Consider the following 576,716-nt stretch of genomic DNA (forward strand, 5'->3'; position numbering starts at 1 on the left):
TCCTCAAGAAGGGTTCATCCTGCTCCCTTCCTTCTGGGATCACCCCTACCGCATACCAACAATGTTGATCCTCCTTTTGAGGAACATGACCCTGATTCCAGCCATCAGCTCTTGTTGAGGCAAGTGTTCCTTCTCTACTGGCAGATGGCTGAACAAAATGTAATGATGGAACCCAAACTCTTCAAAGGGCCCCTTCTCTGCTTCTCGGTACCTTGAGGCTAGTGGGTCCGATAGCTTTTCTACTGGCCATGGTCTGGTTCATCTCCTTGTCCCTTCGAACCATCCTAGGCTCTGCAATCCTCTCACCAGTTTCTGGATCCTCGCTTTCACATCCGCAGTCCGCAAGAATCCCAGCAGTGAAGGCTGTGGCCTGGGGTCGGGAAAATATCTGGATCCGGACCACAGGCTCCTGCCATGTCTGCTGTCATGCCAGCTTCCTCTGTCTCCAATAGTCCTCTGGTCACTCCCTTGGGAGTCTCGCGTAGTTCTGCTATCTTTATCGCCCACTGTTGAAAACGTTTACTATACTTTTACAGACTGTTAGATACAAACAAAATGTACCACAGACCGCATAATACTATATGGGTAAGTATTGTAATTGAATCCAGAAAATTTTTTAAATGCTTTTTGGAAGTTTTTTATGACACCAAGATGTATCACAGAGCATGTAAAACTATGTGGGTGAGTAATTGAATCCAGAAAAATATGTAAAAGTTTTTTTTGTACATGTTTTATGACACCAAAATGTACCACAGAGCACATAATCTATATGGGTGAGTAATTGAATACAGAAAGTTTTTTAAAAGCATTTTGTAAGTGTTTTGTAATACCAAAATCTACCACAGATCATGTGAGACCATATGGGTGAGTAATTGAATCCAGAAAAAAATGCAAAGCTTTTTGGAAATGTTTTATAACACCAAAATGTACCACGGAGCATGTGATACTACATGGGTAAGTAAGTGAATTCAGAAAAAAATTTCAAAGCTTTTTCTAAGTAGTTTATAGCACCGAAATGTACAACAGAGCAAGTGATCCTATATAGGTGAGTAATTCAATCCAGAAAATGTTTTAAAAGCTTTTTGGAAGTGTTTTTTAACACCAAAATCTACCACAGAGCACGTAATACTATATGGGTGTGTAACTGAATCCAGAAAAATGTTTCTATGCTTTTTGATACAGGAAAGAAATATATCTTGGTACCGTGTTAGCCAGTAGATAGAAAAATATTTAGAATTGAGAGTCCTCAGTGGTTGATACCTTTTAATGGCTAACTAAAGACTAAAGACTAAAACAAATTCTGAAGAATCACATATTTATGCACAACATAATATTTTTTTTTCTATACGATGTTGTGCATAAATATGTGATTCTTCAGAATTTGTTTTAGTCTCTGCCTGATGAAGAGACGTATGTAGTCTCGAAAGCTTGCAATTTGTTACCATCTTTTCAGTTAGCCATTAAAAGGTATCAACCACTGAGGACTCTCAATTCTAAATATTTTTCTATGCTTTTTGGGAGTCTTATATATCACAGAAATGTAGCACAAAGCACGTAATACTCTATTGATGACAATATAGTACATTTTTACACTCTCCAAAAAAATCTGGTCACGTGCAGCACCTATATATTTAGTAACGGACTGTGAAGCACTCAGCCCTGCCTTGAGCCTTTATTCTACCACTCTCCCTGCTCCTGCAACTGTCCTTTGGCTAAATGCACAATGTATCTGATATAGACAGCAAAACACAAGATGGTTCAGCATCAGCTCCAGTATTAACGATAGAGGACTTAGATTAGTTAAAATGTGCACACATAAACCTAGATAATTGCTCTTTCCTTTCAATACGAACTGTTCATGATGTGTGCAATGGCATCAGTGAGCCGAGTGTGATCTGATCTTTTATACCCCTGATTATGTAATACGGCCAGCCAATCACAGTAATGCCACTACCAAGATGGCTATGGCATTACAGTAACTGGCAGGCAATTCCGCATGCTTAGTGGCTGTGTAACAGGTGCCAAACATGCAGGGCGGGGATTTGAGTTTTAAATTGAGCACTGCCCAATGCTTACCGAGTGCTGAGCACATACGAACACCGAAATACTCGAGTGATATCCGAGTATCACCGAGCATGTTCGCTCATCACTACTGCTTGCGTATATTTATTTATCATGGTCAGCAAGGCTAAACAGATCCTCAGTTTGCATACAACTATGATTAATTATTTTCACTAGAATTATGTACATAGGTTTGTCTAATTGAAATGGTGAATGAATTAAGTAGCTATTGGTCAAGTGATGACATTTTTAATAATATATAAGTACAGCATTACACAAATCCTGGGACTGTGCTTACTACAGCTCTTTAGTTGTTAATTATTTTAGAGCAATGGCTGGAAGATCATCTGGAAATATCTGGATTGATACATTTGAACGACTGCAAAAAGAAGACTTACAAGAAAGATATGAAAAAAAATGGATTCTGCAGTTCAACTACAGTTTGGAAAACAGCTTGAATGAAGAGCAGAAACAGAAAAAGTGGAAAATCTCACAAACCACGAAGTTTGGGAGGTAAAAATTATACTGAGCAATTACCCTCTCTAGTGGATATAACAAATATTCACTCCCCTTCACTTTCTCATGTTGACTTTCGTAGTCCAAGCTGACATAATTTGGCTGTATTGCACCAAATTGAAGAGCTTGAGACTATATATGCATAGAGAGAGAGAGAGAGAGAGAGAGCGAAAACACAAAAATTGAGCTTGGTTTGAGTTGGTATACATGTAGCACATAGCTGCATGTTCACATTGACCTTAAAACATGCAAAACATACAATAAACAAAATGAGCAAAAACCGTGCTGTAACTAAACAAGTAAAAAGCATAAGTCGACTTAAATGACACAGAGTTCTTAGTAATACTGTTTTTGATCAAAAATAGCATAAACGCCATCCCACCGTTGACAAGGTGGTAGAGCAACTCAATTAGCTTGACACAAAGGTAGGATCGGAACACTGTCTCTTTAAGAACATGCTTGGTTTATGAAAAACAGCATAAGCCAAGCTGGGAAAATAAACACAGCCCTCTGGGCACAACAGCAAAACAACAAAGAAAACAAAAATGCTGTACACAGTCCATATGTTTGCAGGAAGCTGCACACTCTGCAGCACCACAGGTTCAGTCTTTCCTCCTCAGGACACAAACCACTGGAAAATCCTCTCTCTAGCCTGTCTGAACAAAGACTGCCTTTAGAGCCTAGCTGTTTAGTGGAGATAAGGTGGACACTCTTCCACCCATTCTATGGATGTCCACATAAAAACCAGCCCATTATGCAACTTAGCCTAAACCTCACAGCAGGTAGTGTGCTGGAGGAAAATTTTCTGGGTTTTACATCACTGACGCAATTAAGTGTAGTGACACATATCTCCCCTCCAGTACTTTACCAGTGACTTTGTCACAATATGCACTATATATAGTATATATAGTATATATATATATATATATATATATATATATATATATATATATATATATATATATATATATATATATATATATATATGTATATATATATATATATATATATATATACTATACAGCTCTGGCAAAAATTAAGAGACAACGGCAAAATGTTCAGTTTGCCTGATTTTTCTCGCCATAAATATATTTTTGAGTAAAATGTAAATTGTACTTCTATTCTATAAACTTCTGACAACGTCTCCGAATTTCCAAGCAATACATTTTATTTTCTGAAAAGGAGAAATGGTCAAAATAATTAAAAAAAATAACCAGTGATTTCAGACCTCAAATAATGCAAAGAAAACAAGTTCATAATCATTTAGAAACAACAATACTAATGTTTTAACTTGGGAAGAGTTCAGAAATCATTATTTTGTGGAATAACCATGATTTAATCACAGCTTTCATGCGTCTTGGCATGCTTTCCACCAGTCTTTCACACTGCTCCTGGCGTAAAAATGTAAGCAGTTCTTCTTTGTTGATGGGTTGTGACTATCCATCATCCTCTTGATTACATTCCAGAGGTTTTCAATGGGGTTCAGGTCTAGAGATTGGGCTGCCCATGACAGGGTTTTCATGTGGTGGTCTCTTAATTTTTGCCAGAGCTGTATATTCTAATTGACTTTACTTCATATGATTCTATTAGATATGAACTGTATATACACCCCTTCCACCCGTGATTCGTTCCTCTTCCCCTCCACAATCTCATTTTCGTTGCATTGGTGACCACAAGAATATAAAATTTTGCAGAAGATATAAAGCACTTGTAATATCGTAAAAATTTTATTAGACTTCGCTCAAACACTATTCCCTGCAAACACAACTACGCATGTCACTTTTAATAGAGATATGGTGAGTGCCCTCTCTATCTCGTACACAAGATTTTCACGTATGCTGATTTTTCTGAGATTCTTGCAGGGCCTTTTCCATATAGGTCCCCAGTTTATGAGAATCATCTGAAACAAGAGTATCCTTTGGATGCGGTAATGTTGGTTTACACTTTTTCTACTTTAATTTAAAATCGCAAGTATTCATCTTCACCCAAACTCTTTGACATACGGAACCAATTGTTAAAGAAAAATTAACTTGTTGGTTCTGTTTACCGTATTCACAGAATCACATTTGAAACCATAATTCATCTGAACTCCCTCACAATCATTGTTAATGAAAATTTTAATCAAAGTGAGCACTGATTAACTTTCTATATCTTTGATTGTTGATTTTTACAGCAGGAAATCTGCCTGTATAAAGGGACCACTACATTACCCCTAATTATGTTTGAAGGCACATACACCCTATCAGGTGATCAGGGGAGTACGCAGAAATCATAGCAAAAGTTTTGATTGCCCACCCCTCCATCTCCACTCAGCACGATAACCACCACTCACTATGAGGTCCCCAACAACAAACCCCTTCTGTATGAGAGCCTCCATAGTACCTCACTCAGTATGAGGGCCCTTTCAGTACCTCACTCCATAGGAGGGCTCCCATAGTCCATCACTCAGTATGAGACCCCCATAGCCCACACTAAGTATGATGGCTCCCACAGCCCCTTACTCAGTATGATGGTCTCCATTCAGTATGATACCCTCCACTCAGAGTGAGGGATCCCATACCACCTCAGTATGAGGACCCCCATAGTCCCTCACTCAGTATGAGGGCCCCCACAGTATCTCACCCAATTTGAGGACTTCACAGAACCTCAATCAGTATCAGGGCCCCCATAGTACATCTCTTAGTATGAGAGCCCTAAAGCAGCTTATTTAGTATGAGGGTTCCCACAACTACTGAAATTTTAAAAAATACAAACATTACTCAAAAAATGAGGAGAAAAGATGCAGCGCTCACTCATGAGCTGTTTCAACAAAGTCCTTTATTAAACCACTATGGATCTGTGGACAAAGTTCATGGGACAGGCAGGTGCAGGAGGAATGCGGGGAAGGATGATGGCCGTTTCGCGTCAAAGACGCTTCTACGGGTCCATGTTTCCTCCTGCACCTGCCTGTCCCATGAACTTTGTCCACCGATCACTATAGTTTAATAAAGGACTTCGTTGAAGCAGCTCATGGGTGAGTGCTGCATCTTTTCTGCCCAGGCACATTTTTAAGTCGGATGTTTTTTCCTTCATGCTGTGCACCTATGCCCAGAGATTATATACCGCTGTTCTTAAAGTGGCGGCTATCCAGACTGACAGGTATTAAATTTGCATGACCTTGGTGCCATTCATTTTTTTCTTTTTTGTACAAACATTACTCACCTTGCCCAGTTTCCCCGCCACGCTGCTCGGGTCTATGCAGTTTGAAGACTGAGGTTCTGTACAGCAGATGTAATCTAGTGACATCTTCATGTTTGCAGTGCATTCAGAGATAATCTTTAACAATATTATCAGAATGATTTGTGATGGGGATTTTGCAGCTGAAATTAAAGACCTGAAGAGTTAATGCAGCTAAGTAGATCGTGTGATTACAATACCAACAAGGAATTCATACCTGTCAGTGCAGTATTATAGTAGCTTATGTAACAAATACAGTAAATTCCACTTACAGTAGCTTCTTAGTGTGATTACTTAAAATGTGACAACCAGTTGTTTGAAAATGTAGTCAAATTAGATTTTTCATCAGACTGAGATAAGAGGAAAGACTTAGGCTGTGTGCCCACGTTGCATTTTTATGTGTTTCTGCCGCATTTTTTGCCACAGCGGAAACACTAAAAAACACTTAAAAAAGCATTCCCATGCAATCCGATGGGATTCCGCAGCTGCTGTGTCCATGCTGTGGATTTTCCCGCTGAGGAATCGCATAGCGATAAAATCCGCAGCATGTTCATTATTTCTGTGGAATGCAGCGATTCCGCAGCCATAGGATTGCATTGAAATGCTCACTTTACGCATGTGACTATGCCCACCATGCGTAAAGTGAGTGCTTCAAGTGTGGATGGTACCCGGATCTGGAGGAGAAGAGACTCTACTCCTGGCTGGCATAGGCAGCATCAATAGTAAAAAATTGGTCACACTTGTCAAGCACTATGCACTATGCTTGACAAGTGTGACCAACCTGTCAATCACTTTTCTAAGTGATGCTTCAAATCGCTTGGAAAACGCAAGCATTATGCAAGCTAAAAACATTTGCAAAACGCTTGTGTTTTGCAGGAAAACGCATGCAAATTCCGCATGTGTTTTACCCGCGGAAGGGAGTTGCGGAAATGCTGTGGACATTTCCACAGCATTTCTGCAATGTGGGCATATAGCCTTACCAGGGTAGATTAGCTTTCAGGGATGAATGAAATAAATGTATGATTGTAAAAAGAAATAGTCTGTAGTGTCAAGTGATTCTCTGTTGATCCTTACCAACCCTGATATGGTACAGTAAAGCTTTATTACGATGATTACTGTTATAATTATTTTGCTTTTTTTGCAGTTTCACCTGCTTGAAGTGCTCTCATTTTTGGAACTCCAGTCGAGTCACACTTATCTTTCATTACTGTCTCGGAAAAAATAAGACAGGCACTGTTCTCCTACGTCCTTTTAGCCAGAAGTGTCGGGAATGTGACAATAACAACTTCATCAATCCCACATTTAATGTGAAAAGTGTAAAAGAAATTCTGGAAAATCTTATTTTAAAAATAAAAAAAAATTGTTATCATGAGAAGACTGACACTGACAACCAAGACAACAGGCACCACAAAATAATAAGAACCAAACCTCATGAGAGGGATCTGTGTGAAGCTTGTATGGCTGGTATATGCAATAAAGACCAAGATAAGTTTTAAGTTTAAATATATCATTATATCAAGTGATACAACCTTCAAGTCACGGACAACATTTCAACTCTCATTTTACTAACCTAATCAAATTCGAAGGATATCTAGAAAATTGCTATATATAGTAATCCAATGGTCCATCACAGAGAAAACAAGCTCTGACATTGCATGCAAATTAGCATACAAATGTATTCTCCGAGTGCTTGGACGCCCCAAATGCATTTCCAGGCTAATTTGCAAATGCTTGATTTCTCAGTGATAGTAGATCAATTATTACAAAATATATGTTTTTATTTATTTTCTGTGCCATACCACTGGTTTGATTAATAATATAATCCTAACTGGTTTTCTTTAAAGAAGCTTCCTAATGCAAAAGTTTAGAGCTAGCAAATCCCAAATAGTGTTTTGTTTTTTAAGCAAAGAATGGAGATATATTTATTACAATTTTCTCAATTCTACACTTGTAAATAACATGTAATGGAAAGATAACGGTACAAATACAATCATCAGATCCCATACTCTAACACCATTTTAAGGGTCATAAATGACTACATGTCCAGGAAAAACTCAAAGTGTGAAGCCTACGTCGTTCCTGCTGCTATGAAGCTGCAAATCCCTGAGTGCCTTGACAGTCGCAGGCAGATGAATTTAACCGTATGAAACTGATGGTGGTTAGCCCAAACTTTGCCATGTTTACCCTATGCCCACCCATTTATTTGGAACATGCCCTCAACCAATAATTGGCATAATAACAAATAGAGTGCCTGACCCCATAGAGTGCCTGACCCCATTAATCACACCCCAAAATTTTTACAACCGACTTAACTTGCTTCCATCAGAAATTCCCTTTTATCACCTATGCCCAGGATAGATGATAACTTATTTACCATGGGAGTCAAATTGTTGGGAATTTTTAACCCCAATATAGGACTTTTAACCCGATTAGAATGAGGCCGCAGTTCGCATGTAAGAAAACCACTCCATTCATATGATTCTGGTCGAAAAACCTGAGCGCAACACTTGCCAACACAATAGAGACTGAATAGAGCAGTGGAAGAGCATACACCCTGCTTCTCCATTCTAGTGGGGTTAAAACCACAGATCATAGTGGCTGGACCCCATTGTTTTCACTTGACAATTCCATGAACTAATATAGACAATGAGCCATACCCCCTAAGCAAATACAGTGGGGCAAAAAAGTATTTAGTCAGTCAGCAATAGTGCAAGTTCCACCACTTAAAAAGATGAGAGGCGTCTGTAATTTACATCATAGGTAGACCTCAACTATGGGAGACAAACTGGGGGAAAAAAAACCCAAAAAATCACATTGTCTGTTTTTTAACATTTTATTTGCATATTATGGTGGAAAATAAGTATTTGGTCAGAAACAAAATTTCATCTCAATACTTTGTAATATATCCTTTGTTGGCAATGACAGAGGTCAAACATTTTCTGTAAGTCTTCACAAGGTTGCCACACACTGTTGTTGGTATGTTGGCCCATTCCTCCATGCAGATCTCCTCTAGAGCAGTGATGTTTTTGGCTTTTCGCTTGGCAACACGGACTTTCAACTCCCTCCAAAGGTTTTCTATTGGGTTGAGATCTGGAGACTGGCTAGGCCACTCCAGGACCTTGAAATGCTTCTTACGAAGCCACTCCTTCGTTGCCCTGGCGGTGTGCTTTGGATCATTGTCATGTTGAAAGACCCAGCCACGTTTCATCTTCAATGCCCTTGCTGATGGAAGGAGGTTTGCACTCAAAATCTCACGATACATGGCCCCATTCATTCTTTCATGAACCCGGATCATTCATCCTGGCCCCTTTGCAGAGAAACAGCCCCAAAGCATGATGTTTCCACCACCATGCTTTACAGTAGGTATGGTGTTTGATGGATGCAACTCAGTATTCTTTTTCCTCCAAACACGACAAGTTGTGTTTCTACCAAACAGTTCCAGTTTGGTTTCATCAGACCATAGGACATTCTCCCAAAACTCCTCTGGATCATCCAAATGCTCTCTAGCAAACTTCAGATGGGCCCGGACATGTGCTGGCTTAAGCAGTGGGACACGTCTGGCACTGCAGGATCTGAGTCCATGGCGGCGTAGTGTGTTACTTATGGTAGGCCTTGTTACGTTGGTCCCAGCTCTCTGCAGTTCATTCACTAGGTCCCCCCGCGTGGTTCTGGGATTTTTGCTCACCGTTCTTGTGATCATTCTGACCCCACGGGGTGGGATTTTGCGTGGAGCCCCAGATCGAGGGAGATTATCAGTGGTCTTGTATGTCTTCCATTTTCTAATTATTGCTCCCACTGTTGATTTCTTCACTCCAAGCTGGTTGGCTATTGCAGATTCAGTCTTCCCAGCCTGGTGCAGGGCTACAATTTTGTTTCTGGTGTCCTTTGACAGCTCTTTGGTCTTCACCATAGTGGAGTTTGGAGTCAGACTGTTTGAGGGTGTGCACAGGTGTCTTTTTATACTGATAACAAGTTTAAACAGGTGCTATTACTACAGGTAATGAGTGGAGGAAAGAGGAGACTCTTAAAGAAGAAGTTACAGGTCTGTGAGAGCCAGAAATCTTGTTTCTTTGTTTCTGACCAAATACTTATTTTCCACCATAATATGCAAATAAAATGTTAAAAAAACAGACAATGTGATTTTCTGGATTTTTTTTTCTCAGTTTGTCTCCCATAGTTGAGGTCTACCTATGATGTAAATTACAGACGCCTCTCATCTTTTTAAGTGGTGGAACTTGCACTATTGCTGACTGACTAAATACTTTTTTGCCCCACTGTACATATACTCTAGTATAATGCTGAACACCGACCAGACCATCTAAACTAATAATGGGGCACATGGATATCGGTTGTCGGCAAAATACAGCCCCTTTAATTGTAGTAGAAATTATAGTTTTAACTTCTTACAATTTTTTTTTATTTTGTGTTGCTACGTGAGATCTTGATTTTAGTTGTATGAATGTTACCCATCATTTTCAGGTTTAGACAAGTTAGTGTTTAATTTATTTTTTTTTCGTAATCATTTTAGAATGCTTTAAAGAGAATCTATCACTAGGTTCTTGATGGCTCATATGAGAGCATCATAACGTAGAGGCAGAAACTGTGAGTCAGTGGGTCACTTACTAGGATTCTTGTAGTAGATTTGATAAAACAGTGCTTTATCTGCCTCACTTCTTCTACTCCTCTCAGTGATAAGCTACCATTATGTAGTCGTTGATATTCACGAGCTCTGATTGGCAACTTTCCCCCATTCCCGCTATCAATGTAGATGGGATTAGACAAAGATCCTCATTGAAAGGAATACAGAGCTCAGTGCTACAGCAGAAATAAGAGAACTATTATCAAACCTACAGCAAGCCATTCATCCCTGGAATCAGGGTTTCTGCCTCCACCTTATACTGCACTCCGATGACGACAGATCCCTTTTAAAAAGCCATTGTGCTATTTTTTTATACTGTTTACTATATGCAAATTAACAACTTTTTTTTAAAATAGGCTAATAGGTTGTTAGTTACAGGGATACCGAATATATATATATATATATATATATATATATATATATATATATATATATACATACTGTATATTGTTTTTGGTAATTGGTGTATTCTACTTTTACACCTGTGAGATGTTATCTGGAATCTGATTCTTTTGTGTAAAATGGTTGATATTCATGTTTGTAAATATCTCTAAATAAAAAGTAGTTTTATGGAGCATCATCTTCTGTCATCTGGATCTTGACTGCCAGTAGCACATTTCTCAGGTTTCATTTTGATGTCTGTGGCTGATAAACATTCTATTAAACCACTTCTTGTTTGGTTAAAAATCAATACTTTATTGAAGAACATTTAAAAGACATCCAACAATTCCATTATTTTCACTTGATGCTATGAACAATAAATAAAACAATAGGTGATACTCAACTCTATTCATATTTATCAATTGCAAGACATGCATTAGTCTAAGGGCTTGTGCACATGACTGTATTATCAGTCCGAGTGTGATCCTACAAAACATTGGATTGCACTTTGATCAATGTTAGTGTATGGGGCAGTACACATATACGATAATTTCCTGCTGCATGACAGAATTTGTGCCAATATTTGGGAAGCACTCGACCATGCAAGTCTATATCATAGAATGTGATTTGCATAATCGGCCCCATTCTCTCAGATGAGAGAATACACAATTGTCTGCACCAGCTCTAAAAGTGCAAAACAACATAATCAATACTATGTTTAACGGTGTGTCAAGGATTTTGTGTTCACCCTGCTAAAAAAAAATATTCAGACCTTCCTAGCACAGAAGTTGGCACCTTAAAGTTAACCCTTTCACCCCCAACTCTATTTTCACTTTCATGGCAGGTCCAAATTTTACAATTCTGACCAGTGTCAATTTATGTGGTAAAAACTGTGGGACACTTCAACAGATCCCACTAATTCTGATAATGTTTTTTTTCATGACATATTGTACGTCATGGTAGTGGTAAAATTTGTTTGATATGTCTTGCATTTATTTGTAAAAAAAAAAATCAGAAATTTGTTGAAACGTTTGATGTGAATACTTTTCTGCCCAATGATGTCAAAAGTATTCTCAGAGTGTTACATTTATTGGCTAACCAGAAAATAATATGTTTGCAAGCTGTCAGAGCACAGTGGCTCCTTCTTCAGGCAAGATTACAAATAGATTAATAAGAAAAAAGCACAACATTTAAGGGATAGTACAGTAGGACATTTGTTCATGAGGTGGGAGGTGTGATGCCAACTAAAGATAAGCCAAGGAAATCCAATCAGGCATCTTGTTACAAATGGAGAGGTGTACTTAATTATCTGGAGTGCACTCCACCTCCACCGACACCTCTCCATTTGTAACAAAATGCCTAATTTGATTTCCTTGGCTTTGGAGGCATTACACCTCCCACCTCATGAACAAATGTCCTACTGTACTATCCCTATTTATATATAAATGTTGTGCTTTTTTCTCATTAATCTATTTTCACATCAATTTTTCTGGCTAACACGATACCACAACATAATTTGTTATTGTACATCTTGAAAAGTTTGAAATTTTTTTAAATGTTCAACTTTTAATTTTTATGCCCTTAACCCCTTTCTGCCATTAGACGTACTATTGCGTCCATGTGGGGTGGGCTTTACTTCCCAAGGACGCAATAGTACGTCATATGCGATCGGCAGCGCTCACGGGGGGAGCGCCGCCGATCGCGGCCGGGTGTCAGCTGTTTATCGCAGCTGACATCCGGCACTATGTGCCAGGAGCGGTCACGGACCGCCCCCGGCACATTAACCCCCGGCACACCGCGATCAAAGATGATCGCGATGTGCCGGCGGTACAGGGAAGCACCGCGCAGGGAGGGGGCTCCCTGCGGGCTTCCCTGAGCCCCCCGCAGCAACGCGATGTGATCGCGTTGCTGCGAGGGTCTCACCTCCCTCCCTGCTCCCTCCAGCCCCGGATCCAAGATGGCCGCGGATCCGGGTCCTGCAGGGAGGGAGGTGGCTTCACAGAGCCTGCTCAGAGCAGGCACTGTGAAGCAGCCTGCACTCCTATCAGATCAGTGATCTGACAGAGTGCTGTGCAAACTGTCAGATCACTGATCTGTGATGTCCCCCCCTGGGACAAAGTAAAAAAGTAAAAAAAAAAATTTCAAATGTGTAAAAAAAAATAAAAAAAAATATTCCAAAATAATGAAAAAAAAAATAAAAATATTATTCCCATAAATACATTTCTTTATCTAAATAAAAAAAACAAAACAATAAAAGTACACATATTTAGTATCGCCGCGTCCGTAACGGCCCGACCTATAAAACTGGCCCACTAGTTAACCCCTTCAGTAAACACCGTAAGAAAAAAAAAAAAAAAACGAGGCAAAAAACAACGCTTGATAATCATACCGCCGAACAAAAAGTGGAATAACACGCGATCAAAAAGACAGATATAACTAACCATGGTACCGCTGAAAACGTCATCTTGTCCCGCAAAAAACGAGCCGCCATACAGCATCATCAGCAAAAAAATAAAAAAGTTATAGTCCTGAGAATAAAGCGATGCAAAAATAATTATTTTTTCTATAAAATAGTTTTTATCGTATAAAAGCGCCAAAACATAAAAAAATGATATAAATGAGGTGTCGCTGTAATCGTACTGACCCGAAGAATAAAACTGCTTCATCAATTTTACCAAACGCGGAACGGTATAAACGCCTCCCCCAAAAGAAATTCATGAATAGCTGGTTTTTGGTCATTCTGCCTCACAAAAATCGGAATAAAAAGCGATCAAAAAATGTCACGTGCCCGAAAATGTTACCAATAAAAACATCAACTCGTCCCGCAAAAACCAAGACCTCACATGACTCTGTGGACCAGAATATAGAAAAATTATAGCTCTCAAAATGTGGTAACGCAAAAAATATTTTTTGCAATAAAAAGCGTCTTTCAGTGTGTGACGGCTGCCAATCATAAAAATCCGCTAAAAAACCCGCTATAAAAGTAAATCAAACCCCCCTTCATCACCCCCTTAGTTAGGGAAAAATTAAAAAAATGTATTTATTTCCATTTTCCCATTAGGGCTAGGGTTAGAGTTAGGGCTAGGGTTAGGGCTAGGGTTAGGGCTAGGGTTAGGGCTAGGGTTAGGGCTAGGGTTAGGGCTAGGGCTAGGGCTAGGGTTAGGGCTAGGGTTAGGGCTAGGGTTAGGGCTAGGGTTAGGGTTAGGGCTAGGGTTAGGGCTAGGGTTAGGGCTAAGGTTAGGGCTAGGGTTAGGGCTAGGGTTAGGGTTAGGGCTAGGGTTAGGGCTAGGGTTAGGGTTAGGGCTAGGGTTAGGGCTAGGGCTAGGGTTAGGGTTAGGGCTAGGGTTAGGGCTAGGGTTAGGGCTAGGGCTACAGTTTGGGTTGGGGCTAAAGTTACAGTTAGGGTTTAGATTACATTTACGGTTGGGAATAGGGTTGGGATTAGGGTTAGGGGTGTGTCAGGGTTAGAGGTGTGGTTAGGGTTACTGTTGGGATTAAGGTTAGGGATGTGTTTGGATTAGGGTTTCAGTTATAATTGGGGGGTTTCCACTGTTTAGGCACATCAGGGGCTCTCCAAACGCGACATGGCGTCCGATCTCAATTCCAGCCAATTCTGCGTTGAAAAAGTAAAACAGTGCTTCTTCCCTTCCGAGCTCTCCCGTGTGCCCAAGCAGGGGTTTACCCCAACATATGGGGTATCAGCGTACTCAGGACAAATAGGATAACAACTTTTGGGGTCCAATTTCTCCTGCTACCCTTGGGAAAATACAAAACTCGGGGCTAAAACATATTTTTTGTGGGAAAAAAAAAGATTTTTTATTTTCACGGCTCTGCGTTATAAACTGTAGTGAAACACTTGGGGGTTCAAAGTTCTCACAACACATCTAGATTAGTTCCCTGGGGGGTCTAGTTTCCAATATGGGGTCACTTGTGGGGGGTTTCTACTGTTTAGGTACATTAGGGGTTCTGCAAACGCAATGTGACGTCTGCAGACCATTCCATCTAAGTCTGCATTCCAAATGGCGCTCCTTCCCTTCCGAGCTCTGCCATGCGCTCAAACGTTGGTTTCCCCCAACATACGGGGTATCAGCGTACTCAGGACAAATTGGACAACAACTTTTGGGGTCGAATTTCTCCTCTTACCCTCGGGAAAATACAAAACTGGGGGCTAAAAAATAATTTTGGGGGGAAAGATTTTTTTTTTTAATTTTCACGGCTCTGCGTTACAAACTGTAGTGAAACACTTGGGGGTTCAAAGCTATCACAACACATCTAGATGAGTTCCTTAGGGGGTCTAGTTTCCAAAATGGTGTCACTTGTGGGAGGTTTCTACTGTTTAGGTACATTAGGGGCTCTGCAAATGCAATGTGACACCTGCAGACCATTCCATCTAAGTCCTCATTCCAAATGGAGCTCCTTCCCTTCCGAGCCCTCCCATGCGCCCAAACAGTGGTTCCCCCCCACATATGGGGTATCAGCGCACTCAGGACAAATTGGACAACAAATTGTGGGGTCGAATTTCTCCTTTTACCCTCGGAAAAATACAAAACTGGGGGCTAAAAAATAATTTTTGTGGGAAAAAATTTTTGTTTTATTTTTACGGCTCTCCATTATAAACTTCTGTGAAGCCCTTGGTGGGTCAAAGCGCTCAGCACACATCTAGATAAGTTCCTAAGGGGGTCTACTTTCCAAAATGGTGTCACTTGTGGGGGGTTTCTACTGTTTAGGTACATTAGGGGCTCTGCAAACGCAATGTGACACCTGCAGACCATTCCATCTAAGTCTGCATTCAAATGGCACTCCTTCCCTTCTGAGCCCTCCCATGTGCCCAAACAGTGGTTCCCCCCACATATGGTGTATCATCGCACTCAGGACAAATTGGGCAACAAATTTTGGGGTCCAATTTCTCCTGTTACCCTCAGGAAAATACAAAACTGGGGGCTAAAAAAATAATTTTTGTGGGAAAAAAATTTTGTTTTATTTTTACGGCTCTGCATTATAAACTTCTGTGAAGCACTTGGTGGGTCAAAGTGCTCACCACACCTCTAGATAAGTTCCTTAGGGGGTCTACTTTCCAAAATGGTGTCATTTGTGGGGGGTTTCAATGTTTAGGCACATCAGTGGCTCTTCAAACGCAACATGGCGTCCCATCTCAATTCCTGTCAATTTTGCTTTGAAAAGTCAAACGGCGCTCCTTCCCTTCCGAGCTCTCCCATCCACCCAAACAGTGGTTTACCCCCACATATGGGGTATCCGCGTACTCAGGACAAATTGTACAACAACTTTTGGGGTCCAATTTCTTCTCTTACCCTTGGGAAAATAAAAAATTGGGGGCAAAAAGATAATTTTTGTGAAAAAATATGATTTTTTATTTTTACGGTTCTACATTATAAACTTCTGTGAAGCACTTGGTGGGTCAAAGTGCTCACCACACCTCTAGATAAGTTCCTTAGGGGGTCTACTTTCCAAAATGGTGTCACTTGTGGGGGGTTTCAATGTTTAGGCACATCAGTGGCTCTTCAAACGCAACATGACGTCCCATCTCAATTCCTGTCAATTTTGCATTGAAAAGTCAAACGGCGCTCCTTCCCTTCCGAGCTCTCCCATCCGCCCAAACAGTGGTTTACCCCCACATATGGGCTATCAGCGTACTCAGGACAAATTGTACAACAACTTTTGGGGTCCAATTTCTTCTCTTACCCTTGGGAAAATAAAAAATTGGGGGCGAAAAGATAATTTTTGTGAAAAAATATGTTTTTTTATTTTTACGGTTCTACATTATAAACTTCTGTGAAGCACTTGTTGGGTCAAAGTGCTCACCACACCTCTAGATAAGTTCCTTAGGGGGTCTACTTTCCAAAATGGTGTCACTTGTGGGGGGTTTCAATGTTTAGCCACATCAGGGGCTCTCCAAACGAAACATGGCGTCCCATCTCAATTCCATTCAATTTTGCATTGAAAAGTCAAATGGCACTCCTTCGCTTCCGAGCTCTGCCATGCGCCCAAACAGTGGTTTACCCCCACATGTGGGGTATTGGCATACTCAGGACAAATTGTACAACAATGTTTGGGGTCCATTTTCTCCTGTTACCCTTGGTAAAATAAAACAAATTGGAGCTGAACTACATTTTTTGTGAAAAAAAGTTAAATGTTCATTTTTATTTAAACATTCAAAAAATTCCTGTGAAGCACCAGAAGGGTTAATAAACTTCTTGAATATGGTTTTGAGCACCTTGAGGGGTGTAGTTTTTAGAATGGTGTCACACTTGGGTATTTTCTATCATATAGACCCCTCAAAATGACTTCAAATGAGATGTGGTCCCTAAAATAAAATGGTGTTGTAGAAATGAGAAATTGCTGGTCAACTTTTAACCCTTATAACTCCCTAACAAAAAAAAATTTTGGTTCCAAAATTGTGCTGATGTAAAGTAGACATGTGGGAAATGTTACTTATTAAGTATTTTGTGTGACATATCTCTGTGATTTAATTGCATAAAAATTCAAAGTTGGAAAATTGCGAAATTTTCATAATTTTCGCCAAATTTCCGTTTTTTTCACAAATAAACGCAGGTACTATCAAATAATTTTTACCATTGTCATGAAGTACAATATGTCACGAGAAAACAATGTCAGAATCACCAGGATCCATTGAAGCGTTCCAGAGTTATAACCTCATAAAGGGACAGTGGTCAGAATTGTAAAAATTGGCCCGGTCATTAACGTGCAAACCACCCTTGGGGGTAAAGGGGTTAAACCAGAGTGTTATGTCATGCCAATAGTTATTAAATAAGATTTTTTTTTAAAACAGTAAGAAGGGTTAAAAGTTGACAAGTGATTTCTCATTTTTCCAACAAAATTTAAGAAACCATTTTTTTGGGACCACGTGCTTCACAGGAACTGATGAAATGTGGAAGTAAAAAAATGAAGATTTAACTTTTTCTCCACAAAAATTTTACTTTAGACCCACATTTTATTATTTTCACAAGGATAACAGGAGAAAATGGACCCAAAAATATGTGGTGCAATTTATCCTGAGCATGCTCATACCCCATATGTGGTGAAAAAGTACTGTTTTGGTGCATGGCATGGCTCGCTTGACTTATTGAACACAAAATTGGATAGAATTGAGAGCAGACACCATTCCCCTGATGTGTTCAAACAATGCAAACTCCCCACTAGTAACACCACTTTGAAAACTTGACCCATAAAGGAACTTATCTGGATGTGCGGTGAGCACTTTGTACCTGCAGGTGTATTACAGAAGTTTATGACTTAGAGCCATGAAAATAAAAAAAAAAATCTAATTTTTCCCTACAAGAATGTCCTTTCAGCCCCAATTTTTTATTTTCACAAAGGTAACAGGAGAAAATAAACTGCAAAAATTGTTGTGCAGTTTCTCCTGAGTATGCCGATACCCCATATGTGGGGGAAAAAACTGTTTGGGTGCATGGCAGGGCTTGTAAGGGAAGGAGCACCATTTGACTTTTTGAACACAAAATTGTCTGGAATCATTAGCGAATGCTATGTCGCGTTTGGAGAGCCCCTGATGTGACTAAACAGTGGAACCCCCCCACAAGTGACCTTATTTTGGAAACTAGACCACTTAAGGAATGTATCTAGATGTGTGGTAAGCACCTTGAACCCCCAGGTGCTTCACAGATGTTTATAACGTTGAGCTGTAAAGATAAAAAAAACACATTTCCCCACAAAAATATTCTTTTAGCCCTAATTTTTTTTATTTTCACAAAGGTAACAGGAGAAATTGCACCAAGCAATTTGTTTTGCAACTTCTCTTGAGTAGACTGATACCCCATACATGGACAAAAACTACTTTCGAGGCAAAATGCAAAGCTCAGAAGGAAAGAAGCACCATGGTTTGAGGGTGCCATGTCACATTGGCAGAGCTCCTGAGGTACCATAAGAGCAGAAATATCCCCATAAGTGACATCATTTTACAAACTAAACCTCTCAATAATTTCATCTAGGGGCACAGTGAGCATGTTGACACCACACGTGCCCCATGGAAATTTATACTATTGGGCAGTGAAGAAGAATAATTACATTTTTACCTCAAATATGTTGTTTTAGCCCCATATTTTACATGTCCACAAGGGGAAATGCATAAAAATGGCACCAAAATTTTTCACAATTTCTGCTGAACATGGAAATACCCCATATGTGGCTTAGCCCCACGGCAAAATTAGGTAGGGACGGAACACTATTTGCCTCTTGGATTGCAGATTTTCCTATAATATTTTGTAGACTCCATCTACAGAGCCCCTAAGTGCAAGAAAAGCAGAATAACCCTCTCAATCACCCTATTTTGGAAAATGTACCCCTCTGGGGTTTCATCTGAATCACGTCATATGGAGACTTAAATGGAAACCTCAATGTAAGTGCTCAGTGTAGAGCGCCGGGTAAAAATGATCCCAAACATTATGTAAAATGTTTACAATATAAGCTTCAACTCAGTCCACAAAAAAAGCATCTGTATCTTGTTCACCCCTAATGCCATAGGGGTTGTACTGGATATACTCATCTCAGAGCAGCTAAACATGCATATTTACCTAACTGGTATTCGCACTGAGGTGTATTTATATGTTGTGTGTCTGGTTTTTAACTAATAGGTTGTCTTAAATTGTTATTAAAAGTTATGTTTTAAATCCCATACTTGCTATACTTATTCATTCAAAACGCCATCAAATATTCCTCATCACAGGAACATAGCTTCATAGGCAGGAGATAGTGGTGCCGCCACTCTACGTCAGCTTTCTGTTAACTGTCCCTATCTGATGTCCATTGGCATGTAAATCTGTCACTCATACCAATGTGAGCACAAGTATAATATATTGACAATCAATATAATAAGTATCACAAATATGCGATAAGCTGATTACTATAAAAGTAAAATAGACTGTTTTATACTTAGCTTTCTAACATGTTTTTCCCCTTTCTATAAAACTGTAAGGGGTTCATAAGGGTACCTGAAGGTCCAAAGTGCTGGTAGCATCTGTTACGGCTGGCGGAACGTACCGAGTAAATATATGAGTTATTATAGGTGCGTTTGCAGCCCAGGGTCCACCATGCAGGAGAGAAGCCTGCAGCTAGAAAAATGGCGGCCCTATATGGTGGTACAATGACAGATTAGACACAAGTTCCATCACTCGGTCAGTATCAGCATCAACTCTGTTGCTTCACAGAGTTGTGAAATAATTAGTGGGACTAAAACCCTAACTAGGGTTGTGCTTGCTCTGGAACTCTTCTGTGCTAACCGCACACATGAAAGAACCAGATGCTAAGGGACTAATTGCCCCCACTGACGCTAGCTGCCTGCCTATGTAATTTCCTATGGCTAACGGACACTCTCCACGTGTAGCCTGAGAGGCAGAGTATTACTGGCGACAAGCACAAAACACAACTGATACTAGCGCATGGGAGTGCGGCCATGCGAACCTTTTATAGCTGCAGTAACTTCAGGACCTTCCTAGAGGACCAATGGGAGCTGCTACAGGACCTGAGCGTGTGAACCCTGATGTCACACCATTAACGGCGATAAAGGGGCAGGACGGCGTACTGGGACCCGCACCTGTCCCTGCCACTATAATGGGGCCCTGGCTTTCCCTTATCTCACGGGTACCTATGATGGTTAGGAGACCTGAGCCGCCAGCTTATCCCTGTTTCCTGTGCAGACCCTATCAGTGGCCCCCTCTCCCCCCAAGGGAGGTGGACTGCACCAGTGTAACAATACAACAAATAACAGGGTATACAGACAAGGTAACTAAAAGTCTCAAACTCACCAAATGCTCACACAACCACAGAGGAAACACAGACAAGTGAAAAGAAGGAATAAACTGGGAAGGAAAACAGGTTTAACATGCAACCAAAACAGCAGACACCAATCTCTGTAAATAAACCTCCAACTCCAACACTAAGCTCCTTCAACCTCCAAGCCAGGCAGTAGAACTGATCACTGACAATAGCTGAAGACAGGACTGGGTCTATATAGAGGATCAGATTACAAAATCCACTTCAGCTGAAAGACCCAGCTCTCAGCAACTCAGCAATAAGGTTAACTCCTGCACTGCTGGCACAAAGCAGCCAGGTCAGAATACAGGTGAAGAGCTTCTGTTCACTGTGTGTGAACGAGGCCCAGAGCGCTGCGGTTCTCTGGAACCTCTCTGTCACGGTAGCCCCGTGACACCTGACCTCCAATGAGAGGTCCTTGGGCATGCTCAGAAGGGAAAAAGCAGGACTTAGTCCCAGAGACATCTGCTCGCCACTGACCAGTACTGGCTACAATGGCAGAGCCTGGAAGAGCAGCAGTAACCACGCACAGAGCATCTGCCCTAGCCAGACACTGGGACCGACGTCTCCGCTGAGCACATGAAGAGAAGGACAGCACCACAGCAATTGTGAAAAAACAGCTCCCGTATTTATTCCGCCATCTGCAACGTTTCGGTCCGTGGACCTTTTTCAAGCATAGTGAAAAGACAATACAGCCACCATTATATACCCTTAGGCCAAACCCATTAATTAACTAGCACCCAATGGTGTGGCTCTATACACCTAGAAAAAATACATTGTGGTAAAACATACATATACAAGTATAAAAACAGTCCCAAATTGCCAGCCCCCTGTATATACTAACCACTAACAGAGTCCAACTACCTCTGATCGCTCGCAGCTATTAAATCACACTCATAAATCCCCAATAAGTCCCCAAAGTCCACGATGTAAACAAATATCTCTCACACCAATCCGAGTATTGCATCCACGATTGTCATGGCATTGTGAGTGTATTCAGAGCAGGAAACGTCCCATCAGTTCCTAAATCTCAAATCATGTGATCGCCATATGCCCAGCATGCAGCGCATGTCACCGCGCTAGATCATAGGCTGCTAGTCCACACGTCAGTCGTAAACAAACACCGCCCACTTCTGTCCCATGGTACACTTATATTGTGCATGTCCGTGACATCATCCTCGTCCATAGCTCATATGCGCATGTCGCAGTTCCGGAATCCAGCACAGTCAGCACACTGAGTCCATTTAATCGGCAACTGCGCATGACAGAGGAATTCTCCATAGATTTCTTCATGACAGATGGCTCCAGTGAGCGGTCACATAGCGCTTCAATCAGCACACATAAATACATCCAAGCCCAAAGCTAAGTATAGTGTCTCTTCACTCCAGGTCCATAATATACAACGGTATAAAGTACAACATTTCTCCAATGGGAACCTTATATATTTATCCTCAATATCAGCTATTCCAACCAGACAATCTCCATATTATGTGGTCCGTCATTTTTAAATATTTACATCTTTTCATATGGACCTGCAATGAGAGACAATACATACAGGGGAAAACAACCATCATGATATCCTAAACTCAGCACGTCTGGAACTCCTTGCAAAGACATACATATATCACAAACACCTTTGATAATCCATAAATATATGTTTTTATATCATGGAAAAAATACATCAAAACAGAAAAAAGGGAGACAAAAATCACAATATTAAATCGCAGTTTGCCAACAAAAAACAAATTGGGATAAATATCAGGCGAACAGCAACATGATATTCAAATCAAACTAATCAAGAGGCCTCATATGTATATACAGGACAAAGCTAAAGGGCAATGGAAAATGTTTAAGAACATCCTAAATAGGCACTGTAAGCGGTTTATACCTTGTGGGAATAAAAGGACTAGAAATAGGAAAAACCCAATGTGGCTAAACAAAGAAGTAAGACAGGCAATTAACAGTAAAAAGAAAGCATTTGCACTACTAAAGCAGGATGGCACCATTGAAGCTCTAAAAAACTATAGGGAGAAAAATACTTTATCTAAAAAACTAATTAAAGCTGCCAAAAAGGAAACAGAGAAGCACATTGCTAAGGAGAGTAAAACTAATCCCAAACTGTTCTTCAACTATATCAATAGTAAAAGAATAAAAACTGAAAACGTAGGCCCCTTAAAAAATAGTGAGGAAAGAATGGTTGTAGATGACGAGGAAAAAGCTAACATATTAAACACCTTCTTCTCCACGGTATTCACGGTGGAAAATGAAATGCTAGGTGAAATCCCAAGAAACAATGAAAACCCTATATTAAGGGTCACCAATCTAACCCAAGAAGATGTGCGAAACCAGCTAAATAAGATTAAAATAGATAAATCTCTGGGTCCGGATGGCATACACCCACGAGTACTAAGAGAACTAAGTAATGTAATAGATAAACCATTATTTCTTATTTTTAGGGACTCTATAGCGACGGGGTCTGTTCCGCAGGACTGGCGCATAGCAAATGTGGTGCCAATATTCAAAAAGGGCTCTAAAAGTGAACCTGGAAATTATAGGCCAGTAAGTCTAACCTCTATTGTTGGTAAAATATTTGAAGGGTTTCTGAGGGATGTTATTCTGGATTATCTCAATGAGAATAACTGTTTAACTCCATATCAGCATGGGTTTATGAGAAATCGCTCCTGTCAAACCAATCTAATCAGTTTTTATGAAGAGGTAAGCTATAGGCTGGACCACGGTGAGTCATTGGACGTGGTATATCTCGATTTTTCCAAAGCGTTTGATACTGTGCCGCACAAGAGGTTGGTACACAAAATGAGAATGCTTGGTCTGGGGGAAAATGTGTGTAAATGGGTTAGTAACTGGCTTAGTGATAGAAAGCAGAGGGTGGTTATAAATGGTATAGTCTCTAATTGGGTCACTGTGAACAGTGGGGTACCGCAGGGGTCGGTATTGGGACCTGTTCTCTTCAACATATTCATTAATGATCTGGTAGAAGGTTTACACAGTAAAATATCGATATTTGCAGATGATACAAAACTATGTAAAGCAGTTAATACAAGAGAAGATAGTATTCTGCTACAGATGGATCTGGATAAGTTGGAAACTTGGGCTGAATGGTGGCAGATGAGGTTTAACAATGATAAATGTAAGGTTATACACATGGGAAGAAGTAATCAATATCACCATTACACACTGAACGGGAAACCACTGGGTAAATCTGACAGGGAGAAGGACTTGGGGATCCTAGTTAATGATAAACTTACCTGGAGCAGTCAGTGCCAGGCAGCAGCTGCCAAGGCAAACAGGATCATGGGGTGCATTAAAAGAGGTCTGGATACACATGATGAGAGAATTATACTGCCTCTGTACAAATCCCTAGTTAGACCGCACATGGAGTACTGTGTCCAGTTTTGGGCACCGGTGCTCAGGAAGGATATAATGGAACTAGAGAGAGTACAAAGGAGGGCAACAAAATTAATAAAGGGGATGGGAGAACTACAATACCCAGATAGATTAGCGAAATTAGGATTATTTAGTCTAGAAAAAAGACGACTGAGGGGCGATCTAATAACCATGTATAAGTATATAAGGGGACAATACAAATATCTCGCTGAGGATCTGTTTATACCAAGGAAGGTGACGGGCACAAGGGGGCATTCTTTGCGTCTGGAGGAGAGAAGGTTTTTCCACCAACATAGAAGAGGATTCTTTACTGTTAGGGCAGTGAGAATCTGGAATTGCTTGCCTGAGGAGGTGGTGATGGCAAACTCAGTCGAGGGGTTCAAGAGAGGCCTGGATGTCTTCCTGGAGCAGAACAATATTGTATCATACAATTATTAGGTTCTGTAGAAGGACATAGATCTGGGGATTTATTATGATGGAATATAGGCTGAACTGGATGGACAAATGTCTTTTTTCGGCCTTACTAACTATGTTACTATGTTACTATGTTACTATGGCAACTATTGATATAACCACCCCAAATGAAAAAACAATATAAACAGTATATAATAGAATTAAAAACAATAATACACCGATGAGGTACCACAAAGGCCCAAAAAAGACATTACAGGAGACAACTTTGTTGATAATCAATATTTAAGCCTTTTGGAAAAAGAGTATCAAGCTCATAGTTCCATTTCAATTCTTTTCTTTTAAGAAGAGAAACGCGATCGCCACCCCGTCGTGGCATGGGTACATCATCTATGACTCGATATCTTAGCTGATTAACCGAATGCCCTAATTCATGGAAGTGCCTAGGTACTGGAAGGTCAATCAAATTTGTTCTAATAGTGCTTTTATGCATAGAAATTCTCGCTTTGACCTCCATTGTGGTCTCCCCTACATAGTAGTGACCACACGGGCAGCTGAGGATGTAGACCACAAAACTACTTCTGCATGTATACCGTTTCCGTATCATGTACTTCTTTCCAGTATGGGGATGATAAAAACATGCCCCTTTAACTAAGTTATTGCAGCTTGCACATCCGAGACAGGGAAAATTACCTAGGCTCGGACGGCTCAAAGTAGTCTGTGGATCCCTCCTTGAGCTGCCCACATCAGATACCACCAGCTCGTCCTTCAGATTTCTATTTCTCCTACAAGAGAATAGTGGGGGCAATTGGAACTCACTCACATTGTCATGTCCCCTACCTAAAAGTGAACACTGCCTTCGAATCACATCTGATCTCTGGCCACTCAAACCATTAAATGCTGTCACAAATGGTATCCTCTTATTTGATTCCATGGCAACCTTGGGAGTAAGGAGCTCCTCTCTTCCTTTAGACAATGCTTTTATTTTGAATGTATCCAGATCATCCCTAGGATATCCTCTCGCCAGAAATTTTTGACACATCTCATTAAGCCTCATATCTATAAGAGAGTCACTCGAGACAATCCTCCTGACTCTTAGCAGTTGGCTCCATGGGAAGGACTCCACTATTCTCCGTGGATGTTCACTGGAAAAATGTAAGATATTATTCCTATCTGTCTTTTTGACAAACAGGTCAGTATGTAAAAACCCTTCACTCTTATAGACGCATGTGTCCAGAAATTGCATCCTGGTCTGAGAGCACTTCATATTGAAACCCAACCCAGGGTAGATATTATTAAAAAAAAGGTGGAATTGCACAAGCTCATTATAATCACCATCCCAAACCAGGAAGATGTCGTCAATGTAGCACCACCAGCCCCTAACAAGGCCCCAAAACCGCGACTTGTACACGTGTTCGCCCTCCAGGACAGCCATATAGATATTAGCATACGTAGGGGCCACATTAGACCCCATGGCTGTCCCACGGCGCTGCAGGAAAAAATCATCCCCAAAGAGAAAAAAATTCCTCTCAAGGATGAACTCCAGCAGCGCCAGGGCGAACTGTGCACAGTCCGGGGCCATGTTGGAGCCGGCCAGCACCACAACGACAGCAGACAACCCCCTGGCATGCTCGATGGAAGTGTACAAAGATGTGACATCAAACGACACCAGCCATGTGGAATCCCCGACCTGCACACCCTCCAAGGACCTAATAAAATCACTAGTATCCTTCACATAGGAAGGTGCAGTAACTGCGAATTTCCTCAGTAAATGATCTAAAAAGATCGCCACTTTATTACAAAGAGACCCCCTGCCCGACACAATCGGGTGGCCAGGGGCCTCTGAAGATCTTTAAGAATTTTTGGGAGGGTGTACAGGACGGGAACCACCGGGTGTTCGACTTTAAGATATTTGGCCAACTTAGCATCAATTAGCCCATTATTCAGTGCCTCCTCAATCATTATATTCAATTCTGATTTAAACCTCTGGGTTGGGTTCACCTGCAGTCTCTCATAGACCTCCGTATCTGAAAGCTGTGACCTTATCTGTTATGACCTGGTGGTCAGGACAATAATGGACCTGGAGGTTAAGAGCACACGGAATGACCTGATAGTTACTGATAATATAGGACGAGCTCTGGGACGTGGGAACTCTGCTGACCGCAATCCCTAATCCTATCAACCACACTAGAAATAGCCGTGGATTGCTCCTAACGCTCCCTATGCAACTCGGCACAGCCTAAGTTACTAGCTAGCCCTAAAGATAGAAAAATAAAGCCTACCTTGCCTCAGAGAAATTCCCCAAAGGAAAAGGCAGCCCCCCACATATAATGACTGTGAGTAAAGATGAAAATAAAAACACAGAGATGAAATAGATAAAGCAAAGTGAGGCCCGACTCACTGAACAGACTGAGTATAGGAAAGGTAGCCTTGCGGTCAGCACAAAAACCTACAAAAAGACCACGCAGAGGGCGCAAAAAGACCCTCCACACCGACTCACGGTGCGGAGGCGCTCCCTCTGCGTCCCAGAGCTTCCAGCAAGCAAGACAACAATAAAAATAGCAAGCTGGACAGAAAAATAGCAAACCAAAGAAAATACAAGCTGGAACTTAGCTTCTGCTGGGAAGACAGGTCACAAGAACGATCCAGGAGTGAACTAGACCAATACTGGAACATTGACAGGTGGCATGGAGCAAAGATCTAAGTGGAGTTAAATAGAGGAGCCAGCTAACGAATTAACTTCGTCACCTGTGGAAGGAAACTCAGAAACACCCACAGCCACCAGAGAAAGTCCATGGACAGAACCAGCCGAAGTACCATTCATGACCACAGGAGGGAGCCCGACAACAGAATTCACAACACTTATCTCCCCCATATATTGAGCAGTATCCATCACCACCAAGGCTCCGCCCTTGTCGGCTGCCTTGATGGTGATGGATTTATTGCTTTTTAAGATCCCAATCTCTTTACGCTGTGCATATGTTAAATTTGAGCGACTCGATCTCTTCCCCTTCTGTTTCAATTTGGCCAAATCAGCCTTTACTAATTTACAAAAGGTCTCCACAACAGGATCCTGTGTCAGAGGCACAAAATCACTTTTATTGTGGAGACCAAACATATCAAGGGAGAGATGTGTCTGGGGATCCAAGGTCACAGTCCTTTATCTGCAAAATATACAGCCAACTTTAAACGTCTAAAGAACATGTACAGATCATTATCAATATTAAACCAATCAGTGTCCGCTGAGCAGACTCCACTGCGGCTGGAGAAGAATGGGGGGCCTCAGCAGAGGTGGTTCGAGATTCCCCCTGTGCAGCGGTGGGAACTCGACACCTAACAGCATCTACTGACGACAAGCCATAATACACAACTGCATGATAACATTAGGTGCAATGGCATATGTTCCACCCCACATGTGCATGTCATAAGGACAGGTGGAGATTATATTTTCTTTTAGCTGTCAAAGGTTATTATATTGTGTATTGAAGTGACATATTGTAATACTAATTGAACATTTTTTGATAATCATGAGCTCTAGTCTAGTCATGTAACTTTGGTAAGATGTGTGAGTGTCACGGTTCCACCCCTCAGTGTGTCTGGGATGCAGTTACTGACAGTGCGGCCATCCCATCTGGTACAGGGGAGTGCTAAGCTGTCAGTGTGTTGATTGAGAGCTTGACTATCCATTCTGAGACTGGTAGGCATCGGCTGTCTCCAAGTGTTCATTATTCCAGGTAATTGCCATGCTACTTAACTGTGCTGTTTCTCCCAGACCTTTGCCAGATGTAAATTTATCTAGTAGGTTGGTGCTCCTTGTGTCTTCTTGAGTTCTACATGCTTGACTTTTTGAAGCTTGACCTTGGACTTCGCTCTGACCATCTGTATGTTTAACCCCTTCTGCTCTGATCCGTAATCCTCCTGGTATTCTGACCTCGGATTGTTACCTGACCACCTTTTTGTCTCTTCCTGCTGTTTATGATGCACTCTCCTGGCTTCTGACCTTGAACTCCTCGACTATTCTGACTCACGGCTTGACCATGAGAAGTGACTCACATTAAGTGACTAGCATTATAGTGAAGTTACGTGACATTGATGATGTTGCAACTCGCAACTGCTTTTCCAGGATTGCGTTTGTCTGGAGCATGGTCGACTCTTTGTAATCATAACTTTTGTAAAGAGTGTCTCATATCAGTAAGTTGTTCCGAACACAGATGTCTATTACCCTGTATATCTGCTCAAAATGGTAAATTCATTACTGCTCATGCAGCATTTATAGAACTCAAGTAGTGGGAGGTCCGCTGTATACATTACATAAAATGCACTGAGATTGCTATATACATCAGATAGGAGATGCCAAGACTGCCTGATTTATATATATCTCATTGAATACACTGAGAATGCTGCAAATACATCACATGGGATAAACCCAAGATTGTTGTATATAAATCACGTTGGATACACTGAGACTGCTGTATATACATCGCATCTGAGACATCAAGATAGCAGTATATACAGCTCTGGCAAAAATTAAGAGACCACCACATCAAAACCCTGTCATGGGTAGCCCAATCTCCAGACCTGAACCCCATTGAAAACCTCTGGAATGTAATCAAAAGGATGATGGATAGTTACAAGCCATCAAACAAAGAAGAACTGCTTAAATTTTTGCGCCAGAAGCAGTGTGAAAGACTGGTGGAAAGCATGCCAAGACGCATGAAAGCTGGGATTAAAAATCATGGTTATTTCACAAAATATTGATTTCTGAACTCTTCCTGAGTTAAAACATTAGTATTGTTGTTTCTAAATGATTATGAACTTGTTTTCTTTGCATTATTTTAGGTCTGAATGCAGTGTTTTTTTTTTAATTTTGACCATTTTTCTTTGCCAGAAAAAAAATACAAAATTTATTGCTTGGAAATTCGGAGACACATTGTCAGACGTTTATAGACTAAAAGAACAATTTACATTTTACTCAAAAATATACTTATAGAGAGAAAAATCAGACAAACTGAACATTTAGCAGTGGTCTCTTAATTTTTGCAAGAGCTGTACATCACATAGGATAGACTTGGACTGTTGTGTATATATAGCATATAGGAAGTAAGGAAATACTGAAGACTGCTGTATATACATCACATAGGATGCAATGAGAGTGGTGTATATATAGCACATAGGTGACATTGGAACTGGTGTATATACATCACAAAGGATACACAGACTTCTGTATGCATTACATAGGACACTCTGCAACTGCTGCCTTCGTCATCGGGACAGAGGCACACAGCGCTCTAGGTTTCGCTGCAGAGAACGTTCTGACCCTAGTGTTGGACAAGGTTAGGAAATAATTCTTAGTTGCATGCTCCACAGCATTCTGCAATAAATGCTACACGCACATGATCACTGTTTAGGGAGGAATTAAAGGGCCTACAGACAGCAAAACAGCGCTGGTGGCCCAAACACTGCAGTCCCCTGGAATCTGCTCATGGTGGAGGAAATATATAATTGGCCCACAGGCCATAGATCCCCACCCAAGACCCAAGTGGTAATCTGGGCCCAGTTAAGATATTAATATTGAATGTTGTCCCAGGAGGTTTTTGATTAAAGTGACATTTGACACATATCAATAAATATCTTACATCTCAAGTATAAGTAACACATGTCTCAGATTTAAGGCTTCACACAAAATAGAAATATAAAAAATATTGTTCTTTTTTATCTAATCAAATCTGCATCTCCTAATAGAGAGACATTTTCATAATGCCAACATATACTATTGCAATAGTTTAAAATAAAGAGGTGGAGGGAAACACTGTTCAGTCCCCAACCATAGGGATTGAAAAATGCTCATTTGACAGGTTAAGTATAGCTGAGCAGCTACACACACAAAAGAGTAGTGGTAACTGGCAAGTACCAATGGAACCCTGTATAGACATCAGGAGTATGGGGTCTCATCATCCCATGGGCACTCCAGAAGGTTGTATGTGGATTAGACAGGTGACCTTGTTGCTTACTCCACTGTAGATACTAGGAGTTCACTTCTGAATCATTAGACAGTAAGCAAAAAGCCCACAATCTATCATATGGAGCCATGTACATTAATTACCTCTTCCTTTTTAGAGCCTATTCACACAGTTCTTTACAAGTATTTAGAAGTGGATTTTACTGCAAAGCCACATAAGTAATAGCTACAAACATTAGTTCAAAATGTTCGAAATAAATAAAAAAAAAAATAAAGTTTGCACTAAAACAGCTTTTTCCATTAAAATCAGTCGTAAATTATTCAAAGAGTAATTGATGTGGATTTAGGCGCAGAGTCGATTTCTAAATCCTCATTAAAACATTCAGTGGAAACAAACCATTGGCGTGTGGATTTTTGGAAGTAAGAATCCTGGAAGTAGAATTTGTACCTATCAGGCATTTATGATATTTACTTTCGATATGGCACGAATGTCACAGAAGGAAGTACACCGTTAACATTTAGTGCGGCCTTTGGGTTGGTTCATTATGATTATGTAGTCATTGGACCGAAAAAGGTTGTGCACCACCAAGTTAAGACACGCATAATTCAGCTGTTCATTAAGGTCAACTAAATTTACTGACTTGAGTCGAAAGATCCATTTGGTCGCTTTCTGTAAGATCTTTTTACTCAAATCACTCCTCCTCCTAAAATAGGGCAGAATGTCTTTCACTACAAATGAGACTGGTTTAGTGTCTTCCCTGGGCGACTCTTGAATATTTCTAGAGATTGGACTATCCTTGTAGGTTTTTCTTATATCTCCAGATGATCACCAATGTGGACCCATTGCACTCTTTTCGTTTTCACTGCTTAATGTAACGGACAGATACTAATGCATATGTAAGTCTTGCAAAGTCTTGCATGTGGAAAGCCCTGCCAATGATTGACATCTTTTATTTTTGCATTTTCTAGCACAGTGTGCTAAGTGGATTTATTACCAGACAAGAGGTCAACATTACTACTGTATTACTGTTTCAGTCCGCTTTTATTTTTAATCCAGTCAACATTCTGGTAAACGTTTGAATAGACGCCATACTTATCACTTTCCCCACAACCCACTCCCCATGAAACAACTCCTGCCAGGTACCAGTTGTTTGTCTGTTGGTTGAATGTGACCATTGGACCACCGGAGTCCCCAGAGCAGGCATCTTTTCCTCCTAAAATGCAAATTAAGTGTAAATAGTTTTAGCATAACACATAAGTACATATTACACATTTATGCCTTGTACCAGAAAGCTAGAACAATGACCAACGAACATGAAAATTGCAATTTTATGTTACAACATTATATCTAATATTTTACCAATGGGGTATGGTAACCCACGGCACAATGTGCATGTAGCTAAAATTCCAACACTGGAATTTTTGTTCAGAAGTCATGTGAATTTGCCCTTAAATGTTAAATACAAGTTGCATGCGACATGCCACTCACATGCAAAGAGTAGCCGTGATTGTTTAGTAGTTTAGTATCACTATACTGGTACTGACCTAAAGAACAATATCATCACTTCATTTTTTCTGCATGATGAATGCTGTAAAAACTGAATCCCAAAAACAAAGGCGTAATTTCTTATTTTTCTTTTTAACTCATTTTACTACATTTGGCTACATTTGGATTTTTTTGTCCTGTTTTCAGTACATCGCATGCCCGTATGGACTGGGGATGAAATTCAGCCCTGGCATTTGAAATCACACAGGCCCATGTGGTCTCCATCCCCAAGCACCAGATGTGGATATATTACTAATATTACCCCAGATGGAGGAAAGCAAGATTTACTACAAGACCAATATTTATAATGATACCTGTGACCTGCTGGGGTAAGTGATGGAGTCAGGGACTTTGTGCTCTGTCACAACTCTTAACTGTATAGGTGTCCTTAGGACACCAATTCTGCTAACAACATGGCAGACAAGGCAGCCCATGACCAGACAGGCCCTTTTGGCATTTGACAGAATTGCCAGATGGCCAGTCCAGCCCTGAACATAGTAAAGTGAGTGGCGTCATTCAAAACTGCAACTTGTTCTGTAAAACTCACATGGCTATGTTCATGGACATCTAAAACAGTTACAGTTATTGGTAGATGGAATGTAAAAAAACAAAAGCACCGAAATGCAAAAATTCACAGAAAGGAAGAGGTGAAAAGCCAAAACCAGGTGTAGTTCAAAGGTACAGAAGTTCAAGGGTTTCCATTACACTTCCTCTCTATTCAACTTCTAGTATTGGCTTACAAATATTGATGTGAAATATTGATCAAAACTCTGACTTCACACATGCAGTTTTAATGCAATTCTTTAAAGGTACAGTATGTAAATAAAATGCATTAAAATAGGGATTAAAACACCTCTCTTTTATATCCATCACATCTTGTATTTGTTAAAAAAAGCTGCACCCACATAAACATATGCATGTTTGAACCCAGGGGCTGATTCATGTGATCATTTTTTCACTCCATTTGCACAGTGGACTGCACATGGAGCTAATAATAATCAATAGCATAATTTACATTGATCCATTTTTGCAGCATTGACCAATGGCATATGTCCCTTGAACAAGAAATGGGCCAATAGAAACATTCTAAATTATCATATATGCAAAATGTGGAGTTGGCCGGGAAGATGATGGGACAACTGCAGTGTTATCCTGTCATCTTCTTTTGGATGTGACTGATCACATACTCATAGTGGTTGTGTGAATAACCCCGTACTGAAAACATAATATTGTAGCCAAGTTCCATTTTTGCTTAAGAAGACTGCCATAAATATAGAATGGTATCTAAACATCCTCTAAGGCTAGGTTCACACTAGCGTTGCGCCGCCCTGCGTCGGCGACGCAACGCGCGACGCACGTAAAAACGCGCGCAAACGCGCGCAAAAACGCGCGCGTTTTGCGACGCGTGCGTCGTTTTTGACGAAAATCGGACGCACAGAAAATGCTACAATGTAGCGTTTTCTTGCGTCCGACGCTAGCGTCGGAAACGACGCACGTGGCAAAAACGCCACCAAAACAACGCACGCGTCCCCTATGTTAAACATAGGGGCGCGTCGCCGCTGCGTCGCCGCTGCATCGCCGGCGCAACAGCGACGCACATTGGCGGAACGCCAATGTGAACGTAGCCTTAGAGCAGCTTCACCACATGATTCAGGAACAGTTTGATGATTCAGGATGGTGTAGCACAATAGCATGAGGTAAAAGTGATAACTAAGTCGCTTATTGAACGTAACATTGAAAGTTTGGATCCATCATCACCAGTAAACTTCCCAGACCTCAGTCCCATTGAGAACCTTTGGTAAATCCTCAAAAAGTGGGTTGAGAAGCAAGAATGCAGAAATTGTGATAAACTACAAGCATTGTTTAGACAAGAGTCGTTTGCCATAAGGTGGTCTCGGCCAAGAAGCTGATATCCAGTGTAACAAGGGAAATTGAAAAAGTCTTGAAAACTAAGGGTCAATCCTACAAATATTGAGTCTTTGTTTTAACTTTATGCATTTGCGAATAAAAATGTAACAACTTATGAAATGCTTATAATTGTATTTCAAAGGATTGTCCACTAATCAGACAAGTTCTTCTCAATCTTTGTGTTTCCTCTTGTAAAATAATACTACCTATACTAGCCTCTGTTGCCAGAACTGTTCCAGGGGTGTTGACACTGGCTCTCATGAGGATTGCATGACATAACAGTTTCCCTTATTTTCCCTTCTGCCAATCAGTGGCTGCTTCAGGAGAGCAGCAGCTCTCACTTCCTCTGGGAGGCAGGGAGAAGAAAGCAAGCGCTGATTGGCCACAGGGATCGGATGACATAACAATTTCCCTTATTTTCCTTTCTGCCAATCGGTGGCCGCTTCAGGAGAGCAGCAGCTCTCACTTCCTCTGGGAGGCAGGGAGAAGAAAGCAAGTGCTGATTGGTCACAAGGATCGCATGACATAACAATGTCAAGCAAGCCTCGGGAGAGCCAGTGCAGACACAGCTGGAATGGTTAGTGGACAACTACTTTCAGTAACCATAGAAAGATCAGACTAAAAGATCTAAAAACACTGAAGCAGAAAATGTTGTGAAAACCAAAATTTGTACCAATCTTAAAACTTTTGGCTATGACAGTAACTATGATTAAAAATCAGGCAACATCTTAACCCCTTCATGACCTTGGGATTTTCCATTTTTCCGTGTTCGTTTTTCGCTCCACTCCTTCCCAGAGCCATAACTTTTTTATTTTTCTGTCAATATGGCCATGTGAGGGCTTATTTTTTGCGGGACGAGTTGTACTTTTGAAAGAAATCATTGGTTTTACCACGTTGTGTACTAGAAAACAGGAAAAAATTCCAAGTGCGGTGAAATTGCAAAAAAAGTGCAATCCCACACATGTTTTTTGTTTGGCTTTTTTGCTAGGTTCACTAAATGCTAAAACTGACCAGACATTATGATTCTCCAGGTCATTATGAGTTCATAGACACCTAACATGACTAGGTTATTTTTTACCTAAGTGGTGAAAAAAATTCCAAACTTTGCAAAAAAAAAAAAAATTGTGCCATTTTCCGATACTCGTAGCGTATCCATTTTTCGTGATCTGGGGTCGGTTGAGGGCTTATTTTTTGCGTGCCGAGCTGGCGTTTTTAATGATAGCATTTTGGTGCAGATACGTTCTTTTGATCGCCCATTATTGTATTTTAATTCAATGTTGCGGCGACCCAAAAAACGTAATTCTGGAGTTTTGAATTTTTTTTCTCGCTACGCTGTTTAGCGATCAGGTCAATGCTTTTTTTATTGATAGATCGGGCGATTCTGAACGCGGCGATACCAGATATGTGTAGGTTCGATTTTTTTTTATTGATTTATTTTGAATGGGGCGAAAGGGGGGTGATTTAAACTTTTATATTTTTTTTAATTTTTTCACATTTTTTTAAACTTTTTTTTTTTACTTTTGCCATGCTTCAATAGCCTCCATGGGAGGCTAGAAGCAGGCACAGCACGATCGCCTCTGCTACATGGCAGCAATCTAATGTTTGCTGCTATGTATCAGAAATGCAGGTGTGCTGTGAGCGCCGACCACAGGGTGGCGCTCACAGCTACTGGCGATCAGTAACCATAGAGGTCTCAAGGACCTCTATGGTTACTAGTCAGAAGGATCGCCGACCTCCGATCATGTGACGGGGGTCGGCGATGCGATCATTTCCGGCCGCTCGGCCGGAAGTGGTAGTTAAATGTCTGCGTTTGACAGCGGCATTTAACTAGTTAATAGGTGCGGGCAGATCACGATTCACGATTGATGCGGGCTCACCGCCGGAGCCCGCAGCAAAGCGGGGCTTCTGACATCGGACGTACTATCCCGTCCGAGTTCAGAAAGCGGTTAAAATATGTTCATTGACTGAACTGCTTTATAATGGTAAGTTTACACATTGCAGAATTGGGGAGATTTCATGGATTTTTCTATTAATCTTAAATCCATGCACATGATACAGAAGCAAATAGATATGTTGAATACATTTGTTTCCAACAATTTTGTAGATTCCGCTGCATGTACCTATATTTCTAGAAGATAAGAATTTAATACCTAGCAATAGTGTGATATTTTAGAAACCATATATTTATATATATATATATATATATATATATATATATATCGTATATATACCGTATATACTCGAGTATAAGCCGACCCGAGTATAAGCCGACCCCCATAATTTTGGCGCAAAAAACTGGGAAAACTTATTGACTCGAGTTTAAGCCTAGGGTGGAAAATGCAGCAGCTACCGGTGAATTTCAAAAATAAAAATAGATGCTCCATACCGTTCACTATGGCCCCATAGCTGTGCCATATAGTGCTCTGCACCGTTCATTATTGCCCCATAGATCTACCATAGAAAGCTGTGCCATATAGTGCTCTGCACCGTTCATTATCGCCCCATAGCTGTGCCATATAGTGCTCTGCACCGTTCATTATTGCCCCATAGATGTACCATAGAAAGCTGTGCCATATAGTGCTCTGCACCGTTCATTATTGCCCCATAGCTGTTCCATATAGTGCTTTGCACCGTTCATTATTGCCCCATAGCTGTGCCATATAGTGATCTGCACCGTTCATTATTGCCCCATAGCTGTGCCATATAGTTCTCTGCACCGTTCATTATTGCCCCATAGCTGTGCCATATAGTGCTCTGCACCATTCATTATTGCCCCATAGCTGTGCCATATAGTGCTCTGCACCCTTCATTATTGCCCCGTAACTGTGCCATATAGTGCTCTGCACCGTTCATTATTGCCCCATAGCTGTGCCATATAGTGCTCTGCACCGTTCATTATTGCCCCATAGCTGTGCCATATAGTGCTCTGCACCATTCATTATTGCCCCATAGCTGTGCCATATAGTGCTCTGCACCCTTCATTATTGCCCCGTAACTGTGCCATATAGTGTTCTGCACCGTTCATTATTGCCCCATAGCTGTGCCATATAGTGCTCTGCACCGTTCATTATTGCCCCATAGCTGTGCCATATAGTGCTCTGCACCGTTCATTATTGCCCCATAGCTGTGCCATATAGTGCTCTGCACCATTCATTATTGCCCCATAGCTGTGCCATATAGTGCTCTGCACCATTCATTATTACCCCATAGCTGTGCCATATAGTGCTCTGCACCATTCATTATTGCCCCATAGCTGTGCCATATAGTGCTCTGCACCGTTCAATATATATATATGTCACGACACAGACAGTGCCGCTGCTTTCTACAATGCCACTCTCGCATTAGCTATTGACACAGTTGCCCCTCTCGTCCATGGCAGAGTGCGATGTATCAATAGACAACCTTGGCACAACAACACCAATAAAAAGCTCCGGCAACTGTCCAGGGTTGCAGAGCAGCGTTGGAAGAAAACACACTCGGAAGATGACTTCACTGTATTTAAATCTGCTCTCACCTCTGCTAAACAGGCCTACTTCACAACCCTCGTATATTCCCTATCCTACAACCCCAAACAGTTATTCAAAACATTTAACTCCCTCCTCCGCTTCCCCACTGCACCCTCCAACCTCCCTCATCTCTGCTGAAGACTTTGCCACACACTTTAAAAATAAGATCAACCAGGCAAGGCAAGTCTTCATTGTTCAACCACCACAACCCCTTTGTATACCAGACCAATGCCCAAACCCCATAACCTCCCTATCCAACATCACTGAAGGGGGGCTTAATTGTCTCCTCTCCAAATTGCACCTCACCAGCTGTGCGCTCGACCCCATCCCATCCCACCTCTTCCCCAACCTCACCACCACACTTATCCCATCCCTAACCCACCTCTTCAACCTATCACTAACTTCTGCCACCTTCCCTTCCGCTTTCAAACATGCCACAATCACGCCTATCCTTAAAAAGCCAACCCTCGATCCAACTGCTATGTCCAGCTATCACCCAATATTGCTGCTCCCATTCGCTTCCAAACTCCTGGAGCAGCACGACTCATAAAGTCCCATGGATTCCAGTACCACCTCTATGCTGATGACACTCAGATCTACCTCTCTGGCCCAGACATCACCGCTCTGCTGTCCAGAATCCCAGAGTGTCTATCAGCCATACCCTCCTTCTCCTCTCGCTTCCTCATACTCAATGTGAAGAAATCTGAACTCATCATCTTTCCTCCATCCCATAGATCTTCCTTACCTGACCTATCTAACGCAATCAATGACATAATGCTTTCCCCCGTACCAGAAGTCCGCTGCCTCGGAGTAACCTTTGAGTCTGCCCTGTCCTTCAAACCGCACATCCAAGCTATGTCCACCTCCTGTCGCCTCCAGCTCCAAAATATCTCCAGAATCCGTCCTTTCCTCAACCGTCAATCTACTAAAATGATTTTGCATGCCCTCATCATCTCCCGCCTTGACTCATGCAACATCATTTTCTACAGCCTCCCTCCCTTGCACCTCTCCAGTCCATCCTTAACTCTGCTACCCGACTAATTCATCTCTCTCCTTGCTACTCCTTTGCTTCCCCCCTCTGCAAATCTCTTCACTAGCTCCCATTCCCTCAGCGTATCCAGTTCAAATTACTAATACTGACCTACAAAGCCATCCATAACCTGTCTCCTCCATATATCTCTGATTTAATCTCCAGATATCTTCCCTCACGTAATCTCCGGTCCTCCCAAGACCCCCTTCTCTCCTCCACACTTATTCGCTCCTCATCCAATCGCCTCCAAGACTTCTCCCGAATATCCCCCATCCTCTGGAATTCTCTGCCCCAACACGTCCGATTATCAACCACATTCAGATCCTTCAAACGAACCTGAAAACCCATCTCTTCAGGAAAGCCTACAGCCTGCACTGACCCCGATGCCTCCTGATCACTACCGAAGCTACCGCCTCACCAACACCTGAGCTCCTGCAACCCTCAACCTACTGTCTCCATCCCCACCATCCTGTAGAATGTAAGCCCGCAAGGGCAGGGTCCTTGCCCCTCTGTATCAGTCTGTCATTGTTAGTTTGCTTACTGTAAGTGATATCTGTAACTTGTATGTAACCCATTCTCATGTACAGCACCATGGAATCAATGGTGCTATATAAATAAATAAATAATAATAATAATAATAATAATAATAATAATTACCTTCTTTAAAACCTGCACATATCATATCTTCAGTTAGTACTTTGCCAATTCTTTTGTAGCCAGCTTTGCATACATCAAATTCCACCACTGGAATTTCAATCTGTAAGCAGGGGAAAATATTTTTAATGAATTAAACTTCCAGGACTCATTCTCTGAGCATTTGATATATAAATTTATTAGCACAGAGTCATAGACATTTTGCTATTCTATTAAATATATAATATATGTATGTATTAAAGTGTTTTTCCAACAAACAAGATACATTTCAATCAATAGATTTTGGAATAATAATAATTTCCACAACTGGATGTGATTAAATAAAATGTTCCTGTGCAGAGATAATCTTATAAATGTGCTCCTGCTGTGTAATGTGTAATGGCTGTGTCTGACCCTACAAGGACATGATCTGATCATACCACATCTCCTGGGTGCAAGGGAAGAAGCAAAAGAGCATAGACATAGATCAAATTAGGGGAAAAGACATAACAAAATCTGCAAAAATGCAATAATCACAACCCCCTCCTTTTAGGGTAGGACAAGATGTCAGAGGGGGCAGTGATTATTGCATTTTTGCTGCATTTTTTATTCCTTTTTCCACTTATTTGATGTGTTTTTCATACAGATGTAAAGCAGTGTTTCTAAAGTGTTTATTACATTACAGAAAAGCTTTGCACTTAAAAATACAACACTTTATTACATGGTTTTTAAACAACACATAAAAATATCTAGAGGAAAAATAGCACCAAAACTGCACTGTTCAGCAGTGTCTTTATGCCAGTTTTCATGAAATTACATCCACTTTTCTTGTACAGTTAAACTGAAAACCTGTGCAAAATTATCAGCAGAAAAAAACATGCAGCATTTATATTACATGTAAACATGACCTAAATGTCCAAGTAACATGGATATGGTTTCATGAACTCTGCTGTTGCATTTTTCATTGCTGAAAGTGTATTAAAATGACATTATTGTAATTGTTTTTCATTATTTTTCAGTCATTTTATAGGAAAGAAAGATCTGACTTTTTATTTACCTTTAGAATTTAGGGACATAGAGATACACTGCTATGTCCAGATGTACCTTTGTGTACCAGTATGATCTGCTTGTGGGTTCACAGCCTGCAATGCAGCTTTAAGTATACATAATTATCGTATGCTGATCAGTGCAGCCTGTGGCTGATAGCTTTAGCTATACACAACATCTGATGTCTGTGCACATATTACAGTGGGTATTCAGACCCCCTTAAATTTTTCACTCTTTGTTTCTGTGATGGCTCAGGACGGGATTTCCTTCCCCGTCCTGAGCTTGTTGGGGTTAACTCTGTATGGCCGCTCTTGTGGTGCGGTCCTTGTCAGAGATACTTCCGTTCTCGGCTGAGCAGCTGGCCTAGTGATACTTGTGTATACCACTTGTTCCTCTGTGTTCTTGTACTGTGTATGATTCAGCTTGTCCCTCGTTTTGTGTCTGCCTTGTGATTCTGTACCTTTAATATTTCTCCGGTTCTGCCCTTGGTTAGTTCTCTGATTCCCTCCTTGTCTGCACCCCTGGTTTCTGCCTTCCTGTCTGGCTTCTGACTTAGGCTTGCTTTTGTACCATTCCTCTATCTCATCCCTAGGACACTGCGTTACCCTCCGGTTATTAAACTCGGCTAGTCAGACCTCTCTCCCGGCACGGCCGGCTCACGCTTTCATTCTCTCCCACTGACGTTTCTGGATTGTAAGTCATGGTGAAATCAAGAGAATTGTCAACGGATCTATGGGAAGAAGTAGTTGAAATGTAAAAAACAGGAAAGGTATCCGAAAAACTATTTAAGGAATTGATAATGCCAGTCAGCAGCGTTCAAACTGTGATAAACAAATGGAAAATAGGGGGCTCTGTAAAAACAAAACCATGGTCAGGTAGACCAACAAAAATGTTGTCCACAACTGCCAGGAAAATTGTTCAGGATGCAAAGAAAAACCCACAAATAACATCAGCTGAGAAATCAAAGACTCTCTGAAAACTAGCAGAGTGGCTGTTTCAAGATGCATACTAAGGAGGCACATGAAGAAAAATGGGCTGCATGGTCAAGTCACATAGTAACATAGTTTTTAAGGTTGAAGGAAGACTTTAAGTCCATCTAGTTCAACCTATATCCTAACCTAACATGCCCTAGTCACCAGAAGAAAGCCATTACTGCGCAATTGCCACAAAGTATCTCGCCTGCAATATGCAAAACAGCACAGAGACAAGCCTCAAAACATCTGGAACAAGGTAATTTGGAGTGATGAGACCAAAATTTAACTTTTTGGCCACAACCATAAACATTACATTTGGAGAGAGGTCAACAAGGCCTATGATGAAAAGAACACCATTCCTACTGTAAAGCATGGAGGTGGATCACTGATGTTTTGGGGATGTGTAAGCTACAAAGGCACAGGAAACTTGGTCAAAGTTAAAGGAAAGATGAATGCAGCACGGTATCAGCAAATACTGGAGGCAAATTTGCACTCATCAGTCTGGAAGCTGAGCATGTCACGTACTTGGACATTCCAACATGACAAATATCCAAAACACAAGGCCAAGTCAACCTGTCGTTGGCTACAGCAAAACAAAGTGAAGGTTCTGGAGTGGCCATCTCAGTCTCCTGACCTCAATATCATTGAGCCACTCTGGGGAGATCTCAAGTGCGCAATTCATGCTAGACAACCCTGGAAATTACAGGAACTGGAGGCTTTTTGCCAAGAAGAGTGGGCAGCATTACCATCTGAGAAAGTAAAGAACCTCATCCACAACTACCACAAAAGACTTCAAGCTGTCAATGATGTTAGAGGGGACAATACACAGTATTAAGAAATGGGGTATGTAAACTTTTGTTCAGGGTCATTTGAATGTTTTGGGTTGTCATTATGATTTAGAAAGAAAACACAGTAGTTTGAAAATTAATGGCTTCAGCCAACTACTAACCATGAGTGGAGAAAAAGTTTTGGTGTTATCATTTACCATATTTTTCGGATTATAAGACACTCCAGATTATAAAACGCACCCCAAATTTTCATGAGAAAAATAGGTAAAAATCTTTTTTTAATAAAATTGTGCTTCTTATAATCCATGTGTCTTATTGTTTACCGGGGTGGTGGCTGCAGTGAAGAGAGGTCTCAGGGTCGCTGCTGGAGGAGGCAAGAGTGGAGCGTTGCCGCAGTCTGGGATGAGGGGGTGTTCCAATGTGCGGCTCTCCACTGCGGGTGTCCCGGCATACTACATAAGAATGGGGGTCCTGGCTAGGTGTGTGTGGTTGAGTTAGCTTGGCGATACGCCTCTGCAGACTGCAAGATGTCGGAGTATCAGGCAGGCCAGGACCACATGTTACAAGGATGATTGAGAGAGACCAAAGTTCAACAATAAACTTTTTTTTTATAAAACATGAACTTGATAAGACACTTCATTTTCCTTGCACACATATGGAGCGCCCCCAGACACAGGGCCACGAGTTCTCGGTACCGGGCCTCTCTGGTTTAGTTCTGAGACTGTCACGGTGGCTAGACCCGGTCCGTGACCCTGCTAAGGGGCGTCCAATAAAGGTGGTACAGTCTGTCAGGGATTCGTGACGCCACCTGTGGTGTTCGGTCAGGGTGACCAACGCTGCTGTGGGGTCTGCTGGGGTGATGGAATGGCAGCTGGATGGTATACCTTCCCACAGGTGAAGTATGTCCCCAGGGCTTCCCAGTAAGGTGGATGGTGATGGTGTGAGGTGCAGTCAATAACGAGGACACAAGGTTGCAGTCTCTTTACCTCTTTACTGAAGACTTCAGGTTCCGCAATCCAGAGCACGTTTAACAGGGCTATCTGAGACCGGCCGGTCCGATGGGCACTTCCAGAGTTCCCTTTGCAGGTAGAAATCAGTGCCTACCACTAGCGCCTGTGTGTTGTAGTGCTACCCTGCTGAGCATTCGGAATAGTCCTCACAACTGCTGTTCTCGTTCGTTCGTTCGTTCTTTCTAATTCTCTCTCGCTTGTTCCAGATGTTGCTAGTTTCTCGTCCCCCAGTATGTTATGGCTAGGACGCACCCGTATGACGGGAAGGCTCGGAGCTCTTCCGGGACCCTAAAGACGCCCCTCTCCATGCGTTGCCCCCTATTTCTTCGTAGGAAATTTAAGGTAGACAGCCAACCTATAATTAACTGTTCTGCGGAGTTCGAAGTAAGGCCTAGAGTCAGTTACTCCCGCGGTGTTCCAGCCACCGGCTATGCGCCTCAGTAGGATGTTGCCTCGGTCTCACGGCACGACTCCTACTGGTTCTCCTTTGTGCTTGATCTCGTTTCTCACTGTTCCACAATATCCTTCCCTTCGTGTCTCTCTCTTAGGATACCGCCGCGGGGTGTGCAGGTGCGGTTCTGTTACGTTCTGCTCTGTTCGCTAGGCACCTGCCAGGTTCCCACGCCTGACAGGGACCCCCCTGTGTCTTTTCCCTGCAACACCCCCTGCCACAGGATGTTGCCTGAATCCAACCCAGTCAGCTTCTGACTAACTTCCTATCCAACCCCTAGTTTTACCAGTGTGAGGAGTGGCCCAATAAATATAGCCTTTTTCTCCCCCTACTGGCCGGAGTGTGAAGTGTAATGTGTGCTGGTGATACCTGGTCAGTAGAATTCCTTCAGTGCCATCAGACGTACCATCACTCCCCTTAGTGGCAGAGTGTCATACTGCAACAACCAGATCTCTGGGGCGCTGCACATACTATTGCATCTCATGACAAACCAGCAAACATTTATGGAAGACTTCATCTTTCCTTGTGAAGGCTATACGGGTTGAAGCATAATGCTCCAGCCTCTCACACTACTCTCAGTTACCAACTGACTAATAAGGACCTCACTGCTTGCGGTATGTTGGTATGACTCCTCACTAGAACTTTGAAAGTCCTACTGCTCTCCATAGTAGAATTTAAGTACTAATATTTCGACCATAGCTTCCTTTCAATACAGACAACTGAACTTCCTCTCACTGATTATTATCTGATGTGTAGTGGTTATCCCTTTTTGCACACAGCAAGCTGTAGCATGTCAGTCTGCTGTGTTAGAACTTAGTTCTTATAATACCCATTGCCAGGGCCTATTTGACTCACTACCAGGAAGCTGTCTTATGTATACCCACGTAGCCCCTCACATTAGTGGTTGGCCCACCTGTTATCTCTTTATTTTCCTAAAAAAATGTCAAACAACTAAAATCATTTTAATCAGTGTAATGCATTATATAACAACATCAAAACTTAAAGGGGTGTGTGGGCAGCACCTCCACTTTCTTACATTAGTATGATATCGTAAGTAGCATTATATAATGTAAAAAGCTCCATCATGGAAAAATTCAGTAGAATTAATTGTGTCTCACCCCACGTGAAGAAGCCCGTGCAAAACATGAGTTAAAGGTATCCTATTTGTACTGAACTGGCAAACAATGGCAAAATTATCCTCTCTTATGTATCAGATTGTGGTTCAAACTAAGTTCAAACAACCTTTCACAGTGAAACGGTTCTCTATGATTTATCATTTCTGACTTTATAAACCATTTTTGTAACTACTATTAGGTGGAATGCGTTATTTACAAAATTATTCCACATAGATTGCAGTGTACCATCATTTAAATTCCATATATTTTAGCACTTGCACTTTTTTAAAGGAACTGCACTGTATCTTTTTTGGTAGACTATTCCATTTTTCACGGGCCTACAATTAATTCTACTACATTTTTCCATTGTAAATCTATTTATATTATTTAATGCTCCTTATAATATCATACTACCTCTGACTTTTTTTTTTTTAAATAATTACAGTTCCCTTTCAAAGTAACCCAGCAATATCCATATGCTTTTATATTCATTATAATATTAAATGGTCTATGGATGATTATTACTTTGATATGTCACATATATCAAATATTTTTTTAGTTGCTTCATTCACTTGATATCTGATTATACACATTTTCTTCCATTTTCTTCCTTTTAGGTGTTCTTATAGATGGTGTAATTTTGTGCCTGCCCATTTTTGTGTAGAGACACTTTATTTAGCATTTTTAAATCATTAACTAAAAGTTCACTGGGAAAGTACTGGAGGAGAGATATGTATCACTGAGGATGTTGGGGAAAATGCTCCAGCAAACTAATTGCGGGAAGGGGATTATCGGCCATGTTAAGGGCTTGTTTTTTTTTGTGAATAGCTGAAGATTGGGTGGAAGGCTGTACACCATATATCTACTCTATGATGGGGTTTAGAAGATAATGTCTTCTGAATCATTCGGCATTCAGTGTCTCTGTTGTGATGAAGTGAGCTGAACCTTGTTGTTTTCCTTGAGCGGGCGAATCCCCGCAGCCACAAAGACTATACTACATGTTATTTTTATTTATTTTCCCGTTATGCCAGAAAGGCTGTGTTTATTTTGCTGAACTTTGCACTGGTTTATGCTGTAATTTTGTAATAAACCAGTAGAAGAATCAAACAAGAAATGTTTCTGTGTCTACCTCTGTGAGGAGCCGTGTGAGCCAATCTACCACACTATATATAATTGTATAAATAGAACCATTTTTTCCTTTCTGCATACATGTTCTTTGTAATTTTAATTTTTTTCATCTTATTGAATTAATAAAAATTAATTTCTAAACATACACAATTTTCTTATAGGATTTTGCTCTAAAAATAGCTATTTCTAGGAGTTTTAGGGCACCAGGTGTTAGGGCTAGCAAAACACATCAAGTAAATAGATGAAGTTATTGGTGCGTTCACAACTTGGGGTCCACTGTGCAGGAGGAACCTGCTGCTAGCAAATGGCACTATATGGCAGTATAAGTGAACTCTGTTACTTCACAGAGTCGCCGACAAAGAAAGCACTGTGACCTGTTAGACTCACAGGAGTACACAGCTAACTGCTGAGCGGATAGCAGTCAGTGGAATTGCACACACACAAACTCCTCACCGGAGGTGCCGGTATACTAGGGGCTTATTTCAGCCGGGACCCTGAATACATACACACAAAACTCCTCACCGGAGGTGTTGGTATTCTAGGGGCTTATTTCAGCCGGGGCCCTAAATACATACACACAAGACCACACAGGCGCAAAGCACATAACATAGATTGATACTAGCGCATGTTCGTGCGATCATGCGAACCTTTTATAGCTGCAGCAACTTCAGGATCTTCCCAGAGGGACCAATGGGAGGAGGCTGCCACAGAACTTGAGAAACTTCAGGACCTTCCTAGAGGACCAATGGGAGTTGCTGCAGTATCTGAGCATGTGACCCTTGATCTCCAATGAGAGATCTTACCCTGGGCATGCTCAGAAGGGAAAAAGTAGTACGTAGTCCCAAAGACGTCTGCTCGCTGCTGACTAGTACTGGCTACAATGGCAGATGCTGGAAAGGCAGCAGTAACCCTTTGCACAGTATCAGACTGAGCGAGACGCTGGGACCGACGCCTCCACCGAGCAGGCTCCACTGCGGCAGGAGAAGAATGGGAGATCGCAGCGGAGATGGCTTGAGATTCCCCCTGTGCAGAGGCAGGAACTTGACCCCTAACACCTGGCTTTTGGTCTAGGGCCCAGATCTATGTGCCAAGCGACACCCCTGCATCTCAAATGCAAATGATTCCCTATGGATCTTACCCTTTGGGAAGAGAGAATGTGGATAGAATAGATTTGTGGGACAAAAGTTGCCTGAAAATAAGTGATGTGATCGACAATTAGCAAGAAAGCAAACTTTTTACCACATAGCAGGTCAGGAAAAGTGAAGAAATTCAGAAGTCTCTGATTTTAGAGCTGTGGTATCGCTTGTAGTATGGTGCTAATCACGCTTTGCCTTATAGAAGTAAGGAGCAATGAAGTGTTGTGAAAATTTGAGTCATGTTTCAGGCATGTGAAGTATTTGTGGCCCAGACCGTAAGTGATGTCATGTTCCAGTGTGTTGGCAGCGAGGTTGACTTGAATGAGACCGTAAGTGTCTTTGTTCAGTGGTGCTTAGTGGGCATAGAAATAATCCAGTCTAGACTGGATATGATGTACCACTGTATAAACACTTCTGTTGTTGCTGAGATATAGTACATACATGGTCAAAATTTTTGGTATCGCTCGTTTAATGACAGAAAAACCCACAATGGTCACAGAAATAACGTGAATCTGACAAAAGTAATAATAAATAAAAGATCTATGAAAATTAACAAATGAAAGTCAGGCTTGCTTTTCAACGATGCTTCCATAGAATTAAAAAAAATAAAACTCATGAAATAAGCCTAGACAGAAATGATGGTACCCCTGAAAATAATGTGATAAAAGGGACATGTTAAGTCAAGGTTTGTCCACTATCTAGCATCACAGGTATCTACAATCTTGGAATCAGTGAGTTGGCATGTATATAAGGCTACAGATATTCACTGTGGTGTTTGGTGACATGGTGTGTATTACACTTAACATGGACCAGAGGAAGCGAAGGAAAGAGTTGTCTCAGGAGATTAGAAAGAAAATTAAAGATAAACATGTTGAAGGTAAAAGTTATAAGACCATCTTCAAGCAGCTTGATGTTCCTGGGTCTACAGTTGCACATATTATTCAGAAATTTAAGAGCCAACCTCCCTGGACGTGGCCGCAGGAGGAAAATTGATGACAGATTCAAAGAGATGGATAATATGAATGGTAACAAAAGAGCCCAGAAAAACTTGTAAACAAATTAGCGAAAGTGGACTTCATGGGAGATGACCAAGGAGGATACCATTGTTGAAACAAAATCATATAATAAAAGCCTGACTGGAATTTGCCAAACTACATGTTGACAAGCCACAAAGCTTCTGTGAGAATGTCCTATGGACAGATGAGACAAAAATGGAACTTTTTGGCAAGGTATATCAGCTCTATGTTCACAGACGGATAAATGAAGCATATCAAGACAAGAACACTGTCCCTTCTGTGAAACATGGGGGAGGCTCTGTTATGTTCTAGGTCTGCTTTGCTGCATCTGGCACAGGGTGTCTAGAATCTGTGCAGTGTACAATGAAATCTCAAGACTAACAAGGGATTCTAGAGAGAAATGTGCTGATTAGTGTCAGAAAGATTGGTCTCAGTCGCAGGTCATAGGTCTTGCAACAGGATAATGACACATAACACACAGCTAAAAATATCCAAGAATGGCTAAGAGGAAAACATTGGACTATTCTGAAGTGACCTTCTATGAGCCCTGACCTAAATCCTATTAACCCCTTAAGCCCCGAGGGTGGATTGCACGTTAATGACCGGGCCAATTTTTACAGTTCTGACCACTGTCCCTTTATGAGGTTATAACTCTGGAACGCTTCAACGGATCTTGGCGATTCTGACATTGTTTTCTCGAGATATATTGTACTTCATGATAGTGGTAACATTTATTCGATATAATGTGCGCTTATTTGTGAAAAAATGGAAATTTGGCGAAAATTTAGAAAATTTTGCAATTTTCCAACTTTGAATTTTTATGCCCTTAAATCACAGAGATATGTCACACAAAATAATTAATAAGTAACAATTCCCACATGTCTACTTTACATCAGCACAATTTTGGAACCAAAATTTTTTTTGTTAGGGAGTTATAAGGGTTAAAAGTTGACCAGCAATTTCTCATTTTTACAACACCAATATTTTTAAGGGACCACATCACATTTGAAGTCATTTTGAGGGGTCTATATGATAGAAAATAACCAAGTGTGACACCATTCTAAAAACTGCACCCCTCAAGGTGCTCAAAACCACATTCAAGAAGTTTATTAACCCTTCAGGTGTTTCACGGGAATTTTTGGAATGTTTAAACAAAAATGAACATTTAACTTTTTTTTCACAAAAAATGTATTTCAGCTCCAATTTGTTTTATTTTACCAAGGGTAACAGGAGAAAATGGACCCCAATAGTTGTTGTACAATTTGTCCTGAGTACGCTGATACCCCAATGTGGGTGTAAACCACTGTTTGGACGCATGGCAGAGCTAGGAAGGAAAGGAGCGCCATTTGACTTTTCAATGCAAAATTGACTGGAATTGAGATGGGACACCATGTTGCGTTAGGAGAGCCCCTGATGTGCCTAAACATTGAAACCCCTCCAAGTGACACCATTTTGGAAAGTAGACCCCTTAAGGAACTTATCTAGATGTGTGGTGAGCACTTTCACCCAACCAATGCTTCACAGAACTTTATAATGCAGAGCCGTAAAAATTAAAAAATCATATTTTTTCACAAAAATGATCTTTCGCCCCCAATTTTTTATTTTCTCAAGGGTAAGAGAAGAAATTAGACCACAAAAGTTGTTGTGCAATTTGTCCTGAGTACGCCGATACCCCATATGTGGGGGGGAACCACTGTTTGGGTGCATGGCAGAGCTCGGAAGGGAAGGAGCGCCATTTGGAATGCAGACTTAGATGGATTAGTCTGCAGGCGTCACGTTGCATTTGCAGAGCCCCTGATGTACCCAAACAGTAGAAACCCCCCACACTTGACCCCATATTGGAAACTAGACCTCCCAAGGAACTTATCTAGATGTGTTGTGAGAACTGTTTGAATCTCCAAGTGTTTCACTACAATTTACAACGCAAAGCCGTGAAAATAAAAAAATCTTTTTTTCCCCACAAAAATGATTTTTAGCCCCCCAAATTTTTATTTTCCCAACGGTAACAAGAGAACTTGGACCCCTAAAGTTGGTGTCCAATTTGTCCTGAGTACACTGATACCCCATATGTTGGGGTAAACCCCTGTTTGGGCGCACGGGAGAGCTCGGAAGGGAAGTAGCACTGTTTTACTTTTTCAACGCAGAATTGGCTGGAATTGAGATCGGACGCAATGTCAGGTTTGGAGAGCCCCTGATGTGCCTAAACAATGGAAACCCCCAATTCTAACTGAAATCCTAATCCAAACACACCCCTAACCCTAATCCCAACAGTAACTCTAACCACACCCCTAACCCTGACACACCTCTAACTCTAATCCAAACCCTAATCCCAACCGTAAATGTAATCCAAACCCTAACTTTAGCCCCAACCCTAACTCTAACTTTAGCCCCAACCCTAACCCTAACTTTAGCCTCAACCCTAACCCTAACTTTTGCTCCAACCCTAACCCTAACTTTAGCCCCAAACCTAACCCTAACTTTAGCCCCAACCCTAACTTTAGCCCCAACCCTACCCCTAACTTTAGCCCCAACCCTAACTTTAGCTCCAACCCTAACCCTAACTTTAGCCCCAACCCTAACCCTAACTTTAGCCCCAACCCTAACCCTAACTTTAGACCCAACTCTAACCCTGACTTTAGCTCCAACCCTAGCTCCAACCCTAACCCTAAACCTAGCCCTAACCCTAGCCCTAACCCTAACCCTAACCCTAACCCTAGCCCTAAGCCTAGCCCTAACCCTAGCCCTAACACTAACCCTAGCCCTAACCCTAACTCTAGCCCTAACCCTAGCCCTAACCCTAGCCCTATCCCTAACCCTAACCCTAGCCCTAACGGGAAAATGGAAATAAATACATTTTTTTTATTTTATTAATTTTCCCTAAGGGGGTGATGAAGGGGGGTTTGATTTACTTTTATAGCATTTTTTTATAGCGGATTTTTATGATTGGCAGCTGTCACACACTTAGGCTATGTGCACACGTTCAGGTTTTTTTGCGTTTTGTCCGCGTTTTTAACGCAATAAAATCGCGATAAAAACGTGAAAAAAACGCTAACATATGGTTCCCAATCTTTTGTATTGAATCCGCAAAAATTGTGCTAATGTAGCGTTTTTTTCCGCAAAAAAAACGATTTGCGGAAAAAGAAGCAACATGTTCATTATTTTTGCGGAATCGCTGATTTCCCGCATCCATAGACTTGCATCGAAACGCTAGAAATCCGCAATCATATAAAAATTTGCAGATTTCTAGCGTTTATTTCCTGAAAAACTACAGGAAGTGACATCCCATCTATCCCATCATGCCATTCATGCGCATCCCATAATCCAGGAAGAGGAAACTCCCACACCATTCCCGTCTTCCTGTATTATGGCTGCCGACATGGAGGGGTATGATCGGATGAGGCTGGATGTGGTGCAGATGATAAGTGTGGTAAGTGTGTGTGTATATGTGTATATATGTGTGTGTCTGTGTATATATGTGTGTGCGCGTGTGTTCGGACAGCGGCCGATGAGACTAGTCTCATCAGCCGATGTCTGTTCCCTCCAAGTCGTTGCAGCAGGCTCAGCTCGATGGGAGCAGTATTTCCCATCGAACTGTCCTTGCTGCAATGTACTATTTCCCCCATCAAATGTCCCCTATGGTCATTGGTGAACAGTGGTTACGGGCCCATTCCCCTAATAAACTTAATTATTTACCCCTATTCACCCCTAAACTTAATTGTCATTGGTGGCCAGTGTATTATCATTGGTGGCCAGTGTATAATAATTATCATTGGTGGCCAGTGTATTATCATTGGTGGCCAGTGTATAATTATTATCATTGGTGGCCAGTGTATTATCATTGGTGGCCAGTATATAATTATTATCATTGGTGGCCAGTGTATTAACATTGGTGGCCAGTGTATAATTATTGTCATTGGTGGCCAGTGTATTATCATTGGTGGCCAGTGTATAATAATTATCATTGGTGGCCAGTGGAACTGATATATAAATTATTATTTATTTTCATTGGTGGACAGTGGAAAAAATAATAATAAAAAGTACAACTTCATTGGTGGCCAGTGGTTACCTTATAATTACCTGTCCCCGGCGATCGCCACCTAAAATAAAAAATCAAAAATCAAACCCATACTCACCTAAACGCCCAATTCCACGATTCCCTCGTCAGAAAAAATTAAAATAACAAACCACAACGTATACCTACCCTCCGCAGCATCCAATTAAACGATTGTCCCACGATGATCTGGAGTTTAGAGCAGCCACATAACATGCGGCTGCTCTAAACCGCGTCCGCCGATACAATGAACGGGATCGTAAAGCGATCTCGTTCACTGTATACCGAGTTCTCCCGAACGCAGCTCGCGCTGTTCGGGGGAACTCGTTCGGCAGTCACTGCAGCTGCGCGGACTCCCCGGCTGACCGGAGGTGAACGCTGGAGCGTGGGAAAATTTTACATAGTAACATAGTAACATAGTTAGTAAGGCCGAAAAAAGACATTTGTCCATCCAGTTCAGCCTATATTCCATCATAATAAATCCCCAGATCTACGTCCTTCTACAGAACCTAATAATTGTATGATACAATATTGTTCTGCTCCAGGAAGACATCCAGGCCTCTCTTGAACCCCTCGACTGAGTTCGCCATCACCACCTCCTCAGGCAAGCAATTCCAGATTCTCACTGCCCTAACAGTAAAGAATCCTCTTCTATGTTGGTGGAAAAACCTTCTCTCCTCCAGACGCAAAGAATGCCCCCTTGTGCCCGTCACCTTCCTTGGTATAAACAGATCCTCAGCGAGATATTTGTATTGTCCCCTTATATACTTATACATGGTTATTAGATCGCCCCTCAGTCGTCTTTTTTCTAGACTAAATAATCCTAATTTCGCTAATCTATCTGGGTATTGTAGTTCTCCCATCCCCTTTATTAATTTTGTTGCCCTCCTTTGTACTCTCTCTAGTTCCATTATATCCTTCCTGAGCACCGGTGCCCAAAACTGGACACAGTACTCCATGTGCGGTCTAACTAGGGATTTGTACAGAGGCAGTATAATGCTCTCATCATGTGTATCCAGACCTCTTTTAATGCACCCCATGATCCTGTTTGCCTTGGCAGCTGCTGCCTGGCACTGGCTGCTCCAGGTAAGTTTATCATTAACTAGGATCCCCAAGTCCTTCTCCCTGTCAGATTTACCCAGTGGTTTCCCGTTCAGTGTGTAATGGTGATATTGATTCCCTCTTCCCATGTGTATAACCTTACATTTATCATTGTTAAACCTCATCTGCCACCTTTCAGCCCAAGTTTCCAACTTATCCAGATCCATCTGTAGCAGAATACTATCTTCTCTTGTATTAACTGCTTTACATAGTTTTGTATCATCTGCAAATATCGATATTTTACTGTGTAAACCTTCTACCAGATCATTAATGAATATGTTGAAGAGAACAGGTCCCAATACTGACCCCTGCGGTACCCCACTGGTCACAGCGACCCAGTTAGAGACTATACCATTTATAACCACCCTCTGCTTTCTATCACTAAGCCAGTTACTAACCCATTTACACACATTTTCCCCCAGACCAAGCATTCTCATTTTGTGTACCAACCTCTTGTGCGGCACGGTATCAAACGCTTTGGAAAAATCGAGATATACCACGTCCAATGACTCACCGTGGTCCAGTCTATAGCTTACCTCTTCATAAAAACTGATTAGATTGGTTTGACAGGAGCGATTTCTCATAAACCCATGCTGATATGGAGTTAAACAGTTATTCTCATTGAGATAATCCAGAATAACATCCCTCAGAAACCCTTCAAATATTTTACCAACAATAGAGGTTAGACTTACTGGCCTATAATTTCCAGGTTCACTTTTAGAGCCCTTTTTGAATATTGGCACCACATTTGCTATGCGCCAGTCCTGCGGAACAGACCCTGTCGCTATAGAGTCACTAAAAATAAGAAATAATGGTTTATCTATTACATTACTTAGTTCTCTTAGTACTCGTGGGTGTATGCCATCCGGACCCGGAGATTTATCTATTTTAATCTTATTTAGCCGGTTTCGCACCTCTTCTTGGGTTAGATTGGTGACTCTTAATATAGGGTTTTCATTGTTTCTTGGGATTTCACCTAGCATTTCATTTTCCACCGTGAATACCGTGGAGAAGAAGGTGTTTAATATGTTAGCTTTTTCCTCGTCATCTACAACCATTCTTTCCTCACTATTTTTTAAGGGGCCTACATTTTCAGTTTTTACTCTTTTACTATTGATATAGTTGAAGAACAGTTTGGGATTAGTTTTACTCTCCTTAGCAATGTGCTTCTCTGTTTCCTTTTTGGCAGCTTTAATTAGTTTTTTAGATAAAGTATTTTTCTCCCTATAGTTTTTTAGAGCTTCAATGGTGCCATCCTGCTTTAGTAGTGCAAATGCTTTCTTTTTACTGTTAATTGCCTGTCTTACTTCTTTGTTTAGCCACATTGGGTTTTTCCTATTTCTAGTCCTTTTATTCCCACAAGGTATAAACCGCTTACACTGCCTATTTAGGATGTTCTTAAACATTTCCCATTTATTATCTGTATTCTCATTTCTGAGGATATTGTCCCAGTCTACCAGATTAAGGGCATCTCTAAGCTGTTCAAACTTTGCCTTCCTAAAGTTCAGTGTTTTTGTGACTCCCTGACAAGTCCCCCTAGTGAAAGACAGGTGAAACTGTACAATATTGTGGTCGCTATTTCCTAAATGCCCAACCACCTGCAGATTTGTTATTCTGTCAGGTCTATTAGATAGTATTAGGTCTAAAAGTGCTGCTCCTCTGGTTGGATTCTGCACCAATTGTGAAAGATAATTTTTCTTGGTTATTAGCAGAAACCTGTTGCCTTTATGGGTTTCACAGGTTTCTGTTTCCCAGTTAATATCCGGGTAGTTAAAGTCCCCCATAACCAGGACCTCATTATGGGTTGCAGCTTCATCTATCTGCTTTAGAAGTAGACTTTCCATGCTTTCTGTTATATTTGGGGGTTTGTAACAGACCCCAATGAGAATTTTGTTACCATTTTTCCCTCCATGAATTTCAACCCATATGGACTCGACATCCTCATTCCCTTCGCTAATATCCTCCCTTAAAGTGGACTTTAGACAAGACTTTACATAGAGACAAACCCCTCCTCCTCTCCGATTTTTACGATCCTTTCTAAACAGACTGTAACCCTGTAAGTTAACTGCCCAGTCATAGCTTTCATCTAACCATGTCTCGGTTATTCCCACTATGTCAAAGTTACCTGTAGATATTTCTGCTTCTAGTTCTTCCATCTTGTTTGTCAGGCTTCTGGCGTTTGCGACCATGCAGTTTAGAGGATTTTGTTTTGTTCCAATCTCCTCACTGTGGATTGTTTTAGAAATGTTCTTACCTCCCTTCTGAGTATGTTTTCCTGGGTCGTCTTTGTTCGAGTCTAATGTTTTTCTTCCCGTCCCCTCTTCTTCTAGTTTAACGCCCTCCTGATGAGTGTAGCGAGTCTTCTGGCGAATGTGTGTTTCCCAGGTTTGTTGAGGTGTAGTCCGTCTCTGGCGAGGAGTCCATCATACCAGTAATTCACACCGTGGTCCAGGAATCCAAATCCTTGTTGTCTGCACCATCGTCTTAGCCAGTTGTTTGCATCAAGGATCCTGTTCCATCTCCTGGTGCCATGCCCATCTACTGGAAGGATAGAAGAAAAAACTACCTGTGCATCCAGTTCCTTTACTTTCTTCCCCAACTCTTCAAAGTCCTTGCAGATTGTCGGTAGGTCCTTCCTTGCCGTGTCATTGGTGCCAACATGTATCAGAAGAAATGGGTGGACGTCCTTGGAGCTGAAGAGCTTTGGTATCCTATCGGTCACATCCTTGATCATCGCACCTGGAAGGCAGCATACTTCTCTTGCAGTTATGTCCGGTCTGCAGATGGCTGCTTCTGTGCCTCTCAGTAGTGAGTCTCCCACCACCACCACTCTTCGTTGCTTCTTGGCTGTACTTTTTGCTGTCACTTGTTGCTGTGTGCCCTTTTCTTTTTTGCTTGCTGGTATTGCTTCATTCTTAGGTGTGCCATCTTCATCCTCTACAAAGATTTGATATCGGTTCTTCAGTTGTGTGGTTGGTGATTTCTCCATGGTCTTCTTGCTTCTTTTGGTCACATGCTTCCACTCATCTGCTTTTGGAGGTTCTCTGACACTTTTTGCACCTTCTGTGACCAGTAGAGATGCTTCTGTTCTGTCTAGAAAGTCTTCATTCTCTTTGATGAGTTTCAAAGTTGCTATTCTTTCTTCCAGACCCCGCACCTTTTCTTCTAAAAGGGCCACTAGTCTACACTTCTGACAGGTGAAATTGGATTCTTCTTCTGGTCGATCTGTGAACATGTAGCACATGCTGCAGCTCACCATGTAGGTTGTCACATCTGCCATGTTGCTCCTAGATCCTGCTGACTTGCTGTGTGTTTTCCTTCTTGTGTAATCTACTCAGCCAAGCTCTCTTGCAATAATGTCCTTACGGCGCGCGGTTTGGTGATGCTTTCGAAGCAGCTGGTCCCGGCTGTACCCAACGATCTTCTAGCTTAGGGAGACTTCGCTTCTCCCAGAAGGCACCTGGAATATGCAAATTAGCCTCCTGAAGCTTGAATCCCTGGTTTGGTGATGCTTTCGAAGCAGCTGGTCCCGGCTGTACCCAACGATCTTCTAGCTTAGGGAGACTTCGCTTCTCCCAGAAGGCACCTGGAATATGCAAATTAGCCTCCTGAAGCTTGAATCCCTGGTTTGGTGATGCTTTCGAAGCAGCTGGTCCCGGCTGTACCCAACGATCTTCTAGCTTAGGGAGACTTCGCTTCTCCCAGAAGGCACCTGGAATATGCAAATTAGCCTCCTGAAGCTTGAATCCCTGGTTTGGTGATGCTTTCGAAGCAGCTGGTCCCGGCTGTACCCAACGATCTTCTAGCTTAGGGAGACTTCGCTTCTCCCAGAAGGCACCTGGAATATGCAAATTAGCCTCCTGAAGCTTGAATCCCTGGTTTGGTGATGCTTTCGAAGCAGCTGGTCCCGGCTGTACCCAACGATCTTCTAGCTTAGGGAGACTTCGCTTCTCCCAGAAGGCACCTGGAATATGCAAATTAGCCTCCTGAAGCTTGAATCCCTGGTTTGGTGATGCTTTCGAAGCAGCTGGTCCCGGCTGTACCCAACGATCTTCTAGCTTAGGGAGACTTCGCTTCTCCCAGAAGGCACCTGGAATATGCAAATTAGCCTCCTGAAGCTTGAATCCCTGGTTTGGTGATGCTTTCGAAGCAGCTGGTCCCGGCTGTACCCAACGATCTTCTAGCTTAGGGAGACTTCGCTTCTCCCAGAAGGCACCTGGAATATGCAAATTAGCCTCCTGAAGCTTGAATCCATGGTATCAGTTCATCTCCGTTCAGCCGGTGAGGCTGCGCAGAGATGATATTTGTCATCATTAGTAATGTTTACAACGGGACAGGTGCAATTGCACCTGTTCCATTGTAAACCAATTTTTTTTTTAACCCTTGCATTACCCCAATAATAAAATATGGTCTAAAACTCGGTGTCTTTATTTCATTAATATACTACGTGGCTGGGCAATATACTAAATGGATGGACAATATACTACGTGGATGGGTAATATACTACGTGGCCGGGCAATATACTACGTGGCTGGGCAATATACAAAATGGATGGGCAATATACTACGTGGCTGGGCAATATACAAAATGGATGGGCAATATACTACGTGGCTGGGCAATATACAAAATGGATGGGCAATATACTACGTGGAATATACTACGTGGATGGGCAATATACTACGTGGCCGTGCAATATACTACGTGGCCGTGCAATATACTACGTGGCTGGGCAATATACAAATTGGATGGGCAATATACTAAATATAGTATATTGCCCATCCATTTTGTATATTGCCCAGCCACGTAGTATATTGCCCAGCCACGTAGTATATTGGCCATCCACATAGTATATTGCCCAGCCACGTAGTATATTGCCCAGCCACGTAGTATATTGCCCATCCACGTAGTATATTACCCATTCACGTAGTATATTGCCCATCCATTTTGTATATTGCCCAGCCATGTAGTATATTGCCCATCCATTTTGTATATTGCCCAGCCACGTAGTATATTGCCCAGCCACGTAGTATATTGCCCATCCACGTAGTATATTACCCATTCACGTAGTATATTTCCCATCCATTTTGTATATTGCCCAGCCATGTAGTATATTGCCCAGCCATTTTGTATATTGCCCAGCCACGTAGTATATTACCCATTCACGTAGCAATATACTACGTGGCTGGGCAATATACAAAATGGATGGGCAATATACTACGTGGAATATACTACGTGGATGGGTAATATATAGTACGTGGCTGGGCAATAAACTACGTGGCCGGGCAATATACTACGTGGCTGGGCACTATGTTACGTGGCTGGGCACTATGTTACGTGGCTGGGATATATGCTACTATATCTACAATATGCAAATGTACATAACCATGTATTTATTGTAGCCCACAATTAATTTTAATTTTTTTCATTGTTACCTTTTTTTTGTAGATTGAACAACACTCTGAGGTCTGGGATCGGTCAAGCGAAAAGTACAAGGGGGCAAATCGTGATGCCTGGCCCAAAATAGTAACCGCTCTCTTTCCAGAGTGGCCGAATCTACCAACACAGCAGCAAACACAGATTTGTAAGTATCAATTTCTGTCCTTTTTTAAAAAAAAATGTAAGAAGAATTGATTTGGAATGTTTTATTTAAAAAATTTTAATTTTCAGTGGGCGATGTGAAGACGAGATGGCGGTCTGTCACAGACAGATATCTGAAATCACTCAAGACTCCGAGTGGCAGCTCGCCGCCAAGGAAGAGGGTGCCCTATGGAGACCAGCTGCAGTTCATATTGGGAAGCCGGAGTTTGAGGAGGTAGATAATATAAAGAAATAGTGTTGCTTGACGTCATGATTTGTATTTTTGTAACCTTTGTTTTATTTTTTGGTCTGCAGAACAGAAAGCAACGATGGTGACACCACGGTGGACAGTATTGGAGAGGAAGTAGAAGACAGCATAATAAACAGCCAAGAATCTCCGGGGAACATGTCTTTGTCCGGAAGGTCACCCGAAATAACTGATTCCCTTGGAGAACATGACGTTGCAGCAAATACCACTACATCTACTTCCTCTGACGCTGGTGCAAACTCTGGTAGCGGTGTGTCGAGGCACATGGGGAGGGGGGCTGTTTCTGTCCGTCCCGTGGCATTGAAAAGGACGGTCCAAAAGAAGACCAAACAAGGTCAAATTATTGAACAATTAACGACTAAAACGCTCAATCTTCTTGATAATTCTTCAAAGCAAGATGAGCATGACAAATTTGGGTCACTTTTGGCAGACCGCGTTAGAACACTGCCACGGGACAAGCAGCAAATGTTCGTTACAGCTGTCAATTGTCTGTTTATGGCAATTGATGACACACCAACCCTACCCCCTGCTCCACAAGTAATGACGGGTATTTTCAACGTTTTCAGCAACCCCATTATGCCTCCACCACCACCACCACCAGCTGCTGCATCGCAGCGTTATGGACAGGCGGCAACATACAGGGCCAACCATGTAGATGCGTACAGTGGCCATACACCTGTACCTAGTGCAACTGGCCATCGTTCCAGTATGCCCAATAGCAGTGTCTACTCCCAACCTGACTTATTTAATGATATGGGCTACCAACCGGAATATCATCAATTTTGAGTTTTGATATCTCATCCTATTTGAGTAGAGACGGGAGTGTAGAGAATGTTAAACCGTTGAGTTCATGACCAAATCTTAAAAAGTTCTTTAAAGGGAACTTGTCACCCCGAAAATCACGGGTGAGGTAAGCCCACCGGCATCAGGGGCTTATGTACAGCATTCTGTAATGCTGTAGATAAGCCCCCGATGTTACCTGAAAGAGGAGAAAAAGACGTTAGATTATACTCACCCAGGGGCGGTCCCGCTGCTGGTAAGGTCAGATGGGTGTCTCTGGTCCGGTCCGGCGCCTCCTATCTTCATTCCATGACATCCTCTTCTGATCTTCAGCCACGGCTCCGGCACAGGCGTACTTTGTGTGCCCTGTTGAGGGCAGAACAAAGTATTGCAGTGCGCAGGCGCCGGAAAGGTCTGAGAGGCCAGGCGCTTGCGCACTGCAGTACTTTGCTCTGCCCTCAACAGGGCTGACAAAGTACGCCTGCGCCGGAGCCGTGGCTGAAGATCAGAAGAGGACATCTTGTAATGAAGATAGGAGGCGCCGCAGCGGACCGGAGACGCCCATCCAACCAGACCAGCAGCGGGACCGCCCCTGGGTGACTATAATATAATGTCTTTTTCTCCTTTTTCAGGTAACATCAGGGGCTTATCTACAGCATTACAGAATGCATTACAGAATGCTGCAGATAAGCCCCTGATGCCGGTGTGCTTACCTCACCCGTGATTTCCGGGGTGACAGGTTCCCTTTAAGTTTTGTTATAAAATGTCAGTTCATATATATAAAAAAAGTTTCTTTAATGTAATTAATTTTTATTTTACTTTATTAAAAAAAAAATATTTTAACTACTCAGATTTCTTATTATCATAAAAATAAGAAGATAGGAAATGGGATCTGACTTAAGCAACGGTAAACAATAACAACATGGAAACGATTATTGTTTAAATAATATTTTGAATTTATTAACAATGTTTACAATTTGATTAATTAAAAAGGGGCCTTGGTAGATAGGGATTTGGCGACGGTTGATAGGGATTACGCCTCACATTTTCACAGGTGTTAGCATCCGTGCCGTACAGACTGGTTCATTAGTGGATAGGGTTCAGCTGTCATATGTTCTCTGCTGTTATATCTCACGTCCAGTCTTGGGCCTTGATTCTGTTTAGGCATCAGATCTTCTCTGCAGTTCAGGCAGCTCAACACCGGCACAAGAGTATTGCCAGTGCACGGCACCTTCAGGACTCATGAAGTAGTCTGCAAAGGTTTCTCTCACACGCACACCCGTGTTACATTGCCTTCCTTGACCAAAGTTGTCCACTGCATCTAATTCTGACACCTGTGGCTCCTCAACTACCTCAGTGCTGTATTCCCGAGCATAGTTGTGGAGCACACAGCATGCCTTTATCACAGTGTCCACGGTCTCCGGATCTAACTGGATGGCAGTGTGAAAGATCCTCCACCGACTACACATGATCCCGAAGGTACATTCCACATATCTTCGTGCACGGCTCAGCCTATAATTAAAAATCCTCCGCCGGTCATCCAGTGCTCTTCGTGGGTATGGGCGCAGCAGGTGGGGCTTCAAGGGAAATGCCTCATCCGATACCATCACAAAGGGTACTGGATGTGTGGAACCCGGCAAAGGTCTTGGGGCTGGGAGCGTGCCGCCATCTCGAAGAATTTGAAGTCCAATCTGTGATGATTGCAACACCCGAGAATCCCCAGTACTACCATAGGCACCAACGTCGATGGCAACAAACTTGTAATGTGCATCAGCCACCGCCATCAAGACCACTGAAAAATACTTCTTATAATTAAAGAAGCGTGATCCTGATCTTGGTGGCTTTAGCACTCTCACATGTTTGCCATCAACAGCACCTACGCAGTTGGGGAAATTGGCCACAGTTTGAAAGCCTGCTGCAACCTGCAGCCAAGTCTCCTCGGTTGGGCAAGGCATCACGATGGGCCGCAACTTCTGCCAGATGACGGTACATGTGCACCGTACAATTTGCGAGATGGTGGATTTGCCAACCCTAAATTGGAGGTGCAGGGATGTGTAGCTCTCTCCTGTGGCTAAAAACCTGAAGAAAGAAAAAAAATAATTTAGAAAACCTACCAACACAAATTGTGTTGCAAGATAAAACATCCACATCATGGCCACTAGCGTTATGGGGACACAGGCAGCATTGCGGCAGCATTATGAGGGGAAACAGGGTGCACTCGCAGCATTGGGGCAGCATTATGAGGGAAACGGTGCACTCGCAGCATTGCGGTAGCATTATGAGGGAAACTGGCAGCATTATGGGGGCACTCGCAGCATAGCGGCAGCATTATGAGGGAAACGGTGCACTCGCAGCATTGCGGTAGCATTATGAGGGAAACTGGCAGCATTATGGGGGCACTCGCAGCATAGCGGCAGCATTATGAGGGAAACGGTGCACTCGCAGCATTGCGGTAGCATTATGAGGGAAACTGGCAGTATTATGGGGCACTCGCAGCATAGCGGCAGCATTATGAGGGAAACGGTGCACTCGCAGCATTGCGGTAGCATTATGAGGGAAACTGGCAGCATTATGGGGGCACTCGCAGCATAGCGGCAGCATTATGGATTAAACAGGTAGCATTTGTGGCAGCATTTAGGGGGGCACTAGCAGCAAGGCCTTACCGCAAGGTGATGAGCAGCCTTTCTTCTGCAGAGATCGCTCTTCGCATGACCGTATCTTCGTAAGTGAGGTGTGGACCAAGAAGAATTAGAAGACGATCAAATGCCTCAATGGAAAGACGGCAAAACTGAGAAAATTTATCTGGAAAGCTGAAAATAAAAAGGAACATAAAACTTTAATTTTAAACACACCCATAATGTATGTTGTATATATCAAAAAAAGGTACAAAGAAACACAGCTGTCAATATACCATTTCTCACTATATCTTACCTCCTTAAATCACGATAAAGAACATGGAAGTGTCCCTTTTCCTCCCGTTCATGAATGATGGGATGAACCCACATCCTTTTTTGGTGTCTGCTATCCCTTCTTCTCCGAGATTGCTACTATGGGAGAATAAAGTATGTGTTATTACATGGAACTGTACAACACATGTTATACAGCTGGCAAGGCTGGGTTCACATTGCGTTCCCCCAGTCCGTTTTGACGGACTTTGTAACACCGCTGCATAATGCGGTGAAACATAGTCCGCTAGCGCCGCCATTGACTCCTATGTCTGACATCACTAGCCATGTGCCGTCATTTGAGTGACAGTCGGACCTCTAGACTCTGACTGCAGCGTTTCCGGGTCTGTCACTGCTAGATGCTCCATCTGCGCTAGCGATGTTCCAAAGTCAGCACTTGCGTTGCAGCAGACCGTGAACGTATGTGTTGAACGGGCTGCTGTACACATTGTGAACCCAGCCTAATACGCAAAGTGTTCACATCTAATGACATTTTCTTACCAGCTCGCTGTAGTGGTGCAGCAAAAGTAGTGCCGTATGCAACAGTAGGCAGTTCTGTTCTGGAGTTAGACGATGGTGCGGCATCTTGAATTCAACAAGGAAGCAAAATGGTGAAGAGGGGTTGGACCAGGAAATGACCTCATGGTTTTTTTTTTTTTATCAACCAACTTTATCTGCTGTAAAAAACGCATAAAAAACGCACAAAAAACGCATGTAAAAAAACGCACAAAAAACGCATAAAAAACGCACAAAAAACACACAAAAAACGCAAAAAAAACGCATGCGGATTTCCTGGGAGTTGTGCCAATTTCTCCTCAGGAAAATCTCAGGAAAATTCTGCACAAAAACCTGACGTGTGCACATACCCTAAAAGACGCTTTTTATAGCAAAAAAGTTTTTGCGTTTCCACATTTTGAGACCTATAATTTTTCCACATTTTGGTCCACAGAGTCATGTGAGGTCTTGTTTTTTGCGGGACGAGTTGATGTTTTTATTGGTAATATTTTCTGACACGTGACAGTTTTTGATCGCTTTTTATTCCGATTTTTGTGAGGCAGAATGACCAAAAACCAGCGATTCATGAATTTCTTTTGGGGGAGGCGTTTATACCGTTCCGCATTTGGTAAAATGGATAAAGCAGTTTTACTTTTATTGTTTTTTTTATTATTTAGATAAAGAAATGTATTTATGGGAATAATTTTTTTTTTCTTTATTTAGGAATTTTTTTTCTATTTTTTTTTACACATGTTGAAAATAGTTTTTTTTTTAACTTTTTTACTTTGTCCCAGGGGGGGACATCACAGATCGCTGATCTGACAGTTTGCACAGCACTCTGTCAGATCAGCGATCTGACTTACAGCAGTGCAGACTTACCAAGCGCCTGCTCTGAGCAGGCACTTGGTAAGCCACCTCCCTCCCTGCAGGACCCGGATGCCGTGGCCATTTTGGATCCGGACCTTGCTGCAGGGAGGAAGGTAGGAGACCCTCGCAGCAACGCAATCACATCGCGTTGCTGTGGGGGTCTCAGGGAAGCCCGCAGGGAGCCCCCTCCCTGCACGATGCTTCCCTGCACCGCCGGCACACCGCGATCATGTTTGATCGCGGTGTGCCGGGGGTTAATGTGCCGGGAGCGGTCCGTGACCGCTCCTGGCACATAGTGCCGGATGTCAGCTGCGATAGGCAGCTGACACCCAGCCGCGATCGGCCGCCCTGCCCCCGTGAGCGCGGCCGATCGCATATGACGTACTATCCCGTCACTGGGAATTAAGTCCCAGGGCACCTTGACGGGATAGTACGTCATATGGGATTAAGGGGTTAAGCATCTTTGGAAAGAGCTGAAACATGCCGTCTGGAAAAGGCAACCTTCAAACAGGAGACAACTGGAACAGTTTGCTCTTGCGGAGTGAGCCAAAATACCTGTCGAGAGGAGCATAAGTCTCATTGACAGTTACAGGCAGGGGTGGATTAAGGGTAGCCAGGGCCCCGGGCTGTTCAGACACTGTGGGCCCCCCCCGGTCATGTGACGGGGGTCATGTGACGGGGGTCATGTGACGGGGGTCATGTGACGGGGGTCATGTGACGGGGGTCATGTGACGGGGGTCATGTGACGGGGGTCATGTGACGGGGGTCATGTGACGGGGGTCATGATATACCCGAACCAGATTATTCCAGAAAAATGGCCGGGCCCTACTCTACTGTAACCTATTAAATATTTGTTAGAATCTGCAATACAATTTAGGTATATTTTGACCAATAATATCACATACAAGGAACAAATACCACCGCACCGTGACCAGACCACAAATTACAACCACAGTGATCGAATAATATCACATACAAGGATCAAATACCACCGCGCCATGACCAGACCACAAATTACAACCACAGTGATCGAATAATATCACATACAAGGATCAAATACCACCGCGCCATGACCAGACCACAAATTACAACCACAGTGATCGAATAATATTACATACAAGGATCAAATACCACCGCGCCATGACCAGACCACAAATTACAACCACAGTGATCGAATAATATCACATACAAGGGACAAATACCACAACACCATTTCCAGACCACATATTACCACCACATAGTGACTGAATACTACAATACTGATCAGTAAAAAACAACAACACAATACTATCACCATAAGTGCCAGTATTCACAGGAGATCTGTACTTAGTATGCAGTGTCTGTGTAGAGGTAATACAGAGATTACTGGTGACATTATACACAGGAGCTCAATATAGTATACATTGTATAGTGTCAGTGTATAGGTAACACTGACTCACCAGTGAAGTCTCTAGGTGAAGTCCTTCATCTTTCAGCCAGCACAGACCGTCATCATTTCTTCCAGCCAGGACTCGTTTCTGCAGGAAATAACACAGTTATCTCGAGCTCCGCTTGCAGAACACATTACTTAATTTTCACAACTTCTACATTACACCACATGAAGAAAAAAAGGTGATATAGTGTCACTCTGCACAGTAACAGGACCGCCCCCCATTTAAAACAGTATACTCAAAAAATAAAATAAATACATCACTGCAGTAATAATATCCCTAAATTAGCCCCTATGGTAATAATATTCCACATCCTGGCCCCGTGTGTCTCATTCCTGGCTCCAGCCATATGTTCTCGCATCCTGCCCTCATGAGTATCCATTCTACCCCATATGATCTCCACATCCTGCCCCATATGTCTCCATCGTATCCATCCTGCCACATGATCCAATCCTGCCCCATGTCTTTAATTCTGCCCCGTGTCTCCAATCATGCCCCGTGTCTACATTCTGCCCATGCCTCCAGTCCTGCCCCCATTGTGTCCAGCAATCTGCCCCAGCATGTCCAGCATATTGCCCCAGTGTCCAGCAATCTGCCCCAGTGTCTCCAGCATATTGCCCCCAGTGTGTCCAGCATTGCCCCCAGACAGTGTGTCCAGCAATCTGCCCCAGTGCGTCCAGCATTGCCCCCAGACAGTGTGTCCAGAATATTACCACCAGTGTGTCCAGAAATCTGCCCCAGTAAGTCCAGCATTTCCCCCAGTGTCTCCAGCATTGCCCCAGTGTCCTCCAGCTCCAGCAATCTGCCCCAATGTCCTCCAGCATTGCCCCAGTGTCCTCCAGCATTGCCCCAGTGTCCTCCAGCAATCTGCCCCAGTGTCCTCCAGCAATCTGTCCCAGTGTCCTCCAGCAATCTGTCCCAGTGTCCTCCAGCAATCTGCCCCAGTGTCATCCAGCCATCTGCCCGTGTCCTCCAGCATTGCCCCAGTGTCTTCCAGCATTGCCCCAGTGTCCTCCAACAATCTGCCCCAGTGTCTTCCAGCCATCTGCCCCAGTGTCCTCCAGCTCCAGCAATCTGCCCCAGTGTCCTCCAGCATTGCCCCAGTGTCCTCCAGCATTGCCCCAGTGTCCTCCAGCATTGCCCCAGTGTCCTCCAGCAATCTGTCCCAGTGTCATCCAGCAATCTGCCCCAGTGTCATCCAGCATTGCCCCAGTGTCTTCCAGCATTGCCCCAGTGTCCTCCAACAATCTGCCCCAGTGTCTTCCAGCCATCTGCCCCAGTGTCCTCCAGCTCCAGCAATCTGCCCCAGTGTCCTCCAGCATTGCCCCAGTGTCCTCCAGCATTGCCCCAGTGTCCTCCAGCATTGCCCCAGTGTCCTCCAGCAATCTGCCCCAGTGTCCTCCAGCAATCTGTCCCAGTGTCCTCCAGCAATCTGCCCCAGTGTCATCCAGCCATCTGCCCGTGTCCTCCAGCATTGCCCCAGTGTCTTCCAGCATTGCCCCAGTGTCCTCCAACAATCTGCCCCAGTGTCTTCCAGCCATCTGCCCCAGTGTCCTCCAGCCATCTGCCCCAGTGTCCTCCAGCCATCTGCCCCAGTGTCCTCCAGCATTGCCCCAGTGTCCTCCAGCATTGCCCCAGTGTCCTCCAGCCATCTGCTCCAGTGTCCTCCAGCATTGCTCCAGTGTCCTCCTGCCATCTGCCCCAGTGTCCTCCTGCCATCTGCCCCAGTGTCCTCCAGCCATCTGCCCCAGTGTCCTCCAGCCATCTGCCCCAGTGTCCTCCAGCATTGCCCCAGTGTCCTCCAGCCATCTGCCCCAGTGTCCTCCAGCATTGCCCCAGTGTCCTCCAGCATTGCCCCAGTGTCCTCCAGCCATCTGCCCCAGTGTCCTCCAGCATTGCCCCAGTGTCCTCCAGCATTGCCCCAGTGTCCTCCAGCCATCTGCCCCAGTGTCCTCCAGCATTGCCCCAGTGTCCTCCTGCCATCTGCCCCAGTGTCCTCCAGCATTGCCCCAGTGTCCTCCTGCCATCTGCCCCAGTGTCCTCCAGCCATCTGCCCCAGTGTCCTCCAGCCATCTGCCCCAGTGTCCTCCAGCATTGCCCCAGTGTCCTCCTGCCATCTGCCCCAGTGTCCTCCAGCCATCTGCCCCAGTGTCCTCCAGCATTGCCCCAGTGTCCTCCTGCCATCTGCCCCAGTGTCCTCCAGCCATCTGCCCCAGTGTCCTCCAGACATCTGCCCCAGTGTCCTCCAGCATTGCCCTCAGTGTGTCCAGTCCACCGTTGTAAAAAAAAAAAACAAAGTCTCCTCACCTGTCCTCGCTCCAGCGCCGCGGTGAGCTCCCTCCAACAGAGCACACTCGCCGGCGACTGACAATGACGTCAGACGCCGGCGACGTGTGCACCTGCGGCCGACATCAGCCGCCAGCCTCCAATTGGCTGGCGGCTGGTGTTAACTATTGACGTGCGGGCGCGTGCCCGCACGTCAATAGGAAACCGCCGCAGGCAGCGCCGGAAGGGGCCCGGTGAGCAGATGAGAAGGGGCCCGATGCAGGCCCCCTCTCTCTGCCCACCGGCTACAACAGGGGGCGGGCACATAAATGCCGGCGGCGGCCGCCGGCAGCGGCATTCGAATAACAGATGATCAGAGGGTCAACAGTGCGGTAGCCCAGGGCCCCCCCAGACCACTGGGCCCTGGGCTACCGCCCATATTGACCCTCTGATAATCCGCCCCTGGTTACAGGAATCATTTGATTGCAGTGATTGCCTGAAAATGTTGTGCAACAAAATATTAAGTTAAGGGTACCATCATTTCTGTCCAGGCCTATTTCATAAGTTTTATTTTTTAATTCTGTGGAAGCATGGTTGAAAAACAATGTCTGATTTTCATTTGTTCATTTTCATAGATTTTTTATTTATTATTACTTTTGTCAGATTCAAGTTATTTCTGTGACTATTGTGGGTTTTTCTGTCATTAAATCAGGGGTACCAACAATTTTGACCACATGTGTATATACTATTGTTTGTATGGCAAACATCCTGCTGCATAAGAACAAAATGCAGGCTCTATTCATCCTGTCTATCATATGCTTTTGAAAAGACAACTTTGGAGTTCACACATGATGCTCTTGCATTTTCTGCAACCATTGTATTCCTGTGCAAATCAGACATCATGTGATTTATGTTTTGTATACATTCATATTATCATGTATTTTAAAAGTTTTTGATTGCAATTTTTGTTTTTCCTTTATATGCCCTAAATGTGATGATGGTGATCTATGATTTTCAAAATGGGTTGATATTTCTAAATAAATCAATTTATATCCACTTAATTAGTGCCAAGGTCCTTGTACTTAACTTAAAGAGCACCAGTTTTATTATTTCATTCCCACTGCTCCCCTGAGTCATTAGTTTTTGTTGTTGTTTTAAATCCTCCATATGGTTTAGGAGATATGGTCCTTTTCATTTAGTGCTAATTTTTAAGGTCTTTACAAGGGGGCGTTTGCACATAGAATTCTCTGGACGGTCTCTCTAAGGACTTTTCCCCCCTGGCAAAGACCATAAACATTATCACTAGGGTTGAGCGAAACGGGTCGAACATTTTCAAAAGTCGCCGACTTTTGGCTAAGTCGGGGTTTCATGAAACCCGATCCGACCCCTGTGCGGGGTCGGCCATGCGGTACGCGACTTTCGCGCCAAAGTCGCGTTTCAATGACGCGAAAAGCGCCATTTCTCAGCCAATGAAGGTAAACGCAGAGTGTGGGCAGCGTGATGACATAGGTCCTGGTCCCCACCATCTTAGAGAAGGGCATTGCAGTGATTGGCTTGCTGTCTGCAACGTCACAGGGGCTATAAAGAGGCGTTCCCGCCGACCGCCATCTTACTGCTGCTGATCTGAGCTTAGGGAGAGGTTGCTGCCGCTTTGTCAGAAGAAGGGATAGCGTTAGGCAGGGTCCATTAACCACAAAACCGCTTGTGCTGCAGCGATTTGCACTGTCCAACACCACCCTCGGTGTGCAGGGACAGTGGAAGTTTTTTTTTTTTTTTTTTCCCCTCAGCGCTGTAGCTCATTGGGCTGCCCTAGAAGGCTCCCTGATAGCTGCATTGCTGTGTGTACGCCGCTGTGCAAACCAACTGCTTTTTTCAAAGCACAAATCCTCTTGTTCCTTCCTTTCTGCACAGCTATCTTTTTTGTTTGTCCACACTTTTTATTTCATTTGTGCATCAGTCCACTCCTTATTGCTGCCTGCCATACCTGGCTGAGATTACTGCAGGCAGGGAGATAGTAGCTGCCTGCCATACCTGGCTGAGATTACTGCAGGCAGGGAGATAGTAATTGTAGGACATTCCCTGTTTTTTTTTTTTTTTTTTTTTTGGTGGGAGATTAAGATTGGCAATTTGGCATTTCTGCTAGAGTGCCATCCCTGTGTGTGCCATCTCTCTCACATAGTGGGCCATAGAAAGCCTTTTCATTTTTCTGTATTTTTTTTTGTGGGGTGTATAAATTCTCCCTGATAAAAATACAGTGGGAGATTAATATTGGCCTTTGGGCTTGTGTGCCAGTCCTGAGTGTGCCATCTCTCTCACAAATAGTGGGCCATAGAAAGCCTATTTTATTTTTTTTTGGTTTTATAAATTCTCCCAGAAAAAAAGGGAGATTAATATTGGCCTCTGGGCTTCTGTGCCAGTCCTGAGTGTGCCATCTGTGCCAGTCCTGAGCGTCCCATCTCTCTCACAAATAGTGGGCCATAGAAAGCCTATTTTTTTTTGGGGGGGGGTTTTAGAAATTCTCCCTGGAAAAAAAAAGGGAGATTAATATTGCCCTTTGGGCTTGTGTGCCAGTACTAAGCGTTCCATCTCTCTCTCTCTCTCTTAGTCAGTGGGCCATAGAACGCCTATTTTTGGTTTTATTTGTTTTCTAAATTCTCCCTGAAAAAATCATTTTATTTTATTTGGTTTCTAAATTCTTCCTGATAAAATCATATTTTTTTTATTATTTTTTTTTCTAAAGTCTCCCTGAAAAAAAAAAAAAAAAAACAGTGGGAGATTAATATTGGCCTTTCTGCTTGTGTGCCAGTCTTGACTCCTGGGTGTGCCATCTCTCTCTCTCTCTCTCTCTCTCTCTCTCTCTCTCCAATTGTGGTCCATAGAAAGCCTATATTTTTTTTCCTTGATTTGGGTTCCAAAATCTACCAGAGAAAATAACTCCATCAATCATTGGTAGAAAAATATTGGCCTCTGGGCTTGTGTGCCACTCCTGATTCCTGTGTGCGTCATCTCTCAGTCAGTGGGCCATAGAACGCCTATTTTTGGTTTTATTTGTTTTCTAAATTCTCCCTGAAAAAATAATTTTATTTTATTTGGTTTCTAAATTCTTCCTGATAAAATCATATTTTTTTTATTTTTTTTTTTTCTAAAGTCTCCCTGAAAAAAAAAAAAAAAAAAAAAAAAACAGTGGGAGATTAATATTGGCCTTTCTGCTTGTGTGCCAGTCTTGACTCCTGGGTGTGCCATCTCTCTCTCTCTCTCTCTCTCTCTCTCTCTCTCTCTCCAATTGTGGTCCATAGAAAGCCTATATTTTTTTTCCTTGATTTGGGTTCCAAAATCTACCAGAGAAAATAACTCCATCAATCATTGGTAGAAAAATATTGGCCTCTGGGCTTGTGTGCCACTCCTGATTCCTGTGTGCGTCATCTCTCACTCAGTGGCCCATAGAAAGCATATAGTTTGTTACATTTGTTTTCTAAATTCTCCCTGCAAAAATCAATTTTTTTTTTTTGGGGGGGTTTCTAAAGTGTTCCTGAAAAAAATAAAAATAAAAAACAAATAATAGTGTGACATTAATATTAACATTTGTGCTTCAGTGACAGTCCTGCGTGTGGGGCATCTCTCTAATTTGCAGCCACCAAAAAAAGAGTGTGTAACATTGTGCCTGATTTTCGCGGTGGTCTCACCAACCTGTAAAGGGGTAGCTAAATCATACTGAAGTTATAGCTCACCGTGTAAGTTGTGTGACTGCAACAAATAACGTTAGTTTGGTTACGTTTTTAAAACAATGAGGAAGTCTAGTGGAAGAGGTCGTGGCCGGGGGCGTTCATTGTCAGCTGGTAATGAGGGTAGTGGTAGTGGTGGAGCATCAGGTGGTCGTGGGGAAAAAAATATTGCACCTAAGTCTGGAGCTGTGGAGCCAGGTTCGTCGTCCGGCTACACAAGGCCTCGAACGCTCCCTTTTCTGGGATTAGGAAAACCGCTTTTAAAGCCGGAGCAGCAAGAGCAAGTTTTGGCTTATCTTGCTGACTCAGCCTCTAGCTCTTTTGCCTCCTCTCGTGAAACTGGTAAAAGTAAAAGCAGCGCGTCGTTAGTGGATGTTCACGGTCAGGGACAAGTCACTTCCTTGTCCTCTTCAGCAAAAACAACAACAGAGAAGAATGCAGCAGGCGACACAACGGGTTACTCCATGGAGCTCTTTACACATACCGTCCCTGGCTTAGAAAGTGAAGCAGTTAACAGTCCATGCCCATTACAAATTGAATCTGACATGGAGTGCACTGACGCACAGCCACAGCCAGACTACTATGCTGGTCCTTTGACTCAGACCACAACATTGCCCTCGCAGGGTGCTGATCAAGAATCAGACCCTGATGAGACTATGTTGCCCCATCACGAACGCTATACCACCGAACGACACGGTGACACAGACGAAGTTGCGCAGGAGGTACAAGAAGAGTTATTAGATGACCCAGTTCTTGACCCCGATTGGCAGCCATTGGGGGAACAGGGTGCAGGCGGCAGCAGTTCTGAAGCAGAGGAGGAGGAGGGGCCGCAGCAGGCATCAACATCGCCACAGGTTCCATCTGCCGGGCCCGTATCTTGCCCAAAACACGTGGCAAAGCCAAAACCTGGTGGAGGACAGCGTGGCCATCCAGTTAAAGCTCAGTCTGCAATGCCTGAAAAGGTATCCGATGCTAGAAAGAGTGCAGTCTGGCATTTTTTTAAACAACATCCAATTGATCAGCGCAAAGTCATCTGTCAAAAATGTTCTACTTCCTTAAGCAGAGGTCAGAATCTGAAAAGTCTCAATACTAGTTGCATGCATAGACATTTAACCACCATGCATTTGAAAGCTTGGACTAACTACCAAACGTCCCTTAAGGTTGTTGCACCCTCGGCCAATGAAGCTAGTCATCAACGCAACATCCCTTCCGGCAGTGTAGGACCACCATTTAGCGCATCACCTGCTGTATCTGTGCAGGTATCTTTGCCAGGCCAAAGCAGTCAGGGTCAGGGAATCACCAGTTTCGTAGTAGGAAACACTGCATCTAGGGCACCGGCGGCAACAATACCATCTCCCACCGTCTCTCAGTCTGCCATGTCCACCGGCACCCCCGCTAGTTCCACGATCTCCATCTCTCCAGTCCAGCTCACCCTACATGAGACTATGGTTAGAAAAAGGAAGTACTTAGCCTCGCATCCGCGTACACAGGGTTTGAACGCCCACATAGCTAGACTAATCTCGTTAGAGATGATGCCCTACCGGTTAGTTGAAAGCGAAGCTTTCAAAGACCTGATGGACTACGCTGTACCACGCTACGAGCTACCCAGTCGACACTTTTTTTCCAGAAAAGCCATCCCAGCCCTCCACCAGCATGTTAAAGAGCGCATCGTCCATGCACTCAGGCAATCTGTGAGCACAAAGGTGCACCTGACAACAGATGCATGGACCAGTAGGCATGGCCAGGGACGTTACGTGTCCATCACGGCACACTGGGTAAATGTGGTGGATTCAGGGTCCACAGGGGACAGCAAGTTTGGGACAGTTCTGCCTAGCCCACGGTCTAGTAAACAGTTGTCTGTAGCCGTTCGCACCCCCTCCTCCTCCTCCTCCTCCTCGTCCTCCTGCAGAAGCAAGAGCTCGTCCACAGACCGCAGTCGCACAAACACTCCATCCGCACCTGCCACTGTTGCACACCAGGTCTCCCATTATGGGGCAGCTACTGGCATACGTCAGCAGGCTGTATTGGCTATGAAGTGTTTGGGCGACAATAGACACACCGCGGAAGTTCTGTCCGAGTTCTTGCAGCAAGAAACGCAGTCGTGGCTGGGCACTGTAGATCTTGAGGCAGGCAAGGTAGTGAGTGATAACGGAAGGAATTTCATGGCTGCCATCTCCCTTTCCCAACTGAAACACATTCCTTGCCTGGCTCACACCTTAAACCTGGTGGTGCAGTGCTTCCTGAAAAGTTATCCGGGGTTATCCGACCTGCTCCTCAAAGTGCGTGGACTTTGCGCACATATCCGCCGTTCGCCTGTACACTCCAGCCGTATGCAGACCTATCAGCGTTCTTTGAACCTTCCCCAGCATCGCCTAATCATAGACGTTGCAACAAGGTGGAACTCAACACTGCACATGCTTCAGAGACTGTGCGAACAGAGGCGGGCTGTTATGTTTTTGTGGGAGGATACACATACACGGGCAGGCAGTAGGATGGCAGACATGGAGTTGTCAGGTGTGCAGTGGTCGAAGATTCAAGACATGTGTCAAGTCCTTCAGTGTTTTGAGGAATGCACACGGCTGGTTAGTGCAGACAACGCCATAATAAGCATGAGCATCCCCCTAATGCGTCTGCTGATGCAAAGTTTGACGCACATAAAGGATCAGGCGTCTGCACCAGAGGAAGAGGAAAGCCTTGATGACAGTCAGCGATTGTCTGGTCAGGGCAGTGTACATGACGAGGTACCGGGCGAAGAGGAGGTGGAGGATGAGGAGGATGATGGGGATGAGTATATTTTTAATGAGGAAGCTTTCCCGGGGGCACGGGAAATTGGTGGCGTGGCAAGGCCGGGTTCTGGTTTTTTGAGGGACACAAGTGACGTAGATTTGCCTGCAACTGCCCCTCAACCAAGCACAACCGCAGATTTGACAATGGGAACTTTGGCCCACATGGCGGATTATGCCTTGCGTATCCTCAAAAGGGACACACGCATTACAAAAATGATGAACGATGACGATTACTGGTTGGCCTGCCTCCTTGATCCTCGCTATAAAGGCAAATTGCAAAATATTATGCCACATGAGAACTTGGAACTAATATTAGCAACAAAACAATCAACTCTTGTTGACCGTTTGCTTCTGGCATTCCCTGCACACAGCGCCCGTGATCGTTCTCACACGAGCTCCAGGGGCCAGCAGACCAGAGGTGTTAGAGGGGCAGAAATCAGAAGTGGCGTTGGCCAGAGGGGTTTTCTGACCAGGTTGTGGAGTGATTTTTCTATGACCGCAGACAGGACAGGTACTGCAGCATCAATTCAAAGTGACAGGAGACAACATTTGTCCAGTATGGTTACAAACTATTTTTCATCCCTTATCGACGTTCTCCCTCAACCGTCATTCCCATTTGATTACTGGGCATCCAAATTAGACACCTGGCCAGAATTGGCAGAATATGCATTGCAGGAGCTTGCTTGCCCGGCAGCTAGTGTCCTATCAGAAAGAGTATTCAGTGCTGCAGGTTCAATACTAACAGAAAAAAGGACTCGTCTGGCTACCCAAAATGTAGATGATCTAACCTTCATTAAAATGAACCACAACTGGATTTCAAAATCTTTTGCCCCACCCTGCCCGGCTGACACCTAGCTTTCCTATGAAAAGGTCTTGCCTGTGGACTATTCTGAATGACTTTTCCAATCTCGTAATTTTCTTCACCTGATTGTCCAGCATACGACATGTTTCCACCTCACGAAATGGCCAAACTCCCCACACGGGGTCGTGCTATCGCCACTTTGCGCTTGGACCCTTGAGAGTGCTGTTTGTCTGAAGAGGTGGGTGTGGCCGCTTTTGGTCGACGGCACTGCCACTGGGTCCCTCATAGTACAATAAAGTGTCTCTGGCGGTGGTGGTGCGCACCCAACGTCAGACTCACCGTTGTAATATGAGGGGCCCTGTGCCTGTACCGCCGGCCACAAGCCAGTTCCCCCCCCCCAGCTCAAACAGTGCTCTACCACTAGCAAAATTATCTCTCACAGCTTCACCAATGTGTAGTCTAGGCGCTGACATCCTTCAATGCCTGGCACTGACAATACCATTGTTTTGACATTTTTGTTATGTTAGGCCTTCGAAGCCTGTCTGCGGTCACTCCTTCCACTAGACTTCCACTGACCAGACCACTGCTGCCCGTGTACCCCTGGAACCAATTTAAAATTGCCTACAGCCATGTGTTAATATTTTAGGCCTTCGATGCCTGTCTGTGGTCACTCCTTCCACTAGGCCTCCACTGACCACACCACTGCTGCCCGTGTACCCCTGGAACCAATTTAAAATTGCCTACAGCCATGTGTGATTATTTTAGGCCTTCGATGCCTGTCTGCGGTCACTCCTTCCACTAGGCCTCCACTGACCACACCACTGCTGCCCGTATAACCCTGGAACCAATTTAAAATTGCCTACAGCCAGCCCAATTTTTTTATTTTAGGCCTTCGATGCCTGTCTGCGGTCCATTCTTTCAACTACTACTACACTGACCAGGGCACTGCTGCCCAAGTACCCCTGGAACCAATTTAAAATTGCCTACAGCCATGTGTTAATATTTTAGGCCTTCGATGCCTGTCTGTGGTCACTCCTTCCACTAGGCCTCCACTGACCACACCACTGCTGCCCGTGTACCCCTGGAACCAATTTAAAATTGCCTACAGCCATGTGTGATTATTTTAGGCCTTCGATGCCTGTCTGCGGTCACTCCTTCCACTAGGCCTCCACTGACCACACCACTGCTGCCCGTGTACCCCTGGAACCAATTTAAAATTGCCTACAGCCAGCCCAATTTTTTTATTTTAGGCCTTCGATGCCTGTCTGCGGTCCATTCTTTCAACTACTACTACACTGACCAGGGCACTGCTGCCCAAGTACCCCTGGAACCAATTTAAAATTGCCTACAGCCATGTGTTAATATTTTAGGCCTTCGATGCCTGTCTGTGGTCACTCCTTCCACTAGGCCTCCACTGACCACACCACTGCTGCCCGTGTACCCCTGGAACCAATTTAAAATTGCCTACAGCCATGTGTGATTATTTTAGGCCTTCGATGCCTGTCTGCGGTCACTCCTTCCACTAGGCCTCCACTGACCACACCACTGCTGCCCGTGTACCCCTGGAACCAATTTAAAATTGCCTACAGCCAGCCCAATTTTTTTATTTTAGGCCTTCGATGCCTGTCTGCGGTCCATTCTTTCAACTACTACTACACTGACCAGGGCACTGCTGCCCAAGTACCCCTGGAACCAATTTAAAATTGCCTACAGCCATGTGTTAATATTTTAGGCCTTCGATGCCTGTCTGTGGTCACTCCTTCCACTAGGCCTCCACTGACCACACCACTGCTGCCCGTGTACCCCTGGAACCAATTTAAAATTGCCTACAGCCATGTGTGATTATTTTAGGCCTTCGATGCCTGTCTGCGGTCACTCCTTCCACTAGGCCTCCACTGACCACACCACTGCTGCCCGTGTAACCCTGGAACCAATTTAAAATTGCCTACAGCCATGTGTTATTATTTTAGGCCTTCGATGCCTGTCTGCGGTCACTCCTTCCACTAGGCCTCCACTGACCACACCACTGCTGCCCGTGTACCCCTGGAACCAATTTAAAATTGCCTACAGCCAGCCCAATTTTTTTATTTTAGGCCTTCGATGCCTGTCTGCGGTCCATTCTTTCAACTACTACTACACTGACCAGGGCACTGCTGCCCAAGTACCCCTGGAACCAATTTAAAATTGCCTACAGCCATGTGTTAATATTTTAGGCCTTCGATGCCTGTCTGTGGTCACTCCTTCCACTAGGCCTCCACTGACCACACCACTGCTGCCCGTGTACCCCTGGAACCAATTTAAAATTGCCTACAGCCATGTGTGATTATTTTAGGCCTTCGATGCCTGTCTGCGGTCACTCCTTCCACTAGGCCTCCACTGACCACACCACTGCTGCCCGTGTACCCCTGGAACCAATTTAAAATTGCCTACAGCCAGCCCAATTTTTTTATTTTAGGCCTTCGATGCCTGTCTGCGGTCCATTCTTTCAACTACTACTACACTGACCAGGGCACTGCTGCCCAAGTACCCCTGGAACCAATTTAAAATTGCCTACAGCCATGTGTTAATATTTTAGGCCTTCGATGCCTGTCTGTGGTCACTCCTTCCACTAGGCCTCCACTGACCACACCACTGCTGCCCGTGTACCCCTGGAACCAATTTAAAATTGCCTACAGCCATGTGTGATTATTTTAGGCCTTCGATGCCTGTCTGCGGTCACTCCTTCCACTAGGCCTCCACTGACCACACCACTGCTGCCCGTGTACCCCTGGAACCAATTTAAAATTGCCTACAGCCAGCCCAATTTTTTTATTTTAGGCCTTCGATGCCTGTCTGCGGTCCATTCTTTCAACTACTACTACACTGACCAGGGCACTGCTGCCCAAGTACCCCTGGAACCAATTTAAAATTGCCTACAGCCATGTGTTAATATTTTAGGCCTTCGATGCCTGTCTGTGGTCACTCCTTCCACTAGGCCTCCACTGACCACACCACTGCTGCCCGTGTACCCCTGGAACCAATTTAAAATTGCCTACAGCCATGTGTGATTATTTTAGGCCTTCGATGCCTGTCTGCGGTCACTCCTTCCACTAGGCCTCCACTGACCACACCACTGCTGCCCGTGTAACCCTGGAACCAATTTAAAATTGCCTACAGCCATGTGTTATTATTTTAGGCCTTCGATGCCTGTCTGCGGTCACTCCTTCCACTAGGCCTCCACTGACCACACCACTGCTGCCCGTGTACCCCTGGAACCAATTTAAAATTGCCTACAGCCAGCCCAATTTTTTTATTTTAGGCCTTCGATGCCTGTCTGCGGTCCATTCTTTCAACTACTACTACACTGACCAGGGCACTGCTGCCCAAGTACCCCTGGAACCAATTTAAAATTGCCTACAGCCATGTGTTAATATTTTAGGCCTTCGATGCCTGTCTGTGGTCACTCCTTCCACTAGGCCTCCACTGACCACACCACTGCTGCCCGTGTACCCCTGGAACCAATTTAAAATTGCCTACAGCCATGTGTGATTATTTTAGGCCTTCGATGCCTGTCTGCGGTCACTCCTTCCACTAGGCCTCCACTGACCTGTCTACTGCGGCCCGTGTACCCCTTGAACCAACCTAATAAAATATTTAAAAAATTAATTTGATTATAAAAAATAAGATCGTGTTGAGATCTCAAATGCAGACATTTTAACAATCAAAACAAACACACAACAAATATCTGGAACTGTACTACAAAGGTCCAACAGCTACAATTTCTTTCTCCTGCAAGAAGTTAACTGAAAGTTTTTTGGAGTTGTTAACACAGATATGGCATCCACCGAGTGTTGTCCTGTCGCGTCTCCTTTAAATTATTTCCAATAAGATGTTAAACTATTAATTTAATAAAATCAATAATTAAAAAAATAATTGAGTAAGTCAAAAGCACATTGCAAATAAACATTAATTACAAATCAAGAAGCATGGCGCGTCCGAGGGTGAGTAGATACCGAATAAGAATATAATCACCCTCGGGCGCGCAATGCTTATTTACAACAGCCTTCCTTCCTAAGAATCAGCCCTTCCGTGGTGTAGAGAGAGGTTGTTGTTACACTCCAAGGTGTTCCCCAGGTTGCCTTTCCTGAGCTTCGATCTTCCGGCTCTCGTTTAGTAGCTGTTGGAAACTACGCTGCATTAGGCCTACTAATTGTGTATGGGTGAAACAGTGGCGCATCTGCGGTCCCTCCTTCCACTAGGCCTCCACTGACCTGTCTACTGCGGCCCGTGTACCCCTTGAACCAACCTAATAAAATATTTAAAAAATTAATTTGATTATAAAAAATAAGATCGTGTTGAGATCTCAAATGCAGACATTTTAACAATCAAAACAAACACACAACAAATATCTGGAACTGTACTACAAAGGTCCAACAGCTACAATTTCTTTCTCCTGCAAGAAGTTAACTGAAAGTTTTTTGGAGTTGTTAACACAGATATGGCATCCACCGAGTGTTGTCCTGTCGCGTCTCCTTTAAATTATTTCCAATAAGATGTTAAACTATTAATTTAATAAAATCAATAATTAAAAAAATAATTGAGTAAGTCAAAAGCACATTGCAAATAAACATTAATTACAAATCAAGAAGCATGGCGCGTCCGAGGGTGAGTAGATACCGAATAAGAATATAATCACCCTCGGACGCGCAATGCTTATTTACAACAGCCTTCCTTCCTAAGAATCAGCCCTTCCGTGGTGTAGAGAGAGGTTGTTGTTACACTCCAAGGTGTTCCCCAGGTTGCCTTTCCTGAGCTTCGATCTTCATGCTCTCGTTTAGTAGGTGTCGGAAAGTAGGCTGCATTAGGCCTAAAAAATGGGGAATGGGGTGGAGAGAGATGGTGTGTTACACTCCAAGGTGTTCTCCAGGTTTCCTCGCCATTGCTTCGATCTTCCGACTCTCGTTTAGTAGTTGTAGAAAACTACACTGCATTAGGCCTACAAAATGGGTATCGGGTGGAGAGAGATGGTGTGTTACACTCCAAGGTGTTCCCCAGGTTTCCTTGCCATTGCTTCGGTCTTCCGACTCTCGTTTAGTAGTTGTAGAAAAGTACACAGCATTAGGCCTACAAAATGGGTATGGGGTGGAGAGAGATGGTGTGTTACACTCCAAGGTGTTCCCCAGGTTGCCTTTCCTGAGCTTCTATCTTCAGGCTCTCATTAAATTGTGGTTAAATGGAACAACTGCATTTGGCGTACTAGTTGGTTTGGGGCCTACTATCGGTGTCTGCCACTCCTTGCTGTTCTCCTGGTTTCCTGTCCTGAAATTCCATTTTCAGCCTCTCGTTAAGTAGTTGTTAATGTTAGACTGCATTTGGCCTACTAGTTGGGTTGGGGCCTACTATCGGTGTCTGCCACTCCTTGCTGTTCTCCTCCACTGAACAAAGCTGTGCCGCCTGTTTACTACGGTTGCCAATTTTGAACTGCATTTCGACTACTTACTGATTTGGCCCTACTCTCTGTGTCAGCCTCTCATTCCAGTTGTCCTCCACTGCAATGCCCCCTGGTTATTCCTGTGTTACCAATTTTGAACTGCATTTAGCCCACTTTATTCTTTGGGCCTATATCTGTGTTTCCACTTCATCGTGCCCATTGCCCAGCCAGTGATAGATGAGTCTGCTGGTACATTGACCCATAACGCAACATTCCCCGTGCACGCTACACAACAACATTGTGACCCTGCTGAAAGTCAGGTTGCTCTTCCCGCATACCATACCACCTTACACGGGGACAAAGAGGAAGGTGCAGATGAAAGTGCAGGTTCCTTCATCAGGTGGGGGGAGGAATACTAGTTGGCGACGTCACTGGCACAGGGCCTCTCATAGTACGCAAAAGTGTTGCTGCCGGTGGGAGGCGCCCCCGCCGTGCAAACACACCGCTGTACTTTGAGGGGCCCTGTGCCAGTGCCAATGCCAACGAGTGGGCCCCCCCTGCTTGCTCAGGATCACAGCACTTGCAAAGTTGAAATACTTACCTCTCCCTGCTCCACTGCCGTGACGTGGTCCAGATTTACTGGGCCCACTAATTACTTGAACCAGCCCTACCCCCCACAACTTTAGCCAAATGACCCCCAATTTCAAATGCCTTCCAATTATTTTAAGGTAAATTACGCTTGACAAGCTTCATTAAGAAGAATGGATGGTTTTGACATTAAAATGGGCACTCTAGGTGTTTTCCTGGCCCCCACTCACTGCCGACTATGCTGCCCCATTGACTTGCATTGGGTTTCGTGTTTCGGTCGATCCCGACTTTACGTCATAATCGGCCGATTTCACTCGACCCGACTTTGGACATAGTCGGGTTTCGCAAAACCCGGCTCGACTCTAAAAAGGTCAAGGTCGCTCAACTCTAATTATCACCACTACATAAAAAGGCCCATATCTCTTGAACCATATGGTGGATTTAAAAATAAATAAATGTTATACTCAGTGGAGCAGGGGGAATAAATTTAGAGCAAAAACTGACCCGATGATGGGTCTTTTTTAAATCTTATCCTTCTAACCACCATGTGAATGCCCTTTAAATACTTTGTGGTTCATTGGTTCATGCCACCTAACTAGAATGTCTTTACTATGTCATTGTCTTGTGCAAAAGACCTGAAAGGGAGCAAGATTCATGTGCCTTAGGGCTCATGCAGTGGATCATATAAACCGAATGTGTACTGTACAATTTTTCATTGAATAACTCACAGATATCATACTGAGACTGACACTGAGTTCAATATTGATGTTCTGATGAACAATTCTTTTCTTGGTCATACTGACTGTGTTGCAAAAACGGCAGCATGCCCCACTTTCCTCCTATTCTCAGATGAGACTCACCCATTGAAGTCTATGGATGTGTAAAAACAAAACAGATCCCACACGGAACACGCAAGATACATTTCTATTACATGAAGAGGACATATGGATTAAAATTCTGGATGAAACTTGGACAATTTCTCGTAAGCTTGTCTGCAGCCAGCCTAAAAGTGGTGCATTGTGAGAAATTCTGGCCAGATTTGATGGGATTTAAAAATATCTACAAATTAAGAAATAAAGGTTGAGGTATGCTTAATTCTAATAGGTGTCATGCCACATGTGCAACCTGTGTAGTTTAGCCTGCTCTTCAAAGTGCAGGTGCAAAGTGTTAAAGGGAACATGCCAATGTTTCGGTTCCTTTTCTCTTTCACACCTTTACTACTCTATTTTTACCTACCTCCTGTAATCCCCCCACCTAGTAAGGAATTATTAATTTCACCCTTCATCCTCCTCAGCCATCTCACCTCCTCCTCCTCACAGCTGTTCCTCCACATACAATCGTCTTTCTCCAGTCACACACGGCTGCATCATGTCTATCCAGCTCCTACCTTCTAATGCTCTGTCTGCTACTCCTCATCGCTGGTGACATATCCCCAAATCCTGGCCCTCCTCAACACATCCCCACACTCATTTCTAATCCCCTGCCACGATCCTCTACACGTTTTCTCAACCATGATAACCTCATAGCCATTAATCCAACCCCCACTCCCCCAGTCCCACTACCTGGAGCACTACGGAACGCACGCTCCGTCTGCAACAAACTGCCATTTATACATGACCTATTCATCACTAACAAACTCTCCTTCCTCGGCATCACTGAAACCTGGCTCACCCCTCTGCCTCTCCAGCTACACTTTCCTATGGCGGATTCCACCTCTCTCACACCCCTCGCCCCAGCAACAAACGTGGTGGAGGAGTTGGCTTGCTCCTGTCCACCACCTACTCCTTTACTCCAATCCCACTACCACCCTCCACTACTCTTCCCTCAAGTGAGGTGCACTCTGTCCGCATCTATTCCTCCTCCAACCTCCAGCTGGCTGTCATCTACCGCCCCCAACAACTAGCCATCGCCACCTTTCTCGACCATTTCACCACCTGGCTACTTAATTTCCTCTTCGCTGACATCCTCACTATCATCATGGGTGACTTCAATATCCCCATTGACACTTCCACCTCAGCTGCCTCTAAACCTATCGCTTACTGGCTCCTTCAGCCTCACTCAATGGTCTTCCAGGTCCAATCACAAAGATGGTCACACATTAGACCTTATTTTTACCTGATTCTGTTCCCTTAGTAATCTCACTAACTTACCCCTCCCCCAGACTGACCACAACCTACTGCATTCTCTTACCTCTCCTCTCCTAGTGCACAACCCCCACTCCACAAACTCACTCACCCTGGCAGAAATCTCAAATACCTCAATTTACAATCACTGTCTGAGTCCCTTCTCTCTCTTACAGACATAGCTTCCCTTCATGACACAGATGCTGCTGCCATTTTTTTATAACACAACAATAACAGCTACACTCGATTTGGACACCCCCTAATGCATAGCAAAACTTGTACAATGAACGGACAGCCCTGTCTGACCAGCCTGACCAAAGAACTGAGACGGGCTTCCAGGGTCGCTGAGCAGAGATGGAAGAGATCTCACTCTGCCGAGCACTTCATCGCATACAAGCAGGCCCTCGCCAGCTTTAAGTCCACGCTCACTGCCACAAAACAAACTTATTTCTCATCTCTCATATCCTCCCTGTCTCACAACACTAAACAGCTTTTCAACACTTTCAATTCTCTACTCCATCCCCCAGCACCTCCTCCCTCCCCCCTCATTTCTGCTGAAGACTTTGGCTCTTTCTTTAAACAGAAGATTGATATGATCAGAGAAAGCTTTGGCCCACAGCGCCCAATGCCCCTCTTAGCTGCTCAACCCTGTTCCTCCAAAACCAGCTTCTCCACCATGACAGAAGATCAGCTCTCCACTCTCCTGTCTAGATCACATCTCACCACTTGCACGCTTGATCCACTCCTGTCCCACCTCATTCCTAACCTCACCGCAGTCTTCATCCCAACTCTAACACACCTCTTCAACCTCTTACTCACAACTTGTGTCTTCCCCTCATCCTTCAAACATGCCAAGATCACACCCATCTTCCAAAAGCCCTCCTTTGACTCATCCTCTGTGTCTAACTATTGCCCGATATCTCTTCTCCCTTATGTCTCAAAACTACTGGAACAGCATGTCCATCTTGAACTGTCCTCCCACCTCCCCTCCTGCTCCCTCTTTGACCGGTTACAATCTGGCTTCCGACCCCATCACTCAACTGAAACTGCCCTAACTAAAGTCACCAATGATGACTAACTGCCAAGAGCAAGCGACACTACTCTGTCCTCCTCCTGGACCTGTCTTCTGCCTTTGACACTGTGGACCATTCCCTCCTACTACAGATTCTATCATCTCTTGGCATCAGAGACTTGGCCCTATCCTGGATCTCATCATATCTAACAGACTGAACTTTCAGTGTCTCCCTCTCCCACACCACCGCCTCACCTTGCCCCTTGTCGGTCGGTGTCTCTCAAGGCTCAGTTCTGGGACCCCTACTCTTCTCCATCTACGCCTTTGGCCTGGGACAGCTCATAGAAACCCACGGTTTACAATATCATCTCTACGCCGATGACACGCAGATCTACCAGTCCGGACCTGACCTCACTTCCTTACTCACCAAAATCCCACACTGTCTGTTTGCTAACTCAGCCTTCTTTTCTGTTCACTTTCTTAAACTGAACATGGACAAAATAGAATTCATCATCTTTTCCCATCTCAATCTACCCCTCCACCAGACCTGTCCATCAATGTCAATGGCTGCTGACTTCCCGAGTCCCGCATGCTCGGTGCCTCGGGGTGATCCTTGACTCTGCCCTCTCTTTCAAGCCATATATCCAAGCCCTTGCCTCCGGCCATCTCAAACTCAAAAATATTTCCCGGATCCGCGCATTCCTCTACAATGAAGCCACAAAAACACTAGTGCACGCCCTTATCATCTCCCACTTTGACTACTGCACCCTCCTACTCTCTGGCCTCCCCTTTAGCACTCTGGCACCACTCCAATCCATCCTACAATCTGCTGCCTGACTAATCTACCTGTCTCCCTGCTATTGCCTAACCTCTCCCCTATGCCAAACCCTTCACTGGCTTCCTATCGTCTAGAGGCTACAGTTCAAAACCCTTACCATGACATACAAAGCCATCCACAACCAGTCTCCTCCATATATCTGCAACATGGTCTCCCGGTACTTACCTACACACAATCTTTGACCCTCACAAGTAGGGTTGAGCGAAACGGATCGGCCAATTTCAAAAGTCGCCGACTTTTGGCAAAGTCGAGTTTCGTGAAACCCAACCCGTCCCACTGTGGGATCGGGTCGGCGGTCGGCGATCTTCGCTCCAAAGTCGGGTTTTGTTTTTTATATATATATATATATATATACAGTGGGGCAAAAAAGTATTTAGTCAGTCAGCAATAGTGCAAGTTCCACCACTTAAAAAGATGAGAGGCGTCTGTAATTTACATCATAGGTAGACCTCAACTATGGGAGACAAACTGAGAAAAAAAAATCCAGAAAATCACATTGTCTGTTTTTTTAACATTTTATTTGCATATTATGGTGGAAAATAAGTATTTGGTCAGAAACAAACAATCAAGATTTCTGGCTCTCACAGACCTGTAACTTCTTCTTTAAGAGTCTCCTCTTTCCTCCACTCATTACCTGTAGTAATGGCACCTGTTTAAACTTGTTATCAGTATAAAAAGACACCTGTGCACACCCTCAAACAGTCTGACTCCAAACTCCACTATGGTGAAGACCAAAGAGCTGTCAAAGGACACCAGAAACAAAATTGTAGCCCTGCACCAGGCTGGGAAGACTGAATCTGCAATAGCCAACCAGCTTGGAGTGAAGAAATCAACAGTGGGAGCAATAATTAGAAAATGGAAGACATACAAGACCACTGATAATCTCCCTCGATCTGGGGCTCCACGCAAAATCCCACCCCGTGGGGTCAGAATGATCACAAGAACGGTGAGCAAAAATCCCAGAACCATGAGGGGGGACCTAGTGAATGAAATGCAGAGAGCTGGGACCAATGTAACAAGGCCTACCATAAGTAACACACTACGCCACCATGGACTCAGATCCTGCAGTGCTAGACGTGTCCCATTGCTTAAGCCAGTACATGTCCGGGCCCATCTGAAGTTTGCTAGAGAGCATTTGGATGATCCAGAGGAGTTTTGGGAGAATGTCCTATGGTCTGATGAAACCAAACTGGAACTGTTTGGTAGAAACACAACTTGTTGTGTTTGGAGGAAAAAGAATACTGAGTTGCATCCATCAAACACCATACCTACTGTAAAGCATGGTGGTGGAAACATCATGCTTTGGGGCTGTTTCTCTGCAAAGGGGCCAGGACGACTGATCCGGGTACATGAAAGAAAGAATGGGGCCATGTATCGTGAGATTTTGAGTGCAAACCTCCTTCCATCAGCAAGGGCATTGAAGATGAAACGTGGCTGGGTCTTTCAACATGACAATGATCCAAAGCACACCGCCAGGGCAACGAAGGAGTGGCTTCGTAAGAAGCATTTCAAGGTCCTGGAGTGGCCTAGCCAGTCTCCAGATCTCAACCCTATAGAAAACCTTTGGAGGGAGTTGAAAGTCCGTGTTGCCAAGCGAAAAGCCAAAAACATCACTGCTCTAGAGGAGATCTGCATGGAGGAATGGGCCAACATACCAACAACAGTGTGTGGCAACCTTGTGAAGACTTACAGAAAACGTTTGACCGCTGTCATTGCCAACAAAGGATATATTACAAAGTATTGAGATGAAATTTTGTTTCTGACCAAATACTTATTTTCCACCATAATATGCAAATAAAATGTTAAAAAAACAGACAATGTGATTTTCTGGATTTTTTTTTCTCAGTTTGTCTCCCATAGTTGAGGTCTACCTATGATGTAAATTACAGACGCCTCTCATCTTTTTAAGTGGTGGAACTTGCACTATTGCTGACTGACTAAATACTTTTTTGCCCCACTGTATATATATATATATATATATATATATATATATATATATATATATGTCATTGAGACACATATATACATATATATATATATATATATATTTATTTACTTCAGCGCGATATAGCTGAAAAGCCTGTAATTCAATTGCCGGCTTTTCATTTCTCCTTCACAAACCCGACATGATATGAGACATGGTTTGCATAAAGTAAACCATGTCATATCCCCCTTTTTTTGCATATTCCACACTACTAATGTTAGTAGTGTGTATGTGCAAAATTTCGGCGCTGTAGCTATTAAATTTAAGGGTTAAATCACAGAAAAAATTGGCGTGGGCTCCCGCGCAATTTTCTCCGCCAGAGTCGTAAAGCCAGTGACTGAGGGCAGATATTAATAGCCTGGAGAGGGTCCACAGTTATTGCCCCCCCCCGGCTAAAAACATCTGCCCCCAGCCGCCCCAGAAAAGGCACATCTGGAAGATGCGCCTATTCTGGCACTTGGCCACTCTCTTCCCACTCCTGTGTAGTGGTGGGATATGGGGTAATAAAGGGTTAATGTCACCTTGCTATTGTAAGATGACATTAAGTCAGATTAATAATGGAGAGGCATCAATTATTACACCTATCCATTATGAATCCAATTGTGTGAAATAGTTAAAAAAACACACACACAATATTGCAAAGTATTTTAATGAACTAAACACACAGGTTGTTGTAATATTTTATTGCACTCTCAATCCACCTGAAGACCCTCGACCTGTAACAAATTAAAAATAATAAACCAACAGTATCTCATACCTTCCGTAGATCTGTAACGTCCCACGATGTAAATCCATCTGAAGGGGTTAAAATATTTTACAGGGTTTCGTGTTTCGGCCGATCCCCCGACCCGGACTTTTCAAGATAATCGGCCGATTTTACTCTACTCGACTTTTGAGAAAGTCAGGTTTCGCGAAACCCAACTCGATCTCAAAAAAGGAAAAGTCGCTCAACCCTACTCACAAGATCTCCTTCTCTACTCCCCTCTTATCTCTTCTTCCCTCGCGGGCAGGGTCCTCCCTCCTTCTGTATCTGTTAGTGCATTGTTTTTTGCTCATGTTTATTGTATTTGTCTATATTTGCCCCTTTTCACATGTAAAGCACCATTGAAAAAATGACACTATAAAAAATGTATAATAATAATAATAATAATAAATGTCAGCAGGATTGTGCACAGTAACCTCCAGACAGTGTCAGGTTGGCACTGTTGTACTGATTAAAATGATATTGTCACAGCAACAGAGAGGAGCTAGAAGACCGCAGCATCTGATCCTGCGCTGAAAAGAAGCTCTTCATCTTCTTTTTAAGTGGTGTTACTTTCTTTTCGCAGCACAGGGGTTAATCATCCATGTTGGGAGCTCTGGGATTCAGAACTCTCAGATGAGCTCGGTTAGGCTGGGTTCCCATTTGTGTCTGTGTGCGCAGCGTCTTAGTCCTGGTGCTGTTCTTCAGTCTGTCATGGTGCTGTGCTGGGGTTCCTATTGTGTGGTTTCCATTTTTTTTGTGCTACATTGTTGGCTTTTACCAAGTTACATTTGTCTATTTTTTCTCTCTAGTGTTTCACTTGACTGCTGCCTGCTCTTACAACATGTCCTCCACTGAAGGTTCCGAAAGTGGCCATGACACAGATTATGTAATCACATTTGATTTACTGATTGGTATGTATTGACTGTCAATAATAGACATGTATTAAATCATGTATTTTCTTTACAGGTACCTGAAACTGCAGAAGAGCAGGAGCAGTCTAGTGGAAATTATTCTTCCCAGGGTCGTCGGCCTCAAGTTGCTGAGGAGGAAAGACGGGTTGTAAGTAGCCTTTATCAGAGTTGTAATTGAATTTGTTTTCAGTTTTACTTACAAATTATTTTTCTGTATTTCATCTGTAGGTTCCACAATGTAAGGAAGGACAACGTGATATCGATAATGATGTCCTTGTTCAACTTGAGTAAGAACGAGCAGCGCTGTGGGACCCCCCGTGATTGGAATCATTCCGACTCAGTCTTGATCCGACGACTCTGGGATGAAGTAGCCAGATAGCTGCTCGATGATTGGGACCATGCAACGCCAAAAGTCAGAAAGGATTTTGGTAAGTATTGCAATTTTGCCATGTCGGTTTTTCTGTAAATTTTGCTGTCTTTTAACAATTTTTTTCCTTCCCCCCTCACAGAGAAAAAAGTAAACGTTCCTTGGCATTCAATGAAGGATCACTTCAATAAGGACATGAGAGAGGAGATTTGAGTTTGAAGTGGTGCAGCTCGAAAAATCAGAAAATACAAGTATCATAACCAGCTTTCTTTTCTGAAGCCAGCGGTTGCTCAGTGAACGTAAGTATCTTTTGTGTTGTCTTTCACTATTATTAAATTTTTTTCTTTTTTGTAATAATCTTTTTTCATTTTATTTCCACACAGAACCTGGAGCAGCACTTTAAAACCTGGATCATCCTCTGTTGGATTGGCCCCTCATCGACCAGCCAACGAAACGGCACCATTCCAATCATCCTCCAGCGATGCAGTAGCCAGGCAGGCTTCACAGGCTGGGGAACAGGAAGCCGGTCCTTCTTGTTTTCCCCTCTCCCAGCCCTCTGCCACTACATTACTTGGGTCTGCTTGCCAGCGGCAGAGGACCAGGGAGAGGTCAGTCATGCCCGAGTTTATTCACTTAAGCTCGGTCTTCCAGGCTGGAATGAAGGCGGTTGTGGATAGAATGGAGAGTGAGTGCACTCATGTGAACACATTGTCCCAGGAAGTCCATAAACGCATTGACCGCCTGGAGGGTGACCTTAATTGACCGGTGCAACATTATTTTTCCACTATAGAATGGGGCGTGAAGGAAAACCTTAGTCCTAATCTCCAGCTGTTTGTGATGAAGGCCTGTCAGGATGCATATACCAAGGACATGTAGCGGTCCCGATATCAGCAGCAGGCACAAAGTTCTTTCCCTAAAGGGCAACAAGCTCCAGGACAGCAGCTGTGGCAGAATCCGCCAGCAGTGACTCGCCAAGGGACTTATCTACCACCACCACCACCGCTTGACATTACATTGCCAAGAATACCCATCTTCACTATGCAGCTGAGTGCAGCAGCCCAGCCATCCACATCCACCACCACGCAGCCTACTCCAGCAGCCCAGATGTCCTGTTCCACCATCAAGCTGAGTGCATCAGCCCACATTTCTACTACACCAATGCAGCACCAGGAAAAAGAAGCAGCAAAAACATCCCAGAGGAGACAAATCGGGAAAAAAATTAAACATACCCCCTCAACCCTCACCTCCGGATGTGTCTGTGTTTTCTAGTCTGTCCACACCTCCGCATAGTTCTTTCCCTTCCAATGTGTCAATCCCTTCCAACTTATTTTCCACTTCTAATGTGTCCTCTTCCCCACTGTGTCTGACCCAATCCTCAATTTTCTTCCACTTCCTCTGTAACAACTTCCCCAACCACTCTTAACCTACCATCACACCCATCAAGGTGTTAATATTGGAGTCAGAAAGCATTACAGGTACATAACATTGCAGGTACATAACATTACAGGTATATAACATTACAGGCACATTTTATTTACAGGTTAAACCATTTCATCTTGCCATGACACATGTCCAATATCAGAAACAAAATAGGCTGCAAATGTATCCCTCATTTGGGCAACTTCAACTGTAGTCCTCAGAGCGTGATGTTGGTAATCCTGCAATGTGGTATTAATTGTTTCCTCAAAGTGGGGTCGCTCTTTTGACAGGATGTAGTTATGCAGAACAACACATGCTTTCACAACCTCATCAATTGTCTCTATTTTTAGATTGATGGCTGTTCTCAAAATGCACCATTTAGATGCCAGCAAACCAAATGAACACTCCACAGTTCTTCGTGCCCTTGTCAATCCTTTTTGTGTGACTCAAGTCCCAACTTGAGTACGGTTTGATTAGGTTGGCACACATTTAAAAAACCTCATCCCCAACAATAACAAATGGCATTGGCTGTTGTGAATTCTGCTCTTGGGCTCCCTCCGGTGGTTGTAAGTGGCACTTTTGTGAGTTCTGCTCTTGGGCTCCCTCTTGTAGTTTCTAGTGGTATGGCTGCTCCTTGGATTTAGCTGTCTTCAGCTGCTTCCACTGATCGTCTTTTCTGCTCGGCTATTTATGCCTGGCTCTTTCCTTAAGCCAGTGCCATTTGTAAATGGTTCCTGGTTGGATTCACATCTCTTTGGATTTCCCTGTTATCCTGACCAGTTCAGCAAAGCTAAGTTTTTGCTTGCTCTTTTCTGTCCATAGATTGTGGACTTATCCGTTCTGTGCTTTCTATGTTTGTCCATCTTATCAGTATGAATTAATTCTGTCTTGCTGGAAGCTCTGGGAAGCAGATTTACCCTCCACACCTTTATTCAGGTGTGGAGATATTTTGTAAACTCTGCGTGGATTTTTTGTAGTGTTTTATACTGACCGCACAGTATTCCATCCTGTCCTATCTATTTAGCTAGACTGGCCTCCTGTGCTCATCCTGGTTTCATTCTGTGCATGTCTTTTCCCTCTCCACTCACAGTCATTATTTGTGGGGGGCTAATCTATCATTTGGGGATTTTCTCTGAGGCAAGATAGTTTTCCTGCTTCTATCTTTAGGGGTAGTTAGCTCTTAGGCTGTGACGAGGTGCCTAGGGAGAGTTAGGAGCATCCCACGGCTACTTCTAGTGTTGTGTTGAGCTTAGGGACTGCGGTCAGTACAGTTACCACTTCCTTCCGAGCTCGTTCCATGTTGCTCCTAGACCACCGTATCATAACAGTACAAGTGGCCAAAAATGAATTAAATGCATCTCAAAAGAAGGAAAAGAAAGTTCTGAACCATTTTTTTTCTGTGCTCTGGTTTGTCTCTTTTTTCCTCTTGATATCTGGGTGGTTCAGGATATATGCTTTGGCATGGATGTTCAGGGTTTGTTTTCTCGTGTGGATCAACTTTCTGCAAGAGTACAGAGTGTCCAGGACTATGTTGTCCAGACTCCGGCTTTAGAGCCTAGAATTCCTACTCCTGATTTGTTTTTTGGGGACAGATCCAAGTTTTTGAACTTTAAAAATAACTGCAAATTGTTTTTTGCTTTCAAACCCCGTTCTTCTGGTGATCCCATTCAGCAAGAAAAAATCATCATATCCTTGCTGCGTGGTGACCCTCAAGACTGGGCTTTTTCTCTTGAAACAGGGGATCCGGCATTATTGAATGTAGACGCATTTTTTCAAGCGCTCGGATTATTGTATGACGAACCTAATTCTGTGGATCATGCAGAAAAAACCCTGTTGGCCTTGTGTCAAGGTCAGGAAGCGGCAGAATTATACTGCCAGAAATTTAGAAAATGGTCTGTGCTCACTAAATGGAATGAGGAGGCTCTGGCTGCTATTTTCAGAAAAGGTCTTTCTGAAGCCCTTAAAGATGTTATGGTGGGCTTTCCTACGCCTGCCGGTTTGAGCAAATCTATGTCTCTAGCCATTCAGATTGATCGGCGTCTGCGCGAGCGCAAAGCTGTGCACCATATGGCAGTGTCCTCTGAGCAGAGTCCTGAACCTATGCAATGTGATAGGATTTTGACTAGAACAGAACGGCAGGAATTCAGACGTCAGAATAGGCTGTGTTTTTACTGTGGTGATTCTGCTCATGTTATCTCTGATTGCCCTAAGCGTACTAAGAGAGTCGCTAGGTCTGTTACCATTAGTACTATACAGCCTAAAGTTCTCTTATCTGTAACCCTGATTTGCGCATTGTCGTCCTTTTCTGTCATGGCATTTGTGGATTCAGGCGCTGCCCTGAACTTAATGGACTTAGAATTCGCCAGGCGCTGTGGTTTTTCCTTGCAGCCTTTGCAGAGCCCTATTCCTTTGAGGGATATTGATGCTACACCCTTGGCCAAAGATAAACCTCAGTACTGGACGCAGATGACTATGTACATGGCTCCAGCACATCAGGAAGATTGCCGTTTTCTGGTGTTGCATAACCTGCATGATGTTGTTGTACTGGATTTTCCATGGTTACAGAAACATAATCCGGTGCTGGATTGGAAAACTATGTCGGTGACTAGTTGGGGTTGTCAAGGGGTACATAGTGACGTTCCTTTGATGTCAATTTCCTCTTCCCCCTCTTCTGAGGTCCCTGAGTTTTTGTCGGATTTCCAGGATGTATTTGATGAGCCCAAGTCCAGTTCCCTTCCACCGCACAGGGACTGTGATTGGGCTATTAACTTGATTCCTGGTTGCAAGTTCCCTAAGGGCCGACTTTTCAATCCGCCTGTGCCAGAGCATGCCGCCATGCGGAGTTATGTTAAGGAGTCTTTGGAGAAGGGGCATATTCGTCCCTCTTCGTCACCATTGGGAGCGGGTTTCTTTTTTGTTGCTAAGAAGGATGGCTCCTTGAGACCCTGTGTTGATTATCGTCTTCTTAATAAGATCACGGTCAAATTCCAATACCCCTTGCCTTTGCTTACTGATTTGTTTGCTCAGATTAACCCCTTCAAGACCCAGCCTATTTTGACCTTAAAGACCTTGCCGTTTTTTGCAATTCTGACCAGTGTCCCTTTATGAGGTAATAACTCAGGAACGCTTCAACGGATCCTAGCGGTTCTGAGATTGTTTTTTCGTGACATATTGGGCTTCATGTTAGTGGTAAATTTAGGTCAATAAATTCTGCATTTATTTGTGATAAACACGGAAATTTGGCGAAAATTTTGAAAATTTCGCAATTTTCACATTTTGAATTTTTATTCTGTTAAACCAGAGAGATATGTGACACAAAATAGTTAATAAATAACATTTCCCACATGTTTACTTTACATCAGCACAATTTTGGAAACAAAATTTTTTTTTGTTAGGAAGTTATAAGGGTTAAAATTCGACCAGCGATTTGTCATTTTTACAACGAAATTTACAAAACCATTTTTTTTAGGGACCACCTCACATTTGAAGTCAGTTTGAGGGGTCTATATGGCTGAAAATACCCAAAAGTGACACCATTCTAAAAACTGCACCCCTCAAGGTACTCAAAACCACATTCAAGAAGTTTATTAACCCTTCAGGTGCTTCACAGCAGCAGAAGCAACATGGAAGGAAAAAATGAACATTTAACTTTTTAGTCACAAAAATTATCTTTTAGCAACAATTTTTTTATTTTCCCAATGGTAAAAGGAGAAACTGAACCACGAAAGTTGTTGTCCAATTTGTCCTGAGTACGCTGATACCTCATATGTGGGGGTAAACCACTGTTTGGGCGCACGGCAGGGCTTGGAAGGGAAGGAGCGCCATTTGACTTTTTGAATCAAAAATTGGCTCCACTCTTTAGCGGACACCATGTCACGTTTGGAGAGCCCCCGTGTGCCTAAAAATTGGAGCTCCCCCACAAGTGACCCCATTTTGGAAACTAGACGCCCCAAGGAACTTATCTAGATGCATAGTGAGCACTTTGAACCCCCAGGTGCTTCACAAATTGATCCGTAAAAATGAAAAAGTACTTTTTTTTCACAAAAAAATTCTTTTAGCCTCAATTTTTTCATTTTCACATGGGCAACAGGATAAAATGGATCCTAAAATGTGTTGGGCAATTTCTCCTGAGTACACCAATACCTCACATGTGGAGGTAAACCACTGTTTGGGCACATGGTAAGGCTCGGAAGGGAAGGAGCGCCATTTGACTTTTTGAATGAAAAATTATTTCCATCGTTAGCGGACACCATGTCGCGTTTGGATAGCTCCTGTGTGCCTAAACATTGGCGCTCCCCCACAAGTGACCCCATTTTGGAAACTAGACCCCCCAAGGAACTAATTTAGATGCCTAGTGAGCACTTTAAACCCTCAGGTGCTTCACAAATTGATCTGTAAAAATGAAAAAGTACTTTTTTTTCACAAAAAAATTCTTTTCGCCTCAATTTTTTCATTTTCACATGGGCAGTAGGATAAAATGGATCATAAAATTTGTTGGGCAATTTCTCCCGAGTACGCCGATACCTCATATGTGGGGGTAAACCACTGTTTGGGCACTCGGCAGGGCTCGGAAGAGAAGGCGCGCCATTTGACTTTTTGAATGGAAAATTAGCTCCAATTGTTAGCGGACACCATGTCGCGTTTGGAGAGCCCCTGTGTGCCTAAACATTGGAGCTCCCGCACAAGTGACCCCATTTTGGAAACTAGACCCCCCAAGGAACTTATCTAGATGCATATTGAGCACTTTAAACCCCCAGGTGCTTCACAGAAGTTTATAACGCAGAGCCATGAAAATAAAAAATAATTTTTCTTTCCTCAAAAATGATTTTTTAGCCTGGAATTTCCTATTTTGCCAAGGATAATAGGAGAAATTGGACCCCAAATATTGTTGTCCAGTTTGTCCTGAGTACGCTGATACCCCATATGTGGGGGTAAACCACTGTTTGGGCGCACGGCAGGGCTCGGAAGGGATGGCACGCCATTTGGCTTTTTAAATGGAAAATTAGCTCCAATCATTAGCGGACACCATGTCACGTTTGGAGAGCCCCTGTGTGCCTAAACATTGGAGATCCCCCAGAAATGACACCATTTTAGAAACTAGACCCCCAAAGGAACTAATCTAGATGTGTGGTGAGGACTTTGAACCCCCAAGTGCTTCACAGAAGTTTATAACGCAGAGCCATGAAAAAAAAAAAAAAATTATTTTCTCAAAAATGATCTTTTAGCCTGCAATTTTTTATTTTCCCAAGGGTAACAGGAGAAATTTGACCCCAAAAGTTGTTGTCCAGTTTCTCCTGAGTACGCTGATACCCCATATGTGGGGGTAAATCACTGTTTGGGCACATGCCGGGGCTCGGAAGTGAAGTAGTGACGTTTTGAAATGCAGACTTTGATGGAATGCTCTGTGGGCGTCACGTTGCGTTTGCAGAGCCCCTGATGTGGCTTAACAGTAGAAACCCCCCACAAGTGACCCCATTTTGGAAACTAGACCCCCAAAGGAACTTATCTAGATGTGTGGTGAGCACTTTGAACCCCCAAGTGCTTCATAGAAGTTTATAATGCAGAGCCGTGAAAATAATAAATACGTTTTCTTTCCTCAAAAATAATTATTTAGCCCAGAGTTTTTTATTTTTCCCAAGGGTAACAGGAGAAATTTGACCCCAATATTTGTTGTCCAGTTTCTCCTGAGTACGGTGATACCCCATATGTGGGGGTAAACTACTGTTTGGGCACATGCCGGGGCTTGGAATTGAAGTAGTGACGTTTTGAAATGCAGACTTTGATGGAATGCTCTGCGGGCGTCACGTTGCGTTTGCAGAGCCCCTGATGTGCCTAAACAGTAGAAACCCCCCACAAGTGACCCCATTTTGGAAACTAGACCCTGAAAGGAACTTATCTAGATGTGTGGTGAGCACTTTGAACCCCCAAGTGCTTCATAGAAGTTTATAATGCAGAGCCGTGAAAATAATAAATACGTTTTCTTTCCTCAAAAATAATTTTTTAGCCCAGAATTTTTTATTTTCCCAAGGGTTACAGGAGAAATTGGACCCCAAAAGTTGTTGTCCAGTTTCTCCTGAGTACGCTGATACCCCATATGTGGGGGTAAACCACTGTTTGGGCACACGTCGGGGCTCAGAAGGGAAGTAGTGACTTTTGAAATGCAGACTTTGATGGAATGGTCTGCGGGTGTCACGTTGCGTTTGCAGAGCCCCTGGTGTGCCTAAACAGTAGAAACCCCCCACAAGTGACCCCATTTTAGAAACTAGACCCCCCAAGGAACTTATCTAGATATGTGGTGAGCACTTTGAACCCCCAAGTGCTTCACAGACGTTTACAACACAGATCCGTGAAAATAAAAAATCATTTTTCTTTCCTCAAAAATTATGTTTTAGCAAGCATTTTTTTAGATTCACAAGGGTAACAGGAGAAATTGGACCCCAGTAATTGTTGCGCAGTTTGTCCTGAGTATGCTGGTACCCCATATGTGGGGGTAAACCACTGTTTGGGCACACGTCAGGGCTCGGAAGTGAGGGAGCACCATTTGACTTTTTGAATACGAGATTGGCTGGAATCAATGGTGGCGCCATGTTGCGTTTGGAGACCCCTGATGTGCCTAAACAGTGGTAACCCCTCAATTCTAACTCCAACACTAACCCCAACACACCCCTAACCCTAATCCCAACTGTAGCCATAATCCTAATCACAACCCTAACCCCAACACACCCCTAACCACAACACTAATTCCAACCCTAACCCTAAGGCTATGTGCCCACGTTGCGGATTCGTGTGAGATATTTCCGCACCATTTTTGAAAAATCTGCGGGTAAAAGGCACTGTGTTTTACCTGCGGATTTTCCGCGGATTTCCAGTGTTTTTTGTGCGGATTTCACCTGCGGATTCCTATTGAGGAACAGGTGTAAAACGCTGCGGAATCCGCACAAAGAATTCACATGCTGCGGAAAATACAACGCAGCGTTCCCGCGCGGTATTTTCCGCATCACGGGCACAGCGGATTTGGTTTTTCATATGTTTACATGGTACTGTAAACCTGATGGAACACTGCTGCGAATCCGCAGCCAAATCCGCACCGTGTGCACATAGCCTAATTCTAAAGGTATGTGCACACGCTGCGGAAAACGCTGCGGATCCGCAGCAGTTTCCCATGAGTGTACAGTTCAATGTAAACCTATGGGAAACAAAAATCGCTGTACACATGCTGCGGAAAAACTGCACGGAAACGCAGCGGTTTACATTCCGCAGCATGTCACTTCTTTGTGCGGATTCCGCAGCGGTTTTACAACTGCTCCAATAGAAAATCGCAATTGTAAAACCGCAGTGAAATGCGCAGAAAAAAACGCGGTAAATCCGCCATAAATCCGCAGCGGTTTAGCACTGCGGATTTATCAAATCCGCAGCGGAAAAATCCGCAGAGGACCAGAATACGTGTGCACATTCCTAACCCTAACCCTACCCCTAACCCTACCCCTAACCCTAGCCCTAACCCTAACCCTACCCCTAACCCTACCCCTACCCCTAACCCTACCCCTACCCCTAACCCTAACCCTACCCCTAACCCTACCCCTAACCCTAACCCTACCCCTAACCCTAACCCTATTCTAACATTAGTGGAAAAAAAAAAATTTCTTTATTTTTTTATTGTCCCTACCTATGGGGGTGACAAAGGGGGGGGGGTCATTTATTATTTTTTTTATTTTGATCACTGAGATAGATTATATCTCAGTGATCAAAATGCACTTTGGAACGAATCTGCCGGCCGGCAGATTCGGCGGGCGCACTGCACATGCGCTCGCCATTTTGGAAGATGGCGGCGCCCGGGAGAAGACGGACGGGACCACGGCTGGATCGGTAAGTATGATAGGGTGGGGGGGGACCACGGGGGGGGGATCGGAGCACGGGGGGGGGATCGGAGCACGGGGGGGGGAATCGGAGCGCGGGAGGGGTGGAACGGAGCGCGGGGGGCGTGGAACGGAGCACGGGGGGGCTGGAATGGAGCACGGGGGGGTGGAACGGAGCACGGGGGGGGGTGGATCGGAGTGCAGGGGGGGTGATTGGAGCACGGGGGGGTGATTGGAGCACGGGGGGAGCGGACACGAGCACGGGGGGGAGCGGAGCACAGGGCGGAGGGGAGCCGGAGCAGTGTACCGGCCAGATCGGGGGGGTGGGGGGGCGATCGGAGGGGTGGGGTGGGGGCACACTAGTATTTCCAGCCATGGCCGATGATATTTCAGCATCGGCCATGGCTGGATTGTAATATTTCACCCGTTATAATGGGTGAAATATTACAAATCGCTCTGATTGGCAGTTTCACTTTCAACAGCCAATCAGAGCGATCGTAGCCACGAGGGGGTGAAGCCACCCCCCCTGGGCTAAACTACCACTCCCCCTGTCCCTGCAGATCGGGTGAAATGGGAGTTAACCCTTTCACCCGATCTGCAGGGACGCGATCTTTCCATGACGCCGCATAGGCGTCATGGGTCGGATTGGCACCGACTTTCATGACGCCTACGTGGCGTCAAAGGTCGGGAAGGGGTTAAGGGGGCTAGTTGGTTTACTAAGATTGACCTCCGAGGGGCATATAATCTTGTTCGTATTAAACAGGGTGACGAATGAAAACCTGCATTTAATACGCCCGAAGGCCATTTTGAATACCTTGTGATGCCATTTGGGCTCTCTAATGCTCCATCTGTGTTCCAGTCTTTCATGCATGATATTTTCCGCAATTATCTTGATAAATTCATGGTCGTATATTTGGATGATATTTTGATTTTTTCCGATGATTGGGAGTCTCATGTGAAGCAGGTCAGGATGGTGTTCCAGATCCTTCGTGATAATGCTTTGTTTGTGAAGGGGTCTAAGTGCCTATTCGGTGTTCAGAAGGTCTCTGTTTTGGGTTTTATTTTTTCTCCCTCGTCTATAGAAATGGATCCTGTTAAGGTCCAAGCTATTCATGACTGGATCCAACCCACATCTGTGAAGGGCCTTCAAAAATTTTTGGGCTTTGCTAATTTCTATCGCCGTTTCATTGCCAACTTTTCCAGTGTGGTTAAGCCCCTTACTGATTTGACGAAGAAAGGCGCTGATGTGATGAGTTGGTCCTCTGAGGCTGTTGAGGCCTTTCAGGAGCCTAAACGCCGATTTACTTCTGCCCCTGTGTTGCGTCAGCCGGATGTTTCTCTTCCTTTTCAGGTTGAGGTCGACGCTTCTGAAATTGGGGCAGGGGCCGTTTTGTCTCAGAGGGAGTCTGATGGTTCTTTGATGAAACCGTGTGCTTTTTTTTCCAGAAAGTTTTAGCCTGCAGAACGCAATTATGATGTCGGCAATCGGGAGTTGTTGGCTATGAAGTGGGCGTTTGAGGAGTGGCGACATTGGCTTGAGGGAGCTAAGCACCGCGTGGTGGTCCTGACCGATCATAAGAATCTGATTTACCTCGAGTCGGCCAAGCGGCTGAATGCTAGACAGGCTCGATGGTCCCTGTTTTTCTCCCGTTTTGATTTTGTGGTCTTGTATCTTCCGGGATCTAAGAATGTTAAGGCTGATGCCCTCTCTAGGAGTTTTTCGCCTGATTCTCCTGGAGTCCTTGAGACGGTTGGCATTCTTAAGGAAGGGGTGATTCTTTCTGCCATCTGCCCTGATTTGCGGCGGGTGCTTCAGGAATTTCAGGCTGATAGGCCTGACTGCTGTCCTGTGGGGAAGCTGATAGATGGACATGTAAGGTAATTTCTGAGGTTCATTGTTCAGTGTTGGCTGGTCATCCTGGGATTTTTGGTACCAGAGATTTGGTTGCTAGGTCCTTTTGGTGGCCTTCCTTGTCGCGCGATGTGCGTGCTTTTGTGCAGTCTTGTGGGACTTGCGCCCGGGCCAAGCCTTGGTGTTCCCGCGCTAGTGGGTTGCTTTTGCCTTTGCCGGTCCCTGAGAGGCCCTGGACGCATATTTCCATGGATTTTATTTCGGATCTTCCTGTTTCCGAGAAGATGTCTGTTATCTGGTTTTTTTTTGACCGGTTCTCTAAAATGGTCCATCTGGTACCTTTGACTAAGTTGCCTTCCTCCTCAGATCTGGTTCCATTGTTTTTTCAGCATGTGGTTCGTTTGCATGGCATTCCGGAGAATATTGTGTCTGACAGAGGTCTACAGTTTGTCTCTAGATTTTGGCGGGCCTTTTGTGCTAGGATGGGCATCGATTTGTCTTTTTCTTCGGCGTTTCATCCTCAGACTAATGCCCAAACTGAGCGAACTAATGAGACCTTGGAGACCTATTTGAGATGCTTTGTGTCTGCTGATCAGGATGATTGGGTGTCTTTCTTGCCGTTGGCCGAGTTTGCCCTTAATAATCGGGCTAGTTCGGCTACTTTGGTTTCACCTTTCTTTTGTAATTTTAGTTTTCATCCTCGTTTTTCTTCTGGGCAGGTTGAGCCTTCTGATTGTCCTGGTGTTGATTCTGTGGTGGACAGGCTGCAGCAGATTTGAACTCATGTGGTGGACAATTTGACGTTGTCTCAGGAAAGGGCTCAACGTTTTGCTAACCGCCATCGGTGTGTTGGTCCCCGGCTTCGTGTGGGGGATTTGGTTTGGTTGTCTTCTCGTCATGTTCCTATGAAGGTTTCTTCCCCTAAGTTTAAGCCTCGGTTTATTGGTCCTTATAAAATTTCTGAAATTATTAATCCGGTGTCTTTTCGTTTGGCTCTTCCAGCCTCTTTTGCCATTCATAATGTTTTCCATAAATCTTTGTTGCGGAGATATGTGGTGCCCGTTGTTCCCTCGGTTGACCCTCCTGCCCCGGTGTTGGTTGAGGGAGAGTTGGAATATGAGGTTGAGAAGATTTTGGATTCTCGTTTTTCGAGGCGGAGGCTTCAGTATCTTGTCAAGTGGAAGGGTTATGGCCAGGAGGATAATTCTTGGGTTGTTGCCTCCGATGTCCATGCCACCGATTTGGTTCGTGCTTTTCACTTGGCCTGTCCTTATCGGCCTGGTGGCTCTGGTGAGGGTTCGGTGACCCCTCCTCAAGGGGGGGTACTGTTGTGAATTACGCTTTTGGGCTCCCTCCGGTGGTTGTAAGTGGCACTTTTGTGAGTTCTGCTCTTGGGCTCCCTCTTGTGGTTTCTAGTGGTATGGCTGCTCCTTGGATTTAGCTGTCTTCAGCTGCTTCCACTGATCGTCTTTTCTGCTCGGCTATTTATGCCTGGCTCTTTCCTTCAACCAGTGCCACTTGTAAATGGTTCCTGGTTGGATTCACATCTCTTTGGATTTCCCTGTTATCCTGACCAGTTCAGCAAAGCTAAGTTTTTGCTTGCTCTTTTCTGTCCATAGATTGTGGACTAATCCATTCTGTGCTTTTATGTTTGTCCATCTTATCAGTATGAATTAATTCTGTCTTGCTGGAAGCTCTGGGAAGCAGATTTACCCTCCACACCTTTAATCAGGTGTGGAGATTTTTTGTAAACTCTGCGTGGATTTTTTGTAGTGTTTTATACTGACTGCACAGTATTCCATCCTGTCCTATCTATTTAGCTAGACTGGCCTCCTGTGCTCATCCTGGTTTCATTCTGTGCATGTCTTTTCCCTCTCCACTCACAGTCATTATTTGTGGGGGGCTAATCTATCCTTTGGGGATTTTCTCTGAGGCAAGATAGTTTTCCTGCTTCTATCTTTAGGGGTAGTTAGCTCTTAGGCTGTGACGAGGTGCCTAGGGAGAGATAGGAGCATCCCACGGCTACTTCTAGTGTTGTGTTGAGCTTAGGGACTGCGGTCAGTACAGTTACCACTTCCTTCCGAGCTCGTTCCATGTTTCTCCTAGACCACCGTATCATAACAATTGGAAGCCCTTCAGTGTTAGGAAAAGGTTGTGGCGGTGGGAAATTAAAATCATTCCCATACAATAGTTGTCCCATGTCAGAGTTTTTGAAAGTCTGTGAGTCATTTCCTCATGCAAATGAGCCAATGTCAATGGCGAAAAATTGACAATCTGCATCAACAATCGCCATGAGAACAATTGAAAAGTATTTTTTATAATTGATGTTTTCGGATCCACTTCCTGCAGGATTCAGAAACCGAATTTGTTTGCCGTCCACAGCCCCCACACAGTTAGGAAAATTACATACTTCATTGAATTTTGCTGCAATTTGCAGCCACAGTTCAGCTGTGGGTTTAGAGAGGAATTATGCACACAGAACGTCACACAATGCACGGCAGGTGTCTCCAACAGTCCCAGAGAGGGTGAATAGTCCAATCCTAAACTGAAAATGTAGAGATCTTAAGGTCTCTCCGGTAGCTAGGAATCAGTGGAACAGACAAAGGAACAAATAAATCAGTACATGGCTTTTCTAACAATAATAGTAACGACAGGTGTTTGTTGTTCAAAATTACATACCTTAAGGTCACCAACAGACGTTCCTCAGCAGGAATTGCTCTACGTAGTTGGGTTTCCTGCCTGCTGTTGGATCCTCGGACATGTTGCAGCAAGTCATCAAAGCTCTGTTCCGGCATCCTGGTGTAGTCAAAAAACTTTGCCGGGCTTTCACGAAGCTCTGTGTACAATGAGTGGTAGGCTCCACGGCTCTGTCGGAGTTCAATAATGGGGTGTTGCCAAAAGCGACGATGACGTCTTCTCCATCTTTCTCATCTCCTTTCTTCCTAACAAGCCACAGCGAAAGCAAAAGCCAATTTCAAAGATGAATCCAAATTCGGTTTGAATCCATCTTGCAGCAGCATACAGCAGCCAAAGATGCGGATTTCAGCTGTGCAGTATCTCTATATATTGTAATACAGCGGTAGGACCATATGCAGTGAAATGCCAGTGATCCAAGCAAGTTCAAACAAAACATTCCTTTATTGTGTTACTTCACACAGTCTATACAATTCACAGCTTTTTCATACAGTCCTTTAGAAATACATGGCTTTAGTTTGCAGTCAATAAACAGGCCGGGCTTCCCTCTGTCCAGTTTCCCTGGGCGACCGCACGCTGGTACCAAGTCTCTGTACTCAGGTAGTGCACTGCACTCTTTATCCTCTGGATTGCAGCTGGTTAAACATAAGACACCCGAAGGCACCGGGTGTCAGTCCTTTTGGTTCCTTTTTCCCCTGTCTTGCTCCACACAGAAAGAGTTCTGCAGACAACTGCTCTGTCTGCTTCCAATCTCAACACTGACACACCTCCCCCTCTATTACAGGGCTCTTAATCAGTCGCTGCTTCACCATTCTAATCACAGTCACACCTGTGACTGCCATACGCCCTCATGGCCTTACTATGCCTTCGTGCGCATCCTGGTGAGTACAAGCAGCGCCCCCTAGCTGTAATAGGGGTCCCTACCTCACAATATAGAAAACTCATAAGCCATGCCCATTGGGAAATACCATACGCATGCGCATAAACAACGCAAATGCATGCAAAAACGCATACAAATGCATGCAATCGCAGTGTTTTTGACAGCATGCATAAGAGCATGCGGATAAAATTGCTGCATACACATGCGTTTACATGTGTGTTTGCATCCGTTGGCGCATGCAGACAATACGCTGCGGACACATACGCAAATGTGAACTTAGCCTTAGCCACTCCTAGCCCCTTTAAGGTGAGAGTGTTTGCTGCAATCAGAGCTAGCTCTGTTTGCAACAGTTTAACCTTGCAGATGCTGCTGTGAATCATGACAGAGGTATTTAAGGTTAGAAATGGGGGTGGAGGGTCTGGTCACATCGTTTTTATACTCAGACATAACTGTGATTTGCTGCATTGACTATGTCAGGAGACTGGGTTGAGAGAGGATGAGTGCCACAGATCTGGGAGGTAAGTGTAGATGACTTTTTATTTTATTTTGCAACTCGGAGCTGTTAATAAGGACACACATTAATCTCCACATTGATACACTGAAATAAACTGACTTTTCTTTTTTCGAAATAAAGCACTGCATTAGGTTGTTAACTAATGTTTCATTTTAGAATCTGTATAAAATTGGAATGACCCTATTTTGATATGTTGTAGTCATTGTTTAGTAATTCTGATTGATAGGGGTATAGGCCTTGAGATTCCTCAAAACATGGGGCAGAAACACTCAGCAGCAGAGCAGTGTATGGAACTACAGAGGTTCTAATGAGCCATTATGTCAGTTTACAAATATATAGAAGATTACTGTAGTTACCCTTTAAGCAGTGTTCCCCATGTCCGGTCCTCAAGAGCCACCAACAGGTCATGTTTTCAGTATTTCCTTAGTATTGCACAGGTGATAATTGCATCACCTTCACAGACAATAATTCCGTCACCTGCGCAATACTATGGAAATCCTGAAAACATGACCTGTTGGTGGCTCTTGAGGACCGGAGTTGGGGAACACTGCCTTTAAGGTAAAGTAGTTACATTAATAGAGGGTAGAATTAAGAGGGAACTCTAAAAATACTATTCTTTTAAGGTTTTTACATACAAAAAAAAGCTTAACCCTGCTGTTCTGTTCGGTCTGGGGAGACCTATTTTGAACTTTGGTATTTTTTGGGGTGTTCAAGATGCGGTTCTGAAACTTGTGGTTGATTGACTTAAATGAGGATGGGTCGGTCGGCCACGGGTTTCAGAGCCGCATCTTGAATATTTTAAAGAATATTGAAGTTCAAAGTCGGTCATTTTTGACCAACAGAACAGCAGGGTTAAATGGGTTGTTTTGGTATGATCAGTGCTGGACTGATAATAAAGGATTTTCAAAGTAACACCAACTTCACCAAATCTATGATGGATCTATTTTAATAATGTTCAATACTGAGCCAAAGTTTTAGGCACGTGAGGAAAAAAATGTTTCAAAGTAAGAATGATTTCTAAAAGAAAAGTGTTAATTGTTTATTGTAATCAGTTAACAAAATGCAAATGAACAAATAGAAATCTAAGTCAAATCAATTTTTGGTGCGACCACACTTTGTCTTCCAAACAGCATCAGAGCATCAATTCTTCTTGGTACTCTTGCTCTCAGTTTTTGAAGGAACTTGGCAGCAAGGTTGTTCCAAACATCTTGGAGAACTAACTACCGACTTTCTGTAGCTGTAGGCTTGTGCAAATCCTCCTCTCTCTTGATGTAATCCCAGATAGCATCAATAAAGTTGAGATCAGAGCTTTTTAGGGGCCATATCACTACTTCCAGGAATCCTTGCTCTTCCTTGCACTGAAGCTAGTTCTTACTGATACTGACTGAATATTTGGGGTCACTGTCCTGCTTCATAATAAATTTGGAGCCAGTCTGACATTCCCCTGATGGTATTGCATGATGGATAATTTCTGCCTGTATTTCTCAGTATTGAATATGCCATTAGTCCTCCTGACCAAGTCCTAAACTCCATTTGATGAAATGCAGTCTCTAACTTCCAAGGAACCTCCACATTCACTGTTGTCTGCAGACACTCATTATTGTACGGCTCTCCAGGCCTTTGGTGAAAAAACTGCCTTCTGTTACAGCTAAATGTTTCACATTTTGAATCATCAGTCCAGAACAGCTGCTGTAATTTTTCTGTACATCTGTACCCCATAGTTGAATTGCTTGGCCTTCCTATGTCAAAGGTATGGGTTTTTGGCCACAATTCTTACATTAAGACCACTTCTCTCCAGACATCTCGGAACAGTAGATGGGTGCAGCTATGTCCAATTGGCTTCTGCCAGTTCTGAGCTGATATCACTGCTGGATATAATTCAACTTTAAAAAAAAGGTAAGACAAATGTGTCTTACAACGGCTGTACTAAGCTTCCTTGGCTACTATTGTGACCATGGTCCTCAAGATTTCCTAAGTCTTGGTGCTTCTCCAACACAACTTGAACAGCACATTTTAAAGGGAACCTGTCACCACTTTTCTGTCCTATCAGCTAAAAATATCATTTTATTCAGTGCCAGCTATGCGTTCCCTAATTACTTATGTAACCCCCTGACTCCCCATGTATCACCCATAAAAACCTTTTATATTTCTCCCGCGATGTATGCTAATAGGGTCCTTCCGGTCCGATGGACGTGGCTTTGGTTCACTCACTCCACCGCTCTCCTCAGCTGCTGCACGCTGTCCTTGACATGGATTACACAGATCGCTGTGCGATATCGCACCCGCGCAGTCAAATGGTTTCTCGTGCGTGCGCAGTATGCTTTGCCCAACTGTGTGCAAAGCCGAAAAGCAGAAGTGCGCACCTGCGAGAAACCATTTGACTGCGCAGGCACAATATCTCACAGGGATTTGCGTCATCCACGTGAAGGACTGCATGCAGCAGCCGAGGAGAGGGGTGGAGTGAGTGAACCGAAACCATGCCCATCGGACCGAACAGACTCTATTAGTATACATCGTGAGAGAAATATAAAAGGTTTTTATAGGTGATACATGGGGAGTCAGGGGGTTACATAAATATTTAGGGAATGCATAGCTGACACTGAATAAAATATTTTTAGCTGGTAGGACAGAAAATTGGTGACAGGTTCCCTGTAAAGAAGAACTCCCATCAAAATGTTTATCCTCTTGATATATTGCAATCATTATATTATATAGCACTATATGCTTACAATTGCTCATTTTGCCCTTCTACCCACTGAGATCTTCTGCCTTCCATTAGGTCTATGGCATCACGTGAGTAAAAACTGAGTAGCTGAATCCTTCTAATCTCTATGTAGAAACAGGAGGTACATTTTGCCTGCATGACTCATCAGTTACTGCAGAAGTCAATGGCAAGGAGGAGGGGTGGGTCAGCAGGTAGGACAAGAGTTGAAGAGAGGAATGATTTCTACAGGGACAAGAGATTTCCTGTTTCTACATAGAGCAGGGAAAGGAGCAGAATTAGCTGGGTAGAAAGACAAAATGAGCAATTGTAAGTACACAGAGCTATATAATATGATTTCAATATATTAAGAGGATACAAACATTGATGCCAGTGTTTCTTTAAAATCCAAATCTGCTTTGAAATCTGTGCCTGGGAGGGACCTTGCTGATGCATTGTAACATCCTTGTATCTTATTGCTGTTAGGGTTGAGCAACTTTTACTTTTATAGGATCGGGTCGGGTTTCACGAAACCCGACTTTTTCAAAAGTCGGGTCGAGTGAAATCGGCCGATCCTATAAAAAAGTCGGGGTCGGGGTCGGCCGAAACTCGAAACCCAATGCAGTGCATTGGGTTTCTAATGGTTCCCAGGGTCTGAAGGAGAGGAAACTCTCCTTCAGGCCCTGGGATCCATATTTAAGTGTAAAAGATTTAAAATAAAAAATATTGCTATACTCACCCTCTGACGCGCCCTGGTACTAAGCGGCAGCTTTCCTCCCTTAGAATCAGCGCGTGAAGGGTCTTAGATGACGTCGCGGCTTGTGATTGGTCGTGCGACCGCCCATGTGACAACTCGCGCGACCAATCACAAGCCGCGACGTCACCGAAGTTCCTTCAAGCGCTGATTCTTAGGAAGGAAGGCTGCCGGAAAGAAGCAGGGCGCGTCCGAGGGTGAGTATATACCTAATAGGAACTGGTACTAAGCGGCAGCCTTCCTTCCGAAGAATCAGCGCTTGAAGGACCTTCGGTGACGTCGCGGCTTCTGATTGGTCGCGCAAGCGGTCACATGGGCGGTCGCGCGACCAATCACAAGCCGCGACGTCATCTAAGGCCCTTCACGCGCTGATTCTCAGGGAAGAAGGCTGCCGCTTAGTACCAGGGTGCGCCAGAGGGTGAGTATAGCAATATTTTTTATTTTAATTCTTTATTTTACACTTAAATATGGATTCCGATACCGATTTCCAATATTGCAAACATATCGGAACTCGGTATCGGAATTTCAATACCAGATTCAGAAGATCGTCGACCTCATGGCCGACCCCACACAGGGGTCGGGTCGGGTTTCATGAAACCCGACTTTGCCAAAAGTCGGCGACTTCTGAAAATGGCCGACCCGTTTCGCTCAACCCTAGTTGCTGTTGCTCAGATGTGGTTACATTTAACTGCCTTCAGTAACTCCTTTTGTAATAGAGTTTCGCTGTTTCTCACCCAGTTCTAAGCCTTTTATAAAGCTGTTTCTGTTTCAGTCAATGACGGTGTTTCAACCTACATACTGTATGAAAATGCTGATCATTATCACTCGTTTGGTATATTTCGCTACTCATACGCTACAATTCTAAACAAATTGCTGACTTTTTGAAAGTGTACCTAAAAGAACTTTGAAGCTGTTTTGAAGACAAAGGGCGAACACATCAAGTATTGATTTGCTTTACGTTTCTCTTTTGCACATTCACTTTGGATTTTGTTGCCATTTCCTTATTTCCAATGTATTATCATATATAGATATGCTTGGTATTTTCGCTGAATCCTCTAAATACAACACATTACAGATCTAAATCCCTTTCTGACATGTGACGTACTATCCCGTCGAGGTGGGGTGGGCCCGTATGCCCACCGACGGGATAGTACGTCATAGCGATCGGCCGCGCTCACGTGCGGAGCGTGGCCGATTGCGGCCGGGTGTTAGCTGACTATCGCAGCTGACATCCGGCACTATGTGCCAGGAGTGGTCACGGACCGCTCCTGGAACATTAACCCCAGAAACACTGCGATCAAACATGATCACAGTGTTCCGGGGGCATAGGGAAGCATTGCGCAGGGTCTTCCCTGAGACCCTTGGTACAACGCGAGCACATCTCCTCCCTGCAGGCCCCAGATCCAAAATGGCTGTGGGGCTGCATCCGGGTCCTGCAGGGAAGTGGCTTACCAGCGCCTGCACAGAGCAGGCACCGGGAAGCCTCTCTGCAGTGCCTGTCAGGTGGCTGATCTAACACAGGGTACAGCTAAGTGTTAGATCAGCGATCTTACACTATAACATGATGCCCCCCGTGCAATGTTATAGTGTAAAAAAAAATATTCAGATGTGTAAAAAATTATTTTTTAAAATCCTAAAAAAAAAATATTGTTCCCATAAATACATTTCTTTATCTAAATAAAAAAACAATAAAAGTACACATATTTAGTATTGCCGCGTCCTTAACAACCCGACCTATAAAACTGTCCCACTAGTTAACCCCTTCAGTGAACACCGTAAAAAAAAAACGAGGCAAAAAACAACACTTTATTATCATACCGCCGAACAAAAAGTGGAATAACATGCGATCAAAAAGATGGATATAAATAACCATTGTACCGCTGAAAACGTCATCTTATCCCGCAAAAAACGAGCCACCATACAGCATCATCAGCAAAAAATAAAAAAGTTATAGTCCTCAGAATAAAGTGATGCAAAAATAATTATTTTTTCTATAAAATAGTTTTTATCGTATGAAAGCGCCAAAACATAAAAAAATGATATAAATGAGGTATCGATGTAATCGTACTGACCCGAAGAATAAAAGTGGTTTATCCATTTTATCAAACGCGGAACGGTATAAACGCCCCTCCCCCAAAAGAAAGTCATGAATAGCTGGTTTTTGGTCATTCTGCCTCACAAAAATCGGAATAGCGATCAAAAAATGTCACGTGCCCGAAAATGTTACCAATAAAAATGTCAACTCGTCCCGCAAAAAACAAGACCTCATATGACTCTGGGGACCAAAATATAGAAAAATTATAGCTCTCAAAATGTGGTAACTAGAGTTGAGCGACCTTGACCTTTTTAGAGTCGAGCCGGGTTTTGCGAAACCCGACTATGTCCAAAGTCGGGTCGAGTGAAATCGGCCGATTATGACGTAAAGTCGGGATCGACCGAAACACGAAACCCAATGCAAGTCAATGGGGCAGCATAGTCGGCAGTGAGTGGGGGCCAGGAAAACACCTAGAGTGGCCATTTTAATGTCAAAACCATCCATTCTTCTTAATGAAGCTTGTCAAGCGTAATTTACCTTATAATAATTGGAAGGCATTTGAAATTGGGGGTCATTTGGCTAAAGTTGTGGGGGGTAGGGCTGGTTCAAGTAATTAGTGGGCCCAGGAAATCTGGACCACGTCACGGCAGTGGAGCAGGGAGAGGTAAGTATTTCAACTTTGCAAGTGCTGTGAACCTGAGCAAGCAGGGGGGGCCCACTCGTTGGCATTGGCACTGGCACAGGGCCCCTCAAAGTACAGCGGTGTGTTTGCACGGCGGGGGCGCCTCCCACCGGCAGCAACACTTTTGCGTACTATGAGAGGCCCTGTGCCAGTGACGTCGCCAACTAGTATTCCTCCCCCCACCTGATGAAGGAACCTGCACTTTCATCTGCACCTTCCTCTTTGTCCCCGTGTAAGGTGGTATGGTATGCGGGAAGAGCAACCTGACTTTCAGCAGGGTCACAATGTTGTTGTGTAGCGTGCACGGGGAATGTTGCGTTATGGGTCAATGTACCAGCAGACTCATCTATCACTGGCTGGGCAATGGGCACGATGAAGTGGAAACACAGATATAGGCCCAAAGAAGAAAGTGGGCTAAATGCAGTTCAAAATTGGTAACACAGGAATAACCAGGGGGCATTGCAGTGGAGGACAACTGGAATGAGAGGCTGACACAGAGAGTAGGGCCAAATCAGTAAGTAGTCGAAATGCAGTTCAAAATTGGCAACCGTAGTAAACAGGCGGCACAGCTTTGTTCAGTGGAGGAGAACAGCAAGGAGTGGCAGACACCGATAGTAGGCCCCAAACCAACTAGTACGCCAAATGCAGTTGTTCCATTTAACCACAATTTAATGAGAGCCTGAAGATAGAAGCTCAGGAAAGGCAACCTGGGGAACACCTTGGAGTGTAACACACCATCTCTCTCCACCCCATACCCATTTTGTATGGCCTAATGCAGTGTACTTTTCTACAACTACTAAACGAGAGTCGGAAGACCGAAGCAATGGCAAGGAAACCTGGGGAACACCTTAGAGTGTAACACACCCTCTCTCTACACCCCATACCCAATTTGAAGGCCTAATGCAGTGTAGTTTCCAAGAACTACTAAACGAGAGCCGGAAGATCGAAGCTCAGGAAAGGCAACCTGGGGAACACCTTGGAGTGTAACACACCCTCTCGCTACACCCCATACCCAATTTGAAGGCCTAATGCAGCGTAGTTTCCAACAACTACTAAACGAGAGCCGGAAGATCGAAGCTCAGGAAAGGCAACCTGGGGAACACCTTGGAGTGGAACACACCATCTCTCTACACCCCATACCCAATTTGAAGGCCTAATGCAGAGTAGTTTCCAAGAACTACTAAACGAGAGCCGGAAGATCGAAGCTCAGGAAAGGCAACCTGGGGAACACCTTGGAGTGTAACACAACGTCTCTCTACACGACGGAAGGGCTGATTCTTAGGAAGGAAGGCTGTTGGAAATAAGCATTGCGCGTCCGAGGGTGATTATATTCTTATTAGGTATATACTCACCCTCGGACGCGCCCTGCTTCTTTATTTGGAATGAATGTTTATTTGCAATGTGGTGTTGACTTTCTCTATTATTTTGGTAATTAATGATTTTATTATTTTCATTATTTTGCATCTTCTCGGCAATAATATAAAGAAGACGCGACAGGACAACACTCGGTGGATGCCATATGTGTGTTTTCAATTTAAAAAAACTTTCAGTTAACTACTTGCAGGAGAAAGTAATTGTAGCTGGTGGCCATTTTTAGTACTGTACCAGATTAGAGTTGTGTGTTTGTTTTTAATGTTAAAATGTCTGCATTTGATATCTCACCAGTATTTTCTTTTTTATAAGCAAAATACTTATTTTTATATTTTCTGATGTTGGTTCCAGGGGTACACGGCCAGCAGTGCCCTGGTCAGTGTAGTAGTAGTTGAAAGAATGGACCGCAGACAGGCATCGAAGGCCTAAAATAATAACACATGGCTGTAGGCAATTTTAAATTGGTTCCAGGGGTACACGGACAGCAGTGGTGTGGTCAGTGGAGGCCTAGTGGAAGGAGTGACCGCAGACAGGCATCGAAGGCCTAACATAACAAACTTGGGCTGGCTGTAGGCACTTTTAAATTGGTTCCAGGGGTACACGGGCAGCAGTGGTCTGGTCAGTGGAAGTCTAGTGGAAGGAGTGACCGCAGACAGGCATCGAAGGCCTAAAATAATAACACATGGCTGTAGGCAATTTTAAATTGGTTCCAGGGGTACACGGACAGCAGTGGTGTGGTCAGTGGAGGCCTAGTGGAAGGAGTGACCGCAGACAGGCATCGAAGGCCTAAAATAATAACACATGGCTGTAGGCAATTTTAAATTGGTTCCAGGGGTACACGGACAGCAGTGGTGTGGTCAGTGGAGGCCTAGTGGAAGGAGTGACCGCAGACAGGCATCGAAGGCCTAAAATAATAACACATGGCTGTAGGCAATTTTAAATTGGTTCCAGGGGTACACGGGCAGCAGTGACCTGGTCAGTGTAGTAGTAGTTGAAAGAATGGACCGCAGACAGGCATCGAAGGCCTAAAATAAAAAAATTGGGCTGGCTGTAGGCAATTTTAAATTGGTTCCAGGGGTACACGGCCAGCAGTGCCCTGGTCAGTGTAGTAGTAGTTGAAAGAATGGACCGCAGACAGGCATCGAAGGCCTAAAATAATAACACATGGCTGTAGGCAATTTTAAATTGGTTCCAGGGGTACACGGACAGCAGTGGTGTGGTCAGTGGAGGCCTAGTGGAAGGAGTGACCGCAGACAGGCATCGAAGGCCTAAAATAATAACACATGGCTGTAGGCAATTTTAAATTGGTTCCAGGGGTACACGGACAGCAGTGGTGTGGTCAGTGGAGGCCTAGTGGAAGGAGTGACCGCAGACAGGCATCGAAGGCCTAAAATAATAACACATGGCTGTAGGCAATTTTAAATTGGTTCCAGGGGTACACGGGCAGCAGTGACCTGGTCAGTGTAGTAGTAGTTGAAAGAATGGACCGCAGACAGGCATCGAAGGCCTAAAATAAAAAAATTGGGCTGGCTGTAGGCAATTTTAAATTGGTTCCAGGGGTACACGGCCAGCAGTGCCCTGGTCAGTGTAGTAGTAGTTGAAAGAATGGACCGCAGACAGGCATCGAAGGCCTAAAATAATAACACATGGCTGTAGGCAATTTTAAATTGGTTCCAGGGGTACACGGACAGCAGTGGTGTGGTCAGTGGAGGCCTAGTGGAAGGAGTGACCGCAGACAGGCATCGAAGGCCTAAAATAATAACACATGGCTGTAGGCAATTTTAAATTGGTTCCAGGGGTACACGGACAGCAGTGGTGTGGTCAGTGGAGGCCTAGTGGAAGGAGTGACCGCAGACAGGCATCGAAGGCCTAACATAACAAACTTGGGCTGGCTGTAGGCACTTTTAAATTGGTTCCAGGGGTACACGGGCAGCAGTGGTCTGGTCAGTGGAAGTCTAGTGGAAGGAGTGACCGCAGACAGGCATCGAAGGCCTAAAATAATAACACATGGCTGTAGGCAATTTTAAATTGGTTCCAGGGGTACACGGACAGCAGTGGTGTGGTCAGTGGAGGCCTAGTGGAAGGAGTGACCGCAGACAGGCATCGAAGGCCTAAAATAATAACACATGGCTGTAGGCAATTTTAAATTGGTTCCAGGGGTACACGGACAGCAGTGGTGTGGTCAGTGGAGGCCTAGTGGAAGGAGTGACCGCAGACAGGCATCGAAGGCCTAAAATAATAACACATGGCTGTAGGCAATTTTAAATTGGTTCCAGGGGTACACGGGCAGCAGTGACCTGGTCAGTGTAGTAGTAGTTGAAAGAATGGACCGCAGACAGGCATCGAAGGCCTAAAATAAAAAAATTGGGCTGGCTGTAGGCAATTTTAAATTGGTTCCAGGGGTACACGGGCAGCAGTGACCTGGTCAGTGTAGTAGTAGTTGAAAGAATGGACCGCAGACAGGCATCGAAGGCCTAAAATAAAAAAATTGGGCTGGCTGTAGGCAATTTTAAATTGGTTCCAGGGGTACACGGGCAGCAGTGACCTGGTCAGTGTAGTAGTAGTTGAAAGAATGGACCGCAGACAGGCATCGAAGGCCTAAAATAAAAAAATTGGGCTGGCTGTAGGCAATTTTAAATTGGTTCCAGGGGTACACGGGCAGCAGTGGTGTGGTCAGTGGAGGCCTAGTGGAAGGAGTGACCGCAGACAGGCATCGAAGGCCTAAAATAATAACACATGGCTGTAGGCACTTTTAAATTGGTTCCAGGGGTACACGGGCAGCAGTGGTCTGGTCAGTGGAAGTCTAGTGGAAGGAGTGACCGCAGACAGGCTTCGAAGGCCTAACATAACAAAATTGGGCTGGCTGTAGGCACTTTAAATTGGTTCCAGGGGTACATGGGCAGCAGTGTATGGTCAGTGGAAGTCTAGTGGAAGGAGTGACGGCAGACAGTCTTCGAAGGCCTAACATAACAAAATTGGGCTGACTGTAGGCACTTTTAAATTGGTTCCAGGGTAACACGGCCAGCAGTGGCCTGGTCAGTGTAGTAGTTGTAGAAAGAAGGGACCGCAGACAGGCTTCGAAGGCCTAACATAACAAAAATGTCAAAACAATGGTATTGTCAGTGCCAGGCATTGAAGGATGTCAGCGGCTAGACTACACATTGGTGAAGCTGTGAGAGATAATTTTGCTAGTGGTAGAGCACTGTTTGAGCTGGGGGGGGGAACTGTCTTGTGGCCGGCGGTACAGGCACAGGGCCCCTCATATTACAACGGTGTGTCTGACGTTGGGTGCGCACCACCACCGCCAGAGACACTTTATTGTACTATGAGGGACCCAGTGGCAGTGCCGTCGACCAAAAGCGGCCACACCCACCTCTTCAGACAAACAGCACTCTCAAGGGTCCAAGCGCAAAGTGGCGATAGCACGGCCCCGTGTGGGGAGTTTGGCCATTTCGTGAGGTGGAAACATGTCGTATGCTGGACAATCAGGTGAAGAAAATTACGAGATTGGAAAAGTCATTCAGAATAGTCCACAGGCAAGACCTTTTCATAGGAAAGCTAGGTGTCAGCCGGGCAGGGTGGGGCAAAAGATTTTGAAATCCAGTTGTGGTTCATTTTAATGAAGGTTAGATCATCTACATTTTGGGTAGCCAGACGAGTCCTTTTTTCTGTTAGTATTGAACCTGCAGCACTGAATACTCTTTCTGATAGGACACTAGCTGCCGGGCAAGCAAGCTCCTGCAATGCATATTCTGCCAATTCTGGCCAGGTGTCTAATTTGGATGCCCAGTAATCAAATGGGAATGACGGTTGAGGGAGAACGTCGATAAGGGATGAAAAATAGTTTGTAACCATACTGGACAAATGTTGTCTCCTGTCACTTTGAATTGATGCTGCAGTACCTGTCCTGTCTGCGGTCATAGAAAAATCACTCCACAACCTGGTCAGAAAACCCCTCTGTCCAACGCCACTTCTGATTTCTGCCCCTCTAACACCTCTGGTCTGCTGGCCCCTGGAGCTCGTGTGAGAACGATCACGGGCGCTGTGTGCAGGGAATGCCAGAAGCAAACGGTCAACAAGAGTTGATTGTTTTGTTGCTAATATTAGTTCCAAGTTCTCATGTGGCATAATATTTTGCAATTTGCCTTTATAGCGAGGATCAAGGAGGCAGGCCAACCAGTAATCGTCATCGTTCATCATTTTTGTAATGCGTGTGTCCCTTTTGAGGATACGCAAGGCATAATCCGCCATGTGGGCCAAAGTTCCCGTTGTCAAATCTGCGGTTGTGCTTGGTTGAGGGGCAGTTGCAGGCAAATCTACGTCACTTGTGTCCCTCAAAAAACCAGAACCCGGCCTTGCCACGCCACCAATTTCCCGTGCCCCCGGGAAAGCTTCCTCATTAAAAATATACTCATCCCCATCATCCTCCTCATCCTCCACCTCCTCTTCGCCCGGTACCTCGTCATGTACACTGCCCTGACCAGACAATCGCTGACTGTCATCAAGGCTTTCCTCTTCCTCTGGTGCAGACGCCTGATCCTTTATGTGCGTCAAACTTTGCATCAGCAGACGCATTAGGGGGATGCTCATGCTTATTATGGCGTTGTCTGCACTAACCAGCCGTGTGCATTCCTCAAAACACTGAAGGACTTGACACATGTCTTGAATCTTCGACCACTGCACACCTGACAACTCCATGTCTGCCATCCTACTGCCTGCCCGTGTATGTGTATCCTCCCACAAAAACATAACAGCCCGCCTCTGTTCGCACAGTCTCTGAAGCATGTGCAGTGTTGAGTTCCACCTTGTTGCAACGTCTATGATTAGGCGATGCTGGGGAAGGTTCAAAGAACGCTGATAGGTCTGCATACGGCTGGAGTGTACAGGCGAACGGCGGATATGTGCGCAAAGTCCACGCACTTTGAGGAGCAGGTCGGATAACCCCGGATAACTTTTCAGGAAGCACTGCACCACCAGGTTTAAGGTGTGAGCCAGGCAAGGAATGTGTTTCAGTTGGGAAAGGGAGATGGCAGCCATGAAATTCCTTCCGTTATCACTCACTACCTTGCCTGCCTCAAGATCTACAGTGCCCAGCCACGACTGCGTTTCTTGCTGCAAGAACTCGGACAGAACTTCCGCGGTGTGTCTATTGTCGCCCAAACACTTCATAGCCAATACAGCCTGCTGACGTATGCCAGTAGCTGCCCCATAATGGGAGACCTGGTGTGCAACAGTGGCAGGTGCGGATGGAGTGTTTGTGCGACTGCGGTCTGTGGACGAGCTCTTGCTTCTGCAGGAGGACGAGGAGGAGGAGGAGGAGGGGGTGCGAACGGCTACAGACAACTGTTTACTAGACCGTGGGCTAGGCAGAACTGTCCCAAACTTGCTGTCCCCTGTGGACCCTGAATCCACCACATTTACCCAGTGTGCCGTGATGGACACGTAACGTCCCTGGCCATGCCTACTGGTCCATGCATCTGTTGTCAGGTGCACCTTTGTGCTCACAGATTGCCTGAGTGCATGGACGATGCGCTCTTTAACATGCTGGTGGAGGGCTGGGATGGCTTTTCTGGAAAAAAAGTGTCGACTGGGTAGCTCGTAGCGTGGTACAGCGTAGTCCATCAGGTCTTTGAAAGCTTCGCTTTCAACTAACCGGTAGGGCATCATCTCTAACGAGATTAGTCTAGCTATGTGGGCGTTCAAACCCTGTGTACGCGGATGCGAGGCTAAGTATTTCCTTTTTCTAACCATAGTCTCATGTAGGGTGAGCTGGACTGGAGAGCTGGAGATCGTGGAACTAGCGGGGGTGCCGGTGGACATGGCAGACTGAGAGACGGTGGGAGATGGTATTGTTGCCGCCGGTGCCCTAGATGCAGTGTTTCCTACTACGAAACTGGTGATTCCCTGACCCTGACTGCTTTGGCCTGGCAAAGATACCTGCACAGATACAGCAGGTGGTGCGCTAAATGGTGGTCCTACACTGCCGGAAGGGATGTTGCGTTGATGACTAGCTTCATTGGCCGAGGGTGCAACAACCTTAAGGGACGTTTGGTAGTTAGTCCAAGCTTTCAAATGCATGGTGGTTAAATGTCTATGCATGCAACTAGTATTGAGACTTTTCAGATTCTGACCTCTGCTTAAGGAAGTAGAACATTTTTGACAGATGACTTTGCGCTGATCAATTGGATGTTGTTTAAAAAAATGCCAGACTGCACTCTTTCTAGCATCGGATACCTTTTCAGGCATTGCAGACTGAGCTTTAACCGGATGGCCACGCTGTCCTCCACCAGGTTTTGGCTTTGCCACGCGTTTTGGGCAAGATACGGGCCCGGCAGATGGAACCTGTGGCGATGTTGATGCCTGCTGCGGCCCCTCCTCCTCCTCTGCTTCAGAACTGCTGCCGCCTGCACCCTGTTCCCCCAATGGCTGCCAATCGGGGTCAAGAACTGGGTCATCTAATAACTCTTCTTGTACCTCCTGCGCAACTTCGTCTGTGTCACCGTGTCGTTCGGTGGTATAGCGTTCGTGATGGGGCAACATAGTCTCATCAGGGTCTGATTCTTGATCAGCACCCTGCGAGGGCAATGTTGTGGTCTGAGTCAAAGGACCAGCATAGTAGTCTGGCTGTGGCTGTGCGTCAGTGCACTCCATGTCAGATTCAATTTGTAATGGGCATGGACTGTTAACTGCTTCACTTTCTAAGCCAGGGACGGTATGTGTAAAGAGCTCCATGGAGTAACCCGTTGTGTCGCCTGCTGCATTCTTCTCTGTTGTTGTTTTTGCTGAAGAGGACAAGGAAGTGACTTGTCCCTGACCGTGAACATCCACTAACGACGCGCTGCTTTTACTTTTACCAGTTTCACGAGATGAGGCAAAAGAGCTAGAGGCTGAGTCAGCAAGATAAGCCAAAACTTGCTCTTGCTGCTCCGGCTTTAAAAGCGGTTTTCCTAATCCCAGAAAAGGGAGCGTTCGAGGCCTTGTGTAGCCGGACGACGAACCTGGCTCCACAGCTCCAGACTTAGGTGCAATATTTTTTCCCCCACGACCACCTGATGCTCCACCACTACCACTACCCTCATTACCAGCTGACAATGAACGCCCCCGGCCACGACCTCTTCCACTAGACTTCCTCATTGTTTTAAAAACGTAACCAAACTAACGTTATTTGTTGCAGTCACACAACTTACACGGTGAGCTATAACTTCAGTATGATTTAGCTACCCCTTTACAGGTTGGTGAGACCACAGCGAAAATCAGGCCCAATGTTACACACTCTTTTTTTGGTGGCTGCAAATTAGAGAGATGCCCCACACGCAGGACTGTCACTGAAGCACAAATGTTAATATTAATGTCACACTATTATTTTTTTTTTATTTTTATTTTTTTCAGGAACACTTTAGAAACCCCCCAAAAAAAAAAAAATAGATTTTTGCAGGGAGAATTTAGAAAACAAATGTAACAAACTATATGCTTTCTATGGGCCACTGAGTGAGAGATGACGCACACAGGAATCAGGAGTGGCACACAAGCCCAGAGGCCAATATTTTTCTACCAATGATTGATGGAGTTATTTTCTCTGGTAGATTTTGGAACCCAAATCAAGGAAAAAAAATGTAGGCTTTCTATGGACCACAATTGGAGAGAGAGAGAGAGAGAGATGGCACACCCAGGAGTCAAGACTGGCACACAAGCAGAAAGGCCAATATTAATCTCCCACTGTTTTTTTTGGTTGTTTTTTTTTTTTTTTTTTTCAGGGAGACTTTAGAAAAAAAAATAATAAAAAAAATATGATTTTATCAGGAAGAATTTAGAAACCAAATAAAATAAAATGATTTTTTCAGGGAGAATTTAGAAAACAAATAAAACCAAAAATAGGCGTTCTATGGCCCACTGACTGAGAGATGACGCACCCAGGAGTCAAGACTGGCACACAAGCAGAAAGGCCAATATTAATCTCCCACTGTTTTTTTTGGTTGTTTTTTTTTTTTTTTTTTTCAGGGAGACTTTAGAAAAAAAAATAATAAAAAAAATATGATTTTATCAGGAAGAATTTAGAAACCAAATAAAATAAAATGATTTTTTCAGGGAGAATTTAGAAAACAAATAAAACCAAAAATAGGCGTTCTATGGCCCACTGACTGAGAGATGACGCACCCAGGAGTCAAGACTGGCACACAAGCAGAAAGGCCAATATTAATCTCCCACTGTTTTTTTTGGTTGTTTTTTTTTTTTTTTTTTTCAGGGAGACTTTAGAAAAAAAAATAATAAAAAAAATATGATTTTATCAGGAAGAATTTAGAAACCAAATAAAATAAAATGATTTTTTCAGGGAGAATTTAGAAAACAAATAAAACCAAAAATAGGCGTTCTATGGCCCACTGACTGAGAGATGACGCACCCAGGAGTCAAGACTGGCACACAAGCAGAAAGGCCAATATTAATCTCCCACTGTTTTTTTTGGTTGTTTTTTTTTTTTTTTTTTTCAGGGAGACTTTAGAAAAAAAAATAATAAAAAAAATATGATTTTATCAGGAAGAATTTAGAAACCAAATAAAATAAAATGATTTTTTCAGGGAGAATTTAGAAAACAAATAAAACCAAAAATAGGCGTTCTATGGCCCACTGACTGAGAGATGACGCACCCAGGAGTCAAGACTGGCACACAAGCAGAAAGGCCAATATTAATCTCCCACTGTTTTTTTTGGTTGTTTTTTTTTTTTTTTTTTTCAGGGAGACTTTAGAAAAAAAAATAATAAAAAAAATATGATTTTATCAGGAAGAATTTAGAAACCAAATAAAATAAAATGATTTTTTCAGGGAGAATTTAGAAAACAAATAAAACCAAAAATAGGCGTTCTATGGCCCACTGACTGAGAGAGAGAGAGAGATGGAACGCTTAGTACTGGCACACAAGCCCAAAGGGCAATATTAATCTCCCTTTTTTTTTCCAGGGAGAATTTCTGAAACCCAAAAAAAAAATAAAATAGGCTTTCTATGGCCCACTATTTGTGAGAGAGATGGGACGCTCAGGACTGGCACAGATGGCACGCTCAGGACTGGCACAGAAGCCCAGAGGCCAATATTAATCTCCCTTTTTTTCTGGGAGAATTTATAAAACCAAAAAAATATTTAAATAGGCTTTCTATGGCCCACTATTTGTGAGAGAGATGGCACGCTCAGGACTGGCACAGATGGCACGCTCACAACTGGCACAGAAGCCCAGAGGCCAATATTAATCTCCCTTTTTTTCTGGGAGAATTTATAAAACCAAAAAAATATTTAAATAGGCTTTCTATGGCCCACTATTTGTGAGAGAGATGGCACGCTCAGGACTGGCACAGATGGCACGCTCACAACTGGCACACAAGCCCAGAGGCCAATATTAATCTCCCTTTTTTCAGGGAAAATTTATAAAACCAAAAAAAAAATTAAATAGGCTTTCTATGGCCCACTATTTGTGAGAGAGATGGCACGCTCAGGACTGGCACAGATGGCACGCTCACAACTGGCACACAAGCCCAGAGGCCAATATTAATCTCCCTTTTTTCAGGGAAAATTTATAAAACCAAAAAAAAAATTAAATAGGCTTTCTATGGCCCACTATTTGTGAGAGAGATGGCACGCTCAGGACTGGCACAGATGGCACGCTCACAACTGGCACACAAGCCCAGAGGCCAATATTAATCTCCCTTTTTTCAGGGAAAATTTATAAAACCAAAAAAAAAATTAAATAGGCTTTCTATGGCCCACTATTTGTGAGAGAGATGGCACGCTCAGGACTGGCACAGATGGCACGCTCACAACTGGCACACAAGCCCAGAGGCCAATATTAATCTCCCTTTTTTCAGGGAAAATTTATAAAACCAAAAAAAAAATTAAATAGGCTTTCTATGGCCCACTATTTGTGAGAGAGATGGGACGCTCAGGACTGGCACAGATGGCACGCTCAGGACTGGCACAGAAGCCCAGAGGCCAATATTAATCTCCCTTTTTTTCAGGGAGAATTTATAAAACCCAAAAAAAAATAAAATAGGCTTTCTATGGCCCACTATTTGTGAGAGAGATGGCACACTCAGGACTGGCACACAAGCCCAAAGGCCAATATTAATCTCCCACTGTATTTTTATCAGGGAGAATTTATACACCCCACAAAAAAAAATACAGAAAAATGAAAAGGCTTTCTATGGCCCACTATGTGAGAGAGATGGCACACACAGGGATGGCACTCTAGCAGAAATGCCAAATTGCCAATCTTAATCTCCCACCAAAAAAAAAAAAAAAAAAAAAACAGGGAATGTCCTACAATTACTATCTCCCTGCCTGCAGTAATCTCAGCCAGGTATGGCAGGCAGCTACTATCTCCCTGCCTGCAGTAATCTCAGCCAGGTATGGCAGGCAGCAATAAGGAGTGGACTGATGCACAAATGAAATAAAAAGTGTGGACAAACAAAAAAGATAGCTGTGCAGAAAGGAAGGAACAAGAGGATTTGTGCTTTGAAAAAAGCAGTTGGTTTGCACAGCGGCGTACACACAGCAATGCAGCTATCAGGGAGCCTTCTAGGGCAGCCCAATGAGCTACAGCGCTGAGGGGAAAAAAAAAAAAAAAAAAAATTCCACTGTCCCTGCACACCGAGGGTGGTGTTGGACAGTGCAAATCGCTGCAGCACAAGCGGTTTTGTGGTTAATGGACCCTGCCTAACGCTATCCCTGCTTCTGACAAAGCGGCAGCAACCTCTCCCTAAGCTCAGATCAGCAGCAGTAAGATGGCGGTCGGCGGGAACGCCTCTTTATAGCCCCTGTGACGTCGCAGACAGCAAGCCAATCACTGCAATGCCCTTCTCTAAGATGGTGGGGACCAGGACCTATGTCATCACGCTGCCCACACTCTGCGTTTACCTTCATTGGCTGAGAAATGGCGCTTTTCGCGTCATTGAAACGCGACTTTGGCGCGAAAGTCGCGTACCGCATGGCCGACCCCGCACAGGGGTCGGATCGGGTTTCATGAAACCCCGACTTAGCCAAAAGTCGGCGACTTTTGAAAATGTTCGACCCGTTTCGCTCAACCCTAGTGGTAACGCAAAAAATATTTTTTGCAATAAAAAGCATCTTTTAGTGTGTGCTGCCAATCATAAAAATCCGCTAGAAAACCCGCTATAAATAGTAAATCAAACCCCCCTTCATCACCCTCTTAGGTAAAAATTAAAAAATTAAAAAAATGTATTTATTTCCATTTTCCCATTAGGGTTAGGGCTAGGGTTAGGGCTAGGGTTAGGGCTAGGGTTAGGGCTTGGGTTAGGGTTAGAGTTAGGGTTAGGGCTAGGGCTAGGGCTAGGGCTAGGGCTAGGGTTAGGGCTAGGGTTAGGGCTAGGGTTAGGGCTAGGGTTTGGATTATATTTATTGTTGGGATTAGGGTTAAGGGTGTATCAGAGTTAGGGGCGTGGTTATGGTTATGGTTGGGATTAGGGTTATGGGTGTGGTTAGGGTTGGGATTGGGTTAGGGGTGTGTTGGGGTTAGGGGTGTGGTTGGAGTTAGGGGTGTGGTTGGGATTAGGGTTAGGAGTGTGTTTGGGTTAGGGTTTCAGTTAGAATTAGGGGTTTCCACTGTTTAGGCACATCAGGGACTCTCCAAACGCAACATGGCGTCCCATCTCAATTCCAGTCAATTTTGCATTGATAAAGTCAAATGGCACTCCTTCCCTAACGAACTCTGCCATGTGCCCAAACAGTGGCTTACCCCCACATATGGGGTATCAGCGTACTCAGGACAAATTGTACGACAACTTTTGGGGTCCAATTTCTCCTGTTACCCTTGGAAAAATAAAACAAATTGGACCTGAAGTAAATTTTTTGTGAAAAAAGTTAAATGTTCATTTTTTTTAAACATTCCAAAAATTCCTGTGAAACACCTGAAGGGTTAATAAACTTCTTGAATGTGGTTTTGAGCACCTTGAGGGGTGCAGTATTTAGAATCGTGTCACACTTGGTATTTTTCTATCATATAGACCCCTCAAAATGACTTCAAATGTGATGTGGTCCCTAAAAAAAATGGTGTTGTTAAAAATGATAAATTGTTGGTCAACTTTTAACCCTTATAACTCTAGACATGTGGGAAATGTTACTTATTAAGTATTTTGTGTGACAAACAGTACAGACCAAAAGTTTGGACACACCTTCTTATTTAAAGATTTCTCTGTATTTTCATGACTATGAAAATTGTACATTCACACCAAAGGCATCAAAACTATGAATTAACACATGTGGAATCATACTTAACAAAAAAGTGTGAAACAACTGAAAATATGTCTTATATTCTAGCTTCTTCAAAGTAGCCACCTTTTGCTTTGATGACTGCTTTGCAACCTCTTGGCCTTCTCTTGATGAGCTTCAAGAGGTAGTCGCCGGGAATGGTCTTCCAACAATCTTGAAGGAGTTTCCAGAGATGCTTAGCACTTGTTGGCCCTTTTGCCTTCACTTTGCGGTACAGCTCACCCCAAACCATCTCAATTGGGTTGAGGTCTGGTGACTGTGGAGGCCAGGTCATCTGGCGTAGGTCCCCATCACTCTCCTTCTTGGTCATATAGTCCCTACACAGCCTGAAGGTGTGTTTAAGGTCATTGTCCTGTTGAAAAATAAACAATGGCCCAACTAAACGCAAACCGGATGGAATAGCATGCCGCTGCAAGATACTGTGGTAGCCATGATGGTTCAGCATGCCTTTAATTTTGAATAAATCCCCAACAGTGTCACCAGCAAAGTACCCCCACACCATCACACCTCCTCCTCCATGCTTCACGGTGGGAACCAGTCATGTAGAGTTCAATGAATGTACAATTTTCATAGTCATGAAAATACAGAAAAATCTTTAAATGAGAAGGTGTGTCCAAACTTTTGGTCTGTACTGTATCTCTGTGATTTAAGGCATAAAAATTCAAATTTGGAAAATTGAGAAATTTTCACCAAATTTCCATTTTTTTCACAAATAAACGCAGGTAATATCAAAGAAATTTTACCACTATCATGAAGTACAATATGTCACGAGAAAACAGTGTTAGAATCACTGGGATCTGTTGAAGCGTTCCAGAGTTATAACCTCATAAAGGGACAGTGGTCAGAAATGTAAAAATTGGCCCGGTCATTAACGTGCAAACCACCCTTGGGGGTAAAGGGGTTAAATAGGTTGCCCATTTGTGTGCAATGTATAGATAGTTAGGATTTGGCTTACAGTTACGTCCATATATACTTGGACAGAAACTAAATTTTTCTAATTTTGGTTATAGACATTACCACATTGAATTTTAAACAAAACAATTAAGATGCAGTTGAAGTTCAAACTTTCAGCTTTCATTTGAGGGTATCCACATTAAAATTGGTCACCAACAGTGTCACCAGCAAAGTACCCCCACACCATCACACCTCCTCCTCCATGCTTCACGGTGGGAACCAGTCATGTAGAGTTCATCCGTTCACCTTTTCTGCATCGCACAAAGACACGGTTGTTGGAACCAAAGATCTCAAATTTGGACTAATCAGACCAAAGCACAGATTTCCACTGGTCTAATGTCCATTCCTTGTGTTCTTTAGCCCAAACAAGTCTCTACTGCTTGTTGCCTGTCCTTAGCAGTGGTTTCCTAGCAGCTATTTTACCATGAAGGCCTGCTGCACAAAGTGTCCTCTTATCAGTTGTTGTAGAGATGTGTCTGCTGCTAGAACTCTGTGTGGCATTGACCTGGTCTCTAAACTGAGCTGCTGTTAACCTGCGATTTCTGAGGCTGGTGACTTGGATAAACTTATCCTCAGAAGCAGAGGTGACTCTTGGTCTTCCTTTCCTGGGGCGGTCCTCATGTGAGGCAGTTTCTTTGTAGCGCTTGATGGTTTTTGCCACTGCACTTGGGGACACTTTCAAAGTTTTACCAATTTTTCAGACTAACTGACCTTAGTTTCTTAAAGTAATGATGGCCACTCGTTTTTCTTTACTTAGCTGCTTTTTTCTTGCCATAATACAAATTCTAACAGTCTATCCAGTAGGACTAGATAAAAAGAACCCGGCACTCAACTTGAGTCAAACCGCGTCCTGACCCGTCCTCCTTCAGCATACAGCCGAGCCTTCATCGGAGTTCTCCTTCCTAGGGCATATTTTTTCCTAAGGGACTACCCAGGAATTAATCACGATTACAGAGCAAATCCTCAAACACTTCTCAGTACGTAACTGACGAAGGCCAGACCAGGCCGAAACGTTTTTCGTACTACAAAATAAAATACCACGAGTTTGTCTCAAGTTGAGTGCCGGGTTCTTTTTATCTATGTTTATGGCTTGGGAACCTACCCGTGCACCTAAGTAGCTGTGCTCACGTTTTTTTGACTCACTATCCAGTAGGACTATCAGCTGTGTATCCACCAGACTTCTGCACAACACAACTGATGGTCCCAACCCCATTTATAAGGCAAGAAATCCCACTTATTAAACCTGACAAGGAACACCTGTGAAGTGAAAACCATTCCCGGTGACTACCTCTTGAAGCTCATCAAGAGAATGCCAAGAATGTGCAAAGTAGTCATCAAAGCAAAAGGTGGCTACTTTGAAGAAGCTAGAATATAAGACATATTTTCAGTTGTTTCACACTTTTTTGTTAAGTATGATTCCACATGTGTTAATTCATAGTTTTGATGCCTTTGGTGTGAATGTACAATTTTCATAGTCATGAAAATACAGAAAAATCTTTAAATGAGAAGGTGTGTCCAAACTTTTGGTCTGTACTGTATCTCTGTGATTTAAGGCATAAAAATTCAAATTTGGAAAATTGAGAAATTTTCACCAAATTTCCGTTTTTTTCACAAATAAACGCAGGTAATATCAAAGAAATTTTACCACTATCATGAAGTACAATATGTCACGAGAAAACAGTGTCAGAATCACTGGGATCTGTTGAAGCGTTCCAGAGTTATAACCTCATAAAGGGACAGTGGTCAGAAATGTAAAAATTGGCCCGGTCATTAACGTGCAAGCCACCCTTGGGGGTAAAGGGGTTAAATAGGTTGCCCATTTGTGTGCAATGTATAGATAGTTAGGATTTGGCTTACAGTTACGTCCATATATGCTTGGACAGAAACTAAATTTTTCTAATTTTGGTTATAGACATTACCACATTGAATTTTAAACAAAACAATTAAGATGCAGTTGAAGTTCAAACTTTCAGCTTTCATTTGAGGGTATCCACATTAAAATTGGATGAAGGGTTTAGGAGTTTCAGCTCCTTAACATGTGCCACCCTGTTTTTAAAGGGACCAAAAGTAATTGAAAAGATTAAATAATTTTAAATAAAATGCTCATTTTTAGTACTTGGTTGAAAACCCTTTGTTGGCAATGACTGCCTGAAGTCTTGAACTCATGGACATCACGAGATGCTGTGTTTCCTCCTTTTTGATGCTCTGCCAGGCCTTCACTGCGATGGTTTTCAGTTGCTGTTTGTTTGTGGGCCTTTCTGTCTGTGTCTGAAGTTTAGTCTTAAACAAGTGAAATGCATGCTCAATTGGGTTGAGATCAGATGACTGACTTGGCCATTCAAGAATATTCCACTTCTTTGCTTTAATAAACTCCTGGGTTTCTTTGGCTTTATGTTTTGGGTCATTGTCCATCTGTAGTATGAAACGACGACCAACCAGTTTGGCTGCATTTGGCTGGATCTGAGCACACAGTATGTCTCTGAATACCTCAGAATTAATTCGGCTGCTTCTGTCCTGTGTCACATCATCAATAAACACTAGTGACCCAGTGCCACTGGCAGCCATGCATGCCCAAGCCATCACACTGGCCTCCACCGTGTTTTACAGATGATGTGGTATGCTTTGGATCATGAGCAGTACGATGCCTTTGCCATACTGTTCTCTTTCCATCATTCTGGTAGAGGTTGATCTTGGTTTCATCTGTCCAAAGAATGTTCTTCCAGAACTGTGCTGGCTTTTTTAGATGTTTTTTAGCAAAGTCCAGTATAGCCTTTTTATTCTTGATGCTTATGAGTGGCTTGCACCGTGCAGTTTTGCCACTCCTAATATTGTAGCAATTTCTCGGATGGATTTTTTCTGTTTTCGCAGCTTAAGGATGGCTTGTTTCACCTGCATGGAGAGCTCCTTTGACCGCATGTTTACTTCACAGCAAAACCTGCCAAATGCAAGCACCACACCTCAAATCAACTCCAGGCCTTTTATCGGCTTAATTGAGAATGACATAATGAAGGGATTGCCCACACCTGTTCATGAAATAGCCTTGAAGTCAATTGTCCAATTACTTTTGGTCCCTTTAAAAACAGGGTGGCACATGTTAAGGAGCTGAAACTCTTAAACCCTTCATCCAATTTTAATGTGGACACCCTCAAATGAAAGCTGAAAGTCTGAACTTCAACTGCATCTGAATTGTTTTGTTTAAAATTCATTGTGGTAATGTCTATAACCAAAATTAGAAAAATGTTGTCTCTGTCCAAATATATATGGACGTAACTGTAACTTGCCAGTTCTACCAGTCACCACGTGACTAGAGATGGGCAAACATGTTTTGCTCCCTCCTTAGTTGGCAAGCTATAGCGCTTACCAAAGAAGCTGCAGCGTAAGCCCGGATACCTGGAGCTCTCTGGTCAGGTGTCAGCTGCATGTGTCGCAGCTGTGTGACAGTCACAACACATACATAGAGAGCTTGTGTGTCGTGACTGTAACACAACCGTGATACATGCAGCTGCGGTGCCAGGCACCTTATCGGAGCGCTCCAGGTATCCGGGTTTCGTTGCTGTTTCTTCGGTAAGTGCTATAGCTTGCTGATTAAGGAGGGAGCTGAAGACATTCGCTCATCTCTACATGTGACCACAAATACGCGATTTGCATTGCTGCGGTCACATGCCGACTAGAGTTTCAGCTGCTTCTCAAAAAATTCTATTGACAAATTGCATATGTGCGATCAATTAATGACTGCTGTAACCAGCAAACAGAATTCTAGTGTACAATACACATTGTTAGGATTTATCAAGCTGCAAGACTTGCTGAAAATATCCTCAATAGTGGACAACCCTTTTAAATAAGAAAGAAAGATAAAAATACCTCCAGAAGAGCCTCAGGCTGCTATTTCAAGAACTGCTTGCCCCATCCACTCACTATTACAAAGTTATCTGAAAGTCCAAAAATGTAATTTGTTTCACTGATTATTATCATTTACATTTTTTTGTATCCAGTAATTAAAAATGTATCATATAGCTGCAAATGATTATCCAATCCTTACATTCTGTTAGTAGAACCTGCAGTACCTGGCTCAACTTCAACTTCTGGTAAACAAACAGGCAACACATAATCATGGAGATAGGCTTTACTCGATAGTTCCACCAAGGCAACATCATTCTGAAATGTACTGCTATTGTATTTGGGATGCAGAACAAAGTTCTTGACCTGGAGCATTTGTTCGGTATCATCAGTTTTGAAAGTCCTGTGTTTTCCTGGCAAAAGGAAAATTAAATAAATATGGATCTTTGTATTAAAATTTCCTATATGTGAAAGGATGTCTGTTGCGGCACATCTGCACCATATTGTGCATATCTTTATGCCATTTTCTCTTCTTCTTCCAATAGGCTTGGATGCACCAAAACTGGCATTGAAACATTGCTAGGAGAGGAAAAATCAACAGCATACAGTATCAACATTTCTATTTCTTAACGTTATATGTTACTAGCTATTGAACCCGTTCTACGGCCGGGTGGCGAGCATTTGTATTGGTATATGGTCTCCATCCTGGTATGTGCTGCTCCATCCTGTGTCCCCACCCTGTCATATGCTGCTCCATCCTGCATCCCCATCCTGTCATGTGCTGCTCCATCCTGCGCCCCCATTCTGTCATGTGCTGCTCCATCCTGCATCCCCATCCTGTTATGTGCTGCTCCCATCCTGTGCCCCCATTCTGTCATGTGCTGCTCCCATCCTGCGCCCCCATTCTGTCATGTGAGGCTCCCATCCAGCGCCTCCATTCTGTCATTTGCTGCTCCCATCCTGTCATGTGCTGCTCCCATCCTGCGCCCACGTTCTGTCATGTGCTGCTCCCATCCTGCGCCCCCGTTCTGTCATGTGCTGCTCCCATCCTGCGCCCCCGTTCTGTCATGTGCTGCTCCCATCCTGCGCCCCCGTTCTGTCATGTGCTGCTCCCATCCTGCGCCTCCATTCTGTCATTTGCTGCTCCCATCCTGTCATGTGCTGCTCCCATCCTGCGCCCCCTGTTCTGTCATGTGCTGCTCCCATCCTGCGCCCCCGTTCTGTCATGTGCTGCTCCCATCCTGCACCCCCGTTCTGTCATGTGCTGCTCCCATCCTGCGCCCCCATTCTGTCATTTGCTGCTCCCATCCTGTCATGTGCTGCTCCCATCCTGCGCCCCCGTTCTGTCATGTGCTGCTGCCATCCTGCACCCCCGTTCTGTCATGTGCTGCTCCCATCCTGCGCCCCCGTTCTGTCATGTGCTGCTCCCATCCTGCGCCCCCGTTCTGTCATGTGCTGCTCCGATCCTGCCCCCCAATTCTGTCATGTGCTGCTCCCATCCTGCGCCTCCATTCTGTCATTTGCTGCTCCCATCCTGTCATGTGCTGCTCCCATCCTGCGCCCCCGTTCTGTCATGTGCTGCTCCCATCCTGCGCCCCCGTTCTGTCATGTGCTGCTCCCATCCTGTGCCCCCGTTCTGTCATGTGCTGCTCCCATCCTGCGCCCCCGTTCTGTCATTTGCTGCTCCCATCCTGTCATGTGCTGCTCCCATCCTGCGCCCCGTTCTGTCATGTGCTGCTGCCATCCTGCACCCCCGTTCTGTCATGTGCTGCTCCCATCCTGCGCCCCCATTCTGTCATGTGCTGCTCCCATCCTGCGGCACCGTTTTTTAATTTGCTGCTCCCATCCATATGCCCCATACGCTGCTCCATAAGATGCTCCATAGTATATGCCCCGGAAAGCGCGGACTGCGCAGGCGCCGATTCCGGCAGCAGGACCAAGAAAATGGCGGCGGAAAGGAATCAGGTGGCGTAAATAACAAATTGCTGTGGCATGAAGTGTCACAGCTTCATGCCACAGCAATTTGTTACTTACGCCACCTGATACGGGGCATATACTATGGAGCATCTTATGGAGCAGCGTATGGGGCATATGGATAGGAGCCCAATTTCTTCGTCCTCCTGCTGCCAGAATCGGCGCCTGCGCAGTCCGCGCTTTCCGGCGCCATTTTCTGGAAGACACACCTGCAGTGGAGCCGGAGTGTGTCTTCAAGAAAATGGCGCTGGAAAGCGCGGACTGCGCAGGCGCCGATTCTGGCAGCAGGAATCGGCGCCTGCGCAGTCCGCGCTTTCCGGCGCCATTTCCTTGAAGACAGACCTGCAGTGGAGCCGGAGTGTGTCTTCAAGAAAATGGCGCCGGAAAGTGCGGACTGCGCAGGCGCCGATTCCTGCTGCCGAAATCGGCGCCTGCGCAGTCCGCGCTTTCCGGCGCCATTTTCTTGAAAACACACTCCGGCTCCTCTGCCTGTGACTGGTAAGTCAGAGGGCGGCGCCGGCGCGCATTAAGCGCGTCATCGTGCCCTCTGAACTGTCACAGCAGAGGAGCCGGGAGACGGAGCCGCACGCAGCGCTGGAATGGGGAAAGGTGAATATACTTACCCTCCTGGCGGTCCCTGACTCTCCGGTGGAGATCGCGATATGCGTTCAGTGCTTACGCATACCGCGATCTCCTGCGAGCGTCACTCTGTGGGGGCCAGACTGCGCCGGCGCTTGCGCCTGCGCAGTCTATAAAGGCTTCGGACAGAGTGACGCTCCCAGCGTTATATTATAGATTTTTTGGATTTGCAGATTTTTGCTGTGGACTTGCAAGTAATCAACAGTGCAATCCAGATAAAATGGTGTTTTTTGCAAATTTTAACTCTCCCAATAAACTCAACACAAAGACGTGCAAGCAAGTAAAAACATCCACAAGTATGTATAATCACATTTCCTGTCTGTCCCTCATAATCTTAGGAATATAGATTTGTGAATTAAAAAAATTGTCTTGTGAATGTTCAAAAATTGAAATGCATGATCTGAATAATATATTTTTTTTATGAAAGAGGCTTTCCTTCTCATCCTGGCAATGAAGGAAAATGTCACTGTTTGTCATGTCCATGACTCACACAGGTGGGAAGTGATGCCCCACCCACTACGTTCACTGCTCTGCTCTCCCCAGTCTTGAGCTGTCTCGATGAGCTGACTTTTATAGCATTTCCAATAGTGCTGCAGCTTCCTGCCGCTGGTAAGTCTCCACCTGGCTACAAGGAGGCGCAACCACTTTCTGCAAGTGTTTAACCCCATCGTGTCCTGCAGAGGTGAGATCCTCTGGCCTATCCCCAAGCAGCAGGGAGTATATTAGGCAGCTCCTCCACCACTCGTCGTCTGATCTAAGGTTCTAGTTCAGTTTCTGTCTAGATTCCTGTAAGGTGCTTTCTTGTATTGTTTCACCTGTGTTTCGATCTGGCTTGCCTACCCGTTTATCCTGATCTCTCCCCTCTTGACCATGGCTATGTCTATTGAACTCTTGCTAATTTAAAAAAACTGACTGTCACATCAAAACATAGACTAAGTGTGAATAGGTGCTGAACCTAGAGTCACCAACTCGTATACAGTCAAATAAGGCAGCACACTGGGGCGCTAAAACATGCAAACATGAAAATTGAACTGCATTACTGCACTAAAAATATGAACAAAAATGAGAGCGTTTACTGCATCAATTGGCCAATTCATGTGTACCTGGTAGCCACATTAGGGCATCTCTCGTATACCAGGTCCTACACTTTCCTTTCCTCGCTGAGAATAAACATCTTCATCTGAATGGGTACCTGTAAAACCTCTTCTGAGACTAAATTTCTCTCTCTCTGTGGAGGGGTAATGGACCTGTTGCGATTAAAACACATGTGGCTAAGAGGCGGAGTGCTCAGTCAGAAGCCTAGTGAATACAAATTTCAAAAAACTGACCGTCACATCCAAACATAGACTAAGTGTGAACAGGTTCTGAACCTAGAGTCACCAACTCGTATACAGTCAAATAAGGCAGGACATTGGGGCGCTAAAACATGCAAACATGAAAATTAAACTGCATTACTGCACTAGAAATATGAAAAAATGAGAGCGTTTACCGCCTCAAATGGCCAATTCATGTGTACCTGGTAGCCACATTAGGGCATCTCTCGTATTCCAGGTCCTACACTTTCCTTTCCTCGCTGAGAATAAACGTCTTCATCTGAATGGGTACCTATCAAACCTCTTCTGAGACTAAATTTCTCTCTCTCCGTGGAGGGGTAATGGACCTGCTGCGATTAAAACACATGTGGCTAAGAGGCGGAGTGCTCAGTCAGAAGGCTAGTGAATAGAAATTTCAAAAAACTGACCGTCACATCCAAACATAGACTAAGTGTGAACAGGTGCTGAACCTAGAGTCACCAACTCGTATACAGTCAAATAAGGCAGCACACTGGGGCGCTAAAACATGCAAACATGAAAATTGAACTGCATTAATGCACTAGAAATATGAAAAAATGAGAGGTAAAAGGTAGACAGACAAGAGGAATGAACTTAGCTTGGGCAAACTCAGAGAGGTAACACCAAACTTCCTCAAACAGCTTCAGAGAGCAACTTAGCTGACTGCTATAGCTCCAAGTCTTCACAAGGGAAAAATGTGAATATCACCGTTGACTCTCTGCAGCAGATTAGGGATATATAAACACCCAGGTCCTTGTTTGTCTACTAGAGCCAGAGGGAGGTTGCTGCTGGAAATGCAGGATCAGTGACGTCACCTTTAGTCACTGAGGCTGCTCTTGCAGCAGTTCATTCACCAGTGGTTCTCAGCCTGGATGGCACCGTATCTTGCACCGTCCAGGTTGAAAACTATTTCTCCCCCAGACTTGGATTATGGCGTGGGACAGAAGGACGGAGAGGTATGGTATATTGTTGTTTTTTATTTCTGCTTTATTACAGGAGAACAAGGGCTAATTATTCATCTGTGAGCTGATATTATTAGCCTGGGTAGCTTCATGGGTATTACCCCCTTCCCAGGCATAAACATCTGCCCCCAGCCATCAGCTTTCCCTCTGCTGGTTACGAAAATAGGGCGGGAGCAAACGCCATTTTTCCGAAAAATAATCTTATATTAATTAAATGCATGTTCAGTAATTTGCACACACACTGTACTAAATATATTTGTCACTGACATATATATATATATATATATATATATATATATATATATATACAGTTAGGTCCATATATATTTGGACAGAGACAACATTTTTCTAATTTTGGTCATAGACATTACCACAATGAATTTTAAACAAAACAATTCAGATACAGTTGAAGTTCAGACTTTTAGCTTTCATTTGTGGGTATCCACATTAAAATTGGATGAAGGGTTTAGGAGTTTCAGCTCCTTAACATGTGCCACCCTGTTTTTAAAGGGACCAAAAGTAATTGGACAATTGACTCCAAGGCTATTTCACGGACAGGTGTGGGCAATACCTTCGTTATGTCATTCTCAATTAAGCAGATAAAAGGCCTGGAGTTGATTTGAGGTGTGGTGCTTGCATTCGGAAGGTTTTGCTGTGAAGTAAACATGTGGTCAAAGGAGCTCTCCATGCAGGTGAAACAAGCCATCCTAAAGCTGCGAAAACAGAAAAAACCCATCCGAGAAATTGCTACAATATTAGGAGTGGCAAAATCTACAGTTTGGTACATCCTGAGAAAGAAAGAAAGCACTGGTGAACTCATCAATGCAAAAAGACCTGGGCGCCCACGGAAGACAACAGTGGTAGATGATCGCAGAATAATCTCCATGGTGAAGAGAAATCCCTTCACAACAGCCAACCAAGTGAACAACACTCTCCAGGAGGTAGGTGAATCAATATCCAAATCTACCATAAAGAGAAGACTGCATGAAAGTAAATACAGAGGGTTCACTGCATGGTGCAAGCCACTCATAAGCATCAAGAATAAAAAGGCTAGACTAAACTTTGCTAAAAAACATTTAAAAAAGCCAGCACAGTTCTGGAAGAACATTCTTTGGACAGATGAAACCAAGATCAACCTCTACCAGAATGATGGAAAGTGAAAATTATGGCAAAGGTGTGGTACAGCTCATGATCCAAAGCATACCACATCATCTGTAAAACATGGCGGAGGCAGTGTGATGGCTTGGGCATGCATGGCTGCCAGTGGCACTGGGTCACTAGTGTTTATTGATGATGTGACACAGGACAGAAGCAGCCGAATGAATTCTGAGGTATTCAGAGACATACTGAGGGCTCAGATCCAGCCAAATGTAGCCAAATTGATTGGTCGTCGTTTCATACTACAGATGGACCATGACCCAAAACATAAAGCCAAAGCAACCCAGGAGTTTATTAAAGCAAAGAAGTGGAATATTCTTGAATGGCCAAGTCAGTCACCTGATCTCAACCCAATTGAGCAGCATTTCACTTGTTAAAGACTAAACTTCAGGCAGAAAGGCCCACAAACAAACAGCAACTGAAAACCACCGCAGTGAAGGCCTGGCAGAGCATCAAAAAGGAGGAAACACAGCTTTTGGTGATGTCCATGAGTTCAAGACTTCAGGCAGTCATTGCCCACAAAGGGTTTTCAACCAAGTACTAAAAATGAACATTTTATTTAAAATTATTGAATCTGTCCAATTACTTTTGGTCCCTTTAAAAACAGGGTGGCACATGTTAAGGAGCTGAAACTCCTAAACCCTTCATCCAATTTTAATGTGGATACCCACAAATGAAAGCTGAAAGTCTGAACTTCAACTGCATCTGAATTGTTTTGTTTAAAATTCATTGTGGTAATGTCTATAACAAAAATTAGAAAAATGTTGTCTCTGTCCAAATATATATGGACCTAACTGTATATATATATATATATATACCTATTCCATTTGTATTACTATATGTAATCCATCTCTTCTATCCTGTCGGCTCCTGCAGTGATTTTACAGAATACGGCAGATGAATTACCGGCTTTTATCTATCTATCTATCTATCTATCTATCTATCTATCTATCTATCTATCTATCTATCTATCTATCTACTATACTGTATATACATATGTGTGTGTCACTGACATTTCTATATACTGTATATATGTATTCTATGTGTATATACCTATTCTATCTATCCTATTCTAATCTGTCACTGTGATTTTACTGTATTCACATATGAATTGCCGGCTTTTCAAAGGACACCGGTGCGTAAAAATCGGACAGCACTCACATGGTCTGAGTGCTGTGCGATTTTTTTTTCTCGCACCCATAGGCTTGCATTGGCGAGTCTCGGCCGAGTCTTGGTGACAATCGCAGTATGCTGCGATTTTACATGCACGTAGAATACGCCGGAGAAAAAATATGGTGATGTGAGCTGCCCCATAGATTAACATTGGTCCAATTGGTATGCAATTTCTCGCATAGCATGCTTTCCTATTCTATGTTAGTGTGACCCTGGCCTTACAATAGAAATCTATCTGTAAAAATCGGATGCCACTCTGATGTTTGGTGTTGCATATGATTTTTCTTCTTGCAACCATACACTTGAATGTGTAAGGGTGGTTTCACACTTGCGTTTTTGTCTGCAGCGTTTTTTTTTCAAAAAAAGCATGCGTTTTTTTCCCTATATTTAACATTGAAAACGCATGCGTTTTTGTTTGTATGCATTTGGTCGCGTTTTGCAACGCATGCGTTTTTTTTACTGCATGCGTTCATTTTCAGAAATGCAACTTGTAGTATTTTTGAGAGGCGTTTTTTGGACCAAAAAGAACGCATGTGTTTTCATGCGTTTTTTTGGGGTCAAAAAATACATTGGAGTCAATGGGGATGCATGCGTTTTTTTTTGCATGTGTTTTTTTGCGTTAAAAACGCATGCGTTTTTATATTAAAAAACCAGAAAACACACTGATATGCCACCCCCCAACATAAAGGTGATAAAGGGATCCTAACCCTAACCCTAACCCTACCCCTAACCCTATCCCTATCCCTAACCCTAACCCTAAGGGATCCTAACCCTAACCCTAACCCTAACCCTACCCCTAACCCTAACCCTAAGGGATCCTAACCATAACCCTACTCCTAACCCTACCCCTAACCCTACCCCTAACCCTAATCCTAAGGGATCCTAACCCTAACCCTACCCCTAACCCTAACCCTATCCCTAACCCTAACCCTACCCCTAACCCTACCCCTAACCCTAACCCTACCCCTAACCCTAAGGAATCCTAACCATAACCCTACCCCTAACCCTACCCCTAACCCTACCCCTAACCCTAATCCTAAGGGATCCTAACCCTAACCCTACCCCTAACCCTAACCCTAACCCTACCCCTAACCCTACCCCTACCCCTAACCCTAACCCTAATCCCTTTAGGGGTAGGGGTAGGGTTAGGGTTAGGATCCCTCAGGGTTAGAGGTAGGGTTAGGGTTGGGGTTAGGGGTAGGGTTAGGGTTAGGATCCCTTTAGGGTTAGGGTTAGCGGTAGAGTTAGGGCTGGAATCCCTTTAGGGTTAGGATTAGGGTTATGATCCCTACCCCTTACCCTACCCCTAACCCTAACCCTAACCCTAACTATTTCTATTTATAGTGGGTTTTTTACTTTATTTTGATGATTGGCAGCTGTCACACATTTCTCAGCATGCGTTTAGAAAACGCAAACGCATGAAAAAACGCATGTAAACGCGTCAAAACGCCGCGTTTTTTTCACCACAAACAAAAACGCATGCGTCAAAAAAACGCAGCGTTTGCACGCGTTTACATGCGGTTTTTTGCGTTTTTTACCGCAAAAACGCACCCAAAAAAACGCAAATGTGAAACCAGCCTAAGTCTCATTTGAGATTCGGATGAAAGTAATACATGATTAAAAATATTACAGCACATGTTCAATTTATACTCTTATCTGCATGAGTCCTAAAGATGACAGTAAAGTGTTGCCATTGCTTCTAATGCCCGCTTACCTAAAATAATGTTGAAAGAAGATGGAGTTAAAAGGTCTTCTTGCGTAAGAACTGCATTTTCTTCCTCCAATTCGTGATGTAAGCAGTGAGCAGCTGTTACAATCCATTTATCACCTAGATTATACAGCAGAATTCATTGTTCCATTTACCATAGTAAGTCTTCCAGGTTCTGAAGCAGCAAAACAGCCCCAGACCATCGTACTACCACCACATTTTACTGTTGCTATGATGTTCCTTTTCTAAAATGCCGTGTTACTTCTACGCCATATGTAATGGGACATACACTTTCCAAAAACTTCAACTTTTGTCTCGTCAGTCCACAGAGTATTCTCCCAAAAGGGATCATTAAGATGTTTTCTGGCAAAACTAAGATGAGCCTTTATGTTTTTATTGCTCAGTAGTTGTTTTTGTCTTGGAACTCTGCAATGCAGGCCATTTTTGCCCAGTCTATTTCCTGTGGTGGAGTCATGAACACTGACCTTAACTAAGGCAAGTGAAGCCTGCAGTTCTTTGGATGTTGTTGTGGGACCTTTTGTGACCTCTTGGATGCGTTCTCGCTGCGCTCTAGGGGTAATTTTAGTTGGCCGGCCACTCCTGGGCAGTTTGACTACTATTCCATGTTTTCACCATTGTGGATAATGACTCTCACTGTGGTTTGCAGGAGTCCGAAAGCTTTAGAAATGGCTTTATAAGCTTTTCCGATGGCTACATCTCAATTACTTTGTTTCTCATTTGTGCCAGAATTTCTTTGGATCGCGGCGTGATATCTAGGTTGTGAGGATTTTTTGGTCTACTTCTTTTTGTCAGGCAGGTCCTATTCAAGTGATTTCTTTATTGAGAACCGGTGTGTCAGTAATCAGGCCTGGGTGTGGCTAGAGAGTTTGAACTCAGCTTCCCAAACATGTGAAAAGCCTCAGTTAATTTATGTTTTAAGGATGGGGGAAATCACTTTTTCACACAGAGCCCTGTAGGTTTGGATTCTTTTTTTTTCCTTTTAATAACAAAGACCTTCATTTAAAAACTGCATTTTGTGTTTACTTATGTTATCTTTATCTAATATTTAAATATGTTTGGTGATCTGAAACATTTAAGTGTGACCAACGTGCAAAAGAATAGGAAATCAGGAAAGGGACAAACACTTTTTCACACAACTGTATATAGTGCTTACATATCCTTAGCATGGATCATCAATATTAGCTTAGTGGGAGGTCTAACACCTGGTAGCCTACCAATTAGCTGTACTGCTTCAGCAATGAACAGATATACAAAGCATACATAGCAAGAACATGACACCTCCATACAGTGTATTGTGGATGTTCACAAGTATTGCAGCTCAGCTCCCATTCACTCCAATGGAAGCTGAGTTTCAGCATCTAGGAGTGGTCACTACGGAGTGTATCAGGTCATGGTATTTCAGTTATGTTGACAGTATACATCATCTTTGGTAGAAGCTGTAAACAGCTGATGGGTGAGGATGCCAGATGTTTTAACACGCCCCAAGGAATCTGATATTGATGACCTATGCTAAAAATATGCTAGCAATGTATAAGTCCTGGAAAATCCCTTTGCAAGCCGCAATATGTCCATTCGCAATGGATTTTGTGCAGCCATCTATGAAGGATCGAACTGGCCTGGCAGGATACAGATCAGATGCCTAATGGGCTGCCGCACGGGAGAGAGAGAGAAGAAGGAAAATAACAAAAGTTTTTAGGGGCATGGGCCCATTAAAAGTTCAGGAGGCAGTGGTATTCACACAATCTGACCTGACCCACTGCGATGAACAGGCACGGAATCACCACCCAGTTCATCCAAGCAAGTGTTGGAGCCCTGAGCGAAGGGGGGACACTTGCCATCGGGGACACTGGCTTGCTATGGGGCCTGTGAGTTGGGGGTGCCAGGTGCTAGCACTGGGTCCCCCCTTAAATGCTCAACTTTCTTGTTCCCCGCAGCGTCAGTGACTTCAGAGTCTTCTGACTCTGTGATATCTCAGGGCAGAGGGCGCGATGACGTCACTACAGTGCGTCCTCTGTGCTGAGCAGTGCAGTGAGTCAGGAGACACTGAGAAGAATGGACCTGCAGGAAACGGGAAAGATGAGTATTTGATTTTTTTATGTACACAGCATTATATGGGCCCATTATAATGTATGGAGTATTATACGGGGGAGCCATTATACTGTATGTAGAAATATATGGGGCCATTATACTATATGGTCCACTATATAGGGCCCATTATATTCTGTATGAAGCAATATATGGGGGTCATTATATACTGTATGGAGCATTACATTGGGGCCCATTATACTGTTTCATCCATTTTATGCTGCCCATTATACACTGTATGGAGCAATATATAGGGACCATTATATACTGTATAGAGCAATATATGGGGGCCATTATATACTGTATGAAGCAATATATTGGGCCCATTGCATACTGTATAGAGCAATATATGGGGACCATCATATACTGTATGGAGCAAAATATGGACCATTATGCTGTATGGAGCAATATATTGGGGCCATTATATACTATATGGAGCATTATATGGGGCCCATTATACTGTATGGAGCAATACATGGGGACATTATACTGTATAGTGCATTATATGGGGCCCATTATATGCTGTATGAAGCAATATATGGGGGCCATTATACTGTATGGAGCAATATATCAGGCCATGATACTGTATGGAGCAATATATGGGGCCAATATTCTATATGGTGCATTATATGGTGCCCATTATATAGTGTATGGAGCAATATATGGGGGCCATTATACTTTATGGAGCATTACATGGGGGCAATGATATACTATATGGGGCATTATATGGGGACCATTATACTGTATGGAGCAATATATGGTACCATTATATACTATATGGGACATTATATGGGGCCAGTTATACTGTTTGGAGCAATATATGAGGCCCCTTCTTTACTATATGGAGAAATATATGGAGACTATTATATACTGCATGGAGTAATATATGAGGCTCATTATATTGTATGGTGCAATATAAGGGGCCCATTAAACTTTATGGAGCAATAAATGGGGCTGATTATACTGTATGTAAGAACATGTGGGGTTCATTATACTGTATTGAGCAATATATGGGGCCCTTAATTCTATATGGAGGACTATGTGGTGCCTATAATACTGTTTAGAGGACTATGGGGTGCCAATAATAGTGTACGGAGGACTATGTGGTGTCCATAATACTGTATAAAGGACTATGTGGTGCCAATAATACTGTATGAAGGACTTTGTGGTGCCCACAATACTGTATGGACGTCTATACTGTTTGGTCTAAAAAGATAAGTTTGCAGTCACTCTGTGGGTTGTGAGCTGTGAGGATTTGCTGGCTTCTGAGCTATTGTACAATTTACAATAGATATAGCTCACGAAAACATTGGCATTGTACTATACCTACTGTATATGTCTTATTTGTGCATCATGGATCTTGGTATGTGTTAAAGGGGCCCACTGAGACTCTTTCGCTTGGAGCCCACAAAAACCTGGAGACGCCCCTGTGACGACGCACACATCAAGATGAATGCTGGCTGTAGCTGTGACAGGCCGCTCTGCTCTGTGACTGGTGGCTTGCCGTCACATAGTATTGATGTCACATCGCCTCTGGCCTATAAGAGGCCACAGACTGACGCCTGCAGCCTTTGATAGGCTGGCAGCCATTCAATGTTACTGCTATGTGACGTCAGAGTGTGGCCTGTAACAGAGCAGAGTGCCCAATTGCAATCGGCGGCCTTTTTAACGACCACACCTAATATGAAACCGCAAGAGGATACCAGGGGAGTGCAGGAAGGTGACATGAATATTTTTTTCTCCCTGTAATTAGGCAGGGTAGTGGACATAGGAGCTGACATAAGTGCTCAGAATGGGGACATTATTAACTTCTTAACCTCCGGGCCATTTACATTTTTGCGTTTTCGGTTTTTGCTCCCCTTTTTCCCGGAGCCTTAATTTTTTTTATTTTTTGGTCAAAATGGCCAAGTGAGGGCTTGTTTTTTTTGGGACAAGTTGTGCTTTTGAACACCATTGGTTTTAATATATTGTGTACTGGAAATGGGAAAAAATTCCAATTGTGGTGAAATTGCAAAAAAAGTGAAGTGCATTCCCACGGTTGTTTATTTATTTATTTATTTTTAACCATGTTCACTAAATGCTAAAAATGACCTGCCATTTTGATTCTCCAAGTCATTACAAGTTCACAGACACCAAACATGTCTAGGTTCTTTTTTATGTCAGTGGTGAAACAAAATTCCAAAGTTTGTTAAAAAAAAAAAATAATAATAGCGTCATTTTCCGAGATCCGTAGAGTCTCCATTTTTTGTGATCTTGGGTTGGGTGAGGGCTTATTTTCTTCTTATAGTGGACATAGGGGTGCAGGATGGGGACAACATAGGGGCCTAGGATGAGGACATTAAATAAAGGGTTCCAGGACCTTATTAAATAAAGAGGTGACATATTTACTGTATTGGGGTCAGAATGAGGAACATACATTGTTGGTTTATGGTGGCAAGGGGGGACAAAATTGCTGTAGAGGCCAATCAGGGGATATTAATACTGCTTTAATTTAATTTGCATTTGACGATACTGCCTTCCATGGGGGAACAAACGGTGGGTCCTGTTACTGTGCAGAGTGGCACTGTGTCGCTTGTTTTGTTCATCTGACGTCGTGTAGAAGTAAGTGAAAAAGTGGGGAATATGCACTGCAGGTGAGTAGCTATAGGTAACTGTGTCTTATTTACTGCAGAGGCGAGTCCTGGCTGGAAAACGCGATGGAAGTCTGCACTGGATGAAAAAGAAAAGTGAAGATTAAGGGGGTGACGCTGCTGAGGTTGGACGCGATGGCCCCCTATCTAAATAGGTTCCCCGACAGGGAGAGGGCGGAGTTGCTCCGGGGCCGGTTTTAGTGTTGGTTTTTGCATTCCTGCTCCGGCTTTTGTGGTACCACCGAGTTTGAAGAACCTTAGATCGGCCGAGTTGCATGCATCGTTCGTGTCGGAAAAGTTAAGCATAGAGGTTGCTTTAGGTAGGATGTCTGGACCTTTTCCCACTCCTCCTTTGGATGACTTGGTTGTGTCGCCTTAGGGCGTGGTCCCCAAGAAGGAGCCTAATAATTTTCAGCTCATTCCGCATCTGTCTTGACTGAACGGGAGGTCCATGAATGATGGGATTGATCCAGAGCTTTGTTCGGTAGTTTATACGTCGCTTGATGAGGCAGCCAGGTGGGTGCGCAGTTGTGGTAAGGGGGCATTGTTGGCTAAGACCGATATTGAGTCGGCCTTTCATTTATTGCCGGTTCACCCCGATAGCGTGAGGTTGTTAGGCTGTTATTGGGACGGTGGGTTTTATGTTGACCGATGTTTGCCGATGGGCTGTTCGCTGTCGTGCGCTTATTTTGAGGCCTTTAGTTCCTTTTTGGAATGGGCGGTTTGGGATGTGTCCGGTTTGGATTCGGTGATTCATTATCTGGATGACTTCTTGTGCATAGGTCCTGATCAGTCTCAATGTTGCAAAGTCCTGTTGAGGACGGTTGTTTGGGCCGCTGAGCGTTTTGGGGTCCCGCTGGCACCAGGCAAGACTTAGGGTCCGTGCACAAACCTGTCCTTCTTGGACATTGTCATCGATTCAGCGAAGTGGGAATTTAGGTTGCCGGTTGACAAGGTGTTGGGCTTGAGAAATGAGGTGGCCCGCACTAGACGTTTGAAGAAATTGCCGCTGCGCGAAGTGCAGTCGCTCCTGGGAAAATTATCCCAACGGGGAGGGTTTTTTCATGCAGATTGGCTAGCGCTACAGCCAGGATTACCGCCCACATCATTTTGTTCGTTTGTCGGCTGAGCACAAGGCTGACTTGAAGGTTTGGGACCGTTTTTTGTCCTGTTACAACGGGCGTTCATTGTTGATGGAGGAAGCAGTGGGTAACGCTGACTTGGATTTATTTACCGACGCGTCAGGCGGTATTTGCTTTGGGGCCTTTTTTGGGGGCCGTTGGTGTGCTGCTAGATGGCCGGAAGACTGGTTTGAAACAGGGTTGGTACGGAACATTACTTTGTTGGAGGTTTTTCCGATTTTGGTGGCAGTGCATCTATGGGGCGACGATTTTCGAAATAAAAGGGTTCGTTTTAATTGTGATAATATGGCGGTTGTGTGTGCCATTAACAGTTTCACGACAGCTTCGCCCCCTGTGATCAGAGTTCTTTGGCAGATGGTTTTGTCTTGTTTATCCTTGAATGCTTATTTTACGGCATCACATTTGCCCAGTGTTAATAATTGCATTGCCGACTCTTTGTCTCGTTTCCAGTGGGAGAGCGTTTTCGGTCGCTGGCTCCGGATGCCGAGGAGTCGGGGCTGGAATGCCCGGCTGAGCTTTGGAGCGTGGTGTCCGGGCTGCAGAACCTTTAATTCAAGCGTCCTTGGCTCCTAGTACATGGGCGGTTTATCGGTTGGTATGGAGCACTTGGGAGAGTTGGTTGGCGTCATGTGAAGTTGCGGATACAGGTCGGGATCAAGTGAGGGCGTTGTTGTTATGGTTGAGACATGGGACAGATCAGGGATGGTCGGCTGTGAAGGTCGACAGGACAATAGCGGCTTTGGCTTTTGGTTTCAGGCTCCAGGGTCTACAGGATTTGACGAAGTCATTTTTGGTAAAGCAAGCTGCGAAGGGGTTGAGAAGAGCAGGTAGCCGAGGCGATCGCAGGCGCCCAGTGTCTTTTGAGATGTTGGAGCAGTTGGGGGTACGGCTGGGCGATATATGTGTTTCCAGTTTCGAGGCCACGCTATTTCGCCTAGCCTTTTCATTGGCATTTTTTGGAGCTTTGAGGATTGGGGAGCTGGTGTCTCCTACTACTGTTCGTCAAGGGGGGCTTTGGGCTGGGGACGTTTTTGTTACCGGGGGGTCGCTGCAATTTTGGATTCGGAAGTCTAAGACGGATCAGGTGGGATGGGGTAAAAAGATGGTTTTGGACGCCGTTACGGGTTCCGTTATGTGTCTGGTCCGTTGTTGGCAGAATTTTGATAGGCTTCAACCGCGTTGCGTCACGAGGATGGGTCTTTTCTTTCTAAATACCAGTTTGTAGCGGTTTTTTGGTAGTCTTTGGAGGCCATCGGTGTGGATTTTTCCAGGTTTGCCTCTCATTCTTTTCGGATTGGGGCTGCTATGGAGGCAGCGCTGAATGGTTTGGCTCCTGCAGTGGTACAGAGGATAGGTCGTGGGAGTCCGGCCGTTATCTGAGTTATGTGAGACCTTGAGAGGCGTGGGCTGATCGGTTAATTTATTTGTTGTTTGCACTTGTCTAAGTTGTTTATATTTTCCAGGTTCATCCTCGCTGTTGGTTTGGATTGTCGGCCACTCCTACGTGTACTGGGGCGCAAAGCGGGCAGACGTCCGAGACGATGGAAGACTGCTCGGCTTTTCCAGGGACGTGGTCGTCATCAGGTGGCTGGGGTTTCGGGGCTTAGGTTGGAACAGAGTCATGCAGGAAGTACCTAATGGCATTCGCTTGGACAGGCCCACCGATATTTTGGTTTTGCACGTTGGGGAAACAACTTGGGTGTTCGCCCTTGTCGTGAGATGATTCGGGACATTAAACAGGACTTACTCAGGTTATGGGTTTCCTTTCGGGAAATGTGTGTTGTGTGGTTGGAGATTGTTCCCCGAAAATACTGGAGGCATGCTAGGTCGGTGGAGAAGATTAATTAAGCCCGCATCAAGGTGAATTGGGCTGTGTCTCGTTTTGTTGTGCGGAATGGGGGCTTGGCCATGCGCCATTTTGAGTTGGAACGTGGGGGCGACGAATTTCTTTTGGGTGATGGCGTTCATCTGAACACGGTGGGCATTGATTTGTGGGCCCTGGGACTGCGGGCTGGAATTGAATGAGCCATAGCGGTTAAGGTTGGTGGGGTCTCGGATACTTGAGGGGGTCAAGTATCCTCATTGTGGCGGGGGAGGGGTCCTTGGAGTTGGTGCTAAATTGGCCTGGGGTATCCGTAGGGATACGGATTCTCCAGTTGGTATAAGTTTTGGTTGCGGGTCTGGTGATTTGGGGGAATCTTGGTAACGGTGGGCCAGATTCCTAAGTTGGAAGTGGACAATGGTAACCATTCGGGGTATTTTGGTGCTCTCGAGCCTGTGGGATAACGGCTGAGAGTAATCTACGGTTGGTTTTCCTGTCCACTTGTTTATACTATGGTTAACACCAGACTTTTAGCTGCAAGGACCCCTTCCCAGCTCATGTTACGGTTATATGTTTTGTTTGTTTATAATAAAGGCCGCTGTGGCCAATTATATCCAACTTGAGACTCATGTCGTTATTCGGGGTTGGGAAGAAGGGGGGTCGGAGACCCCATGGGGAGGCACTTATTCACGGTGGTCGACAATACCAATGTCAAGACCAGGCTGGAGCGAGCTGCCCCACCCCCTCCCCCGGGTGGCGTACGTGGAAGCCGCCATGACAGGGGGTTTGGAGCAGGAATAAGGGGGTGTTGGGTTCGCTCCAAGGGGAGGGCTGTTTTTGGCCGGAGAGGGTAATGGGGTGAGTGGGGGACCCGCTCTGAGGACTTGTGAGCAGTCCCGCCCACCCACCATATATGTTGTGGTGATTGGTAATACTTGGTTGGTACAATGTTTTTGGGTCACAGTGGCTGTAGGTGGGGGGAGGGGTCCTTGGAGTTGGTGCTAAATTGGCCTGGGGGATCTGTCGGGATACGGATTCTCCAGTTGGTATAAGTTTTGGCTGCGGGTCTGGTGATTTGGGGGAATCTTAGTAACGGTGGGCCAGATTCCTAAGTTGGAAGTGGACAATGATAACCCTTCGGGTATTTTGGTGCTCTCGAGCCTGTGCGGTAACGGCTGAGAGTAATCTATGGTTGGATTTCCTGTCCACTTTTTTATACTATGGTTAACACAAGACTTTTAGCTTTAAGGACCCCTTCCCAGCTCATGTTACGGTTATATGTTTTGTTTGTTTATAATAAAGGCCGCTGTGGCCAATTATATCCAACTTGAGACTCATGTCATTATTCGGGGTTGGGAAGAAGGGGGGTCGGAGACCCCATGAGGAGGCACTTATTCACGGTGGTTGACAATACCAATGTCATGTAATTTCACTGTTGATCACTGTTACCAGTACACTGACACTATATACAGTGCTCCTGTGTATAATGTCACTGGTAATCACTGCATTACATGTACACTGACACCATATTCTATATACAAAGACAAAGCTCCTGTGTATAAAGTCACTGGTGAGTGACTGTATTACCTGTACACTATATACTGTACACTATTTACAGAGTTCCTGTATATAATGTGATGATTGCATTACCTGTACACTGAACCTATATACAGAGCTTCTGTGTACAATGTCACCAGTGGTAATATTAGTGTTATTAGTGTTGTGCTTTTTGTTATTAATGATCAGTATTGTAGTATTCGGTCACTATGTGGTGGTATTGTGTGATCTTGTCATGGTGCTGTGGTATTTATCCGCTGTATGTGGTATTATTCAGTCACTATGTGGCGGTAATATGTGGTCTGGTCATGGTGTGATTGTATTTATCAGTTGTATGTGGTATTATTTGGTCACTATGTGATGGTAATATGTGTACTAGTTATGGTGTGACGGTATTTATCACCAGTATGTGGTATTATTTGGTCACTGTGTGGTGGTAGTATGTTGTCTGGTCATGGTGTGGTAGTATTTGCTCTTTGTATGTGTTTATTCTTGGTATTGGTATAGTGGATTGTGTTGTGCATGGAGGAGACATGCTACGGAACTTTCTGCAACTAAAAATTAGTTCTGTGCATTTGCATGTTTCCTCAGCACGCTCTATCTGTGTAAATGAAATATGCATGTGTGAATATAACTTATAGGTAATTTTCACTTTTTATAATACTTGAAGAAGACTGTGGCATTCTACATTTCTGCTTGTGCAGTTGTTCTTACCAATCAGAGATCCTCCACAGAATGGTCTGTTACCGGAGGCACGGGAAAGCATGGCAATCCAGGGAGAGATTCCTTTCATTGCTGTACTTCCACGTGAAATCCTTGCAAGGGTTGTTCTCGAAAACCGTGGTAGCCCACACACTAAAAGGAGGATTAACAACATGCTTGAATATTACTTGGATGGCTACTAGTTCAGTCATTTCTCACTGCACAGTTTACAACCATAGTGACACTAATGTCTGTGCTGATAATCGATCCGATCAACAGTTTATGCTCTTATTTTTGTAATTTTGTTAATTTTTTTTTAAAAACCACAATACAGTTCCTGAGATATGGATATATGGATCATTTATCTTTACTCTGGGGGGTTTGTCTTAAGGCTGCTTCACATTATTATCCTGTGAGCAGTAGCCCCCTTGGTAACAATAGAGCTAAGTAAAACAGAACATATTTGTGGAACCGTATGGCAGATTTAAAAGAGACAAAAAAACAACTGAAGATTCAGGGAAGCCACAGAAATAAAATAAGACCCCAGTAGTGATAGTCGGAAGTAATGAATGAATGTGCTCGGATAAGGCATTATCTGAGCATGCTCAGGTGCTAACCGAGTGTCTTTAGTATCTCCATGCTACTTTTCTCTAGTCATAGCCGACTGCTAGTGATGAGCGAACGTGCCATCCATATATGGTAACCGAGTGTCTTCGGCATGCTCGAATAACATGTTAGAGTCCCCATGGCTGCATGTCTCATGGCTGTTCAACAGCCGCAACAAATGCAGGGATTGCCTAACAAACAAGCAATCCATGCGTGTGTTGCTGCTGTCTAACAGCTGCGAGACTCACACATATAATTTGAGCACGCCGAAGACACTCGGTTAGCACCAGAGCATGTATGGATAACAAATTCGCTCATCACTAGTAGTTGGCCATCATTAGAGAGAAGTAAGTAGCATGTTATACATAGTTTATCTATGTATACAATTACAAAGCAACTTTTAAAGATTTTATACCGCAAAATGCAATCTTTACCTTCACAAGCAAAATTGCTGGACCCTGGTAAAGCTTTTTACTTCAAGTTGAGTGTCTACTAAGCAATAAAGCACATCTCTAGCATGAGGAACATAAAAGCACTTTTTATAAAGGGACATTACCATTTGATACCTTTATGGCATATCCACAAGATTTCGAAGCTTGGAGAAAAAAGCTGCACAGAATAACGGTGCACACCCAAAAAGGTTATGTAGTAATACAAAATGGCTTTAGGAAACATACAAGTGCTGAGACAATTTTAAAAACCGTTTCAAAACACATTGAAGCAAAAGACAAGAGGTGACATAATAGCACCAGAAGATATAAATATATAATATACAAAAATTATAGACATATACGTATGTTCACACCCCTTTATACACTGAAGATACTATGAAAAAACCTGTAAGGTATAGGGAGGGAAATCCAATTGTAATACAAGAGATAACATAGAAGCCACAGCAGGGAATGGGCACACAGCCGTGGGGTCAGAGCGCTGAGTATGTTGGGGTCCTTGCCGGGAAGAGGGAGGGAGAGACGCAGTGACGCCATCATTGGTGTTACAATTCCCCAACTGATCATATTTTTGCCAACGGTATTGTAAGTATTAAAGACACATATGAGTGTGCATCTTTTCTAGTCAAAGTGAGTGACAGTGGCGTAGAGCTAGAAGAACATGAAAACCTGATAGTCATGACCAGTGTGGCAAGGCATAATATATTTGTCATCTTTGTTAACAGAGATCAATACTCTGGAAAGAAAGGAAAACAGTGGCTACATTGACAATGCTTTTACTACATGGCATTCTGCAAGGCAGTTTATTTTTTTAATTTCAAAAGATGCACAGATTTACTGAACATGGCTGAAGACTAAAATACTTATTGAGCTATTGATCAGAACATTTGCAAAGTCACAACTTAAGTATATTATTTTTTCCACGGATAATCTGATGACCCTATTAGTCTCACCATTCCCATACCTGCGCCACGTGGCAATATATTTTAACGTAAGAGCAGTAAGAGAAAGTCGATGTTATCATCCTTAAAAGGTGTATTTCTCTGATTACAATAGTGAAATTCCAGTTTGTGCCTAAAGGGAGTTCCCTCTTCTCACAGCTGTGATATGTAGACATTTATCACTCTGCAAATAGTATTAATGACATTGATTTTTCCATTTGTTTCTTGCATTTTATAGCCCTCGATTAAAGGGAACCTGTCAGCAGATTTTGCCGCTATACAATACGGCCACCGCCTTTCAGGGCTTATCTACAGCATTCTATAATGCTGTAGATAAGCCCATGGTCCGACCTGCAAGTGAAGAAAAAGAAGTTATGTCATACTCACCCAGGGCGGTCCGGTCCGATGGGTGACTCAGATCCGGGTCTGGAGCCTCCCATCTTCTTATGATCGCTGCCCTCCTGCTTGTTCATCGCTCCCTGGCTTTACGCTCCTGTGCAGGCATACTTGTCTGCCATGTTGAGTGCAGAGTAAATTAATGCAGTGCGCAGGTGCTGGGAAAGGTCAGAGAGGTCCGGCGCCTGCGCACTGCAGTACTTTGCTCTGCCCTCAACATGGCAGCAAAGTATGCCTGTGCTGAAGCGTGATACAAGGGAGCGATGAAGAAGCAGGAGGGCATTGTCGCAAGAAGATGGGAGGCGCCGACCCGGACCTGCGACTCCCATTGGACCGGACTGCCCCCCGGGTGAGTATAACTTATTTTTCTTCACTTGCAGGTCGGACCAGGGGGCTTATCTACAGCATTATAGAATGTTGTAGATAAGCCCCGAAAGGCAATCATCGCATCTTATAGCGGTAAAATCTGCTGACAGGTTCCCTTTAATGTCATACTTACTTTGCTTGTTGTTTTAAAATACTAAACAGATTAGAAGTGGTGTAATGACCGCTATCAGAGGTCACAGGAATGAGTGCATGGAGTGGGGGAATAAGACCACGCATTGCGCAAGGACCTGAGACTAAGCAGTGAGCACAGGACCTGGAACAAAGTAGTCACGTGATAACAGGGGGCGGAGTCACCACGTGTGCAGCCAGGGAAGGCAGCTGGGAGCGCGAATTACAAAGCACAGAACATAAATGTAGTCAAAGGAGAGCCGAGTGTGAAAAACCAGACGAGAGCGTGGTACCTAGGGTTAAGACAGAGAGTAAACCGAGACAAGCCAAGGGGTCAGATAACCAGGAAGGACAGGACAGTACAAAGCAGGATACAGAGGCAAAAGTCAGGGGACAAACCGGGTCATACACAGCAAAAGCACACATGCACAACGATTACAGATGAGTAACCTGGGTGAGCAACCACAAACCGAGTATACGGAAGTATCACCAACACCAAACCCAGGAACTTCAAACATTAAATAGCCGCCCCAGAACCAAAGAAGGCGGACTAGAATTAACCCTGACCTGACCAGGATAGTGGCAGCACCATCCAGTCAGAGTAATGACAAGTGGCGCCTGTGTAACAATAATACGTTTCTGATGGATTGTATTCCAAAATACTTCCAACAGATTGTTACTGCTCGTATTATAAATTCAAAATGTACATGTGGCTAACCATTCATTGTGTATTGGGATTAGGGTCAGAACTGAGATGAATGGTGCCCTGTTCAAAAATGTCCTTTAGCACCATCACCTCAATTTTTATTTTACTCTGATCCCCAGGATACATGCATGGGTAAAAGGCTATCTTATATATCAAAGGAAGATAGATTTAAGCTTCTTTTACACATTTCTTTTAATGCCGGAATATGACCCCATCCAAATGTATCATACTAGGCAGCAAATTTATTTTGGGGAATCTGCTCTTCAAATCCACATTAAATCCACCATATCTTAGATCACCCTTAAAGAGACATTACCATCTTGCATTTTTATGGCTGGGGTGGGGAACCTCAGACCCGCAGCCCCAAAATATCTCCTGTGATGTCTATACTGCAGTCTCATGTCTCCCGTGATGCCTATGCCCCAGCCTCGTCTCCTGTGATGTCTATACCGCAGTTCCATCTCTCCTTTGATGTCTATGACCCAGCCCCATGTCTACTGTGATGTATATACTGCAGCTCCATGTCTCCTGTGATGTGTATACCACAGTTCCATGTCTCCTGTGATATGTATGCCGCAGTTCCATATTTCCTGTGATGCCTATGCCCCAGCCCTATGTCTCCTTTGATTTATATACCGCAGTTCCATGTTTCCTGTGATTTCTATACCGCAGTCCCATGTCTCCTGTGATGTCTATGCTCCAACCCCATGTCTACAGTGATGTATATACTGCAGCTCCATGTCTCCTGTCTTGTGTATACCACAGTTCCATGTTTCCTGTGATGTCTATACCACAGTCCCATGTCTCCTATGATGTCTAAAGCACAGTCCCATGTCTCCCGTGATGCCTATGACCCACCCCCATGTCTCCTGTGATGTCTATACCACAGTCCCATGTCTCCTGTGATGTAAATTCTGCAGTCCTATGTCTTCTGTAATGTATATACAGCAGTCTCGGTGTATCCTATGTGATGTATAAACTGCAGTCTCGGTATCTTCTATGTGATGTATACAGCGGTTTCTGTGTGATGTATATACAGCAGTCTCAGTGTTTTCTATGGTATTTATCCTGCAGATCTTCCACTTTTTGAGTACTATGAATTTAACATGAGCAGTGATGGATTTCCCACTCTGAGTAGACCTGCAGCGTAATATACATCTGTGTTTGGTACAAATTACTGATGTGAGTTCTTTACAAAACTTCTCATCACAAAGAGTCACCTGCACTCCAAACCAGAGTAAAAACATCATCCATACCAACTAATATCATAGCCGCATCAAAGAGAAGCAGTTTCAGCCATCACATTATAGGTGGGTGAATTAACTGTTTGATCAAATATAGCAGGGTAATTTAAAAGCTGATAATTTTATACGGCCCCCGAGTGATGGTATAGATATCCAAATGGCCCTTGGCAAAAAAAATGGTTCCCTACCCCCTTTTTATGGCATATCTTTGGGATAATTGTTTTCACCATTGCTATCTACCTCAGTGTTTTTCAGAGAAGTGTTATTGGCAACACATGTCACTGTGTAGCATTACCTTTAGAGTGGGTTTCCACGGTTTCCGCATTGATTTTGATTAGTTAATAGAGGTTAATTCATCAACTTGTAGCTTTTATTTTTATTCTATTATGTTCAGAATGAATGAAGGCTGTTATACCTACGGCCTGTGGGCATATTCCAAGAGGGGCTGGCTATGTGGACATAAGGAGATGGCTATGGGGACATTACAAGAGGGGCTGGCTATGTGGACATAAGGAGATGGCTATGGGGACATTACAAGAGGGGCTGGCTATGTGGAAATATGTAGATGGCTATGGGGACATTACAAGAGGGTCTGGCTATGTGGACATAAGGAGATGGCTATGGGGTCATTACAAGAGGGGCTGGCTATGTGGACATAAGGAGATGGCTATGGGGACATTACAAGAGGGGCTGGCTATGTGGAAATATGTAGATGGCTATGGGGACATTACAAGAGGGGCTGGCTATGTGGACATAAGGAGATGGCTATGGGGTCATTACAAGAGGGGCTGGCTATGTGGACATAAGGAGATGGCTATGGGGACATTACAAGAGGGGCTGGCTATGTGGAAATATGTAGATGGCTATGGGGACATTACAAGAGGGTCTGGCTATGTGGACATAAGGAGATGGCTATGGGGACATTACAAGAGGGGCTGGCTATGTGGACATAAGGAGATGGCTATGGGGACATTACAAGAGGGGCTGGCTATGTGGACATAAGGAGATGGCTATGGGGTCATTACAAGAGGGGCTGAATATGTGGACATATGGAGATGGCTATGGGGACATTACAAGAGGGTCTGGCTATGGGGACATTACAAGAAGAATTGGCTGTGGGGACATTACAAGAGGGACTGGCTGTCTATGTGAACATTAGGAGCTGCACCCCTAATTATATTCCTTGAGGGCTGTAGTTTCCAAAATGGGGTCACTGTCACGGGATTTGCACTGTTTAGGCACATCAGGGGCTCTGCAAACGCGACATGGTGTCCACTATATTTTCCAGCCAATTTTGTACTCCAATAGTCAAGTGTTGCTCCTTCCTCTCCGAGCCCTGCTGTATACAATACAAAACAGTACGTTTCCATCACATATAGGGCATCAGTGCACTTGAAGAACAAGTGCGTTAAGAAAAATCAGCCTCAGAATCACTGGAAAATGTTTAATTGTTTCATTGTTATTACCTCATATAGTGACACTGGGAAGAATTGTAAAATATGGCCTGGTCAGGAAGATGAAGACAGGCTTGGGGATGAATTGGTTAAAGGGATTTCCCGGGAATATCATATTAATGATTGATCCTTAGAATAGGTAGTAAATATTAGATTAAGAATGGGTCATACATTATATGCTTGGACAACCCCGTTAATACCAATTAATCCTAATAAAGCACTTTTACTTATAATGGTTAAAATGTTCAATATGTTAGATGCTATTCTACACATTTCCCACCAGATGTCAGTAAAGTAAAGCAAAAAGTGATTTTAGAGCTTTACAAGGCGGTAATACTCTGTCCGTGCACAGTAGATTTATCTATTTTTGTGCTTAATTGGTTCAGGGCTCATCCATGCTAGCGGGTTGCTTTTTGCAGCATTTATTTTTTATTGCTGCAAGCAAATAGCAACCAACAGACTGATGTGTCATACTCATAATGAGATTTTTTCCAATCAAATATGTGTTGTATTCAAAGTTTAAATAAAAAAATGAAACACAAACTTTAGAATCTGTACCAAAATACAGTATGATAACGTGCAAAGAACCAAAATCAGCAGAGGTACAAGTTACATATAGTGACAAAACAAAATCAGGGATAATGAAAGGTGATTTCTCTGAACAGGGATTATAAAAAAACAGTTGTGACACAATCAGTGGTATACCGATAATAGTGGCAAACCACTCAGTCAAAATGGGACCGTGATCCCTGTCACCGCTGTCTTAAGTTTAACAACGTCTGCAAGTTCAGCCTGCACATACATTTGAATGCAAGAATGGAGCAGAGAGCTGAAAACTGCAAGCTCCCTGCTCCACCATTCAACCTGCGCGTCTAAGTCTCAGTGTAGTAGGCACAATGATGTCAGAGATCTGTGCAGGGCCCCAATCTGCACGGCGCATGGCAGTGCACCGTGACAACAAGGCTAGGTAAGTCGTTTTATATTTTTTATTGTGGTAGTGGGGTGAAACTGTTGTGTGGGCGATGATGCTGTATGTGTAGGGTTCTGGAGGCCATGATGCTGTGTATAGGGAGCTGTGAGGGCATCATACTATGTGAGTGTGTGGAGGAGGGTGGGCATTGAGTCCATGATACGGTGTGTGTGGGCCATAATACTGTGTATGGGGGTCTCTAGGGACCATGATGCTGTATGTGTACAGGTCATTATACTGTGTGGGAGTAAGGGATTATGGGGTTCATGATATCTTTGTAAGGACCATGATATTGTATGTAGGGCTGTAAGGACAACATGTGATGGATTATTGTAATGTCACGACCTGCCGAGCCACGTTTGGCCCAATGGACCAAGATGTATGAGGAGGTGTGTCCTCCATTGTAACGTCTATATGGGGCCTAAATGCCCTGTCCAAAAGCACCTGTAGAGCACCCTGGGTGCATTTGGGGAAACTTTTAAAAAGTGATGCTGGGGACTAACCATAAGCTCTCCCCGATGTTCTCTAGTAAGTAGATGAGCTTAATCTGCCGCATATTACTGGCTGGGTTAGATCACTCTTGGTATATGCCTATATTAATGGCTATGTAATACACTGGAAAATGTGTCCATGTTGAAATATAGTACATACAGTGGGGAAAATAGCATTTTGTCTAATAAAATAAGTATTTGATACAATGGGAAAACAGAACTTAGTATTTGGTACAGAAACCTTTGTGTGCAATTAAATTGGTCAGATATTTCCTGTAGTTGTTGACCAAGTTTGCACACACTGCAGCAGGGATTTTGGCCCACTCCTCCATACAGATCTTCTCCAGATCTTTCAGGTTTCAGGGCAGTCACTGGACAACATTGAGTTTCAGCTCCCTAAAAAGATTATTTTCTGTCCTGCCATTCGCTCACATGGTCCTTGCTCTGCACACTCGTCCTTGAAGAGAGGAACTCTTCCACCTCCTGTTGCGAATGCTATTGTTAGTGTATTTGCTTTGCTTCCAGAACATAGTAATGTCCATAAAGTAAAATCTTGTTTACAATGTCACCAAAAAAGTATTTTTTTTGTGGTAAAAACAACATCTGTGCTTACATCCCACCTAGCCATTAAATGTAAAAGCCGTGCCTCTGCTTTCTTAAATAGATATCAGATAAACTGGCAGCTTTGTTTTGCCCCAGGATGTCTTAGATCAAGTATTAATCTGAACTATCCATCTCCTAGACATGTGCTTGTTCTACAGTTTGTATATCTAAGCAACAAAAAATCATTACAGCGACATTGCTCCCTGGGCCATAAATGTAGCGTTGCTGCTCGTTCAGGCAGGTGCCCAGGCCTCATTGTGAAGTACTTGGACAGCATTATTCTCCTGAGAATTCATTTATAATTTCCAGTCCTGGAAAAATTCAACTGAAGAATGCAAATCCCAGCGTTTGTCATTTCATTGTGGTTATGTTCTGTATTTTTAACGTGCTTTGTGAATGTCTACCAAGCTTTTTCCTATTTTTTCCTGCCTCACTGTCTGGAAATAACCTGCCACACATCCCTGGTTTTGCATGCATATTAAGTCTAGCCAAATAATATATCTATGCCAGGTATCTGATTTCCATCATTAAAAAACACAATATGTCAACGCGGTGTTAGGAAACTGATTTAATATTACTTTTGCAGATGCCAAAATGTGGTGCAAATTTATTCCATAAAATTTGGCAATTCTGTTCATGTATAATGTAAAAGGGTGACTGGGATAGTCATGTGCTTCTCCCTTGATTAGAAAAATGGTTATATTGCATAGAACCTTACAGGCACCAAGGTGCAGGGTTCTGACAAATGTATTAGATATAGGGAAAGCATAAGATTAGTACATAGGACACAGGTTAAAATTTAGCTGTAAGATAGGATTGGTGTTATGGCTGGCAATCAGGCAACACAGCGTGCAGTAATCAGCGCACATACAGAGATCTGGCAATAACCAAAAACAATAGGACGAGCTCTGAGACGTGGAATCTCTGTAGACTGCAGTACCTGATCTATCCTCACACAACTATAAGCAGCAGTGGATTGCGCCTATCACTACCTATGCAACTCGGCACTGCCTGAGGAGCTGACTAGCCTGAAGATAGAAATACAAGCCTGACTTACCTCAGAGAAATACCCCAAAGGAATAGGCAGCCCCCCACATATAATGACTGTTAGCAAGATGAAAAGACAAACGTAGGAATGAAATAGATTCAGCAAAGTGAGGCCCGATATTCTAGACAGAGCGAGGATAGCAAAGAGAACTATGCAGTCTACAAAAAACCCTAAAACGAAAACCACGCAAAGGGGCAAAAAGACCCACCGTGCCGAACTAACAGCACGGCGGTGCACCCCTTTGCTTCTCAGAGCTTCCAGCAAAAGTTAATAGCAAGCTGGACAGAAAAAACAGAAAACAAACTAGAAGCACTTATCTAGCAGAGCAGCAGGCCCAAGGAAAGATGCAGTAGCTCAGATCCAACACTGGAACATTGACAAGGAGCAAGGAAGACAGACTCAGGTGGAGCTAAATAGCAAGGCAGCCAACGAGCTCACCAAAACACCTGAGGGAGGAAGCCCAGAGACTGCAATACCACTTGTGACCACAGAAGTGAACTCAGCCACAGAATTCACAACAGTACCCCCCCCTTGAGGAGGGGTCACCGAACCCTCACCAGAACCCCCAGGCCGACCAGGATGAGCCACATGAAAGGCACGAACAAGATCTGGGGCATGGACATCAGAGGCAAAAACCCAGGAATTATCTTCCTGAGCATAACCCTTCCATTTGACCAGATACTGGAGTTTCCGTCTAGAGACACGAGAATCCAAAATCTTCTCCACAATATACTCCAATTCCCCCTCCACCAAAACAGGGGCAGGAGGCTCCACAGATGGAACCATAGGTGCCACGTATCTCCTCAACAACGACCTATGGAATACATTATGTATGGAAAAGAAGTCTGGGAGGGTCAGACGAAAAGACACCGGATTGAGAATCTCAGAAATCCTATACGGACCAATAAAACGAGGTTTAAATTTAGGAGAGGAAACCTTCATAGGAATATGACGAGAAGATAACCAAACCAGATCCCCAACACGAAGTCGGGGTCCCACACGGCGTCTGTGATTAGCGAAAAGCTGAGCCTTCTCCTGGGACAAGGTCAAATTGTCCACTACCTGAGTCCAGATCTGCTGCAACCTGTCCACCACAGAATCCACACCAGGACAGTCCGAAGACTCAACCTGTCCTGAAGAGAAACGAGGATGGAACCCAGAATTGCAGAAAAATGGAGAGACCAAGGTAGCCGAGCTGGCCCGATTATTAAGGGCGAACTCAGCCAACGGCAAAAATGACACCCAATCATCCTGGTCAGCGGAAACAAAACATCTCAGATATGTTTCCAAGGTCTGATTGGTTCGTTCGGTCTGGCCATTAGTCTGAGGATGGAAGGCCGAGGAGAAAGATAGGTCAATGCCCATCCTACCACAAAAGGCTCGCCAGAACCTCGAGACAAACTGGGAACCTCTGTCAGAAACAATATTCTCAGGAATGCCATGTAAACGAACCACATGCTGGAAGAACAAAGGCACCAAATCAGAGGAGGAAGGCAATTTAACCAAGGGCACCAGATGGACCATTTTAGAAAAGCGATCACAGACCACCCAAATGACCGACATTTTTTGAGAAACGGGAAGGTCAGAAATGAAATCCATCGAAATATGTGTCCAAGGCCTCTTCGGGACCGGCAAGGGCAAAAGCAACCCACTGGCACGTGAACAGCAGGGCTTAGCCCTAGCACAAATTCCACAGGACTGCACAAAAGCACGCACATCCCGTGACAGAGATGGCCACCAGAAGGATCTAGCAACCAACTCCCTGGTACCAAAGATTCCTGGATGACCGGCCAGCACCGAACAATGAAGTTCAGAGATAACTTTACTAGTCCACCTATCAGGGACGAACAGTTTCTCGGCCGGACAACGATCAGGTTTATTAGCCTGAAATTTCTGCAACACTCTCCGCAAATCAGGGGAGATGGCAGACACAATGACTCCTTCCTTGAGGATACTCGCCGGCTCAGATAACCCCGGAGAGTCGGGCACAAAACTCCTAGACACAGCATCCGCCTTCACATTTTTAGAGCCCGGAAGGTATGAAATCACAAAATCAAAACGAGCAAAAAATAACGACCAACGGGCCTGTCTAGGATTCAAGCGCTTGGCAGACTCAAGATAAGTAAGGTTCTTATGATCAGTCAAAACCACCACGCGATGCTTAGCACCCTCAAGCCAATGACACCACTCCTCGAATGCCCACTTCATGGCCAGCAACTCTCGGTTGCCCACATCATAATTACGCTCAGCAGCAGAAAATTTCCTGGAAAAGAAAGCACATGGTTTGAACACTGAGCAACCAGAACCTCTCTGTGACAAAACCGCCCCTGCACCAATCTCAGAAGCATCAACCTCGACCTGGAACGGAAGAGAAACATCAGGTTGACACAACACAGGGGCACAGCAAAAACGACGCTTCAACTCCTGAAAAGCTTCCACGGCAGCAGAAGACCAATTAACCAAATCAGCACCCTTCTTGGTCAAATCGGTCAATGGTCTGGCAATGCTAGAAAAATTACAGATGAAGCGACGATAAAAATTAGCAAAGCCCAGGAATTTCTGCAGACTTTTTAGAGATGTCGGCTGAGTCCAATCCTGGATGGCCTGAACCTTAACCGGATCCATCTCGATAGTAGAAGGGGAAAAGATGAACCCCAAAAATGAAACTTTCTGCACACCGAAGAGACACTTTGATCCCTTCACGAACAAGGAATTAGCACGCAGTACCTGGAAAACCATTCTGACTTGCTTCACATGAGACTCCCAATCATCTGAGAAGATCAAAATGTCATCCAAGTAAACAATCAAGAATTTATCCAGATACTCACGGAAAATGTCATGCATAAAAGACTGAAAAACAGATGGAGCATTGGCAAGTCCGAACGGCATCACCAGATACTCAAAATGACCCTCGGGCGTATTAAATGCCGTTTTCCATTCATCTCCCTGCCTGATTCTCACCAGATTATACGCACCACGAAGATCAATCTTAGTAAACCAACTAGCCCCCTTAATCCGAGCAAACAAGTCAGAAATCAATGGCAAGGGATACTGAAACTTAACAGTGATCTTATTAAGAAGGCGGTAATCAATACACGGTCTTAGCGAACCATCCTTCTTGGCTACAAAAAAGAACCCTGCTCCCAATGGTGACGACGATGGGCGAATATGTCCCTTCTCCAGGGACTCCTTCACATAACTGCGCATAGCGGTGTGTTCAGGTACGGACAAATTAAATAAACGACCCTTAGGGAATTTACTACCAGGAATCAAATCGATAGCACAATCACAATTCCTATGCGGAGGTAGGGCATCAGACTTGGACTCTTCAAATACATCCTGAAAGTCCGACAAGAACTCTGGGATGTCAGAAGGAATGGATGACGAAATAGACAAAAATGGAACATCACCATGTACTCCCTGACAACCCCAGCTGGTTACCGACATAGAGTTCCAATCCAATACTGGATTATGGGTTTGTAGCCATGGCAACCCCAACACGACCACATCATGCAAATTATGCAGTACCAGAAAGCGAATAACTTCCTGATGTGCAGGAGCCATGCACATGGTCAGCTGGGCCCAGTACTGAGGCTTATTCTTGGCCAAAGGTGTAGCATCAATTCCTCTCAACGGAATAGGACACCGCAAAGGCTCCAAGAAAAATCCACAACGTTTAGCATAATCCAAATCCATCAGATTCAGGGCAGCGCCTGAATCCACAAATGCCATGACAGAATACGATGACAAAGAGCACATTAAGGTAATGGACAAAAGGAATTTGGACTGTACAGTACCAATAACGGCAGAGCTATCGAACCGCCTAGTGCGTTTAGGACAATTAGAAATAGCATGAGTAGAATCACCACAATAGAAACACAGTCTGTTCAGACGTCTGTGTTCTTGCCGTTCTACTTTAGTCATAGTCCTGTCGCACTGCATAGGCTCAGGTTTACTCTCAGACAATACCGCCAGATGGTGCACAGATTTACGCTCGCGCAAGCAACGACCGATCTGAATGGCCAAGGACATAGACTCATTCAAACCAGCAGGCATAGGAAATCCCACCATTACATCCTTAAGAGCTTCAGAGAGACCCTTTCTGAACAAAGCCGCTAGTGCAGATTCATTCCACAGAGTGAGTACTGACCACTTCCTAAATTTCTGACAATATACTTCTACATCATCCTGACCCTGGCATAAAGCCAGCAGATTTTTCTCAGCCTGATCCACTGAATTAGGCTCATCGTAAAGCAATCCCAGCGCCTGGAAAAATGCATCAACATTACTCAATGCAGAATCTCCTGGTGCAAGAGAAAACGCCCAGTCCTGTGGGTCGCCGCGCAAAAAAGAAATAATAATCAAAACCTGTTGAATAGGATTACCAGAAGAATGAGGTTTCAAGGCCAAAAATAGCTTACAATTATTTCTGAAGCTCAGGAACTTAGTTCTGTCACCAAAAAACAAATCAGGAATCGGAATTCTTGGTTCTAGCATCGATTTCTGATCAATAGTATCTTGAATCTTTTGTACATTTACAACGAGATTATCCATTGAGGAGCACAGAGCCTGAATATCCATGTCCACAGCTGTGTCCTGAAGCACTCTAATGTCTAGGGGAAAAAAAAGACTGAAGACAGAGCTAAGAAAAAAAAATGATGTCAGGATTTCTTTTTTCCCTCTATTGGGAATCATTGGTGTGGCTCCTTGTACTTCTTATGGCTGGCAATCAGGCAACACAGCGTGCAGTAATCAGCGCACATACAGAGATCTGGCAATAACCAAAAACAATAGGACGAGCTCTGAGACGTGGAATCTCTGTAGACTGCAGTACCTGATCTATCCTCACACAACTATAAGCAGCAGTGGATTGCGCCTATCACTACCTATGCAACTCGGCACTGCCTGAGGAGCTGACTAGCCTGAAGATAGAAATACAAGCCTGACTTACCTCAGAGAAATACCCCAAAGGAATAGGCAGCCCCCCACATATAATGACTGTTAGCAAGATGAAAAGACAAACGTAGGAATGAAATAGATTCAGCAAAGTGAGGCCCGATATTCTAGACAGAGCGAGGATAGCAAAGAGAACTATGCAGTCTACAAAAAACCCTAAAACGAAAACCACGCAAAGGGGCAAAAAGACCCACCGTGCCGAACTAACAGCACGGCGGTGCACCCCTTTGCTTCTCAGAGCTTCCAGCAAAAGTTAATAGCAAGCTGGACAGAAAAAACAGAAAACAAACTAGAAGCACTTATCTAGCAGAGCAGCAGGCCCAAGGAAAGATGCAGTAGCTCAGATCCAACACTGGAACATTGACAAGGAGCAAGGAAGACAGACTCAGGTGGAGCTAAATAGCAAGGCAGCCAACGAGCTCACCAAAACACCTGAGGGAGGAAGCCCAGAGACTGCAATACCACTTGTGACCACAGAAGTGAACTCAGCCACAGAATTCACAACAGATTGGGTATAGTGCATGGTTGGCACAATAAGTTCAGGAAGTAGACAGGTTTAGGATAGAAACAGCCAATGTATTCAGCAACAGCTCCAGTGTTGGAGGGGCAGGGCCAGTTAACAAGATGAACACGTCTTGATTAGTGCAGGGAGAGTAAGAGATTAGATGGAGAGAGAGAGCACTGATTGGAGGTCTGAGAGCATGAGGAGCACAGGTTGTTCAGCAGCAAGAGAACATCAGCCATAAACTCAGAGCGGACATTCCTTGAACTTCCGAAGCCTACAGTCCAACTGAGGTACTGAGAAGTGACAGAGGGCACAGGCTGATGGGAGTAGTACTCTCTCATCAGCAGATGCCTGTGACCATCAGTAAACTTTTTACCGCCGGTGACAGCTGTTGTTTCACATCATCAGAAGGCGGGGAACCGCAGCTCTCTAACTGGCGTCAATAATCCGAGCCTGTGTTTGTTTCCCTGTCATGCAGATGACAGCATGGCAAAAAACAGCTGTTTGGGCCTTACATTCATCTGAATGGGGTCCAGGTTCAGGTTGGGGTATTTTTTGGGTACCCGAACCAAACTTTTTTTTAGATGTTCAGCCGAACCCGCCGGATCTGAACATCCAAGTGTTCGCCCTTCACTAGTTACAGGTTGCCGGAAAATTATGAAGCGTTAAAGGAATTAATGGAAAGCAGGTAGCATGTTGTGGACTGTCGAAAAGATGCATGTGAAAAGAGCGAACACTCATTTCCAGCAGATGATACCGATCTGAAACAAGAATAAGCACCACAAGATGGCAAAAAACAAGAACTTTACATCCATGTCCTTGTCCCTTATTTGATGCTCTCCTCCTTTTTTAAGTGTTTTTAGGCAAAGTATGCTCACAAACACGGTAGCAGATAAGAAAAATGTGTTTTTACGCACAGTGCTATCACAGAAACAAGCGCAAAAGAGTGTAAACATTTATTTTCACACAGATGACTCCCACAGACCGTTTCAGAATAGAAAAACTTTTGTGTACATACAATACTACCACAACACGGGTACAGAGTACATATTGAAAGTCTTTGGGAAACTGCACAGACACAAAACCTAACACTGTCCCTCACTAAAGCTGTGTCCTATCCCTATGATAAGCAGTGAAGAAATAAAAAAAATATTAATCTTGAACCAGGAGGAAGAGGTCAAAGTGGAGAATGAGGTGGAGTAGCTGGTAGGTTTTTTAAAGTTTTTTTTGTGTTCTTTCTTTTTTTCATGGAACTGACTTAAAACAATCTATAATTAGCAAAAGTAAAAATTGCAACTACACTAGTGACCAAAATTTTGGATGCACTTCAATTTTTTGTCATTTTTTAAAGTTTTTAGCATGCAATCATACAAAGTGTTTATAACAATAATGCCACAAGTAGTCTAAGGTACATTAGAACACATCGACATAGAAAAAAGGTTACTATCATAATACAAAATACCGTATATACTCGAGTATAAGCCAAGATTTTCAGCCCATTTTTTTGGTCTGAAAGTCCCCCTCTCGGCTTATACTCGAGTCATACCCGGGGGTCGGCAGGGGAGGGGAGCGGGGGCTGTCTAGTTATACTTACCTGCTCCGGCGCGGTCTCTGCAGTCCCTGCTTCTTCCAGCGCTGCATCTTCTTCCTGTATTGAGCGGTCACATGGTACCGCTCATTACAGAAATGAATATGCGGCTCCACCTCCCATAGAGGTGGAGCCGCATATTCATGACTGAAAATGAGCGGTAACTGTGACTGCTCAATACAGCAAGAAGATGCAGCGCCGGGAGAAGATGAGACTGCAGGGACCGCACTGGGAGCAGGTAACTATACGGGGAAGGGAGCGCTGCGCAATATTTACCTGCTCCTCGCTCCGGGCTGCTCCGTCTCTAGCGTCCTCTGGCAGTGACGCTCAGGTTAGAGGGCGCGGTGACGTTGTCAGTGCGCGCCCTCTGCTGAGCGTCAGTGCTGGAGACGGAGCCGCACGAGGAGCAGGTAAATATTGAAACTGCCGGCGTCCTGAGCAAGAGAGGTGAGTATGTGATTTTTTTTTTATTGCAGCAGCAGCATTCTATATGGCACAGCTTGATAAGGAGCATCTATGAGGCCATAATCAATGGTGCAGAGCATTCTATATGGGGCACAGCTTTATAAGGGGCATCTATGGGGCCATAATCAATGGTGCAGAGCATTCTATATGGGGCACAGCTTTATATGGGGCCATAATGAACGGTGCAGAGCATTATATGTGGGGCACAGCTTTATATGTAACATCTATGGGGCCATAATGAATGGTGCAGAGCATTATATGTGGCACAGCTTTATATGGAGCATCTATGGGGCCATAATGAACGGTGCAGAGCATTCTATATGGCACAGCTTTATATGGAGCATCTATGGGGCCATGAACGGTGCAGAGCATTATATGCGGGGCACAGCTTTATATGGAGCATCTATGGGGCCATAATGAACGGTGCAGAGCATTATATGTGGTGTTATGGCCTGGTGGTTAGGACAATAATGGACCTGGTGGTTAAGAGCACACGGAATGACCTGATAGTTACTAATAATACAGGACAAGCTCTGAGACGTGGGAACTCTGCTGACCGCAATCTCTAATCCTATCACACACACTAGAAATAGCCGTGGATTGCTCCTAACGCTCCCTATGCAACTCGTCACAGCCTAAGGAACCAGCTAGCCCTAAAGATAGAAAAATAAAGCCTACCTTGCCTCAGAGAAATTCCCCAAAGGAAAAGGCAGCCCCCCACATATAATGACTGTGAGTTAAGATGAAAATTACAAACACAGAGATGAAATAGATTTAGCAAAGTGAGGCCCGACTTACTGAACAGACAGAGGATAGGAAAGGTAACTTTGCGGTCAGCACAAAAACTACAAAAAGACCATGCAGAGGGCGTAAAAAGACCCTCCGCACCGACTCACGGTGCGGAGGCACTCCCTCTGCGTCCCAGAGCTTCCAGCAAGCAAGACAAAAATCAAAATAGCAAGCTGGACAGAAAAATAGCAAACAAAGAAAAACAAGCAGGAACTTAGCTTCTGTTGGGAAGACAGGTCACAAGAACGATCCAGGAGCGAACTAGACCAATACTGGAACATTGACAGGTGGCATGGAGCAATGATCTAGGTGGAGTTAAATAGAGCAGCCAGTTAACGAATTAACCTCGTCACCTGTGGAAGGAAACTCAGAAGCCGCAACCCCACTCACAACCACCAGAGGAAGTCCATGGACAGAACCAGCCGAAGTACCATTCATGACCACAGGAGGGAGCTTGACAACAGAATTCACAACAGTACCCCCCCTTGAGGAGGGGTCACCGAACCCTCACCAGAGCCCCCAGGCCCACCAGGACGAGCCAAATGAAAGGCACGAACCAGATCGGCAGCATGAACATCAGAGGCAAAGACCCAGGAATTATCTTCCTGACCATAACCCTTCCACTTGACCAGGTACTGGAGTTTCCGTCTCGAAATACGAGAATCCAAAATCTTCTCCACCACATACTCCAACTCCCCCTCAACCAACACCGGGGCAGGAGGATCAACGGATGGAACCACAGGCGCCACGTATCTCCGCAACAACGACCTATGGAATACATTATGAATGGCAAAAGAAGGTGGAAGGGTCAAACGAAATGACACAGGATTGAGAACCTCAGAAATCTTATACGGACCAATGAAACGAGGCTTAGGAGAGGAAACCTTCATAGGAACATAACGAGACGACAACCAAACCAAATCCCCAACACGAAGTCGGGGACCCACACAGCGCCGGCGGTTAGCGAAACGTTGAGCCCTCTCCTGGGACAATGTCAAACTGTCCACCACATGAGTCCAAATCTGCTGCAACCTATCCACCACAGTATCTACACCAGGACAGTCCGAAGACTCAACCTGCCCTGAAGAGAAACGAGGATGGAAACCAGAATTGCAGAAAAATGGCGAAACCAAAGTAGCCGAGCTGGCCCGATTATTAAGGGCGAACTCAGCCAAAGGCAAAAAGGACACCCAATCATCCTGATCAGCAGAAACAAAGCATCTCAGATATGTTTCCAAAGTCTGATTAGTTCATTCGGTTTGGCCATTTGTCTGAGGATGGAAAGCCGAGGAAAAAGACAAATCAATGCCCATCCTAGCACAAAAGGATCGCCAAAACCTCGAAACAAACTGGGAACCTCTGTCCGAAACGATGTTCTCTGGAATGCCATGTAAACGAACCACATGCTGGAAAAACAATGGCACCAAATCAGAGGAGGAAGGCAATCTAGACAAGGGTACCAAATGGACCATCTTAGAGAAGCGATCACAAACCACCCAAATGACCGACATCTTTTGAGAGACAGGGAGATCCGAAATAAAATCCATAGAAATATGCGTCCAGGGCCTCTTCGGGACCGGCAAGGGCAAAAGCAACCCACTGGCACGAGAACAGCAGGGCTTAGCCCGAGCACAAGTCCCACAGGACTGCACAAAAGAACGCACATCCCGCGACAAAGACGGCCACCAAAAGGATCTAGCCACCAAATCTCTGGTACCAAAGATTCCAGGATGACCAGCCAACACCGAACAATGAACCTCAGAGATAACTCTACTAGTCCATTTATCAGGGACAAACAGTTTCTCCGCTGGGCAACGGTCAGGTCTATCAGCCTGAAATTTTTGCAGCACCCGCCGCAAATCAGGGGAGATGGCAGACAAAATTACCCCCTCTCTGAGAATACCCACCGGCTCAGGAACACCCGGAGAGTCGGGCACAAAACTCCTTGACAGGGCATCAGCCTTCACATTCTTAGAGCCCGGAAGGCACGAAACCACAAAATCAAAACGGGAGAAAAATAGCGACCAACGAGCCTGTCTAGGATTCAACCGTTTGGCAGACTCGAGATAAGTCAAATTCTTGTGATCCGTCAAGACCACCACGCGATGCTTGGCTCCTTCAAGCCAATGACGCCACTCCTCGAATGCCCACTTCATGGCCAACAACTCTCGATTGCCAACATCATAATTGTGCTCAGCAGGCAAAAACTTTCTAGAAAAGGAGACACATGGTTTCATCACCGAGCCATCAGAACCTCTTTGCGACAAAACAGCCCCTGCTCCAATCTCAGAAGCATCAACCTCGACCTGAAACGGGAGCGAAACATCTGGCTGGCACAACACAGGGGCAGAAGAAAAACGACGCTTCAACTCCTGAAAAGCTTCCACAGCCGCAGAAGACCAATTGACCACATCAGCACCCTTCTTGGTCAAATCAGTCAAAGGTTTAGCAACACTAGAAAAATTACTGATGAAGCGACGATAAAAATTATCATAAATCATAAATGGCCTGGACTTTAACAGGGTCCATCTCGATAGTAGAAGGGGAAAAAATGAAACCCAAAAATGAAACCTTCTGAACTCCAAAGAGACACTTTGACCCCTTCACAAACAAAGAATTTGCACGAAGGACCTGGAACACCATTCTGACCTGCTTCACGTGAGACTCCCAATCATCCGAGAAGACCAAAATATCATCCAAATATACAATCAGGAATTTATCCAGGTACTCTCGGAAGATGTCATGCATAAAGGACTGAAATACTGATGGAGCATTGGAAAGCCCGAATGGCATAACCAGGTACTCAAAATGGCCCTCGAGCGTATTAAATGCTGTTTTCCATTCATCGCCCTGTTTAATACGCACAAGATTATACGCACCACGAAGATCTATCTTGGTGAACCAACTAGACCCCTTAATCCGAGCAAATAAATCAGACAGCAGCGGCAAAGGGTATTGAAATTTAACTGTGATCTTATTAAGAAGGCGGTAATCAATACAAGGTCTCAAAGAAATATCCTTCTTGGCCACAAAAAAGAACCCTGCTCCCAATGGTGACGACGACGGGCGAATATGACCCTTCTCCAAGGATTCCTTTATATAACTCCGCATAGCGGCGTGTTCTGGCACAGATAAATTGAACAGTCGGCCCTTAGGAAACTTACTACCAGGAATCAAATTGATAGCACAATCGCAATCCCTATGAGGAGGTAGGGCACTGGATCTGGGCTCATCAAATACATCCCGGTAATCCGACAAAAACTCCGGGACTTCAGAAGGGGTGGATGACGAAATAGACAAAAATGGAACATCACCATGTACCCCCTGACAACCCCAGCTGGACACAGACATAGATTTCCAATCCAATACTGGATTATGAACCTGTAGCCATGGCAACCCCAAAACGACCACATCATGCAGATTATGCAACACCAAAAAGCGAATATCCTCCTGATGTGCAGGAGCCATGCACATGGTCAGCTGGGTCCAGTACTGAGGCTTATTCTTGGCCAAAGGTGTAGCATCAATTCCTCTCAATGGAATAGGATACTGCAAGGGCTCCAAGAAAAAACCACAGCGCCTAGCAAACTCCAAGTCCATCAAATTAAGGGCAGCGCCTTAATCCACAAATGCCATAACAGAATAGGACGACAGAGAGCAAATCAGAGTAACGGACAAAAGAAATTTAGACTGTACCGTACCAATGGTGGCAGACCTAGCGAAACGCTTAGTGCGCTTAGGACAATCGGAGATAGCATGAGTGGAATCACCACAGTAAAAACACAGCCTATTCCGATGTCTGTGTTCTTGCCGTTCAGCTCTGGTCAAAGTCCTATCACATTGCATAGGCTCAGGTCTATGCTCAGATAATACCGCCAAATGGTGCACAGCTTTACACTCACGCAAGCGTCGATCAATCTGAATGGCCAAAGACATAGACTCATTCAGACCAGCAGGCATGGGAAATCCCATCATGACATCCTTAAGGGCTTCAGAGAGACCCTTTCTGAAAATTGCTGCCAGGGCACATTCATTCCACTGAGTGAGTACAGACCACTTCCTAAACTTTTGACAATATATCTCTACCTCATCCTGACCCTGACACAGAGCCAGCAAGATTTTCTCTGCCTGATCCACTGAATTTGGTTCATTATAAAGCAATCCAAGCGCCAGAAAAAACGCATCAACATCACGCAATGCCGGATCTCCTGGCGCAAGGGAAAATGCCCAGTCTTGAGGGTCGCCACGTAAAAAAGAAATAATGATTTTCACTTGTTGAACAGGGTCACCTGAGGAGCGAGGTTTCAAAGCAAGAAACAATTTACAATTATTTTTGAAATTAGATCTATCCCCAAAAAACAAATCAGGAATTGGAATCCTAGGCTCTAACATCGGATTCTGAACCACAAAATCTTGAATGTTTTGTACCCTTGCAGTGAGATTATCCATACAAGAGGACAGACCTTGAATGTCCATGTTTACACCTGTGTCCTGAACCACCCAGAGGTAAAGGGGAAAAGAGAGACAAAACACACTGCAAAGAAAAAAAAATGGTCTCAGAACTTCTCTTATCCCTCTATTGAGATGCATTAGTACTTTGGGCCACCTGTACTGTTATGACCTGGTGGTTAGAACAATAATGGACCTGGTGGTTAAGAGCACACGGAATGACCTGATAGTTACTAATAATACAGGACAAGCTCTGAGACGTGGGAACTCTGCTGACCGCAATCCCTAATCCTATCACACACACTAGAAATAGCCGTGGATTGCTCCTAACGCTCCCTATGCAACTCGTCACAGCCTAAGGAACCAGCTAGCCCTAAAGATAGAAAAATGAAGCCTACCTTGCCTCAGAGAAATTCCCCAAAGAAAAAGGCAGCCCCCCACATATAATGACTGTGAGTTAAGATGAAAATTACAAACACAGAGATGAAATAGATTTAGCAAAGTGAGGCCCGACTTACTGAACAGACAGAGGATAGGAAAGGTAACTTTGCGGTCAGCACAAAAACTGCAAAAAGACCATGCAGAGGGCGCAAAAAGACCCTCCGCACCGACTCACGGTGCGGAGGCACTCCCTCTGCGTCCCAGAGCTTCCAGCAAGCAAGACAAAAATCAAAATAGCAAGCTGGACAGAAAAATAGCAAACAAAGAAAAACAAGCAGGAACTTAGCTTCTGTTGGGAAGACAGGTCACAAGAACGATCCAGGAGCGAACTAGACCAATACTGGAACATTGACAGGTGGCATGGAGCAATGATCTAGGTGGAGTTAAATAGAGCAGCCAGCTAACGAATTAACCTCGTCACCTGTGGAAGGAAACTCAGAAGCCGCAGCCCCACTCACAACCACCAGAGGAAGTCCATGGACAGAACCAGCCGAAGTACCATTCATGACCACAGGAGGGAGCTTGACAACAGAATTCACAACAATTTGGCACAGGTTTATATGGAGCATCTATTAGGCCATAATGAACGGTGCAGAGCATTATATGTGGGGCACAGCTTTATATGGAGCATCTATGGGGCCATAATGAACGGTGCAGAGCATTATATGTGGCAAAGCTTTATATGGAGCATCTATGGGGCCATAATGAATGGTGCAGAGCATTATATGGGGCACAGCTTTATATGGAGCATCTATGGGGCAATAATGAACGGTATGGAGCATCTATTTTTATTTTTGAAATTCACCGGTAGCTGCTGCATTTCCTACCCTAGGCTTATACTCGAGTCAATAAGTTTTCCCAGTTTTTTGTGGCAAAATTAGGTGGGTCGGCTTATACTCGGGTCGGCTTATACTCGAGTATATACGGTAACTCATTACTTCTATAAGAACAGCGGAATGGCCGAATCAAAATATCACATCCTAATATGTTAATTTCATGCTATCCCTATGTGTTCTTTCTTTAGTAGCATGTAGAGCATTCTTTATCAATGATAACGACTTTGCATCTCCTTGGCATTGATTCAACAAGACTTCTCAGGTTCTCTTTGGTTATAACATGGTACCAGGAACTAATAACCGCTGCAACCAATGCCTGTTTGCTGCTCTGTCGCTTACTAGAACCAATCACTTTAATCCTGACCACAGATTTTTGATAAGATTCAGATCAGGACTGTTTCCTGGCCATGAAAGCTCAAAAATGTGTTTGCTTTCAAACCATTTTAGACATTGCTTTGCAGTGTGACATGGTGCTCCATCCTGTTGAAAAATAATTTTGGTCTGTTCCTTCCCAAGGTCACGAATTGATGGGATGAGCTTTGGTTCAAGGACATCATGAATATATTTTGAAGCATTTACAGTTCCCTCAAAACCTGTATTCTCCGAATTCCATGTCAGGACATACAGTCCCATATCATAACACTCTCAGGATGTGTAATTGTAGCTGTCACACACTCTGGAAGACAGTCTTCCTTTGGCCTTCTCCAAATATGACGCACTCTGTCACTTCCAAAAATTGATATTCTCGTTTCATCGCTCCAGATTACATTCCTCCAATCTTCAGTTGTCCAGCTAAGATGTTCTTTGGCCCAGGAAATTCTCTTACTTCTCTGTTTAAGATTTAGGAATGGCTGTTTCCTTGGTGTTCATACTTTCAGACCGGCATCAAGTAATCGGCGAAGTACTGTTCTATCCAACAACGAAACTCCTCCATCGTGCAATAACTGGTTGAGTTCCTTGGCTGATGCTCTTCTGCTTTGCAAGGCTAACCTAACAATTCTTCTTTATTCTCATGGTCCTATATTTGTTAAAGGCTAAAGTCACTTCCACATAAAGTATTAAACCATTTCCACATGGTGGGTACCAAGCGAGAAAAATGAAGTGAGGGAGATATTATTAAAACAAAAAGAATTTATTTAGAACATAGTCTAAAATCATGTAACATATAGGATAAAATTAGACATAAAGTGGGGGGAACGGAAACCTCCAGATACCAGGGAGGCGCACCACAACGCTATCGTATAAACAGGAATACCAAGAGCAAGCTGCTGAAGCAATTAGTCACAAGTGTGTCCACAGATAGGTTATTGTTTAGTCACATAAATGTGGTAGTGGAAAGGTGGCTAAGGGAATTCCTGGTAATAGTGTATTAGGACCAAACACAGAATCATATGCCAGGTACCTGGGTATGGGCATTTGGGACAGGCAAAGAAATAATGCAGTATAGAAGGCAGGAAATAGCCCTAGAATGTGTAGCAGAAAAAGAAGACTGCTATACAGTAATTCAAGGGGAGTGATGAGTATCACTAAATGCCCTCAGGCAATGTAAATATAGCGCCCAAACTGGTAATCATAAAGCCAGGGTAATTACCTGAGACAGATGTCCGAGACTGTGTGGCCCAGATGGAAATAGCAGGTAGGGTAGTGTGGAGGCCCCCCGCGCCCAACTAGCGCCGTTTCGCAGAGTCGCTAGTTGGGCGCATCCACGCCCCATTTGAAGAAGCGACTCTGCGAAACGGCGCTAGTTGGGCGCGGGGGGCCTCCACACTACCCTACCTGCTATTTCCATCTGGGCCACACAGTCTCGGACATCTGTCTCAGGTAATTACCCTGGCTTTATGATTACCAGTTTGGGCGCTATATTTACATTGCCTGAGGGCATTTAGTGATACTCATCACTCCCCTTGAATTACTGTATAGCAGTCTTCTTTTTCTGCTACACATTCTAGGGCTATTTCCTGCCTTCTATACTGCATTATTTCTTTGCCTGTCCCAAATGCCCATACCCAGGTACCTGGCATATGATTCTGTGTTTGGTCCTAATACACTATTACCAGGAATTCCCTTAGCCACCTTTCCACTACCACATTTATGTGACTAAACAATAACCTATCTGTGGACACACTTGTGACTAATTGCTTCAGCAGCTTGCTCTTGGTATTCCTGTTTATACGATAGCGTTGTGCTGCGCCTCCCTGGTATCTGGAGGTTTCCGTTCCCCCCACTTTATGTCTAATTTTATCCTATATGTTACATGATTTTAGACTATGTTCTAAATAAATTCTTTTTGTTTTAATAATATCTCCCTCACTTCATTTTTCTCGCTTGGTACCCACCATGTGGAAATGGTTTAATACTAACAATTCTTCTGTCTGTTTTTGGAGTTATTGCCTTTTTCCTTCCAATTCCACTCTTAGCTTTGATGCTGCAACTATTAGCAAAGCATGAACACAGCTTTTACACTCCAGAAGCACTGACTCCACCAGCCAGCTTCCTACCATTTTCTCTGAAACTGTATCCCTCCTTCCTCAAAAGAATAGCCATAGCTCTCTTTTTTGGAGACCAATCAGACCACTTTATGGATGGCATGATTAAAATAAAAAAAAGAAACATTCAGGAGATTGTGAACTCAAAATAGACATTTGTAATTATTCAGTTAAAAAAACTATATTTAGATATTAATAAAATACAAGAAATAATAATTCTCCCAGAACCCTTCCTCCCAACTACCCAGCCCTCCACCTCCAAAACCAACTTCTCCACCATTACAGAAGATGGACTCTCCACTCTACTCTCAAGATCGCATCTCACCACCTGTGCACTTGACCCACTCCCATCCCACTTCATCCCAACCCTAACCCATCTCTTTAACCTATCACTAACAACTGGCATTTTTCCCTCAAGCTTTAAACATGCCTCAATCACACATATCCTCAAAAAGCCCTCTCTTGACCCATCCTCTGCATCTAGCTATCGCCCTATATCACTTCTCCCCTTTGCCTCAAAACTACTGGAACAACATGTCCATCTTGAACTGTCCTCCCATCTATCTTCCTGCTCCTTCTTCGACCGCTTTCAATCAGGCTTCCGGTCACACCACTCCACTGAAACTGCCCTAACTAAGGTCACCAATGACCTATTAACCGCCAAGAGCAAGCGACACTACTCTGTCCTCCTCCTCCTGGACCTGTCCTCTGCCTTTGACACAGTGGACCATTCCCTACTGCTGCAGACCCTCTCATCCCTTGGAATCACAGAATTGGCCCTATCCTGGATCTCATCATACCTAACTGACCGTACATTCAGCGTCTCCCACTCACACACCACCTCCTCACCTCGCCCCCTATCTGTCGGAGTCCCGCAAGGTTCAGTTCTAGGACCCCTGCTCTTCTCCATCTACACCTTTGGCCTGGGACAGCTCATAGAATCTCACGGCTTTCAGTATCATCTCTATGCTGACGACACATAGATCTACATCTCTGGACCAGATATCACCTCCCTACTAACCAGAATCCCTCAATGTCTGTCTGCTATTTCATCCTTCTTCTCCACTAGATTTCTAAAACTTAACATGGACAAAACAGAATTCATCATCTTTCCCCCATCTCACGCGACCTCCCCAACGAACCTATCCATTACAGTAAACGGCTGCCCACTCTCCCCAGTCCCACAAGCCCGCTGTCTTGGGGTAATCCTTGACACTGATCTCTCCTTTAAACCACATATCCAAACCCTTTCCACTTCCTGCCGCCTCCAACTCAAAAATATTTCACGGATCCGCACATTCCTAAACCAAGAATCTGCAAAGACCCTAGTCCATGCCCTCATCATCTCCCGCCTTGACTACTGTAACCTCCTGCTCTGTGGCCTCCCCTCTAACACTCTTGCACCCCTCCAATCTATTCTAAACTCTGCTGCCCGACTAATCCACCTGTCCCCCCGCTATTCCCCGGCCTCTCCCCTCTGTCAATCCCTGCACTGGCTCCCCATCACCCAGAGACTCCAGTACAAAAACCTAACCATGACATACAAAGCCATCCACAACCTGTCTCCTCCATACATCTGCGACCTCGTCTCCCGGTACTTTCCTGCACGCAACCTCCGATCCTCACAAGATCTCCTTCTCTACTCCCCTATTATCTCCTCTTCCCACAATCGCATACAAGATTTCTCTCGTGCATCCCCCCTACTCTGGAATGCTCTACCACAACATATCAGACTCTCGCCTACCATCGAAACCTTCAAAAAGAACCTGAAGACCCACCTCTTCCGACAAGCCTACAACCTGCAGTAACCACCGATTGACCAAACCGCTGCACAGCCAGCTCTACCCTCACCTACTGTATCCTCACCCATCCCTTGTAGATTGTGAGCCCTCGCGGGCAGGGTCCTCTCTCCTCCTGTACCAGTTGTGACTTGTATTGTTAAAGATTATTGTACTTGTTTTATTATGCATACCCCTCCTCACATGTAAAGCGCCATGGAATAAATGGCGCTATAATAATAAATAATAATAATAATAATAATAATTCTCAGTAGTTTGTAAAGAAATTAAAGCTTATAGGACCTATACTGAAAGGATCAAGTGACGACTGTAGCTTTATGCAAATTGTCTCTTCAGAGAGGAAGAGAATTTGAACTCTAGTGCCACCTATTGGAAGTAGCAATCCTAACAGTCAATGTCAACCCTTTAACGAGCCTTGTCACATGACTTAGGATAAAAGCCAAACCAGAATCTCAATTTGCAGACACTGTGTTTCGGGGTACTGCCCCTCGTCAGTGCAAAGTGGAGATCTGGACAGTAGCTTTAAAACATTATTTTTAATTTAATGCAGACATAAAGAAAAGTTAACATATAACTAAAAATGTAAAAACACAGGCCAATATTTTTGTCAAAATTATAAAAACTATCAACAAAATAAATGCCTTGACATGGCAATTGGGCTCACATACAGTATATTGGCCAATCTATGCGCGAAGTACCTTCCCTTTTTCATAGAGATTTTTGCAGGTAAATATTTAATGTGTACATTATATAGCACTTTTTTCCATTTTTTCCTCTTTCCTATGGCAGCAATGCAGTTTCAATATTCTATAGTAATCCTATCTTGTATATTATGGTGCAACCTTACTATTTGTTGTTTATATGCTAATTTTGGTTGGCGCCTGTTCACACTAGTCTGGATGTGCTGGTCCTTTTTCTTTATTGAATCATAGCCTTTTGGACACAGACACTCCCACTCCCATTAGCCACAGGTGATTTTAAGCAGATTAGCTGGTCCTTTCCTGCCCCATAAATTGTAGGCTTTTTTGCCCAGGAGAGGTGACATATCAGGACAGGCACCCAATTTACAAAGGACGCCTTGAGGTGGCAATTGGGCTCACATATATTGGCCAATCTATGCGTGAAGTGCCTTCCTTTATTCATAGCAATTTTTGCAGATAAATATTTCATGTGTACATTATATAGCACTTTTTTTTCCATTTTTTCCCTATTTTCTATGGCAGCAATGCAGTTTCAATGTTCTATAGTAATCCTGTTTAGTCCCAGATAGCTGTCAGCTGTAGCTTCAGATAAGTGTGATTGGTTTACTCTTTGTCTTTTTTGCTTATTCATCTATCGCTGTCTGACTTTGGACCTTGTTCTGACCATCCATCTGTTTAACATCTTTGTTCTGATCTGCTATCCTCCTGGTATTTTGACCTCAGATCGTTAACAGACAACGTTCCTCTGTTTGTAGCATACACTCCTGACTATTGACCTCGGACTTTTCGATTATCCTGACCAATAGCTTCTCTGTGAGAAGTGACTCAGTGTCACACTTCAATGTACTATGCGCTACAATGGCAGTTTGCAATTTTCACTCAGTAACATCTACTGTTGCTTGCTTCTGGAAAACACCTATGGAGTAGTGTTGAGCATTCCGATACCGCAAGTATCGGGTATCGGCCGACATTTGCGGTATCGGAATTCCGATACCGAGTTCCGATAGTTTTGCGATATTGGGAATCGGTATCGGGAAGAAGAATCATGTGTAAAATAAAGAATAAAAAAAAAAATATTGATATACTCACCCTCAGACGCGCCCTGGTTGTAACCGCTGCAACCGCCATGCTTCCCTTCCTAAGAATGAGCGCGTGAAGGACCTGCGATGACGTCGCAGCTTGTGATTGGTCGCATGAGCGGTCACATGAGTGGTCACGCGACCAATCACAAGCCGCGACGTCATCAAAGGTCCTTCACGCGCTCATTCTTAGGAAGGGAAGCATGGCGGTTGCAGCAGTTAATACCAGGGCGCGTCCGAGGGTGAGTATATCAATATTTTTTATTTTTATTCTTTATTTTACACATGAATATGGATCCCAGGGCCTGAAGGAGAGTTTCCTCTCCTTCAGACCCTGGGAACCATTGCAGGATACATTCCGATATTTGTGTCCCATTGACTTGTATTGGTATCGGATATCGGTATCGGCGATATCCGATATTTTTTGGATATCGGCCGATACAATCCGATACCAATACTTTCAAATATCGGAAGGTATCGCTCAACACTACTATGGAGACAAAATTGCCACTACACCATTAAATAAATGCCAAGAGGGGTATAATTTCCAAAATGGGGTCATGTATTCTTATGTGGTCACTTATGGGCTTCTGCTGTTCTGGCACTTCAGGGCATCTTCCAGTGGGTTATTGCATGAACAAACCAAAACAGCAAATTCTGCACTACAATATGGCTCTTTCCCATCTGAACTTTCCACTGTGCCTCAAAAATAGTTCCGATTACATGTAAGGTACTGGCACACCCAGAGAAATTGCACAAAGAACTAATAGGTCAATTTTTTCCTATTAGCCCTTACAAAAATTAAAAATTTGGGGCTAAAAAACATTTTAGTGACAAAAATTTAATTATTCTTTCTTCACCACCCAATAGTATAATATTCTGTGAGGCACATGTGGTTTCACCATGCCCTCTCCACCCCTAGATGAATTAATTGAGAGATGTACTTTGTAAAATGGGGTCACTTATAGAAGGTTTCTGCTGTTCTGACAGCTTAGAGATTCTGCCTATGTGACACGGCACTCTCAAACCATTACAGCAAAATCTGAACTTCAATATTGTGCTCCTTCCCTTCTGAGCTTTACACTGTGCCTAAAAAGTAACATTTGACCACATATGGGGGTATTAGTGTACTTAGGAGAAATTGAATACCAAATTGAACAGTCCATTTTCTCACATTATCCCTTTTTGAAAATGTTAAACTTGGGGCCAAAGCAAAATTTTTGTGGAAAAAAAATATAATTTTCCATTGACTCAGCCTACTGTTATACAATTCTGTGAATCACCTGAGGGCTAAAAGTGCTCTCTACACCTCTTGATGAATTCCTCAAGAGGTGTAGTTTCTATAATGGGCTCACTTGTTGGAATATCTGCCGTTTGGGCATGTCAGAGACTCTTCGAATGTGACAATGCATCAGCAATTTATTCCAGCCCAAATTGCTCTCCAGAATTCAATTGACACTCCTTCACTTCCTAGTCCTGCCGCGTGCCCTAACAGTAGTTATCCACCACATATGGGGTATTGATGTACTCAAAAGAAATTGCACAACAATTGTATAGTCATTTCTTTCCTTTTACCCTTGTGAAAAAGAAAAATTTGGGGCTGAAGCAACACTTTATGGGAAAAATGTATTTTTCATTTTCACAGCTCAACATTATAAAATTCTGTGAAGCACCTGTGGGTTCAAGGTGCTCACCACACCTCTAGATAAGTTCCGTGAGGGGTGTAGTTTCCAAAATTGGGTCACTTTTGGAAGCCTTCCACTGTTTAGGAACATCAGGGACTATTTGAGGTATTTTTTTTGTCACATAGGCCTTCCCAAGTCATTTCAAATGGTATGTGGCCCCTAAAAAATTGGCTTTCTAAATTTAGTTGGAAAAATTAGAAATTGCTCATAAACTTTTAACCCTTGCTACCAAACAAGTATGTTTCAAAAGTGATGCTTATGTAAAGTAGACACGTGGTAAATGTTATTTATTGACTATTTTGTGCGGTATAATTATCTGATTTAAGGGCTTAAAAATTCAAAGATTGAAAATTGCTACATTTTCAAATATTTTGTCAAATTTTCGATTTTTTTCGAAGCGCAAATCTTATCTACCAAAATTTACCACTAATGTGAAGTACAACATGTCACAGAGAACAGTCTCAGAATCAGTGGGATATATTGAAGTGTTTCAGAGTTACAGTATAACCTTAAAAAGTGACATTGGCTGAGGAGTAAAGGAGTTTTCTAGTGGTTAGTTGACATCATTTGACACCATATGTACATGTAAAGTGGCATTAAACACAGGTAATAACAGTGTCAAGTGCTTAGCTTTTCATTGCAATGCATAAAGTTCAAAAAATACATACATTAAATTAATTGTGTTTTACCTCCTTTATTTACATTTGTTTGGCACCAAAACAGTTTTTTGCTCATGTGTTATAGAAAACAAATAATACAAATTAATAAATAGAAATAAAGAACATATATAGGTATGAAAACGTACAAAAATGTAATATTGGTACATTGCCATAAAACAGAATGCAAATGCTAGTACGATTTGGTAAAATGTAAAAATGTATCTGTGCTATTTCTCGTCCCATATTAAAGGAAACTTGGGAGATTAGGACTTCTCAGGGATTTCGGGGAATAGCAATGCAACACCTATACATATTCTTTTCCCCATAATGCTATACTGTATATCAAAAATCTCATAGTCTCCTACTCAATAACACACTACATGCAGATTGGATGGCAATTTCAATGTGACAAGTTCCTTTTTAATTTGAAAGCAAAAACAAGTAGCAATGTGTCTAACATTTAATGTGCTGGTCGACAAATCAGTCAATAAAAATACGTACATGTAAATTATCAAACTTGATCCACACTTAACTTTTCTGAGTATAAGATACATAGAATAATAAACATAATAATATTGATGTAATAATAATATAATTACATTTTGGTACCCTGAGATGTGCACAATAGATTAAACCACGATACTTGCTGTGCTATTGTGCACATCTCAGGGTACCAAAATGTAATTATATTATTATTACATCAATATTGACAAGGCTGTGGTTATCCCAGTTGCTTGTGCACCTTTTTTACCACACTTTTTCCTTCTACTCAACTTTCCATTAATATGCTTGGTTACAGCACTTTGTGAACAGCTAGCTTCTTTACCAATTATCTTTTGTGGTTTACTCTCCTTGTGGAGTGTGTCAATGACTGCCTTCGGGACATCTGTCAAGTCAGCAGTCTTCCCCATGATTGTGCAGCCTACTGAAACAGACTAAAGGACCTTTTTAAACACTTAGGAAGCCTTTGCAGGTGTTTTTTGTTAATTATTCTAATTTACTGAGATAATGACTTTTGGGTTTTCATTGGCTGTAAGCCATAATCATCACCATTAGCAGAAATAAACACTTGAAATAGATCACTCTGTTTGTAATGACTCTATATAATATATGAGTTTCACTTTTTGTATTGAAGAACTGAAATAAATTAACTTTTTGATGATGTTTTAATTTTGTGAGAAGCACTTGTATATTGCAATCATCATAGACACAGCACTGTGTACTTATAATTGCTAATTTTACCTCACTACCCAGGAAATTATTCTCTTTTCTCCGCTCTGTAGAAACAGGAAATCTCTTGTACCTGCATTTATCATCTCTCCCTTTAACGCCTGACCCAGCTGTTCCACTCTTCTCTTTGCCAGGGAGTTTGCAGTGACTAATGACTCATACAGGGAAATTGACCTCTTGCTTCTACATAGAGTTTAGAAAGATACTACTAGGCAGTTTTTAATCACAATATATCATAGACCTAAAGGAAAATAGAAGCATTAGCTGAGTACAAGGGCAAAATAAGCAATTGTAAGTACACAGTGCTATATAATATGATTGCCATATATTAAGGAGATAAAAACTTAAATGGGAGTTTATTTTTAGTGACAAACATTTGATAATGACAGATGTATTTTTTATCTTTTTGCGAATAAAAATTACAAATCTGGAGAAACATTTCATGATAGTCAGATCTCATTTACAGGAGTCAGCACCACATTCCAGATTATATTTCCTGGCAATTACATTTCCATTTCTTATTTCTATTCAAAATATTTTTGGCACAAATGAAAATAGAAAGAAGTTATTAACATTGGTTTATGGCAGAATCCAATAAGGGCTGGATACTGTTAAAAATAGCTAACTTACATTTGTAAATATGAAATATAGTAGAATCAGAAATTGCTGTTCAGTCAACATATTGTACAGTGAAATTAAATTATATGTATAGAATCATTTTTCTTTCTACGTTTATACTATTTATTTAGATATTATTTTTTAAGTCTTTGGCCAGGTTCAGGCAAGGGTGTATTATGGTCTGGATATGGGCTGTAATACCTGAATATGTCTCCCTACCTGAATTTAAAGCCTTGTAGACACATATAAATCTTTAAGTTTGGGTCGGGGCTCAATTACCAGACCGGGCATTGCAGTCTATATAAGGATCATGAAATACTCTTGTTTAATTTAATCCAGGCTAATTTATATAACCATTAGGTAGAGGAATAAAAAAATCATTATTCTGTTGATTTTTATAATTTTATTTATGTTAAAGTTTATTCCTATTTTACTATTTGGGGAGGATGCCAAAGAAATTTGTCATGAGAAGAAAAGGACAAAATGTTTTAGAAATTTTAGCTTTTATTCTTTTGTCTTACTTTCTCTTCTTTGAGTTTCTGGTTTTCCCCTAAGTTGTGTTCACACAAAGGTTTTTTAAGTGGATTTTGAAGTGGGGTTGCTCCAAAATTCACATGACAAAAGGCTGCATATACTCTGAAAAATTCATTTTAATGGAAAAACGTGCATATAGTGTACATGGAACTTGTTTTTTTACATGTGTTTGTCCATGTAGAAAAAATAATCAATATGTCAATTCTTAGGGCATTTATACTTGAAAAAATTCCAAATTTGACTATTGAATCATTTGAAGAAAAAAAAACATACAAAACAACAGCTTAAAAACACCGCAAAAATTGTGCCCAAAACATATTTTGTTTAAAGGGTTTCTTTGCTGTCTATTTTTCAGCCAGAGAAATGCACATAAAAAGTTCTGTTTGAACAAACCCTAAATAGGCATAAAAGCATTTGCATTTGTGAACCTAAGCCAGGAGTGTGTCCAAAAACAAACATGAAACTGGCACACATCTCTTCATTATACATTTCTTTACAGTTCATCTTTTTCTCCTGCTTTAGGCTAACATAAACTCATGCAAAATAAGTGATCAAAATATGTGTGCAAAATGGCCATAGGGCTCACACAGTGCTTTGGTTCCTTGCATAAACACAACACTTTAATGCATTTTCATGCCACTTTTAATGTTATAATTGCTATTCTGAAATAGCATTTATCCTTCTTGGCAATTTTAAATTTCTTTAAAGCCCGTGGAGCAAAATTCTATTTAACCTCAAAATTGTAATAGGAAAAGCACAAACAAAAACAATCTATACTGTACCTACATATTTTAATCTTTCCCTGCAAACTCTTAACCAGACAACCACAGAATTTAGCCCAAATAAATGCAATGAAAACGGCAAAGAAAAAAGGGTTTCTGTAAAACCAGCCTAAGCGTATGTGCACGCAATGTCGCTTAGACGTCGAAGTACTCTGAGTTTTTGAAGCAGAACACACTTCAGGAAAACACCAATGACCTTTTCCCTGAAGTATTTTGGGTGTCTTTTCTGTAGTCTCTGCGAGGGGCGCCGCTGGTGTCTTATATTTTCAACTTTAAAAATAAACTAGTGAACTGCTTCCTTGGAAACCGCTAGAAGAACGGTCTGATCACTTCTTTTAGCGGCGCCGATAACAGATGAAGATAGCGGCTGATGAGTATTTTACTAGAGGGAACTTAGATTAGTGGTGCATTTTTTACATACTTTCTCAGGTGGAATCTGCCTGAGAAAGATATTATATGCACATACCCTCTAGTTTCCATTTGATACATTTTTTTGCAAGATTTCTTTCTGGCATGCAAATGCTTTTCATGCCCTTTTGATAAGCTGGGTTTTTATAAGTTATTTTTATACACATCTATTTTACCTATAGCCTATTTTTCTCTAATAGAAAGCCTATGAGAAAACATCTGAAAAACTTCCAAACATATGGAATTCTGCGCTTGGAAAAAAATACAGAGAACAGAAAGCAGGCACATAAGCTAGGAGAACAACTCATATATATAAATCTAAAATATAACTTTTATTAGACTATGTTAAAATATCTAATGGATAATGATGTCGCTTGTGAACAGTGCCAAAAAAAAGTGCTCATATAACCAGTGCTCTATTAAAAAAATGGTTTTGTCTCACCAAATAGTCCTTATTCCGGGAGTATCCACTGCAATACCTCGGGGGGAGGGGGAGAAAAATGTCTCTATACTACCCCAGTCGTGCCCCTGCGTGGCTCCCGCCCTGACAAGGGCAGTTCCCAAGTCAGTCTAATGTATTGTACCCACCACGATAAGGTAACCTTCCCTACGCATTTCCTCTCCCATAGGGGAGAATCCTCAGGGGAACTAGCTGAAATATATATATGTGGGGAATTTTCTTTTCAAGATGAAGGGAGTCCCTGCGTCGGCAGGTAACACCCGTGTCCAGTGCTCCCAGTTATGGGCACAGACTTCTGGTAAGGTGAGACACGGGACTGAGTACTCCCACTTAAATAATTTATCAGGTAACCCCAGCGTCCTACCTCATTTCCGCTCTTGCACGTGCTCCTGCAGGGTAGCTGTTAGTCTCGGCAGTAATGGCCATATGATCCCCCAATCACCTGCATAGGAGTCCACTCCGCTCTGCATGCGTGTCCTACCATTATGCATACCTATTATCGGCAGCCGCGAGTGGCCCGCTCACTCTGGGCCACTGCGCATGCGGGACCTAAACTCCGCCCACATATCTCCTGCCGTTGTTTACGGCGGCAATGTAGGTGTACACCGTATATGTTTCCCCCCGCGACCGGCATGGGAGTGCGCACCCATGCATGCATGTGAACTACCAGACTGCGTCCTACCGTGCCGTCCGATTCTTGATATGTAACTCTCACACAGCGTCCCAAATTCGCCGTTCACATGCATGCATGGGTGCGCACTCCCATGCCGGCCGCGGGGGGAAACATATACGGTGTACACCTACATTGCCACCGTAAACAACGGCAGGAGATATGTGGGCGGAGTTTAGGTCCCGCATGCGCAGTGGCCCAGAGTGAGCGGGCCACTCGCGGCCGCCGATAATAGGTATGCATAATGGTAGGACACGCATGCAGAGCGGAGTGGACTCCTATGCAGGTGATTGGGGGATCATATGGCCATTACTGCCGAGACTAACAGCTACCCTGCAGGAGCACGTGCAAGAGCGGAAATGAGGTAGGACGCTGGGGTTACCTGATAAATTATTTAAGTGGGAGTATTCAGTCCCGTGTCTCACCTTACCAGAAGTCTGTGCCCATAACTGGGAACACTGGACACGGGTGTTACCTGCCGACGCAGGGACTCCCTTCATCTTGAAAAGAAAATTCCCCACATATATATATTTCAGCTAGTTCCCCTGAGGATTCTCCCCTATGGGAGAGGAAACGCGTAGGGAAGGTTACCTTATCGTGGTGGGTGCAATACATTAGACTGACTTGGGAACTGCCCTTATCAGGGCGGGAGCCACGCAGGGGCACGGCTGGGGTAGTATAGAGACATTTTTCTCCCCCTCCCCCCGAGGTATTGCAGTGGATACTCCCGGAATAAGGACTATTTGGTGAGACAAAACCATTGTTTTAATAGAGCACTGGTTATATGAGCACTTTTTTTTGGCACTGTTCACAAGCGACGTCATTATCCATTAGATATTTTAACATGGTCTAATAAAAGTTATATTTTAGATTTATATATATGAGTTGTTCTCCTAGCTTATGTGCCTATTGTTGTTTGAGGACCTCTAGGGGTATTATATTTGTATACACCCTATACGTGGCTTATATTGAGAACAGAAAGCACACTAAGGCCGGTGTCACACTTACAATTGCAATGCGAGAAACTCACGTGAGTCTCTTGCCTTTATACCCGGCACTGACTCCGGCACTCGGGACTGGAGTGTGCGGCTGCATGTATTTCTTTGCAGCTGATCACTCCGATCCAAACCTGCAGCAGTGGCGGGTATTTAGGCGAGAGACTCGCGTGAATTTCTCGCATCACAGGTGCAAGTGTGACACCGGCTTAAAAGGCAATGTGCACATGGCATTATTAGATGCTAAGGTAGTGGCGCTGTCTCCCAGGTGAAGCTGCTTCAGGAAAGCACTAGCAGTTTTGCTATGCATTAGGTTTATTTTATGGGTCATCTTTTTAAGCTGATTCCAGGCGGAATCAGCCTGAAAAAGATGCTAAGTGCACATAGCTAAACTGTGGAAAAATGCCGCAAAAACGCACTGTACTGTGTTTTATATATTCCTATTGACTCACAGCCAATATCTGTACATAACAAATGTGCAAAAAATAAAAAGCAGAGCATTTATACAATAATCGCTGTATATAAAACCACCCTTAAGGTTGTTTTAAGGTTAGCCACTATACACGGAATAGTCACAATGTTTTTATTTCTGTAAACCAATAATTATAAAAGATGTAATACTGGTCACAAATTTGGGCACGCCTGTTCATGCAATGGTTTTCATAGTTCTTAATCGAATTTGCACTTTGTAGATTCAGACTGAAGGCAGAGAAACCATAAAGAAGCATTGCACCCACTGAATTTTTCAATCAGAAGATGCTTCAGGATTATACTGTCAGTATCTTTCTTGAAGCTTCTTTTTCGAAGTCCTTTTGTTTTTTGTTGGTGAGTGGTGACTTTTCTATCTGTGTTTTTTTCCTTCTCTTTTATGTAAAAAATAGTGAGCAACTTCCTTGAAAACAGCCTTAAAAATGGTCAGGTCACTTCTTTTGCCCTCTCTGTGTCTTAGGAAACCTGAAGCAGAAAACAAAGCTGAAGCACTGAATATATGCAAGTCATTTTTACATTGCAGTGCATAAGTTCATATCAGCATATCTTTAGACATCATGTGCACACACCCTTAAATACCTTTGGCATTCTCTCAAGAAGCTTCATCAGGAGTTGATGGTGTTCTCAGAGATGCTGAACACTTGTTAAATACCTCATCTTCATACTGTGGTCCAACTGATAGTAAAACAATCTTAATTGGGTTAAGGTAGTTGTGGTGGCTTTTCCAACTGATGCAGAACCTCATCCCTCACTTTTTAGCCCGGCGTTACATAGCATGAAGGTGCGTTTTGATTCATTTTCTTGTTACATCCGACCACAGCACAGATTTCCACTAATATCTAGTCCTTGTCTTGCTTGATCCAAACAAGTCACTTCTTGTTTGTGGTCCTCAGTAGTGGCTTCTTTGCAGCAATTCAACTTCTTGCTGTATCCTCTGAATAGTTGATGTTGAGATGCGTCTGCTGCTTGATGTCTATGCATCTTTTTTGAGGAGTGTTCTCTAAGGTGCATTCAGTTTAAATGTTCTGAGGCTGGTAAGTGTGATAAACTTAACCTATGCAGCAAAGATAATTCTTGGTCTTCCTTTTCTGAGTCGGTTCTTATGAAAGCCAGTTTCATGAAAGTGATTGATGGTTTTAATGACTTCACGAGGATTCCTTCAAGCTTTAAGGCATTTTTCTGAAATGACTGATCTTAGGGACGATGCACTGTCATTTCTCTGAACACAGTTGAGCGCTTTTTGTCATATTTTGCTTAGAACACTTCGGTAATACATTTCACCACTGTTGTATGGATCTGTGTATCAACACTACCTTCAAAATATGATGGTCTAAACCACTTTCTCAAGGTCAATGATTCCACAAATGAACACTTAACAAGGCATACCTGTTCATTGGAAGCAATTCCAGGTGACTACCTGGTGAAGCTGCCTGAAAGTATGCCAAAACTGTCATCAGGTCCTGGGTTCAAATCCCACCAAAGACAACATCTGCAAGAAGTTAGCATGTTCCCCCATGCTTGCGTGGGTGTTCTTTGGTTTTGGAAATGTTCACATGTTCAGTATTTGTGAGCCAAAACAAGGAATGGGTGAAAAATGCAGAGGTGGGGACGTGTTTCTATTATAGTTTTCCTTTGATTGTTCCATTCCTGGTTTGGCTTACAAATACTGATGAAAAATAGTGACCAAATACTGAACATGTGAAGGTGGCGAAAGGATAAGTGATAAGTTATTAATTGGCCTTCCTGTCACTTTCCAAAGATATACTGATAGGACATCTAGATTGTGATCCCCAATAGGGACAGTGATGCTGATATTTGTAAAGCACTGTATAACTATAAAAGAGAGTAAAATAAAAAAAAAAAAGACGGAATAAAAAGGTGAGGATACTTTGAGGAACCTAAGGTTTAACACGCATTCAATTTTTTACATGTATTTCTCTGCTTCATGTTTCCATATATGTGCCTTGTCGGTTTGCTGCCTTTAGTTTGAATCTACAATGTGCACATTCCAAAAAGAGCAAGGAAAACCATTGCATGTACAGGTGTGTCCATAATTTTGACTGCTACTGTATAAACACTTGCAATTTTTTTTATTTTGATATCTTGAGTAGCTTAAAAAATTGCCCTTGCCTTACCCTAAACACTGTTTAATGCATGTTTGAAATGTGTTAGTTTCAATTTTTCCTAGCTGAAATATCAAAATACCGTATATATAGTTGAAACCAGAAGTTTACATACGCTATATAAAAAGACACATACTGTATGCATGTTTTTCTCAATATCTGACATGAAATCAGAAAAATCCTTTCCCGTTTTAGTGCATTTTGGATTGCCATAATTATTATTATTTGCCGAATGCCAGAATGAGAGAGAGAGAGAGAATATTGTAAGGTATTTTGACTACTTACTGCAAAGTCCAAAGTTTACATACAGTACATTTCATTAGTATTTAATACCACTGCCCTTAAACTGAATGACTTGGGTAAAATGTTTGGGATAACCTTCCTCAAGCTTCTCACAATAGTTGGTCGGAATTTGGGCCCATTCCTCCTGACAAAACTGGTGTAATTGATATACAGTAGGTTTGTACAGTAAGTCGTCCTGCTCACACCTGCCTTTTCAGCTTTGCCTATACATTTTGAATAGGATTGAGATCAGGGCTTTGTGATAGCCACTACAAAACATTGACTTTGTTATCATTAAGCTCTTTTGTTACTATTTTGGCGGTATGCTTCGAGCCATTGTCCATTTGGAAGACCCATTTCTACCCAAGCTTTAACTTCCGGGCTGATGTGTTGAGATATTTCTTCAGTATTGCCACATAATCTTGTTTTTCTCATGATGCCATCTATTTTGTGAAGTGCACCAGTTCCTCCTGCAACTAAACAACCCCAGAACGTGATGCTGCCACCAATGCGTTTCTTAGGGTATGTTTCCACGTGCCAGATTACATCCGGATTAGCTGCGGATTGAACGCTGCATCCAGCCGCAGCGTCTGTTTGAGAGAGGGGGAGAGGGAAAAGTTGGAGCTTGACACGCTGAGACATATATAATAACCCGTTGCAATTGAATATAGCTGGTGGGTGCCGTACCTTGGATTTGAACATTTTAAAAAGCAACTTTTAAAAAAGCCAGCCAAAGCATTCAATCCGCAGCATCCAGATGTTACAGCATAGTGGAGGGGATTTTATGAAGTCCCGTCTCCACTATGCGTGCGAACACGCATCCGGCGGCCCTGCATTTACGGACATGAGGCGCGTCTTTTTAGAAAGCAGCATGTCTGTTTACCTTGCGGCGACGTTCCGTCACCGCAAGGTAAATCACTATGTATGGGGTGCGGAGATTCCGGATGTGTGCAATGACCGCATTCGGAATCACTGCGCGTACAGAAGGGGCGGTGCTTTGGGCGTTGCAAGTTTTCCACTCCGTCTAAAGTGCCGTCATTACGGACACGCACCCTTAGACTTCCAATATTCTCCCTTTTTCCTCCAAATGTAATGATGGTCATTATGCCCAAAAAGCTTAATTTTAGTTTTATCACACCACAGGACATGTCTCCAAAATTCAGGTCTTTGTTTATGTGTGCATTTGCAAATATAAGGCTACGTTCACATTTGCGGCTTTGGACGCAGCGTCGTGGACGCAACGCACGACGCACGAAAGACGCAAGTAGAACACATGCATTTTTGACGCATGCGTTCAACCCTTTTTTACTATATAGGGTCTTTTCATTTTTTTTTTTTAAGTTAAGAACGCATGTGTCCTACAATGCACAACAACGCAAGTACTTGCGTCTTCTGCGCTGCCAATACACTTCAATTTGCTTCGACGACGCAAATACAACGCAAGTGCGACGCAAGCGTTTTTTAAAAGTTTTGGACGCAGAAAAAATGCAACATGTTGCGTTTGCAACACACTGCCAGGTGCGTCGAAAGGACGCATGCGTCGCAAAACGCACTGAAACGCATGAAAACGAACGCACATGCAATGTTAAAGATAGTGAAGCATGACGTGTGCGTTGTTTTGCGGCGACACCGCTGCGTCCAAAGCCGCAAATGTGAACGTAGCCTTAATCTGTCCTTTTTATGTTTCTCTTAGAGTAATGGCTTCTTTCACGCAGAGTGGCCTTTCATCCCATTTTGAAACATTACTCATTTCACTGTGGATATTGACACATTCTTACCAGCTTACACCATCATCTTCACAAAGTCTTTTGCTTTTGTCCTTGGGTTGATATGCCCATGTTGGACCAAAGCACGTTCATCTCTGGGACACAGAATCCATCTGCTTCATGAGTGGTATGATGGCTGAACATTCCCATCTTGTTTGTACTTGCGTATAATTGTTTGCACAGAAGAATGAGGCACCTTCAGGTATCTTGAAATTGTACCCAAGGATGAGCAAGAATTGTGCAAGTCCACAATTCTCTTCCTGATATCTTGGCAGCTGATTTCTTTAGACTCTCCCATGATGCTACACAAAGAAGCAGTGTATTTCAGGTGTGCATTAAAATATATCCACAGGTGTGTTTGTAACTAACTCAGATATTGCCAAGAAACCTTTCAGAAGCTTTCAAACACATCACATCATGATATGGGCAATCTAGAATTGTTTAAATGCCTAGTAATATTTGTGTATGTAAACTTTTGACTTTGCAAGTAATTTTTTGTAATTTTTAGTAATAAAAATGCCTTAAAACATTCTCTGTCTCTCATTATTCTGGCATTAGGCAAATATTAATTATTATGGCAATTTTCATTGACCTAAAACAGGAAAGGTTTATTCTAATTTCATGTCAGATATTGAGAAAAACATGCATATGTGTCTTTATATATATAATGTATGTAAACTTCTGGTTTCAACTGCACTTGAGTATAAGCCGAGTTTTTCTGCACTTTTTTTGTGCTGAAAAAGCCCCCCTCGGCTTACACTTGAGTGAGGGTCCCAGAAGGCAGAGGAAAAGCGGCAGCAGCGGGCCACAAGAGGCAAGAGCTGGCTGCTGTGGCTAAATCCTGTGCCCACTGCTACAGAGAAATAAATATTCATTGCGTTAGCAGTGAATATTCATTTCTCTTTAATAGTGGGCACAGTATTCACAGTTGCTGGCTTCCTGCAGAGTCTGGGCGATCACCTGTGTCTGCTACTTAAGGGAATGAATATTCACTGCCCTCCATGCCCTCCACTGTCCTCCTTGCAGTGGTGGGGCAATCAAGTGTGCCCGCTACTTAAGGGGCAATCAAGTGTCCCTTAAGTAGCGGGCACACTTGATTGCCCCACCACTGCAGATGCTGGCAATGGAACAAGATGCGGCAATGGAGCTCAGGGATGGTAAGTAGGATTTTTTTAATATATATATATATATATTTTTTCTGATGGAGGCCATGCATACAAGGATAAGGATGAGAAGCCATGCAGACTATCATAGGGATGAGGGGGCCATGCATACAAGGATAGGGATGAGGAGCCATGCATATCAGGATTGGGATGAGAAGGCCATGCATAATAGGATAGGGATGAGGGGGCCATGCAGACCAGGATGGGGCTGAGGGAACAATGCAGACCAGGATAGGAATGAGGAGCCTTGCAGACCAGGCTGGGGCTGAGGGGACGATTCATACCAGGCTTATACTCGAGTCAATATGTTTTCCCAGTTTTTTGTGATATAATTAGGTGCCTCGGCTTATACACGAATCTGCTTATACTCGAGTATATGCAGTAATTTTGCTGCTAATGTAAACAATTTTTGGCTATAAAATATATGTTTTTTTTATTTTCTCATCTTCTGTATCAGAATTGTCATGGTCAGCTGGTACTGATGTCAAAAAGAAAAGCAGAAGGTGTTAAAAATATGAAAGGTAATTTTATAATTTCCCAAAGCAGCATAAATAAAATACTGTTTGGAGTGTTTTCCAGGCCTTTGAGGCCCTGCATTCTGCACCATTTGTTCCAATAAAATGCCTAGCCAATTTATGGAAATAAGATGGAAATCAACCTAGTCACTACAATTTTCTATGCCAGGCATGTCAGGAATAAAATTATTACATTAATTTTGTCATTCTGATCCAATAAAAGTGCAAAACAATGGAAGCAACTTATGTAAGAACAGTGCTGAAAGGGAACCTGTCAGCTGGATTGTGCTGAGTAACCTACAGACAGGGTCAGGTTGGGGTTGTTGTACTGATTAAAATTATACCTTGGTTGATTAAATCTGTCTTGTGGTTGTTGTTTAATCTTCATTTTCAGTTTGAGTTAATTATATGCTCGTGCTCTGGGTGGCCTGTGGGGGTCTTGATGTGGTGCTCACCAAATACATATTCAGATAAGAATGTGGGAGCCATTAGCAGTAGTACAACCACCACTGTCACCAGCTATCCGGGAAGTAGTATTACTAAAACCTGGATACATTTGATCTCCTTTGCCTCCGACAGGCATATTAATGGAAAGGAGCGGAGGGTATTATGAAATACATGGCGCTTCTCAGTTACAGCAGGATGATGTTTCTTCTAACAGTGACGCCATCAGTTTGAGTCAGTTTTCTCCACTCAACAGTCTACCTGATTACAAATTACTGAAAGGGAACTTTTTTGAACCATTTTTTTTTACAAGTTTAAAAACAAGAAATGGACTGTTGGTTATTACTGGGTTATAGTTCCCTTCTGCAATGAGGTTACTTTAATTTTACTAAGGCTGTATTTGCAGTAAAAGGGTTGAAAAAGGTTGAATACAGGCCAAGGAGACCTTATAGTGTTATATGCATATTTTCAGGGCAAATTCAATTCTGGCAAGCTTGAATTTCAAAAGGTTTAATCATCTCTAATAATAATGTATTGTCTTAGCATATAACATTAGCAACCAATCACTAGTCACTGTAGTGAAATCAATAACGTGAATAGTGGTTGGCCATCTTGAGCTTATGTTCACTTTACATGTAATTGCTACCACTGGTGCAGGACTGGGATTGTCACTGTGAAACGGTGGAGTTTTGACAAGTGAGTAAATACCTTTTTTTTTTTAAATTCTAGAAAACACTTTTAATTGTTAATGTTTAAAACACCAACTGAAAAGTACTTGTAGAACTGTTCACAAAGGCTAAATAATAGGTTCCCAGTTAGCACTTTACTGTAAATACCCCAACATAAAGTAGGTAGAAGGTTGACTAAAGGTGATATATGTAGCATGGAAATATGAACATATAACACTAAACATTACGTTCTTTATAGCATGTTATTTATGCATTGAGCTCATTATCTAACCAATTCACATAATTAGACACTTTGGTATACACACCATACACTTGTTTGCTTCCACATTCTTCAGGCCCTCCCCATGATACTAGCCCTTGTGCCACCCACCTTTTTGACTCAGGGTCTTGAATTATAAAGGCACCTCCACTATCTCCCAGGCAGGTGTCCTTCCCACCTTCATAATAACCTGCACAAAACATGTTTTCTGTTACACTATAATTCCCAGAGCGAGACTCATAGCTTTTCTTACACTCAGCATGAAGTACTACTGGAAGTTTTACATACTGGAGCACATCAGAAGATGTTCTCATGCCTGAGCTAATGACTTCATCTATAGTATTATTAGGGTTGGAGATACCCCATCCAGCTACAAGACCAAGTGTATTGGGCTGAGGACCTTCCAACTCGTGATCCAGCTCTGGCAGACATATTGGCATTATGGATTGGCTCATTACAACCTTTTCTTTCAGTTTCACCAATGCAATGTCATGGTTGTAAATCTGTGGGTCAAAGGATTCATGTAGTATAATCTTCTCGATAGTTCTAGTAATAGCATCATCTTTATTTTTCACATCATGCAACCCCAAATAGATAGTGACATGTTCCTTTGAAACAGGAATTACAGTGTTATCGCGTCGCTGAGATTTTAACACATGAGCTGCAGTTAACACCCAATTATCAGACAATAATGCTCCACTGCCAAACCACTTGTTTTCAGGAACACGGGACATATCTTCAACCACAATTAGAACCTGCCAAGGAAAAAATCCAGGTTCTGCATTACGCCCACCAATGATGCGTTTCACTATTCCCGGGAGTGGTTGTTTAGGCCTTCCACAAACTGCCAAAACAAAAATGTAAAGAGGAAGCACAGTCAACACAGTAGGCAAAAAAATTACAGTCAAGAATAATAAAATGTTAAGTGGATTATGCCAGGTGCAACTACTTTGCTATTTTTTTAAAATCTATCTATCTATCTATCTATCTATCTATCTATCTATCTATCTATCTATCTATCTATCTATCTATCTATCTATCTATCGTATCTATGTACTATACTGTATATACATATGTGTGTGTCACTGACATTTATATATACTGTATATAGGTATTCTATGTGTATATACCTATTCTATCTATTCGAGGCTTGAGAAAGGATACCATTTCCGAAACGTTGCCACGCCGTTCAGGCATTAAAGCCCATTTTTTTCCAATTTTTGTGCTGTTTTCCTTTCTTATTCTTATCTATCTATCTATCTATCTATCTATCTATCTATCTATCTATCTATCTATATCTTTGTTCTAGAAAGAAAATTAACACTCTGTTGCCAATTGATGACTGCCTTCCAACTTGTAACCAGATCTTGTAACACCTTGAAAGGAACCTATCCTAACCTAGGTAGCATAATGCTATTAACCTGCCGATATGAGGCTACTCTGCAGGTTAGTCAAGTTAAGAAAGTGCTTGGCTACCCTACTGAAAGTGCAGCATCAGGGAGAAAATCAACATTATTTCTCTCTGGAGCTGTTGGCTTTCAGACATGCAGGTATGGCAGCTCATCTCACTATACTGTGAGCAACAGCTGTAAGCAGTGTATCAGTGGAGAGCCTTCTGTCAGTCAAAATGCCAGGCCATGCTTACAGCCACTGCTTTCATTGCTATGTGTGGTGACTGAAGCCACGTGATATTCCTGTATCATTGAAAGCTGGCGGCTCGAAGGAGAAATAAAGTTAATTTTCTCCAGGGTGCCGTGCTTTCAGTACAGTGGCTGTACAGGAGCTTTGCTCCTATTTTAGCAACATGTGATTTAAACTTTACGATAAATACAGTAAAATCCCTGTGACTGTAATAACCAAAAAAAACTGCTATGAAGCGCGCTGCTCAGCAGACAGAAGTAGTGAGCTGCACATGGACAAGGTATTGATCCAACAGGAAGCCTATGGGGCCATAGACAACGCTTTGCATGTGCTCTTGCACCATCTGCCTGCCAAGCAGCAAGTTTCAGAAGATTTGTGAGTGATCTGGGGGATCTGAGGACCTCCAATGATCTGCTAGACAAGAAAAATAGAACATATTAAAAAAAGGAAATTATAGTTCTACATTATTAATATATTTCCATATGAAGGGTATATACTAACATCTGGTATTACAGTATTTTATTTATCCAGGCATAATCCACCATCAATGATGTATCCATACTTTTATACATCATTGTACATTCGAAACCTTGAATACCTGACAGTGGTGATGTTAGTCCATTCCAGCATGGCTCTGATTTTTAGTGACATGGATCACATTACCAGGAAAATGGCAACAAAACGTTTACAAAAGATGTTCTTCAGTATTCATGCGTGAACCGAAACTCGAAATGTAGTGAAACAAATCTTCATTCATGCATGCATCGTGCATATTAGGTTCCTTGTTTGCAAGAGTGGTTAAAATGTAGAAAATTGTGATAAGAAAATGAAAGATGAAATATTCCAGAGCTGGTTTGAGCGTGAAAATAAAATAAAGAACAAGCTATAACCAAGCAATAAATGCTAGAGCCTACATCACAACCACAGCTATTTTCCAAAATTCTTGGCCTTAAGATCACCTATAAACAGAAATCTCTGTGGTAACGGGAATTACTGGAAATTCTGCTTTCTTAGTTGTCTAGGACAGAAGCATGTTTGGAGGTCTCCAGGAACCATATACTGAAATGTCAGGAGATGATATATTTTTGTCCATTACCTATGGTTTTATAATAAACACCAGGAATATTGGCATCGATATTAATGAATGGAATCTAAAAGAAAATGTTAGTCTGATGTATTTGGAAAAGTATATATTTTATACTGAATTATTAAATTTTTCCGTGTCCAACACAACTTAATACTGTAATTGTTTTACTCTTCAAATGTGTGCACTTTAGACAGTTACTTTCTCATTTTCACTATGGAAATAGTTCACAAAGAAATTGATCTATATTGCGTGTTTTTAATTCTGGAGCATTTCTATTAGCAATTGATTGCAGATTCGATGCAAATTTTCCCCATTGTTTTCACCGTGGATGTAAAAATCCACAACAAATCCTAACTGTTGCTAATTTTGCCGCAGATTACCTGTAGAACAGCCGCACAATCCATTAGTTCATGTTATATACTCACCTTTCTTGGTTCTTCAATGGCAACTCTTTTTGTGCTCTGCCAGCCTTTATACACCCATTTATCAGTGATTATATGCCAGTAATACAATGTTCACATGTCCTTTTGGATATTTTGTTTGTTTGTTCCATCTTAGGAACAGACATACAGAATAAGTGATCCTTTCACCGGTCTGGAGAAGAGAGATCTCTTTGATTATCATTGGGTTTTTTGGGTTCTGTATTTTAGAATGGAAGAAAAGCATGCAGGACTTGTTTTTTCTTGTTTAATGTTAGTCACCAAGAGGACCCCATATTACCGGAGCGCCTTTGCTTCAGTTTGCATAGCTGATGCGATAAATCACATGGAGCTTTCTTTGAATTAGCAGCAGGGTTTTTCCGCAGCTTGTTATTGTGCACAGCCGTAACATATGGTAATCATGGTTTTTGCCACTAATTTAATTGCTAGCATTTTCTGCTGTCACAGCAGAAACAAATTTGCAAAATCGACACATAAGAGAATTTTTGAAAAGATTTCCAATGAAACATTTTTATGATCTAACTAACAGTAAATAATATGTAATTGTAAGATGAAAAAGAAATATGTATTGGATGTTAGCTACATTATATAAACAGTTTGTGTGAGGAAAAAGCCTTGTGAATGCCCTTCACTTTTTACTTGCTGTAAACTCAGCTGTATCAAATTTTTAGACTTCAAAATCACTCTTCACCAAGAAAAACATGTAAGGGGGTGAAAGTCACTGTCTGCATCACAAATCTGCACGAGCCCAAGACTAAAGCTTCCAAAAACCATATATAACTGCCCAGTAACAAAGAACAATGACGTGGGTTACATTACACGTTACATGGAAATGGTGGCAAAGGAAAGAATATTGTGCAGCAAGAAGAAAAGTCAGAGATAGTAAGATGTTCAATATATATAGACACTTAATAATTACTTGATGTATTGGATCTGTAACACGAATCATGAAGAAATGTTATTGCCATGCTAAAATTTGGATAGTGGTGCAGTTCATCAACGGAGATGAAAGGAGAGCATGCAGGAACATTACTACCTAAATATTTCTTCTCTTACATCACAAGCAGCAATTTTATACTTTAATGGAAACATAAAGCAACTAGATAGACAATTAGATTAGCATTAATAATGAATTCCGCATTCGCCACTTACCTGGCTGGCACACTGGAAGCTTCTCTCCTATCTCAGAATTTATCCACACTCCATTTTCATTACAGATGTATTCTGCTACATGATAACACAAGAGAAAAAAAACATCAGATCTTTACTTATTTTTGACTGCATGATGGGTTAACTTAACATTGTATTCGCATAGTGGAAAACAAATTACGGCACTCAAAATTTAAAATATTCTTTTATTTCAAGCACATATGAAGAGAAGGGAGTGCAAACAAATAGCACGTGGCCTACGGACATTTCACATCACTGCTGACACTTCCAAAGTCCATCTGCTGGTTTTTTTATACTACTGTCCATATGTATCCAGTCAAAATAAAGGAATAATATTTTTTGGGTCAGTGCCCCACTTTGCTTTTCACATGAAGTATGCTGACATAAACTCTTGTTATATAGCTGAGCATTACTGAAGATGAGCATTTGATCACCACCACTTATGGTAACCCTGCATTGTGCAAAATATGGATCAGCAGTGACAACTTTAATTCCTGTTGATTGACCTTCGGGCAGCATGTTGGCTCAGTGGTTAGCACTGATGCTTTGCAGTGCTGGGGTCCTGGGTTTAAATCCCACCAAGGACACTATCTGCAAGGAGTTTGTATGTTCTCCCCGTGTTTGTGTGGGTTTCCTCCTGGCTCTCTGTTTTCTTCCCACATTCCAAAGACATACTGGTAAGGATTTTAGATTGTGAGCCCAATGGGGATACTGATGTCTGTAAAGCGCTACGGAATATGATGGTGCTATATAAGACACTCAATAATTAAGTAAATCTTACAATTAGATTGAGTGTAATAAAAGATCACGTCTTGTGTAAATAAATTGTGACCCATTATAAAAGCTGCATATGCCTCCCTAGTGCAGACCTTTGATGATAGTGAAAATAATAATCTTACAAGTTACTTTAAAATCTGCCATCATTTATAGTTAAACATAAACTGTCCAATATGAATTCTCCTATAATTAATGGTTTGATTAAAACAGAACTTCACATTTATACACATTTTGCCTAAATAATTTTATATGTTGAAAGGGATGTTTCCTGCTATTCAATGTTAGGCTGGGTTCACACAAGCATAATAAAAATCATCATACAGAAAACTTTTTTTTTCTCTCTTGTCATCTGTGTATAATCCATATGCACTCCATTTTTTTTACAGTAGCAGGTAATAATGATTTACAAGACCACTTACAATTTTCTGTGTTGAAGAATTGCAATGTGTCCATAAGAATAGACTCTACACTGTATCTCTGTATGGAAAACATTTTTTTTACACATTCATGGACTTCAATAAGCGAGTCTCATCCGACTTATGGAAGAAACTAGTACACTCTGTGATTTTTGTTTTACTCAGATTTGGTCAGTGAAAAAAAATCACATGTGCATTGCCCCATTGAATAACATTGGTCCTAATGCACTCTTTGTGCTGTCTGCTTTTCACAGACTGCACCTGGACCGAAAATATAATTGTGTGAGCGAACCCTTAAAATCATACAAAATCAAGTCTAAGCTCTGGATATGTAAGCACCATCTTCTTTTAGACATTTCATGTTCTTTGCGTTTTTATGAATTCGATGTGTGCGCCTCCGTGCCACTATCTAACATTATACTTTGTTCAATAAAGGCTACTTTTGTACTTATTTTTTGACCTTTCACTTTAATTTACACCCTAAAATCGCTTCTCGGTTTCTCCTCTTTGTTGTATATCAAGTCTAAGGTTAGAAAGCCTCAAAAATCTCTCAGGCTCAATGTTTTAGACCCCAGTTTAGGTGTCAATATACCTGCAAAACTGCCTGATGTCATGCATGATATCAGATGATGTCGATATAGGTTTATGCTCTTTTAAGTTCCACAGCTAGGCAGTAATTTTATCAGTGTCTATTAGTTTACTCAGGCAAAAAAAGATATCACTCCATACATACCAGTAATATTTGGTATCATTGAGTAGTAAGGTTCACGGCACGAATATGTGACAGCTGACTGATAGGTGGTACTGTTTTCTGGTGTAGAGAAAGTCATGTATCCATTCTCAAGCTCTTTTGGCAAATTGCAGTCAACAACTAGAAAGAGAACAGAAGTTTAAAGTTATTTTTCTGTGGCTTTTAGTATTATAGCTACTAAACTTAAAAGAATTCTAGTCAATAATTGCCCTGAGGACTTTTATGGAGGCATTAAATCCATTGGGCAAAAACAGAGACAGAGGTTCCAATGAGAAATTAATTGGTGCGCTCCAGTGAATACAGTGTTATGGAAGTATTTTTTTTGTATTGTGATACTGTACTTATTATATTGTGACTTGCATGTATGCATTGAATATGCAGTATACCTATGTGTCATCACTACTGACAGCTTACCCTGGCTCCTTTAAAGGTTTCTGTTGCACTGCATTCTGCATTACATTATTGTAAGACATCTGTTTTAAAGTCTGCTCTTCCAGAATGCAAATCACATACAGTGTAAAAGTTTGGTCATCCCTTGTCAAAAATATTGTTATTGTGAGCAGTTAAGCAAGTTGAAGATGAAAGGATCTCTTAAAGGCCTAAAGGTAAAGATACCAGAAAAAATCTCGGTCACAGGAGTGCTGAAGGAGACTCAAACACCAGGTGAAGTTTAACTGCAACGCGTTTCGACGGAAACACCGTCTTCCTCAGGTGGGAGCTTACTGATAGAAAACAGGAAGGCAGTATTTCAATGATAAACAGCCAATCACAGCGCTGTTAAAGTTGCACCTTCGCAACATGTTCAACGCATAAATCAGCTGCTGCAGAGCACGGGTCCAAAGACTGAGCAGAATAGTTGATCCTGGTATAATGTGTCTGTTCTTGTGCTGCTGCTGAAGACTAACAGATTTTATTTTTTTATTCCTTAAAAATGTTTCTTTAAATAGGTTTTCAAAGTCAAAACATTTCAAAGTCACACAGGAACTTTTCCTCAGGACAAAACATCATTGTTCATCTACCACCCTGACAGCGCCGTTTGGCAAAAAATGGGCTTCTTCCAATGGGGACATGTGCGTTGAACATGTTGCGATGGTGGCAACTTCAACAGCGCTGTGATTGGCTGTTTATCATTTAAATACTGCCTTCCTGTTTTCTATCAATAAACTCCCACCTGAGGAAGACGGTGTTTCAGCGCTCCGGTGACCGAGTTTTTTTCTCTGGTATCTGCTTCTGTCCACCCCTGGAGGTGTTCAGCTGGAGCTGCGGTGGTGCATGACACCCCCCTTTTCTTCCCTCTTGGCTGCTTCCTCAGCGCTCCCTTGAGACCGCCTTAATTGACCCTAAAGTTAAAGATGACACAATTCCTCTGTATTTTAAGCAAATATATATATATATATATATCTATAGTCATTTTTTACATTTCTAAAATTACAAAAAGGAAAATGGACCTATGCAAACATTTGGACACCCTTGGAGATTTGTGTGCTCAGATAACTTTGATCAAGGTTTCAGACCTTAATTAGCCTGTTAGGGTTATGACTTGTTCACTATCATCGTTAGGAAAGACAGGTGATGCAAATTTGCCAGCTTTATAAAAACCCAGCCTCTTCTAACCTTGTGCTAAAAAACTGAAGCCGTGAGTTCTTCTAAACAGTTGCCTAGCACTCTGAAAAAAATGGCGGAGGTCAACAAAGCAGGAGAAGGCTATTCGAAGATAGCAAAGCATTTTCAAGGTGCCCTTTCCTCAGTTTGAAATGTAATTAAGAAATGTCAGTTGACAGGAACAGTGGAGGTACATAAAACCAAGCAAAATTTAACTTTGAGCTTCTTGTAGGTTTGCTAGAGAGACAAATCAGAACCCACAGCTTGACTGCAAAGGCCCTTCAGAAAGATTTATCAGACACTGGAGTTATGGCAAATTGTTCTATTATTCAGAGACACCTGCACAAATATGGCCTTCATTGAAGATCCATCAGAAGAAAACCTCTACTGCGTCCTCACCACAAACATTCAGCGTCAGATGTATACAAAAGAACATCTAAACAAGTCCTGTTAACCCCTTTCTGACATTAGACGTACTACCCCAACGAGGTGGTCTGGGCCCCTATGACCCCCGACAGGATAGTATGTCATCACCGATCAGCCGCGCTCACGGGGGGAGTGCCGCCGTATGTCAGCTATTTATCACAGCTGACATCCGGCACTATGTGCCAGGAGCGGTCACGGACCGCTTCGGGCACATTAACTCCAGAACACTGCGATCAAACATGATCGCAGTGTTCCAGCGGCATAGGGAAGCATCGCACAGAGAGGGGGCTACCTGCGTGCTTCCCTGAGATCCTCGGAACAACGCGATTTGATCGCATTGCTCTGTGCGTCTCCTCCATCCTCCTCCCTGCAGGCCCTGTATCCAAGACGGCCGCGGGGGCCTTCTAGGTCTTGCAAGTGCCTGCTGAGAGCAGACACCGGCAAGCCTGCAGCACAGCCTGTCAGATCGCTGATATGACACAATGCTGTGCAAAGTGTCAGATCAGCGATCTGACACTATAGCATGATGTCCCACCCTAGGACAAAGTAAAAAAGTTAAAAAAAAAATATTTCCATGTGTAAAAAAAAAATCCTTTTATTATTGTTATTGTTCCAATAAATACATTTCTTTATGTAATAAAAACAACAATAAAAGTACACATATTTAGTATCGCCGCATCCGTAACGGCGCGACCTATAAAAATGTCCCACTAGTTAACCCCCTTCAGTGAACACCGTAAATAAAAAAAAGTAAAAAACAAGGCAAAAAACTGATTTATCATCATACCGCCGAACAAAAAGTGGAATAACACGCGATCAAAAAGACGGATATAAATAAACATGGTACCGCCGAAAACGTCATCTTGTCCCGCAAAAAATGAGCCGCCAAACAGCATCATCAGCAAAAAATAAAAAAGTTATAGCCCTCAGAATAAAGCGATGCAAAAATAATTATTTTTTCTATAAAATAGTTTTTATTGTATAAAAGCACCAAACATAAAAAAATTATATAAATTAGGTATCGCTGTAATCGTACTGACCTGAAGAATAAAACTGCTTCATCAATTTTACCAAACACGGAATAGTATAAACGCCCCCCCCAAAAAAAAAAAATCACGAATTGCTGGTTTTTGTTCATTCTGCCTAACAAAAATCGGAATAAAAAGCGATCAAAAAATGTCGTGTGCCCGAAAATGGTACCAATAAAAACGTCAACTCATCCCGCAAAAAACAAGACCTCACATGACTCTGGGGGTATCAGCGTACTCAGGACAAATTGGAAAACAACTTTTGGGGTCCAATTTCTCATGTTACTCTGCATTAGAAACTTTAGTGAAACACTTGGGGGGTTCAAAATTCTCACAACACATCTAGATAAGTTCCTTGGGGGGTCTAGTTTCCAATATGGGGTCACTTGTGGGGGGTTTCTACTGGTTATGTACATTAGGGGCTCTGCTAACGCAACGTGAAGCCCGCAGACCATTCCATCAAAGTCTGCATTCCAAAACACCGTTTCTTCCCTTCTGAGCTCTGCCATGCACCCAACAGTAGTTTTCTCTGACATATGGGGTATCAGCTTACTCAGGACAAATTGGACAACAACTTTTGGGGTCCATTTTCTTCTGTTACCCTTGGGAAAATACAAAAGTGGGGGCTAAAAAAACATTTTTGTGGAAAAAAAAAAGGATTTTTTCAATTTTCACTGCTCTACATTATAAACTTCTGTGAAGCACTTGGGGGTTCAAAGTGCTCACCACACATCTAGATAAGTTCCTTACGGGGTCTACTTTCCAAAATGGTGTCACTTTTGGGGGGTTTCCACTGTTTACGCACATCAGGGGCTCTCCAAACGAGACATGGCGTTCTATCCCAATTCCAGCCAATTTTGCATTGAAAAGTCAAATGGCGCTCCTTCCCTTCTGAGGTCTGCCATGTGCCCAAACAGTGGTTTACCTCCACATATGGAGTATCAGGGTACTCAGGACAAATTGCACAAGAACGTTTGTGGTCCAATTTCTCCTGTTACCCTTGGGAAAATAAAAAATAGGGGGTGAAAAATCATTTTTGTGAAAAAAATAAGCTTTTTATTTTTACGGCTCTACATTATAAACTTCTGTGAAGCACTTGGGGGTTCAAAGTGCTCACCACACATCTAGATAAGTTCCTTAGGGGGTCTGCTTTCTAAAATGTTGTCACTTTTGGGGGGCTTCCACTGATTAGGCACATCAGGGGCTCTCCAAACGAGACATGTCGTCCTATCTCAATTCCAGCCAATTTTGCATTGAAAAGTCAAATGGCGCTCCTTTCCTTCCGAGCTCTGCCATGCGCCTAAACAGTGGTTTACCTCCACATATGGGGAGTGTACTCAGGACAAATTGTACAACAACTTTTGGGGTCCAATTTCTCCTGTTATCCTTGGTAAAATAAAACAAATTGGATCTGAAGTAATTTTTTGTGAAAAAAGTTAAATGTTCATTTTTTTTAAACATTCCAAAAATTCCTGTGAAATACCTGAAGGGTTAATAAACTTCTTGAATGTGGTTTTGAGCACATTGAGGGGTGCAGATTTTACAATGGTGTCACACTTGGGCATTTTCTATCATATAGAACCCTCAAAGTGAATTCAAATGTGATGTGGTCCCTAAAAAAATGGTGTTGTAAAAATGAGAAATTGCTGGTCAAATTTTAACCCCTATAACTTACAAAAAATATTTTGGTTCCAAAATTGTGCTGATGTAAAGAAGACATGTGGGAAATGGTACTTAGTAAGTATTTTGTGTGACATACAGTATCTCTGTGATTTAAGGGCATGAAAATTCAAAGTTGGAAAATTGTGAAAGTTTCAAAATTTTCTCTAAATTTTCCCTTTTTTCATAAATAAATTCAAGTAATGTCAAGGAAATTTACCACTAACATGAAGTACAATATGTCTCGAGAACACTGTGTCAGAATCACCGGGATCCATGCAAGCGTTCCAGAGTTATTACCTCATAAAAGGTCAGAATTGTAAAAATTGGCCTGGTCATTAACGTGCAAACCACCCTTGAGATAAAGGGGTTAAAATACAACTCTTCGACCACAACAATCAAAAGTATGGGTATAGAAGTAAGGGCACAAAATGTAAGGAAAAGAGCATCTTGCCAGCAATTAAGCATGGATAAATCATAGTTTGAGGTTGTGTTGCAGCCAATGGCACGGGGAACATTTCACAGGTAGAGGGAAGAATGGATTCAATGGAATTTCAACAAATTTGTGATGCAAACATAACACCATCTGTAAAAATAGCTGAAGTTAAAAAGAGGATGACTTCTACAGATGATAATGATTCTAAACACATTGCAAAATCCACAATAGATAACCCCACAAGGGCGCAAGGTGAAGATTTTAAAATGGCTCTCACAGTCCCCTGATCTGAAAATCATTGAAAATCTGTGGCTAGACCTCAAAATAGCAGTGTATGAAAGATAACTTTGTAAGAAGGAACATAAACCAACTCACCCGTGATGCAAGTCAAACCTCGGGAGCACGGACCTCGGGAGCACGGACCCGCTGTGTCCAGGCGTACAAGGTCCAAAAAAAGAAAGGAATGTCCAGCTTCACCGAGTCCGTAAAAAAGAGTTTTCTTTATTCACAAACTTTAAACTTGGAGGATACAGACTTCAGCACAACCATATGGGTAAGAATCTCAACGCGTTTCTGGAGACTAGGCTCCCTTAACCATGACTGATCATGATTAAGGGAGCCTAGTCTCCAGAAACGCATTGAGATTCTTACCCATATGGTTGTGCTGAAGTCTGTATCCTCCAAGTTTAAAGTTTGTGAATAAAGAAAACTCTTTTTTACGGACTCGGTGAAGCTGGACATTCCTATCTTTTTTATGAAAGATAACCCAGGAATCTCACAGGACTGGAAGAATTTCCAAAGGAAGAATGGATGAAAATCCCTGAAACAAGAATTGAAAGAAACTTGCCTGGCTACAAAAAGCGTTTACTGTGATACTTTTAAAATGGGGTGCTCCTAAATACTAACCATGCAGGGTGCCCAAACTTTTGAATCTTACCATTTTCCGTTTAGCAATTTTTTAAATGTTAAAGATGAAAAAAATAAAAATAAAAAAATAAAAATATATATATATATGTATATATATATATATATATATATATATATATATATATATATATATATATATATTATTTGTATAAAATAGAAAAGAAATGTGCCATATTTAACTTTAGGGCTTTTAGAAATCCATTCATCTTCAATTTGCTTAACTGTTCCCAATGACAGTAATTTTGATCAATGGTGCTCAATCTTTTACATACCAATGTACGGTATACCAACTTGTTGGGTTTCAAGTTAATTTTTCTTCTGGTTTATAACTTATTCCCAGTTGGGACATACAGATATAACATGGAGAAAGTCACATGAGGGTTTGATATTTTTGTAGGATGATTCGTAGTTTTGAATGATAAAAAAACAAAAAATGATATATTTAAAAGGAGCCTATCACTTGATTTGTGCTGCTCAAACCACAGGCAGCATGGATCCTGAATCAGTGCCTGACTGAATAATTGCATCCAGTTATGTTTTTCTTGAAAAGCACTGGAGTTTCAAAGAAAACATAGTTTAAAAAGCTAGCCTAGGAAAATAGGTAGAAAAAAGGGTAGTCTGGCACAGCCCTGTGCCGTCTACTTCCTGCTACGCACCCGTTGATTGACAGGTCTCTCCCATGGGTGTACATCTTCTTCTTTTGTACATGAGTTCAAGAGTGCTGTTTTTTTACACTGCAATGCCCATTCTTAGGGTTTGCTCACACTGGTGTATATTCTCTAAAGCGAGAAAATCAGGCCAATTATGCTAATGACACGCTGCTCAAACTCTGTCAGAGTTTGTGCCAAGTGTTATCTGAGTGTGATCTGATTCTCTCACTTGAGAGAATTGCAGCACTGGTGCAGAAAGATGGAGAACTTAATTTCTCCATTGTCTCTGTGAGCGTACAGTAGGTACAGAAAGTATTCAGACCCCTTTAAAATTTTCACTCTTTGTTTCATTGCACCTGTGGCGCCCCAGGGTCCTGGTCATCAGAGTAGCATTGCTTTCCTCATGGGGAGAGCGATGTTACATTTGGAGGCAAGAAGGGATAACTGTCACCAGGTAAACACAATCATGCAACACATTCACACTCCAGGCCACCAGGGGGAGCTTTTGATCCTATTAACTAGGTGACTCCCCATATATATGGTGGTTTTGTAGGGAAAGTTAGTGAGTTCTTGCCAGGAAACAGACTGGAGCAGTGTGAGGCAAAAGAGGGTGTACGGAGCTGTGTAGCCACAGTGCTGCAGTTCCTGAGATTATTCAAAAGCCAAATATATTGCAGTGAGCATGTAGGAGAGAAGAGCACAGGAGAGGAACACCAGTGGGAGACCAGCCACGAACAGGCAGCCTCCTTCTGAGGCACAGAGACTGGTAGCCGGAACACCGAGGTTGTAAGGGCCTCTACGACTTATGTCAGAGACCAGCAGGACAGCTGAACTCCAAGTTACCTGTCCGCATTAATACCCAGGAGGCACGGTGACACCCATAGAGCCCGGGGCATGCTAGAGTCCCTATAAACAGGCTCAAGTCACCAGTCATATGGGTTATGTCAAATCCTATATGGGGGACAAAGGGAGAACATCTGTGAGAACCTTATCTGAAGCCATAGGCAGTAAGGGACTACCACACCACGGCGCTAGAAGAAGGCTTTAATTTCCACCTGGATAAGGGGACTCCTATCTTGCCTCCAAGCCGGCCGGACCGTGCCTGTCCTGTGATCTGGTACCCTGGACTGTGGCTGCCTGAAATATTCAGTAAACCAGGTAAAGAGACTGCAAACCTGTGTCCTCGATCTTTACTGCTCTATTTACCATCTTCCATCTACACATCGGAAGCCCTGGGCATATACTTCACCTGTGGGAAGTTATACCATCTAACTGCCATAACATCACCCCAGAGGACCCCTTAAAGCAGCGTCAGTCCCCACTGACCTAATACCACAGGTAGCATCACGAACATAAAATGTATTCCCTTTAAAGACCTTTTCCTTTTACATGGGCGCCCAGGGCCACGGACCGGGTCGCCACCGTGATATCCCCCTGTGAAACACTGGACCCGGTACCGAGTATCCCACGGCCCTGGCGGGGCAACTCACACCCATATGGTAAATTGAAAAAAGTTCATTTTTTTAAATTAATGTACACTGTGCACCCCATCTTGAATAAAAAAACAGAAATGTAGAAATTTTTGCAAATTTATTAAAAAAGAAAAACTGAAATATCAGAAATATCATATGGTCATAAGTATTCAGACCATTTGCTCAGACACTCATATTTAAGTCACATGCTGTCAATGTCCTTGTGATCCTCCTTGAGATGGTTCTACTCCTTCATTGGAGTCTAGCTGTGCTTAATTAAACTGATAGGACTTGATTTGGAAAGGCACACACCTGTCTATATAAGACCTCACAGATCACAGTGCATGTCAGACCAAATGAGAATTATGAGGTCAAAGGAACTGGCTAAGGAGCTCATAAACAGAATAGTGGCAAGGCACAAATCTGGCCAAGGTTACAACAGAATTTCTGCAGTACTCAAGGCTCCTAAGAGCACAGTTGCCTCCATAATCCTTAAATGGAAGAAGTTTGGGACCACCAGAAGTCTTCCTAGACCTGGCCGTCCAGCCAAAATGAGCAATTGTGGGAGAAGAGCCTTGGTGAGAGAGGTAAAGAAGAACCCCAAAATCACTGTGACTGAGCTCCAGAGATGCAGTAGGGAGATGGGAGAAAGTTCCAGAAAATCAACTATCACTGCCGCCCTCCACCAGTCAGGCATTTATGACAGAGTAGCCCTACGGAAGCCTCTCCTCAGGGCCAGACATATGAAAGCCTGCATTGAGTTTGCTAAAAAAACACATGAAGGACTATGAGAAATAAGATTCTCTGGTCTGATGAGACGAAGAGAGACCTTTTTAGTGATAATTCTAAGCGGTATGTGTGGAGAAAACCAGGCACTGCTCATCACCTGCCCAATACAATCCCAACAGTGAAGCATGTGGTGGCAGCATCATGCTATGGGGTGTTTTTCAGCTGCAGGGACAGGGCGACTGGTTGTCATTGAAGGAAACATGAATACGGCCAAGTACAGAGATATCCTGGATGAAAACCTCTTCCACAATGCTCTGGACCTCAGACTTGGCTGAAGGTTCACCTTCCAACAAGCCAATGACCCTAAGCACAGAGCTAAAATAACAAAGGAGTGGCTTCAGAACAACTCTGTGACCATTCTTGACTGACCCAGCCAGAGCCCTGACCTAAACCCAATTGAGCTTCTCTGGAGAGACCTGAAAATGGCTGTCCACCAAGTTCAGCATCCAACCTGATGGAACTGGAGAGGTCTGCAAGGAAGAATGGCAGAAAATTCCCAAATCCAGGTGTGAAAACCTTGTTGCTTCATTCCCAAGAAGACTCATGTCTTTACTTGCTCAAAAGCGTGCTTCTACTCAATACTGAGCAAAGGGTCTGAATACTTATGACCATGTGATATTTCAGTTTTTCTTTTTAAATAAATTAGCAAAAATTGCTACATTTCTGTTTTTTCAGTCAAGATGGGGTGCAGAGTGTACATTAATGTAAAAAAATGAATTGTTTTGAATTTACCAAATGGCTGCAATGAAACTTTGCGTACCCACTGTACATCAAAATACACTCAGATGAGTTATGAGTGCAGTCCAATGTGTTATACAAACCCATATAGTCCTATGGGTGCGCGCGGTCTGAATTTTGAATGCACTTGCCAAATCAGCATGAGAATATAGTTGCAGATCTCCGCAGTGCCATAGCATAACGTTGGTCCAAGTGCTATCTGATAAAACATTTCAGAACACTTGGCCATTTTATATCCCAGTGTGAGAGAACCCGTAGACATTTTATGCTTGTAGATCTATGGAATATTTCCTACTTTTTCTCTTGCCATGTTTGAACCGTTTGCTTGCAATAGTTTCAATACTTTATTGACTTTTCAATCTAAAATATATCAAATATATCACATAGGAGAGTAGAATCCTGTTTATTGCTGTTCATATACTATTTAAAAAGCCTAAACTATGTTTTACAAATTCACAGTGCACCGAGACTGGATGCCAGTACACACAGGCTTTACAGCTGGTAAGTAGAGGCCTGGCAGGGCTGTCCATGCTCTGTTGGTCTCAGCATGCCATGTCCTAAAGCAACATTTCTAACCATGGCAAGTGTGATGGAACGTACCATATGTCATTTTAGTCCTATTCATGTTTCTTTTGGTTGCATACTTTTTCTTCTCATATTTATCATGTAAATAAATAAATGGGCTAAAAATTTTTTTACTAAAAACCATCCTGCTTTAATTCTTAGGATAAATTCACATATTGTCAATTTAGTTGCAGAAACTTCTGTGGTTGAAAATCAATTCTGTTCATCTGTAAGGGTTGGTACAGATAAATGTGGCAGTCAAAAAAAATTCTGCTGCAGAATGTGAATTCACCCTTAGAGAGGTTGTCTTCTTTCAGAATATCTTGGTTTTTAGATCCAGTTTGTTGTTAAAAATTAAATAAATTGCAATTTTCCCACCATCCTCGAATCCAGCCCTGAGTGTTTGCCACTGCTCCATGTATCTGGTATTAGCTGTGGTGCCGACCTAATATCAGCAAAGCAGCAGCCAAACAGTGTGCTCAGGGGATCTGTCCAGGAAAGCAGAACATCACACTGAGCCCACTGATTGGCTGCAGCAGTAAGCCCACATGATGGCAGCGTCACCAGTACCAGATACCCGAGGCAGCGACAGAGACTCAATGCTGAACTCTGGAATAAGGAATAAAACACAGTTTGTGTGTTTTTTTTATATAAAAAAAACCACAACCGGGAGTTTCTGAAAAGTCATGCTAGCTAAATAAATCTGTTGGCAGGTTTCTGCTATTTAATCTGAAAACAGCATGATGTAGGGGTTAACACACAGATTTCAATGATGTGTCACATGTCAAGCTGGCTGCAGTTGTTTACTTGTAAGGGAGGTTTTATCACCTGATGATTATCATTGCCTGGACTGCAGCAGCATGTGCATGCTAGTCTGACTCCGCCCCCTCCTGTAATAAGCAGCTCACTGACTATAGACTGCACATACAGAGTCTGGTGTGGGTGGGGTTAGCTTTCTCATCTCTGTTGCATTGATAAATCTAAAAACCTTGTGTCAGAACTGCCGCACTGAGTAAACTAAGTGACACATCATTGAAGTCAGGGTCTCTTTGCCACCATCATACTGCTCTCAGACGAGGTAGCAGAGGCCTGGTGATATATTCCTTTTAAAGTCTTGGATTTCTGAATAATAAATATGACTAAAGAAATCTAGAAATATATGCATTTATTCATTGAAGAAGACAGCATTTCAGGGCACTACTTACTAACTAATTGTAAACTTAGTTGTCGTCACATAATAATGCACAAATAAACGTATAGTAGAAGAGCTGCATACCATGTAGATGATAAATAACATATAATAATATCAATAATTATCATAGCATTACATAACATTCGTAGATAGTACCAAAAATACATGTCTTATATTCAGGAGTGATATTTCTGTCAACATGTCCGGATAAAAGCTCTTTAGCGGAAGAAGGAATGCTCTTTGAATATTGGAGCCACAACTACACATATGCAAATGACATTTTAGTCGAGCGAGGAAGTCAGCAGACAGGCTTTTCAGTCTATGTAATAATCATTGTTTCCTCTGGCAAATGTGCTGTGAGTGCTTAATGAGAGCAACAGGCTGAAGTGGATGAGGGGGCTGCCTGCTTATTGTATGCATTGACTGCAGTTGGAGACCTCCGGTAGAAAGCTGAGCTTTTCACACACTCATCTGTCTTGTGCGATTAATACACGAGGTACACAAAGCGTTCTTTAACATTGGGACACATGACAACAGGCCAATGACAGCTTGTTCTCAATCCAGTCTTCAGCTCATCCTCACATCCTTTTCTGCAGCTTTGTGAAAAGATGGAAAGCAAGAAAAGAGTATAGAGATTGTAGATTGGAGACAAAAAAAAAAGAGAAAAAAAGAGGAAAGGAAGATTAGTATTCAGGCAACCAAGCAACATGCAGAAAACTGATCACCAAAGTACAGATACTATGATGAACCCTCCCAAGAAAGAAATGTATTGATTCCTTCATATCCAGTAGTAGGGAAAGGGGAAAGGAGCATTGCCAGATTGTAGAAGGTCAATTTGCAGAACAGAAGTAGTAAATAGGATGATTAAGAAAAGCGGTTCCACTCCAATTACCGGAGAATTCTTTCACATAGTTGTTTAAAGGAAAAAGAAACATGTGCCACATCACTAGTGCACTAAGTATGTGAATAATTCTATTGGACTCCCTTTTTACAAAAGAATATTAATTCTTCACCTGCCCTTACAAGCTAAACGTATTGTTCTTTGTTATAAGATATATAAAACAGTAATAATAATACACTGGAAAACTTAGTCCTATCATTTCCAATGAAGCAAATACTGAGCTATAGAAATCAGCAGGCAGCTCTTGGCTTCAAAAGTTGTACTTTGCTGAAGGATTTGGCAATAGTGCAGAACAGCCCTCACAATAAGAGATAATGATGTGTTCTGAACATTTTTTCAGGTTCTTTATATTTGACAGTAACATGTTTCTTACTTTGACATCTCGGAACCTCATTACTCCATGTTCCATCCTTTCTGCACTCAATTTGGAAACTTTCCATTTCCACGCTGTCCTAGTAAAAGTGAAAAAAACTTTAATTTTAGCTTTTAATTCTGTTCATAGCAGACCTTTTACGGTATGTACCCTCGAGCCGGAATAGCAGTGTTTTGAACGCAGCTCACCTGCGCTGAGCACAGTGGATGGGATTTATAGAAATCCGCTACACATACAGCTGCGGCGCCAAACAGCTGATATCGGGAGCGCTCCAGGTATCCAAGTTAACGAAGCAGCTATTCAGTAAGCGTTATAGCTATTCGGATAAGGAGTTAGCCAAAGCTATTCGCTCATCCCTAGTGATGACATCATTGAAGAAAGATTTCTTCACACATCTCCAATGATTGTACCAATGACAAGTTTCCAGGAACCTCCCCACCTCTACGACGTGTTTTTCTGGACACCGAGCAGCAGATGGACCCTGTGAGGGTGCCTTCAGTTCTCAAGTGGCCAGTTGATGAATACATAAAGTCAGAAGCCTTCATGTCCTCTGCTGGCTGTGCATGTTATGTGGCTGCATACTTAGGGCGCCACGCAGGAACTTCCTGATTCTTAAAGAGACAGTGCATGCGCTTATAATGTGCCCCTGCATATTGCTGAGGGACACTTGGTGCTTAAGGCACCTCCACCTGTTGGAAGGTGCCTGAGCAACATTCTCTGGAACTTTTCCTAAACTTGCTGTACCTGAACCAGTACCCATCGCTAACCCGCAGTTTCTGAACCAGTACCTAGCGCTAAACCTGCTGTGTCTGTACCTGTACCTATCCTTAACCTGCAGTGTATGAACCAGTACGTATCTCTTACCTGCAGTGTCTGAACCAGTACCTATTGCTAAACCTGCTGTGTCTAAACCAGTACCTATCTCTAAACTTGCAGTGTCTTAACATGATGTATCTGAACCTGTACCTATCCCTTTTCTGTTGTCACTGTGCAAAATTAGAGATCTGTGTGTACACTTGCTACTTCATTGTTTGTACCCTGTGTGAATCTGGCCATGTCTGTCCTGCATGTACCTGTCCTTGTACAGGTCTTTTGTGAACTTGATGTCTGCCCTGTGTGTACTTGCCCTGGTAATTGTCCTATGCTTACTTAATCCTGTTTGTTCTATTTGTAACCTTGTCCTGTCTTGCCAGTCCCGAATCAGCGGTTCACTTCCTGTCCGTGTCTACGGATTCCTGCTTGACCGCGTCTGTGGTTTCCAGTTTGACCACATCTGCGGTTTCCTGCTTGACCACGCCAGCGGTTCCTTGTCTGTCCGGTCGGCACTAGATCCTACCCATTCCTGTATTCCAGATGTACCTGTCAGTGACCCAGTCATTCCTGAAACTGTTCCCATCTCCCATCCACCCTGTCTGAACTGGGTTCTTCCCGTTCCTGTATTCCAGTCATACGTGCCAGTGACCCAGTCCTTCCTGAAACTGTTCCTATCACTCCAATCTGAACTGGCTTCTATCTCTGCTTGTATATCAGCCAAGCCCAGCTGCCTGTCAATGTATCAGCTGTGTTTACCTGTACCCACCTGCCTGTACCTCACCCTTATTCGCCAGCACCCATCTGCATACCAGGTATGGCTGCCAGTACCTGCCTGTCTATAAATCAGCTAAGCCAGACAGTATACCTACTGTACCTGCCTGCACCTGTAGTTTCAGTGTCCTGTCCCCTTAGAGGCCAGCTGCTACTGCCGGATGCCACCCTGGAATGGCACCTGGCAGCTATCTACCACACAAGCCTCACTAGAGGCTCCAGCAAACACCAACATAGCTGCTTAGTCACGCTCCTCTGGGTAAGTATGGTCTGTGGCAGAGTGGGGCCACTATCCAAGCTCGCACTGAACAGTCTGGGTGTGATTATAACAGTATTGAATGAGGCCACATCCGTTTAGTCAGCACTTGACAGTATTTTTGCAAATTGCATACTTGCAGTCATGCATCCATCTGCTTCTTGCACTGGAGAATTCTGACAGCATCCACAATAACAGCTGTGAGGGTTCACAAATCTTCACATAGAGTTACTGCAGACTTGAAGCACAAGCCCGGAGAAACTTTTCATAGGAAATCTGTCACCACATGTGACCTATCTAACCTATTAATATGGGCATACAGGTTATAGACTGCTGAGAAAAGTCATACCTGTATGCTTCATATTGGATGCGTGGTTGTTAAGAAATCATCTTTTATCACTTTAAGTAAATGAGTCCTTCCAAGCTATGGGGAGGATGCTGCCAAGAAGACAACTCTGCCTCCGCATCACCTTCCACAACGTCACTCGGTCGCTGTGACGTCGGGTGCTCATTCGGAAATCTCGCCCCTACCCATTTAATCTCCTGGCAGTGTTCTGCCCTTCTATGATCATAGGCTTTGTGTTCCTACTGCACAGGCGTCGGCGACTCAAGAACAAGAGACAGACTCTCGGTTTCAGTTTAAGTGACTGTATTATTGACTGTGATAAGTATGACTCACCTTTATAATATGATATCCAGGGTTACACGTGATTACTGCTTGGTCTTTGAAGGTGTATTCAGATTGAGAAGGATCAATTTTCCCATTTATAGGCGGCTGTAGGTCAGGACAGGAAACACCTAAAAGGATATTATATTAAGAAAACTGATATTCTATTACTTTTTGCTTAAACGAGTAGGTTAAAAAGGAATCATTGAATAGTTTGTGGGATTTAGTGACCTTTAAGTACCGGTTATGTTAAATGAATTTTACAGTGGAATGACTCAGACATGTAATGTTAAAAATTATGACAAGAAGTTTAATTTCAGAACTTTGTTTACCTTAAATTTTACCCATAATCTGAACAAATCCATTGAGAAACAAACCAAAATAATTTTGAAAGGGAAAATAAAAATACCAACTAAAATAATGTGGCTGCATAAGTGTGAACACCCTCTTATAATTGGGGATGTGATTGTGTTCAGAATCAGCCAATTACATTTAAACTCATGTTAAATAGTACTCAGTACAAAGCTGCAATTATTTGAAGTGATTCTGATTAACGCCATATAAAGTTTCGGAGTTTAGGAGTGTGGGGGGCTGTTTAAAAAGACACCTAACATGGAGAAATTCATGAATACGGAATTTCTCCATGTTAGCTGTTTTTTAAACACTAAACATATCTCCAAATTAGCAAAAGAATGGCTTCATCAGAAGAAGATGGAAATTTAGTTTGGCTCAGCCAGAGCCCAGACCTGAATCTTATTGATAATCTGGACCTGAAGAAGACTCTGTGTACAGGCAATGCCCTCACAATCTGACAGATTTGGAAGGCTGTTGCATGGAAGAGTGCGCAAAGATTCTAGATGTGTCATGCTGAAAGACTACTGCCCCAAAAGACTGAATGTTGTCATATATTCAAAGGGTGATTCAACAAAGTATTAGTTTAAAGATTTCAGATTTTTCTTCAATTAAATTGCACAAATTATATGTGACATTAAGTTGCAGGGTAGACATTCTATATGCACTCTATATATCTACTATAGTAAATGTCAATGAACATAATCATGTTCCATCCAGCTGTAAATTAACAACTGAAAACTAATGTTTTGGCTGACAGAGAGCCTTTCTAAAGCATACAAACCGTCTATAAATACTAAGATTAAGTTCACACAGGGCATTTCTGATGCTTTTTTCTGCAGCAAAACCTGATTCTTGCCAGGAAAGAAGCTGCATCAAAAACATACCTAAACCTGCGTGCGCATGCTAATAAAGTTGAGTGCCCCCAGAGAAAAAAAAATAACTGCTTCCTGTAGAACCACCCATATTTCACTGTGAGTAGAAAATGGAGGCTGAACAGCCATTGCGATTGATTTTATATAGTATTTATATATCACAAATAAAAAAAATTACCTCCATGATTAGTTGGGAGACACTCCCTCACAATAGATCACTATCAGGACACCTCAATAACTGACACTACCTCACAATGGCTCTTCACTAGGGTTGAGCGACCTTTACTTTTATAGGATCGGATCGGGTTTCACGAAACCCGACTTTTTCAAAAGTCGGGTCGAGTGAAATCGGCCGATCCTATAAAAAAGTCGGGGTCGGCCGAAACTCGAAACCCAATGCAGTGCATTGGGTTTCCAATGGTTCCCAGGGTCTGAAGGAGCGGAAACTCTCCTTCAGGCCTTGGGATCCATATTTAAGTGTAAAATAAAGAATAGTGTTGAGCATTCCGATACCGCAAGTATCGGGTATCGGCCGATACTTGCGGTATCGGAATTCAGATACCGAGATCCGATACTTTTGTGGTATAGGGTATCGGTATCGGATCCATAGGGATGTGTAAAATAAAGAATTAAAATAAAAAATATTGATATATTCACCTCTCCGGCGGCCCCTGGACATCACCGCGGGTAACCGGCAGGCTTCTTTGTTTAAAATGAGCGCCTTTAGGACCTGAGAATGACGTCGCGGCTTCTGATTGGTCGCGTGCCGCCCATGTGACCGCCACGCGACCAATCAGAAGCTGCGACGTCATTCTCATTCACTAAACTCCTAATTCTAGGAATTAAGGACCTGCGAATGACGTCGCGGCTTCTGATTGGTCGCGTGGCGGTCACATGAGCGGCACGCGACCAATCAGAAGCCGCGACGTCATTCGCAGGTCCTAAAGGCGCTCATTTTAAACAAAGAAGCTGGCCGGTTACCAGCGTGATGTCCAGGGGCCGCCGGAGAGGTGAATATATCAATATTTTTTATTTTAATTCTTTATTTTACACCTCACTATGGATCCCAGGGCCTGAAGGAGAGTTTCCTCTCCTTCAGACCCTGGGAACCATCAGGATACATTCCGATACTTGATGTCCCATTGACTTGTATTGGTATCGGTATTGGCGATATCCGATATTTTTCGGGTATCGGCCGATACTATCCGATACCGATACTTTCAAGTATCGGACGGTATCGCTCAACACTAATAAAGAATTAAAATAAAAAATATCGCTATACTTACCCTCTGACGCGCCCTGGTACTAACCGGGAACCTTCCTTCCTTAGAATCAGCCTTCCAGGACCTTGCGGTGACGTCGCGGTGACGTCGCGGCTTGTGATTGGTCGCGCGGCCGCCCATGTGACCGCTCGCGTGACCAATCACAAGCCGCGACGTCACCGCGACGTCACCGAAGGTCCTGGAAGGGCTGATTCTTAGGAAGGAAGGCTGCCGGAAAGAAGCAGGGCGCGTCCGAGGGTGAGTATATTCCTACTAGGTATATACTCACCCTCGGACGCGCCCTGCATCTTTCCGGCAGCCTTCCTTCCTAAGAATCAGCCCTTCCAGGACCTTCGGTGACGTCGCGGTGACGTCGCGGCTTGTGATTGGTCGCGCGAGCGGTCACATGGGCGGCCGCGCGACCAATCACAAGCCGCGACGTCACCGCAAGGTCCTGGAAGGCTGATTCTATGGAAGGAAGGTTCCCGGTTAGTACCAGGGCGCGTCAGAGGGTAAGTATGGCGATATTTTTTTTTTTAATTCTTTATTTTACACTTAAATCTGAATTCCGATACCAATTCCCGATATCTTAAACATATCGGGAATCGGTATCGGAATTCCGATTACAGATTCAGAAGATCGCCGACTTCATGGCCGACCCCACACAGGGGTCGGGTCGGGTTTCATGAAACCCGACTTTGCCAAAAGTCGGCGACTTCTGAAAATTGCCGACCCGTTTCGCTCAACCCTACTCTTCACACCTCACTACTACCAGACAATCCCTCACAATAGATCACTATCAGGACACCTCAATACCTGACACTATCTCACAATGGCTCTTCACACCTCACTACTACCAGACACTCCCTCACAATAGATCACTATCAGGACACCTCACTACCTGACACTATCTCACAATGGCTCTTCACACCTCACTACTACCACAGACACTTCCTCACAATAGATCACTATCAGGACACCTCACTACCTGACACTACCTCACAATGGCTCTTCACGCCTCACTACTACCACAGACACTCCCTCACAATAGATCACTATCAGGACACCTCACTACTTGACACTACCTCACAATGGCTCTTCACACCTCACTACTACCACAGACACTCCCTCACAATAGACCACTATCAGGACCCCTCACTACCTGACCCTACCTCACAATGGCTCTTCACACCTCACTACTAACACAGACTCTCCCTCACAATAGATCACTATCAGGACACCTCAATACCTGACACTAGCTCACAATAGCTCTTCACAACTCACTACTACCAGACACTCCCTCACAATAGATCACTATCAGGACACCTCAATACCTGACACTACCTCACAATAGCTCACTGTCACTATGGACACCTCACTATCCACACCCAAAAGCTCTTGGCTATGAGGTCACTTCCTGCTGGCCATGACTTTTCTGCGCAAAAAAAGCAGCAAGTAATGATACCTGCATGTTTGCAGCATTTGTGCAGCAATTTTCAAACACCCATTCAAGCCAATGGGTGAAAAACGCAGCAAAAACGCTGAAAGAAGTGACATGCTCTGTGTCCAAAAAATGCAGCAAGGCTCAAAATCCTGAGGACACAAAAAACCAATGTGTGTGCATGAGATTTCTGAAATCTCATAGGCTTTGCTGGTAATGGAAAAAGCAGCTGAAAATTAGCAAAAAAAAAAAATGCTGAAAAAATGCAGCAAAAATGCCCTGTGTGAACTTACCCTTAACCCCTTAAGCCCCGAGGGTGGTTTGCACGTTAATGACCAGGCCAATTTTTACAATTCTGACCACTGTCCCTTTATGAGGTTATAACTCTGGAACGCTTCAACAGATCCCAGTGATTCTGACACTGTTTTCTCGGGACATATTGTACTTCATGATAGTGGTAAAAATTATTTGATAGTACCTGCGTTTGTTTGTGAAAAAAATGGAAATTTGGCGAAAATTATGAAAATTTCACAATTTTCCAACTTTGAATTTTATGCAATAAAATCACAGAGATATGTCACACAAAATACTTAATAAGTAACATTTCCCACATGTTTACTTTACATCAGCACAATTTTGGAACCAAAATTTTTTTTTGTTAGGGAGTTATAAGGGTTAAAAATTGACCAGCAATTTCTCATTTTTACAACACCATTTTTTTTTAGGGACCACATCTCATTTGAAGTCATTGTGAGGGGTCTATATGATTGAAAATACCCAAGTGTGACACCAATCTAAAAACTGCACCCCTCAAGGTGCTCAAAACCATATTAAAGAAGTTTATTTACCTTTCTGGTGCTTCACAGGAATTTTTGGAATGTTTAAATAAAAATGAACATTTAACTTTTTTTCACAAAAAAATTACTTCAGCTCCAATTTGTTTTATTTTACCAAGGGCAACAGGAGAAATGGACCCCAAAAGTTGTTGTAAAATTTGTCCTGAGTACACCGATACCCCATATGTGGGGGCAAACCACTGTTTGGGCGCATGACAGAGCTCGGAAGCGAAGGAGCGCCATTTGACTTTTCACTGCAAAATTGACTGGGATCGAGATGGGACACCATGTTGCGTTTGGAGAGCCCCTGATGTGCCTAAACATTGAAACTCCCCACAAGTGACACCATTTTGGAAATTAGACCCCCTAAGGAACTTATCTAGAGGTGTGGTGAGCACTTTGACCCCCCAAGTGCTTCACAGAAGTTTATAATGCAGAACCGTAAAAATAAAAAATCATATTTTTTCACAAAAATTATCTTTTCGCCCCCAATTTTTTATTTTCCCAAGGGTAAGAGAAGAACTTGGACCCCACAAGTTGTTGTACAATTTGTCCTGAGTACGCTGATACCCCATATGTGGGTGTAAACCACTGTTTGGGCGAATGGGAGAGCTCGGAAGGGAAGGAGCGCCGTTTGACTTTTCAATGCAAAATTGACAGGAATTGAGATGGGACACCATGTTGCGTTTGGAGAGCCACTGATGTGCCTAAACATTGAAACCCCCCACAAGTGACACCATTTTGGAAAGTAGACCCCTAAGGAATTTATCTAGATGTGTTTTGAGCGCTTTGACCCACCAAGGGCTTCACAGAAGTTTATAATGCAGAGCCGTAAAAATAAAACAAAAATTTTTTCTCACAAAAATTATTTTTTAGCCCCCAGTTTTGTATTTTCCCGAGGGTAAGAAGAGAAATTCGACCCCAAAAGTTGTTATCCAATTTGTCCTGAGTGCGCTGATACCCCATATGTGGGGGGGAACCACCGTTTGGCCGCATGGGAGGGCTCGGAAGGGAAGGAGCGCCATTTGGAATGCAGACTTAGATGGAATGGTCTGCAAGTGTCACATTGCGTTTGCAGAGCCCCTAATGTACCTAAACAGTAGAAACCCCCCACAAGTGACACCATTTTGGAAAGTAGACCCCCTAAGGAACTCATCTAGATGTGTTGTGAGAGCTTTGAACCCCCAAGTGTTTTACTACAGTTTGTAACGCAGAGCCGTGAAAATAAAAAAACAAAATTTCCCCCCCAAAATTATTTTTAGCCCCCAGTTTTGTATTTTCCCGAGGGTAAGAGGAGAAATTCGACCCCAAAAGTTGTTGTCCAATTTGTCCTGAGTGCGCTGATACCCCATCTGTAGGGGGGAACCACTGTTTGGCCGCATGGGAGGGCTCGGAAGGGAAGGAGCGCCATTTGGAATGCAGACTTAGATGGAATGGTCTGCAGGTGTCACATTGCGTTTGCAGAGCCCCTAATGTACCTAAACAGTAGAAACCCCCCACAAGTGACCCCATATTGGAAACTAGACCCCCCAGGGAACTCATCTAGATGTGTTGTGAGAACTTTGAACCCCCAAGTGTTTCACTACAGTTTATAACGCAGAGCCTTGAAAATAAAAAAAAAAAATTTTCCCCACAAAAAATATTTTTTAGCCCCCAGTTTTGTATTTTCCCAAGGGTAACAGGAGAAATTGGACACCAAAAGTTGTTGTGCTATTTGTCCTGAGTATGCTGATACCCCATATGTTGGGGTAAACCCCTGTTTGGGCACACGGGAGAGCTCGGAATGGAAGGAGCACTGTTTTACTTTTTCAACGCAGAATTGGCTGGAATTGAGATCGGACGCCATGTCGCGTTTGGAGAGCCCCTGATGTGCCTAAACAGTGGAAACCCCTCAATTATAACTGAAACCCTTATCCAAACACACCCCTAACCCTAATCCCAACAGTAACCCTAACCACACCTCTAACCCTGACACACCCCTAACCCTAATCCCAACCCTATTCCCAACTGTAAATGTAATCTAAACCCTAACCATAACTTTAGCCCTAACCCTAACCCTAACTTTAGCCCCAACCCTAACTGTGGCCCTAACCCTAGCCCTAACCCCAACCCTAACCCTAGCCCTAGCCCTAACCCTAACCCTAGCCCTAACCCTAGCCCTAACCCTAACCCTAGCCCTAACACTAGCCTTAACCCTAACCCTAGCCCTAACCCTAGCCCTAACCCTAACCCTAGCCCTAACCCTAACCCAGCCCTAACCCTAACCCTAGCCCTAACCCTAGCTCTAACCCTAGCCCTAACCCTAGCCCTAACCCTAATGGGAAAATGGAAATAAATACATTTTTTTAATTTTTCCCTAACTAGGGGGGTGATGAAGGGGGGTTTGATTTACTTTTATAGCGGGTTTTTTAGCGGATTTTTTTGATTGGCAGCCGTCACACACTGAAAGACGCTTTTTATTGCAAAAAATTTTTTTTGCGTTACCACATTTTGAGAGCTATAATTTTTCCATATTTTGGTCCACAGAGTCATGTGAGGTCTTGTTTTTTGCAGGACGAGTTGACGTTTTTATTGGTAACATTTTCGGGCACGTGCCATTTTTAGATCACTTTTTATTACGATTTTTGTAAGGCAGAATGACCAAAAAACAGCTATTCATGAATTTTTTTGGGGGGAGGCGTTTATACCGTTCCGCGTTTGGTAAAATTGATAAAGCAGTTTTATTCTTCGGGTCAGTACGATTACAGCGATACCTCCTTTAAATCATTTTTTTATGTTTTGGCGCTTTTATACGATAAAAACTATTTTATAGAAAAAATAATTATTTTTGCATCGCTTTATTCTCAGGACTATAACTTTTTTATTTTTTTGCTGATGATGCTGTATGGCAGCTCGTTTTTTGTGGGACAAGATTACGCTTTCAGGGGTACCATAGTTATTTATATCTGTCTTTTTGATCGCGTGTTATTCCACTTTTTGTTCGGCAGTATGATAATAAAGCGTTGTTTTTTGCCTCGTTTTTTTTTTTTCCTTACGGTGTTTACTCAAGGGGTTAACTAGTGGGCCAGTTTTATAGGTCGGGTCGTTACGGACGCGGCAATACTAAATATGTGTACTTTTATTGTTTTTTTATTATTTAGATAAAGAAATGTATTTATGGGGATAATATTTTTTTTTTTTTCATTATTTAGGAATATTTTTTTAAATTTTTTTTACACATTTGGAAATTTTTTTTTTAACTTTTTTACTTTGTCCCAGGGGGGCACAGTACAGATCGGTGATCTGCCAGTTTGCACAGCACTCTGACAGATCACCGATCTGTCTGAGAGCAGTGCAGCGTTACCAAGTGCCTGCTCTGAGCAGGCACTTGGTAAGCCACCTCCCTCCCTGCAGGACCCGGATGCCGCAGCCATCTTGGATCCGGGTCCAGCAAGGAGGAAGGAGGTAGGAGACCCTCGCAGCAACGCGATCACATCGCGTTGCTGCGGGGGGCTCAGGGAAGCCCGCAGGGAGCCCCCTCCCTGCGCGATGCTTCCCTATACCGCCGGCACATCGCGATCATGTTTGATCGCGGTGTGCCGGGGGTTAATGTGCCGGGGGCGGTCCGTGACCGCTCTTGGCACATAGTGCCGGATGTCAGCTGCGATAGGCAGCTGACACCCGGCCGCGATCGGCCGCGCTCCCCCCGTGAGCGCGGCCGATCGCCTATGACGTACTATCCCGTCGGTGGGAATTAAAGCCCACCCCACCTCGACGGGATAGTACGTCATATGGGATTAAGGGGTTAATGTGACAAAAACTAATGTAAAATATTTACTAATCACTAACCACATCCCTCACAAACCTAAAATACCCCTATGTACAATCCAATTAGTAAAAAAGATATGTCTACATTACATCTGAATCATTCTTCAAACATCGTTTTATTTTGTTAGGATGTTAGAAGGGTTAAAATTTAGCAGCAATTTCTCATTTTTTTCAAGAAATTTAGAAAAACTGTTTCTTTAAGACCTATTGATAGCAATAATAGCAATAGAACGAGAAAATTGACTGCATGATTTTTTACTCAGTTTCTTCTGAGCTCGCTGATACACCACTTGTGGTCAGAAACCTTTATTTGGACAAACGGCAAGGTTCGGAAGGTAAGGACCACCATTTGAATTCTGGAGCACAAATTTGGCTGAACTAGATTGTGGGCTCCAGGTTGCAATTGCAGGGGCTCCTAAGGTGCCTAAAAAGCAGAAACCCCCAACAAGTGATGCCATTTAGGAAAGTAAACCCCTCAAGTATTTTATCCAGGGGTATAGCGAGCATTTTGAATTTGCAGGGGTTACACAGAACTTGATGGCATTAGGCCATCATATTAAAAATCTTCATTTTTTTCACAAAAATATTTCTTTAGCGCTACTATTTTTACTTTTGTAAGAGGTAACACATGAAAGTGAACCCCACAGTTTGTTACCTACTTTCTTCTGTTACACGGTGATACCCCACATGTAGTAGAAAAGTTTTGTTTGGACACGCGACAGGGCTCGGAAGGGAAGAAGTGACATTTGGAATGTAAATTTGGCTGGAATATAATGCAGACACATTGTCTTATTTGCAGGTGCCCTGAGGAACCAAAACAGCAGAAACCTATGGGTGTCTTGAGTTTGTTGAAACTGTAAGGTGCTTCACAGAAGTTTCTAAAATGTGAATGTGAAAATGAAAATTAGTTTTTTTCCACTAAAATGTTGTTTTAGTCCCAAATTAGTAATTTTCACAATATTCAGGAGCATCAAAGCATTTCGTTCACACTCACACTTGCATATTTTGGATTCGAGAAGGTGGTAAACTCCATTCATGGTGGTAATAGGCAGAGATAGCTCACCATTCGTGCAGGCTTCTGGATCTTAAAATTAGACACTAAATATCCAAAAGGGATTCATTTTCGTATTGATTTGTTTTATATACTGTATACTAACTATTGTTTACCGTTTTATTTAAATACTTCTTGTGCACACTTCTTGTGCATGTTTAATGAAGTCAAACACATTTATTTTGATTGATTGACTGTTCCTATATATGTTTGTATGTATTGCCATCGTGGTATCCTACGATTAAGGGCACAGTACCACGCCAGAAATGCATCAGGGATTTTATGCTGTGTTTTTGACTATGGCTTGACATGCCTCAATAAAGATTTTTTATTTTATTTAAGGGATGGAGTGCCGGATGAAATCTCTTTCTTGTTCAACTACCTCTGACTTTATAATCAATGCCATCCTTTTGACTGTGTCTCACACTTGCAAGAGTTAAAAGGTAACACACCAGTCTATTGCAAGGACCTAGAGCCTTAGGAAAAGGGGTTGAAAAAACCCAAGACACAGAGCACAACACAGCAACATTCCCCAATAGTAACTGACACTTAACATAATCCGGGAATAATTCCTATCCACACAAAAAAGGCCCAAAGACATAGACCATTATGTTGAAAAACAGCACTATCCACAGTGTCAGATCCATCACATAAAGTATAAGGTTTCCATTACCTGTCAGGAGCGCTGTGATAATGTGCCAACGTCTATGAGCATACCCCAAACTGCCGCGGAGACCCTCCTCACCCTTTTTCTTAAGGCTCTATGTCCTTGCTAGTTAAATTTAGGCACCTATTTCTTTCCTGAGAATGTCTCAAATATATACATTGTAGCAAAGGGAGTATTATGGAATAGGATTTTTGGAGCCATATATTTACCATCTATTATTTAAGGTTTGGTATACTGTCCGGAGCCCCTCCTATTGAATATCTTTGATTATGTTTTTTGTCTGTCATTTTATATATCTAATATGTTTTCAATAAATTTGGTTATTTTTATTATTTGGTTCGCTTCACTTTTGACTACTTTATTGTAGGTCTTTTTTGTGTTTATATATATTGTGTATATGTAGCTTTCTGAAGTGCCATTGCAACACCCTAGACCCTAGGTAACCGGTTGTTGCAGTGATGTTGTCTTCCTTTCAGGGAGGGTGATGTCACACTTGAAGGCAAGGGAGATTCTTTCTATCAGGTAAGGCACTCACATTCAACACATCTTAATCTAGGCCAGAAGGGGGAGCTGTTATGACCTGGTGGTGAGGACAATAATGGACCTGGTGGTTAAGAGCACACAGAATGACCTGATAGTTACTAATAATACAGGACAAGCTCTGTTATGACCTGGTGGTCAGGACAATAATGGACCTGGTGGTTAAGAGCACACGGAATGACCTGATAGTTACTGATAATAAAGGACGAGCTCTGGGACGTGGGAACTCTGCTGACCGCAATCCCTAATCCTATCAAACACACTAGAAATAGCCGTGGATTGCTCCTAACGCTCCCTATGCAACTCGGCACAGCCTAAGGAACTAGCTAGCCCTGAAGATAGAAAAATAAAGCCTGCCTTGCCTCAGAGAAATTCCCCAAAGGAAAAGGCAGCCCCCCACATATAATGACTGTGAGTAAGATGAAAATACAAACACAGAGATTAAATAGATTTAGCAAAGTGAGGCCCGACTTACAGAACAGACTGAGGATAGGAAAGGTTGCTTTGCGGTCAGCACAAAAACCTACAAAAAGACCACGCAGAGGGCGCAAAAAGACCCTCCACACCGACTCACGGTGCGGAGGCGCTCCCTCTGCGTCCCAGAGCTTCCAGCAAGCAAGACAACAATAAAAATAGCAAGCTGGACAGAAAAATAGCAAACCAAAGAAAATACAAGCTGGAACTTAGCTTCTGCTGGGAAGACAGGTCACAAGAACGATCCAGGAGTGAACTAGACCAATACTGGAACATTGACAGGTGGCATGGAGCAAGGATCTAAGTGGAGTTAAATAGAGCAGCCAGCTAACGAATTAACCTCGTCACCTGTGGAAGGAAACTCAGAAACACCCACCAGAGGAAGTCCATGGACAGAACCAGCCGAAGTACCATTCATGACGACAGGAGGGAGCCCGACAACAGAATTCACAACAAAGCTCTGAGACGTGGGAACTCTGCTGACCGCAATCCCTAAACCTATCACACACTAGAAATAGCCGTGGAGCGCTCCTGACGCTCCCTAGGCGCCTCGTCACAGCCTAAGGAACTAGCTAGCCCTAAAGATAGAAAAATAAAGCCTACCTTGCCTCAGAGAAATTCCCCAAAGGAACAGGCAGCCCCCCACATATAATGACTGTGAGTTAAGATGAAAATTACAAACACAGAGATGAAATAGATTTAGCAAAGTGAGGCCCGACTTACTGAACAGACAGAGGATAGGAAAGGTAACTTTGCGGTCAGCACAAAAAACTTCAAAAAGACCACGCAGAGGGCGCAAAAAGACCCTCCACACCGACTCACGGTGCGGAGGCGCTCCCTCTGCGTCCCATAGCTTCCAGCAAGCAAGACAAAAATCAAAATAGCAAGCTGGACAGAAAAAATAGCAAACAGAGAAAAACAAGCAGGAACTTAGCTTCTGCTGGGAAGGCAGGTCACAAGAACGAACCAGGAGCGAACTAGACCAATACTGGAACATTGACAGGTGGCATGGAGCAATGATCTAGGTGGAGTTAAATAGAGCAGCCAGCTAACGAATTAATCTCGTCACCTGTGGAAGGAACCTCAGAAGCCGCAGCTCCACTCACAACCACCAGAGGAAGCCCATGGACAGAACCAGCCGAGGTACCATTCATAACCACAGGAGGGAGCTTAACAACAGAATTCACAACAGGGAGCTCAATACCTGAATTCAGGGGAGCTTCCTTACACTTTATGTATCCTGGTCTGGAGGAGGAGCCAGTCTTAGTCAGTTTGAGAGAAGAGAGGAGAGGAGAAGGACGTCTGGAGCAGACGTAGGTGCCGAGCAGCCACAAGGGAGCTGCTTCCCCTGGAAAGAGGGAGAATCCAAAGGAGAGTTGAATAGTGGAGGAGCTTAGAGGGAAGAAGCACAGAGGAGGAAGAGGCTCAGCAGGGGAACAGCGGAAGGATACCCTGGGAGCTAGAGCGCAGAAACCGGGTACCGGGAGCCCAAGGTCGTGTTGTTCTCTAGGATGCGCGGCAGAACCGGAGGGCATAGGACTGTATGTCAATTGCCTTCATCAAGTCTGAGGTGAACCAGTAACCTTAGTGCCCGGGTCATGATAGAGACCCTATAAACAGGCTCGAACTGCCTATCGTACAGACATCTGTCTTAGGACAGGAGAGAGGGGACTTGCAATAAGCTTCAAGTGGCAGGGACGTAATCAACTAAAGAGCGCAAGTAGGGACCTCACCTGGGATCTCCTATTGCCTCCAAGCCGGCCGGACCACAGCTACCCTGCACTTGGTACCCTTGACTGAGGACTGCTTTCATCAGTAAACCAGGTAATGACTGCAAACCTGTGTCCTTGTTCTTTACTATATCATCCACCACATCATCGGTGTCATACACTTGGGAAGCCCTGGGATGCACGCTTCAACTGTGGGAAGCGTCACCATCTAGCTGCCCTACCATCACCCCAGAGGACCCCTTCAAGCGGAGTTGGTCCCTACTGACCGAGAACCACAGGTGGCGTCACAAACAATTCACAATATCCCTTAAAGACCTTTTAACTTTAATTGGGCGCCTAGGGCCACTGACTGGGTCGCAGCCACTGTGACATCCCCTTTAAGTGCTGGACCCGGTACCGAGTACCCCTCGGCCCTGGCGAGCGACTCACCATCATCACTCTGGTTGTTGTCATTAAATTTCAGTGTACAGTGCCTACATTATATTGTGCCTATGGTGTAGTGCTCCCATATATTGTGCCCAGTTTGTGCTTCTTGTGTTTTTTGCTCACTTTTTAATCAGATTTTTGCAGGCGCAGAATGAACAAAAAATGAACAAAAAACAGCAGTTACATTTTTATTTTTTGCATGGTAAAAGTGATAAGACTAATTTGATTGTCAGGTCACTAGAATGATGTGATACCAGATTTATCTAGTTATGTAGTATGCTTTGCTACTTTTAAAGACTCAAAACAATAATTTATAACAATTAGTTTGTTTTTGCAGCGCCATATTCTGAGAGCTGTAACTTTTCATTTTTTTTCCAGATGAGCCATATTAAGGCCTATTTTTTGCAAGATGGCTTAGCATTTTCATTTGCACCCATATATATATATATATATATATATATATATATATATATGGGTGCAAATGAAAATGCCAAGTATATATAGCTTTTTGACTGCTTGTAATTAAATTTTTTTTGCGTGTCTGTATGATGAAAATGCAACCTTTTTGTTGTGTTTCTTTTCTTTATAGTGTTTGCAGCAAGGAATAAATAATGTTCCAGTTTTATAGATGGGGTGTTCCAATACCAATTACCATATATACTCAAGTATAAGCCGACCCGAGTATAAGCCGAGACCCCTAATTTTGCCACAAAAAACTGGGAAAACTTATTGACTCGAGTATTAGCCTAGGGTGGGAAATGAAGCAGCTACTCTTTAATTTCAAAAATAAAAATAGATACTGATAAAAGTAAAATTAATTTAGACATCAGAAGATTAAGTGTTTTTGAATATCCATACTGAATCAGGAGCCCCATATAATGCTCCATACAGTTCATGATGGGCCCCATAAGATACTCCATACAAAATACGCCCCATATGATGCTTCATAAAGTTCATGATGGGCCCCATAAGATGCTCCATATTAAAATATGCCCCATACAATGCTGCACAAAGGTTAATAATGGCCCCATAAGATGCTCCATAGAATAATTTGCCCCATATAATGCTGCATAAAAGGTTAATGATGGCCCCATAAGATTTTCCATAGAATAATATACCCCATATAATGCTCCATAAAGGTTGACGGCCCCATAAGATGCTCCATAGAATAATATGCCCCATATGCTGCTCCATAAAAGTTGATGGCCCCATAAGATGCTCCATAGAATAATATAACCCCATATGCTGCTCCATAAAAGTTGATGGCCCCATAAGATGTTCCATAGAATACTATAACCCCATATGCTGCTCCATGAAAGTTGCGGGCCCCATAAGATGCTACATAGAATAATATAACCCCATATGCTGCTCCAAAAAGGTTGACGGCCCCATAAGATGCTTCATAGTATAATATGCCCCATATGCTACTCCATAAAGGTTGATGGCCCCATAAGATGCTCCATAGAATAATATAACCCCATATGCTGCTCCATAAAGGTTGATGGCCCCATAAGACGCTCCATAGAAGAATATAACCCCATATGCTGCTCTATAAAGGTTGATGGCCCCATAAGATGCTCCAAAATAAAAAATTACATACTCACCTCTTGTCACTGGGGGAGAGGTGCCAGGGTCCTGAGCAGGCGGGGACACTGGCACGCTATGGGGGCCAGGTGCAGGAGTTGCCGCTGACTGAGGACACTAGCACTTGCGATATTCACCAGTCCCCATTTCACTGCTGTGCGCCGCTGTGTCTTCCATGTCTCTGCAGTGACTGTCCAGGCAGAGGGCGCGCACTAACCATGTCATCGCGCCCTCTGACCTGAACGTCACAGCCAGAGGACACGGAAGATAGAGCCCGGCAGTGGAACGGGGATAGGTGACTATCGCATGGCTCACCCTCCCCCATCATACTCAACCTCCTGGCGCGGTCTCTGCAAGTCCCTGCTTCTCCTATGGTCTCCGGCGCGCAGTGGCAGCTTTTTCCGCTCATTAAAGTAATGAATATGCACGCCACGCCTATGGGAGTGGAGCAGGTCTATATTCATTACTTTAATAACCAGTTCCACATGACCGCTAAACACAGGAAGAAGTTACATAGTTACATAGTTACATAGTTATTAAGGTTGAAGGAAGACTATAAGTCCATCTAGTTCAACCCATAGCCTAACCTAACATGCCCTAACATGTTGATCCAGAGGAAGGCAAAAAACCCATGTGGCAAAGAGTAAGCTCCACATTGGGGAAAAAAATTCCTTCCCGACTCCACATACGGCAATCAGACTAGTTCCCTGGATCAACGCCCTATCAAGGAATCTAGTGTATATACCCTGTAACATTATACTTTTCCAGAAAGTTATCCAGTCCCCTCTTAAATTTAAGTAATGAATCACTCATTACAACATCATACGACAGAGAGTTCCATAGTCTCACTGCTCTTACAGTAAAGAATCCGTGTCTGTTATTATGCTTAAACCTTTTTTCCTCCAAACGCAGAGGATGCCCCCTTGTCCCTGTTTCAGGTCTACGATTAAAAAGATCATCAGAAAGGTCTTTGTACTGTCCCCTCATATATTTATACATTAAAATAAGATCACCCCTTAGTCTTCGTGTTTCCAAACTAAATAGCCTTAAGTGTAATAACCTATCTTGGTATTGCAGACCCCCCAGTCCTCTAATAACCTTGGTCGCTCTTCTCTGCACCCGCTCTAGTTCAGCTATGTCTTTCTTATACACCGGAGACCAGAACTGTGCACAGTATTCTAAGTGTGGTCGAACTAGTGACTTGTATAGAGGTAAAATTATGTTCTCCTCATGAGCATCATGCCTCTTTTAATGCATCCCATTATTTTATTTGCCTTTGTAGCAGCTGCCTAACACTGGCCACTGAATATGAGTTTGTCATCCACCCATACACCCAGGTCTTTTTCATTGACGGTTTTGCCCAGAGTTTTAGAATTAAGCACATAATTATACATCTTATTACTTCTACCCAAGTGCATGACCTTACATTTATCCCCATTAAAGCTCATTTGCCATTTATCAGCCCAAGCTTCTAGTTTACATAAATCATCCTGTAATATAAAATTGTCCTCCTCTGTATTGATTACCCTGCAGAGTTTAGTGTCATCTGCAAATATTGAAATTCTACTCTGAATGCCCCCTACAAGGTCATTAATAAATATGTTAAAAAGAAGAGGGCCCAATACTGACCCCTGTGGTACCCCACTGCTAACCGCGACCCAGTCCGAGTGTGCTCCATTAATAACCACCCTTTGTTTCCTATCCCTGAGCCAGCTCTCAACCCACTTACACATATTTTCCCCTATCCCCATTATTCTCATTTTATGTATTAACCTTTTGTGTGGCACCGTATCAAAAGCTTTTGAAAAGTCCATATACACTACATCCACTGGGTTCCCTTGGTCCAATCCGGAACTTACCTCTTCATAGAAACTGATCAAATTAGTCTGACATGAATGGTCCCTAGTAAACCCGTGCTGATACTGGGTCATGAGGTTATTCCTCTTCAGATACTCCAGTATAGCATCCCTTAGAATGCCCTCCAGGATTTTACCCACAGTAGAGGTTAAGCTTACTGGCCTATAATTTCCGAGTTCAGTTTTTGTCCCCTTTTTGAATATTGGCACCACATTTGCTATACGCCAGTCCTGTGGTACAGACCCTGTTATTATGGAGTCTTTAAAGATTAAAAATAATGGTCTATCAATGACTGTACTTAATTCCTGCAGTACTCGAGGGTGTATCCCATCCGGGACCGGAGATTTGTCAATTTTAGTGATTTTTAGATGCCGCCGCAAGTTGCTGGTGTTTAGAAGCAGGGATGTGCAGTGTCCGTGCCGGGAGGGTGAGTATGATGTGACAGCCACTACTTCCCCTCCTCCGCCGACCCCCTGGGACAATGACGAGAGTATAAGCCGAGAGGGACACTTTGAGCCTAAAAAAATGGGCTGAAAATCTCGGCTTATACTCAAGTATATACGGAATGTGTATGTTTTATTATTTTTATTTTAACGCAGATTTCTGTGCCCTTTTTTGTGGTTTGAACATTTTTTACTTTAATCACTGGGCTCATGCATTTCATTGCAGTACTCATGTACTGCAGTGCCTTAGATATGTCAGTGACTCCCTGACTTTGCCTGTGAGACTCAACTTATAGCAGGATCTTACAGGGCACTGTACCCTGGAGTCATCAGATGACCACAGGACACCATGGCAATGATCACCACTTGCAATTACGCTTGAATTATGTAGATACCGCTGTCATGATTGATAGCGGTATTTAAAGAGTTGGTCAGTTCCAATTTGTTCCAGTGAAGGCTGATGCTGCAGATTGTCAGCTGTCATGTTCAGCTGTCACCTTCATGAATTGCCCCCACTGTGCATAGCTATTCATTTATTCCTCAGTGCTGTTCAAAAGTGGTGCTGAGGAATAAAGCTCATTAATGACCACCATTAAAAGGTGTATCAGCGGTCGTTAAGGGGTTACGATCACCAATCATGAATTAAAAATCCAAATTGTTTAATACCAGCCTGACCAAAGAACTGAGACGGGCTTCCAGGGTTGCTGAGCAGAGATGGAAAAGATCCCACTCCAACGAGGACTTCTTCGCATTCAAACAGTCCTTCACTACTTTCAAGGCCACAAGCGCTGCAGCAAAATAAACCTGCTTCTCATCTCTCATATCCTCCCTGTCTCACAACCCTAAACAGTTATTCAACACTTTCAATTCTCTCCTCTGTCCTCCAGCATCTCCTCCATCTCCACTCATTTCAGCTGAAGACTTTGCCTCATTTTTCAAGCAGAAGATTGATAACAGTTTTGGTCGACAACCCCCAGAGCCCTTCCTCCTAGCTGTTCAGCCCTACTTCTACAAGACCAACTTCTCCACCATTACAGAAGATCGACTCTCCACTCTACTCTCAAGATCGCATCTCACCACCTGTGCACCCATTTCCATCCCACTTCATCCCAAACCTCACCACAATCTTCATCCCAACCCTAACCCATCTCTTCAACCTATCACTAACAACTGGTGTTTTCCCCTCAATCTTTAAACATGCCTCAATCACACCAATCCTCAAAAAGCCCTCTCTTGACCCATCCTCTGTATCTAGCTATCGTCCTATATCACTTCTCCCCTATGCCTCAAAACTACTGGAAAAACACGTCCATCTTGAACTATCCGTCCACCTCTCTTCTTGCTCCCTCTTCGACTGCTAAGAATCTGGCTTCCGGCCGCACCACTCCACTGAAACTGCCTTAACTAAGATCACCAATGACCTATTAACCGCCAAGGCCAAGCGTCACTACTCTGTCCTCCTCCTCCTGGACCTGTCCCTTGTCTTTGACACAGTGGACCAGTCCCTATTACTACAGATCCTCTCATCCCTTGGCATCACAGACTTGGCCCTATCTTGGATCTCATCATACCTAACAGACCAGACATTCAGTGTCTCCCACTCGCACACCACCTTCTCACCTTGCCCCCTATCTGTCGGAGTCCCGCAAAGCTCAATCCTAGGGACCCTGCTTTTGTCCATTTACACCTTTGGCCTTTGGCAGCTCATAGAATCTCACAGCTTTCAGTATCACCTCTATGCTGATAACATACAGATCTACATCTCTGGACCAGATATCACCTTCCTACTAACCAGAATCACACAATGTCTGCCTGCTATTTCATCCTTCTTCTTCGCTAGATTTTTAAAACTTAATATGGACAAAACAGAATTCATCATCTTTCCCCCATCTCACTCGACCCCCTCCCAACAGATCTAACCTTTAAAGTAAATGGCTGCCCACTCTCCCCATTCCCATAGGCTCGCTACCGCGGGGTAATCCTTGACACTGATCTCTCCTTCAAACCACATATCCAAGCCCTTTCCACTTCCTGCCAACTTCAACTCAAAAATATTTCACGGATCTGTACATTCCTCAACCAAGAATCTACAAAAACCATAGTCCATGCCCTCATCATCTTCCCCCTTGACTACTGCAACCTACTGCCATGTGGCCTCCTCTCTAACGCTCTCGCACCCCTCCAATCTATTCTAATCTTTGCTGCCTGAGTAATCCACCTGTCCCCCACTATTCCTCCACCTCTCCCCTCTGTCAATCCCTGCACTGGCTCCCCATTACCCAAAGACTCCAGATCAAAACCCTAACCATGACACACAAAACCATGTACAAGCTGTCTCCTCCATACATCTGTAATCTCATCATCCGGTACACAACCTCCGATTCTCACAACATCTCCTTCTCTTCAGCCCTCTTATCTCCTCTTCCAACAATCGCAAACAAGATTTCTCCCGCGCCTCAACCCTACTCTGGAACTCTCTACCACAACATATCAGACTCTCGCCTACCATGTAAACCTTCAAAAAGAACCTGAAGACCTACCTCTTCCGACAAGCCTACAACCTGCAGTAGCCACAGGTCGACTAAGCCACTGCATGACCAGCTCTACCCTCGCCTACTGCATCCTCACCCATCCCTTGTAGATTGTGAGCCCTCATGGGCAAGGTCCTCTCTCCTGTACCATTGTGATTTGTATTGTTTAAGATTACTGTACTTGTTTTTATCATGTATACCCCTCCTGGTGGTATAATAATAAAAAACAATAATAATACTAATAATATCAGATCGTGAGGGTTGTGGGGCATTCCAGCTTCAAAACTGCATTGTATTCTCATATTTCTATCACTAAATACATCACTTTTGCTTTCTGCTAGCAAGTTCATCATTCATGGCAATGCTTTTTAAGTAACACCATAGGAACATATGCATTCTCAGACTTAGGTTATAGCCGCACTGTCATTATTTGCTCAGTATTTTTCAACATTTGTAAGCCAAAACCAGGTGAGGAATAATCAGAGAAAAGTTATAATAGAAACAGGTGCACCACTGCATTTTTCACCCACTTCTGGTTTTGGCTTACAAATACTGATTGTGAAGAAACGGGATTATATCTTAATTACCCAGATGACTATTTTTAGCAAAACACGAAGAATATGCTCTTATCTACAGTACAGACCAAAAGTTTGGACACACCTTCTCATTTAAAGATTTTTCTGTATTTTTATGACTATGAAACTTGTACAGAGTTAGAAGAAAAAAGGCGTGCACTCTGTGGAATGGAGCTGGTGCTGGCTGAACCTGGACTGGATCCAGTTCAATCATAAATTCGGGCAAACAACCGCACTCGGACACTACCGCCTCCTTCCTCCCTGCTGGACCCACAGTGCTTTTAGGGACACTGCGCCCTGTCCGTGCCGTACCGGACCTTCGTACTTCTGTTCTCTGGACCATTTGTGGAGCCTCTGTCTCCATTTATCGGACAAGTATCATCCTCCTCCTCTTTCCTCCATCACTATTCATTAAGTGAGGTTTGAGAAAGACCTTTCGGGTCGAAACGTTACCTCAGAACTCTATTGACCACTGTGGTTTTACTCAATAAATACTTCACATCTCTGATGCAAAAAAATTGTCTGAGTGCGGTTGTTTGCCCGAATTTATGAAACTTGTACATTCACACTGAAGGCATCCGAACTATGAATTAACACATGTGGAATTATATACTTAACAAAAAAGTATGAAGCAACTGAAAATATGTCTTATATTCTAGGTTCTTCAAAGTAGCCACCTTTTGCTTTGATGACTGCTTTGCACAATCTTGGCTGTTGTGAATTCTGTGGCTGAGTTCACTTCTGTGGTCACAAGTGGTATTGCAGTCTCTGGGCTTCCTCCCTCAGGTGTTTTGGTGAGCTCGTTGGCTGCCTTGCTATTTAGCTCCACCTGAGTCTGTCTTCCTTGCTCCTTGTCAATGTTCCAGTGTTGGATCTGAGCTACTGCATCTTTCCTTGGGCCTGCTGCTCTGCTAGATAAGTGCTTCTAGTTTGTTTTCTGTTTTTTCTGTCCAGCTTGCTATTAACTTTTGCTGGAAGCTCTGAGAAGCAAAGGGGTGCACCGCCGTGCTGTTAGTTCGGCACGGTGGGTCTTTTTGCCCCTTTGCGTGGTTTTCGTTTTAGGGTTTTTGGTAGACTGCATAGTTCTCTTTGCTATCCTCGCTCTGTCTAGAATATCGGGCCTCACTTTGCTGAATCTATTTCATTCCTACGTTTGTCTTTTCATCTTGCTAACAGTCATTATATGTGGGGGGCTGCCTATTCCTTTGGGGTATTTCTCTGAGGTAAGTCAGGCTTGTATTTCTATCTTCAGGCTAGTCAGCTCCTCAGGCAGTGCCGAGTTGCATAGGTAGTGATAGGCGCAATCCACTGCTGCTTATAGTTGTGTGAGGATAGATCAGGTACTGCAGTCTACAGAGATTCCACGTCTCAGAGCTCGTCCTATTGTTTTTGGTTATTGCCAGATCTCTGTATGTGCGCTGATTACTGCACGCTGTGTTGCCTGATTGCCAGCCATAACAGTACAAGGAGCCAACCAATGATTCCCAATAGAGGGAAAAAAGAAATCCTGACATCATTTTTTTTTCTTAGCTCTGTCTTCAGTCTTTTTTTTCCCCTAGACATTAGAGTGCTTCAGGACACAGCTGTGGACATGGATATTCAGGCTCTGTGCTCCTCAATGGATAATCTCGTTGTAAATGTACAAAAGATTCAAGATACTATTGATCAGAAATCGATGCTAGAACCAAGAATTCCGATTCCTGATTTGTTTTTTGGTGACAGAACTAAGTTCCTGAGCTTCAGAAATAATTGTAAGCTATTTTTGGCCTTGAAACCTCATTCTTCTGGTAATCCTATTCAAGATTATTATTTCTTTTTTGCGCGGCGACCCACAGGACTGGGCGTTTTCTCTTGCACCAGGAGATTCTGCATTGAGTAATGTTGATGCATTTTTCCAGGCGCTGGGATTGCTTTACGATGAGCCTAATTCAGTGGATCAGGCTGAGAAAAATCTGCTGGCTTTATGCCAGGGTCAGGATGATGTAGAAGTATATTGTCAGAAATTTAGGAAGTGGTCAGTACTCACTCTGTGGAATGAATCTGCACTAGCGGCTTTGTTCAGAAAGGGTCTCTCTGAAGCTCTTAAGGATGTAATGGTGGGATTTCCTATGCCTGCTGGTTTGAATGAGTCTATGTCCTTGGCCATTCAGATCGGTCGTCGCTTGCGCGAGCGTAAATCTGTGCACCATCTGGCGGTATTGTCTGAGAGTAAACCTGAGCCTATGCAGTGCGACAGGACTATGACTAAAGTAGAACGGCAAGAACACAGACGTCTGAACAGACTGTGTTTCTATTGTGGTGATTCTACTCATGCAATTTCTAATTGTCCTAAACGCACTAGGCGGTTCGATAGCTCTGCCGTTATTGGTACTGTACAGTCCAAATTCCTTTTGTCCATTACCTTAATGTGCTCTTTGTCATCGTATTCTGTCATGGCGTTTGTGGATTCAGGCGCTGCCCTGAATCTGATGGATTTGGATTATGCTAAACGTTGTGGATTTTTCTTGGAGCCTTTGCGGTGTCCTATTCCGTTGAGAGGAATTGATGCTACACCCTTGGCCAAGAATAAGCCTCAGTACTGGGCCCAGCTGACCATGTGCATGGCTCCTGCACATCAGGAAGTTATTCGCTTTCTGGTACTGCATAATTTGCATGATGTGGTCGTGTTGGGGTTGCCATGGCTACAAACCCATAATCCAGTATTGGATTGGAACTCTATGTCGGTAACCAGCTGGGGTTGTCAGGGAGTACATGGTGATGTTCCATTTTTGTCTATTTCGTCATCCATTCCTTCTGACATCCCAGAGTTCTTGTCGGACTTTCAGGATGTATTTGAAGAGTCCAAGTCTGATGCCCTACCTCCGCATAGGAATTGTGATTGTGCTATCGATTTGATTCCTGGTAGTAAATTCCCTAAGGGTCGTTTATTTAATTTGTCCGTACCTGAACACACCGCTATGCGCAGTTATGTGAAGGAGTCCCTGGAGAAGGGACATATTCGCCCATCGTTGTCACCTTTGGGAGCAGGGTTCTTTTTTGTAGCCAAGAAGGATGGTTCGCTAAGACCGTGTATTGATTACCGCCTTCTTAATAAGATCACTGTTAAGTTTCAGTATCCCTTGCCATTGATTTCTGACTTGTTTGCTCGGATTAAGGGGGCTAGTTGGTTTACTAAGATTGATCTTCGTGGTGCGTATAATCTGGTGAGAATCAGGCAGGGAGATGAATGGAAAACGGCATTTAATACGCCCGAGGGTCATTTTGAGTATCTGGTGATGCCGTTCGGACTTGCCAATGCTCCATCTGTTTTTCAGTCTTTTATGCATGACATTTTCCGTGAGTATCTGGATAAATTCTTGATTGTTTACTTGGATGACATTTTGATCTTCTCAGATGATTGGGAGTCTCATGTGAAGCAAGTCAGAATGGTTTTCCAGGTACTGCGTGCTAATTCCTTGTTCGTGAAGGGATCAAAGTGTCTCTTCGGTGTGCAGAAAGTTTCATTTTTGGGGTTCATCTTTTCCCCTTCTACTATCGAGATGGATCCGGTTAAGGTTCAGGCCATCCAGGATTGGACTCAGCCGACATCTCTAAAAAGTCTGCAGAAATTCCTGGGCTTTGCTAATTTTTATCGTCGCTTCATCTGTAATTTTTCTAGCATTGCCAGACCATTGACCGATTTGACCAAGAAGGGTGCTGATTTGGTTAATTGGTCTTCTGCTGCCGTGGAAGCTTTTCAGGAGTTGAAGCGTCGTTTTTGCTGTGCCCCTGTGTTGTGTCAACCTGATGTTTCTCTTCCGTTCCAGGTCGAGGTTGATGCTTCTGAGATTGGTGCAGGGGCGGTTTTGTCACAGAGAGGTTCTGGTTGCTCAGTGTTCAAACCATGTGCTTTCTTTTCCAGGAAATTTTCTGCTGCTGAGCGTAATTATGATGTGGGCAACCGAGAGTTGCTGGCCATGAAGTGGGCATTCGAGGAGTGGCGTCATTGGCTTGAGGGTGCTAAGCATCGCGTGGTGGTTTTGACTGATCATAAGAACCTTACTTATCTTGAGTCTGCCAAGCGCTTGAATCCTAGACAGGCCCGTTGGTCGTTATTTTTTGCTCGTCTTGATTTTGTGATTTCATACCTTCCGGGCTCTAAAAATGTGAAGGCGGATGCTCTGTCTAGGAGTTTTGTGCCCGACTCTCCGGGGTTATCTGAGCCGGCGAGTATCCTCAAGGAAGGAGTCATTGTGTCTGCCATCTCCCCTGATTTGAGGAGAGTGTTGCAGAAATTTCAGGCTAATAAACCTGATCGTTGTCCGGCCGAGAAACTGTTCGTCCCTGATAGGTGGACTAGTAAAGTTATCTCTGAACTTCATTGTTCGGTGCTGGCCGGTCATCCAGGAATCTTTGGTACCAGGGAGTTGGTTGCTAGATCCTTCTGGTGGCCATCTCTGTCACGGGATGTGCGTGCTTTTGTGCAGTCCTGTGGAATTTGTGCTAGGGCTAAGCCCTGCTGTTCACGTGCCAGTGGGTTGCTTTTGCCCTTGCCGGTCCCGAAGAGGCCTTGGACACATATTTCGATGGATTTCATTTCTGACCTTCCCGTTTCTCAAAAAATGTCGGTCATTTGGGTGGTCTGTAATCGCTTTTCTAAAATGGTCCATCTGGTGCCCTTGGTTAAATTGCCTTCCTCCTCTGATTTGGTGCCTTTGTTCTTCCAGCATGTGGTTCGTTTACATGGCATTCCTGAAAATATTGTTTCTGACAGAGGTTCCCAGTTTGTCTCGAGGTTCTGGCGAGCCTTTTGTGGTAGGATGGGCATTGACCTATCTTTCTCCTCGGCCTTCCATCCTCAGACTAATGGCCAGACCGAACGAACCAATCAGACCTTGGAAACATATCTGAGATGTTTTGTTTCCGCTGACCAGGATGATTGGGTGTCATTTTTGCCGTTGGCTGAGTTCGCCCTTAATAATCGGGCCAGCTCGGCTACCTTGGTCTCTCCATTTTTCTGCAATTCTGGGTTCCATCCTCGTTTCTCTTCAGGACAGGTTGAGTCTTCGGACTGTCCTGGTGTGGATTCTGTGGTGGACAGGTTGCAGCAGATCTGGACTCAGGTAGTGGACAATTTGACCTTGTCCCAGGAGAAGGCTCAGCTTTTCGCTAATCGCAGACGCCGTGTGGGACCCCGACTTCGTGTTGGGGATCTGGTTTGGTTATCTTCTCGTCATATTCCTATGAAGGTTTCCTCTCCTAAATTTAAACCTCGTTTTATTGGTCCGTATAGGATTTCTGAGATTCTCAATCCGGTGTCTTCGTCTGACCCTCCCAGACTCCTTTTCCATACATAATGTATTCCATAGGTCGTTGTTGAGGAGATACGTGGCACCTATGGTTCCATCTGTGGAGCCTCCTGCCCCTGTTTTGGTGGAGGGGGAATTGGAGTATATTGTGGAGAAGATTTTGGATTCTCGTGTCTCTAGACGGAAACTCCAGTATCTGGTCAAACGGAAGGGTTATGCTCAGGAAGATAATTCCTGGGTTTTTGCCTATGATGTCCATGCCCCAGATCTTGTTCGTGCCTTTCATGTGGCTCATCCTGGTCGGCCTGGGGGTTCTGGTGAGGGTTCGGTGACCCCTCCTCAAGGGGGGGGTACTGTTGTGAATTCTGTGGCTGAGTTCACTTCTGTGGTCACAAGTGGTATTGCAGTCTCTGGGCTTCCTCCCTCAGGTGTTTTGGTGAGCTCGTTGGCTGCCTTGCTATTTAGCTCCACCTGAGTCTGTCTTCCTTGCTCCTTGTCAATGTTCCAGTGTTGGATCTGAGCTACTGCATCTTTCCTTGGGCCTGCTGCTCTGCTAGATAAGTGCTTCTAGTTTGTTTTCTGTTTTTTCTGTCCAGCTTGCTATTAACTTTTGCTGGAAGCTCTGAGAAGCAAAGGGGTGCACCGCCGTGCTGTTAGTTCGGCACGGTGGGTCTTTTTGCCCCTTTGCGTGGTTTTCGTTTTAGGGTTTTTGGTAGACTGCATAGTTCTCTTTGCTATCCTCGCTCTGTCTAGAATATCGGGCCTCACTTTGCTGAATCTATTTCATTCCTACGTTTGTCTTTTCATCTTGCTAACAGTCATTATATGTGGGGGGCTGCCTATTCCTTTGGGGTATTTCTCTGAGGTAAGTCAGGCTTGTATTTCTATCTTCAGGCTAGTCAGCTCCTCAGGCAGTGCCGAGTTGCATAGGTAGTGATAGGCGCAATCCACTGCTGCTTATAGTTGTGTGAGGATAGATCAGGTACTGCAGTCTACAGAGATTCCACGTCTCAGAGCTCGTCCTATTGTTTTTGGTTATTGCCAGATCTCTGTATGTGCGCTGATTACTGCACGCTGTGTTGCCTGATTGCCAGCCATAACACTTGGCATTCTCTTGATGAGCTTCAAGAGGTAGTCACTGGGAATGGTTTTCACTTCACAGGTGTGCCCTGTCAGGTTTAATAAGTGGGATTTCTTGCCTTATAAATGGTGTTGGGACCATCAGTTGTGTTGTGCAGAAGTCTGGTGGATACACAGCTGATAGTCCTACTGAATAGAATGTTAGAATTTGTATTATGGCAAGAAAAAAGCAGCTAAGCAAAGAAAAACTAGTGGCCATCATTATTTTAAGAAATGAAGTTCAGTTAGTCTGAAAAATTGGGAAAACTTTGAAAGTGTCCCCAAGTGCAGTGGCAAAAAGCATCAAGCGCTAAAAAGAAAGTGATTCACATGAGGACCGCCCCAGGAAAGGAAGACCAAGAGTCACCTTTGCTTCTGAGGATAAGTTTATCTGAGTCACCAGCCTCAGAAATCGCAGGTTAACAGCAGCTCAGATTAGAGACCAGGTCAATGCCACACAGAGTTCTAGCAGCAGACACATCTCTACAACAACTGTTAAGAGGAGACTTTGTGCAGCAGGCCTTCATGGTAAAATAGCTGCCAGGAAACCACTGCTAAGGACAGGCAACAAGCAGAAGAGACTTGTTTGGGCTAAAGAACACAAGGAATGGACATTAGACAAGTGGAAATCTGTGCTTTGGTCTGATGAGTCTAACTTTGAGATCTTTTTTTCCAACCACCGTGTCTTTGTGCGATGCAGAAAAGGTGAACGGATGGACTCTACATGAATGGTTCCCACCGTGAAGCATGGAGGAGGAGGCGTGATGGTGTGGGGGTGCTTTGCTGGTGACACTGTAGGGGATTTATTCAAAATTGAAGGCATACTGAACCAGCATGGGTACCACAGCATCTTGCAGTGGCATGCTATTCCATCCGGTTTGCGTTTAGTTGGACCATCATTTATTTTTCAACAGGACAATGACCTCAAACACACCTCCAGGCTGTGTAAGGGCTATTTGACCAAGAAGGAGAGTGATGGGGTGCTATGCCACATGACCTGGACTCCACAGTCACCAGACCTGAACCCAATCGAGATGGTTTGGGGTGAGCTGGACTACAGAGTGAAGGCAAAAGGGCAAACAAGTGCTAAGCATCTCTGGGTACTCCTTCAAGATTGTTGGAAGACCATTTCCAGTGACTACCTCTTGAAGCTCATCAAGAGAATGCCAAGAGTGTGCAAAGCAGTCATCAAAGCAAAAGGTGGCTACTTTAAAGAACCTAGAATATAAGACATAATTTCAGTTGTTTCACACTTTTTTGTTAAGTATATAATTCCACGTGTGTTAATTCATAGTTTTGATGCCTTCAGTGTGAATGTACAATTTTCATAGTCATGAAAATACAGAAAAATCTTTAAATGAGAAGGTGTGTCCAAACTTTTGGTCTGTACTGTACACTTTTGCTTGTGTAAGCCTGTAATAGTGACTTTTAAGCTGATATTTTATATAACATAGTGTGCGCTTATCTTTGATGACTAGTTATGTTTGCAGATATGCTAATTATGCATTGTATTATGGAGCCAGTTCGTTGACTTCAAAAGCAGAGGGAAAAACTATGCAAATAGATTAAATAATCAAGTAATGCTACTTGATCTCATCACCATTATTCCCTTTATCTTGATGCTAGACTGAAGGATAATGGGTAAATCTAAAAATAAATTACATGCCTCTGTATAAAGAGACTCAGAGACAGGGAGACTGGGGAGAGAGACAGCCAGAGATTCTGCCAAGACATATACATCCAAAGGACCAAAGACAGGACAACAGCCAATATCATGACACCATCACGTGAGACACGGATCTCTCATTCTATAGGAAACAACTTAGGGGTTTTTGGTTGGAAGAATACAGATCTGCTCCATTGACCATCGCTGGACCATGTATACGTTTGGAGAAAGCCAGGATTGGGACCCACTGGTCGCCTGGCTCCATGAAGATGTTTAGATAAGCCAGGTTGTGACGTTCATGTCAACTGGCCTTATGCCTTGTAAGGACTCAATGGACTATCATCTTCCTATGCTTGTCATTACCTCCTCTCTGTGTGTGTACCACAGGTGGGGTAGCCGATCCTGGGAGTTGCGACATAGCATCTGCCAATATCCTGGCAGGTCAGCGGAATGGTGAGACTGTAATGAGCACCATCTTGGGAAATTTTTCTGGGACTGTTCTATGTGTTATCTGCCTGTTTTGTGGTTCAATAAAGCATTTGCCACACTGTTTTTCCCTTACCGTGTGTTGTCTGAGTAGCGTTATGCCCACGTGAATGGGAGAGCGGGTGTTAAGCGGGATGATCTCTGGTCCATGCGGTTCTGGCTAGCGGACATGGGTGCCCACCGACGCCCCCATTTTTAGAGATCATAATCAGGAGACCATCATAAAGTGCAGTTAAATAATATAACATTCAACTATTCTTAAATATAACACACAAAAAACACAAAAAATAAATCCTGCACTCTCATGCTCACCTTTATCAATACCCAACATGCTAAAATGTTCATGGGTTGGTAATAAAGAATTTGCTACTAGATGGAATATGCTGACATCCATTAACACATACTAATGTGGATTCGGTGTGGACAACCAGGTGGATGATCAATTGCATTGCCAAAAGTTAGAGGTCATCAAGTTTTGCTCATTCCTACTGTTTTGAAAAGTTGATAGACAAATGTATGCTTAATCAGGCATCAGTTAACCATTGCATGTTTACGGCGACAGTTCAGTTAATGTTTTTTTTCATTCCACTTTGCATGAATTCTTGTGCAACACCTAAAGAGTTAAACATTTTCCTGACAACAGTTTTGAAGTATTTGTGGGGAGTTTCCAATATATAGGCCCCTCAAAGTCCATTAAAGCTTAATAGGTCCATAAAATAACAAGGTTTTGTAAATTTGTTGACAAAAATTGAAAATGCTGCAAAATTGCTGCAATTTTTTAAATAAAAATCCTAACAATTTTTTTTATTTAAATAATGATTACGATATAAAGTAGACATATAGGAAATGTTATTTATTCATTATTTTGTGTGGTATAACTATCTGATTTAAGAGCATAAATATTTATAAAGTTTGAAAATTGCATAATGTTCAATTTTTCGGTCAATTTTTTTATATTTTCATACATATATGCAAATCATATTGACCAAAATTTTCCAACAACATGACGTTCAACATGTCATGATAAAGCATTCTCAGAATTACTGAGATATGTTGAAGCATTCCAGAGTTATTACCACATAAAGTGACACTGGTGAGATTTCTAAAATTTGACTTGGTCATTAAGGTGAACATTGGCTCCATCGCTAAGGGGTTAACGAGAAGGAAAAAAATAAACTATCGAATGGGTAAAAACATTTATTAGGTTACCTGTGACGGTATAAGACAGTCTCCATCCTCCATTCTCCCCAGAGTTATCACTATGGAACAGAATCTGAACACTGTTACTTCCAGTTTCAATTCTTCCAGGTGATTTCTCTCCACATATTGGACCAAATTCTTTTCTTCCAGCTTTGATCTACCCAATTAAGACACTGATTAAAACTTTATTTTTTTTTGTTATATCTTTTCTTAACATTTTTTGAGGTTCTTTTAAATCATCCATGTCATCAATATAAAAAAAGTAATCTTGTCACTCTGGCCACAAAGCTTAAAACTAGGTTGATACTTCCTGCTCTGTAGAGATCACGTTTCAGTAGTCATCTATAGAGTTGAGCGACTTTAACTTTTTTAGGGTCGAGTCGGGTTTCGCGAAACCCGACTATCTCAAAAGTCGAGTCGAGTGAAATCGGCCGATTATCGCGAAAAGTCGGGGATCGACCGAAACACGACACCCAATGCAAAGTCAATGGGGAAAATATCTCTCTCTCTCTCTCTCCCCTCCGTCCCTGAACAGAAAAGCTGGTGTTACACATTGCAAATCGCTACAGCGCACAAGCGAGAAGATGGCGATAGGCGTGCACGCCCCTAAGACCTATGTCATCACTCTGCCCATGCTCCTTCATTGGCTGAAAAAATGGCGCCAAATGCGTCATACGAAACGCGACTTTGGCATGAAAATTGCCGACTGCATGGCCGATCCCACACTAGGATCAGGTCGGGTTTCATGAAACCCGACTTTGCCAAAAGTCAGCGACTTTTGAATTTGTTCGATCCGTTTCACTCAAGCCTAGTCATCTAATTGTCATCACAGACAGGACTAAAATGAAAGGTATCACCTACATATAGATCACACAGGATCACACCATTTATATTAAGTGATGGCCATATTTCACATCTTCACCCTTCCAGCACAATGACCTTCACACAAGTCACAGGGCATACCCAGGATTGCCAATTTGAAATTCTATTTTTCCTGTACAGCTTATAAAAAAATTATAGACATACATTTTTTATGGACACATTGGAGAACTATAATAATTCATTATGATAAGTGATCCATGTCTACAACCCATAATCTGATATGAAGACATCAGCTGCATTCAATGTAAATTGATAATATTTACTGTCAAAATAATCTGTATAGGTTCTTCAACCACAAAAAAATCACGGTTGCCTTAAAAAAAATTTAATGGACAGGGGAAACAACTTGGCATTGTTTTATGGGGACTGGCCTACAATTTCTGGATGATTGGCAACTCAAGGCATTCCTAGAAAATTCTCCACTATCCATATGCTCCGATTCATGATGGTGTTTATACCAGAATTCTGGTGTTAAACAACTTCAAATGCAGCAACATTTTTGAACAGCATGAAGTTGTTCAAAACATTTACAACTTTGGTGTTTTCATGACAGTTTCTGACAGTTGCAGCAAACTGGGCAGAGTTTGGAGGAGCCAGAACGGATGGGTATCACACCAAACAACTGACAAATTCACTAAAAGTGGCGGTATTCCTTACACGAGAAATGTAAATCTATTTTCCAACTATAACTGGAGTAACATTTCTGGCAAGGTGTACATAAGAGCACGCCATTTTCAAAATGTACCTAATTCATTAGGCACATTATATTTCTGCATTCTTATCAGTAAAGTTCCCATGATGAGCTTTTAGTGCATTTTTGATGCTGCGGTGTCTTAAGGTTCCAACAAATTGAATTAGATTCATAGAAATCTCATGATCACTGTGCTTTATTTTTATGCTGCTTAAATTGACCGTCCGTGCGTTTATGAAATCAGCAACATGACGATTTATTTTGCTGGTAAGTAGGCAAAACCACACATGCATTTCTAAAGCATTCCGCTTTGGAAAAACACATGTAATTCACAAGTGACTGTATCAATACATTTTTGTCAAATCAAAATACAAGGAAGTATCAAAAACAAACCAGCTTAATTTAAAACATGACATACCAACAAGAAACAAAAACCCCAGCATAAAAAATGTGATTAAACAGCATATATTAAAAACACACTAAAATGCATGTTATCTAATTTAGCTAATAGGTGCAGAAATGCTTCAGAAAATCTGTAACATAAAAAACTAGCTAAATATTCGTTGTTGAAAGTAGTCTAAGATTGGAGTACGAAACGCAGTCTTAATGAACCTGCCCTTGGCTTTAAATATGCTCAGGCTATTGTTGTATATAGATCTCGCATGCTGAAAGCACACGTCTAATACTATTAGGCTGTGTGTACACATTACGGATTTTTCACTTTTTTTTGCATTTTTTTCGCTACAAAAAAGGAATTAAAACCGTGAAAAAAAACGCTCACATTAAGCATCCTATTAATAGAATGCAATCCGCAGTTTGTATGCACATGCTGCGTTTTTTTCCTGAGTGGAAATGCATTCCTGAAAAAAACGCAGCATGTTCATTAATTTGCGGAATCGCGGGGATTCCGCACACATAGGAATGCATTGATCCGCTTACTTCCCGCATGGGGCTATGCCCACCATGCAGGAAGTAAGTGGATCAGATGGTACCCAGGGTGGCGGAGAGGAGACTCTCCTCCACGGACTGGGCACCATATAATTGTTAAAAAAAGAGTCCTCCCGCCTCTCAGCGGTGCACGCGGTGGCTGGGATGCTGTGTACGAAGGACCTGCGATGACGTCACGGTCATGTGACCGTGACGTTATCCCAGGTCCTTCGCGTACAGCATCCCAGCTGCCGAGTGCACCGCTGAGGAGATCAGGTGACGTCGAAAGGTGAGAATAACTATTTTTTTTATTTGTTTATTATTTTTAACATTAGATCTTTTACTATTGATGCTGCATAGGCAGCATAAATAGTAAAAAGTTGGTGACACTTGTCAAACACTATGTTTGACAAGTGTGACTAACCTGTCAATCAGTTTTCCAAGCTATGCTACAGATCGCTTGGAAAACGCTAGCATTCTGCAAGCTAATTACACTTGAAAAACGCTAGTGTTTAGCGGGAATACGCATGCCAATTCCACATGCGATATACCAGCAGCAGGAGTTGCGGCAATTCCGCAACGTGTGCAGAAATTTCCTGAGCAAAACCGAACATTTTCTGCAAGAAATCCGCATGTGTTTTTTTTGCATTTTTCTCGCGTTTTTTGCGCCTTTTTTTCCGGATTTTTTTGCATTTTTTTCCCTGAGATTTCCCAATGCAATAATATAGTGGGAAATCCGCAAAAAATCCGCAAAATTAATGAACATGCTGCGTTTTTTAACGCAACATGTGCACAAAAATTGCAGAATGCATTCTAAATGATGCATTTTTATCGCGTTTTTATAGCGAAAAAAAAACCAAAAATCCACAACGTGTGCACACAGCCTCAACCTTTCTGGTCAGTTAGGATTAACATAATTATTAATATTTGCCGAATGCCAGAATATTGAGCGAGAGAGAATGTTTTAAGGCCTTTTTAATTACTGACTGCAAAGTCAAAAGTTTACGTACACTAAAATTACAATGCCTTTAAACAATTCTGGACTGCCCATATGATGCTATAATTTATTTTGAAGCTTCTGATTTTTGGCAACATCTGAGTTAATTAGAGACACACCTATAGGTGCATTTTAATGCACACCTGAAACACACTGTTTCTTTGTGTAGCATCATGGGAAAGGCTAAGATATTAGGAAGAGAATTGTGACTTGCACAAGTCTGGCTCATCTTTGGGTAAAATTTCAAGATACCTGAAGGTGCCTCATTCATCTGTACAAATAATTATACGCAAGTACAAACAATATGGGAATGTCCAGCCACCATACTGTTCAGGAAGGAGACAGGTTCTGTGTCCCAGAGATAAATGTGCTTTAAGGTACCGTCACATTTAGCGACGCTGCAGCGATACCGACAACGATCCGGATCGCTGCAGCGTCGCTGTTTGGTCGATGGAGAGCTGTCACACAGACAGCTCTCCAGTGACCAACGATCCTGAGGTCCCCGGTAACCAGGGTAAACATCGGGTTACTAAGTGCAGGGCCGCGCTTAGTAACCCGATGATTACCCTGGATACCAGCGTAAAAGTAAAAAAAAAAGAAAAAAACACTACATACTTACCTTCCGCTGTCTGTACCTCGGCGCTCTGCTTCTCTGCCCTGTGTAAGCACAGCGGCCGGAAAGCACAGTGGTGACGTCACCGCTCTGCTTTCCGGCCGCTGTGCTTACACAGGGCAGAGAAGCAGAGCGCCGAGGGACAGACAGCGGAAGGTAAGTATGTAGTGTTTGTTTGTTTTTGACTTTTACGCTGGTAACCAGGGTAAACATCGGGTTACTAAGCGTGGCCCTGCGCCGATTCAGCGATGTCAGCAGGGAGTCCAGCGATGAAATAAAGTGCTGGACTTTCTGCAGCGACCACCGACATCACAGCAGGATTCTGATCGCTGCTGTGTGTCAAACTGAACGATATCGCTAGCCAGGACGCTGCAACGTCACAGATCGCTAGCGATATCGTTCAGTGTGACGGTACCTTTAGTCCAACATGTGCTTATCAACTCAAGGACAAAAGCAAAAAACCTTGTGAAGATGATGGCAGAAGCTGGTAAGAATGTGTCAATATCCACAGTAAAAAGAGTACTGTAGCAACATGGGCTGAAAACATCACTCTGCCAGGAAGAAGCCATAACTCCAAAAGAAATATAACAAAGCCAGATTAATGTTTGCAAATGCTCACAGGAACAAAGACCTTAATTTTGGGAGACATGTCCTGTGGTCTGATGAAACTAAAATTGAACTTTTTGGGCATAATGACCATCATTACGTTTGGAGGAAAAAAGGGAGAAGATTAGAAGCCTAAGAACACCATCCCAACTGTGAAGCATGGGGGTGGAAGTATCATGTTGTGGGGTTGTTTTGCTGCAGAAGGGACTGATGCACTTCACAAAATATATGGCATCATGAGAAAAGAAGATTATGTGGCAATACTGAAGCAACATCTCCAGGAAGACATCAGCCAGAAAGTTAAACTTAGGGCGGAAATGGGTTTCCCAAATGGACAATGATATGTGGCATACGGAAAAAATGGTAACAAAGTGGCTTAAGGATAACAAAGTCAAAGTTTTTGAGTGGCCATCACAAAGCACTGATCTCAATCCTATTAAAACTGTATGGGCAAAGCTAAAAAGGCAAGGCGACCTACAAACCTGGCCAGTTACACCAGCTTTGTCAGGAGGAATGAGCCCACATTCTGAACATCTATTGTGAGAAGCTTGTGGAAGGATATCCCAAATGTTTCACCCAAGGCATTCAGTTTAAGGGCAATGGTACCAAATAATAATGAAATGTACAGTGGATATGGAAATTATTCAGACCCCTTTACATTTTTCACTCTGTTTCATTGCAGCCATTTGGTAAATTCAAAAAAGTTCCTTTTTTCACATTAATGTACACACTTGACTGAAAAAAACAGAAATTTAGAAATGTTTGCAAATTTAATAAAAAAGAAAAACTGAAATATCACATGGTCAAAAGTATTCAGACCCTTTGCTCAGACACTCATATTTAAGTCACACGTGGTCCATTTCCTTATGATCCACCTTGAGATGGTTCTACCCCTTCATTGGAGTCCAGCTGTGTTTAATTAAACTGATAGGACTTGATTTGGAAAAACACATATGTCTATATAAGACTTCACAGCTCACAGTGCATGTCAGACAAAATGAGAATCATGAGGTCAAAGGAACTGGCCAAGGAGCTCAACAACAGAATTGTGGCACAGATCTGGCCAAGGTTACAACAGAATTTCTGCAGTACTCAAGTTTCACAATACCAATAGTGAAACATGGTGGTGGCAGCATCATGCTATGAGAGTGTTTTCAGCTGCAGAGACAGGACGTCTGGTTGTCATTGAAGGAAACATGCTTGTGGGCAAGTACAGAGATATCCTGGATGAAAACCTTTTCCAGAATGCTTTGGGCCTCAGACTTGGCTGAAGGTTTACCTTCCAACAAGACAATGACCCTTAGCACAAAGCTAAAATAAGAAAGTAGTGGCTTCAGAACAACTCTGTGACTATTCTTGACTGGCCCAGCCCTAGCCTTGACCTAAACCCAATTAAGCATCTCTGGAGAGACCTGAAACTGGCTGTCCACCAAGGTTCACCATCCAACCTGACGGAACTGGAGAAGATCTGCAAGGAAGAATGGCGGAGTATACCCAAATCCAGGTATGAAAAACTTGTTACATCATTCCCAAGAAGACTCATGGCTGTACTAGCTCAAAAGGGTGCTTCTAAATGCTGAACAAAGGGTCTGAATACTTATGACCATGTAATATTTCAGTTTTTCTTTTTTAATAAATTTGCAAAAATTACTACATTTCTGTTTTTTTCAGTCAAGATGGGTGCAGAGTGTACATTTATGAGAAAAAAAATTAACTTTTTTTTAAATTACCAAATGGCTGCAATGAACCAAAGAGTGAAAAATTTAAAAGGGTATGAATACTTTTCCATAGCCACCGTATGCAAACTTTTGACTTTGCAGTAAGTAATAAAAATGCCTGAAAACATTCTCACTCTCTCATTATTCTGGCGTTTGGCAAATATTAATAATTAGGGTAATCCTAATTGAACTAAAACGGAAAGGTTTATTCTGATTTTAGGTCAGATATTGAGAAAAACATGCATAGGTGTCTTTTTACATAGTGTATGTAAAATTCTGGTTTCAACTGTATAGATATAATCATTTGAACTGATAGAAGCCAAATTAGCTTTTTAAATTGTACCTAGTATTACTTTAGAACCATCTACTAAAGGGGTTTTCAATGAGAAACATATTTCTTTTTAATATTAATGGTGTTTTTAAAACTTTTGTATTCTTTAGCCACTAGAATTCTGCTTTGGCATGGTCATTAAATGCATGTGTACATTATAGTCATAATCTGTCCCTGTACATGACAGGAGGCTTTATATAGGGTCCTCCATACAGTGGCTACATAGATGACAAGGTGATATGGCCAAGGACTGGAAAGCTGTATACAGAGTGCTCTGTATATGCATGAGAGGAGGACATCTACTATGTAATTTCAGTATCTTTAATACTAAGCAAGAGCATGGCCGCATAAATCTTGACTAGAAAATGTAGTTCTAAATTAACTAAAACGGATATCTATATTTGAACAAACTGTTTATTGATTTAAAGATGTAAAAATGTAAAGTATATACTGGTATGTATTTAGAATAAACTGGCATTGTACCTTTATGTAATCGTATGGACATGATACTTCTGGGTGGTCTTCAATATCAAAGTTGTCATCAAATTGAAGATTAACAACAAATCCTTCCTCCAACTCAATTCTGTACAGACAATCAGAACTCTTCGGATATGGGCTTGGATAATCAGCACTGGAAATGATTCCACTCCTCTGTGTGTACAAGTTATCACTGCACTCCACTGTGAACAATCATGAGAGTTAGGAGGAAAGAGTAGTAATTATAGGTGAAATCTACTATAATTGTATAATTAAAAGAAAGGTGTACAAAAGTATACTAGCCAAACCTACAGTCAAAAAGACACCCTCTTGTTACAGGTCAATAGAACACTAAAAGTCCAGCAGACATACACTCCCTGACAGAAGTTATGTCGCTTATCCATGTTATGTAAAAGCTTATAACCTGACGTTAAATTCATCCATTGGATGTACAAATTATTCTTTTGAAAGCTGAAACCCTCTGAAATGTGGTTTAAGAAAATAAATTGGCATCAATGCAGAAATATTGATCAGTTAATGGACACAGAATGGTCAGATTTGGGCAAGACAAAAGTTTTGTCTCCCACAGAAAGTAATGTGAAATTCAAACAAATAATAATCTTAAAATACAAATATATGTTGCATAACATTGGTGAATGAAGTTGTGGTGCTATTAGAGTCATATTTAATATTTTGTGTGACTTCCATGAGCTTCAAAGACTGCATCCATGCAGTTCAACAATGATTCATAAAATTTATTAATGAAGTCATCAGGAATAGCAAAGAATGCAGTCTTACATACCTCCCAGAGTTCATGTAGATCCTTTGGTTTTGTCTTCCAAGCTTCCTCTTTCATCCTACCACAAACATGGTCAATGATGTTCATGTCTGGTGACTGGGCTGGCCAGTCCCTGAGCACCTTAATCTTTTTTGCCTGGAAGAACTTTGTTGTAGAGATGGATGTATGAGATGGAGCACCATCCTGCTGCAGAATTTGACCCCTTTTATGATTTGAAATATAAGAGGTGGCTAATTCTTCTTGATATTTTAGGCTATTGATATTGCCTTCCACCTTGCAAATGTTTCACACACTCCCATACTGAATGTAACCCCAGACCATGATCTTTCCACCACCAAATGTAACTGTTTTCTGGGTGTATTTTGGATCCATACGTGCTCCAGTAGGTCTCCTGCAGTATTTGCGGCAGCTGTGGTGAAAATTCTTCTGAAGATTCATCAGAAAAATCCACTTTCTGCCACTTTTCCAGCGTCCATCTGTTTAGCAGGCTGTGAGACTTTGGAAATGCCACACAGTTTTCTATTTGCCTTTTGCTTAGTGCTGGCTTAGTGCTGGCTTCTGGGCACTGATTCGACCATGGAGGCCATTTTGAGACAGAATCCTACAAACTGTTCTAGTTGACACCAGGACTTGAGGTGACCAAGCCTGTTGGAGCTCTTCCACAGTGGAAGAGGGGCTTGCTTTGGATTTTCTAACCAACAAACATTCCTCCTAAGCAGTTGTATTGCAGGGTCTGCCAGACCTGGGCTTGTCAAACACATCTCCAGTCTCTTCAGATCTTTTTTAAATTCTTTATACGTGACGCTGAGACACATTAAAGGTGCCAGCCACCTCTGCAGTGGATCTGGTCTGCAGCCTCTTGATAATCCAGGCTTTGGTCACAGGGTGGATTTTTGGCATGTTGCCAGAGCTCAAGTTGCAGTTCAACTGAAGGTCTGGGGTGTTGGGTTTCTTTTTATACACACACAGTAATTAACCAATCATCTACTGAGCACAAGTGAGGATGTAAACTAGGCTTGGGTGCATTATATGACCAGGCGACAAAACTTTGTCTTGCCCAAATCTGACCATTCTGTGTCCATTAACTGATCAATATTTCTGCATTGATGCCAATTTATTTTCTTAACCTAAACCACATTTCGGAGTGTTTCAGCCTTCAAAGGAATAATTTATACAACCAATGGATGAATTTAACGTCAGGTTATAAGCTTTTATTTACATAACATGGATTAGGGACATAACTTCTGTCAGGGAGTGCATACATTGGCAACATTTCATAACATAAATGCCAAAAGTATTGTTCCCTCCTGTAAAATAATAACACTTATACTTACCTCTCATGCCAGTACCATTCCAGCAGTGTCATCACTGGCTCTCCTGGGGATCCCGTAACATTATATCACGTGATCTTTGCGGACAATCAGTGCTGGCTTCACTCTCCCTGCCTATACACATACATCCAGAGAATATAAGAGAGTAGCAGCTCTCACTTTCTTTGTATGGGATTTGCCCAAAGGTGGGAAGAGTGATGTCAGCGCTGATTAGCTGCAGCGATTGAGTGAAAAAAGAATGTTTAGCGATTCCAGGAAGGATTAGTGCCAACACAACTAGAATGGTGCTGGCACCAGAGTTGAGTATAAATGTTATTATTTTATAATGGGGAAGTGCGAGGATTGGGAAGGAGTTGTCTGAGTAGTGGACAACCCCTTTAACCCCTTTCTACCAGCTGACGGGATAGTACGTCAGCTGGCAGACTCCCCCGCTTCGAGGTCGGCTCCGGCGGTGAGCCCACCTCAAAGCTGCGACATGTCAGCTGTTATCAACAGCTGACATATGGTCACAATGGGCGCGAGCGGAATCGCGATCTGCCCGCGCCCATTAACTAGTTAAATGCCGCTGTCAAGCTCTGACAGCAACATTTAACAAGCGCCGCCGGCCGCACGGCCAGAAGCGCTCGCACCGCTGACCCTCGTCACATGATCGGGGGTCATCGGTGCATTGCCATAACAACCTGAGGTCTCATTGAGACCTCTATGGTTATTGATGGCAGATTGCTTTGAGCTCCACCCTGTGGTCGGCGCTGAAAGCAATGCTGCATTTCTGCTACATAGAGGTGATTTGTGCTTCACCTCTATGTAGCAGAGGCGATCGTGTAGTGGCAGCTTCTAGCCTCCTATGGAGGCTATTGAAGCATGCCAAAAAAAAATGTGTTTAAAAATATAAAAAAATTAAAAATAAATAAAAGTACAAATCACCCCCCTTTCGCCCCAATCCAAATAAAACAATAAAAAATATCAAACCTACACATATTTGGTATTGCCGCGTTCAGAATCGCCCGATCTATCAATAAAAAAAAAGGATTAACCTGATCACTAAATGGCGTAGCAAGAAAAAAATCAAAACACCAAAATTACATTTTTTTGTTTGTCGCAACATTGCATTAAAATGCAATAACGGGCGATCAAAAAAATGAATCTGCACAAAGGTGGCATCATTAAAAATGTCAGCTCTGCATGCAAAAATTAAGCCCTCACCCAACCCCAGATTACGAAAAATGGAGACGCTACGGGTATTGGAAATGGCGCAATTTTTTTTGTTTTTTAGCAATTTTTGGATTTTTTTTTCACCACTAAGATAAAAATAACCTAGACATGTTTGGTGTCTATGAACTCTTAATGACCTGGAAAATCATAATGGCAGGTCAGTTTTAGCATTTAGTGAACCTAGCAAACAAGCCAAACAAAAAACTAGTGCGGGATTGCACTTTTTTTGCAATTTCATTGCATTTGGAATTTTGTTTCCCATTTCTGTTACACAACATGGTAAAACCAATGGTATCTTTCAAAATTAAAACTCGTCTCGCAAAAATAAGCCATATTGTCAGAAAGATAAAAAAGTTATGGCTCTGGAAAGAAGGGGAGTGAAAAAAGAAAACGAAAAACGCTAAAAGCTCCGGGGGTTAAGGGGTTAAGTCATATTAGTGCTATTTATCAAAACTAGTCCAAGAAAGGACAAACAATAAATAATATCATGATGACCACTAAAGGATTATAGGTGTGGAAGCAAAGGCAATCCCAACTGGACTAATCCTACAGAAGTGCTAGTGTAGCACTTTTTTTTTTTAAATTTGATACTACAGTAGCTAGTAAGATAGCTATTCTTTAGAACGCAAAGTGCATTACATCTACTGCATAAAGCACCTACAATAGACAGGTAGCTATGCAACAAAACTAGTCAGGGGAGCAATTGAATAAGGTGGTCCAGTCTACTGAACTTTCTTTTTATGCGAATAGTTGCATGCAAGTACCCAACTCACATACGAAACATATGGGAGTCATTAGAAAAAGAAGGCAAGCCAGCAGAGGGAGTGCTCTGGGCAATGTTCTGCTGGGAATCCTTGGGTCTTGGCATTCAAATAAATCTTACTTTAAAGGAAAATTGTTATTAGATTCGTGTTACCCGAACCATGTGCAAAGTGAATCAGAGCCTGGCTGTGTGATTAGAGCCATGTACAACATATGTTTTACTCTGAAACACTGCAGCCTTGCAGAGAAAAGATAGTTTGAAAAGACGGCTAGGGACTGTAGGGAGAGACTGGGCTAGTCCCGGTGTGGCTCCCAACTTGCTTACCTCCGCCTCGCTCTAGTTAAATGACAGGTCTCTTCATTGTGTGTACATAGGGAAAGACCAGTCAATCAACTAAAGTAGATTGTGGAAAATTATGTTTTCTCTGAAATGCTGCAGCATCTGAGTTATGAGATAAATAAAAAAGTCCTATCCATGGAGGCATCTTTCGTTAGTTAAAGAGGTTGACCCATGAACAAAGCACATTTTACTGTAATTAATATATCTTGGAATAAAAATAAGTTTCACAATTGGATGTTAAAAATATATTCCAGTCCTGATATAATCTTATAAATGTGCCCCTGCTGTGTACTGTGTAATGGCCGTGCCTCACGTACAGGAACATGGTTGGATCATACAACATCTTTTGGGCAGGGGAGGAAGCAAAAGAGCGGATACAGACAGCACAGCAGGGGATCACAGCTGATTCTTTCAGTAAAGTACACACAACCACTCCACAGGGCAGGTCAGATGTTTGTTGGAGGAATGAAAGTAATGTACATATTTCCTTTATGTTGCCTATGATGTGCACATTAACAATGGAATGAATAACTGAAACTTTTAGTCTGTACAAAACATCTTGATTTAAACATGTGTATAACATTAACCTGTAAATGTGACTGATTCATGGCTGAGGGTTATTTGTATGTAGAGGAATATTTTTAGTATGCGTGTATTTTCACATTGTAACATCACAGCCAGAATAAGGAATGTTAAAATATAAATGATTGTATGCAAGACCTTTGCATGTCCTGTTATCTGAGTGAAGAAGGTAGCCAAATCTGCACGAGCAGTAGAATCCACCAATATAGTTATGACAATGATGGTCACAGACTATGTCTTCATCGGTTCGCTCTGCACACTCATCGACATCTGGAAACAGACATCATACAACAGTATTAGCAGGCAGCTGTGCAAACATAGTCACAATAATAGCAGTTCAAGCTCACTGACAGTCTATTGCTTTTGCTTTACTTCTAAAGTTGATCAAGTCTTTTGAGTTGCTTTAAAGTAGCAATTTTACAACCTTAGAGTAAATTGACAGGGGTTTTGTGAGAAGCATATGCATCGGTAGAAATAATATTTCCCATGATAATTAAAAAACAAAATATTCAAGGACTTTTAAACCGAGAAACAAGACTGGAATTTATGAGCAGTAAAATAATGTTACCGGTAAATTATAAAATCACTTAGTTTAAAAAAAAAAAACTGAAAAAACGTAAAACACCAGTTACTAACCAGTTACTATAAAAATAAAAAAATTAAAAACTATTTATGACCAAAATCATATTTGAACCTGAAAACGAATTAACCATGTAAAAGAATTATAGGACATTTTGGAGAAGTACATTTTATTATGTTATCAGTTTCATAAAATTGAAGTATAAGTTGACATTTCAATAAATCAAGAAATTGTCAATCAGGAAGGTAACCAAGGTTTTACAGATAATTGATATTAGGAATTAAGAAGGTCCAGTGCAGTCCCACATGGTTAAACAGAACCAACTTACCAACTGCACTATAATGAGCGTCAAAGCCCGTGTAGCGTTCTTCATTGGAAAAGTCTGATCTGAATGTAAGGCTCAGGAAGTTCCCAGGTGACACGATCGCCTGCTGCCCTGGAGCCTGCTCAGTGTCAGTACTTTCTTTCCCACAGAAAATAGACAATATTTGTTCATCAGTTTCCACCTGAAATAAAAAAAAATATATATTTTCATTATGTTTCTGGCAATCCAGATCTTTTGGTAATTTTGATGGTTCTATCCATGGATCAATCATAGAATAATGTTCATATTATATTATTGATCTTTCTGCATTTTTTTACTCCTGAATTTAATAAAAAAATTTTTTTATTAACTGTGTGGTCTGTATGTATGTGTACTAAATCACAATGTTAGCTTAACCTATGATCAAGTTTCAAAGATGTTTTAAATAAAGATCATGTCGTTTCAAAGTGAATTAACCTTTTTACCCCCGAAGGTGGTTTCCATGTTAATGACTAAGCCAATTTTTACAATTTTGACCACTGACTGTTTATGAGGTAATAGCTCTGGAACACTTCATTGGATCCCGGTGATTCTGACGTGTTTTTGTGACATATTTTACTTCATGTTAGTGGTAACATTTCTTTGATATGACTTTCAATTATTTATGAAAGAAATGGAAATTTGGTGAAAAATTTGAAAATTTCGCAATTTTCAAACTTTGAATTTTCATGCCCTTAAATCACAGAGATATGTCACACAAAATACTTAATAAGTAATATTTCCCACATGTCTACTTTACATCAGAGCAATTTTGGAATTTTTTTTTGTTAGGAAGTTATAAGGGTTAATAGTTAAACAGCGATTTCTCATTTTTACAAAACCATTTCTTTTAGGGACCACATCACATTTGAAGTCACTTTGAGGGGTCTATATGATACAAAATACCCAATACTGAAACATTCTAAAAACTACTCCTCTCAAGGTGTTCAAAACCACATTCAAGATGTTTATTAACCCTTCAGGTGCTTCCTAGGAATTTTTGGAATGTTTAAAAAAAAATGAACATTTAACTTTTTTTAAAAAAAATCTAATTTTACCAAGGGTAACAGGAGATATTGCACTGGAAAAGTTTTTGTTCAATTTGTCCTGAGTACGCTGATACCCCATATGTGGGGGTAAACCACTGTTTGGGTGCATGGCAGAGCTTGGAAGGGAAGGAGCACCGTTTGACTTTTCAATGCAAAATTGGATGAAATTGAGATCGGACGCCATGTCGCGTTTGGAGAGCCCCTGATGTGCCTAAACTGTGGAAACCGTCAACAAGTGACACCATTTTGAAAACTAGACCCTCCAAGGAACTTATCTAGATGTGTGGTGAGCACTTTGAACTCCCCAATGCTTCACAGAAGTTAATAACGTAGAGCCGTAAAAATAAAAAATCATAGTTTTTCCACAAAAGTGATCTTTTTGCCCCCAATTTTTTATTTTCCCATGGGTAACAGGAGAAATTGGACATCAAAAGTTGTGCAATTTGTCATGAGTATGCTGATACCCCATATGTGGGGGTACACCACTGTTTGGGTGCATGGCAGAGCTCAGTAGGGAAGGAGTGCAGTTTTAATTTTTCTAAGCAAAATTGGCTGGAATTAAGATCGGATGCTATGTCGCATTTGGAGAGCCCCTGATGTGCCTAAACAGTGGAAACCCCCACAAATGACACCATTTTGGAAACTAGACCCCCTGAGGAACTTATCTATATGTGTAATGAGTAATAGTCCCATCAGCCGCCACCTGCTGTCTCTTTTAAGACTTAAATATAACTCTCATTATTCTCCTCTGCTTGCTTCGATCGCCAGCAGAGCAGGAGAGAATGAGGAAAGCCATGTTCAGCACCCATCACCGGGGAACAGCGCTCACTGTAACACTTATTCTCTGGCACCCATCCTTGTGGTACTGATGCGGCACACGCATGTCACACATGTGCCTCTAATATTACGCACAGGGACACTGACTTCTCTGGTACCGGAAATAGGAGGACGTGTGACAGAGACCTTATAGTGGGCTTTTATGTTTGGCTGCTGTCACACACTAAAAGACTGTTTTTATTGCCAAAAATTGTTTTTGTATCACCATATTTTGAGAGCTATAGTTTTTTCATATTTCGGCCCAGTCATGTGGGGTCTCTTTTTTTGCAGGACGAGTTGATGTTTTTATTGGAACCATGTTCGAGCACATGACATTTTTTGATTGCTTTCTATTCCAATTATCGGGAGGCAGACTGAACAAAAACCAGCAATTCATGAATTTGTTTTGGTTGGGCGTTTATACCGTTCCATGTGTAGTAAAATTGATAAGGCAATTTTATTCTTCGGGTTAGTATGATTACAGCAATACCTCATTTATATTGTTTTACGGTTTGGCACTTTTATACAACAAAAACTATTTTACACAAAAAAATATTATTTTTGCATCCCTTTATTCTAAGAGCTATAACTTTTTTACTTTTTTGCTAACGGAACTGTGTGGGGGCTTGTTTTTAGCGGGACAAGATGACGTTTTCAGAGGTACCATGATTATTTGTATCTGTGTTTTTGATTGTGTGTTATTTCACTTTTTGTTTGGCGGTATGATGATAAAGTATTGTTTTTTGCCTATGATGATAAAGTATTGTTGGACTACACAACCTATAATTTTTCTTCCAAATTAAGTTGTAGCTTCCTATACAAAATTAAGCAATTAAACCTATAACGCTCCAGTCCAATATTATGGACAAATAATAGTCACACATCAATTTATTTAGGACTGTATAGCATGACAGAAGCAGCAAGAATTGAAAAGATAACAAACTTTCTTTAATATAATATTTAAACAACAGTGTCATATAATATATCCAATAAATAGGTGAGATTCACAAAAGATAGCCAGAGACAAACAACCAAAGCAGCATAGCTGCACTGTGATAGCCACACCACATTAGGTCCTATAAAGTAACATATCTAAATGGCCTCAATGTGAGGTTCCATGGGTATGACCAGACACAGCCGTAGCTACAAGTAATTTACAGCTTGGTATAGGGTTTTTTGCAGGCCAGATATAGATGAACCGGGAATATACAACATATATTTATCTGTGAAAGGAATAAATGTCCTAGCTCTATCGCTAGCCCAAAAAGGATAACATATTCTAAATTTCATATATAATCACACTATAGCTGTAGCCATGGTTGGTCTATGGAGGGTGGCTATCTCCTTCTGCCGTGCTGCCAGGCACCTCGATGTGCATTTTGCTTTTGTTTTTTGCCTTTTTTTATGGCGTTAACTAAAGTGGTTAACTAGTGAGACAGTTTAATACGTCGGGTCATTGTGGATGCAGCGATACCAAATACAGTCAAGGCCAAAGTATTGACACCCCTGTAATTCTGTCAGATAATACTCATTTTCTTCCTGAAAATGATTGCAAAGACAAATGATTGGTATTATTATCTTCATTTAATTTGTATTAAATGAAAAAACACAAAAGAGAATGAAGAAAAAAGCAAAACATTGATCATTTCACACAAAACTCCAAAAATGGGCCAGACAAAAGTATTGGCACCCTCAGCTTAATACTTGGTTGCACAACCTTTAGCCAAAATAACTGCGACCAACCGCTTCCGGTAACCATCAATGAGTTTCTTACAATGCTCTGCTGGAGTTTTAGACCATTCTTCTATGGCAAACTGCTCCAGGTCCCTGATATTTGAAGGGTGCCTTCTCCAAACTGCCATTTTTAGATCCCTCCACAGGTGATCTATGGGATTCAGGTCTGGACTCATTGCTGGCCACCTTAGAAGTCTCCAGTGCTTTCTCTCAAACCATTTTCTAGTGCTTTTTGAAGTGTGTTTTGGGTCATTGTCCTGCTGGAAGACCCATGACCTCTGAGGGAGACCCAGCTTTCTCACACTGGGCCCTACATTATGCTGCAAATTTTGTTGGTAGTCTTCAGACTTCATAATGCCATGCACACGGTCAAGCAGTCCAGTGCCAGAGGCAGCAAAGCAACCCCAAAACATCAGGGAACCTCTGCCATGTTTGACTGTAGGGACCGTGTTCTTTTCTTTGAATGCCTCTTTTTTTCTCCTGTAAACTGTATGTTGATGCCTTTGCCCAAAAAGCTCTACTTTTGCCTCATCTGACCAGAGAACATTCTTCCAAAACGTATTAGCCTTTTTCAGGTAAGTTTTGGCAAACTCCAGCCCTCCTTTTTTATGTCTCGGGGTAAAAAGTGGGGTGTTCCTGGGTCTCCTACCATACAGTCCCTTTTCATTCAGATGCTGACGGATAGTACGGGTTGACACTTTTGCACCCTCAGACTGCAGGGCAGCTTGAACTTGTTTGGATGTTAGTCGAGGTTCTTTATCCAACATCCGCACAATCTTGCGTTGAAATCTCTTGTCAATTTTTCTTTTCCGTCCACATCTAGGGAGGTTAGCCACAGTGCCATGGGCTTTAAACTTCTTGATGACACTGGGCACGGTAGACACAGGAACATTCAGGTCTTTGGAGATGGACTTGTAGCCTTGAGATTGCTCATGCTTCTTCACAATTTGGTTTCTCAAGTCCTCAGACAGTTCTTTGATCTTCTTTCATTTCTCCATGCTCAATGTGGTACACACAAGGACATAGGACAAAGGTTGAGTCAACTTTAATTCATGTCAACTGGCTGCAAGTGTGATTTAGTTATTGCCAACACCTGTTAGGTGCCACAGGTAAGTTACAGGTGCTGTTAATTACACAAATTAGAGAAGCATCACATGATTTTTCGAACAGTGCCAATACTTTTGTCCACCCCTTTTTTATGTTTGGTGTGGAATTATATCCAATTTGACTTTAGGATAATTCTTTTTGTGTTTTTTCATTTAAGACAAATTAAATGAAGATAATAATATGAAATAATTTGTGTTTGCAATCATTTTCAGGAAGAAAATGAGTATTATCTGACAGAATTGCAGGGGTGTCAATACTTTTGGCCATGACTGTATGTGTACTTTAAGGCTGCGTGAACACGTAGCAGATTTTTCGTGTCTTTTTCGCGGTTTTTCGCTATAAAAAAGCTATAAAACTGCAAAAATAATGCTCACATTAAACATCCTATTTAATAGAATGCAATCCGCATTTTTTGTTCATTAAATTTGCGGATCACGGGTGTTCCGCGCACAAAGGAATGCATTGATCTGCTTACTTCCCACATGGGGCTATGCCCACCATGCGGGAAGTAAGCAGTTCATGTGCGGTTGGTACCCAGGGTGGAGGAGAGGAGACTCTCCTCCACGGACTGGGCACCATATAATTGTTGAAAAAAAGAATTAAAATAAAAAATAGTGATATACTCACCTTCTGTTGGCCCCCTGAGTCTCCCGCCTCTCAGCGGTGCACACGGCCGCTTCCGTTCCCATGGATGCTTTGTTTGAAGGACCAGCGATGATGTTGCGGTCACGTGACCATGACGTCATCGCAGGTCCTGCACACAAAGCATCTATAGGAACGGAAGCCGCCGCGTGCACCACTGAGGAGATCGGCTGCCTTTGGAAGGTGAGAATAACCATTTTTTAAAATTTTTTATTATTTTTAACATTATATTGTTTTACTATTGATGCTGCATAGGCAGCATCAATAGTAAAAAGTTGGTTACACTTGTCAAACACTATGTTTGACAAGTGTGACCAACCTGCCAATCAGTTTAACAAGGAATGCTACAGATCGTTTGGAAAACGCTAGCATTCTGCAAGCTAATTATGCTTGCAAAACGCTAGTTTTTAGCAGGAATGTGTATGCCAATTCCACATGCCATATACCTGCGGCAGGAGTTGCAGAATTGCCATGGAAATTTCCGCGGCAATTCTGAGACATGTGCACTTAGCCTTATTGTTTAGATTTTTTCATTCAAATATTTATTTATTGATATAATAAATATTGTTTTATTTATAATTTTTTAAAAATATTTTTACAATTATTTAAAAAAAAGTTTTTTTTTCATTTATTCTCATTTTAACACTTTGTCCCACTAAAGGACAATCATTTTTTACTGGCTGATCGCTTCTATAGTATGCAGATGAGGTAGCATCTGCATGCTATAGAAGCTGTCAACACTGCACTCAGTGAACTGACACTGAGAGACTTCCTGATCGTGCACTGCGCATGACCAGGAAGCTTCTTAGCTCTGGTAACCCAGATGTCGTCATGGCAACATCGAGCTACCATAGCAGCGATCGGGACCCCGCGTCACGCCGCGGGGTCTCTGATGCAAAGGCAGAAAGGCTGTCAGCCCCTGCACCGGCTTCCGAAATGTTGCGATTGTGTTTGATCTCAGTGTTTCATGGGTTAAAGTGCCGTGAGCAGTCTGTGACTGTTTCTGACATCTAGTGCCAGGTGCCAGCTGTCAAAATCAGCTGACACCTGGCGGTGATAGGCTGTGACCCCCCCCGTGATCGCGGCCGATCGCTGAGATGTACTATTCCGTCCATGGTCAAATTGGCCAGGGTTACATGGACAGAATAGTACATCTAATGTCAGAAAGGGGTGAAACTAGTGCTTAAAACTAAACATACATAGCTTTATCATAGAAACCAATAAAGTAAAAAAATGAAGATTTATATTATACAACCATTTTGTTAGACTTTTTGCATTCTATGTATATATATTCAGCACCAACTCAAACTATATACCTTTGGGTGGGCAAATGAGGTTGTATGTTCTTCCTACAAGATGCATAAATGCTAAATGATACAGATATTTTCTAGTCTTATGTGTATGTGATAACCTTTCCTTTAGGCCTCTTCCCATCACCAAAAGCAAAAGCAAGAAGAGTGTTCAAATTGATATGCTTTGGAGATTGCAGTCATACAGCTGAAGAGTTGTGGACAGCTGATTTTGATCAATGGCTGTCTCCGCTGAACCTGCTTCCAATGAAGGCTGTGTCCGATAACTGTACGAATATGGTGGCGGCCCTATGGCGAGGCAAATTCACACACATGCCTTGCATGGCTGACGTCCTCAACCTGGTGGTATAGTGATTTCTCCATCACTATCCTGGCCTCAGTGAGCTGCTCTAGAAAGATCATAAGCAGTGGGCTCATTTCCGACCTTTGGACCCTTCAGATCATCTACTTGCATCGATACAGAGGTCTTTGTCCATGCCAGCTAACAGGTTGATATGCGATGTGCCGACACGGTGAAATTCTACTCTGCACATGTTGCAGCAACTGTGGCAGCAGCAACAAGCCCTGACGCAGTATGTCATGTCATAAAGCATGGGCAAACGCAGCACGGATGTGGCTCATATCATGTTTACAGAGTGGGCACAGATTAAGGCCCTCTGCACCCTTAAACACTGGTGATAATAGACAAACTGTTATCGAAGGTGCAAGTTCCGAGGAACAAATGGAGGAGGAAGAAATGATGGGCGAGCAACTGTCAGATGAAAAGGATAATCCTCCCCTCTCTGTCGTTCGTGGTTGATGGGAGAGGATGAAGGAAACAAGCATCATTTTTACCCCGCCACCAAAACAGCATGTGCTTGGACCACACGGTAGATCCAGAAATGTTAGTGCCTTCTTGCTGCACTGTCTGCAACATGATCCATAGTAACATAGTAACATAGTTAGTAAGGCCGAAAAAAGACATTTGTCCATCCAGTTCAGCCTATATTCCATCATAATAAATCCCGAGATCTACATCCTTTTACAGAACCTAATAATTGTATGATACAATATTGTTCTGCTCCAGGAAGACATCCAGGCCTCTCTTGAACCCCTCGACTGAGTTCGCCTTCACCACCTCCTCAGGCAAGCAATTCCAGATTCTCACTGCCCTAACAGTAAAGAATCCTCTTCTATGTTGGTATAAAAACTTTCTCTCCTCCAGACGCAAAGAATGCCCCCTTGTGCCCGTCACCTTCCTTCCTTCCCTGTATATTTATGATTAGGAATACTCCTGACAACTGGGTTACCACTCTGTTAGATCCACATTATAAAACCAAATTTTGCCAGATGCTTCCCGCCCTGGAAAGCTGGAGTATGGAAACAGGCTTTTACACAACCTTAGGAGAGCTTTTTGCCAAGACAGCAGTGAAGCACACAGTTTGCATCGCAGCTCTAGACTTCCAACTTTGGGCACATCAATTCGTCAATGCCAAAACATTAGCAGCAGCAGCAGTGGTGTAAGTGGAAGAAGCAATTTCTGTGAGTCCTTTAGGCCAGCTCGTGCACAACTCAACAGAGTCATACATGTGATGAACTAATAGAGTTGATGGTGCAGCAGTATCTAAAACTGAATATGAATACCATCAGGGAGGCTTTGGACCCTTTCAAATTTTGGTGTCCTGAGATCGCCTCACACGCCTTGGAGGTTTTATTGTGCCCGGCAGACAGCAATCTTTCAGAACGTGTCTTCATCGCTGCTGGTGGTGATCCTGACAGATAAGGGCAGCTTCCTGTCCCCAGAAAGTATAGACCATCAAACTTTTATCAAGACGAAGACGTTATGGATCTCCAAGGCTTTTGCACCCCAATCGCAGACTGTACAGACTAGGTGATATTGCATTTTTTAATGTGTGAAGCATTAATGTCACGTAATTGCACTCTGTGATATTTTTAGTGTTGCTTCTGTGGCTGCTGCTGCTGGTGTTAACACAAATTTGTGGAAATGTGAACAGTCATGGTTGGTCTACGTTTTCTGGGTTACCTGTACTGTAAGACGTGTCGGTCCCAATTATACTATTTCTATTCTCGTGACATTTATTCCACTTTGGTGGTGTCAGGCCCTCATTTTTTAAAATGTGAAAACTCCAGATTGGGTGTTCATCTGCTGGACTGGGTGTAGTGGAAGACCTGTCAGTGCCTATTATACTATTTATACTCTCATGAAATTTATGCCATTTTGTAGGTGTCTGCCAATAATTTTTGGAAATGTGAACACTCCTTGTTAGGTGTTCATCTGCTGGATTGTGTGTAGTGGAAGACTTGTCGGTCCCTATTATACTATCTGTAATATGATGAAATTGATGCCACTTTGGTGGTGTCTACCAATTATTTTTTGAAATGCAAATACTCCTGGTTGGGTGTCCATCTGCTGGATTGGGTGTAGTGGAAGACTTGTCGGTCCCTATTATACTATTTATACTGTGGTGAAATTGATGCCACTTTGGTGGTGTCTGCCAAAATTTTTTGGAAATATGAACACTAATGGTTGGGTCTCCTTCATGCATGTTGCATGTAGCAGTAGGCCTCCGAGATTGTCAGGCCTCCACATCCTTGGACTCAGCTACCTGTGTCACTACCCTTACATTTTTTCAGAAAATAGTAGTCTACGAAACTGATATTTGTGCCACCTGAGTGTCGCTCAGTTTGAAAGCAGGTAGAAGTGCTGCATGTGGTATCAAGGCTGCCAGCAAAGGAGGCCTACACTGATCCCTCACACACCTTGTCTTACTGTGACATTAAATTGAAAGCTGTAAATGCTGTCCCAGACCCAGATACCTCGTGCCTAGCTTATTGCTGCAGCACCATACTACAATTTGTACTGTGTTAGGACTGGCGGAACGCACCAAGAAAGGTGATATACAGGTCCTTCTCAAAAAATTAGCATATAGTGTTAAATTTCATTATTTACCATAATGTAATGATTACAATTAAACTTTCATATATTATAGATTCATTATCCACCAACTGAAATTTGTCAGGTCTTTTATTGTTTTAATACTGATGATTTTGGCATACAACTCCTGATAACCCAAAAAACCTGTCTCAATAAATTAGCATATCAAGAAAAGGTTCTCTAAACGACCTATTACCCTAATCTTCTGAATCAACTAATTAACTCTAAACACATGCAAAAGATACCTCAGGCTTTTATAAACTCCCTGCCTGGTTCATTACTCAAAACCCCCATCATGGGTAAGACTAGCGACCTGACAGATGTCAAGAAGGCCATCATTGACACCCTCAAGCAAGAGGGTAAGACCCAGAAAGAAATTTCTCAACAAATAGGCTGTTCCCAGAGTGCTGTATCAAGGCACCTCAATGGTAAGTCTGTTGGAAGGAAACAATGTGGCAGAAAACGCTGTACAACGAGAAGAGGAGACCGGACCCTGAGGAAGATTGTGGAGAAGGACCGATTCCAGACCTTGGGGAACCTGAGGAAGCAGTGGACTGAGTCTGGTGTGGAAACATCCAGAGCCACCGTGCACAGGTGTGTGCAGGAAATGGGCTACAGGTGCCGCATTCCCCAGGTAAAGCCACTTTTGAACCATAAACAGCGGCAGAGGCGCCTGACCTGGGCTACAGAGAAGCAGCACTGGACTGTTGCTAAGTGGTCCCAAGTACTTTTTTCTGATGAAAGCAAATTTTGCATGTCATTCGGAAATCAAGGTGCCAGAGTCTGGAGGAAGACTGGGGAGAAGGAAATGCCAAAATGCCTGAAGTCCAGTGTCAAGTACCCACAGTCAGTGATGGTGTGGGGTGCCATGTCAGCTGCTGGTGTTGGTCCACTGTGTTTCATCAAGGGCAGGGTCAATGCAGCTAGCTATCAGGAGATTTTGGAGCACTTCATGCTTCCATCGGCTGAAATGCTTTATGGAGATGAAGATTTCATTTTTCAGCACGACCTGGCACCTGCTCACAGTGCCAAAACCACTGGTAAATGGTTTACTGACCATGGTATTACTGTGCTCAATTGGCCTGCCAACTCTCCTGACCTGAACCCCATAGAGAATCTGTGGGATATTGTGAAGAGAAAGTTGAGAGACGCAAGACCCAACACTCTGGATGAGCTTAAGGCCGCTATTGAAGCATCCTGGGCCTCCATAACATCTCAGCAGTGTCACAGGCTGATTGCCTCCATGCCACGCCGCATTGAAGCAGTCATTTCTGCCAAAGGATTCCCGACCAAGTATTGAGTGCATAACTGAACATTATTATTTGTTGGTTTTTTTGTTTGTTATTAAAAAACACTTTTATTTGATTGGATGGGTGAAATATGCTAATTTATTGAGACAGGTTTTTTGGGTAATCAGGAGTTGTATGCCAAAATCATCAGTATTAAAACAATAAAAGACCTGACAAATTTCAGTTGGTGGATAATGAATCTATAATATATGAAAGTTTAATTGTAATCATTACATTATGGTAAATAATGAAATTTAACACTATATGCTAATTTTTTGAGAAGGACCTGTAGATGCGTTCGCAGTCCGGGGTCCACCGTGCAGGTGAAAACCTGCTGCTAGTAAATACAGACTATATGGCGGTACACTAAAGTATATACACGTGGGTTCAACCTCAACCTCACCCAGCGTGAAGGGAGCAATCCTGCTGCGTCACAGGATCGCGGCACCGCACCTAAAGCGCGAGCGAGTAGTCAGCGTACTTAACCCCAACTGGGATTGAAGTCCGATTAGACCCTCGCTGGCACTACACCACAACTGGGTGTGTAAGGAAACTAAGTATAAATATATAAATGCACAGGAGTGCGAGCAATGCCGCACTGACGGACGCCACCAACCACACTGGCTTGGGTATGGAAAGCGCAAGGCAAGCGCACGGCGCCGTACAGGCGGACACAGCAAGAGGACGCTGTAATGTGTGTTTCGTGCTGTTGGATAAGTCGGGCGCTAGATAGCAAACATACACCTTCCGCGAACAGACATTCAATAGGGAGGGTTATTTAAAGAGCGACTTTCACTCACAACACACACACATATTTAAAAGACAATACTAGCGCATGGCCGTGCGGTCATGCGCAGTTTATATAGTTGCAGCACAGGAAGTGGCTACAGCACTTTTGCCCTTCCAAGACCTGCCAAGAGGACCAATGGAATGTGCTGCAGAGCCTGAGCACATGACCCTCGATCTCCAATGGGAGATCTTACCCTGGGCATGCTCAGTACATGCAGACAAGGACTTAGTCCCAGAGAAGTCCGCTCGCTGCTGACCAGCACTGACTTTAATGGCAGAGACTGGAGAAGCAGCAGCAACTCTTCGCACAGAGTCAGACTGAGCGAGACGCTGGGATCGACGTCCCTGCTGAGCAGACTCCACCGCGGCTGGAGGAGAATGGGAGACCGCAGCAGAGACGGATCGAGATTCCCCCTGTGCAGCAGAGGAAACTCGACTCCTAACATGGCCCCCCCCTCCTTGGGCCTCGCTACGTTCGAAGGCAGCAATGAGCTGCGGAGCCCGAATGTGCTCAACAGGCTCCCAGGACCTGTCCTCGGGGCCATAACCCTTCCAGTCTACCAAATAAAATTTTTTACCACGCACCACCTTGCACCCCAAAATAGCGTTCACCTCATAATCGTCCGTAGACGAACCCGATGTCCCAGCAGATGACTCGGAAAACCGGGACATATACACGGGTTTCAAGAGGGACACATGAAAGGTGTCGGTGATACCCAGGCGTGGCGGAAGGGCCAAACGATAGACCACAGGATTAACCTGCTCGAGGACCTTGAATGGGCCCAAGTAGCGAGGAGCAAATTTAGTGGACTCAACTCGCAGCCTGATGTTACGGGCGGAGAGCCACACCAAGTCGCCAGGAGCAAAGGTCGGAGCGGGGCGCCGATGAGCATCGGCGGAGGATCTCATTCTCTCCTTAGAGGCCCGAATGGCATCCTGAGTGCGGTCCCAAATATCCCATGTCTCCACAGCCCAGTCTGCCACCCTGGAGTCGGCGGAAGACACGGGCATAGGCACAGGTACCCGTGGATGCTGACCATAGTTGAGGAGGAATGGGGTTTGTCCAGTGGAGTCGGCTACGGCATTGTTCAGTGCAAACTCTGCCCATGATAGCAAGGATGCCCAGTCATCCTGCCTGGCTGAAACAAAATGTCGCAGGTATGTGACCAAGGTCTGGTTGGCCCTCTCTACCAACCCATTCGTCTCGGGATGATAAGCGGAAGAGAGATTCAACTCAATACTGAGAAGACGACAGAGCTCTCTCCAGAACCGAGACGCAAACTGGGGACCCCGGTCACTGACAATTTTGTCTGGCATACCATGCAGGCGGAAGATATGTCTAATGAACAACGCTGCCAAGGCCCGTGCAGAAGGTAACCGCGGCAGCGGCACCAAATGCACCATTTTTGAGAAATGATCGGTGATGACCCAAATGATGGTACAGCCGCGAGACTTGGGCAAACCCACAACAAAGTCCATCCCGACCATCTCCCAGGGCCTATCTGCCACCGGCAAGGGATAGAGCAAACCAGCTGGCCTTTGACGCAGAGATTTATTTTTGGCGCAGGAGACACACGCCAGAACATAATCCCTGACATCCCAGACCATATGCGGCCACCAGTACGTCCTCGCCAGTAGCTCAGATGTCCTCTTTGTCCCAAAGTGTCCACCCACCCTGGACGAATGAGCCCAAGAGAGAACCTCCGGTCGCAAATTAATGGGCACAAAAGTCTTGCCCGGAGGCACAGACTCTAGCGAAACCGGCGCCACGGTTCTCAGGCTCTCGGAAGGGACAATAAGCCGAGGCTCCTCTTCCTCCTCCTCAGTTGACATAAGGGAGCGAGAGAGAGCGTCAGCACGGATATTCTTCTCCCCGGCGAGATAATGAAGGGAAAAGTGGAACCGGGAGAAGAACAGGGACCATCTGGCCTGGCGAGAATTTAGCCGCTGGGCTGTCTGCAAATAGACCAAATTTTTGTGGTCCGTGTAAACTTGGAAGGGAAACCGCGCACCTTCCAGAAGGTGTCTCCACTCCGAAAAGGCCAACTTCATTGCTAGCAACTCCCTGTCCCCGATGGAGTAGTTCCTCTCCGCTGGTGTGAAGGTCTTGGAGAAGAAGAAGCATGGATGCTTCCGACCTTGAGCATCCTTTTGGTAGAGGACTGCTCCAGCACCAACGGACGAGGCATCCACCTCCAGTAGGAATGGCTTATCCACATCGGGACGATGTAAGATGGGAGCGCTAGCAAAGTTGGACTTAATAGAAGTGAAGGCCTTGGAGACCTCTTCCGACCACAATTTGGGATTCGCTCCCTTCTTCGTGAGGGCTACCAAGGGAGCTACCAGAGTTGAGAAGTGGGGAATGAACTGGCGGTAATAGTTTATGAACCCCATAAAGCGCTGCACCGCTTTAAGAGAATGGGGCTCTTGCCAGTCCATCACAGCCTGTAGTTTGGCAGGATCCATAGCCAATCCCTGGGCGGAGATGATATAGCCCAGGAAAGGTAACGACTCCTGCTCAAACACACACTTCTCCAACTTTGCATAAAGAGAGTTTGCCCGTAGGAGGTCGAAGACTCTGCCAACATCTCTCCGGTGGGAGTCAATATCTGGAGAAAAGATGAGAATATCATCCAGATAGACTACAACCGAGGTGGAAAGCATATCCCGGAAGATGTCGTTGACAAAGTCTTGGAAAACGGCAGGTGCATTACAGAGCCCGAAGGGCATCACCAGATACTCATAGTGCCCATCTCTGGTGTTAAATGCCGTTTTCCACTCGTCCCCCTCACGGATGCGAATCAGGTTATAAGCACCCCGCAGATCTAGTTTAGTAAACACTCTAGCTCCCCGAAGCCTATCGAAAAGCTCAGATATCAACGGCAAAGGGTACTTGTTCTTAACTGTGATAGCATTAAGACCCCTGTAGTCTATGCATGGACGTAGTTCTCCATTCTTCTTCTGCACGAAAAAGAACCCTGCCCCAGCAGGTGACACTGACTTCCTGATGAACCCTCTTGCCAGATTCTCTTGTATGTACTGAGACATTGCCTCCGTTTCCGGGAGAGATAATAGATAGACTCGACCCCGGGGAGGCTCAGCACCAGGCAAGAGATCAATAGGACAGTCATAGGGACGATGGGGCGGAAGAGTCTCCGCTGCCTTTTTGGAGAATACGTCTGCATAAGACCAATATTGCTTGGGGAGAGAGGAGAGATCTGTGGGTACCTCTGTAGTAGTAACCTGAACGCACTCTCGATGACACCTGTTCCCACAAGATTCACCCCATCCCAGAATTCTGCCTGAGGACCACTCGATGTGAGGAGAGTGGTACCGTAACCAAGGTATCCCCAAGAGAACCTCATCAATTCCCTCAGGAATGACGAGTAGAGATATAATCTCCTGATGGGATGGTGACATGGACAGAGTAAAAGGGATAGTTTGATGTGTAATCTGTGTGGGCAGTGTCGACCCATTCACCACTCGTACCGTTACTGGTTGAGATAGCATGACCAGAGGAATTGCGTGACGTTGGGCGAAGGCTGAAGACATAAAATTGCCCTCCGCCCCAGAATCCACGCAGAGTTCCACTGAGTGAGAGGATGAGCCCAATGTTATTGTCCCCTTAAAGGACAATTTGGAGGCAAACGTCGCCTTGTCTAGTGCACCTCCACCAACTACCACTAGACGCTGACGTTTCCTCGACCGCTGGAGACATCTGGAGGCAAGATGTCCAGACTGTTGGCAAAGATGACACATCTGGAGTGCACGAGCGGTCCGGGACTTAGATCCTGCTCGAGACTCTACCACAGGCTCATGGGGCTCAGGAGCCTGGTCTGGAGATTCCAAAGGTTTGGCGAAGGTGGGAGCCAGCCGAAACCTCTGCCTACACTGGGCTCGCTCTAACCTCCGCTCGTGAAAACGGAGATCAATACGAGTGGATAGAGTAATTAATTCCTCCAGTGTGGCGGAAATCTCCCTAGTGGCCAGGGCGTCCTTAACGTGGTCAGCCAGCCCCCTCCAAAATATAGGAATGAGGGCTTTATCTGACCACTCCAGCTCAGATGCTAAGGTGCGGAAGTGGACGGCAAAATGACTGACCAAGGACGAGCCCTGAGTCAATGCCAACAATTGGAGCGCCGTATCATGGGTGACACGAGGTCCTAAAAAGGCCTGTTTCAGAGTGCTCAGAAACAACAGAGCACTCTGCACCACATGATCGCTACGCTCCCATAGTGGCGTAGCCCACTGCAACGCTCTGTCCGACAGAAGAGACACTATAAATCCCACCTTAGCCCACTCTGTAGGGAAACGAGAGGCCAGAAGCTCGAGATGGATAGAGCACTGACTCACGAAACCCCTACAAGACTTACTGTCACCAGAGAATTTCTCTGGAAGCGGGAGGCGAGTTAGAGTCGGGACAGGAGCGGCAGTGGACAAGGTGGCTGCAGCAACACTAGCAGCCTGAACAGCGACAGCAGTGACATCCACAGCTGAAGTTGAACGCTCAAGAGCCGCCAACCTTCCCTCCAGCTGCTGGATGTACCGCTGTGAACGATGATCGTCCATCATTTACTAGCCAGACCCTGGCGCTAGTATTCTGTTAGGACTGGCGGAACGCACCAAGAAAGGTGATATAGATGCGTTTGCAGTCCGGGGTCCACCGTGCAGGTGAAAACCTGCTGCTAGTAAATACAGACTATATGGCGGTACACTAAAGTATATACACGTGGGTTCAACCTCACCCAGCGTGAAGGGAGCAATCCTGCTGCGTCACAGGATCGCGGCACCGCACCTAAAGCGCGAGCGAGTAGTCAGCGTACTTAACCCCAACTGGGATTGAAGTCCGATTAGACCCTCGCTGGCACTACACCACAACTGGGTGTGTAAGGAAACTAAGTATAAATATATAAATGCACAGGAGTGCGAGCAATGCCGCACTGATGGACGCCACCAACCACACTGGCTTGGGTATGGAAAGCGCAAGGCAAGCGCACGGCGCCGTACAGGCGGACACAGCAAGAGGACGCTGTAATGTGTGTTTCGTGCTGTTGGATAAGTCGGGCGCTAGATAGCAAACATACACCTTCCGCGAACAGACATTCAATAGGGAGGGTTATTTAAAGAGCGACTTTCACTCACAACACACACACATATTTACAAGACAATACTAGCGCATGGCCGTGCGGTCATGCGCAGTTTATATAGTTGCAGCACAGGAAGTGGCTACAGCACTTTTGCCCTTCCAAGACCTGCCAAGAGGACCAATGGAATGTGCTGCAGAGCCTGAGCACATGACCCTCGATCTCCAACGGGAGATCTTACCCTGGGCATGCTCAGTACGTGCAGACAAGGACTTAGTCCCAGAGAAGTCCGCTCGCTGCTGACCAGCACTGACTTTAATGGCAGAGACTGGAGAAGCAGCAGCAACTCTTCGCACAGAGTCAGACTGAGCGAGACGCTGGGATCGACGTCCCTGCTGAGCAGACTCCACTGCGGCTGGAGGAGAATGGGAGACCGCAGCAGAGACGGATCGAGATTCCCCCTGTGCAGCAGAGGAAACTCGACTCCTAACATACTGTGGGTGAATTGAGGCCACTTTCCTGGTGTCTGTCCCTCATTTGATGTGTTTTGGCAGCATTTGGAGCTGTTATAAGATGTTATGCATTCGTATGGTTTTGCCTCCCATTGACATGAGTGGGCTTCGGTTTAGGGTTGAGCAAAATTTATCGGACAAATTCAAAAATCGCCGACTTTCGGAAAAGTCGGGTTTCATGAAACCCGATCCGAACCTAGTGTGGGATCGGCCATGAGGTCGGTGATCTTCGCGACCAAGTCGCGTTTCGTTTGACGCTTTCAGCGCCATTTTTCAGCTAATGAAGGAGGACGCAGAGTGTGGGCAGCGTGATGACGTAAGTATTGGTCCCCACTGTTGTGAATTCTGCTCTTGGGTTCCCTCCAGTGGTTGTTGGTGGGAATGCAGTTGTCTCTGACTGGCAGTCCTGGCCAGGTGTATCGGATAATTACAATTCTGACTGGGATATTTAGGTGTGCAGGATCCTTTAGCCCCTGCCAGTTGTCAATGTTTCTCTGGAAGCGTTGGATCTCTGCCTGGCCTTTCCTGCTTATCTGCCAGTTCAGCAAAGATAAGTGTCTGTTTCTTTTCCTGTGGCACACATGCAGTGTGCTTATTTTCAGTACTGTTCGTTTGTTTTTCTTTTGTCCAGATTAGACTGTGTCTGTGTTTGCTCAGTCTGGTTGGTTTCACTGGAGTTGCAGATTTACGCTCCTACATCTTTTAGTAGATGTAGGAAGTTTTTTGTATATTCTGCTGTGTATTTTTTGAAGGGTTTTAATACTGACCGCACAGAACTCTGTCCTATCCTCTCCTATCTAGCTAGAGTGGCCTCCTGTGCTAAATCCTGTTTTTTCTGCCTGTGTATGTTTTTTCCTCTCCGACTCACCGCCAATATTTGTGGGGGGCTGTCTATCCTTTGGGGATTTTCTCTGAGGCAAGACAGTATTCCGATTTCCATCTTTAGGGGTATTTAGTCCTCCGGCTGTGACGAGGTGTCTAGGTGTGTTAGGTACACTCCACGGCTACTTCTAGTTGCTGTGTTAAGTTCAGTTTTGCGGTCAGTATAGTGGCCACTTTCTCCAGTGAAAGTTCTCATGCAGCTCCAAGGTCACCGGATCATAACACCCCACCATCTTAGAGAAGGGCATGACAGTGATTGGCTTGCTTTCTGTGGTGTCACAGGGGCTATAAAGGGGCGTGCATGCCGACCGCCATCTTACTTCTGCCGATCGTTGCATAGGGAGAGGTTGCCGAAGCTTCATCAGAAGAAGGGATATAGTTAGGGACGGAAGAATAAGCCCCAAAACAGCTTGTGCTGTAGCGATTTCCACTGTCCAACACCACCATTTGTTTGCAGGGACAGTGGAGGCTATACTTTTGTGTATCAGTTCTGTAGCTTATTAGGCTGCCTTATAATGCTCCCTGATAGCTGCATTGCTGTTTGCACGCCGCTGTGCAAATCAATTGCTTTTTTAAAAGCAAAAATCCTGTTGCTCCTTTCTGCACAGTTACCTTGTTTATTTGTCCACACTTTTGTGTGCAGCAGTCCTTTTTATTGCTGCCATACTTGTCCTGAGATCATTGTAGGGAGATTGAAATTGTACTACAGTCCTTGTATTTTTTCAAATATCTTCCAGCCACTTTCTGCCACTTACATTGTATTGTTTTATGCACAGGGCCTGAGGTTTGGTTTAGTCTCCCCCCAAAAAAAGTGAGATTCAAATTATCACAAAGTGGATATACTGCAGTCCTGTTAGTTTGTCATATATCAGTCAGCCACTTTCTGCCACTTACATTGTGTTGTTTTATGCACAGGGCCTGAGGTTTGGTTTTGTCTCCCCCCCAAAAAAGTGAGATTAAAATTATCACAAAGTGGATATATTTCAGTCCTGTTAGTTTGTAGTATATCAGCCAGCCACTTTCTGCCACTTACATTATGTTGTTTTATGCACAGGGCCTGAGGTTTGGTTTAGTCTCCCCCCAAAAAAGTGAGATTCAAATTATCACAGAGTGGATATATTCCAGTCCTGTTAGTTTGTGGTATATCAGCCAGCCACTTTCTGCCACTTACATTGTGTTGTTTTATGCACAGGGCCTGAGGTTTGGTTTAGTCTCCCCAAAAAATAAGTGAGATTCAAATTATCACAAAGTGGATATATTTCATTCCTGTTAGTTTGTGGTATATCAGCCAGCCACTTTCTCCCACTTACACTGTGTCGTTTTATGCACAGGGCCTGAGGTTTGGTTTAGTCTCCCCCCCAAAAAAGTGAGATTCAAATTATCACAAAGTGGATATATTTCATTCCTGCTAGTTTGTGGTATATCAGACCGCCACTTTCTGCCACTTACATTGTGTTATTTTATGCACAGGGCCTGAGGTTTGGTTTAGTCTTCCCCCCAAAGAAGTGAGATTCAAATTATCACAAAGTGGATATATTTCAGTCCTGTTAGTTTGTGGTATATCAGCCAGCTACTTTCTCCCACTTACATTGTGTTGTTTTATGCACAGGGCCTGAGGTTTGGTTTAGTCTTCCCCCCAAAAAAGTGAGATTCAAATTATCACAAAGTGGATATATTTCAGTCCTGTTAGTTTGTGGTATATCAGCCAGCCACTTTCTGCCACTTAGATTGCGTTGTTATATACACTGGGCCTAAGTTGTGGTTCAGTCTCCCCAAAAAAATAGAGGGAGATATAAATTCTTACAAAGTGGATATACTTCTGTCCTGTTAGTTTGTCGTATATCAGCGAGCCACTTTCTGCCACTTAGATTGCGTTGTTATATACACTGGGCCTAAGATGTGATTCAGTCTCCCCCCAAAAAAGGGGAGATTCATATTCTCACAAAGTGGATATACTTCTGTCTTGTTAGTTTGTCGTATATCAGCCAGCCACTTTCTGGCACTTAGATTGCTTTGTTATATACACTGGGCCTAAGTTGTGTTTCAGTCTCCCCAAAAAAAAGGGGAGATTCAAATTCTCACAAAGTGGATATACTTCTGTCCTGTTATTTTGTCGTATATCAGCCAGCCACTGTCTGCCACTTACATTGCATTGTTATATACACTGGGCCTAAGTTGTGGTTCAGTCTCCCCCAAAAAAAGGCGAGATTCAAATTCTCACAAAGTGGATATACTTCTGTCCTGTTAGTTTGTCGTATATCAGCCAGCCACTTTCTGCCACTTACATTGCGTTGTTATATACACTGGGCCTAAGTTGTGGTTCAGTGTCCCCAAAAAAAGGGGAGATTCAAATTCTCACAAAGTGGATATACTTCTGTCCTGTTTGTCGTATATCAGCCAGCCACTTTCTGCCACTTACATTGTGTTGTTTTTTGCACGGGGCCTGATATTTGGTTCAGTCTCCCCAAAAAAAGGGAGATTTAAAATCTCAACATGTTTACATACAACTTTTACCTTTTTTTACAGTACCATATAACGGTTGTTATTTTTGTTAGATTTTCCAAAAAATGAGGAAGTCAGGTGGAATAGGCCGTGGGCGGTGGTTGCGAGCTGGTCATGATGGTGGTAGTGGTGCATGTGATGGTAGTGGCAAAAGCACAATATCACCTAAGGCTGGAGGTGTTGGGCCAGCGTCATCATCTGGCTAAACAAGGCCTCGAAGGCTCCCTTATCTGGGAGTAGGAAAACGGCTTTTAAAGCCAGAGCAGCAGGAAAAAGTTTTGGCTTTCCTTGCTGACTCAGCCTCTAGCTCTTTCTCCTCCTCTTCAGAAAGTTCCAAATATAAAAGCAGCGAGTCATCAGTGGATGCTCCCGGTAAGGAACAAGACGTTTCCTTGTGTCCTTCACCCAAACCAAAAGTGAAGGATGCATCAGGCGACACTACAGGTTACTCCATGGAGCTCTTTACACATACCGTGCCTGGGTTAGAACGGGAAATTGTTAACTGCCCATTACAAGATGAATCGGACATGGAGTGCACTGATTGACTCAGATCACTACATCGCCCCCGCAGTGTACTGAGCCAGAATCTGACTCTGATGAGACTATAATGCCCCGTCCCGAACGCTATATCACCTTACATGGTGACACAGAGAAAGGTGCACATGACATTGAAGAGGAGGTGATAGATGACCCAGTTGTTGACCCAGATTGGCAGCCATTGAGGGAAGAGGGTGCCACTGCCAGTAGCTCAGAAGTGGAGGAGGATGATCCGCAGCAGCCATTCTACATCGCAACAGCTGTCATCTGGCAGGCCTGTATCAGGCCAAAAATGTTTGTCAAAAACAAAAACAGTTTTAGGACAGTGTGGCCATCCGGTGAAAGTAGCACAGCGTGCAATGCCTGAAAAGGTATTCCATAGTAGGAAGAGTGCAGTGTGGCAATTTTTTAACCAAGATCCGAATGATCTGTCAAAATTATCTGTAAGAAATGCTCAAAGACCTTTAGCAGAGGGAAGAATGTCCAAAATGTAAATACAACGTGCATGCTTAGACATTTAACCAGCATGCACTTGCAAGCCTGGACTAACTACCAAACGTCCCGTACCGTTGGTGCACCTGCTCAGAATGAAGGTAGTCAGAAATGCTACATTGCTTCCCTTACTGTAAGCCCACCTTTTAGGACACCACAGCAGCAAATGTGGAGGTATCATCACAAGGCCAAAGCAGTCAGGGAATCACAAGGTGATTGGTAGGAAACACTGTATGTAGGCCAACATCGAGAATACCATCACCAACCCTCTTTCAATCCGCCATGTCCACCACCACAACCAACGCTAGTTCCACCATATGCACCTCTCCAGTCCAGCTCACCCTACAAGAGACCCTCGTTAGGAAAAGAAAGTACTCATCCTCTCATCCGCGTTCACAGGGTTTGGATGCCCACATTGCTAGACTAATCTCGTTAGAGATGATGCCCTACAGGTTGGTTGAAAGCAAAGCTTTCAAAGCCCTGATGGCCTACGAAGTACCACGCTATGACCTACCCAGTAGAAACTTCTTTGCGAGAAAAGCTATCCCAGCCCTCCACCAGCATGTCAAAGAACGCATTGTCCATGCACTGAGGCAATCAGTCAGTAGAAAGGTGCACCTCACAACAGATACATGAACCAGTAGGCATGGCCAGGGACGTTACGTGTCCATCACGGCACACTGGGTTAATGTGGTGGATGCAGGGTCCACAGGGGATAGCCATAGTGGGACAGTTCTGCCTAGCCCACGGTCTAGAAAACAGTTGGCTCTAGGCGTTCGCCACCCCTCCTCCTCCTCCTCCTCCAGAAGCGAAAGCTCGTCCACAGAGCGCAGTCGCACAACCACTCCATCTGCAGCTGCCAGTGTTGCACATGAAGTGTCCCATTATTGAACAACTAGTGGTAAGCATCAGCAGGCTGTGTTAGAAATGATGTTTTTGGGCGACAACAGACACACCGCGGAAGTACTGGCAAAGTGCTTGCAGCAAGAAACTCAGTCATGGCTGGGCAGTGTACATCTTGAGGCAGGCAAGGTAGTCAGTGATATAGGAAGGAATTTTATGGCTGCCATTACCCTTTCAGAACTTAAACACATACCTTGCCTGGCTCACACCTTGAACCTGATGGTGCAGTGCTTCCTCAAAAATTATCCGGAGTTACCAGCCCTGCTCCTGAAGGTGCAAAGACTATGCTCGCACATCCACCGGTCGCCCGTACACTCCAGTCATATGCTGAACCATCAGCCATTGCTGAATCTTCCCCAGCTCCGCCAAATAATCAACGTTGCAACAAGGTGGAACTCCACACTGCACATGGTTCAGAGGCTGTGCGAACAGAGGCATGTTGTAATTAATTTGTGGAAGGATACACATACACGGGCAAGCAGTTGGATGGCAGACATGGACTTGTCTGGTGTGCAGTGGTCGAAGCTCCAAGACCTCTGTCAAGTCATTCAGTGTTTTGAGGAATGCACATGGCTGGTGAGTGCAGACGATGCCATCATAAGCATGAGCATCCTACTAATGTGTCTGATGATGCAAAGTTTGATGCACATTAAGGAGCTGGCATCTGCAGCCGAGGAGGAGGGAAGCCTTGATGACAGTCAGCCATTGTCTGCTCAGGGAACTATCTTGGACGAGGTGGCAAATGAAGAGGAGGAGGACGAGGATGATGGGGATGAGTATTTATGGGAGGAGCATGCTTCACAGGGGGCAATAGAAACTGGTGGCGTTGCAAGGTCAGGTACAGGATTTTTGCGGGACACAAGTGATGTTGATTTGCAAGAAAATGCTCCTCAACCCATCACAAGCAGTGAATTGTCACCTGGAACATTGGCCCACATTGCTGATTATGCCTTGCGTATCCTAAAAAGGGACCCCCGCATTATCAAAATGATGACCGATGACGATTACTGGTTGGCCTGCCTCCTTGATCCACGATATAAAGGAAAATTACAAAATATCATGCCACATGAGAACCTTGAGCAAATATTGGCTACCAAACAAGCAACTCTTGTAGACCGTTTGGTTCAGGCATTCCCAGCACACAGCAGCGGTGATGTTTCTCACACGAGCCATAAGGGGCAACATGGCAGAGGTGTTAGAGGTGCACAAATCCAAAGTGGCGTTGGACAAAGGGGTTTTATGAGCAGGTTGTGGAGTGATTTTGCAATGACCGCTGACACGACAGGTAGTGCTGCATCGATTCAAAGTGACAGGAGACAGCATTTGTCCAGTATGGTTACAAACTACTTTTCCTCCCTTATCGATGTTCTCCCTCACTGGTCATTCCCCTTTGATTATCGGGCATCTAGATTAGACACCTGGCCTGAATTGGCAGAATATGCATTACAGGAGCTCGCTTGCCCTGCTTCTAGTGTGCTATCAGAAAGAGTGTTCAGTGCTGCTGGCTCAATACTGACCAAAAAAGGACATGTCTGGATACCCAGAATGTTGATGATCTAACCTTCATTAAAATGAACCAATCATGGATTTCAAACTATTTTGCCCCACCTTCTCCTGCTGACACGTAGCTTGCCTGAAAAATGTCTTCCTTTAGGCCTCCTCTTACTGACTTCTCCAATTCCTCCATTTGCAGCTGCTGAATGTCCACCATAGGCCATTTTTATACCTCCCTAAATAGGCTGACTCCCCCCACAGGGCTGTGGTCACCACCTGGCGCAATCACCCATGCGAGTGACGTTTGCCTGGACAGGTGGGTGCGCCCACTCTTGGGCGACGGCACTGGCACAGGGTCCCTCATAGTACAATGAAGTGTCTCTGATGGTGGTGGTGCACAACCAACATCAGACATACCATCGTAATATGAGGGGCCCTGTGCCAGTACCGCCTCCCACGAGAAAGTGGTCCCCCCAGCTCGAACAGTGCTCTACCACTTGCAATACTTACCTCTCCCTGCTCCACCACTGTGTAGTCTGTGCTGTTAAATCCTTCAATAGCACTGCCAATACAAATTTGTTGAAATGATAGATGATAGTTAAAATATACAGGGGCCCTGGCCTCCATTTAGACCAGTTAATACTTTGCGCCTACTACCACTGTCTGCTACTCAGCAGAGGAGCCTACCCCAGTACCTAGCTATGCTGCCTGTTTAGTCCTGATACCAATTTTGAACTGCTTTTAGCCTACTTTTCTATTTGCGCCTACTAACCGTGTCTGCGCCACTCATTACAGTTGTCCTCCACTGAACAAAGCTAGGCCGCCTGATTAGTCCTGTTACCAATTTTGAACTGCATTTAGCCTACTTTTTTAATGTGGGCCTACAAACTGTGTCTGCGCCACTCATTACAGTTGTCCTCCACTGAACAAAGCAATGCCACCTGCTTAGTCCTGTTACCAATTTTGAACTGCATTTAGCCTACTTTTTAATTGTGGGCCCACAAACTGTGTCTGCACCACTCATTACAGTTGTCCTCCACTGAACAAAGCAATGCCGCCTGTTTTAGTCCTGTTACCAATTTTGAACTGCATATAGCCTACTTTTTTATTGTGGGCCTACAATCTGTGTCTGCACCACTCATTACAGTTGTCCTCCACTGAACAAAGCTATGCCACCTGTTTAGTAGCTATAGCGGTTGGATACTAATAAAACTTAGCCTTTAATAAATCTAGAATAAAAATAGACTAGTATTACATAACAACAACAAAAAAGGGGGGAAAAAAGGGGACCGGTGATTAATTGTGCCCTTAGCCCAACACAGAAGGGGGAAGACTGATAAACATAAACACACAATGTTTAAAAATTGACTGTACTATTAGTCTCAGGGTCATATGGCCAACAGACACTGAAGAATGTAGCAAATGATAAAGAACACAGGGAAATGCCACTGTCTATGCATACACCTCGCTAATTTGTTACTGCAACAGTGCGGTATCCCATATATACCATTAGGGACAATACATCCACATAATGAATAGTAGAAAAAGAGGGGGTGTAGACTATTGGCCCCTGTTATTGTATAGATATTGCTACAAAACACATAAACACCACCAACAGTTACTTTTTTTATATGCCAGAGTATACCGGGTTATAGTGCAAGTCAATAAGTATTAGCAACATGTCACTAAGGCTTCAATATGTGAAGACAATACTAGCGCATAATACACTAAACCGCATACGCGAGGGAACCATACATCCTCATTTAAGTACTCATGAGCGTTCCAAATGTGGTCAATGTATTGATTATTCCTCCCTTTGTAGCTGAAGCATCCACTGTAGGTGCTCCCTTACACATTGATGCATGGAGAATGCGCCATAAACACAGCCCACTACTGTGGGTAAATCACACCACAAATACGCCCACTGTTGTGGGTAGATCTCACCAGCGTCTGGAGATATACTCTGCCATGGTAGAAACCCTTTGTGTGGTGGGATAATGATGAAGCCGTGACACTGGACAGTGTCTCCCCTGTGTCTGCGTCACTCATTACAGTTGTCCTCCACTGAACAAAGCAATGCCGCCTGCTTAGTCCTGTTACCAATTTTGAACTGCATTTAGCCTACTTTTTAATTGTGAGCCTACAAACTGTGTCTGTGCCACTCATTACAGTTGTCCTCCACTGAACAAAGCAATGCCGCCTGTTTAGTCCCGTTACCAATTTTGAACTGCATTTAGCCTACTTTTGTATTTGGGCCTACTAACTGTGTCTGCACCACCCATTACAGTTGTCCTCCACTGAACAAAGCTAGGCTGCCTGTTTAGTCCTGTTACCAATTTTGAACTGCATTTAGCCTACTTTTTTATTTTGAGCCTACTAACTGTGTCTGCGCCACTCATTACAGTTGTCCTCCACTGAACAAAGCAGTGCCGCCTGTTTACTCCTGTTACCAATTTTGAACTGCTTTTAGCCTACTTTTTTATTTTGGGCCTACTAACTGTGTCTGCGCCACTCATTACGGTTGTCCTCCACTAAACTAAGTTATGCCGCCTGTTTAGTCCTGTAACCAATTTTGAACTGCATTTAGCCTACTTTATTATTTGGGCCTATATCTGTGTTTCCTCCTCATCCTGCCCACTGCCCAGCCACTGCTAGATGAGTCTGCTGGTACATTGACCCAGACCACTACATTCCCCTTGCAATCTACACAGCCAGAATCTGACCCTGCTGAAAGTCAGGTTCCCCTTCCCGCATACTATACCACCTTACACGGGGGCAAAGAGGAAGGTGCAGATGAAAATGCAGGTTCCTTTATCAGGTGGGGGGGAATACTCGTTGGCGACGTCACTGGCACAGGGCCCCTCATAATATGCAAAAGTGTCTCTGGCAGTGGGAGGCACCGCCTGCCGTCGAACAGACCGCCATACTATGAGGGGCCCTGTGCCGGTGCCAAGTGCCAACGAGTGGGCCCCCCCTGCTTGCTCAGGATCACAGGACTTTCAAAGTTGAAATACTTACCTCTCCCTGCTCCACCGCCGTGACGTATTCCGCGTTTCCTGGGCCCACGAAAATCTTGAGCCAGCCCTACCCCCTACAACTTTAGCCAAATGACCCCCTGTTTTCAATGCCTAACTATTATTATTAAGTAAATTAAGATTGACAAGCTTAAGAAATAAGAATTGATGTTTTTGGCATTAAAATTACCATTACACACTGAACGGGAAACCACTGGGTAAATCTGACAGGGAGAAGGACTTGGGGATCCTAGTTAATGATAAACTTACCTGGAGCAGCCAGTGCCAGGCAGCAGCTGCCAAGGCAAACAGGATCATGGGGTGCATTAAAAGAGGTCTGGATACACATGATGAGAGCATTATACTGCCTCTGTACAAATCCCTAGTTAGACCGCACATGGAGTACTGTGTCCAGTTTTGGGCACCGGTGCTCAGGAAGGATATAATGGAACTAGAGAGAGTACAAAGGAGGGCAACAAAATTAATAAAGGGGATGGGAGAACTACAATACCCAGATAGATTAGCGAAATTAGGATTATTTAGTCTAGAAAAAAGACGACTGAGGGGCGATCTAATAACCATGTATAAGTATATAAGGGGACAATACAAATATCTCGCTGAGGATCTGTTTATACCAAGGAAGGTGACGGGCACAAGGGGGCATTCTTTGCGTCTGGAGGAGAGAAGGTTTTTCCACCAACATAGAAGAGGATTCTTTACTGTTAGGGCAGTGAGAATCTGGAATTGCTTGCCTGAGGAGGTGGTGATGGCGAACTCAGTCGAGGGGTTCAAGAGAGGCCTGGATGTCTTCCTGGAGCAGAACAATATTGTATCATACAATTATTAGGTTCTGTAGAAGGACGTAGATCTGGGTATTTATTATGATGGAATATAGGCTGAACTGGATGGACAAATGTCTTTTTTCGGCCTTACTAACTATGTTACTATGTTACTATGTAAAATGGACACTGTAGGTGTTTTCCTGTCTTCCACTCACTGCCGACTTTGATTCCTCATTGACTTGCATTGGGTTTCGTGTTTCGGTCGGCCCCCGACTTTTCACAATAATCGGCCGATTTCACCCGACCTGACAAAGTCGGGTTTCGCGAAACCTGACTCGATCCTAAAAAAGTAAAAGTCGCTCAACTCTAGTTCGGTTATGTTTGGTGAATATTCAACAAATTAATATTGCAAATTTGGCGATCGCAATCCAAACCGAACATTGAAATATTCGCTCAGCTCTACTCTCTATGTGACGACCACCTGACAGACCACAACAAGGCACTGGATCACATACTAATAGAACCCACTAGCTCCTTTGGTTCCAAAACCTTTCCCCTCAACTAGAAGGTGGATCCACAGAAATGGATTTTTTCCCATTACTAAAGAGTTGGTCTCCTACACTGGTAAATCATTTGCACTAAGTGCAAGGCATGCCAAAAATTAGAAGGAGGCACGCCAATACCACTTTGAAGAGACGTAGTGGAGGTCCTCAGAAAACATTGTTTCCCATTATTAGGAGTGGGTATCCCAGACTGGTCAGGCACATGCTCCAAGTGCATGGGCTGGAAAACATTTACCCCTGGGGGGTGTATATTTATAATCTTTATTTTTTATATACAGTACAGAGCAAAAGTTTGGACACACCTTCTCACTTAAAGATTTTTCTGAATTTTCATGACTATGAAAATTGTAAATTCACACTGAAGGCATCAATACTATGAATTAACACGTGGAATTATATACTTAACAAAAAAGTGTGAAACAACTGAAAATATGTGTTATATTCTAGGTTCTTCAAAGTAGCCACTTTTTGCTTTGATGACTGCTTTGCACACTCTTGGCATTCTCTTGATGAGCTTCAAGAAGTAGGTACCGGAAATGGTTTACACTCCACAGGTGTGCCCTGTCAGGTTTAATAAGTGGGATTTCTTGCCTTATAAATGAGGTTGGGACCATCAGTTGTGTTGTGCAGAAGTCTGGTGGATACACAGCTGATAGTCCTACTGAATAGACTGTTAGAATTTGTATTATGGCAAGAAAAAAGCAGCTAAGTAAAGAAAAATGAGTGGCCATCATTACTTTAAGAAATGAAGGTCAGTCAGTTCGAAAAATTGGGAAAACTTTGAAAGTGTCCACAAGTGCAGTTGCAAAAACCATTAAGCGCTACAAAGAAACTTGCTCACGAGGACCGCCCCAGGAAAGGAAGATCAAGAGTCACCTCTGCTTCTGAGGATAAGTTTATCCGAGTCACCAGCCTCAGAAATCGCAGGTTAACAGCAACTCAGATTAGAGACCAGGTCAATGCCACACAGAACTCTAGTAGCAGACACATCTCTACAACAACTGTTAAGAGGAGACTTTGTGCAGCAGGCCTTCATGGGAAAATAGCTGCTAGGAAACCACTGCTAAGGACAGGCAACAAGCAGAAGAAACTTGTTTGGGCTAAAGAACACAAGGAATGTACATTAGACCATTGGAAATCTGTGCTTTGGTCTGATGAGTAGCGTTGAGCATTCCGATACCGCAAGTATCGGGTATCGGCCGATACTTGCGGTATCGGAATTCCGATACCGAGATCCGATACTTTTGTGGTATCGGGTATCAGTATCGGATCCATAGGGATGTGTAAAATAAAGAATTAAAATAAAAAATATTGATATATTCACCTCTCCGGCGGCCCCTGGACATCACGCTGGTAACCGGCAGGCTTCTTTGTTTAAAATGAGCGCGTTTAGGACCTGCGAATGACGTTGCGGCTTCTGATTGGTCGCGTGCCGCTCTTGTGACCGCCACGCGACCAATCAGAGGCCGTGACGTCATTCGCAGGTCCTAAATTCCTAGAATTAGGAGTTTAGTGAATGAGAATGACGTCGTGGCACGCGACCAATCAGAAGCCGCGACGTCATTCGCAGGTCCTAAACGCGCTCATTTTAAGCAAAGAAGCCTGCCGGTTACCAGCGTGATGTCCAGGGGCCGCCGGAGAGGTGAATATATCAATATTTTTTATTTTAATTCTTTATTTTACACATTAATATGGATCCCAGGGCCTGAAGGAGAGTTTCCTCTCCTTCAGACCCTGGGAACCATCAGGATACCTTCCGATACTTGGTGTCCCATTGACTTGTATTGGTATCGGATATCGGTATCGGCGATTTCCGATATTTTTCGGGTATCAGCCGATACTATCCGATACCGATACTTTCAAGTATCGGACGGTATCGCTCAACACTACTGATGAGTCCAAATTTGAGATCTTTAACACCGTTAAAAAATTGATAGCGCAGGTAGCGTGATTACCCTGTTGATATGGTGGTGGAAGAGAGGGACGAAACAAAAAAGAGGAAATCCTGAAGTATATACCCATATTTGGGTGGGAAGTGGTGCATGTGAATAGACCAGAAAAAAAACAAAACACTGGATTTGAGTTTATCTTTTGCTGCTGTCATCCGGTGGTGTACAAAAGTCTGGCCCAATCCAGCCTTTGTTCATTTTGATAAGAGTCAGCCCTTCAGCATTTTTAGTTATAATACCTCCTCTTGGCATTCTCTTGATGAGCTTCAAGAGGTAGTCACCGGAAATGGTTTTCACTTCACAGGTGTGCCCTGTCACGTTTAATAAGTGGGATTTCTTGCCTTATAAATGGGGTTGGGACCATCAGTTGTGTTGTGCAAAAGTCTGGTGGATACACAGCTGATAGTCCTACTGAATAGACTGTTAGAATTTGGCCCAATCCAGCCCTTGTTCATTTTGATAAGAATCAGCCTTTCAGCATTTTTAGTTATAATACCCCCTGCAGCATTAAAAACCTGTTCTGACAAAACACTAAAGTGAAGGCAGGTCAAGACCTCCTAGGCATAGAGATACAGTTCCTGCCCCGTATCTAGCTTGGAAGCCCAATAGTTGTACCGAACAGACGTATGACAGAGGACGATGGTACGACGACAAAGGTAATTCTTCAGCATCTTCCAAAACTTTTCTCTCCTTGTCAGAGTACCTCATTGATTAGGGCCTGGTCACTGGGAGGATCTCAAAAAACTGTCCCAGACCTTTGAGAGAGTTCCTCTGCCTCTGAAGCATCTGTTTTGTGTCTCCCTAGTCTCCACTCCTTGGTTGTTCAAGGAGCTGTGACCTCTGCCACCAGCAGTGTCAGATAGGAATTTTTTAAATAATTCTTCAACTAGGGCATTCTGGTACTGCAACATTTTATTAGACCTCTGCGCGACGAGAAGGAAAGATGTGAAGTTCTCTTTGTAGCATGAGTCTAGAAGGGTGATGAACCAGTAATTAGTGTTGGCCAAAATGCATTTCATGTGAGGGTCACAGGAAAGGCAGTGGAACTTAAACTCAGCCATGTGTGTGCCAGATTGCCAACACTTCCCTGTCCCTACCAAGATGGCAACTGTCCATGTTGTCTTCCTCATCTGAAAGTTGTATGGGTACTACCGTCTGAAATATAGGCAACCAGCTACTGTTCCTCCTCCTCCAACTCCTCATTATTATCACCCAATCCACGTTGACAAGATGAAATGAGGCTGGGCTGGGAAGCATAACCCAGTAAAGTCTCTTGTTCCATTTAAACTTTCTCCACCTGCAAAGCTTTCTCTTTAATTGTGAGCAGCAAGCATTTTCAGTATACAGAGAATCGGGATGATAACATCTTCACTGAGTCCACAAAGGTTTGGAGAACCTCATAGATGTCAGACATCCATGTCCACTCATCAGCTTTTATGTGCGGAGGCTGACCAGAATACCAATGTGCATGGTTCAGCTGGTATTCAACTACTACCCTCTGCTGCTCACAAAGCCTTGCCAACATATGTAACATTAACCCCTTTCTGACATTAGACATACTATCCCATTGAGGTGGGGTGGGCCCGTTTGACCACCGACGGGATAGTACATCATATGCGATCGGCCGTGCTCACGGGGGGAGCGCGGCCGATCGTGGAAGGGTGTCAGCTGACTATCGCAGCTGACATCCGGCACTATGTGCCTGGAGCGGTCACGGAACGCCCCTGGCACATTAACCACTGACACACTGCAATCAAACATGATCGCAGTGTTCCGGCAGTATAAGGAAGCATCGCACAAGGAGGGGGCTCCCTGCGTGCTTCCCTGAGACCCCCAGAGCAACGTGATGTGATCACGTTGCTGCGAGGGTCTATTACCTCCTCCTCCCTGCAGCAGGCTCGGATCCAAACTGGCCGCGGGGCTGCGTTCGGGTCCTGAAGGGAGTTGGCTTCACAGTGCCTGCTCAGAGCAAGCGCTGGCAAGCCTGCAGAAGTGCATGTCAGATTGCTGATATGACACAGTGCACAGCAAAGTGTCAGATCAGTGATCTTACACTATAACATGATGTCCCCCCGGAGCAATGTTATAGTGTAAAAAAAAATTCACATGTGTAAAAAATTTTTTGAAAAAATTCATATATATACAGTGGGGCAAAAAAGTATTTAGTCAGTCAGCAATAGTGCAAGTTCCACCACTTAAAAAGATGAGAGGCGTCTGTAATTTACATCATAGGTAGACCTCAACTATGGGAGACAAACTGAGAAAAAAAAATCCAGAAAATCACATTGTCTGTTTTTTTTATCATTTTATTTGCATATTATGGTGGAAAATAAGTATTTGGTCAGAAACAAACAATCAAGATTTCTGGCTCTCACAGACCTGCAACTTCTTCTTTAAGGGTCTCCTCTTTCCTCCACTCATTACCTGTAGTAATGACACCTGTTTAAACTTGTTATCAGTATAAAAAAAACACCAGTGCACACCCTCAAACAGTCTGACTCCAAACTCCACTATGGTGAAGACCAAAGAGCTGTCAAAGGACACCAGAAACAAAATTGTAGCCCTGCACCAGGCTGGGAAGACTGAATCTGCAATAGCCAACCAGCTTGGAGTGAAGAAATCAACAGTGTGAGCAATAATTAGAAAATGGAAGACATACAAGACCACTGATAATCTCCCTCGATCTGGGGCTCCACGCAAAATCCCACCCCATGAGGTCAGAATGATCACAAGAACGGTGAGCAAAAATCCCAGAACCACGCGGGGGGACCTAGTGAATGAACTGCAGAGAGCTGGGACCAATGTAACAAGGCCTACCATAAGTAACACACTATGCCACCATGGACTCAGATCCTGCAGTGCCAGACGTGTCCCACTGCTTAAGCCAGTACATGTCCGGGCCCGTCTGAAGTTTGCTAGAGAGCATTTGGATGATCCAGAGGAGTTTTGGGAGAATGTCCTATGGTCTGATGAAACCAAACTAGAACTGTTTGGTAGAAACACAACTTGTCGTGTTTGGAGGAAAAAGAATACTGAGTTGCATCCATCAAACACCATACCTACTGTAAAGAATGGTGGTGGAAACATCATGCTTTGGTGCTGTTTCTCTGCAAAGGGGCCAGGACGACTGATCCGGGTACATGAAAGAATGAATGGGGCCATGTATCGTGAGATTTTGAGTGCAAACCTCCTTCCATCAGCAAGGGCATTGAAGATGAAATGTGGCTGGGTCTTTCAACATGACAATCATCCAAAGCACACTGGCAGGGCAACGAAGGAGTGGCTTCGTAAGAAGCATTTCAAGGTCCTGGAGTGGCCTAGCCAGTCTCCAGATCTCAACCCTATAGAAAACCTTTGGAGGGAGTTGAAAGTCCGTGTTGCCAAGCGAAAAGCCAAAAACATCACTGCTCTAGAGGAGATCTGCATGGAGGAATGGGCCAACATACCAACAACAGTGTGTGGCAACCTTGTGAAGACTTACAGAAAACGTTTGACCTCTGTCATTGCCAACAAAGGATATATTACAAAGTATTGAGATGAAATTTTGTTTCTGACCAAATACTTATTTTCCACCATAATATGCAAATAAAATGATAAAAAAACAGACAATGTGATTTTCTGGATTTTTTTTCTCAGTTTGTCTCCCATAGTTGAGGTCTACCTATGATGTAAATTACAGACGCCTCTCATCTTTTTAAGTGGTGGAACTTGCACTATTGCTGACTGACTAAATACTTTTTTGCCCCACTGTATATATATATATATATATACATATATATATATTGTTCCTATAAATACATTTCTTTATCTAAATGAAAAAAAAACAATAAAAGTACACATATTTAGTGTCACCCCACCCGTAACGACCCGACCTATAAGACTGTCAAAAAACGAGCCGCCATACAGCATCATCAGCGAAAAAATAAAAAAGTTATAGTCCTCAGAATAAAGCGATGCAAAAATAATTATTTTTTCTATAAAATAGTTTTTATCATATAAAAGCGCCAAAACATAAAAAATTACATAAATGAGGTATCGCTGTAATCGTACTGACCCGAAGAATAAAACTGCTTTATCCATTTTACCAAACACAGAACGGAATAAACGCCTCCCCCAAAAGAAATTCATGAATAGTTGGTTTTTGGTCATTCTGCCTCACAAAAATCAGAATAAAAAGCGATCAAAAAATGTCACATGCCTGAAAATGGTACCATGGTACCAATAAAAACGTGAACTCGTCCCGCAAAAAACAAGACCTCACATGCCTCTGTGGACCCAAATATGGAAAAATTATAGCTCTCAAAATGTGGTAACGCAAACTTTTAGTGTGTGACAGCTGCCAATCATAAAAATCCGCTAAAAAACACACTATAAAAGTAAATCAAACCCCCCTTCATCACCCCCTTAGTTAGGGAAAAATAAAAAAATAAAAAAAATGTATTTATTTCCATTTTCCCATTAGGGTTAGGGTTAGGGCTAGGGTTAGGGTTAGGGCTAGGGTTAGGGCTAGGGTTAGGGTTAGGGTTAGAGCTAGGGTTAGGGCTAGGGTTGGGGCTAGGGTTAAGGCTACAGTTAGGGTTGGGGCTAAAGTTAGGGTTTGGGTAAAGTTTGGGTTAGGGTTTGGATTACATTTACGGTTGGGAATAGGGTTGGGATTAGGGCTAGGGGTGTGTCAAGGTTAGGGGTGTGGTTAGGGTTACCATTGGGATTAGGTTTAGGGGTGTGTTTGGATTAGGGTTTCAGTTACAACCCCTTCATGACCCAGCCTATTTTGACCTTAATGACCTGGCCGCTTTTTGCAATTCTGACCAGTGTCGCTTTATGAGGTAATAACTCAGGAACGCTTCAACGGATCCTAGCGGTTCTGAGATTGTTTTTTCGTGACATATTGGGCTTCATGTTAGTGGTAAATTTAGGTCAATAAATTCTGCGTTTATTTGTGATAAAAACGGAAATTTGGCGAAAATGTTGAAAATTTCACAATTTTCACATATTGAATTTTTATTCTGTTAAACCAGAGAAGTATGTGACACAAAATAGTTAATAAATAACATTACCCACATGTCTACTTTACATCAGCACAATTTTGGAAACAAAATTTTTTTTTTCCTAGGAAGTTATAAGGGTTAAAATATGACCAGCGATTTCTCATTTTTACAACGAAATTTACAAAACCATTTTTTTTAGGGACCACCTCACATTTGAAGTCAGTTTGAGGGGTCTATATGGCTGAAAATACCCAAAAGTCACACCATTCTAAAAACTGCACCCCTCAAGGTACACAAAACCACATTCAAGAAGTTTATTAACCCTTCAGGTGCTTCACAGCAGCAGAAGCAACATGGAAGGAAAAAAATGAACATTTAACTTTTTAGTCACAAAAATGATCTTTTAGCAACAATTTTTTTATTTTCCCAATCGTAGAAGGAGAAACTAAACCCCGAAAGTTGTTGTCCAATTTGTCCTGAGTACGCTGATACCTCATATGTGGGGGTAAACCACTGAAAAATTGGCTCCACTCTTTAGCGGACACCATGTCGCTTTTGGAGAGCCCCCGAGTGCCTAAAAAGTGGAGCTCCCCCACAAATGACCCCATTTTGGAAACTAGACTCCCCAAGGAACTTATCTAGATGCATAGTGAGCACTTTAAACCCTCAGGTGCTTCACAAATTGATCCGTAAAAATGAAAAAGTACTTTTTTTCACAAAAAAATTCTTTTAGCCTCAATTTTTTCATTTTGACATGGGCAACAGGATAAAATGGATCCTAAAATTTGTTGGGCAATTTCTCCTGAGTACAATGATACCTCATATGTGGGGGTAAACCACTATTTGGGCACATGGTAAGGTTCGGAAGGGAAGGAGCGCCATTTGACTTTTTGAATGAAAAATTATCTCCATCGTTAGCGGACACCATGTCACGTTTGGAGAGCCCCTGTGTGCCTAAACATTGGAGCTCCCCCACAAGTGACCCCATTTTGGAAACTGGACCCCCAAGGAACTTATCTAGATGTCTAGTGAGCACTTTAAACCATCAGGTGCTTCACAAATTGATCCGTAAAAATGAAAAACTACTTTTTTTTCAGAAATTTTTTTTTTCGCCTCAATTTTTTCATTTTCACATAGGCAATAGGATAAAATGGATCATAAAGTTTGTTGGGCAATTTCTCCCGAGTACGCCGATGCCTCACATGTGGGGGTAAACCACTGTTTGGGAACACGGCAGGGCTCGGAAGGGAAGGCGCGCCATTTGACTTTTTGAATGGAAAATTAGCTCCAATTGTTTGCGGACACCATGTCGCGTTTGGAGAGCCCCTGTGTGCCTAAACATTGGAGCTCCCCCACAAGTGACACCATTTTGGAAACTAGACCCCCCAAGGAACTTATCTAGATGCATATTGAGCACTTTAAACCCCCAGGTGCTTCACAGAAGTTTATAACGCAGAGCCATGAAAATAAAAAATAATTTTTCTTTCCTCAAAAATTATTTTTAAGCCTGGAATTTCCTATTTTTGCCAAGGGTATTAGGAGAAATTGGACCCCAAATGTTGTTGTCCAGTTTGTCCTGAGTACGCTGATACCCCATATGTGGGGGTAAACCACTGTTTGGGCGCACGGCAGGGCTCGGAAGGGAAGGCACGCCACTTGGCTTTTTAAATGGAAAATTAGCTCCAATCATTAGCGGACACCATGTCGCGTTTGGAGAGCCCCTGTGTGCCTAAACATTGCAGATCCCCCACAAATGACCCCATTTTGGAAACTAGACCCCAAAAGGAACTAATCTAGATGTGTGGTGAGCACTTTGAACCCCCAAGTTCTTCACAGAAGTTTATAACGCAGAACCATGAAAATAAAAAAAATAAAAATTCTTTTCTCAAAAATGATTTTTTAGCCTGCAATTTTTTTATTTTCCCAAGGGTAACAGGAGAAATTTGACCCCAAAAGTTGTTGTCCAGTTTCTCCTGAGTACGCTGATACCCCATATGTGGGGGTACACCACTGTTTGGGCACATGTCGGGGTTTGGAAGGGAAGTAGTGATGTTTTGAAATGCAGACTTTGATGGAATGCTCTGCGGGCGTCACGTTGCGTTTGCAGTGCCCCTGATGTGCCTAAACAGTAGAAACTCCCCACAAGTGACCCCATTTTGGAAACTAGACCCCGAAAGGAACTTATCTAGATGTGTGGTGAGCACTTTGAACCCCCAAGTGCTTCACAGAAGTTTATAACGCAGAGCAGTGAAAATAATAAATACATTTTCTTTCCTCAAAAATAATTTTTTAGCCCAGAATTTTTTAATTTTCCCAAGGGTACCAGGAGGAATTTGACCCCAATAGTTGTTGTCCAGTTTCTTCTGAGTACGGTGATACCCCATATGTGGGGGTAAACCACTGTTTGGGCACATGCCGGGGCTCGGAAGTGAAGTAGTGACGATTTGAAATGCAGACTTTGATGGAATGCTCTGTGGGCATCATGTTGCGCTTGCAGAGACCCTGATATGGCTAAACAGTAGAAACCCCCCACAAGTGACCCCATTTTAGAAACTAGACCCCGAAAGGAACTTATCTAGATGTGTGGTGAGCACTTTGAACCCCCAAGTGCTTCACAGAAGTTTATAACGCAGAGCCGTGAAAATAATAAATACGTTTTCTTTCCTCAAAAATAATTTTTTAGCCCAGAATTTTTTATTTTCCCAAGGGTTACAGGAGAAATTGGACCCCAAAAGTTGTTTTCCAGTTTCTCCTGAGTACGCTGATACCCCATGTGTGGGGGTAAACCACTGTTTGGGCACACGTCGGGGCTCAGAAGGGAAGTAGTGACTTTTGAAATGCAGACTTTGATGGAATGGTCTGCGGGTGTCACATTGCGTTTGCACAGCCCCTGGTGTGCCTAAACAGTAGAAACCCCCCACAAGTGACCCCATTTTGGAAACTAGACCCCCCAAGGAACTTATCTAGATATGTGGTGAGCACTTTGAACCCCCAAGTGCTTCACAGACGTTTACAACGTAGAGCCGTGAAAATAAAAAATCATTTTTCTTTCCTCAAAAATGATGTTTTAGCAAGCAATTTTTTATTTTCACAAGGGTAACATGAGAAATTGGACCCCAATAATTGTTGCACAGTTTTATCCTGAGTATGCTGGTACCCCATATGTGGGGGTAAACCACTGTTTGGGCACATGTCGGGGCTCGGAAGTGAGGGAGCACCATTTGACTTTTTGAATACAAGATTGGCTGGAATCAATGGTGGCGCCATGTTGCGTTTGGAGACCCCTGATGTGCCTAAACAGTGGAAACCCCTCAATTCTACCTCCAACACTAACCCCAACACACCCCTAACCCTTATCCTAACTGTAGCCATAACCCTAATCACAACCCTAACCACAACCCTAATTCCAACCCTAACCGTAAGGCTATGTGCCCACGTTGCGGATTCGTGTGAGATTTTTCCGCACCATTTTTGAAAAATCCGTGGGTAAAAGGCACTGCGTTTAACCTGTGGATTTACCGTGGATTTCCAGTGTTTTTTGTGCGGATTTCACCTGCGGATACCTATTGAGGAAGAGGTGTAAAACGCTGCGGAATCCGCACAAAGAATTGACATGCTGCGGAAAATACAACACAGCGTTTCCGTGCTGTATTTTCCGCACCATGGGCACAGCGGATTTGGTTTTCCATAGGTTTACTTGGTACTGTAAACCTGATGGAACTCTGCTGCGAATCCGCAGCGGCCAATCCGCTGCGGATCCGCAGCCAAATCCGCACCGTGTGCACATAGCCTAATTCTAAAGGTATGTGCACACGCTGCGGAAAACGCTGCGGATCCGCAGCCGTTTCCCATGAGTTTACAGTTCAATGCAAACCTATGGGAAACAAAAATCGCTGTACACATGCTGCGGAAAAACTGCACGGAAACGCAGGGGTTTACATTCCGCAGCATGTCACTTCTTTCTGCGGATTCCGCTGCGGTTTTACAACTGCTCCAATAGTAAACCGCAGTTGTAAAACCGCAGTGAAATGCGCAGAAAAACCTCGGTAAATCCGCAGCGGTTTATCACTGCGGATTTATCAAATCCGCTGCGGAAAAATCCGCAGAGGACCAGAATACGTGTGCACATACCGAAACCCTAACCCTAACCCTAGTTCTCATCTCAACCTTAGTGGAAGAAAAAAAAAATATTTATTTTATTATTGTCCCTACCTATGGGGGTGACAAAGGAAGGGGGGGTCATTTAGTATTTTTTGTATTTTGATCACTGTGAGGTTTTATCACAGTGATCAAAATGCACTTGAAACGAATCTGCCGGCCGGCAGATTCGGCGGGCGCACTGCGCATGCGCCCGCCATTTTTGAAGATGGCGGCGCCCAGGAAGGAAGAAGGACGGACCCCGGGAGGCTCGGTAAGTATGATGGGGTGGGGGGGGGGGAGCACAGGGGGTGGATCGGAGCATGGGGAGGTGGATCGGAACACGGGGGGGTGGATTGGAGCACGGGGGGGGGGTGGATTGGAGCACGGGGGGGTGGATCGCAGTGCGGGGGGGTGGATCGGAGTGCGGGGGGGGTGGATCGGAGTGCAGGGGGTGGATCGGAGTGTGGGGGGGTTGGATTGGAGTACAGGGGGTGGGATTGGAGCACGGGGGGAGCAGACAGGAGGATGGGGGAGCGGAGAACAGGACAGAGGGGAGCGGACCACAGATCGGAGGGCTGGGGGGGCGATCGGTGGGGTGGGGTGGGGGCACATCAGTGTTTCCAGCCAATATCCGATGATATTGCAGCATCGGCCATGGCTGGATTGTAATATTTCACCAGTTTTTTAGGTGAAATATTACAAATCACTCTGATTGGCAGTTTCCCTTTCAACAGCCAATCAGAGCGATCGTAGCCACGGGGGGGTGAAGCCCCTCCTCCTGGGCTAAACTACCACTCCCCCTGTCCCTGCAGATCAGGTGAAATGGGAGTTAACCCTTTCACCCGATCTGCAGGGACGCGATCTTTCTGTGACACAGCATATGCGTCACAGGTCGGATTGGCACCGACTTTCATGACGCATACGCTGTGTCACAGGTCGGGAAGGGGATAATTTGGGGGGTTTCCACTGTTTAGGCACATCAGGAGCTCTCCAAGCGCGACATGGCATCCGATCTCAATTCCAGCCAATTCTGCGTTGAAAAAGTAAAACAGTGCTCCTTCCCTTCTGAGCTCTTCCGTGGGCCCAAACAGGGGTTTACCCCAACATATGGGGTATCAGCGTACTCAGGACACATTGGACAACAACTTTTAGGGTCCAATTTCTTCTGTTACCCTTGGGAAAATACAAAACTGGCTCTGCGTTATAAACTGTAGTGAAACACTTGTGGGTTCAAAGTTCTCACAACACATCTAGATAAGTTCCTTGGGGGGTCTTGTTTCCAATATAGGGTCACTTGTGAGGGGTTTCTACTGTTTAGGTACATTAGGGGCTCTGCAAATGCAATGTGACACCTGTAGACCAATCCATCTAAGTCTGCATTCCAAATGACGCTCCTTCCCTTCCGAGCTCTGCCATGCGCTCAAACGGTGGTTCCCCCCCACATATGGGGTATCCGCGTATTCAGGACAAATTGTACAACAACTTTTGGGGTATAATTTCAACTGTTACCATTGGAAAAATACCAAACTGGGGGCTAAAAAATAATTTTTGTGAAAAAAAAAGATTTTTTATTTTCACGGCTCTGCGTGTTAGGAGTCGAGTTTCCTCTGCTGCACAGGGGGAATCTTGATCCGTCTCCGCTGCGGTCTCCCATTCTCCTCCAGCCGCAGTGGAGTCTGCTCAGCAGGGACGTCGCTCCCAGTGTCTTGCTCGCTCTCACTCTGTACAGAGAGTTACTGCTGCTTCTTCAGCTCCTGCCATTAAAGTCAGTGCTGGTCAGCGGCGAGCGGACTTCCCTGGGACTAAGTCCTTGTTTGCGCACACTGAGCATGCCCAGAGCAAGATCTCCCGTTGGAGATCGAGGGTCATGTGCTCTGGCTCTGCAGCGCATTTCATTGGTCCTCTTGGCAGGCCCTGGAAGGGCAAAGTTTCTGTGGCCACTTCCTGTCCTGCAATTATATAAACTGCGCATGACCGCACGGCCATGCGCTAGTGTACAATTGAATACGTGTGTTTGTTGTGAGTGCAAGTCGTTCATTAAATACCCCTACCCTATTGTATGACTGTTCGCGTATGGAGTATGGCTGCTATCTAGCGCCCGACAAATCACTCAACGTGTCACACACGTATCAGCGTCTATTGCTGTGACCGCCAGTGCGGCGCCACGCGCCAGTAGTGCGCTTCCTGACCCACGTCTGGGTGCTTAGTGGTGCCTGCCAGCACGGCACAGTTCGCACTTCGGTGCTCTAATTATTAGAGTTGCCTAACACACCCTGTTGCGGTGTTGTGTCAGCAAGTGGTCTAATCGGACTTCAATCCTAGTTGGGGTTAAGTTCGCTGACTGCTTGCTCGCCTTCTATGTGCGGTACCGCGATCCTGTGACGCAACAGGATCGCTTCCTTCACGTTGGGTGAAGTTTAACCCACGCGAGTATACTTATGAGTACCGCCATATAGTCCGTCATTACTCAGCAGCAGGTTCCATCTCTGCACGGTGGACCCCGGGCTACGAACGCACCGTACACTATCAGTCTTATTATTTGGTGCGTTCCGCTAGCCCTAACATTACACTAGCGCCAGGGTCTGGCTAGTGATGACGGACAAACAGCAATCCCTGCAGTATATACAGCAGCTGGAGGGTAGGTTGGCGGCTCTCGAGAGCGCAACCTCAGCTGTGGATGTTACCGCAGTTGCTGTACAGGCTGCCAGCGTGGCTGCAGTAACTTTGTCCATTGCCACCCCTGTTCCGACATTTTCTCGCCTCCCGCTGCCAGAAAAATTTTCTGGTAATAGCAAATTTTGTAGGGGATTCGTGAGTCAGTGCTCTATTCATCTCGAGCTTCTGGCTGCACGTTTCCCCACAGAGCGGGCTAAGGTGGGATTTATTGTGTCTCTATTGTCGGACAGGGCGTTGGAATGGGCTACGCCGCTGTGGGAGCGTGGCGATCATGTGGTGCAGAGTGCTCCTCTGTTTTTGAGCACTTTAAAACAGGTCTTTTTAGGACCTCAAGTCACCCATGACACTGCGCTCCAACTGCTGGCATTAACTCAGGGTGAGTCCTTGGTCAGTCATTTTGCCGTCCAATTCCGCACTTTAGCATCTGAACTGGAATGGTCGGATAAAGCTCTTATCCCCATATTTTGGAGGGGCTTGGCTGACCATGTAAAGGACGCTCTGGCCACTAGGGAGATTCCTGCCACACTGGAGGAGTTAATAACAGTCTCCACTCGAATTGACCTCCGTTTTAACGAGCGGAGGTTAGAGCGAGCCCAGTGTAGGCAGAGGTTTCGGCTGGCTCCTACTTTCGCCAAACCTCTGGAATCTCCGGTCCTGGTTCCTGAGTCACATGAGGCCAGGGAAGTGTCACAAGCGGGACCTAAGTCCCGGACCGCTTGTGCACTCAGGGTCTGTCATGTTTGCCAGCAGTCTGGACATTTAGCCACCAGATGTCCTCAGCGGTCGAGGAAACGTCAGCGTCTAGTGGTCGTAGGTGGAGGTACACTAGACACGGCGACGTTTGCCTCTAAATTGTCCTTTAAGGGGACAATTACTATAGGCTCATTCTCCCACTCGGTAGAGCTCTGCGTGGATTCTGGGGCGGAGGGCAATTTTATGTCTTCTGCCTTCGCCCAACGCCACGCAATACCTCTGGTTATGCTAGCTCAACCTGTAACGGTACGAGTGGTGAATGGGTCGACTCTGCCCTCACAGATAACTCACCAGATCATCCCTTTTACTCTGTCCATGTCGCCATCTCATCAGGAGATTATTTCTCTGCTCGTCATTCCAGAGGGAATTAATGAAGTCCTGTTGGGAATACCTTGGCTACGGTACCACTCTCCTCATATCGAGTGGTCCTCAGACAGAATTCTGGGATGGGGTGAATCTTGTGGGGGTAGGTGTCAGAGGGAATGCGTTCAGGTAGCTACAACTGAGGTACCCGCAGATCTTTCCTCTCTCCCCAAGCAGTATTGGTCGTATGCAGACGTATTCTCCAAAAAGGCGGCGGAGACCCTTCCGCCCCATCGCCCCTATGACTGTCCTATTGACCTCTTGCCTGGTGCTGAGCCTCCCCGGGGTCGAGTCTATCCGCTATCTCTTCCGGAGACGGAGGCAATGTCACAGTACATCCAGGAAAATCTGGCAAGAGGGTTCATCAGGAAGTCAGTGTCACCTGCTGGGGCAGGGTTCTTCTTCGTGCAGAAGAAGAGTGGGGAATTGCGTCCATGCATAGACTACAGGGGTCTTAACGCCATCACCGTTAAGAATAAATACCCTTTGCCTTTGATATCTGAACTGTTCGATAGGCTTCGGGGAGCAAGGGTATTTACTAAATTAGATCTGCGGGGTGCTTACAACCTGATTCGCATCCGTGAGGGGGACGAATGGAAGACGGCTTTTAACACCAGGGATGGGCACTATGAATATCTGGTGATGCCCTTTGGGCTCTGTAATGCCCCAGCCGTTTTCCAAGACTTTGTGAACGATATCTTCCGGGATATGCTTTCCACCTCGGTCGTAGTCTATCTGGATGATATTCTCATCTACTCTCCAGATATTGACTCCCACCGGAGAGATGTTTGCAAAGTCTTCGACCTCCTACGGGCAAACTCCCTCTATGTCAAGTTGGAGAAGTGTATGTTTGAGCAGGAGTCCTTACCTTTCCTAGGCTACATCATCTCAGCCCAGGGATTGGCTATGGATCCTGCCAAACTACAGGCTGTGATGGACTGGCAGGAACCCCATTCTCTTAAAGCGGTGCAGTGCTTTATGGGGTTCATCAATTATTATCGCCAGTTCATCCCGCATTTCTCAACTTTGGTAGCTCCCTTGGTTGTCCTCACCAAGAAGGGGGCGAATCCCAAATTGTGGTCTGAGGAGGTCTCCAAGGCTTTTATCTCTATAAAGTCACACTTCGCTAGCGCTCCCATTCTTCATCGCCCCGATGTTGATAAGCCATTTATCATGGAGGTGGATGCCTCTTCTGTTGGTGCTGGAGCAGTCCTCTTCCAAAAGGATGCTCAAGGTCGGAAGCATCCTTGCTTCTTTTTCTCCAAGACCTTCGCACCAGCAGAGAGGAATTATTCCATCGGGGACAGGGAGTTGCTAGCCATGAAGTTGGCTTTCTCGGAGTGGAGACATCTCTTGGAGGGAGCACGTTTTCCCTTCCAAGTCTTCACAGATCACAAAAATTTGGTGTATCTGCAGACAGCTCAGCGGTTGAATTCTCGCCAGGCCAGATGGTCCTTGTTCTTCTCCCGGTTTCATTTCACCCTCCATTTCCTTTCTGGGGAGAAGAACATTCGGGCCGACGCTCTCTCTCGCTCCGTTGTGTCATCTGCGGAGGAGGAGCCTCGGCTTATTGTCCGCACCGAGAGTTTGAGAACCGTGGCCCCGGTTTCGCTGGAGTCTGTGCCCCCGGGCAAGACTTTTGTTCCATCTAGTTTGTGACCGGAGGTTCTCTCTTGGGCGCACTCGTCCAGGGTGGGTGGACATTTTGGTACTAAAAGGACATCAGAGTTACTGGCGAGGACATACTGGTGGCCGCATATGGCTCGTGATGTCGCGGAGTACGTTCGGGCGTGTGTCTCTTGCGCCAGGAACAAGACTCCTCGGCAACGGCCAGCTGGGTTGCTTTATCCTCTGCCCATGGCTGACAGGCCCTGGGAGATGGTCGGGATGGACTTTGTGGTTGGCTTACCCAAGTCTCGTAATTGCACCATTATCTGGGTGATCACCGATCATTTTTCCAAAATGGTGCATTTGGTGCCTCTTCCACGGCTACCATCTGCACGGGCGTTGGCTGTCTTGTTTATCAAGCATATCTTTCGCTTACACGGTATGCCAGACAAAATTGTTAGTGACCGGGGTCCCCAGTTTGCGTCTCGATTCTGGAGGGAGCTATGTCGTCTACTCAGTATTGAGTTAAATCTCTCTTCGGCATATCATCCCGAGACGAATGGGTTGGTAGAAAGGGCCAACCAGACCTTGGTCACATATCTGCGACATTTTGTTTCTGCCAGACAGGATGACTGGGCATCCTTGCTACCGTGGGCAGAGTTTGCACTTAACAATGCCGTAGCCGACTCTACCGGTCAGACTCCATTCCTCTTAAATTACGGCCAGCATCCGCGTGTTCCTGTGCCCATGCCTGTGTCTTCCGCTGATCCCAGGGTGGCAGACTGGGCTGTGGAGGCACGGGACATTTGGGATAGCACGCAGGATGCCATTCGGGCCTCCAAGGAGAGAATGAGGTCCTCCGCCGATGTTCATCGGCGCCCCGCTCCGACTTTTGCTCCTGGCGACTTGGTGTGGCTCTCCGCCCGTAACATCAGGCTGCGAGTTGAGTCCACTAAGTTTGCTCCTCGCTACTTGGGTCCCTTCAAGGTTCTCGAACAGGTTAATCCTGTGGTCTACCGCCTGGCTCTTCCTCCACGCTTGGGTATCACCGACACCTTTCATGTGTCCCTCTTGAAACCCGTATACATGTCCCGGTTTTCCGAGTCATCTGCCGGGACATCGGGTTCGTCTACGGACGATTACGAGGTGAACGCTATTTTGGGGTGCAAGGTGGTACGCGGCAAAAAGTTTTATTTGATGGATTGGAAGGGTTATGGTCCAGAGGACAGGTCTTGGGAGCCTGCTGAAAACATTCGGGCCCCACAGCTCATTGCTGCCTTCGAGCGTAGCGAGGCCCAAGGAGGGGGGGGGGGCCCTAGGAGGGGGGTTAATGTTAGGAGTCGAGTTTCCTCTGCTGCACAGGGGGAATCTCGATCCGTCTCCGCTGCGGTCTCCCATTCTCCTCCAGCCGCAGTGGAGTCTGCTCAGCAGGGACGTCGCTCCCAGTGTCTTGCTCGCTCTCACTCTGTACAGAGAGTTACTACTGCTTCTTCAGCTCCTGCCATTAAAGTCAGTGCTGGTCAGCGGCGAGCGGACTTCCCTGGGACTAAGTCCTTGTTTGCGCACTCTGAGCATGCCCAGAGCAAGATCTCCCGTTGGAGATCGAGGGTCATGTGCTCTGGCTCTGCAGCGCATTCCATTGGTCCTCTTGGCAGGCCCTGGAAGGGCAAAGTTTCTGTGGCCACTTCCTGTCCTGCAATTATATAAACTGCGCATGACCGCACGGCCATGCGCTAGTGTACAATTGAATACGTGTGTTTGTTGTGAGTGCAAGTCGTTCATTAAATACCCCTACCCTATTGTATGACTGTTCGCGTATGGAGTATGGCTGCTATCTAGCGCCCGACAAATCACTCAACGTGTCACACACGTATCAGCGTCTATTGCTGTGACCGCCAGTGCGGCGCCACGCGCCAGTAGTGCGCTTCCTGACCCACGTCTGGGTGCTTAGTGGTGCCTGCCAGCACGGCACAGTTCGCACTTCGGTGCTCTAATTATTAGAGTTGCCTAACACACCCTGTTGCGGTGTTGTGTCAGCAAGTGGTCTAATCGGACTTCAATCCTAGTTGGGGTTAAGTTCGCTGACTGCTTGCTCGCCTTCTATGTGCGGTACCGCGATCCTGTGACGCAACAGGATCACTTCCTTCACGTTGGGTGAAGTTTAACCCACGCGAGTATACTTATGAGTACCGCCATATAGTCCGTCATTACTCAGCAGCAGGTTCCATCTCTGCACGGTGGACCCCGGGCTACGAACGCACCGTACACTATCAGTCTTATTATTTGGTGCGTTCCGCTAGCCCTAACACTGCGTTATAAACTGTAGTGAAACACTTGGGGGTTCAAAGCTCTCACAACACATCTATATGATTTCCTTAGGGGGTCTACTTTCCAAAATGGTGTCACTTTTGGGGGGTTTCAATGTTTAGGCACATCAGTGGCTCTCTAAACGCAACATGGCGTCCCATCTCAATTCCAGTCCATTGTGCTTTGAAAAGTCAAATGGCGCTCCATGCCTTCCGAGCTATGCCATGCGCCCAAACAGCGGTTTACCCCCACATATGGGGTATCAGTGTACTCAGGACAAATTGTACAACAACTTTTGGGGTCCAATTTCTTCTCTTACCCTTGGGAAAATAAAAAATTTGGGGCGACAAGATCATTTTTGTGAAAAAATATGATTTTTTATTTTTACGGCTCTGCATTGTAAACTTCTGTGAATCACTTAATGGGTCAAATTGCTCACCACACATCTAGATAAGTTCCTTAGGGGGTCTACTTTCCAAAATGGTGTCACTTGTGGGGGTTTTCAATGTTTACGCACATCAGGGGCTCCCCAAACACAACATGGCGTCCCATCTCAGTTCCAGTCAATTTTGCATTGAAAAGTCAAATGGTTTACCCCCACATATGGGGTATCGGCGTACTCAGGACAAATTGTACAAGAACTTAGGGGTCCATTTTCTCCTGTTACCCTTGGTAAAATAAAACAAATTGGAGCTGAAGTAATTTTTTTGTGAATAAAAATTAATGTTCATTTTTTTTAAACATTCCAAAAATTACTGTTAAACTCCTGAAGGGTTAGTAAACTTCTTGAATGTGGTTTTGAGTACTTTGAGGGGTGCAGTTTTTAGAATGGTGTCACACTTGGTTATTTTCTATCATATCGACCCCTCAAAATGACTTCAAATGAGATGTGGTCCCTAAAAAAAAATGGTGTTGTGAAAATGAGAAATTGCTGGTCAAATTTTAACCCTTATAACTCCCTAACAAAAAATAATTTTGGTTCCAAAATTGTGCTGATGTAAAGTAGACATGTGGGAAATGTTACATACTAAGTATTTTTTGTGACATATCTCTGATTTAATTGCATAAAAATTAAGTTGGAAAATTGCAAAATTTTCAAATTTTCGCCAAATTTCCATTTTTTCACAAATAAATGCTTGTAAAATCAAAGAAATGTTACCACTATAATGAAGTACAATATGCCACTTAAATCCTTTGAAGCGTTCCAGAGTTATAACCTCATAAAGGGACAGTGGTCAGAATTGTAAAAATTGGCCTGGTCATTAACGTGCAAACAACCCTTGGGGGTTCCAACACATGGTGACATCGCACACCAGTCGATGAGCTGGAAGTTGCAAATGCTGCTGCAGCACTGCCGGGGCAGCAGCAGCAGTAGCTGACTTGTGGAAATGGGAACACAAAGAACGTACTTTCCCAAGTAGAACAGGCAGAACTGGGTAGGTTTTGAGAAACCGCTGAACCACTAAGTTGATCTCCTAGGCCATGAATGGTACATATGCAGAGTTACCAAGCTTAAGAACTGCCACAAGCTTACAGCCATTGTCATACATGACCATGCCTGGTTGTAGTTTCAGGGGCGATTGTTTAGCATTGTAGCCTGTGGGTGGCTGTGTATTTATGATTGCATTCCAAGGACTGAGGTAGAGACACTGAATGCTGTGCTGGGACAATGACGTGGACGTGGTTGCTGCGGGAGATTACAAGTGTGCAATGACAGGTGTATCGTGGAAGGCATCTTCAGGTACATCATGGACAGGGGATTGGTGTACAAATAGAACAGGGGAAGAAGCAGTGGTGTCACCTCCAGACACTGCTTCTGGACCTTGGTGTTTGGCCCAAGTAGTCTGGTGCTTTGCTTGCATGTGCCTTAGCATGCTGGAGGTGGTCAGGCTAGTACTTGCATTGCCCCTGCGGATGCTGGCATGACAGATGTTGCAAATGGGCTTTTTTGGGTTAACTGGACTGTGTTTAAAAAAGTGCCAGACTCAGGAACACATAAACCTTGGCTTAGCAACTTCACCTGTGCTGATGCTCTGGGGATCATCATCGCGGGCAATTATGTCTCATCATCATCATCCAGCTGTTATTACAGTAATTGCTTTTTCCCACCATCGCTACATGCTATCTTCTCATGTCCCGTTGGAATGGGTAGGGCGAGAGGACAGAGTTTAGAAATGGAAATGCTAACAGCTCTTCGGAGTGTCCAAGTGTGAGATCACTTGTCTCCTTGCACTCGGCATGGTGGGAGAAAGTTGGATCAGGGTGAGGATTATGTGGTTTGGATACACAGCTGCTGAGACTGGATCGTGTGGTAGACAGGGTGGTGCTGGCAAAGTGACTTGAAGCATTATCTGCTATTCATCCAATAACCTTTTCAGACTGGTCTGGTTTCATGAATGTTGTTCCGTGCCCCACTGCAATGTGGAACAGGAAGCTAGATCGACATGATGTGTGTGTTTATTGTGCTCCCGTGGCAGGCACTTTTTCAAACCTTACTCCAACACTAACTCTAACACAACCTCAACCCTAACCCTAACACAACCCTAACCACAGCCCTAATCTCAACACTAACCCCAACCCTAACTACAAAGAATGGAAAAAATTACATCTTTTTTATTTTACATTTTTTTTCTAACTAAGGGGCTGACAAAGGAGGATTTGATTTTTTTTTTAAATATTTTTTTATTTTTATCACTGTGATAGGGTCTATCACACTGATCAAAAGAAACCAATAGAAAATATTCTCTATTGTTGCTGGGTGCTGGCTGGCAGATCTCGGCGGGCACACTACGCATGTGCCCACCATATTTTTTCCAGGAAGATGATGCAGAGGGCCGAGGGAAAGCTCAGGAGGGCCCAAGAAGATAGAAGATGAACTGGGGCTGCTCGGGGTTCCCCATTTCTCTCTTCTCTGATATATGGTAGATTGTATCAGAGGAGAGAGAAATTAATTTAAATCAGACTTTTTTGTTTGTGATCACCGGAGAATAATGGCTATCATGTGACAGGGGACCGTAAAATCCAGCTCTGATCATGTTCTCCAAGGTCTAAGCTACCCCCGGAAGCTGAGACTCCAGAAATTTTCCAATGCTTGGGGTTGGGGAAGTGATATACTCTTATTTCCCAGAGCTGTGAAAAAGCGGCTCTGAGGAGTAAGTACCCTTAACTGCTGCCGTTAAAAGACGTTGTCACGCACGCGTCCAGACTGGTTGGCGTGGGCATACGGGGGTGTGGCCTCACTGGACCACAGACCAAACTTCTCTGGAAGGGGCGTAACTAAGTAGCTTCCTAGGTGTTCGCTGGAGCCTCTGATGGTGAGGTCAGACTTGTGCAATACGAAGCTACCAGGTGCCACTCCAGGGTGATGTCAGGCTGTGGCTGCTGATCCCACTAAGGAACGGAACATAGGCAAGCGGGCACGGCTGGCAGTCTGGCTGATGGGTACAACAGAGACACTGGCGGGCAGGCGGACACGGCTGGCTCTCTGGTAGGCAGGCAGGTACGGCTGGAACATAGGAAGAACCGGTAGGGACTGGTCTGCAGGCAGGTATGTGAAACAGGTAGGAACCTGTTCAGACAGGAGGACTAAGTAACAAGTAGAGAAAGACCGCAAGAGCGGATGCAGAGCGAAAGCACAAGAGCTAGAACCAAGAACAGAAACGCAGGAGGCTGAGTACGAGTAGAGGGTGGAACTAAGAGAAGAGAAGGAGAAGGCAGAGCCAAGGACGGAGTCGCAAGAGGCGGAGCCAAGAGCGGAGACGCTGGAGGCGGAGCCAAGAGTAGAGACGCTGGAGGCGGAGCCAAGAGCGGAGACGCTGGAGGCGAATGTTGTGAATTCTGCTCTTGGGCTCCCTCCAGTGGTTTTAAGTGGAATGGCTGCTCCTTGGATTTAGCAATCTGCAGCTGCTTCCACTAATTGTCTTTCTGCTCGGCTATTTATGCCTGGCTCTTCCTTTCAGCCAGTGCCACTTGTCAATGGTTCCTGGTTGGATTCACATCTCTCTTGGATTTCCCTGATATCCTGACCAGTTCTGCAAAGATAAGTCCTTGCTTTGCTCTTTTCTGTCCACATGTTGTGGACTTATTCGTTCTGTGCATTCTATGTTTTGTCCAGCTTGTCAGTATGGATTAATTCAGTTAAGCTGGAAGCTCTGGGAAGCAGATTTACCCTCCACACCTTTAGTCAGGTGTGGAGACTTTTGCAAACTCTGTGTGGATTTTTGTAGTTTTTAATACTGACCGCACAGTATTCTATCCTGTCCTGTCTATCTAGCTAGACTGGCCTCCTGTGCTACATCCTGGTTTCATTCTGTGTATGTCTTTTCCCTCTCCACTCACAGTCATTACTTGTGGGGGGCTATCTATCCTTTGGGGATTTTCTCTGAGGCAAGATAGTTTTCCTGTTTCTATCTTTAGGGGTAGTTAGTTCTCAGGCTGTGACAAGGTGCCTAGGGAGTGACAGGAGCATCCCACGGCTACTTCTAGTGTGGTGTTGAGCTTAGGGACTGCGGTCAGTACAGGTATCACCTCCTTCATAGCTCGTCCATTGTTGCTCCTAAACCACCAGTTCATAACAGTACAAGTGGCCAAAAATGAATTAAATGCATCTCAAAAGAAGGAAAAAAAAATTCTGAGCCATTTTTTTTCTGTGCTCTGTTTTGTCTTTTTTTTCCTCTTGATCTCTGGGTGGTTCAGGATTTATGCTCTGGCATGGATGTTCAGGGTTTGTTTTCTCATGTGGATCAACTTGCTGCAAGAGTACAGAGTATCCAAGATTATGTTGTCCAGACTCCGGCTTTGGAGCCTAAAATTCCTACTCCTGATTTGTTTTTTGGGGACAGATCCAAGTTTTTGAACTTTAAAAATAACTGCAAATTGTTTTTTGCTTTGAAACCCCGTTCTTCTGGTGATCCCATTCAGCAAGTCAAAATCATCATATCCTTGCTGCGTGGTGACCCTCAGGACTGGGCATTCTCCCTTGAGTCAGGGGATCCGGCATTGCTGAATGTAGAAGCATTTTTTCAATCGCTTGGATTATTGTATGACGAACCTAATTCTGTGGATCATGCAGAAAAAACCCTGTTGGCCCTGTATCAAGGTCAGAAAGCGGCAGAATTATACTGCCAGAAATTTAGGAAATGGTCTGTGCTCACTAAATGGAATGAGGATGTTCTGGCTGCTATTTTCAGAAAAGGTCTTTCTGAAGCCCTTAAAGATGTTATGGTGGGCTTCCCTACGCCTGCTGGTTTGAGCTAATCTATGTCTCTAGCCATTCAGATTGATCGGCGTCTGCGCGAGCACAAAGCTGTGCACCATATGGCAGTGTCCTCTGAGCAGAGTCCTGAACCTATGCAATGTGATAGGATTTTGACTAGAACAGAACGGCAGGAATTCAGACGTTAGAATAGGCTGTGTTTTTACTGTGGTGATTCTGCTCATGTTATTTTTGCTTGCCCTAAGCGTACTAAGAAGGTTGCTAGGTCTGTTACCATCAGTACTGTACAGCCTAAATTTCTTTTATCTGTGACCCTGATTTGCTCATTGTCGTCCTTTTCTGTCATGGCATTTGTGGAATCAGGTGCTGCCCTGAACTTAATGGACTTAGAATTCACCAGGCGCTGTGGTTTTTCCTTGCAGCCTTTGCAGAGCCCTATTCCTTTGAGAGGCATTGATGCTACACCATTGGCCAAGGATAAACCTCAGTACTGGACGCAGATGACCATGTACATGGCTCCAGCACATGAGGAAGATTGACGTTTTCTGGTGTTGCATAACCTACATGATGTTGTTGTACTGGGTTTTCCATGGTTACAGGAACATAATCCGGTGCTGGATTGGAAAACTATGTCTGTGACTAGTTGGGGTTGTCAAGGGGTACATAGTGACGTTCCTTTGATGTCAATTTCCTCTTCCCCCTCTTCTGAGGTCCCTGAGTTTTTGTCGGATTTCCAGGATGTATTTGATGAGCCCAAGTCCAGTTCCCTTCCTCCACAATGGGACTGTGATTGTGCTATTAACTTGATTCCAGGTTGTAAGTTCCCTAAGGGCCGACTTTTCAATCTGTCTGTGCCAGAGCATGCCGCCATGCGGAGTTATGTTAAGGAATCTTTGGAGAAGGGGCATATTCGGCCGTCTTCGTCACCATTGGGAGCGGGTTTCTTTTTTGTTGCTAAGAAGGATGGCTCCTTGAGACCCTGTATAGATTATCGTCTTCTTAATAAGATCACGGTCAAAATCCAATACCCCTTGCCTTTGCTTTCTGATTTGTTTGCTCAGATTAAGGGGGCTAGTTGGTTTACTAAGATTGACCTTCGAGGGGCATATAATCTTGTTCGTATTAAACAGGGTGACGAATGGAAAACTGCATTTAATACGCCTGAAGGCCATTTTGAATACCTCGTGATGCCATTCGGGCTCTCTAATGCTCCCTCTGTGTTCCAATCTTTCATGCATGATATTTTCCGCAATTATCTTGATAAATTCATGGTTGTATATTTGGATGATATTTTGATTTTTTCCGATGATTGGGAGTCTCATGTGAAGCAGGTCAGGATGGTATTCCAGATCCTTCGTGATAATGCTTTATTTGTGAAGGGGTCTAAGTGCCTATTCGGAGTTCAGAAGGTCTCTTTTTTGGGTTTTATTTTTTCTCCCTCGTCTATGGAAATGGATCCTGTTAAGGTCCAAGCTATTCATGACTGGATTCAACCCACATCTGTGAAGGGCCTTCAAAAATTTTTGGGCTTTGCTAATTTCTATCGCCGTTTCATTGCCAACTTCTCCAGTGTGGATAAGCCCCTTACTGATTTGACGAAGAAGGGCGCTGATGTGATGAATTGGTCCTCTGCAGCTGTTGAGGCCTTTCGGGAGCTTAAACGCCGATTTACTTCTGCCCCTGTGTTGCGTCAGCCGGATGTTTCTCTTCCTTTTCAGGTTGAGGTTGATGCTTCTGAGATTGGGGCAGGGGCCGTTTTGTCTCAGAGGGATTCTGATGGTTCTTTGATGAAACCGTGTGCTTTTTTTTCCAGAAAGTTTTCGCCTGCGGAACGCAATTATGATGTCGGCAATCGGGAGTTGTTGGCTATGAAGTGGGCGTTTGAGGAGTGGCGACATTGGCTTGAGGGAGCTAAGCACCGCGTTGTGTTCTTGACTGATCATAAGAATCTGATTTACCTCGAGTCGGCCAAGCGGCTGAATCCTAGAAAGGCTCGATGGTCCCTGTTTTTCTCCCGTTTTGATTTTGTGGTCTCGTATCTTCCGGGATCTAAGAATGTTAAGGCTAATGCCCTCTCTAGGAGTTTTTTGCCTGATTCTCCTGGAATCCTTGAGCTGGTTGGCATTCTTAAGGAAGGGGTGATTCTTTCTGCCATCTCCCCTGATTTGCGGCGGGTGCTTCGGGAATTTCAGGCTGATAAGCCTGATCGCTGTCCAGTGGGGAAGCTGCTTGTTTCTGATAGATGGATAAGTAAGGTAATTTCTGAGGTTCATTGTTCTGTGTTGGCTGGTCATCCTGGGATTTTTGGTACCAGAGATTTGGTTGGTAGGTCCTTTTGGTGGCCTTCCTTGTCGCGCGATGTGCGTGCTTTTGTGCAGTCCTGTGGGACTTCCGCCCGGGCCAAGCCTTGCTGTTCCCGCGCTAGTGGGTTGCTTTTGCCTTTGCCGGTCCCTGAGAGGCCCTGGACGCATATTTCCATGGATTTTATTTCGGATCTTCCTGTTTCCCAGAAGATGTCTGTTATCTGGGTTGTTTGTGACCGTTTCTCTAAAATGGTCCATCTGGTACCTTTGCCTAAGTTGCCTTCCTCCTCAGATTTGGTTCCATTGTTTTTTCAGCATGCGGTTCGTTTGCATGGTATTCCGGAGAATATTGTGTCTGACAGAGGTTCTCAGTTTGTCTCTAGGTTTTGGCGGGCCTTTTGTGCTAGGATGGGCATTGATTTGTCTTTTTCTTCGGCGTTTCATCCTCAGACTAATGGCCAAACTGAGCAAACTAATCAGACCTTGGAAACCTATTTGAGATGCTTTGTGTCTGCTGATCAGGATGATTGGGTGGCTTTCTTGCCGTTGGCCGAGTTTGCCCTTAATAATAGGGCTAGTTCGGCTACTTTGGTTTCACCTTTCTTTTGTAATTTTGGTTTTCATCCTCGTTTTTCTTCGGGACAGGTTGAGCCTTCTGATTGTCCTGGTGTGGATTCTGTGGTGGACAGGCTGCAGCAGATTTGGACTCATGTGGTGGACAATTTGACGTTGTCTCAGGAAAAGGCTCAATGTTTTGCTAAACGCCGTCGGTATGTTGGTCCCCGGCTTCGTGTGGAGGATTTGGTTTGGTTGTCTTCTCGTCATGTTCCTATGAAGGTTTCTTCCCTTAAGTTTAAGCCTCGGTTTATTGGTCCTTATAAGATTTCTGAAATTATCAATCCGGTGTCTTTTCGTTTGGCTCTTCCAGCCTCTTTTGCCATTCATAATGTTTTCCATAGAACTTTGTTGCGGAGATATGTGGTGCCCGTTGTTCCCTCGGTTGATCCTCCTGCCCCAGTGTTGGTTGAGGGAGAGTTGGAATATGAGGTTGAGAAAATTTTGGATTCTCATTTTTCGAGGCGGAGGCTTCAGTGTCTTGTCAAGTGGAAGGGTTATGGCCAGGAGGATAATTCTTGGGTTGTTGCCTCCGATGTCCATGCCGCCGATTTGGTTCGTGCTTTTCACTTGGCTCGTCCTGATCGGCCTGGGGGCTCTGGTGAGGGTTCGGTGACCCCTCCTCAAGGGAGGGTACTGTTGTGAATTCTGCTCTTGGGCTCCCTCTTGTGGTTTTAAGTGGAATGGCTGCTCCTTGGATTTAGCAGTCTGCAGCTGCTTCCACTGATTGTCTTTCTGCTCGGCTATTTATGCCTGGCTCTTCCTTTCAGCCAGTGCCACTTGTCAATGGTTCCTGGTTGGATTCACATCTCTCTTGGATTTCCCTGATATCCTGACCAGTTCTGCAAAGATAAGTCCTTGCTTTGCTCTTTTCTGTCCACATGTTGTGGACTTATTCATTCTGTGCATTCTATGTTTTGTCCAGCTTGTCAGTATGGATTAATTCAGTTAAGCTGGAAGCTCTGGGAAGCAGATTTACCCTCCACACCTTTAGTCAGGTGTGGAGACTTTTGTAAACTCTTTGTGGATTTTTGTAGTTTTTAATACTGACCGCACAGTATTCTATCCTGTCCTGTCTATCTAGCTAGACTTGCCTCCTGTGCTACATCCTAGTTTCATTCTGTGTATGTCTTTTCCCTCTCCACTCACAGTCATTACTTGTGGGGGGCTATCTATCCTTTGGGGATTTTCTCTGAGGCAAGATAGTTTTCCTGTTTCTATCTTTAGGGGTAGTTAGTTCTCAGGCTGTGACGAGGTGCCTAGGGAGTGACAGGAGCATCCCACGGCTACTTCTAGTGTGGTGTTGAGCTTAGGGACTGCGGTCAGTACAGGTACCACCTCCTTCATAGCTCGTCCCATGTTGCTCCTAAACCACCAGTTCATAACAGGCGAAGCCAAGAGCGGAGACGCTGGAGGCGGAGCCAAGAGCGGAGACGCTGGAGGCGGAGCCAAGAGCAGAGAGTTGGAGGCAGAGCCAAGAGCGCAGACGCTGGAGACGGAGCCAGGTAGAACCGCAAAGAGCAGAGCCAGGTAGAACCGCAAAGAGCGGAGCCAGGCAGAACCACAAAGAGCGGAGCCAGGTAGAACCGCAAAGAGCGGAGCCGCAGAGCGAAGCCACAGAGTGCAGAGCAAAGCCACAGAGTGCAGAGCAAAGTTACTGAGAGCAGAGCTAGAGCTAAGCCACAGAGTGCAGAGCTGAGTGCAGAGCAAGACAGAGTGCAGAGCTGAGAGCAAAGCCACAGAGTGCAGAGCAAGGAGCAAAGCAAGGTCGCAGAGAGCGCAGCCAAAAGCGGAGCAAAGCAAGACACAGAGAATGTACAGCAGAAAAGGCAAACCAAGACAGAGATATAAACAGTCACCGGAATAGGACTAGACTAAGACAGAGTCAGGAACGAGACAAGACAAAGAGACATAGACACAAGCCAGAGTACAATGCCCCTCTGGGTGGCAGACATAGGCCAGGGTACGAAGCCCCGCTGGGTGGCTACACAAAAACTTAGGCCAGAGTACTAAGCCCCACTGGGTGGCTACACAGGACACAGACCAGGGTACAACGCCCCCCTGGGTGGCAGACAAGAGAGAGTAACCGAGACAGGACCTGGAACCTCAGCAGCTAAGAACTGACTGAGGGAGTAAGTTGCACAGGCCCAGACCACAGGGTGGAGCTGCACTATATACAGGAGGCCTCTTGGTAATTGGTCAGGAACTGATTAGACAGATGCACCTGATTCCTATAAGAACCAGAGAGTTCAGGCGCCGGCCCCCTATACACATAGCCATGAAGCATGCACAGAGCAGAGACACAGAACATGGAGCTGGCATGAAACAGAAACCACATCATGGCCTGGAGCAGTGGGTAAGATTGTGTGAGAGATGTGAGGCCATGCCGTGAAGCCAGCAGAGTTGTTACAGACGTATTGGCAGTCGTTAATGAGTTAAATAGCTCCAGTGGTGCACTGATTAGGTTATTTTTATAATTTTAAAGTGATTATCATTTTTTATGCAGAGCTCCAAATCCCCTCTATAAGGTTGTAAACAAACAAAAATTATTGTTTTCTAACTTTCTGCTTGGTAGGGAAATTGATTGTGATCCTATTAGAGATATGTTAAGAAATGATTCAGCACGGAATTTTGAACCTGTAAATTGCATGAAAATATGTGAACAAGTCCAATAAGAAAATATTATAACTTATCCCACACCTCTGGATTCATCGCTATTCTTTTTGTTAAACTATATGTGCATTTTACAATCCTTATGTTTACTCCTCTATCCTGTGTTGTAATAATTTAATATATTGCATTAGACGCTTAAGCAACTGTGTGTTTTTGTGAACTTGTTCAACTTTTCAGGAAGGTTTCGACTTGTTTTATATAACTATTTGTAAAATTATTTCAATTTTAAATACTGTACTTACAAAATAGCCGATTAACAAATGTTCTCCCTTCCGAGAGTTTGCTCGTGTCTTATTATTTTTAGTGAAGAGATCAAATTAAAAAAAAAAAGAAAATATATTTACGCAGTCATTGATTCATTGTGTTCTATTCTTGATAGGACATTAACCCTGAGGTCATTATACTTGCTGTAAACACTCACTGATAAACCTTTCAACTGTTGATGAAATTCCAGCACAGATCTGTATGCCAGCTCAAGACACTGACTAATACTTTCATTAATAACCAAATATACAAGTCCAGTATACAAATACTGGATGCTATGTATTGAAGATGTGGAATTATATAATTTCCTGTTTATATAGATACAGTAAATTCCACAGTACTGTGCAGAGTTTGTCATTATGATGGTTCATGTCCCCAGTGGGATTTATAATCTAATGTTGCTAGTTCTTATACACATATACAAGGGCCAATTTCATAGGAAGCCAATTAGCCAGTAGGAGGGAACCAAGGTTCCCATGGACTGTAACCATCACCATTGGTGGTGCTTCTGGGTGGAATAAACAGGGGTCATTTTTTATTTGGATGGTAGCAACAACTGTTGCCTTTGAGATCTGAGAAGTTTTACTTTCATCTCATGTGGTTTTATTGTAGATTGCTTAGAAACATTTGAGTTGGCTGGTTGTACCCTCACTTTGACTTGTTGCAATTATGTACTCAAGATATGCTTGATCAACTTCAGCATCATTAGGAAGCCTAGTCATATTCAGGTGTTTCGACTGCGATATTCCTGTCTGTAGTTGCCACATGCACTGTGCCCAAATGCCCAACATTTGCGTTGATATGACCGTTGAAATCCCAGACAGCTTTGCATATTTTTAGGCTGCTTCTATATGTATAAGGAATTTTTTCTAATAATAAAACTGCAAAATTCCTACTTAAAACATTAACAAAACAATTGCAAGGTTCAATAACACTATATATAATTTAATACAAAAACCCAAACAATTTTTTTTTTCCAAAAAAAACTTATGAACTATTCTTTCCATGAGCTATTAAATGATTATGCCAGACTAGTTGCCATCCACAAACTGCTGCACTAGTTGCTATTCACAATAAATGTCAATAACTGCACCTTATATTTCACAACGTATCTAATAAAACAGTAAGTCTGATCACAAATATTCTTAAAACTGAAAATAACACTGGCGCTCCAAGTAGTTCCTGATAGAGGAACAGGTGCTCAATGTAGAGTGCTGCTGGTGATTACAGCAGGTTTTGTGTGGACCTGTTAAATATATAGTATAGTTACTGAAAATAAAAGTGTTCACCTGCGCCGTCTACAATGAATGAGCAATACGGGGTGAAATCTAAATATTAGAGTAAATATGAACAAGAGGACACTTACTTATTTGATAACGTTGGTGATAACGAGAAAAATGTTGTGGATACTTTTAGGTACCAGTAGAACCTTTAAAGAGAGAGACGTACGCTGTTTATGTAAAGAAGCTGCGGAGACACCATCACGTGTTTCTCGACGCAAGCAGTGAATAGCCAGGCCTTTCCCCGGGAAGGAACAACCACGGGAAGGGCAGCATCCTATGAAGGAAAGCCACCTATGCCAAGCATGGTATCCATCCACAGACAGCTGTTTCGGGGTTTTTGCCCCTCATCAGTGTGGAGTAGGAATCTGGCTATTAGGAGCAGTGCCTACTAAAAAGGCTATAAAGGCACAGATGATTGGCCTCGGGGAGACCAAAACATCCAACACCGCGGAGACACCATCACGTGTTTCTCAACGCAGTGATTCCAGAACACTGCCCCCATCCCTTATGGGAAATATGCAGATGCATGTAAAGACGCTGCGGAGACACCATCACGTGTTTCTCGACGCAAGCAGTGAATAGCCAGGCCTTTCCCCGGGAAGGAACAACCACGGGAAGGGCAGCATCCTATGAAGGAAAGCCACCTATGCCAAGCATGGTATCCATCCACAGACAGCTGTTTCGGGGTTTTTGCCCCTCATCAGTGTGGAGTAGGAATCTGGCTATTAGGAGCAGTGCCTAGTAAAAAGGCTATAAAGGCACAGATGATTGGCCTCGGGGAGACCAAAACTTACAACACCGCGGAGACACCATCACGTGTTTCTCAACGCAGTGATTCCAGAACACTGCCCCCATCCCTTATGGGAAATATGCAGATGCATGTAAAGAAGCTGCGGAGACACCATCACGTGTTTCTCGACGCAAGCAGTGAATTGCCAGGCCTTTCCCCGGGAAGGAACAACCACGGGAAGGGCAGCATCCTATGAAGGAAAGCCACCTATGCCAAGCATGGTATCCATCCACAGACAGCTGTTTCGGGGTTTTTGCCCCTCATCAGTGTGGAGTAGGAATCTAGCTATTAGGAGCAGTGCCTAGTAAAAAGGCTATAAAGGCACAGATGATTGGCCTCGGGGAGACCAAAACATCCAACACCGTGGAGACACCATCACGTGTTTCTCAACGCAGTGATTCCAGAACACTGCCCCCATCCCTTATGGGAAATATGCAGATGCATGTAAAGAAGCTGCGGAGACACCATCACGTGTTTCTCGACGCAAGCAGTGAATTGCCAGGCCTTTCCCCGGGAAGGAACAACCACAGGAAGGGCAGCATCCTATGAAGGAAAGCCACCTATGCCAAGCATGGTATCCATCCACAGACAGCTGTTTCGGGGTTTTTGCCCCTCATCAGTGTGGAGTAGGAATCTAGCTATTAGGAGCAGTGCCTAGTAAAAAGGCTATAAAGGCACAGATGATTGGCCTCGGGGAGACCAAAACATGATGAGGGGCAAAAACCCCGAAACAGCTGTCTGTGGATGGATACCATGCTTGGCATAGGTGGCTTTCCTTCATAGGATGCTGCCCTTCCCGTGGTTGTTCCTTCCCGGGGAAAGGCCTGGCTATTCACTGCTTGCGTCGAGAAACACGTGATGGTGTCTCCGCAGCTTCTTTACATGCATCTGCATATTTCCCATAAGGGATGGGGGCAGTGTTCTGGAATCACTGCGCTGAGAAACACGTGATGGTGTCTCCGCGGTGTTGGATGTTTTGGTCTCCCCGAGGCCAATCATCTGTGCCTTTGTACGCTCTTTATAACACTTATGTTTGGGAATAGAGCGAGATGATGAGGTATATAATTTTACTCACTTGGGTTATAGATGGAGATAAAAATGGAAATTTAAATTCTCAATTCCTGTAGATTCGCAATTACTATTGGTGTTGTGGTGACTGGGAAAGGTTGTTCCCCTCGAGTTCCATGGTCCCCCCTATTTAAATAAATTTGCAACCTTTTACAGGTGTGGTTTATATATCCATATAGTTTAGATCTATAAATCATTAGTGTACTTACTACCAGTACCAGATACCAGTAGTAAGTACACTAATGATTTATAGATCTAAACTATATGGATATATAAAAGTGCCCATGCATACCAATATACAATAATATATCTATATTAATTAAACAATTTTTTATATAATTTAAGACCATGTGACACCATATGGAGTTCCGATGTCGAGGGTCAAGGCTGGATCTTAAATTACTTGAATGAAGATACAATCTTTAAGAAAGTTGGTGTCCTTTTCCTATATCAGTTCAAATCTAGTCTAATGAATCGAAATAGCATCCAATGCATGATCATTGAGTCAAATGTAGCATGGGCTACCCATCCACAGATTAAAGAACCTATGACATAATAACATGAAAATGAGAATCATAAAATAAAACATACAGCCCCAGGGAAATTAGCGAATGAATAATGTCCATAAAAACACCCACCCTATCCTAGTTAAAAGATACAAATTCTTTATAAAAAAAAAAGAACTGAACCCAAAATTTTCGTTAAGCCCTGATGGTGTCACTGTTCGTAAGCGGTAGATCTAGCGACTTTCAATTTGTGCCAATTTTTTAAAAAGATCTCCACCCCATTGACCCATTGATACCTGATCAATCGCTCTCACTCTCAATAGGCTCGAATCCGAGTCGTGGAAGTCCTTGAAATGCCTGGGTAAAGTCTTCAATGGTTCATCCCAAGTACTGTCTTTAGATTTAGCAATATCCGGCACATGCTCCCTTACTCGAATCTTAAGTTCGCGGGTAGTCATCCCTGAGATGTCTGGATCTCCTTGCTGTAACCAATGGTTCAGGGGGAATTAGATTTTTCAAAATGGGATCAGTTTTTAAAATGCTCCAATGTTTACGGAGAATCTCCCTAAAGCCATCCCATTAATTATTAAAAGAAGTAATGAATCTAAGTTGATCCATTTTCTTGTTGTCACTTAGAGGAGGTGGTTTATACAGTACATTCCTAGATGACTCATTTGCTCTATGGTATCCTCTGTGTATGGTTCTATGGCTATAGCGTCTATCACGAAACCTCGAATAGAGGTCTTTCGCCTGTTTTTGAAAATTCTCCTCAGTGGAGCATATTCTCTTAATCCGTAAATGCTGGCCTACTGGAATGCCGCATATTGTTTTGTGTGGATGGAATGACTTAGCGTGTAAAATAGTTTTAGTAGCCGTGGGCTTTCTGTATATATCTGTGGTCAGCATTCCATTTTCATTAGCTTGAATCTTGACATCGAGGAAATTAACCTCATGGACATACATATATGTCATCTTTATATTTAAATCATTGTCATTTAAAACATCCATCATATTTTTAAGTTCATCCTTAGATCCCTCCCAGACAAACCACACGTCATCTATATAGCGGATCCCATTGTGTATCTTGTCCACTTTCTCAATTGAATTGCTCTGAAAAATCTCACGCTCCCATTCCCCAAGGAAAGGTTTTGCATATGAGGGGGCACAAGTTGCCCCCATCGCTGTTCCCTGGATCTGGAGGTAGATTTGATTATTATATTTGAAACAATTATGCGTCAATGTAAAATTCAAAAGTTCGATGATAAAGTCTGCGAGGGATCTATCCAGATAACTGGATTGGAGGAACCAGGAAATCGCTCTGATACCATCAGTGTGCTTTACTGATGTATAAAGACTCTCAATGTCTGCTGTCGCCATGATCATGTTATCACGGTGGATTAAACCATCAAAATGCCTTAGTGCTGAGGTGGTATCCTTAATATATGAAGGTAAAGAAGATACCTAGGGTTTAAGATAAAAATCAATCATTTGGCATACCACTTCACACAGCCCCCCAAGCCCAGATACAATTGGACGCCCAGGAGGGTCCTTCGGGTTTTTGTGTATTTTTGGGACCAAGTCAAAGGTAGACTAGGTTTAATCGAAACAATTGTTTCCATCATTTTCTTTGGAATAACATTATTTTCGAATGCTCTAGTGACAATGGCAGTCAATTCCCCATGAAATTTGTCTAATGGATAGTGTTGAGCATTCCGATACCACAACTATCGGGTATCGGCCGATATTTGTGGTATCGGAATTCCGATACCGAGTTCCGATACTTTCAGTAAGAGTAAATAAGAGCCCGAATTCAGCCAATGAGGAATGATTAGAAGTGTGGGCACATCCTGTTCTGCATGGTAGTCATGTAACTACTGGCATGGCTGCTGAAATGATGGCATGATGCACTATAAAAGTTGCCGCCACCATTTTGGGCTCACTCTGCTGTGAACTCAGTTAGGGACAGGACGCTGTGTTCTGACTGAGGGCCAGTTTAGAGATAGCGATTTGCTTCATTGTGCTTTACCCAGGCTAATTTAGCAACCGCTGTGTGAGAACCTTGCTTTTGCCTTGCAGCGCTGTTCACAAGGTCTCTGTGTGTGAGTGCAGCTCACTCTGTAGTCTGTCCGTCAGCTCAGGGTGCGTCACTGCCTCATACTGTTCAATCCATTGTCCTTTTTTGCAATTAGAGCAGCCTGCTGCACATTTTTTCAAATTTATCCTATTAGTGGCTTTCCATCCGTATCCTGCTAGATTGTGGAAAAACACTATATAGGATTACATAGAGGAGCTTGTTTTGGCCTTGCAGCGCCGCTCACGGCTGTCTGCACGGTCTGTGTGTGAGTGCAACTCACTCTATAGTCTGTTCTGCCAAAAAAAAAAAAAAATAATAAAGTTCAACAAATACACCACTTTACAGTTGTGTAGGCCACATTAGCTCATATAAAAGTCTAGTCCACACTTTAGAAAATTAGTGTTTCTTACACCTGTTAGGAGCTGTTCAGGAATAAGCACACTAAGCCTTTAGTACTTTTCTGCCTATCTTTATCAGTCTACCAAGATGAAGAAGGCAGGGAGTAAGGCACGTGGGCGTGGGCATGGAGCAGGGAGAGGACGTGGGGATTCTGTGCCTCTACTTCTGTTCTCTGAATCTCTTGGCTTGGAAAGAGGGGGCCAGCCATGCAGCATTGGAGAAATGGAAGAAGAGGCAGTATGCAGTGATGCCCAACAGCTTTGTCTCTCTTATTCTGAAGAAGCGGGTGGGCCAGTGCGTCCGGTCATCACACCTCAGTACGCATCTGATGATGAGACTCAGGTGCCACTTTCTGGTGCCTACTGTGCTGCTGAGACTACCCAGGAGAAGCAGTTGGTGGAAGAGGGTAGAGTAGATGATGAGGTCCTTGACCCATTGTGGCATGAGGTACAGGAAGGTGGTGGGAGCAGCTCTGAGGAAGAGATTCCCCGAATGGCCCAAAGAGGGAGAGGTAGGGGGAAGACTGTGGTGCCTGTAGCCTCCACATCGGCACCCATTCAGAGCATGGCTGTTCCAAAAGCCAAAAGGGGCGCTCCCAAGACTTGCAGTGCCTTGTCCTTTTTTGACACAGTTGCAGATGACATTTGCTTAGTCAAATGCAAGGTGTGTCATCAGAAAGTAAAAAGAGGGAAAAGTGTCAGCAACCTCAATACCACAAATATGTGGAAACATGTGCGGACCAAGCACACGGTGGAGTTACAAAAACACACTGAAGACCTAGGCCAACCTACAGCGGCACCTACCACCTCTTCAGCTCGTGTTGTTGCCTCTTCCTCCAGCTCACACACAGCTGGTTCGGCTTCCTCACAGGATCGCCATGGAAGAACTTCTGGCACTGTTGTCCAGAGACCCAGTGTAATTCCACCCACAGCACCACGTTCCCAGTCATCCTCACACTCCCAGCCCACTCTACAGCCACCGGTAGCACAGGCATGGGAGAAAAGGCAGCCATTCTCAGCAAACCACCCCTGAGCACAGGCTCTGAATGCTGGCATTGCAAAACTACTGTCCCTTGAAAGGCTGTCATACAGGCTGGTGGAGACTGACACCTTCCGCAACTTGATGGCATTGGCAGTCCCACAATACAATGTGCCCAGCCGCTTTTATTTCAGCAGGCAAGCCGTCCCTGCCCTGCAAAAGCATGTGGAGGGACACATAAAACACGTGCTACTGAACGCCGTCAGTAGCAGGGTCCACCTCACCACCGATGCGTGGACTAGTCACCATGGACAGGGGCGATACCTTTCCCTCACTGCCCATTGGGTTAATGTTTGTGGAGCCGGTTACAGATCATGCGAGTGGCGCAGGACGTGTTCTGCCAACTCCAAGGATTGCAGGAATCCAGTCTGTACACATTGCCTCCTCCTCATACTCCAGTTCCTCAGAATCATCGCTGCAGGAGCCGTGACGGTCTACCTCCACCTTGACCCGTGAACGCTTACCTGTTACGACCAATATGAGCACAGCCGTGGCCAAACATCAACAGGCCGTACTGAAATTAATTTCTATGGGGAAGCGAATCCACACAGAGCAGGAGCTCTGAAATGCCATCAAGCAGGAGAGCGATGTGTGGTTTGTGCCAGCAAATTTCCAGCCAGGCATGGTAGTGTATGACAATGGCCAAAATCTGGTGGCAGCCCTGGCTGTAGGCAACCTCACTCACATCCCATGTCTGGCACATGTGCTCAACTTGGTCGTTCAGAGTTTTTTGAGGGACTATCCGGATCTTGATCCACTGCTGCACAAGGTCCGCCTAGAGTGTGCTCACTTGCGGCGTTCCAGCATGGCAAGATCGTGCATTGCAGCTCTGCAGTGCCGATTCCACCTTCCGGAACACCGCATCATATGTGACCTACCCACCTGGTGGAATTCCACGTTACATATGTTGGAGCGGTGGTGTGAGCAGCAGCAAGCAGTAATAAGGTACCAGCTGCATCAGGCGCAAAGAAGTCGCACTGCGTGCCGTTCAGACTTCACAACCACTGAGTGGGCCACTATGAAAGACGTCTGCCAGGCTTTGCGTGTTGTCGATGATTCCAAACGGATGGCGAGTGCAGATGATGCACTAGTCAGCATGACTGTCCCCCTTATCTGCCTGCTTGTAAGAACACTGCAAGTGCTAAGGGATGATGTTGTGGAAGAGATGGAGGATGAGGAGTCACCAATTCCATCTGCTTCTGGACAGTCAGCGCAACGTGGTTCCTCACAAAGGCCTAGGCAGGGGACACTTTGTGAGGAGGATGAGAAGGAGTCAATGGAGGAGGAAGACATCAGTCCAGAGGAGGGAGTTACACAATTCTCAAGTAGTCAGTGTGTAGAGCGAGGGTGGGGTGATGCAGAGCAGGCAGAGATCACGCCTCAAGCAGGGGACAGCGTTTCTTGGCCAGTTCGTTATATGGTACTGTACAACAATGTAGAAAGTATATATAAACGTGTTGAGATTTTAAATCTCCCTTTTTTTTGGGAGACTGAACAAAAAATCAGGCCCTGTGGCTGGCTGATATACGACAAACTAAAAGGACAGAAGTATATCCACTTTGTGAGAATTTGAATCTCACTTTTTTGGGGGGAGACTAAACCAAACCTCAGGCCCTGTGCATAAAACAACACAATGTAAGTGTCAGAAAGTGGCTGGCTGATATACCACAAACTAACAGGACAGAAGTATATCCACTTTGTGAGAATTTGAATCTCACTTTTTTTGGGGGGAGACTAAACCAAACCTCAGGCCTTGTGCATAAAACAACACAATGTAAGTGGCAGAAACTGGCTTGCTGATATACCACAAACTAATAGGACTGAAATATATTCACTTTGTAATAATTTGAATCTCACTTTTTTTGGGGGGGAGACTAAACCAAAACTCAAGCCCTGTGCATAAAACAATACAATGTAAGTGGCAGAAAGTGTCTGGCTGATATACCACAAACTAAAAGGACTGCAGTATATCCACTTTGTGATAATTTGAATCTCACTTTTTTTGGGGGGAGACTAAACAAAACCTCAGGCACTGTGCATAAAACAACACAATGTAAGTGGCAGAAAGTGGCTGGAAGATATATGAAAAAATACAAGGGCTGTAGCACAATTTCAATCTCCCTACAATGATCTCAGGACAAGTATGGCAGCAATAAAAAGGACTGCTGCACACAAAAGTGTGGACAAATAAATAAGATAACTGTGCAGAAAGGAGCAACAGGATTTTTGCTTTTAAAAAAGCAGTTGGTTTGCACAGCGGCGTGCAAACAGCAATGCAGCTATCTGGGAACCTTATAAGGCAGCCTAATGAGCTACAGAACTGATACACAAAATATAGCCTCCACTGTCCCTGCAAACAAATGGTGGTGTTGGACAGTAGAAATCGCTAGAGCACAAGCAGTTTCGGGGCTTAATCTTCCCTCTCTAACTATATCCCTTCTTCTGATGCAGCTGCGGCAACCTCTCCCTATGCTACGATCGGCAGAAGTAAGATGGTGGTCGGCGTGCATGCCCCTTTATAGCCCCTGTGACACCACAGAAAGCAAGCCAATCACTGTCATGCCCTTCTCTAAGATGGTGGGGACCGAGACCTATGTCATCACGCTGCCCACACTCTGCGTCCTCCTTCATTGGCTGAAAAATGGCGATGAAAGCATCATACGAAACGTGACTTTGGAGCGATGATCGCCGACCTCATGGCCGATCCCACACTAGGATCGGGTCGGGTTTCATGAAACCCGACTTTGCCGACAGTCGGCGATTTTTTAATTTGTCCGATCCGTTTCGCTCAAGCCTACTGTAGATTCCTACTCCTATATTTAATTGATTTTTGAGTAAAGGAATGGAGAGCTGCATTTTACTATCTCCCATTTGAATCAGCTGTTGGTTTGAAGCCTGCAATACTCATAAATTAACAAACGAGTAATGTGAACTGGCTTTGAATCAAATCATTTCACAAGATGTGCACACACATTAGATGTCCAGACACTGGATCTAACTAAAGGTACCATCTATGAATCTTTCTAACAAAGGGGGATGTTTAAACCATTCAGTAAGGAGTAAGGGGCCAAAAAAAAGACGGGAAAGGAACAGCCTAACATGAGTTCGGAAACTTGTTCTCATATAAATTATACAACTCCACTTGATCTACTACAATCCAAACTTATGTTTTAAGGGCAAGGGTTATGCAAGCTGTGAGGGTATAGAAGGAAAAAAGAAAAGGAACAAAGAAAGAATGCATCCAGGCAGACACCAGTGCTGACTATTGTTACAGATCAGCAGGGAATAGTTCACAAAGTCCTTGGCTCCAGTGAACAAAATGAACAGAGATGTGTAAACTGTTGCCAAAGAACAGGAATGTATCACTATTAATGATATAACAGAATATCAGATATAAAGATTGACCTTTAAATCAATCAATTTAATCAATCAATCAATCCATAACTTTATGAAAGTAATTCTTCATTAAGTTGAAAATCACATTACAGCCATGAAATAACTGAATGTGAATGCCTTATGTGAGATTCACCCTCCCCCACCTTCCACATCTTTTTTTCTTGTATTTAAGGAGAATTTCCCACATGAAAATGGGAAAGCTGTCAATCATATTAACATGTTTACATCATTAGTTGTATCCAAGAAAAAAACATTTCATTAGGGACAACATCTCTGTGCACATCCATCAGCCAGCGAAAAGAGATAGGACAGGAAACAGCAAATATTAACTCAACAAGACCACTATGTTTATTCAAGGGCACAGGGCACTTCTCTGGTCTGTAAACTCTACAATGAACCCTGACTCAGATAAGAACCTCTACAACATACTTTATATAAACACACATTCCTGGTTGTGTCCATAATATTTAGCATACATTTGTGCAAGAACATGAGATTGCTTTCCATATTACTCAGTGAGAGACTGGTCCACTAGACTACCAAACTGTTCTACGTTGGGTTAAGGTTTAACTCAATAATGAGCCCCAAATGTCTAGCAGAAAACAATTCTATTTGGAACTGAGTTTCTAGTCAATCACTTGTCACCATAATCTATATTTTATTTATTACAGTACATGTAACTTTTAAGACCTTATTGATGATATGTCTTGTGAATGAAATGATGAAGGAAAAGTTGACAATGTAATTAAAAGGAAATATGCACACGTTCTGTAACGATGGAAGTGTCAACACCCAGAATGGCGCTTCTTGGACAAGGGAACACTAGTCCAATACTGATAGTATTTGAAATTCCTGTGTTAAAGGGAAGCTGTCAGGTCTGATAATGTTATTAACCTGCAGATATAGGGTTAATCGGCAGGTTAATAGTGTTATGAAAGTGCCAAGCTGCATTACTGAAAATGAGGCACCCAGTAGAAAATAAACTTTATTTCTTCTGGGAACCACAGGCTTTCAGTCATGTAGGCATGCCCAGAGCTAATTACACAAATACGAACTAACACTCAACCGGAAGCCGCAAGAAGAGATCCAAATATTAAAATCCAAATTTTTATTAATGTAATATAAAAAACAAACAATTATTTAATAAAATAAACAAGAGGGCCCTAACTAGGAGGGACACTGGGTCAAATACAGTCCTTCACAATAGTAGTGATAAGGGGCTGTTATTACAGCAGATAGATCTTAATATCCAGTCAGGCAAAATACATAGAATGTTAGTGGGCATAAAATTATATATGAGGCAGAAATGCAACAAAGCTATATCCCGTCTCGTGACAATATATGGATGCCGGCAATACTGACCAGTATTAAAAATGCCATTTTACACAAACCGTAGATGCATATAAATACAATAGAAAAAATACAGTATATATTATCCGATTAGTGAAGTGCACTGCAGACCCAGTAAGGAGATCAGCGTCCCTCCTCACCACAATGCAGGTTTCGTATCCGCTTCTTCCTCTTTGCCTGACTGGATATTAAGATCTTTTTGCTGTAATAACAGCTCCGTGTCACTACTATTGTGAAGGACTGTATTTGACCCAGTGTCCCTCCTAGTTAGGGCACTCTTGCTTGTTTTTTTAGGGTCGCGAAACCCGACTATCTCTAAAGTCGAGTCGAGTGAAATCGGCCGATTATGGCGTAAAGTCGAGGATCGACCGAAACACGAAACCCAATGCAAAGTCAATGGGATTATTTTTTTTTTATTATTTTTTTTTTTTTTTTTTCTCTCTCTCTCTCTCTCTCTCTCTCCCCTCCGTCCCTGAACAGAAAAGCTGGTGTTACACATTTCAAATCGCTACAGTGCACAAGCGACAAGATGACGATAGGCGTCCACGCCCCTAAGACCTATGTCATCACTCTGCCCACGCTCCTTCATTGGCTGAAAAAATGGCGCCAAGCGCATCATACGAAACACGACTTTGGCGCGAAAGTCGCGCACCGCATGGCCGACCCCACACAGGGATCGGGTCGGGTTTCATGAAACCCGACTTTGCCAAAAGTCGGCGACTTTTGAAAATGAATGATCCGTTTCGCTCAACCCTAGTCATAAGTATTCAAACCCTCTCCTCAGTGCAAGACATATGAAAGCCCGTATATAGTTTGCTAAAAAACACATGAAGAACACCCAGCTATGGGAAATAAGATTCTCTGGTCTGATGAGATGAAGATAGAACATTTTGGTGATAATTTTAAGTGGTGTCTGTGGAGAAAACAAGGCACTGCTCATCACCTGCCCAATACAATCCCATCAGTGAAACATGGTGATGGCAGCATCATGCTATTGGGGTGTTTTTCAGCTGCAGGGACAGGATGACTGGTTGCCATTGAAGGCAACATGAATGCGGCCAAGTACAGATATATCCTGGATGAAGACCGCTTCCAGAATGTTCTGGACCTCAGACTTGGCCGATGGTTCACCTTCCAACAAGACAATGACCCTAAGCACACAGCTAAAATAACAAAGGAACGGCTTCAGAACAAGTCTGTGACCATTCTTGACTGGCCCAGCCAGAGCCCTGACCTAAACCCAATTGAGCATCTCTGGAGAGACCTGAAAATCGCTGTCCACCAACGCTCACCATCCATCCTGATGGAACTGGAGAGGATCTGCATGGAAGAATGGCAAAGGATCCTCAAATCCAAGTGTGAAAAAGTTCTTGCATCATTCCCAAAAAGACTCATGGCTGTACTAGCTCAAAAGGTGCTTCTACTCAATACTGAGCAAAGGGTATGAATATTTATGACCATGTGATATTTCAGTTTATCTTTTTTAATAAATTTGCAAAAATTACTACATTTCTTATTTTTTTTTTAGTCAAGCTGGCGAACAGAGAATACATTAATGAGAAAAAAATGAACTTTTTTGAACTTACGAAATGGCTGCCTGTAATGAAACAGAGAGTGAGAAATGTAAAGGGGTCTGAATGCTTTCCGTACACACTGTATAAAGTGTGTGAAAAAGAGAATCAATGTCTCCTTCATACAGCTTCAATCAAATCTCCCAATACCTTCTCACACAATCTCTGTTCCTTACAAAACTTGCTTCTCTCCTCCACACTCATACATTCCTCACCCACCCAACTCCAAGATTTTACCGAAGCATCTCCCATCCTCTTAAATTTAGTGCCTCAGGATGTTCGAATGTGTTCCACAATCGAAACTTTCAATTGCAACTTGAAAACTCATCCTTTTAAGGAAACCCTACAACCTGCAAAAACCCTGATGTTACCTCGCTAGCACCAGAGCTACTGCAGACGCCCAACCTACTATCTCCTTCCACTATATCCTGTGGATTGTAAGCAAGTAGGGCCAGGGTCATCTTCCCCTCTGTACTAGTCTGTCACTGTTTCCCATTAGAGAGAAATCAGGATTTTAATTTATATTCAAATGAGGCTGAAGTGCTTTTGGAGTGTGGAAAGCCTACTCAACACTCTTTCAATCAAGCTCTATTCCTCACACAGTGCTTCATCCTCCCGATTGTTTAAAAGCTCCTTTGCATCAAGTCACACAGAAAAGGAGCTATCAATCAAGCAGTAGAAAGCAGAACTAGATAGGAAATAAGATTTTGTGAGAGCAGAGACTTGGTAAGAGCTTCCACGTAGCAAAAGCATTTCCATTCAACGAATTTCTGAGTAATGAAGGAGCAGGCTATCTAAATAAAGGTATTGTTAGATTTGTTTTTGAAAAAAACTATATTTGCATATACTGTAACTATTTTGGGGGTTGAACTCCTGCTGACAGATTTTCTTTAAAGGGAATCTGTCAGCAGGTTTTTGCTAACTCATCTGAGAGCAGCTTGATGTAGAGAAAGAGAAGGTGAATCGAATGATGTATCACTTAGGTTACTGGGAGCAGTAGTTCACAATCAGAGCTTTTAGATTTAGAATGAAGCAGAGCTGAGAAAACTCCCCCATTAGAAAGCCTTAACACATGTGGTGATTGCCTGTTTGTTAAAGATTCCCCATGTGTTGAGGTTGTCTAACAGCTGCAAATCTTGCAGCCGCAGGGACTCGAATTTAATATATGAGCAAGCCCAGCTGCTCGGATAACACTCGAGCATGTTCGGATAAGACGATCCAAGCAAGTTCGCTCATCACTAAACAGCATGTACTTTTACAAGAGACACATCCCTGAAATCTGTGTTTCAGTTTCTATTTCCTGCTGTTTTCAAATTATATAGCAAAAACCTGCTGCCCTTTAAATGAAACAGCCTATATTGATAGAAAATCCAGCTTCAACATTATTCATGATAACAGACTGCATATACCTAGCCACATAATAATAGAAGATTTCTGGGGAAAAGTGAATATGAAAACATTTTGATTAGAGATGTGCAGATAATGCAAATTTCGAATGCACCTGTTTGTGTGGATTTTCTTTGGAAATTCAATTTGGAGAGAAATTATTCTTTACAATTTAATGTTATTTTTATTATCTCTTCTGACCCCAGCGCATAATAAACATTAGATAAAAAAATAAAGAAAATCCTTATACTCGCCTTAGGGCTCATCTCCACTTGTGTGAGAAAAAAACGGTCCGATTTACGGACCGAAAAAACTGATGTAACGTCTGCGAGTGCCATGCGAGTGCCATGCGAGTGTCATGCGAGTGTCATGCGATTTTTTTATCGCAACATCCGTATGACATCCGTATTGCTGTCCGATTTTTACGCACGGGTCTCCTTTGAAAAGCCGGTAATTCAGCGCAGAGTACAGTAAAATCACAGTGATAGGTTAGATTAGAGTAGATATATACACATAGAATAGGTATATATACATATATATATGTCAGGGAGACACCTATATATATATTTATATTTAATGCAGCGCTAGATAGCTTTAAAGCTGGTAATTCAATTACCGGCTTTTGCTTTCTCCTTCACAAACCCGACATGATATGAGACCTGGTTTACATACAGTATATATATATCACCATTTTTTTTGCATATTCCACACTACTAATGTTAGTAGTGTGTATATGCAAAATTTGGGCGTTCTAGCTATTATATTTAAGGCTATTTATATTTAAGGGTTAAATGGCGGAAAAAATTGGCGTGGGCTCCCGCACAATTTTCTCCACCTGAGTAGTAAAGCCAGTGACTGAGGGCAGATATTAATAGCCTGGAGAGGGTCCATGGTTATTGGCCCCCCCCTGGCTAAAAACACCTGCCCCCAGCCACCCCAGAAAAGGCACATCTGGAAGATGCGCCTATTCTGGCACTTGGCCACTCTCTTCCCATTCCCGTGTAGCGGTGGGATATGGGGTAATGAAGGGTTAATGTCACCTTGCTATTGTAAGGTGACATTAAGCCTAATTAATAATGGAGAGGCGTCAATTATGACACCTATCCATTATTAATCCAATTGAAAGAAAGGGTTAAAAAAATACACACACACATTATTAAAAATTATTTTAATGAAATAAAAACAAAGGTTGTTGTAATTTTTTATTTAACGCCCAATCCACTCAGTGAAGACCCTCGTTCTGTGACAAAAAAAAAAAAATAAACCAACAATATACTTACCTTCCACAGATCTGTAAAGTCCAGCGATGTAAATCCTTCTGAAGGGGTTAAAACATTTTGCAGCCAGGAGCTTTGCTAATGCAATGCTACTCCTCGCTGCAAAACCCCGGGGAATGAGTCTAAATATAGATCAATGAGCTATATTTAGCTTCATTTGCGGTGAGGCGCCCTCTGCTGGCTGTTCATAGATCGTGGGAACTTTCCTACTTTTCTCGCACCCATTGACTTGCATTGGCGAGTCTCGTCCGAGAATCTCAGCAATACGCAGCATGCTGCGATTTTTTTCTCAGCCGACACAGATTTTTCTCAGTCCGATTTCGGCTGGGAAAAAAATCGCAAATGGAGTGTCACATATTGATTAACATTGGTCCGAGTGCAATCCGATTTTTTTATCGGATTGCACTCGTCCGTTTTCCTCACAAGTGGAGATGAGCCCTTACTGTTCACCTCTCCAATCCCCCTGCTCCTCACCATCACCTGTCCACTCTTCGATCTTTTGATCACCGCCTCTTGCACTGAAATTACCATGCAGGAGATCACAATATCATGACACATGCTGTGACCTTATGAGTCCCACGCCTCATCAGAACACGAGGTTCCAGCTCAGTGTAAGAGGCGATGATTAGAAGATGCGGCGAGGTCTCGATGGTTACCAGTGCAAAACGGAGGAGGTGGAAAGGAGAGCGGTAAAGCGAGTATTAGAATTTTTAAAGACTTTTTTAACCTTTTGATGTCATTTTACTGCTTCTCATAGAAGTGAATTACAAAATATCGGCATTTTGGAGAATACAGATTTTTTTTTATAACATTTGAGTAGAATTCAATTCAACTTGAATATTTTTTCTGTTATAATCTCGAGTTGTAAATAGGAATATGCAAAGTGTGACTCTTCAAAGCAGAATGACTCTTCAAACCAAGTACAGGCACTCGGTGCACCAGGGAATGGCCAAACAATTAAGTGCACAATCACATTTGCTTGTTTGTTTATCTCCACCTTTCTCTGGTTCTATGAAACCAAAGATGTCAATCAAAAAAGAGGAAGGGGTTGGAGATAGAAGGAAAACAAGCAGCTGGGAAGGAATAGATAAATATTTAGCCACGCTACAGTGCACAAAGTGGCTGTACTTGGTTTGAACAGTCATTCTGTGCTGATAGAGTCCCTTTAAGAGAAGAGATAATTGCATTGCACAAGAAAAAGAAAACTATATAAAAAGGTAGAAAAGGTAAGGACTGATCCTAGAGGTAAAATTGGAAGCACAGTTTGCAAAGGCTAAGTCAATGCTTTCAATCAGTGCAGTAGGGGGGCAGGGCTAGTTGTCAATAATGTTTGAAGTAGGGTTGAGTGACTTTTCTTTTTATAGGATCGGGTCGGGTTTCACGAAACCCGACTTTTTCAAAAGTCGGGTCGAGTGAAACCGGCCGATCCTATAGAAAAGTCGGGGTCGGCCGAAACACGAAACCCAATGCAGTGCATTGGGTTTCTAATGGTTCCCAGGGTCTGAAGGAGAGGAAACTCTACTTCAGGCCCTGCGATCCATATTTAAGTGTAAAATAAAGAATCAAAATAAAAAATATTGATATACTTACCCTCGGACGCGCCCTGGTTCTCACCGGCAGACTTCCTTCCTAAGAATTAGCACCTGAAGGACCTTCAATGATGCCGCGGCTTGTGATTGGTCGCGTGAGCCGTCACATGGGCGTCACGTGACCAATCACAAGCCGCGATGTCATCTAAGGTCCTTCAGGCACTGATTCTTAGGAAGGAAGGCTGCGGGTTAGAACCAGGGTGCGTCCGAGGGTGAGTATGTACCTATTAGGAATATACTCACCCTCGAACGTGCCCTCGGACGCTTCCTTCCTAAGAATTAGTGCCTGAAGGACCTTAGATGACGTCACGGCTTGTGATTGGTTGCGTGGCGCCCATGTGACCGCTCACGCGACCAATCACAAGCCGCAACGTCATCGAAGGCCCTTCAGGCGCTCATTCTTAGGAAGGAAGGCTGCCGGTGAGAACCAGGGCGCGTCCGAGGGTGAGTATATCAATATTTATTTTTTTTATTCTTTATTTTACACTTAAATATGAATTCCGATACCGATTCCCGATATCTTAAACATATCGGAACTCGGTATCGGAATTCCGATTCCAGATCAGAAGATCGCCGACCTCATGGCCGACCCCACACAGGGGTCGGGTCGGGGTTTCATGAAACCCGACTTTGCCAAAAGTCAGCAACTTCTGAATCTGGCCGACCCGTTTCGCTCAACCCTAGTTTGAAGTAGTATGCTATGGACCGTGCGACCCACCCACAGAGTGCATGCGCACATTTGTACATAAACATTAGGTGTGATAAGATGATCCAAGATACCACTAGTCCAGGGTAAGACACTCATCATTGGACTAGCCCTGCCTTTCTAGCGTTTACAATACTGCAGAATTAAAGTTCATTCTTGAAAGTGTTAGAAAGTTAAGTTAAATCAAACACCATATAAGAAAAAAAGGGAATTGACATCTATACTGTTATCAGACTGGTTTTGAACAGTCAGAGTACTTGACAGGTTCCCTTTAATATTGATGTGTGAATAAGCCTTAATATGTATCAATCATGTGCTGAAAGGGAAAGATGTACATGAATACATTGGATTACTTACTGGGCACAATGCAAAAAATAGGATGTATGGCACTATTGTATGTTGCCCTCACAAAAGGCAGCATAACAAGACTAACAATCTCTTCCAGAATGTAAAATGAATGAGCTTTCATGAAGAGTTTTCTTTATAGTTTTGTCTCTGATTATTTTACCTTGGCATAATCATATTCGCAGAGGTAAGAGGGCTCCAAATCGAAATGAATGAAGTATAGCTTAATCCTGAATCCCTCGGGAACAGTAATATTCCAGGTCACCTCCGTTTCACTGGGATAAGAATCTGGAAAATTGGGTGTTCTGATCTCTCCATACATTTCACTGAGCACAATTATTTCTCCTTCACAAAGCAACCACAGAAAAGGAGTGAAAAGAATAAAACCCCTAGAAGAAAACATACAAAAATATTACACAATATTGTAAATAGACACAAAAAATTACATTACAATACTATTCCTGTTTTATCTTTTCATTGTATTTTATCTGTGTAGTCACTAAATTATATTACAATAATATTGCCACTTTTCTGATTTTCTATTGTTTAGCTTTAACTTTGTTCTTCCCTTCATCCTAGAGCCATAACTATTATATTTTCTTTTCCTTATCACCATATGAGGGCTTATTTTTTGGAGGGGACAATACGTACTTTTGAATTACACCATTTATTTTACCATTCAATGTACTGAAATGCAGATAAAAAAAATTGCAAGTGCAGTAAAATTACACACAAAAAATGCCTTTTTGATATACTTTTTGGATTTGGTTCTTACAGTGTTCATTGTGTGGAAAAATGACCTGGCAATATAATTACCCAGGTCACTCTAATTCCAAAATTACATCGTATTATTATTATTTCACTGGAGTAGAAAAAGCAAAAAAAACTGGAATATTGTTGCCCAACGCAATTGTAGACACCTTACTTTAATAGATTAGGTATCGCAAATGTGAGATTTACGTTAATATTTAACATTTTGTAATTTTGATATTTATATAATGGTGCTGCCTAAAAATGATGGCAGATATACCCACTAGGTATAAGTGACCTCATATAAAGTGTGGAGTTCGGCTTCTCTTGTTAAATGAATTACACTCAAAAGTGATCTGAACTTCCTGCAGAAAGTAAGCTCAAATCACCAATCAAGGAACTATTATCAGTGGTGAAATGGGATACCTCAGGGTAGCTGGATGTCATTGTCCAGTAGTCTAACCATAACCAAATGACAGAATATTCTAATGTTTGGTGTGTTTATATGACAATAGATTATATATCCTGTTGTTATAATAAACACAACTTCACTATATGAGTCAGCAATGCTCAGAGCTGACAGTGGTCAGAATGCAGTGAATATCACAAAACAGGGTATATACAGCTCTGGCAAAAATTAAGACCACTGCAGCAAAACCCTGTCATGGGCAGCACAATCTCCAAACCTGAACCCCATTGAAAACCTCTGAAATGTAATCAAGAGGATGATGGATAGTCACAAGCCATCAAACAAAGAAGAACTGCTTAAAGTTTTGTGCCAGAAGCAGTGTTGAAGACTGGTGGAAAGCATGCCAAGACGCATGAAAACTGTGATTAAAAATCATGGTTACTCCACAAAATAATAATTTCTGAACTCTTCCTAAGTTAAAACATTAGTATTGTTGTTTCTAAATTATTATGAACTTGTTTTCTTTGCATTATTTGAGGTCGGAAAGCACTGTTTTTTTTATTTTGACTATTTCTCCTTTTCAGAAAAAAAATACAAAATGTATTGCTTGGAAATTCGGAGACATGAAGTCAGAAGTTTATAGAATAAAAGAACAATTTACATTTTGCTAAAAAATATACCTATAAATAGAAAAATCTGACAAACTGAAAATTTTGCAGTGGTCTCTTAATTTTTGCCAGAGCTGTACATGAAAATCTACCATGCAATGAAAGTTCGAAGCAAAACATTGTATTTAGAAACACACAATGGTAATAATATGGAAAGTCTCACCCATTGAGTGTTCTTTAGCTCAGGTGGGGTGAATTTCATCCTGGTAAATTCTGTCCAGAAAGAGTCAGGAATGTAGTATAGCCCATGAGATTTCTATTGTGGCTATATAAGTCCCAAGTACTCCCGCCGTAACAATGGCAGTCCACAGACTGGCTCTTCAATGAAGGCCATGCACTTTCCACTATTGGACATCACAACGCATTTCCTCCAAGACATTCTTCAGGGAACTTTCCACTTGTATGCTCATATAGTTTTTTTTTTTTTTTTAAACTGCTAGCGCAAAGTGAATATGGGCACCTGCCTACTCTGTATAGTCAGCAGAGAACAGGTTGATGAAGCATAAATGTAGAAATAGGGTTGACAATTAGTCATTAGTGTTTTAAGGACTTACCCCCCCCAATGCCCAGCCCATTTCCAATTGATCTCACTCGCAGAAGAAGAGCTCCCATGCTGCTTCTTATACAACTGGCATGTGGCTATGCACTCCAATTCACCTCACTTCCGGTTCCTGGAACGCACGCCTGAGTAACTTCCATTTATTTGAGTGCAAAGTGCCGGTCTACTCTTGATGTCACTTCCGGTTTTGTAGCCGTGCTTCCTCTGGCTCTAACAGTGAACTGACTACATTAAACTTTAGGAAGCCAACCACCTCCAACTCCTTACTCATATGTGATAGCAGCCACCCCATACACTTGAAAAGAGGTATTCCAAAAGGCCAGTACCTCAGAGTCTGCAGGCACTGCCCAACAAGAGAACTCAGAGTTAGACTCCTCGAAAGAGGTTATCCACAGGGTGTTCTGAAAAAAGCCTATAAAGAGGCAAAATGCAAGAACAGGTCAGAATGACTAAATCCCAAACCAAAAAAATCCAGAAATGGACTTGTCTAGGTTTATAACCACTTATGACAATGTGGCACATTTTACTTATGGATGCAGATATTAGTATAAAGCGAATTAAGTGTCCCCAAATCACCTATAGAAAAGGTAGGTCTCTGAATGATAGACTAGTAAGCAGTCATTTTAAAAACCCACAACAACCACATGGCTGTCTAACAAAGTGAAAGGATGTTTCAAGTGTGGACATTGTGTTGCATATCCACGTATTGAAGCAGGAAAGTCCTTCATGAGCAGTGTAATGGAGGAGTTACACAGATAATACGTTTATTAATTGCAGAATGAAGGGGTTGGTTTACAAGGCAACTTGTGATTGTGGTTTGAAATATATTGGTAAGACGATCAGGGAATTCAAAGAATAGGTAATCATGTAGGTGATATTGAACATTAAGTGGACACACTGATATCGCAACAAAATAATTGCCATGGTCGTGACATTAGGAACTTGAAATTCATGGTGATTGAAAAAGTAGCCAGATCATTAAAAGATGAGGATTGGGATAAGGCCATACTACAGAACGAGGCTAAATGGATTTTCTGTATGAAAACAGTTACACCACAAGGACTTAATGAACAAATTAAATATGGCTGCTTTATTTGAAATGCCAACCTTAGCTTTCTCTTGTCTACTGAATAAATGTTTTAACCCCTTTCTGACATTAGACGTACTATCCCGTCAAGGTGAGGTGGGCCCGCATGACCAACGACGGGATAGTACGTCATATGCGATCGGCAGCACTCACGGGGGGAGCGCAGCCGATCGCGGCCGGATGTCAGCTGCCTATCGCAGCTGACATCCGGCTCTATGTCACAGACCGCCCCCAGAACATTAACCCCTGGCACACCTCGATCAAACATCATCGCGATGTGCCGGCGGTATAAGGAAGCATCCGCAGGGAGAGGGGCTCCCTGCGGGCTTCCATGAGACCCCCGCAGCAAAGCGATGTGATCGCGTTGCTGCGAGGGTCTCTCTACCTCCCTTCCTGTAAAGGCCTGGATCCAAAATGGCCACGGCATCCGGGTCCTGCAGGGAGGGAGGTGGCTTCACAGAGCCTGCTCAGAGCAGGAGCTTGGTAAGCCTGCACTGCTCTTAAGGTACCTTCACACATAACGATATTGTTAACGATATCGTTGCTTTTTGTGACGTAGCAACGATATCGTTGATAAAAATCGTTATGTGTGACAGCGACCAACAGGCCCCTGCTGGGAGATCGTTGGTCGCTGAAGAAAGTCCAGAACTTTATTTCGTTGCTGGATCTCCCGTGGACATCGCTGGATCGGCGTGTGTGACACTGATCCAGCGATGTCTTCACTGGTAACCAGGGTAAACATCGGGTAACTAAGCGCAGGGCCGCGCTTAGTAACCCGATGTTTACCCTGGTTACCATCGTTAAAGTAAAAAAAACAAACAGTACATACTTACCTAACGCTGTCTGTCCCCGGCGCTGTGCTCTGCACTCCTCCTGTACTGTCTGTGAGCGTCGGTCAGCCGGAAAGCAGAGCGGTGACGTCACCGCTCTGCTTTCCGGCCGCTGTGCTCACACAGACAGTACAGGAGGAGTGCAGAGCACAGCGCCGGGGACAGACAGCGTTAGGTAAGTATGTACTGTTTGTTTTTTTTACTTTTAGGAAGGTAACCAGGGTAAACATCGGGTTACTAAGCGCGGCCCTGCGCTTAGTTACCCGATGTTTACCCTGGTTACCGGCATCGTTGGTCGCTGGAGAGCGGTCTGTGTGACAGCTCTCCAGCGACCAAACAGCGACGCTGCAGCGATCCGGATCGTTGTCGGTATCGCTGCAGCGTCGCTAAGTGTGAAGGGGCCTTTAGACAGATCGGTGATCTGACAGAGTGCTGTGCAAACTGTCAGATCACTGATCTGTGATGTCCCCCCCTGGGACAAAGTAAAAAAGTAAAAAAAAAATTTTCCAAATGTGTAAAAAAAAATAAAAAATAAAAATTCCTAAATAATGAAAAAAATATATATATTATTCCCATAAATACCTTTCTGTATCTAAATAAAAAAACAATAAAAGTACACATATTTAGTATCGCCGCGTCCGTAACGACCCGACCTATAAAACTAGCCCACTAGTTAACCCCTTCAGTAAACACCATAAGAAAAAAAAAAGCGAGGCAAAAACGCTTTATTATCATACCGCCGAACAAAAAGACGGATGTAAATAACAATGGTACCGCTGAAAACGTCATCTTATCCCGCAAAAAACGAGCCGTGAAACAGCATCATCAGCAAAAAAAAAAAAAAGTTATAGTCCTCAGAATAAAGCGATGCAAAAATAATTATTTTTTCTATAAAATAGTTTTTATCGTATAAAAGCACCAAAACATAAAAAATGACATAAATGAGGTATCGCTGTAATCGTACTGACCCGAAGAATAAAACTGCTTTATCCATTTTACCAAACGCGTAATGGTATAAACGCCTCCCCCAAAAGAAATTCACGAATAGCTGGTTTTTGGTCATTCTGCCTGACAAAAATTGGAGTAAAAAGCGATCAAAAAATGTCACATACCCGAAAATGTTACCAATAAAAACGTAAACTCGTCCCACAAAAAACAAGACCTCGCATGACTCTGTGGACCAAAATATGGAAAAATCATAGCTCTCAAAATGTGGTAACGCAAAAATATTTTTTGCAATAAAAAGCGTCTTTCAGTGTGTGGCGGCTGCCAATCAAAAAAAATCCGCTAAAAAACCCGCTATAAAAGTAAATCAAACCCCCCTTCATCACCCCCTTAGTTAGGGAAAAATTAAAAAAATGTATTTATTTCCATTTTCCCATTAGGGCTAGGGTTAGGGTTAGGGCTAGGGTTAGGGCTAGGGATAGGGTTAGTGCTATGGTTAGGGTTAGGGCTAGGGTTAGGGCTAAGGTTAGGGCTAGGGTTAAGGTTAGGGCTAGGGTTAGGGTTAGGGTTGGGTCTAGGGTTAACGCTACAGTTAGGGTTGGGGCTAAAGTTAGGGTTAGAGTTGGGGCTTAAGTTACGGTTAGGGTTTAGATTACATTTACGGTTGGGAATAGGGTTGGGATTAGGGTTAGGGGTGTGTCAGGGTTAGAGGTGTGGTTAGGGATACTGTTGGGATTAGGGTTAGGGGTGTGTTTGGATTAGGGTTTCCGTTATAATTTGGGGTTTTCCACTGTTTAGGCACATCAGGGGCTCTCCAAACGCGACATGGCGTACGATCTCAATTCCAGCCAATTCTGCGTTGAAAAAGTAAAACAGTGCTCCTTCCCTTCCGAGCTCTCCCATATGCCCAAACAGGGGTTTACCCCAACATATGGGGTATCAGCGTACTCAGGACAAATAGGACAACAACTATTGGGGTCCAATTTCTTCTGTTACACTTGGGAAAATACAAAACTGGGGGCTAAAAAATAATTTTTTGGGGAAAAAAAAGATTTTTCATTTTCACGGCTCTGCGTTATAAACTGTAGTGAAACACCTGGGGGCCCAAAGTTCTCACAACACATCTAGATAAGTTCCTTGGGGGGTCTAGTTTCCAATATGGGGTCACGTGTGGGGGTTTCTACTGTTTAGGTACATTAGGGGATCTGCAAACACAATGTGACGCCTGCAGACCATTCCATCTAAGTCTGCATTCCAAATGGTGCTCTTTCCCTTCCGAGCCCTCCCATGCGCCCAAATGGTGGTTCCCCCCCCCACATAAGGGGTATCAGCGTACTCCGGACAAATTGGAAACAACTTTTGGGGTCGAATTTTTCCTCTTACCCTCGGGAAAATACAAAACTGGGGGCTAAAAAATAATTTTGGGGGAAAGTTTTTATTTTTTTTATTTTACGGCTCTGCATTATAAACTTCTGTGACGCCCTTGGTGGGTCAAAGCGCTCATCACACATCTAGATAAGTTCCTTAGGGGGTCTACTTTCCAAAATGGTGTCACTTGTGGGGGGTTTCTACTGTTTAGGTACATTAGGGGCTCTGCAAACGCAATGGGACACCTGCAGACCATTCCATCTAAGTCTGCATTCCAAATGGTGCTCCTTCCCTTCCGAGCCCTCCCATGCGCCCAAACAGTGGTTCCCCCCACATATGGGGTATCAGCGCACTCAGGACAAATTGGACAACAAATTTTGGTGTCCAATTTCTCCTGTTACCCTCGACAAAATACAAAACTGGGGGCTAAAAAATAATTTTTGTGGGAAAAAAATGTTTGTTTTATTTTTACGGCTCTGCATTATAAACTTCTGTGAAGCCCTTGGTGGGTCAAAGCGCTCACCACACATCTAGATAAGTTCCTTAGGGGGTCTACTTTCCGAAATGGTGTCACTTGTGGGGGGTTTCAATGTTTAGGCACATCAGTGGCTCTCGAAACGCAACATGGCGTCCCATCTCAATTCCTGTCAATTTTGCATTGAAAAGTCAAACGGCGCTCCTTCCCTTCCGAGCTCTGCCATGCGCCCAAACAGTGGTTTACCCCCACATATGGGGTATCAGCGTACTCAGGACAAATTGTTCAACAACTTTTGGGGTCCAATTTCTTCTCTTACTCTTGGGAAAATAAAAAATTAGGGGCGAAAAGATAATTTTTGTGAAAAAATATGATTTTTTATTTTTACGGTTCTGCATTATAAACTTCTGTAAAGCACTTGGTGGGTCAAAGTGCTCACCACACCTCTAGATAAGTTCCTTAGGGGGTCTACTTTCCAAAATGGTGTCACTTGTGGGGGGTTTCAATGTTTAGGCACATCAGGTGCTCTCCAAGCGCAACATCTCGATTCCAGTCAATTTTGCATTGAAAAGTCAAATGGCGCTCCTTCGCTTCCGAGCTCTGTCATGCGCCCAAACAGTGGTTTACCCCCACATATTGGGTATTGGTGTACTCACGACAAATTGTACAACAACTTTTGGGGTCCATTTTCTCCTGTTACCCTTGGTAAAATAAAACAAATTGGAGCTGAATTAAATTTTTTGTGAAAAAAAGTTAAATGATCATTTTTATTTAAACATTCCAAAAATTCCTGTGAAGCACCAGAAGGGTTAATAAACTTCTTGAATATGGTTTTGTGCACCTTGAGGGGTGCAGTTTTTAGAATGGTGTCACACTTGGGTATTTTCTATCATATAGACCCCTCAAAATTACTTCAAATGAGATGTGGTCCCTAAAAAATAATGGTGTTGTAAAAATGAGAAATTGCTGGTCAACTTTTAACCCTTATAACTCCCTAACAAAAAAAAATTTGGTTCCAAAAGAACTGGCCAACAGCCTTGAGGCCTTCACTCTCTGCATTCTTAGGAATGGAGGCAGACGCTTGCAGCAGTGACAGCCAGGGTTCGTCGGAGGGGTGAGTATATCCACATTTTTTATTTTTATTCTTTATTTATTACATGAATATGGATCCCAGGGCCTGAAGGAGAGTTTCCTCTCCTTCAGACCCTGGGAACCATACGCACCGCACACGCCGAAGATGACGGGGAACACTTCTGATTCCGATTTCCGATATCGCAAAAATATCAGAACTCGGTATCGGAATTCTGATACAGCAAATATCGGCCGATACCCGATATTTGCAGTATCGGAATGCTCAACACTAATGGCTACACAACCGAAAATTACATCATGAGTAGGCGGGCGCTTTGCATTCCAAAAAGCAGAAGTGATTAGAGAATGCATTAGGGGCACCGGAAGTGAGGTGAATTGGAAAGCATAACCACATGCCAGTTGGATAAGGGAGTTTTTCTTCTGCGAGTGTGATCAATTGGAAATGGGCTGGACAATTGGGAAGGTAAGTCCCTAATATGCTAATGACTAATTTTCAACACTATTTATACATGGATGCTTCATCATCCTGTTATCTGCTGACTATACAGAGTAGGCAGGTAACCATGTTCATTTTGCACTAGCAAAACACTGTATGAGAATACAAGTGGAAAGACCCCTGAAGAATGACTTGGAGGAAACTCTTTAGAACGTCCACTAGGGGAGATTGCAGGTCTTTCATTGTAGGGCCAGCTGTAGACTGCCCTTGTTAGGGGAGAAATACTTGTGGTTTGAGTCTTATATTGCTTCCATAGGGATCTGTAGAGATAAACTACATTCTTGACTCTTTCTGGACAGAATTTACCAGGCTGAAATTCACCCCATCTGAGACAAAGAACACGCAATGGGTGGGAACATTTATAATAAAAGTTAAAATTGTATCCATCACTCCAATTGGCTTAGTCTATGAAAGCGTATGAACATTCCATACTATTTAACCACTGGGTGTTTCTAAGTACCATGTTTTGCTATCTACTTTCCTTGCATGGCAGGTTTTCATGTATATACCCTTTTTGAGCTATTCACTGTATTCTGACCACTATCAGCTCTGAGAATTGTGGCTCATATAGTGAAGATGTGTTTAGTGAAACAACAGGATTTATAATCTATTGTCCTATAAACACACCAAATATTAGGATATTCTGGCATTTGGACAATGACATCAATCTTCCCCAGGGTATCTCGTTTCACCACTGATAATAGTTACTTGATTGGTGGTGTGAGCTTACATACTGCAGGAAGTTCAGATCATTTTTGAGTGTAATTCATTTACCAGGAGAAGAAGAACTCCACACTTTATATGGGGTCACATACCTAGCGGGTATATATGCCATCTTTTTTTAATATTATTTTATATTATTATTATTAAATTGGGCAGCACGGTGGTGCAGTGGTTAGCACAGCAGCCTTGCAGCGCTGGAGTCCTGGGTTCAAACCCCAGCAAGGACAACATCTGCAAAGAGTTTGTATGTTCTCTCCGGGTACTCCGGTTTCCTCCCACATTTCGAAGACATACTGTTTGGGAACCTAGATTGTGAGCACCAACAGGGACAGTGATGATAATGTGTGCAACATGTAAAGCGCTGCGGGATATGTTAGCGCTATATAAAAATAAAGATTATTATTATTTAATATTGAAATTATTAAAAGTTAAGTATTATTTAACTGGTGAAAAAATGGCAATGCGTAAAAACAAATACTGTATGCTTGTGTGACCATTTTCCGAGACCTGTAACATTTTTATTTTTTTGGTTTGTTCAGTTGCTTGAAGGCTTGGTATTTGCATGGCAATCTGACATTTTTATTACATCATTATTGGGTACATATTTGAGTAAATCACTTTTTATTCCATTTTGTCTAGTGATGCATCGACAAAAATAAATGCGTTTACCTATTGTGTTAATGAGTTAATTAGTTTTACGTTTTAATACATTGGACTCTTGGCATTGATACCAAATATTTAAATAAAAAATATATATATTTCTCTTAAATAGTGAGAACGTGGGTGGTTGTCTACTGTTTAATGTTTTCTACATTTTCAAAAACATTAGATTTTGCTCTATTTTTTGTCCCTTTAGGGTAATTGAACCTGCAATCATCTGATCTCTTGTACTATATGCTGCATCACCACAACATTGAAGTATACATTATATTAAAAATCAAAATCTCCTATGAAGTGGTTAACAGAAATCGGCTGCACCAGCTGCTGTTATAGGCAAATCCTGACTGTGTGACGCAGCCATTTTCTGCCGACCATAATTTAAGCTCATTTTCTAAACCTCCATGAATTAATGGGACCCAACATATGGTGTCAATGCTGGTAGATTTACAAAAGATCTAACCCCAGCACAGTCCAAAAACGTGAAGACAGAACTGTTGCTTTCAAAGTTTTTTTAATATATCTTGTGCAAAAGAGAATGGTTTCCAACGTTTCGGCTCAGGCACGAACCTTCGTCAGGGAGACAATCTTATGGTTGTTATATTGCAAGTAGGTCCTGGGCTCTCAGATTGCGCTATGGAAGTCTGTCAAAAGTGGTCTCGATTGGCCAGCAGAATGGAATTAAATGAGTCTGTTCACATCCATAGTAAACTATCCTTTGTTATCAATTGCTAGGAATACAGATGTATTGAGGTAGACTTAGCCTTTGTATCTTTCAAAAGTAATGGAATGTGCATAAGGTATTGTAAGAGCCTTATTCACTGTTCTTAGGGAAGGCTGCAGCTGGCATGTGGCTCCCACCCTGTGTCCTTGTTAGTGACCGCTTCAGTATGGAGGCAAGGAGCCCGCTGGTAGATTTGACTGATTTTGGCAAAAATCTGCATACTACTTAATTTGTACTGTACAATTAGGGATGAGAGTACCTGTGGATGTTCAGGTTCATCAGATTCGACCAAACTTTAGTCCAAAGTTAAATTCTGGTACCAGAACTCTACCCAAACTTGAACCCTAACCCCAGAAATATCAACCGGACCGGAACTTGCTGTAAAAGGGCTGTATAATGGTCTAACAACTCTTTCTCTTTCATTCTCTCTTCTCTCTCTCTCTCTCACTCATATGAAAAGCTTAATTTTCAAATGCACAAATATGGTAATATTACCATTTCAATTGATAATATATATCCTATACATTAAACATATGCCCACAAATGACTAGGTTACAAAAATGTACAGTACAAAATTTACAATTTTAAACCATCAAAGAAATGTGTTTTCAATGATCCATTAAACATATTTTAGTAGAAATCATATAAATAGCAAAAAGACAAAAGAAAATGCTGCTTTTGGCTGAGCAATCTATGTCATCAACAGGGTAAAGCATAAAGTACATACATACATTGATTTGCATGAAAAAAATTTAATTTAGTTTTTCAAAGAAGATAAAGAATTTGCATTCTCTGTTCCGTATCAGTAGTACTTGAGATACTCAGGCTGTCTGAAAATGTATGAAAAGTAACTCACTACATTAAGAACAGGCACAACATACAAAACATCAAACACTGTCTCTATCCACACAGTACTCTTAGAGGTTTTGTTTCCTTAAATAATTTTTTAAAGTCAAGAACAAGTCGGATGTTTAATAAAGAGGTACCATAAGATTGTGTATGGAAACGTTAATGAATAAGTTATTGTTGGGAGGAAACTATCCTTATAAGCAGACAATGATTCTATGAGGTTTATGTGGAAGGTCTTTTGGTGAAGTACTGTATAATTGTGTTTGCAGAGGTGTAACTATTGTGGCTGCAGGTGTTGCAGTAGCACCCAGTCTCTTGAACTTAAGGGGCCCAGAAAGTTCCCATGGCCCATAAAAGAGGACTTTTACTATCATACTATATAATAAATGTTATCTATTCCAGAATATTAAATTTCCTTGAATAACTTTAATGAGATGTGCAAATTAGAGTTGAGCCAATTCATACACAAAGTTTCAAAGTCAAGTTGAAATCAGGAAGGAAGAAGCTTAAACGCGAAACTCGCTTCGGGGCCCGGACTTCACCTACAAGTTATGACTTTACCAATTTACTTGCCTTAATACCTGCATTATATTTAGCACTTCAATACCATTATGTTTTGATCTTTATACTCTGTCTATGATATGAGACTCCATACTAGCACCATGCACTTTAGCATTGCACAAGCACTTGTGTGCCCTGGGTTTTTTAATGACCAGATGAAATTGTTACTCTTTGGGATATACGTTTGATATGAATTTTATGTAATAGCATTGAGCTGAGTAAAGACAGTATTGAGCATCGCCCATACATATGCTAAATATGGATATGTGGAGACATACACAAATTTGAAAAATGTATTGAAAGCATATGCTTTATTTTTTTTCCCCTTTTTGAATATTTTGTTTAAATCATTAATTTTTCTAAAAAAAAGTTGAAACATTTCTCTTAAAAATTTGTGGAATACAATTCTATTTATATGTAGGTTTGGTTCTTGTATTGGAAGTGCCAGTTCGCTATAGGCCTTTTTTAGGGGTTTAAAGATAAAGCTGACAGCTGAGGGCTGCAGCACGCAGCTGTTACCTTTACCTGAGTTAGTAATCAAGAATAGAGGGGACTTTGTGAAAAATATCAGAGACATAATTTTATGCTAATCATCTGTATACTATTGGGCATGGAATTATAAAAAATCCTTCAGTACATGCTGTGGTAACATGACATCTGGCCAGCTTCAAACAGAGGATTTACACACATCTAGCTAGCAGGTATGCAACCTTCTACAGGAAGACCCCCTGTGGATCCAAGCCATTCAGCCTGAGTCCTTTCATCAGCCAGCTAGGAATTCATAAAAGAGTTACGGAAATTCTATACTTCCTAGCTGTACATCATATATATTTCCGTGATCCCCAGACCAAGGCAAGTGCCAGTCTGGGTCTCGAGTCATTCTAACACACACGGGAAGGGAGATACATAGAACGGCCACTAGCAGCTCAGTAACAAAATTGTGTTTAGTCTCTATGAGTAGCAGGGGCTCGGTCAGACTCAATTTAATGAGAACTGCTGCAATAGGACAACCGAGAAAGGAATTATGATCCTTCTTAGGTTTTGGGAGATTTATCTCCAAACCTCTAGGGGAGGAGACTTAGGTTCAGCCAAGAGGGCAGGAGGGGAGTGACCCAGAGGGTTAAATGCTTGTATGCAGCATTTCCTATTGATTTTTTTCTGGGAGGTTGCCAAAACACATTGTGTGTGGACAAGTCACACACAAAGGGGACAACAAGCCACCCATGTGGCAGCCCCTCCCTCACAAGCCAGGCCTTTCAACTACCTGGCAACTAACCATATGTTCTGCTTTTTTCCTTTGCCCTATCACTATTCTGTTTGCATATCTGACTATTATATATGTATAACCATTGTGTATATATAGTGTATTGTTTAGTGTACCCTCAAGGTGATTAAATATGTAATTTAACCTTGGGCTGCTCTTTTATCTTGATCTAAGAATCCACACATCCATTTCTCGGCCTAGTCTCACATGCTACTTCTGTGGGTTTCTGGCCTGATATAATCCAGTTAACCCTTTCATGACCCAGCCTATTTTGACCTTAATGACCTGGCCATTTTTTGCATTTCTGACCAGTGTCCCTTTATGAGGTAATAACTCAAGAACACTTCAACGGATCCTAGCGATTCTGAGATTGTTTTTCGTGACATATTGAGCTTCATGTAGGTCGTAAATTTAGGTCAATAATTTTTGCATTTATTTGTGAAAAAAACAAAAATTTTGCAAACATTTTGAAAATTTTGCAATTTTCAAATTTTGAATTTTTATTCTGTTAAACTAGAGAGTTAAGTGACAAAAAATAGTTAATAAATACCATTTCCCACATGTCTACTTTACATCAGCATAATTTTGGAAACAAAGTTTTTTTGGTAGGAAGTTATAAGGGTTAAAATTTGACCAGCGATTTCTCATTTTTGCAACAAAATTTAAAAAAACATTTTTTAAGGGACCACCTCACATTTGAAGTCACTTTGAGGGGTCTATATGGCTGAAAATATCCAAAAGTGACACCATTCCAAAACCTGCACCCCTCAAGGTGCTCAAAACCACATTCAAGAAGTTTATTAACACTTCAGGTGCTTCACAGCAGCAGAAGCAACATGAAAGGAAAAAATGAACATTTAACGTTTTAGTCACAAAAATGAACTTTTAGCAATAATTTTTTTTATTTTCCCAAGGGTAAAAGGATAAACTGGACCCCGAAAGTTGTTGTACAATTTGTCGAGAGCACGTTGATGCCCCATATGTGGGGGGGATCACTGTTTGGGCGCACGACAGGGCTCGGAAGGGAAGGAGCGCCATTTGACAATTTGAATGAAAAATTGGCTCCAATCTTTAGCGGACACCATGTCATGTTTGGAGAGCCCCTGTGTGCCTAAAGATAGGAGCTCCCCACAAGTGACCCCATTTTGGAAACTAGACCCCCCAAGGAACTTATCTAGATTCACTTTGAACCCCCAGGTGCTTCACAAATTGATCCGTAAAAATGAAAAAGTACTTTTTTTCACAAAAAAATTCTTTTAGCCTCAATATTTTATTTTCTCATGGGCTACAGGACAAAATGGATCTTAAAATGTGTTGGGCAATTTCTCCTGAGTACACCGATACCTCACATGTGTGGTAAACCACTGTTTGGGCACACGGCAAGGCTCAGAAGGGAAGGAGCGCCATTTGACTTTTTGAATGAAAAATTAGCTCCAATCGTTAGCAGTCACCATGTCGCATTTGAAGAGCCCATGTGTGCCTAAACATTTGAACTCCCCCACACATGACATCATTTTGGAAACTAGACCCCCCTAGGTACTCATCTAGATGTGTGATGAGCACTTTGATCCCCCAAGTGCTTCACAGAAGCCATGAAAATAAAAAATCATTTTTGTTTCCTCAAAAATTATTTTTTAGCCCACAATTTTTTATTTTCACAAGGGTAACAGGAGAAATTGGACCCCAAAAGTTGTTGTCCAGTTTGTCCTGAGTACGTTCGTACCCCATATGTGGGGGTAAACCACTATTTGGGTGCATGGCAGAGCTCGGAAGGGAAGTAGTGATGTTTTGGAATGCAGACTTTGATGGAATGGTCTGCGGATGTCATGTTACGTTTGCAGAGCCCCTGATGTGCCTAATCAGTAGAAACCCCCCCAAATTGACCCCATTTTGGAAACTAGACCCCCCAAGGAACTTATCTTGATGTGTTTTTCCTAAAAAATTATTTTTTTAGCCCGCAATTTTTTATTTTCACAAGGGTAACAGGAGAAACTGAACCACAATAGTTGTCCAGTTTGTCCTAAATACGCTGATGCCCAATATGTGGGGGTAAACCACTGTTTGAGCACACGTCGGGGCTCAGAAACGAAGTAGTGACATTTTGAAATGCAGACTTTGCTTTAATGGTCTGCGGGCGTCACGTTGTGTTTGCAGAGCCCCTGATATACCTAAACAGTAGAAACCCCCCACAAGTGACCACATCTTGGAAACTAGACCCCCCACGGAACTTATCTAGATTTGTGGTGAGCACTGTGAACCCTCAAGTGCTTCACAGAATTTTATAACGCAGAGCCGTGAAAATAAAAAAATCTTTTTTTTCACACAAAAATAATTTTTTAGCCCCCATTTTTTATTTTTCCAAGGGTAACATGCAAGATTGGCTGGAATCAATGGTGGTCCCATGTTGTGATTGGAAACCCCCTGATGAGCCTAAACAGTGGAAACCCCTCAATTTTAACTCCAACACTAACCCCTACACACCCCTAACCTTAATCCCAACTGTAACCATAACCGTAATCACAACCCTAACCCCAACACACCCCTAACCACAACCCTATCCCCAACACACCGCTAACCCTAATCCCAACCCTAACCCTAATCCCAACCCTAACCCCAACACACAACCAACTCTAATCCCAACCCTAACCAAAACCCTAACCACAAGCTTAACCCTAACCTCAACACACCCCTAACCCTAATCTTAACCCTAATTCCAACGCTAACCCTAATTCCAACCCTAACTCTAGTTCTAGCCCTAACCCTAAGGCTATGTACCCACGTTGTGGATTCGTGTACGGATTTTTCCGCACCGTTTTTGAAAAATCCACAGGTAAAACGCATTATGTTTTACTTGCGGATTTACCACGGATTTCCAGTGTTTTTTGTGCGGATTTCACCTGCGGATTCCTATTGAGGAAAAGGTGTAAAACGCTGCGAAATCCGCACAAAGAATTGACATGTTGCGGAAAGTACAATGCAGCGTTTCTTGTTGTGAATTCTGCTCTTGGGCTCCCTCCAGGGGTTATGAGTGGTAGTGCTGCTGTCTTTGGATCGCAGCATTTATCAGGTGTGTCCATTTATTGCAATTTGGACTGGGCTATTTAGTCTGCTTGATCCTTTAGTCAGTGCCAGTTGTCCATTGTTTTTGGAGGATTCACATTCCTACCTGGTCTCTCCTGTTTTGCTGTGCTTTTCAACAAAGATAAGTCCTGGCTTGGTTTTTGCTGTCCACATGCAGTGGGCCTTATAGTTCAGTGCATTTTCATGTTTTGTCTTGTCCAGCTTGTCTGTGTAAGGATTTTTTGCAGCCAAGCTGTATCTCTGGAGATGCAGATATACCCTCCATGTCTTTAGTCAGATGTGGAGATTTGTATTTTCTGTGGTGGATATTTTCTAGTGTTTTAATACTGACCGCATAGTACTCTGTCCTATTCTTTCTTTTTAGCTAGAAAGGCCTCCTTTGCTAAATCCTGATTTCAGTCTGCGTATGTCATTTCCCTCTCCTCTCACAGTCAATATTTGTGGGGGGCTGTCTATCCTTTGGGGATTTTCTCTGAGGCAAGATAGTTTTCCCGTTTCTATCTTTAGGGGAAGTTAGTCCTTAGGCTGTGTCGAGGTGTCTAGGGAGTGTTAGGTACATCCCACGGCTACTTCTAGTTTCGGTGCTAAGTTCAGGGTCTGCGGTCAGTACAGGTACCACCTTCTCCAGAGTATGTCTCATGCTGCTCCTAGGCCACCAGATCATAACAGTTTCTGCACAGTATTTTCCGCACCATGGGCACAGCGGATTTGGTTTTCCATAGGTTTACATGGTACTGTAAACGTGATGGAAAACTACCACGAATCTGCAGCGGCCAATCCGCTGCGAATCCACAGCCAAATCCGCATCGTGTGCATATAGCATAATTCTAACCTTAATTGCAACCCTAACCCTAGTCCTAACCCTAACCCTAGCCCTAGCCCTAACCCTAGTTCTAACCTTAACCCTAGTGGAAAAATAAAAATAAATATATTTTATTTATTTCATTATTTTCCTTACCTAAGTTAGTCCTTAGGCTGTGTCGAGGTGTCTAGGGAGTGTTAGGTATATCCCACGGCTACTTCTAGTTGCAGTGCTAAGTTCAGGGTCTGCGGTCAGTACAGGTACCACCTTCTCCAGAGTACATCTCATGCTGCTCCTAGGCCACCAGATCATAACAGTACAACTGGCCAACAATGAGTTAAACGCATCTCAGAAGAAGGGAAGGAAAGTGCTGAGCCATTTTTTTTTCTGTAGTCTGTTTTGTCTCTCCTTCCCTCTTTTCCTCTGGGTGGCTCAGGAGTTAGGTGCTGGCATGGAGGTTCAGGAATTGATTTTTCATGTGGACCAACTAGCTGCTAGAGTACAGGGTATTTCCGATTATATCGTTCAGACTCCGGTTTTAGAGCCTAGAATTCCAACTCCTGATTTGTTTTTTGGGGACAGGTCCAAATTTTTTAGCTTTAAAAATAACTGTAAACTGTTTTTTGCTCTGAAACCTCGTTCTTCTGGTGATCCCATTCAGCAGGTTAAAATTGTTATTTCCCTGCTGCGTGGTGATCCTCAGGATTGGGCATTTTCCCTGGAATCTGGGAATCCTGCTTTGCTTAATGTAGACACCTTTTTTCAGGCGCTAGGGTTATTGTATGATGAACCTAATTCAGTGGATCATGCAGAGAAGACCTTGTTGGCCCTGTGTCAGGGTCAAGAAGCGGCAGAATCGTATTGCCAGAAATTTAGAAAATGGTCTGTATTGACTTAATGGAATGAGGATGCCTTGGCGGCAATTTTCAGAAAGGGTCTTTCTGAATCTGTTAAAGATGTTATGGTGGGGTTCCCCACGCCTGCTGGTCTGAGTGATTCTATGCCTCTGGCCAGTCAGATTGATCGGCGCTTGCGCGAGCGCAGAGTTGTGCACACTGTGGCGTTGTCCTCCGAGTGGACCCCTGAGCCTATGCAGTGTGATAGGATTTTGTCTAGAGCTGAACGACAAAGATTCAGGCGTCAGAATAGGTTGTGTTTTTACTGCGGCAATTCTGCTCATGTTATTTCTGATTGCCCTAAGCGTACAAAGGGAATCGCTAGTTCGGTTACCATCAGTACTGTACAACCTAAATTTCTGTTATCTGAGACCTTGATCTGCTCATTATCGTAATTTTCTGTCATGGCATTTGTGGATTCAGGCGCCGCTCTGAACTTAATGGACTTAGAATTTGCCAGACGTTGTGGTTTCCCCTTGCAGCCTTTGCAAAACCCTATTCCTTTAAGGGGCATTGATGCTACACCGTTGGCTAAAAATAAACCTAAGTTTTGGACACAGCTGACCATGTGCATGGTGCCAGCCCATCAGGAAGATTGTCGTTTTCTGGTGTTACATAATTTGCATGATGCTATTGTGCTGGGTTTTCCATGGTTACAGGTACATAATCCGGTGTTAGATTGGAAATCTATGTCTGTGACTAGTTGGGGTTGTCAGGGGGTTCATGGTCATGTTCCTTTGATGTCAATTTCCTCTTCCCCCTCTTCTGAAACTCCTGAGTTTTTGTCATATTTCCAGGATGTATTCGATGAGCCCAAATCCAGTTCCCTTCCACCGCATAGGGACTGTGATTGTGCTATTGACTTGATTCCAGGTTGTAAGTTCCCTAAGGGCCGACTTTTCAACCTGTCTGTGCCAGAACATGCCGCCATGCGGAGCTATATTAAGGAGTCTTTGGAGAAGGGGCATATTCGGCCATCTTCTTCACCATTTGGAGCAGGTTTTTTTTTTGTTGCCAAGAAGGATGGCTCTTTGAGACCCTGTATTGATTATCGCCTCTTGAATAAGATCACGGTCAAATTTCAATACCCTTTGCCTTTGCTTACTGATTTGTTTGCTAGGATTAAGGGGGCTAGTTGGTTTACTAAGATTGAACTTCGAGGGGCATATAATCTTGTTCGTATTAAGCAGGGTGACGAATGGAAGACTGCATTTAATACGCCCGAAGGCCATTTTGAATACCTTGTGATGCCATTCGGACTCTGTAATGCCCCATCTGTGTTCCAGTCTTTCATGCATGATATCTTTCGGAGTTATCTTGATAAATTCATGATTGTATATTTGGATGATATTTTGATTTTTTCCGATGATTGGGAGTCTCATGTGAAACAGGTCAGGATGGTATTTCAGATCCTCCGTGATAATGCTTTATTTGTGAAGGGGTCTAAGTGCCTCTTTGGAGTGCAGAAGGTTTCTTTTTTGGGCTTCATTTTTTCTCCCTCATCTATAGAAATGGATCCGGTTAAGGTTCAGGCCATTCATGATTGGATTCAGCCCACATCTGTGAAGAGCCTTCAGAAATTCTTGGGCTTTGCTAATTTTTACCGTCGTTTCATTGCCAACTTTTCCAGTGTGGTTAAACCTCTGACCGATTTGACGAAGAAAGGCGCTGATGTGACGAATTGGTCCTCCGTGGCTGTTTCTGCTTTTCAGGAGCTTAAACGCCGATTTACTTCTGCCCCTGTGTTGCGTCAGCCGGATGTTTCTCTTCCATTTCAGGTTGAGGTTGACGTGTCTGAGATTGGGGCAGGGGCCGTTTTGTCTCAGAGGAATTCTGATGGTTCCATGATGAAACCGTGTGCCTTCTTTTCTCAGAAGTTTTCGCCTGCAGAATGCAATTATGATGTCGGCAATCGGGAGTTGTTGGCTATGAAGTGGGCATTTGAGGAGTGGCGACATTGGTTTGAGGGGGCCAAGCACCGTATTGTGGTCCTGACCGATCATAAGAATCTGATTTACTTCGAGTCTGCCAAACGGCAGAATCCTAGACAGGCTTTATGGTCTCTGTTTTTCTCCGTTTTGATTTTGTGGTCTCGTATCTTCCGGGTTCTAAGAATGTTAAGGCTGATGCCCTCTCTAGGAGTTTTTTGCCTGATTCCCCTGGGGTCCTTGAGCCGGTCGGTATTCTGAAGGAAGGGGTGATTCTTTCTGCCATCTCCCCTGATTTACGACGGGTTCTTCAGGAATTTCAGGCTAATAAACCTGACCGCTGTCCTGTGGGGAAACTATTTGTTCCTGATAGATGGACTAGTAAAGTGATTTCTGAGGTTCATTGTTCTGTGTTGGCTGGCCATCCTGGGATTTTTGGTACCAGAGATTTGGTTGGTAGGTCCTTTTGGATGTGCGTTCTTTTGTGCAGTCCTGTGGGACTTGTGTGCGGGCCAAGCCTTGCTGTTCTCGTGCTAGTGGGTTGCTTCTGCCTTTGCCAGTCCCTGAGAGACCTTGGACACATATTTCTATGGATTTTATTTCAGATCTTCCGGTTTCCCAGAGAATGTCGGTTATCTGGGTTGGTTGTGACCGGTTTTCTAAGATGGTTCATTTGGTACCTTTGCCTAAATTGCCTTCCTCTTCTGATTTGGTTCCGTTGTTTTTTCAGCATGTGGTTCATTTGCATGGCATTCCGGAGAATATTGTGTCCGATAGAGGTTCCCAGTTTGTTTCTAGGTTTTGGCGGGCCTTTTGTGCTAGGCTGGGCATTGATTTGTCTTTTTCCTCCGCATTTCATCCTCAGACAAATGGCCAAACTGAGCAAACTAATCAGACTTTGGAAACTTATTTGAGATGCTTTGTCTCTGCTGATCAGGATGATTATATGGCTTTTTTGCCATTGGCCGAGTTTGCCCTTAATAATCGGGCTAGTTCTGCTACCTTGGTTTCGCCTTTTTTTTGTAATTTTGGTTTTCATCCTCGTTTTTCTTCAGGGCAGGTTGAGCCTTCTGATTGTCCTGGTGTGGATTCTGTGGTTGACAGGTTGCAGCAAATTTGGGCTCATGTGGTGGACAATTTGGTGTTGACTCAGGAGGAGGCTCAGCGTTTTGCTAACCGTCGTCAGTGTGTTGGTTCCCGGCTTCGGGTTGGGTATTTGGTCTGGTTGTCTTCCCGTCATGTTCCTATGAAGGTTTCTTCCCCTAAATTCAAGCCTCGGTTTATTGGTCCTTATAGGATTTCTGAGATTATCAATCCAGTGTCTTTTCGTTTGGCCCTTCTAGCCTCTTTTTCCATCCATATTGTTTTTAATAGATTTTTGTTGCGGAAATATGTGGTGCCCGTTGTTCCCTCTGTTGATCCTCCGGCCCAGGTGTTGATTGATAGGGAGTTGGAGTATGTGGTTGAGAATATTTTTGATTCTCGTTTTTCGAGGCGGAAGCTTCAGTATCTTGTCAAATAGAAGGGTTATGGCCAGGAGGATAATTCTTGGGTTGTTGCCTCTGATGTTCATGCTGACAATTTGGTTTGTGCCTTTCATTTGGCTCATCCTGATCGGCCTGGGGGCTCTGGTGAGGGTTCGGTGACCCCTCCTCAAGTGGGGGGTACTGTTGTGAATTCTGCTCTTGGGCTCCCTCCGGTGGTTATGAGTGGTAGTGCTGTTGTCTTTGGATCGCAACATTTATCAGGTGTGTCCATTTATTGCAATTTGGACTGGGTTATTTAGTCTGCTTGATCCTTTAGTCAGTGCCAGTTGTCCATTGTTTTTGGAGGATTCACATTCCTACCTGGTCTCTCCTGTTTTGCTGTGCTTTTCAACAAAGATAAGTCCTGGCTTTGTTTTTGCTGTCCACATGCAGTGGGCCTTATAGTTCAGTGCATTTTCATGTTTTGTCTTGTCCAGCTTGTCTGTGTAAGGATTTTTTGCAGCCAAGCTGTATCTCTGGAGATGCAGATATACCCTCCATGTCTTTAGTCAGATGTGGAGATTTGTATTTTCTGTGGTGGATATTTTCTAGTGTTTTAATACTGACCGCATAGTACTCTGTCCTATTCTTTCTTTTTAGCTAGAAAGGCCTCCTTTGCTAAATCCTGATTTCAGTCTGCATATGTCATTTCCCTCTCCTCTCACAGTCAATATTTGTGGGGGGCTGTCTATCCTTTGGGGATTTTCTCTGAGGCAAGATAGTTTTCCCGTTTTTATCTTTAGGGGAAGTTAGTCCTTAGGCTGTGTCGAGGTGTCTAGGGAGTGTTAGGTACATCCCACGGCTACTTCTAGTTTCGGTGCTAAGTTCAGGGTCTGCGGTCAGTACAGGTACCACCTTCTCCAGAGTATGTCTCATGCTGCTCCTAGGCCACCAGATCATAACAGTTTCTGCACAGTAGTTTCCGCACCATGGGCACAGCGGATTTGGTTTTCCATAGGTTTACATGGTACTGTAAACGTGATGGAAAACTACCACGAATCTGCAGCGGCCAATCCGCTGCGAATCCACAGCCAAATCCGCACCGTGTGCATATAGCATAATTCAAACCCTAATTGCAACCCTAACCCTAGTCCTAACCCTAACCCTAGCCCTAGCCCTAACCCTAGTTCTAACCTTAACCCTAGTGGAAAAATAAAAATAAATATATTTTATTTATTTCATTATTTTCCTTACCTATGGGGGTGATAAGGGGGGGCTTTATTTACTATTTTTTTTATTTTGATCACTGTGATATAACGTATCACAGTGATCAAAATGTACCTGCAACAAGCTTCAATGCCGGACGGACACTGGGAGGGTCCCCGGGACTCCAGCGGTACGGGGGGTGGGATCGGACAGCGGGGGGGCGCCGGACAGGGCGGAAGAGAGAGGAGGGTAGAGGAAGGCAGCGGAGCACTAAACGGAAGGGAGGAAAGACTGACAGCGGCAGCAGATCGCCGCTGTCAGTCGGTGAAAGGGGTAGATCACGGTTTCCAGCCATGGCAGATGATATTACAGCATCGGCCATGGCTGGATAGTAATATTTCAGCAGTTTGACTGGTGAAATATTACAAATTGCTCTGATTGGCTGTTTCAATTTTAACAGCCAATCAGAGTGATCGTAGCCACGTGGGGCAAAGCCACCCCTCCGGGCTGAAGTACCACTCCCCCTGTCCCTGCAGATTGGGTGAAATTGGAGTTAACCTTTTCACCCGATCTGCAAGGACACAATCCTTCCATGATGCCACATAGGCATCACAGGTCGGATTGGCACCGACTTTCATGACACCTATGTGGCGTCACAGGTCGGGAAGGGGTTAAAGGACCAGGTGTATATCAAATGAGGAACTGTGGCAGTCCTACTGGGCTGATAAGATTTTGTTTAACTTGGGCTAGTGAAAGGGACCTTTCAGTCTGTCAGGGTTGTGGGTGAGTGTGGTGCCACATCAGTGACTGTGTGGGCCACCTTCTCTCACTCCCCATACCTCCCTGGGCCTGTGTGGACAGAGCGGGAGTCTGTGTAAAACTGTGCCAAGCTGACCTTGTCTCCCCAGGCGGTGCGGAATGTCACATTGGTACAAGTGGAGAGACCTTACCACTTGATCCCACTGATGTAATATTGACATCAACTAAATGATAAATCATGCACACTCTGCTATTGTGTAGGTGCAGTCTGAACATGGACCAAGTCCAGTAACGGTAACCAGGAGAGGGAACAGCTACACTCAAAGAGTCTTGTACGGTTGCACAAAAGAATTTATATTTATTTCATGTACAAGAAAAGTTCACCACAGATAAAGAACATAATGAGTGAAAACAAGGTAACGTTTCACCCCTGCCCATGTCTTTGTCAAACCTCACTTGAATAATAGATGAGGTCAATTATAAACTGGTACAAGCAGAGAGAAAACGATAGAAGTCCCGTCTGGGGCTCTACCACGTTTTGTGTATATTTTGGGCACCAGCTCCTAGTAGATAGAGCAGTCACTCAAGACTCAAGTTCCAGACAGACCAATCTCAGCACAGCTTTGATTGACTTCAGGAAAGCCTATGAGTCAATCCCACACACATGGATCTCTGAATGCTTGGCTCTCTACAATGTCAACAGGAAATTAAGAACCTTCCTCAGAAATTCAATGGGGCTATGGAGAACAACATTGAAGTCACGGTGGCGCAGTGGTTAGCACAGCAGCCTTGCAGCGCTGGAGTCCTGGGTTCAAGCCCCACTAAGGACAACATCTGCAAAGAGTTTGTATGTTCTCTCCGTGTTTGCGTGGGTTTCCTCCGGGTACTCCAGTTTCCTCCCACATTCCAAAGACATACTGATAGGGAACCTAGATTGTGAGCCCCAACGGGGACAGCGATGAAAATGTGTGCAAACTGTAAAGCGCTGCGTAATATGTTAGCGCTATATAAAAATAAAGATTATTATTATTATTATTAAGTCAACCCAAGACAACTAGCACAAGTGATCATCAAATGAAGCATATACCAAGGTGATGCACTGTCCCCATTGCTGTTCTGCATAGGCTTGAACACCGTCAGTCAGATAATTACTGAGTCTGAGTATAAATACAAGTTCAAGAGTGGAAGCGCCATCAGCCACCCAGTCTCCATGGATGACATTAAGCTGTATGTGAAAAAGGAACGAAACATCAGTTCACTGATCCACCTTACAAGGATCTACAGTGAAGACATTGAGATATCCTTCACACTGGAGAAGTGCGGCCGGTTGGTAATAAAGAAAAGCAAGGTAATCAAGACTGATGGAGTGGAATTACCAGCATGGCACATAGCAGATGTACAGACATGCTACACGCACCTCGGCATCCCACAGGGATACTGTAACCATGATGAGGAGTCAAGGAAAGCAGCAACATCCATATACCATCAAAGGGTAAGAGAGGTCCTGAAGAGCCAGCTCAATGGGAAGAATAAAATCCACGCCATCAATACACATGCTCTGCCAGTTATCAGATACCCTGTGGCTTAGTGTGCTGGTCCAAAGAAGAGATGAAAGCTGGAGATGTGAAGACACAAAAGCTCTTCACAATGCATGGAAGTCTCCACACTAAGTCTAACATCCCAAGATTGTATACCAACAGAAAGGAGGGTGGTGGAGGCTTCATAAGCATCCAAGCCACCATCACAAATGAAGCAAGGAGTTTTCAGGAATACATCAGAAAAATGACACCAAAAGATGAGATGTTGAGATAATGCCTAAGGTAACAACAACGGATCTGGAAGAAAGAAAAGGAACATGAAGTGCCATGGCAAGACAAGCCGCTGCATGGGATGTACCATCGACAGATAATGGAGGTGGCTGACATTGGAGAAATCCTACCAATGGCTAGAGAAAGCTGTACTCCGAGACAGCACAGAGGCACTAATCATAGCGACACAAGAGCAAGCACTAAGAATCAGATCCATGGAAGCATGAATCTACCACACAAGACACAACCCAAGGTGCAGACTATGCAAAGAAACCTCAGAAATAGTTCAACACATAGTGGCAGGATGCAAAATGCAAGCAGGAACAGCATAATCTGAACACCACAATCAAGTAACGGGAATTGTATACAGGAACATGTGCACAGCCTATGGGCTAAGTCCACCTAAGATCAGGTGGGAGACCCCAGAAAAAGTGGTGGAGAATGAAAGAGCTAAAATCCTGTGGGACTTCAAGATCCAGATGAATTAGCAGGTGTTGGCTAACCAACCAGACATTGTAATAGTAGACAAAGATCAGAAGATAGAAATTATAATAGATATGGCAGTTCCAAGTGAAAGCAACATCAGAAAGAAGGAATAAGAGAAGCTGGAAAAATACCAGGGCGTCAAAGGAGAACTGGAGAAGATGTGAAAGGTGAAGACAACATTTATTCCAGTGGTGATAGGAGCATAAAACAACAACACAATGTAAGTGGCAGAAAGTGGCTGGCTGATAAATCACAAACTAACAAGACTGCAGTATATCCACTTTGTGATAATTTGAATCTCACTTTTTTGGGGAGGAGACTAAACCAAACCTCAGGCCCTGTGCATAAAACAACACAATGTAAGTGGCAGAAAGTGGCTGGCTGATAAATCACAAACTAACAAGACTGCAGTATATCCACTTTGTGATAATTTGAATCTCACTTTTTTGGGGAGGAGACTAAACCAAACCTCAGGCCCTGTGCATAAAACAACACAATGTAAGTGGCAGAGAGTGGCTGGCTGATATACCACAAACTAACAGGACTGAAATATATCCACTTTGTGATAATTTGAATCTCACTTTTTTTTGGAGGGGGGGAGGGGGAGACTAAACCAAACTTCAGGCCCTGTGCATAAAACAACACAATGTAAATGGCAGAAAGGGGCTGGCTGATATACCACAAACTATCAGGACTGAAATATATCCACTTTGTGATAATTTGAATCTCACCTTTTTTTGGGGTGGGGTGGGGGGGAGACTAAACCAAACTTCAGGCCCTGTGCATAAAACAACACAATGTAAGTGGCAGAAAGTGGCTGGCTGATATACCACAAACTAACAGGACTGCAGTATATCCACTTTGTGATAATTTGAATCTCACTTTTTTGGGGGGGAGACTAAACCAAACCTCAGGCCCTGTGCATAAAACAACACAATGTAAGTGGCAGAACGTGGCTGGAAGATATATAAAAAAATACAAGGACTGTAGTACAATTTCAATCTCCCTACAATGATCTCAGGACAAGTATGGCAGCAATAAAAAGGACTGCTGCACACAAAAGTGTGGACAAATAAACAAGATAACTGTGCAGAAAGGAGCAACAGGATTTTTGCTTTTAAAAAAGCAGTAGGTTTGCACAGTCGCGTGCAAACAGCAATGCAGCTATCAGGGAGCCTTATAAGGCAGCCAAATAAGCTACAGAGCTGATGCACATAAATCTAGCCTCCACTGTCCCTGCAAAGAAAAGGTGGTGTTGGACAGAAGAAATCGCTACAGCAAAAGCAGTTTTGGGGCTTAATCTTCCCTTCCTAACTATATCTCTTCTTCTGATGAAGCTGCGGCAACCTCTCCCTATGCTACGATCGGCAGAAGTAAGATAGCGGTCGGCGTGCACGCCCCTTTATAGCCCCTGTGATGCCGCAGAAAGCAAGTCAATCACTGTCATGCCCTTCTCTAAGATGGTGGGGACCGAGACCTATGTCATCACGCTGCCCACACTCTGCGTCCTCCTTCATTGGCTGAAAAATGGCGCTGAAAGCGTCATACGAAACGCGACTTTGGCGCAAAGATTGCAGACCTCATGGCCAATCCCACACTAGGGTCGGGTTTCATGAAACCCGACTTTGCCGAAAGTTGGTGATTTTTTTAAATTTGTCCGATCCGTTTCGCTCAACCTTAGTGGTGACCAGACATTATGCTAGTCTCCCATAAATTAAGTGGGTTCTCTTCACTACAGAAGTGCCAAACATGTGAATGCTCCATGAGGTTTAGGCACACTGGAGTTCAGAAAGGAGTGGGGCATATGGATTTGGGAGTTTAGAATTCACTGAATTCCTTTTGGGTGGATGAGGAGACATAGTGCTTTTACGGATCCTTTGTGGTATCACTAATGTGGAAACCACTATATTTCCATTGACAGGTGACAAACCATAGTGGAGACTTGCTTTTTTGGGGGTTCCCGAATTCCTGGTGTCTGCCCCTAATTTGATCTGTTTTGGCAGCTTTCGGGCCATCCTGAATGTGATATCTGTTATGATGCGGTGGTTTAGGAGCAACATGGAACGAGCTCTGAAGGAAGTGGTAACTGTACTGACCGCAGTCCCTAAGCTCAACACAACACTAGAAGTAGCCGTGGGGTGCTCCTAACTCTCCCTAGGCACCTCGTCACCACCTAAGAGCTAACTACCCCTAAAGATAGAAGCAGGAAAACTATCTTGCCTCAGAGAAAATCCCCAAAGGATAGATTAGCCCCCCACAAATAATGACTGTGAGTGGAGAGCGAAAAGACATACACAGAATGAAACCAGGATGAGCACAGGAGGCCAGTCTAACTTGATAGACAGGACAGGATGGAATACTGTGCGGTCAGTATAAAACACTACGAAAATCCACGCAGAGTTTACTAAAAATCTCCACACCTGACTAAAGGTGTGGAGGGTAAATCTGCTTCCCAGAGCTTCCAGCAAGACAGAATTAATTCATACTGATAACGCTGGACCAACATAGAAGCACAGAACGGATAAGTCCACAAACTGTGAACAGAAAAGTGCAAGCAAAAACTTAGCTTTGCTGAACTGGTCAGGATAACAGGGAACTCCAAAGAGATATGAATCCAACCAGGAACCATTTTCAAGTGGCACTGGCTGAAGGACAGAGCCAGGCATAAATAGCCGAGCAGAAAAGACGATCAGTGGAAGCAGCTGAAGACAGCTAACTCCAAGGAGCAGCCATACCACTAGAAACCATAAGAGGGAGCCCAAGAGCAGAACTCACAAAAGTGCCACTTACAACCACCGGAGGGAGCCCAAGAGCGGAATTCACAACAGTACCCCCCCTTGAGGAGGGGTCACCGAACCCTCACCAGAACTCCCAGGCCGATCAGGATGAGCCAAGTGAAAAGCACGAACCAAATTGGTGGCATGGACATCGGAGGCAACAACCCAAGAATTATCCTCCTGACCATAACCCTTCCACTTGACAAGATACTGAAGCTTCTGCCTCGAAAAACGAGAATCCAAAATCTTCTCAACCTCATATTCCAACTCTCCCTCAACCAACATCGGGGCAGGAGGGTCAACCGAGGGAACAACGGAGACCACATATCTCCGCAACAAAGATCTATAGAAAACATTATGAATGGCAAAAGAGGCTGGAAGAGCCAAACAAAAAGACATCGGAATAATAATTTCAGAAATTTTATAAGGACCAATAAACCGAGGCTTAAACTTAGAGGACGAAACCTTCATAGGAACATGACGAGAAGACAACCAAACCAAATCCCCCACACGAAGCCGGGGACCAAAACACCGACGGCGGTTAGCAAAACATTGAGCCCTTTCCTGAGACAACGTCAAATTGTCCACCACATGAGTCCAAATCTGCTGCAGCCTGTCCACCACAGAGTCAACACCAGGACAATCAGAAGGCTCAACCTGCCCAGAAGAAAAGCGAGGATGAAAACCAAAATTACAAAAGAAAGGTGAAACCAAAGTAGCCGAACTAGCCCGATTATTAAGGGAAAACTCAGCCAACGGCAAGAAAGACACCCAATCATCCTGATCAGCAGACACAAAGCATCTGAAATAGGTCTCCAAGGTCTGATTAGTTCGCACAGTTTGGCCATTAGTCTGAGGATGAAACGCCGAAGAAAAAGACAAATCAATGCCCATCCTAGCACAAAAGGCCAGCCAAAATCTAGAGACAAACTGAGAACCTCTGTCAGACACAATATTCTCTGGAATGCCATGCAAACGAACCACATGCTGAAAAAACAATGGAACCAGATCTGAGGAGGAAGGCGACTTAGGCAAAGGTACCAGATGGACCATTTTAGAGAACCGGTCACAAGCAACCCAGATAACAGACATCGTCTGGGAAACAGGAAGATCCGAAATAAAATCCATGGAAATATGCGTCCAGGGCCTCTCAGGGACCGGCAAAGGTAAAAGCAACCCACTAGCGCGGGAACAGCAAGGCTTGGCCTGGGCGCAAGTCCCACAGGACTGCACAAAAGCACGCACATCGCGCGACAAGGAAGGCCACCAAAAGGACCTAGCAACCAAATCTCTGGTACCAAAAATCCCAGGATGACCAGCCAACACTGAACAATGAACCTCAGAAATTACCTTACTCGTCCATCTATCAGGAACAAACAGCTTCCCCACAGGACAGCGGTCAGGCCTATCAGACTGAAATTCCTGAAGCACCCGCCGCAAATCAGGGGAGATGGCAGAAAGAATCACCCCTTCCTTAAGAATGCCAACCGGCTCAAGGACTCCAGGAGAATCAGGCGAAAAACTCCTAGAGAGGGCATCAGCCTTAACATTCTTAGATCCCGGAAGATATGAGACCACAAAATCAAAACGGGAGAAAAACAGAGACTATTGAGCCTGTCTAGGATTCAGCCGCTTTGCCGACTCGAGGTAAACCAGATTCTTATGATCAGTCAAGACCACAACGCGGTGCTTAGCTCCCTCAAGCCAATGTCGCCACTCCTCAAACGCCCACTTCATAGCCAACAACTCCCGATTGCCGACATCATAATTGCATTCCGCAGGCGAAAACTTTCTGGAAAAAAAGGCACACGGTTTCATCAAAGAACCATCAGACTCCCTCTGAGACAAAATGGCCCCTGCCGAATCTCAGAAGCGTCGACCTCAACCTGAAAAGGAAGAGAAACATCCGGCTGACACAACACAGGGGCAGAAGTAAATCGGCGTTTAAGCTCCTGAAAGGCCTCAACAGCCGCAGAGGACCAATTCGTCACATCAGCGCCTTTCTTCGTCAAATCAGTAAGGGGCTTAACCACACTGGAAAAGTTGGCAATGAAACGGCGATAGAAATTAGCAAAGCCCAAAAATTTTTGAAGGCCCTTCACAGATGTGGGTTGAATCCAGTCATGAATAGCTTGAACCTTAACAAGATCCATTTCTATAGACGAGGGAGAAAAAATAAAACCCAAAAAAGAGACCTTCTGAACTCCGAATAGGCACTTAGACCCCTTCACAAACAAAGCATTATCATGAAGGATCTGGAACACCATCCTGACCTGCGTCACATGAGACTCCCAATCATCGGAAAAAATCAAAATATCATCCAAATATACGACCATGAATTTATCAAGATAATTGCGGAAAATATCATGCATGAAAGACTGGAACACAGATGGAGCATTAGAGAGCCCAAATGGCATCACAAGTATTCAAAATGGCCTTCGGGCGTATTAAATGCAGTTTTCCATTCGTCACCCTGTTTAATACGAACAAGATTAAATGCCCCTCGGAGGTCAATCTTAGTAAACCAACTAACCCCCTTAATCTGAGCAAACAAATCAGTAAGCAGAGGCAAGGGGTATTGGAATTTAACCATGATCTTATTAAGAAGACGATAATCAATACAGGGTCTCAAGGAGCCATCCTTCTTAGCAACAAAAAAGAAACCTGCTCCCAATAGTGACGAAGAGGGCCGAATATGCCCCTTCTCCAAAGACTCCTTAACATAACTCCACATGGCGGCATGCTCTGGCACAGACAGATTGAAAAGTCGGCCCTTAGGGAACTTGCAACCAGGAATCAAGTTAATAGCACAATCACAGTCCCTGTGTGGTGGAAGGGAACTGGACTTGGGCTCATCAAATACATCCTGGAAATCCGACAAAAACTCAGGGACCTCAGAAGAGGGGGAAGAGGAAATTGACATCAAAGGAACGTCACTATGTGCCCCTTGACAACCCCAACTAGTCACAGTCATAGTTTTCCAATCCAGCACCGGATTATGTTCCTGTAACCATGGAAAACCCAGTACAACAACATCATGCAGGTTATGCAACACAAGAAAACGGCAATCTTCCTGATGTGCTGGTGCCGTGTACATAGTCATCTGCGTCCAGTACTGAGGTTTATCCTTGGCCAAGGGTGTAGCATCAATATCCCTTAAAGGAATAGGGCTCTGCAAAGGCTGCAAGGAAAAACCACACCGCCTGGCGAATTCTAAGTCCATTAAGTTCAGGGCAGCGCCTGAATCCACAAATGCCATGACAGAAAAGGATGACAATGAGCAAATAAGGGTCACAGATAAGAGAAATTTAGGCTGTATAGTACTAATGGTAACAGACCTAGCGACTCTCTTAGTACGCTTAGGGCAATCAGAGATATTATGAGTAGAATCACCACAGTAAAAACACAGCCTATTCTGACGTCTGAATTCCTGCCGTTCTGTTCTAGTCAAAATCCTATCACATTGCATAGGTTCAGGACTCTGCTCCGAGGACACTGCCATATGGTGCACAGCTTTGCGCTCGCGCAGACGCCGATCAATCTGAATAGCTAGAGACATAGATTCGCTCAAACCGGCAGGTGTAGGAAAGCCCACCATAACATCTTTAAGGGCTTCCGAAAGACCTTTTCTGAAAATAGCAGCCAGAGTCTCCTCATTCCATTTAGTGAGCACAGACCATTTTCTAAATTTAAGGCAGTATAATTCTGCCGCTTCCTGACCTTGACACAAGGCCAACAGGGTTTTTTCTGCATGATCCACAGAATTAGGTTCGTCATACAATAATCAGAGCACTTGAAAAAGTGCGTCTGCATTCAATAATGCCGGATCCCCTGTTTCAAGAGAAATGGCCCAGTCTTGAGGGTCACCACGCAGCAAGGATATGATGATTTTTACTTGCTGAATGGGATCACCTGAAGAACGGGGTTTCAAAGCAAAAAACAATTTGCAGTTAATTTTAAAGTTCAAAAACTTGGATCTGTCCCCAAAAAACAAATCAGGAGTTGGAATTCTAGGCTCTAAAGCCGGAGTCTGGACAACGTAGTCCTGGATACTCTGTACTCTAGCAGCAAGTTGATCCACACGAGAAAACAAACCCTGAACATCCATGTCAGAGCATATATCCTGAACCACCCAGATATCAAGAGGAAAAAAAAGACAAACCAGAGCACAGAAAAAAAATGGTTCAGATCTTTCTTTTCCTTCTTTTGAAATGCATTTAATTCATTTTTGGCCACTTGTACTGTTATGATGCGGTGGTTTAGGAGCAACATGGAACGAGCTCTGAAGGAAGTGGTAACTGTACTGACCGCAGTCCCTAAGCTCAACACAACACTAGAAGTAGCCGTGGGGTGCTCCTAACTCTCCCTAGGCACCTCGTCACCGCCTAAGAGCTAACTACCCCTAAAGATAGAAGCAGGAAAACTTTCTTGCCTCAGAGAAAATCCCCAAAGGATAGATTAGCCCCCCACAAATAATGACTATGAGTGGAGAGGGAAAAGACATACACAGAATGAAACCAGGATGAGCACAGGAGGCCAGTCTAACTTGATAGACAGGACAGGATGGAATACTGTGCGGTCAGTATAAAACACTACAAAAATCCACGCAGAGTTTACTAAAAATCTCCACACCTGACTAAAGGTGTGGAGGGTAAATCTGCTTCCCAGAGCTTCCAGCAAGACAGAATTAATTCATACTGATAACGCTGGACAAACATAGAAGCACAGAACGGATAAGTCCACAAACTCTGAACAGAAAAGAGCAAGCAAAAACTTAGCTTTGCTGAACTGGTCAGGATAACAGGGAACTCCAAAGAGATGTGAATACAACCAGGAACCATTTACAAGTGGCACTGGCTTATGGACAGAGCCAGGCATAAATAGCCGAGCAGAAAAGACGATCAGTGGAAGCAGCTGAAGACAGCTAACTCCAAGGAGCAGCCATACCACTAGAAACCACAAGAGGGAGCCCAAGAGCAGAACTCACAAAAGTGCCACTTACAACCAACAGAGGGAGCCCAAGAGCGGAATTCACAACAGATATCTATGTGTTTGGTTTTGCCTCCCATTGAATTCAATGGTGTTCCATCAGGATGTTCGGCAACCATAGCAGAACCAAATCTTAAAAAGTTTGCTCATCTCTACTTATTAACCCCATCACAACTTTTTAAAGATGTGTTGCTGCCTTCTTTTTCTAAAAAAAAGTTTAAGTTTTTTTCAAATGAAATGGAAAAATGCTTAACTTTCAACTTCTCATATGACTTCTATGTCCTGTTGTGAATAAAATATGGCTATGAGATATTTACAAATCATTTCTTGTTTTTCTTTTACATTTTACACAACATCCCAACTTTTATGGAATTGAGGTTGTATAATCTATGCACTGAGAAATGCTAAATTGGAGGACAGACCAGGAACTCTTATCGATAGTCAGAATGGGGGATCCTATCTCCTTTAATACCTGTGTAGTGTGCTGCGAAACAAAAAGATGCCTCCTTCTTCTCGCATATGAGTCTTCCATGTCCATTAAGAAGTAGAAATTTTCTTAATGAATATGCAGCTTCTTCACATCCTTTCTTTGTTTATTTTTAATGTTTTTTATTTTTAATGTTTTATACTGGAAGAATTTTTAACCGATTTGTCATTTAATTTTAAGAAAATTTACAGGTATCAGAACAAAGTATGAAAAATCAGACGTGTATATTGCATGGTTTTTATGAATTTACAATTATTATTTATTCAAAAGCTAAATATTCAACTTTGTTTACTGATTTCTATCTCACAAGGACTAAAGGTACCGTCACATTAAGCGATGCTGCAGCGATATAGACAACGATGCCGATCGCTGCAGCGTCGCTGTGTGGTCGCTGGAGAGCTGTCACACAGACAGCTCTCCAGTGACCAACGATGCCGAAGTCCCCGGGTAACCAGGGTAAACATCGGGTTACTAAGCGCAGGGCCGTGCTTAGTAATCCGATGTTTACCCTGGTTACCATTGTAAATGTAAAAAAAAAAAACACATACTCACATTCCGGTGCCTGTAATGTCCCCCGGCGTCCGCTTCCCTGCACTCCTCCTGCATCCTGTGTAAGCGCCGGCCGTAAAGCAGAGCGGTGACGTGACCGCTGTGCTCTGCTTTACGGCCGGCCGGCGCTGACACAGGATGCAGGAGGAGTGCAGGGAAGCGGACGCCGGGGGACATTACAGGCACCGGAATATAAGTATGTAGTGTTTTTTTTTTTTACATTTACAATGGTAACCAGGGTAAATATCGGGTTACTAAGCGCGGCCCTGCACTTAGTAACCCGATGTTTACCCTGGTTACAAGTGAAGACATCACTGAATCGGCGTCACACACGCCGATTCAGCGATGTCAGCGGGTGATCCAGCGACAAAATAAAGTTCTGGCCTTCTAGCTCCGACCAGCGATCTCACAGCAGGATCCTGATCGCTGCTGCGTGTCAAACACAACGAGATCGCTATCCAGGACGCTGCAACGTCACGGATCGCTATCGTTATCGTTCTAAAGTCGCTCAGTGTGAAGGTACCTTAAGTACAATTTTCATTATTGTTCCTCTTAATTTTTCTTTCTAGAGGTAAAATATATGGATAAAGTCATAACTTACAGATTTTGTGGTGCAATACTAACAAAAGCAGTGTCTACTGGTAAATGTTAGTCTTTTTAACTAGGTGTCTGGCTATATATACTGTATATATATATATATATATATATATATATACAGGTCCTTCTCAAAAAATTAGCATATAGTGTTAAATTTCATTATTTACCATAATGTAATGATTACAATTAAACTTTCATATATTATAGATTCATTATCCACCAACTGAAATTTGTCAGGTCTTTTATTGTTTTAATACTGATGATTTTGGCATACAACTCCTGATAACCCAAAAAACCTGTCTCAATAAATTAGCATATCAAGAAAAGGTTCTCTAAACGACCTATTACCCTAATCTTCTGAATCAACTAATTAACTCTAAACACATGCAAAAGATACCTGAGGCTTTTATAAACTCCCTGCCTGGTTCATTACTCAAAACCCCCATCATGGGTAAGACTAGCGACCTGACAGATGTCAAGAAGGCCATCATTGACACCCTCAAGCAAGAGGGTAAGACCCAGAAAGAAATTTCTCAACAAATAGGCTGTTCCCAGAGTGCTGTATCAAGGCACCTCAATGGTAAGTCTGTTGGAAGGAAACAATGTGGCAGAAAACGCTGTACAACGAGAAGAGGAGACCGGACCCTGAGGAAGATTGTGGAGAAGGACCGATTCCAGACCTTGGGGAACCTGAGGAAGCAGTGGACTGAGTCTGGTGTGGAAACATCCAGAGCCACCGTGCACAGGCGTGTGCAGGAAATGGGCTACAGGTGCCGCATTCCCCAGGTAAAGCCACTTTTGAGCTACAGAGAAGCAGCACTGGACTGTTGCTAAGTGGTCCCAAGAACTTTTTTCTGATGAAAGCAAATTTTGCATGTCATTCGGAAATCAAGGTGCCAGAGTCTGGAGGAAGACTGGGGAGAAGGAAATGCCAAAATGCCTGAAGTCCAGTGTCAAGTACCCACAGTCAGTGATGGTGTGGGGTGCCATGTCAGCTGCTGGTGTTGGTCCACTGTGTTTCATCAAGGGCAGGGTCAATGCAGCTAGCTATCAGGAGATTTTGGAGCACTTCATGCTTCCATCGGCTGAAATGCTTTATGGAGATGAAGATTTCATTTTTCAGCACGACCTGGCACCTGCTCACAGTGCCAAAACCACTGGTAAATGGTTTACTGACCATGGTATTACTGTGCTCAATTGGCCTGCCAACTCTCCTGACCTGAACCCCATAGAGAATCTGTGGGATATTGTGAAGAGAAAGTTGAGAGACGCAAGACCCAACACTCTGGATGAGCTTAAGGCCGCTATTGAAGCATCCTGGGCCTCCATAACATCTCAGCAGTGTCACAGGCTGATTGCCTCCATGCCACGCCGCATTGAAGCAGTCATTTCTGCCAAAGGATTCCCGACCAAGTATTGAGTGCATAACTGAACATTATTATTTGATGGTTTTTTTGTTTGTTATTAAAAAACACTTTTATTTGATTGGATGGGTGAAATATGCTAATTTATTGAGACAGGTTTTTTGGGTTATCAGGAGTTGTATGCCAAAATCATCAGTATAAAATCAATAAAAGACCTGACAAATTTCAGTTGGTGGATAATGAATCTATAATATATGAAAGTTTAATTGTAATCATTACATTATGGTAAATAATGAAATTTAACACTATATGCTAATTTTTTGAGAAGGACCTGTATATATTTCTGTAATGCTTTGATCTATGAGTTAATTCAATAAGAGACTCTTTACATCAGATCATGCTAACTGTGGAGTCACCCAAAATGCCAATTAATATTACTGAATTCTTTAAATAAAAATACACAGCATGCTATTTAGGAACTTGGTAAATTTATATTAATTGTTTAGAAACTATGACAAATGTATAAATTCCGACATAAACAGAGTCGAAATATTCGCTTTAGACTTTGTACTACCAAGCGTATCACTGAAAATTATTTGATTACTGCAGTATTTTACATTTCAAAGAATTTCTTTCAAAACTCAAGACATTTGCTGGGATGATTTCCATTTCGTGCATGAGTGTCAATCTTTCTGCACACAATTCTTATGTAAATGAGTTTATTCAGTGCTATCTTAGGAGTAAGTCGTTATTTAGATTCACATTTGTATGTGTAGGAATAAACTTACATGACAAATAGAAGCTTGTAGAAAACAAAATTATACATTTTAGTTAATTGACACTAGTTTTATGGTTTTATTAGAATTTTTCATGCTCTTTGCTTTATTGGTTCATTGTTTGTTGCTTCTTGTTATTTAAGTTTTGGCTTTTTTTTAAATATTAAAAAACAGCATTTCTCAGGTTTTTAGCCTGTGCTGACAGTCTAAATACAGGTTGCGAGAAAGAGGAAAATGTAACAAACTTCACTCTCCCTGGCAAACAATATAATGTATAAACATACCTGACAGCTCTGGAATAACAAGCTGTGTATTTCACTTATTTATTTCATATTATTCACCAAATTTAATAAACATTTAATTTATAATCATAATGAGCATACTTAGCTAACATCATTAATATAGACATTCATTATTAAACTATAAATTAACTTCAGGTGGCTGGTTAATAGAATTACATTCACTTGTCACTAACATATTAATATCTTGTCCAGTAAAAAATAATTCTTATTTATCATCAAAATCATGCATTTTGTGTGTATACTGAATTTCACTATTTCTCAACTCCAATTCTCGATTACCCTCAAGTACTTTTTTTCAGAGTTTTGCAATGAAATCTCCACAATATAAAAACGGTGTCAATTTGAAGTAAACCCATATTTTGGCGAACATGTGGGCAATATAAATGTGATCAGGATTACCAAACGTCCCAAACAGATAAGATATTCCAAAATCATGACCACTTAGGCTATTCATATGACATGTAGGGTGTCAAATCCCCCATAGTATATGAAGGACTTAGAGTCTCCGTGCATGTGCATGTCTCCACTGAAAGGCGGCAATTATTTTACTGTAAGTGCAGCCTTGAAATTAAAATATAAAATGTGTGGGTTCACTTCCATATGTAACTGTATCTATTCAGATGAATTAGTCACTATTTTGACATGTCCAGTAATCGTCTGTTAGAACAGATACACAGAACAGACACAACTTTTTCGTCCGGCTAAGGAAGCCTAATTGCAACTGGATCCTTTAACATTGAAGTCTATAGAAAATGAATCCATTAACTCCCTAATGACCGCCGATATGCTTTGTACAGCGGCAATTAAGGATACTTATTCCTTAGCGCCGCTTTTTACCGGCACTGAGAAATAAGTGCATAGCGCCCTCCCAGTGTCGGAATTTCTCCAGGGTGTCAGCTACCGGGGTAGCTGAGACCCCAGAGAACATGATTTGGGTAAGTTTTTACTGACCCCAGTGTTGCAATGGCTGTTATTAATGGAATAACGGCGACCGCAAACAAAAGTCAGATTTCCCATTAAATTTCTCTCTCCTTTGTTGTCATCACACATCAGATCAGAGAGAAATGGGGTCCCCTGATCTCCCCCGGAACTTCTGGTGTCCCTGCATCCTCCTATGAAGTTCCCTTTCTGGTGGCGTCTTCTTCCGGAAAAAAAAATGGCGGGCGCATGTGCAGTGCACCCACCTAGATCAGGCGGCTGGCAACTGTCAACAATTGGAAATTTTTCCTATTGGTTCATTTTCATCACTGTGATAGACCCTAGGTTTAGAGTTGGGCTAAAATTAGGGTTTAGTTAAAGTTAGGGTTGGACTAGGGTTAGGGTTGGGTGTGGGTTAGGGTTGGGGCTAGGGTTTGGGTTGGGCTAAAGTTAAGGTTCGGCTAAAGTTAGGGTTGGCCTAGGGTTAGGGTTGTGGTTATGGTTGGGATTATGGTTATGGTTGGGATTAGGGTTAGGGGTGTGTTAGAGTTAGGTTTGTGGTTAGGGCTAGGTTTGGGATTAGGGTTAGGTTTGTGGTTAGGGTTATGGTTAGGGTTGGGATTAGGGTTAGGGGTGTCTTGGGGTTAGGGTTGGAGTTAGAATTGGAGGGGTTCCACTGTTTTGGTACATCAGGGGGTTTCCAATCGTGACATGGCCCCACCATTAGTTCCAGCCAATTTTGTGTTTAAAAATCAAAATGGTGCTTCCTCCCTTCTGAGCCGTGCCATGCACCCAAACAGTGTCTTTCCCCCACATACAGGGTATTGGCATACTCAGGAGAAATTGCACAACATATTTTGTGGTCCATTTTCTCCTGATACCGTTGTGAAAATAAAAAAATTGGTTTCAAAATAATTTTTTTGGCAAAAAAAAGTAAAATGTTCATTTTTTTATTCCACGTTGCTTTAGTTCTTTTGAAGCACCTGAAGGGTTAATAAACTTCTTGAATGTGGTTTTGCGAACCTTGATGGGTGCAGTTTTTAGAATGGTGTCACTTTTGGCTATTTTCTGTTATATTGACCCCTCAAAGTCACATCATATATGAGGTGGTCCCTAAAAAGAATGGTTTTGTAAATTTTGTTGGAAAAATGAGAAATTGCTGGTCAACTTTTAACCCTTATAACGTTCTAATGAAAAAGCTATGTTTCCAAAATTGCGGTGATGTAAAGTTGACTTGTGGGAGATGTTCTTTCTTAACTATTTTGTGTGACACCACTCTCTGATTTAAGGGTTTAAAAATTAAAAGTTTGAAAATTACAAAATTGTCAAAATTTTTGCCAAATTTCGTTTTTCTCATATAAACCCAAGTTATATCGAAATTTTTTTTACCGTTAACATGAAGTACAATATGTCATGAAAAAATATGGATATGTAGAAGCATTCTAGAGCTATAACTTCATAAAGTGACAGTGGTCAGAATTGTAAACTTTGGCTTGGTCATTAAGGACAAAATTGGCTCTGTCACTAAGGTGTTAAATAATAGCCATCTATTTTTCCATCATTTGAAAAAGATTTGTTATTTGGTTACCATATCAGGTTCAAATGGAGGAAACGAAAGGCTATCCTTTTTCATTAGAATGTTAAAAAAAGAAAGTGCTTAGAAGTGCTGATTTTAACTAGTAGTCGATCTAAAATCATATAAATTTTGGCTCCATTAGATGCAAAGGGTTTATACAGTTTCCTTCTCACATTGCTTTTTTTTAATTACTGTGTTATGAAATTAAATTCCACGGCTACATGGAAGCATCAGCTTTCAGTTCACACAGATTTACACTCTTGAGATGCAATTGTTATGTGACTATTATAATATTGAGCTTTACTTTAACTTTTTGACATTGCTGTGTCTCAGCTAATTACGGCTGTAGTAACCTTAAGTCAGGGGATATTGAGACGCTCATAAGACGCTCATATTCTGCAAATCAATACATTCATATTGGTGCAAAAGTTGTTAGACTTTGGATGTTGACACATCTGAAGTTGAAGGATGGCAGTACTACTGATTAAGTAATTGAAAAATGAAATACAAAAATGGCCATCTGCCATTTGTACCAGCGATGCCCAACAGACAATTCTGCCATCTAATACCAAATAACACTTTGCTATTTAGCGATACTGGACATACAGGAAGCACAGGTCCATTGCACAAAATCCTCCCATTACATCACCCCAAAGACAGGCAGATCCTGAGTCTATACAGACTGAGCGCCCACAGACTAGAGGTGGAAACAGGGTGGCACTAACAGACATACAAGCCATGGGAGAACAGACAGTGCCAGCAGTGCCAGCAGGGGGCACTGGAGGACGAGGCGCACTTCCTGTTTCACTGCAACAATTACTCAGCAGTGAGGGCCTCCCACTTCCAGAGACTTTCCATTCACATCCCGGACTTCTCAACCATGGACGAGGAGAGGAAACTCTGCATCCTACTGGGGGAGGAGGAATCAAAAGTGGAGCTCGCCATCCAATACGTCACCATATGTCATAAGCTGAGAGGAACCTAAACCCCCTTAAATGGACTATTATTTCCCAAATTGTGCCCCCAACACCCCACCCCATAATCCCCGATGCCCTCCCATGTCATGTTTATTTTCCTTGCTGTGGCAACACTAAATTTATTTTGGTCCTGCCAATAAAGCCAGTTTGAGTTTGAGTTGAGTATAACTTGAGTATGTAGAAGAACAATGATGTGGAGCTCTAGACAATAACTGATGTTTGGAAAAACTACTGCTAGATCTTCTATAAACAGTCCACAAATGAGAAAATCATCATTCTCACGCACCACATGTTCGACGTGCAAAAAATTAGAAAAAAAAAATGCATGAGAAATCATCATTACCACAAATTGTAGTAATTGAAAACGGTTCAAAATGAGAGCAATAAAATGTTCTAGCACTTCTTCATGTTATCATCTGAAATATCTCTTTGTGAAATTGCTATGTTCAAATACATGAAAACACATTGGACTTTTGCTTCATTTTTTTAAATAGATCAGCAAGGTACAAATTTCAAGTGCTCCAGAGTCCCTACTTTCAGGAGCCATATTCATACAATATGAAAGTGGTTTTCTGAGTTTTCAAAAAAGTAGGCAAAGAATTGGTGAAAAAAATATTAAAAGAAACATTACTAATCCTCAGCAGTTCCAAAACTACAGCTTCATTGCTCCCTGCCTGTCTTTCTGCACTTGACTGGAGTGACAATGTGTCATATACCACAGGTTACCACTTGCCTCAATGGTCTTACTCAATATGATGGTGGCCTTGTGTTCTGTTATCTCTGTAGCCTAGTGCACAGAGCACTGGAAAGGCAGTTCAGTAATAGTGAGCATTCAATATGGATGTTAGGTTTTTATATTACTTTACCTAATTTCCTATGTTTACTGACTTTTTTTGACAAATCAGAAAAACTATTTAAAAGGGTTGTCCGGTCCAAATGGATAATTCTACAGTTACTCAGAGTAACTGCAGACTTATGAATCCCCTTAGTGCATGCATTGTGTGCTGTGGGGATTCACTGGTTTCTGACCCAGGATCGGAGGGTATGTATGCGTCATACATACTACTGGCCAATGGGCACCCTCTTGTCAGCCATGCCCACTGAACAGCCTTGTCACTAGATGGGGCATGGCCTCGCTCCATACAAGTGAATGGATCGAGGTCATGCCCACTAACAGGCCATGCCCACTGTAACTATATCGCATTCAGATAGATGCTACTTTGCAAGTGCCCCCACCGGTGCCATTTTGCTTGAGCAAAAAAAATATTGGCTCCATCAAGATGGTGCAACAGAATCTATTGGCGATAGATGCTACTGCACAGGTGTCGTCGGTACCATTTTGATGGATCCAATTTTTTTCTCCAGCAAAATGGGGCAAGCAGCAGCGCTTGCGGATTAGCATCTATTGGAATGTGACAGATGCTACTGAGCAGGTGCCGTTACCAGTGTCATTTTGATGAAGATATTTTTTTTTCTCCACAATAATATATGACTAAATCATAAATGCATATATGTATATTAGCCAATGTATCATGCTACAGCTCAGGCACTGCCACTGGCGCCATTTTGATGAACGTTAATTTTTTTTGCAGCCACATATGATATGGAGTATGTCATGAAATAGGGGGCAGGTCACTGAAGGTTCAGTGAGCTGTCATAAACCCATACAGATGAACATGTAAGCAGAGCACCACATAAAGACCCCCCACAGGCCTCCGGCATATCATTATATTGCACAAGCATATCATTAACTGAAAACTACAAATAAAGATTAAACAACAACCACAAGATGGATTTCATCAACTGAGGTATAATTTTAATCAGTATAACAGCATCAGCCTGACAGTGTCTATAGTTTTCTGAGCAAAATCCAGCTGACAGGTTCCCTTTAAACCAAGTTTAGAACTTAACTTTGTAATAAAAAAGGATCTACACACATGTTCCATACACAAAGTAGTCATATATAAGCTCACACAAACCCTATAGTCCAGACTGTAAGATCATTGAGTAATGACTCCTAAGGTGTCACTGGCGTTGCCCAGGGGGCGCTATCAGGGGGCGCGTGAATGAGCGCAGGGAGTGCAGGCAGTGCACGCAGTGCACAAGGACCTTAGACTAGTGTAGTGAGCACAGGACCTGGCACTGAGCGTTCACGTGACCGGGGGGCGGATCCACCGCTCTTGAGTGCAGGGAAGGACACTGAGCAAGAAGAGCACAGGGCAAAGACACTACACGTGGTCAAGGAGAGCCAAGAGTCAGAAGCCAGACGAACACACAGTACCTAGGGGTCAGATAACCAGGAGAGACAGAGCAGTACAAAAGCAAGATACAAGGCAGAAGTCAGGGGACAAACCGAGGCAGATGCTGCCAACATTAAATATCTGCCCCAAAACCAAAGAGAGGCAGACTGAATTAACCCTGACTAGGATGGAGGTGCAACCATCCTGTCCAGAGTCATGACACATTGTTTAGGAAATCATTGAAGGTTAGACAAATTATTTAAATCCTGCACCAACTGAGATATACTGTAGACATTGCATTGAAAATAGCACAAGTACATGTTAAGAGTGCATGACCATCACAACTCTTTTGTGCAAAGAGTATGACATTTCAGGTTTAGGTGTGCACTCTCATTGTACATAACTCAAAATTACATTTTTTTATGAAAGTACCCCAAATTTTATTATGGTATTTAGTTTCTATTACTTTGTGATTTCTATCTCTAATGAAAGTATTACAAAGAAGACATTTTTTGGGATATATGTATGGGGCCCTACCTTAATGACATAATTCAGATGCAAAATATTATGCCTTGTACTTTTAGTGTTTAAATGTTACCATAAACTAAAGTAGAACTAATTACGGTATACAGGCTGAAGTACTCTACTTTGAATAAAGTGATGGTGTCGCGTAATAATTAGATGTACATTTCACATGATGTCATATTGCTTTACTCATGTCAGATTTATTTAATAGAACTCGTCGAATATGAAATACAAAATAAAAATCTAAAAATTTGTATATATATACATATACATATATTTGGAGAGGAAAAAAGTTTTCTTTTAACTTTACACCATAGGTTGAAGCTTAGAAGAAGCAGTTATATAACATAAGCACAGCAAACAAGCAGACAAGCTGTTCTACATATAATCTACTACGTCTAAGAGTTTATTTACCAGATTCCTGATGCAAACCGTTTATGACTTTCTACTAAAACAATCCAACATCCTTAATCATCATAAATCATCTCCAAGTTATGACTTGAAGTTTCCTCGACACCTTTTGACTTAGTGCTTTTCTTACTAACCTCATGTTGGCAGCCTGTGCTGCTCTCTGCCTTGTATCTCCTTTGTGTATGTGTGTGTGCCTGGTCCCAATTGCTGCTCTGCTTGGGTCTATCTTTGTTGTGCGACTTCTGTGTTGTGTGCCTGGGAGCGAGTGCTGCTATTCTGTACTCTGGTCACGCCTCCTCCCTCTAACTGTTCCTCAGTAAGAAAAAAGAAAAGCCTGACAGGACTTTAAAATAAGTACTTAGGTTGGAAGGGAAAGAAGAAGTAAAAGATCTATTTGTTCAAAAGTACTCCCCGAAGTGTTACAATTATACCACAATTACAACTTCCAGACCTCCACAAGGTATAAAGCCACATTAGGAAATTGAGCGATTAATTGTAATCAGTATTGCAAGACTGTTAGAAAGAAGTTAATTTCAGCATATTTGGAATAATGAATGAAAAACAAGTGGATGGAGATTTATTCTTCTTGGCATCTTGCATTTTGTCAGTTATTTGTCATCTGTATAGTAATGTAGTATGGGATATGAACAATGCCAGATCAGAGAATATTAAAACATTTGTCTCACTAGCATAAGGTTGTGCTGGATCCCTTTTCTAATACATTTACACAGTCATCCATATGGGGCGTTAATGGGGTCCATGTGGGTTCATTGAGGTTGCTATATTTTTGGGGGCAAAAATAGTAATGTAGACTTTGTGATCTTCGACATTAAAAATATTGGAACAGGTGATGGAAACCTCAGTTCTCAAAACACATGTACTACCAGATTTTAATGTAGTGATTTCAAAACTTATTACTGTTTAGGAATCTGGGAAAAAAGTTTCTAGTCTCTGGAACATCTCATCTTCCATTTCTTCCTCCAGGAAGCTTGTTGATAGGGCATGGGAAGCATTTCATGATTATGGTCTGGCCAAATACAGGAGAACAGGGTGCAATCAATTTAACAAGTCTTCCTATTGTACCCTTGAAAACCTCTGGAACATCAGGGAATTGAGAGGAAAGACTGTTCTAATTAATTTATATGATATCAATATCTTGACAGCTTAGATGCCTCTGTAAGGGTGGTACTCAGGGACGGCGCCAGCACACAGCGTACCCGGGCAAGTGCCGGGGCCCTGGTGAGACAGGGGGCCCATTCAGGGCCAGCGTTAGGGGCAGGCAGCTGCCAAGGGCCCCCGCTCCCCCAGGGACCCTCATCTAGCAGCACATCACGCAGCCGCTATGGGGTCTCTGTGAGGCAGAGGGGCCCGCCTGTCGTCAGCGCCAACTCCCCCGCCGCTGCATTACACTATACCGGCGTCTGCCGGTAAAGTTCAAAGCAAATGATGGAGGAGAGAGCGTCACCTGACGCTCCCTCTCCCATCATTCCCCAACTCTGCCTCTGACACTGCTGCTGCGGGTGCGCGATGACATCATCGCACACTCGCTGTGCGTCAGGCAGTGCAGCAGCAGCCGCCGAGACCGGAGCCGGGTGCAGCACGGGCACGTTGAGAGGTGAGGAGTGTTTTTTTTTTTTGTAACTATAACAGTGAGTACTGGACTATGGGCCCATTCTTTGGGAGGGGGGCTGTGCTGTATACTACATGTCTGTGCTATATACTACATGTTTGTGCTATATACTACATGGCTGTTCTATATACTATGTGGGCCGTGTTATATACTACGTGGCTGTGCTATATACTATATGGGCTGTTATATACTACATGAGCTGTGCTATATACTACATGGCTGTTCTATATACTACGTGGGCCATGTTATATACTACGTGGCTGTGCTATATACTATATGGGTTGCTATATGCTACTTGGACTGTGCTACATACTACATGGCTGTTCTATATACTACGTGGGCCGTGTTATATATTACGTGGGCTGTTATATGCTACTTGGGCTGTTCTATATACTACGTGGGCCGTGTTATATGCTACATGGACTGTGCTATATACTACGTGGCTGTGTTATATGCTACGTGGGCTGTTATATACTACAATGGCTGTGTTATATACTACGTGGGCTGTGTTATAAACTACATGGCTGTGTTATATGCGATCATGAATGTGTTAAAGGGGGGGCCCACTGAGACTCTTTCGCCCGGGGCCCTTAGAAACCTGGAGCTGGCCCTGGTGGTACTTATTGGTGGTTTTAACTTTCATCAGCTTATAGATTTATTGATGACAAGGGCACATTACATGCTTTGTTCAGCCACAGCATATCATGGGCATAATAATCATTTGTTAAAAAAAAGTGAACAAATGTACAAAAACTGCAAATATATTATGTTCACATTCCATTTTTGGCCTTCAATTTACATATACACTGGAAAAAGCCGCCAACATGTACAGTACTTTAATCAGAGATTGACAGCGACATTTAACATTTTTACAGCCGCAGGTGGATTGCATTTCCCCTTGTGACAGTTAGGGGAATGACAGCTGTTCAAATCAGCTGTTATGTGTCTAGCTCAGCGCTGGAGCCCACATCGAAGGAAGGGAGGTGACCTATGATGTACCTATACTGTCATGAGTCAGGATGGGGTGGTTCTGGCTCCGTCCTGGTTAGGTCAGGGTTAAGATACTTTGCCTCTCTTTGGTTCTGGGGTGGCTATTTAATGCTTGTAGTTCCGGGGTTCAGTGTCGGTGAAACTTCTGTTTATTCGGCTAGGGATTGCTGACCCAGGTTACTCATCTGTATTGTTGTGCCTCTGTGCATGTGAGCTTTTCTGTGCATGACCCAGTTCATCCCCTGACTTCTGCCTCTGTGTTCTGCTTTGTACTGCCCTGTCCTTTGTTCTCTGACCCCTTGGCTCGTCTCGGTTCACTCGCTGTCTCATCCCAGGTACCTCGCTCTCATTTGGCCTTGACACTTGGCTCTCCATTTGACTACGTTTACGTTTTGTGCCCCGTATTCAGCGCTCTCAGCTGCTTCCCCATCCTCACGTGCGGTAGCTCTGCCCCCTGCAATCGGGTGACTGTTTAGTGTCAGGTCCTGTGCACACTGCATCCTTTAGCTCTCACACTCCCTGCGCTCGGTTTCGGGTCACCTGCAGGCACCCTCTAATCTACTCAGGTGACACACACTGTGCGTCATTACATATAAATCCATCATAGGTCGTAACGGGATTAAAAGGCTTTTAGGACTACTCTGGCGGCTTATTTTTATTATCCCCTCTGTTAGTACTTATTAGTGTGTGTGTTGAGAGTGCATTTAGATACTTACCTGTCGCAATCTTCTGCCGCTCTGGTAAGCTTCGGCACATTTGTGACTTGCGCTGCGGGCCAGTAGGTCATAAATACAGTCACTGAAATAAAGGTACACCTTGCTTCGATGAGATGGCTTTGATGAAAACAGTGATAACTTAGTACCCTATGTTATTTACATGTGCCATTACTATGTATTAATTTACCTACTTCAGGGTATTTGCTCATTTTGTTTCTATCTTAGGTTCTATATTGTCTAAATACACTAATAATTACTAACAGAGGGGACAATAAAATAAATCAGATTGATCCTTTAACCAGTTCTAAGAAATAAAGAATTACATAATTTCGGGACTGGTTGGAGGCGTAATATACTATGTCCTTTTCCTTTCATATATTTCCAAAGCTGTCGAAACAGTGACACATCCAGTACAATAAATTGTGATAGAAAAGTGCAACTGGATGGAAGGAGGGAATATGAAAAACCTCCATACTGAATCACACACGTTTCCCCCGTACTCCTGTGCACTCACTTTAATTTCTTGACTGATGCTGTGAACTATTTTCCTTTTTCTGCATTGCTCCACTTATTCCAGGGTAGTTTCTTACTTTCTTCTGGGTCATATAAACAATAAACAATTTTTTGTTGGTGGAACTAGGAGAGAAAGGAACACTTTCTGAGCGAAGTATCTGTTAAGGTTGGCAGATTGCACTAAATAAAATATAAAATTAAGTGCAATCGCAACTCGGGGTCCACCATGCAGAATTGAACCTGCTGCTAGTGTGAACAATGATTGAACAAAACAGCGAGCATTACCCTAAACACACTGTGTTAATGCCACACAGTGTGATCAGTGCACTGAGTACCAAGTTCAGTTACTTCACAGAGAGGTACTGCACTAAGAATCCTAAGAACTACATCCCGTTAATGTCACAGGGATGTTAGCGCGTGGATTAACCTTGCTCTGCAACTAAACTGTGCTAAGCGCACATACGAATAGAAGGAACTCTTCTGACGCTAGGTACTATACTCTGTCACCTTCACTTAGAGGAAGCAGAAGGATTGAGCTTGATCTGTAACTGAACTGTGCTAACCGCACACATGAACGAAACAGATGCTAAGCCCAGTGGCTAGTGACCCCAGTCCTGATGCTACTGAACTTGTGCTTGGCCAGCACCCTAAGCATGAAGCAGGCTAGAGACTCAGGCATTGAGAAATGGGTACGAAACCACATAAGTGTGCTATCTGCCTGCCAACGTGAACAGTCTTTGAGCATAGACAGAAACACACAAATGTGTAGCCAGTAGTAGAGTAACCACCGACTCACGCCAAAACTTAAATGACCCTAGCATGCCCACATGCGCCCCTGAGAGCCTTTTATATGCTTGGCTCCACCCCAAACACTCATGCCCAGTCGGTCGAGACATCGCTCGCTGGCCAGTCCGGTGCTGCCACACCACCAGAGCAGCTGTCGTCCGACCACCAATAAGAAGATGCCACATCAGGTACATGCTTAGTAAGGTGATCTCTGGACTTAGACTCCAGAGCGCAAGGCTGCACCTGCATATCACTGATTACCATAGACTTGGCTGGAGAGCCAGCAGTAACCAAACGTATACCACGAGCCTGAGCAAGGCGCTGGGACTGACGTCTGTGCTGAGCAGCAATCACATCGTCTGAACCTGAATGGGAAACCACAGCAGCAGATAATGCTTGGGATCTATCCCGTGCAGCGGGAGAATCACAAAGCATAACAGTATCCTAAAACTTTAAAGCCAATAGCTGAAAATATTCTCACCTGGCAAAGCTGTGCTACAAGCACAACTCCAATTCCACTATAGTGGATTCCAGCAGGTGCAGCCAACCTAGTGTACTTTAGAAATATCCTTCATGGGAAGTTCCAGAGCTGAAGCAAACCAGATAAATAGTGTTTGAGGAAGGCTAGATGTAGCTGCATAGTGTTTTTCAATAAAAATATTTTTTACATAATAGTTTTGCATTATTTGCATTCATAATATCCATTTGCCTTTTTATCTCAATGGGAGTACCCGTTATCTGGCTTGTTTAACTTCAATTTTTTTTATTATTGTTTAATTTAAATATATTCAGGTCTGGCAAATATTAAGAGACCACTGCAACATTTTCAGTCTGTCTGATCTTTCTCTTTATCGATATATTTTTGAGTAAAATGTAAATTGTTCTTTAGGTTTATAAACTTCTGACAACATGTCTCCGAAATTCCAAGCAATAAATTTTGTATTTTTTTTCTGAAAAGGAGAAATGGTCAAAACTTTTTTTTAAAAACCACAGTGCTTTCAGACCTCAAATAATGCAAAGAAAATAAGTTCATCATCATTTTGAAACAACAATGCTAATGTTTTAACTCAGGAAGAGTTCAGAAATTAATATTTTGTTGAATAACCATGATTTTTAATTACCTCTTATGTGTGTCTTGGCATGGTTTCCATCAGTCTTTCACACTGCTCCTGGTGCAAAAATGTAAGCAGTTCTTCTTTGTTTGATGGCTTGACTATCAATCATCCTCTTGATTAGATTTCAGAGGTTTTCAATGGGGTTCAGGTCTGGAGATTGGGTTGTCCATAACAGGGTTTTGATGTGGTGGTCTCTTAATTTTTAACAATCAGCGACAGCCACAGTCTGGCGGCAATATGGCCGCTCTTTCTTCCCCGCAGTGAGTGCCCGCTCCATACTCCCCTCCAGTCATCCAATCAGCCATCACACAGGGTTAATGCCAGTGTTACCGGAGCTCGGTGTAACACACTCCGGTTACGCAGGTAGTAACCCTGTGTGACCAACTTTTTACTGTTGATGCTGCGTATGCAGCATCAATAGTAAAAAGATCTAATGTTACAAATAATAATAATAAAAAAAGTTATTCTCACCCTCTGACGTCGCGCTGTCCTTGGCAGTGCAAGCGGCAGGTTCCGGTGCTTAGGATGCTATGCGAGAAGGACCTGCCATGACGTCACGGTCATGTGACCGCAACGTCATCACAGGTCCTGCACTCATACCAACCCTGGGACCGGAAGCTGCCGCGTGCACCGCACACAGGCGACAGGACTACAAGGGGCCCTCGGAAGGTGAGTATATGTTTCTTTTTATTTTTTAACCTGTTACATATGTGGCTGGGCAATATACTACGTAGCTGGGCAATATACTACGTGACTGGCCAATATACTACGTGACTGGGAAGTATACTACGTGTCTGTGCTGTACACTATGTGGCTGTGCAATATACTATGTGGCTGGGCAATATACTTTGTGTCTGGGCAATATACTACGTGGCTGGGCAATATACTACGTGGCTGGGTAATATACTACGTGGGCTGTGCAATATACTACGTGGACATGCATATTCTAGAATACCCAATGCGTTAGAATCGGGCCACCATCTTGCATATATATAATTGTCTAAGAGGTACTTCCGTCTGTTTGTCTCTAACTTCTGTAAAGGAAATCCAGGGTCGCTGATTGGTCCCGGCCGGCCGACCAATCAGTGATATTGGGGCCGGAGTTAAACACCGCTTCACTTTCTACTATTGATGCTGCCTATGCAGCATCAATAGTAAAAACAGATAATGTTAAAAATAATAATAAAAACAAAATTATATTCTCACCTTCCGGCGTCTGCGGCACCCTTCTCCCGCTCCTCGCGATGCTCCAGTCCCAAGAATGCATTGCAGCAATGACTCGAGATCACGTAGTGGTCTCGTGAGATGATTATGTAGCGGTCTCACGAGACCGCTACATGATCACGGGTTATTGCCGAAAGGCATTACTGGGAACAGAGCATCGCTAAAGGCCTGGGCTGGATCCGGGGGCCGCCGGGAGGTGAGTATATAACTATTTTTTATTTTAATTGTTTTTTTAATAGGAATATGGTGCCCACACTGCTATATACTATGTGGACTGTGTTATACACTATGTGGCCTGTGTTATATACTGCATGGTTGTGAAATATGCTACATCGGCTGTGTTATATACTGCGTGGTTGTGAAATATGCTACATCGGCTGTGTTATATACTGCGTGGCCTGTGTTATATACTGCGTGGTTGTGAAATATACTACATGGGCTGTGTTATATACTGCGTGGCCAGTGTTATATACTACGTCACTGTGCTATATACTACGTGGCCTGTGTTATATACTGCATGGTTGTGAAATATGCTACATCGGCTGTGTTATATACTGCGTGACCAGTGTTATATACTAGGTCACTGTGCTATATACTACGTGACCTGTGTTATATACTGCGTGGCTGTGAAATATACTACTTTGGCTGTGTTATATACTGTGTGGGCTGTGTTACATACTGCGTGGGCTGTGTTATATACTGCGTGTCCTGTGTTATATACTACATCGCTGTGCTATATACTACGTGCGGTGTGTTATATACTACGTGGCTGTGCAATATACTACGTGGGCTGTGTTATATACTGCGTGGGCTGTGTTATATACTGGGTGGGCTGTGTTATATAATACGTGGGCTGTGCTATATACTACATACATATTCGAGAATACCCGATGCGTTAGAATCGGGCCACCATCTAGTATATACAGTATATATATATATATATATATATATACAGTTGAAACCAGAAGTTTACATACACTATATAAAAAGACACATATGCATGATTTTGTCAATATCTGACATGAAATCAGAATAAACCTTTCCAGGTTAGGTCAATTAGGATTACCATAATCTATCTATATATATAATTGTCTAAGGGTTTTTCCGTCTGTCTGTCTGTCTGTCTTTCTGTCTGTCTGTCTGTCCTGGAAAACCCACGTCTCTGATTGGTCGATGCCGCCAGGCCTCGACCAATCAGTGACGGGCACAGCGACGATGATGTCATAAAGGACGTAGACATCCCGCATCTCTGATTGGTCGAGGCCGCCAGGCCTCGACCAATCAGCAATGGGAACAGCGACGATGATGTCATAATGGTTGCCATGGCGACGATGATGTCATAAAGGTTGCCTCGACCAATCAGCGACGGGCACAGTCTGCCGCGAATTCTGGAATCATCATTGTCCATATACTATGGGGACATGCATATTCTAGAATACCCGATGCGTTAGAATCGGGCCACAATCTAGTATATATATAATTGTCTAAGGGTTTTTCCGTCTGTCTGTCTGTCTGTCTGTCCTGGAAATCCCGCGTCTCTGATTGGTCGAGGCCGCCAGGCCTCGACCAATCAGCGACGGGCACAGCGACGATGATGTCATAAAGGACGTAGACATCCCGCGACTCTGATTGGTCGAGGTCGCCAGGCCTCGACCAATCAGCAATGTGCACAGCGACGATGATGTCAATGGTTGCCATGGCGATGATGATGTCATAAAGGTTGCCTCGACCAATCAGCGACGGGCACAGCGATGATGATGTCTTAATGGTTGCCATGGCGACGATGTCATAAAGGTTGCCTCGACCAATCAGCAACGGGCACAGCGACGATGATGTCATAATGGTTGCCATGGCGACGATGATGTCATAAAGGTTGCCTGGACCAATCAGTGACGGGCACAGTCTGCCGTGAATTCTGGAATCATCATTGTCCATATACTACGGGAACATGCATATTCTAGAATACCCGATGCGTTAGAATCGGGCCACAATCTAGTTATTAATATTTGCGAAATGCCAGAATAATGAGAGAGAAAATGTTTTAGGCATTTTTATTACTTACTGTAAAGTCAAAAGTTTACATACTGAGACAGGTTCACTGGCATGGTATATGAGAGGAGATATATGCACTGCACTGCACTGACACCGCTGCTGCCTCATCACTATCGAAGCTACCGCCTCACCAACACCGGAGCTACCGCCTCACCAACACCGGAGCTACCACCTCACCAACACCGGAGCTCTGCAACCCTCAACCTACTGTCTCCTTCCCCATAATCCTGTAGAATGTAAGCCCGCAAGGGCAGGGTCCTCGCCCCTCTGTATCAGTCCGTCATTGTTAGTTTGTTTACTGTATGTGATATTTGTAACTTGTATGTAACCCCTTCTCATGTACAGCACCATGGAATCAATGGTGCTATATAAATAAATAATAATAATAATAATAATATATGTCACTGCGCATAATGGTGTCAATGATGCGAAACCAGAGTATTTTCCTCCAGCACATTACATGTTGTGAGGGTTAAATTAAAGTTGCATATATGGCTTTAGGTGGACATCTATAAAGTGGGTGGGAAGATGTCTACCATATCTCCACCTGCGGAGTCGACACGACCGTGTGCTATCAGGACATGTGTGATGTCACAGTCATGTAATCAGTCTCATGAACTGGGTTTAAATGGCTGGACTTGAGAGGGAGTCTGTGTGTTGTTTTTGGAGAGGAAAGACTCCAAACAAAGGCTCCAGGTGGAGCTTAAGACACACGGTGGTCGAATCCCTCAGACAATTGGACTTATAAGTTACATTTTTGTTTTGCCATTATGCCAGAAGGGCTTTGTTTACTTTTTTGAACTTTGCTACGGTTTATGCTGTTCCCAAATAAACCAGCCAATGGTACCACAAGAAGCATTCCTGTGTCTACCTTGGGAAGCAGCTGAGTGAGATAGCCCTTCACACGTGGTGTTTTGAATGTGGGCAGCATTCCAGGAACATGCATAGAGGCTGTGGACAACTGCATGTCCTGGGTAAAATCCGCCATCCAGCACGAGACATCTGGCACCATGGAGGAGTTTGTGAAGCATCTTGTCCAGGTCCAACAGCAGCACCAGCTCGCCAGTCAACAGAAGCAAATGGCACAACAGGAGATGAATAAACAGTTGGCACAGCAGCAGCAGCAACAGCAGCAGCAGGAGGTGCTAATACAACAGATGGAACTCCTCGCAGAGGTGATTCATGGGAGGCCAGCAGTCTCCTCCCCAACACCAGCTGATGACTTGTATGTCTGGAAATGGTAAAACAAGGCATGTAAAAAATGTCCCCCGGGGATGATGTGGAAGCCTTTCTGACTGTTTTCAAGAGGGTGGCTGAACTGGAGAAACTTCTGCCAGAGTGGTGGGCGGAGGTGCTGGCGCCATATTTGTTGGGAGTACCTCAAAAGGCATATCATGACTTAGCCCTACAGGATGCCAAAGAATACACCAAAGTAAAAACTGAAATCTTGGCTCTCCTGGGAGTTATGATGTCCATAAGAGCTCAGCGAATCTACCACTGGACATATGCTGTCGACAAACCCCCTTGCTCGAAAATGTTTGACTTGTTGCACCTAGTCCAAAAATGGTTGCAGCCAGAGACTTCCACTCCTGCACAGATGGTCGAGCAGGTGGTGATGGACAGGTTCATACTGTCCCTTCCCAGGCCAATACAGACCTGGATTGCCCAGGGTGACCCTCGGAATGCAGATGACCTAGTTAGCCTGGTTGAGAGAAACCAGGTTGTTGAGAAATCCCTTAGGAAACCAGACATCGCCACTTCCCCATACTGGGATAACCAAAGGAATCAATAGACAGAGAAATATCCAGATAGTTGTCGGCGCTTCCGTCACAAGATTCTTGTGGTAATTAAATAGAATTGCTTATTTAAGAGTTACAGGATAAAACAACACGTTTTCGATGCCAAACATCCAGGAATCTTCTTAAGGTTTTTAAAAAATATATATATCATATATATAAAAAAGTATACCACATTTGCTTTATATATACCTTGCTTCACAAGAAACCATAGGAGCAGAATGTTGAGGGAGCTCTATAGCCACACCCAACCAGATGAAAGGGAGGCTAATCCTTCATAAAAAAATCCCAAAAAATCACCAAAGGGGAGGACTCACCACAGAGGGTGGCTAGACCCACAGATAGGGGGCATGCCAATCCCACTGAGGGGTCCCCTAAGGCTGTTGTTAAAGACGTGTTCTGTTCATGCTATCACAATTCTGGAAATGTAGCCACCCGATGTCATATGTCCCCTTGATCAATAGACTGCAGTCTAGGCAGGTGCTGCTCCTAATGTGCCTATCTGGCCTGCAGTGTGGACTGTCAACCTGGCAAGAGGCCGCAGTCGTGTACTGTGTCCATCAATGGGGAAATGCTTCTTGGACTTTTGGACAGACCAGAGAACCTCCTTCATGAGCAAAGTGATGAGGGAGCTGTGTATAGTCCTCCAGATTGCCTAGCTGCGAACCTCAGTTTACCATCCACAGATCAATGGCCTCTTGGAGCGCTTCAATAAGACCTTGAAGGCCATGCTCAAGAAGGTCCTTGTGAAGTATGGTCAAGTCTGGGACTATGTGCTTCCATTTCTGCTTTTTTCTAGAGAAGTCCCTTAAGCCTCCATTGGGTTCTCACCGTTTGAGCTGTTTTATGGTCGACATTTGCAAGGGCTCCTGGACATTGCCTAGGCAACCAGGAAAACCAAGGTTATGCCAGACCAAAGCATCATGGAGCATGTTGCCCACTTGCAGGATAGGATTGCACACGTGATGTCAATCGTGAAGGAACATCTTCTCCAGGCACAGGAAGCCCAGGCAAGGGTGTAAAATTGCTCAGCAAGGCTAAGGCAGTTCCAGTCTGGGCACCATATGCTAGGGATAATCCCCATGGTGGAGAACAAATTCCTAGCCAAGTGGCAGGATCCATACGAGGTGGTGGAAAAACTCTGTGAGGTGAATCTCAAGGTACACCATCCCAGTCGCAGGAAGCCGCACATGGTGTACCATGTGAACTTGCTCAAACCATCGTCAGATCGGGAATCACTGGAAGCTCCTTGCCTGGGGGCCCATCCAGAAGCCATAGTGGAGGAAGTCCCAATTGCTGAGACATTAATGCTGACCCAGAAGTAACTGTTGAGAACTACTGCAGTGGAACAGTGACCTAGTCTCGGGAGTTGCCAAGGCATACACAAGTGGTGTCACATGATGTGTTAGCAGAGCCACTTGAAATTGATTCAACTTTTGTGGTGTGCGCCACAAATTTTTGGAAATGTAAACATTCCTGGTTGGGTATCCATCTGCTGGGTTGAATGGAGTTCAGCTGTCCCATTTTCAGGCTTTGGAGCACAAAGGAAAGCTCCCACCCACAGTCACAAATGCTATACGGGCACATTTCCAGGCTGCTTGCCATGGAAATGTTGTTGTTTAGGCTTGTGGAGATGAAGGATTTCCGTCGACTCATGGCGGCAGCCATCCATCGGTACTTGGTCCCCTTCCGCCACTATTTCTCCCTGTGTGGCAGCCCTACCTTGTACCAGCTCGTGTCCAGGAAGATCACCCGTTCACTTACTAACGCTCTTACTGGCAATGTCCACTTAACAACAGACACATGGACAAGTGCTTTTGGCCAGAGATACCACATTTCACTGCTGGCACACTGGGTGAACATTGTGGAGGCCAGGTCCGAGTACTACCCTGGCATGGCACATGTGCTCCCAAAGCCGAGGATTGCTGGCCCCTTCACCCCTTTTTGCTCCTCCTAATCCTCCACCTCTGATTTTTATCTCAAAATATGAATTGGCAACAGGCTCTGCTGAAGCTAGTTTGTCTAGGAGACAAACAGAATATCACTGCAGAGGTATTGAAAGAAATAACAGACCAGACAGATCTATATCTCTCACCACCGAACCTCCAACTAGTCATGGTTGTGTGTGATAATGGCCGTAACCTGGTGGCGGCTGTGGAACTTGGCAAGCTCACACATGTATCATGCTTGGCCCACATGATCAACTTGGTAGTTCAGCGGTTTTTGAAAACCTACCCAGATTTGACAAATTCTGGTCAAGGTACACCGCGTCATCCACAAGTTAGCTATAGCTGCCACCGCTCTGGCAGTGGCACAGCATCGCATGCAAATGCCAGCTCACCAACTGGTGTACGACATGATCACATGGTGAAACTCCTCACTGCACATGCTGGCAAGGCTTTGTGAGCAGCAGAGACCAGTTGTTGAATACCAGCTCCAACATGCCCATTGGTATTCTGGTTTGCACATAACTGAAAAGTGGTCATGGATGTCTGACATTTGTGAGACTCTACAAGACTTTGAGGACTCCACAAAGATAATCAGCAGGGATGGTGCCATAACGATGGCAACAATCCTGCTCCTGTGCCTACTTAAACAGTTGCTGCTCAAAATTAAACATGAAGCTTTGCATGAGGAAAAAGTGAAGATGGAGGAAGACATGAGACCGGGAGATACTACCCAGCCCAGCCTCATCTCAGCTGCTCAGCGTGGATTGGGTAACAATGAGGAGGTGGAGGCTGAGTAAGAGGAACAGCAGCAGCTCTCCTGGTATTCTTTTTTTTTTTTTTACCATAAAATTTTTTATTTTTTTGTTAAACATTGTAGAACAAAACAGGGTCTTACAAGTATTTAGTTTCTGTATAGAATGCATGAACAATAAACGATATAGACGATATAAGGCTATCAATGACCTTAATTCTACAAAGACGTAAATGACAAAGACAAGACAAGACAGTAAGGGGTAGAGGGAAGGGAGGAAAGAGAGAAGAAAAAAAAGGGAAAAGCCTCAGTTAAATCGATTAATCAAATCCGAACTCAGTCGCACTACAGGTCGGATCCCGCTGCATAATAATCCCTCGGGGACCATATAGCCTGGAAGCACACCACCGAGTCATTTAGTAAGGCTGTAAGGTGTTCCATCCTTCTGACATCCATGATCCGTCCAAGGAGGATCTGAAGCGAAGGGGGACTCAGCTGTCTCCAAAGACGCGCAATCAGGCATCTGGCCGCCGTAAGGATATGTTGCAATAATCTATTGGAAAGTTTGCCCATACCCGGCGCCCCGTGACCCAGGAGAAGCACTAGCGGGTTTAGTTCTATGTCTGCATGCAATACCTTATCGATGAGGGACTTAACCTGACCCCAAAAGGGCACAATTTTTGGGCATGACCAAAATATGTGGACAAGAGACCCAGTGCTTCCCCCACATCTCCAACAGGAGGGAGGGATAGAGGGATTCAGTCCATGCAGAAACTCGAGTGTGATACCAGTGCATTAGTATCTTATAGATATTTTCTCTGTAGAGAGTACACACTGATGATTTTGCGGCATTCCTCCAAATGACAGACCACTCTCGGGGAGAAATACGCCGCTCCAAGGCGGCCTCCCACTTGCGCATATATAGAAAAGATTCATCAGACTCATCCTGTGGATCCGATAAAATGTTGTAAATTTCTGAAATCAGACCCCTGATGTTCACGCCTCTCCTGCAAATTTTCTCGAAATCCGTGGGGATCGAAGCTCCCGCTTTACCATATAAGGAGTTAGCAAAATCTCTAATTTGTAGGTATTGAAAGAATTCCCTGTTGGAAATCGAAAAATGTTGCTTAAGATAATCAAAGGAGTGAATCTCCATGGTCTCCCCGTCTATAATGTCCGCAAATCTAAATAGGCCCGCATTAAGCCAAGGGTGAACCATAGGAGATTCTAAACTGCTTGGGAGCTGGGGATGATAGATGAAGTACACCAGGGGGGAACAAGGTGACATGAGGGCAAATCTCCGTGTGCAGGTGTTCCAAATGTCATGAGTGGACTGCATGGGGCCTAGAAGGGGTGGAAAGGACTTCCATTGTGCTGGTGACCATAAAAGAGAGTTAGGATGTATTGGGGCAAACCATAATTTCTCTATTTCATTCCACCTGCTGTAGGCCCATAGGGACGTCCAGCAGGGGATTCTCCTCAGGTGTGTAGCCCAGTAGTAATTAAGAATATTTGGCACAGAAAGCCCTCCCCTGGTCTTATGAGCTGTGAGAACCTCCTTAGCCACTCTATGGCGCTTTTGTTGCCATATGAACCTAATAATAGCCGCCTGAAGGGACTTCAATTCCGAGACCGGAACTCCAACCGCGAGGGTCTCAAAGGCATAGATCAATCTGAGTAAAAGACTCATTTTTACTGCCGCTATCCGACCCATCCATGAGAGAGGAAGTGATTGCCATTTAGTCAGGCGGGCGTTTGATTCTTTAAAGAGGGAGGGGAAATTTAGTTTGTAGAGGGTCTCGTATGAGGACGTAATATTCACCCCCAAATATTTCACAGCATCCTGTTTCCACCTGAATTTAAAATTCAGGCGTAGATGGTCCCATACCTCAAGGGGGATGTTCAGCGGCATAGCCTCCGTTTTGCTGGAATTGATTTTATATCCAGATAGGTCCCCATATCTCCTCAAAGCCCTCATGAGGTTCGGAAGAGACATGTGGAGATTAGTAAGCATCAATAGAACATCATCCGCAAATAATGCGATCTTAAAAGATTTACTCCAAACCATCACCCCAGAGATATTGGGGTCCCGTCGTATGGACGCTGCCAGGGGCTCTATGCAAATTGCAAACAGAAGAGGTGACAAAGGGCACCCCTGCCTGGTGCCATTCGATATAGTGAATGGTCTAGATGTACAAAGAGGAAGTTTTATGGCCGCTGTAGGGTGGTTATATAGGGATCTCAGCGCGGACAAAAATCCCCCCGAAATGCCAAAGACCCGCATCGTACTAAAAAGGAATGGCCAGGAGAGGCGATCGAAAGCCTTCTCAGCATCAAGGCTCTGTACTAGTGTTTGCAATTTCTTTCGGTTCGAGATGTCCACCAAGTCCACAACCCTCCTGGTGTTATCACCCCCTTGATGGCATGGAATAAAGCCCACTTGGTCTTTATGAATAATCAAGGGTAGCCATTTATTAAGTCTGGAGGCCAGCAGCTTGGTGAACACCTTCAAATCCGAATTCAAAAGGGCTATTGGCCTATAGTTTGCACAGTCCAAGGGGTCCCTAGGCGGCTTTGGAAGGAGGATGAGGTGGGAATGTAGCATTGTGGACGGGATTGGTCGCCTTGCAAGAAGGAGTTAAATACCGATGTCGTGTGAGGAAGTGTTTTGGCGAATGTCTTATAGTAAAAGTACGTCAGACCATCAGGGCCAGGTGATTTTCCCATGGGCAGGGACTCCAAAACCTCCTCTACCTCTTCAGGGGATACTGTGCTATTTAAAGATTCAATCACCTCACTAGGTAGTGAGGGGAGATCTAAGGTAGCAAGATAGTCTCCAATAGCCCCTGGACCCTGGGAACCATCAGCCGATGGGGGACCGAGATTGTACAATTTTTTGTAGAAATTATAAAAAATGTCCGCAGTGTCCCGTAAGGCCTGAGGACATGAAGCCACGGAGCGTTCCTTCAGCTGGTGTGCCAGGAGGGTATGTGCCTTATTGCCCCTTTCATAGAATTTCTGTCTAGAGAAAGTTAGCAGCTTCTCCGCCCCCGCCACCGCCAGATCTTTTAATTTTTCCCTTAGTCTGACCACCTCTTTCAAAGCGGCCAGAGAGGGAGTTTCAGCGAGTGTCCTCTCATGAAGCTTTAATTGAGAAGTCAAATGTGCCCTCTGGACCCCCAAATGTGCCCTGGCGCCCTCCCTAATACAATGGCCCCTCATCACCGCCTTATGTGCCTCCCACAGAACTCCCAGGGAGGAGACTGAGTCCGTATTGAGCTGGAAGAATTCCTCCAGTTGCTTATGCAGTGAGGCCCTAACTTCCGGGTCTTTGAGTAGAGATTCATTTAAGCGCCAGTGGCCAAATCCAGGTAGTGAGTGGGTTCCTTCAAATTCCATGATCACAGGAGCATGATCTGACCAAGTAATGGAGCCCAGTTCCACTCCCCCCAGCCTCTTAAGAATAGCAGAGTTTACAAAGAAGTAATCAATCCTGGTATGGGTCTGGTGTGGGTGCGAAAAGAAGGTGAAGGCCCTCTCTCCAGGGTGTGCCACCCTCCATGGGTCAAAGAGAGCCTCAGATCTTATAATCCTCCCGAAGCCCAAAGACAGCTTCTTTACAGAGTCAGAGGTCGGCAACCCCCTGAGAGAGAGCCTGTCAAATGTTTCAGAGAATGGAATATTGAAATCTCCACCCACTATCGTTGCCGCGCGGGGAAGCCCCCCTACTAGTGAAAATACCCCCTTCAAAAAGCGAATCTGTCCCTCATTCAGGGTATAAATGTTAGCGAGAATATGAGGAGAACCCCCCACCTGTGCCTCTAGGATCACGTAATGTCCCTTAGGGTCAGAGTGATTTCCAGTGACTTGTATGGGGCAATTTTTTGCAATCAAGATTGTAACCCCCCCCTTTCTTAGTATTCGTGCTTGCTAGGTATTGTTGGGGAAATAAGTGGGCGGCAAACTTAAATGAGCCTGTAGAGTCAAAGTGGGTCTCTTGAATAAAGGCCACATTTGCCTTAGTGGAGCGCAGCTCCTGTAACAGCAATTTCCTCTTGCGGGGAGAATTAAGACCCCGCACGTTAATAGATACAATACGCGTCATCTTAGTTGTGTTCAGTGGAGTGTAGTGCAGGTGTCGGGACCGTTACCTTTGAAGGTGTAGGTCAACATAGAGGTTGTCTCAGCGCGGCTGGTCCACCAGATGAAGGCTATCAAGGATCGAACCGAGGGTGAAAACAAAATTTGGATGATTGGGTAGGATAAAAACAGCAGGGAAAAGGGAAGACATAGACACTCAGTTAGTAAATTACATATCCAAAAAGTGAAAAAAACATAGAAGAACAATTGAGAACAATACCCGGGGTTTAACCTGGAGAGGGATCCCCTGTGGAGACCCACTCTTGGCTCAGAGGGCCAGAGTGGTAGAAATACTAGGTCTCAATAACAATCCCAGGGAAGCCCTAGAATAGGTGGAAGTCTCCGAATCCGAGAGCCAGTCCATCACCAGCCAGTCGCCCCTCCAACGTGAAGAAAGGGGCAACTGAGAAGCAACCAAAGTGGCCCTGGTGGAGCCCCCGCCACCCGCCTTCCCAGGTGACGTGCTTCAATTGTTTCAGTAAATGATGTGGCTCCAGACACACAGGGGCTGCACTGTATCCATCCCCCGGCGAGGTTTAGATGTATCATTTCCAGCGTCGCAGGCTAAAAAGCAGAGGGGCCAATCAGAAAGGGGGACTTAGGAAAAAGAGAGTATGCGGCCCATTCTAAACAAGCCTAAACTAAGAGTCAAGTCAATGGGCATGGGGGGAAGATGGGGCGCAGCCACCTCTCCCCCCGCCTCTCCCACGCACCACATGCCTTCCCCTCTCCAATTTGGTCCACACCGGCGGAGGGGGAGCCCCAGGGACATGCAGGACCCATGGCGGAATGTCAACCACCGGGATCTCTAGGGTTGTACAGAAGGATGTCACATCAGCAGGGGTGCGCAGAGATGCGGACTTTCCATCTTTCCTGGCTGTCAGGGCAAATGGGAACCCCCATCTATACTTAATTTGGTGTTCCTGGAGTATTAACAACAGGGATCTGAGGTGTCTCCGCTTCTGCAGGGTTATACGGGAGAGATCTGGAAAGAGCTGAACCTCTGTTCCCCGAAATGAGGGGATCTGGTTCCGGGTCCTGGCTTTGGACATGATCAATTCTTTAGTAGTAAAGTCATGAACACAGCATATAATATCTCGGGGTTGAGTAGACATGTTCTTAGGCTGTAGCGCCCTATGTGCTCTGTCCAACTTAGTTATATTGGTTGAAGGTGCACCCAGAATGTTATTAAAGATGTCCTGTAGGATCAGATCAGGAGATTCAGAGTCCTCTACCTCAGGCACTCCTCTCACATGAATGTTGCATCTGCGTCCTCTATTGTCCAAATCCTCTAAGTGGGACTGCATTTCCTCCATCACTTTTTGTTGTGAGGACACTAGCTGGTGAATTTCCATCATGTGTTTTCTTGTGGAGTCATGTTCCTCTTCCAGGGCTTCTATCCTCCCATTTAAGTGTTGTAAATCTTGTCTTACGTTGGCTATTTCTGCCCTGCATATGTCTTTGACCTCACTGATAAGGATCTTAAAGTCCTCTTTAGATGGTAGGGTTGCCAGAATAGACTGCCAGTCTTGGGAGGGAGGGGCAGGCCCCCTGAAGCTGCCAACAGACTGTGAGTTAGGAGGATAGTTAATTGAAGAATGTGGATGATGAGAGGAGTAGTATCCCTGATGGGGTTGGATATAGGCAGTGTCCTGTATAATATTCTGTCCATGGGCCTCCTGATGTGATGAGGAGCTGTTTGTTTGTGTGAGCTGATATGAAGGGTGTAGGAAGGGGGGCCCCACATCCCCCCTCCCCCTCACCTCGTGGCTGCTGTCAGCAGTGGTGCTGGTCTGGTCTCCATAAAGTTCAGCTCCTTCTGTGCACGGCTCTTCCCCCGATGTAGAGGGGGAGATGTCCTCCTCCTCCCCACAGCCATCTGCCTCCTGAATGCCGTCCTGATGCAGAGTGTCTCGCCGGGAAACCCCCTCCTCACCACCCTGCCTCTGTAAAGATGGTGCCTGAGTATCTCCCTGGACCTGTTCAAGGCCCAGGAAGGCGTCCAGAGCTGTCCGCTATGCCGGTTGGTCCACTGCTGGCTGCTGTGTGTTTCTAGGTTTCCTGGGCCCCATGCTGACTGTGGAACCCAGTGATGCAGGGTGATATTATGATATTTATAGCTGGGAGATGGCAGGAGCTCCCTCACAACACGTCTGCTCAGCTCGGCATCCGGACACGCCCCCCCTCCTTGTATTCTTACCAAAACACGTTATACAACACCTCCTCCCTTCTTCTTACTACTGTTTCTAATAAATTATTTTTCAGTGATGCCTATGACATCATGTCTCTCTTCATGTGTTAGCAGCTCCAGTTCCACTTGCTTATTTCCCATGCTCTGTGCATTTGTATAGACACATTTTAGTTTGTAGGCGGCTTCTCTTACTCTATTTTCATTTAGAATTTGTAGTTTTTGCTCTTTATTTCCAGTTCTAATATCAGGGTTGTCAAAAGAATTCTTTAGCTACATATTTTTTCCTGACCATATGTTTCTCATGCCATTTTTCTCTTGTTTAAAGCTCTGCTGATGAGTGTAGCAAGGTGTCTACCAAGAATGTGTTTTCCTGATTTCATAAGATGCAACCCTCTAGCAAGGAGACTATTATACAGGTAATTCATTCCATGGTCAAGAAACCCAAAATGTTGCTCACAGCACTATTGACATAGCCAGTTGTAGAACCATGTTCAATCTCCTGGATCCATGTCCATTCACTGGAAGGATGGATGAGAATATTACCTGTGCTCCCAGTTCCTTGACTTTTCGGCCTAGGTCTTTAAAATCTCTGCATATAGTTTCCAGATCCTTTTTTGCGGTGTCATTTGATCTTATGTGTATTAGTAGAAATATGTGGCTGTCTGTAGCACTGAAGAGTCTTGATACCCTATCAGACATCTTTGATTTGGGCACCTGGAAGACAGCAAATTTTTCGAGAGGTAATGTCTGGTCGGCAGATAGCGGCTTCTGTTCCTCTTAGTAAGGAATCCCCCACAACTACCACTTTCCTTTTCTTCTTCACTACAGTGCTTCTTATTCTACTTTCAAGAGGCTTGTGATATCTTACTGAAGAGTTCTTTGTGGGCAAAGCACTTTTTTGATGTACGTCTTCACACTTGTCCTGCATGAGATCCTGGTAGCAGTTCTTCAGTGGTATGGGTGGTGACTGCCTCCTCATCTTCCTGTTTCTTTGGGCCACATGCTTCCATGTCTCTTCTTCTGAAGGTACATTGAAAGGTGATTCTGTTTGAACATTCTAAATAGTTATTTCTATTCTAGCTTCTGCTTGAACACTGACAAGTTCTTCTCTTGCAACATTCTGTAGATCTGCGACTGCTCTATTGTACACTACTGAAGCTAAAAGTTTGGCTCTGTGGGTGATATTTGTAAGCTGCTTCTATAGATGTATTCATCGGCTGCATTTTTAATGCACACAACTGGAGCTGAAATTTTGGAGTTGTGGGGGAAATGTGAAAACATGCTCTGTGGATGAAATTTTTAAGAAGATTCTGTGGGGGTACCTGCCCCATGTTCTTTGGGTGAAATGTGTAATGAAATTCTGTAGGTGTAATTTGTAAGCTGGTTCTATGGGGGTACTCTGCCGTATGTTCTGTGGGTGAAATTTGTTAGCTGCTTCTTTGGGGACACTCTGCCCCATGCTCTTTGGGTGAAATTTTTAACTGGACTGCCAAGAGCAAGCCTCACGGTGAACCGCCAGCTCGATGCAAGATCATACTACCAGCTTTTTGTCAGCGGCTGCTTGTATTCTACTGGAGGTTAAATTTTAGAGATGTAGGGGAAATGTGAAAATATGCTCTGTGGCTGAAATTTTTAATAAGATTGTGGGGTACTCTGTCCCATGCTCTGTGGATGAATTTTGTAATACGATTCTGTGGGGGTACTCTTCCCCATGCTCTGTGGCTGAAATTTTTAATAAGATTGTTGGGTACTCTGCCCCATGCTCTGTGGGTGATTTTTGTAATACAATTCTGTGGGGGTACTCTTCCCCATGCTCTGTGGCTGAAATTTTTAAGAAGATTGTGCATGGGTACTGCGCACCATGCTCTGTGGGTGAAATTTGTACACTGCTTATGTGGTGGTCATCTGCCCCATGTTCTCTGGGGGAAGGTTTAATAGGATTCTATGGGGGTCCTCTTCCTCATGCTCTGTGTGTGATTTTTGTAATACAACTCTATGGGGGTACTCTTCCCCATGCTCTGTTGGTGATATTTTTTACTGAAAAAGCAAGCTTAGTGGTGGATCGCCAGCTTGATGCAAGATTATACTACCAACTTTCTGTCAGCAGCTGCTTGAACACTACTGAAGGTTAATTTTAAAGATGTAGAGGAAATGTGAAAACATGCTCTGTGGATGAAATTTTTAATATGATTCTGTGGGGTACCATGCCCCATGCTCTGTGGGTGAAATTTTTAAGAAGATTCTGTATGGGTCCTCTGCTCCATGCTCTGTGGGTGAAATTTTAAGAAGATTCTGTATGGGTCCTCTGCTCCATGCTCTGTGGGTGAAATTTTTAAATGGACTGCTGGTAGCAAGCTTCACGGCTTATCGCCAGCTCAATCCAAGATCATACCAGTTTTTCATCAGCGGCTGCTTGTACACTATAAGAGGTGAAATTTTGGAGCTGTGGATGAAATGTGAAAACATGCTCTGTGGGTGAAATTTTTTATAAGATTTTTAGAGGTACTCTGCCCCATGCTCTGTGGGTGAAATTTGGTTAGTTTCTAATATAGGGGTAATGTGCCCCATGTTCTGTGGGTGAAATTGTTTACTGGACTGGAGGTAGAAAACCTCAGTCTCTGTGAGGGTAATCTTAACATTGCTATGTTATTCATTTACTTCTTATTTTATCATGATTGCCATGGTGACAGAACCCCTAAAAGTCATTTTCCTTTCAACGTTTGTTTACAGAGCAATTGTCCTGCTCTTACCTCCATTTTGCTTCCTTTTGCAGCTCCTCACCCTTACTTCAACCATTTTACAGCCATTTTACAGCACTGAAGTTAGGGTCCCCTTTGATTTGAATGGTGTTCAGAGTCCGGGGTGAAGTTTGGGTCCTGAACCGAACTTTTTTAAAATTCCGCCTGAACACGGCGAACCTGAACATCCTCGGGTTCGCTCATCACTACTTCACTGGGCAGCACACTATAAAGATGATGGTATAATTATAACAATAATAATAATCATCCTAAAAATAATGTGTTCAGAAATTAAACATCACAAAGAATCAATCTGATCTTTACATATGTCTGAGAGTCTAACATATCTCTGCACACTTTTATTTTATAATGCACATATTTTTTTTTAGCTTTAATTAGTTTACAGAAAAATATGTTTTCGCACTGTTCAAAGGACTCTTCAGTGAACCATGTATCAAAGAATCAGTGACTTGAAAGAAAATAAGCTGAGAAACAATCAGTAGGGGCCCTCAGGTGGTGGAAATGCAGATGCACAACCAGAGACAAACCCAGCACATCAGGATATGCAGATTCTCTTCCACAAGAGTGCAGATGTGAGAAGATATAAAAGAAGATACTTACTTGGTAATGTTTACATGCATCAAAGCCTTTGGTGCCCAATATACCACTTCAGTCTATTTTGTCTTGTGATTAATATTTATTATAATAGATGAAACTCCTTCAAACACTTTCAAAGCAAGAGAACCCCAGGCTTATCCTGTACTCAAATGTAGAGTTGCAATTGAGGATTTATATTAAAAAACAACACTGGAAGTAGTAGCTTATTCCTAAACTGTTTCCATTCTTACTTATCAAATGTCTATTGGTAGAAATTTAATCTTTCTGGAGCTATTGAATGAAAACTTAAAAACTCATGCAATTCATGCAGTATGTTTCCACCATGGTGTTGAAAAAATGCATGGGATTATCTCTTAGGTGAGCACATTAGCTCTGCCTCCTGGCTTCCTGCTTGTCAGTGAAAGGTGACCTACTAATGATTGGTGTGCAGGTCCCATCTGTGTGCTTTTCCATGTTACTAAATGGTTAGATTTGCCTCTGAGGCAAAAAAGGAGTGCAGCTATCTGACTAGACAATCAATTGGCACAGGTTGTGCAGCCCGGGGCCGGCGCCAGCACTCGGCGTACCTGGACAAGTGCCGGGGCCCTGGCGAGACAGGGGGGCCCATTCAGGGCCAGCGTTAGGGGCAGGCAGCTGCCTAGGGCCCCCGCTCCCACAGGGGCCCTCATCTAGCGGCACATCACGCAGCTGCTATGGGGTCTCTGTGAGGCAGGGGGGCCCGCCTGTCACCAGCGCCAACTCCCCCACCACCGCATTGAACTATACCGGCGTCTGCCGGTAAAGTTCAAAGCAAATGATGGAGGAGAGAGCGTCACCTGACGCTCCCTCTCCCATCATTCCCCACTCTGCCTCTGACACTGCCGTTGCGGGTGCACGATGACGTCATCAGGCACTCACTGTGTGTCAGGCAGTGCAGCGGCAGCCGCCAAGACCGGAGCAGGGAGAGGTGAGGAGTGTTTTTTTTTCTAACTATAACAGTGAGTACTGGACGATGGGGCCATTCTTGGGGGGAGGGGGCTGTGCTGTATACTACATGTCTGTGCTATGTACTACTTGTCTGTGCTATATACTACATGGCTGTTCTATATGCTACGTTGGCAGTGTTATATACTATGTGGCTGTGCTATATACTATATGGGCTGTTATATGCTACGTGAGCTGTGCTATATACTACATGGCTGTTCTATAAACTACGTGGGCTGTGTTATATACTATGTGGCTGTGCTATATGCTATATGGGCTGTTATATGCTACGTGGACTGTGCTATATACTACATGGCTGTTCTATATACTACGTGGGCCGTGTTATATACTATGTGGCTGTGCTATATACTATATGGGCTGCTATATGCTACTTGGGCTGTGCTATATACTACATGGCTGTTCTATATACTACGTGGGCCGTGTTATATATTACGTGGGCTGCTATATGCTACGTGGGCTGTTCTATAAAATCTGTGGGCCATGTTATATACTACGTGGGTTGTGCTATATAATATGTGGCTGTGCTATATACTATATGGGCTGTTATATGCTACATGGGCTGTGCTATATACTACGTGGCTGTGTTATATACTATGTGGGCTGTGTTATATACTACATGGCTGCATTATATGCGATCATGAATCGTTGTATGTGTTAATGGGGGGCCCACTGAGACTCTTTCACCCGGGGCCCTTAAAAACCTGGAGCCGGCCCTGGTGCAGCCGCATAGGTAAAGGGGTAACTACCATCCCCAAGTTAGCAAGCTTCTTTTCTCATAGGCAAAACAATTTCATTGCAAAGTGTTCATATATTGTTCTTGCACAGAGGTTGTTTTCTATATGTGTCCGTCACTGCTTGCAAATACTAGATCAAAATGCTTGCATATGCAAGCTCATCGACTAGGAAACTGGTGATCTCTGATAGATTACAGAGGTGGCCGTTAATTTAGGCAACGAGCAATGCAGAATATGATTAAAAATTACTCTGTTTTTTGAGAATAGAAAGGTTTTTTACTGTGAGTGATATTGTACAGTTGTTTTTATTTACTGCCATTTTGCAATTTTATCCATTTAAGGCTGGTTTCACATTTGCATTTAAAAACGCAGCGTTTTAACCCCTTCCCGACCTTTGACGCACCGTATGCATCATGAAAACCCGTGCCAATCCGACCTGTGACGCAACATATGCGTCATGGCCGGATTGGGCTCCTGCAGGCCGGGTGAAAGGGTTAACTCCAATTTCACCTGGCCTGCAGGGACAGGAGGAGTTGTACTTTAGCCCAGGGGGGGTGGCTTCACCCCCCCATGGCTACGATCGCTCTGATTGGCTGTTGAAAGTGAAACTGCCAATCAGAGCGATTTGTAATATTTCACCTAAAAAACTGGTGAAATATTACAATCCAGCCATGGCCGATGCTGCAATATCATCGGCCATGGCTGGAAAAACTGATGTGCCCCCACCCCACCGATCGCCCCCTCCCAGCCCTCCCATCTGTGGTCCACTCCCCTCTGTCCTGTGCTCCGCTCCCCCGTTCTCCTGTCCGCTCCCCACGTGCTCCAATCCACCCCCCGTGCTCCGATCCACCCCCCGTGCTCCGATCCACCCCCCCGTGTTACGATCGACCCCCCCATGCTCCGATCCACCCCCCCGCGTGCTCCGACGCCCCCCCGTGCCCTGATCTCCCCCCCCCTTATACTTACCGAGCCTCCCGGGGTCCATCCGTCTTCTTTCCTGGGTGCCGCCATCTTCCAAAATGGCGGGCGCATGCGCAGTGCGCCCGCCGAATCTGCCGGCCGGCAGATTCGTTCCAGAGTGAATTTTGATCACTGTGATAAAACCTATCACAGTGATCAAAATAAAAAAAACAGTAAATGACCCCCCCCCTTTGTCACCCCATAGGTAGGGACAATAATAAAATAAAGAATTTTTTTTTTTACACTAAGGTTGGAGTTAGAACTAGGTTTAGGGTTAGGGATGTGCACACGTATTCTGGTCCTCTGCGGATTTTTCCACAGCGGATTTGATAAATCCGCAGTGCTAAACCGCTGTGGATTTATCGCGGATTTACCGCGGTTTTTCTGCGCATTTCACTGCGGTTTTACAGCTGCGATTTTCTATTGGAGCAGTTGTAAAACCGCTGCGGAATCCGCAGAAAGAAGTGACATGCTGCGGAATGTACATGTGTACAGTGATGTTTGTTTCCCATAGGTTTACATTGAACAGTAAACTCATGGGAAACTGCAGCGTTTTCCACAGCGTGTGTACATACCTTTAGAATTAGGCTATGTGCACACGGTGCGGATTTGGCTGCGGATACGCAGCAGTGTTCCATCAGGTTTACAGTACCATGTAAACATATGGAAAACCAAATCCGCTGTGCCCATGGTGCGGAAAATACCACGCGGAAACACTGCGTTGTATTTTCTGCAGCATGTCAATTGTTTGTGCGGATTCCGCAGCGTTTTACACCTGTTCCTCAATAGGAATCCGCAGGTGAAATCCGCACAAAAAACACTGGCTTTCCGCGGTAAATCCGCAGGTAAAACGCAGTGCCTTTTACCTGCGGATTTTTCAAAAATGGTGCTGAAAAATCTCACACGAATCCGCAACGTGGGCACATAGCCTTAGGGTTAGGGTTGGGTTGGAATTAGGGTTGTGGTTAGGGTTAGGGGTGTGTTGGGGTTAGGGTTGTGGTTAGGGGTGTGTTGGGGTTAGGGTTGTGATCAGGGTTATGGCTACAGTTGGGATAAGGGTTAGGGGTGTGTTGGAGTTAGAATTGAGGGGTTTCCATTGTTTAGGCACATCAGGGGGTCTCCAAACGCAACATGGCACCACCATTGATTCCAGCCAATCTTGTATTCAAAAAGTCAAATGGTGCTCCCTCACTTCCGAGCCCCAACGTGTGCCCAAACAGTGGTTTACCCCCACATATGGGGTACCAGCATACTCAGGACAAACTGCGCAACAATTATTGGGGTCCAATTTCTCCTGTTACCCTTGAGAAAATAAAAAAATGCTTGCTAAAACATCATTTTTGAGGAAAGAAAAAATATTTTTTATTTTCACGGCTCTGCGTTGTAAACGTCTGTGAAGCACTTGGGGGTTCAAAGTGCTCACCACATATCTAGATAAGTTCCTTGGGGGGTCTAGTTTACAAAATGGGGTCACTTGTGGGGGATTTCTACTGTTTAGGCACACCAGGGGCTCTGCAAACGCAACGTGACGTCCGCAGACCATTCCATCAAAGTCTGCATTTCAAAAGTCACTACTTCACTTCTGAGCCCCGACATGTGCCCAAACAGTGGTTTACCCACACACACATGGGGTATCAGCATACTCAGGAGAAACTGGACAACAACTTTTGGTGTCCAATTTCTCCTGTAACCCTTGGGAAAATAAAAAATTCTGGGCTAAAAAATTATTTTTGAGGAAAGAAAACGTATTTATTATTTTCACGGCTCTGCGTTATAAACTTCTGTGAAGCACTTGGGGGTTGAAAGTGCTCACCACATATCTAGATAAGTTCATTTCGGGGTCTAGTTTCCAAAATGGGGTCACTTGTGGGGGGTTTCTACTGTTTAGCCACATCAGGGGCTCTGCAAACGCAATGTGACGCCCGTAGAGCATTCCATCAAAGTCACTACTTCACTTCCGAGCCCCAGCATGTGCCCAAACAGTGGTTTACGCCCACATATGGGGTATCAGCGTACTCAGGAGAAACTGGACAACAACTTTTGGGGTCAAATTTCTCCTGTTACCCTTGGGGAAAAAAAAATTGCGGGCTAAAAAATCATTTTTGAGAAAAGAAATTTTTTTTTTTTTCATGGCTTTGCATTATAAACTTCTGTGAAGCACTTGAGGGTTCAAAGTGCTCACCACACATCTAGATTAGTTCCTTTGGGGGTCTAGTTTCCAAAATGGGGTCATTTGTGGGGAATCTCCAATGTTTAGGCACACAGGGGCTCTCCAAACGCGACATGGTGTCCGCTAATGATTTGAGCTAATTTTAAATTTAAAAAGCCAAATGGCGTGCCTTCCCTTCTGAGCCCTGCCGTGCGCCCAAACAGTGGTTTACCCCCACATATGGGGTATCTGCGTACTCAGGACAAACTGGACAACAACATTCGTGGTCCAATTTCTCCTATTACCATTGGCAACATAGGAAATTCCAGGCTAAAAAAATAATTTATGAGGAAAGAAAAATTATTTTTTATTTTCATGGCTCTGCGTTATAAACTTCTGTGAAGCACCTGGGGGTTTAAAGTGCTCAGTATGCATCTAGATAAGTTCCTTGGGGGGTCTAGTTTCCAAAATGGGGTTACTTGTGGGGGAGCTCCAATGCATAGGCACACAGGGGCTCTCCAAACGCGACATGGTGTCCGCTAACAATTGGAGCTAATTTTCCATTCAAAAAGTCAAAAGGCGCGCCTTCCCTTCCGAGCCCTGCCGTGTGCCCAAACAGTGGTTTACCCCCACATATGAGGTATCGGCGTACTCGGGAGAAATTACCCAACAAATTTTAGGATCCATTTTATCCTATTGCCCATGTGAAAATGAAAAAATTGAGGCGAAAATAAATTTTTTGTGAAAAAAAAATACTTTTTCATTTTTACGGATCAATTTGTGAAGCACCTGAGGGTTTAAAGTGCTCACTAGGCATCTAGATAGGTTCCTTGGGGGGTTCAGTTTCCAAAATGGGGTCACTTGTGGGGGTGCTCCAATGTTTAGGCATACAGGGTCTCTCCAAACGCAACTTGGTGTCCGCTAACGATGGAGATAATTTTTCATTCAAAAAGTCAAATGGCGCTCCTTCCCTTCCGAGCCTTACCATGTGCCCAAACAGTGGTTTACCCCCACATGTGAGAAATCGGTGTACTCAGGAGAAATTGCCCAACAAATTTTAGGATCCATTTTATCCTGTTGCCCATGTGAAAATGAAAAAATTGAGGCGAAAATAAATTTTTTGTGAAAAAAAAGTACTTTTTCATTTTTACGGATCAATTTGTGAAGCACCTGGGGGTTTAAAGTGCTCACTATGCATCTAGATAAGTTCCTTGGGGCGTCTAGTTTCCAAAATGGGGTCACTTGTGGGGGAGCTCCAATTTTTAGGCACACAGGGGCTCTCCAAATGTGACATGGTGTCCGCTAAACAGTGCAGCCAATTTTTCATTCAAAAAGTCAAATGGCGCTCCTTCCCTTCCAAGCCCTGCCGTGCGCCCAAACAGTGGTTTACCCCCACATATGAGGTATCAGCGTACTCAGGACAAATTGGACAACAACTTTCGTGGTTCAGTTTCTCCTTTTACCATTGGGAAAATAAAAAAGTTGTTGCTGAAAGATCATTTTTGTGACTAAAAAGTTAAATGTTCATTTTTTCCTTCCATGTTGCTTCTGCTGCTCTGAAGCACCTGAAGGGTTAATAAACTTGTGGAATGTGGTTTTGTGCACCTTGAGGGGTGCAGTTTTTAGAATGGTGTCACTTTTGGGTATTTTCAGCCATATAGACCCCTCAAACTGACTTCAAATGTGAGGTGGTCCCTAAAAAAATGGTTTTGTAAATGTCGTTGTAAAAATGAGAAATCGCTGGTCAAATTTTAACCCTTATAACTTCCTAGCAAAAAAAAATTTTGTTTCCAAAATTGTGCTGATGTAAAGTAGACATGTGGGAAATGTTATTTATTAACTATTTTGTGTCACATAACTCTCTGGTTTAACAGAATAAAAATTCAAAATGTGAAAATTGCGAAATTTTCAAACTTTTTGCCAAATTTCCGTTTTTATCACAAATAAACACAGAATTTATTGACCTAAATTTACCACTAACATGAAGCCCAATATGTCATGAAAAAACAATCTCAGAACCGCTAGGATCCATTGAAGCGTTCCTGAGTTATTACCTCATAAAGGGACACTGGTCAGAATTGCAAAAAACGGCAAGTTCTTTAAGGTCAAAATAGGCTGGGTCATGAAGGGGTTAAAAGCAAACGCATTTGGTGAAAAAACGCGTTTAAACGATGCGTTTTTTAGGCGCATGCGTTTTTGCATGTTTTAACACAAACGCAGCGTTTTGACACGTTTACATGCATTTTTTCCTGCGTTTGCGTTTTTGAAATGCATGATGAGAAGTGTGTGACAGCTGCCAATCATCAAAATCAACTAGAAAACCCATTATAAACAGAAATACCTAGGGTTAGGGTTAGGGTTTGGATCCCTAGTAACACTAGGGATCCTAACCCTAACCCTAACCCTAAAACACAAACTCTAACCCTAACCCTAAAACACAAACGCTAACCTTAACCCTAACCCAAACTCTAACCCTAACCCTAACACAAACTCTAACACAAACTCTAACACAAACTCTAACCCTAACCCTAACCCTAAAACACACACTCTAACCCTAACCTTAACACAAACTCTAACACAAACTCTAACACAAACTCTAACCCTAAACCTAAGACAAACTCTAACACAAACTCTAACACAAACTCTAACACAAACTCTAACACAAACTCTAACCCTAACCCTAACCCAAACTCTAACCCTAACCCTAACCCTAGTGACCCTAACCCTAACCCTTAGCGTTTACATAGACATCAATACGTTTTTTTTGCAGCAAAAAAACGTTGCTAAAATTACTACATATTGCACTTCTGCAACACAACGCATGCAGAGAAAAAAACGCATGCGTTGTCAAAACGCGTCAAAACGCATGCAAAAAATGCACGCGTTTTAATGTTAAGTATAGGGGAAAAAACACATGCTTTTTTTGCGTTTTTTTGCGCAAAACACAAAAAAAAAAACGCAAATGTGAAACCAGCCTTACAAGGTGAAACAACATGTTTAATTCTGTTTTATTATAAAAAAAACACATTCTGTCATGTTTTATTGTACAAAAGGCAGACAAATTACTTATTCAAACTACAAAAAAGCAAAAAATCTGATCAGCACCTCCTAATATTATAAAGCAAGTGTGCAACCTACTGTGACTGCAGTAGCACACTGTATGGGCTAAGATATATGCAGACACTGAATAAATAAAATGTGAACTGCATTGCTATATAGAATATACTTATAAAATGAAGGTACATATAACACACAGATTGGCCAATTTGTGTGCTCTCCAGCCACGACAAGGCAATCTTTCTCTTATGGGACCCTAACCATTTCTATTAGATATTCCTATTGCAGGTCAAAAGCTTTTAAATTTAAAGCCTGATAGGATCAATGTTACCATATTTTTCTGACTATAAGATGCACAGGACCATAAGACACTCCCCAAATTTTCAGAAGGAAGATAGGAAAAAAATGAATGTGTCAAATGGGGTTCCGTCTTACAGTCTGAATTCAGCTTACCGTACCGGGGGGGGGGGGAGCGGCAGTGCTGGTGGAGCATGGTCACAGGTGGTCACAGGGAATGTTCTGTGGTCCGGCAACATGACTCTCATCCCAGACTTGTGTGGCAGGTTCAACAGTGCTAAAGGTACAGGGACTTCACGGATATTTTATGAAAATACAGTGCCCCCACACATACATTGCTGTGATGTGGTGGCCTCTTGGAAATCCCATCCCAGGCTGGTGTGGCAGTTTCGGAGGTGCTCTGTGGTACAGGGGCTGCGTCGGCATTTTGTGAAAGCCTGGAAGCCCCGCACATCCATTGCTGCGATGCGGTGACCTCTGGGAAAATGGCAGCCAGTTGCTACAAAGGAAATTAGAAAAAATTATAAGCTGCTGTGACTCCATTAGATAAAAAAAAAGAGGTAGGGCTTATTAAAAATGGTCATATTGTTGTGGCTCGTGATCGTACACAAACTGGCCAGTTTGTGCTCAAAGTACATTCCTTTTATTAGTACATACTATATAGCAGCAATGGAGTTCAAGTTTCACATATCCAATGTTTGCACATATCTAGCATTCACAGAGCGCTTCTGTAGTCTTTGGTTTGTGTACTGCTGCTACCAGCACCTCTGTATGGTGTCCCCTTCTCCTTCCATGCAGGGATACCAGCTTACTCACTGCCACGAGCCTGGCGTAGTCCTTGCATGCTCCCTCCTCATTGCCTGTGCAGGTCACACTGTGCTCCTGAGCCAATCCCTTGTATTTAAAGGGGCAGCACGCGCACATGATAAAATGCCCTCAGCTAACAGCTGGCAGGCATTCAGTTAATGTGTGTACATGCAAGGTGTCTCCCAGCCAATAGCTTGAGGCATCTTATATAAAAGGCACCCTCCCTAGGGTCAGCTGCTACTGCCATATTCTGCCCTGGAGTGGTTCCTGGCAGCTACCTGCCACACAAGCCAGAGGTGCTAGTCATTTTTTTTGTAGTGCTGTAATGATTCCCTCCATAGTTGGCTGAGCACTCTTACCACTCTTGCGGTCACTTTGCTTTTGCTCAGCTATAGGATGTACTATCCCGAGAATGTTGTAGTAATTTCCCAAATAAAATTAACCTTAATCCCTATATTAAATGTGACTATACATTTCACACTTTTCCTTCCTTTCTGTGGACCCTGATGGACATGGAAAACTTGTCATCAGATTTGATCCAATCCACACCAGTGGAAAGTCAGGGCTCCATATGCCTCTGCATCATGAAGAGAACGGGCACTGATTTCATAAATGGCAGGAGATCAAGGGCCATTAGGTATAGTGAGAAGTGTCACCTGATGTGAAATGTCTGTCACCTCAAACACACACCCTCATCCTTTATGTGCCATCTGAAGAGACGGTATGGAGAGGGAGGAATGTAAGAGGAGACAGTATGGGGAAGAATGGAAATGGGATGGGTTAGTATGGGAGAAGAAAATTGTGAGGGGGTACAATATAAAGATTGTATGGTGTGGTGGGCAGTATAGAGAGATGCATCATTGGGGACTATGTGAATGAACAGTATGGAGGCAAAAGTATGCAGAGGGAGGGAAGTGTGAGGAAGGCGAACAGTACAGAGACTGGGCAGTATAAAAGAGACACAGTGTCAAGTGACAGTGTGAAGCGGAGGCCCCAGTATGGAAAGTGGAGGACATGTGCTATATGAGGGTCAATGTCGGATCATATTTTGTGCAGTAAGCACAGGGAGGAGAAACAGCGTAAGGCAGATACAGTATTTCTCAAGATTATAATGACACTGTTATCTTAAATGGCACCATGTCAGGAAGTGCTGCAAAATGCCAGAGAAGATTGAAGTTTGCATAGTTGAACTGTGGATGTGAAAAGTTATCATGGCATCTGAATAAGATGGAGAAGAAAAGAAAGAAAAGGGAATTACTCAAATCAGAGAAGATGTCACCTATAAAGAACCAACAGTGGGGAAAAGAAGTATTTGAAACACTGACAAATTTGCAAGTTTTCCCACCTACCAAGAATGGAGAAGTCTGTAACTTTTATCGTCTGTACACTTCAACTGCTTCTGTGAGAGGCAGAGTCTAAAAATAAAAAAACAGAAAAAACATTGCATGATTTTTAAATAACCTGCATTTTATTGTATGAAATAAGTATTTGATCACCTACCGGCCAGCAAGAATTCTGGCTCTCACAGACCTGTTAGTTTTTCTTTAAGATGCCCTTTTACGCTACACTCATTACCCTTATTAATTGCACCTGTTTGAACTTGTTACCTGTTTAAAAGATATTAGTCCACACACTCAATCAATCACATACCAACTTCTCCACCATAGCCAACACCAAAGAACTGTTTAAGGACACCAGGGATAAAATTGTAGACCTGCAAAATGCTAGGATGGGCTACAGGACAATAGGCAAGTAGCTTGGTGAGAAAGCAACAACTGTTGGTGCAAGTATCAGAAAATATAAGAAGCACCAGATGACTGTCAGTCTTCCTCGATTGTTGTGAATTCTGCTTTTGGGTTCCCTCCAGTGGTTGTAGGTGGTAATGCAGTTGTCCCTGAGTTGCAGTCCTGGCCAGGTGTATCTGCTGATTGCAGTTCTGACTGGGTTATTTAGGTGTGCAGGATTCATTAGTCCTTGCCAGTTGTCCATGGTTCTGGGAGGTTTTGGATCTTTGTCTGGTTCCTCCTGCCTTGCTGCCAATTCAGCAAAGATAAGTGTCTGGTTTTTGTTTCAGTGGCACACATGCTGTGTGCTTAATAATTCTGTGCTATTCATTTGTTTTCTCTTGTCCAGCTTAGATTGTGTCAGTGTTTTCTCAGTCTTGTTGGATTCTCTGGAGTTGCAGATATACACTCCACATCTTTAGTTAGATGGTGGAATTTTTTGTATTTTCTGCTGTGGATATTTTTGGAAGGGTTTTAATACTGACCGCTTAGTATTCTGTCCTATCCTTAACTATTTTAGCTAGAGTGGCCTCTTTTGCTAAATCCTGTTTCCTGCCTGCGTGTGTCTTTTCCTCTACTACTCACAGTCAATATTTGTGGGGGGCTGCCTATCCTTTGGGGTTCTGCTCTGAGGCAAGGTAGAATTCCTATTTCCATCTATAGGGGTATTTAGTCCTCCGGCTGTGTCGAGGTGTCTAGGATTTGTTAGGCACACCCCACGGCTACTTCTAGTTGGGATGTTAAGTTCAGGATTTGCGGTCAGTACAGTTTCCACCAACTCAGAGAAAGTTCCATGCGGCTCCAAGGTCACCGGATCATAACACTCGATGTGGGGCTCCATACAAGATCTCGCCTCATGGGGTAAGGATGATTCTGAGAAAGGTCAAGAATGGGCCCAGAACCTCATGGGAGGACCTGGTCAACAACCTGAAGAGAGCTGGGATCACAGTCTCAAACATTACCATTAGTATCACACTACACCACCATTGATTAAAATCCTGCAGGGCAAGCAAGGTCCCTCTGCTCACGCCAGCCACATGTCCAGGTCCATGTAAAGTTCACCAATGACCATCTGGATAATCCAGAGGTGGCATGCGAGAAAGTCATGTGGTCAGATGAGACCAAAATAGAATTTTTCGGTATCAGCTCCACTCGTCATGTTTGGAGGAAGAAGACTGATGAGTAAAACACCAAGAACACCACCCCAACTTTTGAAGCTGGGTGAGAGAAACATCATACTTTGGGACTGCTTTTCTTCAAAGGTGACAGAACGACTGCACCGTATGGAAGGGAGGATGGATAGGGTCATGCATCGCAAGATTTTAGCCAACCACCTCCTTCCGTCAGCAAGAGCATTGAAGATGGGTTGTTTCTGGGTCTTCCAGTATGATAATGATGTGAAAAACACAGAAGGGAAGCTAAGGAGAGGCTCCAATAAAATGTCAAGGTCCTGGAGTGGCCTAGCCAGTCTCCAAACTTGAACCCAAAAGATAATCTTTTGGGGAGCTGAGACTCAATGTTGCCCAGTGACATCCCCAAAACCTAAAAGATCTGGAGAAGATCTATATGAAGGAGTGGGCCAAAATCCCTGCTGCAGTGTGTGAAATCCTGGTCCAGAACTACAGGAAATGTTTGACCTCTGTAATTACAAACAAGGTTTTTTGTACCAAATATTACGTTCAGTTTTCCTATTGTATCAAATACTTATTTCATGTAATAAAATGCAAATTAATTATGAAAAAATCATACTATGTGATTTGATGGATTTTTTTTAGATTCTGTCTCTCACAGTTGAAGTGTACCTATGATACAAATTACAGACCTCTCCATTGTTTGTAGGTGGGAAAACTTGCACAATCGGCAGTGTATCAAATACTTACATTTCGCCACTGTAGATGTAAATTGTTATTTGTGATACTGACTGTGTCTCATCAATGCAGTGATTCCTGTATGGTCTTCAGTCTAATAATGACTCTTAACAACAACTCCCAGTGTCTCCTTACCTTAAAGATACCAGGAGTTTCAGGTTATTGTGATACATTTATATATAAAGATGTCCTAACATTACAATTAATCCCTTTACTAAGCTTGCTTCTGTGTTCATTTGCTCATGGTATTTGTGATTTATGTATTTATGTACTATTTGATGGTGCGTGTGCTGTATTTCTGGATTGTTGGTGGTTTTGGTGTTGTATTTCTGTACTGGTGGTGCCTGTAATTCTGTCCGTCTGCACTGTTAGTTGTTCTGGTGATGTATTTCTATTTTGTTGGTGTTCTAATGCTATATTGTACTGATCATGATTCTGGTGCTGTGTTCATGTACTGATGGTTGTTCTGGTGAAGTATTTTTGTACTGATGGTGTTCTGGTTTTGCATTTAGGCATTGAAGGTGGTTCTATTGATTTATACCTTTAGTGATGGTGGTTCGGGTGATATATCCCTGTACTGATGATAGTTGCGATTCTGTATTTCTATACTGATGGGGCTTCTGGTGACACATTGATTTAATGTTGTTGCTTATGGTGATATATTTCTGTACTTATAGTGGTTGTGATACAGTATTTTTGGCCTGTTAACCCCTTAATCCCATATGACGTACTATCCCGTCGAGGTGGGGTGGGCCTTAATTCCCACCGATGGGATAGTACGTCATAGCGATCGCGGCCGGGTGTCAGCTGACATCCGGCACTATGTGCCAGGAGCGGTCACGGACCACTCCCGGCACATTAACCCCTGGCACACCGCGATCAAACATGATCGCGGTGTGCCGGCGGTACAGGGAAGCATCGCGCAGGGAAGGGGCTCCCTGCGTGCTTCCCTGAGACGATCGGTACAAGGTGATGTACTCATCTTGTACCGAGCGTCTTCTCCCTGCAGTCCCCGGATCCAAAATGGCCGTGGGGCTGCATCCGAGTCCTGCAGGGAGTACTTCCGGGTCGACTGCAGGCTCTGGTAAGCCAAGCTAAGCCTGCAGCGATGTGAGTGAGATCGCCGATCTTACAGAGTGCTATGTCAACTGTCAGATCGGCGATCTGTGATGTCTCCCCCTGGGACAAAGTAAAAAAGTAAAAAAAAAAATTTCCACATGTGTTAAAAAAAAAAAAAATTCCTAAATAAATAAAAAAATATATATATTATTCCCATAAAAAAATTTCTTTATCTAAAAAAAAGCAAACAATAAAAGTACACATATTTAGTATCGCCGCGTCCGTAACGACCCAACCTATAAAACTGTCCCACTAGTTAACCCCTTCAGTGAAAAAGAAACAACGCTTTACTATCATACCGCCAAACAAAAAGTGGAATAACACACGACCAAAAAGACGGATATAAATAACCATGGTACTGCTGAAAACGTCATCTTGTCCCACAAAAAACGAGCCAACACACACAGCATCATAAGCAAAAAAATAAAAAAGTTATAGTCCTCAGAATAAAGCGATGCCAAAATAATTATTTTTTCTATAAAATAGCTTTTATCGTATAAAAGCGCCAAAACATAAAAAAAATGATATAAATAAGATATCGCTGTAATCGTACTGACCCGGAGAATAAAACTGCTTTATCAATTTTACCAAACACGGAACGGTATAAACGCCTCCCCCAAAAGAAATTCATGAATAGCTGGTTTTTGGTCATTCTGCCTCACAAAAATCGGAATAAAAAGTGATCAAAAACTGTCACGTGTCCGAAAATGTTACCAATAAATACGTCAACTTGTCATGCAAAAAACAAGACCTCAGATGACTCTGTGAACCAAAATATAGAAAAATGATAGGTCTCAAAATGTGGAGACGCAAAAACTTTTTTGCTATAAAAAAGCGTCTTTTAGTGTGTGACAGCTGCCAATCATAAAAATCCGATATAAAAAACGCTATAAAAGTAAATCAAACCCCCCTTCATCACCCTCTTAGTTAGGGAAAAATAATAAAATTAAAAAATGTATTTATTTCCATTTTCCCATTAGGGCTAGGGTTAGGGTTAGGGCTAAGGTTAGGGCTAGGGTTAGGGCTAGGGTTAGGGCTAGGGTTAGGGCTAGGGTTTTGGCTAGGGTTGGGGCTAGGGCTAGGGTTATGGCTAGGGTTAGGGCTAGGGTTAGGGCTAGGGTTAGGGTTGGGGCTAGGGTTAGGGCTAGGGTTAGGGTTGGGGCTAGGGTTAGGGCTAGGGTTAGGGTTGGGGCTAGGGTTGGAGCTAAAGTTAGGGTTAGGGTTTGGGCTAAAGTTAGGGTTAGGATTGGGGCTAAAGTTAGGGTTGGTGCTAAAGTTAGGGTTAGGGTTTGGATTACATTTACGGTTGGGATTAGGGTTGGGATTCGAATTAGGGGTGTGTCAGGGTTTGGGGTGTGGTTAGGGTTACTGTTGGGATTAGGGTTAGGGGTGTTGTTTTATTAGGGATTCAGGTAGAATTAGGGAGTTTTTACTGTTCAGGCACATCAGGGGCTCTCCAAACGCGACATGGCGTCCGATCTCAATTCCAGCCAATTCTGCGTTGAAAAAGTAAAACAGTGCTCCTTCCCTTCCGAGCTCTCCGGTGCGCCCCAACATATGAGGTATCAGCGTACCCAGGACACATTGGACAACAACATTTGGGGTACAATTTATCCTGTTACCCTTGTGAAAATACAAATCTGGGGGCTAAAAAATCATTTTTGTGAAAAAAAGAATTTTTATTTTCACGGCTCTGCGTTATACACTGTAGTGAAACACTTGGGGGTTCAAAGTTCTCACAACACATCTAGATAAGTTCCTTGGGAGGTCTAGTTTCCAATATGGGGTCACTTTTGGGGGGTTTGTACTGTTTGGGTACATCAGGGGCTCTGCAAATGCAACGTGACGCCTGCAGACCAATCCATCTAAGTCTGTATTCCAAATGGCACTCCTTCCCTTCCGAGCTCTGCCATGCGTCCAAATGGTGGCTCACCCCCACATATGAGGTATCAGCGTACTCAGGACAAATTGGACGACAACATTTGTGGTACAATTTATCCTGTTACTCTTGTGAAAATACAAAACTGGGGGCTAAAATATCATTTTTGTGAAAAAAAAAAAAATTTTTATTTTCACGGCTCTGCGTTATAAACTGTAGTGAAACACTTGGGGGTTCAAAGTTCTCACAACACATCTAGATAAGTTCCTTGGGAGGTCTAGTTTCCAATATGGGGTCACTTGTGGGGGGTTTGTACTGTTTGGGTACATCAGGGGCTCTGCAAATGCAACGTGACGCCTGCAGACCAATCCATCTAAGTCTGTATTCCAAATGGCGCTCCTTCCCTTCCGTGCTCTGCCATGCGCCCAAACAGTGGCTCCCCCCACATATGGGGTATCAGCGTACTCAGGACAAATTGGCAACAACTTTTGGGGACCAATTTATCCTGTTACCCTTGTGAAAATACAAAACTGGTGACTAAAAATCATTTTTGTGAAAAAAATAAAGAATTTTTATTTTCACGGCTCTGCGTTATAAACTGTAGTGAAACACTTGGGGGTTCAAAGCTCTCAAAACACATCTAGATAAGTTCCTTAGGGGGTCTACTTTCCAAAATGGTGTCACATGTGGGGGGTTTTAATGTTTAGGCACATCAGGGGCTCTCCAAACGCAACCTGGTGTCCCATCTTAATTCCAGTCAATTTTGCATTGAAAAGTCAAATGGCGCTCCTTCCCTTCCGAGCTCTGCCATGCGCCCAAACAATGGTTTACACCCACATTTGGGGTATCAGCGTACTCAGGACAAATCGCACAACAACTTTTGTGGTCTAATTTCTTCTCTTACCCTTGGGAAAATAAAAAATTGGGGGCGAAAAGATAATTTTTGTGAAAAATATGATTTTTTATTTTTACGGCTCTGCACTATAAACTTCTGTGAAGCACTTGGTGGGTCAAAGTGCTCACCACACATCTAGATAAGTTCCTTAAGGAGTCTAATTTCCAAAATGGTGTCACTTATCGGTGGTTTCAATGTTTAGGCACATCAGGGGCTCTCCAAATGCAACATGGCTTCCCATCTCAATTCCAGTCAATTTTGCATTGAAAAGTCAAATGGCGCTCCTTCCCTTCCGAGCTCTGCCATGCGCCCAAACAATGGTTTACACCCACATATGGGGTATCAGCGTACTCAGGACAAATTGCACAACAACTTTTGTGGTCTAATTTCTTCTCTTACCCTTGGAAAAATAAAAAATTGGGGGCAAAAATCATTTTTGTGAAAAAATATGATTTTTTATTTTTACGGCTCTGCTTTATAAACTTCTATGAAGCACTTGGTGGGTCAAAGTGCTCACCACACATCTAGATAAGTTCCTTAAGGGGTCTACTTTCCAAAATGGTGTCACTTGTGGGGGGTTTCAATGTTTAGGCACATCAGGGGCTCTCCTAACGCAACATGGCGTCCCATCTCAATTCCAGTCAATTTTGCATTGAAAAGTCAAATGGCGCTCCTTTCCTTCCGAGCTCTGCCATGCGCCCAAACAGTGGTTTACCCCCACATATGGGGTATCAGCGTACTCAGGACAAATTGTACAACAACTTTGGGGGTCCATTTTCTCCTCTTACCCTTGGTAAAATAAAACAAATTGGAGCTGAAATAAATTTTGTGTGAAAAAAAGTTAAATGTTAATTTTTATTTAAACATTCCAAAAATTTCTGTGAAGGGTTAATAAACTTCTTGAATGTGGTTTTGAGCACCTTGAGGGGTGCACTTTTTAGAATGGTGTCACACTTGGGTATTTTCTATCATATAGACCCTTCAAAATGACTTCAAATGAGATGTACATTTCAAAAACCTGACCGGCACATCCAAACATAGACTAAGTGTGAACAGGTGCTGAACCTAGAGTCGCCAACTCGTATATCGTTAAGTAAATAAGGCAGCACACTGCAGCGCTAGAACATGCAAACTTGAAATACGAAATTTGAACTGCATTACTGCACTAGAAATATGAAAAATGAGAGCGTTTAGCGCATAAAAATGGCCAATTTTATGTGTACCTGGTAGCCCCTTTACGGCATCTCTCTTATACCAGGTCCTACACTTGCCTTACCTCGCTGAGAATAAACGTCTCCATCTGAATTGGTACATGTGAAACCTCTTCCTAGACTAAAATTCTCTCTCTCTGTGGAGGGGTATTGGACCTGCTGTAATAAAACACCTGTGGCTAGGAGGCGGAGTGCACGATCAGAAGGCTAAAGACATGAGATGTGGTCCCTAAAAAAAAAAATGGTGTTGTAAAAATGAGAAATTGCTGGTCAAATTTAACCCTTATAACTCCCTAACAAAAAAAAATTTTGGTTCCAAAATTGTGCTCATGTAAAGTAGACATGTGGGAAATGTTACTTATTAAGTATTTTACATGACATATCTCTGTGAATTAAGAGCATAAAAATTCAAAGTTGGAAAATTGCAAAATTTTCGCCAAATTTCTGTTTTATTCTCAAATTAACGCAAGTTATATCGAATAAATTTTACCACTAACATGAAGTACAATATCTCACAAGAAAACAATGTCAGAATCACCGGGATCCGTTGAAGCGTTCCAGAATTGCAAAAATTGGCCCGGTCATTAACGTGCAAACCACCCTCGGGGCTTAAGGGGTTAATGGCAAACTAGATTTGCCTCTGCATTAATAATTTTGGGGCAGCATTAGTGTTTAAAATTGGCATTTTGTGTTAATTTTGGAGGAACTACTTGTTATATTAGTCTTGTTTAACCCCTTCATGACCTTGGGATTTTTCGTTTTTCCGTGTTCGTTTTTCACTCCCCTCCTTCCCAGAGCCATAACTTTTTTTATTTTTCCGTCAATTTGGCCATGTGAGGGCTTATTTTTTGCGGGACGAGTTGTAATTTTGAACGACATCATTGGTTTTAGCATGTCATGTACTAGAAAACGGGAAAAAAATTCCAAGTGCGGTGAAATTGCAAAAAAAGTGCAATCCCACACTTGTTTTTTGTTTGGCTTTTTTGCTAGGTTCACTAAATGCTAAAACTGACCAGCCATTATGATTCTCCAGGTCAGTACGAGTCCATAGACACCTAACATGACTAGGTTATTTTTTATCTAAGTGGTGAAAAAAAATTCCAAACTTTGCTATAAAAAAAAAAAAAATTGTGCCATTTTCCGATACTCGTAGCGTCTCCAATTTTCGGGATCTGGGGTCAGTTGAGGGCTTATTTTTTGCGTGCCGAGATGAAATTTTTAATGATAGCATTTTGGTGCAGATACGTTCTTTTGATCACCCGCTATTGCATTTTAATGCAATGTCGCGGCGACCTAAAAAACGTAATGCTGGCGTTTCGAATTTTTTCTCGCTACGCCGTTTAGCGATCAGGTTAATGCTTTTTTTTAATTGATAGATCAGGCGATTCTGAGTGCGGTGATACCAAATATGTGTAGATTTGATTTTTTTTATTGATTTATTTTGATTGGGGCGAAAGGGGGGTGATTTAAACTTTTATATTTTTTTTATTTTTTTCACATTTTTTTTTTACTTTTTTTTTTTTACTTTTGCCATACTTCAATAGCCTCCATGGGAGGCTAGAAGCAGGCACAACTCGATCGCCTCTGCTACATAGCAGTGATCTGCTGATCGCTGCTATGTAGCAGAAATGGAGGTGTGCTGTGAGCGCCGACCACAGGGTGGCGCTCACAGCCACCGGTGATCAGTAACCATAGAGTTCTCTAGGACCTCTATGGTTACCATCCTGATGCATCGCCGACCCCCGATCATGTGACGGGGGTCGGTGATGACTTCTTTTCCGGCCGCCCGGCCGGAAGCGGTGGTTAAATGCCGCTGTCTGCGTTTAACAGCGGCATTTAACTAGTTAATAGGTGCGGGCAGATCGCGATTCTGCCCGCGCCTATTACGGGCACATGTCAGCTGTTCAAAACAGCTGACATGTCCCGGCTTTGATGCGGGCTCACCGCGGAGCCCTGCATCAAAGCGGGGCTTCTGACCTCGGACGTACTATCCCGTCCGAGGTCAGAAAGGGGTTAAAGTATCTAAATGATTTTTGTTTCATTTGGTTTATTTTAAACATAAGACATTTTCTATTTTTTTTTTTTTTACTTAATTTGCAATGGAGGTCGAATAATTGTGATTTCAAATCTATAGCACAAAAGGAATGAAATTGTATGCTGTGCACTTTTTTAACAGATCAATCAAACAGGTGCACAATTGCATAAAATTGGCATCTGTTTGATTTGTTTGATTTATTTGTTGAAAGAAAAGCAAATTTTTTTTTTTCTATAGATGGATCTAAACGTGTTCTCTTCAAATATGCAAGCATATACCCATAGAATGTAAGTCCGCAAGGACAGGGTCCTCTCCCCTCTGTACCCGTCCGTCATTGTAAACTTGTTTACTGTAAACAATATCTATAACTCTGTATGTAACCCCTTTCTCATGTACAGCACCATGGAATTAATGGTGTTATATAAATAAATAATAATAATAATATACCCATTTGTTTTTATATTTCATATACTTCCATAAAAATGTGTTTCCTTTGTACTAGTTTTGATATATCTGCCATATTTGTTTAACCCCTTAGCGACCGCCGATACGCCTTTTAACGGCGGCCGCTAAGGGTACTTAAACCACAGCGCCGTTAATTAACGGCGCTGTGGAAAAAGTCCATAGTTCCCCCCAGAGGCCGATTTTCTCCGGGGTCTCGGCTGCCGAGGGTAGCCGAGACCCCAGAGAACATGATTCGGGGGGTTTTTAACCCACCCCGCATTTGCGATCGCCGGTAATTAACCGTTTACCGGCGATCGCAAAAAAAAAAAAAAAAAAACGCGATCTCTTTTTAATTTCTCTGTCCTCCGATGTGATCGCACATCGGAGGACAGAGAAAAGGGGTCCCAGGTGGCCCCCCAATACTCACCTAGCTCCCCCGATGCTCCTCGTGTCTCCCGGTGGGCGCCGCCATCTTCATAATGGCGGGCGCATGCGCAGTGCGCCCGCCGGCCGGCACCGGGTGAATCTTTGGGGTCTCGGCTGCCGGGGGTAGCCGAGACCCCAAAGAGCATGATCGGGGTCGGTATTACCGACCCCTGTTTTGCGATCGCCGATAATTAACTGTTTACCGGCGACCGCAAAAAAAAAAAAAAAAAGTAAAGTGTAATTCTCTGTCCTCTGATGTGATCGCACATCAGAGGACAGAGAAATAGGGGGATTCGGGGACCCTAGCATACTCACCTAGGTCCCTGGATCCTCTTGCTGCTCCTCCTGGCTGCCGGCAGAAGAACATGGCGGACGCATGCCCAGTGCGCCCGCCATCTGTCTCCATCTGCCGGCCGGCAGGAGAACAGCAGTTGGGGCTAAAATTAGGGTTAGGGTTAGGGGTAGGGTTAGGGGTAGGGTTAGGGGTAGGGTTAGGGGTAGGGTTAGGGGTAGGGTTAGGGTTAGGGTTAGGGGTAGGGTTAGGGTTAGGGGTAGGGTTAGGGGTAGGGTTAGGGGTAGGGGTAGGGTTAGGGTTAGGGGTAGGGGTAGGGTTAGGGGTAGGGTTAGGGTTAGGGCTAGGGTTAGGGATAGGGTTGGGGCTAAATTTAGGGTTAGGGTTGGGGCTAAATTTAGGGTTAGGGTTGGGGCTAAATTTAGGGTTAGGCTTCTTTCACACTTACGTCGGTACGGGGCCGTCGCAATGCGTCGGCCCAACATACCGACGCACGTTGTGAAAATTGTGCACAACGTGGGCAGCAGCTGTAGTTTTTCAACGCATCCGCTGGCCAATCTATGTCCTGGGGAGGAGGGGGCGGAGTTACGGCCACGCATGCGCGGTCAGAAATGGCGGATGCAACGTACAAAAAAACGTTTCATTGAACGTTTTTTTGTGCCGACACTCCACCGAAACACAACTGATCCAGTGCACGACGGACGCGACGTGTGGCCATCCGTCACGATCCGTCGGCAATACAAGTCTATGGGCAAAAAACGCATCCTGCGGGCACATTTGCAGGATCCGTTTCTTGTCCAAAACGACGGATTGCGACGGAATGCCAAACGACTCAAGTGTGAAAGTAGCCTTAGGGTTAGGGTTGGGGCTAAAGTTAGGGCTAGGGTTGGGGCTAAAGTTAGGGTTAGAGCTGGGATTAGGGTTAGGGTTTGGATTAGGGTTGGTATTAGGGTTAGGGTTGGCATTAGGTTACAATATCTTTTTTGTGGAAAAAAAAAATATTTTTTATTTTCACGACTCTGCATTCTAAACTTCTGTAAAGCACTTGGGCATTCAAAGTTCTCACCACACATCTAGATAAGTTCCTTGGGGGGTCTAGTTTCCAAAATGGGGTCACTTGTGAGGGGTTACTACAGTTTAGGTACATCAGGGGCTCTGCAATCGCAACATAATGCCCACAGACCATTCTATAAAAGTCTGCATTCCAAAAAGGCGCTCCTTCCCTTCCGAGCTGTGCCGTGCTCCCAAACAGTGGTTTACCCCCACATATGGCGCATCAGCGTACTCGGGATAAATTGGACAACAACTATTGCAGTCCAATTTCTCCTGTTACCCTTGTGAAAATAAAAACTTGGGGGCTACAATATCTTTTTTGTGGAAAAATTTTTTTTTTTATTTTCACGACTCTGCATTCTAAACTTCTGTGAAGCACTTGGGCATTCAAAGTTCTCACCACACATCTAGATAAGTTCCTTGGGGGGTCTAGTTTCCAAAATGGGGTCACTTGTGGAGGGTTTCTACTGGTTAGGTACATCAGGGGCTCTGCAAATGCAACATAATACCCGCAGACCATTCTATCAAAGTCTGCATTCCAAAACGGCGCTCCTTCCTTCCGAGCTCCGCCGTGCGCCCAAACAGTGGTTTACCCCCACATATGGGGTACCAGCATACTCAGGACAAATTGGACAACAACTTTTGGGGTCCAATTTCTCTTGTTACCCTTGTGAAAATAAAAACTTGGGGGCTAAAAAATCTTTTTTGTGGAAAAAAAAATATTTTTTATTTTCACGGCTCTGCATTATAAACTTCTGTGAAGCACTTGGGCATTCAAGGTTCTCACCACACATCTAGATAAGTTCCATGGGGGGTCTAGTTTCCAAAATGGGGTCACTTGTGGGGGATTTCTACTGTTTAGGCACATCAGGGGCTCTCCAAACGCGACATGGCATCCGATCTCAATTCCAGCCAATTCTACATTGAAAAAGTAAAACGGCACTCTTTCTCTTCCAAGCTCTGCGGTGCGCCCAAACAGTGGTTTACCCCCACATATTGGGTATCGACGTACTCAGGAGAAATTGCACAACAACTTTAGTGGTCTAATTTCTCCTGTTACCCTTGTGAAAATAAAAATTTGTGGGCAAAAAGATCATTTTTGTAGAAAAAATGCAATTTTTTTTTTTCACGGCTCTACGTTATAAACTTCTGTGAAGCACATGGGGGTTCAAAGTGCTCGCCACACATCTAGATAAGTTCCTTAAGGGGTCTAGTTTCCAAAATGGTGTCACTTGTGGGGGATTTAAACTGTTTAGGCACATCAGGGGCTCTCCAAACGCGACATGGCGTCCAATCTCAATTCCAGCCAATTCTACATTGAAAAAGTAAAACGGCACTCCTTCTCTTCCAAGCTCTGCGGTGCGCCCTAACAGTTGTTTACCCCCACATATTGGGTATCAGCGTACTCAGGAGAAATTGCACAACAACTTTTGTGGTCTAATTTCTCCTGTTACCCTTGTGAAAATAAAAATTTGTGGGCAGAAAGATCATTTTTGTAGAAAAAATGCGATTTTTTTTTTCAAGGCTCTACGTTATAAACTTCTGTGAAGCACATGGGGGTTCAAAGTGCTCGCCACACATCTAGATAAGTTCCTTAAGGGGTCTAGTTTCCAAAATGGTGTCACTTGTGGGGTGTTTCCACTGTTTAGGCACATCAGGGGCTCTCCAAACGCGACATGGCGTCCAATCTCAATTCCAGCCAATTCAACATTGAAAAAGTAAAACGGCGCTCCTTCACTTCCAAGCTCTGCGGTGCGCCCAAACAGTGGTTTACCCTCACATATGGGGTATCGACGTATTTAGGAGAAATCGCACAACAACTTTTGTGGTCTAATTTCTCCTGTTACCCTTGTGAAAATAAGAATTTGTGGGCGAAAAGATCATTTTTGTGTAAACAAAAGCGATTTTTTATTTTCACGGCTCTACGTTATAAACTTCTGTGAAGCACTTGGGGGTTCAAAGTGCTCACCACACATCTAGATAAGCTCCTTAAGGGGTCTAGTTTCCAAAATGGTGTCACTTGTGGGGAGTTTCCACTGTTTAGGCACATCAGGGGCTCTCTAAACGTGACATGGCGTCCGATCTCAATTCCAGCCAATTCTGCATTGAAAAAGTCAAACGGCGCTCCTTCACTTCTAAGTTCTGCGGTGCGCCCTAACAGTGGTTTACCCCCACATATGGGGTATTGGCGTATTCAGGAGAAATTGCATAACAAAATTTATGGTTACATTTCTGTTTTTACACTTGTGAAAATAAAAAAAATGGTTCTGAATTAAGATGTTTGCAAAAAAAAGTTAAATGTTAATTTTTTCCTTCCACATTGTTTCAGTTCCTGTGAAGCACGTAAAGGGTTAATAAACTTCTTGAATGTGGTTTTGAGAACCTTGAGGGGTGTAGTTTTTAGAATGGTGTCACAGTTCGTTATTTTCTATCATATAGACCCCTCAAAATGACTTCAAATGTGATGTGGTCCCTAAAAAAAAATGGTGTTGTAAAAATGAGAAATTGCTGGTTAACTTTTAACCCTTATAACTCCCTAACAAAAAAAAATGTTGTTTCCAAAATTGTGCCGATGTAAAGTAGACATGTGGGAAATGTTATTTACTAACTATTTTTCGTAACATATCTCTCTGATTTAAGGGCATAAATAAAAATACAAAGTTTGAAAATTGCAAAATTTTATAAATTTTCGCCATATTTCCATTTCTTTCATAAATAATCACAAGTAATATCAAAGAAATGTTACCACTAACATGAAGTACAATATGTCACGAAAAAACAATCTCAGAATCAGCGGGATCCGTTGAAGCGTTCCAGAGTTATAACCTCATAAAGTGACAGTGGTCAGAATTGCAAAAATTGGCCTGGTCATTAAGTTCCAAATTGGCTCTGTCACTAAGGGGTTAAAGAAATAAAGCATCATTAAACACTAATGATATGACTCTATAGAATGTAACAAGAATTTAATCATATGTATTTATAAAATAATTGCAAACGTTCTTTCTCCTGAAATCACTTTAAAAGGGTTTGAAAAACAAGTAAATGAATTCTGAGAACATTCTCTAGGCGTAATTGTAGATAAATGAACATACTTGTACAAACACCACCTTTTGTGTTCCACTACCATCAGAAATATGACATACTAATTAATTAAATTTCTTAGCATTATGATGCTGATAACGTATGTGCACGTTGTAAGGATGCTAACAGATTGAAAGTGAGAGAAGACCTAATTCACCCCTATATGCCAATCTATTAGAAGATGTACAAGATGTACAGCTATATTTATTTGCAAAGCCAAGAATGACAATATTTTCTTGGAACCTTTGTTAGTACAGCACAAATTTGTTAACCATTGCATGGTTGCATGAAAGGAAAATGTAATAGAGCTGTTCTTGTCATTTATCAAAATGTGTCCTAATTTCAGAATATATTAAGCTGATCACTAACATAACAATTTATTACATTACATTGTGAGCCCCATTGGGGACAGCGATGATAATGTGTGCAAATTATAACGCGCTACGGAATATGTTGGCACTATATAAAAATAAAGATTTATTATTATTTATTATTATTACATGTTTTTCAATGCTGATTATCCTAAAATCACCATAGACATCTAACACCAAACAAAAGATTGCATTTTTTTTTTAAAGTGAACCTGTAAACAGAATTTTGCTGAGTACACTACAGGCATTGTCACCTTGGCAGTGTTAAACTGATTGTCACCTGGAGGTGAAGAAATCCGTCTTGTGGATCTTCTGTAATCAGTGTTAGACCGGCCTCACACTAGCGAGTTTTACGGACGTAAGAGCGCAGAAAATACGTCCGTAAAACTCGCAAAACAAATGGCACAATTATTCTCTATGCCCCTGCTTCCTATCTGCCGTATTTTACTGATCAGTATTATACGGCTTTCTACGGCTGTAGAAAATCGCAGCATGCTGCGTTTGTCACCGTATTACGCAAAAAAAACACCAATGAAAGTCTATGGAAGCCAGAAAAATATGGATTACACACGGACCAGCAGTGTGACTTGCGAGAAATACGCAGCGGTGTTACAGAGAAAAGCCGGCAATTCAGTGCGGTGGACAGTAAAATCACACTGACAGCTTACATTAGAAAAGGTAGAATAAATGTGTACACATAGAATAGGTATATACAGTGGGGCAAAAAAGTATTTAGTCAGTCAGCAATAGTGCAAGTTCCACCACTTAAAAAGATGAGAGGCGTCTGTAATTTACATCATAGGTAGACCTCAACTATGGGAGACAAACTGAGAAAAAAAAATCCAGAAAATCACATTGTCTGTTTTTTTAACATTTTATTTGCATATTATGGTGGAAAATAAGTATTTGGTCAGAAACAAAATTTCATCTCAATACTTTGTAATATATCCTTTGTTGGCAATGACAGAGGTCAAACGTTTTCTGTAAGCCTTCACAAGGTTGCCACAAACTGTTGTTGGTATGTTGGCCCATTCCTCCATGCAGATCTCCTCTAGAGCAGTGATGTTTTTGGCTTTTCGCTTGGCAACACGGACTTTCAACTCCCTCCAAAGGTTTTCTATAGGGTTGAGATCTGGAGACTCGCTAGGCCACTCCAGAACCTTGAAATGCTTCTTACGAAGCCACTCCTTCGTTGCCCTGGCGGTGTGCTTTGGATCATTGTCATGTTGAAAGACCCAGCCACGTTTCATCTTCAATGCCCTTGCTGATGGAAGGAGGTTTGCACTCAAAATCTCACGATACATGGCCCCATTCATTCTTTCATGTACCCGGATCAGTCGTCCTGGCCCCTTTGCAGAGAAACAGCCCCAAAGCATGATGTTTCCACCACCATGCTTTACAGTAGACATGGTGTTTGATGGATGCAACTCAGTATTCTTTTTCCTCCAAACACGACAAGTTGTGTTTCTACCAAACAGTTCCAGTTTGGTTTCATCAGACCATAGGACATTCTCCCAAAACTCCTCTGGATCATCCAAATGCTCTCTAGCAAACTTCAGACGGGCCCGGACATGTACTGGCTTAAGCAGTGGGACACGTCTGGCACTACAGGATCTGAGTCCATGGTGGCGTAGTGTGTTACTTATGGTAGGCCTTGTTACATTGGTCCCAGCTCTCTGCAGTTCATTTACTAGGTCCCCCCGCGTGGTTCTGGGATTTTTGCTCACCGTTCTTGTGATCATTCTGACCCCACGGGGTGGGATTTTACGTGGATCCCCAGATCGAGGGAGATTATCAATGGTCTTGTATGTCTTCCATTTTCTAATTATTGCTCCCACTGTTGATTTCTTCACTCCAAGCTGGTTGGCTATTGCAGATTCAGTCTTCCCAGCCTGGTGCAGGGCTACAATTTTGTTTCTGGTGTCCTTTGACAGCTCTTTGGTCTTCACCATAGTGGAGTTTGGAGTCAGACTGTTTGAGGGTGTGCACAGGTGTCTTTTTATACTGATAACAAGTTTAAACAGGTGCCATTACTACAGGTAATGAGTGGAGGAAAGAGGAGACTCTTAAAGAAGAAGTTACAGGTCTGTGAGAGCCAGAAATCTTGATTGTTTGTTTCTGACCAAATACTTATTTTCCACCATAATATGCAAATAAAATGTTAAAAAAACAGACAATGTGATTTTCTGGATTTTTTTTTCTCAGTTTGTCTCCCATAGTTGAGGTCTACCTATGATGTAAATTACAGACGCCTCTCATCTTTTTAAGTGGTGGAACTTGCACTATTGCTGACTGACTAAATACTTTTTTGCCCCACTGTATATAGACAGTATATATGTTTTTTTGTTTTTTTTACACATGGATCCCTTGTATAGCCGTATGTTGGTTTTGCAAGCCTGCGAGAAAAACACGCAGTACGGATGCCATACGGATTACATACGGAGGATGCCATGCACAAAAAACGCTGACACACCCTGCCTACGGAGGAGCTACGGACCACTATTTTGGGGACTTTTCAGCGTATTACAGCCGTAATATACAGACCGTATTTTTCAACACTGAGTGTGAGGCCAGCCTTAGAAGTTTTCAGTTAATGAGATGCCTGTACTCCATGGTGGGACTGTAGAGTCTTAGCTTCCTGTTCTGACATTTCCTCTCATGAGTTCACACAGAACAGAGCACAGGCACTGAGGGCAAATATTCTGCTTTATTAGCAAAATATTACAATAAGTCAATCACTCAATCCACACTCCACAATTGCTGGTATAAAACCCTCCTGCTATATTCGAACTAAGGCTGCATTAAGCTCCTCTTTAAAGACAATACCCTTATCAATTTACAGGGGACAATTAACCCCTTAACGACCGCGAATACGCCTTTTAACGGCGGCAGTTAAGGGTACTTAAACCACAGTGCCGTTAATTAACGGTGCTGTGGAAAAAGTAAATAGCGCCCCCCAGAGTCGGATTGTCTCCGGGGTCTTGGCTGCCGGGGGTAGCCGAGACCCCAGAGAACATGATTCGGGGTTTTTTTTACCGACCCCGCTTTTGCGATCGCCGGTAATTAACCATTTACCGGCGATTGCAAAAAAAACAAAACGCGATTTCCCTTTTAATTTCTCTGTCCTCCGATGTGATTGCACATCAGAGGACAGAGAAAAGGGGTCCCACATAGCTTCCCGATACTCACCTGTCTCCCCTGGTGCTCCTCGTGGCTCCCGATGGGCGCCGCCATCTTTTTCTGGCAAAAAAATAGCGGGCGCATGCGCAGTGCACCCGCCGGCCGGCACCGGAAGGATCTTTGTGGTCTCGGCTGCCGGGGGTAGCCGAGACCCCAAAGAACATGATCAGGGTTGGTTTTACCGGCCCCTGTTTTGTGATCGCCGGTAATTAACTGTTTACCGGCGACCGCAAAAAAAAAAGCAATGTGTAATTCTCTGTCTTCTGATGTCATCGCACATCAGAGGACAGAGAAATAGGGGGATTTGGGGACCCTATTATACTTACCGGTGTCCCTGAGTCCTCCTGCGTCCTCTCCTGCCCGCCATTGTCTTCATGGGGAAAGAAAATGGCGGGCGCATGCACAGTGCGTCCGCCATCTGTCGCCATCTGCCGGCTGGCAGGAGAAGAGCAGTTGGGGCTAAAATTAGGGTTAGGGTTAGGGCTAGGGCTATGGTTAGGGTTAGGGTTATGGTTGGGGTTAAATTTAGGGTTAGGGCTGGGGCTAAATTTAGGGTTAGGGTTGGGGCTAAATTTAGAGTTAGGGTTGGGGCTAAATTTAGGGTTAGGCTTCTTTCACACTTACGTCGGTACGGGGCCGTCGCAATGCGTCCGCCCGACATACCGACACACGTGAAAATTGTGCACAATGTGGGCAGAGGATGTAGTTGCCCAATCTATGTCCGGGGGAGGAGGGGGCAGAGTTACGGCCACACATGTGCGGTCAGAAATGGCGGACGCGATGTACAAAAAAAGTTACATTGAATCTTTTTTTGTGCCGACGGTCCGCCAAAACACAACTGATACAGTGCACGATGGACGTGACGTGTGGCCATCCGTCGCGATCCGTCTGCAATACAAGTCTATGGGCAAAAAACGCATCCTGCGGGCACATTTGCAGGATCCGTTTTTTGTCCAAAACGACAGATTGCGACGGATGCCAAACGATGAAAGTGTGAATATAGACTTAGGGCTAGTGTTAGGGTTGGGGCTAAAGTTAGGGATAGGGTTGGGGCTAAAGTTAGGGCTAGGGTTGCGGCTAAAGTTAGGGTTAGAGTTGGGATTAGGGTTAGGGTTTGGATTAGGGTTGGTATTAGGGTTAGGTTGGCATTAGGGTTATGCTTGGGATTAGGGTTAGGTTTTGGATTAGGATTAAGGTTAGGGTTGTGATTAGGGGAGTATTGGGATTAGGGTTAGGTTTGAGGTTAGGGTTGAGATTAGGATTAGGGGTGTGTTGGATTTAGGGTTTTGATTAGGGTTATGGTTAGGGTTGACATTAGGGTTGTTTGGGGGTAAGGGTTGTGATTATCGTTAGGGTTAGGATTATGGATCGGGATTAGGGTTAGGGGTGTGTTGGGGTTAGAATTGTGGGATTTCCACTGTTTAGGTACATCAGGGGGTCTCCAAACACGACAGCAAATTTTGCGCTCAAAAAGTCAAATGATGCTCCCTCCCTTCTGAGCTCTGCCGTGCGCCCAAACAGTGGGTTACCCCCACATATGGGGCATCAGCGTACTCGGGATAAATTGGACAACAAATTTTGGGGTCCAATTTCTCCTGTTATCCTTGTGAAAATAAAAACTTGGGGGCTACAAAATCTTTTTTGTGGAAAAAAAAATATTTTTAATTTTCATGACTCTGCATTATAAACTTCTGTGAAGCACTTGGGCATTCAAAGTTCTCACCACACATCTAGATAAGTTCCTTGGGCGGGTCTAGTTTCCAAAATGGGGTCACTTGTGGGGGGTTACTACTGTTTAGGTACATCAGGGGCTCTGCAAATGCAACATAACGCCCACAGACCATTCTATCAAAGTCTGCATTCCAAAACGGCGCTCCTTCCTTCCGAGCTCTGCTGTGCACCCAAACAGTGGTTTACCCCCACATATGGTGCATCAGCGTACTCGGGATAAATTGGAAAACAACTTTAGTTGTCCAATTTCTCCTGTTACCCTTGTGAAAATAAAAACTTGGGGGCTACAATATCTATTATGTGGAAAAAAAAATATTTTTTATTTTCACAACTCGGCATTCTAAACTTCTGTGAAGCACTTGGGCATTTAAAGTTCTCACCACACATCTAGATAAGTTCCTTGGGGGGTCTAGTTTCCAAAATGGGGTCACTTGTGGAGGGTTTCTACTGTTTAGGTACATCAGGGGCTCTGCAAACGCAACATAACGCCCACAGACCATTCTATCAAAGTCTGCATTCCAAAACGGCGCTCCTTCCTTCCGAGCTCTGCCGTGCACCCAAACAGTGGTTTACCCCCACATATGGGGTACCAGCATACTCAGGAAAATTGGAGAACACTTTTTGAGGTCCAATTTCTCTTGTTACCCATGTGAAAATAAAAACTTGGGGGCTAAAAAATCTTTTTGTGGGGGGTCTAGTTTCCAAAATGGGGTCACTTGTGGGGGGTTTCCACTGTTTAGGCACATCAGGGGCTCTCCAAACGCGACATGGCGTCCAATCTCAATTCCAGCCAATTCTACATTGAATAAGTAAAACGGCACTCTTTCTCTTCCAAGCTCTGCGGTGCGCCCAAACACTGATTTACCATCACATATGGGGTATCGACGTATTCAGGAGAAATCGCAAAACAACTTTTATGGTCTAATTTCTCCCGTTACCCTTGTGAAAATAAGAATTTGTGGGCGAAAAGATCATTTTTGTGTAAACAAATGCGATTTTTTATTTTCACGGCTCTACGTTATAAACTTCTGTGAAGCACTTGGGAGTTCAAAGTGCTCACCACACATCTAGATAAGTTCCTTAAAGTGTCTAGTTTCCAAAATGGTGTCACTTGTGGGGAGTTTCCACTGTTTAGGCACATCAGGGGCTCTCTAAACGTGACATGGCATCCGATCTCAATTCCAGCCAATTCTGCATTGAAAAAGTCAAACGGCGCTCCTTCACTTTCAAGTTCTGCAGTGCGCCCAAAAAGTGGTTTACCCCCACATGTGGGGTATTGGCATGTTCAGGAGAAATTGGATAACAAAATTCATGGTTACATTTCTGTTTTTACACATGTGAAAATAAATAAAAATGGTTCTGAATTAAAATGTTTGAAAAAAAAAGTTAAATGTTCATTTTTTACTTCCACATTGTTTCAGTTCCTGTGAAGCACGTAAAGGGTTAATAAACTTCTTGAATGTGGTTTTGAGAACCTTGAGGGGTTTAGTTTTTAGAATGGTGTCACACTTCATTATTTTCTATCATATAGACCCCTCAAAATTACTTCAAATGTGATGTTGTCCCCAGAAAAATATGGTGTTGTAAAAATGAGAAATTGCTGGTCAACTTTTAACCCTTATAACTCCCTAACAAAAAAATATTTTGTTTCCAAAATTGTGCTGATGTAAAGTAGACATGTGGGAAATGTTAACTATGTACTATTTTTCGTGACATATCTCTCTGATTTAAGGGCATAAAAATACAAAGTTTGAAAATTGCAAAATTTTAAAAAATTTCGCCATATTTCCATTTTTTTCATAAATAATCGCAAGTAATATCGAAGAAATGTTACCACTATCATGAAGTACAATATGTCACGAAAAAACAGTCTCAGAATCAGTGGGATCCGTTGAAGCATTCCAGAGTTATAACCTCATAAAATGACAGTGGTAAGAATTGTAAAAATTGGCTCGGTCATTAAATACCAAATTGGCTCTGTCAGTAAGGGGTTAATACCCTCAGAGTACCTTACAGTGAAATATTCCTCTGTTATGAACAATCACACTTCCCTGATCCTGATACGGAACAATTTTTCTCTTCACCACATGTGAAGGAACACACCTTATCGATCAGAGACCATAGTGTCTTATTGGTCACTCAAAAAATCATTTAGTCCCACATTCAAGGATCTTCATAGTGTACAATAATATCACTCCAAACTGTACAATCACATAGACAATGAGGACAACATCTAACAATCCTCCAACTCCTGAAATATGCAAATAGATCTCTGAAGGCACCTGACCAGAAGCATTGGGTAAGGTTAGCTACTTGTCACTTCATTCAATGATCACTGAACTATGATAGATAGAAAGATCGATAGATAGATAGATAGATAGATAGATAGATAGATAGATAGATAGATAGATAGATAGATGATAGATAGATAAATAGATAGATAGAGTCGTGGCCAAAAGTATTGACACCCCTGCAATTCTGTCACATAATACTCATTTTCTTCCTGAAAATGATTGCAAACACAAATTCTTTGGTATTATTATCTTCATTTAACCCATTAGCGACCACCGATACGCCTTTTAACGGCGGCCGCTAAGGGTACTTAAACCACAGCGCCGTTAATTAACGGTGCTGTGGAAAAAGTAAATAGCGCCCCCAAGAGTCGGATTGTCTCCGGGGTCTTGGCTGCCGGGGGTAGCCGAGACCCCAGAGAACATGATTTGGGGTTTTCTTTACCGACCCCGCATTTGCGATCGCCGGTAATTAACCGTTTACCGGCGATCGCAAAAAAAAATGCGATCTCTTTTTAATTTCTCTGTCCTCTGATGTGATCGCACATCAGAGGACAGAGAAAAGGGGTCCCAGATAGCCCCCCGATACTCACCTATCTCCCCCGGTGCTCCTCGTGGCTCCCGGTGGGCGCCGCCATCTTCAAAATGGCGGGCGCATGCACAGTGCGCCCGCCGGCCGGCACCGGGAAAATCTTTGGGGTCTCGGCTGCCAGGGGTAATTAACTGTTTACCGGCGACCGCAAAAAAAAAAAATCAAAGTGTAATTCTCTGTCCTCTGATGTGATCGCACATCAGAGGACAGAGAAATAGGGGGATTCGGGGACCCTATTATACTTACCGTGTCCCTGGATCCTCCTGCTGCTCCTCCTGGCTGCCGGGGAAAAGAAAATGGCGGGCGCATGCGCAGTGCGCACGCCATCTATCGCCATCTGCCGGCCGACAGGAGAAGAGCAGTTAGGGCTAAAATTAGGGTTAGGGTTAGGGCTAGGGTTAGGGCTAGGATTAGAGCTAGGGTTAGGGCTAGGGTTAGGGTTAGAGCTAGGGCTAGGGTTAGGGCTAGGGTTAGGGTTAGAGCTAGGGCTAGGGTTAGGGCTAGGGTTAGGGTTAGAGCTAGGGCTAGGGTTAGGGCTAGGGTTAGGGCTAGGGTTAGGGTTAGGGTTAGGGCTAGGGTTAGGGTTAGGGCTAGGGTTAGGGCTAGAGTTAGGGTTAGGGCTAGGTGTTATGACCTGGTGGTCAGGACAATAATGGACCTGGTGGTTAAGAGCACACGGAATGACCTGATAGTTACTGATAAATAAGGACGAGCTCTGGGACGTGGGAACTCTGCTGACCGCAATCCCTAATCCTATCACGCACACTAGAAATAGCCGTGGATTGCTCCTAACGCTCCCTATGCAACTCGGCACAGCCTAAGGAACTAGCTAGCCCTGAAGATAGAAAAATAAAGCCTACATTGCCTCAGAGAAATTCCCCAAAGGAAAAGGCAGCCCCCCACATATAATGACTGTGAGTAAAGATGAAAATACAAACACAGAGATGAAATAGATTTAGCAAAGTGAGCCCCGACTTACTGAACAGACTGAGGATAGGAAAGGTTGCTATGCGGTCAGCACAAAACCCTACAAAAAGAACACGCAGAGGGCGCAAAAAGACCCTCCGCACCGACTCACGGTGCGGAGGCGCTCCCTCTGCGTCCCAGAGCTTCCAGCAAGCAAGACAACAATAAAAATAGCAAGCTGGACAGAAAAATAGCAAACCAAAGAAAATACAAGCAGGAACTTAGCTTCTGCTGGGAAGACAGGTCACAAGAACGATCCAGGAGAGAACTAGACCAATACTGGAAAATTGACAGGTGGCATGGAGCAAAGATCTAAGTGGAGTTAAATAGAGCAGCCAGCTAACGAATTAACCTCGTCACCTGTGGAAGGAAACTCAGAAACACCCACCAGAGGAAGTCCATGGACAGAACCAGCCAAAGTACCATTCATGACCACAGGAGGGAGCCCGACAACAGAATTCACAACAGTACCCTTTCCTTGAGGGGGGTCACCGAACCCTCACCAGAGCCCCCAGGCTGACCAGGATGAGCCAAATGAAAGGCACGAACCAGATCGGCAGCATGAACATCAGAGGCAAAAACCCAGGAATTATCTTCCTGACCATAACCCTTCCACTTGACCAGGTACTGGAGTTTCCGTCTCGAAATACGAGAATCCAAAATCTTCTCCACCACAGAAGGGAGGTAAGAACATTTCTAAAACAATCCACAGTGAGGAGATTGGAACAAAACAAAATCCTCTAAACTGCATGCTCGCAAACGCCAGAAGCCTGACAAACAAGATGGAAGAACTAGAAGCAGAAATATCTACAGGTAACTTTGACATAGTGGGAATAACCGAGACATGGTTAGATGAAAGCTATGACTGGGCAGTTAACTTACAGGGTTACAGTCTGTTTAGAAAGGATCGTAAAAATCGGAGAGGAGGAGGGGTTTGTCTCTATGTAAAGTCTTGTCTAAAGTCCACTTTAAGGGAGGATATTAGCGAAGGGAATGAGGATGTCGAGTCCATATGGGTTGAAATTCATGGAGGGAAAAATGGTAACAAAATTCTCATTGGGGTCTGTTACAAACCCCCAAATATAACAGAAAGCATGGAAAGTCTACTTCTAAAGCAGATAGATGAAGCTGCAACCCATAATGAGGTCCTGGTTATGGGGGACTTTAACTACCCGGATATTAACTGGGAAACAGAAACCTGTGAAACCCATAAAGGCAACAGGTTTCTGCTAATAACCAAGAAAAATTATCTTTCACAATTGGTGCAGAATCCAACCAGAGGAGCAGCACTTTTAGACCTAATACTATCTAATAGACCTGACAGAATAACAAATCTGCAGGTGGTTGGGCATTTAGGAAATAGCGACCACAATATTGTGCAGTTTCACCTGTCTTTCACTAGGGGGACTTGTCAGGGAGTCACAAAAACATTGAACTTTAGGAAGGCAAAGTTTGAACAGCTTAGAGATGCCCTTAATCTGGTAGACTGGGACAATATCCTCAGAAATGAGAATACAGATAATAAATGGGAAATGTTTAAGAACATCCTAAATAGGCAGTGTAAGCGGTTTATACCTTGTGGGAATAAAAGGACTAGAAATAGGAAAAACCCAATGTGGCTAAACAAAGAAGTAAGACAGGCAATTAACAGTAAAAAGAAAGCATTTGCACTACTAAAGCAGGATGGCACCATTGAAGCTCTAAAAAACTATAGGGAGAAAAATACTTTATCTAAAAAACTAATTAAAGCTGCCAAAAAGGAAACAGAGAAGCACATTGCTAAGGAGAGTAAAACTAATCCCAAACTGTTCTTCAACTATATCAATAGTAAAAGAATAAAAACTGAAAATGTAGGCCCCTTAAAAAATAGTGAGGAAAGAATGGTTGTAGATGACGAGGAAAAAGCTAACATATTAAACACCTTCTTCTCCATGGTATTCACGGTGGAAAATGAAATGCTAGGTGAAATCCCAAGAAACAATGAAAACCCTATATTAAGGGTCACCAATCTAACCCAAGAAGAGGTGCGAAACCGGCTAAATAAGATTAAAATAGATAAATCTCCGGGTCCGGATGGCATACACCCACGAGTACTAAGAGAACTAAGTAACGTAATAGATAAACCATTATTTCTTATTTTTAGTGACTCTATAGCGACAGGGTCTGTTCCGCAGGACTGGAGCATAGCAAATGTGGTGCCAATATTCAAAAAGGGCTCTAAAAGTGAACCTGGAAATTATAGGCCAGTAAGTCTAACCTCTATTGTTGGTAAAATATTTGAAGGGTTTCTGAGGGATGTTATTCTGGATTATCTCAATGAGAATAACTGTTTAACTCCATATCAGCATGGGTTTATGAGAAATCGCTCCTGTCAAACCAATCCAATCAGTTTTTATGAAGAGGTAAGCTATAGACTGGACCACGGTGAGTCATTGGACGTGGTATATCTCGATTTTTCCAAAGCGTTTGATACCGTGCCGCACAAGAGGTTGGTACACAAAATGAGAATGCTTGGTCTGGGGGAAAATGTGTGTAAATGGGTTAGTAACTGGCTTAGTGATAGAAAGCAGAGGGTGGTTATAAATGGTATAGTCTCTAACTGGGTCGCTGTGACCAGTGGGGTACCGCAGGGGTCAGTATTGGGACCTGTTCTCTTCAACATATTCATTAATGATCTGGTAGAAGGTTTACACAGTAAAATATCGATATTTGCAGATGATACAAAACTATGTAAAGCAGTTAATACAAGAGAAGATAGTATTCTGCTACAGATGGATCTGGATAAGTTGGAAACTTGGGCTGAAAGGTGGCAGATGAGGTTTAACAATGATAAATGTAAGGTTATACACATGGGAAGAGGGAATCAATATCACCATTACACACTGAACGGGAAACCACTGGGTAAATCTGACAGGGAGAAGGACTTGGGGATCCTAGTTAATGATAAACTTACCTGGAGCAGCCAGTGCCAGGCAGCAGCTGCCAAGGCAAACAGGATCATGGGGTGCATTAAAAGAGGTCTGGATACACATGATGAGAGCATTATACTGCCTCTGTACAAATCCCTAGTTAGACCGCACATGGAGTACTGTGTCCAGTTTTGGGCACCGGTGCTCAGGAAGGATATAATGGAACTAGAGAGAGTACAAAGGAGGGCAACAAAATTAATAAAGGGGATGGGAGAACTACAATACCCAGATAGATTAGCGAAATTAGGATTATTTAGTCTAGAAAAAAGACGACTGAGGGGCGATCTAATAACCATGTATAAGTATATAAGGGGACAATACAAATATCTCGCTGAGGATCTGTTTATACCAAGGAAGGTGACGGGCACAAGGGGGCATTCTTTGCGTCTGGAGGAGAGAAGGTTTTTCCACCAACATAGAAGAGGATTCTTTACTGTTAGGGCAGTGAGAATCTGGAATTGCTTGCCTGAGGAGGTGGTGATGGCGAACTCAGTCGAGGGGTTCAAGAGAGGCCTGGATGTCTTCCTGGAGCAGAACAATATTGTATCATACAATTATTAGGTTCTGTAGAAGGACGTAGATCTGGGTATTTATTATGATGGAATATAGGCTGAACTGGATGGACAAATGTCTTTTTTCGGCCTTACTAACTATGTTACTATGTTACTATGTTACATACTCCAACTCCCCCTCAACCAACACCGGGGCAGGAGGATCAACGGATGGAACCACAGGCGCCACGTATCTCCGCAATAACGACCTATGGAACACATTATGGATGGCAAAAGAAGCAGGAAGGGCCAAACGAAATGACACAGGATTGATAACCTCAGAAATCTTATACGGACCAATGAAACGAGGCTTAAACTTAGGAGAGGAAACCTTCATAGGAACATAACGAGACGACAACCAAACCAAATCCCCAACACGAAGTCGGGGACCCACACAGCGCCGGCGGTTAGCGAAACGTTGAGCCTTCTCCTGGGACAATGTCAAATTGTCCACCACATGAGTCCAAATCTGCTGCAACCTATCCACCACAGTATCTACACCAGGACAGTCCGAAGACTCTACCTGCCCTGAAGAGAAACGAGGATGGAAACCAGAATTGCAGAGAAACGGCGAAACCAAAGTAGCCAAGCTGGCCCGATTATTAAGGGCGAACTCAGCCAACGGCAAAAAGGACACCCAATCATCCTGATCAGCAGAAACAAAGCATCTCAGATATGTTTCCAAAGTTTAATTAGTTCGTTCGGTTTGGCCATTTGTCTGAGGATGGAAAGCTGAGGAAAAAGACAAATCAATGCCCATCCTAGCACAAAAGGATCGCCAAAACCTCGAAACAAACTGGGAACCTCTGTCAGAAACGATGTTCTCCAGGATACCATGTAAATGAACCACATGCTGGAAAAATAATGGCACCAAATCAGAGGAGGAAGGCAATTTAGACAAAGGTACCAAATGGACCATCTTAGAAAAGCGATCACAAACCACCCAAATGACCGACATCTTTTGAGAGACGGGGAGATCCGAAATAAAATCCATAGAAATATGCGTCCAGGGCCTCTTCGGGACCGGCAAGGGCAAAAGCAACCCACTGGCACGAGAACAGCAGGGCTTAGCCCGAGCACAAGTCCCACAGGACTGCACAAAAGAACGCACATCCCGTGACAAAGACGGCCACCAAAAGGATCTAGCCACCAAATCTCTGGTACCAAAGATTCCAGGATGCCCAGCCAACACTGAACAATGAATCTCAGAGATAACTCTACTAGTCCATTTATCAGGGACAAACAGTTTCTCCGCTGGGCAATGGTCAGGTCTATCAGCCTGAAATTTTTGCAGCACCCGCCGCAAATCAGGGGAGATGTGTTGTGAATTCTGTGGCCAAGCTCCCTCCTGTGGTCGTGAGTGGTACTTCGGCTGGTTCTGTCTATGAGCTTCCTTTGGTGGATGAGAGTGGTACTGTGGCTTCTGAGTTTTCTTCCTCAGGTGATGAGGTTAAGTCGTTAGGTGCTGCTCTATTTAACTCCACCTAGTGCTTTGATCCTGGCCTCCAGTCAATGTTCTAGTATTGGTCTTGCTTTCTCCTGGATCGTTCCTGTGGCCTGTCTGCCCTGCATAAGCTAAGTTTTGCTTGTGTTATTTTTGTTTGCTATATTTTCTGTCCAGCTTGCTATATTGGTTTTTCTTGCTTGCTGGAAGCTCTGGGACGCAGAGGGAGCACCTCCGTACCGTTAGTCGGTGTGGAGGGTCTTTTTGCCCCCTCTGCGTGGTTGTTTGTAGGGTTTTGTGTTGACCGCAAAGCAATCTTTCCTATCTTCGGTCTGTTCAGTAAGTTGGGCCTCACTTTGCTAAATCTATTTCATCTCTGCGTTTGTATTTTCATCTCAACTCACAGTCATTATATGTGGGGGGCTGCCTTTTCCTTTGGGGTATTTCTCTGAGGCAAGCTAGGCTTATTTTTCTTTCTTAGGGCTAGCTAGTTTCTCAGGCTGTGCTCGAGGCGCATAGGACTGGTCAGGAGCGCTCCACGGCTACCTCTAGTGTGGTTGGATAGGATTAGGGATTGCGGTCAGCAGAGTTCCCACGTCTCAGAGCTCGTCCTATGTTTTTGGTAATTGTCAGGTCACTTTGTGTGCTCTGAACTTCAAGGTCCATTGTAGTTCTGAATTACCTGTTCATAACAGTACTAGAGGCCCAAAGTACTAATGCTTCTCAATAGAGGGAAAAGAGAAGTTCTGAGACCATTTTTTTTTCTTTGCACTGTGTTCTGTCTTTCTTTTCCCCTTTACATCAGGGTGGTTCAGAACACAGGTGTGGACATGGACATTCAGGGTCTGTTCTCTTTGATGGATAATCTCGCTATAAATGTACAGAATATTCAAGATTTAGTGGTTCAGAATCCTATGTTAGAACCTAAAATTCCTATCCCTGAGTTATTTTCTGGAGATAGAGCTAAGTTTTTGAATTTTAAAAATAATTGTAAACTATTTCTGGCTTTGAAACCCCGCTCCTCTGGTGACCCAGTTCAACAAGTTAAGATCATTATTTCTTTATTACGTGGCGACCCTCAAGACTGGGCATTTTCCCTTGCGCCAGGAGATCCTGCATTATGTAATATTGATGCATTTTTTCTGGCGCTCGGATTGCTGTACGATGAACCTAATTCAGTGGATCAGGCAGAGAATAATTTGCTGGCTCTGTGTCAGGGTCAGGATGAGATAGAGATTTATTGTCAGAAGTTTAGAAAGTGGTCCGTGCTCACTCAATGGAATGAATGTGCGCTGGCAGCTATTTTCAGAAAGGGTCTCTCTGAAGCCCTTAAGGATGTCATGGTGGGATTTCCTATGCCTGCTGGTCTGAATGAGTCTATGTCTTTGGCCATTCAGATCGGTCGACGCTTGCATGAGCGTAAATCTGTGCACCATTTGGCGGTATTATCTGAGCATAAACCTGAGCCTATGCAGTGCGATAGGACTTTGACCAGAGCTGAAAGGCAACAACACAGACGTCAGAATTGGCTGTGTTTCTACTGTGGTGATTCCAATCATGCTATCTCCGATTGTCCTAAGCGCACTAAGCGGTTCGCTAGGTCTGCCACCATTGGTACGGTACAGTCAAAATTTCTTTTGTCCGTTACTTTGATCTGCTCTTTGTCTTCCTATTCTGTCATGGCATTTGTGGATTCAGGCGCTGCCCTGAATTTGATGGACTTGGAGTTTGCTAGGCGCTGTGGGTTTGTCTTGGAGCCCTTGCAGTGTCCTATTCCATTGAGAGGAATTGATGCTACGCCTTTGGCCAAGAATAAGCCTCAGTATTGGACCCAGCTGACCATGTGCATAGCTCCTGCGCACCAGGAGGATATTCGCTTTCTGGTGTTGCATAATCTGCATGATGTGGTCGTGTTGGGGTTGCCATGGCTACAAGTCCATAACCCAGTATTAGATTGGAAATCAATGTCGGTGTCCAGCTGGGGTTGTCAGGGGGTACATGGTGATGTTCCATTTCTGTCTATCTTATCATCCACCCCTTCTGAGGTCCCAGAGTTCTTGTCTGATTACCGGGATGTATTCGATGAGCCCAAGTCCAATGCCCTTCTCCGCATAGGGATTGTGATTGTGCTATCGATTTGATTCCTGGTAGTAAGTTTCCTAAGGGTCGACTGTTTAATTTATCTGTACCTGAGCACGCCGCTATGCGGAGTTACGTGAAGGAGTCTTTGGAGAAGGGTCATATTCGCCTGTCATCGTCGCCATTGGGAGCGGGGTTCTTTTTTGTGGCCAAGAAGGATGGTTCGCTGAGACCTTGTATTGATTACCGCCTTCTAAATAAAATTATGGTCAAATTTCAGTACCCCTTGCCGCTGCTGTCTGATTTGTTTGCTCGGATTAAGGGGGCTAGTTGGTTCACCAAGATAGATCTTCGTGGTGCATATAATCTTGTGCGTATTAAACGGGGCGATGAATGGAAAACAGCATTTAATACGCCCGAAGGCCATTTTGAGTACCTGGTTATGCCATTCGGGCTTTCTAATGCTCCATCAGTGTTTCAGTCCTTTATGCATGACATCTTCCGAGAGTACCTGGATAAATTCCTGATTGTATACTTGGATGATATTTTGGTCTTCTCAGATGATTGGGAGTCTCATGTGAAGCAGGTCATAATGGTGTTCCAGGTCCTGCGTGCTAATTCTTTGTTTGTGAAGGGGTCAAAGTGTCTCTTTGGTGTTCAGAAGGTTTCATTTTTGGGGTTCATTTTTTCTCCTTCTACTATCGAGATGGACCCTGTTAAAGTTCAGGCCATTTATGATTGGACTCAGCCAACATCTCTGAAGAGTCTGCAGAAGTTCCTGGGCTTTGCTAATTTTTATCGTCGCTTCATCAATAATTTTTCTAGTATTGCTAAACCGTTGACTGATTTAACCAAGAAGGGTGCTGATGTGGTCAATTGGTCTTCTGCTGCTGTGGAAGCTTTTCAGGAGTTGAAGCGTCGTTTTTCTTCTGCCCCTGTGTTGTGCCAACCAGATGTTTCGCTTCCGTTCCAGGTCGAGGTTGATGCTTCTGAAATTGGAGCAGGGGCTGTTTTGTCGCAGAGAAGTTCTGATTGCTCGGTGATGAAACCATGCGCCTTCTTTTCCAGGAAATTTTCGCCTGCTGAGCGAAATTATGATGTTGGCAATCGAGAGTTGCTAGCCATGAAGTGGGCATTCGAGGAGTGGCGTCATTGGTTTGAAGGAGCTAAGCATCGCGTGGTGGTCTTGACTGATCACAAGAACTTGACTTATCTCGAGTCTGCCAAACGGTTGAATCCTAGACAGGCTTGTTGGTCGCTGTTTTTCTCCCGTTTTGACTTTGTGGTTTCGTACCTTCCGGGCTCTAAAAATGTGAAGGCGGATGCCCTGTCTAGGAGTTTTGTGCCCGATTCTCCGGGTTTGCCTGAGCCGGCGGGTGTTCTAAAAGAGGGGGTAATTTTGTCTGCCATCTCCCCTGATTTGCGGCGGGTGCTGCAAAAATTTCAGGCTAATAGACCTGACCGTTGTCCAGCGGAGAAACTGTTTGTCCCTGATAGGCTGACGAATAAAGTTATCTCTGAGGTTCATTGTTCGGTGTTGGCTGGTCATCCTGGTATCTTTGGTACCATAGATTTGGTGGCTAGATCTTTTTGGGGGCCGTCTCTGTCGCGGGATGTGCGTTCTTTCGTGCAGTCCTGTGGGATTTGTGCTCGGGCTAAGCCCTGCTGTTCTCATGCCAGTGGGTTGCTTTTGCACTTGCCGGTCCCGAAGAGGCCTTGGACATATATCTCTATGGATTTTATTTCGGATCTCCCCGTCTCTCAAAGAATGTCGGTCATTTGGGTGGTTTGTGATCGCTTCTCTAAGATGGTCCATTTGGTGCCCTTGTCTAAATTGCCTTCCTCCTCTGATTTGGTGCCATTGTTTTTCCTGCATGTGGTTCGTTTACATGGCATTCCAGAGAACATCGTTTCTGACAGAGGTTCCCAGTTTGTTTCGAGGTTTTGGCGAGCCTTTTGTGCTAGGATGGGCATTGATTTGTCTTTTTCCTCGGCTTTCAATCCTCAGACAAATGGCCAGACTGAACGAACCAATCAGACCTTGGAAACATATCTGAGATGTTTTGTTTCTGCTGATCAGGATGATTGGGTGTCCTTTTTGCCTTTGGCTGAGTTCGCCCTTAATAATCGGGCCAGCTCGGCTACTTTGGTTTTGCCGTTTTTCTGCAATTCTGGGTTCCACCCTCGTTTCTCTTCAGGGCAGGTTGAGTCTTCGGACTGTCCTGGTGTGGATACTGTGGTGGATAGGTTGCAGCAGATTTGGACTCATGTAGTGGACAATTTGACTTTGTCCCAGGAGAAGGCTCAGCGTTTCGCTAACCGCAGGCGCTGTGTGGGTCCCCGACTTCGTGTTGGGGATTTGGTTTGGTTGTCATCTCGTTATATTCCTATGAAGGTTTCCTCTCCTAAGATTAAGCCTTGTTTCATTGGTCCATATAGGATTTCTGAGTTTCTTAATCCTGTGTCTTTTCGTTTGACTCTTCCAGCTTCTTTTTCCATTCATAACGTGTTCCATAGGTCATTGTTGCGGAGATACGTGGCACCTGTGGTTCCATCTATTGATCCTCCTGCTCCGGTTTTGGTTGAAGGGGAGTTAGAGTATATAGTGGAGAAGATTTTGGATTCTCGTGTTTCGAGACGGAAACTCCAGTATCTGGTTAAGTGGAAAGGTTATGGTCAGGAAGATAATTCCTGGGTCTTTGCCTCTGATGTCCATGCTGCCGATCTGGTTCGTGCCTTTCATTTGGCTCATCCTGGTCGGCCTGAGGGCTCTGGTGAGGGTTCGGTGACCCCTCCGGTACTGTTGTGAATTCTGTGGCCAAGCTCCCTCCTGTGGTCGTGAGTGGTACTTCGGCTGGTTCTGTCTATGAGCTTCCTTTGGTGGATGAGAGTGGTACTGCGGCTTCTGAGTTTCCTTCCTCAGGTTATGAGGTTAAGTCATTAGGTGCTGCTCTATTTAACTCCACCTAGTGCTTTGATCCTGGCCTCCAGTCAATGTTCTAGTATTGGTCTTGCTTTCTCCTGGATCGTTCCTGTGGCCTGTCTGCCCTGCATAAGCTAAGTTTTGCTTGTGTTATTTTTGTTTGCTATTTTTTCTGTCCAGCTTGCTATATTGGTTTTTCTTGCTTGCTGGAAGCTCTGGGACGCAGAGGGAGCACCTCCGTACCGTTAGTCGGTGCGGAGGGTCTTTTTGCCCCCTCTGCGTGGTTGTTTGTAGGGTTTTGTGTTGACCGCAAAGCAATCTTTCCTATCTTCGGTCTGTTCAGTAAGTTGGGCCTCACTTTGCTAAATCTATTTCATCTCTGCGTTTGTATTTTCATCTCAACTCACAGTCATTATATGTGGGGGGCTGCCTTTTCCTTTGGGGTATTTCTCTGAGGCAAGCTAGGCTTATTTTTCTTTCTTAGGGCTAGCTAGTTTCTCAGGCTGTGCTCGAGGCGCATAGGACTGGTCAGGAGCGCTCCACGGCTACCTCTAGTGTGGTTGGATAGGATTAGGGATTGTGGTCAGCAGAGTTCCCACATCTCAGAGCTCGTCCTATGTTTTTGGTAATTGTCAGGTCACTTTGTGTGCTCTGAACTTCAAGGTCCATTGTGCTTCTGAATTACCTGTTCATAACAGAGATGGCAGACAAAATTACCCCCTCTTTGAAAATACCCGCCGGCTCAGGAACACCCGGAGAGTCAGGCACAAAACTCCTTGACAGGGCATCAGCCTTCACATTCTTAGAGGCCGGAAGGTACGAAACCACAAAATCAAAACGGGAGAAAAATAACGACCATCGAGCCTGTCTCGGATTCAACTGTTTGGCAGACTCAAGATAAGTCAAATTCTTGTGATCTGTCAAGACCACCACGCGATGCTTGGCTCCTTCAAGCCAATGACGCCACTCCTCGAATGCCCACTTCATGGCCAACAACTCTCGATTACCAACATCATAATTACGCTCAGCAGGCGAAAACTTTCTAGAAAAGAAAGCACATGGCTTCATCACCGAGCCATCAGAACTTCTTTGCGACAAAACAGCCCCTGCTCCAATCTCAGAAGCATCAACCTCAACCTGAAACGGGAGCGAAACATCTGGCTGGCACAACACAGGGGCAGAAGAAAAACGACGCTTCAACTCCTGAAAAACCTCTACATCTGCAGAAGACCAATTGACCACAATCAGCACCCTTCTTGGTCAAATCAGTCAACGGTTTAGCAACACTAGAAAAATTAGCGATGAAGCGCCGATAAAAATTAGCAAAGCCCAGGAACTTTTGCAGGCTCTTCACAGATGTTGGCTGAGTCCAATCGTAAATGGCCTGGACTTTAACAGGGTCCATCTCGATAGTAGAAGAGGAAAAAATGAACCCCAAAAATGAAACCTTCTGAACTCCAAAGAGACACTTTGACCCCTTTACAAACAAGGAATTCGCACGAAGGACCTGGAACACCATTCTGACCTGCTTCACGTGAGACTCCCAATCATCCGAAAAGACCAAAGTATCATCCAAATACACAATCAGGAATTTATCCAGGTACTCTCGGAAGATGTCATGCATAAAGGACTGAAATACTAATGGAGCATTGGAAAGCCCGAATGGCATAACCAGGTACTCAAAATGGCCCTCGGGCGTATTAAATGCTGTTTTCCATTCATCGCCTTGTTTAATACGCACAAGATTATACGCCCCTCGAAGATCTATCTTGGTGAACCAACTAGCCCCTTTAATACGAGCAAACAAATCAGACAGCAACGGCAAAGGATACTGAAATTTGACTGTAATTTTATTAAGAAGGCGGTAATCAATACAAGGTCTCAAAGAACCATCCTTCTTGGCCACAGAAAAGAACCCTGCTCCTAACGGTGATGACGACGGGCGAATATGGCCTTTCTCCAAGGATTCCTTTATATAACTCCGCATAGCGGCGTGTTCTGGCACAGATAAATTGAACAATCGGCCCTTAGGAAACTTACTACCAGGAATCAAATTAATTGCACAATCGCAATCCCTATGAGGAGGTAGGGCACTGGCTTTGGGCTCATCAAATACATCCCGATAATCCGACAAAAACTCTGGAACTTCAGAAGGAGTGGAAGACGAAATAGACAAAAATGGAACATCACCATGTACCCCCTGGCAACCCCAGCTGGACACAGACATAGATTTCCAGTCCAATACTGGATTATGAACATGTAGCCATGGCAACCCCAAAACGACCACATCATGCAGATTATGCAACACCAGAAAGCGGATATCCTCCTGATGTGCAGGAGCCATGCACATGGTCAATTGGGTCCAGTACTGAGGCTTATTCTTGGCCAAAGGCGTAGCATCAATTCCTCTCAATGGAATAGGATACTGCAAGGGCTCCAAGAAAAAACCACAGCGCCTAGCATACTCCAAGTCCATCAAATTCAGGGCAGCGCCTGAATCCACAAATGCCATAACAGAATAGGATGACAAAGAGCAAATCAGAGTAACGGACAATAGAAATTTAGACTGTACCGTACCAATGGTGGCAGACCTAGCAAACCGCTTAGTGCGCTTAGGACAATCGGAGATAACATGAGTGGAATCACCACAGTAAAAACATAGCCCATTCCGATGTCTGTGTTCTTGCCGTTCAGCTCTGGTCAAAGTCCTATTACATTGCATAGGCTCAGGCCCATGCCTAGATAGTACCGCCAAATGGTGCACAGCTTTACGCTCACGCAAGCGTCGATCGATCTGAATGGCCAAAGACATAGACTCATTCAGACCAGCAGGCATGGGAAATCCCACCATGACATCCTTAAGGGCTTCAGAGAGACCCTTTCTGAAGATTGCTGCCAGGGCACATTCATTCCACTGAGTGAGCACAGACCACTTTCTAAACTTCTGACAATATATCTCCGCTTCATCCTGACCCTGACACAGAGCCAGCAAGATTTTCTCTGCCTGATCCACTGAATTAGGTTCGTCATAAAGCAATCCAGGAAAAACTCATCAACATCATGCAATGCCGGATCTCCTGGCGCAAGGGAAAATGCCCAGTCTTGAGGGTCACCACGTAACAAAGAAATAATGATCTTTACTTGTTGAACAGGGTCATCTGAGGAGCGAGGTTTCAAGGCAAGAAACAATTTACAATTATTTTTGAAATTCAGGAACTTAGATCTATCACCAAAAAACAAATCAGGAATTGGAATCCTAGGCTCTGACATCGGATTCTGAACCACAAAATCTTGAATGTTTTGAATGTCCATGTTTACACCTGTGTCCTGAACCACCCAGAGGTAAAGGGGAAAAGAGAGACAAAACACACTGCAAAGAAAAAAAAATGGTCTCAGAACTTCTCTTATCCCTCTATTGAGATGCATTAGTACTTTGGGCCACCTGTACTGTTATGACCTGGTGGTCAGGACAATAATGGACCTGGTGGTTAAGAGCTCACGGAATTACCTGATAGTTACTGATAAATAAGGACGAGCTCTGGGACGTGGGAACTCTGCTGACCGCAATCCCTAATCCTATCACGCACACTAGAAATAGCCGTGGATTGCTCCTAACGCTCCCTATGCAACTCGGCACAGCCTAAGGAACTAGCTAGCCCTGAAGATAGAAAAATAAAGCCTACCTTGCAGACCACGCAGAGGGCGCAAAAAGACCCTTCGCACCGACTCACGGTGCGGAGGCGCTCCCTCTGCGTCCCAGAGCTTCCAGCAAGCAAGACAACAATAAAAATAGCAAGCTGGACAGAAAAATAGCAAACCAAAGAAAATACAAGCAGGAACTTAGCTTCTGCTGGGAAGACAGGTCACAAGAACGATCCAGGAGAGAACTAGACCAATACTGGAAAATTGACAGGTGGCATGGAGCAAAGATCTAAGTGGAGTTAAATAGAGCAGCCAGCTAACGAATTAACCTCGTCACCTGTGGAAGGAAACTCAGAAACACCCACCAGAGGAAGTCTATGGACAGAGCCAGCCGAAGTACCATTCATGACCACAGGAGGGAGCCCGACAACAGAATTCACAACAGCTAGGGTTAGGGTTAGGGCTAGGGTTAGGGCTAGGGTTAGGGCTAGGGTTAGGGTTGGGGCTAAATTTAGGGTTAGGGTTGGGGCTAAATTCAAAATTCAGGGTTAGGGTTCTTTCACACTTACGTCAGTAAGTTTGCAAAAAAAAGTTAAATGTTCATTTTTTCCTTCCATATTGTTTCAGCTCCTGTGAAGCACGTAAAGGGTTAATAAACTTCTTGAATGTGGTTTTGAGAACCTTGAGAGGTGTATTTTTTAAATGGTGTCACACTTCATTATTTTCTATCATATAGACCCCTCAAAATGACTTCAAATGTGATGTGGTCCCTAAAAAAAAGGTGTTGTAAAAATGAGAAATTGCTGGTCAAATTTTAACCCTTATAACTCCCTAACAAAAAAAATTGTTTCAAAAATTGTGCTGATGTAAAGAAGACATGTTGGAAATGTTATTTATTAACTAATTTTTGTGCCATATCTCTCTAATTTAAGGGCATAAAAATACAAAGTTTGAAAATTGCAAAATTTTAAAAATTTTCGCCATATTTCCGTTTTCTTCATAAATAATCGCAAGTAATATCGAAGAAATGTTACCACTAACATGAAGTACAATATGTCACGAAAAAACAGTCTCATTATCAGCAGGATCCGTTGAAGCGTTCCAGAGTTATAACCTCATAAAGTGACAGTGGTCAGAATTGCAAAAATTGGCTCGGTCATTAAGTACCAAATTGGCTCTGTCACTAAGGCTGGTTTCACACTTGCGTTTTTGAACGCATGCGTTTATTTAAAAAAACGCATGGTACAAAAACGCATGTAAACGCGTGTAAATGCTGCGTTTTTTGGACGCACGCGTTTAACGCGTGCGTCAAAAAAACGCAGCGTTTACACGCGTTTACATGCGTTTTTGCATGCGTTTGCGTTTTTGGGGGGATTTAAAAAAAAAAAAATAAAATAAAAAAAAAAGGTTACCAGACACAACCAATGGGAACAGAGAGGGCGTACATGATTGGCAATCAATATATAGACCCTAGGGGAACAGAAATTTTCAGAGCTTGCTACTGTTTACGGTGTCATGATGGATCTTTCAATGGCGAACTTTTATTTCAAACTGGAGTTCAGCTTCAAGATTTTCCTTGCCTGTGTTTTTGCTTGGGAGCAAGACCGAAACCGCCAAAGATGGAGAAGGAGACAGCGTCGGCGTTTTTGGAGGCACCCCATCATTGAAGTGCGTGAGACCCGTGGAGCATATCACACGCTCTATGCGGAGCTGAATGCCAACCCGGAGAAATTCCAGGATTACACCAGAATGTCTCAGGATTCTTTCCGGGATTTACTGTCTCGTGTAGAAGGTTCCATACGGCGACAGGACACACGGCTCCGTAGAGCAATTCCACCCGAGGAACGTCTGTTAGTGACATTACGGTACGTTCCAAAACTAAACCAATGACAGTCCAAATTTTTGGTTATGACATGTATTTTGGTTTTTTTTTTTTTACCTTTTTCTTATTTAAAAACACCATTAAGAGCAGATTTAAATTTTTGTTTTTGTTTCCTTTTCTTCTAGATTTCTGGCCACAGGAGAGAGTTTATCTTCCCTGCACTTCCAATACCGCCTTGGAATCTCAACCCTGTCCGGAATTGTTGTGGACACCTGTCGTGCGTTATGGAATGTACTCCGTGAGGAGTTTATACCCGTACCCACCGTGGACATGTGACGGGAAATATCAAAAACATTTTTGAACGTGTGTGATTTTCCAAACTGTTTAGGGGCGGTGGACGGGAAGCACATCCGCATTGTTAAACCTGCCAGAACCGGATCTGAGTTTTTTAATTATAAAAAATATTTTTCGGTAGTGCTCATGGCAATAGCGGATGCGGAGTGTCGCTTCATCGTCGTGGACATTGGAGCTTTTGGCCATGGCAATGATTCCCAGACATTCAAGAGCTCGGATATGGGCCGTCGGGTATATGGCAACAATTTTAATTTTCCCCCTCCACAGCCTCTCCCCAACACTCATGGCCCACCGCTGCCATTTGTTATGGTTGGGGATGAGGCCTTCCAGATGTGTGAAAATCTCCTGAAGCCCTATTCTAGTAGGGACTTGGACCACACACGCAGAATATACAACTACAGACTGACCAGGGCCAGAAGAACCGTAGAATGCAGCTTTGGCATTCTGGTTGCTAAATGGCGCATTCTTGCAACAGCCATCAATCTAAAAGTGGAAACTGTGGACGAGGTGGTCAAAGCCTGTGTGGTTCTACACAATTATATAATGGCTAAGGAGCGACCCCACATTGAACTTGATGAACCAGTTTCACACCCATTGCCAGATTTTCAGCATCACCCGATGCGGTCAACTGCAGCCGTTGGTCTTATGCGGGACCAATTTGCGGCCTATTTTGTGTCCGATATTGGACGGGTTTCATGGCAGGACAATGTTGTTTAAATGTCCTGTTGTATGTTAATGTTTACCAATTATTAAATACTGATACAAATTTTTCTAATTAATAAACTTTGTTGTGTTCACCAGGTCTCCTGTCTTTTTCCTCTCTAAAAAAAGGTTGAACAAAGATGGGCAGTAGATATGTATATCATAATTTGTAATCCAAAACCAGGAGTGTGTGATAGTTGATGAGGTAATAATTAGATTTTTTTTTAATCATAATTGACCTCTGTTGCACTCCCTATTTTGGTTTACAAAGAATGATATAAACACGCATACTTATAATAATGTAACCAGATTTAAATTTATTTATTGGTAATCTTCTTGACGTCATTGCGTCAAGACTGGCACGCTTTCTATACCCGTCAAGTCAAGTGTAAGAAATAATGAATTCATGATGAACATATACATGATCATGAATTCAAAATTTCTTACACCTGCCCAGGTGAGGATAGATAGTTAGCGTGTGCCAACCATTGTCCTATCAGTTTGACAAAAATTGTCACATAATGTGCTATATAGAATAGGGTGAATATACAAGTCAGTAATCAACTAAACAGGTCAGGTGTCTATTTTGACATCTGACCGGCTCAGTTGAGTTCTGAACTTGATTGCCACCATTTTCTCTTTGGACAGTGACACTACACTAGTTAAAAATTAAAAATAAGAGTATGGAAATAACTGCTATTTTTTTGGCCAACTCATATCTGTATACTAAAGAAACACATATAGATGTTGTCTGGTATTTTATACTACTGGAGATATGTGTAGGCCAAAAGAATAAGTGTGTGACAAACTTTATTGGTGTGTATTGAGAGCGGTGAAAGACACAATAAACCAAACATAATTGTTGCAAATAATCTTTTTTTTTTATTGAGGAAAAACAACAATTTATTTCTTGGTACCGCGCCGGGTTGAACCACGCCGGCTTGGGGTTGAGTGACGTAACTGGGGGGTATTCAGAACTGAAGCCTGGCTCACTGTGGAGGAGGCAGAGGTGGCAGGAGAATGGGCAAGAAAACTTGAAGGGTCTGGAAGTTCGGGGATGGGGCTTAAAACATGAGGGGCTTGAGACACACTGGAAGGTTGAGACACATTGGTAGGTGATGGGGGAGGAATAATCAAAGTTTTTTGTTTTTTATGAGTTTTGCCAGTTTTACGTTGGGTTTTCCGGGTTGGGGGAAGTCTTCTGGGGCTAGGTTGTAAAGTGTAGGCGGGAGACACGTCAGGACCCGGCTCCACAATTAAACAGTCAGTCTCCATTGTGGAGCGCTCGGCAATGTCTGAGTCCAATGGGGGAAAAGATAAAGTCCCGCCTGGGTCCTGGTGCCTCGTTGGGGGGGGGGAAACAAAAACCCTCCCAGGATCCTGGTGCCTCGTTGGGGGGGGAAACAAAAACCCTCCCAGGATCCTGGTGCATCGTTGGGGGGGGAACGTAAAGCCATGGATGGGTCCTGCTGCATCGGGGTGGGCTGCATCGGGGTGGGTCCTGTCCGGAAAGGTATGGCTTGGTCGTGCTGCATCATGGGGGGCCCGGTGCGATACGCCATGGATGGGTCCTGCTGCATCGGGGGGTGTCCTGCCCGGAAAGCAACGCCTCGGTCCTGCTGCATCGGGGTGGGTCCGGTCCCATATGCCAGGCCTCGGTCCTGCTGCATCGGGGGTGGGCCGGTCCGATATTGCATGGATGGGTCCTGCTGCATCGGGAGGGTGCCGGGCCGATAAGCCACGCCAGGGTCCTGCGTCATCGTGGTGTGAGCGGAGGAGGTCCAAGCCGGAGCAGCGGTCGTCACGGTGGTGGCGGTGGGATGTCCAACAGCACTCGTCATCGTGTTGGCGCTGTAGTGGAGTACACCTGTAGAGGGAATAGAGGTGGCCGTGCAGTGGTATGCAGCAGAGGTAGGAATAGTGTTTACTTGTGACAGTGACGGCACAGTTGGATATGCCGCCACATTACGACTCTGACTCTGCTGCATAGCCTGCACAAAAGCAACATTGCAGGCCTGCATCACACTCAGCTGGAGATCAGGGCTAAGGTGTTCCGACATGCCCTGTTCGATTTGATTAAAAAAATGATGAGCTGGCTTCTGGAGGTCGGCTTTCACTTGATCAACGCTTTTGGCGACATCCTGGATGCGGCACTCTAACAGGTTATGGGACACATCCATTCTGTCACCTAAAGCCTTGATAGCTTCGTGTAAAACCGAGCTCAAGTGCAAAAACTCGGGCATGAGGGACCTATCCGAAGCCCTCTGTCGCTGCCGGGATGAGCCCGCAAAAATGGGTGCAGCGAAAGAGGACTGCGAAAGGGGAAGACCTGATGGGCCAGCCCCCTGGTCTCCAGTGAGTGTGGAAGACCCACCTGGTGCTGCGCTGCTGGATGGCTGGGACGGGTCCGTGGCTGCCGGCTGAAGGACCGCTCCAGAACCTGTGGCGACAGTCGTGCAGTGTGTGCTGTGAAAAAAGAAAACAGAAAATTAATACCAAACTATAACAAGACGGTACATCCTGTGGAATTAAAAATGACAGATTATGTCTATGCAATACAACCGGAGGCATGTGAGAAATACTTACGTTCTCATGAGAAGGACCGGTCTCAGGAAGGCCAACACACGGTGGTATTTGTAGAGCCGGTGCCTTGCTCCGGAACCACTAGCTGCACTCTTCTCTGCACGCAGGTCCTTGTTGAAGCGGTCCTTCATGGAACGCCAACGTGTCCTTACTTTGTCCACTGTGAAATAACAATAAAATATAATGGTCAGAATAAGGACTTTTGGCCGTGCTCTCGTGACTGTGTGTGATGACAGAAACTACGAAAAGTTTCTTTCATCACACACAGTCAAGAGAGCATGGCCAAGGTCTGTTGCTTCACACTACCGTGCAATACTTACCAAATGCATTACGGACCCGTGGCGGGGAATTCTCCCAGCCATCCCACAACGCTTGGGCCACCTCACTCCACAAACGACGGAGAACACTATTGACGGAGTGCTGTTGATCCCGGCTGTCCCACAACGGGACTCGCTCCTGGACCAGACTGATCAGCAGGTCATTATCAATCCGGTCGTCGTCCCGTTGTGAAACCTAAAATTAAAAGAAAATCATTTAAGTTTGCTCAACCACATTTGGAAAAAATAAGACACGAAGATGAGAAAGGGCAGGAATATGAAAGACAACTTTCAGAAAAGGATGATACAAGAAAAATGTAAAGAAAAACAAGGGTACAGAAAAGTAAAGAATATTACAATAAGGACAGTCTGCCTGGTATACATACCCGCTGCCGTCTTCCACCTGGACCTTGACTCCGCTGCTCAGTCCCTCTCTGTCCTTCAGTTGAAGTGCTCTACAAAATTAAAAAAAAAAAATTGCCTCATGTGTCGATGTGACAGTCAATACTTACCAAGCTGACGGACAAAAAAATTACCTCGCTCACGTGATCCACTTCTGATTGCCGTGGCTGGAACTCCTCATCAGACGAAGAAACCGGAGAAGACATTCTGATGCGTGTTGAAAGAAAAAAATTGAAGAAATTAGGACATGTAGATCCAAAAAATTGAAAATTAATGCATTGGCTAGGATATACTCACATTGCTCTGTGTCTTGTCCAACAATGTGTCCGGGCAGGGTGCTGTCTTCTTTGGAGTCTGATGAGAAGTGACCAGAAACTTCCCCCAACCTTCCTTTTATAACCCTGCTGCTATGGGGGAGGCTTATCAGTGTCTAGACATCCTTATCTACAGTTAATTCAATGGTGCCAAAAAAAACGCATGCAAACGCATGTCCAAAAAAACGCATGCGTCCCCATTGACTCCAATACATTTTTTGTCCAAAAAAAAAACGCATGTAAACGCATGCGTTTTTTTTGGGGAAAAAAACGCCCCTCAAAATACTACAAGTTGCATTTCATAAAATGAACGCATGCAGTAAAAAAACGCATGCGTTCACAAACGCGTGCAAACGCGTACACCAAAAAACGCATGCGTTTTCAATGTTAAATATAGGGAAAAAAAACGCATGCGTTTTTTGGGTAAAAAACGCTGCAGACAAAAACGCAAGTGTGAAACCACCCTAAGGGGTTAATTTGTCTTAAATGAAAAAACACAAAAGAGAATGAAGCAAAAATCAAAACATTGATCATTTCACACAAAACTCCAAAAATGGGCCAGACAAAAGTATTGGCACCCTCAGCCTAATACTTGGTTGCACAACCTTTAGCCAAAATACCTGCGACCAATCGCTTCCGGTAACCATCAATGAGTTTCTTACAATGCTCTGCTGGAATTTTAGACCATTATTCTTTGGCAAACTGCTCCAGGTCTCTGATATTTGAAGGGTACCTTCTCCAAACTGTTATTTTTAATTCTCTGCACAGGTGGTCTATGTCATTCAGGTCTGGACTCATTGCTGGCCACCTTAGAAGTCTCCAGTGCTTTCTCTCAAACCAGTTTCTAGTGCTTTTTGAAGTGTGTTTTGGGTCATTGTCCTGATGGAAGACCCATGACCTCTGAGGGAGACCCAGCTTTCTCACACTGGGCCCTACATTATGCTGCAAAATTTGTTGGTAGTCTTCAGACTTCATAATGCCATGCACACGGTCAAGCAGTCCAGTGCCAGAGGCAGCAAAGCAACCCCAAAACATCAGGGAACCTCCGCCATGTTTGACTGTAGGGACCGTGATCTTTTCTTTGAATGCCTCTTTTTTCTTTTAGGCTTTTTCAGGTAAGTTTTAGCAAACTCCAGCCTGGCTCTTTTATGTCTCGGGGTAAGAAGTGCGGTCTTCCTGGGTCTCTTACCATACAGTCCCTTTTCATTCAGACGCCGACGGATAGTATGGGTTGACACTGTTGTACCCTCGGACTGCAGGGCAACTTGAACTTGTTTGGATGTTAGTCGAGGTTCTTTATCCAACATCCACACAATCTTGCGTTGAAATCTCTTGTCAATTTTTCTTTTCCGTCCACATCTAGGGAGGTTAGCCACAGTGCCATGGGCTTTAAATTTCTTGATGACACTGTGCACGGTAGACACAGGAACATTCAGGTCTTTGGAGATGGACTTGTAGCCTTGAGATTGCTCATGCTTCCTCACAATTTGGTTTCTTAAGTCCTCAGACAGATCTTTGGTCTTCTTTCTTTTCTCAATGCTCAAGGTGGTACACACAAGGACACAGGACAGAGGTTGAGTCAACTTTAATCCATGTCAACTGGCTACAAGTGTGATTTAGTTATTGCCAACACCTGTTAGGTGCCACCGGTAAGTTACAGGTGTTGTTAATTACACAAATTAGAGAAGCATCACATGATTTTTCGAACAGTGCCAATACTTTTGTCCACCCCCTTTTTATCTTTAGTGTGGAATTATATCCAATTTGGCTTTAGGACAATTCTTTTTGTGTTTTTCCATTTAAGACAAATGAAGATAATAATAACAAAGAATTTGTGTTTGCAATCATTTTCAGGAAGAAACTGAGTATTATCTTACAGAATTTCAGGGGTGTCAATACTTTTGGCCACAACTGTAGATAGATAGATAGATAGATAGATAGATAGATAGATCAATACACATTTCTGCACCTGCATATTACTTTAGCCCCTTACCGACCTCCACTGTACTATTACTGCAGAGGTCTGTACCCCAGCTTTGATGCGGGCTGCGACGGTAAGCCCACATCAAAGCCGGGACATTTCAGCTGTTTTGAACAGCTGATATGTGCCCGCAATAGCGGCGGGTGAAATTACGATTCACCCGCCGCTATTAACTAGTTCAATGCGGCTGTCAAAAGCTGACAGCGGCATTTAACTGGCGCTTCCGGCCATCGGGCCAGGAATGAGCGCATCGCGGACCCCATCACATGATCGGGGGTCAGCGATGCATCGCTATAGCAACCAGAGGTCTCCTTGAGACCTCTATGGTTGCTGATGCTGGCTGTGGTCGGCGCTCATAGCAAGCCTGTAATTCAGCTATGTTATGCCACTGCCGCCAGCTCTGCCAACTCATACTCACCTGTCTTCGGCGTTCCAGCATGCCTCCTCTCCTGTGGCGTCTTCATCTCTGCGCTCGCTCGCTCCCGGCCTCTGATGTTCGTCGGGCGCGCGCACGCCAGATTCAGCACTGCGCGTGCGCACTTCTGAGCCTCTTGCCGGATGCTCCTTCTCATCCTCTCTATCTTCCTGGAGGACTGTTACCCGGAAGCGTTCTTCACGCCGGTATGTATACTGCTTCCTTCTGCCTCTCTGTGCCTGATGATCATATGTGCTTTCTTGTGCTCTTGGCCACCCATGGTCCCCATGCATTCTATGCTCTCTGACTCTCTAATCTGAGTGGCTGTTAACCTGCGATTTCTGAGGCTGGTGAGTCGGATAAACTTATTCTCAGAAGCAGAGGTGTCTCTTGGTCTTCCTTTCCTGGGGCAGTCCTCATGTGAGCCAGTTTCTTTGTAGCGCTTGATGGTTTTCGCCACTGCACTTGGGGACACTTTCAAAGTTTTCCCAATTTCTCGGACTGACTGACCTTCATTTCTTAACGTAATGATGGCCACTAATTTTTCTTTACATAGCTGCTTTTTTCTTGCCATAATACAAATTCTAACAGTCTATTCAGTAGGTCTATCAGCTGTGTATCCACCAGTCTTCTGCAAAACACAACTGATGGTCCCAACCTCAATTATAAGGCAAGAAATCCCACTTATTAAACCTGAAAGGGCACACCTGTGAAGTGAAAACCATTCCTGGTGACTACCTCTTGAAACTCATCAAGAGAATGCCAAGAGTGTGCAAAGCAGTCATCAAAGCAAAAGGTGGCTACTTTGAAGAACCTAGAATATAAGACTTAATTTCTGTTGTTTCACACTTTTTTGTTAAGTATATAATTCCGCGTGTGTTAATTCATAGTTTTGATGCCTTCAGTGTGAATGCACAATTTTCACAGTCATGAAAATACAGAAAAATCTTTAAATGAGAGCGTGTGTCCAAACTTTTGGTCTGTATTGTATATATATATATATATATATATATATATATATATACTAGATGGTGGCCCGATTGTAACGCATCAGGTATTCTAGAATATGCATGTCCACGTAGTATATTGCCCAGTGACGTAGTATATTGCACAGCCCACGTGGTATATTGTCCAGCCACGTGGTATATTGCCCAGTGACGTAGTATATTGTCCAGCCACGTAGTATATTGCGCAGCCACGTAGTATATTGGCCAGTTACGTGGTATATTGCCCAGCCACGTAGTATATTGCCCAGTTACATTGTATGTTGCCCAGTGACGTAGTATATCACACAGCAACGTAGTATACAGCACAGAGCCACGTAGTATATTGGACAGTGACGTAGTATATTGTCTAGCCATGTAGTATATTGCCCAGTCACGTAGTATATTGCCCAGCCACGTAGTATATTGCCCAGCCACGTAGTATATTGGCCAGTGACGTAGTATATTGCACAGCCACGTAGTATATTGCCCAGTTACGTAGTATGTTGCCCAGTGACGTAGTATATCGCACAGCGACGTAGTATACAGCACAGAGCCACGTAGTATATTGGCCAGTAACGTAGTATATTGCCCAGTGACGTAGTATATTGCCGAGTGATGTAGTATACAGCACAGAGCTACATAGTATATTGCACAGCGAAGTAGTATACAGCACAGAGCCACGTAGTATATTGGCCAGTCACGTAGTATATTGCCCAGCTATGTGGTATATTGCCCAGCCAGGTTTGTCACAGGTGAAAAAATTAAAAATAAACATATACTCACCTTTCCGAAGGCCCCTTGTAGTCCACGGCAGCTTCCGGTCTCAGCGTTGGTATGGGCGCAGGACCTGTGATGACGTTGCGGTCACATGACCGTGACATCATGGCAGGTCCTTGTCGTGCAGGGCCTGTGATGACGTAATGGTCACATGACCGTGACATCATGGCAGGTCCTTCTGCCATACCATCTTTGCCACCGGAAACTGCAGCGGAAGATGGCAGCCGGCGGGAGCGGCTCAGCGGACTACAGAGGGTGAGTATAGAAGATTTATTTTTTTTTATTATTTTTAACATTAAATTTTTTACTATTGATACCGCATAGGCAGTGTCAATAGTAAAAAGTTGGGGACACACAGGGTTAATAGCTGCGGTAACAGAGTGCGTTACCCGCGGCATAACGCGGTCCGTTACCGCCGGCATTAACCCTGTGTTAGCGGTGACCGGAGGGGAGTATGCGGGTGACAGTCACTGACTGCGGGGAGTAGGGGGCGGCCATTTTTTTCCGGACTGTGCCCATCGCTGATTGGTCCCGGCAGCCATGACAGGCAGCTGGCGAGACCAATCAGCGAATGAATAACTGCGACAGACAGACAGAAAGAAGGATAGACGGAAGTGACCCTTAGACAATTATATAGTAGAGATATATTTGCTTGCATTTGCATTTTGTGTTTTTCAAATAGGGTGTTTCCCATGCTGTCATCTGTGTGATAGCGCGAGAAGCACTGGTGTGGCAGTTCTGATTGGCGGTAACGTTACCACTGGTAAAGTTGTTACTGTTAGTCTGAGGTCTAAGGGTCTTGCTATCACATGTCAATTTGACCCTGCAGATGTGATTGTGACTGTGACACGTGTTAAAATGCTTACTACTCCCATCAGCCGACACCTGCTGTCACTGATAACAGCGGGAGCTGATGGTCGTAGTCATCAGCCAACATCTGTGCTCAAATTAAAAATTAAAAAGCTAAAATAAAGAAATAAATATTGATAGAAAAATAAAAAAACACAGTTATACTCACCCTACACCAAATTCCTGAAGCACTTTACCTCCATTAAAAAAATATATAAAAACACCATACACTCACCTTAATACCAATGCCCATGTCACCTGAAATAAAGAAAAAATAATAAACCACTTATCACTTACCTATCCACTGAATTCCATAATGTCCCATGGCGTTTCTGATCACTTGTACAGTAGTAACATCAGCTGATGCGACTTCTCTACCCGGCAGCCAGCGAAACACTGGCAGGAACATTTAATCATTCCTGCAGTGTGTTTGGGCTGAGCTGTGGTGTGAAAGCTCACCAGAGTTCATCAGCTGATGAGTCCCGATGATCTCTCTTATGGCACCGCTGCATGAGAACTTTCAGCTGATGAACTCCGGTAAACATTCTTCTCGCAGCGCAGTGCTACACATTGACACAGGAGCAACTACATCCTGGGTCAGTGTGAACCTGCTATTCAGTGACTGCTCTCAAAGTCATCAGGATCATTGTCAGACATTATGGATTTTTATCATCTCTGAAGACAGGTAAGGAATATTATTGTTTATTATTTTAATCTTTCTCCAGGGGACTTTGACTTTATTGGATTTGGCGGTGATGTGAGTAAAGCTTAATTTAGATTTAAAAAAAGGAGTGTCATTCTTTCAAATAAAGAAACAAAATAGGAGAAAGGAGGGGGTGCTCCTGCTGTGATACCCAGTGGTCAAGTGGAGAAGGTTAAGAACAAGGTACTCTAACCTGCCGTTGCTATGCTGCTGGCATAACCACATTGCAGAGCCTGCGGTGCTTATTGTGCACCATTTGTCATCCCCGCTTCCGGGTTCGGAGGTTAGCCACAGAGCATCACGTGATGCTGATGTCACCGCAGGTCCTTCGTCTTTCAGGTCCTGCAGGATGATTGATAGTCTGCTGGGACCATGCTGCACCAAGCCGCTCACCCAGAAGAATGTAAAATGCAAGGAAGGAAAAGTACGAGTGATTAAGGTGCTCAGACCAAGACAGACACTTGTTTTAGATAGAAAAGAAACTTCTTTACTTGGTCATTATCTCCTCACAAAGACAAATGCACTGCTGAAAAGCTTTGTGAAGAGATAATGACCAAGTAAAGAATTTTCTATCTAAAACAAATACCTGTCTTGGTCTGAGCGCCCAAATCAGCCGTACTTTTCTTTCCTTGCATTTTTATTGTGGTTGCATTCTTATTGTGTTTTTTTTAATATCACTAAGGGGTTAGTAATGGGGGTGTCCTATATACAGCTCTCCATTTTTAACCTCTAGGCTTAATGTCACCTGACAATTCAAAGGTGACATCAACCCCCTAAACTACCACCCCTCTTGCCACCATACAAAGTGGGAAGAGTGAGGCTAAGAGCAGGAATTCTCTCATCTTATGGATGTGCTATATCTGGGGTTTGCAGAGAGTTGATGTTTTTAGTCTGGGATGGGACCAATAACCGTGGCTCCTTATTATCCTATGAAATATAAGCTCGCAGCTGCTTGCCTAGCCTTGCTGGTTACTAATTATAGGGTGACCCAACATAATTATTTGGGGGGGTCACCCGTTTTAATAACAGGAAAGGCTAAGTATACAGCTATGAGCTGATATTAATAGCCTGGGAAGCTTCATGGGTATTACTTCCTTCCCAGGCTATGAAGATCTGTTCCCAGCTGTCCATTTTCACTGTTCTGGTTAATAAAATTTGGGGGAATCCCAAACGATTTTTTTTTGGAAAGTAATGTATGTAATAATAAAATACATGTACAGCAAGCTACACAAGCACTGCACTAATATATAGAATGTAAGTCCGCAAGGACAGGGTCCCCTCCCCTCTGTACCAGTCCGTCACTGTAAACCTGTTTACTGTAAACGATATCTATAACCCTGTATGTAACCCCCTTCTCATGTACAGCACCACGGAATTAATGGTGCTATATAAATAAATAATAATAATAATATAATAATAATAATATATGTGACTGACATCTTTATATCTATCTATTCTATGTGTATATATCTTTCTATCTATTCTTGTCGGGTCACTCTGTGATTTTATTGTACACGGCAGATGAAATGTTAGGTTTTCATGGACATGGATGTGTAAAAATCAAAAGTCACTTGCATGGTCCATATGCCATCCATTTCTTTTCTCGCACCCATTGATTTGCATTGATGAGTCTCATCCAAGATACAAGGACAATCACAGCATGCTGCAATTATTTGTCAGTCCGAATTAAGCTGAGAAAAAAATTGCAAATGAGCAGGGAATCATAGGTTTACTATGGTCATAGTGCAATCCATTTTTTTTAAATAAATTGCTCTTGTTCGTTTTTCTCTAGGTTATTAGTATGGGCCCTAATAATCCCATGCGCGTCACCGCTGCCAGGTATTGCGTTGCGTGCCTAGTTCTGCCAGTTGCTGTTTGGTTATAGCCTATGTAGGTTCGTTCTGTGAATGCTCCTACATAGTCTGGTGACAATATGGGACATCGAATTTAACCCTTGGATTACAGTCGGACCTAGTTTGAGTATATTGAGTTAATTTAAATGATTAAAGAATGTGTCTGTTTTATTTCAAATAAAGAGTTCTATTCTCAGTAAGGAAAAGTAATGGAGGAGAAAGACAAATTGCAGAGCTTACCACATACTAGATCAAAGTCAGATTTTCAAACAGGAGTTCCTCCTGAAAGTGCCGCACACACTGGTGATCACAGATGAAATGGTAGAAAAAAGGGTGACAATCAACATCACAACCATCCAGGATACATTAAAATTTAATTATTGAAAACTGGTTAAAATATTAAAATATAAACCTCAGGAACTGATGCGTTTCTGGTGTATGAAAACACCCTTATTAATAGCATTACTGAGATGAAGTGTAGGGAGCTGCCATGTATAACAGACCTATGTCAATGAGCAAATATAGTTAATTAGAAAAAAGCCAGCCTTCAGGTGTCAGACTCCTAGGATGTGAATGCTTAGTATATGCATAGACAATTGATCAAATCTTAACATATACTTACCTTGTAATGTCTTCACATCCTGTTCCATCCAGATGTGTCAGGATCCCAGAATTCTAAGCGGCGGAAGTTCACCGACCGCCATATTGTGACACCCAATTGATGGGTGTCTCAATATGGAAACTGCTGGTGGTACCAGCCTCTTGTGCGGCACCACCAGTGGAACACCGTCGCACCACACACACAGACATACACTGTATATGCCGTATGCACTACACACACAAACACACACTTTATATGCAGTACACACCACACACACACACACTGTATATGCCGTATGCAGCATCTTGCGAGGTACCACCAGAGGAATACCATCGCAAACACGCCGCCATTGGGTTCAGCCAAATGATTCACTGACCGCCGCCATCTTTGTACAGGAGAAGCACGTGTGCAGTTTTAATGTGACCGCCGTTATCTGTCTGCACAAAGACGGCGGCAGTCTGATTTACTGTGCGTGTATGAATTCTATGCAGGTTCAGTGAATCATTCCGCTGATCCCGGCAGCAGATGCGCGACGTGGCTACAGGCAAAGGAAGCCGGTCACATTAAAGGGGTTTTCCCATGAACGAAAGTTCATTTAAAAAATGGTCTGTGTCTGACCGTGTACGGAGCATACCACATATTCTTGGCAGGGGAGGAAGCAAAAGACAATACTGACATTACATCAGAGGATAACAAATGATTCATTTTGTCAGGTAAAATATTTCACCGACTGTTTTTACACAATACTTTACCTCACAAAATGTATCCTTTGTGATCTCTTGCTGTAATGTCAGTATTGTCTTTTGCTTCCTCAAGGAGCTGTGGTATGTTCTGTACACGGTCAGACACAGACAATTTTTAAAATGAACTTTCGTTCATGGGAAAACCCCTTTAAAAAGCAAATATCAACGTCAACATGGTTCCTCCTAAAAAGTACGCCAATGATAATGAAAGGAAAGCAGCAAAGGCACAACGTTGAAGGCAACAATGGGCAAATGAGACTCTTGAAGAGCAATTCTCAACGCTGCAAAGCCTGCCCCCATCATGACATTACCGCCCTCGCAATGTGTTAGCATTGGGCCTCCATCTAGTGTTATATAATACACATCGCAATATATTGCATGTCGCTATGATGCCTAATATGATTGGATAGCATAAATAAATGGTTAATGCAACATGCAAAAATTACAGAGAAAAATATAACAATTTAAGCACCATTGCTCCAAGCAAGAAAAAACATGAACGGTGTAAAAAATAAATACAATTATTAATAAGTGGCAGACACAAATTAAACATTAAAGCTCTATATACCATGCAACATATGAAGAAAACATGTTAATTGTAGCACCTTTGCTCAGAGCAAGAGAAATCATGAACGATGTGAAAAATGAATGCAATTATTAATGTGCGGTAGACACAAATAAACACTAAAACTCTATATAATCACATTGACACCTTTCTATAAAAGCATGGAATAAAATGGAAATGAAATACATAATGCAATAGTTTACTGAAAGGTGAATCAGCCGCAATACAAAGACGTAGTATTAAACAATCCTGGCACAAAAAGAAAACATTAGAAATAATTAACACATACCAATATGATCCACACATCATAATGGAAAATTCACGAGTAAAAAACAAATGAAATTGAAGAAATAAACAATATTCAACTGATCACATGATGGAGCAGTACATTGTTTGAAAAGTTTATGCACATTATGTCTATATCATGATTGATGTCTAGTATGAACGAACATACAAAATACACAAAGGGTCTGGAGTTAAAAATAAATATGTTCTTATATACACAAAAGTGTAACTAGTGTAAGAAGGTTAAACTAGAATTGTCACCTTTGTGTACTGTAATAAAATGTTTTACAGCTCCAGTTTAGTCAGAATTTCCACTGCTTGTGTTGCCTATATGTTCGTCTATTCTTTTTTTAAGCTTGCGTATGGTATATCCTATATACTGTAAATGGCAAATGTTACAATAAATGCATTATTTGACATAAGTGGTGTTAATAAACAGTTAATAAACTGTTTAATGGAAAAAGAAACATTCTGCGTTGAATAAAAAAATGTGTTTTTTATTGTCCGCATAATGGCAAACGTTACATCTATTCTGTGCACACTTGAAGAAGCCTGTGATAGAAAGCAGAGACGTAGTGGATTTGGGACTCTGTACTAAGTTAGGTACTAACATGTCACCAAAAATTTGGATGCCACAATTATACTTATTCCCAAGCCTCATAGTAGTCCTGATCAAATACTTCATTACCGTCCCATTTCATTAATTAATACATATCTCAAAATTTATTCCAAAGTCTTAGCTAACCGCCTTAACCATATTTTGCCCAAATTAATTTCCAAGGACCAGACTGGATTTATCAAGCACCGGCAACCCCTTGAAGGTACCAGGAGGCTGATAAATATTATTAAATTAATTCCCGAAAAATTAACTCCACTTAATTTCCCTTGATGCAGAGAAAGCGTTTGATCGCTTATATTGGACTTTTCTCAAATGTTCCCTACAAAAATTTGGCTTTGATTTGGACTTTAGAAATAAAATTATGGCTTTATATTCCAATCCCCAGGCAAAAATTTATATTAATAATCCCTTTTCTTCCCCATTTTCATTCTCTAATGGTACCGGGCAGGGTTTTTCCCTTTCTCCATTGCTTTTTGCCCTTGCCATAGAGCCATTAGCCCAGCTCATTAGAGATAATCCCTCCAAAGAGGGAGTTTGCACGGATCGTAAGGAACTTAAAATCGGTTCATATGCTGATGATATTCTCCCGTCCCTTACCAATCCTTGTCATTCTATTCCACATTTGCAAACCCTTCTTAAAATGTTTTCATTTTTTTCGTATTTTAAAATAGACGAGTCCAAGTCGAACATTTTTCAATTTAACCTCACTGATTCTCAAATCCGTATAAAGGATATTTAACCCTGGGGTTGGGCAGAGAGAGATATTGTTTATTTGGGTCTGAGGTTTTCTAGAAACCTTAGCTCCTTGATTCCCAGCAATTTGGATTCTCTTATTGCTACCGTTTCTAAAGATCTTAGATTTTATGATGATAAAGTATTATCGTGGTGGGGAAGGTGCCTTATTGTAAAATCAATAATTCTTCCCAAGATTCTGTATGTCCCTTCCTTTACTTGTTTCTGCTTCCTATTTGACCAGTTTGCAGGCACATTTCAATCTGTTTGTTTGGGGCAACAAGAGAGCATGTATAGCCTCTAGTCAACTGTATAAGCATAAATTGCGTGGGGGTATGGGTCTACCTAATGTTTCGGCCTATTATTTCACTAATTTAATTAAACAGAGTCTATATTGGTGGTCTGCAGATCATACACCTTCATGGGTGGAATTGGAATTATATTTTAATAGAAATTCTCCACCTTGTAATATTATTATGAATTTATTCACCTCTAAGTCTTTGCTGCGGTCTGATCATTTGATATTTATAGCTGTTCTTGTGGCGTGGCGGAAATTTCTCAAAATTAAAAGCGGTTTCACTAGGATGGATCTTATGCTGAGACTTCTCCACTCTTTTTTGGCTACTGTTTTCTCATTTGATCTGCATTCAAATTGGGCTGACTGGGGAATCTCTAATGACAGAAAAACAACTGGCACATCCAAACTAGTGTGAATAGGTGCATACCAGGAGCAACTACCTCCATTTACAATATATAAAAAAAGTTGTACTCTATCGTGCCAATGCATGTCAAATATGAAATACATGAAATATGAATAGAAAAATGGCTTTTTGAACATTAGGAAAAATATTTAAGACGCTTTGCATAGAATTTGGCCAAATAGTGTGAGCCCACCAACCAGCGTCAAGGTGGTCTCATTAATCTGATGGGTCCCTGACCTCCCTGTCCAAATGTGAACACTTACCGAAGGCTAATGTCTGTATGCATGGGTGAATGTGGACACCTCTCTCAGTAAAGCCTACATATATGGGTTGGCCGGAACCAAGTGTGATTAGATGTAATTAAAAACCACATGTTGAAGGGAGGAGTGCTCAGTCAGTAAGCTAACATAGAAATGACAGAAAAATGACTGGCACATACAAACTAGTGTGAATAGGTGCATTCCAGGAGCAGCTACCTCCATATACAATATACAAAAAAAGTTGCACTCTATCGTGTCAAATATGAAATACATGAAATATGGATAGCAAAATGGCTTTTTGAACATTAGGAAAAATATTTGAGACGCTTTACACAAAATTTGGCCAAATAGTGTGAGCCCATCCACCATCGTCAAGGTGGTCTCATTAATCTGATGGGTCCCTGACCTCCCTGTCCAAATGTGAACACTTACTTATATCCCGCACGAGAGAGGAAACACCACTACTATCGATAAAAAAAACTATGCATTGTTATCTTGACCCCCTATGTTTTTTCACCATTACAAATTGATATATTGGCGAAAGGTCTCAACTATGTACCATCAAGAGACTTTGTAGTAGATCAAACTATCAAGGATGTCAACTGGTTTATGTGGTTATTGACAGTTAAGAGACATTTTTTCGATTCAGTTGGAATAGTATTTTGACCAACTTCAATTTGAGGCTGTCAGAGAAATACAAGATAATCTCAATCTGACAATATGTCAGTCTGATAAGGGTGAATGTTGTCATATTGGATACTGATTTATATTTTACTCTAGTATTTTCTATTCTATATGATAACAATACTTATATGATATTAAGATCCCATACTATGGCTGTATTTAAATACACTTTGCTCAAATGCCTTAGTGAGGGTACTAAACTCTGCGTACTAAACAACAGATTAAATAGATGTTTAATTCCAGAGTATCCAACTATTCCAATATTTCAAGGTTTACCAAAAATCCTTAAAGTAGTTCCCCATCTCTCCATTAAACTCGTATCAGGAATAGGATCATTGAATGAAAATCTAAGTGAAAGGATTGACGACTAACTTCAACCACTTATTCCTAGAACCCCTGGGTACCTGAAGGATACCTTCACAGTTCTGAGGATTTTTGATAAATTTTTTCCTGGCAGAAGAATTGTTTGTTTTCAACATGTGATGCAGTCACCTATATTCATATATATGTCAACCTATATTTTTCTATCCCCCACATTGCAGTCATTAGCTACCATCTGTCATGACACAGCTGTCGGGTGATCCGAGACCAGGGGCTCCTTCCCATCCCTAACACTAGGGGTGCCCTAGCTTGCCCTATTCCCTGAGATCCTTCTGAAGGTGAAGACGCCAGGGCTTCCACCCTTGCCTTATATCCTGAGTCAGCTGTCCATCTGTTCTCTTCCTTCACCCAGGAAAGAGAGGAGCTACTGTGCATCGTGGTACATCAACCCAACAAACAATGCAACTCTCGGTATTCCGGGTTTTCCAAGTCACCTTGTGAATGATCTTGCCCTTTGTTAAGATGGAGTTTGCTGTTTTTGTGTGCCCTACTTCCTGCTCGTTTGTTTAAAATCCAGCTCAGGTGTCAGCTTCCTTGCTGGAGTATTCTGCTTCCGTTCCCCTTCAGCTCAGCTGCTTGTTCTTAGTGTGCTTTTACCCGTGGCTCTGTGCATTCTCTGCATGTTATCTTTAGTCTGTTGACTTTGTAACTAAACCCTTGGTTCACTCCTCCTGGTAAGAACTGTGTTTATGAACTGTGTTGGTGGACTGTGTGTTGCTACTTAACCCTTCATTACTCCCTCCTGGTGGGAGCTGCTGGAACCAACACCAGTGTAATACTTTAATGTGAACCTGTTTCTGGACTTACCCACGTTCCTGCCACATCTGAGATCAACTTAGGAACTAGTTTCTGGACTTACCTGGGATTAACCTGAGGACTTGTTCTGGACTTCCCAGTGTTTACTGCATACTTGGATTTGACTCTTTCTGCACCGCCAGTGTTTTGATCTGTACCACATCACCAGTCACACTCACTTTTTGATCACCTTGCTGAGGACACTGTCTTAAGAACTCTGCCATTTTGCTGTATATGTTTCAAGGACTTGTTTCATTGCAGGTCACTGCGCGTTATCAGTATATTGTTTTGTGTGTTATCTGCTGTAGTACAGATACACTTTTTGCATTAAAGAAACCCATTTATGTCTGTTCATTGCCCCATGCTACCAGAATCCTCAAGTTCCTACAATAGTATTACAGCAACACAAACAAGGGTTAACAGAAAACTCCAGGCATACACAATATGCAATCACATATAGCAGATAAATGCACCAGGGAGTGGAGGTAGGGGAATAAATCAAAATAGAGAAGGATAGGGAATTAACACACTTACAAACCAAGCAACAGTCACAGATAACTCCTACAACACTCCTCATAGGAACACCTCTCCCTCCTGAAGCCATTCAACGAATGATAGCTCTGAGAAGTATTAGCATCAGAGCTCAGATTATAAAGGGGAAATGAGTGGCTAACTGAGCTCAGCTGTGAGCTCAGAAATTTCCAACATGGCCGATTATCTCCTGTTCTGCCTTAAGGAATAAACACCACTAAAATGAAGGAGAAGTGTTTGTTCTCAGAGTAGGAACAATCAGACAATGCAGTCTTCTGGCTCCACACTGTCATGGTAATTACGTAGTGGAAGGAAATTTACATTTTTTTCGCAACAACCCTTTTACATCACATTTACCATGGTTTAGTAGGTGCATCAATAATGTACTCAGAGTATGAAATACTATGAGTACATAACCAGTAAATACCCAGATTTTGTGTTATATTTAAATTCTTTCAAATGTAACATTAGGTTTATTTGTAGTTCTGAAACACGCCAGGTAACCGGTTGTTGCAGTGGCAATGCTTTCCTCACGTGGAGAGTGATGTCATGCTTGGAAGCAAAGAAGGATCCCTTTAACAGGTATTCAGCTAATACAACACTGTTTTGACTCCAGTGTTATGATCCGGTGACTTAGGAGCTGCATGAGAACTTTCACTGGAGAAAGTGGCCACTGTACTGACCGCAAACCTGAACTTAACACCGCAACTAGAAGTAGCCGTGGAGTGTACCTAACACACCTAGACACCTCGTCACAGCCGGAGAACTAAATACCCCTAAAGATGGAAATAGGAATACTATCTTGCCTCAGAGAAAATCCCCAAAGGATAGACAGCCCCCCACAAATATTGGCGGTGAGTCGGAGAGGAAAAAACATACACAGGCAGAAAAACAGGATTAGCACAGGAGGCCACTCTAGCTAGATAGGACAGGATAGGACAGAGTTCTGTGCGGTCAGTATAAAAACCCTTCAAAACATCCACAGCAGAATATACAAAAACTTCCTACATCTTTACTAAAAGATGTAGGAGCGTAAATCTGCAACTCCAGTGAATCCTACAATCAGAGCAGGAATAAAACTGAAACAAGCACACTGGCAGTGTGCCACAGAAACAAAAACCAAACACTTATCTTTGCTGAAATAGGCAGCGAGCAGGAGAAGCCAGAAAGTGATCCAACACTTCACAAGGAACATTGACTACTGGCAAGGGCTAAAGGATCCTGCCCACTTAAATATCCCAGTCAGAATTGTAATCATCCGATACACCTGGCCAGGTCTGTGACTCAGAGACAACTGCATTCCCACCTACAACCACTGGAGGGAACCCAAGAGCAGAATCCACAACACTCCAGGCCAGAAGGGGGAGCTCTACACCTGGCTTCAGGGGAGGTGCTCTCTCTGGTCAGGAGGAGGAGACAGTTGCTAGGCAGTTGCTAGGCAGTTGGAGAGTGTTAGTCAGTTGGTAAGAGAAGAGCGAGGAGTGAGGAAGGAAAGCTGGGGCTATGCAGACAAGTGATTCTGCCGCTCCTGGGAAGGGAAAAGAGAGCAGAGCAACTTGTAAAAAGACTGAAAGGGGGAAGGAGCAAAGGCGAAGTGAAGAGCTGGAGAGAGAAGTTGTGACTGAACTTCCTCCACGCTGAGTGCATATACTGGTAGCTGAAAGACCAAGGTTGTGGGGGTAACTTCATGCTCCATGGCAGAAACCGGCGGACAGCTGATTGCAAGTTACCTGTCCACCATTAACACCCAAGGACAAAGTAACAAATAGAGCCCTGGTCGTGATAGAGATCTTGTATAAATGCTCAAGGTACCTGTTGTACAGGTAGTGTCTTACGAACAAGGGGGACAGAGAGAAAACGTGAGGACCTTGTGTGAGGCCTAAGGCAGTAAAGGACTACAACACCACAGCGCTAGTAGGAAGGTTTACAACCCCACCTGGTTAGAGGGATTCCCAATTCGATTCCAAGCCAGCTGGACCACATCAGCATCTGTGATCTTGTACCCTGGACTGTGGCTGGATTAAACCAAGTAAAGAGGTAAAGAGACTGCAACCCTGTGTCTTCTGTTTTCTTACTACACCACCGACCACCAACTCCTCTAATATACTGGGAGCCCTGGGGACCTTGCTTCACCTGTGGGAAGCCATGCCATCCCAGCTGCCGTAACAACACCCCAGAGGACCCCTTTAAGCAGCGTCGGTCATCCCTGACCGAATACCACAGGTAGCGTCACAAAGTTTTATTATTTCAGAAACCCCTTTAAAGACCTTTTCTTTAACATGGGCACCCAGGGCCATGGACCGGGTCACTGCCACCGTGACACATCCCTTTAAGTACCAGACCCGGTACCATGTACCCCATGTCCCTGGTGGGCATTCAAGTTCCTTGTCTAATAACACTCCATTTTTGCATGTCCTATTATAGGTCAATGCCATTACCAACATGGTGGAATCATCTTTATGAGCATACACAGCTCAGTGTCTCTGCTGGATGGCAGGCTGTATAGTCGCATCATTCAACCATGAATTAATTTCTCTTATAGCAGTGTCAGCTGGCTTCCAGCAGCTGCCGAGCTATCACGGGTGCACGCTACTTAAGAGTTATGAATATTCACTTCTCTCCACTCCCATAGGCGTGGAGTGGGGTGAATATTCATTACTTTAAACCCTTTTTGACATCGGTCGTACATTTACACTGATGTCTGACTCCCTCCCTTTGATGTGGGCTCCGATGGTGCAAATGAACAATGAACAAATTTTTTTTTGCCCTCACATGGCCATATTGATGGAAAAATAAAAAAGTTATGGCTCTGGAAAGAAGGGGAGCGAAAAACAAAAACAAAAAAAGCTCGGGGGTGAATTTAACCATTGTATGCACCAGAACAATAATGCTGACAGTTTTAAGGTTACATTGCATTTATTTTACAAGCAGGGGATACATTTATAAAATAACGCATAACATTTTTTAGTTTATTTCTTTTTTAATTGTTTTAGCAGTCAAATTTAAAAAATGTATGCTCACAACAATATTTCAGACTGTGTTCTTGCATGCTGGAATCTGTTGTAGTTACATATTTTTGATTATGGACAAGGGTAATTAATTTGCTTTAACCAAACATTTGTTAGACACTTAATCTGTTTTGGCACACTTGTTTATTATGTCAAATTGGAAAAACATACACACTGCATTAATATTAAAGGTTAGGTGGGTCTTGCCTTTTTGGCTATTAGGTGAACTCTGCCTTGCATTTATGGTTGATTCCACATTTTTCAATTGTTGGTTAGGTGTGGCAGGTAACACATTTCGGTAAACAACTTAAATGTTATACTTTTGTCAAAAAATGTAAAACTAAAACGTGGCACTGCCCACAGATGTGTTACCATGAGAAAAAAAACTACCCATATCATGGCAAAAAATGAGGGATCTGCTGGCAGTGGCATCACAGGTATTTCTGTCAGCAGCCATCCCAACAGTAGTCATACAAAATGCACATCTCAATTGGCCTAGCTATCATACCAGTGGGGAGAAAGCAGAGGAGGAGACATATTGGATAATATGCCACATTTAAAATTGAGATTCTGGTTTGGCTATTATCCTAAGTCATGTGACAAGGCTCGTTAAAGGGTCAACATTGACTTGTAGGATTGCTACCTTCCAATAGGTGGCACTAGAGTTCTAGCTCTCTTCCTCTCTGAAGAGACAATTTGCATAATTAGCATATTACCCACAGGAGCATTGCGGCGATCTCCGCAAGGAGAAACAATACTTCTTTGTTCTTGTTAATCTTATTCTTGGCCCAAGAGACAACAAAAACAAAGATGAATGTTTCATTTTGGAATAAGTTTGACCAATGTTGAGCTCTTGGTTACATTATTAAAAGTGCTGATGCCCCAGTCGAAAATTATTGTGAAGCTGACACCTAGATGAATGTATACATATGAAAATGTAGGGCTACATTTGTGGCTGCAGAAAATCTTCCATCGTCTCTAATATATGTTATTCATTCTAGTGAGTTCTAATTAAATTACTTAATCACATTTACTTAAGTACAGATGAGCTCTTATTGTCACCAATTTCATGTGTAATCTTTCCCTACAAATCTGTGGCAGAGGTAGTGCTATACCTTGCCAGAAAGTCAAATACAAACTAAAATTAATTATTGTAATGCAGAATGTAATGGTGAACCACAAGCCAAGACTCCCGTTCCTCTAAGAATTGAACACCTGATGACAATTCATTTTGTGGCTTACTTCTCATGTTATTTAGAGTGGCATCATTTTTTAGCTGTATAACTGATTTATTTATAAATACTTAATATCTAATTAAGATTTAATTTCCACAGAGTAGATCCAGATGGCTTGATGTCTAATTATGTGATTCACACCTTAATTTATTTGTGGAGCAAACACTAAATGGACCAGCAATCATGTTTTTTTCCTGTTACGTGAAAATTGAATACTGAATTTTTCAATATATTTTTTTAAGTGATACACTCTAAGCTGGTTCTAATACCTCGTGTTCCTCCTTTGGCAGCTATTACCTCCATATTATTATAATATTGATAGCCCATTGGTTTAATTGGGTATTGTGAAGTTCTTAATTTTTCATTGCGGCATTTCTGTATGGCACATGGCAACTTTCCAAGGGAAGCTTCTAATTGCCAACGTACCTGCTTTGGAGTAAAGCATTGTCTAGCTTTTGAAAAAAATGTTGAGATCCATGGGGATGTGACAGTTGAACAGCAACTTTCCCCTTTGATATATGTATTACCTTGTGTTTATTGATGTAAATTCTTGCTTGAACTGGTCACATCAAACGTCAATGCGTTTTGAGTAGTACTACTCTATCCTGTGTCGGACTGGGGTGGCAAAGGCCCACCAGAAACATTAACTTTGGGAGGACTGTTCAGTTACATGCAAATATTAAATTACCCTGATTAAAAATTTCACCCACAGAGGATGTTTTCACATTTTCCACAGAAAAGCTGATTAAAAATTTTACACTCAGACACAAGGGCAAAGTACATCCAGGCAGAGTTGCAGAGTACACTCAGCAACTTAAAGGCACAGTTCTCACACAGATATGGGTTACAAAATAAACACAGTGGTATTTGGCAAAGTACTCCCACAGATAAAAGTTAAAGAATACACACAACAGCTTTTGGAACAGTACTATCATATACACAGACATGCTTGCATAACAGTAGACAGATATGGTTAAACACACATCACTGTCAACAACACAGTTGAAGATTATACAAACTTTTAGTTATGGATGGTATTATCACAGGCACGAGTGCAAAGTACGCATAAAGGGTGTTTTTGTAAAACCGCGCACACGCAAAACCTAGTACTATCCCTCACTACACCTGAATCCTGTTCCTACACTAAGTAGAGCAAAAATAAAGAATAAGAATCTTGAACCAGGAGGAACACATCCAAATGGAGAAGGAGGTGGATATGGCATGGTGGTATAGGTTGGCGAGGCAGGGCAGCACTGTCACGACACAGCTATCGGGTGACCCAGGATCAGGGGCTCATTCCCTGTTCCTAACACTTACGGGTGCCCTAGCTTGCCCTGCTCCTCAGGATGCTTCAGATGGCAAAGATAAAGGGGCCTCCGCCCTTGACTTATCTCCTGAGTTATAGCCCTCCATCTGTTCTCTTCCCCACCCAGGGAAGATGGGTGATACTGTGCACCATAGTACACCAACCTGACATACAAGGATACACAGGCAAGGGATAACTGAAAACTCCAGGCATACAACATATTTACTCATATGTAACAAAGGAATGCACCAGGGTGAGAAGGTAAGGGAATAAATAAAAACAGAGGATAAGGAATTACCACGCATACAAGCCAAACAACAGTCACTAATAACTCCTTCTACTCTACTTCTCATATGTACTCCACTCCCACTGATAGCCAGGCAGTAAATGCTAGCTCTGACCAGGATTAGAAACAGTGCCCAGATTATAAAAGGAAATGGAGTGGCTAACCGAACACAGTTGTGAGCACAGGGATTTCCAACATGGCCAGTTAACCCCTGTTCTGCCAGAAGAAATAAACTAATTTAAAATGAAGGAGTAGTGCTTCTTCTCAGCGCCAGAGAAGGAGCAATCAGACGCTGCGGTCTTCTGGCTCCACACTGTCGCAGTAACCCTGTGACAAGCAAAGTGGCTCAATGGTTAGCACTGCAGCTTTGTAGAGCTGGGGTACAGGGTTCAAATACAACCAAGGACAACATCTACAAGAAGTTTGTATCTTCTTCCCATTTTTGCATGGTTCTCCTCTGGGTACTCCAGTTTCCTTCCACACTCCAAGGACATGCTGATAGGGAAATTAGATTGTGAGCCCCAGTGGGTACAGTGCTGATAGTGTCTGTAAAGTGCTGTGGAATTAATAGCATTATATAACTGAGTAAAAGTTATACAGTAGAGTCAAAGGAGGAGTAGTCAAACACTGTTTTTGGCATCTTTTTATTTGCTCTTAGTTGGGAGGTACAACTAAGTAATAGAAGGCAAGTTCTTTGTGAGGGCTATCTGTGGACTGCCCTTTCAAGGGCTGGAGCAATGGGATCGGGGTCTGCTCAGTAATGTGAGGGCAATAAAGGGCATCCATGGAGCTTCAGCATACCTGATGTACCAGTATGGTGGATGTTTTGGGCTGTGTATGAGTCCAGAAGGATCAACAAATGGGTGAGACCATTCTTTTTCTCTAATCTGCATATTTTGTATAATGTCCATAGGGCACAAATAGTCTGGAATTAACTTTTTTTTACATTGCATAAGTTATCCTGACTTAATGGTAACACTGAGACGAGTGCCATAAGTGTATAAGGGATTATTGAGAAAACTGTTTACAAGTGTCTAATAGCCTTAACCCCTTAGTGACAGAGCCAATTTGTACTTAATGACCGAGCCAATTTTTGCAATTCTGACCACTGTCACTTTATGAGGTTATAACTCTGGAACTCTTCAATGGATCCCGCTGATTCTGAGAATGTTTTTTTGTGACATATTGTACTTCATCATAGTGGTAACATTTCTTCGATATTACTTGCGATTATTTATGAAAAAAACGGAAATATGGCGAAAAATTTTAAAATCTTGCAATTTTCAAATTTTGTATTTTTATGCCCTTAAATCAGAGAGATATGTCACGAAAAATAGTTAATAAATAACATTTCCCACATGTCTACTTTACATCAGCACAATTTTGGAAACAAAATTTTTTTTTGTTAGGGAGTTATAAGGGTTAAAAGTTGACCAGCAATTTCTCATTTTTACAACACCATTTTTTTTTAGGGACCACATCATATTTGAAGTCATTTTGAGGGGTCTATATGATAGAAAATAATGAAGTGTGACACCATTCTAAAAACTACACCCCTCAAGGTTCTCAAAACCACATTCAAGAAGTTTATTAACCCTTTACGTGCTTCACAGGAACTGAAACAATGTGGAAGGAAAAAATGAACATTTAACTTTTTTTTGCAAACATCTTAATTCAGAACCATTTTTTTATTTTCACAAGTGTAAAAACAGAAATGTAACCATAAATTTTGTTATGCAATTTCTTCTGAATACGCCAATACCCCATATGTGGGGGTAAACCACTTTTTGGGCGCACCGCAGAACTTAGAAGTGAAGGAGCGCCGTTTGACTTTTTCAATGCAGAATTGGCTGGAATTGAGATCGGACACCATGTCACGTTTAGAGAGCCCCTGATGTGCCTAAACAGTGGAAACCCCCCACAAGTGACACCATTTTGGAAACTAGACCCCTTAAGGAACTTATCTAGATGTGTGGTGAGCACTTTGAACCCCCAAGTGCTTCACAGAAGTTTATAACGTAGAGCCGTGAAAATAAAAAATCGCTTTTGTTTACACAAAAATGATCTTTTCGCCCACAAATTCTTATTTTCACAAGGGTAACAGGAGAAATTAGACCACAAAAGTTGTTGTGCGATTTCTCCTCAATACGTCGATACCCCATATGTGAGGGTAAACCACTGTTTGGGTGCACCGCAGAGCTTGGAATTGAAGGAGCGCCGTTTTACTTTTTCAATGTAGAATTGGCTGGAATTGAGATTGGACGCCATGTCACATTTGGAGAGCCCCTGATGTGCCTAAACAGTAGAAACCCCCCACAAGTGACCCCATTTTGGAAACTAGACCCCTTAAGGAACTTATCTAGATGTGTGGTGAGCACTTTGAACCCCCATGTGCTTCACAGAAGTTTATAATGTAGAGCCGTGAAAAAAAAAATCTTATTTTTTCTACAAAAATGATCTTTTTGCCCACAAATTTTTATTTTCACAAGGGTAACAGGAGAAATTAGACCACAAAAGTTGTTGTGCAATTTCTCCTGAGTATGTCGATACCCAATATGTGGGGGTAAACCACTGTTTGGGTGCACCGCAGAGCTTGGAAGAGAAAGAGTGCCGTTTTACTTTTTCAATGTAGAATTGGCTGGAATTAAGATCGGACGCCATGTTGCGTTTGGAGAGCCCCTGATGTGCCTAAACAGTAGAAATCCCCCACAAGTGACCCCATTTTGAAAACTAGACCCCCCATGGAACTTATCTAGATGTGTGGTGAGAACTTTGAATGCCCAAGTGCTTCACAGAAGTTTAGAATGCAGAGTCGTGAAAATAAAAAATATTTTTTTTTCCACAAAAAAGATATTGTAGCCCCCAAGTTTTTATTTTCACAAGGGTAACAGGAGAAATTGGACTGCAATAGTTGTTGTCCAATTTATCCCGAGTATGCTGGTACCCAATATGTGGGGGTAAACCACTGTTAGGGCGCACCGCAGAGCTTGGAAGTGAAGGAGCGCCGTTTTACTTTTTCAATGTAGAATTGGCTGGAATTGAGATTGGACGCCATGTCGCGTTTGGAGAGCCCCTGATGTGCCTAAACAGTAGAAACCCCCCACAAGTGACCCCATTTTGGAAACTAGACCCCTTAAGGAACTTATCTAGATGTGTGGTGAGCACTTTGAACCCCCATGTGCTTCACAGAAGTTTATAATGTAGAGCCGTGAAAAAAAAATCTTATTTTTTCTACAAAAAATATCTTTTTGCCCACAAATTTTTATTTTCACAAGGGTAACAGGAGAAATTAGACCACAAAAGTTGTTGTGCAATTTCTCCTGAGTATGTCGATACCCAATATGTGGGGGTAAACCACTGTTTGGGTGCACCGCAGAGCTTGGAAGAGAAAGAGTGCCGTTTTACTTTTTCAATGTAGAATTGGCTGGAATTAAGATCGGACGCCATGTTGCGTTTGGAGAGCCCCTGATGTGCCTAAACAGTAGAAATCCCCCACAAGTGACCCCATTTTGAAAACTAGACCCCCCATGGAACTTATCTAGATGTGTGGTGAGAACTTTGAATGCCCAAGTGCTTCACAGAAGTTTAGAATGCAGAGTCGTGAAAATAAAAAATATTTTTTTTTCCACAAAAAAGATATTGTAGCCCCCAAGTTTTTATTTTCACAAGGGTAACAGGAGAAATTGGACTGCAATAGTTGTTGTCCAATTTATCCCGAGTATGCTGGTACCCCATATGTGGGGGTAAACCACTGTTTGGGCGCACGGCAGAGCTCGGAAGGAAGGAGCGCCGTTTTGGAATGCAGACTTTGATAGAATGGTCTGCGGGCATTATGTTGCGTTTGCAGAGCCCCTGATGTACCTAACCAGTAGAAACCCTCCACAAGTGACCCCATTTTGGAAACTAGACCCCCCAAGGAACTAATCTAGATGTGTGGTGAGAACTTTGAATGCCCAAGTGCTTCACAGAAGTTTAGAATGCAGAGTCGTGAAAATAAAAAATATTTTTTTTTCCACAAAAAAGATATTGTAGCCCCCAAGTTTTTATTTTCACAAGGGTAACAGGAGAAATTGGACTGCAATAGTTGTTGTCCAATTTATCCCGAATACGCTGATGCGCCATATGTGGGGGTAAACCACTGTTTGGGCGCACGGCAGAGCTCGGAAGGGAAGGAGCGCCGTTTTGGAATGCAGACTTAGATAGAATGATCTGTGGGCGTTATGTTGCATTTGCAGAGCCCCTGATGTACCTAAACAGTAGTAACCCCCCACAAGTGACCCCGTTTTGGAAACTAGACCCCCCAAGGAACTTATATAGATGTGTGGTGAGAACTTTGAATGCCCAAGTGCTTCACAGAAGTTTATAATGCAGAGTCATAAAAATATATATATATATATTTTTCCACAAAAAGGATTTTGTAGCCCCCAAGTTTTTATTTTCACAAGGGTAACAAGAGAAATTGGACCCCAGAAGTTGTTGTCCAATTTATCCCGAGTATGCTGATGCCCCATATGTGGGGGTAACCCACTGTTTGGGCGCACGGCAGAGCTCAGAAGGGAGGGAGCACCATTTGACTTTTTGAGCGCAAAATTGGCTGTCGTGTTTGGAGACCCCCTGATGTACCTAAACGGTGGAAACCCCCCAATTCTAGCTCCAACCCTAACCCCAACACACCCCTAACCCTAATCCCAACCTGATCCATAATCCTAATCACTAACCCTAACCGTAATCACAACCCTTACCCCAAAACAACCCTAATGTCAACCCTAACCATAACCCTAATCAAAACCCTAAATCCAACACACCCCTAATCCTAATCTCAACCCTAACCTCAAACCTAACCCTAATCCCAATACACCCCTAATCACAACCCTAACCTTAACCCTAATCCCAAACCTAACCCTAATCCCAAGCGTAACCCTAATGCCAACCCTAACCCTAATACCAACCCTAATCCAAACCCTAACCCTAATCCCAAATCTAACCCTAACTTTAGCCCCAACCCTAGCCCTAACTTTAGCTCCAACCCTAACCCTAGCCCTAAGGCTACTTTCACACTTGCGTCGTTTGGCATATGTCGCAATCCGTCGTTTTGGACAAGAAACGGATCCTGCAAATGTGCCCGCAGGATGCGTTTTTTGCCCATAGACTTGTATTGCCGACGGATCGTGACGGATGGCCACACGTCGCGTCCGGCGTGCACTGGATCATTGTTTTGGCGGACCGTCAGCACAAAAAAACGTTCAATGTAACATTATTTTGTACGTCGCATCCACCATTTCTGACCGCACATGCGTGGCCGTAACTCCGCCCCCTCCTCCCCAGGACATAGATTGGGCAGCGGATGCATTGAAAAACTACATCCGCTGCCCACGTTGTGCACAATTTTCACAACGTGCGTTAGTATGTCGGGCCGATGCATTGCGACGGCCCCGTACCGACGTAAGTGTGAAAGAAGCCTAACCCTAAATTTAGCGCCAACCCTAACTCTAAATTTAGCCCCAACCCTAACCCTAAATTTAACCCTAACCCTAATCCTAGCCCTAACCCTACCCCTACCCCTAACCCTACCCCTAACCCTACCCCTAGCCCTAACCCTAACCCTAGCCCTAACCCTAGCCCTAACCCTAGCCCTAACCCTACCCCTAACCCTAACCCTACCCCTAAACCTAGCCCTAACCCTACCCCTAACCCTAACCCTACCCCTAACCCTAGCCCTAACCCTACCCCTAACCCTACCCCTAACCCTACCCCTAACCCTAACCCTAACCCTACCCCTAACCCTACCCCTAACCCTACCCCTAACCCTAACCCTACCCCTAACCCTACCCCTAACCCTAATTTTAGCCCCAACTGCTCTTCTCCTGCCAGCCGGCAGATGGAGACAGATGGCGGGCGCACTATGCATGCGCCCACCATTTTCTTTTCCCCGGCAGCCAGGAGGAGCAGCAGGAGAATTCAGGGACACCGGTAAGTATGATAGGGTCCCCGAATCCCCCTATTTCTCTGTCCTCTGATGTGCGATCACATCAGAGGACAGAGAATTACACTTAGCTTTTTTTTTTTTTTTTTTTTTTGCGGTCGCCGGTAAACAGTTAATTATCGGCGATCGCAAAACAGGGGTCACTAAAACCGACCCCGATCATGCTCTTTTGGGTCTCGGCTACCCCCGGCAGCCAAGACCCCAAAGATTCTCGCGGGGCCGGCCGGGGGGCGCACTGCGCATGCGCCCGCCATTTTGAAGATGGCGGCGCCCACCGGGAGCCACGAGGAGCATCGGGGGAGACAGGTGAGTATCGGGGGGCTATCTGGGACCCCTTTTCTCCCCTTTTCTCTGTCCTCTGATGTGCGATCACATCGGAGGACAGAGAAATTAAAAAGAAATCGCTTTTTTTTTTTTTTGCGATCGCCGGTAAACGGTTAATTACCGGCGATCGCAAAAGCGGGGTGGGTAAAAAAAAACCCGAATCATGTTCTCTGGGGTCTCGGCTACCCCCGGCAGCCGAGACCCCGGAGAAAATCTGACTCTGGGGGGCGCTATTTACTTTTTCCACAGCGCCGTTAACGGCGCTGTCGTTTAAGTACCCTTAGCGGCCGCCGTTAAAAGGCGTATCGGCGGTCGCTAAGGGGTTAAGCATCTTATAGCAATATACTATTGGTGATTAAGATACAGATATATGAGTGCATTGGATTGGCCTAAAGTTAAGGGGCAAATATCTAGTAAGATTAAGCTGTGAAAACGAAGATCTTATTGCCTTGATCATAATAGTGGGCCGCCAGTTTGTTTATGTTGTGTTTTTGTCATTTATTCTTATATTTGTCACTTTTTAATTAATAGGATTAAAATATATGTTTTAATTTTAGCCTCATGAAATTGCTGATACACAACTATACGTGTGAGAGGGGAGTATTGAGGTAAAAGGGAACACTCCTCAGATATATATACTGATTTGCTAGTTTCCATGAGAATGGAATTTTGAGATCTGAGATTTGTTCAATGAACTTTAGTGGAATGTTTTTGTTTTGATCAAATCTACATTTGCAGTACAAGGGTACAACAGTGTCAACCCGTACTATCCGTCGGCATCTGAATGAAAAGGGACTGTATGGTAGGAGACCCAGGAAGACCCCACTTCTTACCCCAAGACATAAAAAAGCCAGGCTGGAGTTTGCCAAAACTTACCTGAAAAAGCCTAAAACGTTTTGGAAGAATGTTCTCTGGTCAGATGAGACAAAAGTAGAGCTTTTGGGGCAAAGTTATCAACATAGAGTTTACAGGAGAAAAAAAGAGGCATTGAAAGAAAAGAACACGGTCCCTACAGTCAAACATGGTGGAGGTTCCCTGATGTTTTGGGGTGGCTTTGCTGCCTCTGGCACTGGACTGCTTGACCGTGTGCATGGCATTATGAAGTCTGAAGACTACCAACAAATTTTGCAGCATAATGTAGGGCCCAGTGTAAGAAAGCTGGGTCTCCCTCAGAGGTCATGGGTCTTCCAGCAGGACAATGACCCAAAACACACTTCAAAAAGCACTAGAAAATGGTTTGAGAGAAAGCACTGGAGACTTCTAAGGTGGCCAGCAATGAGTCCAGACCTGAATCCCATAGAACACCTGTAGAGAGCTAAAAATGGCAGTTTGGAGAAGGCACCCTTCAAATATCGGGGACCTGGAGCAGTTTGCCAAAGAAGAATGGTCTAAAATTCCAGCAGAGCATTGTAAGAAACTCATTGATGGTTACTGGAAGTGGTTGGTCGCAGTTATTTTGGCTAAAGGTTGTGAAACCAAGTATTAGGCTGAGGGTGCCAATACTTTTGTCTGGCCCATTTTTGGAGTTTTCTGTGAAATGATCAATGTTTTGCTTCATTCTCTTTTGTGTTTTTTCATTTATGACATTAAATGAAGATAATAATACCAAATAATTTGTGTTTGCAATCATTTTCAAGAAGAAAATGAGTATTATCTGACAGAATTGCAGGGGTGTCAATACTTTTGGCCATGACTGTATGTCAATAAGCCTCTGATTTCTGCTTTGTGAGCGTTCCATATAACAAATGGACATATATTATTAGTTTTATTTTCTCTAAAATACTTGCCTATGACTAGTTCAATTTCCTTCTTGAATCTTGGCGAGTTTAAAAGAAAGGAATTACATTTCCATAAAAAGCATGAGTGTTCCTCCCTAATGAAATTTCACATGAAAATTAAGAATGGTCTGAAAACGATTTAGTATTAATCACTACTTTTTTATATTGACAAAGAATCCATTAGTATTAAGTCTATATGTGATAATGTTTTATAAACCTCAGAATTGAAGGTATATTCCAATTATGAATTGTTCAAACATCTAAATACATCCAAGAATTCCTGTTATCCGGATTGTCCTAAAAGACCTAATCTTTTACTCATGGTCCCAGTTGTTGATCCACTGGACCAAACATTTAGAAAATAACATTACAGATTTACATAATTATTTATTATTTTTTCTAAAAAGCATCTAAACAAATTGTTAAATCGTCAACAGTTCCTGCTAAGACCAGTTCGTGTGGTAGACTTTTCCTCAGAATAAATTTTTTTGTGAAAAAAATGCTGCCTACCTTTCTTTCTCCAGGCAGAAGTAGGGCCCCCTTGTTTTTAGATTAGGTTTAACATAATTTTTGTATGGGCCATTTATGTATCTGTACAAGATAGCCATGTCCCTCCTTAGACATCTCTTCTTGAAAGGTGAATAGATTAAATTATTTAAACTTTTCCTTATAACTAAGATCTTAAATTGCACATAATCAATTTTTTGGCACTTCTTTGTACTTTTTCTAACTTTAGGTCATACTTTCTATGAACTGGTGCCCAGAGCTGAGCTGCAAATTTCAGATGAGGTTGTACAAATGATTTGTAAAGTGGTAGTATTATGTCCCTGTGCAGTACATTCAATCATAATATATGACAATAGTCTGTGGGCCTTAGAAGCAGCTGATTGATATGATCTGGGTTTTTTTTAACCTGTATTCTACAAGTACTCCTAAATCTTCTCTAAAAGTGACTCTCCTTGTTTTACTTCTCCTATAACCTAAGATGCTCTCATATTATTAGTGCCAAGATGCTTAAGTTACATTTCTTCACTTTCAACCTCATTTGCCATGTGGATGCCAAAACTCAGTGTGTCCAACTCAGCCTGTAACTTATTAATGTCTGCCATAAACTACATACCTTTATGTCATCTGCAAAAATAGAAAGTACACTATTAATCCTTCACTTATATATAGCCAAAGAACATTCAGAGTAGCAGTCATTTACCCCTAGCTCTGTGGGGTTGGTCTTTGGACCAGTTTTCAATCCAATTTCAGACCTTTCATTTTAAGCCTATGGACCTTAAAGAGGTTGTCCACCTTTTTAACATTGATAACCTATCCTTAGAATAGGTTACCAATGTCTTATTAGTGGGGATGAGACACCCTGCACCGCCATGGAGCAGCCATTCTTGGTGTTGGGCGAAACTGCTCAGTTACAGACACAGCTCCTTCCCTGGAGTATTGGCAGAGGGCAATTACTACATATCAGTCCCATATTATGCAGTATCCAAATGCAGCTCTAATACAGTTGAAGGAGCAGTGTGGTTTAGCCCCATAACTGCATAGTTCTGGCCGAAGCTGAGAATATATGATCGGCAGGGGTGCAGGGTATCGCACCCCCATCCCAATCAGACATTGATGACCTATCCTAAGGATATGCCATCAATGTTAAAGTAGTGGATAACCTCTTTCATTTGTACTTTAGGCATCTGTGGGGAATAGTGTCAAATGCCTTTGCAAAGTTGAAAATGACTATATCCCCAGCAACCGATCTGTCCAGGTTTCTACTCAAACGTTAATGAAAAACTAATGAGAATAATGTGACAACTTTTGTTCTCAGTAAAACTATTCTGGCTATTAAATGTAAAGTTATTTTCTATTACATACTCCTGGACAGATGTAGCCAAATTTTCCTATACAAATAATGCACCATTGTGACAACTTTTTTCAGAAAGATAGCTTACGTAAATAGATTGAGATAAGTTAAATAACATTGCAAAAGCCATTGACTGGTCTCAAATTAGGTGTCAGATTATACTTGTTCTGCTCCTGATATCCCAGTACTGTGTTAGTTTCAGTCTTTTAACAATTGTTATATCTGGTATTTAGTCCATTAGAAGTCACTTTTTTCCCAGAAAGGATGTTAAGCTTAATCATTAGCAATGAGTGAGTGCTAAAATGCTTGGGCACTCATTACTCGAGTCAAGCAAATTATAATGCTTGGGAGCTCAACTCGAGTAAGGCCTCTTTCATGCTTCCATCTTTCTTTTTCATTTACAATGCATCATTTTGTGAAAAAAACGGATCCAGCAAATGTTTCTGCTGGATCCGTTTTTTTCTCATAGACTTGTATTAGCGATGGATTGTGATGGATGGCCTTCCGTTTCATCCGTCGGGCACTGGATGCATCGTAAAATTGCTGTCCATCGGGTGGAGACAACACACGTATAAACAATTTTTGTGCACGTCGGAAAATGGCGCAGTGACGGATCCTGCACCGTCTGTCATTGACTATAATAGAAGCCTATTGTTAGGGGTCGAGTTCCTGCCTCTTCACAGGGGGAATCTCGGGCCATCTCCGCTGCGGTCTCCCATTCTTCTCCTGCTGCAGTGGAGCCTGCTCAGCGGAGACGTCGATCCCAGTGTCTCGCTCAGTCTGACTCTGTGCTAAGATTTACTGCTGCATTTCCTGCTTCTGCCATTGAAGTCAGTGCTGGGCAATGGCGAGCAGACGCTTCTGGGACTAAGTCCTGCTTTTCACGTTCTGAGCATGCCCAGAGTAATATCTCTCAGTGGAGATCGAGGGTCACATGATCAGATACTGCAGCTAAGGTCATTGGTCCTTCTTGGAAGGTCCTTGTAGGTGCTAGGACTAAGTCCTGCTTTGCACTCTGAGCATGCCCAGGGCAAGATCTCTCAGGAGAGATCTGGGGTCACATGCTCAGGTACTGCAGCAACTCCATTGGTCCTTCTTTGAAGGTCCTAAAAGTGCTGCAACTATTTAAGGCTCGCATGGCCGCACGGCCATGCGCTAGTATTGTCTTTTGTTATGTGCTTTGCGCCAGTGTGGTCACGTGAGAGTGTGTTCAAGAACCCGGCTGAAATAAGCCCCTAGAATGCTGGCACCTCCAGCGAGGAGTTTGTGTTTGAATGTATTCAGGGACCCGGCTGAAATAAGCCCCTAGAATGCTGGCTCCTCTGGCGAGAAGTTTTGTGTACATGCGAGACCACTGACTGCTCTCTGTTTGGGCAGTTAGCCTGTGTCTCTGTGGAGTCTAACAGGGCACAGTGCTTCTCTTTCACGGCTACTCGGTGAATTAACTGAGTTAGTCTATACCGCCATATAGTACCGCCGTTTGCTAGCAGCAGGTACTCCTGTACGGTGGACCCCGGGCTGCGAACGCACCAATATCAATAAAAACATCTCTATTTATTCGATGCGTTCCGCTAGACCTAACACCTATGGACGCAGGATCCGTCGCTGTGTGTCAAAAGCAGGAATCCAGCGACGGATTCCGTCTTTTGAAATTGAGCATTTTTTGGAAGAATTTCAAGTCAGGGAATTTCTCTCTCGCTCTCTCTCTCTTTTTACTATTGATGCTACCTATGCAGCATCAATAGTAAAAAGATATAATGTTAAAAATAATTAAAAAAATTAAAAATATTGATATTCTCACCTTCCGGCGTCCCCCGCAGCGTTGCCGATGCTCCCATTCCCAGCAATGCATTGTGAGAATGACCTGTGATGACATAGCGGTCTCCTTCGGGTCATTTTTTTTCAGGGTCATCAGGCGGCCATGACTATTGGTGGAGGGCCATCAGGCGGCCCTTATTATTGTTAGACAGCCAGCAGTTGCCCCTCTCTATTGTTAGCAGGCCAGCAGTTGTCCCTCACTATTACCATATGGCCAGCAGCCAGCCCACACTAAGCATTTTTAGAGGGCCAACAAAGCCATATATTGCTAGTGCAATATAATTTATCCATCTGGCAAAAAATTTTTTTAGTATCAATACAGTAAAATTTGAAACTAGGAGAGCCAGAAGCTGGCCCTCACAATTTATAGAGGGCCAGCAGGTGGCCCCCTCTATTTTAGAGGAACATCAGGCATATTTTGGACAGATGAGACCAAGATAGAGCTTTATGGTAAAGCAAATCATTCTACTGTTTACTGTAAATTGAATGAGGCCTGCAAATAAAATAACATATAAACAGCAGTATTTGGTCAGTATTGTACATCAGTATTTGTAAGCCAAAACCAGGAGTGGAACAATTAGAGGAAACGTAGAATAGAAGCATACTCACCACTTCTGCATTTATCACCCACTCCTGGTTTTGGCTTCCAAATACTGATGTAAGATACTGACCAAATACTGCTAGTATGATGGCAGCCTTATAGTAAGGGAGGCTAAAATAGCCAGGGCCACTCTCAAAGACATGAGCAAAACACAAAAGAAAAAAGAAAACCGTACAAAACATCCCAAAGACAATTTCACAGTTTATTCAAAACACATATATCATAATACACAATACATAATAAATACAATAAATAATAGAGCAATTTAATGAATGGCAGGTGTAAACACAAAGATCCCGAGTGCTGGTGGGAAGGGGGGCAGTAGATGACCACTAGCAGGAAAGAGTGCAAGTGCAACCTGTGTAGGACTGTTCCCTTAAAGATATCAATCAGTCAGAAAAAGGTCATAACACCCAAAATAGATAGGTCACTTTACTATAGAAATCACAGCTTTAGCTCGCACAGAGCAATTTGATAGATGGGAACTGAAAATCTGTCCCAAAAGGACCGTTAAGGCCAACTAGAGACAAAGGTAAATATGCCTTTAAGGGATTAGAATAGCATCAAAAACCGCCCTTACCCATGCTTTTTACCACCTGGAGACCTAGTGCAGCAGCCCCTACGCACGTTTCACGTGGGCTTCTTCGGGGGCTACTATAAAATAACATAGTAGTTACAGTCAAATATTGTGCAGCTTCAAAGATATTTTGGGGTTGTTTTGCTGCCTCTGGTCCTGGGTGCCTTGACTGTGTGCAAGGCATTATGAAATGTGAAGATTCCCAAAGGATTTTGGGTCATAATGTAGTACTCAGGGTCAGAAAGATGGGTTTGCATGCTAGGTCATGGGTTTTCCAGCAGGACAATGACCATAAATATACTTCAAGAAATCCCACAGAATTGGATGGAAACAAAGCACTGGAGAGTTAAGAAGTATTAATTCCAGCCCCAGTAGCGTAAAGTCTCCCACCACTACCTCTTACATACAGATGCTATAAAAAAAAACTGCAAATGGAGCCATAAAATAATTTTATTTTGCCTGTATTTATGAATTTATGAGTACAGATCACTTTTAAAAAAAATCAAACCAATCAATGAGTGCATAGAATAAGAGTGTATTGTAGACTATAGTAGGAATTTGAACAAGCCCTGAAAATATTTTTTCTTGTACGTGACAGCAATAAACTGTGGTGGAATGCAAGTAACACTGCCAGTTTTGACTAATTTCTGAGAATATATCACTGTAAAAAACATAAATCAGTTAATGAGTGCATGGAAAAAACAGCAGCAAGGCATATAATTTATAATGCAATAATCCCTGATTAGATGCCTGTCATATGCTATTCCTACTGCCACGCCTCACTGTAGATGAATTGCAGGTAAGGGCGATATTATTGTGGAACATAGAAGAGATTTGAACCAGCCTTTCTCCTACATGGCAGAAATAAACTCTGGAGGATCGCAAGTAATACTGCCAGTTTTGATAAATTTCTGAGTTCAGATCGCCGTAAAAAACACAACTTGGTCAATGAGTGCATGGAAAAATGCAGCAGCAAAGATTAGAATTTATAAGGCAATAGTCCGTGACTAGATGTCTGTGATACTCTATCAGAACTTCCACACCTCATCATAAATGAATTGCAGATAAGAGCAATATTATTATAACAGAATAGAATCTATTTGAATTATCCATGAAAAAAGCTATTAGTTTAACACAGCAGCATCAAGGACTGTTATTTCATCAACCCTGGGAATATAGTGGAGAGTTGCACATCTACTTAGCCTGCTATAGAGGACACTAAGATCTTCTGTACTTACTATACAAAGTCTCCTGTCCTGGCTGTGAAATTCCATATGCAGTGTGAGAATTCCCTATGTGACGACTATCTCACACCGCACAACAAGGCACTGGATCATATACTAATAGAACCCACCGGTTTTTTTTTTGGTTTAAAATAATATTCCCTCAATTAGAAGGTGGAGCCTCAGAAAAGCATTTTTTCCCATTATTAAGAAGTGGGTCTCCTTCATTGGTAAAGCATGTGCAGTAAGTGCAAAGGATAGAAAAAATTAGGAGGCTCTACAATACCCCTTTTAAGAGATGTAGTGGAGGGCCTCAGAATACATTTTTCCCATAATTAACCCCTTAGCGACCGCCGATACGCCTTTTAACGGCGGCCGCTAAGGGTACTTAAATCACAGCGCCGTTAATTAACGGCGCTGTGGAAAAAGTCCATAGCGCCCCCCAGAGGCCGATTTTCTCCGGGGTCTCGGCTGCCGAGGGTAACCGAGACCCCAGAGAACATGATTCGGGGGGTTTTTAACCCTCCCCGCATTTGCGATCGCCGGTAATTAACCGTTTACCGGCGATCGCAAAAAAAAAAAAAAAAAAAAAAAGCGATCTCTTTTTAATTTCTCTGTCCTCTGATGTGATCGCACATCGGAGGACAGAGAAAAGGGGTCCCAGGTGGCCCCCCAATACTCACCTAGCTCCCCCGATGCTCCTCGTGACTCCTGGTGGGCGCCGCCATCTTCAAAATGGCGGGCGCATGCGCAGTGCGCCCGCCGGCCGGCACCGGGAGAATCTTTGGGGTCTCGGCTGCCGGGGGTAGCCGAGACCCCAAAGAGCATGATCGGGGTCGGTATTACCGACCCCTGTTTTGCGATCGCCGGTAATTAACTGTTTACCGGCGACCGCAAAAAAAAAAAAAAAAGTAAAGTGTAATTCTCTGTCCTCTGATGTGATCGCACATCAGAGGACAGAGAAATAGGGGGATTCGGGGACCCTAGCATACTCACCTAGGTCCCTGGATCCTCTTGCTGCTCCTCCTGGCCGCCGGCAGAAGAACATGGCGGACGCATGCCCAGTGCGCCCGCCATCTGTCTCCATCTGCTGGCCGGCAGGAAAACAGCAGTTGGGGCTAAAATTAGGGTTAGGGGTAGGGTTAGGGGTAGGGGTAGGGGTAGGGTTAGGGGTAGGGTTAGGGGTAGGGTTAGGGGTAGGGTTAGGGGTAGGGTTAGGGTTAGGGGTAGGGCTAGGGGTAGGGTTAGGGCTAGGGTTAGGGCTAGGGGTAGGGTTAGGGTTAGGGCTAGGGTTAGGGCTAGGGTTAGGGCTAGAATTAGGGCTAGGGTTGGGGCTAAATTTAGGGTTAGGGTTGGAAGTAAATTTAGGGTTAGGGTTGGGGCTAAATTTAGGGTTAGGCTTCTTTCACACTTACGTCGGTACGGGGCCGTCGCAATGCGTCGGCCCGACATACCGACGCACGTTGTGAAAATTGTGCACAACGTGGGCAGCAGCTGTAGTTTTTCAACGCATCCGCTGCCCAATCTATGTCCTGGGGAGGAGGGGGCGGAGTTACGGCCACGCATGCGCGGTCAGAAATGGCAGATGCGACGTACAAAAAAACGTTTCATTGAACGTTTTTTTGTGCCGACGCTCCGCCAAAACACAACTGATCCAGCGCACGACTGACGCAACGTGTGGCCATCCGTCACGATCCGTCGGCAATACAAGTCTATGGGCAAAAAACGCATCCTGCGGGCACATTTGCAGGATCCGTTTCTTGTCCAAAACGACGGATTGCGACGGAATGCCAAACGACGCAAGTGTGAAAGTAGCCTTAGGGCTAGGGTTAGGGTTGGGGCTAAAGTTAGGGCTAGGGTTGGGGCTAAAGTTAGGGTTAGAGCTGGGATTAGGGTTAGGGTTTGGATTAGGGTTGGTATTAGGGTTAGGGTTGGCATTAGGGTTACGCTTGGGATTAGGGTTAGGTTTGGGATTAGGGTTAAGGTTAGGGTTGTGATTAGGGGTGTATTGGGACTAGGGTTAGGTTTGAGGTTAGGGTTGAGATTAGGATTAGGGGTGTGTTGGATTTAGGGTTTTGATTAGGGTTATGGTTAGGGTTGACATTAGGGTTGTTTTGGGGTAAGGGTTGTGATTATGGTTAGGGTTAGTGATTAGGATTATGGATCAGGTTGGGATTAGGGTTAGGGGTGTGTTTGGGTTAGGGTTGGAGCTAGAATTGGGGGGTTTCCACTGTTTAGGTACATCAGGGGGTCTCCAAACACGACAGCCAATTTTGCGCTCAAAAAGTCAAATGGTGCTCCCTCCCTTCTGAGCTCTGCCGTGCGCCCAAACAGTGGGTTACCCCCACATATGGGGCATCAGCGTACTCGGGATAAATTGGACAACAACTTCTGGGGTCCAATTTCTCTTGTTACCCTTGTGAAAATAAAAACTTGGGGGCTACAAAATCTTTTTTGTGAAAAAAAAAAAAATATTTTATTTTCACGACTCTGCATTCTAAACTTCTGTGAAGCAATTGGGCATTCAAAGTTCTCACCACACATCTAGATAAGTTCCTTGGGGGGTCTAGTTTCAAAAATGGGGTCACTTGTGGGGGGTTACTACAGTTTAGGTACATCAGGGGCTCTGCAATCGCAACATAATGCCCACAGACCATTCTATCAAAGTCTGCATTCCAAAAAGGCGCTCCTTCCCTTCCGAGCTCTGCCGTGCGCCCAAACAGTGGTTTACCCCCACATATGGGGCATCAGCGTACTCAGGATAAATTGGACAACAACTTCTGGGGTCCAATTTCTCTTGTTACCCTTGTGAAAATAAAAACTTGGGGGCTACAATATCTTTTTTGTGAAAAAAATTTTTTTTTTATTTTCACGACTCTGCATTCTAAACTTCTGTGAAGCACTTGGGCATTCAAAGTTCTCACCACACATCTAGATAAGTTCCTTGGGGGGTCTAGTTTCCAAAATGGGGTCACTTGTGGAGGGTTTCTACTGGTTAGGTACATCAGGGGCTCTGCAAACGCAACATAATACCCGCAGACCATTCTATCAAAGTCTGCATTCCAAAACGGCGCTCCTTCCTTCCGAGCTCTGCCGTGCGCCCAAACAGTGGTTTACCCCCACATATGGGGTACTAGCATACTCAGGACAAATTGGACAACAACTTTTGGGGTCCAATTTCTCTTGTTACCCTAGTGAAAATAAAAACTTGGGTGCTAAAAAATCTTTTTTTTGGAAAAAAAAAATATTTTTTATTTTCACGGCTCTGCATTATAAACTTCTGTGAAGCACTTGGGCATTCAAGGTTCTCACCACACATCTAGATAAGTTCCATGGGGGGTCTAGTTTCCAAAATGGGGTCACTTGTGGGGGATTTCTACTGTTTAGGCACATCAGGGGCTCTACAAACGCGACATGGCGTCCGATCTCAATTCCAGCCAATTCTACATTGAAAAAGTAAAACGGCACTCTTTCTCTTCTAAGCTCTGCGGTGCGCCCTAACAGTTGTTTACCCCCACATATTGGGTATCAGCGTACTCAGGAGAAATTGCACAACAACATTTGTGGTCTAATTTCTCCTGTTAACCTTGTGAAAATAAAAATTTGTGGGCAAAAAGATCATTTTTGTAGAAAAAATGCGATTTTTTTTTTTTCACGGCTCTACGTTATAAACTTCTGTGAAGCACATGGGGGTTCAAAGTGCTCGCCACACATCTAGATAAGTTCCTTAAGGGGTCTAGTTTCCAAAATGGGGTCACTTGTGGGGGGTTTCCACTGTTTAGGCACATCAGCGGCTCTCCAAACGCGACATGGCGTCCAATCTCAATTCCAGCCAATTCAACATTGAAAAAGTAAAACGGCACTCCTTCTCTTCCAAGCTCTGTGGTGCGCCCTAACAGTGGTTTACCCTCACATATGGGGTATCGACGTATTCAGGAGAAATCGCACAACAACTTTTGTGGTCTAATTTCTCCTGTTACCCTTGTGAAAATAAGAATTTGTGGGCGAAAAGATCATTTTTGTGTAAACAAAAGCGATTTTTTTATTTTCACGGCTCTACGTTATAAACTTCTGTGAAGCACTTGGGGGTTCAAAGTGCTCACCACACATCTAGATAAGTTCCTTAAGGGGTCTAGTTTCCAAAATGGTGTCACTTGTGGGGAGTTTCCACTGTTTAGGCACATCAGGGGCTCTCTAAACGTGACATGGCGTCCGATCTCAATTCCAGCCAATTCTGCATTGAAAAAGTCAAACGGCGCTCCTTCACTTCTAAGTTCTGCGGTGCGCCCAAAAAGTGGTTTACCCCCACATATGGGGTATTGGCGTATTCAGGAGAAATTGCATAACAAAATTTATGGTTACATTTCTGTTTTTACACTTGTGAAAATAAAAAAAATGGTTCTGAATTAAGATGTTTGCAAAAAAAAGTTATATGTTCATTTTTTCCTTCCACATTGTTTCAGTTCCTGTGAAGCACGTAAAGGGTTAATAAACTTCTTGAATGTGGTTTTGAGAACCTTGAGGGGTGTAGTTTTTAGAATGGTGTCACACTTCATTATTTTCTATCATATAGACCCCTCAAAATGACTTCAAATGTGATGTGGTCCCTAAAAAAAAATGGTGTTGTAAAAATGAGAAATTGCTGGTCAATTTTAACCCTTATAACTCCCTAAAAGAAAAAATTTTTGTTTCCAAAATTGTGCTGATGTAAAGTAGACATGTGGGAAATGTTATTTATTAACTATTTTTCGTGACATATCTCTCTGATTTAAGGGCATAAAAATACAAAGTTTGAAAATTGCAAAATTTTAAAAATTTTCGCCATATTTCCGTTTTTTTCATAAATAATCGCAAGTAATATCGAAGAAATGTTACCACTATCATGAAATACAATATGTCACGAAAAAACAATCTCAGAATCAGCGGGATCCGTTGAAGCGTTCCAGAGTTATAACCTCATAAAGTGACAGTGGTCAGAATTGTAAAAATTGGCCTGGTCATTAAGTACCAAATTGGCTCTGTCACTAAGGGGTTAAAGGGAACCTGTCAGCAGGACACCAGAGGTAAATATTTTTCAGCGAATCCACTTAATGCATGTGCATTTTCAGTTTAGGATACCCACTCCTTAAAGGGAACCTGTCAGCAGGATTTTTCTAACTAACCCACAGACAGTGTCAGGTTGGCGCTGTTATACTGATTAAAATGCTACCTTGGTTGAATGAATCTGTCTTGTGGTTGTTGTTCAATCTTTATTTTCAGTTTTAATGAGATTCTTGTTCTTTGGGGTGGACCAGTTCGGTTATGTGGTGCTCGGCTTAACTATTCATACTAATGGCTTATGACAGGTCACTGATCCCTCAGTGACCTGCCCACTATTTTTAAAACTGAATATAATATGTATTGGAAAAAAAGTCACATTAAGCAGGCAAGCGCACTGCACTGCAACATCATAGCATATATACGAAGGATTTTATTATTTTATTTCCTAATATAAATTTATTTGCTGCAGTTAAAAAAAATTCTCTCAAAATGGCACTATCCATGCCTGTGCAGTAGCATCTGAAGGTGGTGTGGGTGCTACGCCTGTAGCTCAGGCAACTAGCTCAGTAGCGTAGCTACCAGGGGGGCAGAGGGTGTGGTCGCCCCGGGCCCGGAGCTCAGAGGGGCCCACCTGGAGCTACTGCCAATGCTAACTATATTGGCGTGCACAACACACCGAAATAGGTAAGCTCCACTGTAGTGCAGAGAGACAGGATCTCCCTGCACTACAGCTGTCTGTTCTATAGACCGGGACGCTGAATGCCGGCCCGGAACTGTACCTCTGCTGCAGGGGTCCAACTGCAGACACGCCCACATTGCACGCTGTGTCTGCTGGAGAGACCTCACAGCGCAGGGCACCAGCTTCTTCCTGCTGAGAGGAGCAGGAGAAAGTCAGGACGCTGCTTCTTCCCTCCCTGAGCCCTGCATGCAGGAGCAGGACAGGAGATAGGACGACGTAGGAGCTCAGGCTTCAGGGGGCCGGAGGTGACTGCACTGTGCAGTGAGGAGGAGGCAGAACACTGTTCCCCTCCTGACAAGTCCCTGAGGGTTCTGGCATCCGTTTTGCTCTGTCTCTGTGACTGTCAGTCTCTCTGTCTCCCTAGCTCTCTGTCTCCCTCGCTCTGTATCGCTCACTCTCTGTCTCGCTCGCTCTGTCTGTCTGTCTCGCTCTGTCTGTCTCGCTCGCTCTCTGTCTGTCTGTCTCGCTCTGTCTCTCTGTCTCGCTCGCTCTGTCTGTCTCGCTCGCTCTCTGTCTGTCTGTCTCGCTCTGTCTCTCTGTCTCGCTCGCTCTCTGTCTCGCTCGCTCTCTGTCTGTCTCTCTGTCTCGCTCGATCTCTGTCTCGCTCGCTCTCTGTCTCAGGGTCAGTCTTTCTCTTTGTCAGTCTCGCTCTCTGTCTCTCTCTTTGTCAGTCTCACTCTCTCAGTCTCGCTCAGTCAAGGTCTCGCTCTCTGTCTCACTCTGTGTCTGTCTCTGTCAGTCTCACTCTTAGGCTCTGTCTCTGTGTCAGTCTCTCTTAGGCTCTGTCTCTGTGTCAGTCTCTCTTAGGCTCTGTCTCTGTGTCAGTCTCTCTTAGGTTCTGTCTCTGTATCAGTCTCTCTTAGGCTCTGTCTCTGTGTCAGTCTCTCTTAGGCTCTGTCTCTGTGTCAGTCTCTCTTAGGCTCTGTCTCTGTGTCAGTCTCTCTTAGGCTCCGTCTCTGTGTCAGTCTCTCTTAGGCTCTGTCTCTGTGTCAGTCTCTCTTTGGCTCTGTCTCTGTGTCAGTCTCTCTTAGGCTCTGTCTCTGTGTTAGTCTCTCTTAGGCTCTGTCTCTGTGTCAGTCTCTCTTAGGCTCTGTCTCTGTGTCAGTCTCTCTCTCTGTCTCACTCTCTCTTTGTTTCTCTCAGTCTCGCTCTCTCTCTGTCTTGCTCTCTCTGTCACATCGCGGTAAAAAAAGCAGCATGTTCATTAATTTTGCGTTTTTTTCACGTTTTTCCCACTATTCTATGCATTTGGAAAAAACAAAAAAATGCATCAAAAACGCATAAAAACGCGCAAAAAACGCATGCGGATTTCTGGCAGAAATGTCCGATTTTTGTCAGGAAAATTTCTGCCAGAAATCCTGACGTGTGCACATAGCCTTTGTCTCTCGGTCTTGCTCTCTCTTTCTCTCTCGGTCTTTCTCTTTGTCTATCTGTCTCTCTCTCAGCATCTGTCTCTCTCTCTCTGTCTCCTGTAATGTGGTCCTGTAGCCAGGGTCAGGGTCCTATCAGTCCAATGTGTCTCATCTCATATCAGTAAATACAAGGTAACAAGCATGAAAATGCCATTTATATAAACAATAAAAATCCCCATAAAGTTGAGGATAAATATATATGAGGAAGAGCCAAATAGAATAAAAATGGGAACAGCCAGTAGGTGAGTATAGACAATCACATATAGATGCATATGTATACCCAGTCTGAATAACATGGCCCACAAATGGGGAGAAGCGAAAAAAAGAAGAGATGACATACAGGGGGGCGCACTTTCTTCTTTCATTGTGTGATATTTTACCCCCCCCCCTTCTTTCTTCTGCTTTCCTATTTCTTTCCATTCACCTCTTTAGGGTCTTGTCCAGACAAGAGTATTCCTTTTAGGGCTACCTGGATTCATTCAGGGACCTATTCCCATATGGTGGACTCTATACGCATTTACTGGTTGTTTTTATTTTCTGCAATTTGCAGCCCACAGAAAGGGACAGAGACCAGAATCCAAGGGAGATACAACGTGGGGGCAAATGCGGGGGCCATTATATATTTTCAATTACAGCAGGATCATCTGCTGAGGTTCCCCCTATACCCATGATTAAAGTGTGCCACCATAGTTATAATCAAGGTTTAGGGGCCCACTCAGATGGTTCGCCCCCCTGAGCTGAACCCTTAGCTACGCCTCTGAACTAGCTCCTGTTCCTCCTTCTCCTCCTCATTATCACTAGTGTTGAGCGATACCTTCCGATATCGGAAAGTATCGGTATCGGATAGGATCGGCCGATATTCAAAAAATGTCGGATATCGCCGATACCGATACCCGATCCCAATGCAAGTCAATGGGACCAAAATATCGGAATTAAAATAAACCCTTTCTTGCCTTGTAGGTTCATTCTACATGAAGGAAAACAACTAAGAATAATGCCGGATGTATTTAGGGAGGTGGCGGAGACATAGAGGTTTATCCCAATCAAATAGAATAGCATGTTTTTTGTTTTTTTTTAAGACGTTCGGAGTGACAAAGATATTGACTATGTAAATTTTTTTTTTTATTTTGTCAGATATTGATGTTTCACTATTCCACGCCCTTCCCCTTCTTTTTTTTCTTTTTTTTTTTCTTTTCCCACACTTTCATCTTCATCATCATCAGCATCTTTGACATCAACTTCTTCTTCACCTTATTCATCTTCTTCTTCATCCTTTACCTTTTTTTTTTTTTTTATTACATTCTTCATATTCATTTTATTCAACTATTATTATTCTTCCTATTCTACATATTCTTTTTATTCCACTGTTATTATTTTTCCTATTCTACTTCTTCATCATATTCTCATTTGTGACAGGCATTCCCGTAGTTGTTATCTATAAAAGTTGGAAGATTACACCTTCTGTTCTGCCAGTCACAAAAGTTACATTTGTCCGCGTTCAGTTTGGCCTGCAGCATCAGGCTTTATCCAGGGGCACCACGAGGAGGAACGGACTCACCCCCATACACTGCTTAGTCTTCTTCTGCATATAATTTAGATAATATATTTTGCTCTGATATTAAGTCTTATGCTTAATGTTCTTCTGCTCTTTGTTCTGCAGCCTCTTGTTCTTCTGCTTCTCGGTCTTCCATGTCGTCGTCTCCAGGGTCGTCGTCTCCGGTGTCGTCATCTCCGCCGTCGTCGTCTCAGCCGTCGTCGTCTCCGCCGTCGTCGTCTCCGCCGTCGTCGTCTCCGCCGTCGTCGTCGTCGTCATCGGGGTGGTCTTCTGGGTCGTCGTCGTCGTCGTCATCGGGGTGGTCTTCCGGGTCGTCGACTTTAGGGTCTTCAACTTGGAAATGTAGCAGAAGGTACAAGAAGGCTGAGAAAATGCCAAGAACCAGCTGATGGAACTGGAACTCGGATGGCTACCCGAAGGTTCAAGAGCCTATGGAACTACCGAGGACCAGCTGACGTTACTGGAACCCGGTTACTAAGCAGGAGGTACCCGTGCTAAAAAGCACTACCAAGGACCGCCTGACGTTGGCGGAACTCGGATACCCAGAAGGAGGCACCTAAGCCAAAGGCTCTGCCTGGAACCAGCTGACGGTACTGGAACCAGGATGGGGAGCAGAAGGTACAAGAGCAAAAGACACTGCCGAGAACCAGCTGACGGTACTGGAACCCGGATGGGTAGCCGAAGGTCCAAGAGCCAATGGAACTACCGAGGACCAGCTGACGTTACTGGAACCCGGTTACTAAGCAGGAGGTACCCGTGCCTGAAAGCACTACCAAGGACCACCTGACGTTGGTGGAACTTGGATACCCAGAAGGAGGCACCTAAACCAAAGGCTCTGCCCGGAACCAGCTGACGGTACTGGAACCAGGATGGGGAGCAGAAGGTACAAGAGCAAAAGACACTGCCGAGAACCAGCTGACGGTGCTGGAACCAGGTGGTGGACCCGAAGGCCCACAGGAGAGGAGAGAACAGCTAGGCCGCGAGGCAGCCGCAGTTACCGAACCCCAACAGTCCTACAGGGGGAGCTTGGCCTACTGGCACTACAGAACCAGCCTTGACTACCAGTTCATGCAGCCCACATAGGAAGCTCCTAAACTGGAGGCACCCTGGAGTTGGCTAACCTGACCGCACCACGACGGGGCAAGCATAGGCGTCTCAGTGAGCTTGACACAACCCGGAAACAGCTGACGGCGCTGAAACCAGGCTTGGCACGAGGGAGTACCTGTGACAAAAACACTGCCGAGAACCAGCTGGCGGTGCTGGAACCCGGATGCGTTGCCCCAGTGTGCAAGAGCCAATGGCACGACCGAGGACCAGCTGACGGTGATGGAACCCGGTTACTAAGCTGTAGGTGCCCGCGCTTAAAAGCACTACCAAGGACCGCCTGACGTTGGCGGAACTCGGATACCCAGGAGGAGGCACCTAAGCCAAAGGCTCGGCCCGGAACCAGCTGACGGTGCCGGAACTAGGAGGTGGACCCGAAGGCCCACAGGAGAGGAGAGAACAGCTAGGCCACGAGGCAGCCGCAGTTACCGAACCCCAACAGTCCTACAGGGGGAGCTGGGCCTACTGGCACTACAGAACCAGCCTTGACTACCAGTTCACGCAGCCCACATAGGAAGCTCCTAAACTGGAGGCACCCTGGAGTTGGCTAACCCGACCGCACCACGACGGGGCAAGCATAGGCGTCTCAGTGAGCTTGACACAACCCGGAAACAGCTGACGGTGCTGAAACCAGGCTTGGCACAAGGGAGTACCTGTGACAAAAACACTGCCGAGAACCAGCTGGCGGTGCTGGAACCCGGATGCGTTGCCCCAGTGTGCAAGAGACAATGGCACGACCGAGGACCAGCTGACGGTGCTGGAACCCGGTTACTAAGCTGTAGGTGCCCGCGCTTAAAAGCACTACCAAGGACCGCCTGACGTTGGCGGAACTCGGATACCCAGGAGGAGGCACCTAAGCCAAAGGCTCGGCCCGGAACCAGCTGACGGTGCTGGAACCAGTAGGTGGACCCGAAGGCCCACAGGAGAGGAGAGAACAGCTAGGCCGCGAGACAGCCGCAGTTACCGAACCCCAACAGTCCTACAGGGGGAGCTGGGCCTACAGGCACTACAGAACCAGCCTTGACTACCAGTTCACGCAGCCCACATAGGAAGCTCCTAAACTGGAGGCACCCTGGAGTTGGCTAACCCGACCGCACCACGACGGGGCAAGCATAGGCGTCTCAGTGAGCTTGACACAACCCGGAAACAGCTGACGGTGCTGAAACCAGGCTTGGCACGAGGGAGTACCTGTGACAAAAACACTGCCGAGAACCAGCTGGCGGTGCTGGAACCCGGATGCGTTGCCCCAGTGTGCAAGAGCCAATGACACGACCGAGGACCAGCTGACGGTGCTGGAACCCGGTTACTAAGCTGTAGGTGCCCGCGCTTAAAAGCACTACCAAGGACCGCCTGACGTTGGCGGAACTCGGATACCCAGGAGGAGGCACCTAAGCCAAAGGCTCGGCCCGGAACCAGCTGACGGTGCTGAAACCAGGAGGTGAACCCGAAGGCCCACAGGAGAGGAGAGAACAGCTAGGCCGCGAGGCAGCCGCAGTTACCGAACCCCAACAGTCCTACAGGGGGAGCTGGGCCTACTGGCACTACAGAACCAGCCTTGACTACCAGTTCACGCAGCCCACATAGGAAGCTCCTAAACTGGAGGCACCCTGGAGTTGGCTAACCCGACCGCACCACGACGGGGCAAGCATAGGCGTCTCAGTGAGCTTGACACAACCCAGAAACAGCTGACGGTGCTGAAACCAGGCTTGGCACGAGGGAGTACCTGTGACAAAAACACTGCCGAGAACCAGCTGGCGGTGCTGGAACCCGGATGCGTTGCCCCAGTGTGCAAGAGCCAATGGCACGACCGAGGACCAGCTGACGGTGCTGGAACCCGGTTACTAAGCTGTAGGTGCCCGCGCTTAAAAGCACTACCAAGGACCGACTGACGTTGGCGGAACTCGGATACCCAGGAGGAGGCACCTAAGCCAAAGGCTGGGCCCGGAACCAGCTGACGGTGCTGGAACCAGGAGGTGGACCCGAAGGCCCACAGGAGAGGAGAGAACAGCTAGGCCGCGAGGCAGCCGCAGTTACCGAACCCCAACAGTCCTACAGGGGGAGCTGGGCCTACAGGCACTACAGAACCAGCCTTGACTACCAGTTCACGCAGCCCACATAGGAAGCTCCTAAACTGGAGGCACCCTGGAGTTGGCTAACCCGACCGCACCACGACGGGGCAAGCATAGGCGTCTCAGTGAGCTTGACACAACCCGGAAACAGCTGACGGTGCTGAAACCAGGCTTGGCACGAGGGAGTACCTGTGACAAAAACACTACCGAGAACCAGCTGGCGGTGCTGGAACCCGGATGCGTTGCCCCAGTGTGCAAGAGCCAATGGCACGACCGAGGACCAGCTGACGGTGCTGGAACCCGGTTACTAAGCTGTAGGTGCCCGCGCTTAAAAGCACTACCAAGGACTGCCTGATGTTGGCGGAATTCGGATACCCAGGAGGAGGCACCTAAGCCAAAGGCTCGGCCCGGAACCAGCTGACGGTGCTGGAACCAGGAGGTGGACCCGAAGGCCCACAGGAGAGGAGAGAACAGCTAGGCCGCGAGGCAGCCGCAGTTACCGAACCCCAACAGTCCTACAGGGGGAGCTGGGCCTACTGGCACTACAGAACCAGCCTTGACTACCAGTTCACGCAGCCCACATAGGAAGCTCCTAAACTGGAGGCACCCTGGAGTTGGCTAACCCGACCGCAACACGACGGGGCAAGCATAGGCGTCTCAGTGAGCTTGACACAACCCGGAAACAGCTGACGGTGCTGAAACCAGGCTTGGCACGAGGGAGTACCTGTGAAAAGAACACTGCCGAGAACCAGCTGGCGGTGCTGGAACCCAGATGCGTTGCCCCAGTGTGCAAGAGCCAATGGCACCGAGGACCAGCTGGCGGTGCTGGAACCCGGTTACTAAGCTGTAGGTGCCCGCGCTTAAAAGCACTACCAAGGACCGCCTGGCGTTGGCGGAACTTGGATACCCAGGACGAGGCACCTAAGCCAAAGGCTCGGCCTGGAACCAGCTGACGGTGCTGGAACCAGGAGGTGGACCCGAAGGCCCACAGGAGAGGAGAGAACAGCTAGGCCGCGAGGCAGCCGCAGTTACCGAACCCCAACAGTCCTACAGGGGGAGCTGGGCCTACTGGCACTACAGAACCAGCCTTGACTACCAGTTCACGCAGCCCACATAGGAAGCTCCTAAACTGGAGGCACCCTGGAGTTGGCTAACCCGACCGCAACACGACGGGGCAAGCATAGGCGTCTCAGTGAGCTTGACACAACCCGGAAACAGCTGACGGTGCTGAAACCAGGCTTGGCACGAGGGAGTACCTGTGAAAAGAACACTGCCGAGAACCAGCTGGCGGTGCTGGAACCCAGATGCGTTGCCCCAGTGTGCAAGAGCCAATGGCACCGAGGACCAGCTGGCGGTGCTGGAACCCGGTTACTAAGCTGTAGGTGCCCGCGCTTAAAAGCACTACCAAGGACCGCCTGGCGTTGGCGGAACTTGGATACCCAGGACGAGGCACCTAAGCCAAAGGCTCGGCCTGGAACCAGCTGACGGTGCTGGAACCAGGAGGTGGACCCGAAGGCCCACAGGAGAGGAGAGAACAGCTAGGCCGCGAGGCAGCCGCAGTTACCGAACCCCAACAGTCCTACAGGGGGAGCTGGGCCTACTGGCACTACAGAACCAGCCTTGACTACCAATTCATGCAGCCCACATAGGAAGCTCCTATACTGGAGGCACCCTGAAGTTGACTAACTCGACCGCAACACGACGGGGCAACGCATAGGTGTCTCAGTGAGTTTGACAGTACCCGGAAACAGCTGACGGTGCTGGAACCAGGCTGGGCACGAGGGAGTACCCGTGACAAAAACACTGCCGAGAACCAGCTGGCGGTGCTGGAACTCAGATGCGTTGCCCCAGTGTGCAAGAGCCAATGGCACGACCGAGGACCAGCTGACGGTGCTGGAACCCGGTTACTAAGCTGTAGGTGCCCGCGCTTAAAAGCACTACCAAGGACCGCCTGGCGTTGGCGGAACTCGGATACCCAGGAGGAGGCACCTAAGCCAAAGGCTCGGCCCGGAACCAGCTGACGGTGCTGGAACCAGGTGGTGGACCCCAAGGCCCACAGGAGAGGATAGAACAGCTAGGCCGCGAGGCAGCCGCAGTTACCGAACCCCAACAGTCCTACAGGGGGAGCTGGGCCTACTGGCACTACAGAACCAGCCTTGACTACCAGTTCACGCAGCCCACATAGGAAGCTCATAAACTGGAGGCACCCTGGAGTTGGCTAACCCGACTGCAACACGACGGGGCAAGCATAGGCGTCTCAGCGAGTTTGACACAACCCGGAAACAGCTGACGGTGCTGAAACCAGGTTTGGCACGAGGGAGTACCTGTGACAAAAACACTGCCGAGAACCAGTTGGCGGTGCTGGAACCCTGATGCTTTGCCTATCAAACATTGTCTTCCTACAGCCCCAACTAGCGGTGTTGGAGCAAAGGGTAAGCAGGGGGAGCAGAGTGTAGGCCGAAGCCTGCACTGGAGTCAGCTTTGTGTCTGCGTTGCGTTTGCAGGACACTTTGCCGGCTACACAGTGGGGGAACAGCAGGCGGTGCTGAACCCCATTAACACATTGGCTGGTGTTTTTCTCTGTGCAGCTAGCACTTCCGGGCAAAAACTAGCGTTGTTACAGCCCAGGGTCAGCAGGAGGAGGAGAGGAGCAGAGTGTAGGCCGAAGCCTAGTTGAACCAATTTCAAAGGTAACCTTTAACCCCCCCTCAGGTGTTACAAAGTACAAGAGCCACACCTTGTGCAGCATTAATGCTGCACAAGAAAAGGTTGCTCTCTTCATTTTGCTCCTTGCACACGCTGAATAAAACACGTACACTATTTAGCCCATTCTACAGTCAAACTGTAGTTGAGGCGTGACTTGTATTTTTAAGGAGACGCAGCATAGGTGTCCCAAATAACGCCTTTGTGCTTGGCGCTGCTTCCTGAGCGTTGTTTTTTGCTGTACAGGAGTCTGCGCTCTTGTGTTATCCCTTGGCAATGCCCTGTTAGCGCTGCCCGTCTTATGACCTCATTTCATGTTGGCCGCTGCGGTTAACGATGGCCATAAATCCCAGACCCACACTGCCTTTTCATAAAGTCACACTGCAGTGCTGGGATTCATGGCCTTGAGCAGTAAATATTTTCGACGCTCACACACGTCCTTACACCTGCTTCAGACTGGGCGGCCTCTGCTGATCCCTTTTCGCATGCCGCAGCCAGGAGGCCGCACAGTCTGAAGAAGGCGGAAGGAGATGAGTGACGACAGGCGAACATATGCACTGCTCGTGCCCATAAACCACACCCTCACTGACAAAATAAATAAGACAACGAGGGGCGTGGTTTCACGCAGGGCGGATGCACAGGCGCAGCCAGCTAACCATGATGTCAAAAGACGGGAAGCGCTACCAAGGGGGGTGCTGCGTATAATTACAAAGGAAAGTCACACCTCAGGGACAGTGGAATGGTCTCAATGAGACACATTTTGTACGTGTTGAGTTCCACGTGGGCAAGGAGAAAAAGTCAGCCACCTTGTACAAATGCAGCAGTACTGCTGAACAAGGTGGCTGTTATACATAGAAACACCTGGGGGTGGGGGGCAGGCTCCCTTCAATTTCAGTTCATGTGCCTGCATGGCGTTTGCAGGGCACGTTGCCGGCTACACAGCTGAAGAACAGCTGGCGGTGCTGAACCCCACTGACACATTGGGTGGTGTTTTTCTCTGTGCAGCTAGCACTTCCAGGCTAAAACTGGCGGTGTTATGAGCCCAGGGTCAGGAGCAGAGTGTAGGCCGAAGCCTGCACTGGTGGCAGCTTTTGTTCTGTTGTGCCTGCGTGGCGTTTGCAGGTCACGTTGCCGGCTACACAGCTGGGGAACAGCTGGCGGTGCTGAACCCCACTAACACATTGGCGGGTGTTTTTCTCTGTGTACCTAGCACTTCCAGGCTACAACTGGCGGTGTTAGAGCCCAGGGTCAGCAGGAGGAGGAGAGGAGCAGAGTGTAGGCCGAAGCCTAGTTGAACCAATTTCAAAGGTAACCTTTAACCCCCCCTCAGGTGTTGCAAGGTACAAGAGCCACACCTTGTGCATCATTAATGCTGCACAAGTAAAAGGTTGCTCTCTTAATTTTGCTCCTTGCACACGCTGAATAAAACACGTACACTATTTAGCCCATTCTACTGTAGAACAGTAGTGGAGGCGTGACTTGTCTTTTTAAAGAAAAGCAGCACAGGTGTCGAAAATAACACCTTGGTGCATGGGCGCAGCTTCCTGAGCGTTGTTATTTGCTGTACAGGAGTCTGCGCTCTTGTTATCCCTTGGCCATGCGCTGTGAGCGCTTCCTGTCTTCTGACCTCATTTCATGTCGGCCGTTGCAGTTAGCGATGGACATGAATCCCAGACCCACAGTGTGTTTTCTAAAAATCACACTGCGGTGCTGGGATTCGTGGCCTTGTGCAGTAAATATGTTTGCCGCTCACACATGTCTAACACCTGCTTCAGACTGGGCGGCCTCATCTGATCACTTATCGCATGCCGCGGCCATGAGGCCGCACAGTCTGAAGAAGGCGGAAGGAGATGAGTTAAGACAGGCGAACATATGCACTGCACATGCCCATCAATAACACCCTCGCTGCCAAAATATATGAGACAACGAGGGGCGTTGTGTTGGGCAGGGCGGACGCACAGGCACAGGCAGCCAACCAATGATGTCAGAAGACGGGCAGCGCTACCAAGGGTGGTGCTGCGTATCATTAGAAAGGAAAGTCACACCTCAGGGACAGTTGAATGGTCTCAATGAGACACATTTTGTACGTGTTGAGTTCCACGTGGGCAAGGAGAAAAAGTCAGCCACCTTGTACAAATGCAGCAGTACTGCTGTACACGGTGGCTGTTATACATAGAAACACCTGGGGGTGGGGGGCAGGCATCCTTCAATTTCAGTTCATGTGCCTGTGTGGCGTTTGCAGGACACGTTGCCAGCTACACAGCAGGGGAACAGCTGGCGGTGCTGAACCCCACTAACACATTGGCTGTTGTTTTTCTCTGTGAAGCTCGCATTTCCGGGCAAAAACTAGCGGTGTTAGAGCCCAGGGTCAGCAGGAGGAGGAGAGGAGCAAAGTGTAGGCCGAAGCCTGCACTGGTGGCAGCTTTTGGTCGGTTGTGCCAGCGTGGCTTGTGCTGGACACGATGCCGGCTACACAGCAGGGGAACAGCTGGCGGTGCTGAACCCCACTAACACATTGGCTGGTGTTTTTCTCTGTGAAGCTCGCATTTCCGGGCAAAAACTAGCGGGGTTAGAGCCCAGGGTCAGCAGGAGGAGGAGAGGAGCAGAGTGTAGGCCGAAGCCTGCACTGGTGGCAGCTTTTGTTCTGTTGTGCCTGCGTTGCGTTTGCAGGTCACGTTGCCGGCTACACAGCTGGGGAACAGCTGGCGGTGCTGAACCCCACTAACACATTGGCTGGTGTTTTTCTCTGTGCAGCTAGCACATCCGGGCAAAAACTGGCGGTGTTAGAGCCCAGGGTCAGCAGGAGGAGGAGAGGAGCAGAGTGTAGGCCGAAGCCTAGTTGAACCAATTTAAAAAAAAAACCTTTAACCCCCCCCTCAGGTGTTTCAAGGTACAAGAGCAACACCTTGAACAGCATTAATGCTGCACAAGTCTAAGGTTGCTCTCTTCATTTTGCTCCTTGCACACGCTGAATAAAACACGTACACTATTTAGCCCATTATACTGTCAAGCAGTAGTGGAGGTGTGACTTTTCTTTTGAAGAAGACGCAGCACAGGTGTCAAAATTTACACCTAGGTGCTGGGCGCAGACTCCTTACCGTTGTTATTTGCAGTACAGGAGAGTGCGCTCTTGTGTTATCCCTTGGCAATACCCTGTTAGTGCAGGCCGTCTTATGACCTCATTTCATGTTGGCCGGTGCGGTTAACGATGGCCATAAATCCCAGACCCACAGTGCCTTTCCATAAAGTCACACTGCGGTGCTGGGATTCGTGGCCTTGTGCAGTAAATATGTTCGCCGCTCACACACGTCCTTACACCTGCTTCTGACTGGGCGGCCTCAGCTGATCCCTTATTGCCTGCCACGGCCATGAGGCCGCACAGTCTGAAGAAGGCGGAAGGAGGGGAGTGAAGACAGGCGAACATATGCACTGCTCGTGCCCATCAATCACACCCTCGCAGTCAAAATATGAGACAACGAGGGGCATTGTGTCGGGCAGGGCGGACGCACAGGCACAGCCAGCCAACCAATGATGTCTGAAGACGGGCAGCGCTAACAATGGGGGTGCTGCGTGTCATTAAAAAGGAAAGTCACACCTCAGGGACATTGTAATGGTCTCTAATGAGACACATTTTGTACGTGTTGAGTTCCACGTGGGCAAGGAGAAAAAGTCAGCCACCTTGTACAAATGCAGCAGTACTGCTGTACAAGGTGGCTGTTATACATAGAAACACCTGGGGGTGGGGGGCAGGCTCACTTCAATTTCAGTTCATGTGCCTGCGTGGCGTTTGCAGGTCACGTTGCCGGCTACACAGCAGGGGAACAGCTGGCGGTGCTGAACCCCACTAACACATTGGCTGGTGTTTTTCTCTGTGCAGCTAGCAATTCCGGGCAAAAACTAGCGTTGTTAGAGCCCAGGGTCAGCAGGAGGAGGAGAGGAGCAGAGTGTAGGCCGAAGCCAGCACTGGTGGCAGCTTTTGGTCAGTTGTGCCAGCGTGGCTTGTGCTGGACACGATGCAGGCTACACAGCAGGGGAACAGCTGGCGGTGCTGAACCCCACTAACACATTGGCTGTTTTTTTTTCTCTGTGCAGCTCGCATTTCCGGGCAAAAACTAGCGGTGTTTGAGCCCAGGGGCAGCAGGAGGAGGAGAGGAGCAGAGTGTAGGCCGAAGCCTGCACTGGTGGCAGCTTTTGGTCAGTTGTGCCAGCGTGGCTTGTGCTGGACACGATGCCGGCTACACAGCAGGGGAACAGCTGGCGGTGCTGAACCCCACTATCACATTGGCGGGTGTTTTTCTCTGTGCAGCTAGCACTTCCAGGCTACAACTGGCGGTGTTATAGCCCAGGGTCAGCAGGAGGAGGAGAGGAGCAGAGTGTAGGCCGAAGCCTAGTTGAACCAATTTCAAATGAAACCTTTAACCCCCCCTCAGGTGTTGCAAGGTACAAGAGCCACACCTTGTGCAGCATTATTGCTGCACAAGTAAAAGGTTGCTCTATTTAGTTTGCTCCTTGCACACGCTGAATAAAACACGTACACTATTTAGCGCATTATACTGTCAAACAGTAGTGGAGGCGTGACTTGTCTTTTTAAGGAGATGCAGCACAGGTGTCAAAATTTACACCTAGGTGGTGGGCGCAGATTCCTGAGCGTTGTATTAGCTGTACAGGAGTCTGCGCTATTGTGATCCCTTGGCCATGCTCTGTGAGCGCTGCCTGTCTTCTCACCTCATTTCATGTTGGCCGTTGCGGTTAGCAACGGATATGAATCCCAGGCCCACAGTTTGTTTTCAAAAAATCACACTGCGTGGCTGGGATTCGTGGCCTTGTGCAGTAAATATGTTTGCCGCTCACACATGTCCTTACACCTGCTTCAGACTGGGCGGCCTCAGCTGATCCCTTATCGCCTACCACGGCCAGGAGGCCGCACAGTCTGAAGAAGGCGGAAGGAGATGAGTTAAGACAGGCGAACATATGCACTGCACATGCCCATCAATCACACCCTCGCAGCCAAAATATATGAAACGAGGGGGGTTGTGTCGGGCAGGGCGGACGCACAGGCACAGGCAGCCAACCAATGATGTCAGAAGACGGGCAGCGCTACCAAGGGGGGTGGTGCGTGTCATTAAAAAGTAAAGTCACACCTCAGGGACATTGTAATGGTCTGTAATGAGACACATATTTTACGTGTTTAATTCTACGTGGGCAAGCATAAAAAAACAGCCACCTTGTACAAATGCAGCAGTACTGCTGTACTAGGTGGCTGTTATACATAGAAACACCTGGGGGGTGGGGCCAGGTTCCCTTTAATTTCAGTTCATGTGCCTGCGTGGCGTTTGCAGGTCACGTTGCCGGCTACACAGCAGCGGAACAGCTGGCGGTGCTGAACCCCACTAACACATTGGCTGGTGTTTTTCTCTGTGCAGCTAGCACTTCCGGGCAAAAACTAGCGGTGTTTGAGCCCAGGGTCAGCAGGAGGAGGAGAGGAGCAGAGTCTAGGCCGAAGCCTGCACTGGTGGCAGCTTTTGTTCTGTTGTGCCAGCGTGGCTTGTGCTGGACACGTTGCCGACTACACAGCAGGGGAACAGCTGGCGGTGCTGAACCCCACTGATACATCACCTAGTGTTTTTTCTGTGTAGACAACACTTCCAGGTGGCAACTGACAATGTTGAAACCCAGGGAATCAAAGAGGAGCAGAGTGTAGGCCGAAGCCTGCAGTGGAGCAAGTTGAAAGGGAACCTTTAACCCCCCCCCAGGCATTTGTTGCTGAAAGAGCCATCTTGTACAGCAGTAATACTGCACATGGAAAATGGTGGCTCCGAAAATTATGCTCCTTGCAAACGCTGAAGTACACACTCATATAATGTGTCCCCTCACACCGTCAAACCATCCCGGAAGTGGGACTTTCGTTTGTAATGTGACACGCCTCAGCCGTCATTCCAACCCCCTTGGTGCCGGGCGCCACCTCCTCAACGTTGTTTGGTTCTGTCACGGAGCCCGCGCTGTAATGTTATCCCTTGGCCATGCACAGTTAGCGGTGCCCGTCTTCTGACATCATGTAGGTGTCAGGCTGGCAGTGCCTGCGCGCCCAAGCTGCCCGAGATCCAACCTTGCAGTGTAATCTAATGTAGTCCCACTGCAGGCCAGGGATCCATGGGCATGCGCAGTGCATATCATCGCCTCTCACTCACCTCCTTCCTGCTTCTTCAGACTGTGCGGCGTCACGGCCGTGGCATGCTATTAGGGATCAGCTGACGCCGCCTAGTCTGAAGAAGCGTGAAGAAGGGGAGTGAGAGGCTAGTATATGCACTGCGCATGGCCATGGATACCAGGCCCACTGTGGGATCACATTAGACGACACTGCGAGGTGTGATTTCGGGCAGCGTGGACGCACAGGCGCAGCCAGGACGACAACAAATGATGTCAGAGGACGGGCAGCGCAAACTGTGCATGGCCAAGGGATAACATAACAGCGCAGGGTCCATGACGGAATCAAACAACGCTAAGGAGGCAGCGCACGGTGCCAAGGGGGTAGCAATGACGGCTGTGCTGCGTCACATTACAAAGGAAAGTCCCACCTCCGGGACGGTTGGACGGTGTGAGGGGACACATTACATGATTGTGTAGTTCAGCGTTTGCAAGGAGCATAATTTCAAGAGCGACCTTTCCCTTGTGCAGTATTAGTGCTGCACATGGTGGCTCTTTCAGTAACAAACGCCTGGGGGGGGGGGACAGGTCCCCTTACATTTTAGTTGTGCCAGCGTGGCGGTCGCATGACACGTTGCCGGATACACAGCTGGGGATCAGCTGACGTTACTGAACCCCAATAACAGAGGAGTGACTGTTGACTGTGCACACAGCACTTCCAGGCACCAACTGGCGGTGTTAGAGCCCAGGGACAGCAGGAGGAGCAGATTGGAGGTATTGCCGCACACACAGCTGGGGATCAGCTGACGTTACTGAACCCCAATAACAGAGGAGCGACTGTTGACTGTGCACACAGCACTTCCAGGCACCAACTTGCGGTGTTAGAGCCCAGGGACAGCAGGAGGAGCAGATTGGAGGTATTGCCGCACACACAGCTGGGGATCAGCTGACGTTACTGAACCCCAATAACAGAGGAGCGACTGTTGACTGTGCACACAGCACTTCCAGGCACCAACTGGCGGTGTTAGAGCCCAGGGACAGCAGGAGGAGCAGAGGAACAGAGTGTAGGCCGAAGCCTGATTGGAGCAAGTTGAAAGGGAACCTTTAACCCCCCCCAAGACGTTTGTAGCTGAAAGAGCCATCTTGTGCAGCACTAAGGATGCAAAAGGAAAAGGTGGTTCTTTTAATTATGCTCCTTGCAAACACCGAAGTAAACACTAAAAATGTGTCCCCTTATACCGTTAAACCGTCCCGGAGGTGCGAATTTCCTTCGTAATGGGACACAGCACAGCTGTCATTCCTATCCCCTTGGTGCCGTGCGCTGCCTCCTCAGCGTTGTTTTAAGCTGTCACAGAGCCTGCGCTGTTCTGTTAGCCCTTGGCCATGCCCAATTAGCGCTGCCTGTCTTCTGACATAATTTGGTGTCAGGCTGTCAGTGCCTGGGCGTCCACGCTGCTCCAGATCCCACCTCGCAGTCTCGTCTAACGTAATCCCACTGCGGGCCTTGGAACCATGGGCATGCACAGTGCATATCCTCGACTCTCACTCCCCTCCTTCCCTCTTCTTCAGACTGTGCGGTGTCACGGCCATGGCATGCTATTAGGGATCAGCTGACGGCGCACAGTCTAAAGAAGGCGGAGGGAAATGAGCGAGAGCCCGAGGGGAAGATATGCACTGCGCATGCCCATGGATCCCAGGCCCGCAGTGTGACTCAATCAGAAGACACTGCGAGGCGGGATCTCGGGCAGCGCGGTCGCACAGGCGCAGCCAGCCTGACACCAAATTATGTCAGAAGACAGGCGCAAATAGGGCATGCCCAAGGGATAACAGAACAGCGCAGGCTCCGTGACAGCTTAAAACAACGCTGAGGAGGCAGCGCATGGCACCAAGGGGGTAGGAATGACGGCTGTGCTGCGTCACATTACGAAGGAAAGTCCCAGCTCCGGGACAGTATAACGGTATCAGTGAACACATTTTATAAGTGTTAAGTTCTGCGTGTGCAAGGAGCTAAAAAAAAAGAGCTACCTTTTCCTTGTGCAGCATTACTGCTGCACAAGATGGCTCTTTCAGTAACAAACGACGGGGGGGGGGGGGACAGGTTCCCTTACATTTAGGTTGTTGTGCCAGTGTGGCGGTCGCAGGACACATTGCCGGCTACACAGCTGGGGATCAGCTGACGTTACTGAAACCCAATAACACTGGGTCGTATGTTTTTACTGTGCAGCCTGCACTTCTGAGCCGCAACTGGCGGTGTTGGAGCCCAGGAATAGCAGTTCAGTTGGTAGAAAGATGAACACAGCAGGAGACCTGGATGACACCCAATTACTTAATCAGGCAGAGGAGTGGCAAATTCCTGCAATATCCAGGCCTGGTTCATTTTCAGGAAAGTAAGCCGGTCAACGTTATTGGAGGATAGTCGCATGCGACGGTCTGTTAGTACACCACCTGCGGCACTAAAGACACGTTCCGATAAGACACTAGCCGCAGGGCAAGCCAGCACCTCCAATGCATACTGGCTTAGCTCTGGCCATGTATCCAGCTTAGAGACCCAAAACTTGAACGGGGAAGAGCCGTCTGGGAGTACAGTAAGAGGGCAAGCCATTTAGTCTGTCACCATCTGACGGAACCGTTGCCTCCTGCTGACTGGAGCCGCCAGTGATGGTGTAGACATTTGGGGCGGGCACACAAAAGTGTGCCAGAGTTGTGCCATACTGGGCTTGCCTTAGGCAGAGGCACTGCTTCTGCTCCCTCTTTGGGCACAGCCTCCCCCACTGCCTCGACGCACTGAGCTGCTTTGTAAAGCACTAGCAGCACTCCTCTCAGTTGGACAGGAGAAGATGATGGAATTCACCAGTGTGTCGTGGTACTCCCGCAATTTACGCTCCCGGGTCAACGCAGGGATGAGGTTTTGGACGTTGTCCCGGTAGCGAGGATCGAGGAGGGTGAACACCCAATAATCAGGCATGTTGAGAATGTGGTCGATGCGGCGGTCGTTTCTCAGGCACTGCAGCATGAAATCCACCATGTGCTGCAGAGTGCCAACTGGCCCAGAAACGCTGTCCCCTGCTTGAGACATGATCTCTGCCCGCTCGTCATCACCCCACCCTCGCTGTACACACTGACCACTGGACAATTGTGTCGCTCCCTCCTCTGGAAGGAGCTCTTCCTCCTCCATTGACTCCTCCTCATCCTCCTCACAAATTGGCCCCTGCGTACCCCTTTGTGAGGAACCACGTGGCGCTGACTCTCCAGAAGCTGATGGAAAAGGTGACTCCTCATCCTCCACCTCTTCCACAACATCATCCCTTAACCCTTGCAAAGTTTGCTGAAGCAGGCAGATAAGGGGGACAGTCATGCTGACTAGTGCATCATCTGCACTTGCCATCCGCGTGGAATAATCAAAAGGACGCAAAACCTGGCAGACGTCCTTCATAGTGGCCCACTCTGTGGTTGTGAAGTCTGATCGGCGCTGACTGCGACTTCTTTGCGCCTGATGCAGCTGGTACTCCATAACTGCTTGCTGCTGCTCACACAACCGCTCCAACATATGTAACGTGGAATTCCACCGGGTAGGTAGGTCACATATGATGCGGTGTTCCGGAAGGCGGAATCGGCGCTGCAGAGCAGCAATGCGGGATCTGGCCAAGCTGGAACGCCGCAAGTGAGCACACTCTAGGCGGACCTTGTGCAGCAGGGCATCAAGATCCGGATAGTCCCTCAGAAAACTCTGCACAACCAAATTGAGCACATGTGCCAGACATGGGATGTGAGTGAGGTTGCCAAGGGCCAAAGCTGCCACCAGATTTCGGCCATTGTCACACACTACCATGCCTGGCTGGAGATTCGCTGGCAGTAACCACACATCGCTCTCCTGCTTGATGGCATTCCAGAGCTCCTGCGCTGTGTGGCTTCGATGCCCCAATGAAACTAGTTTCAAGACGGCCTGCTGACGTTTGGCCACGGCTGTGCTCATGTCGGTCATAGGTAAACGTTCACGGGTCCATGTGGAGGTGGACTGTGACGGATCCTGCAGAGAGGAATCTGAGGAACTGGTGTAAGAGGAGGAGTCGATGCGTACAGACTGGATTCCTGCAATCCTTGGAGTGGGCAGGACACGTCCTGCGCCACTCGCACGATCTGTACCTGGCTCAACAACATTAACCCAATGGGCAGTGAGGGAAAGATATCGCCCCTGTCCATGCTGACTGGTCCACGCATCGGTGGTGAGGTGGACCTTGCTACTGACGGCGTTCAGTAGCGCATGTTTTATGTTTGCCTCAACATGCCTGTGCAGGGCAGGGACAGCCTGCCTGCTGAAGTAAAAGCGGCTGGGCACCTTGTACTGTGGGACTGCCAATGCCATCAAGTCACGGAAGCTGTCAGTCTCCACCAGCCTGAACGAGAGCATTTCCAGGGACAACAGTTTGGCAATGCCTGCATTCAGAGCCTGTGCTCGGGGGTGGTTGGCCGAGAATGCCCGCCTTTTCTCCCATGCCTGTACTACCGATGGCTGTAGAGTAGACTGGGAGTGTGAGGATGACTGGGAAGGTGGTGCTGTGGGTGGAATTACACAAGGTCTCTGGACAACAGTGCCAGAGGTTCTTCCATGGCGATCCTGGGAGGAAGCCAAACCAGCTGTGCGTGAGCTGGAGGAAGAGGCAACACGAGCTGAAGAGGTGGTAGCTGCCGCTGTTGGTTGGCCTACATCTTCAGTCTGTTTCTGTAACTCCACCGCGTGCCTGTTCCGCACATGTTTCCACATATTTGTGGTATTGAGGTTGCTGACATTTTTCCCTCTTTTTACTTTCTGATGACACAGCTTGCATTTGACAAAACAAATGTCATCTGCAACTGTGTCAAAAAAGGACCAGGCACTGCAAGTCTTGGGAGCGCCCTTTTTGGCTTTGGAAAGAGACAGGCTCCTAACGGGTGCCAAAGTGGAGGCTACAGGCTCCGCAGTCTTCCCCCTCCCTCTCCCTCTTTGGCCCGTAAGGGGAAGCTCTTCCTCAGAGCTGCTCCCACCACCTTCCTGTTCCTCACGCCACGATGGGTCAAGGACCTCATCATCTCCACTACCCTCTGCCACCAACTGCTCCTCCTGGGTAGTCTCGGCAGCACAGTATGCATCAGAAAGCGGCACCTGAGTTTCATCATCAGATGCGTACTGCGCTGTGGTCACCGGAGGCACTGGCCCACCTGCCTCTTCAGAGTCAGAGAGAAAAAGCTGTTGGGCATCACTGCATACTGCCTCTTCTTCCATTTCTCCAATGCTGCTTGGCTGGCCCCCTGTTTCCAAGCCAAGAGATTCAGAGAACAGAAGTAGAGACGGCTCCTGTCCTGGGCTCTCTGACTGCCTGGCCAATTTGGCAGGTGGTGAAGAGACAGATGGCTGCTCTCCAGTGCTCTGTGCCTGAGAGGATGTGGCACTAACTGAAGTCGATGCCGAGGCGTTAGCTGCCATCCACCCGACAACGGCTTCAATTTGGTCTTCACGCAGCAGCGGTGCACGGCGCTCTCCGACAAAGCTGCGCATGAAGGACTGTTCCCTGCTGAAACTGAGTGATGACGAGTCTCCGGCGCCCGCAGCATGCACAGAATCACCACGTCCTCTCCCTGCTCCTCTCCCTGCTCCGCGCCCACGCCCACGTGCCTTACTCCCTGCCCTCTTCATCTTGGTTGACAGATAAAGATAAGCAGAAAAGTACTAAGGTCTTAGTGTGCTTATTCCTGAAATGCTCCTCCTAACAGGTGTAAGAAACACTAATGTTGTAAAGTGTGGACTAAACTTTATTATTTTTCAAATGTGGCCTACACAAGTGTTAAGTTGTGTTTGGTGAACTTTACTTTTTTTTTTGTGCAGATCGGGCTACAGAGCTAGTTTAAATCACACGGAGACCATGCAGACAGCCGTAAACGGCGCTGCAAGGCCAAAAAACCCTCCTCTAGGTTATCCTATGTAGTGTTTTTCCACTATTTAGCTGGAGACGGGTGGAAAGACACTAATAGGAATTTTTTTTTTTAAATTTTAAACAGGCTGCACTATTTGAAAAAAAGGAAATTGTTTTTCAAGGTATGAGGCAGTAACGCACCCTGAGCTGAATCCAACCAGCTATAGCTGCACACAGACTACAGGGCGAGCTGCGCTCACACAGAGACCATGCAGACAGCCGTAAACGGCGCTGCAAGGCCCCATAAACCCCCTCTAGGTTATCCTATGTAGTGTTTTTCCACAATTTAGCTGGAGACGGGTGGAAAAACACTAATAGGGAATTTTTTTTTAAATTTTTAAACAGGCTGCACTATTTGAAAAAAAGGAAAATTTTTCTCAAGGTATGAGCCAGTAACGAACCCTGAGCTGAATCCAACCGGCTATGGCTGCACACAGACTACAGGGCGAGCTTGGCTCACACGGAGACCGTGCAGACAGCCGTAAACGGCGCTGCAAGGCCCAAAAACCCCCCTCTAGGTTATCCTATGTAGTGTTTTTCCACAATTTAGCTGGAGACGGGTGGAAAAACACTAATAGGGAATTTTTTTTAAAATTTTTAAACAGGCTGCACTATTTGAAAAAAAGGAAAATTTTTCTCAAGGTATGAGCCAGTAACGAACCCTGAGCTGAATCCAACCGGCTATGGCTGCACACAGACTACAGGGCGAGCTGGGCTCACACGGAGACCGTGCAGACAGCCGTAAACGGCGCTGCAAGGCCCAAAAAAAACCCTCTAGGTTATCCTATGTAGTGTTTTTCCACAATTTAGCTGGAGACGGGTGGAAAAACACTAATAGGGAATTTTTTTTTTAATTTTTAAACAGGCTGCACTATTTGAAAAAAAGGAAAATTTTTCTCAAGGTATGAGCCAGTAACGAACCCTGAGCTGAATCCAACCGGCTATGGCTGCACACAGACTACAGGGCGAGCTGGGCTCACACGGAGACCGTGCAGACAGCCGTAAACGGCGCTGCAAGGCCCAAAAACCCCCCTCTAGGTTATCCTATGTAGTGTGTTTCCACAATTTAGCTGGAGACGGGTGGAAAAACACTAATAGGAAATTTGAGAAAAAATGTGCAGCAGGCTGCACTATGAGCAAAAAAGGACAACTGTGTGAGGCAGTGTGAACCCCCCCTGAGCTGAATGCAACCGGGTATATGGCTGCACACAGACTACAGAGTGAGCTGCACACACACACACACACAGAGACCTTGCAGAACGCTGTTAAAACAGCGCTGCAAGGCAAGAGCAAGGTGAACAGTGATGGACGCACAGCGTTTTGCTAAATTAGCCTTTGGAAAGGAAAATAAAGCAATTAGCTATCTCAACTGGCCCTCAGTTAGAACACAGCGTCCTGTCCCTAACTGAAATCACAGCAGAGTGAGCGCAAAATGGCGGCAGCGTTTTTTATAGTGCAGAGTGACATCATTTCAGCAGCCAATCACAGCCTTGCCAGTACTTACATGCCCACCATGCTAAACAGGATGTGCCCACACATCCAATCATTCCTCATTGTCTGCTGCGTTCAGTTTGAATTCTGGGAACTTCCGATTCTGGTATCCGATACGCGGGAAGTATCGGAATTCGGTATCGGAATTCCGATAACGCAAATATCGGCCGATACCCGATACTTGCGGTATCGGAATGCTCAACACTAATTATCACCCATTCCATGTTGAAAAGATAAGATGAGGCTGGGCTGCGCAGCAGCACCCAGTATAGTTTCTTGCTCCATCCTCCTCTTTAATTGTGAGCAGGGAGCATGTCAGTAGACAGAGAAGCGGGATGGTGACACTGATTATGGTGTCATCGGCGCTCTCAATCTTGGTTGAGTTCTCAAAGTTTTGGTGAACAGCACAGATATCAGGCATCCATGCCCACTCATCTGTTCTTATGTGCAGAGAAAAAAAAATGAGGGAGATAGGGTGAACCACCAAAAAGACGATCACAGATCACAAGGTCATAAAAATATATAATGTTTATTAAATCCTTATTTTAAATACATACTGACAGGTCAGGACAGACAAGGGATAAATGACATTCATGTGCAGAAAAAACACATCAGGGTATGATGCACACCATGGGCAATTGTATCATGAAAATAATAGGGACACAAAACCATTTGTCCCTTAGCAACAAATTAGTATGGTGAAAATAATGTATAATACTGTTCCATCAGTGAACAAAGACACCATGTCACATAAACGGTTATTACCTGATTGATTTCACCCAAGGCGCACAGTGGTACATCTGCCCTCCCCAATGTACATTTCCGAATAATTCCATCCTCAGGAATATTTTTGACTTACATTGGCGATAGGTCATATTTTGGTCCTGTTCATATGTTAGAGACCGTAGTCATATGTATATATTTATACATTAATAGTCTTACAATACACTATTACTTTATACTCCATGGTGCATTCTGGGTCTGACATACGAATGACGGTCATTAACAACTTTAGGTCTTATGTGCAGAGGCTGATCTGAATACCGACTGGCATGGTGTAGCTAGTATTCATCTATCATTGTGAGCCCTCGCGGGCAGGGTCCTCTCTTTTCCTGTACTATTCGTGACTTATATGGTTTAAGATTATTGTACTTGTAAAGTGCCATGGAATAAATGGTGTTATAATAATAAATAAATAATAATTACTACTGCCCTCTGCTGCTCACAAAGCCTTGCCAACATATGTATCATGAGTTCCAGCATGTGGTGACATCACACACCAGTCAGTGAACAGGAAGTTGCTAATGCTGCTGCAGCATTGCCAGTAGCTGACTTGCGGAAATCGGCACACATGTGGCATACCTTCACAAGTAGCTCAGGCAGATATGGGTAGGTTTTGAGAAACCACTGTATCACTAAGTTGAGCACTTTGGCAGGCATGATGCATGTGCGAGGTTGCCAAGTTTCAGAGCTGCCACCAGGCTATGACTATTGTCACACATGACAGGCCAGCCTGGTCTGTTAGACCATTCAACAACTCAGTGTTGATGTGCGGTTTGTCACCTAAACAGATTAGGTCAAGTAGACCTGTTGCCACTTGGCCAAGGCAGAGCTGCAGTGCTTTCAGCTTGTTACTGATGTTGACATTTCAGAGATAGAGGATGAGGATAAAGAGGTGCGTGAACTGCTGTAGATGGTGAGGGAAACCCTGATTGAACCAGGACCCTCAATCCTCTGTGTCGGTAGCAAGTGTTCTGTTCCAGGCTCCAACTGGGTCCCGGCTTCCACAATGTTTGCTCATTGTGACGACAGGGAAATGTAGCATTCCTGGCCACAAGCACTCGTCCAGGTGTCCGTGGTTAAGTGGACCGTCCAAGCAATAGCATTGGTCTGAATATGGCTGATGTAGTGGTACATGTGCTTGTGTAAGGGGGCGGCACACCAGTAGAAATAGTGTTGGCTTTGGACCAAGAGCCGAGGGACAGCCATGGCCATGAGGTTGCGCAAAGCTTTCATCTCCAAAAGCCTAAATGGCAACATTTCCAGGACAAGCAGTCTGGAAATGTGGCCGATTAGTATTGTGGCCTGAGGGTGGGTGGTTGCGTGTTTACCCTTGCATTCCAAGGCCTGAGGTAGGGACACCTGAACCATCGACATGGTTGGTGACAGTGGATGCAAGTGTGCAATAGCAGGTGCAGGGTAGAAGGCATCTTCGCCAACATCACAGACAGGGGATTAGCGTGCACGTAGAACGGGAAGAGGCAATGGTGTCACCCGCAGACACTATTTCTGGACACTGATGTTTGGTCCAAGAAGTCGGGTGATTTGCTTGCATGTGTCTGAGCATGCTGGTGGTGATCAGGCTGGTAGTTGTGCTGCCCCTGCTAATGCTGGCATGGCAGATGTTGCAAGTTACCCTTTTTGGGTTGACTGGACTGTGTTTAAAAATGTGCCAGACTTGGAACACCTAACCCTTTGCTTAACAACTTGACCCACGTTGATGATCTTGGGAACAGATGCCTGCTCTGTGTCTCTGGCCACCCCTAACTGCCTATTGTGGTGCAGTGCACTGCTGTCCTCACTCTGCATGTCATCTTCCAGGTTGGGTCAGTGACTTCATAATCCACCACCTCGTCTTCTACTTCCGCACCCTAGTTCTACTCCTGACATGCTGATGTAACAACATCATTTGTTTGGCAATTGTGCATCATCATCAACTAGCTATTGTAAGAGTAATTGCATTTTCCAACTGTCACCTTCTTGTGAACGTAGCTGCTCAAATATTTGGGCATTGCTGTATGCAATGTCCTCATGTCCCACTTGAAACAGGCAAGACAAGAGGCCAGAATCTATAAATGGAAATGTGAACAGCTCTTCAGTGTGTTCAAGTGTGGGATCACTTGTCTCCGGGCACTCACTCAACATGGTGGGAGGAAGGAGGATCAGGGTGAGGATTCTGTTGTCCAGAAGCACGACTACTGAGACTGGAAAGTGTGGAAGACAGGGTGGAAAGTGTAGAAGACAGGGTGGTGCTGGCAAAGTACCTGGAAGCATTATCTGCTATCCATCCAACTACCTTTTCCCCACCAACCTACAAATTCATACAGGAAGATAGGTCGATATGATGTGAGTGTCTATTATGCTCCCACAGCAGGTATAGTTTCACCTTGCCCATGTCCTTAGCCTCTGCTCTCACCATCAGCATCACATCCACTTCCCTGTCCCATACCACACGCCTTGTCCATTTTAAATTAGTTATCATATATCCCTGTTGAGAAAACGTTACAGTTTTAATATTGCAGGAAAATTTGCCCACCTCAAATCGACTTCTAACACTGTAGTATCAATATAACGATGCTACTTCTATATAGCCAACTCTGGATTTTTTATTTCGATGCACAACTGGCACAGTATAAATGCTGCATTATATTTTTCTGCTGAAAAAAATTGGCATTAATACAAGCACAGGCAAATTTGTCCACCTCACAAGAATGTATTACAGTGCTGGAACAATATAGCGATGCTATTTAAAACCATCCAATTCTGGCTTTTTTTAATTTGATGCACAATTAGCACGGTATAAATTCTGTGTAATATTTGTCAGCTGAAAAAAAATTGGCAGGAATACTAGCACAGGCACATTTTCCCACCTCACATGGACTTGTTACTATGCTGGAGCATATAGCATAGCTATTTCTAAAAAACTACTCTGGCTTTTTTATTTTGTTGCAGAACTGATACAGTATAAATGGCATATGATATTTGCTTGCTGAAAAAAAATGGCAGAAATACTTGCACAGGAAAAATTGCCCACCTCACAGGGACTTGTTACATTGCAGTATCAATATATTAATGCTATTGAGATTCAATGCCTCCCATAGAAGCAGAGCAAAACGCACGTCGTGGCAGAGGGACTTCCTTGAACCTCCACCTACGCATCACCTGGTATGTAAAAACCCGCTTATCCACTGCAGTTATGAAACCATAGCAACTTTTTGCAGCCATGTGTATAATAACTTACATTTGGAGTTCATATTATTCCATTGTTATAAAATCACATTTCTTGGTTGCTTAGTAATTTCTATTGCATATTGCTCATGTAATAATCTTAGAACACCGCTGCAAGTAGGTTAAAGCTTACTAATTAGGGTTACATTGCATCACTGGGTTTGTTTGTAGGAGATCCCAGGGCATTGCAGTCCCTCTTCTTTTAGGATCTAGCACCTTCTCTTAACTATGTTTTATTGTTTATATAGGTAAAGATATAATTTTTATTCGATAAAGTACCAGCGTTGGGGACCTTTTTTTCACTCAGTGGTTTCCATTAGTGTGATTAATTGTTTAGTGTGGTACATTAACCCTTTGAGATATGGGTTGAGTCATTTGGGGCAAACCATTGTGATTGAGATTCAACCACGTCTGGCTGTATGCTTTTGATGCTCAACTGGCTCATTATAAATGGCATATAATACTTCAAGGCTGAAAAAACATTGCAGTCTTAGGCCGGCGTCACACACAGCGTAAAACAATACGGTCCGTAAATTACGGCCGTAATACGCTGAAAAGTCCCGAAAAAAGTGGTCCGTAGCTCCCCCGTAGGCAGGGTGTGTCAGCGTTTTTTGCGCATGGCATCCTCCGTATGTAATCCGTATGGCATCCGTACTGCGTGGTTTTCTCGCAGGCTAGCAAAACCAACATACCGCTATAGAAGTGATCCATGTGTCCCAAAAAGAAAAGAAAATATATATATACTGTCTATATATATATATATATATATATATATATATATATATATATATATATATATATGTCAGTAGACACATATATTAGAGAGAAAAGCCGGTAATTCAGTGCGGTGTACAGTAAAATCACACTGACAGCTTACAGTAGAATAGGTAGAATAAATGTGTACACATAGAATAGGTATATATATATATATATATGTCAGTGAGACACATATATGTATATATATTAATATTTATTCCAGCGCTAGACAGCTTGAAAGCCGGTAATTCAATTACCGGCTTTTTCCTTCTCCTTCCTAAAACCCGACATGATTTGAGACATGGTTTACATACAGTAAACCATGTCTTCTCTCCATTTTTTTTGCAGATTCCACACTACTAATGTCAGTAGTGTGTATCTGCAAAATTTGGCCGTTCTAGCTCTTAAAATAAAGGGTTAAATGGCGGAAAAAATTGGCGTGGGCTCCCGCGCAATTTTCTCCGCCAGAGTAGTAAAGCCAGTGACTGAGGGCAGATATTAATAGCCTGGAGAGGGTCCACGGTTATTGGCTTCCCCCCGGCTAAAAATATCTGCCCCCAGCCACCCCAGAAAAGGCACATCTGGAAGATGCGCCTATTCTGGCACTTGGCCACTCTCTTCCCATTCCCGTGTAGCGGTGGGATATGGGGTAATGAAGGGTTAATGCCACCTTGCTATTGTAAGGTGACATTAAGCCTAATTAATAATGGAGAGGCGTCAATTATGACACCTATCCATTATTAATCCAATACTAGTAAAGGGTTAAATAAAACACAAACACATTTTTTTAAATTATTTTAATGAAATAAAAACAATGGTTGTTGCAGTATTTTATTCAACGCCCAATCCAGTCACTGAAGACCCTCGTTCTGTGAGTAAAAAAACATAATAAACCAACAATATACTTACCCTCCGCAGATCTGTAACGTCCAACGATGTAAATCCTTCTGAAGGGGTTAAAACATTTTGCAGCAAGGAGCTGTGCTAATGCAGGCTGCTCCTCGCTGCAAAACCCCAGGGAATGAGGCTAAAAATAGATCAATGATCTATATTTAGCTTCATTTGCGGTGAGGCGCCCTCTGCTGGCTGTTCATAGATCGTGGGAAATTACCTAGAAAGCTCCCTGGCTTTCTAGGTAATTTCCCACGATCTATGAACAGCCAGCAGAGGGCGCCTCACCGCAAATGAAGCTAAATATAGATCATTGATCTATTTTTAGCCTCATTCCCTGGGGTTTTGCAGCGAGGAGCAGCCTGCATTAGCACAGCTCCTTGCTGCAAAATGTTTTAACCCCTTCAGAAGGATTTACATCGTTGGACGTTACAGATCTGCGGAGGGTAAGTATATTGTTGGTTTATTATGTTTTTTTACTCACAGAACGAGGGTCTTCAGTGACTGGATTGGGCGTTGAATAAAATACTGCAACAACCATTGTTTTTATTTCATTAAAATAATTTAAAAAAATGTGTTTGTGTTTTATTTAACCCTTTACTAGTATTGGATTAATAATGGATAGGTGTCATAATTGACGCCTCTCCATTATTAATTAGGCTTAATGTCACCTTACAATAGCAAGGTGGCATTAACCCTTCATTACCCCATATCCCACCGCTACACGGGAATGGGAAGAGAGTGGCCAAGTGCCAGAATAGGCGCATCTTCCAGATGTGCCTTTTCTGGGGTGGCTGGGGGCAGATATTTTTAGCCGGGGGGAAGCCAATAACCGTGGACCCTCTCCAGGCTATTAATATCTGCCCTCAGTCACTGGCTTTACTACTCTGGCGGAGAAAATTGCGCGGGAGCCCACGCCAATTTTTTCCGCCATTTAACCCTTTATTTTAAGAGCTAGAACGGCCAAATTTTGCAGATACACACTACTGACATTAGTAGTGTGGAATCTGCAAAAAAAATGGAGAGAAGACATGGTTTACTGTATGTAAACCATGTCTCAAATCATGTCGGGTTTTAGGAAGGAGAAGGAAAAAGCCGGTAATTGAATTACCGGCTTTCAAGCTGTCTAGCGCTGGAATAAATATTAATATATATACATATATGTGTCTCACTGACATATATATATATATATATACCTATTCTATGTGTACACATTTATTCTACCTATTCTACTGTAAGCTGTCAGTGTGATTTTACTGTACACCGCACTGAATTACCGGCTTTTCTCTCTAACAGCACTGCGTATTTCTCGCAAGTCACACTGCTTGTCCGTGTGTAATCCGTATTTTTCACGCTTCCATAGACTTTCATTGGCGTATTTCTTGCGCAGTACGGTGACAAACGCAGCATGCTGCGATTTTGTACGGCCGTAGAAAGCCGTATAATACTGATCAGTAAAATACGGCAAATAGGAGCAGGGGCATAGAGAATAATTGTGCCGTATTTTTTGCGAGTTTTACGGACGTAGATTCTGCGCTCTTACGTCCATAAAACTCGCATGTGTGACGGCGGCCTTACCGTTGCAGGAAAATGCGCACACTTCAGATGCACTGGTTATACTGCAGGAGCAAAATATGGATGCTATTGAGATCCAATCAAGTCTGGCTGTATGCTTTTGACACACAATTGCTGCATGAAAGATGGTGCATAATATTTTTCTGCTCAGAAAAATTTGCAGGATTAGGATCAAAAATATTAGCTTTGAGAAGGGCTTTTGGTTCGTTTGAGTTGCAGCAGAAATGAAGTACAATTGGCCCTATCCTGTAATACGCTATCCCTTAACCACAATCTCTCTCTAAATGCTGCTAACACCATTATTAATATGTATTATAACTAGCTCTAAGAAGGACTGTTGTTATAGTTGACAGAAATATAAATGTGGCTGAATCCCTGCCTGTACGCTACTACAATTCTGTCCCTTTCTCACTCCCACCTCTCCCTATGCTGTCTGTGTCCGGGATACAGTGTAACGAGCATAATGTCACAGATCGTATATACGTGTAGACCCGATGACTACGCGGCCAGCCAATCACAATAATGCCACAACCAAGATGGGTGCACATTATAGTTATAGTTATTAACTGGCTGGCAATCCCCACATGTTTATTGACTGCTTAATAATTGCTAGACATGTTGGATGGGGACTGGAGCTTCCGCTCAAGCATTAAAAAAATACTTGACGAGTAACGAGCATCACAAGCACACTGATGCTCGAGCAAGTAACGAGCAGTGATGAGCACGCTCGCTCATGACTTATACTGATCTATAATTGCCCGGGAAAGACCTGGAGTTCTTTTTGAAATTGGTCACCACATTAGCTTATTATCACCAGTCGCTTGTTAATGGTCTGTGTGGTGACATCATGACTATAGAGCACGTGAGCATTGCTACCAATCACTAGACTCAACACCTCGCACCATCTGCATCAGCATTAATACTAAGCTCATTGAGTAACTAAAGCCATCTCATGCGTTGCAGTCATGATATTGGACCTTGGAAGGGTGAGTATACTGTAGATGTGTTTGTTATTTTTTACCTCTGCAAGCCTATTTGGAAATAAATATTAATGCTTAACAATCTCTTTAATGAGTTGCTGTGTTTTTTGAGTAAGAAAATAAACTTTGTACTATATCTGCTTCTTTCTACTCCTGGACTGATTTTTCATTGTTAAAATATAGGCAACATAGTTCTTCAGTGAATATAGATTTTCTTGTTATTGAGGTATTAAATGACAGCTGCTGCTCATGAAACTCTATGGAGAGGGGGGAGAAGAGAATGATTAGAAGCAGACACAGACATTCTGCTGCAAGTTCACCTGAAGCAACATATACACTTTAAGCAAACGTACAAGAGCTAATGTGACAAATTATTCTGGTGACTTATGCCATATAACTTTTACTGCAGCATATAAAAACAATGTTATGAAACATTATTACAATATTATTCTGCGGTCTGAATGGATTCAATGATGTGAAAATGGTTGCCTATATTGCTGTGATGTCTTGGGTAGTAAGGGTGTAGATGAAGACTAATCATGCTTTTGGACGTTTTACCTTGACATCAGCCTGTTACTTATTTTTCAGCACTTTGTCCACTGCTAATTAGTGATAATCGAGCACTAAAATGCTAGGGTGCTCGTTGCTCGGGTCGATCAAATTGGAATACTCCGGTACTCGACCCAAGCAACGAGCCCAATGTAAGTCTATAGGAAACCCGAGTATTATTACCGCAATCCCCCCGGGGGCCCTTTTAAGGTCTAAAAACATCAGACAATTATGGAAACACTGCTCAAATAACACATGAACATCATGGGAATCACCCCTGGAAGCATTTCTGACTCCTAGGTCACACCTGTAAGCAATGAAGGACTCTTGATCCTAAACGCGCGTCGGGGCGCATCTGCCCGCATCCACCACATTTCTTAGGTAACCATCTTCCCGGATTCACATGTTGTGACTGCTAACCATGCAGCTGCAGGTCACGATAGGGACGGGTTTCACATAGTGCAATGGGTATTATCCAGATATACCACTTTCGCTTACCTACCATCACATTACAGCATTCATTTCACTGATGTGAGTCTGCAGGAATTTTTTCTTCCCCCTCCCCCTTTTTCTTACGCGTTTTTGGTTACCTATCACTTATTTGTATGCTCATATTATCTTATGTACATTTTTATGCCCCTTTTCTACATATATCTTTTTCGGGCTATATATTATTGATATATGCTATTTCATTTGCATTATGTACATTTGAGTATATATACATTTTTGGCTAATTTATGTGGTGGTCTTGTGGGCTGATACACATTGTATGTGTTTAGCACCACATTGCTATTTTTTCTTCCTCTATTTGTCCCTATTTATTACCAATAAAATTTATATTTGGATTACTTTACATATCATTATGTGTTTATTTTATTGTATATTTTTTGACCATTGTAGTTCGTTTTTTTTCTTTTTCTTGTGCTGTAAGCACCATTTTTAAAGGCGCACAAAAAAACATACAAAAATGTAACCAAAATGGATTTTCCTTGGAAAAATGTTAAGGTACATCCTTTCCAGGCTAATGCCTTGTATATAAGGCAAAATAATTTACTCCAGAGCAAAATGTTCCTCCACCACATGGGCTATGTTCACACGCAGCATTTTTGATGCGTTTTTCAACTTTAATATTGCTTTCAACCAATACAAATGCATTCATTGGGAAATGTCATTGTAACATTTAAAAACCCTAGCTGGCCATGTGGTGTGTGACACATACGGGGACACATCTTGTTTCATTTCTGAAGGAGGGACTCTTAAAGTCACAAAGCCTATTTTTAGAGGAGTATCAGGTGGCATTAATATTCTTAAAGGGCCATTATTAAATATTGAGCCTCCTATGCTGTTATTGCCTATGCCGTGAGTGGCTGGGCTGCCAAGAATTACAACGCAACTCAATACCCCTTTCAGAAGAGGTACAGGAGGGCTTCCTGAAAAAATGTTGCACTGAATGCAAGGCCTGCCCTGCTTTCAAGTCATAAGCACCCCAATAAGCCTTTGAACCCAGGTGAAAGCAAGGGCCGCCTTGACCCAAATTTGCATGCATCCCAATCCCCCTTAGAAGAAACATGGAGGAGGGCCTGATAAAAAAGTCCCATTACAAAGGAGCGGGTCACCTAGCCTCGTAATGCCCATACATGTGTATGGGCTGACAAACATTTCCCCACCCATGGGGGTACATTTTTTAAACAATTTTTTATGGGGATCATAGACACCCTTGCCAAAAAATTGAGTGGCTGTAGCAGCATAGAACACGTTCACCATGGTGTTCTAGTGGCGGTGGATGATGAGATGTGGAGGAAGGCCTCATTAAAAAAAGTCACAATTTAAAGGAGAGGGTCTCCTAGACTTGAAATTCCCATACACTGAGTGTATGGGCCGACAAACATTTTCCCGTGGGGGTTCCTTTTTTTAAAAAAAAAAATTCAGCCCAAAATAGTGTATATTGTTTAGAGCTAGGGTAACACACAGCAAAAAAAGGTGAATGGAAGCCTGAAAAGCACACTTTGGAGACCAAAGATACATAAGGCGTGTCATGGAGATGCCACACTGTAAAATATGTGGCCTGTGTTTTTATTTTGGCCTCAACAATAGTGTCAAATCAGGTCAAAGACAGCAACTACAGTGGAATGTAGCCCTGAAATGCCACAATTTGTAGGCCACAGATACATCTGGTGTTTAACTGAGATGCCAGACTCTTCAATATGTGGCCTGTATATTTATTATTTACTGCTAAATAGTGTTTAGAGCTAGGGTAACACACCACGAAAAAGGAGAATGGAAGCCTCAAAAGCACACTTTGTAGCCCACAGATGAGGCGTGTCACGAAACTACCACACTGTAATATATGTTTTTTTTACCAAAATAGTGTATAGACCTAGAGTATTAGACAGACCAAAAATTGGAATGTATGCATGAAAACCAACTATTTTTAGACCACACATAGAATGGGCATCGGCCGGAGATAACAGATTGTTACAATATGTGGCCTGCATTTTTAAAAAAATTTTCAAAACCACAAAATACTGTATACACCAAGGGTAGCAGACCAAAAACTGAAATGTATGCTTGAAAAGCAAGGATTTGGAGACCACAGATAGACCAGGCGTCTGACTGAGATAACAGACTTTCAATATGTGGCCTGTATTTTCTAAAATTTTAAAAACAACAAAATACTGTATACACCAAGGGTAGCAGAACAAAAACTGGAATGTATGCCTGAAAAGCAAGGATTTGGAGACCACAGATAGACCAGGCATCTGACTGAGATAACAGACTGTTTCAATATGTGGCCTGTATTTTTTTAAAATTTTTGAACCACAAAATTCTGTATACAGCAAGGGTAGCAGACCAAAAAATGCAATGCATGCCTGCAAAGCGAAGATTTAGACACCACAGATACACCGTGAGTCTGACTGAGATAACAGACTGATCAAAATGTGGTCTTGATTTTTTGGGGACCACCAAAATTGTGTCAATAAGTAGGTTATGACACTAAAATAAAAAAAATTTGGAATACTAAAATTATACAATATTTAGCTCAATGATATGCGATGCGTGTGGCGTACAAATCACAGTGCTAAATATAAGAACTGTAGCTAAATATTATTTTGCCAGCTAAAGATTTTTTGGTCGCCAAAATGTCCAAAAATGTTGCAAGCAGGGGTGGATTATCAGAGGGTCAATCTGGGTGGTAGCCCAGGGCCCAGTGGTGTGGGGGGGCCCTGGGCTACTACCGCACAGATTGCCCACCGGCCGCCGCCATCATTCAGAATCATTCATGCGGCCATGCCCCCTGACTGACTGTGTACTGGCCGCGTATGTGATATCATTTTGTGCCCCACTGCCCAGAACCCCAGTCCCCAGACCCGGCCGGTGGGCAGAGAGAGGGGGCCCGCATCGGGCCCCGTCTCATCTGCTCACCGGGCCCCTACCGGCCGGCGCTGCGGCGGTTTCCTATTGACGTGCGGGCGCGGGCCCGCATGTCAATAGTTAACAACAACAGCCGCCAGCCAATTGGAGGCTGGCAGCTGAAGTCGGCCGCAGGCGCAGTGCACACGTCGCCGGCGTCTGTCAGACACCGGCGAGTGTACGCTGCTGAAGGGAGCTCGCCGGCGCCGCTGGAGCGCCTGGTCAGGTGAGGAGAACTCGTTTTTTTTTTGTTTTTTTTTTGTTTTTGTTTTGCTAACCTAAGTAACGGCATTACGGGCCGGCAATAATGCTGGAGCTGGACGGTCAGTCAGTGACATACTGGGTCTGGGACTCTGGGGCAGTCGGCAGATGATTGCTATTTGCTGGGAGACTGGAGATTGAGACACTGGGGGGCAATGCTGGACTCGACACTGGGGGCAATGCTGGACACACTGGGGGCAATGCTTGAGACACTGGGTGCAAATGCTGGACACACTGGGGGCAAATGCTGGAGCTACTGAGGCTGGGGCAATGCTGGACACACTGGGGGCAATGCTGGAAACACTGGGGGCAAAGCTGGAGACACTGGGGGCAAAGCTGGAGACGCTGGGGGCAATGCTGGAGACACTGGGGCTAGGGCAATGCTAGACACACTGGGGGCAATGCTGGACACACTGGGGGCAATGCTGGACACACTGGGGGCAATGCTGGAGACACTGGGGCTGGGGCAATGCTGGAGACACTGGGGCAATGCTGGAGCTACTGGGGGCAATGCTGGAGCTACTGGGGGCAATGCTGGAGCTACTGGGGGCAATGCTGGAGCTACTGGGGGCAATGCTGGAGACACTGGGGGCAATGCTGGAGACACTGGGGGCAATGCTGGAGACACTGGGGCTGGGGCACTGCTGGAGACACTGGGGCTGAGGCAATGCTGGACACACTGGGGGCAATGCTGGACACACTGTGGGGCAATGCTGGACACACTGGGGGCAATGCTGGACACACTGGGGGCAATCCTGGAGACACTGGGGGCAATCCTGGAGACACTGGGGCAATGCTGGAGCTACTGGGGCTGGGGCAATGCTGGAGACACTGGGGGCAATGCTGGAGACACTGGGGGCAAATGCTGGACACACTGGGGGCAATGCTTGAGACACTGGGGGCAAATGCTGGACACACTGGGGGCAAATGTTGGAGCTACTGGGGCTGGGGCAATGCTGGACACACTGGGGGCAATGCTGGAGACACTGGGGGCAAAGCTGGAGACACTGGGGGCAAAGCTGGAGACACTGGGGACAATGCTGGAGACACGGGCTAGGGCAATGCTGGACACACTGGGGGCAATGCTGGACACACTGGGGGCAATGTTGACACACTGGGGGCAATGCTGGAGACACTGGGGCTGGGGCAATGCTGGAGACACTGGGGCAATGCTGGAGCTACTGAGGGCAATGCTGGAGCTACTGGGGGCAATGCTGGAGCTACTGGGGGCAATGCTGGAGCTACTGGGGGCAATGCTGGAGCTACTGGGGGCAATGCTGGAGACACTGGGGGCAATGCTGGAGACACTGGGGTCAATGCTGGAGACACTGGGGTCAATGCTGGAGACACTGGGGGCAATGCTGGAGACACTAGGGGCAATGCTGGAGACACTGAGGGCAATGCTGGAGACACTGGTGCTGGGGCAATGCTGGAGACACTGGGACTGGGGCAATGCTGGACACACTGGGGGCAATGCTGGACACACTGGGGGCAATGCTGGACACACTGGGGGCAATCCTGGAGACACTGGGGCAATGCTGGAGACACTGGGGGGGCAATGCTGGAGCTACTGGGGCTGGGGCAATGCTGGAGACACTTGGGCAATGCTGGAGCTACTGGGGGCAATGCTGGAGACACTGGGGCAATGCTGGAGACACTGGGGAAATGCTGGAGACACTGGGGCAGATTGATGAACACACTGGTGGTAACATGCTGGACACACTGGGGCAGATTGCTGGACACAATGTCTGGGGCAATATACTGAACACACTGGGGGCGGGACTGGAGGCATGGGCAGAATGTAGATACGGGGCATAATTGGAGACACGGGGCAGAATGAAAGACATGGGGTAGGATTGGATCATGGGGCAGGATGGGGAAATCATATGGGGTAGAAAGAATGGATACTCATGACTGAGGGCAGGATGCGAGATCATATTGCCGGAGCCAGGAATGAGACACACGGGGCCAGGATGGGGAATATTATTACCATAGGGGCTAATTAAGGGATATTATTACTGCAGTGATGTATTTATTTTATTTTTTGTAATATACTGTTTTAAATGGGGGGCGGTCCTGTTACTGTGCAGAGTGACACTATATCGCCTTTTTTTCTTCATGTGGTGTAATGTAGAAGTTGTGAAAAATTAAGTAATGTGTTCTGTAAGCAGAGATTGAGATAACTGTGTTATTTCCTGCAGAAACGAGTCCTGGCTAGAATAAATGATGGCGGTCTGTGCTGGATGAAAGATGAAGGACTTCACCTAGAGACGTCACTGGTGAGTCAGTGTTACCTATACACTGACACTATACACTGTAAACTATATACAGAGGTCCTGTGTACAATGTCACCAGTGATCACTGTATTACCTATACATTATATACAGAGCTCCTGTGTATAATACCACCAGTGATCTCTGTATTACCTCTACACAGACACTGCATACTAATTACAGATCTCCTGTGAATACTGGCACTTATGGTGATAGTATTGTGTTTTTGGTTTTTTTTATTACTGATCGGTATTGTAGTATTCAGTCACTATGTGGTGGTAATATGTGGTCTGGAAATGGTGTTGTGGTATTTGTCCCTTGTATGTGCTATTTGGTCACCAAGTGGTGGTAATATGTGGTCTTGACATGGTGCGGTGGTATTTGTACCTTGTATGTGATATTATTTGATCACTGTGGTTGTAATTTGTGGTCTGGTCATGGTGCGGTGGTATTTGTTCCTTGTATGTGATATTATTGGTCAAAATATACCTAAATTGTATTGCTGATTTTAACAAATATTTAATAGGTTACAGTAGAGTAGGGCCCGGCCATTTTTCTGGAATAATCTGGTTCGGGTATATCATGACCCCGGTCACATGACCCCCGTCACATGACCCCCGTCACATGACCCCCGTCACATGACCCCCATCACATGACCCCCATCACATGACCGGGGGGGGGGCCCACAGTGTCTGAACAGCCCGGGGCCCTGGCTACCCTTAATCCACCCCTGGTTGCAAGACACTCCAAAACAAACTTTAATACCAAAGAAGGGTCAGAATTTTATGCGCACTCACATCTGATGCTTGGGACAAAAACAACCTTTTTAAATTGTTAGATCTTGTATTAAAATTACCTGGCTGTAATCTGCAGCGTGACCGAGCAAATAAATGTTGAAAAAATTGGGCTCTGGATTGCTTTGTACTAAAATTAGCAGGTATTAGGTGCTCCCCTCAAAAAAATCCTGGCCACGGATACCTGCAGCTAGGTATATATAAAATATGCAGCAGCAGAAAGTAATGGAACCTTTTGATGTATGCAGGGAGATCTATAGACTGCATGCCTTGCAGTGATGTGGATATGTGCACATAGACTCCCCTGCCTACCTAGCACAATGATCTACAGTACAGTACATGCCTTGCAGTGCCTGCATGCCTTGCAGTGATGTGGATATGTGCACATGGACTCCCTTGCCTACCTAGCACAATAATCTACAGTACAGACCAAAAGATTGGACACACCTTCTCATTTAGAGATTTTTCTGTATTTTCATGACTATGAAAATTGTACATTCACACTGAAGGCATCAAAACTATGAATTAACACATGTGGAATTATATGCTTAACATAAAGTGTGAAACAACTGAAATTATGTCTTATATTCTAGGTTCTTCAAAGTAGCCACCTTTTGCTTTGATGACTGCTTTGCACACTCTTGGCATTCTCTTGATGAGCTTCAAGAGGTATTCACTGGGAATGATTTTCACTTTACAGGTGTGCCCTGTCAGGTTTAATAAGTGGGACTTCTTGCCTTATAAATGGGGTTGGGACCATCAGTTGTTTTGTGCAGAAGTCTGGTGGATACACAGCTGATAGTCCTACTTAATAGACTGTTAGAATTTGTATTATCGCAAGAAAAAAACAGCTAAGTAAAGAAAAACGAGTGGCCATGATTACTTTAAGAAATGAAGGTTAGTCAGTTTAAAAAATTGGGAAAACTTTGAAAGAGTCCCCAAGTGCAGTGGCAAAAACCATCAAGCGCTACAAAGAAACTGGCTCACATGAGGACCGCCCCAGGAAAGGAAGACCAAGAGTCACCTCCGCTTCTGAGGATAAGTTTATCTGAGTGACTAGCCTCAGAAATTGCAGGTTAACAGCAGCTCAGATTAGAGACCAGGTCAATGCCACACAGAGTTCTAGCAGCAGACACATCTCTACAACAACTGTTAAGAGGAGACTTTATGCAGCAGGTGTTCATGGTAAAATAGCTGCTAGGAAGCCACTGCTAAAGACAGGCAACAAGCAGAAGAGACTTGTTTGGGATAAAGAACACAAAGAATGGATATTAGACCAGGGGAAATCTGTGCTTTGGTCTGATGAGTCCAAATTTGAGATCATTGGTTCCAACCACCGTGTCTTTGTGTGACGCAGAAAAGATGAACGGATGGACTCTACATGCCTGGCTCCCACCGTAAAGCATGGAGGAGGAGGTGTGATGGTGTGGGGGTGCTTTGCTGGTGACACTGGGGATTTATTCAAAATTGAAGGCATACTGAACCAGCATGGCTACCACAGCGTCTTGCAGCGGCATGCTATTCCATCCGGTTTGCGTTTAGTTGGACCATCATTTATTTTTCAACAAGACAATGACCACAAACACACCTCCAGGCTGTGTAAGGGCTATTTGACCAAGAAGGAGAGTGATGGGGTCCTACGCCAGATGACCTGGCCTCCACAGTCATCAGACCTGAACTCAATCGAGATGGTTTGGGGTAAGCCGGACCGCAGAGTGAAGGCAAAAGGGCCAACAAGTGCTAAGCATTTCTGGGAACTCCTTCAAGATTGTTGAAAGACCATTCCCGGTGACTACCTCTTGAAGCTTATCAAGAGAATGCCAAGAGTGTGCAAAGCAGTCATCAAAGCCAAGGGTGGCTACTTTGAAGAACCTAGAATATAAGACATAATTTCAGTTGTTTCACACTGTTTTGTTAAGTATATAATTCCACATGTGTTAATTCATAGTTTTGATGCCTTCAGTGTGAATGTACAATTTTAAAAAATTTTCATAGTCATGAAAATACAGAAAAATCTTTAAGTGAGAAGGTGTGTCCAAACTTTGGTCTGTACTGTATATACCCCCGAAATAGCCCTAAAAAGTACTGTTGGTTTATCAGGATTTGTGGATTGAACACTAGTAGACCCACAGTAACTAACAAAAGAACAAATCTGACCCTATCTCCCTACACTAGCTGAGTCCGGAGCAGAATGCGCCGAGTAGGGCGGTGTCCGGTCTCTTATAGACCTGATGACGCTGTGTGGCCAGCCAATCAATGTAATACCACAACAAAGATGGCTGAGGTATTACAGTGCATGGCAAACAATCCCTGTTTGCTGATTGATGATCTAAAAAGCGCCAAAACTAAAAGGAGAATACCCGAACTCACGCCGAATAATCCCAGAAGTACCGTATTTTTCGGACTATAAGACACACCGGACCATAAGGCGCACCCCAAATTTGGGGTGAAAATTGCAGAAAAAAAGATTTTTTATAAGATGGGGGTCTGTCTTATTGCCTGAATTTACAGTATCTTACCTGAGGGCTGGCGGTGGCAGAGCAGGGTCACAGGAGGCATGGTGTCGGCAGAGGTGGGGAGGTGCTGGGATGAGGAGGTGCTGGGATAAGGAGGTGCTGGGATGAGGAGGCGCAGTGAGAGGTATGGCGTGAGAGGGGTCCCTTTCCCCGGTATGGTGATGCAGCAGCCCGGTAAGCAGCAGAGCCGGTTGAATCCTGCGGTGGCAGAGGTGCGGCGTCAGAGGTGTGGCGGCAGAGGAGGTGCAGTAAGTGGGGTCCCTTTCTCCGGTGAGGTGATGCAGCAGCCCGGTAAGCAGCAGAGCCGGGTGAATCCTGTTGTTATCGGTGGGGGCGGCCATCTTCCTGAGGCCGCGAGTGTGCAGATGAAGCACTCTGCTTACCAGGGCTTCAGGAAAATGGCCGCGGGAGGCCGCGCGTGCGCAGATGGAGATCGCGGCGGCCATTTTCCTGAAGCCCCGGGAAGCAGAGCGCTCCATCTGCGCACGCGCGGCCTCAGGAAAATGGCCACCACCACCGATAACAACAGGATTCACCCGACTCTGCTGCTTACCGGGCTGCTGCATCACCTCACCGGAGAAAGGGACCCTGCTTACTGCGCCTCCTCTGCCGCCGCACCTCTGCCGCCGCACCTCTGCCGCCACACCTCTGCCACCGCACCTCTGCCGCCACGGTAAGCCTGCATTGCGACTATTAGACGCACCCCCCATTTTCCCCCCTTTTTTGGGGGGAAAAAGTGCGTCTTGTAGTCCAAAAAATACGGTACTCTGTGCTCGCCGAGTACACCGAGCACAGTGATACTCGGGCGAGTACCGAGTAGTGGCAAGCACGTTTGCTCATCACTACTGCTAATACATTATTTGAATGCTAAATTTCTAGGTAAGCACATTAGCAAAAATTAGCCAATCAAAAGGAAATGCATAGTTCCCTATTTGGATCGATCTCACCACTGGATTATAGTGCCATTTCCTGCCACAAATTATCTTCTATTAAGGGGGAAATTTAGAAAGTAGGACTCTTGATAGATAGAATTGAACAGATGTCTTATATTTGTAATATGTAATATAAAATTCTAGTTCAGGACAGAATAGTTATGATTTTTCTAGATAAAAGTAACTGTTACTGTTTGGAGCAAAATATTCCAACTGCCTGATATAAATCACACACCCACAGACTAAAGAGATGGAGCATACACTGTTTATTATACTTTACAGTCATTAGCCACATTCCTTCATTAAAACATAAGGCATATCGAAGACAAACTTCAATTACACAAAACATCATTAATAAACTCTTGTCAATATAAATATTTTTTCCTGCTTAAAACAAGAAGAAACAGAGGGTCACATTGATTAAACAACAGATGTCACCGTTAGCTTGTAGAAATGATTAATTTGCCTTGATTAGACATAATGGACAATTATTTGTTCTGTTGTGCAATATGTGATTCATTTAATGCGAAATGAGGCTGATAATCAGAAATGAGCATGAGCCATTAATTATAGTGGGTTACTGAAGTGTAAATGTGCAAAAAAATATTGTAAAATTAGCAAGTCCAAACATTTTATGGTAAACGAATAGGTACATGCTGTACTGAGATGGTGCATACTGGTAGATTCATCTGAGAAATGGTTCCAGATACCGAAAAATGTAAAGCAGCCAAATTTTCCACCAGAATAAGGAAAGGGAACAGGGGTGTGACACAGTTGATTCACCAAGTAAAAAAATGACTTTAATCCTAACTATCATAGATCAGGAGCAACAATGATATGACATTAAATTAAATTAAGAAAATCATTTTAACCCCTTTCTGATGTTGGACAGGATAGTACGTCCGATGTCAGAAGCTCCGTTTTGAGGTGTGCTCTGGCGGTGAGCCCACCTCAAAGCTGCAACATGTCAGCTGTTGAAAACAGCTGACATGTGCCCGCAATAGGCGTGGGAGGAATCGCGATCCGCCCGAGCCTATTAACTAGTTAAATGCCACTGTCAAACTGTAACAGTGGCATTTAACGCGCACTTCCTGCCATTGGGTTGGAAATATGTGCACCGCTGACCCCCATCGTGATGGGGGGTCAGCAGTGCCTCGGCATGACAACCAGAGGTCTCCTTGAGACCTCTATGGTTGTTGATGCCGGATAGCTATGCGCGCCACGCTGTGCGCTTATAGCAATGCAGTAATTCTGCTACATAGGGGCGATCTGATCATCGCCTCTATTTAGCAGAGCTGACCAAGTTATGGCAGCTTCTAGCCTCCAATGGAGGCTATTGAAGCATGCCAAAAGTAAAAAAAAATGTGATTAAAAATATGAAAAAAATAAAAAAACATAAAAGTTCAAATCACCCCCCTTTCACCCCATTCAAAATAAAACAATAAAAATAAAATCAAGCATACACATATTTGGTATCACCGCATTCAGAATCACCCAATCTATCAATAGAAAAAAGGATTAACCTGATCGCTAAACGGCGTAGTGAGAAAAAAAAATCAAAATGCCCAAATTAAGTTTTTTTGGTCACCACGACATTGCATTAAAATGCAATATCGGGCGATCAGAAGATCTAATCTTCACAAAAATGGTATCATTAAAAACGTCAGCTGGGCTCGCAAAAAATAAGCCCTCACCCAACCCAGGAACATGAAAAATGGAGACGCTACGGTTCTCAGAAAATGGGCAATTTTTTTTTCTTTTTGGCAAACTTTGGAATTTTTTTTCACAGCTTAGATAAAAACAAACCTAGACATTTTTGCTGTCTGTGAACTCACAATGACCTGGAGAATCATAATGGCAGGTCAGTTTTAGCATTTAGTGAACCTAGCAAAAAAGCCAAACAAAAAACAAGTGTGGGATTGCACTTTTTTTGCAATTTCACTGCTGTTGGAATTTTTTTCCCGTTTTCGAGCACATGACATGCTAAAACCAATGGTGTTGTTCAAAAGTACAATGTGTCCTGCAAAAAATAAGCCTCACATGGCCATATTGATGGAAAAATAAAAAGGTTATGGCTCTTGGAAGAAGAGGAGCGAAAAACGAAAATGCTAAACCGAAAAAAGCTTTGGGAGTGAAGGGGTTAAGCATGTTTATATTTTGTTTCACTACTATTACACTTAGGCCATGGTCACACATTCAGTACTTGGTGATTTTTTTGCCTCAGTATCTGTAAGCCAAAATCAGGGCTGGAGCAATCAGAGAAAAAGTATAATAGAAACATATGCACCACTTCTGTATTTATCATGCACTCCTGGTTTAGGCTTAGAAATTGTGATGAAAAATACTGACCAAATACTGAACGTGTGAGTGTGGTCTAACACTGAGTCAAGAGTGGTAGAGAAACCAATGGATGTAATAATAGCATACCTAAACTGGATAAAAATCATCAGTAAAATATAATACTTTTTAACCATCATTGCAAACACCTAAAAGGATAAAATATGTATAATATTTCTTGTGCTGTAAACCTTTGTCACAGACTGTCATTATGAGTCAGTTTGGCACCTGAATATCACGTAAGAAGCATATTTTATGGGAACTGCCAACAAGAAAACGTGCCAGTTCTGAAAATGACAGCCCTGAATATGAGTGAGTTAATCACCAGTCTATGCAATGTCATGGATAATAAGAGACCACACAACAGAAATGTCAAAAATCATGCCATGTATTTGTGAGCAGGTTGCAAGATGCAGTAACTCACAGGAGGCAGAGCAAGGGTTAATGGATGATTTACTGTAACAGGGAATACTCCACGCAGGGAGAGGGTAATGTAACACAGGAGAGTAACGGATTATGCAAAATGGGGTGCAACAGGAATAGGGAATTTTTAAGAGGAATTCAGTAACGATAAACTGATCAATCTGTCTCTGGCTCAGCTGTAGCTTAACGTTACTCAGCAGCTGTATATGGGATCTCTGTCTCAGCACGCGCCCATCTAGTCTGTCAGTGTCTGAGTCAGGATGGCAAATTTGGTGAAATGGTCCGTCGTCACTAGACAATGTTCATACCCTTGATGAACTGGGCCTATCTTCAAATATTCAATCATCAACACTTCTTGAGGGGCCGAGGTCAACAATAGTTTGTGTAGGAGCTCTCTGTTCTGGAGGCTTGCCCAAGTCACAACTCCTGCAAATCTGGCATACTTCCTCTACTGTGGACTTTAGCATGGGGTGGTGAGCTAGTTTTTGAAGCCACTGGAAGGTCTTTTCCTGTCCGAAGTGCGCTCCTCTCTCATGTGCCTCTGTAGCCACCTTATGCAGTAGCGTTTCGGGGATCACCATTTGCCAAGTGACAGTCAGGGCCCAATGCAATTGAATTTTCTGATACAACAGTCCAGTCCCCAGGTGGAGTCTCTTCCATTGCCGAAGAATTTGAAGAGGCCCAGGAGACAGAGCTTCTCTCTCACTCTGGTGGGACTGTGGACTGGAGGCACCCAATATCTCATGCCCAACACTCTATATTACCACAGCCGAACCTCCCATAAGAGTCCCAAAGATCACCCCTGACGAAGCCACCCTGTGTGGTGGCGATACGCGTTGGGTCTTGGTTTAACCCACATTGGGACTCTTATGGGTGGTACGGCTGTGGTAATATAGAGTATTGGGCATGAGATATTGGGTGCCTCCGGTCCACATGTGGCCTTGAAACTCTCCCTGTGTTATTTTATTATCATTTCTTTGTGGTACATCATAGGTCACATATTACAAGTGGCTGATTTGCTTGCTTAAAGGTCCGTGTTATCCTTTACTCTATGCATCCACATGCATATCTGTTCCTAAATTGTTAGGCAGGTTTATTTTGTGCAGCTCTTTATGTTCTGATTCTGGGTGCAGGGATAAACACGTTAGTGTGAGCTCCATATTTTGTTTGTACATGTTCACATATCTGTGTTTGCTTGTATACCCATTGTGTCATTCTCATAAATTACCTGGGGGAGAGCCAAGCTACCATGGTCCATATGTATCACACTTTGGACAGATTGGTTCTATGATCACACATTGTATATGCTATTATATTTCTGAGTCCTATGTGGGTTACTGCCGTATTAGGGGCTGTTGTTTACAGCATGACTATGCTTTTTTAAATGTTTTTAAATGTGAGTGTTTTTGTCATTTTGTATGTGTTTCCTAATAAAGCTCTGTTTACACTAGTGCCATTTCCGTATTGTGGTGATCCCCATTTATAGGACCTAGTCTGCTTTTCTTCGTGTATGACTAGGGCATCGCAGTCACATGTTAGCCGGTATCTACTAGACAGCGGACAGCCCAACCATCCAGCTCAGCCCAGACTAAAGGACACACAGAAACTAAGTTGGTGGGACTTCTGATTCTCCTTTTTGGCTGTTCTGGCTCCAGGTGGCATTCTCCAGCCTTGGAGCCTCCTAGTTTAACGGACGGCGCTGAAGAGGCTGTCCTCGACATCCGCAACCCCGAGCCACATGTCCCATTTCACCGCAGATATAGCATGTAGGAAGTTCCTCCTGACGAGATGTTCTCATGAACTGTCACAGTTCTGGGATAGTTCGGCCCCTGGGTGGATTTAATGAGGTCGCCACCTTCTTTTTGGTATTCGTCAGATCTTCCCGTATGACCTTAATCTCCTTCCGCAGATCATCTACCCATCTTGGTTCATTGATGAGGTTTACAGATGCCTCCCCACTCTGGACCTTCGCCGTCAGGAGTGTCACCTTCTGCTCCTGCTCGCGTGCATGTGCCTCACTCCCAACTTCTGAAAAGGTCATGCGTGGATTTACTCCCAAGCGGTCTCGCAGAGCCTGTTTCAGCAGCGCGTCTCTCAATCCAGTCACTAACTGGTCCCGTAACACTATGTCAGTAGACCCTATGCACACGCTGTCTTTTCTGATGATGGTGGTGTGGATTTCCTTTAGCACGTTCATATACTGAGTCACCATCTCCCCCTCTCTTTGAAACCGGATAAATAACCACATGTGCAGTTTCCCTATGTCTGTGGGGTTCCCATGTGTCTCTTCCAGTTTGAGCAGTACTTTCTCAAACGTGTGTTGCACTTGGGGGGGTCGTATCATGACTGAGTTTCTCATCTCTCTGTCTAAAGCCATCATGGCGACCTCCGCCTGCAAGACGGGGATCATGGGTTGCATTCTCATCATTCCTCTAATGCGCTCAGTCCAGCTCCATAACATAGTGTTATTTCCATTAAATTTTGGAAGGTTGTTTAACATCGCCCCCAGGAATATACTGGACTTAGGGCCCTCCCCAGCTGCTTGGTCTGCCACCTCGGTGCTGGCAGACTGCATCCTGCCTACAACGCCTTGAGTGAGCAGGTGGCAAGATGCAGTAACTGACAGGAAGCAGAGCAAGGGTTAATGGGTGATTTACTATAACAGGGAATATTCCACGCAGGGAGAGGGTAATGTAACACAGGAGAGAAATGGATTATGCAAAAGGAGGTACAACAGGAATAGGGAATTTTTAAGTAGAGTTCAGTAATGATAAACTTATCTATCCGATGATGTCCAGAATGTGGAATCCCAGGTTCAAATGGTGGCTCCAAGGCAGTGGCGGGTAAGGGGTCTGGCGTGGTCCTAAAGTAGATTAGGGTCCGGTTCCCGGCGGTGGTGGTGAGTCCTCAGTGTCCTGAAGGGAGTCCTGGGTACAGAAGCTGCTGTGCAGGAACATGGGTAGTCTCTGGCTCTACCGGAGCTTAACGTTACTCGGCAGCTGTATACGGATGAATCAGGGTACAGGTCACGGTGGGTCCCCCGAGTTCTCTGTCTCAGCGCGAGCAAGTCTAGTCTCTGACTGGGGATTTTGTCACTCCCAGTCACGGGTGCCAGCGTGCGATTAAAAAGACTCTGTCGACATTCTCTGTGTGAGGATATTGGGCGCAAGTGGTATGGGCCTGCTCTGTCTGGACGCTCAGGAGACAGAGCACCAAAGCTGTCTGTCTGCGTGCTGCACATTCCTGACAAGTCTCCCTGGTTTCCCGTGCGCTGCAGCTTTCTAAGCTTAGACGCGCGCCCTGCCGCTGAGTGCAAAGGTCGGTCCAGAATTTTAAGCTTTTCCCCATACAACAAGGGTGACAGCCCCGACAGTTCTGGATCCGTCACAGAAAAGGTACTGCCAGTTCGGTCATTTTGTCCTGCTCCTTACATATTGACCATGAAAGTGTAGCAATTATTTTTACTATCACTCAGTAATGTGATATATACCCTGTGTGCAGAATTATTAGGCAAGTTGTATTTTAGAGGATTATTTTTATTAATGATCAACAACTATGTTCTCAATCATGCTATACACAAAAATGTGATGCCACGCCTAGGGGTAAGGTGCTACGTGGTGCTAGACTGAATGTAACCAGTGACTGAGCACCGCAAGTATAGAAGCAATGGCAGAAAGAGATAATAATAAATTCTCCTTAATTTAGTAACTATAATGTGCGAATAACCATGCAGGTCGGTGCTTACCCTTCTAGTAGTGCACGTGTAGTCTTTGTATCAGGGTACCTCTGGGAGGTATGTCCAGTCCACATAGAATATGCGGAAGGGGGGAAGATCTGGAGTCTGCTACTTGCTGCTGTGGGGTATCAGGGAGAGGGAGCGGGGAGACGTGTGGCAGCTGGCACGACACCAAGAGAGCCCCGGCCGAAGGCGTCCCAGGTTACTGCTGGAGGAAGATGGCTGCCGGTACCTGCTCGCACGTGCCTGAATTGTGACGTCACAAAGCTATGGAGCGGCGTTGGAGCCAAAAGGATAGAGTGACCTAACCAACGCGTTTCGAAGGCAGACGGCCTTCTTCATCAGGGTTAATACTCGTCACCCCATCTCCTCCATATATGCGTTTTGACAGCACCACCAGCCTGCCCACACCCCGCCCCTACAGCTGTAGGATTTGGATATACCAAATTAACTATGCATTACCGCAGCTGTCCTCACACTCCAGACTTATCCCTTGTGTTAATTTTATCAGGGACAGTACTGAATTATATGTATCCCATTAAACCCCTACTGTCCAATATTGTATGTGAATGTGTTTGTGTACTTAAAACTAAAATTTAATGAAGATAATATATTAAAACCTATGTGTGTGTCTATGTATACCACTCGATATGAGTGAATTCTTATGCTAATAAGCACCCCAGTATATTAAAACCGCAAACCGCCAGCTTGCGCATACATAAAACCCCAAATAGTAACATATCTGTATGTGGATCCGTAAGACTATCATGGTACCATGATAGTCTTACGGATCCAGATATAGATAACGAGTGGTATACATAGACACACACATAGGTTTTAATATATTATCTTCATTAAATTTTAGTTATCTATGCCTGACAGTGTGCATTTCGCCACTCACACCTGGATGAGCAAGCATGGCCAGGGACATTGCATGTCCGTGACTGGGTACTGGGCGACTCTGGTGGCTGTGGGGGGAAGGTGGGGAAGGGTTTGCTCCATGAGTTTTGGAATCCTGAAGGCTTGCAGGGTGTTTGGGGATGGAGAACTAAACCACTAAACACGAGAGGATGGAAAACTAAACTATTGGACAACAGTGGTTGGAGAAATAACTGCTAAACACCTAGAGTTGAAAAACTAAACCACTACAATGGTGTAGTATGTCATTTTGCATAGCTTAGGCCAACATAGTATGGACGTGGTGCAAATCACGATTGCGGAGTGGGCACAGAAGAAGGACCACTGCAACCTTCTGCACAGTTTTGAAATGGCTACTAAAATGGTTAGCAATGCCATAATCAGCATCACTATTTTGGTCAGCTACATGTTTGAGAACACTTTGAATAGTCTGCGGGAGGAGGTGATGGTCCTGGGGGAGGAGGTGGAAGCAGAAGAGGATGCAGAAGGGATAACAATATCTCTAAGTTCCGGACTGTCATTTCACACATTTTTTAGATCAGACCGTGCACCGCAAAAACAGTATACAAGTCTGACACGTTGCGAATGGCTGTAGAGGATGGTGCAGGAGCATCTTGAGCTCAATATCAATGCCATCAGGGTGAGTTGGACCCTTTTGCATTTTTGCCTTAAAAAATGGAAGAGTGGCCTGAGTTTGCCTATTGTCACGGTGAGCTGCAGCCGCAGATGCGGCCCAGCCCATAGACGCCACAAAGCCGACCAACCTCAGAAGATGTGGGGCATGCGTCCCCCGGGGACAAAATACGGACCCTTTAATCCGCAGAGGGGGACCCAGCCTACCAGATCTAGGGGAGGGCAGCGACCGGGGTTCTGTTTCAGCTGAGCATGTGGACAAGGAAAGAGACACGTAGGACTTGATTACACCGATACTTCAGGTATAGAGAAAGTAAAGTTTACTAAAGTAAAGTCACACAGTACATAAACAAGACATGATGATGTCGGGCTCCCGATTCCACACCTCAGACGGGTACCACCCAGTGGACCCCAAGGCACCAACGGATCACCGAGGCACACATAGGCGGGACATCAGGACACAGGCAGGACATCAGGATAAACGAGGACATCAGGGTACAGGAAAGACATCACGTTACAAACAGGACTTCAGGACATCTGGACTCAGGAAAGACCTCAGGACATAAGGACACAGGCAGGGCATCAAGACACAGGAGTACAGGACAGATTTCCGGGACACTGGCGTGGCAGCCCAGGTCATCAGCAGGGACACTGGCGTGGCAGCCCAGGTAATCAGGTTAAATCAGGACATCAGGGATACCGGATAGACATCTGGGACACTGACGTGGCAGCCCAGCTCGTCGGCTGGGACACTGGTGTGGCAGGCCAGGGCCTCAGGTACATCAGGATATGAGACACAGGAAGGACATCAGGACATTGGAACAGACAGGATATCAGGACATCAGGGTCCATGAGGTCATCAAGACACAGGCAGGACATCAGGGCACAGACAGGACATCAGGAGATCTGGACACAGGGTCACCGGCAGACATCAGACAAGAGTCGTTCGGTTCCAGACATCCGACACTACCTACAGGCAGAGACATCAGGTTCCAAGCTCCAGACAGCGGTCATCAGGTTCCGGGCATAGGACCTGGGAAGGAACTCAAGCGTGATGGTGCAGACACCTCCGTACTGGACATGAGCCAGACGGGGTTAACACCGCATAGTAGTCAGAGCACAGAGTAGTAGATGCTCAGCAGAAACACCGGTTTCAAGAGACTCAAAGTCACTGAGAGTGAGGCTCCAGATGCAGAGGGATTCCAGGAACATAATCACAGCAGACAGTTCAGACAGGTTCAGGTACAGGACAGGTACAGGATCAAGGATCCGGGCCTGGATATACCGCCTCCAGGACAGGCGCCAGAACAGGACAAAAATGGAATCAAGGCAAGAACTTTGGTACCAAAACATAGACAGGAGAGGTCCAGGAACATAACCAGACACAGCAAAATTCAGGAGCTTTGTGAGTGTAGCTCAGGCCCCGCCACTAGGGCAGGGGAACTTTATATATGAGCTGCCCCTCAGCAATTGGCTGGAGACAGCATTTGAAGTACACACCCTCACCCTGATAAAAGCAGCAGAGCTGGGAACTGCCAAAAACCAGAAACAGACAGAATGGCATGACACCTATTACACCTTGGAAGTTTTGTCATGACTGGCAGTGAGCATTCTCTCAGGACGTGCCTTCAGTGATGGTGGTTGTGTTCTGACGAAAAAGCACATCCGACTGTCCCATGAAAGTGTAGACCGCCTAACTTTTATGAGGATGATCATGTCATGGATCTCCAATGACTTTTGCATCCCAGTCGCAGACTGGACATACTAGGCAATATTGTAGTTTTTCGTGTACTGATTTCATCTTGAGTTATTGCAGTTTGTGACACCTTTGTCGTGGCTTCTGGGTCTGTTGTTGCTACTGCTGCTAATGTTACTAAAAAATTTTTGAAATGTGGAGACTCCAAGTTGTTTCTCCATGTCAAGGGTTGGCCTGTAGTGGAAGGGATGTAGAACCCCATCATGCTTTTTGTACTCTGGGGAAATTTATGCCACTTTACTGTGTCTGCCCCTAATATTTGGAAATGTTTGGATTTCAAGTTGGGTCTCCTTCATGTGTGTTGCCTGCAGCAGTAGGGCTCCCAGACATCCAGGCCTGCACTCACTTTCAGTCCACTACCTGTGTTGCTATCCTTAAATTTTTTAAACAATGCTTGTCTATGAAGTTGATATATGTGCCACCTGTGTGTGGCTGAGCAGAAAAGCAGATTGAGCTATTGCATGAGGTATCAGGGCTCCCAGCACAGCAGGCCTACACCAGTCCCTCACCCACCTCCTAATTTGAACTTAAATTCAAAGCTATAAATACTGGCCCAGATCCTGGCTCATAAATGGCTCAAGCTTGACTGCTGCTGTGCCATTATAAATTTCTACCGTGAGTCAATTGATGCCACTTTACCTGGTATCTGCCCCTAATCTTTGGAAATGTTTGTACTGCAAGTTGAGTCTCCTTCATGTGTGTTGCCTGAATTTGGCAGGGCTCTCAGAGTAGCAGGCCTAGATCCTGTCACTCATCCACCTGTTACTGATCAATGACTAAGCTAGAGATGCTTGTCCAAGCCCTGTCCCAGGACTTGTACCATGCATCCATGCTGTGCAATTATACTATTTGTACTCTTGGTCAGTTGAGAGGTTGGAGAGTTGTGACACGGGGCAAACAAGGGTAATTGGGGTGCATCCTTTGAAGACTGTGTTGTGTGTGATGTTAAGGTGGCGGAAGAGGAGGAGACGCCACTTGAGGCAAAGCTTGCTGTCCACTGAACCACATCTACAAGGTGTACTACTGTGCGGTGCCATAGAAAGGCAGTCGAGTAGCCCGTCCAGTAACAGAAGTTGTCAGTTGTCATTGGTTAGGACGAGCCGGTGATTGTTTCAATAACATTACCACATAACCCACGTACACCACGACCTCGATTTTACAATTAGATTATGATATGTGAATATCTTGGCTACACCACCCTATTAGCAGAAAGGATTTAGATTCTGAAATGTGGACTCCTGGTTGCACCACACTATTAACACAAATGAATTAGATGCTGGAAGGTTAATTTGACACAGGATCCTATCTAGCTGAGCTAGCTGACAGTAAACAGCCTAGCTAACTATCTGACTACTTGCAGCAGCAATGGCAGCAGGTCTGCGCTGTTGCTATGACAAAATGTTGCAAAAACTACATGTCTTCTTTTTATATAGAGAGGGACATGTTATTTTTGCTACCAATGATAGAAGCCCTTGTGTCTGGACGATGTAGATGTTTTCTGCCAGAATCTCTGCACATTAAGTTAATATAAAAAAAAACAGTCCACTGCTATGCTGACTGCTCGACATCCCCTTCCCTCATCAAACAGCATCACTATCCTAGCCAAAGTCCTAACAAAAGCATTAGTAAAACTTGAATCTGAATGTGCAATGTTCGTGCCGAATTTGAGATTGGCGAATGTTTTCCGAACAAGTTCGCTCATCTCTAATCTCTAGTATAATTCTAATGACTTTGCAAGAATCATTAGTCTTCATGAGTTCTTGTACTTTTTAAAATGATTTCAATAGTAAAATATCTATATATATAATTGTCTAAGGGTTTTTCTGTCTGTCTGTCTTTCTGTCTGTCTGTCTGTCTGTCTTTCTGTCTGTCTGTCTGTCCTGGAAATCCCGCGTCTCTGATTGGTCGAGGCCGCTAGGCCTCGACCAATCAACGACGGGCACAGCGACGATGATGTCATAAAGGATGTAGACATCCCGCGTCTCTGATTGGTCGAGGCCGCCAGGCCTCGACCAATCAGGGACGGGCACAGCGACGATGATGTCATAAAGGACGTAGACATCCCACGTTTCTGATTCAGCGATGGGCACAGTATCGACGTAGATGTCATAATGGTTGCCATGGCGACGATGATGTCATAAAGGTTGCCTCGACCAATCAGCGACGGGCACAATCTGCCGCAAATTCTGGAATCATCATTGTCCATATACTACGGGGACATGCATATTCTAGAATACCCGATGTGTTAGAATCGGGCCACAATCTAGTTTACAAGATATTTGCAAAAAAAAAGTACAAAGAAATTTAGAAACTATGATAACCCAATTGTGATATTCAATAAAAGGAACATATACATTATAGGCTTTAGTCTTCTGCACTAAGGTGGTAAAAGAAAAATAAACAAAAAAGAAAAATGTGCATTGTACATTTTAGGTCCCTTTTTAGCTCTCCAAAAACATATTACAAGCACGGGAAGCAGTGTCTGTTTTTTTGTCAATGGTTCAGAAAAAGTAGTTGCAGGGAACTTGATGTTTTGATGCTTGGACACAGTTATCAGCCATGGCACAAAAGGAATAATGTACCTTTAAAGGATTAAAGTATATTACTGTAAATGTTATCACCTTATAAATAGGCAACATGTTAGTCTATGTACCTGGTGAATAGATACAATGGATATAGCAGTAATTAATAACAGAAACCTTTTACTGTTACTGTTTTTTTTTGTATACTAGATTGAATATTTTATATATCATCACAAGGTGATTGCAGCTAAGCAATTCGACCATCTATGCCCCTATATAATTGTTTGATATGTGCTTTTGCTTCTTTAAAGTCTGAGGCTTGTGATTTTATTCTTCATGTGCCAGAGAAAAAGAACAAAAGCCTTTACATCCTACCAAGACTGCATTTCTCGATTGCATTAAATAGAAGAAATTAGGAATGCATTCATCCCAAAACTGCTTATTCAGTTGAAATCCAGTAAACATTCCAATAAAAATACGCTGGCAGGCGTTCAGAGATAAAAGGACAGAGATCTGTATCATCAGTTTGTGGTGAGCTCATGTCGTGTGTGCGTCAGACCCTGTCTTATATCGGTACTCCATTTAGGAATCTATGAGTCACAGTGTCTGCAATAAGGTCATATAGTCTACCCTCCAATGAGGGTATTTATTCAATAGTGAGGGGGCTTCCTGAAAAAGACAAGTGCAATGATGCTTTACTTCCTGTTACTCCGTAAGACAAGCACATGCACGGTGCATAGTTATTTATAAGTCTAGCAATTATACACTTCAATATTCATTAAAGAGCATTTTAGCACAGGATCAGTAGGAAAAAAATAGATAATTATATAAATAATTTATTTCAAATGTGATGTCTAGAGATGGATCTGGATATGGCCCTCCCCAGACTAAAAATACCAGCCCGCAGCCACCCCAGAAAAGATGAATCTATTAGATGAACCAATTCTGTCACTTTGCCTGGCTCTTCCAACTTGCTCTGGTGGAGTGGCAAGTGGGTACTAATTGTGGGGTACTAATTGTGGGGTTGATGTCAGCTGTTTTATGGCCACTGACATCAAGCCCACAGGGTAGCAATGGAGAGGCATATATAAGACCATGCAGAGTTCTGCACAATCTCTCCTGAGTAACCATATGTGGTGGAAAACTACTGTTTGGGAGCATGGCTGGGCTAGGAAGGGAAAAAGCACCATTTGACTTTTGGAACAGAAAATTGGCTGGACTTGATAGCGGATGCCAGGTCTTGTTTGCAGTGACAGAAAAAAGACTGGCACAGCCAAACTAGTGTGAATATCCGCACTGGACCTGATCGGCCTTTACCTGCGCTTGCCTTTCCTGGCACTAAGGGAGTGATTCTGAAAATGCTCCAGGTACAGTTCGCATGTAATGTGGTCCTTTTTTTATATTCTTTATACATTCAGGAGGCCATAATGGCACAATACGTAGATTAGGACTGCCCCATTATGAGAATGCCGTGAAGTGTCGGGGTAGCTCAAAGAATTGATCAATTGTTTGCTAAATGTCTCATACTTGAAATACAGTTAGAATTTATGTGCAATTGCACTTCAGTTATTGCGCTCTGACCATAAGCAGTGCTGGCTTCTTCCCTTTTTTTTGCTTTGCATTGGTATGTGGCTGACCACCACTGTTGCCGCGCACGCTGGGTTATGTGCGCTATTCTTTCTGTGTTCACTGTGATTGATAGGCTGCTGTGCACACACACAGCAGCCCTGCCCTGCCTCAGGCTCCAGTTAATTGTGCACCTGTGTCTCAGCCTGTCTCACCCTTCATCTTTGGTGCGGGTTTGGCAGTGTGGAAGCCAGATCTGAAATGTCCGCACTGGACCTGATCGGCCTTTACCTGCCCTTGCCTTTCTTGGCACTAAGGGAGTGATTCTGAAAATGCTCCAGGTACAGTTCGCATGTAATGTGGTCCTTTTTTTATACTCTTTATACATTCAGGAGGCCATAATGGCACAACGTAAATAAAATACGTAGATTAGGACTGCCCCATTATGAGAATGCCGTGAAGTGGCGGGGTAGCTCAAAGAACTGATCAATTGTTTGCTAAATGTCTCATATTTGAAATACAGTTAGAATTTATGTGCAATTGCACTTCAGTTATTATGTTCTGACCATAAGCAGTGCTGGCTTCTTCCCTTTTTTTTAGTGTGAATAGGTGCATACCAGGAGCAGCTACCTCCATATACAATATACAAGAAAAGGTTGCACTCTATCGTGCCAAAGCATTGTCTAATGAAATACATGAAATATGAATATCAAAATGGCTTTTGAACTTTAGGAAAAATATTTGAGAGATGCTTAGCACAGGATTTGGTCAAATAGTGTGAGCCCCTCGACCATCGTCAAGGTGGTCTCATTAAACTGATGGGTCCCTGACCTCCCTGTCCAAATGTGAACACTTACCAAAGGCTAATGACTGTATGCTTGGGTGAATGTGGACACCTCTTTCAGCAAAGCCTACATATGGGTTGGCCGGAACCAAGTGTGATTAGATGTAATTAAAAAACACATGGTGAAGGGAGGAGGGCTCAGTCAGTAAGCTAACATAGAAATGACAGAAAAAAGACTGGCACATCCAAACTAGCGTGAATAGGTGCATAACAGGAGCAGCTACCTCCATATACAATATACAAGAAAAGGTTGCACTCTGTCGTGCCAAAGCATTGTCTAATATGAAATACATGAAATATGAATAACAAAATGGCTTTTGAACATTAGGAAAAATATTTGAGAGACGCTTAGCACAGGATTTGGCTAAATATTGTTAGCCTATGTGAGCCATGTGTTTTTTAATTACATCTAATCACACCTGGTTCCGACCAACCCATATATGTAGGCTTTACTGAGAGAGGTGTCCACATTCACCCATGCATACAGACATTAGCCTTCGGTAAGTGTTCACATTTGGACAGGGAGGTCAGGGACCCATCAGTTTAATGAGACCACCTTGACGATGGTTGATGGGCTCACACTATTTGGCCAAATCCTGTGCTAAGCGTCTCTCAAATATTTTTCCTAATATTCAAAAGCCATTTTGCTATTCATATTTCATATATTTCATATTAGACAATGCTTTGGCACGATAGAGTGCACCCTTTTCTTGTATATTGCATATGGAGGTAGCTGCTCCTGGTATGCACCTATTCACACTAGTTTGGATGTGCCAGTGGTTTTTTTGTCATTTCTATGTTAGCTTACTGACTGAGCACTCCTCCCTTCACCATGTGTTTTTTAATTACATCTAATCACACTTGGTTCCGGTCAACCCATATGTAGGCTTTGCTGTAAGAGGTGTCCACATTCACCCAAGCATACAGACATTAGCCTTCAGTAAGTGTTCACATTTGGACAGGGAGTTCAGATACCCATCAGTTTAATGAGACCACCTTGACGATGGTTGATGGGCTCACACTATTTGGCCAAATCCTGTGCTAAGCGTCTCTCAAATATTTTTCCTAATGTTCAAAAGCCATTTTGCTATTCATATTTCATGTATTTCATATTAGACAATGCTTTGGCACGATAGAGTGCAACCTATTCTTGTATAATGTCTTGTTTGCAAAGCCTCTGATGTGCCTAAACATTGGAAACCCACGAAGTGACCTCATGTTGGAAACTACACCCCTCAAGAAATGTATCCATGTATGTGGTGAGCACCTTGAACCCACAGGTGCTCAATAGAATTTTGTAATGTTGAGCTGTGAGAATAAAAAATGTAATTTTTCCTCAAAAATGTTTTTTTTGCCTCAATTTTTTTTATTTCCACAAGGCTAATAGAAGAAAATAGACTCCAAAATTTGTTCCGTAAATTCTCCTGAGAACGCCAATACCCTACTTGTAGTAGAAAACTACTGTTGCAGGGATTGCAAAGGAAAGAGCACCATTTGACTTATTTGAATGCAAAATTGGCTGGAATAGAGCCCTAGGTCTCAAAAGGGAAGGGACACCATATGACTTTTGAAACCGAAAATTGGCTGCATTATGTATTTCTATAAAATGATGGTAATCTCATGTTAAAATAACCTATGTAGAAAAGAAGGAGTCCATCAAGCATAGATTGTAGAATGAGTAAATAATTTTTATTAGAACATACAATTAAAAGATTTAAAAGAAAACGATTGGAGATGTAAACAGACCATACAGGAAATGGAATCAAGCAAACACTGGACAAATGGTTAAGTTCTATCCGAAAAATTGTGCAAAGAGTATATTACGGCCAAGTGTAAGGATTCCAGACTTTCCTGGTGTCTGTTTGCCCTGATCCAAGATGGAGTCTTGGATCTCGCCCTGTCATGGAACTTCCTGTCTGTCCTATTTAAGTCTGGGTCTTGTGTTCACCTGTGCCTGAGTATTTTGTGCTGCTGGCTCTTGAGCATCTGCCTGTTTGCTGGTTAACTCCCTGCTTCTGCTGCTCACTACTCAGTGGTCTGCCTCACCCCATTCAGCTACCTCTCACCTCTGGAACTGCTGCGACGGGCTGCGCACCAGTGGAAGGATCTGCTTTGTTTACAAAACTTTTCCTAGTGTTGTGCCTTTTTGCACAACCACATCAGATGAGCAAGATTCAAGCTGTGCTTTTCTCTCCAAGAAAGATCTACTCATCTACTACGCTTAGATAGCACTCTCCCTCTTTTCCCCCTCGTCCTCTCTTTTCCAGGAAGTCATTTACATGACGCATCATCTGTGAACAATTGTTCTTCTACTAACAAGTACTGTGCGCACGTGTGAGCAAGTTTTTCTGGACTTCATCATTTAAGTACTGTGTGCATTCGCACTAATAATCTTATTGGACTTCCTCGTTTAAGTGTCTTGTTTGCTTCCACATTTCCTTGCTAGACTGGTTCACATTAGCGGTCGCGCCCCGCTACTCTGTTTGCTGTGATTTTCTATATAGAGCTGAGGACCTCGTTACAATTGCAGAAATATCTGTTAGTTCTGTTTTTGAGTAAATACATCTTTTGTTGCAACTTTGCTCTCAGACTGGCTTTATCCCATGCTATCAGATTCCGTAGTACCCATATAATTATTACACCAAGATTGTACAAAAATTATGACCCCTGCAAAATAAACTCTAATTGCAATGGACAAAAGTATGAGAGCAATAATATTCTGATAGATAAAGTGCAGAGTGCAAACAATTAGAGTACAAGAAGGCATACAAATAAATAAATAAATAAACTGGACACTGCTGGGATTTGTCTCTGGTAACTCCTATGAGATATGAGATTGGTAATACAGTTAGGTCCATATATATTTGGACAGAGACAACATTTTTCTAATTTTGGTTATAGATATTACCACAATGCATTTTAAACAAAACAATTCAGATGCAGTTGAAGTTCAGACTTTCAGCTTTCATTTGAGGGTATCCACATTAAAATTGGATGAAGGGTTTAGGAGTTTCAGCTCCTTAACATGTGCCACCCTGTTTTTAAAGGGACCAAAAGTAATTGGACAGAGTCAATAATTTTAAATTAAATGTTAATTTTTAGTACTTGGGTTGAAAACCCTTTGTTGGCAATGACTGCCTGAAGTGTTGAACTCATGGACATCACCAGATGCTGTGTTTCATTCTTTTTGAAGCTCTGCCAGGCCTTCACTGTGGTGGTTTTCAGTTGCTGTTTGTTCGTGGGCCTTTCTGTCTGAAGTTTAGTCTTTAACAAGTGAAATGCATGCTCAATTGGGTTGAGATCAGGTGACTGACTTGGCCATTCAAGAATATTCCACTTCTTTGCTTTAATAAACTCCTGGGTTGCTTTGGCTTTATGTTTTGGGTCATTGTCTATCTGTAGTATGAAACGACGACCAATCAGTTTGGCTGCATTTGGCTGGATCTGAGCACACAGTATGGCTCTGAATACCTCAGAATTCATTCGGCTACTTCTGTCCTGTGTCACATCATCAATAAACACAAGTGACCAAGTGCCACTGGCAGCCATGCATGCCCAAGCCATCACACTGCCTCTGCCATGTTTTACAGATGATGTGGTATGCTTTGGATCATGAGCTGTACCACGCCTTTGCTATACTTTTCTCTTTCCATCATTCTGGTAGAGGTTGATGTTGGTTTCATCTGTCCAAAGAATGTTCTTCCAGAACTGCGCTGGCTTTTTTAGATGTTTTTTTAGCAAAGTCCAGTCTAGCCTTTTTATTCTTGATGCTTACGAGTGGCTTGCACCGTGCATTGAACCGTCTGTATTTACTTTCATGCAGTCTTCTCTTTATGGTAGATTTAGATATTGATACGCCTACCTCCTGGAGAGTGTTGTTCACTTGGTTGGCTGTTGTGAAGGGGTTTCTCTTCACCATGGAGATTATTCTGCGATCATCCACCACTGTTGTCTTCTGTGGGCACCCAGGTCTTTTTGCATTGATGAGTTCACCAGAGCTTTCTTTCTTTCTCAGGATGTACCAAACTGTAGATTTTGCCACTCCTAATATTGTAGCAATTTCTCGGATGGGTTTTTTCTGTTTTCGCAGCTTAAGGATGGCTTGTTTCACCTGCATGGAGAGCTCCTTTGACCACATGTTTACTTCCCAGCAAAACCTTCCAAATGCAAGCACCACACCTCAAATCAACTCCAGGCCTTTTATCTGCTTAATTGAGAATTACATAACGAAGTTATTGCCCACACCTGTCCATGAAATAGCCTTGGAGTCAATTGTCCAATTACTTTTGGTCCCTTTAAAAACAGGGTGGCACATGTTACGGAGCTGAAACTCCTAAACCCTTCATCCAATTTTAATGTGGATACCCTCAAATGAAAGCTGAAAGTCTGAACTTCAACTGCATCTGAATTGTTTTGTTTAAAATTCATTGTGGTAATGTCTATAACCAAAATTAGAAAAATGTTGTCTCTGTCCAAATATATATGGACCTAACTGTACATATATAATTATTATTATTATTATTATTATACATTTTTATAGCGCCATTTATTCCATGGCGCTTTACATGTGAATACGGGGCAAATATAGACAAATACATTAAACATGAGCAGATAACAAGGCACACGAGTACATAAGGAGGGAGGACCCTGCCCGCGAGGGCTCACAGTCTGCAGGGGGTGGGTGAGGATACACTAGGAGAGGGAAGAGCTGGCTGTGCGGCTGTTCAGTAGGTTGAGGATCACTGCAGGCTGTAGGCTTGTCGGAAGAGATGAGTCTTCAGGTTCTTTTTGAAGGTTTCTATGGTAGGCGCAAGTCTGATGTATATATAATGAATAACTGGCACAAATTACATTACTCATAGGAGAATCCAGAGACAAAAATGCACACCATAGCTCAAGGTCAAACATGGATCAATAATACAACATGTAAACAGGAAGAGCCAAGAAAAGTATAGATACCCAGAGTCCAGAAGGTTCCAGTGTAACCCCTTGATGAGTGTTTCAATGTCTTTCTTCCTCAGAAAGGGTGCATAAGGAAAAGATTAGAGGGACCATCCATTTATACCTAACCCAGGAAACATCATACCTGCCAAGCATTAATAACACCTGTTGTCCGCCGAGGTGCACGCATTGGCAGAAGTCCGATTCACCATCTTGGGTAGGCACAATCTGAAACAGCAAGTTCCAGTGTGTAACCCCAATGATGAGTCCATCAGCACCAGCTTTGTAATATACTCTTTGCACAATTTTTCAGATACAACCTAACCATTTGTTCAGTGTTTGCTTGATTCCATCTCCTGTATGGTCTGATAACATCTCCAATCATTTTTTTTTAAATCTCTTAATTGTATGTTCTAATAAAAAATATTTATTCATTGTACAATCTATGCATGGATGACTCCTTTTCTACATAGATTTTTTGTTTTCATCACGGTCCTTCATGTTTATTATGTAGGGCACTTTTCTGTTCTTCAAGTTCCAATTAGTAATTGATGGTGACAGAGGTGTAGCTAGGGTTTTGGTTCAGGGTGGGGGGGCGAAACTTCTGAGTGGGCCCCTAACCAGGTAACCTTGATTACAACTCGGTGATGCACCCAAATAGCAGAGATGAACCTCAGCAAATGACCGCGCTATTTCTGAAAATAATCTCTATTTCAAGACCAACATAGATATTACCGCCATATGGTTAGTGGTAAATACCAGCCCTACAGAACATATAAGTGATCACAGCACAGTTACAGATAATGACTTATCGCTGACGTTCTTTCTGATGGAATCGTTCCCTTTTCCATCTCTTCCATCTTGCCCAGACTGACGTGAGAACTTCTTCCTGAAACGACTCACCTGCTGAGAATACAACAAAGACACATTTCTCATATTCCAGCCCCATCACCATCTGTTCCCAACCTGCACAAACTCCTCATCCTGCTGATACCCCAATACTGAGCCGCTGCTGCCTTATGTGTCCCTATTACTGCACCTGATACCCCAATACTCACCTGCTGGCACCGTATGTGTCCCTATTACTGCACCTGATTGTTATGTTTGCTAATGACAGGTGTTATGAAGGCAATCCAGAAACACAGTGTGCTTAGCGATCAGAGCGCACACAGTGATCTGACAAATACCCAAAAATACAAGGACGAGCTCTGAGACGTGGAAACTCTGTAGACTGCACACCTGATCCTATCCTAAACACAACTAAAACCGACTGTGGATTGCGCCTAACAACTACCTAGGCAACTCGGCACAGCCTAAGAAACTAGCTAGCCTGAAGATAGAAAAATAGGCCTGACTTGCCCCAGAGAAATTCCCCAAAGGAAAAGGCAGCCCCCCACATATAATGACTGTGATTAAGATGAAAAGACAAAACGTAGGGATGAAATAGATTCAGCAAAGTGGGGCCCGATATTCTAGGACAGAGCGAGGACAGTAAAGCGAACTTTGCAGTCTACAAAAAACCCTAAAGCAAAACCACGCAAAGGGGGCAAAAAAAATCCACCGTGCCGAACTAACGGCACGGCGGTACACCCTTTGCATCTCAGAGCTTCCAGCAAAACAAAAGACAAGCTGGACAGAAAAAAAGCAACAAAAAAGCAAAAAGCACTTAGCTATACAGAGCAGCAGGTCACAGGAACAATCAGGAGAAGCTCAGATCCAACACTGAAACATTGACAAGGAGCAAGGATAGCAGCATCAGGCGGAGTTAAGTAATGAAGCAGTTAACGAGCTCACCAGAACACCTGAGGGAGGAAGCTCAGAAGCTGCAGTACCACTTGTGACCACAGGAGTGAATTCAGCCACAGAATTCACAACAGTACCCCCCCTTGAGGAGGGGTCACCGAACCCTCACCAGAGCCCCCAGGCCGACCAGAATGAGCCGCATGAAAGGCACGAACAAGATCGGAAGCATGAACATCAGAGGCAAAAACCCAGGAATTATCTTCCTGAGCATAACCCTTCCATTTAACCAGATACTGGAGTTTCCGTCTAGAAACACGAGAATCCAAAATCTTCTCCACAATATACTCCAATTCCCCCTCCACCAAAACCGGGGCAGGAGGCTCAACAGATGGAACCATAGGTGCCACGTATCTCCGCAACAACGACCTATGGAATACATTATGTATGGAAAAGGAGTCTGGGAGGGTCAAACGAAAAGACACAGGATTGACAACCTCAGAAATCCTATACGGACCAATAAAACGAGGTTTAAATTTAGGAGAGGAAACCTTCATAGGAATATGACGAGAAGATAACCAAACCAGATCCCCAACACGAAGTCGGGGACCCACACGGCGTCTGCGATTAGCGAAAAGTTGAGCTTTCTCCTGGGACAAGATCAAATTGTCCACTACCTGAGTCCAGATCTGCTGCAACCTATCCACCACAGAATCCACACCAGGACAGTCCGAAGACTCAACCTGTCCTGAAGAGAAACGAGGATGGAACCCAGAATTGCAAAAAAAATGGAGAAACCAAGGTAGCCGAGCTGGCCCGATTATTAAGGGCGAACTCAGCCAACGGCAAAAAGGACACCCAATCATCCTGGTCTGCAGAAACAAAACATCTCAGATATGTTTCCAAGGTCTGATTGGTTCGTTCGGTCTGGCCATTAGTCTGAGGATGGAAAGCCGAGGAAAAGGATAGGTCAATGCCCATCCTACCACAAAAGGCTCGCCAAAACCTTGAAACAAACTGGGAACCTCTGTCAGAAACAATATTCTCAGGAATGCCATGCAACCGAACCACATGCTGAAAGAACAAAGGTACCAAATCAGAGGAGGAAGGCAATTTAGCCAAGGGCACCAGATGGACCATTTTAGAAAAGCGATCACAGACCACCGAAATGACTGGCATCTTTTGAGAAACGGGAAGGTCAGAAATGAAATCCATCGAAATATGTGTCCAAGGCCTCTTTGGGACCGGCAAGGGCAAAAGCAACCCACTGGCACGAGAACAGCAGGGCTTAGCCCTAGCACAAATCCCACAGGACTGCACAAAAGTACGTACATCCCGTGACAGAGATGGCCACCAGAAGGATCTAGCCACTAACTCTCTGGTACCAAAGATTCCAGGATGACCAGCCAACACCGAACAATGAAGTTCAGAGATAAGTTTATTAGTCCACCTATCAGGGACGAACAGTTTCTCTGCTGGACAACGATCAGGTTTATTCGCCTGAAATTTTTGCAGCACCCGCCGCAAATCAGGGGAGATGGCAGACACAATGACTCCTTCCTTGAGGATACCCGCTGGCTCAGATAAACCCGGAGAGTCGGGCACAAAACTCCTAGACAGAGCATCCGCCTTCACATTTTTAGAGCCCGGAAGGTACGAAATCACAAAGTCGAAGCGGGCAAAAAATAACGACCAACGGGCCTGTCTAGGATTCAAGCGCTTGGCAGACTCGAGATAAGTCAAGTTCTTATGATCAGTCAATACCACCACGCGATGCTTAGCTCCTTCAAGCCAATGACGCCACTCCTCGAATGCCCACTTCATGGCCAGCAACTCTCGATTGCCCACATCATAATTACGCTCAGCGGGCGAAAACTTCCTGGAAAAGAAAGCACATGGTTTCATCACGGAGCAATCAGAACCTCTCTGTGACAAAACCGCCCCTGCTCCAATCTCAGAAGCATCAACCTCGACCTGGAACGGAAGAGAAACATCTGGCTGACACAACACAGGGGCAGAACAAAAACGACGCTTCAACTCCTGAAAAGCTTCCACAGCAGCAGAAGACCAATTAACCAAATCAGCACCCTTCTTGGTCAAATCGGTCAATGGTTTGGCAATGCTAGAAAAATTACAGATGAAGCGACGATAAAAATTAGCAAAGCCCAGGAACTTTTGCAGACTTTTCAGAGATGTCGGCTGAATCCAATCCTGGATGGCTTGGACCTTAACTGGATCCATCTCGATAGTAGAAGGGGTAAAGATGAACCCCAAAAATGAAACTTTCTGCACACCGAAGAGACACTTTGATCCCTTCACAAACAAAGAGTTAGCACGCAGGACCTGAAAAACCATTCTGACCTGCTTCACATGAGACTCCCAATCATCTGAGAAGATCAAAATGTCATCCAAGTAAACAATCAGGAATTTATCCAGATACTCACGGAAGATGTCATGCATAAATGACTGAAACACAGATGGAGCATTGGCAAGTCCGAACGGCATCACTAGATACTCAAAATGACCCTCGGGCGTATTGAATGCAGTTTTCCATTCATCTCCTTGCCTGATTCTCACCAGATTATACGCACCACGAAGATCTATCTTAGTGAACCAACTAGCCCCCTTAATCCGAGCAAACAAGTCAGATAACAATGGCAAGGAATACTGAAATTTAACAGTGATCTTATTAAGAAGGCGGTAATCAATACACGGTCTCAGCGAACCATCCTTCTTGGCTACAAAGAAGAACCCTGCTCCCAGTGGTGATGACGATGGGCGAATATGTCCCTTCTCCAGGGATTCCTTCACATAACTGCACATAGCGGCGTGTTCGGGCACGGATAAATTAAATAATCGACCTTTAGGGAATTTACTACCAGGAATCAAATTGATAGCACAATCACAATCCCTATGCGGAGGTAGAGCATCGGACTTGGGCTCTTCAAATACATCCTGATAATCAGACAAGAACTCTGGGACCTCAGAAGGGGTGGATGACGAAATCGACAAAACTGGAACATCACCATGTACCCCCTGACAACCCCAGCTGGATACCGACATGGAATTCCAATCCAATACTGGATTATGGGTTTGTAGCCATGGCAACCCCAACACGACCACATCATGCAGATTATGCAACACCAGAAAGCTAATAACTTCCTGATGTGCAGGAGCCATGCACATGGTCAGCTGGGCCCAGTATTGAGGTTTATTCTTGGCCAAAGGTGTAGCATCAATTCCTCTCAATGGAATAGGACACCGCAAAGGCTCCAAGAAAAACCCACAACGTTTAGCATAATCCAAATCCATCAGATTCAGGGCAGCGCCCGAATCCACAAACGCCATGACAGAAAACGACGACAAAGAGCATATCAAGGTAATGGACAGAAGGAATTTGGACTGTACAGTACCAATGACGGCAGACCTAGCGGACCGCTTAGTGCGCTTAGGACAATCAGAAATAGCATGAGTGGAATCACCACAGTAGAAACACAGACCATTCAGACGTCTGTATTCCTGCCGTTCAACTCTAGTCATAGTCCTATCGCACTGCATAGGCTCAGGTTTAACCTCAGGCAGTACCGCCAAATGGTGCACAGATTTACGCTCGCGCAAGCGTCGACCGATCTGAATGGCCAAAGACAAAGACTCATTCAAACCAGCAGGCATAGGAAATCCCACCATGACATCCTTAAGAGCCTCAGAGAGACCCTTTCTGAACAAAGCTGCCAGCGCAGATTCATTCCACTGAGTGAGTACTGACCATTTCCTAAATTTCTGACAATATACTTCTATATCATCCTGACCCTGGCACAAAGCCAGCAAATTTTTCTCAGCCTGATCCACTGAATTAGACTCATCGTACAGCAATCCGAGCGCCAGGAAAAACGCATCGACACTACTCAATGCAGGGTCTCCTGGCGCAAGAGAAAATGCCCAGTCTTGAGGGTCGCCGCGCAAAAAAGAAATAATAATCAAAACCTGTTGAATAGGATTACCAGAAGAATGAGGTTTCAAGGCCAGAAATAGCTTACAATTATTTTTGAAACTTAGAAACTTAGTTCTATCTCCAAAAAACAAATCAGGAATAGGAATTCTTGGTTCTAACCAGAGGCGTAGCTAGAGCTTTTGCCGCCCGGGGCTGTTCCCGAGTTTGGCGCCCCCCCCCCCTTCCCGGCTCAATACACACAAAGGTTACCAAAAACGGTTTTCCTGTTTTGTAGAACCTAAACTGGGCCTAATGGTGTCACCCCCACATGCCACACCTGTGACTTAATACCACCACACCATGACCAGGCCACATAGTGACCGAATAATACTACATACAAGGGACAAATACCACAACACCATTTCCAGACCACATATTACCACCACATAGTGACTGAATACTACAATACTGATCAGTAATAAAAAAAAAACCACAATACTATCACCATAAGTGCCAGTATTCACAGGAGATCTGTACTTAGTATGCAGTGTCTGTGTAGAGGTAATACAGAGATCACTGGTGACATTATACACAGGACCTCTATATAGTATACAGTGTATAGTGTCAGTGTATAGGTAACACACTGACTCACCAGTGACGTCTCTAGGTGAAGTCCTTCATCTTTCATCCAGCACAGACCGCCATCATTCCTTCCAGCCAGGACTCGTTTCTGCAGGAAATAACACAGTTATCTCGAGCTCCGCTTGCAGAACACATTACTTAATTTTTCACAACTTCTACATTACATCACATGAAGAAAAAAAGGTGATATAGTGTCACTCTGCACAGTAACAGGACCGCCCCCCCATTTAAAACAGTATACTCAAAAAATAAAATAAATACATCACTGCAGTAATAATATCCCTTAATTAGCCCCTATGGTAATAATATTCCCCACCCTGGCCCCGTTTCTCATTCCTGGCTCCAGCCATATGTTCTCGCATCCTGCCCTCATGAGTATCCATTCTACCCCATATGATCTCCACATCCTGCCCCACCAGCCTCCATCGTATCCGTCCTGCCCCATGATCCAATCCTGCCCCGTGTCTCCAATCATGCCCCGTATCTACATTCTGCCCATGCCACAAGTCCTGCCCCCAGTGTGTCCAGCAATCTGCCCCAGTGTGTCCAGCATATTACCCCCATGTTGTCCAGCAATCTGCCCCAGTGTGTCCAGCATATTACCCCCATGTTGTCCAGCAATCTGCCCCAGTGTGTCCAGCATATTACCCCCAGTGTGTCCAGCAATCTGCCCCAGTGTGTCCAGCATATTACCCCCAGTGTGTCCAGCAATCTGCCCCAGTATGTCCAGCACTGCCCCCAGTGTGTCCAGCAATCTGCCCCAGTGTCCAGCCTTTCCCCAGTGTGTCCAGCACTCTGCCCCAGTGTGTCCAGCATATTACCCCCAGTGTCCAGCATTGCCCCAGTGTGTCCAGCATATTACCCCCAGTGTGTCCAGCAATCTGCCCCAGTGTCCAGCATTGCCCCAGTGTGTCCAGAAGTCTGCCCCAGGGTCTCCAGCATTGCCTCAGTGTCCAGAAATCTGCTCCAGGGTCTCCAGTATTGCCCCAGTGTGTCCAGCAATCTGCCCCATGGTCTCCTGTATTGCCCCAGTGTGTCCAGCATTCTGCCCCATGGTCTCCAGTATTGCCCCGGTGTGTCCAGCAATCTGCCCCATGGTCTCCAGTATTGCCCCAGTATGTCCAGAAGTCTGCCCAGGGTCTCCAGCATTGCCTCAATGTGTCCTGAAATCTGCCCCATGGTCTCCAGTATTCAGTGTGTCCAGCAATCTGCCCCATAGTCTCCTGTATTGCCCCAGTGTGTCCAGCATTCTGCCCCATGGTCTCCAGTATTTCCCCAGTGTGTCCAGCATTCTGCCCCATGGTCTCCAGTATTGCCCCAGTGTGTCCAGCAATCTGCCCCATGGTCTCCTGTATTGCCCCAGTGTGTCCAGCATTCTGCCACATGGTCTCCTGTATTGCCCCAGTGTGTCCAGCATTCTGCCCCATGGTCTCCAGTATTGCCCCAGTGTGTCCAGCAATCTGCCCCATGGTCTCCTGTATTGCCCCAGTGTGTCCAGCAATCTGCCCCATGGTCTCCTGTATTGCCCCAGTGTGTCCAGCATTCTGCCACATGGTCTCCTGTATTGCCCCAGTGTGTCCAGCAATCTGCCCCATGGTCTCCTGTATTGCCCCAGTGTGTCCAGCAATCTGCCCCATAGTCTCCTGTATTGCCCCAGTGTGTCCAGCAATCTGCCCCATGGTCTCATGTATTGCCCCAGTGTGTCCAGCAATCTGCCCCATGGTCTCATGTATTGCCCCAGTGTGTCCAGCAATCTGCCCCATGGTCTCCAGTATTGCCCCAGTGTGTCCAGCATTGTCCCAGCCCCAGACAGTCAGACATAAAGAAAAAAAAAAAAAAGAAAAATCCTCACCTCTCCAGTTCCTAGCGCAGGTCCGGTGCAGTCAGCGTCTCTCCGGCTCTGCGACGCTCAGGACAGAGAGGCAGAGCGGCGCGCACAGTAGTGACGTCATCGCGCCCTCTGCTCTGAGACGTCGCAGAGTCAGAGGACGTTGCAGCTGCCGGCGCCGCAGGAACCAGGAGAGGTGAGTATAGAGCGGGGGGCGGGGTCCAGTGGTGGGGGGAGCTGGCCCTGGTCGTGGCGGCGGACGGCGCCGCCCGAAGATTTAAAGGGGCATCTTTTTTTTTTTTTTTTTTTTTCTTCTCCTGCAGCGCCGGCCGCCCCCCGCATTGTGCCGCCCGGGGCGGACCGCCCCCCCCGCACCCCCCTTCCTACGCCACTGGTTCTAACATAGATTTCTGATCAATAGTATCTTGAATTTTTTGTACATTTATAACGAGATTATCCATTGAAGAGCACAGACCCTGAATATCCATGTCCACACCTGTGTCCAGAATCACCCAAATGTCTAGGGGAAAAAAAAAAAAAGTGAACACAGAGCAGAAAAAAAAAATGATGTCAGAACTTTTTCTTTCCCTCTATTGAGAATCATTAGTTTGGGCTCCTTGTACTGTTATGTTTGCTAATGACAGGTGTTATGAAGGCAATCCAGAAACACAGTGTGCTTAGCGATCAGAGCGCACACAGTGATCTGACAAATACCCAAAAATACAAGGACGAGCTCTGAGACGTGGAAACTCTGTAGACTGCACACCTGATCCTATCCTAAACACAACTAAAAGCGACTGTGGATTGCGCCTAACAACTACCTAGGCAACTCGGCACAGCCTAAGAAACTAGCTAGCCTGAAGATAGAAAAATAGGCCTGACTTGCCCCAGAGAAATTCCCCAAAGGAAAAGGCAGCCCCCCACATATAATGACTGTGAGTAAGATGAAAAGACAAAACGTAGGGATGAAATAGATTCAGCAAAGTGGGGCCCGATATTCTAGGACAGAGCGAGGACAGTAAAGCGAACTTTGCAGTCTACAAAAAACCCTAAAGCAAAACCACGCAAAGGGGGCAAAAAAAACCCACCGTGCCGAACTAACGGCACGGCGGTACACCCTTTGCGTCTCAGAGCTTCCAGCAAAACAAAAGACAAGCTGGACAGAAAAAAAGCAACAAAAAAGCAAAAAGCACTTAGCTATACAGAGCAGCAGGTCACAGGAACAATCAGGAGAAGCTCAGATCCAACACTGAAACATTGACAAGGAGCAAGGATAGCAGCATCAGGCGGAGTTAAGTAATGAAGCAGTTAACGAGCTCACCAGAACACCTGAGGGAGGAAGCTCAGAAGCTGCAGTACCACTTGTGACCACAGGAGTGAATTCAGCCACAGAATTCACAACACCTGATACCCCAATACTGAGCCGCTGGCGCCATATGTGTCCCTATTGCTGCACCTGCTGTGTGGTTCTCTGTGCCTTCTAAATTCTAAAGCACTACTCTATAATATAGTAATGCCGAATGCAAGTGCCCTAGAAAACAGTGCCCACATTTTGCCCCATAGAAAGTAGTATTGCCCTGTGTGCCCCTTTAATAGTCACAGTAACCTGAGTTCCCCTATAACAATAAGTGCCCACTTCACATTGAATAATGTCCCGAGTCTGCCCCCCTGTACATCTTCCCTATACACAGTATGATGCTTTCTTATACATACCATGATGCCTCCTCACTGTAATGCACCCCCACACAGTATACTAACCACTTAGGAGCCCTCAAACTGTTTGATGGCCCCAGCACTGTATGATGGCTCCTTCACTGTAATCCCCACACTGTACGATGGACTCCATATAGTATAATGCACCAGATAGTTCTCAATATAGTATAATGCACTCCCCATAGGCAGACTCTATAGCACAAGGCAGCACTCCATAGGCAGACTCTGTAGTATAAGACAGCACCCCATAGGCAGACTCTAGAATAAGGCAGCACCCCATAGGCTGACCCTGTAGTATAAGACAGCACCCCATAGACAGACCCTGTAATAAAAGACAGCAACCCATAGGCAGCCCCTGTAGTATAAGATAGCACCCCATAAGCAGACCCTGTAGTATAAGGCAGCACCCCCATAGGCAGATCCTGTAGTATAAGACAGTACCCTTATAGGCAGACCCTGTAAGTATAAGACAGTACCCCCATAGGCAGACCCTGTAGTATAATACAATACCCCCATAGGCAGACCCCATAAAAAAACCTCACCTCTCTTCCTCCTTGTTCCAGCGGTGCTCCGAGCTCCCGCTCATCTCCGGACAGCGGGCGCCGGGTGGTGACATCACCGCACCCACTGTCAGTGCTCCTTCCCTTATCAATGCTGTCAACTGACTTTGTGGTGATGGGCGGTGGCCTACTGCTGGAACTGAGCCCCCTGCCTGCTCAGGGGCTCATAGCGGCCGGGTGGCAGAGCAGGGATACTGATTCTCCCTGCTTCGCCGCAAAATGTAACTGTATCCGCGCACTGCACATGCCAATAGAGTTACAGTAGCGTAGCTCTGGGTGGGCCCCCTCTGAACTCCTGGCCCGGGGCGCTTGCACCCTCTGCCCCCCGGCTGCTATGCTACTGGATGGTGAGATATGGAGCCTGATAGTCAAAAGTTTAAAACATTGTTACCCTTTTGCTCATCAGTGTAACTTGTGAGTAATGTTACTATAGAGCAACAGGTTAAGTTTGGGATCTTCTTCTTCCCAGTACAGGGCCACACGGGTCAATGTGTTTCATTGTGACTACAATACTCAATCTCCACTTCCTGTGAACGGTGTAAGGGAGCTACACCAGCTACCACCTTACTGACATGCCCCAACCTGGCTGATCCCGTCTTCTTCATTGCTGATTTTCAAGTCTGGCTAACACTAAAATCATGCTTTAAGTCTTTTGCTGGAGGTACTCCAACTTGCCTGCTGAAAGGAAAAAACTGTGATTGCTTCATGGTGCAGAATATTACTACCTTCTCTTGAGTCTCCACTTCTTTTCACACACACCCAAAAGAGCTCAAAAGTTGTGAGGAGCCCTCCTTTTCCTCTAGGTAAACTCAAACTCCCTAAAAACCAGCAACGGACTTCCATTGCCTACTTAGCTTCTCCTCAAACCCTGAGCTGTCTCCATAGTTAACCTTTTCCACCCCTGTACACAAGAAAACTGCAGCCTTCAACAGGATAAAGCGCTATAAAATGACAAATCACATACATTTTCATTCAAGAGTTTTCAGAAAGAGTGTTCTGAATCTTCTCCATCTTTATAAGTACACGTAAAAAGAGGCAACTTTGTAATAAACCATATAAGAAAAATCTGCTTCATCTCCGTCAGGAATGATCTTTTATTTGAAAACTCTCAATATACAGGTAAAATCTGTGTTTAGTGATGATAGATAGTTACATTACTGATATAAGAGATGACAGTTGGTGCTGATAAGATTGTACATAGAGGGAGTGGGGAGGTGAGATAGAGATAGAACTCCTCCTCTTCCTCCTCTTTGCATAGAAATTTATCAATAACATCTGTCATCTCCTCAGAAATGTAGCAATCTGTCTTTGTAGTAAAAAATGGAAGAATGCAATAAGGTCATATCCAGGTTAAAAATTTGATGAGTAAAGGTAAAACCGCTCACCATGTAAGGTTGTGTGAAACTCAACACTTAATGAGCGTAAAGACCAGAGGCAGCAGCTTGTGTAGGATATCAATAAAGGTAAAAGGATTGGAAGTGTTTCCGCACTTTCTGGAATTCTGACATGAGTTATTGTAGATTAAATTGGAGGTTTATTGTTCACACGGTTCAGAGTCCACCGACTCCTTCCTCAAGACAACCATACAGAAATAGCGAGGTGGTACAATCATACAAATCATACATGGTATATAAAGAAGAAATTCAAAACAAAGGACGTCAAGTACAGAGGGAGAAGTATATAAAATCACATGTCAAAACACCACTAATGAAGCTACATCATGATTACATATATTATATATTTTTAGTGGAGCCAACAAAGGGTCATACATATATTTAACTATTTCGTCTTCATTGAATACAGATTTTACCCATAAACAAGATTTTTGAAAATAAAAGATCAGTGATGATGACAGAGAAAGAAGTAGATTTCTTCAATAAGAGATATTACGAAGTTGCTTATTTTTTATGTGTACTATTGATTTCTGAACTAAAAATTAAACCGACGCTCATGCTCTAACCACCACTTATTAAGTAAAAGTACACTAATGGTTGATAAGACGGTCCTAAAATAAATATATTATTGGCTGGTGTGAAATGGAAATGGCTAAGAATATATTGCAGAGCAATGTATTTTGGGCATAAACTGTTCATTTAGTGCAATATAGCTAAAATATTTATCAGTAAATTAGTGGAATTTTTTCTGGAAAAACCTTTGTGAAATAACAACATTATCTTTTTCAATTATGGATACTTTATTACTAGAGAGAAAACAGGTATTGTCTATTTTACCTTGGACTGAAAATTGACCATGCTCTATTAACAGTGTATATTTCTTAATACTTTTTTGAGAATGTATCTACACCCAAAACTTGAGTCCTTGATAAAGACAGCTTTAAACACAGATGCTTAATTGTATTAATGCACCTAATGCTACTCTAAAAATTTTCTATAGAACTTTAGCCAAAGTCTATTTCTATCCTTATCGCTAACGTTTTCTAGATTCAGCATAAAAGTGATTTATTATATACTGCAACGTTTTAACATTTTCTAATATACTTGTGTCCTTGTGGTCTACAAAAATATGCCTGCTGTCCAGAGGTCTAATAACTGGACCATACATTTAACATGAACTGCATCTCTGTGATCATCGCAAAATGTGGACAGATCTTTATCCTCTGGAAGTAAACAATCATATTCAATAATTACGGTGATCTTGGAAAACATAAAAAAAAACATGCACAAAGAATACCAGAAAATTTCTAATTAAAATATATATTCTATTTTTGAATATCCCCTCAAATGCATTGTGGAATTTCACTTTTGCCTTTTTTTTTTTTTAATACTACTGCAATCCTATTTTTTAAACTCTTTTAGAAAATGTAAATAATTATTTGTAAAGATGAGCCATATTAATGATATAAAGCTGCATGGTTTATGCTATACAGGCATTGAGATGTATCCCTGAAATGGAAAATGAAAATAACATTAAAAAAGTACTAAAGTCTTAGCATCATCATGGGGTAAAAAGTATGCATCAATTTATTAATTATCATTGCAATATGATTAGATATTGGAAATCGGTTTTTAATCTTGAGTAATTTTGTAATGCTTTCACAAAAAATTTTTTTTTGCCCACTAGGGGGCACTATGGCCATTGCTTCCTGATTCTGGCTCATGGCATAATCTTACTTTATAACAAATTAATATTTGTTTCTTTCCTTGTGCTTCTTAGTAACTTTGTTATACTACATTTTATAGCCCAGTAAGAACCTTCCTTCAGTTCTGCCTTTCATTTTCAATTTCTGTACAAATGAATATTGATGCATTGTTTACTGCTGATTAATATTCATTATGATCGAGAGATTACATGCACTCATTTTAAATTGTCATTTCAATGAGTAAACAATCAACCGCAATTAGGAAGAAAAATAAATGCTAAAATAAAGGCCTTTAGCAAAGAAAAATGAAGCATGACAATAGCTAAGTATTGTAGCTAAGTATTAATAGCTAAGTATTAGGGTTGACGTTATGTTTAGGGCTTTTTCAGATGTCTGTGATAATCGGTCCGATGTCGGATCGCAAGGCACAGGCTGGCCGCGCGTCTGCTTATACGAGCATAACAGTTTCTTATAGTTTTATGAAGTTGTCACGCTCAAGTCTGGAGATGTGCAGCCGGTCTGTGATCTGACTGTTCATGGATATCTGAATAGCCTTGGAGCCTATTTATCAGCATGTGCATCTCATCGTTATTTCACTGTTGAAATATATAAAATTAAAGTTAGTTAAAAAGTTATGTAAATCCATTGCATTAGCTAATGCACAATGATATGCATATTTTTTGCACAAAAAAGTTTTGCCATGTGACAAATGTACAAACATATGCATAAACTATTTGTCAGCACACTGAAATTAATGCGTACATGAACTCCACTATTGCTACTTTCGTTAAAAATGTATTGTTCTTACTAATTTTTTTTAATCAAAAAGTGAAAAGCCAAGCAGTCCATATCACCAAGGTCCTACCTGACAACATGAAAGCATGATTATCCAGGTCAGCATGATTCCACTGAAACCAATCTGGTATAGCTATTTTTCACTATTTTAGTGCCTTAAAAAAGAGTTGAACTTTGCTATAAAAAATTTGTCCTGCAGTACTATTTTATGAGACTCAAAACTTTTAAAATATTCAATCAATGTGCAATTGCTTATGAGTTTGAGTTTCTATTTATATAATTTTAAGGTAATTACAACATTTTGATCACTCCTTGTTGCGTTTTTTTTCAATATTTCGATGACCTAAAAAACACAATTCAGACATTTTGATTGTATCTCTGCAGCGTTTCCTAATCAGTTTAATTTTGTTTATAGTTTCATAAATCAGACTTTAATGGAAGCTACAATACAAAATAGTATGTATTTTTTATTGTTTTAAAGTTATTTATTTTTAACTGGGGAAAAGGGAGAGATCTATATATATAATTGCCTAAGGGTTTTTCCGTCTGTCTGTCTGTCTGTCTGTCTGTCCTGGAAATCCCGCATCTCTGATTGGTCGAGGCCGCCAGGCCTCGACCAATCAGCGAAGGGCACATTATCGACGTAGAAATCCCACATCTCTGATTGGTCGAGGCCGCAAGGCCTCGACCAATCAGCGACGGGCACAGCAACGATGATGTCATAAAGGACATAGACATCCCGCGTCTGATTGGTCGAGGCCGCCAGGCCTCGACCAATCAGCGATGGGCACAGCGACGATGCTGTCATAATGGTTGCCATGGCGACGATGATGTCATAAAAGTTGCCTCGACCAATCAGCGACGGGCACAGTCTGCCACGAATTCTGGAATCATCATTGTCCATATACTATGGGGACATGCATATTCTAGAATACCCGATGCATTAGATTGGCGGCCTCGACCAATCAGAGACGGGCACAGCGACGATGATGTCATAAAGGACGTAGACATCCCGCGTCTCTGATTCAGCGACGGGCACAGTATTGACGTAGATGTCATAATGGTTGCCATGGCGACAATGATGTCATAAAGGTTGCCTCGACCAATCAGCGACGGGCACAGTCTGCTGCGAATTCGCCTCGACCAATCAGCAACGGGCACAGTATCGACGTAGATATCATAAAGGTTGCCTCGACCAATCAGCGACGGGCACAGTCTGCCACGAATTCTGGAATCATCATTGTCCATATACTACGGGGACATGCATATTCTAGAATACCCGATGCGTTAGAATCGGGCCACAATCTAGTATTTGAATATTTAACAATACACTTGTGTATAAGCAGAGTTTTTAAGCACATTTTTTTGTGCTGAAAACGCCCCCTCTGCTTATACACGAGTCACGGCATAGAAAGCCGGTTAGTGAGGGAGGATGGCGGAGCAGAGGGTGCCAGGAGCGCACACATCATACTTACCTACCTGCGCACCCTCGATGCTGGCACTGCATCTCATTCCGGCTGCCAGCGCTTGCCTGCAGCTCTTCCTGTGCTCAGAAGTCACGTGGTACCGCTCATTAGGGTGATGAATATGGACATGTCTCCTCTACTATAGGGGTGGAGCACATATTCATCACCTTAATGAGCGGTATCACGTGACCGCTCAGCACAGGCGAGCTACCAGTGCCACGCTGGGACAACGGGGGAGCCACACATACGAGGGGACCGTGAGAGCCATGCATATGATGGGGGAGCCACTCATATTATGGGGGAGGACGGGGAGCCACGTATATGATGGGGAGGAAGGGGGAGCCATGCATATGATGGGGAGGACAGGGGGCCACACATACAACGAGGGGACCGGGGGAGCCACACATACAATGAGAGAACCGAGGGAACCACACAGAGCAGGACAGGGTGGGGGGAGCCGCACAGAGCAGGACAGGGATGAGGGGACAATGCATACCTATCTGATGTATTTAAAAACCTGATCATATGTATAGTACCTGTATAAGCAGGGTTCAGAGAGGGAAAATCCATGTGGACATGCTGGATGGAACAGCTTTGATGCAAATGACCCATAAGGAGTGGTGGACTCCTCAATCTTGTAGAAACAAGAGAACAATTATAGAACCAGAATTACATGGGCTACTTGCACATTGAACAAGTCTGTAGGAACCTGTTCACACACCACCAAGAAACTTGAAGACACAAAAGAGCACAGTGAGGTAAAAAATACTCTGTTGTAAAACGCCGTAGTCCCCCGCGCCGCCAAGCATCGCCAAACCTGTGCATCAGTCAAGGAAATATCACCGGACCACCAAACACCCCCTGTGACTCCGCTCCACCAGCGCTGCCGATCTCCCCTGGGTAAGATGAATTCAGGACTGTAAAACAGACCCCCATTTGACAACCCCCATTTGACACATTAATTTTTTTCCCCATTTTCCTTCTGAAAATTTGGGATGCGTCTTATAGTCTGGTGCGTCTTATAGTCCAAAAAATACGGTACATTAAAAGTGCCTCCTGATTATTGTGCAGATCATCCCTGTGTCACCTAAACAGCGATTAGCTAAGGTGCAAGTTGAAGCTTGCATGGATCAGACTTAATTTTCCAGCATTTCCAATAAATGCATGATCAAATTTAGATCTGGATAATTTGAAGACCAAGTGTAAGAGCAATCGTAAAAGAGTTGTCCAGTACTTGTACAACTCATTCTGAATCCCCAGTAAAATAATAATACTTATGCTCACCTCCAGTACCATCACCATTCCAGCTTTATCATTATCAGGACTTGCTCTCCTAGGGACGGTGAGACATTGTTATGTTGCAAAAGCCCTGCGGTCACTCAGCAATGGCTTCACTCTCTCACCTCCTTTGGACAAATTAAGACATTCAGAGAAAGTAAGAGAGCAACAACAGCTCTCACTTTCTTCGGATGTCAATTACTTTCATAAGAGAGGAAACTGAAGCCAGTGCTGTTTGGTGTTCTGATGAAGTGTTCTGGTGATTTCAGCATTGCCTCTGAAATGTTAGAGCAATCCTACCTCCAACTTAAAAGTTTCTCGGATTTAGTTTACAGCTGGGAAAAAAAAGAAATACACAATCGTGTGCTTTACAACAGTACGCAAAAAGGCATGTGTGCCTGATTAATTATAAACTTCATGAATATAGATGTTCCACGAATAAGATTAAGCAGTTTGCACATGATAGCCAATAGAATACGTATAGTTATGTCCAGAAATATTTGGACAGTTATCGAATCTTAGTGATTTGGGCTTTGCATGCCACTATTTGTATTTTTTATTTAAAAATGAAACAACTGAGATGCAATTTAAGTGTGGACTGTCACGCTTTATTAAAAAAAACCTGAAGGATACACCCTGAAGAAGTGTGGATGAAATGTTCGTCGGGGCAGAGGGATGCACGACTCATCCGGCTTGCACTTGCCATTTATGTATTCCGCATGGGTATCTTTATCCTTTATACACATAGTACACCTTTGCAAACAGGCAGAAGCTCTTTTTTGTCTGTACTTACTGGCTCCTACATTTATCCCACAACAGATACAATATCATCCCACTGGGAAAGATCAACAAATCTATTACATGAACAATGCACTTTAAACAAAAACTTTTGCTGTGTGGATATCATTCAGGTATTAGTATATTGTGGAGTCATACTCATATCTCTTCTCTATTTTAAAAGGGAGAATTTTTGTATGTTTGTACTGTGGCACTTTTAGATATGCAAGGAGGCATTCCATGCCATGGGCAAATTATATATTTAACCATACATGCTGGATTGATTGTTCCTGTGTCCCTTACAATAGAGGCATATGTTTTTACATATTACTCTTATTGTTCTTTCTATTAATAAAAATATAATTTTTTTTGTATTTGTTTTTAGTGTTCACTGTATTCACCTAGTTCCTAGGATCAGGAATGCTACTACAGTATGTGGCATTTTATGAGTTACATATAGCATTGTGACAATCTAATTAGATAAGGACCATTTACCCATGTGATTTAATTAAAGAGGCTGAACAAAAATATCTTGTGAAATGCTTAGGTAATGTAACCATTTTTTCTAAAACTCCTACACATTTCAGGAGCTCAAAAGTAATTGAACAAATTAACTTTACCTTAAATAAAATGTTCATTTTTAATACATTCTAGAGAGTTATTTGCAGGCAATGACTGCCTGAAGTCTGGAAGTCATGGACATCACCAAACTCTGGGTTTCCTCCTTTGTGATGCTTTGCCAGGCCTTTACTGCAGCTGACTTCAATTGTTGCTTGTTAGTGGGTCTTTCTGCCTTAAATTTTGACTTAAGCATGTGAAATACATGCTTAATTAGGGTTGAGATCTGATGACTTACTAGACTATTGCAGAACATTCCACTTATTTGCCATATTTGCCGATTGCAGTATGTTTTGGGTCATTGTCCATCTATATTGTTAAGTGCAGTCCAATCAGTCTT

The 576,716-nt window shown here is 43.9% G+C and overlaps 2 protein-coding genes and 1 long non-coding RNA gene across 6 annotated transcripts in view; 1 reads left to right on the forward strand and 2 right to left on the reverse strand.

Annotated features, from left to right (window-relative positions):
* Positions 1-8,460, forward strand: part of LOC138638088 (receptor-transporting protein 3-like) — a 17,926-nt gene extending 9,466 nt beyond the window's left edge. The window contains exons 2-3 of the mRNA XM_069727076.1: positions 2,389-2,574; positions 6,938-8,460. Coding sequence (XP_069583177.1) covers positions 2,393-2,574; positions 6,938-7,289 — 534 coding nt within the window. The 5' untranslated portion in view covers positions 2,389-2,392 and the 3' untranslated portion in view covers positions 7,290-8,460. The remainder of the gene's footprint in view (positions 1-2,388; positions 2,575-6,937) is intronic.
* A 22,852-nt stretch (positions 8,461-31,312) lies between these two features.
* MASP1 (MBL associated serine protease 1) lies at positions 31,313-379,373 on the reverse strand. 4 transcript variants are annotated; one of them, XM_069727078.1, is made up of 16 exons: positions 379,261-379,369; positions 334,913-335,138; positions 257,667-257,844; positions 256,897-257,028; positions 251,739-251,935; positions 244,500-244,647; positions 214,294-214,412; positions 211,775-211,853; positions 199,000-199,137; positions 197,056-197,130; positions 147,480-147,620; positions 137,515-137,628; positions 128,791-128,976; positions 128,588-128,655; positions 39,040-39,139; positions 31,313-31,606 (listed from the first exon to the last, which is right to left on the reverse strand). In XM_069727078.1, exons 1-14 carry the CDS (start codon positions 379,263-379,265, stop codon positions 128,609-128,611), a joined length of 1,785 nt encoding a protein of 594 aa, XP_069583179.1. In that variant the 5' UTR covers positions 379,266-379,369; the 3' UTR covers positions 31,313-31,606; positions 39,040-39,139; positions 128,588-128,608. The 4 variants fall into 4 exon arrangements, with proteins under 4 accessions (XP_069583179.1, XP_069583178.1, XP_069583180.1 ...); XM_069727077.1 differs by lacking the exons at positions 31,313-31,606; positions 39,040-39,139; positions 128,588-128,655; ... (1 more) ...; positions 137,515-137,628; positions 147,480-147,620 and adding an exon at positions 190,864-193,579 and having other exon boundaries at positions 379,261-379,373; XM_069727079.1 differs by lacking the exons at positions 31,313-31,606; positions 39,040-39,139; positions 128,588-128,655; ... (3 more) ...; positions 197,056-197,130; positions 199,000-199,137 and adding an exon at positions 210,456-211,096 and having other exon boundaries at positions 379,261-379,364.
* LOC138680786 (uncharacterized) lies at positions 60,545-62,472 on the reverse strand. The gene is made up of 4 exons (XR_011321770.1): positions 62,389-62,472; positions 62,121-62,267; positions 61,248-61,536; positions 60,545-60,778 (listed from the first exon to the last, which is right to left on the reverse strand). It is a non-coding gene; the product is annotated as an uncharacterized lncRNA (long non-coding RNA).
* Positions 379,374-576,716: the final 197,343 nt, after the last annotated feature.

Source organism: Ranitomeya imitator, chromosome 5, assembly GCF_032444005.1.
Source record: "Ranitomeya imitator isolate aRanImi1 chromosome 5, aRanImi1.pri, whole genome shotgun sequence".
NCBI lineage: Eukaryota > Metazoa > Chordata > Amphibia > Anura > Dendrobatidae > Ranitomeya > Ranitomeya imitator.

What these genes read in the sequence shown, in the direction of transcription:
- MASP1 (XM_069727077.1), bottom strand. An exon ending in GTCCATACGATTACATAAAG is followed by an intron (nt 244,648 to 251,738) that starts GTACAATGCCAG and finishes TTAATTGGGTAG; the next exon opens with ATCAAAGCTGGAAGAAAAGA. An exon ending in CTGGATATCATATTATAAAG is followed by an intron (nt 211,854 to 214,293) that starts GTGAGTCATACT and finishes CACTTTTACTAG; the next exon opens with GACAGCGTGGAAATGGAAAG.